The sequence below is a fragment of the Chionomys nivalis genome, chromosome 2, assembly GCF_950005125.1.
Source record: "Chionomys nivalis chromosome 2, mChiNiv1.1, whole genome shotgun sequence".
Classification (NCBI taxonomy): Eukaryota; Metazoa; Chordata; class Mammalia; order Rodentia; family Cricetidae; genus Chionomys; species Chionomys nivalis.
Genome location: NC_080087.1, coordinates 14540949 through 15013306, shown reverse-complemented (window position 1 = coordinate 15013306; position 472358 = coordinate 14540949). Strand labels below are relative to the sequence as shown.

Sequence of the window (472358 nt, the reverse complement as noted above, 5' to 3'; positions counted from 1 at the left end):
ATCTCTAGAGGGGGACATTCAATGCACTGCTCTAAGCTCCCTGTGCACCATTGTCTTTCTTTCTTCCTCTCCTCCCCACTTCCCCTCTGCCTCTCTCTCTCTCTCTCTCTCTCTCTCTCTCTCTCTCTCTCTCTCTCTCTCTCACACACACACACACACACACACACACACAGACACACACACATGTACGTGCACAAAAATCTAAGATGTAGTTCTGTAGTAAAACACTTGCTGGCACACATGAGGCTTTGGGTTCATCCCCAGCATTACAGAATAAACAAGAAATCCGACCCCAGCTTGCAAGCCTGGCAGTTGAGGCTGTGTTAGTTCTTTACCCTCAACACGCTCTCCTGATATCAGGGCTGCCTGACATTCACAAACCTCTCCCACTATGCCCTGCCCTGGCTTCATCTTAGGTCCTGGAGTCTCAGGCCCAAGGACTTTTATATTGAAATCTTTCAGCTCATTTAATGTTGAATCAAACATTAAAATGCACCCACCTGCCGCATGAAGTATTTTTGGGCACGGGAATATTTTTAAAGGTTTTTGTATGCCAGCTTCAGAGTTTATGTGACTATGTGTGAACTTTTGAGAGTGCCTGTACTGCAGGCATTGTGGGTAGGGACAGCATCCAGCCTGCGAGAGTCTTGGAGTGCAGCAATGTCTTCGCGACCAGTAAACTCTAACACAAGGCCCACCTCTGTTTGGTTCTCTGTGCCAAGCAGTTGAAAACTCTGCTTCTCCTGTCTTCCTTTCCTGTTTCTCACATCACCTTTAAATGTGCCCTCTCTCCTCCCAGACTGCACCCGGCTGACCACTCTGTCTCCAGCTCTTACTGTGAGGGAGGTCTCTTGGGGCTGTACAGTGTTCACTTTGATCTCCCTTTCAGGGTGATGCCTCTGTCACCCTCCCAACGCTGTCTCTCCACAAACAAGCACATCCCAGAGTGTCTGTGTGTGCTCCTTGGCTCTCTCCTCGACTTTCACTGGGCACCCGAACACTGCAGAGTTCTGATTCTTCTCCCATGCTCGCAGCCTGTGATCCCAGCCCAGGAAGACCCTGTGACCCTTCTTATGTAGTGAGACAGGCTTCAACCTTATTCACTATAGTACCTAGTGACTTATCAAGAATTATAGTAGTGCACCATTTGAGAGGCCACGCCAGGGAAATGTGTGCTCCAGGGATGGATCTGGTTACCTGGAATCTTCCTGGATGACCAGCATGTGTCCCTGGCCGAACCTGTCACGCTATGATCACTGTCATTATTGCTCTCTATGGCAGATGTAGCATTTTCTGTTTTACAGATCTGTCTGCGCCGTTCCTTTGTAGTCTCCCTTGCTACCTAGAGTCACACGAGGAGATGGGTCATGGGAATTGCAGGCCCTCTGCACAAATGACACACGTTTGGTTGTCTTTGGGACACAGTAACGGTCAGCCATATTTCACTGCTATTGCTGTCAGGGAACAGATGCTGAGGTCACAGGACTATTGGCTTGGTCACCAGATGTGTGATATTCAGTCACATGCTGATGTCGCTTAGTGCCTTGGGATCTTTGTGGCTCAAATAGTTAATATTAGTGCTAAGTCAGCCTTTGATTTTCCAAGATGAAGGACATAGTTCTCAAAGCAAAAAAGATCCTGCCATGGTTGGCTGGAGGACTGAAGGAGCTGGGGTCGGGCAAAAGCAGAAACATGGCAGCCCATTGGTTAGGATGCTGCTGCAAAGCCGGGACTTGAGGTCTGCCTATCTGCTGGACCATTGGCAATGTGGTTGGCCTGGACAGCATTCTGTGATGTCAGAGTCAGAACAGAAGAACAGGGAAGGAGACAGGGAGGAAAGACAAGATGAGCCTTGCCCACCTCACAAGTGGGTAGGGATCGCTGGAGTTCATTCCATCATAGGATGTGAGCTGTGATTATTGGAAGTAGGTCTGGGGGTATCACTCAGTTGGTTGAGCATGTGGGTTAAAGTGTATGAAGTCCGGGGTTCCATCCCCAGCACAGACTCAATGGTGTGATGGTTCACACATGTAATCCCAGTACTTGGAAGGTGACGGCAGGAGAAGCAGAAGTTGAAGGTGTTCCTTGACTACCTTGAAGGTCATCCTTGGCTACCTGGGGAGTTCGGGACCAGCCTGTGTTTCGTGAGACCCTGCCTCAAAAAGTAATTTAAAAAAAAAACCTAAAGATTTAGACCTTGAGACCCTTCTCACTCCCCTCCTCTTCTCTCCTGTTCTCCCCCTCCCAGCACCACTCAGCAAACCAAAGAACAACATTCCCACAGATTCGCTAGCAGTCCTAATGGAAGTGGATCACTGTGGCCACGACAACCACCCAAACAAAGGTCTGGGATGGGACTGGACATTTGAGTTCATTTTCAAAGCTTCCGGGTTATCACTGTCTCTTTGAATTTCCTGTCTAGATCCTGTGAAGACGTGAGGAGGTGTGGCAGAGAGACTTTGGGGGAAATGGAGTTTGTGGTTTCCTGGGGACCTTCCCAGGCCTCCCTAGGTTCCAAGAGGAAGGTGGGAAAATGCAAGCAGGCTGTTTGCTGTCGAAGCTCTCCCTGGGCACACTGCCTCAGTCACTCTACTCTCTGGCTGCCAAATCAGCAGATCTCATCTGTAGGACTGGGCAGACACATTCGCAGTAGGGAGGTCACCAGCCTGTTCTATGTCTGTAACAAATCTGAAATCCCCACCGAGACCCTGTGCGTTTCTCCCTGGACGTTTCTGTACGTCTTCCGAAGTACATCTGCCCTCTGTAGAACAAACATGTCAGAGGCACTCTGAGTGTCAGAGGGATGCGCCTGGCATTGTCCTCATGGTCTTACAGTGGAGTGTCCTACTTCTCCCACCCAGGCAACAGAGGGAAAGATACCATTTGTACGTTGTGCATTGGGCCAAGGATGTGGCGTGGCATTGTCGCCTACATAGGTGCTTTACTTAAAGCTCCTGTGTAATTGTCAGACTGGGTGCCAACTGTACTCTCTTGTCTAGAATACAGGTTTGTCTTCACCCACAAACCTTGGTTCCTTATGGGTCTCTTGCAAGGCTGCTTGCTATAGCAGAGCCTTGTCCACCTTCCCAATGACTCTCAGTTCCCTGTCTCGCTTTGCCCGTTCTGTTCCCTTTGGGTGCTTCAAACCTGTGTCTCTTACCTCGTTTTCCTTCTGGTTGGTTCGAATCTCACATTTGACTGCCAGCTTCTCTGCCTGGTGCGAACACGTGAGCAGAGGCGGAGACTCGAAGCAAACGGGTCAGCAAGAAAGCCTGTCAAACAGGAGGCTCAGAGGCGAGGGAGCCTGTCAGAGGTCACACTCACGGAAGAGCCAGTGAGCCACAGCTCCGCTCTCATGCCATGCAAACATAAGGAGCCAGAGATGAGCTCCATCCAAATCCAGACCGTCTCATCTCTAGCACTGTGTCAGGAGCACAGGACACAAGGCTCGCAGGGGAGACAGAACCTCTCACTGTGCTGATAGCACTAACGGAGCTGGTCAGGACTCACAGACCTGCCACCTGAATGACACTCAGTGGCCGTTGTTCTAATTTTGTCAATAATGACAGGAAAGTTCTAAAAAATATTTTTTCCTGAATTTAAGTTGACCAGCGGTATAAGAAACCAATGTGATATTTTTTAAAGAAGGATTCTATTTTGCTTCTCATTAATAAATTCCATAAATTTAGATAGTTGTTTTAGCTTCCAATAGAGGTCTATGAGTATATTTTATTACCTGGTTATCTGCAAAGCCCTCCGAAATGGATTCTCCAATCACTTTCGTTGTGCTTGTGACTTAGATGGGTGGTGGGGTGCTCACCAAGCTCACAGACACTCAGCCTGGAGGGGAGGTACCAAATAGTCACTTCACCATTTCAACAACCCAGACTCAGTTGGGAGGTGGATTCAGGGCTGACCTGGGCTAACTAAGTAAGATCCAGTCTCGAAAACAAAATAAGAGAAATACACAAACACATCCCCTAAGCACTGTGGCATGCTCACATCTAGTTCCCCTCGAGGCCCCTGTGTCTTCAGGATAAGGAACACTTTCTAAAACTAGCAGACATATTACCCTTCTGGCTGTCAACCCACCTCTAACTTTTTGTTATTTTATACACACAAATGCATTTAGTTAGTCATTGTTATTTTATTTCTTTCTGCCACGGATTATCTCGTCTTCGGAGAGAGGGAATTCACTTCTAGCGAGGGGACAGCGTAGCCAAACTAGACACTTATATATATCCTCAGGTCAACTTTTATTAGCCCGGCTAGTGCAGTGGCCGAGAAACTCCAGCGGGAGTTTCGACGGCTTAGCAAAAGCTGCCTCAAGGGGGCGCTCCGCACAAGCCTTTAACCTACTCAGTTCTCGCCAGTCCTGATTCTGGGTTTGGGAACACAGCACTGTTTTCAGAAAAGGGATCACAGTCCTGTGTGAACGCGGAGGAAGGAAGTCTGTGTAACAGCTGCGCTGGAAACAAAAACGAAAGTACAGAAACCCCGAGGGCTTGTTTGTTTATCTTTGTTTGCTAGCTGTAGAATTTATTTATTTAGTTTTGTTTTCTTGAGACAGGGTTTCTCTGTAATCCTGGTTGTCCTGGGACTTGCTCTGTAGATCAGGCTGGCCTCGAACTCAGATTCACCTGCCTCTGCCCACCAAGCGCTGGGATTAAAGGCGTGCGCCACCACTGCCGGCAGAATTTTTTTTTTTTTTTTTTTTTTTTTTAAGTCTGCTGCATAAAGCAACAGCGGGGCTGGAGAGACAGTTCCGTGGTTAAGAATGCTGGCTGCTCTTCCAGAGGACCTGAGTTCAGTTTCCAGCACCCACGTCAGGCAGCTCACACCTGTCTAATTCCAGTTCTAGGGGGTCTGGCTGCCCACAAACTCCGGTGCTCAAACCCATGTAGACAGACAGACACCACAAAATAAATCGGAGAGAGAGAGAGGGGGGGAGGAGGGAGGAGAGAGAGAGAGAGAGAGAGAGAGATCACTTGTAGAGAGTATGACAGTAACAGAACTGCCTACCCAGAGATCAAAGCTCACAAGACACAGGAATTTAGGATTAAGATGAAGGATGCTCAAGCAAAGCCCCTCGGACCAGTTTCCTGTGGGGCGTCACCGGTGGCAGCAGGACTCTTAAGATAGCAGGAAGAATCTGAGACGGGCCCTCCTCAGGTAGTTGAGACTGAGGCTGACCCAGAACTCCTTATAGTGCACAGGTTGTCCTCAAACTAGCAATCCCCTGCCTCTGCCTCCAAAGTGCTGGGGTTAGAAGAGTGCCCCACTGTTCTTAAGTGCTGGGAAGGGAACACTCTCTGCTTTCCTCAGTTACTCATTTAAGTAGCCTCCAACTCCCAGCCTGTTCCGGAAGACAATTCATTCATAGATGCCTGGCACTATGGATAGCGCCAAGTCCGAATGCACTATGTTTATCCCCAGTCATAATAGTGCCTGTGAAAAGTTTAACTTAGCTGGGCGGTGGTGGCGCACGCCTTTAATCCCCAGCACTCGGGAGGCAGAGGCAGGCAGATCTCTATGAGTTCGAGACCAGCCTGGTCTACAGAGCTAGTTCCAGGACAGGCTCCAAAACCACAGAGAAACCCTGTCTCGGAAAACCAAAAAAAAAAAAAAAAAGTTTAACTTACAGGGAAAATAATATGAGATATTAGCAGGTAATAGGATAAAATATAATGATGGATTGGCTAAGTTCTCAGCAGCCCAAAGTCCCAACACCACTATAACAGATGTGGCGGCACATGCCTGTCATTCTAGCATACAAAGTAGAGCCAGGAGGAGTTCAAGGTCCTCCTCAGATACACGGAGACTTTAGGGCCATCCTGGGCTAAATGACACTCCATCTCACAAAAAATAATAAGTAAATATATCTCAAGAATTGTCTTCGGGCATAGCGGCACTGGTCTATTCTAGCCTTTTTAAAGGCAGGCGTAGGAAGATCCCCTAGTTTGAGTTACACAGGAAGGCCGTGTCTCAAAAAACCAAACAAAAATAATTATGGGTTTGATGGGATTTTCTTTTTGTGTGGATGTTTGCTATCTTGGGGCTACCTGGGGTAGCTGTTCTGCTTTCATGTCTGTGACTGTGCTAAAACAAAACAAACAAACAAACAAAAAACACTTCGGCCAAAGACAACGTAGGGGGAGAGGGGCAGAGGGTTTAATTGGCTTATACTTCCGGGCCACCGTCTGTCACTGAGGGAAATTGGGACAGAAACTTAAGCAAGATCTTGAAAGCAGGCCTAATTGCCCACACAGCATTACCTACGCCTGAAAACTCACTCTCAGCCCAGGAGGAAAGCTCCTTGGTTCCCTACTCTCAGGTCCATGCTTAACTAGATTTCTGATGCATCCTGGGACCACCTATGACCTGGTCAGCTGGGTCCTCCTAGGTTAATTAACAACCGAGACAGCCCTGAGCCCCCAGAGGCATGCACGCCCACAGGCTAATGGGACCTTGGTCATCCCTCGACTGAGACTCCCTCCTCAGGCCACTCTAGATTGTGTCATGGTAGCAGGTGAAGGTAATTAGGGCAGTACCTGGCGTACAGAGGGAAGACTGTGGCTCCAGGGGGCTGCTGCACGTCATTTAATACGTTGATACAATCTTGAGGCACGGGGTGCAAGGTATTTGTTTTTGTTCTTTCAAGAATCCTACTAGTTCTAGGGGGAATGTAGAGACATAGTTTTAAAAAAATAATAAATGTGTGTGAGGGGGAAATAAGAATGAAATAAATAATGTTTAATTCATCTGAAGGAAGGACGACAGGAAGAGCAGAAAGACTTTGAAAATGGATGGAATCAATAGAAAATGAATTGTGATGTCAGGCTTAAATACAAACACATTGATAATTAACAGTAAATATAAATGGGCTAAAACATCTCTACTTAAAGACAGAGATTCTAGTTGGGGGAGATTTAGCTAAATAATGCCTTTAAATATAAATACATAAAGTAAGTAGAGGGACTAGAAAGATGAATCAGAGGTTAAAAGCACTGGCTGCCCTTTCAGAGGTACTGAGTTCAATCCCCAGCAAAGTACATGGTGGCTCACAACCGTCTGTAATGAGATCTGGTGCCCTCTTCTGGCCTGCAGGCATATATGGAGGCAGAATGTTGTTTACATAATAAATAAACAAATAATTTTTAAAAGATATAAATAGATGGGAAATGTATGTCATAGAAAACATTGTGCTAACCAGGCATGGTGGCTCATGCCTGTAATCTCAGGGCCAAGGAGGCTGAAGTAAGAGACCCGCTGTGACTGGAGAATACACTGGGCTGTGTAGTGGACTCTGGGCCAGCCTGGGCTATAAAAATAGCTAAGACAACGAAACAAACAAACAAACAAATAAGAAAGTCTCAGTATGCTTTAGAGAGCTGGAGTGGCTATATAAACATATGATTAAGGAGACTTCAAGATGATCAAAGTCACCGAAAGGGAAAGTGGAGTTTTCCCAAGAACACAGAACAGGAATAAACTGATACACCTCATAAAGGGGCTTAAACAGACGAAGGAACAGTAACAGAATTTAAGGAAATCCCCGGTAAATCCACAATCACAGTTGGAAGTTTTAACATTCCTTCATCAGTAATTGGTGGACATACTAGACCAAAAAAGCACATTTACTCCTGTAGATGGAGAGAAAGCCACAGGGGACGGAGTCACCACCAACCAATGAGCGCTCCGCACACAATAGGTTTTGATTCAATTTTTCTGGCTAATGAAGAGCAGTTGTCTCGGCATCCTTTGTTGCTGGAAGGACATCTTGAGATTGATTATAATTGCTGTGAGAGGGAGCCTGAGGTCTTTGTCAGGGCAAGGGAGCAGCTGAAGGGTTCACTTAAACCCTTGAGGTCAACCTCTGGGCCTAGTGAGCGGAGTAAATTGCTTCCACTTGAGGAAGGTGAGCCCTCTTAAGCTATCTCCAAGGAGGCACAGCAGGCTGTCAGGGGAGCAGGCTCCATGGAGAGTCCTCATGCCTAGTGTTTGACTATGCTTATGAGGCTTTGAGCTCCAAGATGACAGTCTCACCACTATGGGTAAGGGACACTTAAGCCTGTTATCTCCCGGCCACCTTCTTCACCAGATTCTTCAAGGAGCCACTTAATAGGATTATGGAAGGACAAAGGCCAACCTTGTCCTCCGCCTCCAAGGAGACCCCCCTCCCTTCTGTCACATAGTTCTCAGTCTCCTGGGAAGGGAATTTTTCAATTTCCTGCCCTGACAGTGTTTAACGTTTTTCCACGCTTGAGAAGATGATGAATTTAAATCTTGTGAGTACCCACAAGGGCAGCATAGAGGAGTGGTTTGTGTTAAAGCATCTTTTGTTTCTCTATCAGTTAAGATTCCTGTGGCTATGGAGACCTGACCCCTAGGACTATTCTGAAACCATCTCTCTCTCTCTCCCTTCTGTGTCCATCTGTCTGCCTGTCTGCCTGCCTGTCTGTTGTCTGTATTTATGTATGTGTGTTGGGGGGCCAGAGATCAACGTTGGCTGTCTTTTGCATCACTCTTCCCCTTATTTCTTGAGACAGGGTCTCTCACTGAATCTGGAGATCGTTGATTTGGCTAGACTGACTGCCCAATGAACCCCGGGGATCCTCTTGCCTCTGCCTCACCGACATTGTGAGTGCCACATCACCCAGTTTTTAATGTGGGTACTAGGGATCCAATCTCAGGTCTTTATGCCTGCATGGCGAGGACTTTACTGGGGACTGAGTTATCTTCCCAGTCTTGGGAATTCTTCTAAGTAAATGTCTTTAGCCTGAACTGTTCTCTCTTTCGTAGACCTATTGCCATCCAACTCTTCTCAAAGACAGGAAAGGAAGGAGGAGGGAGAAAAAGAATGTGGAGAGTCATTGGAAACTTAATTTATTAAAGCCAAGATTTTAAAATTTTTAAAATTTAAAATTTGCATATGTTTACTGGCAGGGAGAAACATCCAAGATCAAAAATGCTAGATTTTATTAGTTAAAAGGCAGACATTTTATTAGTCAAAATTACATTTTACATTTAATATTTACATTTTATTAGTCAAAAGACAGATGTTTTGAACAAATGGGGAGCGATTTGTTCCAATGTATTTCCATCTTTAAATAAGTAATAGGCATTGAAAAAAAATCTCATGCTTAGCCTGTGCAAGACTCTGGGTTGATTTAAAAAAAAAAAAAAAATCCACCTCAGCATAGGAGAAAGAGTGAGAAAAAAAATTACAACTAATGGGGAGCGGGTAAGTGTGAGCATCCAGGCTCCTCGGCAGAGTTCTTCAGCACCCCCTCAGGGTGCTATTCTTAGGTTCCTCCGGGTAAGTTACTATTCCTACCTGATGCCACACAGAGGTTCATGCATCCCATCTGTCCTCCCCGGTTCTTGTGGCAAGTCCCTCCTGTGGAATGTAGTATTTTCTCATGTTGCCCTCAAAGAACGAGGTCATGAAAGAGCAGAGCCCTCCGTCCAGCCAGGCGAAGGTCCGCCATTTCCCCCTGAGATGTAAGCACGCTGAGATGCTGACCGAGAAGACCATCGAGGGGTCATCTCAGAACCAATCTGGTGAGGGGCCACGGAGATGACTTGTCCAGTAAAGGAGCTTACCTTGGAAGCCTGATGACCCGAGTTTGATCCCCAGGACCCACGCAAAGGGTGAAGGAGAGCGCTGACTGCACAAAACTGTCCTCTGTCCTCTCAGCGTGCTCTATGGGTGGTTTTCCCTACCTCCAATAATATCAAAATTTTGGAGACAATCTGATGAATATCTAAATGAGCTATTCCTGTTGTACGGCCACGATTCCACTTCCTAGTTCGCGTGTGTTGATCAGTTACAGAGCGCTTGCTTAGCATGTGTGTGGTCCTGGGTTTGATCCCAAGCACGAACTAACTAACTAAATAAGCGGATTACATTTTCCAAACGGGAAAGAAAAAAAAAAAAAAACATTTGGAGACTGAGTATTTGTCTCAGAAGTTTCTTCGGCTGTTCGTTTGTTTGTTTTGAAACGTCTTGAGCTCACTACACGACCTAAGCTGTCCTTAGATGCTTACTCTCCCTTAGCCTTCCAAATTCTGTGCTCACGGCATGTGCCACCACATCTGCTGACCTTACCTTCACATAGCGGATGGATGAGGGGAAAATAGGGAGAAAAACTTGTCGTCTATGTTTTCTTCAGATGGTTGATGCCATTAGAAGCGACAGCACAGTGGAAAGTGTTGAGTCCAGTGGGACCCAGTGGCTTACACCTGTACGTTGGGTACCTGCCTCTCAGCCAGCTTCTGTGTTCTCCTCTGTTACTGGGGCCGTCCTCTGTACTTTTCTATTGCTATGATAAAGACAACATGGCCAAGCCTACTTACAGAGATGAAGGATTTATTTGGGCGTATGGTTCCATGAGGATAAGAGTCATCGCCATCACCGTGGGAAGCATGGCAGCAAGGCAGGAAACTGAATGCTGAGGGCTCTCACTTTGAACCATGACTAGGAAGTAGAGAGCACACTGGGAATGGTGGTGGTGGGGGTCTTTGAAACCTCTAAAACACACCCCTCATGATATACTTCCTCTAGCAAGGCCACACCTCCCAAACCTCCGTAACAGTACTACCAGCTGGGGACCAAGTATCCGAATGTGGGGGACTATTAGGGACATTTCATTCATACCACCACAGGGGAGTTAGCCCTTTCCTGTTCAGATAGGAACACTGTGTAAGGTCACAAAGGCCACAGCTTTGAGGATGACTGTGCAGGCACTGACAAGCCGTATCTTCCATTCTAGTGGCAGCCTGGACCACTTCTTCCCATTTTGTGCAGAACCTCTCTTTCCCTTTGGTCCTGTTGGCTATTCTGACTGTAGCATCTTCCTTCATCCATTTTTATCTTCAATTTACCCTTTTTCTTAACCCATGAGCTATCATGGTTTTCATAACTGACCACGTGCCTCCAAAATTACTTCAATCATTTCAAGATACCTTCCCCTTTTGGTTGTGTGTGTGCGCATGCTAAGGATTGAACCCAAAGCCTCCCACATACTAAGCAAACAGTCCCTTATCACTGAGTGCCTCCGCAACCTTCCTCTTTTAAAGAAGACATTCTTTAGTCTCATTTGGCAAGTTTCTGAGTTTTTTGTTTGTTTATTTGTTTTAGACAGTCTCATATAGCCCAGGCTGGTCTTAAATTTGCTAAAGATGACCTTGAACCTCTGATTCCAATGCCTAAACCTCTCAAGTGCTGAGACTATGGGTGTGGACCAGCACACCTGGTTTGTGCGGTGAGTGGGATCCAGCCCACAGCTGTGCGCATGCTAGACAGGCACTGTGCCAGGTAAGCCACATCCCCAGCCCAACGATCTGGTAAGCCGAATGTTCCGTGGCTTGTCACTCAGTTCCGAGAGCCTAATACTTTCATTTTCATTTGGGAGCTCGCTCTTATTAGCGTTAGGACAGTCCTCTCTGGCTGCCTCTCTTGGGGTACTGTGGACCTTGGGGCTTCACTCCAGCCTCAGCTCAACTCACTAGAACAGACCTCTAGCCAGAAACTCAGCCTTTCTAGTTCCAGGGCGCTTGTGCTTTTTACTTCTTTGGCTGCAGATGAAAGTCCATTTAAGAGGGAATTTTAACAACTGATTTGTTGTCGGACATGAAGCTCGAAAGTCGGCTCACCCATCGCTGCTCTTACTCTCTTGTGTCTGGGCTTGGTGGCCTGATTTTTCTTCTGAGAAGGCTCATTGATGTAATCCTTAAACAATTTAAACCCACAGATTAAGAACATATGTTTCTTCCTGTCACATGCTGTGAGAGGTTTCAGCTAATTCTGAAGTCTGTATTTAAGAATGTCTTTAAAGCAAAATTGTAACTACATCTATATTATCTACAAATTGTGTCAAATATGGCTGTTGTGGTCCAGAGAGTATTAAAGGTCACCTCAGCCTATTATTATTATTATTATCATCATCATCATCATCATTTTGACCTTAGGTGGTCTGTTTATTTTTCTTGTAGAATGTTAGCCCCAGTGTAGGTGTGTAAAGGAGGGTGCCATGTGGGTGTATAAGAGAGGGTGCAGTGTGGGTATAGAAGGGGGGTGCAGTGTAGGTGTGTAAGGGAGGGTGCAGTATGGGTGTGTGTGAGTGTGTAAGGGGGTACAGTGTGGGTCTGTAAGGGAGGGTGCAGTGTGAGTATGTAGGGGAGTGTGCTGTGTGAGTGTGTAGGGGAGGATGCAGTGTGGGTGTGTAAGGGAGGGTGCTGTGTGGGTGTGTAAGGGAGGGTGCTGTGTGAGTGTGTAGTGGAGGATGCAGTGTGGGTGTGTAAGGGAGGGTGCTGTGTGGGTGTGTAAGGGAGGATGCAGTGTGAGTGTGTAGGGGAGGTTGGAGTGTGGGTGTGTAAGGGGTGCAGTGTGGGTATGAGGGGGTGCAGTGTGGGTGTGTAAGGGAGGGTACAGTGTGGGTGTGTAAGGGAAAGTGATAAGGTGGGGACTTGTTTTTACTCCCTGATATTAGTCCAAAAGTCAGGAATGAACCTCAGAAGCGGGTTTAGTCAGTATGCCTTTAGCTCGTTCCTTGAATCTGTTTGTATTCTATCTGCTCCCTCCTGGAACACGAGTTTCAAATTTTACTATCTACAGTAGCAGAGGACTTTGTCTCTTACCTCACTCTATCTCTGGAGTGCCTGTTGTTTTGTGTGGAAGCCATGATTGCATCTGCATTTTTTCCAACCCAAGTCCACATGACTGTGGAGACTCTGAAAGGTCGGGCCTCTATCAAGACCGAGAGGCCTAATCTGGGTTCAGAAGATGGAGGAATTTTCAAAGGGGACTTCCTCAGTCAAAGTGTGTGTGTGTGTGTGTGTGTGTGTGTGTGCTTGTGCCTGTGTGTGTACTAGTGTGTATGTTGTTCCTCAGGTGTTGTCCACACATTTTTGTTTTGTTTTGTTTTGTTTTGGTGTGTGTGTATTTGTGTAATTTTGCTTGCTTGTTTTGGTTTTGGCCAGGTCCCTCGCTGGCCTGTGGCTTACCGACCAGTCTAGGCTGGCCGGAGTTCGAACCCCAGTAAAGGGTTTGTAAGTGTGAACTGCCACACCTAGATTTTTTTTTTAAATGTGAATTTTGGGGGTTCAATTAAAATTTTCGTGCTTGTGTGACAAACATTTTATTGCCTCACCCATCTCCCCAGTGCCACAAATAGTTGTGGGTTTTTTTAATTTTGTATCTTATTTTATGTGTATTCATGTTTTGCCTGTATTTATGCCTGTGCACCATATGTGTGTCTAGTGCCTCCTGAAGGCAGAAGAGGGTACTGCATCCCCTGGAAGTTACAGATGGTCCCGTGCTGGGAATCGAACCCAGGTCCTCTGGAAAGGCAGCCAGGGCTCTTAACCACCGAGCCATCGATCCAGCTTAGTTTTTGATGCTGTGCAGTGGTCTTCTTTGTTGATTGACTTACAGGCCCACGTCCTTGTGACTGTTGAAAAAGGGTTAAGTGTCACCCACAGTTTTAGTACGTGAGAAACATAACCTATCCAAAGCTTATAATCTAAGCTCCAGATCAGACCCGGCTCGCCCCTCTTGAATGGGACCATTGCAGGCGTGCCAAACACTACAGCTAGTCAATTGTATACATCTGGTAGAACTTTTCATCCCGGCTAAGGTTTGCGGCAATGTGATTTTAATTACAGACAGATTGGCTAGCTGGAAGAAAACACAGGCGCTAAATGGAGAGCGAAGCTAAGCCATGAGCCCTTTCATAAGTGGTCCTGGTTTGGTTAGGAGGGATTCAAGTGACTGCTGGCTGGCGACGACGTCTGTTTCAGTGGAGCTCTGGAGGTGGGAGGTGACTCATCTCCAACCTGGGGGCTGGTTGTTGATGTGGAAGGGCGGCAATTAGATGCGTGCTGATGCTTGTCTCGTTACCGCGGTCCTTGGGAGCACAGGTGTTTCTCCCAGACAAAATTGCTCTGGATCGGAACACGTTCGCTTTGAAGGCCCCGGGAAATGAAGAGGCAGAGGTGCCTTTCCCATTCTTTTCCCCTAAACAGACATTATTGGGCCGCGCTCTTGCGTCTCTGAAGTTCACTCCACACAGAGATTTCAGAAGTAAAGCAGCGTCCTTTGTATAAGCAAAGGCCCAGAAAGCCAACCGCTTCAGGATCTCAAATGCCCAGCTCCCTGCCCGGAGCACAGGGAGACTTTCCTGTGTGCAGGGGGGGACCCGTCACTCTGGAATGCATGTCCCCAGCCGAACAACACAGCTGTAGTTTTCTTCAGAACTCTCTGGAAGGGTACCTAACTACCTCATGGGTAAGCTGCTGTGAATTTCAGCTTTCTCCATGTGAACTGAAGCTACAACCTCCACCCTCACCCCTACCCCACCCCACGCTCTACTAAGGTGTTTACTGGAGGAGGCTTGCAGTCTTCAAAGCACAAACGCAGACCCAGATGCCTGCTCTGTCCACTTAGTCTCCGGGAGGAGAAGATGGATTTAGCTTGGGAGGGATATAAGATGCCATCTGCTTCTCCAGAGCCCACCCTGCTGCCACCCCAGACCAGTGCCAGGAGAGGGGCAAGCATGTAGTATGTGATTTCGTTGACGAGGAGCCAGTGGTAGGCCTCTGGGAGTGTCCAGGTTTCCTGCCAGTGTTCCTGGAGCCCCCACCTTCACCGGGTAGATGAGCTAAGGAATGCTGACGAGGAAACTTTTCTTATCTACCATGGTGTTTGGCCCAGGAAAGCATAGGCCGTCCCCACCTGCCCTGTGACTCCTTGGCCTATCCAGATGGCTGCCACAGAGGTGATGGATGTCTTCTCCCCTATCCACCCACCTGTCTGGTGAGTTCGTTGTGTGTACACCATAGCCTTCAGCATGGATGCGCTCTCTACAGTTTGGGCTTTGGCATCAGCCGTTCATCTTGGGGCAGTCACTTTAACCTACAGGGACTTCTGGGCCTTGTTTAGTCAAACGGTCACCAGTCAACTTCACTCCCTGTCAGGGTTTCTAGTGCTGTGATTAAACACTGTGACCAAAAGGGGAGGAAAGGGTTTGTTTGGCTTATAGTCCCACATCACTGTTCTTCACTGAAAGAGGTCAGAGCAGGAACTCACACAGGGCAGGAACTGATGCAGAGGCCATGGAGGGGTGCTGCTGACTGACTTGCTCCCCATGGCTCGTTCAGCCTGCTTTCCTATAGAACCCAGAACAATCAGGCCAGGGTGGCACCACCCACCGTGGCTGGGCCCTCTCATGTCAATCACCAATTGGGAAAATGCTCTCCCCGCTTGCCTACAGCTCAGTCTTACCGAGGCATTTTCTCCATTAAAGTGCTTTCCCCTTGGATGACTCTAGCTTGTGTCAAGTTGACATAGAACTAGCCAGCATGGTCACTTTGTAGCTATGGGTCATAATGTCTCCCTTTGGAGGACATGGCAGAACTATCAGTTAGCTAAAATGTAGCCTCTGAAAACATTTCTGGAGGGGAGCTTCCATATCGTAAGTGCTTCTCTAGTCTAGGCTAAATGAGGGGACTGACATTAACTTCCCCTACTTGAAAGGATTTTTAAAAGTATGCTGTTTAGTCATGTGTTCAGATATATAAAAATGACCTCTCCTGGTCATAAAAATACATTTATTTCTCTTTAAAAAGGTAAGAGGAAATGAGGAAAGAAGGGAAGCCATTTGTTCTAAGACACAGATTCTTGTCTTTTTCAGGTGTGCTCCAGTGGCCTCAGCATGCTTGTCCCAGGCTAAGTTAAGCCTCAGGTAGCCACTCCCACCAAACCCAGATTCTATGGAAGCTGTCTTCTGGCACACTGGGGAAGGGGGTAGGCTTGCAGAGATGAGGTAGAGGCAGCACAAAGAGAATGATGGCTTTGGGTACCAGGTCATGTGACAGAAGCTGAAGGCATGACTAATTAGAGCACAGGGGCTACCCCAATTATGGGCATTTAAAGAGATAATTATGGGCTACCAATTGCGTTTGCTATGGTAGGGGTGTACCCCAAGAACTGTAGTGGCCCTGAAAAGGAATAAGAGGGTATGCCTGGGAGAATCAGTGGGCCTTACAGAGGGCCCATATAGGGCAGAGTCAAATGATGAACAAATAATCTCTGAGCAATGACATAGGGAAAGTCTCCTAAGCCTTGGAGATGAGGCAATGATCAATAAATATTAAAAATTGGGTGGGGGTACTAGAAAGTGGTTGAGAACACTTGCTGCTCTTGGAGAAGACCTGGGCTTGGTTCCTAGAACCTACATGGAAGCTCACAACCACCTGTAACTTCAGTTCCAAGGGACTCATCCTCTTCTAGCTTCCTGGGCACTTAGGCACACATGGAGTACACATACATGCAAGCAAAGACATACGTGTAAAATAAAACCAAATGTTCTCCTAGAAAAATCTAGGATTGGAGAGATGGTTCAGTGGCTAAAATGCTTGTGGGTTCAGCTTCAGATCCTGTGCAGTTATGGAAAAAAAGAGATAGGAAAGCCCAGGGTGGTGGCAGGTGCCTGTAATCCCAGCAGTGGGGAGACTTGGAGTCTCATGGGTTGTGCCATACACACCTCTAGGGGGCAGCACTAATGACAACACTAGGTCACCTCCTAAAGCCGCTGAGGCTTTCTTGTGTCCTGTGGCATGTGGGCAGTTGCTTTAGTAACAAACAAAGGCATTGACGGTGAGAGTTTAATAGATTTGCAAGGATTTGTCATCTGGTGGGACTGTTCCATGGCTTAGGAGGTGTTAATCTTTTCATGTTGAAAACTACAGAATTGTTTTATTTCCCTCCTTCCTTCCTTCCCCATCTCTCATTCTCTTTCTAAGATTTTTAAAATTTCTTTAATATAAAATCAATTATGTGTATAGATGTGTGTGTGTGCGCGCGCGCGTGTGTGCGCACGCAGGTGCCCCAAAAGATGGAAGAGGTCACGCAGTAAATGTTTTTAACCACTGAGCCATCTCCCGAGTCTCCTCCCTCCCTCCATCCCTCCGTCCCTCCCTCCCTCCCTCCCTCTGTCATTCACTCTCGCCCTCTCTCCACTGCTTTTGGCTCCTCATATCTTCTCTCCTCATATCGTTTCTCTCCCTATTTGATTTTGCTGTTTTGCCCAGGGTGCCTAGAACTCCTGGGCTCAAGTCATTCCCTCTCTCTCAGCCTTTTTAGGTGACCGGAATTGTAGGCATATCCCACTACCACCAACTCCCACCTTTCAGAGAAGGGTTTCCCCCCTGCAGCTCAGGCTGACCTTGCACTCACTTCCTATCCCAGGTTGGCTTTGAACTGTCAGAGAATTCCCTGTCTCTTCCTCTGGAGTCCCGGGCCTACAGGCTTGAGCCATCATACCCTGCCTTGTGTTTCTCTTTGGAAACCCTTGAGAAATTGCATTTTTATGTCATCTCCTGCCAGTGATGGGAGTGTGGGGGTTTTTGCTGTTGGTGTGTTCTAGGCTTCCTAGCATGCAGCTTGTTCCATGCCATTTCCACAGTGAGCAAGGCAGAAAAACACGCAGACCCTGCCGTTAAAATGGATGGGTCTGTGGACGTGGATGAGAAAACCAGCATCCCTAATTCACAAGCATCACGTGTTGCTTTACAGCTTCGTGGATTTTGCTCACATGCTTCAGGGGAAAGATCTCTAAAATGTGGCAGCCCAGAATTTAGGTTTGGCTTGCTCTCTGTTGCATCCTGAGGTTCCCAAACCTCCTGGTATTTCTCAGCAAGCCAAGATGCAGCTTGGAGGAGGCAGGAGGCCCTAGAGACGATGTCAGAGCCCAGTGTCTTCCTGGATGCCACACTGTCAAGGGCTAACGAAAGGGAAAGAATCCTTGTTGATTTCATGGCAGCAACTTTGCCTTTGCCTTGTGGACATGCTCCAAACCCGTTGTCCCCTGGGAGGTGGTTGCCAAACTTTGAGCTGGAATGGGGCCTGGCACTGGCAGATCGTACACAAAGCCCTGCCTGTCTCTACCCTCTTCATCCAGTGGAAACATGTCAGGCTGCCTCCCCAAAGGCTCTGCATTTATTTGAAGGAATGTTAGAAAGGAAATGTATCGCTTACCATCTTCCTCCCTCTTTGGGAGTGTTTATTGTGATTGGAGATCATTTTGGTCCACATGGCTGTGGCTTTCGCACTCATTCTTTGTGCTCCTATGTTAAACAGCTCTGGGAGAAAATAAACAGAAAGGGCCGGTTTTCACTCAGTGATGGCAGAAGGAGGAAGTTAGACTCTGGAGGGCTGGAGTTGCATACTCAGGTTCTGCCTTGGCCGTGTGCTGGTTTTTCTCACCCTGGAGTCTGGCCAGGAGGAACCTGGAGGCCTTGGCTAGTGGGGGCTGGGCGCTCAGGCACTATGTCCAGCAAGCAGCGTGAGCTGGCGTGTGATTTGGAAGAATTTACCTGGGGGTCTGTCTCGGCCATATCTGCTGGAAGAAGACATTCTGAACTGGAGCAAAACCTAAAAAGAGGGCTGGGGAGAGGGCTCTGTGGGTAAACGCTTGCTGTGCAAGCATGAGGAAGGACCAGAGTTTGGATCGCCAGTACCCATGTTAAAAACTAGGGTACCCCACATTGTGCCCTGTAACCCCAGCCCTGGGGAGGCAGAGTCAGGCAGAGGCTGTCTGGCCAGCGAGCCCAGCCAAATCAGAGAGCTCTTAGTTGTTTGAGCGACCCTGTCTCAAAAATAAAAGGTGAGAGGGATGGAGAAAGACATGTCAGTATCTACCACTTGAGCAAATGCATAATATACATACATCCACCCCTCCCCCCCCACGTACACACATACCACAGGCGCATGTGCACACACACACCACACACATATGTTCACGTACAGACACACGCACACATACACACACAAGCACACAAATGCAGAAACACACAAACAAGAAAGCTAAAAACATTTAGACACCAGGCTTTAAGTTAGGCCCCACGCTATAGGACAGCTGTCTCTTGGAACAGCATGTGTAATCACACACCTGCGATTAAGCCTTGGGAACACCTGCTGAAAGGGGAGGAGCCGCTCCTGCTAGGGTGACAGCTCACAGACAGTGACCACACCCCTCACCACACAGCCTCTCTCTTGCCAGACGAAGGAAAAGAGCTAATTTAATTTTGCTTGTACTACCAGGCCTGGAAATAGCAAGCAATTCATCTCCATATTGTTGGTTCCTTATTTCAAACCAATGATCTCTTCCTGTAAATCCTTGGAGTTCAAGGGGAAAACCCGCAACTCCAGAAAGCCGCACCAAGTGCATGATGTAATGCCTTATTATAGGCGAACACCATTCAAGCCAACCAGGAAACCGTGTACTCTCCTGTCCCAGAAGCAGGCACCTGGCCCCCACCCCCGCCCCACCCCCTTCGTGCTTCAACAGTCCAGTCTCTCTCTTCCTGTGGTACCCAGTTCCCTGTTTTCCTCTTAGGACTCTTAGCACCCCACTGTGCTGTGCTGCCTGGAAAAGCTTATTCTAACCCATTGCAAAAATATCTAATGGGCTGAGTACAGCTAAGCCATCAAGTAAGCACTCAGTATGTGCGCCCGCGTCCTCAGCACCAAGATAAGGAACTAAGAACACACAGTTCATCTTTTCATTCCATGTGATCACTGCAGATGTCTTCATACACTTTGTCTGCTGAACAATCTTTAAGTAAGACTAAGAAGTAGTTAAGCTAAATCCTACCAACCAATCGACTCACTTTAAAAAACTTAATGTAATTTTATTATTTTTCTAGTTACTATGTCACTTGTGTCACCTACAATTATGAGATTCTCAAACAAAGTTTATTTATTTATGTTTTATATGTATGGGTGTTTTCTTTCCTGTGTATATGTCTGTGTACCATGAGCATACTGTACCTGTGGGGACCAGATGAGCAGGCCAGCTTTTCTGGGACTGGAGTCATAGATGGTTGTGAGCTGCCACATGGGTGCTGGGAACTGAACCAGGTCCTCTGCAAGAGCAGCCAGTGCTCCTAACTGCTGAGCCATCTCTCCATCTTCACCTTTGAGACTTAAAGACATACAAACAAAGAGTGTATCACCTACTCCTGAGCAAAACAGTGAGACCTAAACATACTTTAAACAGTAAAGGGACAGATGAATTCCTTTTGAGTCTAGACTAACAGTGAAGGGTTCTGCTTGCTGACATTCAGGAAAGACTTTCCATCCTGTGAGACCTTTGATTTTGTGACATGCATGGTTATAATAAGCACCGGCATAATCTTCCAGGTTATCTTCTTATAAAGAATAGAAAACAGCTTGTAACTTTAGCAGAAACAGCAGAAATATCAACCCTACCCGTGGGCTCATGAGCAAGTTTAGGTTTTGGAGTCACCGAGACCTGTTCTGTGATCTGAGCGATCATTAACCCCGCTTCTTGTGTTTCTTCTCCATTAAGATGAAGATGACGGGACCAATGGACTATCCCAAGTCCACGTGTCCTTTAGCTGTGGAGAACAATTGTGTATGTAACTCTCTGCTGTATTGCCGCTGAACCAAACCAGACTCTTCGGTCTAAAAATAGTGATAGTGTGGTCTAGATGTGGAGGGGTCACACTTATAGTCCCAGCACTTTGGAGGCTAAGGCAGGAGTTGCAAGGTTGAGGCTAGTCTGTGCAATATAATGAGACTATAAGTAAGTTAATAGGTGAATGAATGAATAAAGACTAAAGTTGTATGAAAAATTGCACACTGAAAAAAACAAATGTAGTTTCGTCTTTCATGGGAACCAATGCTTTCAAAATTTCACATAATTTATTAATATATAATAATACATGGTAATCCTTAAAATGGTGGCTTAGACTCCTTTTGGTTCATAAAATAATTTTAGGGGCTGGAGAGATGGCTCAGCGGTTAAGAGCATTGCCTGCTCTTCCAAAGGTCCTGAGTTCAATTCCCGGCAACCACATGGTGGCTCACAACCATCTATAATGAGGTCTGGTGCCCTCTTCTGGCCTGCAGGTATACACACAGATAGAATATTGTATACATAATAAATAAATAAATAAATATTTTTAAAAAAGACAAAATAATTCTAGACAGAGTAACCATTTTCTGTTTTTTATTAAATTGACTTTTCTCTTTAATACTTCTGTTTATTTTGAATTATGTGTGTGTGTGTGTTGGCAGGCAAGTGCACGTGAATTCTGGTGACAGTTGAGGCCAGAGGTATCAGATCTCCCTTGAGTTGGAAGGTTAGGGCAGTTGTTAGCTGTATGATATGGGTGCTGGGAATTGAACTCAGGTCCCCTGGAAGAGCAGTGCAGCTAGAGTGTCAGCTGGTTGTGAGCTGCCTGATATGGCTGCTGGGAACTGAACCCAGGTCTTGTTGAGCCATCTGCTCAGCTCCTTAATTTGCTGCTTAATAGAATTAAAACAAAAATCATACCTCATTTCTTCTGCTTTAGGTATTGGCTAGCGTCCCCTTGTTAGCGATGACCTAGAGTGAGGGAGGACTTGCCTATAACCCTGTGACATGTAGTTGTATCACAAAAATGCTGGGTAAAATGTCAACATCGAATTCTTATTTCTTGTCTCTGGAACTACTTATTTTGTATGGTACTTAGTTCGTGTCATGATTGCCACACATCTGCGTAGTAAAATGTCAGTTCAGTAGTGGATAAGATAATTAATTTTGGCCTCAACTTATGTCATTGCTTAATAGGTAAACGTGCAATTATTTAGTCACCAAACTAGCAGAAGGAGTTGACTGCCCCTTGCCTTACTGTACACCCTTCACCAGAGGGAAGCACACTGTAGTGGCACAAGGCCGTTCTCTAACTGGACCTTGTCTCTCTAGCCATGAGTCTGTAGTCAGAAACCTGAGTGGGTTGCCACAAACCCCCGGCTTGTAAACACGGTAGCCAAAACATGTCTGAAGGAAGTTTTACAAAAAGAACAGAATATTTAGTACTGTTTTTAACGGAAAAGGTTATCACATATCCCGATACCATGCCATCCCTAGGGACACTGTCCTTTTGAATGAAGGTCACTTGAAGGCTGTGCTGCAGTTGGGCTCACTGCCTCCTGGCTTCCTGTTCTCCATGCTTTCCTACTGTTGGGTGATAGTGAGCTGGGAAGAGCCATTTCCTACCCAGCCAGAGCTTGATTGAGCTTCTGGCTGCATCTTCAGTTCTTTTTATCCCTTTTTTAAATTGATTTTTACTAAGCTCTACATTTTTCTCTGCTTCCCTCCCTGCATCTCCCTCCCCTTCAATCCTCTGTCAAGGTCCCCATGCTCCCAATTTACTCAGGAGATCTTGTCTTTTTCTACTTCCCATGTAGATTAGATCTATGTAAGTCTCTCTTAGTGTCCTCATTGTTGTCTAAGTTCTCTGCAATTGTGATTTGTAGGCTGGTGTTTCTTTATTTTATGTTTAAAAACCACTTATGAGTGAGCACATGTGAAAATCGTCTTTCTGTGTCTGGATGACCTCTCTCAAATTGATGTTTTCTAGCTCCATTCATTTTCCTGTAAAATTCAAGATGTTATTTTTTTCTGCTGTGTAGTACTTCGTTGTATAAATGTACCACATTTTCCTTATCCATTCGTCAGTCGAGGGGCATTTAGGTTGTTTCCAGGTTCTGGCTATGACAAACAATGCTGCTATAAACATAGCTGAGCACATGTCCTTGTGGCATGATTGAGCATCCTTTGGATATATACCCAAAAGTAGTATTACTGGGTCTTGAAGAAGGTTGTTTCCTAATTTTCTGAGAAATCACCATACTGACATCCAAAGGGGCTGTACCAGCTTGCATTCCCACCAGCAATACTCTCCAGCTTAAGTTGTAACCAGTGTTTTTGATCTTGGCCATTCTTACAGGTATAAGATGGAATCTCAGAGTTGTTTTGATTTACATTTCTCTGATGACTGAGGATGTTGAACATTTCCTTAAGTGTCTTTCAGCCATTTTAGATTCCTCTGTTGAGAGTTCTCTGTTTAGGTTTGTACTCCATTTTTTTTATTGGATTATTTGTTCTTTTGATGGCCAATTTCTTGAGTTCTTTGTATATTTTGGAGATCATACCTCTGCCTGATGTGGGGTTAGTGAAGATCTTTTCCCAATCTGAAGGCTGTTGTTTTGTCTTGTTGATCGTGTCCTTTGCTTTACAGAAGCTTTTCAGTTTCAGGAGGTCCCATTTATTTATTGTTTCCCTCAGTGTCTGTGCTGCTGGGGTTATATTTAGGAAGTGGTCTCCTGTGCCAATGCATTCAAGTGTACTTCTCACTTTCTCTTCTATGAGGTTCAGTGTGGCTGGCTTTATGTTGAGGTCTTTGATCCATTTGAACTTGAGTTTTGTGCATGGTGGGTCTATTTTCATTCTTCTACATATTGATATCCAGTTATGCCAGCACCACTTGTTAAATATGCTTTCTTTTTTTCCATTTGATATTTTTTGCTTTTTTATTCAAGATCAGGTGTTCAAAGATGTGTGGATTGATATCCGGGTCTTCTATTTGGTTCCTTTGATCCTCCTGTCTGTTCTTATGCGAATACCAGGCTGTTTTCAGTACTGTAGCTCTATAGTAGAGTTTGAAGTCAGGGATTGTGATGCCTCCAGAAGTTCTTTTATTGTACAAGATTGTTTTGGCTATTCTGGGTTTTTTGCTTTTCCAAATGAAGTTGAGTACCATTCTTTTGAGGTCTTTGAAGAATTTTGCTGGGATTTTGATGGGCATTGCGTTGAATCTGTAGATTGCTTTTGGTAAGATATCCATTTTTACTATGTTAATTCTGCCTACCCAAGAGCATGGGAGGTCTTTCCATTTTCTGGTGTCTTCTTCAATTTCTTTCTTCAAAGATTTAAAGTTCTTGTCATACAAGTCTTCTACTTGTTTGGTCAGAGTTACTCCAAGATATTTTATGGTATTTGTGGTCATTGTGGAGGGTGCTGATTCTCTGTTTTCTTTCCCAGCCCTTTTATCATCTGTGTACAGGAGGGCCACTGATTTTTTTGAGTTAATATTATATCTTGCTACATTGCTGAAAGTGTTTATGAGTTGTAAAAGTTCCTTGGTAAACTTTTTGGGATCACTTATGTAAACTATCATATCATCAGCAAACAGTGAGAGTTTGATTTCTTCTTTTCTAATTTGTATCCCCTTGATCTTCCTTTGGTGTCTTATTGCTCTAGCTAGGACCTCAAGAACTATATTGAATAGATATGGAAAGAGTGGACAACCTTGTCTTGTTCCTGATTTCAGTGGAATTGCTAGGAGTTTCTCTTTATTTAGTTTGATGTTGGCTGTTTGCTTGCTGTATATTGCCTTAATTATGTTTAGGTATGTTCCTTGACCTTTATCATGAAGGGATGTTGTATTTTGTCAAATGCTTTTTTGGCATCTAATGAGATGATCATGTGGTTTTTATTTTTCGGGTTGTTTATATGGTAGATTACATTGACAGATTTTCATATGTTGAACCATCCCTGCATCTGTGGGATGAAGCTGACTTGGTCATGGTGGATGATGGTTCTTATGTGTTCTTGGATTCGATTTGCTAGTATTTTATTTAGTATTTTTGCATCAGTGTTCATGAATGAGATTGATCTGTAATTCTTTCTTAGTATTGTCTTTCTGTGGTTTGGTTATCAGGGTAATTATAGCCTCATAAAAAGAGTTTGGCAAAGTTCCCTCTGTTTCTATTGTGTGGAATAATTTGAGGAATATTGGTATTAGTTCTTCTTTGAAAGTCTTATAGAATTCTGAGCTGAAACCCCAGAATCACGCCAAGATCTGCAGAGTTCCTGGCTCAGTCCTAGTTCCTCCTAGTTCATCAGAGGTCCTAGACTCATGCCCAGACCCAAAGGTGTCCTGGCTTAGGTCTATTTCCTTGAAGGTCCCAGATTCACATCCAGACCCGCAGAGGTCTCTGACTCTGGCTCAGGTCCACTCACTCAGCAGTTGCTCCCCTGTACCTGTTTCTGTGGAGTTTGCTGTCTCAGGTCTGCTCTGGCCCAGGTTGCTGGCTCAGTCCTGGTCTGCAAATGGCCCTGGACTAGATCCACTCCTGCTCCGTGGAACTTGCTTTCTCAGACCCACTCCGGCCTACGTAGCTGGTTCAGTCTCACTCCCATGTAGCTCATGTCTCAGGACTGCTCTGGTCTGGGTAGCTGACCCAGTCCTGCTTCCACAAATGACCCTGTTATGGATCTGCTCCTGTTTTCATGGAGTTCACTGTTCGAGAGCATCTTCATTTCTAACAATTAGGCATAGGGTTCTGCCATAAGTACAGAGCTGGTGTCATGGAGTTTTCCCATGGCTTCATGTCTCAGGTTGAAGGAAAAGGGGAACCCCTTTTTTTCTTGTTTTCTTATTTTCCTGTCTGTCCTAATTAAACTTACTATTGCTATGATGAAACATCATAACCAAAAGCAATTTGGGAAGGAAAAGAAAAAGAAAAACTTTTACAATGTTGTTTATCTTTTAACACAACCTGATGTTATAGAGTCATTTTCTCAGTTGAGGATCCTTCCCCTCTGAGGACTGTAGCTTGTGTCCAGTTGATATAGAATTAGCCTGAACACTGTCCTATCCCTGAAATGTGTTGAGAGTTCTTCTTAGCCCCAAGCACCTCATCCTTGGTGAGGAACAGGCTGTAGCCAGCTTATTCTGGATCTCCATACTGGTTCTGCCCCAGCAGACACTGGCTCCTCTGCCCTCACCATTTCACATGAGCCTTGAAAAAAAAAAAAAAAACAGTGGCCACTTTGTTCTGAACTCAGCAGCCCTCATGCCTTTTTGTCACCATAACCTATGAATGGATTTTCTACTGTAGAGCAGTGCACACAGGCTCACAAATGACAGATACACATCCCTGTGAATTTTCCTACTGTCAATTAATTCATTTTGTTTTCTAATCTATTTTGTTTTCCCTTTACTTATTCGTACATTCATGCGTACATACATATATACATATATGTATATATGTACCCTTTTTTCCAGCAAGGGTTTTGCTATTGTGCCTGGAACTTGGGATCCTCCTGTCTTGGCCTCTGAAGTACTGACCTAACAGTATCATGGCATTGCAATCTGGAGAAGGCCTAAATCTCAGCTGCTTACTGGGGAAGCTGAGGCAGGAAGATTTCAAGTTCAAAGCCTGCCTTGGGTTATAGAATTTGTTTAAGGTCACCCTGGGCAATTTATTGAGACCCTGTCTCAAAATGAAAAGTAAAAATAGGGCTGGGGCAATAGTTCAGTGTTAGAATTCCTGCCTTACAGGTGCAGGGCTCTAAGTTCAATCTGCAGTACTGAGGGAAAGGAAAGAAGGAGAAGAGAGAGAGAGAGAGAGAGAGAGAGAGAGAGAGAGAGACCCATTTTAGAAAGTACCGTGTCCTTCTAATGTGTCAGAAGCTGGAGTTTGAACAGTAGAGTTCTATTTAAGGTACCTAATTCCCCTCTCCACCCACACTATATTGTGCGCTCACTGCAGTCAGAAAATGTGCTAATCGCCCCTTTGTGTACATAGCACCCACTTGGCCCCTGCCTTGCCAGTCAATGCTCAGATCCAAGCGCTGAGCCAAAGAGCACAGCCTCCCTGGTATTTTTGTGATCTTATTTGTAAAATGGAGACATGCTGTGTGTACTTCATAGGGGACTGAAGGCTGCTTGTGAGGTCACCTGTTTGAAGCAGAGAGCCTGGGACCTGGCACCAACAGATGTTCATTGCCATTCATTTGATCTGGTGTCCTCCATCCAGATCTCTAAGTGACTGGCTCCATAACGTAGTGCTTTTAAGTGTGATGAGAGGATTGAACTCCATTAGTCCAAGGTCCTAACCAGCTCAAGGACTAAGATTTTCCGAGGTGGCAGGGAGCAAATTGCTCTCTGGGGACAAGTCAGCTTCTGTCTGAAAAGTTGGAACTGTCCTGGGGACCTTTTTATTAAACCCCGAAGGGCTCATTTTTCTATGAAATGCAGAGACTTGTGCTTATTATTAGAAAATCACTTCCATATTTAGAGAGATTATAAAGTAAATTTTAAACCAACATGAAACTCAGGAATTTTCTAGATCAAAAGCCCTTGTAAAGCTACAGTTTCAGGCTAGGCTAATTACCATCTCACAAGAAGAACCCTAGTTACTGAACTTCAGACTTGACTGGAAACTGACTGCTAGGCTATAGGTGACAAACTGCATCTTGTCCCTTCTGCTACACAAAGGAGTATTCTGCGCAAAATTCTGAACTCCCAAGTACAAACTTGGGGTGTCCTTCATTTTACATTTGCCAGAACACAAACAACAAAGGGAAACCATCCCAAGAATGGTTTTCTCAGCTGCAGAGAGGCAATCAACTTCCCACTGTCAACCTTGGCTTTCTGTAACCATTTCTTATTACCATTGTGTAGGAAGGATACACTGTAACCGTTTCTCACCACCACTGTGTAGGAAGGATACACTGTAACCATTTCTCACCCATATAGGAAGGATACACTGTAACCATTTCTCACCCGTATAGGAAGGATACACTGTAACCATTTCTCACCACCACTGTGTAGGAAGGATACATGATGCTTTCATTGACAATGTAGCCACCGAAGAAGAGGGCTGGTTGTTATCAAAGTAAGAGAAGCCTCAACCAGTGAACTTCTGCATGTATCATCACAGACTTTCATTCTGATCTACTCCACCTTGCCCATGAACTGAGAGTGTTTCGTTTGATGCTATGTGAGTGGAGATAGTTTACTATTAGTAATTCAATGATCCTCTTTGTTGTTTTCTTTCAGGACAGAATGATCGAGAAGTTGTAGAGCGTCTAAGCTCCGAGGAGGATGTGAAGTTTTCATCTTGAGTAGCCTGACTATAGCTGGAGGTCAGTATTGACTTCGTTTGTCTCTATGTCTTGAGGAGTCCTTAGTGAGCAGGCTGGCCTGAGGCTGGGGCAAGAGCCACACTTGCATCAGGTGCACTGTATGATTCTTTTTCTCACCTCTGTGATCAAATGTCTCACATATGAACTTAAGGGAAGAAAGGTTTCTCTTGGCTCATGGTTTGAGGGGATGGTCCACAGTGATGGGAAAGGCATGGTGGCAGATGGTGCCATGGATGTGTTAGTGTGCCGTAGGGTTCCTCAGCCTCCCTCTTGTCAGAACAGGAAGCAGAAGCAGATAGACCATAAGTAAGGCCAGACTATCACCCTCAAAGCTGACCTGTAGTGATCTACTTCTCCAGCCTGATCCCACCTCCCCAAACAGTACCACCAGCTGGGGACCGAGTGTTCAAATATGTGAGCCTCAGGGGCACATTTTTACATATAAAGCATAATACCTACTGTCTTAGGGTTTCTATTGCTGTGAAGAGACACCATGACCCTGGCAACTCTTATAAAGGAAAGCATTTCACAGAGGTTAAGTCCATTACTATCATGGTGGGACATGGTGGCATGCAGGCAGGCATGGTGTTGAAGAAGGAGCTGGGAGTAGAGAAGGAGCTACCTCTTGATCCCATAGGCAATAAGAAGTGGTCTGAGACTCTGGGCATGGCTTGAGCATATATGAGACCTCAAAGCCAGCCTCCACAGTGACATGCTTCCTCCAACAAGGCCACACCCACTCCAACAAAGCCACACCTCCTAGTAGTGCCATTCCCTATGAGCTTATGGGGGCCAATTACATTGAAACTACCACACCTCCTAACTCCTAACCCCCTCTGGCTTTGAAGTTGACATGTAAGAGGAGAACACTCAGGGTGGGAAGGCTACCTCTGCAGTTTGTAGCGCCCAGACCCACAGCCTGGAGGATCTCAGTATTGGGCCTCATGATTCTAATGGAAAATTAAACGAGGTGGCAAAAAGGTTGAACTTGAAAGGCCAAACTCTGTGAGCACATTTCTGAAAGGACTTCTTCCTACCTTCCCCTTCCAGGGGCTGAGAGTGTAGCTCAGCTGATAGAGTGTTTACCAAGCATACATGAAGGCCTGGGTTCAGTCTCTAGTACTGCATCAAGAGGCATGTTGATTCCTACCTCTGATCCCAGCACTGGGGAGCTAAAGGCAAGAGTTCAAGGTTCTCCTCTGCTACACAAGAGGTTCAAAGCCAGCCTGCACTGTCTGAGACCTTGTCTATAAAATAAAACAAAAGGACCAATGTTCTGTGCAGTGGAAGGGTGTCACATCCTCACTACAGAGATGATGACTGGCTGTTTACTGTGGTGTGTCAGTTCATCAAATTACCCTCCTAAAGGACCTTCATCACTCTCCTCCTAAAATAAATGCATGTACCATCATGCCACATCCTAATGGTACCCTAAAGGCCCCTCAAATCCTGTGGGATCAAAGCCAGTGTCCTGGTTTTCAAGGCCCTTGTAGCCTCTTCACATGCCACCCCTTCCTTTCCCTTGAACCCATCATCCAGCTGTGCCCTTGCTATCCTTTCTGTCTAGCACAGGCTTCTCCCTCCTTCACCATCTACTTTGCGAGGCTCCCCACTTATGCCTGCCTTTCTGAGGCTCATTGCCGTAGCTGTGTATGGTTCAGTGGCCTGTCATTCACCACAGTGTACATGTGGTTTTGCCTTCTCCCCAAGGGCTGCACCAGGCACTGTCCTCAGCACAGTTTCCTTCCTGCTTTACTCTCCCTGCCCCTCCCCCCAAAATGCTGGAGATTGAGCCTAGGGTCTCACATGCTAAGCAAGGACTCTATCGTAAGTTCTTCCCCGGCTGTCTTCTCTTTCTTTCTTTCTTTCTTTCTTTCTTTCTTTCTTTCTTTCTTTCTTTCTTTCTTTCTCTTTCCTTTTTTTATTTCTTTTCTTCCTTCCCTCCCTCCTTCCCTCCCTCCCTTTCCTTTCTTTTCCTTTCCTTTTCTTTTTTTGAGTCAGGATTTCTCTGTGTAAAACAACCCTAGCTGTCCTGGAACTCACTTTGTAGACCAGGTTGGCCTCGAACTCACTGAGATCCGCCTGCCTTAGCCTCCCATGTGCCACCACTGCCCAGATTTCTTTCTACTTCTTTATATTGAGATAGAGTCCCACTAAATAGATTGCTGTTGAGCTTGCAGTCCTCCTGTTTTTAGCCTGAGTGACTAGGATCAAAGGTCTCTGTCACCAGGTCTGGATCCCTCCTTGTGTCTAAGATTTAATGTTGTAGTGACAAGGGTACAGGCCTCGGGGCTTCACTTTGTAGATTCAAATCCTGGTTTTGTGCTTTAGTGAGTGTGATATTGGGCATCATCTCTTCCCGGGCTACTGTCTTCATTTTGAAATGGGGTGGTAAAGATGCTGACAGTCAGGGTCCGGGACATGTAGAAAGTTGGGTGTGAGCTCTGAGGCCTGGGTCAGGTTCATGGTAGTATACACCTGTGCTATGTGTTACTATGTGCTTTCAGTTATTAGAGTTTGCCACAGGGAAGTGGCTCAAACCCGCACACTTTTCTCCGAGAACCGGTGCCACACAACTTTCAATAATGATTTGTAGCTTCTGGGAGTCTTTTTGGAGTTTATCTACTGTGAAGGAAGGGGGTGCAAGTATAATGTTCTATGACAATCTAGGGATCTGCAGGTGTTCTCTGTTGCACAAAGACACCAGGCAAGGAAGACATCATACCCCTTGTAAGCTCACTGTCCCCCCGAAACCATTGCTGTAGTATAAATTCCTTTAAGGTCCCCAGACCTGTACCTCTGCAATACCCACGCTGTATGGCTATGGTGGCAGCAATCCCACCTTTCTCCAGAGTGAACAGATACATGACTCACCTGTCTCTATGGTTCCATCTCCTCTGAGTCAAGACATATTAGTCTGTGGTCCTCACTCCCTTGACCAGTGTCCATCAACAAGCATGCAGATGCAGCCAGACATGGTCATGACGGTCCCAGAGTGTGTTCATTCCCAGTACTGTCAGTGACCCTTCTGTGTGGTCTACTCTGTGCCTAGGGGACTCAGAGGTTTCTCTGTGTGCAACTCATTCATGCAGATAGTGTGGCCATCCTGCAAAAAGAGATAACTATAGCATTGAGACCAGACCCAGGAATTCCAGAAATACTCAGTGTGCTTAAGCCCAGCCCCTCCCCCCACCCCATCTCACTCTGTGTGCTCCATGGTAGCTGGCATCACCCCAGTTGGCTGCTTTCTTCAAGCTCTGAGATACTTTGGAGGTAAAAGGCCCACCTATCCAGAAGTCTGGGTCATTTTTGAAGTGTCTACCCTGTGGATTGATCTCCCGGAGAAAAGGGAGGGTGTTTCTTTTTTTGAATGAAGCTTTGAGAGCTCTGTGGGATTACAGGCATCTTTACTTCACAAATCTTGCTTTTTCTCAGCGTTGTCTTTGCTACTTTCTGAGGGTAGTCTGTGGGCAGCCACTTCATCCCTTCTTCTACAGGTCTGCAGCCTGCATCTGCCCACCCCATCCTGCTGAAGTCCCATTTTATGGCTTTTTTAAAAAACACATCAGCTGGCTGATTGTGTAGGTGTTTCCCAGCATGCCCCAAACCCTAGGTTCTGCTCCAAGCACCAGAACAAAAGAAAAGAAAAAAAAAAAGAAAGAAAACTGATTTCAGCATTGATTTCCCCTACTCTTGCAAAGTGCTCTGATTTCCTGTGCTATGCTCCACAGATAAATTCACTGTGAAAGTTCTCACATCAGGAGGTTCAGTTTGTGTGGAATTTCACAGCCTGTGCCCACAGTCTAGCATTGAGGAGATTTTGTTGTGTTTGGATTAGAAAGAGAATTGAAAAGTGTTCAGACTTCCTTCCCGGATGGCTCCTTCTATTACTTCCTCATTATATCAGCAGCTGCCAGAGGATCCAGGATAAACCATTTTCCCAGGCCTGCTGAGAGGCCAGGGCTCTGGCAGTGACTGTTTTATTGCCTCATTATCAGAGCCAGCCTCGTGATTTACACTGTGGAAGTCTAGAAAGTAAACACATGGACTTGTATTTGTAAGTGTGTAGTGCAGGGCTGTCCTAGACCTCACTGTGTAGCTCTGGCCGGCCTTGAACTTGCAGCAACCTTCTTAGCATATTTGGGGTCACAGATATGAGCCAATGTGTCCAACTTGAACACTTCTGTTTTAAATTGCTTATATGTCACGTGTACTTCCTGTTACATTAGTAAAGCTCATTTAAACTACATGAGGTAGAAACCCACAAAGGTGAGATTTAAAATAAAAAGGGGTACAGAAATATCATCTTTCCAGATCCTAGTGGAGCAGGCCTGGGAAGGCATGCACCACTGAACCCAGGGACCAAGATGCTGACCATGGTCCTGGGGCCCTGCCCCCAGCCGACTTCTGCTTCTCTTTCCCCATCTAGCACGGTTCCTGTGTTTGTTTTCAGAGAGCAGTGTTTTCTTTTCCTCTCTTCAGGAATTTTTGGTGCTCTGGGTGTCTAGCTGGAGACAGGTCTGTCTCCCACGTGACCTACAGGCCACTGCAATCCCAGCATGACCTCTGCTCCAAGCTTCCCCCTCCCACACCGGCTCCTCCTCTACTCATCGCCTGCTGTACTGCTTTTTTGCCCCCAGTCACTCCCACACCTTGAGGTTGTCCTGGCAGGGCTGTCCCTGTTTTGGCACACAGCCGCCTCCCTTTGAGCAGCATGGCACACTCATAGGGGCTCTTATCTTTACAGTTGGATTATGATCCCCACGAGGATGTGCTCAGGCTTCCCCTCCATTCACAGCCTTCTCTGGGGACAGGGACCTAGACTTTGGACCCATTTCTCCCTGTCGCTTCTGTGCCAGGGCCTCCTCAGTCCCTTTGAAGGCTGGTATAACCACAAGGCCACGCGAGCCTTTTCGGTGGCTGTTTGGGCAGAGACAGGCATGAAGGCCACAGCATCTCAAGTGCTGCCTGACTTACCAGACGACAGCTGGCTGCAGGGACTTAGCGTGTTCACGGCAGGCAGCCGAACACTGCAAAGTTCCACTCAAGTCCAGCTTCCTGATGCTGGCATTTCCTAGCAATGGGTAGTACCTTCTTTTCAAAAATTAATAGAGGAGTTGGTCTTTTGCAGCTTGGTTTACCTTAAGTCAATGTTGATACTTAGCGGCGTTAGTTCAGAACAGGAATGGAGGTACATCACTAAGATAACAAATTCCTGGAGTAAGCGCTAGGCACTTACTAATGATCAATCAATGCACCTACTTACTGGTGGCAGAGTCAGGGTGGTACCGACACCTCAAGATGCTGAACATTCAAGAATGGGTGACTTTGAAACACTGAAAGGGTCACAGACCTGCAGCTTCGCTCTTTGAAAACCCAACAGCAGCGCTGACGTCTGAACTGGAAGAGAGAGGACTGAAATGAAGAGCTCAGCTTCCTTCCAGATCTTAAACTTTCTGGCCCCAGGTCTTCAATGTACTCATTCTAGTCTCCCAGGGGCATCTCCAGGGACCAAACCATCACTGGATGGGCAACGTCTAGGGCTGCCTTAATGAAATTGGTGATGAGCTTTGTAGCTGTGAGTGGGCTCTTGCCTAGCATATGCAAGGCCCTGAGTTTGATCCCTAGCATCACAACACGTGTATACACACACACACACACACATACACACACTAACTGAAACACATCTTTGCAAAATGAACGGGTGAGGACCGTAAGCTTAGTTTATGATCTCTGCTGCAAGAGGACTTGTCTAGGAAGCTGAGTTGTTTAAATTTTAAACTACATTTTTTTCCTGTTTATGTGTTAAGTGTAGCAGGCGTGGTGAATGCCCTAAGTGTGTCTCAGTCCAAAAGTCATGTCACAGACGTCAAGTACAGTGTGACTCAAGGTCTTGAGCCAAGATTGGTTTGCCAGTCTCTGAGTGTTCTGCCGTGGCCAAGGACATAGCTGATCCTGTGCAGATTGCTAGTAGGGGTGATCTTTGGACTAATGTGACATTTTCACTACCCTAATGACACATAGTTACTAATTTTTTATTGAGTATACATGTGAGTGTGTGTAGTGCCTATATGAGTATGTATATACATATCTATGTGTGTGTGTGTATGCATGTTCTTTTTTTTTTTCTTTTGGTTTCTCAAGATAGAGTTTCTCTGGAACTCACTCTGCAGACCAGGCTGGCCTCGAAGTTACAGAGATCTTCCTGTCTCTGCCTCCCGAGTGCTGGGATTAAAGGTGTGCGCCACCACTGCTGACTGAGTGTGTTTTTTCATTTTGAGTGCAAGAGCTGAACAGGAGAGAAGCAGGCAGGAGAAAGATCTGTGTTCCATGTTCTCCACCAAAGTCTTTGATGTTCATTATTTCTTTGAGGTTATTTGATCCCTTTGAGTCTTTTAAGACCCACAGAAGAAGAAGGAAATGGAGAGAGAGGAATGCCATCTGGCAATTGATTCTCCCCTCCTCCCGCACCCGGGTTCCCCCATGCCTCACCATACAACATTTAGCTCAGGGCATAGTGTGCCATTCCAGTCTCCACCTTCTGGGGACCACTGCAGGATGGTATCAGGGGAGGGGTACAAGTGCTGGCTCTCTTGTTTCTCCTGGACTTCTGCTGAGGCCTGAGATGAGAAGACCCAAGTGTGCTGCCAAGTCAGGCATTTCCATGGCGTGAGTCAGACAGAGCGGGCTTGACTGGGTGGATACACAGCTAGAAAGCTAAGGAGCAAATGCCCATCCTGGGAGATGAAGGATCTTTGCCATTGTATGAATTCAGGATCTTTCTCAGGGAAGTCATCCCGAGGTTTTGTTTTGTTATGGGCACCCCATAAACCGGTGGTGGCTCATATTATTCCTCCCTCAGTTTTCTTTAAACCTGCTTTGGAAGCACGTTGGTACAAACCAGTAAGGGATGTGGAAAGTCTGCATTCTTCGTTGGAGTTAATTAAAACACTATAGGACTTTCAGGAGTATGCCGATCAGGAGATTGTGAACTCAGAAACCAGGAAGAACCCAGGAAGAAGGCCGGAGTTCCATCTGCCTTCATTCACAGCCTGCCCATTCTTTGTTTTTTTGTTTGTTTAAGATTTTGTTTTTGTTTTTTTGAGACAGGGTTTTTCTGTATAGTCCTGACTGTCCTAGAGCTCACTCTATAGACCAGGCTAGCCCAAATTCACAGAGGTCCGCCTGCCTCTGCCTTCCAAGTGCTGGGATTAAAGGCATGAGCCACCACTGTCCAGCAAACCTGCCTATTCTTAAATGTCATAATTCCAGTAAAGAGTTGATCAACAGTTTAATTAAAGATTTGGGGATTTTTACCTAAATAGAGACGATCTCCGAGTGTTCATAGTGCTCAGAAATGCTTTGCGTTTCTATAAACATCCTTATCACGCACCTACTATCACTTATCACGCATCTGCTATGTGCGAAGTGAACGTGAGTGCTGGAGACCCAGTCCTGAACGCGGCTTGAGCTGCAGACCCCTCGCCTCACGGAAGTCTTAGCTCCATGTGGTACCCTTGTCCTCTACAGCCATTTGAAGAACCTTAGGAATTAACTTAAACTTGACTTTCACAAAATTTCAAATAGGAGGAATAAATAATGTTTAATACAGCTTCTATCACCAACGTATCGTTTATAATTCTATGTATACTTATTTTTTTTACCTTTTCAATTTATATTAAGCTCATGTGTAAAAACATAAAGTCCTACATCCTGGTGAGAGTTCATTCATTTATCCCACACTTAGCCGCGTGCAGTGTATTAGTCCTAAGCCAGCTCTTCATAAAGGATGGTGGTGTGGACGTTTCAGAAGCAGAAAGACCAGGAAGGTTAATTCTTCTCTTCTTTTGGAAACATCTAATTATGAAATCTCAAGTCTGAATTTCTGAAAGGCAGAAGCCCCCAGCCACATATCCTGGGACCCTTGTGAGTAACCAAATAGGGTGGATCACTCTGTTGTGGCTTCGAGCCTTCCCTACCTCCCTGACCATGTTCCCTACCAGCAAGTGAGACAGACGGGATGACTTTGAATCTGTAGCAAGAGAATAATTGTGCCTGTTTTAAAGACCTGCTATAAGCCAGGTCTATGACATCGTGTTATGTCAGGGCCCTGATACCTCCCATTTCTGCAAATGCCTTTTCGAGAACAACAGACTTTGAGTAGATGTCGGGCAACATATTTCATTTAAAATTTTTTTTCAAACCAGGATTTCCCTTATTTATATTGAAATGTCCCTAATGATAAGGTTCCTGAAAGGGCTCTTGGATTTTTTTTTGAATAAACAATATCCTATTTATTCAATGGAGTACCACTTACCAACACAATTTATACAAAAACAACAGAGATGGACTACAAACATCCGTTAGACAAAGTAAGTGGTACAAACAACAACACAGTATAAGAATTCATTGGTATACAGTTAAATCAATACAGTAAGCTATGCTTTTAAAAAGGATTTATCAATTTGTATTTTATGTGTATGACTCTTTTTATGTATGTATATATGTATGTATGTGTGTATGTGCACCATGTGCATGCCTGATGCCTACAGAAGACATGAAAGGGCATCAGATACTCTGAAACTTGAGCCACTGTGTGGTTATTGGGAATAGAATCTGGGTCCTCTGCAAATGCTCTTAATTGTGGATCCATCTCTTCAGACCCCTAATATATGCTTTTTTAAAAATTTATTTATTAAAGATTTCTGCCTCCTCCCCACCACCGCCTCCCATTTCCCTTCCCCTCCCCCAATCAAGTCCCCCTCCCTCATCAGCCTGAAGAGCAGTCAGGGTTCTCTGCCCTTTGGGAAGTCCAAGGACCTCCCACCTCCTTCCAGGTCTAGTAAGGTGAGCATCCAAACTGCCTAGGCTCCCACAAAGCCAGTACGTGCAGTAGGATCAAAACCCAGTGCCATTGTTCTTGAGTTCTCAGCAGTCCTCATTGTCCGCTATGTTCAGCAAGTTCAGTTTTATCCCATCTTATTCAGACCCAGTCCAGCTGGCCTTGGTGAGTTCCCGAAAGATCATCCCCATTGTCTCAGTATGTGGGTGCACCCCTCGCGGTCCTGAGTTCCTTGCTTGTGTTCTCTCTCCTTCTGCTCCTGATTTGGACCTTGGGATTTCAGTCTGGTGCTCCAATGTGGGTCTCTGTCTCCTTTTATCGCCTGATGAAGGTTAATATCCAGGAGGATGACTATATGTTTTTCTTTGGGTTCACCTTCTTATTTAACTTCTCTAGGATCACGAATTATAGGCTCAATGTCCTTTATTTATGGCTAGAAACCAATTATGAGTGAGTACATCCTATGTTCCTCTTTTTGGGTCTGGCTTACCTCACTCAGGATAGTGTTTTCTATTTCTGCCCATTTGCATGCAAAATTCAAGAAGTCATTGTTTTTTACTGCTGAGTAGTACTCTAATATGTATATATTCCATACTTTCTTCATCCATTCTTCCATTGAAGGGCATCTAGGTTGTTTCCAGTTTCTGGTTATTACAAACAATGCTGCTATGAACATAGTTGAGCATATACTTTTGTTGTATGATAGGGCATTTCTTGGGTATATTCCCAAGAGTGGTATTGCTGGGTCCAGGGGTAGGTTGATCCCAAATTTCCTGAGAAACCACCACACTGCTTTCCAAAGTGGTTGCACAAGTTTGCATTCCCACCAGCAATTGATGAGTGTACCCCTTACTGGGTTCTTGGATTTTTAAATACTGTCCGTTCTCTGTTGAGAAGCCAGTACCTACACACTTGGGTTTGTCTCCCTTACTGCAACTTGTCTCTGAGACGCCCACAGCCCTGCTCTTCCTGTCTTTTTCTTTCCAAAGGCTTCTCTTACTCCACCCTCATGCTTAAGCCTGTATCAGAGTACATTGACTCACCCCCAACTCCGCTTTAGAAAAATGTCCTCCTTGCTCCATCGGTGACTTAACACTTTCCTGAGTAGTTTCCTGGACTCATGAGTTGTAGTGTACCTCTTTCTTGGGAGTCACCCAGCTTGCCCTCCAGAGCCACTTTCACTTTAAAGAAGTTGCTCTGTTAGCACAGGGTCCTCTTTTCTAAGCTCTCTTTCATGTACTGTGCTCTGGTTTTCCTCTGTTCGTCTTCTGTACTGTGGATCAAATCCAAAGTTTTGCATTTTCTACACAAGTCCCCGATGACTAAGACACACCCCTCAGTCCAAATAGATTGCTTTTATCCTTTGAGACATGGTCTTACTATGTAGCCTTGGCTGGCTTCAGCTAACTAGACCTTAGTCTGGCCTTGAACTAGAGGCAATCCTCCTACCTCAGCCTCTCCAGTGCTAGGATTACAAGCATGCCCCACCACAGCCAGGCAGGTCTGAATAGATTTTTATTTCTATTTTCTGGGTGGGTCTTTATGAAGAAGATGCAAGCTTTTGTTTCTTTCCTAGGGAAATGATGAGCGGGTGGCTTTTTTTTTTTTTTCCTAATGTACCATAATGCAGTGCTGAGAGACCAGAATCTCTGTACGTCAGATGGGAGGTTGGCTCTCTGTCCTCTTGTTTCTTGTGCCTCAGAGACCCCAATCTGGTCTTCCACATACATTTCTTCATTACAAGAACCTTCTATGTCACAAATACTAAGCAAAACAAAACACAAGAAGTCCATTTTTGCTCCATTGTTGAAACAAAGTAACATTGAAGAATTTGCAGCGAGCCTTTCGTGAAGCACTAATCTACTCTGCCATTGCTGGGGGTCTCCTGTCCATGGGGGCTGCTGCAAATGCCACATTGCCTTTGGCGGGGGTCTCTGTCTGTAGGGACCGCTGCAAACACCACAGTACTGTTGGGGGTGTCTCCTGCCCACGGGGGCTGCTCCAGACATCACACTGCCATTGGGTGGGGGAGTCTCCTGTCTACGGGGGCTGCTCCAAACATTTTTGCAGAATTAGAAGCAATCCATTGTGTCTGTGAGGAAGACACACCCTGCTTGTCCAGTCTCTCGAGATGTGGAAACCCAGCGTAAGCCATACAAGAGCCCACTCACAGTGCACCAGGCTCTCATTACTCTACTTGAGGCATTTCCTGTTTCTGATCCCAGGCCTTCCAGAACCCTTCCCCAGAGCCGGTTTGCCTGACTGCTTTCTCCTGGTACATTACTACACAGTAAATGGCTGATTTCATATAATTAAGGAAGCTATTCATGGAGACTAAGTAGATGCCAGGGGCTGCATAAAAACAGATGTAGGGGAGACATGTTTGTATTGAGGGTGCAGTTGTGTTTTACTTTTATGAATGTTTCTCACTTACGAAGAAAAATATGGGAACACCAGGAAACAATGCTGTGCAATGCGTTTTTAAAAGAGCCCATGCAGTCTGGTTTAACTTTATATTAGAAAGTTGCCACTTTTAAGACCTTGAGAATTCCCAAAGGTCCATATATATATATATAGTAAGTTGCATATAAAGCCTATTTATAATTTTGGGAAATTTTATAGTTAAACTCTAAAAATGTTAATATTTTTCAAACGTGTACCTGCTATAGGCCAGGGGCATGAACAAAGGACTTGTATGTTTGTAATGATGCTTCCCAATAACCCCATGATATCCAGGCTTATAGTAGATGCCTACAATGCCGGAAACATGTGAGGTGGGGGCAGGAGGATATCAAGTTCAAGAGCTCCCTGAGGTGCAGAATGAGCTCAAGTCCCACCTGGTCAGCTTAGCGAGACCCTATCTGAATGAAAATACTGAAAGGTCTGAGGATGTCGCTCAGTGGCAGAGTGCTTGCATAGGGCACGAGACGCCTTAGATTCAACGCCAGGTACACACATGTGCACACACACATACACATGCACACAAGACAGTCCTCATTGGTACTTGTCCTACTTCGTACATGAGAAAAATGAAACCGTGGGAAGGTCAAGTCCTTGGCCCTAGGTCAGACAGCTGAAAGGAATGGAGTGACATTTCCGCAGCTCAGTTTGACCCCAAGCTCATCTTGGTGGCCTTGTGCTGCTGTATTGCCTTTCTACAAATGCCAAGAACAGCTTCCTTAATGAATTATTCTCTGTGCAGGTAAGGGCAGCCTCCACATCGTAGAGTCCCAAGCATTTGTTTTGGTTAGCACTATGTCTTTCTTGAGTCTCCTCTTCCACAGAGTAGCTGAATGCAAGCCGACCAATGTCCTCTTGTTTTCCAGAATGCTCTTATCATCTCTAGCATCTGAAACAGAGCTTCAGGCCTCTCAGGCTGGCCTCAAGCTCACTATATAGCTGACAATGACCTTTAATGTCTGATCTTCCTGCCTCTTCCTCCTGCGTGCTTAGATTACAAGCTCGGCTCTCCATGCCTTGTTTATACTGTACTGGGCATTGAACCCCAGGATTTCTGCAGTCTAGGCAAGCTCTTTACCAGCTGGGCCCCGCCCACAGCCTACCTCATGTTCATTCTCAGGATTTGATTCCCTCTTTCCACTCCATAGGGACACCAACCGGTTCCCTTTTATCTGATGGCAGCCACAGGGTACAACTCATGGCGGAGCACATGCTTAGCGGGCTGAGACCCTGGTTTTGACTCTTGGCACTGCAAAGTGAAACAAATGAATAAACAGAAGATAAATAAAGACTGTGTAGTCTTGGGTTAGTCAGAAAACAAAAGAAGAAAATACCAGGAGGCAACGGTGTTTTAACACGCAACAGAATTTCCATTTTCCCTTTGATTCGGGCTCTGGTATAAAATGGTAGTCCGCACAGCATCCCTGAGGCCTTTCTCGCCATGCCGAGACACACCTCTTCTGACAGAGCATGGCATGAGGCTATTAACATCAGAGCCATATGTAAGCCATCAAGGCTTGGATGGCTCTGGCCCCCAAGGGTGGGCTTCTTTGTTTTCCTCGTGGCTGGCAGAACACTAAGTATGTAGGTATTGGCTCCCTCACCTCAGCTCCCAGCAGTAGTCTAGAGAAGGAGCAGATCTCCACGAATGCTGCTCTAGACCAGAGCTTTCTCCAAGGCAGGAGCTGTGCCTTGCTGTTCCTGAGGGTCTTGCTCTGGGCCTGGCTCTTGAGTACATACCAAGAAGGTAGCAAATAAAAGCCAACAGGAACGTGAGCTGCTTACGCACACGGAAGGAGCCAGGGTTTCTGGCTTCCAACCTTATACTGTTTTTGTAAAAATATAACATTTTGGAACCTGTGGGCCAAACTTTTAGTAAAGAATGTACAACTGAGGAAGCCTCCAGGAAAGATTTCCTTCTACAAATAAATTAAAAACATGACTATAGCAGTAGTTATTTCCTGGAGTTTTAAATGGCTGGAACTTTCAGGAGACCCCCAACAGACCTTTCTCTAAAGTCTAGAACCCTAAACAGGAACCAAGCTGGGGTGCATATATAGTCCAGACCACCGTACTCAATGATGTACTTGGGGGAATGAATCCTTGAACAATTTAAACTTGACGTGTTCTAGTAAAACAACTACACCAAGCCAGACCTCACGATGCACATCTGTAATCTCAATATTCAGGAGGCCAAGATGGGAAGGATGCAGCAAGTTCCAGGCCAGCCTGGGCTAGGTAGTTACTTCTAGGCCAGCTTCGCCTACAGAGTGAGACCAGAAGAGCTGAGTGCAAGGTAGTTAATGTCAGTGTCATCCTCAGCTATGTAGACAGTTCAGAGCCAATCTGGTCCATGGGAAATTCTGACTCAAAAAAAAAAATGAATGAATGAATGAATGAATGAATAAAAATAAAAGACTAAGCCTTAGTTCATTTTCTTCCCATCATCATCGTCTCAGGAGGCAAAGAAGGAAAACATGTCTTGCTATCCATCTGGCAGACGGTGGTTTTGAGCAATCAATATTACTCGAGAGACTAGGCCTAAGGATGAAGCAGTGAAAAAGAAATGAAGCTGTGATAACTGGAAGGCAAGGAGTGGAACCTGCCTCACTGGCGTTGCAACTCCGCGATGGGACTTGGTGTCAAAGAGCAGCTGCCAACACCCAGAGGTTTCTAGGCAGCAGGTGAGCTGTACAAACACAACACAGACGGAGGCGGTGGAAGGGTCAGGTCTGGAGTGATGGCCCTGAGCCTTGGGCTGGGTGCTGAGGAGGAATTTGCTGGCCTAGTGTTTTCCGTGCCGAATAAAAGAACATTGGGAATCCTAATGTCTTCGGGGTATTAATTCCTTTGTTGGTTGACTGCAGGAGAAATTAATGAAGATGCATGTGTAAGCTTGGAGATTAGCCCAGAGAGCTGGAATGCTACAAACCTCACCTCCTAGGGCCTCCTGTTTGTGATCCCTCTGCAAGCCTTACCAGGAGGCACCTCTCCAGCTCCCAATTGGAGTGTCTTCTGTGTGCATTAGCTGTCTGGATGTCTGGGTAGCTCTTTAATGACCCAGACTCTGAGATGAGAAATAGAAATGTTGAAGAGGGACCCAGCCTTAAGCTTTTGGTTCTCAGAGGCATCTGCCAGCTATGATGCTCCAAGATAGCCGGAGAAATGATGTCTCCACCAACTACATCCAATAAAGCTCTGGCCTGGGAATAGAGATATAAGGAAGAAATTAATTTAAAAGAAAAAAAAAAACCAACAGTTGTAGTGAGACTGCTGTTCAGGGCATTTCAAAAGAAAGCCATGTTGTTCTGTGGGTACACACCAAGAGCTCATTTTCAGGGCTGGGACCAAGGTGAGGGAACTGAGATCCGGGCAGGAAGAGATTACACGGTTGCCATTCTGGCTTTTGTCCTGTGACTCCTAATTGGGCCTTGTGGATGGGAATGGGGACACAAGAATGGGGAAAACAACATTTGGGGTTATTAAAACATGATCCTTAGGGTTAGTCCTGAGGCTGTGGGTTTTTTTTTTTTCTTAATAGAGAAGAAAAAAGGGGCTGTTCTGGTGTCATGTGCTTATAACCTCAGCACTTGGGAGAGAGAGGGAGGAGAATTAGAAGTTCAAAGCTAGCCTTGGCTACATAGTAAGTTTCAGACCTTGCTTCGAACAAACAAGCAGAAAATTGGAGAATACATCATGTACCCCCCCCCATCTCACTTTACTGCCACTTGGAAAAGAGAGAAGGAGTAGGAGACTGGTAGGGATCCTGAATTGTCAGAAGGCATATAGAGGTGGGACCAGAACTTGGAGGAACTCAGGAATATGGGGCTTGCACAGACCACACGGACAGAAGAACACCTCACAACTGCAGAGGCAGAGAGAAGTGTCTACCATCCAAGGAACACCAAGGGCCAGCTGAAACTACAAGCGGCCAAGGGCCATCACACTCTAGCTGCCAGGGCTGTGCAGCACCGTGGTCCTGTTGGTAGCTGTAACTTGCTCTGGAAGTCCTAGCAGACAGTACGGTCTACTAACTGTAAACAGACTGGCCAAGTTCAGTTCAGTATTGGGAAAATGACAGTTGTATTTCTAGGCCCATTCTCATAATTTGTATTAAACTTGGGCTTTGTTCTTGAGTTTTCCTGACAAGGCTAACCCGTGTCACCTTTTGATTCACAGGACCCTTGTGCACAGTCTGGTGACTTGTCTCTCTCCATCTGGGAATTCCCCAGGTTGATGTCTACTCAGGCACCATTTGCCTCAGGCAAATGTGTCTTAGAAGGATCTGGAGCCATTCACATACATAGTTCTGGTTTGGTTAAGCTAGCGGAAACTGGCTTGAGCCAGGATTTAGACCAACCTAGGAAGCAGGTGCATAAAATAATAACATACACTTCGCAGAGGAATGAAATAATTCTCAGGGCAAGGTCACACAGGGAAGGGAGTCACTGAGATTACCTTGGGCAGAGTCAGTCTCAGGATCTGTCTGTCTGTCTGTCCTCTGGATACGGAAGTCCTTCAACAACTAGCACTCATAGCTTCTGAGTGGCTCTGAGATTCCTGTGGTCAGCTTCCTGCCTTTGGTTCTCTAGGGGATTGTCAGTTTTTCAATTAAAACACCGATAGTCCCCAGCCTACAAGTTCCCAGCTAAAGCTTGAAGCTGCTTATTTCATAATTTCTAAAGGAGGCATGGAGGATGGACCCAAGAAGGCCAAAGATGGCTTGTCAATCTAGCCTTGGGCCAGATCATCATAAGCATCTACAGCCAAGTTAATTAACATCCATGTAGTCACAGTGATAATTAACATGGAATCTCAGCTGTCTTTTTTCCTTTGAGACGGAGTTTCACATAGACCAGGCTAACCTTAAACTTTCTGGGTAGCCAAAAATGACCCTGAATTCCTGATCCTCCCGCCTCTGCCTCCTGAGTGCTGAGAGTATAGGATTGTACTCCCAGTGCCTACTTTATGCAGAGCTGGGGATTGAACCCAGGACGTCATGCATCCTCAGCAAGCAGTCTACCTACTGAACTACAGCCTCAGCCCCTACTACTGCTTCTGTGCTGATAATAATATTGGATGGAGATGGGCTTGGTATCTCGTGCCTTTAATCCCAGCACTTGAGAGGCAGAGGCAGGCAGATCTCTGTGAGTTCGAGGCTAGCATGGTCTACAGAGTGAGTTCCAAGACAGCCAGCAAGAAGTCTTAGGTGAAGAAGAGACTTGGGGTTGTGGGGTTGTGGGGTTGTGGAGTTGTGGGGTTACTCTGACCTCCAGTCTTCTATTTCTTCAATTGTACAATTTACTTATTCTTAGCACAGGCTGGTAAGGCCCTCAGGCTAGCAGTGAGCCATTTGTCCTCTATACTGGGTGCCCCCTACACACTCCCAAGATCCTTCTGTAATCACCTGGTGCCATCCCCTCCTTGTAACTGGGAAGGAGAACTTCTCCCATAGGACCTCCCTCCCCTCTGGGTGAACTTGGCCCATCGTCAGTGCCCCATCAGGTGAGCAGGACTGGAGTGCAGCTTCTGAGTGGCACTGGCTGCTTGTCAGGACCCCTAGGAACATGAGTGTGAGTGGTGGCATTTCTTAGTGAGATTTCAGGTCCAGCAAGGGTTTGTCTTCAATCAATAGTGTCCTTTCTGGCTAGGGATGTGGCTCAGTGGTAGAATGCATGCTGTGCTGAGTGACTCCATCCATAGCACCTAAAGAAATAAAAATCACAGAAGGGTTCTTCTTGTTGTGGAAAGCTCTACTTGTGTTGAGTGTGGTGGTATAAGGTCCCAAGCAGCTCAGGAGGCTGAGACTGAAGCCAACCAGTTGGAAGCCAGCCTCCATTACAGAGTGAAACCCAGTTTCTTTAAAACAAAACAAAACAAAACCCAGTAAAGCAAAGAAAGAAAAACTGTATTTTGATGAATTTTGGGCTGGAGATGTAGTTCAGTTGAGTAGAGTACTTGACTAGGAGACGGGAGCGCTGGGCGCTGTCCCTGCTGGTGGTGCAGGGATACTATGCACATACATCCCTCCCTCATATGACAGGCATGTCAGCACACAGGAGGGTAGTAGAGTACACAGAAGCAGGAGAATCGGGCATTCAAGGCCATCTTTGGTGACATAATGAGTTTAAAGCCAACCGGGGCTACCTGAGATCCTGTTTTAGGGAAAGGAAAATAGTGGGTATCTAATCCTATCACTTGGAGTGTAGATGCAGGAGGATCAGAAGTTCATGGCCATCTTCAGCTATACTGGTGACTTAGAGGTCAGCCTGGGCTACATGACACGCCAACTTGAAGAACCAAACCAAATCAAATGTAATCAACAAGACAAAGCTTTCAACTATATTTTCTAGAAGCTTAGGCTGTTTGATGGCTTCTTTGGCGCCACTACTGACTGAGTGTGGGATGAAAAGAGGGGAGAGAAGCAGCCCCTGGTCCTGAGTGTTGGCTTCGTCTCTTCCAGAGCAGCTCATTTGTTCAAAGTGGGTTGTCTGCCTTTGGTAGGTGATTTCCATTGGGGAAATGTTTGCCAAGATGCTTGTTCTAAAACCAGCTGGAAATCTTTTTTTTTTTTTTTTTTTTAATTATTATTTTTGAGACAGGGTTTCTCCATAGCTTTTTTGGTTCCTGTCCTGGAACTAGCTCTTGTAGATCAGGCTGGCCTTGAACTCACAGAGATCCGCCTGCCTCTGCCTCCTGAGAGCTGGGATTAAAGGCGCGCGCCACCACGGCTCCACCTGGAAATCTTAATAAACATACAAGCATAGCAGCAACTTGCATTCTGGGAGCTTAGGTAAAGGTGGGAATGAAATCATTGGGGAGACATAAGGAGTTAGCTGTCAACTACATTTTCTTCCTTTTTCTCTTTAAAACTCTCTACCTGTTTCTTTTTTTTGAATTTTATTCATGTATTTGAGTTCTCTGTCTTCACGCACAGGAGGAGAGGGCCTCAGATCCCATTATAGATGGTTGTGAGTCACCATGTGGGCTCCGGGAATTGAACTCAGAACCCCTGGAAGGGCAGCCAAGTGCTCTTAACTGTTGAGCCATCTCTCCAACCTCCTTAGTTACTGTTCTATTGCTGTGAGACACTCTGACCAAGGCAACTTATAAAAGAAACATTAAATTGGAGGCTTGCTTAGTTTCAGAGGGTGAGTCCATGACCATTCATGCCCGGGAGTAGACAGGCATGGTGCTACAGCAGCAGCTGAGGGCGTTACATCCTGATCAGAGAGAGAGAGAGAGAGAACCACCAGCTGGGAATGGCGTGTGTCACTTCCAGTGATACACATTTCCTCCAACACACCTCCTAATCCTGCCAGAGAGTTCCACCAATTGTGGGCTGAACATTCAAATGCGTGCATGCATGCATGCATGCATTGGGGCCATTCAAACCACCATACTGTTGGTTACACAGCATGATACAATCTTACCTTTCAGCCAGTCCCATAGAAAAGTAAGTATTTCACTTAAAAGTCTCCATTAGAGTATTAGTTTTTGTGGCTTACATAAGATTATAATTGGAAGCTGGGCATGGTGGCACACGCCTTTAATCCTAGCACTCCAGAGGCAGAGGCAGGTGGATCTCTGAGTTCAGGCCAGGCTGTCTACAGAGCAAGCTCTGGATAGCCAGGGCTACACAGAGAAACCCTGTCTTGAAAAAAAAACCAAACCAAACCAAAACAAAGATGCTTCCTCCCAAAGATCCCATTCGTACACTAGATGGCCCCATGCCAACAACACTCAACTTCAATAGCAACTCCACTGATCTTTGTGGGTGAGCAGAAATCTGTTTCCCTCCCTTGCTGTCAGCATCCAGAAATGTGCACAAACTCCAGAACTTCCACCAACAAAAAGAAGCAACATTTCTACAGTGGAAAGCCTGAATGGCTACGTATGGGGGCCGAGTGGGAATGACAGATCTTAAGAGAGCACTGGGAGGGAGTCAGAGGGATTTGAGGTGAGGTCAACCAGAGAAAGCTTCCAGGAAGTGCAAATCCAAGCTCCACTGGACCTACAAATTGGAAGAGAAGGCCTCAGAGCTGAAAAGGAAAAGTTAGCCAGAGTTCACTAGAGGAAAAGAAGTGATTGTGTGTGTCTGTGTATGGATATATATGTAAAAGGTAATATTCCCTGCATCAAAACTCAATACCTGGGCTGCGAGTGTAGATCAGCATATATATATATATATTTTTTAAGAATGGCTTATGGCTGTGGGCCAGCTAGTCCAATAATGGCTGGCTGCCAATAGAAGGTTCAAGAATCCAGCAGTTTAGTCCATGAAGCTGGATGCTTGAGCTGGTTTTCAGTATACGCTGGATTTCAGAAGAAGTAGCTCTAACACCAGGGAAGGAAGCGCAAGCTTCCTTCTTCCATGTCCGTTATAAAGGCTGCCAGTAGGTGTGGCCCAGAATAAAGGTGTGTCTTCACATCTCAAACGATCGGGATTAAAAGTGGGTCTTCCCGCTTCAACTGATTTAATTAAGAAAAAATTTCTCACAGGTGTGCCCACCCACTTGGGTTTTGGGTAATTCCAGACATGATCAAGCTGAAAGCTGAGAACAGACATCACTGATGGGGTGCTCACACGGAGTCAGCTGACATTTCACTTCAAGCTTGTGTGTTCAGCGTGTCTTGGGATGGGGGCTGTGACCAGGTGGTGAGCCAGCTTTGATGTACGGTGCTGTCCCAGGTATTCAGTGGTTTGTTTTTCAGACATGGTCTCCTGTACCCCAGACTGGCTTGGGATCCTATATAGCTGAAGTTAACCTTAAGCTTCTCAATTCCACCTACCTCACCTCCCAAATGTTGAGATGAGGAGTGTGTATTACATCTGGTATATGAGATGCTGGGAATCAGACTGAAGCCTTCATACATGCTAGGCAGACCCCACCAGCTGGGCTACACTCCCAGCCCAGGTATTAAGACTGGGTTTTGAGGCAGACAATGTTAACTTTTACATATTAAAATTGATTTATTTGGCTAATTTAATACATTATTAGAAATGTAATAAACTTAATATGAGTTCCCTTCATTTAGGTAATCATTGGTATAGGTAACCTTTTCTAAGATTTCACTTTGGAGAGTGGAAAATCCTAGTCAGTCTGTCAATGCAGGCTCTCTGTATCTGGACAGCCTAAAAGCCAGACTGATGAATGCATGGGTAATTCATACTTCTCCATTCAGAGCCTCCTTATGAAGTCACTGATACACTCTTATAATCCCAGCACTCTGAAGGCAGAGGCAAGAGGATCGTGACTGCAAGTCCAGACTGGGCTACATACTGAGTTCTAGGTCAGCCTAGGCTACCCAGTGAGGCTCTGTCTCAAGAATTCAAAACCAAACAACAAAAAGCTCTGCCCACCTACAACTTAAGAATGACATGCTTTTTCCTGGGGCTACTGAGGTCTGCTGGTTCTTTCAGATGCCTGGGGATGTTTTCCAGTCAGGGATGGGATAGGGATGGTCCTGGCCCTGGCTAGAAATGATTCTCTGTGGTACTAATAAGGTTTAAAATTGGACTCTGAGCCAGGAATGGCCTAGAGCCTCAGGTGTGTTTAACCTGTAGCCTTCAGGCTACGTGTTCCCCAGAATAGCTATGAACGTAGCCTAATACAAATCATAAATGTATTTGAATCATTGTGAGCTTTTTTAAATAAATGGTTGTATAGTTTCTGAGCATGGAGCTTGTGGAAGAAGACAGTGTTGTGTCACACTGTCCAGGCCTACCTGGGACAAATCACGGGCCTTTCTTCATGTGTGGTGATACCAAAAGGTACTTCTATTTTCAGTAGCCTATGAAAGATGTATAAATGAGATTCTAGTGTCCTGTCAGCTGGGAGAGAAGCCGCTAAAATAAGTACCACAGAACAAAAAGAGAACCCTTCACCGTGCACTAATTCACAAACACCTGGCCATACTGCCCAACTACACACCATACATGCACACACAAGTATTCTGCAGGCAAAGGAAGGCAAAACAGACTTGGGGCTAAATCAGCTTCTTTGGGACACCAACCAAGCCTTCATCTTTTTTTCTTGTAGGAATTGGAAAGAAACGGAGTCAAGAGACCCATCCAGGCACCCAAGTGGCCAGGAGAGGTCCATTTGCACTTAGCCACTGATCATCAGAAGGGAGAGGCTGCCCTCCACAAATCTCAACTCCTGAAGAATCAACTTCATCCATTGGCAGAGATGCTCAGCTGTGCCCGACACATGGCTGGGTTGGAGGACTGCAGCTGTTGCCCACTTTCTAAGTCCTGGGGTGTATCATGAATAATAAAATCCCAGAGACAGACATTGGGGTTCAAGCTGAAGAACAGAAAAGCAAAGCAACCAACCACTAAGAGAGACCTTTAACCTTTACCAAATCTTCACATAGAAAGGGCGGGATCCTGTCTCCAAGAATCCTCAGAATCCACACTTCTGTGAGTTCCTGTCTCTTCCCCTTCATTTTCATTCCTCTCTCCACCCAGCCATATCGCTTCTGTCTCCACCTCACTAGTGCTGGGATTAAAGCGTGTGACTCCTATGTATCGGGATTAAAGGTGTGAGTCACCACCACCTGGATCTGTTTCTGGACTGATCTTGTGTAGCCCAGGGTAGCCTTGAACTCACAGAGATCCATCTGCCTTTGTCTCCTGAGTCCTGGGATTAAAGGTGTAATCCACCACTGCCTGTCCTCTAGTGGCCTAGCTTTACATTCTGCTCTTCAGTTAAGCTTTATTTATTAAAATACAAATAAAATATCACTACACTGGGGTCCTGGAAGAGAGGCTGCATGCTAGCCTGTGAGTGTTGTTAGCATCAAGAGGTGGAAAAGCACTTGAAAATTGATTGATTGATGAGTATGTGTGCATGTGTGTGGAGGCCTGGGAACTTTCTGGAGTTGCTCTCTCCCTCTGCCATATGAGTCTTGGGGATTGAATTCTGGCTGTCAGGTTTGGCAGAAATCACCTCTACCCATGGAACCACCTCATCTGCCCTTAATAGGAGGAGCCATCAGAGGGGATCCTGGTGTCTTCTATAAACAGGCTATCAGATTACATCTGAGTTCCTAGGAGAATTCAGCTCAGGCATTTTCTAAGGGATTACCACTGTGTGTGTGTGTGTGTGTGTGTGTGTGTGTGTGAATTCAACTCAGTCATTTTCTATGGGATTACCACTGTGTATGTGTGTGTGTGAAGGAATTCAACTCAGTCATTTTCTATGGGATTACCACTGTGTGTGTCCCTTATGCATTGGTAATGCTTGTTCTGAGGCCAAGGGTTTACATGGCAAACAGACATTTCAGGTGCAGTGAAAGGAAGGAATGGGATGAAAAGCCTGTCCCTCGACCTTCCAGAAGTGAGAAAAGGGTTGTACGGAAGCTCTTGGCCCTGGAGTTGAGGGAAGGATCATTTGTTTATGCTATTGGCTCAGTGTCCTGTGATCAGAAAGTCCAACAAAGTACTGAGCAGCGACCGGAAGCTTTTTTTTTTTTTAATTTCCCTCCTCCCTCTGTGTTCTACCTCTTCTCTCCCCATTCCTCTCAAAAGAGTCTTGCTAATGTAGCCCAGGCTGGCTACATTTTACTCTCTATCCACCTGTCTCAAGTACTTGGATTATGGGTGTGTACCTCTGTGCTTGACCTCAACTTGAACAGGTTAGGAACACAATTCATTCTGCAAATTTTTAAAAGTACATCCTGTGTATCAGAAATTGTTCTGAGTTATTGGAGATAAGAGAGTGCATTGGCACTGACTCCTTCCCTAGGATCTGTAAGTTAAGCATAACGGGCCAGACGGTGGTGGTGGTGCACGCCTTTAATCCCAGCACTCGGGAGGCAGAGGAAGGCAGATCTCTGGGAGTTTGAGGCCAGCCTGGTCTACAAGAGCTAGTTCCGGGACAGGCACCAAAGCTACAGAGAAACCCTGCCTCGAAAAACCAAGAAAAAAAAAAAGTTAAGCATAACGGGCCTGTAAGAGAAGATGCCAGAATGGCTGGATTAGCGAGCAAAGGTCATGTAATCGAGTGGCTTGGATACCTTGATGACTGTGAATGAGAAAGGTGCTCAGGAAAGCGGGCCAGGCTTTTTAAATCTTCATGCTGTCCTTCCCTCTGCCAACATGGAGGTTGTCACTGAGAGCAGATGGTCTTGCTTTTGTTCTACGAGCAAGCTGGTGAGCTGATGGTAAAGATAACACAGCATCAGTACCACTTCCCAGTTCTCTCTCCTCCTTGGCCCTTTTCTCTGTGCTCACCTCCCTTCATTTTTCTCTATTTCTCTTCATTTCACAGTATCTATCTAGGGCCCAGCAGTCAGGTGTTGGCTAGACATAATTTCTGCATGCCTGTTACTCCCTAAGTATCCAAGTTCAACTCTGTCCTGAGCACTGGTGTGGTCCAGTTTCCCACTAGTCTCCCAAGTAGATGCTTCTTGAATGTACCCTCCAACTGGCAGCTGATTGGCACTTAAACCCTTTTGCGGGAATGGCCTTTGTTGATGAATTAAGATGAAGTTCTTCACATCTGTATGTCCATGTGCAGCTGACTTTTGCATGCTTCTCTGTCTTTATCTCCTGTCATTCTGAACTGAGTCCCCTCCTGCAGACTGTCCTAGCTGTTTCTCCCACACTGGAAAGCCTCAGGGTCCTCTATCTGGAGAGATCCACTTCTCAGCCAGTCACCCAGGACTCAGCTCAAATGTCATTGTTCCAACAGGGCCCCCTCTAGCCCAGGAGTTCTGAGGACACTCATCTGCTGAGTCCTGGCACCTGCTAGCTCTATTTTCTCCTGGTTTTCCTTCTTACTAGGAAGTTCTCATGACTGGACGCCTCCTTGAAATCAGAAACTCAGAACTTCCTCTTTCTTTCTTTCTTTCTTTCTTTCTTTCTTTCTTTCTTTCTTTCTTTCTTTCTTTCTTTCTTTCTTTCTTTCTTTCTTTCTTTCTTTCTTTCTTTCTTTCTTTCTTTTGGATTGATTAATGTATGGCTGCAGGCCAGAAGAGGGCACCAGACCTCATTACAGATGGCTGTAAATCACCATGTAGTTGCTGGAAATTGAACTCAGGACCTTTGGAAGAGCAGGCAATGCTCTTAACCTCTGAGCCATCTCTCCAAGCCCTGGCTCCTCTCTCTTTATTGAGCCCAGATTCATATGTATGAGATTGGGCCCAGACTCTGGTTATGTGGTGTGGTTGTCAGTCTTTACTCTTAGTGCTAACTAGATTTAGAATCTTCTAGAAGACCCAGTTTGCTTTTTTGTTTGTTTGTTTTGTTTTTGGGTTTTTTGTTGTTGTTGTTTTTTGTTTTTCAAGGCAGGGTTTCTCTATAGCTTTGGAGCCTGTCCTGGAACTAGCTCTTGTAGAACAGGTTGACCTCGAACTCACAAAGATCCACCTGTCTCTGCCTCCTGAGTGCTGGGATTAAAGGCGTGCACCACTACCGCCCGTCAAGAAGACCCACGTCTATGTGTGTTTGTGAAGGCATTTCCAGAGAGGCTAAGGGTTTCAAGACCCATCTTACCATGGCACCATCCCACCGACAGGGGGCCAAACAAGCTGGAAGGCAGCCATCATTTCTAGCTCTCTGTTTCCTGGTTTGCTGAGATGTGAACAGTTTCCCAGTTACACTGCTCATCCATGAGCAGGTCCTCTGTGCCCCAGCTTTCTCTTCGACCAATAAGGTGCCTTAGGCTGGCAAGGCAACATATCTTTACATTGTTAAATAAATGCAGCATAAACAAATGTAACACATCTTTGCTTAGTTGAAGTAATTCTCCATAACACTATGTTTATTGTGTGTGTGGTACGTATACATAGTGAACCCACAGAACTTATGATTGTAGACCTCGGGTTAGGGTGGTACTCTCTGCTCTTCTTCATGTGGGGGTCATCCGGCTCTCTCCCCAGCTCCCTTCACATTTAAATAAAAATAAAAATTGTGTGTGTGTGTGTGTGTGTGTGTGTGTGAGTGTTTTGCCTTTACGTATGCCTGGTGTTCTCTGAGGTCAGAGGAGGGAGTTGGATTCCCAGAATCTGGAGTTATAAGTGATTGTGACCTCCTATGTGGATGTTGGGAATGGAAACCTGGCTTCTCTGCAAGAGTGTTCTTAGGCCGGGCGGTGGTGGCGCACGCCTTTAATCCCAGCACTTGGGAGGCGAGGCAGGCGGATCTCTGTGAGTTCGAGACCAGCCTACAGACCAGGTCTACAGAGCTAGGTCCAGGACAGGCTCCAAAACCACAGAGAAACCCTGTCTCGAAAAACCAAAAAAAAAAAAAAAAAAAAAAAACCAAAACAACAACAAAAAAAAGAGTGTTCTTAGTCACCCAGGCGTCGCTCCGCTCGCAAGTGCGTGCGCACACACGCACACTCCCCTTCCCATTTAGTTCCATGTTCATTTGCTGTGAAGATCCTCTGCAGCTAGTCTTGCATTGGCGCCTATATTTTGGGGGACCATAGTAACAAAGCAGCCGTGACTCCCCCCCCCCCAAGATCAAGCCTGTTGACTGTTGATGTTCCCTTACAGGAGTGGATGGAGAGGGTCTTTGGCCCCTCGCTTGAGATTCCAGCCACTCTCTCCAGCACCCTCCCGAGAGTGAACTGTCTTCAGAATTGCCAGATTATGTAGGCTGAGAAAGGTTCACTAAGGGGGGTTCCAAATACACAGCTACGAGTAGTCCATGCAGGGGTAAGACTATTTGGGGGTCCCCCACACTCACCCATGCTCTGTAAGTAAGCCCAGTAAACTCGGTTCCCCAAGTTGGACTTCGATGGAATTCTATTTCGGTTTGTGGTGCTGTAAGGAGTAGAGAGACTTCTCCCTGGGGAAAGGTTTTCTTCCACACATCGACCACATCAGTATCCCTTACCTCTCCTCCCTGAGGGGGAGACTTCGGGTCACCGGGGGATGATGGTGGTCCCAGACTGCCAGGTACCTTCCTCTCACGTGGGCTCTCCAGCTCACGCAGGTTTACTAATTAAAGCCCTGCAAGTCCCAAGCCCTGTAGGACTCTGGGTGGCCCAACTCAACACTGCCCTCCCCCTTTCAGCTGTCACACCCATCATCTCTCCGAAGGGAAGAAGATGGGTGTGCTACCGCGAAGTCCTTTGCTTCTGACTTCTGGGTTGGGCCCGAGGGAACGTCTTGGCTGCACACTCTGGGGGGGAAGGGGCAGGATCGCGCGTGCTTCGCAGTTTGCGGTCTGAGCCACAGCGACTGGCTGGCTCGGCGGACTCCAAGTTGTGAGTTGTTTTTGGTTACTGGGGACATAATGTGTGGATGGAACCAGACCAGCAGGCAAAGGGGTCCCGGCTAGGGGTGGGAGTGGGGGCGTGTTCCTGAGGGGCGGGGCGTGTCATGGGCGTATCCAGGCAGGGCGGGGCGGGCCGAGCAGCGCGTAGAAAGGTGTGGCCGCGGATCTGGCCTCGCTGGAGCTGTGCGGAGCTGGGGCAGCCTTGACCTTCCTAGGCTCAGCGAGCTGAGAACAAAGTGAAGGAGAAAACTTCCTCGAGTGCGCTCGGTGTCCCCGCGGGGCCTCGCTCAGAGGCGCAGAGCGGGGCTCAAGAGGGACTTGGACCGAGGTAAGGGCGACGCAAGCGGGGACCCGGGCGAGGGCGCCGCTGCGCGGCCGGGGCGTCTCGCGTGGGTTCCCTGCCCCGGGGCGTCCCGCAGAACTGCTCTAGCCTTCGCCAATGGGCCAGGCTCGCCCTTTCTCTGCCCCGGCTTTGGCGGCGATCAGGGGCGTGTTGGGGACACTTTACTCCAGGCGGCTGGCAGCTCTCAGCGCCTTTGCGTTCTCTCGCATCCAGCCTGGCTATGGGAGTGATCCCTTTCCAAAGGACTCCGAAGCGACGTCCTGCCCCGCCCCCACGCGCGGCGCGGCTACATAGGATCCAGCTGTGGTGCCATCCAGGTTTGAAGGTGATGGCGCCGTTCATCCCCATCAGTGCCCAACTCTTTGCGCCCAAAGGAGAAGGGCGCAGCGGGGAGCAGGTGAACGTCCCCGGCTTGTCTATCCGGGAGGGGACCGAAGATCGCTCGCCCTGCGACCACCCAGACTAGCGTGGCTCCCCGTCGGCCGCGGTGCCAAGTTTCTGTGAAAGCCGACAACATTGTGTCCCTGATGGATCGTATTTACCACAAACAGTTCAGAAAGAAAAGGGCCCATTCTTCCAGCAGCAAAGTGTGCGAGTAGGATTCCGCGAGGGGTTTTTATCTCCGAGACCGGAAACTTAATATGGACGCGCTTTCATTGCTCTCCTTACTTTAAAAAAAAATGAAAAATAGGGTAACTTTATATTATGGGTGGGGAAGCTGCTTGATCGCGAAGATAATTCCATTCAGGGTTGGTTTTCCTGCTGTTGGTTCTCCGCAGGCCGCTAGCTAGGTGACATTCCCAGGCAGCCTTGGTGTGCTACAAGTATACACTCCCGGTGCGAAAGTCCGAGGTTCCCTTCTGGGGGCAATTCACACCTATCTTCTGTTTCCCAAATTCCGCCGCGGTCCTCATTTGACAGATAACACCTGACGCCTCCAATTCAAGATTGAAAATACACTGTCTCTAAGAGCTTTTTTGAAATGCCTTCCAACTTTCTTACAGGTGCAGATCACGTGTTGGGCGTAAAGAGTACCACCTGCTCTTAGGTTTGTGTGGCTGATACTGCCTGAGTGCACGTGACCGTTTGAGCTACTTTCCCTGATATTCTCTCTCCCTTTTCTCTCTCTTCCCTTTCTCTTTCTTTAATCTTTAAATTGTAGTTTTAGCCAGGCATGGTGGTGCGCTCATTTAATACCAGTAGACCTGAGTTCGAGGCCGTAAAAGGCTACATAGTGAAACCTTGTTTCAAGTCCTTCTCCAAAAACAGTGTTGGGGGGAAGGGGAGCAACTGGAGAGGTTGGCACGGTGGTTAAGAGTACACATGCTGTTCTTGCAGAGGACCCGAGTTCCATTCTTAGGACAGCTCACAACTGCCTGTAACTCAAGCTCTAGATGACCTGATATCCCTCTATCCCTCTGAACTCCTCCTCCCCCTCCTATACACACACACACACACACACACACACACACTTAAAAAAGGAAAATGGTTTTTAAAGAAGCTTATCTTGTCAAAATAAAAACCCACTCAAAAGGTCCAATATTAAGAATTCAAAAAGGACTTTCCCATATCATTGGATTTTTTCCCTGCTCAGTTGAAGGGAAAGTGAAATGTGTTGCTTTAGAGTGGTAAAGGTCTTTTTGTTTTTGTTTTTCGAGACAGGGTTTCTCTGTGGTTTTGGAGCCTGTCCTGGAACTAGCTCTTGTGGACCAGGCTGGTCTTGAACTTACAGAGATCCGTCTGCCTCTGCCTCCCAAGTGCTGGGATTAAAGGCGTGCGCCACCACCGCCCGGCTTAAAGGTCTTTTCTGATGGATAAATGTAAAATAATAAATAATGGTAAGGTATATCTAAAATAGAGTTTGTCACTGTACCCAAGCAAGCTCCCACAGGGCCCAAGTCTTTACCTTTAATGTCCCATAGAAGACACACGAGTGTGGGGCATCCTGTGGTCCCAGCACTCAGGAACCTGAGGCAGGAGGATGCCTTGCTGTAGGCCTGCCTGGGCTCCGTAGTAAAAGCAAACCTGAAAACACTAACAGGAGTGATAGTGTGGCCCACACCTTTAGCTCCCGCTTCCAGCACTGGGGAGTCGGCAGAGGCAGTCAAGTCTGTGTGAGTTCAAGATGAGCTGGAGCTGCAGAGTGGAAGCCTGCCATAAGATAAAAAAGGCAACCACCAGACCCAGACCAGGTCCTTGCCTCTCCCTCCTCTCTTCCCTCTCAGGAGAGCAGGCACACTGTCTGCTCAAACACGTCACACCACAGCGTGTCACTTCCAGGCCATTGTCTAGAAGGAACCCACATTCTGCTTACTCCGTTCCTACTCCCCTTCTCCATCTGCTGGGCACCCACACATCCCCTCATGTGTCAGTCAAATCTCCTGTCCAAGGAAGCTGTGTTTCCTATGTCTCCTGGCAGAGTGAAAGCCTTCCTCCTCCGGTTGTCAGTGTCTGTACCAGGAAACACTTTAAATTTGCGGTTTTTGTCCCATCACCTCGCATAGCCCTGGGTGCTTACTGTACCAGGTCAACCTGACCAACAGGCGAGCAGAGTCGACAATCAATTCATACTCAATTTGCCAAGCCCCCGGTGTGCTCTTCCACACTGGAAGAGGATTCCTTTTGTAATTCACTCAATAGTACATTGTGGGTCACTACTCCCCAAGCCCATCCCTACTTCTGTATTCACCACAAATCAATGGGAACGATGAAGGGCCTGGATAAATGAGAAAAGAAAGGTATATATTTAATAAGCTCCACAAAGAAACGGGACAGATTTTGTGTGTGTGTGTGTGTGTGTTTGTTAAGTATATAGAAATGTGCTTTATTCAGCTTTGATGTCTGGCTGTCTCACTTAGACATATGTCTCTGATGACAAGGAAGGATCCCTGAGAGGACCTACGGGTAGGCGGCAGCCTTGTATCACATGGCTGTTCTCAGCCAACCGCCTTCCCAGGCACCAAAGTTTGCATCTAATCAGGATCTGGAGAGAGAGTCCGTGCAGGACCTGGAAGAATGGCCAGGAGGAGCTTTGCTTCTGTAAACATGGGCCAATGAGTGAGATTAACGTTCATGGAAGAGTTTGTCACCTCAGAGTGACAGAGCACAGAAGAGACGGGAGAAAGAGTGCCCCAATGGGGTCATCGAGCATCCTAGTTTTGATGTATAGACAGTTTGCTGTACGGTTCTGAACAAATGCTCCAGATGTGTAGTTAGAACACCAATCTGCGGGATGATCTGTAGCATTTGTTTAAGCTACAAGAAATACAGGGATCGTCTCAAAAACTTGTGAAATTGTGGTATGAAGTATATACGTGGTAGATGGCACTGTGTCTGTCTGGTTAAATGGAATCCTGTGTCTCGTGGAGTTCCTCATGGTGAAGTAACATTAAAGATAATATGGACCATTCTATCATTTTGTGAGTAAAGAAGCTGAGTGCCAGGGACGCGTCCAAGTCAACAGGCGTCTGAATAGGCATCGCCTTTGTGGGCGCTCAGCTTTCCTGGCTTCTGGGTTGTCGCTGTCTTTCCAAGTCCCTGTAAGAACAGCAGGCATTCTCCACTTTCTGTCGTTGGCTTAGCAGGGACATTTTGAAATCATAAACTGTCTTAAGACGGCATGCGCGAATGGGGTGATGAATTACCAGTTTAAAGCAAGTGCAGGCTGTGAAGCAAGCTAAAGTCCTATGGAGTCGATCGTAGTGGGTGGAATTTGGCCTCTGTACACACACTCCTGAAGTGTGATAAAAGGCAGAGGATACACATGGATGGGATGGATATCTGGATGGATTGGATCTGCCATAGGGAAGACAGGTTTTTCCTCCATCCCGTATCAATTTGTAGAAAGAAGCCAGAAATCATGACAGAAAGGCACATGGGACGTAGCCTGGGCTGAGCCCTCTGGTTCACAACCTTGGTTCTCCCTTTGGTGCCCCTCAGGAATTTCCGTTATTAGAAGGTTCACAGGCGCTCACGTGTGTAAAAGCACTTTGCAAACTTTGGGACGGAAATCACAGAAGCTGCAGCAGTGACTGAGAGACGCCACTGTGCGGGCATTCTGTGTATTTTTATCACATTCATCCCTCTGAATAAAGTGAAGCAGGCCTTTGCGGGTCGGGGAGAAACCTGGTACACACAGTTCTCCTTCAGCGTCAAACAGGGATTGAGTGTACTGTCGATCTCGTCAAACTGCTCGGTCCCAAACATGACTGGCTCAGCAATGAGCCACACTAAGCAATGCCCGAAGCCATTGCTTAAAATTAGGCATAGGAGAGAGAGAGGCCAGGTTTTGTACACCAGGAAATCCCTCTGGGGGTGGTCTCGAGTGTGTTTGGAGAGGCAAGGCTGATGGAAAGGTCCCTGCTAGCACTGTGATCCGAGGAGGTAACAAGAGGATCTGAGGACGGATGAGGAGGAAGTGGCCAGAACTGTAGAGGGGAAATGGGCTTGATGAGTGAGAGAGGCCAGGGAGGATGAAATCCTGCAGAAAAATGACACCTGGACTGTTCATCCACGTCAGCTGGGGACCTGGGAATTGACACCTGGGTCCACACCGTTCTGAAATCGCCTAGTGAGTGTGCCCATTTTAAGTGAGTCAGGGATCGTGATGAAAGCCGCCTGAACTTTGAAAGTTGGATTTTGTAGTATGACAGAATGTTGAGTATAAATTGCCCAGCCACAGATGGTTGAGGCAAATAGCAGCAGACCCTTCCTGTCTTGAGCCCTGTGGGCTGGGGCTCTGGCCAGCACACTCCCTTCCCCTTCCCGGTCTTGTTGGGGACTGGCCCCCTTGGTTTCCATTTATGAGGTTTGTAGATGAGGTGACAGAATCTGAGCTGCAGTGTTAATCGGATTTCCTGATTTCCTGGTGTCGGGTTATCAGGTTTCTTTTCAGTCAGGGCTTGGCTTCCAAATGTGTCATCTGTACGTGGTACCTTCAAGTGTTACTATTACTTATCATGTGGAAGGAGACAGCTTCATGAAGGTTCTTTGTAAGCGGTTTGTGAACCAGCTAACAGATTCGCTCCTCGCTCCTTCCAGTGGCGAGAGCTCAGGATTCTAGTGGCTGTAAAGCAGAATGATGAGGTTTGGGCGCATTATTTAATGTCACTTTAAAAATTCAGGGTTTCACTCTTGTTCAGCATTGTGCACTGTGGGATCTCCTCAAGGTGAAGGAGGACAGCCATAGCTTCCTCACAGACTCAATGACACTGGGTGCTGCAGGGACTTGGGCCTGCGGAGATAGAGGTCAGGGACCCAGAGGCTATGACTCAGTTGCAGAGCGCCTGCCTCACCTGCACAAAGAAAGCCCTGGGTTTTACCACATAAACCAGGTGTGGTGGTGCACACCTGTGGGCTCAGAAGTCAGGAGGTGGAGGCCGCAGGATGAGGCGAAGGTCATCCTGTGTCGCAGAAAAACAAAACAAAAACAAATGCTAGCAAACATGCAAGAAACAAGGCAGAACCAGCCCCTTTCTTCTTGTCTTTTCTTTGCTGTCATCCTGCTTCTTTCCTGGGTTTGTTGTCTTTCTTGCCCTTTGTGGTCCTCCCTAGCAGACCTTCAAGCCCAAGCAGAGCCCTCCCTATGACCGTCTTGGGCTCTTTGCCCTTGTGTGGTTTGTGTCCATTGCTCTAGCGCCCTGTGCTGTTTCATTGCGGGTAACTTCTCATCACATAGGGACCGTTGTTTATTTTACCGGTGTGTTCTTTCCAGGTGGAGCCCCAGGCTTTGAAAATGCCGATAAAACGGTGGCGTCACTTTGTGTTACGCACTGGTTGAAATTCTTATTGAAGATATTCCGACAGGATTCCGTCTCGACAAAAGGTGAGTGAACCTTTGTCAAATCTAAACATTTTTTTGTGTGTGCATGTATGTGTTTGTTTACTTGTGTGATAGAGTACACATATGTACACATGCATGTGGAAGACAGGTTGATGCTGAATGTCTTCCTTAACTGGTCTCTCACTGAACCTGGAGCTTGCCAATTCAGCTAGACTGGCTGGTCACTAGGCTCCCAGGGCCCCCCATCTCTGCCAACACTGCATTGAGATTATAGGCTCACCTGGGTGTGTGGCTGTGCAGAACCCCTTCTTTTTTCTTTAACGTGGTCCAGAAGATTGAACTCACATCTTCATGGTTTATCCACTGAGCCCTGAGTCTTTGAGTCTCTAAATGGGTCTTAGCAGTAATAGAGCATTGTCATTAAAATGCAGAATTTTCAATGTTTCCAATCATGGAGCAGTAGCAGTGTCCTTATCCTGGGCATCTGTAGGTCTAGATTCTAGTCTAGAATTGGCTCTAAGTCATCTTAACCTTTAAAGTCCATTTCTTCCAGGGGGCAAGTGACACAGCCCTTGAGAGATTCCCACTGTTTTCTGCCCCGGGGCATCAGGCTTTTCTCATTAATTTTCTCTTTCAGCTTTGTGCCAATCAGTTGGCTGACTGGCAGAGTAATAGCCACACTTGTGCTCACATTCCGGGCAACTGAAACTTATTAAAATCATGGGCTTTGAAATGAGTGTGTGCAAGCTGGGCATGGTAGTGCACGCCTTGCCAGCACTTGGGAGGCAGAGACAGGTAGGTCTCTGAATTTGAGGCCAGGTTGGTCTCCAGAGCCAATTCCAAGACAGCCAGGGCTACGCAGAGAAATCCTGTTCAGCCAAACCAACTAAAACAAAAGAGGGTGTGCAGTCTGTATAGACGGCTTCTCAGTTAGCAGCCCAACACTCGTGGCTCTTGCAGAGGAGCTCAGTTTTGTTCCCAGCATCCATGCTCCGTGGTTCACAACTAGCTCCAGGGGTTTAGACTCCTTTTCCTGGACTCCAAGGGCACTTCATTCATGTGCACAAACCCACCCACAGACACAGAATTCAAAGTGAAAATATTTTCGAAAGAAAAGAGGGTGTTTGTGGATGCAAATTGGAATGGAGGAAGAACGCATGTAGGTTGAGGGGGTCACATGATGATGGGGATTGCACTGGATTGGGAGGTTGCTTTTGGTGGTCACTTCCATAATATCAACCCTAAGTCTCTCCCCGAGGAGCTATGGGCAATTGATAGTGTCTAGCAGAGAGAGACTCGGGTTTCTTAAGAGAGTGGCCCCTGGTAGGCCTAAGCCCACTTGCTGTGGATGGGCACGCACCCAAGACTGTTTGGGGGCACAGATTGGACTTGATGCTGATTTTAAAGGGCATAGAGCCAGGTGGGCAGGAAAGCAGGGTCATATCTCGGAGGAATCGGGGAAGGGAGGGTGAATACAGTAAAAATGGATCGTGTGAGACCTTCAAAGAACTGCTAAAAAGTTCTAAAAAGAAATGAAGATGTCAATACGAATGAGGGTGGCATTGAGCCTTCTGGAATGGGTACCACTCTGTGAGTTCATTCCCTGATGAATGTTGCTGAGTCAGAAACCAAGATATTTTCCTTCAACTCGCCCATTCTCTGTTTCCGCTCTGGAAAATCTTCGTGGTTTCGCAAGGCTGTATTTATGCACTGGCTTTCCCGTGACAGATGCCCTAGTTTGCTTCTCCACTGCTGGGATCTAACACCTCGGCCACAGCCTCCTTCAGGAGGAAGCAGTGTTTGTTTGGCTTGTGTTTCCCTGTCACACTCTATCACTCAAGGAGGTCAGGGCAGGTGCCCAAGCAGGAACCTGGAGGCAGGAACTGAAGCAGAGGCCATGGAGGAGTGCTGCTTACTGGCTTGCTCCCTGTGGTTTGTTCAGCTTGTTTTTCCTATACAACCCAGGACCACCTGTGCAGCAGTGGAACTGCTCACAGTGGGTTGGGCTTTCTCCTAGAAATTAATCAAGGGACTACCCCGCGGATTTGCGTCCAGGGTAATCTGATGAAGCCATTCTCTCAGCTGAGTTCTCCGCCTTCTTGGGTGACTCTAACTTGTGTCAAGTTAACAGAAAGCTGGCCAGCATGCATATGTCTGTGTGCATGCTTATGTGTATGTGTTTGGCCATGCTGTCTGTACAGAGTGGTGGGTATGTTTAAAGATGTTTTGGGACAGGTGATTTTTATTGGGGCCTTTACTATTATCCACTCTGATGGAAAGCGAAGGGTGACCTGAACTATTTGAAAGCCTCTCTCTCTCTCTCTCTCTCTCTCTCTCTCTCTCTCTCTCTATCTGTGTGTGTGTGTGTGTGTTTGAACTGTTCTTGTCCTTTGTCGTCAGAAGTAATAAGGTGGGGTATCCCACCAAGACTGGATCTCTAGTTTCTGGGGAACTTTGGAAAGAGTAACTGTGCAGTCTTGAACCAAACTTTATATTCTCTCTGGTTTCCATTTCTGAGTGTCTGCACGTGTGTGATCATGTATGCATGCATGTTTGTGTGCACGCTTGTGTGTATATGTTTGGTGACAGGAGCTCCAGCTCGGGTCTCTTCCTCAGTCATGCTCCGCCTTGCTTCTTGGAAACATGATATTTTTATTGCCTTACTTACTGATGTTTTTTCTAGGCTGGATGACCAGGATGTATCACACCTGGATTTTTATTTATTTTTTTAATGCTGGTTCCAGGTGTGGAACTCAGGTCCTCATGGTGTGTAGCAGACGCTTTACTGAAAGAGCTATTTGTCTAGCCTTTGGCTTTTATTCCTTAATTTGTGACTTTGGTGTGCAGGAAGTCACAGTGAGCTAAGCGATCTTTTGGGAAAGTTTATACCGTGAAAATCAGTGTTTCTGTGCATCTGTGGAGTGTCAGAAAGTGAACGGGAACCATCTCTATATAGGGGAGAGGGGGCGAGTCTGCAGCCTGCTAGTCTGTCCACTGCTGTTGAAACAGGTCTACATGGCACACAGCCACCACTCAGCCTGAGTAAGGGAGTGTGTGTGTGTGTTATAAACCAATGATGAGTAATTAGATGGAAAAATTAGATTATTTTCTGTGATCTTTGGACTGTGGATACTATACATTTTAAGTTCTCAGGACTAAAGACATTGAAACATCCAGGATGGAATTGAAGCAGGATGTAATGAAGGCAGGATGTAAAATGAGGATAGGAATAGCTTACAACTCTACCTAAGACTGGCCATCACATCACCTCAGCAATAGGTTTGTGTAGGCAAGGATCAGCAGAGAGTGCTGGTGCGGATGGTTGATTTGTAGTTTAACAGAAACTTTCTTCAAACTTTTAAATGAGAAACATCTGGTTCCTACAGGAGAGAGTCTGTGTGTTAATATAATATATCGATAGTGAGAGACATTTAGAAACAGTGTTGGCTTCTTAGGAACATGTGCTTTGTAGTAACAAGCCTTCTTGCCTCTTCAGCGATGATCAATTTGGTAAAGGACATGGGCATGAGAGAGTTTGCTCTCTTCGACTTCAGCAGCCTATGCTCTTGGATTATCTGTCTTAAATTTTTTTTTTTTAGGGATGTCATTCTGTCTGGCTGTTGTGAGTCTAGTAAGTGTACGGAGACGTTTGGTCTGGAAACATTTTATGTTCTGGAGTCTTGATGTGTGTGGAGGAGAGATGTCATTGTGTTGTGGTATGTTTTGAAAAGCTGCCTGAATTATGGTGCCTGATAAATCTGATTAGTTAGAGAATTCACTAAAGCTTGGATCGTACTGAGTCGACAACCAACACCAGACATTTTCAGTGAATCAGTCAGCGGGTGGGTGCACACATCTGCTACCATGAGCATTAGATAACACCTTGTGAAATTTCCCATCGCCTAAAAGAAGCCCTTTGCACACTCATGGAGTGCATGGAACAGTTTGGAATAATTTCACATTGTAACTTATAGGCTGTGGCTACCTGTGTACGGCCTATGCCACTACAGATATTGTAGCTGTAAGCAGCTATGATATTAAGAGAGAATGTGTCTTATTCACAGATACATATAGAAGAGGATTTGGACACAAGTCATGACGATCCTGCATAGTTTTCGAATGAATCCTGTGTGCTAGCATGCAGGCTGGAGCAGCAGATACTTTAGAAGTCATCTAATTGAAACCATTTCTCAGAAGGGAAACTTGCTGTTTCTGCTTAGTTGAATGGCTCAGTCAGTAAAGTATTTGCCATGCAAGCAAGAGGACCCGGGTTTGAGTCCCCGGCACCTGTGTGAAAACTGAGCATGGTGGCGTGTGTTTCTAATCCCAGGGCTGGGGTGGGTGGAGACTTGGGAGGGATGTCTGTCTGTCCCTGGGGTTCACTGTCCAGCCAGATTCGCCAAATTAGAGAGCTTTAGGTTTGGTATGAGACCCTGTCTCAAAAACTAAGGCGAAGAACAATTAAGGAAGACATTGAACATTAACCTCTGGCCTCCATGTGCATGTAAATACATATGAACATTGCACATATACACGGCACATGCACACACACGTATGCACACACATGATTACATGTACACAATGCACACAACCTCCTTTAGCTGTCTCCTCACTAGAGTCTGATTAAAGACTAGATATTGCAATTCTTCAGATTTTTTTTCCATGCTTAAGAACGAGAAGATCTTGTTATGAGATTTATATAAAAATGCTGGGAAATATTTTAGCATCTTTCAATGGAGAATTTCTGCTGTTTTCCTGAGACGGGTTTTCACTATGTTTCCCAGGCTGGCCTGGAGCTTGCTAGATACTACCTCAGGCTGGCTTTGAACTCAGGTGCATACTGTGTTAGCCTCGCTATGTGAGGATTGTAGGTGGACACCACCACCCCTGCTTTACTAGTGAATCCTGAGAGTTAGTGAAGGTAATCAGCGCTTTCTTAGCTTGTTCCTTGTTTGACCTTTAGACAGTGTTATCTAGAGGGATGGACGAGCCGTGAAGCATGTCTGTTCATGAAAGGAGACTACTGTGCGCTAAGATGGACAGGCCTCTGCCCAACCCACTGTGCTTAGGGAATGGGAGGATTCCCTGAAAGTTATTTGAGCTGAAATGCTTCCTAGAAGCAATGTAGTTCATCTTTTTATATAAGAATACAATTTATACTATTTATTTTAGTATGAATCACTGTGATGTTTTAACTGTTTCAAAAAAAAAAAAAACAAGTGTTACCTTCAAAGCCCATCAGGTTATATTATTATTTTTTTCAATCTGGTGAATTTTACATGAAGTGTCTGAAGAAAATTTTCCCAAGCTCATTTAAAAAATGTTTTCATTAGCATATATTAATTATACACCATGAATTTAATTATGACATTTGAACGCGTAATAATGCACTTTGATCATGTTCACGTACCATGGCCCTCTCCCGTGCCCCTCCCACTGATTTTCCTTCTCCCGACTACCTCCCCTTCTGCTTTTATCTCTCTCTCTCTCTCTCTCTTTTCTTTAATGACCCAGTGTGTTTCACTAGGGTCGCTTAGAAGGAACATCGGTGAGGATAGGCACCACACAGTGGCTACACCACTGAAGAAAATGTCTCTCCTGTCCCCATCAACCATCATTTGCCTGTAAATTCCCAGGAAGGAAAGAGCCTGTTCTCCCATGACAAGATGTTGATGGGCTTAACCTTGTCCAGGTCTTTTGCAAGTAACCACAGCCTGTCAGAGTTCAAGACTGTGCCTACTCTGTCTCTTCCACTGGCTTTCCCATTCTTTCTGTCCCCACTTCTGCACGACTAGAAGAGGTTTTATATGCATGCATGCAAGTATACACACATATGCATGGGCACATGTGCCTGCACACACACACACGTCCCATTTGTAGATGAGTAGTCAGCAGTCATGCATTCTCTCATCTCTTTGACCAGCTATGAGTCACTTCAGGGAAAGTCCAGAGGAGGACAAGGACATCAGGTCTGTCATCAGGATGTCACTGAATCTGGAGCTAGACCAGTGGCCAGCAAATTCTGTATCCCAACCCCACAGCACTGGACTTAAAGGCACATGGGCAGCCATTATGGGGGTCTGGGATCTGAACTGGGGTTCTTGTGCAGTCAGCATTATATCTATGGAGCCATCTCTCAGTCCCTTATTTATTTTGTTATTGCTCTCTCTCTCTCTCTCTTTCTTTCTCTCTCTTTCTGATATTATGGGTGATACATACCATGGGACACCTTTTCACAAGTTTTCTCTCTTTCTTTTTTGGATTTTTGAGATAGGGTTTCGCTGTAGTTTTAAAGTCTGTCCTGGAACTAGCTCTTGTAGACCAGGCTGGCCTCGAACTCAGAAATCCACCTGCCTCTGCCTCCCGAGTGCTAGGATTAAAGGCGTGCTCCACTACCACCTGGCCAAGTTTTCTCTTTTACACTGTGAGTTTGGGGGATTGAATTCAAGTTGTCAGGTTTGCACTGAGCCATCTCTCTGGATCTGTGCTGTCATTTTAAATAATAAAATGATTATTATATGTGATTTGGTTGCATGAATGTAAATGTGCCACCAGTGTGCCTGGTTTCTGCAAAGGTCAGAAGAGAGCACCAGATTTCCTGGAACTGGAGTTGCAGATGCTTGTGAGCTTTCATGTAGGTGTGGAGAACTGAACCTGGGTCCTCTGCAAGCACAGCAAATGTTCCTCACTGCCGAGCTCTTTCCAGTGCTTTAAAGCTGTATTTTGTAAAGTGTGATCCACTGGTGGCAAATTAGTTAAGAGGTCATAAATTGTGTGTGTGTGTGTGTGTGTGTGTGTGTGTGTGTCGGGTGCTTATTGATTTTTCTTGAGACAGAGTCCTACTATATAGCCCAGGCTAGCTTTAAACAAAACCAAAACAAAACAAAACAAAAAACCAGAAGAACCATTCCAATGACTTTCTTTTTTAGAAACACCCACATTAGGAAAATGTACACTATGGAATAACAAAATAATATGGAATGCCAGCATCTACGTGTGTATTAGGGTTTTCCAGAGAAGCAGAACCAATAGCGTGTGTATCCATGTTTATGTGTGAGGGATGTCCCCAATCCCATAGAGCTGGAAACTGAGGTCGTGTGGGAAAGCCTGGACCACTGTACTCCAGCCCCTGTGTAGTTGTGCTGTAAGGACCTGACTGACAGTTGTGGGTCTGAGAAGTCCAGGATCTGCAGGGTGGGCAGCATGAAGCCCAAGGATATCTATGATGGAAGACCCTCATGCCCAGGGAGGCTGTCTTTCTGTTCTGTTCAGTTAAGTCATGATTCTGTTAATATGAATAAAATCACCTTTACAGAATTAACCCTAGCACAGTTCCACCTGTGGGCCACTGATGGCTCATAGTGGAGGATGATCTGTTGTGGCCAAAGATTGCCAACTGGAATGCTACTTCTCAACAAAACCCTTCTCCAAGTTGACACATGATATGTTGGTGTCAAAGTTACATAGTTGATCCGGTGTTGCTCACCAAAGTTAGAGTTGAAAGGTCTGTGTAGACTTCTCCCTACCACATCTCTGGAGACTGTGTAGCGCTGACCAGAGCTTAGCCACAGCAGAAATTCCCAGACTAGGAAGAGCCTGTCTTGCTCACCTTGGGGACTCTTCCAAAACATGGATGTTTATGCTTTAGCAAACCTCTCCCAGGTGTCTGTCTTTCTGTCTCTGTCTCTCTCTGTGATGGTTTCCTTTATTCTTCTCTCTTTTTTTAAAAATTTATTTTCATTTTCTGAATGTAGTTTTTCGCCTGCATGTATGTTTGTGTGAGGATGTCAGGTCCCATTGAACTGGAGTTGCAGACAGTTGTGAGCTGCCATGTGGGTGCTGGAATTGAACCTGGGTCCATTTGGAAGAACAGTCAGTGCTCTTAACCTCAGAGCCATCTCTCCAGCTCCCCCCCTCCTTTATTCTTCTCTTAAGACAGACTCTTACTATGAGCCCAGGCTGGCATAAAAAAATTCTTTATTCCTTTATATTTGACTTTTTTTTTTTAACAAGGGCACTGAGTATTGAACCCAAGTCCTTGCGCTTGCACTACAAAACACTTTACCCACTGAGCCATCACCCCACCCCTCCTCTGGTATCTTATGTAATGACGGGGAGGGCTGAAGGTCTGCCTCTGTGATGATGGGGGCATGAGGTCTTGAGGGCAGAGGCCTTGTATGAGGTCACTGGGCTAAACAATGCCACCCCACATGGTGGCAGACCCTCCTGGAAGTTTGTCTGCTGCACTCTGCACCCTTCTCTGTTGTGTTCATGTGCAATGACTGCAGGGACATCTACGGGAAGAATGTGTGGTTGGTAGGAATCTGAGCCACAGCCTCAGAGATCTCCATGACAACCATAACATTTTTACAGTGTGTTGGGACAGCAAACCCATGAAAATAGTACAGCTGCCCTGTGACTCACAGGTGACCAGCTCTGTGCTGGGTGATGTTTCCCTTGAGATGGTGAGCTGAGGATCTGGGACACGTGTCCATGTGTATAAATCGGCAGTTGGTTTCTTTCCATTTCTCCCTTTTTTTCCGTCCCTGCTCCTCCCCCTTTTCGCCTCTGCCTCCTCCTCCTCCCGGATTCACTCCTTTCTGCTCCTGCCATGTCGTCCAGGCTTGCTCTGATCTCACGGTCCTCCTGAGTGCCCCCATCACAATCACGTACCCAGCAGGTTTGTTTTCTTAAACCTCGGGAAGAGGTACAAAAACGGATTAAATTTAGGAGCTGACTCTTCAGGCCTTGTAGTCGTGGGCGAACCCTCTGACACATCAAATGATTCCTATTTTTAAGGTGAGCCTGTCATTAAGGGGTCCGTGGGAATTCTAGAACTTGCACTGGTTGGGAAACCTTTAGAACAGGGCATCATCTAGTGCGTGAATTAGTTTTCTTCCTTAGACCCAGCTGTAGCGCTACTGTGCTCCTGGAGTGTTTCAACTTTTACAAACACATTGGTTTGCGATCATTTTGAGTTTGCAGCTTGGTCTCCCATTACAGTCAATGAATGCTAGGCTCTTATTTTGAGTAACCTGGACCGTTGCTTTAGCCTAGCCCCGTCCTGCATTGAGAATCCTCTTGTCCCAGTGAACACCACAGGGAGTTTTGCTGACCTACTTTTTCTCCTGAGAGGTGTGTCTGACAGCCATTTGCCCTGGGCAGGGTATGCAGCTTGAACAAGTGGTAAGCATGATTTTAGTTCCATGGGGATAGCCCTCTGTTTTAATACCTCATCTGACCCTCACAATTCCATTTAATTGCAGCTATTTTGATATTGGACCAAGTCACTAAAAACTGGTCAACTGTCCATGGGGAGACAGTAAACTTTTGATGACCATCCAGCCAAAGTGGAATTCTTCTGCAAAGAACTGCTTTTTCAAGAATTCTCCTTGTAAACGCACAGGGAAATTGGCAGCCGTTGGGTGCTTTGGGAGGGACTGTGGTGGGTGCCAAATGGCGCATAGCTACTGTATGCTTGGAAAATGTTAACGAGAAGCTAGGCTTCTCTGTGTGTGTGTCTTGGCCTTTGGAGATAGCTGTCATGTAGGAAGAACCATCTTTTAAAACCAAATGTAGACCTTGGGCATCCTCCAAGGGGAGTGTTGTAAATATATCCAGGCTGATACTCATGGGTTTTCTTTGTAGAAAGAAAAGAGGGGTGTTTAATAAGAACCGTAAAGTCTTTGAGCAGAGCCCGTGATTTCAAAGAGGTGCTCTTTCCTCAAGGCCAGGTTCTTGTAAACATTGTATTTTTGGTCGCTCTCTCTGCACCTCCCCCGTGGTTCGCAGTCCCTCCCTTTAGGGCCCCTTTTGGGAAGGGGTGGTACCAGGAGTAGAAACTGCTGTATTGCACATGCTAGGCAAAGACTATCCTGCTGAGCCACATCATTGTCCCCGTCACCGCTTTTTATTTTGAAGGAGACTCATTAATAGTACAAGCTGCCCTTGAACTCCCTCTGGAGCCCAGGCTGGCCTTGAACTGGTAATCTTTTTGCCTTAGCCTGCCAAGTAGTTAAAAATATAATTCTGTGCTGCTCAGCCTGGCTGGTATTGATTATCTTTTCAATTTTTTTGGAGCGACAGGATCTCATTTATTGGGCACATGGACCTACCTCATCTGTAGCCCAGAGTGTCACTGACCTTGTGATCTTCTTTCCTCAGCCTCTTGCATGCCGGGAGGACAGGTGTGTCCCTGACACCTGGCTCAACAATTGCATTTTTTCAGCCTGTCTTTAGTGTGAGAGTGTTTACAGCCAAGGAGTGTTTACAGAGCAGGAAGGGAAGAAGGTCCTTATCACATTTTGATCCCCCCCCACTCCTCTATTGAGCTTCTAGTGGAAAGCAAGCAGTCTTAGGGAAAATAGTCTATGTTTGGAGCAGGTGGGGTGAGAGTACCATAAACCACTGACCAGACCCAGCTAATTCATGATTCTGTTATATGTATAAAATTAGTTTTACAGAATAAGCCATAGGACAGTTTCTCTGGCACGACTGTAAGTTCCCCTCACATACATACTTCCCCTCCCATCTTTAAAATCGTCCATGTGAAGCTTGGATGCCGTGATGTGTTAGAATCATGAAGTACAGAAGGGATGGCGTGAGCTTGAGTTCACTCTGAAGAGTGGAAATGACAGGACCAGTTCTCTCACCTGGAGGGACTTGGCCTTCTGTGGCTTCTCTTCCAGCTTCTCATACATCTACCTGGCGTGGATGACAAACCCCTGAGCCCGAACACTCACGGGTGCTCAGTGCTCCCATGTGACAGCAGGATTTGGGGTCTACAGTCATCCGAGGTCACGTGTGCTCTTGAAAATGCCTTAGGTCATCTAGAAGCCTTTTGAAAGCCTTGTAGGTGCTTAGGAAGTTTCACTTTTTGAAAAGAGCATTTGGAGTTTGAGGATTTGTGATGCTTTGCCTGTGTGTTAGGTGCGTCACAAGGCACATTCACGCGACTTTTCTAATGAGCGGCCCCCTAGCCTGCGAAGTGTGGACGTTGTATGTGAGCATATTGCAGCCCAGATCTGGGCCTGAGTCCCAGTGTGTCTGACTTAACGTCTTTCCTCCCAGCTTGTTCTCTGGAGGGGGAAGGGCTCGGAGCACATGTGCATCTTACACAGGCCATATGGAATCTGAAGAGCTGTGCAGCCCTGACAGCTGTTTAAATTATCGGCGACACCGCATCCTACCATTAGTCAGGATGATGGATGGTTGACAATTTCCATCAGAAGAGGCCCGGCTCTGGGTGCTGAAGGAGGCCTCACAGGCTTCCCTCCATGTTTGGTCAGTGCAATTGGAACCGGGTGTGCTGGGCTAGAAAGCACCAACGGCGTGGCCAGAGAGTCACACATATGCTCCATTTGTTACCTGCCCATCTTGGAGTATGACACGTCACTGTATTGTAGATTCTCCCAGCAAGAAAACTAGGCAAAAACTAAGAAATGCCATTTTCCATGAGCTAATGCCCACAAAATCTATTTTTACCAGACGCTTGCAAATTAGATTCATATCTCATTTTGTTAAATCTTTGCCTTTCAAAAATATTTTTCATCCCTTCTTTTCTGCATACCGATTGCTGAGCCAGCGTTGTCTTCTCTGAGGTGTGTTGACTTGGCCTTTTATCTCATGTCTTCCTTCAGCTGGGCAGGTTAGAGTTTCAAAGCCACTGCGTGCTAAGTCATCATTTTCATTGTTCCCTTTTCAAATTACCAAAGAGGACATCTTCTAGTTCCTGTGTCATCTCGCCTGCTCTGCCCCCGTGGTCTTACACATGCTAGAAGAGTCCCCTGTCATTGGGCCCAGCCCTGCCCTCAGCCCCTGCAAGTCTTATTTAGTTTACGCTGTGATTTATTTCTCATTATCATGTATAGTATACGATGATGAAAAAACCCACTACATATTGCTCTGCTGGATTTTGATGCTAGCTGTTTACATCTGATCATGAAATTCATCATGAGACAGATAATGGATGCAAAATGATTTTGCACAGTTGGCATGAGTCTGGGATGTTCTTGATTGTGGCGGGCGGTTTCCTATTCTTTTGGTTTTGGTCATTTCCTGAATGTGTACCAACAGACCCTATGGTAGGTTTTTGCTCTTCTATACGATGGTCTCTTCTGTAAACACTTTATGTTTTTATAACTGAAAGAAAGACATTTCCTTAGCCGGGTAGGCCCAGAGTGGCAGAGGTGATTCCCGTAAGCATCTGTTCCGTGTTCTCTGGGAATCCTCCTAAAAACTCACGCATACCAAACAGGTGTGTTCCTATTGCCTTTGGAGTACAAAGGGGTTCGTTCGGTGTCAAGAAGCTGGAGGTATAGATCAGAGCAGAGCTTAGAAGTGTGGGTTAGGGGGCTGGGGAAGATGGCTGCCATGCAAGCATGAGCAGCTGAGTTGGCTCCCCAGTGCACAAATGAAGTCAGACACACGTGTCTGTAACCCTGGCTCTGTGGAGGCAGAGACAGGCAGATTCCTGGAGCTCACTAACCAGCCAGCCTGACTGAATTGATGAGCTCCAGGTTCAGTGAGAGACCCTGCCTCAAAACGGTAAGTAGAGGGGAGAGCTGAGGAGGTGACTGAGAAGCTAAAGGCTTCTCCATCGAGTCTGATGACCCACGTGGTGGAGTGGAAGGACCAGTACCTATAGCTTCTGCTCTGACTAACACATATGCATCTTGGCACATACATGACTCTTTGCTCAAATGGAAACAAGAGTAGGGTGAGGAAGAAAGGGGTGGAGAATGATAGAGGAAGACAGGTGTCTGAGGTTGAACTCTGACCTTCAAATGAGCATGCACATCCTTGTGCATGCATTGGCATGCACACATGTACACACACAATATGAACACCCAATGAAGTGTGATTCTGATACCTGGGTATAGCTTTCCTTGCCAGGGTGGACCACTGGGGTTGTGCTACAGAGCTAACTTTATCCTGGGGTTTGAGGGATGAGCTGGACTGTTACCCCAGGCCCAGTTATCTGTGAGGAGAGTCTGCACCATTTGGATAGAGATGAGTAAGAAGTGTTTGGATTGGAAGTGGAAGTAAATAGTGACATAGGAGATGCAAACTGGGGTATCCTTGGTAATGTTGCTGCTTTTGTGATTGAAGAATTGGAGGAGGGTACTGGGAAGATGGTTCCATGGTTAAGAGTACATGCTATTCTTGCCAAGGAGCAGAACTAAGTCCCCAGTACCTATGTTAGATGGCTCACAACCACCTGTAGCTCCAGGTCCATGGGACCCAATGCCCCATCCTGGAGTCCACAGATACATGCACTCATATGTGCACATAGCTACACACACACACACACACACACACACACACACTGAATATTAGAGGAGAGCAATGCAGGAATAGACCCAATTGATGCTCAACTTGGATAGTTGAAAGGGTGGGAAACAAGATGTAGCTCAGAAAGATCTGTGAGAGAATGGCTTCCCCAGACCATGGAGCAGGTTGAGAGAGGGTGGGAAGAGTTTGCAGATTTCATGTGCATCAGACCATCAAGACTGACACCATGTTTAAACTTTGCTAATGTCACTCCCAGCGAGAAATCTTCCAGCACTGCTTCTAGCCATTTGAGAAAGATGCCTAGCTGAGTCTACTTAAAGTTTCAAATGTACATGGCTTTTGATTTCCTCCCGTGACGCCCGAGACTGTAGATATCAAAGCAGCTGTATGTGATTCTACTGTGGAAGGATATTCGCTGGAGTGTTAATTGTAGTAAGAAAGAATTGGAAACTTGAAATATTGTTTAATGCTTTAACGGTGAGGGGTGTGTAGGATAAGATACCATGTGGCATGTCTATATCTTGGGTTTGGTACCACCTGAACTGGAAGGGTTCTGTGGGGAAAGAATTAAGAGTCGTGTAAAGAAGCATTTCATTTTTGTACATAGAAAAGGATAAACATATTCTCGTGTCTGTGCTCCTTGGGAAGAGGGAGTTTGGAAGGATGGGAGTCCTGGACAAGTGGCAGGTGAAAGGTCATTTCTGAGCTGTCGTTGGGTGTAAAACCTTGGGAAGTCTGTGCATGTGAATGGGTGTCCATAGATACAGTCAAGGCCATGCACCAAGTTCCATGAGGGCGCCTTGGCGTGAGAAGATGCTCCTAACTTCATTTTCAATTATTGGACACCGAGGTCTGAAGTGAGGCTCTTGGTGTTAGGGTTTAGGTATCGTTGAGAAGCTATCAAAGAGCAGTTGAGGATGGGGACCCCACTTCTCAGTTGTGAGTGGTGGTGAAGGAGACATGGTAAGGTTACACATTTGCTGTTGTGAGCAGGGTGGTTGTGAGCATGAGTGTGCAAATATCTCACCAGGAGGCAAATTTTAATTCATGTTTACTAAGAAGTACCACTGCTGGGTCTTGGCAATTTCATTTTAGATTATTTTGGGAGAATTGCTATAATTGTTTTTTTCATACTACATTATTTACAGTTTCCTTGAGAGTACATATGGGCCATACCTTTTTACTTGTGTATTATAGATTAGTCTTTTTTTTCCAAATTTATTTTAGGGTAGAATTAAAAAAATATTGCCTGCATGTTGGTGTAGTTTAAATACATGTATGTTTACAACTGGAGCCAATATTCTTTATTAACATGTGACTGAGTGCACACACTATTCCAACCCAGCTAAGTCCCTTGTTCAGGCCCTTTAAAAATACCCATAATGCCTCACTAAACTGATTTTACAACCCACTAATTGGTTACAGATTACCATGTGCAATGTTCTAGAATAATCTCCAAGACACTCGGTCAAAGTTCAGCCATTGCTTGTTGACGGACACACCTCCCTCTTCCATTTACTGTGGTGACTGATGGCGGAGGCGGCCTTCCTGAGAATCACTCTTGGCCATTCACATGATGCACCCCCATTTTAAATGCAAGCACCCACCTTTCTTCAGACCCAGCAGCCATCCCTTCCGAATCGCATGAGAGCCACAAGCTAAAATCTTCAGAGTTAAAAGATTTACGCAGTTTTCTGAGCCTGGATCTCTTCCGTTTTGAGGGCTCTAATTCCTTTCTAATGAAAAGCTACAAGAGCTTGGCACTCGTCCACTTTACAGCCTCACTTTAAGTAGTAGATAAGGACACTAATTGGCTTGACCTCATATCTGGTCATATAGCTTTTGATGTCAAGGACAGGGCTCAAGTTCAAGTTGTCTTGCTTTCACTGTGGCTTGCACAGTGTGCACTGGCCTTGTATCTATTCTGAGTCAGTGTGCACCCGCCGCTCCTGTCCTGGGTGGGGTGCAGGAGCTGGCAAGATGGCTCAGCTCAAGACCAGTACTTGACCTGATTGTCGCTGTCACCTCCTCAAGCTGCTGCTCTGTTGTCACCTGTGAGTTTAATCACTCCCTACGAGAGTGGCAGCATCCCAAGCAGTGACTCCAGTTTTTCTCTCTCTTTCCTATTGTGTTACCATTTCAAATAGGCTTGCAAACATGAACTCACCTGTCATCACAGAGCACTTCACATCTGACAGTTTTCCAAAAAATGATTTGAGGAGAAAACGGAGACACAAGAGAAAAGAGGGAAGGCACCATTATACTGAGTGCTCACCAGCTGCTGTAAAAGGGTCTTCCTCATCTGGGGTGTTTACCCAGTGTTAGGTGTGTGGGCCGTGTGTCCAGGCACCTGCTTAGCTTATGTATTGGGTACAAGGTCTTGTTATATAGCTCTGGCTGACCTTGAACTGGGAAGCTGACCTCTGCCTCCACCTCCCCAATGCTGACATTATAGAAATACCATGTCTTATTGTCTGTTTCTGGAAGAGCTTGTTTGCGCTTTCTCACATATTTTAATGCCAAGGTGAGATTAACACAGAGGATACGTGTGTGTGTGTGTGTGTGTGTGTGTGTGTGCGTGCGCACATGCGTGCATGCACATAGCTTTGATTGCGGGGTATCCACCCATGGCTGCTTGCAGACACCTACAGTGTTTATTGACAAAGCCACTGAGTTAATGAGAAGTTGGGACTTCCTGAAGACAGTGGCTGGTTACTGCTTCAGCAGGGGCTCTGGTTACCGGATATGACAGATGACTGGGGATGTTTTGGGACAGAGCATTAGAAGGCCTTCCTTGAGTCCTGCTTCACAGAAGCTCTGGTTACCGGATATGACAGATGATGGGGGATGTTTTATGATAGAGCATCAGAAGGCCTTCCTTGAGTCCTGCTTGAGGGTTTGTCACCATGAATTCCTTCGCACAGTAGCCGCCTTGGATTTGCTTTTCTTTGACTTTTGTTTTTGAAGAAGTGTTCCATTGTGGTGGTGTGTTGTTTTTAAATGAGAACATTGGATAATTATATTATATTATTGTTCATTATATTATTCTTATTATTGCCAACTCTGAAATCTGTCACCTTTGTGTTTTTTGTTTTTTGTTTTTGTTTTTGTTTTTGTTTTTCAAGACAGGGTTTCTCTGTGGCTTTGGAGCCTGTCCTGGAACTAGCTCTGTAGACCAGGCTGGTCTCGAACTCACAGAGATCCGCCTGCCTCTGCCTCCCGAGTGCTGGGATTAAAGGCGTGCGCCACCATCGCCCAGCACCTTTGTGTTTTTTGAAGTTGTCTGACTGTGATTGGCTTTACTTCCAGCCACTTTGAGCCAGAGACTTTGGAGGGCACTGTGGGGCTGGTGAAGATGGCAGCCTAGGAAGCACTCAGCATCCTTTAAGCCAAGCTGTAGCTTGAAGTTAAATCTGGAGGGCGAAGCCCTGTCTCTGCACACTGTGCACGGACGGGATGGCTTGTGATCTGACCAGAAGGGCTTCTCAGTAAACGTTACACTTCATCAACAGAGCTTGTCTTTCCACGTTCATCTCTGCCCTTCCGTTTCAGCTTGCACGCTCCCTGAGCTGGATCTGGTGTGGGCTGTGGAGAGTCAGGTGTCTGTGGGCATCACTCCGGGCTTCTGCAGCCCTGAGCTGTTGGTGTGTGGTGCCTTGGCCTGGAACCAGCTGGAAGTGAATGATTTTAAGTGGCCAAGCAAAGACAGAGGCTTATTTGAGGCAGGATAAAGGTAGGTCCCATCCATCATCCTTCTGAGGAGTCTTACATCTGTACTCAGTTAGCAGTGGTGACATTAGCTACCCTCCTCCTTCGTGTGAAGCCCTTTGTAGACTTAAGCATCACTGTGTTTTGTTCTGCATGCTTGGACATCTTCACGGAGCCTTCTCCCTGTAATCTACTCGTTGAGCTGCAGATTGTCTGCAGATTGTTGCCTTATATACCGTATAAACTCTGTGGTCCTCTTCTGTAATGGAGGGATTGGAGAAATATTTCCCAAATCCTATTCCATCATGGGCAGCAGCATCTTTTAGACTTTGTTTAAAGCCTGAGGATGGCAGGGACTGTTACCAGGCATGGTATCAGGATCACATTCAGTATCCTGATGTGCATCCCAGGCACCAGAACAAACACCCAAGTGTGTGTCATGCACACAGTTCTTGAAGGTTCATTTCCTCCCACACTGCAGAGTGGATTGAGGGAGACGGACCCCACAGTGGGTCAGGGTTTTTATCAGGTCTGCACCCAGAGAATTGGTCCTTTGTGTCTTGCTGCTCCCTACAGATTGATGATTCCAGAAAAAAGCGTTTTCTCCTATTGAACTGAAGAGCAGTTGAGTTGTACGTCTTCTATATGAGGCTAGAGTGAGTAAAGACTGACTCCCTTTCTCCCCAGGAGATGTAATTGCTAACACTGGAATCAGTGTAAGGGTCAACTAGAAGAGATATCATGGCCCAAATTTAAAATCTTCCTACAATTCTTGATGGGCATTGTGGCACATGCCTTTAATCCCAGCACTTGGGAGGCAGAGGCAGATGAATCTCTGAACTCAAGGCCAGCCTGGGTTATGTAGAGAAACCCTGTCTCTCTCTGTCTCTGTTTCTCTCTCTCTCCCTCTCTCTCTCTCTCTCTCTCACACACACACACACACACACACTATATATATATATATATATACACACACAGACACCACCACACAATCCTACAATTCTTGGGCAACAAGTTTTGTGGGAGAAATAGAGTATTTTCTTTGCTCCTAGAGGCTCAGAGCTGAGCTTAAGGATTGTATTTTGGTAGTAGATAGATCAGCTATCTTTTCCTACGCTAATGTTTTTACTTCATAGGAAAATAAAAATCCTATTCCTCAATTGCAGTTATATTTAGGTTTTCAGCGGTGGGCACTGGTGAAGTGGATATTATTATAGGCTGAAATCTATATATAGGGACATTCAAATTAAATGTGGTATAAATCCATGTCTTTAAAAAAGAAAGCAATTACTATGTTGGAAAGCCAAGCTATAAAAAGCAAATGAGATCATAGGAGAGAGAAGTCAGGATTTTCTTGCCCTGAGCAATGCGCCCAAGCTTCATTTCCCTTTTGTGACCTGTAGTGACTGAGTGGGGGGGGGGTGCATACATCTCTTAGTTGGATTATATAGATATTTGCAGAGGGTTGAATGTCGGACATTTTCCCTATGGCTGTGCGTGCTATACATTAAATTTAGGAAAGTGTCACTCTCAGCCAACTGGCTTGAACTTTGTCGTATGCTATTTTGGTTCTGAGGTATTCCATGAAATCTAGCTTAGTTTTAAAAGGAGATGGGGGATTTTTTTTTTTTTGAGAGAGAGAGAGAGAGAGGAGTTGGGGAGAAAATGAGAGCAAGCTGCTAAGTGGTCCAAGCTGGCCACCCCAAGCCTCCTGAGTACTAGGATTATAGGTGTAAGTCATCATGCAAGTGGAAATTATTTTTATCTAAGGTGTGCTCATAAACGCAATATTTTCTTTTTTTCCTCTCTGCACGCATTCTCTCTCTCTCTTACACATACACACTGACACACATGCTCGAGCATCGTTCCTCTAACAAATCCTATTTCTAACAGCATCAAAGACAGAAAGGAAAATCACTGGAACCTTCTGGAAAGCGCTAACCCTTTCCCCATTGAGGGATGGTGGATGCTAGTCTCCCTGACAGTCCTGTGATGTGGGATGGGGACCCGCAGTGGCTGGCCTTCTCTGTCCTCTGGCATCCAGCTCAGAGGAGCAATCAACTTTGTAGGTAGCATGCTGTCCCCCAGGAGTACCCTGCAGCTCCTCTAGAGCTCCAAGAGTGACAGCCTGGGCTTCTGCCCAGAAACCTAGAGCAGCCTATAGCCAGGCATTTACTTTGCTTAAATGCACCACGGCCTTGGCTAGATACTGGATAAGGGGACCTTTAAAATTGTTTTGTTTATTAGTGTGTGTGCTTATGTATGGAAGTGGGCATGCACATCCCAGTATGATGCGCATAGGGAGGTCGGGGACATCTCTTGGTTGGTTTTCTTCTGCTTTGCTGCGGTAGACTCTCTCTTGTTCCTGCCACACTGAGTACCCTAGCCGAGCTGACCTTGCAGCTTCTGGGAGACTGTCTTGTCTTCACTTTCCATCTCCCCTAGAAGTGGTGGGTTTGCAAGTGTGCACAGTGTCTCTGGCTTTATGACGTTTGCATGGACTCTGGGATTAAGCTCAGGTTGTCAGGCTTGCAAAACAAATCCTTGACTTGCTGCACTGTCTTGTGGCCCCTGCTCTTTTGAGATAGGGCCTTACTCTGCAGTCCAGGCCTGGGACTGCTGTGTATGCTAGACCCCAAGCTGTCTGACCCCAATCTCTCAATTTCTCAAGTGCTAGGATTTTGGTCCTGAGCCCACACCTGGCTTCCAGAGCTGCTGCTGAGCGGAGGCAGGTGTTTAGGACATGGGTAGGTTCTTTCACCATAAGTCTCCTTAGGGACATAGAGAATTTCAACTTCGGAAAATTGTAGGTGATCCCCCAGCAAGCAGATGCTGTTGATACCATTTCTGGTTGTGGCCTCCAGTTCCCCCTATTAGGAATCTCCCTGAGGGTGGCAGGGGTGGAGGTGTGTCTTCCCTTCCGGTATCTTTTTTGTTTCTTTTTTTCCAGTGTCTTAAAGTTTTCATTGTTCAAGTCTGTCACTTCCTTGGTTAGGTTTACACACACATACCACACTCACGCATGCATGCACACACACACACACATTTGAGGGAATCATGAATGGCACTGTTTCCTTGATTTCTTTCTTGGGATGTTTGTAATTTATATATATGAAGTTAGTTTTGTACCCTACTACATTACTGAATGTGTTTATCAGCTGAAGTTTGCTGGTGGAGTCTGTAGGGCGAAGATTGCCGAATGCTTGGCCCTAAAGGGGACATATATACTGTATTGCCTCCCCCGGGATCAGGAACCACTAAAGAAGAAGGGAAGGAGGCGTGGAAGAGACAGGTGTCTACAAAGCTACATCTGCTGGCTACGGCACTAAGACTATAGACTATGCTGTTGTGGCAGCATGTAGAAATCCTGTGTATGCCCGAGCCAGACGAATCCCAGCATGGAGAGTGGAGCTGGCCCACGCAATCCTACCCCTAGTGGGGGCCATCATCAGTTGTTAGCTGCTGGGAAGCGAAGGGACGGTTTTGTCTATGGGAGTAGGTCCTGGTAAGTAAATCACACTGCACTGAAAGACCATGCACCTAGGAATATTGGGATCAACACAAATTGGTCTGGAAGGATGCAAAGAAACGAAAAGGAAGGGAGTGTGTGGATTGGTGAAAGGTTATGTGAGTATGGGGGGATGAATATGATCGAAACACATTGTGTGCCATTCCCGAAGAACTAATAAAAAAAATCAAAATTAAAGCCAATGTTTTAGGGACCACCAGTGCTGCTCAATAGTAGAGCCTTTGCCTAGCTCTTTAGGGGTCTGTGTCCAATTCTTAACACTGGGAGCAAAAATCAACCTTCCCAGTGAAAATTGAGTTTCTTGCTTTCTCCTTCCCTTTCCGTGAGGCACAGTCTGTCTTAATGCTAAGCAGTTACTGTTCTCGGCAAAACGCTCTGTGGTTGATCATCACATTTCGAAGGGAACTGACAACTGTCCAACACAGGGCTGGAAATATTTCTGTAATGAAGGGGCTGCATGCTAGTGGGGATGCTTTCAAGCAGGGGCTGGCAGACATGGAAGGACTGAGTCACCGTGAGTCACCCCAGCAGCCCCTGTCTGTGGCCCATGGGCCTGCTAGCAGCACTTACAGAGTAGAGGTGGATCCTTGGCTGTCCCATGGGAACAGGAAAGGTGGAAAACTCGAAGGAAGGTGCAGGTCTGGCCTGCCTGTGTGAGTGTGGACTCGGTCTTGCTCAGGGTTTTGCAAGAAGCCATCTTGGCCCTCTTGTCTCCAGCCTTGCATGTGGCGGCTGCGGGGCTTGCTCCTTGGGGAGATACCGTACAGCGCTGGGATGGGAAGAAGACACGCCTCTTCTTTTGTGCGATGCCCATCATTGCCAGCTTGAAATGCCCTATCTCATGCTCCCAGTTCCCGTGTTTGTCAGATCTGGTGTGCCTTTGTTCTTTTTCCTCTCAAAAGAACCTTTCTTGACAATTCTTTGCAAAGTTATTCCTCTGCATAAACTTTAGAATCAGCCTGTCATTTTGCTCAAAACAACAGCGGGAGCAGCAACAATGACAAGGGCAACAATGGTAACAGTCACAGTAGTGAGAGCGACAACAATGAAGAAAACAGCAGCAACAGTAACAACAGCAAACCACCTGAGACGGAACTAAACCTGTACAGTAGAAGGAGAATTTGCCTCTTCTTGAGACATCTTTTGAGGCACATAATTGTGCCAAGATTGTTAAAAATCTGTTTAGTAAGTTTTTTAAGAATAGTTTTTAAAACATGGATATTATCATCATTTCTTATTTAGTGATCTTTCTGGTAATGAAAATGATTTTATTTTTTCAAGACAGAGTTTCTGAGACCAAACTGGCCTCAAACTCAGACATCCGCTTGTCTCAAAGACTTGTGCTGCAACATGAAGGTCCTGCTTGTTGGGGTTTCTACCCCACAACCGGCAAGCCCCAAAGAAAATCACACACAGGCCTTCATCAGATTATAAAACTGATTGGCCCATTAGCTCAGGCTTCTTGTTAACTCTTGTAGCTTATATTAACCCATTGTTCTTATCCACATTAGCCACATGGCTTGGTACCTTTCTCAGCCAGGCAGATTTCATCTTGCTTCTTGGTGGTCTGGGCAGAACTGGGAGGAATGGGCTTCCTCCTTCCTAGCAGTTTCCTGTTCTCATTGCCCTGCCTCTACTTCCTGTCTGGTTGACCCACCTATACTTCTGCCTGGCCAGTCAGCGTTTATTTAAAACGATTGACAGAATACAGACAATTCTCCTGCACCATTGTGCCACCACCGCCTGGAGAAAAAGGATTTTTAATTTTTAGGTTTTTAGTGAAATATTTGTTTTGAGATAGGCTATGCTGGAATTCCTTAAGTAACCCAGGCTAGCCTCATACTTGTGACAGTCCTTCAGCTTCAGCCTTCTAAGTCAGGTATGTGCCAACACACCCATCTGACAAAGGACATGTTCTTCCTAATGCATTTATTGTTGGTAACTGCTGATGTATGGAAACCCACGCAAATTGCCTATTTACCTTGAGATGCTTACTGAACTACCTTAATCTAGTAAATTATTTGACTGTTTTTCCTCAGCATATATATTATCTTAAGTCAAAACAGTACTTGTGTCTTGCTTCTTGTTTTGTCTTTCTTAGTGCTTCGTGAGTGCTTTGATATGCACACCTCTTTTTTGTAACATGCAGATGTACATTTGCCTGAGAATGCCATCATTATCACCAGCGAAACCCAAGGTCCTGAGAGCATTTGTGTGCTGCAGTGACTTTCTAAGATGACAGTGTGAGCGCTGAGTGTGGTGGCATACACACATCTAGTCCCGCGACACAGAAGGCTGAGCCTAGGAGTTTGGGAACAGCGGCCTTATTTCTAGGGGGAAGAAAACATAGTGGTTGTGAAAGGAGAGTGAGGGATGGTATCTGCCTTAGCCTAGAAGGTGTGAGCAATAGAAGAAAGGAGAGGCGGGTAGGAGAGAGACGTTCAACACTAGAACCCCAAAGCCTTGATTCCATTAATAGTAACAACTTCTGCTCTGCTCCCTTTCCAAGCCAGGAAATAGGCAGGTTGTTCAAGTTACAGGGAGCTGTCTTCCGTCAGTGAGATGCAAACTTTGTGGTAGCATCTCTCTTTCCAGGTTTGGGATCCCTTGAGGCATCATGGTGAGTCGGGGCAATGGCTAACCATTGGCTGAGTGAGCTGATGGGAGGAGCTGGCTGGTGAACCTGGCTTTTCTTCTTCCAGGCAAAGGTCTCCTGGTACTGTTCACCCGCTGTTACTGGACCTCAGCTACTTCTCTTCTCTGGGAACACTGGCTGTGGAGGATCCGATTGTGAAGAAGGCGGGCTATTTTCTCTGGCTTCTGCAGTAATCTGAACTTGTAACTCTTTAAAGAAAGCCGCCTCTCTCTCAGAGTGGCGGGGCTCAGGTTTTTTGTTCCTGCTGTTAGTTTTGGAAATGTTTTGGGAAGTACAACTGTGAGCTCAGCAGGAAATGTCTTCATTTACTTCAGATAAAGAGATTAGAGCTCCTCCCCTTTAGAATCTTAACCCCTCTTCTTTAGAACCTTAGCTCCTCCCCCTTTATAACCTTGCCCCTCCCCCTTTAGAATTTTAGCTGTCTTCTTCTTAGAAGTCCTGAAGTCAAAGGTGAGGAATGTCTACTGTAATGGTGTCCACTAGTTGCCTGTCTACACAAGGTTCTTTGTCCTCTCTGATTGTGCTGGCTTCTCTTTGTCACATGTGGAATAAAGTCTTTATGAAATGTCTTATGTAGGTGGTATTCTGACATGCAGTTGGACACTTTCCAATGTTTTTGTACAGTCTTGTAGTCTTTTCTGATTTCCCAAACTCTACAAAGCTCATCTCTCAATAGAAGGAGCTAGAACTGGGCATGGTATGGGGCAACATCTGAACAAAGGCATTCAAGACCATGTCAGGTAGCAGCAATTCCTCAACAATCTAATGAATAATAAATGAACCCGAATGACTGAAATACAGTGCTATTAATTCGCTCAATCATATTTACTTTATTGGCTTTTGGATTGAACCAAAAGCAAAACAAATTTCTCTGCATAAAAGCACATTGTATATTTAAGGTGTCTATGGAAAGTATCTAGACTGTCACGTGTGAACCGACAACACAAATCCCGCAGTAGTGTTTTGGCACAGCACAGCATAGGGTATGCTTTGTAGAACACGCGGTAGGTTTGCAAGACAGGGAGGAGGTGTGTTTCATGTGTTGTGGTGTGTGAGGACACAGTAATTGCAAGGAAAGAGATTATGTTTACACCGAGCAGAGTCTGTTTGCCCCAATGTTTGTCTCTGTCTTTGTGTTTTCTGCTGGGACGTATACACTTAGAAGCCAGTGTGAACAGGTTTGCTTAACTGTGAGCAGGATTAAAGTGAGGAAAGATTACATAGTGGTCTTCTCCTTGCTAGCTACTTGCTTGGTGGTCCATAGAGTTAGCCTCTCTCTGGGTTCACATCTGAAAAGCCAGATGCCTACAGCAACTTGCCTATGTCAGGCGGGGAGTTCGTCATTAAATCCCCGTCCACACAAGCAAAATTCAATAGAGAACTGAGGTGCCTGCCAAGTCATCCCGGGAGACTCCTTTGAGGATATGCAGCCTTCCTTTCTCTGTCTCTGTTTCGATCTGAGGCTCTTGAGCATCGAGAAGACATTCTTTTCTTCTAAGTACTTGTGCTGTTGACTGAGGTGTTTGGGGTCCATGGAAAAGTGATTTCTTCTAATAGTCTCTGTCTTTAAGTGGTAAACAGCTGTGTTAAGTGACTGTTGTTTGAAATTTCAGGACCACAGGTCTTTAAGTTGTCTCTGCTCTCTTTGTGAGCTTAGGATGTTCCTTAAATGCATGTTAACTGGTCAAACTGGTTTTGACTCTTTTTGTTCCCAGACCTTCTGCGTCTCTTCCTAGACCTTGGGAGTTAACTAAGGCAACCAGATCCCTTTCGGAGTGTGTGTAGTTTCATGGAGGTCATCATGGCCCTGCACCCCTCTAAAGCCCTGACTGAAACACTGTTGAGTGGGCACCAATGAGAGTTGTTGGCAGTCAGAGCCCTGGCTAGGCTGTGTGCCTCTCCGTTCCCTAAGGACACAGCATGACTGGTAAGGAACAACTGTTAGGGACCAAATGCAGTCTATTCCTCTGCTGAGTAACATTGGTGATCTACGATTTCCCCTGATTATTATTGTGCAGCTGGTACTGTTACTGTGTAAGTGCTAGAAATGCTGTTTGCTTCTGGATTTAGACTTAAACCACAGAAAGTGTCTTGGTTTTAACAAGTACAATGGGAAGGTGCAGTTTTAGGAAAACCGCAGACATGAGCGCATTTGGCCATGCAGGGCGCTCTCAGAACCCGGCCTGCTTCCTCAAACACTCTTGAAGTATCTTTTTGCCATTAGTTCTGAGCTGGTTCCTTTCTCTTGGCATTCTTCCGTTTTTGATGACCGTTCTTTCCCTAAGTCCTTTTAGATTTTGCTTCCTCTTCCACTTCCTTGATGCACTCCCAAGGCTTCCTCCAACCATGGTGGCACGCCAGTCACTGGCTAAGTCAGTATGCCTATACCTCTTTGGATACCTTGTTAACTTCTCCGGGGTGTCTACATCTGGACGTTACTGACAGTGCAGCGCTTCACAAAAGGAGCAAAGCCTTCTGTACTTCATAGCTGTCTCTTCATGGAGTTCCTGCCCCAGAGCCGAGTTAATCGTTTTTCTGCCTTATTAGCTAGCACCCCTAAGGCAAAGTTGTCTTGTCTGGGCCTCAGATGGAAGGCACTCTGTATTCATCACTATGTATTCCTAGATTCCATTCTTTATGATACTGCAAAATTGGGGTCCCCTTCAGGGGGTTTCTGAGTCTCATTAATAAAATAATTTAAGAATGAATTCAAACAAAGCTCAAGGACAATTTAAAAGTTTTTTTTTTTTTTTTTTAAAAAAAACCTCCAGTCCAGGCAAACTATAAATACCTGTAGCTGCCTGGAGGAGGAGGATAGAGAAGGGGTGAGGGGAGCTGTGCCATTTGAGTTAAAGTGCTGTGGAGGTCGATCGGCCCTGTGGGCCGTGTGGCAGAAAGAAAGGCTTTAGAGAAAGAGAAAGGAATCCCGGAGTGTTAGAGCATGCTCAGAACAGAGATAGGAAGGGAAAGGCATGGTCTTCTGAGTAATTCAGAAAAGCAGACCGAATTTCAAGGCCACATGGCTATACCCCCTGAAAGGCAGGCACTTCAGTAAGGGGTGGGGATTCTGGGAAGGGGAAACACAGTATCTCATTAAAGGGATAGTTAGTCCACCTATCTCAGTAGTATGGTTTAAGGTGAACTTGTCGTTCTGACGGGTAGTTCTTTAGTCAAGCCATTGGCCTTACCCAAATGTCATGTTAGGTCTCCACCAAGGCTAGGGATATTATCCTCTTGACCAGATGATATTTTCATGGCATTTACTATTGCTGTGTGAATTATGTAGGTGGTGGTCTTCTTGTTCTTGTTCTTGTTCTTGTTCTTCTTGTTCTTCTTGTTCTTCTTGTTCTTGTTCTTGTTCTTGTTCTTGTTCTTGTTCTTCTTGTTCTTGTTCTTCTTCTTCTTCTTCTTCTTCTTCTTCTTCTTCTTCTTCTTCTTCTTCTTCTTCGTCTTCGTCTTCGTCTTCGTCTTTTGAATTGAGGATCAAACCTAGGACATTTCCTGAATGCTAGACATGTACACAAAGATACGTGCCCAGTCTAATTATGAAGTTAAAATAAATCACATTTATTTTGTGCGTGTGCGCGCGCGTGTGCATTCATGTTATATGTCTTGCTTTGTGTGTGGAGGTCATAGAACAATTTTTAGGAGTCAGTGCTCTTTTTCCAACATGTGGGGCTGGGGATCCAACTCAGGTTGTTAGGCCTGGCAGAAAACACTGTTACCCACTGAGCCATATCACGGACACACTACTAGGAAGTTTTAAAAATTGCTTTAGAGATCTTTATTACTTGATGATTTTTAACATTTTTAATACTGAAAGGATCTGTACTAAGAAAAGCAAGATCCCAGACCAACACACGCAGGAACCAGAAATGGTTTCAGTGGAACCGGCATGGACCAAAGACGCTGCCACAGTTGAAGAGGAACAAGTAGAAATATGTTTTGAAGGAAAAGAGAATTTTGTTTGCGTACAAATTCCCTGCTTGCTGAATAGATGTTCAAATAGTATGAGCGTAATATTACTTTTTTAAAAGAATTCTTGGCAATTATGTGTATCTTTCTGTTATTTCAATGGTCCAGAAGGCTCACAACAGTGAATGAGTTGTTACCATAGTGCGCATGCACACTGGCCATCACTGCTGGGACTGCGAACTCTATACAATTTGAAATTTAATTTAGCTCCTCTTTGTTCTATAATTGGGAAAATTAAACCCAATTCAGTCTCAGAATGTATCTCTGGAAATGCCTGGAAGTTCCTGTGCTCGTGAGAGCTGTGCTAATCAAAACACAATCATATGAATAAAGAGGATGGCCACTCAGCAGATGGTGACCATGTTTGGGACAGCGTCATTCATAGTCCTTGCATGGATGATGCAAATGTCCCTTATACAGCAGTGATAATAATACTACCACATGCTTATTTTTTTGAAACAGGAACTTTTTCCCCCTGTTTTTTAAGACCAGGCTGGCCTTGAACTCACAGAGATCCCACTGTCTCTGTTCCCTGAGCACTGAGATTAAAGGTGTGCACCACCACTGCCCAGCAAAACAGGAACATTTTTTAAAATAATTTATTTAACTTTATTTTATGTGCACTGGTGTGAAGGTGTCAGATCCCCTGGAACTGGAGTTACAGACAGTTGTTAGCTGTCATGTGGGTGCTGGGAACTGAACCTCGATCCTCTGAGCCATGTTTCCAGCCCATAGGAACATTTTTGTAATTAGAATTTTTAATTTCATCTGGACTTGGAGTGTAGTGTTTTATTGATCATTGTTGGTCTATCTTTGGGTAAGTCCGTCTGGCATAAGAAAGAAAAACGACATACACAGGACGTGCACCATGTAGGCCGTTTAGGTTCAATGTTGAGATGGTTAACTGGCGTTCTAAGACACACGTCACATAAGCAGGTCTCTAGTCGATGTGTGTTAGAAAATGTTGAGTGAACGGAAAGGGGAGGGAGCGGAAGGGGACAGGGCTGGGATGTGTCATGTGTTGTCACGCCTTCTTACCGCCCTTGGTGCTCCCTGAAGCTGAACTGTGACCCCCCAGGCCTCCAGCCCTTGTTTCGTTTTCTTTTTCTTTTAGCAATCAAGTTGATCCTATAGGTCTCGTTACCCCTAAAGTCTGCAACGTCTATGAAGGTTTAGGAGTTTTAAGTTGCTGCCTCACGGTAGCGTTACAAGGGGACTCTGTGCGATTCTTCTGCAACCCTTCCGAAACTGTCACCTCTCTTCACCAGGGTGGTTTCTCCACGTCCCATCCCATTGTACGGGGTCTTTCTGGGCTGTTCTAGCCACTCACAGCGCAGTGTGACTGGGCTCAGATCTGTTCTCCATCCGCTGTTACTTGTGTACACTGGAGGCTAATTTTCTGGGCCCTGATTGTCTCGTTAAAACGGGAGTAGTAAAGTATTTCCCTCAGATTTAAGTGCGAGCTGTCAAAGGTGTGACTGAGCTTTGTGCTATGCCTGATTAAAAAAAAAAAAGCCAGATTAGTCTGTTTCCTCTCCCTCCTCCTCTTCCTTCTCTGTTTCACATTCTCTTGCCTTCCCCTTTTCTCCCCTCCTCCCGCTCACATTAGTTTGTTCTGTTGAGGTGAAGGTTTTCTGTGTTGCTCAGGGGGTGATTGTCCTGCTTCAGCCTCATGCCCACAGGGGCTGCAAGTGCAAAGGTGGGGGCTGCAGGTGCAAAGGTGGGGGCTGCAGGTGCAAAGGCAGGGCCGCAGAGACACAGGTGGGAGCCGCAGGGGCACAGGCAGGGACTGCAGGTGCACAGGCAAAATGCTATAATTTCATGCTGTGTTACAATTTTCTGTTTTGAATGACTGACTTTAAGTTTTCGGAGCCTCTGTTGTCCTGTGGGTGTGGCTGGGCTAGGATCGCTGTCCCTGACTGTCTTCCAGAACAGAACACTCTTTCCCCTCATGTGTGGTCTCACTTCAAGGGGTTGCTACCATCTTTGTTACCCTTTCTTATCCATCACTGCTCTGCATTTCTGGCTGGAGTCGTGTAGTCTGGGTGTCTGTTCTTCATCTTGTTTGTGCGGTACCTACTTGGCCAGAAGAAGTTCTTTGTTTCTCCATTAGTTTAGGAACTAAGAAGGAATTTTCTTTTTCTCAGCTATAGGATAAGCAAGCCTGATCGGAACATTTTCTTTCAGGCAAAATTACTCACTAAGAAGAATGTAAAAATATTTCCTATTGGGGGGGAAGGATGTAAATCCTAGCGTGATTCCCAGTGACTTATCTCAGGCTGCAATAATGCCATGGAAAAGGGGAGGGGGGACTCTCACCGCTCCAGGCCTTCCTGCGGTCTCTGGACCCTGTTATCTGTCCTGATTATCCAGTTGTGGTGAGAAGCATTTCAGACCCATCTCCCACCGGTGGTGCAGGGCCTGGAGTTGTAGCCGCTCATCCCTTAGGCAAGTCTGAGGCAAGAGAGACTGGAATTTGTTCTCCCTGCATCTTGCCTGCTACTAGCTTTCCTGGTGGACAGGTGAAGAAGGCAGAGGAGAGATAGGCCACCTCCTGTGTGATAAGGGGTTTGTGCTCTCTGTACGAGCAGTTATGGTGGTCACAATTCTCTGCCTGGCTTACTTCAGGATCTCAGTTCCATTCCTGCTTCCCTGGATGACAGGAGGTCATCCTGTCCAATGTCCCATCACACACAAGCGCTGCGTCTTCCTTATTTGCCATCAGCAGATACTTTGTATTCTCTGGTTATCATGGATGAAAACAGCGACCATGGAAGGACAGACATCTCTTCTACCCACTGACTTCTTGGATATGGCAGTGGGATTGCCAGGTTGGAGGGTGGGTCTGTTTTTCATATTTTGATGTTAGCCGTAGTGTTAGTGATGGTGATGGTGGTGTTGTTGGTGGTGGTGTTAATGATGGTGATGCTGGTGATATTAGTCGTGATGCTAGTGGTGATGTTAGTCATGTGCTCTAATATACCTGTTGGCCAGTCGCATGTCTTCTTTATAAACTGTTACTTAAGCCTTGCCCTTTTATTTTTCCACATTTATATGTGTATCTCTGCATGTGTGTGTATCTGTGCGTGTGTGTACATGTGCAGAAGTCACTCCCCTTTGTCTTCCATTTGGGTTCTAGAGATCAAACCTGGGTCATTGCATGATGGTGAGCACCTTTACCCATTGAGCCATCTTGATAGCCAGGTTGCTGATTTTTAGATCAGCCCCCCCCACACACACTGAATGTTTGGAATTTCTTATGTATTCTGGATGTGACCACCTTGTCCAAAATATAGTTTGCACATACTTTCTTCTAGGGAACCTATGTTTTGTTGGCTCTCAAACACATGTAATTTGCGGGAAGGATCGTTAAGAAAAAGTATACAAAAGACCATTCTGTAGCAGGATTTGTTACAGGCACGTTGTTGGGGCCCCTCCCAGGCTTTAAAAGGAGCCCTGAGGTGTAAGATCCCTCAGTTAGGTATAGCTTGTTTCTGTTCCAAAAAGAGAGGTAGAACAAAGGACCCTTATACACTGCAGTGTGCGGATCATTTGAGCCTTATTCTCAGAAGCAGAGATTTGGAAATGAATGTGCTGCATTGAGAAGCTTTGACATGTAGCGGGGAAGGCACTAGGAATGGAAAATGGTTTATACAGTTTAAACCCAACTACAGCCCATGTTTAATTTAACCATTCCCCCCCCAATTTTCCATTTGGCAATAATTTGTATAGTAATTTAGTATTACAAAGTGACCTTTAACCAAAACCAATTAACTTCAAGTTTCTTGCCTAGCCGGCTGCGTTTTACAATTTTAGAAGCCTTCTCTGAGAAATAGACTAAAATTTCCACTGTAATTAGGACCTTGAGATAGTCTGGTGTCAAAGAAGATACATAATCCACTCTGCTCTGTCCGGTAATTACATTTTCGTCTTTACCCCCTCTCTAAACAGTCTTCCTATCTGTTTCCCTACTTGGATAAATAGTTCATCAATCAGAGATTAGAATAATCTCAATACCTATGGGGATTCCTCTTGTGGCTCCAGGCTTTAATGTGGTTGTGAGGGAACGGTTATCATCTGGAGCACCACCGAGGGACCAGATGGGCTCACTGGGATCAGCTCGCAGGATGCCAGGCGAAACTCTAATGAGAGAGAGGAGTGAACATGGAGGGAGCCTGGGCTGGCTGGTAGTGGAAGTTTTTTTTTTGTTTTTTTTTTTTTGTTTGTTTGTTTTGTTTTTTCTTTTAGGAGTGGTATTGTTTCTTCTGTCTTCTGATTTCCTTTTTTTTTTTCTTGGTAAGGAAAGTGAAGTTTCAGAAGTACAATTGTGTCTGTTCAGTTTTATGTAAGTCAAGGAAAACAATCAAAGAATGTGACTTATTCTGTTTGTGTATGTATGTGTGTGCATGTGCATACGTGTGGAGGTCAGAGGCTAATCCTAGGTATCCTGAGGTCCAGAGCTCCCATCCTGTCTAGGCTGGCTGGCAGGTGAGCCTCAGGTGTCTTCCTGACTTTACATCCTTGTTGGTGGGATTATCGGCATGCACCATCGTGTCTACCCCAACCCTCTAAAGTATGTTCTGAGCATCACATCCTTAGATTGTAACAAGCATTTTACCAACTGAGATATTGTTGTGTTCCTAACAGGATCCTTCCTGAGGGAACACAGAGCTGGAAAAACCCAGTAGGGTGTAGACAGCTGCCATGCAGGCTTTTCGGTTTAGCTGGGGCTTTGGTTTTTGGCTGTGACTTTCAGCACCCAGATTGCCCGTTGTTCAAAGAGTCAGTAGAGCCCTTGACGATTCTTGCCAAATTTATTGTCACTTCTTGAACAAAAAATTTGAATTGAGGGCGAGAATCAAATTCCCTAGCCCGGTTAAACTGCGCTGTTTTTGAAGAAGTATTTCTATTCTGTTTCAAACTGATAGAAAATAGTCGAGAATAGTTTTTCTTGAATTTTTACGGATTGTGCAAGGTATAATGTTATAAAACTTGTTCGTGTCTGCAGTAGATCAAAGGCTCCTCGAGCTCTTTTATTAGCTGGGGAAATGAAGTTGAGGACTGCAGAGATGGCTCAGTGGGCAAAGTGTTCTTTGTGCAACCCTGACAGCCTGAGTTCCGATCCCAGGAGCCGCCATCAAAAGCCAGAGAAGCAGCGTTTGCACACACTGCCATCCCAGTGCTCCTAACGGGAGACAGAGGCCAAGAGGAGGATGCGCAGAAGCTTGAGGGGAAGACAGCTGCTGCCCACAACTATGAAGGATCCTTGCATCAGAGAGGAAAGCATGGCTCTTTGCTATGACACACGTGTAGAAGTCACTCTCTCTCTCTCTCTCTCTCTCTCTCTCTCTCTCTCTCTCTCACACACACACACACACACACACACACACACACACACAACCTAAACAAGCCAAAAACCAAAATTGAAAGTTTGGCTGACGTTTCCGTGGGTTTGCATTTAGTGTGAGTATGTTGGGCTGGCTCCATACTCTAGAGAAAAGGGTGTGGTGGAAAAGGGAACTCGAGTGCGAATGAGTGGAACAAGGAGTAGCTTTGTGTTTGAGTTTCTGTGATCTGTGGAAGAGGAAGATTTTTTTTTAAGTTAGATAAAAATAATACATCATGATACAGTCTTCATTGCAGCTACTGCCAGACAAATGCCGAACGCTTGTGCACTGTGTCACCCATGGGCATTTGGTAAACACTCCTGAGGTGATTGAAAGAATATGGTCCCCAAAGGCAGTGGCATTGTCAGGAGGTGTCACTGTGGAGGCAGACTTTGAGGTTTCATATATGCTCAAGCCAGACCCAATAAGACAGACCCCTTTTTATTTTCTGTGTGTCAAGGAGTAAGAATTTTCAGCTCTTTCTCCAACATCTTGTCTGCCTGCATGCTGCCTTGCTTCTAACCATGATGATAATTAAACCTCTGAACTGTAAGCCACCCCAATTAAATGTTTTCCTTTATAAGAGTTGCCATGGTTGTGGTGTCTCTACACAGCAATAGGAACCCTAACTAAGACAGTTCCTTACGCTGTAACCTTAGAATACTTTAGTTAAAATACAAACAGTAAGATTTGTCTTAATATGTGCTTCTTTGACACATATTCCTCTTCATCTGAGGAGGTGAATCTCACTCTATGAGTCGAGACCCCTTTGAGGGTCTCATATCAGATAATCTGCATACCATATATTTATATTACAATTTATAATAGTAGCAAAATTGCAGTTATGAAGTATCAATAAAATGATTTTATGCGGCGGGGGGGGGAGTCATCACAACATGAGAAACTGTATTAAGGGTTGCAGTGTTGGGAAAGTTGAGGACCACCAAGGCATTCTCATTGTCAGATGCATTAGGCACATTTAGGTCAGTTTGAAAAAATATTGACTTCTGTGCTACAGACACAGGGACCCCGTTACTTCTGGGGAATCACTGATGTTTTCAGCATACATACCCCCATATTTAATTATAGAAGTGTAATTATAATAATTTACCTTTTCTGATCATTTGTTGTACCCAGGTTTCTGTGTAGTTTTCCTTAGGCCTCCTGACATCACAGGGAACACAGACATAGGGCAGTAAGTGAGGACGTCTAATCTGCAGGACTAGAACTGCATCGGCCATGCAGGTGGGAAGGGGAGGGTTCTGTTGGTTCACCTTTTTCATCTTTCACGGAGCGGAACTTGAAGGACCTATGGAAGTCACCATCAATGGGCCCTCAGCAGTGACCATGTGAGTGGCCTCTTCCCTGGCCTGTCAGTCATATCTGCCAGGGGTGGGCCCTTGCTTTAGGATCTTTCCCAGGTGATGCTGCCCCGTGGACAGGTTGGTGACCAAGACTCTAGTTCACCGTCCCTGTTTTCAGAACGGGAAGCCCAACAAACTAGGACATTGGAAGCAAGAACTTAGCCGTTGATCTTGCATAGCTCCCAATCTCCTGATTACTACCAGTCCCGACAATAGAATCCAGACACAGGGGACTTCATCTGAGTGGTGGCTTACCCACACCGTGCAGGCCACTCGTGTGGGGGTGACAGGCATAGCTCCTTATGAAATGATCCTGTGCTTATTGGCTGAACCAGCTCATGTGACACATCCCTTAAATTATATCCCTGCATTCTGTCCATGAGGATCATCTCCAGTAATGGTTTAGGTCGTGGGCCTCTCTCCTCAACAGGTTGATTAAATAAATAGCATCAGCATACTCAAGGGAGAAGGGGAGATGAGAGGATCTGTTTTTCAGAAGAGATGGATGCAGAGGCTGCAAGGTGTTCCTTTAGCGGAGAATAGAGTGAGCCATGCTTTGATTTTGTTACCACTAAACCATAAGGCCATCTGTACCTTCCAAAGCGTGGATGGCTCATGATCAGAGCCCATTCGCGGGTAAAGCAGGGCATCCATTTTGGTAACTGGACTCTTTGTCCAGCGCTTAGGCTGTAGGACACGCACCTTGATTAGAGGAGAAGCTGCTCCCCCATTGTTGTCTTGGGGTTGTGCTCTGAACCCCCCTCTTCCTCCGGTCCTGAACACACGTTAGTTGAGTCTGAAGATTTGGGGCTTCGCTCTTGCATATTTTTCTGTATCTGCTCTCCCAGGTCACGGCTTTGGGAGTTTTTGTGGCTCTTTTTATTTCTAAGTCCATTGGTTTCTTTAACAGTCATTTCTGATTTTCTCTCTTCTGATTGATTGCCTCTTCTTCAGAGCAGTCTGGTCTCACCATGTTTGCCTAATATTATTTAAAATCTTTCCCAAGGTCCTTAGAGATTTCTTTCAATTATCTTCTGTCCTATGGTTTTGGGGCCTATATTATGTCTCCTCTGGGCCAGTGTGCTCTTTGCTTATCGTGGTCCTTTTATTTTGTATTCTGGATTTCTTCAAGTAACTCACAAGCTCTGGCTTTGTCTTTATCTTATTTATTTATTTACTTAACTCAATTATTTCTGGAATTGCCTTTGATCTTCTCTGCAGTTGCCGAGTTTCCAAAGCAGTCCCTGTCTTAAAAAAGTGGTCTGTCTGGCTCTCCATCCCTGGTGATGTCATAGAAAGTAGTCAGACCCTCCAAGGGGAAGTGAGGATGGGAAGGGGTTTCTGAACAACTTTCAGTTCCTCTCTGACACCCACACAGAGATTCCCTAGGCCATAGCGCCCATTTCCGCTGCTGTGACTCCCGGCTTCTAAGGATTCTTGAGAAGGAAATGGCGAGGCTGGGCACCGAATGTGGGGTTGGGTATCAGGGACTCATGCCCCTGTTTTACCTTTGCCCCTCATAGCATCACCAGAGATACTCCAGGGCTCCTTGCATGCCCTTCAGTGGCTCTGAGCTTGACTGTCATGCCCTGCGGAAAGGACCCTGAGGTCCCCTGAATCCTAGGCTGCAGCTTCCCCTGTTTTGATCCTTGCTGTTGATGTGACTGTTCTTCTCCCTCCCTTCCAAGATTCTCTCACACTTTGTGGTCCACCAAGTGCTGCTTTTCCTGTCTCTCACATTGTTTTATTTGAAAGTTCACTGTTGTTTTAGCGCTAGCTGGGAGGGTGGGAGGCCTTTAGCTTTCCTGTAGCCTGTAGCTGGAAGGTGGCCATCGGCTGTGGGGAGCTTGAACCAGAGAAATCTGTCTGGTGTTTCACCATGTGTTTTGGGCTTCTCTGGTAACTTCCTTTTAACAGGTTGGGCCTCTTTATAGAGGGAGGAACACACAAGAGTAACCAACTGCAGAGTCTTTTCTTCATCTCCGCATCACCTACAGCTTTGTGTCTGTCAAGCTGGAATTGATTTGTTCCATTGGAAGTTGGGTGTGAGGTGAGAGACTCGGCAGGAACCACAGACATCTGTGGGAGTGTCTCTGCGGGGATGTTTGTATGGGGATGTCTCTGTGGAGATGTCTCTGGGGGATGTGTCTGGGAATATCTCTGTGGGGATATCTCTGCAGAGATGTCTCTGCGGGGATGTCTCTGAATATCTCTGTGGGGGGTGTCTCTGGGGTATGTCTCTGCGGAGATGTCTCTGTAGGGATGTTTCTGGAAATATCTCTGCGGGAATGTCTCTGGGGATGTCTCTAGAAATATCTCTGCGGGGATGTCTCTGGGGGATGTTTATATGGGGATGTCTCTGGGAATGTTTCTGTGGAGATGTCTCTGCGGGGATGTCTCTGGGGATGTCTCTGCGGGGATGTCTCTTCTGGGATGTCTCTGGGAATATCTCTGTGGGATGTCTCTGGAGACTATGTTTCAGACAGATTTGGGAAGCTGGCTCTTAGGGATAGGGAAAGGAGAAGCAGAAAGAGTGGGTTTGGTTCCCAGAGTTCTGCCCTGGCCTGGGTTCAGGATGTAAGCCATCTTCAGTTCTTCAGTCTTTCCTATCCTCTGTTCTCTGAGCTTGTCCTTGCCCTAGGTTCACCCCAGAGGGGCGTACTCTCAGACCTTTCTGCACTACACCTGACCTGGTGAAGAGGGCAGACCTAGCAGCAGCCCGTCCTGAGTGCTGTGTGGATCTCCTCACAGGTTTCTGCAAGGGCCCTGGAGGTGCAGAGTGAACAGGAAGCACTCTCCCTCCTAAGGCCAACATGGCGTCTCTCATACAACCCTCTCTCTGTCCGTGCTTTAAGCTTTTGTTACATTAGTGTGTGTGTGAGTGGATGTGTGTAAATATTTGTGTACATGTGGAGAGGTCAGAGGACAACTTACGGACATTGACTGTTCTTTCATCATGTGGTCCTGGGGATCGAACTTAGGTTGTCAAACTCAGCAGCAAGCATCTCTGTCTGCTGAGCCATCTTGCTGGCCCTCTCCATTTGGTTTCAGAGAGAAAGGCAAGAGTGAGAAATAGACAAATGTCACTAAGGCATAGGAGGCTCTATCTGGCACTGACTATGGAGTCACACTGAATGGTCACTGTTGATGTCCATGTAGCTAAGCAAGGGTATTATTAAAATTTACATAGTACTAAAAGTGGTACACCCACAAAAGAAGAGAGCCAACAGGTGAGCAGACGGAGCTATGAGGAAAAGGGTGGTCATGACAGTAAGGGCAGGGAGTTGTGGGGGGAACAGGGAGGGGGAGGCACTGGGAAAACTGGTGTGTCCTGGGATAAAGCAGTCTGCAAAAGCCCCCGTGACAGCATGGTGGTGAGACGCTGGGGAAGCTGGAATGGGAAAGGGGACTTGGAAAAGGCCCTGCTGTGTTTGGGGAGGCAGCATAAGGACTGTGGGAGAGTTTTGCTTGAATTATTGCAGACTCACATTTTATGGGGTGGTAATGATGCAACAAACACACGCAGGGCATGCTTGGACAGAAGTGGAGCGCAAGATCCTTAATGCAGTCTTTGAAAGGCTCCCCGGCTCCTTGTTGCGGTGCGAAACCAGGGCCGCCACAGTTTGGGTTTGGACTGGCTGCCAAGTGCATGTGCAGACGAGGGGTGAGGGCTGGACCCCGAGACCCTTTTCCTATGGAGTGCATGGAGCCATCCCTGTCTTTTCAGGCAGAGAGGACTCAAGGGTAGATCACCTGGTGGAGGCAGAAGATGGGTGTGCATTTCAACACAGGTTTGTTCTGTAGTTAGTTCTTCTCTGGGTCTTAAAAATTGGGTAATTTGGACTGGGGATCTGGCTCAGTTGGTGTGAACTTCTAACCAGGCATGCACATGGCAAGGCCCTAGGTTTATTCCCCAGTACTAACCAATCAACCAACCGATCAGTCAATGGGAATGGAATAGGGTTCTGTGTTTTCCCTGCTTTTGTCCACTGAGTCCTAAGGCTGGCTCGTCAGGAATAGCTCATTAGCACCGTGATGATTGTCAGTTTGGCCGGTGCTGGGAAGTTTGTATGGTTTTGCCCGCAGCTGAGTCCTGGCGTATCTGTTGGGTTAACAGCAACTATCCCTGTGTTGTGGGCACATTTTAAACAACCTGTTCCAAGCCCTGGGCTTTCTAATTGGTCCATTTATCAGACTGATTCTAATTTGAAATAATAGTCTTTAAAAAGAGCATTGATTTAAAAATGGTGTAAATGTTTAGTAGGCAAGAAAAATAGACTAATTAGCCTTCGCCCAAGCAAGGCACTTTCATTTGTAATTTTCTCTCTAAATTACAAAAAAACAAAACAAAAACCCTAAACAACAATGACAACAAAACACCAAGTGTTTGCTCTTATATGGCAAAAATGTAATTTAAACATGGGCTTTGATAAGAGACGTAACACGTTGCAGAGAGTTTTCTAGAAGCCGAGTGCCCGTTGATCATTTAATAGACACTTTCTCAGCATCCGGCTTTCTCCTCTGTTAGTGAAGGAAGTGAGTCGATCACGGCTTTGGAATCAGAGAATCTAAAGTTGTCCTCCAGCCGGTAAGAATACTACACTCTCATATTGTGGCATAAAACAAACTCTCCTAGCAATAATTTGCCTAAAAATGCTTTTTCTCTCCTTATGTGGAAGAATAAATTCAGAACCTTGTGTGGGCTGGGCAACTCTCTTACCTCTGAGCTACATCTTCAGCCCTTTTTTGTTAGTTTAAATAACTTTTTATTTTTTAATTTTTTCTGGTGGGGATTGCACCCAGGGCCTTGTGCATGTTTAAGTATGTGTTCTACCACCGAGTTCCACCCCCAGCCCTTTGAGTATTATTATTATTTTTTAATTTCAAGATAGGGTTTTGCTAAGTAACCCAGGCAGGCTATGAACTTCTGATGCTCCTACCTCAGCCTTCTGATTAGCTGAGACACGGTTCTTCATAAAAATTGATTATGGCCAGGTGGTGGTGGTGCACGACTTTAATCCAGTACTTGGGAGGCAGAGGCAGGTGAATCTCTGTGAGTTCGAGGCCAGCCTGGTCTACAAGAGCTAGTTCCAGGAAAGGTTCCAATGCTATAGAAAAACCCTGTCTTGAAAAAGCAATAAATAAATAGATAAATAAATAGATTGATTGATTGACATTAGAATTAAGATAATATTAGTAAAGTGATCTTTGCTTATTTTATTACTTCAGTTTTTAAAACATCAAAGCAACGATTGTGTAACTGCAGACTCAGTTTTTGAAGGACGGGATTCTAAAAAAAATAGTCTGCTAAATAATAGCTATCAGACTGTGTGCTCTTACTGAACCATATCACCATCTCGGGACACTGGAGCCATGGCCTGGATCTAGCGTGAGATAACCCCTTCTTTAAGCCTACACCTAGTTCAGTCTGTAGTGGACAACTGTGTTTTTGTTGTCTGTTACAATGACAGGTGGATTCTTTCTTAAAAGTATTTATTTATGTGTGTGTATGTCAGTGAGTGTGAGCATGCATGCCACAAATATGTGGAGGTCAGAGGAACACTTGCAGGCATTGTTTCTCTCTCCCATTACATGGGTCCCAGGGAATTTAGGTAGCCAATGCTGAAGCCAGGCACCTTTCCTGCTGAGCTATCTTCAAGGCCCACAGTTGGGCTCTTTAACAGCTTCACTTTTGAGGTAGAGTTGGGAGTTTTATTCAGTAAAGTTAAGCCTGGGAATTACAGGGAAAGAGAGTCAGGAAAAGAAGCAAACACAGACCAGAGCAAGCCTGGCTTCTCAAGAGAGAGTAACAACGGTCATAATACTAATACCCGGAGCTATGGCTTCAGCAACTCCTGAAGTTATAGCATAGGCTCAGTTTCTGAGGAGTTACCTGAACAGTAACCACCGTTGCCTTGCGCAGAGGGTTCCCATTCTAGCCAACCCCACTGCCTGGACCTACATCTCTCTCTCTCTCTTTTTATTTATTTTTTTTTATTTTTCGAGACAGGGTTTCTCCGTAGCTTTTTGCTTCCTGTCCTGGAACTAGCTCTTGCAGACCAGGCTGGCCTTGAACTCCCAGAGATCCGCCTGCCTCTGCCTCCCGAGTGCTGGGATTAAAGGCGTGCGCCACCACCGCCCGGCTGGACCTACATCTCTTGTGTAGCTGCCCATCTCTCTTTATCTGTGTTGTTTTTATTCATTCTTACTAGAGAGTCCTGGTTTTTAACCTTCCTCCTGCGGTGACCCTTTAACACAGTTCCTCATGTTGTGGAGACCCCAACCATAAAATTATTTTCATTTCTACTTCATAACTGTAATTTTCTACTGTTAATGCATTGTAATGTAAATATCTGTGTTGTTCAGTGGTCTTAGGCGACCCCTGTGAAAGGGTCATCTGATAACCCCTCCGAAGGGGTCGCAACCCACAGCTTGAGAACCATGTGAAGGCACACTGTCTACACCACCCAAAGGGCTCAGAGAGTGGTTGTCTGTCAAGTGTAGCCTGCTCCCCTTGATGCACTGGAGCTAGGGATCAGCTTGTCCAGCGCAAGTGCCGAGCCCTGTGCCTTTGCCATTTCATGTCCTTCAGCAATCCAGATGGGTTTTGTTCTCCTTAGAGAAAGAACAAGAACTTAGTAACTTGCACCGTGGCAAAATCACACTACTACTCCGGAGTAGCCTGGAGTAGCCTGGAAGTGAGGCCCAATCCCAGGTGCCAAAGCCGGCAGTCTCTAACCCACCGTGCTTTTCTCTAAGTCTGTCTGTAACTTATTTTTGTCCTTTTTTTTCGGCTGTTTTGCTGATGCTGCTTTCCTCCCGTATATAAATGGCTACCAAAACCTCAATCCCTTAGAAAGAACTGAGCAAAATTGTCTAGATGGAGCTGACAGGTTCACTCTGTGCCATGTGTTTAAGAGGGAGTGGCTCCCAAAGATTAAAAAAATTGTATTTATGTGTGTATACTGATGTCACGGGATGCATTGAAGGTCAGAAGATGACATTTGGGAGTTGGTTCTCTCCTTCTGTTTTGATAACTCCAAGTCTTCTTTCTCCAGGCTAGCTGGCCTCGGAGCACTCCCAGGAGCGTTTCCAGGTAGTTCTGTCTACACTATAGGACTCACTATAGGACTTTTGGGGTTGCATGCCCCATCATTTGGTGTATCCCTGGGTTAGAATTTGATTTGTCAGGTTCCTACCAGTTCTACCTCAGCTGTTTGCCTGGTCTGGACTTGTGAGGAAGGTGGGCTGGGTAGAAAGAGGAAGAAGGGCACGAGAGAAGGATGTGCTTAACTATGTAACATACCCATGCAACATATATGATGCAAAAACCAAGGCAGAATGCATGAAAACCTACAGTTATGTGTGTGCTATGGTGGTTTTAATTATGGCATGGGAATGTCACTGATTTTGTGGCATGATGTTTATCTTAGCGTACTACTTGATATAGCAGATACTCACAGGCTTCTTTGCTTTTCGAGGTGGTGCCCTGCTAAATTCACAGCTCATTATGACCTCGACCTTGGAGCCACAAGGGATATTCCTGCCTCTGCCTCACTTAAAAAGTTATTATTTACAACAAAAACAAGTTCCTGACTTTTTTTAAAGAGTTAGTCATGAATGACATGGGCACAACTTTCACCCAAAAATGATTATATTCTTTCGCAATAACTTAGAAACATGGGACATGTATGTCTCTTTGAAAAGCTAAACTGTGAAATAGTTCCTAATAAGCCAGAGCGGTGGTGCATGGGGCCACGGGTTTCATACAAAAAGGCCAGTGACATCTCTGTGTAACTCACTGTGATGGTCAGCATTGTCAGTTTGACAGAATCTAGCATCACCTGAGATATGGACATCTATGGGGGGGATTGTCTTGATTCTGTTAACTGAGAGGCATCCACTGTGGGCATTACCATTCCTAGCTAGGACCTGGATTGCATGCAGTCATCCCCATGTTTCCTGATTGTCAGTATACTGTGACCAGCCGCTTCACACCACCTTGACTTCCCTGCCATGATGAGCCATACTCTTGAACTCTGAGACAAAACCCCTTTTTCCCTTAAGTTACTTTTATGATAATATTTTTTTTAAAAAATCACATTAATAGAAACTAAGACACCTACTAGCCTTCTTCATATGTCTCTGGAGCTTGGAAATTTGTCCTTATTGGCAGGTGGCTGTTAGATGTTCAGGCTTTCTTTGGACCACATGCCCTCTGTGCCTATGTCCAGTGAGCACCCTCCAGGACCTAATTTGTCAGCCCACGTGATCTGCTGTAAAAGCCATGTTGACATAGCTGTCATTGGCCTGCTACAGAGTTGAGTTTTCATTATCAGTTCAACTGTGTCCCTCAGAAATGCAGTCCTCGGAAATGTTCTTGTATTAGTCGTTTTCTGTCGCCAGTAAAGGCCATTGCCAGAAAGCACCTTTATAGAAGAAAGAACTGTGACTTGCCGTTCCAGGTGGGGAGGCCAAAATGACAAGGTAAGCAGGCAGCCAGAGTTGGAAGCTGGCTGGTCACTTTTTGTCACTCAAGAAACCAAGAGAGTAAACTAGAAGAGGGGTTAACTGTAAGTCCCCAAATCCTTCCCTCAGTGATGTACTTCTTCTGGCAGGTCTCCATAAATCCCCAAAATTCATAATTTCCCCAGTCTGTGTTATCATATGAGGACCAAGTATTCAGATACATGCCTCTCACCTAGATGGCAGCCACATTCTTTCTAGTGAGCAAGGAGTTCATTCCTTGAGGCTTACGGAGGCCTCTTGAGTGAAAGCCAAGCTTTTAATACAATTATCATCTCTTGGTGCTAACTGATGCCCGGAGACAATCTTAGAAACAGACTCAGTAGGGGTGAGGGCAGGAGAAGCCAATATAATCAACAAACACATTGGGTAATTATTTGGTAGTGGCATTTGGGAAGAGAAGAGAAGGCAGGGGTGTGTATCTTAGCACCTGCCATTTAATTGTGGACATTAATTGTTTAATTTTTGCAGCCTGTGCTAATGTTGAAGAAATGATTTCAGTTGTTATTTCTCATAGTCCTGGTGTGGGATGGATGAGAACATTTTGTGGCTTCAGAAAGGCCTGGAACATGGATGTTGGCTGTACAGTTGTAAGCCAGGGTCATTTTCTTCTCTCGGGGAGTCATTATTTGGGTGTGTTTTGTGTTAGAAGAAATTTTTCTGGATCACTGATTGTTCCAGAACATACTTCCTAAGGACATTAAAAAAAAATATGAGTGCAGATTCCTGGGCCAGCTTCCTCTAAGCTGATGATTTATTCCTTTCATGGTAATATTGGAACAGAAATAGGAGCCTAAAGAAGACTCTGTGGTCATCTTCCATGTCAGTAAGTGCAATATTTCTGTACAAACATTTTTCTAAAACCAGTGAATTCTGAGGTCTCATTACCTTCGCTTTCCAAATCTGTCCTTTTCCTACCAGTGTACAAGTCAGCATCAGAAAAAACGGGTGCCTCACACCCTGGTGGAACTGTGCATTCACCAAACAGGCTTTGCCATTTTTGTCTTATCTCTCTGGTCTTAGTGTACAGTACTGGTTAGAATAGCAGATTATAAAATTACTTGTGCCAGCTCCTTTCTCTCATTCCAGGTAAGTGATGTGATCTATCTGTAGGATTGGTATGTGTGTGATGCAAAGGCTAGAGAAAGATGTTGAGTGAGTGCCCTACTAATCATTCTGTCTAGGTACCTTGAGAAGGAGTCTTGACCTGCACTTGGAGCTCACCTGTTCTGTCTCAACAAGCTGGCTGGAAAGCCCTGGCAAGTCTGTGTCTGCCCCGCGTGTGCTGGAGCTACGGGCATATCCATAAGCCATGCCAATTGACAAGGGGGCATGCGATCTGTGATCTGTATGCAGGTTCTCAGGCTTGAGTAGGAAATATTCAAACACACTCAGCCATTTCCCCAGTCCCCTTGTTTGTTTTTTATCGCCTTACTTCATTCCGAGATTCCCTGACATTCTGATTGGCTTTTGTTTTGTTTCTTGAGACAGGGTCTCACTGTGTTGGTCTTGAATGCATATAGATCTGCCTGCCTCTGTCTCCTGAGTGCTGGAATTAAAGGCTTGGGCCACCAAGTCTGTCTGGGGTGTGTGTGTGTGTCCGCGCACGTGCATGTGTCTGTGTTTTGTGGATTAAGCTCATTAGTAATAATCTCCAAGCTATCCATGTGCCTCAGTGTTGAATTAAGGAAAAGATATTTCCTCTTGGTACCCTTTAATGAAGAGCGAACCCAGATTAGAATCCTCTGCATCTCACTTCCCATGTCCTCCATCCCTCCATCTTCTGTCTGTGCATCTGACCCCGTGCCTACCTGTTCTCAAGCTGGCTGCTGCTTTTCAGATTTCCACCCTCTGTTACATCTTCCCCAGTTTTTGCTGCTGTCGGCTTCCTTATTTATCTATTCATTCAGTTTTCCTTCAGTCACTCTGAGGCATATCTAAGTGATACATCCTTAGGGTTTTTGTTTTTCTGTATTTTCTTGAGACAGGGTCTTGCTTTGTAGCCTTGGTGGTCCTCGTAGTTCCTATATGGACTGGAATGGCCTCAGATGTATGAAGCATCTCCTGCTGTCTCCTGAGTTGTGGGATTAAAGGCATGCACCACCACACCTAGTGCCACCCATGTGGTTTATGTTTGCATTTCTTTAGTAATCAGGTTTCCACATGCTTGTTGCATGTACCTTTTAGTTTATGTGTGTGACTGTTTGCCTGGTTGTATGTTAAGTGCAAACACGTGTGTGAAGGCCAGAAAAGGGTGTTGGATACCCTGGAACTGGAGTTGCAGACAGTTGTGAGCTGCTGGGAACTGAACACAGGTCTTCATTAAGAGCAGCCAGTGCTCTTAACTGCTGGGCCCTTTCTCTCTCTAGCCCCCACATGTACCTGCTTTGAGGAAATTTTAGTTCAAAACACTGTCTTGTTGGTTGTGGTTTTCTTAACTCTTTTTTTTTTTTTTTTTTTTTTTTTGGTCTGTGTAGTCCTGACTGTCCTGGGACTCACTACGTAGACCAAGCTGGCTTCAAACTCACAGCGATCCGCCTGCCTCTGCCTCCTGAGTGCTGGGATTAAAGGCATGCATCACCACACCTGGCTACTTTTTAATAACTCCTTATTCATATTATATATATATATATATCTTTTATCAGGTATGTGACTTGCAAAGAAGTTGTTCCTAGTTTGACTTGTAGTGTTTTCATAAAGAAAATATCAGGCTCAGATTTAGTGGAAAGGCAACATAATTTAATAAAAGGGGCCGTGATTCAAAATTTAGGAACGCAGTAGCAAGAGTTCTGCCACGCACCGTAAATGATACTTTGAGCGCTTTTTTTTTTCCATGACTGAAAATCAGTATTTTAGCAATCCATCATCATGGGGTGGCCGACTGATTGTTTAGACCGCAGCCTTACGGCTTGCCCAAGGGTGGAGCGTGTGTGTCCGTATATGCGTGTCGATGCGTTTTTATGTGGATATGGTGAACAGTGATACATACGTGCATCCAGCAATGTGCACACATCTCCCACATTCAGATGTGGGGTGGTGAAGCCAGATGGCAGCTTCAGAGAACATGGTGCAAGAGGATTTCTGTGGACTCCTGCCCTGATTATCTCAGGAAGACCCAGATTGGCTTGGGTCAGAGGAAAGACCAATGTTTACCTTGTACACCGTCAGTTGGTGTCTTTTAGCTTTGCAAAGTGGCCAATCTGTCTGGATAATAGCAAGTGATTTAGTAGCCTACAGTCTTGGTCATAGGGTTTTTCTTGATAATTGGCACATTTACCTCACAATTTTTAAAAGTTCCTTTCATTCTTTATATTTAATGTTACCCAAAAGATTTCCTTTGCCAGGATAGGCTGTTGGTGAATTTTAGACTAGGATCACATGCAGTACCTCCTACTTAAGGGTGAAGTCTGAATTCTAGGCAAGCTTAAGAGTCTAGCTTTCCTCTTGGACATGAAAACTGCTTGGCTTAATTGTGTAGTCTGAGAAACGTTGAAAAACAAACCCTGATGTATTTAGGTTTATGGATCTGGCTTGCCTGTGCCTCAATTATGAATCGTGGATGTAGCTGGAACTGGAATTTGACTTCTCCAGAACTTTTGGTTTGGCCCAGAACCAAGTGGAGTGTGAGTGGGCCTGCGCCCAGCAGCGTGCCTCACGAGGGACGGGCGTCGGGAGGGACAGGAGTGATACTGTAGCCAACTGTTCATCAATGGAGCCAGAGGCTTTTGAGTAATTTGATGTGTAGGGTGGAGATGGGGTTTGAACATTAGAGCCAAGTTACATAATTACACTGCATGGCCATGCAGCTAGTCACTTGTGTTCGCCCAGTTTGGAAAGAAACGAATCATTTGATAGAGTCTCCCCGGGTCTGGTTCCTCCGGCTGCATGGAGTCCCAACTCACCTGGCCTCCCACCCCTGACCTCCCGTTACCCTTCCCCTCGTTCTCATCATCCTTGCTCCCTCCTTCCTTCCCTCCCACCTCCAGAATAGGATATTAATAAGATTTTATTTTTGTATAAATGCATTTTTAGTCCATTCTTTTTTGTTTGCTTAGATCCAAGCTGTGCAAGGCCTGGGACCTTGTTATTTTGAAGGAAAGCTATGAATATGTTCTTGATACAGAAGCATCTCTCGCCCCTGGAAGGCTGAAGTGTGATTTTTGCCTCTGTGCGAAAATAATGAATTAACACACAGGAGAGGGGCTGCTCTTTGGCTTAGAGACTCTGTGGGCATGAGCAGGCAGGCATTAGGACCCTGGGGTAGCCAGCTACTCTGTTGTGTGTTAAGTACCCTAGTACTGCTTAGGGGATGCTACTGACAGTGTTTGAAGACAAGGGGTTTCGGCCATATCTAGAAACTCTGAGGGACTCCAGCCCCACTCTGAAGCCTTTGCCATAAGCACAGGTCTCACCTCTGTCAGGTTCTTGTTTATTTCTGTTTCCTTAATTTGTTGTTTATTATTGGAAACTGGAAAGGCCTGGGGCAAGGACAGATGACAGACCTGAGTTTCTTCCTGCTTGAAGCTCTCTCTCTCTCTTCTCTCTGTCTCTGTCTCTCTCTCTCTCTCTCTCTCATGCTCTGTCTCTCACTCTCTCTGTCTCTCTCACTCTCTGTCTCTCACTCACTCTCTTTATCTCTCTCTGTCTCTCTCTCTCACTCTCTTTGTCTCTTTGACTCCATCTCTCTCTGTCTCTCTGACTCTGTCTCTCTCTGTCTCTCTGACTCTGTCTCTCTCTCACGCTCTGTCTCTCTCTCTCACTCACTCTCTGTCTCTCTCTCTCTGTCTCTCTGACTCTGTCTCTCTCTGTCTCTCTCTTACTCTCTCTTGCTCTCTCTCTCACTCACTCTCTGTCTCTCTCTCTTTCTCGCGCTCTTTCTCTCTCTCTCTGTCTCTCTCACTCACTCTCTGTCTCTCTCTGTCTCTCTGACTCTGTCTCTCTCTCTGTCTCTGTCTCTCTCCGTCTCTCTCTCCCTGTATCTCTCTCTGTTTCTCTCTGTTTCTCTGTCTCTGTCTCTCTCTGTCTCTCTCTCATTCTCTCTCTCTGTCTCTCTCACTCTCTCTGTCTCTCTCTCTCTCTCTCACACACACACACACCCTTTCACCCTCTCTGTGTGTGTCTGTGTGTATCCATATAAATTTTTTGCAAAAGTCTTTTATAGACGGAGCTCCGTGTTCTGTGTTGTGTTTCTGGTGTGTCTCTTTCCTCTTTGGCTTGGGTTCCCCCCCCTTCATTTTGATCCCTTTATAATCAGCTTGAGTTTCAGATTTGGAAAGTGGACTCAGATTTTAACAATAAACTTGGAGACTTCGGTGAAAAAAGTTTTTGCAGATTTTTCTTGGTGCATGTTGAAGTAGAGCGCAGTTGGTTAGCTAAAGTTCCTGTCTAGATCATCCAAACTGCTGGATTTGTCAGAGGAAATATTGCAGGCAGGGTTTGCAGCATGGCCACAGCCCTCGTAGAGCCCCTGAGTCATGGGTGCTACTTTTCTGCAGTTCACATCACATGCTATACACATTACACATTATTACGCATTGTAAAGGGTCAGCCTTGTACTGTCGCTAATGTTCAGGCCCCTACGTAGCTCTAACCCCGCTCTTCAGTTTCCAGCAGTCTCTTGGTGGTGTGCTCCTTAGTTCCTCGTGCCCAATCCTAAGTCTCCTTCCCTTTAAATCTCAAAGAAAATCCACTTGAGCTGTTGTTCCTTTTCCCGGGAAGTGTCCAGGATCCCCAGCAAACCTGGAAAGTTTGCATGAAGTCTCAGTTCTCCTCTTTGGCTCAGCGTCTCTACTCCTCTGAGCTCTCATTCCTCTGCAAGCATCTCTTGCTCCTCTCAGCACCACCCCGCCCCTTGCTGGTGCTTCATGCACTCATATTGGCTCTGAGTTCAAAGGGTGATGCCCCTGACTGTCCGGGCTGAGGGGAACATTGCAGAGAGCTGAAGTCATAAAGGCATTTGGAATTTGCGACAGGACGAGTCCCAGACCTCCATGGGAGGCTGGAGGGCAGGAACTGGAGCTGGTGGCGAATGTCTGTGCCACCCACTAGGAGAAGCTTGGGGTTGAAAGCTAAAGGCAGGGATGACAGTGAAAATAGCACAATAGGATCTGATTAAATTTCTAGAGTTTCCTCCTGATGCTATGGTGGGAGATGCGGATAGGGAAAGGCATGGAAACAGCAGAGGCAGCACTGGAGACCGTCCTCCGTGAGTCCTGTGGTCCTGCGGTCCTGGATGGATAAAGGGAGCGGAGAAGGATGCCCCGCAAGTAGGGCTACAAGGTGGCTCTGTGGGTAAAAGTGTTTGCCGCCAAGCCAGGCAGCTTGAGTTGATGAGCCTCAGGACCCACTTGACCAAAGGAGAGAACCGGCTCCCGTATGTTGTCTGCTGACTTCTGTGTGCATGCCATGACATGTATGCATTCACCTACCCACACCTACACCTAAATAAAGAAATAAATGCAATAAAACATTTCTACATATATGAAAGAGAGAAGCTTAGGAAGTAGAAGTCAGAGGATTTAATGACTGCCTTGATGTACGAGATGAGGGAAAGTAGAAGCAGGCCTGGGATAATTGACGGGTATCTATCTTTTGTGCCAGGCTGGAGGGAAGAATCATCATCTTGGTTCGGTACACAGAGGAAGAGTCAGGTCATCTGGGAGCGTGGAGGGTGGGGAGGGAAGGGCAGTTAGGAAGTCATGATGTTCACATGTTGATTTGGAGGCGACATATCTCGAGATAGATCCTTGGGTCTAGGGCTGAGTAGTGATAGAGAGGAGGCTGTGGTCAATGACAATGAACGCCATGCAATCACCCCAAAAGAGCATATCAAAGCTGTAGAGGTGAGCACCAGCAAGAAGCCCCCAAGGAACATGGGTATATCTTAGGAAGACATGAAGGTATAGATGCTTGGGATGGAAACTGAGGGTCAGGATTTGTGATGCAAGAGTGTGTTGTGAGAGGCTGCTTGTTTATCCCTGCTACCCAGAACTGAAATAATAAGCACACAGAAACTGTATTAATTAAAACACTGCTTGGCCTACTAGCTCTAGCTTCTTATTGGCTAGCTCTTACATATTAATTTAACCCATTTCTATTAATCTGTGTATCGCCACATGACAGTGGCTTTCTGGGTAAAGTTCCCAGTATCTGTCTCTGGTGGGGCTACATGAGTTCTCTCCACTCCACCCTTCTTTCTCCCAGCATTCATTTAAGTCCCCCCCCCCACCTAGCTCTTTCTGCCCTGCTCTGCTATAGGATCAAAGTAGTTCCTCTATTAACCAATGGTATTCACAGCATACAGAGGGGACGGTGGTGAGGGATGGAGCTTCAAGACATTGCATAGAGGGGGCCAGCAAGGTGATTTGACTCACAGGTAAAACTACCTGCCGTGCAAACCTAATTTCTGAATGTGATCCCTGGAGCACACTTAAGGGTTGAGAGAACCAACCCCATAGAGTTGGTCTCTGATTTCACATGTGTGCTATGGTTCACACAACCCCCATGTACATACACAATCATAAAAACCTTTGAGATGTTATTGGAGGCCACTTGTTTGTTTCCCGGCTGTCCAGACTCCCAAAATAATCACATAGAAACTATATTATTTAAATCACTGCTTGGCCTATTAGCTCTAGCTTCTTATTGGCTAACTTTTACATCTTAATTAACCCATTTCTATTAATCTGTGTATCACCACATAGCTGTGACCTACCAGCAAGGTTCCAACTGACGACTCACATCTTTTTCCTCTGGTGGCTCCATGGCTTCTCATTTACTCTGCCTTCTCTCTCCCAGCATTCGGTTTAGTTTTCCCCGCCTAGCTCTGTTCTGCCCTACTATAGGCCCAAAGCAATTTCTTTATTATTCAGTGGTAATCACAGGATACAGAGGGGAATCCTGCATCAAGACATGGAATAGAGTTTGTCTCAGTTTTACATTGATGCCAGATGAAAATGTTAGACTACAACACTGTGTCAGCCACACTGAAGTCCTTGCTTATAGCTGGGGAGATCTTCAGTCCATAAAATGCTCACTGTATAAGTGTGAGAACTTGAGTTTGATGCCCTGGAACCCATGTAAAAAGGTTGGTGGTGATTCGTGCTACTACTCCCTTGTAGTGCTGGGGAGACAGATGACTAGACAGCTGTGCCTATGCCATACATACATACACACATGCACATACACAAATAATTGTGTGACTAGGAACCATATCAGCTCATTTTTGTGCATCACTTATGTGCTGGTATTATGCCTAGAATTTGTGTTGAGTGTTACAGGTTGAGGGTTTCCCAAAGCATTGCCTGTTTGTAGATCTGCCTGTTTCTTCTTGCGAGTTGGCCAAATACTTCTCCAGAAGGCCTTGAGCCACTCCACACCAGTCCAATGTTACACACGTGCTTCCCGCTTCTCTTTGATCTCCCCTCACATGAGCCCCGTGTCACATGGTGGCATTGTGCATGGAACCTAGATTTATACCACAGGAAATGAGCCTCAAGGTCATGTCCACCAGGGCAGCAGAGGAAAAATCAGGATTGCAGAACCTCTGGTCTCTGCCTAATAGCCAGCTCCCCCACTTTCCCCTAATTAAAAGTCTACAGTGATTTCCACTTCAAACAGCCCATTTTGTTCCCTGCAGAAGACACCCTCAGAGGAGCTGGGAACCTTCCCATAGGGCAGAGTGGGAGTGCTTACCTACAAGCCTTCATTAGCCCCTTTCATCCACAGAGATGAAAGGTCTCTCAGGCATCAGTAATCCCCCGCAGAATCCCTTTGAGCAGGGGGTGGGAACTGAGAGCATCTGGGTGAAGACAGGTGAGAGTGCTGTCCCCAAAGTGGCTTCTTAGCACTCAGCACCAGGACCAAGGTGCCCCTGCTGTGGTCATCAATGCTGTCCTGCATGGCAGGCACTGGGGTACTGGTGACCCCTTCTGCCTGGGACTTGTTGCCTAGCCAGCCTTACTCCTTGGTGACTCCAGGCCAATGAAAGAGCCTCTCTCAAAGCCAATCAATCAAGGTGGGTGGATTCTGACGCATGACATCCAAGGCTGATTTCTGTCTCTATACCCACGCACATGTACATGTGTGTGCATATACACACATTCTTGTTTGTGACTAGGAACTACGTCCTCTGAATTTTGCGCATCACTTATACTCTGGTGTTATGTAATATCTGTACTTAATGTTTAGAGGTTGAAGGGTTTTCTAAGGAATTGATTATTTTTAGTTAAGCCTGGCTGTTGTTTCAGATTGGCTCAGTACGTCTCCAGAAGGTCTGGAGCTGGCCCAGTCTGACCTTAAACTTCACCTTGTAGCCCAGGCTGGCCTTGGATTTAAAATCCCTCCTTCTGAGAAGCTGAGATGAGAGACTTGTATCAACAGGCCTGATGGGACTTGACTATTCATCTCATTTCATTAAACTGATGGAAAGCTTTCCCCAAAGTTTTATTATCAATGGGCTTGTTCTTGTTTGTTCAAGTTCTTCTTTAGGGACCAAGAGGCTTTTGGTTATTAAAATGTGACTGGCGTTCTGTCTTCAAAGCTGTTCGAATGTGAGACTTTTCACAGCGGCAGAGATGCCACTGCCTTGGAGAACTCAAAGATGGGGGCAGTCATGGTTTGTAAGGTGTCAGAATATAGGATGTAGGGTTGGGGGGTAGGAGCTTGGAAGTGTGGTGCTGTCTCCCTGAGTCACAGAAAGAGGCGGCTGTGTGTGTGTGTGGGGGGGGCGGCTCATGGGTTGAACTAAATGTTCAAGTTGGACAAAGCCAAAAGACCCTCAGTGTATTTAGTACAGGATATTTTGTATCCATGCTCGTTACCATGGTTACCTGTAACCAGTGACATTCTGATGTAGCTATGAGGGAGCAGCTACCATGCTGAAGCAGCCCCTGTGTGCCATTGCCGTGGAACTCAAACTGTATCAAGAACTCCAAGACAGCCTTCATCTTGCCCTTTTGGTTTCCTTTCTCTCAGGTCATGGAGTCATCCTCCCCTACGCTTTCCATGTCTCGTGCCAGTGGGAAATAACTGGAGTTTTAAATGAGGTGAGAACAGAATTTGACACAAGATTTAGTATAAAATAGTCCACGATTGCAGGCTGGAGAGATGACTCAGTGATTAAGGGTGCTGACTACTCTTCCAGAGGACCTGGGTTTGGTTCCCAGCACCCACATGGTGGTTCACAGCCCTCTGTAACCCCACCTGCAAGGGATCGAATGTCCTGTTCTGGCTTCCACAGGTGCTGGACATACACAGTACACATACATACAGGCCAAACACACATCAAATAAAATGAAATATCACACAACAGTTTAAAGAGTCTAGGATTAGTATCGAATGGGAGAGGGTTTTCCTGAGGAACACAGTTTGGCCAGAGCTGAGCAGACATGTCTGATGGGGCCGTGACTGAAGGGAAGCTTGCAGCCATCTAGTTTGAGTAGAGCCCAGGAAAGCTGTTAATACTGAAGACGCCCCTCAACTTACCGTGAAGTTATAGCCCCTTAGCTCATCAGAAATGGAGACTGTCACAAGTGGAAAGCACAGCTAATAAGCCTTCCTTGCTGAGCACAGAAACTAGCCTAACCCGCCAGCGCCCAGAGCACTGATGCTAATCTATGCTCTGGCAGAAACAGAGCACAAAGCCTGACTTGTAATAAGGCTTTCAAGAGTCCATGGAATTTATTGCGTACGGCAGCAGAAGGGCAGAACCCAGCAGTTGTATGGGTGTGCTTTGCTCCCTACAAAATCAGAGAACCCAATACAGAGCCTTTGCTGTATCTAGGATCACCTGTAAACAGGGTGGGACCCGAATCACAGGGATGGGAGGATGGGCTTCCTGGAGTCCTAGGAGGGGCAGGAGGGGGTGGGGCTTTCATCCAGGGACCTGAGGGTCTAGTTTAAATTATTCTTCTCAACTGCATCCCTGGGATGTATCTCATGGGAGAAAAAAAAAAAACAAAAAAAAAAAAACAAAAAAACATATCACTCTCCTTTCTCCAGCCCCTCACTGTCTGCAGTTCTTTCCTGGTTGTGGTTTTAGTTATTCATGAGAAATCAAGCGATGAAAGACTTACCTATGGGGGAAGTGTGTTGGTGATGTCATGCTGAAGTCACAAGAATTAAAGGAAATTCCTGTGCTACCTTTGTTTGGGGAAATACAAGTTACTTAGGAGGAGTGACTGTCAATCATTTGGTGTGGAGTTTGTAATGTACCAAGAACAGTGAAGATGGATTGGTTGGCCAGAAAAGGAACAAAATCCTGAAAACAAGACACCAATAGGAAGGTCCCTGTTTCATATCTCCTTGACTGTGTGAAAGGTATGAACTTTTTCTTCCCAATTTTTAAATCTATATTTTATGCTAAATGATCAGTATTCTTCTATCTTATTGTACATCAGGCCTGAGGGTCAGCCGGAAGCCGGAAGTTCTGTCAACTCCCAGAACATGCTGGTACCCTGTTCAGTGACTTTCCTCTCCTAAGCAGTAATGGTTCTGTGTGTTTCTCTTCAGCTAACCTAAGATGTCTCCCGACCTAGCCGAATCCTGTCCTCTGCTCTATCTACTCTGAACTCTCTGCAGCGGACGTGCTCCCTGGCCCAGGGCGAGCCTCCTGTGTGCCTCTGGCGGGCATCATTCTCAGCCGCCTTTCTTCCCTCTCAGCCTGCTCTCACCAGTGAGCATGGCATCTGTCTTGTCCTTGGAAATGGATTCCACGTGTTCTCAGAACCCCCGGCAGATCTCCTTACAGAAGCGGAGGCTTCGCTTTACATTTCATTCTTGCTTTGTTTTCTTCTTTTGAACGGGTCCAAGCCATTTCTCCCCTTAGCTGAACACGACCATCTAAGTGGTGATTGCTGCTAAGGGCTCTGTTTCAGATAGACTTAGTGGATATCGTGGAGTTAGTGGAATTTGGTGTTTTTTTTTTTTTTTTTAAACCAGGGACGTCTGGCATCCTCTTCCCAGCAGTATCTGGCTTCCACCCCAGGTATTAACCCCACTTCTGTGTATCTGTGGATCAATTCCTTCAATTGTCTTTTCTCCTCTATGATCTAAACCTATGGTGAGAGATGCTGTCCCCGTGTGAGGTACACTCACAGTATCTGGCTTAACCCTAGCTTTCTGCTTGTCAAATAGGTTCTGGTGTCCGCTCACCTCCTGGTACATTTTGATTTGTTTCCGACAGTAGGACGAGGCAGCCATTGCCGCACACCCCTAGACGCTGCTGCAAGTGCCCCTTTCTACAGAAGTAATTGATGACTTGAGACCCGAGCCGCTTTCTGCCAAGTGTTCCTCTCACCTTCTGCAAAGACGCCATTATCTGCCTTGCGGTCCTCAGTTTGGGCTTGTTAGCATCATTTAAACTTTATCTCAGACTCTGTAGTTTTGCCCCCTGTATTACCAGAACCTTCTCTGTAAGTTGGTACCACTTTATCTTACTCAAATTCTTTGTTAATGAGAGGAAATGGAAATATTTATGAAAGGCGTTTAAGAGAGAATTCAGTGTAAAACTTTCAGATTATTTCTTTTTAGAAACACAATATATTTTGCTGACAAGCAGATAAACACAGGTTTTGGTTTTTCAAAGTATTTAGCTTTGGATAAAAGTTTTAAAAGTAACATGGTGTGCTCAAGGGTGGCATTGTCTAAGTCACAGTGAAATTAAAGTACTGTATATTGTGTTGCAATAAAAGTAGCATTTGATGGCAGAAGAGGGGGTGCAGTGACTGCTTTTCAAAGGCTGGGGTTTAGATCTTGACACTGAGTAACAAGAAAGGCATTCCGTGAATGCCTGTAACATCAACTTAGAGGGATCCAGCACTTGCTTGTGGCTTCTGTGTGAGTATACAGGCGTACACAACCCATGTACATACAAAACACAAGACATATACACAAATACAAAACACACTCTAAGACAGATACACAAATAAAATAAATCATGTTCCGACCCACGGTTCTTGCCTTGGGATGAACCTGTGTCAGGTCAGTAGAGGCAATGGTACCGGCAGATGCAATTTGGGAACGAGCCTTCTCCGCTTGAATTCCGTGTTTCCTCAGGGGAGGGCTGCAGCATTTACTTTCTCAGCTCTGCTCATGACTATGAAATCATTGTTCCCTCGAGGTCTGTAATGAGGGCGCTGGTCAGTTATAACATATTTATTTGTTCTTTGAATCATCGACTGTGTCCGGCCTCCAGGAAGGAAATGCAATCACTTTGAAAAGTTTAGGAGAGTAAAATATTTCCATTGTCTACAAGGGCCAATTGCGGTCAACCCTTTGATGCCTGCAAAGTTAATCTTTCCATCGCCGGCTGGAATCCCAAGCTGCTAGGGACCTAGCAGTGACCAACATCATCAGTGATTCACCCATTCCTAGCAGTGACGGGCACCATCAGCGACTCACCCATTCCTACCCTAATCCCGAGCTGCTAGGGACATTCTCCCATTCCTACACTGCTATTGCCTTCACTCGCTCTCTCCCTTGTGTCTCACAAGGAGATGAGTTACTTTGATTGTTGCTGTGGCAAGACACAAAAAGTAACTCAAGGAAAGAGGTTTATTTTGGCTCTTGATGTAGAGGATGCAGGAAGTGCAGGAAGTCACTATAGTAGGAATCTGAGGCTGCTGAGGGGGATGGGTGCTGGTACTCCGGAGTCTGTCTGTCTGTCTGTCTGTCTTTCTTTCTTTCTTTCTTTCTTTCTTTCTTTCTTTCTTTCTTTCTTTCTTTCTTTCTTTCTTCCTTCCTTCCTTCCTTCCTTCCTTCCTTCCTTTCCTTCCTCCCTCCCTTCCTTCTTTCTTCCTCCTCTTCCTTCTCTTCTTCTTCTTCTTCTTCTTCTTCTTCTTCTTCTTCTTCTTCTTCTTCTTCTTCTTCTTCTTCTTCTTCTTCTTCTTCTTCTTCTCCTTCTCCTCCTCCTCCTCCTCCTCCTCCTCCTCCTCCTCCTTCTCCTTCTCCTTCTCCTTCTTCTTCTCCTTTTTCCTTCTCCTCCTCCCCTCCTCCTCCCCCTCCCCCTCCTCCTCCTCCTTCTTTGTAAATTCAGTTGTGATCTCCATTCCACAGTCAGGTGCCTCCTACATTCAGTGTGGGCTTTGCTTTCTCACTTAAACCTCCCTGGAAATTTTCTCAACAGTGTATCTTCTCGGTGATTCCAGATCCAGCCAGGTTGACAGTGATGATTCAGGGTGACAGCAGCATAAAAGGACCTGAGGTGATGCTAAACCCCGAACCATGGGTTTCTTTTTGGTATCGTGCAACTCTGCAGAAGTTATGCGTAGTTTGGTGAGATAAAACTATTCGGATGGCATCTTTAATTCCAGCACCTCGGAGGCAGAGGCAGGCAGATCTGAGGTCACTCAGTTTGTTGTAGTGGGACCTTATCTCAAAACAAAAGACAGACAAGAATTAAAAGTCATCCCATAGAGAACGCCTCTGACCAGGCTTAACCATCTAAGCTCAGAGATAAAGCAAGACCCCCCCACCCCAGTGCCACTAATTCCTGGGAACCACCTAACAGGCAAGTGTGTCCCAGTCGGCCTTGCTCTGGGGCTTCTTGGTCCCTGAGACGTTGTGATTCTGCAGGGTTTGCTGAGGGTGCATCACACGGCTCTATAGAGATGCCCAGAACTCCGCTGCCAATTCCAGCACATTCTGAGCTATCTCCCGACATGTTTACATACTCTTTCTACCCCATCTCAGTTTAGAGTCAAGAGGTCCTCTCTTTTTCTTTTCTTTTTTATTCCCTACTTTTGGATAAAAAAAAAATCTTGAATTGCTGGTAATTCAACTGGCAATTGCAGGTTCTGTGGAATTTTGTTCTCTTGCTTAAACTGCCTTTTATATAGTTATACTAGTTGGATAGTTGTTCCAATTCCTCTCATGTTCATTTCTTTTATCCTGGTGCTTCAAGTTTGAAGAGCTCTTCAGTCTTATGAGTCTTATCCCTCCCTTCTCCTTTCTTCTCCACTCTCTGATGGCGTTGGATAGGATGTTGCCAGGTATGGCTAGGATGAGAGAGAGGAGGACAAAGCATGGCTGTCTTCTGGCTCTGGGCTGGGCACCATCTCAAGGTGGTTTTCTTCTACATCTTTCCCTCATAGGCCTGGCCTGCTGTGAAATGTGGCACATGTTGTATATGACAGAAGCTGCCCCTAAAACTGTGACGACCAGAGCATTGATGCCACTGTCTGTTTGGAAGTGACTAGAAATTGTCCCTTTGCAGTTCTCTAGTCAAGAAACTTAGAACTCCCATCTGCTGAGCCAATATTGTTGGGTATTGTTCTATGCCTAGAAGCCAAACTTTTGACATCAGTGCAACATCAACTTACGTCATCCTATCTGGGGGTGAGATAGGATTTATGGAAGACCCTTGTCCATGTGCTAGAAAACACAATGCTAGATAGCAAAGCAGGGATCAAGGAAATCAAGTATGCTGCCAGATATGAAGACTCAGGTCTTCGTGACATGCACTCCTAGAAAACCGGGCATGAACTTCCTGATGTTTATGACCTAGTAGTATTGCATTGTGGGTTATATCTGGAGGTTGAGGGCAACTCTGTCTCTAGGAGGAAGGTCAAATGGTTTTGTTGAATGGTTTTTTTAGTTTTGGTTTTTTGAGATAGACTCTTGCCATGTAGCCTAGGCTGACCTTTACCTTGGCATCAACCCTTCCTCTGCCTCTACCTCCCAAGTGCTGAAATTGCAGGGGTGCATGACCACACCCATAATATAGAACTAGTTTAAAATGCTCATAGGACCTTAGTGGAGGAGCATCTGTTCTGTTCTCCCAAGGGTGCTGATGTGAGTGATTTTTGTTTTGAGGGTGTTATAATTCTCATGCTGGAATCTTCTTGAAGACAGAGGTAATTGGCTTCTATCTTGGGCTGTAACTATGGTGATGGTTGGTGTGATTGATGCTTGTTTGTTTACAGACTGTAATACTGTGAACAAGTCAGCATCATTTCAACACGTAGCAAGGTGCCTTGAATAGAATAGTTATTCAGCACATACTTCTTGAATTAAATTTAGCTCAGTCAACAAATGCCTTGTATGTAGCCACTGATGCTGTAAAGGGCTAACTTTTGCATCCTTGGATTTTGTCACTGGATACACAAACCCTTGTGGGAGTCGCATGGGAAACTGACTTACCCTAAATGGAAGCTAAATTGACTGATAGGACCACAGCCCATGAAACACAGTGCACCAAGTGGATGCACCTTTATTCTGCCTCTGGCTCTTGGTTTCTTTTCTTGGTTTGTAGGAATCCGTCAATATGTATAGACAGGAGATTAAGACTGAAGCTTGTTTTTCATTGACGTGAGTCATCTCTTTGTCATGAACGGCAGCTTTTCCGACATCTGACAGTTCACTGGGTGATTCTGTGTTTGGTTTTCCTTTGTAGAGCTCGGGATCTGATTGCTCCTCTCCTCTGTGGAGAAGTCGTACATGAATGATGGTGGGAGAGAAAGGGGAAGATGGTCACGGAAGGCATGCAGCTTGCCATAATATAGTCTTAACGAATACCGGGACATGGTGGCTTTGGTGGCTTCTTCATTGTCTCTCGAGCCTCTAAAGGCCCATGAGACTGACTTGATAAGTCAGCTCTCTGTGAGTGGTGATCCTGGGAGATTCAGGCAGACAGGGCTTAATGGAGACCAGAGCCTCATTGCTCACTTTCAGGTCTGGAGAATTTCCCTTGAGCTGCATTGATTGACTCCCGACACAGCATCCCTTGAGCTGATAAGCTACTGAGCTGATAATGGGCTAACACAGACCTGGGAGCTCCAAAGCATATGCCTCAAGGAGGTGCCAGGCCCAGGGGGTGTAGTTTGAAGATGGTTTGCCCTTGGGAGAGCAAAGCTTGTCTGTGAGTGCTGTGGGGGTCGAGCATTGGCCGCCGCTCATGAGTCCCTGACTTCAGTCTGACCAGGAAGGAAAGAACTTTCTACCTACCTGGGATGGGGTGGGAAGAGCATACTTTAAGGGCAGTTGGTTTGCGACCACGTCTTTGTCCTCCTCGGAAGTTTCTCCCTGACCGCTGTTGATATTTGAGCTGAGCGTTTTGGGTCTCACACCTGATCACCTGGTAGTGAACGCTGGATAAACAGAGACATTTGTTTTGGTTTCCTAATGTGACTTGTGTGATGCTTATTTGTTTAGTATATGTGTGTTGCATGTGCATGTGTGTATGTATGGATACACATATGTGTGCATGTATGGAGGCCAGAGGTTATGATCTATGTCTTCTTCAGTTAGTCTCCACTTTATTTCCCGAGGCCTGGTCTCCCACAGATTAGCTAGTCGTGATAACTAGCTTACCCAGAGTGTCCCCTTTCTCAGCTATTGAGTGCCATTGGGTGAGAGGTGGAGGTGGGAGGAACTAGACACTCAAAGCTGGTCTTAGCTGCATAGTGAGTTCAGGGCCAGCCTGGGGTATGTGAGACACTGTCTTAAATATAAACCAAACACACAAAATTAAAAATGTAGAAGTCTAGACATTCGTTCCAGTCCCTTGAGGAACAGAGAACATCACAGACCGTGGGTCGGGAGGAACATCAGAACCGGAAGATGTGGAAAGAGCCTCAAAGTGCTATCTTCTAAGCATGCTGTGAACACAGAAATTGTGAACTCACAGCAGATGTCCATGCTGGCTCTGGGTCAACAGAAGTTGGGCCAGTCTAATGAGCGCCCCACGGTGGGGGTGACCCGTGGGGCTCTGCCTCACACTGTGGATGGGTCGACAGCTGACAGATGTGGGGAGGAGGAAGCCTGGTATTCTGTTGTGTCACCCCTGGTAAGCCCACTTGGCTTCGATGGTTAGTTCCAAACTCAGGATCACCTAGACATCTCTGATTAGAGTCCGTGGACCATGACACAAAACCAAACTGTAAAGAGATACAGGAGTGTGCCCATAATGAAACTGCAAAAGAACAGTCTTCACCAAAAAAGTCCAATTAGTAGGAAAAAGACAAGGGCAAAAAATAATCTCAGGCTGTTGAGTACTTGAAAGTGGTGAAGTGGATTGCGAGGGCAACAGGCTCTAAGACTTGGGAGAGGAGGTGGGTAAGTGGGGAGGGCTTCGTGGAAGAGGGGCCACTTAAGCTGGGTGTTGAGGGGTAATCAGGAGTTCTTCAGAGAGGCATTTCTAGGGAACACAGAGTATGTATAAAAACCTGTGGGATAAAAATCTGTTGTGTTCAAACGAAGGCACACAGCATCAACACATGCTGAGACACAACATCATTATCACTAGAAAATGCCGAATGTGTCAAATCATGTATTTCACAGTGTTTTGGCTAGTAAAATAGCTGTCTGTCAAGCCATCTATGAAATGGGATAATTCTTGGCTTTTGAGGATCGTCAATGTGTTCTGTTTAGATGCTTTCCAAGGAAGCTCAATTCAATTTTCTGTCCGTACTAGTTCATAATAATACTTTTGATCTACCTGAGTTGATATCAAAATGAATTGCTTTATTTTGTCACTATGAGATTTATTCTATATTTCAGGCAACCTTGGCTAATGGACCAGATGCCTAAAACCTTTCTTTGAGTCACTTACGTCCTTTTCCACAACTTCAGCTATCTCTTGTGATTTTATATTATCATCTGTAGAGTAAAGGAGGTGGGAAGGTTTCAAGTTTGAATAAGTTGGGCATGGTGGCACACGCCTTTAATCCCAGCACGTTGAAGCAGAGGCAAGAGGATCTCTGTGAGTTCCAGGATAGCCTGGTCTACATAGCATGCTCCAGGCATAGCTCTAAAACAACAGACAAAATGTTTGTACACATTTGTTTATTATCTGTATGTGTGGGTGCACAGAGACGTCAGGAGATGGACAACCTATGGGATTCAGTTCTGGTTTTCCACTGTGGTACCTGGGGATGGAACTCAGGTCATGGGACTTGTCAGCAAGTTCCTTTACCTGCTGGTTCACAGGTTTATTTGCTTGTGTTTTGTTTGTTTCTGAGACAGGATCTCATTCTGTAAGCAGGCTGGACTTGAACTCATAGGAGTCCTCCTGCCTCAGTCTTCCAGTGTTAGGAATACAGAGATGAACCGCTGGTACTCAGGCTGGTTTTAGAAGGGCCATACCAGCTCTGCTGTTCTGATCCTCCTAGTTGAAACCATTATCCCCACCATACCCTACTGTCTAACTGTGTCCTATAGAACGTGCCCTGGTGAGAATCTAGTGTCTGCCAATGTGACTTTACAACAGAAGATCCGTCCTGCCTTGTTCCTGCTCTGAACACCTCACTTGTTCTAACCACCCAATCAAGTACTTGTCATTCTTCATCACATTCAATGCTTACAGTAATGAATATCATGCCAATCTTATAGTTGAGAAAGCTGGGGGTTCAAACTGTTTGGAGTATAGACCCTTGCTATAGAGCTAGGTGGTTTATAGCAACTGGGACTGCACGGCAGAATCAGTCTGCTGACTCCATAGGCAGTGTTCTCCTGTCAAGGTCTGAAATTTTACACAGCATCCTCAGCACCTAATGTGGTTCATGTTGGGCCCTTAAGTCTACAAATCTGGACTCTGAAACCTTTGGAGTTATTATCATTAGCACTCAGAAAATTTGATGACCTCTATACAGCTACTCCAAAACCTGAAAACCTCTGCAATCTGAAATGTCATGGTTCCAAGAGTTTTGATAGGGGACAGTCTTATCTGCGTCTCCTGTAAGTGTCAGAGGTTCTGTCAGGACTTAAACTAAGACACATCTCCCAATACTCAGGATGCAAGGAAGGAGCCATTGAACTAAGGAGCATGTGTTGTAATAGGAGCGACAGGGCTGCGTACCCGGCACCCAGCCGCCCGCATGGCTACCTTATGCCCCGAAATAATTACACGGAAACTGTATTCTTTTAAACACTGCCTGGCCCATTAGTTCCGGCCTCTTATTGGCTAGCTCTTACATATTGATCTAACCCATTTCTAATATTCTGTGTAGTACCACGAGCTGGCTTACCAGGGAGAATCTTAACCTGCGTCTGTCTGGAGTGGGAGAATCATGGCGACTCCTCACTCGGCTTCTTTCTCCCAGCATTCTCTTCTGTTTACTCCACCCACCTAAGGTTTGGCCTATCAAATGGGCTAAGGCAGTTTTCTTTATTAATTAACCAATGAAAGCAACAGATTAGAAAGAAATCACTCCCACATCAAGCATGAGCCCATCCTCAGAAATAAAGCAAGCACCTAGCTCTAAACAAAACATAAATGGACAAAAAATGGCAAGCCTATCCTTCTCTCCTCATAATCTCTGCAATGGCTTTCATGGCGGGTGTGGGTTGGGGGTGTTTTCTGGCGTGATGGTTAATTGGCCATGAGGATATCTCTGGGGAGCATGCCAAGCATAGGTTTCATTCCCCGTAATTTGAGAAGACCTCCAGACTGCCTGTTTGCTAAGAACAAATCCCTCATCCTCTGATTCTCTTCCCCTGCACGTGGATTCCACTTTGCTACCCGTGATAACTCTTGGAGACGCGTGGGCCTCACTAGAGTCTTGGCTAGTTCCTCTGCCTGAGGGATCTTCTCTCTACCTTTGCCTCGTTGAACCATTGGCCACTTGCCCCTGGCTGTCTGATGGCCCCTTGGTCTGCACAGCACATCTCTCTAGGATATTTTCATAACTTTGCCCACTGTTTGGTTTGACTGCTTCTCTTTGTTCGAATGAAGCTCAGTGTGACCGCAGACTGTGCCCTACACTGCATGTGTAGCTACTGGAATAGTTGGCAGCTTGGTCACCCTAGGTTCCTCTTCGCTCTGTCTGCCTTCCTATCTGCTTATCCCTCCTCCCCCGCTTCTGCCTGCACATCAGCTTCTCTTCCTGCCTTGCCTATCACCTGTCCATGCTTACTGGCTTCCATTCATCCATACGAAGTTATGGGATTGAGCAGTAAACCTCCCCTTCCAGTCAGGGTGGAAAGACCCTTAGTTTTTTTTTAATAGTTAATCATTTAACCCTGCACACATTTCTCTATAGATTTTCTTTTTTTCCTACCAAAGTCTGCGATGTAGCATGATGCTGAAACGTTGACTTTTAACCACAAAATCCAAATTGTGAACAACTGTTTCTCACTCCCCCCGTCTCTTTGTTGTGTTTTGTCAGGGCCGAGTGATTGACAACGATACCTCTTCAGCCAGCTCCTTGTGGACGAAGGGATGACTATGCTCAGCGTTGTCTACACATGTTTTTCTTCTTAAGGGTAAGTCTGCGGCATTGTGTCTCACATCTGCAAGAGTCTGTCCGTCTGGTGTCTTTGCTGAACGACCACATTCCTGGGTAGCTGTGAGGTGTATGGGAATGGGGGGAGGGGAGGGGATTCCTCAGTGCTGATCTGGACGATCTGGCAGTCATGGGCTCCAGTCTGAGTCAATTATCACTACGGTGCTTGGTTAGGTGGTTCACTCAGCGTGGAAATCTGCCCAGTCCCTCTCTGGGGCTCTAGGTAGAGGAGATGGAGCTCACGAGCTACATCTTGGATGTCAGATACTGATAGACACGTGTTCAAACTCCACGGTAAGTAGAACCTCCCATCGGAGAACATTTAGGAAGTACAGTTTCTGGCTGGAACTGTAGGGTTAAGTGAGCCCCAAGCTCTGGACATAAAGAACCTGCCAAGGTGAGGTAAGATTCCCACTGCATCGTTTTGGCTGTGCCATCCTCGGGTCTTTCCTGGTAGATGTATTGCTGGGGAGGCTGGCACTCCAGGCACCCATGATGCTTTGCAGAAGTACTCACAAAACAAACCCCACCAGCCTTTGCCTACCTTTCCTGGTTGGTTGCATTGTACAAAATTAGCTCTCAGCTCATGGCGTGGTCTACCTCTGACAGTCTAGAAACCACCAATCAAATGATCACACTGCCCCAGTTCTGTCACCGTGATTTAATTTTCCATGGGATGCTGGTCCCTTCATGATAACTGCATTGCTTGTTCATGTATTTGTGTATCAGCTTCTTGTTGTCATTGGAGCCAAAGGTTCTGTCTTGTTCATTGCTCTCTGATTCCCAAGCCTACCTACATCTGTGCGTGGTGCACAACAGGCATGTGTGTGTGTGTGTGAGTGTGAGTGTGTGATTCCCAAGTCTACCTAAATCTGTGTGTGGTGCACAACAGGCATCTGTGTGTGTGTGTGTGTGTGTTTGGAATGACGTGGCGTGACCATGCGTCTCCATGTGGTGTAGAAGCCAGGGGACAACCTCAGGCGCCATCCATCTTCTCAGTGCCCTGGTTTGCTGATGTGGCTAGGCTGACTGGACAATGAGCCCAAGAGACCCATGTGTTTTTACCTCCCCAGCTCTGAGATTACACACTCGTGCCATACCTGAAGTTTTTTTTTTACATTAGCTCTAGGGATCTAAGTGTGTTGTAGAACACCGTCCTCTGAACACAGCATCCACCATCTTCAGAACAGCTGCAACTACTTAACACCCCCGAGCCTGGCCTGTTGACTGTTGGCCTTCCCTCATAGAAGTAAGGGGTGGGGAGAGTCATTCCCTTAACCCTGCATCTCCTGGCCGTTAGTATGTGATTATGTCCTAATTTCATGTGACTCTGGAGATGTTAGAATTTGTCGCCTGTGGAAGATTGATTGAAGTGAGGGGACCCCATCTATGTAAACTCTGATTAAGTCATCGTCCATGCTGGGGCCAACCTTTTGGTGGTATTGCTGCTTTTGGAGGGTCATCTATGTTTCTGTGAGTCATCCCTCCAATATGCTCTGTAAGTAAGCAATAAACTCGTTCCCTGAAGTGCGATTTGCTAGACACTACTTTGGTGGAAAAGGGTCTATGTCAGGTTGGAGTTTCTAGGGAAACGCTGTGTGTGTGTATGTGTAGGCCAGAGGTGGACATCAACCATTGTCCCTAATCACTCTCCACCTTATAGATTGAGGCCAGGTCTCTCCCTTGAATCTAGAGTGTACAAAATGGCCTTGTCTAGCTTGCCAATTTGCTCTAGGGATCCCATCTCTGCCTGCCGTGTGTTAGGATTACAGGTGGCTGCTACACCTGCCTGGATTTTCTGTAGGCTCTGGAATCTGAACTCTGGTCCTCATGCCTGTGGACAAATGCTTTACTTGCTGAGCCCTGTCCCACCCCCCAATTATTGGTATTTAATACACCAGCTGAGCCTTAAAAACCCTGAGTGCGGCTGGCTTGCTTCCTCCTTTTCCTTAGTATCTCATGGCTTGATGAGATGGAAAGTGTGTATAATTTGCAAGTATGTGTGGACCCTGGGACTAGCTTCAATAGACCCCAACTCCACCTAGATATAGCCCTAGCCAGAAGCCAAAAATAGACTAAAGTCTCAGGAATCTGCTCAGAACCTCCTGAGCTCAAGGAAGACCAGCCTGGGGTCTGTTTGCTTTGTTTTATCTGACAGGCAGGCATGCTTCTGGTGTCTGTGTTGAGGTAGACCAGGAGGGAATGCAGTGTGGGGCAAGGACATTTGTGGTTGGTGACTTCAGCAGTGAGGACGCAGATTGGGAAGAGGGGAGTGGGGTGTGAGCAGATACCGGCAGGAGGAGTCACACTAATTAGTAGGGGCTTCAGAATGATTGAAAGATTGCTTAATGCACTGGAAGGTATCTTGTCTGCTGAGAGGCACCCTCTGCTCAATATATCCTAACAAAAGACAGCAGCCTGTCTGTGCAGGCGATGGAGGAGGTGCCCAAATTAAAAGGAAGCGTGGCCTTTGTAGATCACCCTGTTCATTTCTTCTCTAACTTCGATCCTCCGACTGGCTTGCACTCATCAGGAGCTTTGTAGACTGTATACTTTAGCCTAAAAATTCCACTCTGGGTTGACTGAGGGGCTGGGTAGGGCACCTCAGTTACATTTAGAGCCAGGCAGAAGGACCACTTTCTGAGGTGTCAGGGACAACCCTTAAAAATGTTGCAAACAGCATTCATGACTACTGTTTATAGGCCAGGATTTCATGAACATTTTTTTCCTAAAAGATTTTTTTTTTTTTGGTCCCTACCAACAAGTTCATTTCTTCTTAAACCTCATGTGTAGGTCTCTTTCAGTAGCATGACTTTTAAACAAATACACATTGCATGACTTGCATAGGCATGTTGCCATTTACTTATTATAAAGCAACCCATTGAATTTCAAAACAGAGGTTGTAGGGGCTTGAAAGGATGGCCCAGTGCTTAAGAGCACTCTTGCTACTCCTTCAGAGGACCAGAGTTGAGTGCCCAGTGTCTACATTGAGCAGCTCACAACTCCAGCTCCAAGGGGTCTGATGCCCTCTTCTGGCCTCTGAAGGCATCCACATGCATGTGTGTACAAAAAGGCACAATGCATACACATCAAAAAGAAAAAAAAAACTTAAAAGGTCTTAATGCATTCTTTCATTTTGAATTGTCAAGTGAATTTAATTTGGGTGTATTAACTTATAGGAAAAAATTCCTAGAAAGGAAAGCTTATGAAGAATTAGTTTTAAATTTTAATTTTTGTCATATAATACTTGTTTGTTCTTAGAAAAGTAACTAGTTGTTAAATTAATGAGGTTTGGGCCAGTGAGATGGCTCAGTGGGTAAGGGTGCCTGTCACCAAGTCTGAATACCTGAGTTCAATCCCCAGGACTCCCGCTGTGGAAGAAACCAGCTTCCACGAGTTGTCCTCTGACCTCCACGTGGGTGCTGAGATTTGTGAACGCACATACAAGTGCACACATGCATGCACACATAGACACAGACATTTTTTAAAAAATTACTGAGGCTTACTTGTTATATGATGCAAGATAATACCTGAACCTTTTGAATATTCATGATACAAACCTGATTTCCATAATGATTAACGTTTAACTCCTTTAGGCATTTATGCACATCTGATATCTTTTAAACACTCAGAAAAAGGTTCTGTTTTGTAATTTAGATTTACACTGGCTTTAGAGTGACAGATTCAATTTTGAATTTTCTTTGAATTAGAGATTTGACGTCATTTCTAGTTTGCTTTAAAAGTTAAAAATTGTATATCTCCCTCGATATGCAGCAGCAACTTTTGGGACTTATGCAGTAGTCCCTGTCATCACAGAGTCCTGCGAGCAAGAAGCTAGTCTGTGGTCAGCCAGCAGTGTGGCTCTTCATTGCAACGTGGTCCTGATGCTGAAGTTGCAGCTAGAGGCTTGCTTGGGCATCCATTTGAGTCGGAAGCAGCTCGGAAGGATGGCCGAGGGACTTCAGGGAGAATCTCCGGACAGTTTTGTTTGATCAGCAGGGGTCAGAAGTAGGGTGGTTTTATTTACTTATTTGCATATGTTCACCGTACAAAATAATGAATTTCTTGATGATATTTTCATGTTTATATTTGATCTTTTTGATCATTTTTAACTCTCTATTGCCCTCTTTTACCTCTTCCCCTCTTAGCAAACCCTTTTCTCTTCAGAGATAACAAATAGCCTCTTTTCTATTTTCATGCCTTTTTTTGTGTGTCTAGATAGCTCATACAAGAAAGCATATGATGTTCTGTTGTTTGAATTCTGGCTTATTACATTTGATATGGTGATCATTAGTTCTGCCCACATTCCTACAAATGACATAATTTCATTTTTTTTTTTCCCTTTTGAGACATGGTTTTTCTGTGTAACTTTGGTGCCTGTCCCTGGAATTCATTCTGCAAACCAGGCTGGCCTCGAACTCACAGAGATCCTCCTGCCTCTGCTTCCTGAGTGCTGGGATTTAAGGTGTGCACCACCACCGCCTGGCTACAATTTCACTCTTAAAGCTGAATAAAACTCCATTGCACGTATGTGCCATACTTTATCCTTTCATCTGTTGGTGGGCTCCTAACTGCTCCTAAGCTGCTTTTATAATTTGCCTGTGGGACGAGTGAGTGCTTCGGTAAACATGGATGCTTAGGTATATCCCTCAAGTGCGTCTGAGGTCCTTTGGGTATGTCCCTTTTGAGTGGTGCAGCTAGATCATAGGACAGCCCTGTGTTTAGTTTCCCGAGGTTGCCTTTTTCTTAATGAAGGTGCCTTAGTTAGGGTTTCTATTGCCGGAGTTACAGACTGCTGTGAACCACCATGCAGGTGGGGATTCAAATGTAGGTCCTCTGGAAGAGCAACCAGTGCTCTTAGCCACTGGACCATCTCTCCAGCTTCCAATTTACATTCTCAGGCAGACTTTGTGTTAAATGACTCATGTTAGTGTTTTACTTCAGCCTTATAATAACCCCAGCAGGCAAGCGGTGTTATCCCTGTTTTACAGATTGGGAATCAGGCTTAGAGGAATTAAGTCATTTGTATAAAGCCACACAGTAGTGTTGGAAGACAGGCTGGAGAGACTGCACTGTTTTGATTCCAGGGGGACCAGGTAGCTTCCTGGGTCCACAACTGAGTGGCAAGCAAACTGTATATGTCTATTTTGTATTTGTGTGGGGTTTCAGCATCTTCCTTGGAAGGCGAATCTTTGGACATGAAGGCCACTCTACCTACCTCCACTCTAGCCTTTGGTGCGGATTTGAAGCCTTTGGGTTTGGTACAGCCTGGCTAGATTTGGAATTCTTGGTCAGCTGAGGAGAAAAGTCAGCAGCTCAGGTAATATTTCTGAAAATATTCTTGGTGCAATGTTTCTGTAGTTTTCTGTTGCTTCAGCCTATGTGACCTGAAGGATTGCTCTTCCTCAGAAATAGCATAGGAGATGCCCATCTCCGCCGGAGGTATCCAGGACATTTGTCTTTTTAGTGTGACTGTATCAAAGAGATGATGCCCATGTTTGTGCAGGGTTAGTATTCTGGAATCTTTTTTGGATAAAGGCAGTGTGTGTGTGTGTGTGTGTGTGTGTGTGTATGTGTACAGTTTTTTTGAGATGAGGTTTCTCTGTAGCTTTGGAACCTGTCGGAACTCGCTCTGTAGACCAGGCTGGCTTGAACTCACAGAAATCTGTCTGCCTCTGCCTCCCGATTGCTGGGATTAAAGGCATGCACCACCATCAAGAGGCAGTTTATAATTTTAATCCTTGTTTATTATTGTTACGTTTTCCTTTATTTAACCCTACACTGATCAGTCAGCAGCAAGGAATACTTCTGCTGAGTTGCTTCTCAGTATTTACCTGAGTGACCTTCCAAGTGTGGTCAGCATAGAATTGAGTTTCTCAGACTCAGAGCAGAGGGAGTATTGATATCTCCTCATGTTACATTTAAAATTACCTTTGATATTGGAGGGTGAAGTTTAAGTGGTTGAACACTTAGCATGTGTGAGGCTATGACTTTCGTCATCAATATTGTAAAAAAATTAATTTTAGATTTTCTTGGCCCTTTTTAAACTTCTGCTTTTATGATTTTTTTTTCCATTTTATGATGAGGCAAATAGATTTCAGATAGCATTGGCACTACTAAAGTGAATTGCTGACCTGGGTTTTGAGATCTTTCCATTATATTTACCATAATTTTATTTTTATTATTTGTGAAAGTAGGGTACATGTGTTTGCATAAATTATTTTGATTTTTGTGTGTGACTATCAAATACAGGGCCTTGTGCATGCAGACACTAATCACCAAGTCCTCAAAATTTTTTTAAAAAATGATTATTTGAAGATTTCACCCGTGTGTGATCTGTTCTGGTGACACCTGTCACTGACCCTCTGCCAGGCTCCTCATCCTCACGCATACCCCTCTTCCTACCTCGTCTGGGTTCAACTTTCATGTCTGTTTATATTTTGCTCTGTGACCCACTGAGTTGAATCAGGGGCCGCCTCTACAGACATGGGCGTGGAGCTGTCCATGAGAGCATGGGGATCACAGGGACTTCTTCCCCACCCCCCAGAAGCCCTCCATTGTCAATAGCTCCCCTGCACAGGCTGTTTCCCATCAGCCTCTCTCTTATTCATGACTGAACGTTGGGCCCAGCCTTGTATAGATCCGGTGCTGGCACCCGCAGCTTCTGCAAGTTCACGAGTGCTATGACCTCATTTCATGGCTGTCCTCTCCATCACCTGGATTTTTATTCTTTCTACCCTCTCTCCCATGACCAGACTTTATTCTATTCTAGAGGAATTTCTACACCATATTTTATCATTTTCTCCCTTCCATCTCTTCTCCAATCGAGGCAGAAACTCTCATGAGCATGCCTTTGTGAACATGTGTGCTCCCACAGTGTAGAATATTCATATTCTTGATTACAATCAGGACGACAAGTTTCATTTAGTCTCGAGTGGGCATTTAAGCGAAACAGTGTTTTTCATGGACTGATGATGGAGGAAGGTCATTGGTTAAAAAATAAAGAAACTGCTTGGCCCTCATAGGTTAGAACATAGGTGGGTGGAGTAAACAGAACAGAATGCTGGGAGGAAGAGGAAGTGAGCTCAGACTCAATAGCTCTCCTCTCTGGGGCAGATGCGATGGAGCTCCGATCCAGGATGGATGTAGGCTAGAATCTTCCCAGTAAGCGCACCTTGGGGTGCTACACAGATTATTAGAAATGGGCTAGTCCAGGTGCGAGAGTTAGCCGAGAAGAGGCTAGATATAATGGGCCAAGCAGTGTTTAAAAGAATACAGTTTGTGTGTTGTTATTTTGGAGCATAAGCTAGCCAGGCGACCAGGAGCTGGGGCGGCAGGAATGCAGCCCGCAGCTCCCACTACAGACTGACATGTGTGAACACATATGCAGTTCACTCCCACCTTTTATTAAGAAAATTCGCAAAATTTTTCTGAATACAAAAAGATCAAAAGAGAACCACATAGTGAGAACCATCAACTCGCCATTTAAAGTCTGTAATCATTAGCATTTCTAGGATATTTGCTTTTAGCTATACTTTTGCATTATGTGCTTCTGAAGTAAAAACTTCCCGAGTAGCAATTTACATTCTTCTTGGGGATCTTTGCCAAGGAGTTTAATTTTAGATGCTTGTTAACACAAAAGCCCTGTTACACCATCTTGAAATGGAGCAGAAAAAAGATGAAGCCTGGCTTTCTGATTTGAAAATATGCTGGGTTTTGGAATTCAGGGATGGAGACCTAAATCGAGAGTATTTTATCGAAGCTTCCATGTCTAAGGAACTTGAAGGTCTGTCTTACATCATTTGAGACCCTGGTGACTTTGTACACACTCAGAGCTAAAGTTAGTGGGGTGAATTCAACAATAAAATGCAACCAGACATTGCAAGCTCACTTGAAGTGTCTGGTCATAGTTGGCAGTGACTCGTCACCATGGCTCCTTCTGACAAAGGGATCTACTTACAACATGTCCCACAAGATCAGAATCACCTTCCAATCTAGACGCAGGAGTAATACATAGATGCCCATGTGATTCCAGACAGGTGACTGTACTGACAGAGCGTCCACCCTTAGACACTGCTGTGTCTCCGCCTTCCTTCTGGTAGAATGTTTCCGTTTGTTATACCTAGGAATCTTCTCCTTGTCAGGGTTACGTGGAAGACTTTTTATTCCCCTACTCCAGATTATTTGTTTATGTGTATGTGTTATTTATTTTGTCTTTTGTTTTTTTTTGTGTGTGAGAGGTGTGCACATGGTGAGCGGAAGCATTGCATGTATCTGTGTGTCCCTGTCTGGAAGGCAGACATTGACTGAGACAGGGAAACTGAGCCTGGAGTTTATCATTTTGACTAGACTGGCTAGCCACTGGACTCTCAGACTCACCTGTCTCCTCCATCTCCCCCCCCCCATGTAGGCACTGGGTTCCAGGCATACTCTTTTATGTGGGCACTGGGGATCAGGTTCTCCTGCTATGCACACCCTTTGCCATCTCCCAGCCCTGCTCATTTTTTTTTTTAAAGTGACAGCCATGATGTTGCTAGATTTAGAGAACCAGCGGTCAGTGACTGTAGTAGTACTATTAGTCCTTCAGTATTTATCTAGGGCCTTTCAAAAACACATATTTGGGGAATTCTCAAGTTTTCTGTTCTGTGACTGGGCTGCTATGGCAACCTTCTTAGTCAGTCAGAGGCTGTGGTTACTTGGGTGTGTATCTTTGCTCCAGTGCTTGGTGCTGACCAGCTCTGTCACCTTATGCCTTCATTATGGCCTCTGTTACCTACCTAATATTTATATTTAAGAGAGTCTGTGACCCAGCCTAACTTTCAGCTCCTGACCGCTTTCCACCTCAGTCTCCGCCTCCCAGATGCTGGGCTGTGGGCATGAATTACCACAGTGGGCTAAGGCATCAGTTTAAAATACGGAATGGAAGGAGGCTGAATTGGGTGATTTTGTTTTGTTTTTAAACCCACTCTACCAGTATTAAAAGTTTTTGGCTCTGTGTTAGTTTAAAATTTTGGGGGGCAATTGTATTTGCTTTATAAATATTACACTGGTGACTTTATTCAATGTTTTTTATTTGCCAATTGAGGTTAGAAAGCATCCCCTCAAGTATGTGTTAAGCTATGTAAAATATTATTTTCAGTGTGGCTTTTTTACGTGTCGATGCATACATGTCAATATGGTATGTTTTAAAATCCAAGTAAGGAATTAAAAGTCTGTCTGGCTACAGTCAAATCTGATCCTTAATAACTCATCTATTGCATATTTAGCTCCACTCCCTTATTGAAAAGTACCTGGATGTGCACACATGCCACAGTGCATGTGTGGTCAGGGGATGATGGATGGGTGTCAGTTCCCACCTCCCACCATGCTGAGGTCAGTGCTGTGCACTGCAGTCTAGCTGGCCTGCGAGCTTTCTGGAGATTTTCCCCCCACATCTCACTGTAGCAGTGCTGGGGTTACAGATGTACCCCACTGTGTCTGCTTGTTTTACATGGGTTCTAGGGTTTTCTATGTGCCAGCAAACTTAAGTCACTGAGCCTTCTCAACACAGCCCTACTACTTTTTGTTTGTTTGAGACAGGGTTTCACTGTTTAGCTTGGGGTATCCTAGAACTTGCTTTCTAGACTGGGCTGTCCTCGAACACACAGAGATCCTCCTGCCTCTGACTCCTGAGTGCTGGGATTAAAGGCATGCACCACCACTCGGCTCCTAGTCACATTTTAAAAATGAGAATGTTCAGGATGGGTTGTATGTCTGTATACTTAGAATGTATGGACCCTAAAAATGTAGGATTTTTGTTCCTTCTGTGGACTATAGCCCCAGAAACTTAAATACTACCACAGAAGTGTAATTCTGTTCTGTTCAGCACCTAGCCAACAACAACAAAAGTCTAATATAAGGATGACCTGAAAGCATTGTATATTTTTAGGTTTGGCATCTCTCATCAAAGATTATAGTGAGGCTTAAAAACTCTACCTCTGCTGTGTAACTTTCATTTACAGTAATTTAACACATGTTCTTGATAAAATAGCTCCACATTTAGGTTATAAGGACTTTGAGTGTAAAACGCTGTTGCCGAGCTAACTTGAAAACAAACAAACAAACAAACAAAACAAAAGCACGATTCCAACAAGGCACACAGAATGAGGGTCTGTCTGATATTTTGCTAATCACAGCAACGTCTTTAGGGCTGCTCTTGAGGTCCCGTTTGACGACCATAGCATTCCATCTGTGGTTTTGACCACTTTCCCAAACACAAAGATGGTGGGTGTGTATTGTCAGTGCTCCAGGACTTTTAAAACGAGCGTAGAGTGGCTCTGGAGTGAGTAGGGCTTTATTCTGCATGCCTCGCAGCCGGGCTCCTATGGAACTCCGGTGGTCATGGTGGATTGCTGGCCCAACAAGAGCCTAGTCATGGGCAGCCCGGTGTCTCCAAAGCGTGGTGGCAGGCCATCCTGGGTATTCACTCCAGGCAGCGCATGGAAAAACCACTTTCTGGTTAAGTCTGCCTCATACTGTTCCATCAATGGAAAAAATTGAACATGATGAGGGTGTGTAGCAAGCGAGCAGACAGAAATACATCCAGCATTGCACACGATCCGTTTTTAGCTCCTAACGGCTGAGCAGTTGAAGTGTTAGACACCGTTTCCTGGCTCAGCAGGGTGGAGGAAGACAGACCATGGCTCCTAGCTGGGAGAAGGCTCCTGTGAACAACTGGCCACAGCCACCGTTCTGACCAAGGTAGGGTCCTAATGATGTTTATTTCTGTCCTTCTGAGTTGAGCCAGTTCACCTGGGAGGTGAGTTTTTCTGGAAACTTTCCTTGGTAGCACACCCTCGAGTGCCGTCTTTGTCTCCCTTTAGTTTATCCTCAGACAGCACACGTTACTGAACAGAAAGGAATTATTATCCGAAGGGGCAGTGCACACATGCTCCCGGACGGCTCTGGGTGACGTGCAGCAGCTGCTGTAGAATGTTTCATGAACTGAAAATTCTCCAAGTCGATTTGTACGGGCTGGTTTTCCCCATGATGTCTGAAGAAAGTGCCCATTTCTTAGTTTGATTGTGTTAAAACTATTATGTGACTGTTACGTATCTTTCCCAGTTGGTGGGGGCGGGTAGTGGGAAGCTGAAGTGTGCCTCCAATTATAGTTTGACCATTTCCCATTTTTGTGTCAAATGCAGCTTTTAGCCGGGTAACGGTTTATTTTCTAACTTGTAGTTTGCTGTTCGCTGCTCAGTATTGTTTGCCCTTAGACTTGTCCTGAACTTTTGGGGAAAACAGAATCCATTGTAGTCTGGGTGGGAAGCCCTCAGTGTAAGCAGAGTGAGGGATTCAAGTGGTGGCATTCATTAAGGCTTGAACTCTGAGCAGACGCTGTCCCAGCCGAGGGCGTGTGCTGACAGCGGGGACAGAGAAACCCTAGCTCGGGTCCCTCTCGCTTGGCTTACCATTCATTTGGCCCAGCATGTAATTCTCAGAAAATTGGTGGGTGGAGAGACAAAAATAGGAAGATCTTTTGAAGTCATAACTTGGAAGTATATTTATAGGAGATCTGGGGAGTCCGGGTTCATCTATATGGCTGCCGGAGTGTTTCTTAGGATGCTTTAGCCTTTTTCCGTGGCCTTAAGTCAGGGTTAGGGATTTCAACAGTCTTTTGCCTTTCTGTATGAATATGCTATGTGTGAGTGGGGTCGTTCAGTGAGAGTTCCTTTTTAGCTGTAGGAAGGCTGTCTTCCCGTGGGTGTGGTGGGCACCCCCAGTCCATCCTGTCCTTTATAGACATGTCTTTGGGAGGGTAGAGACATGGGGGTGACGTTCAGGTCAGTTACTACCCACAGGATAATTAGTCTCATTGTTGATGCCTCTTAATGTCAGAAATGTTGCTCAGACAGAGAAGGGGGAGCAATGCAGAGTGGGGATTCTTGGTCCCTTTTTCTGCTGAGTTGGACACTTGGCACTGGCTTAGGTTTTCATAGGCTCACAGGCAGATGCCAAAGCTGCAGAGCCCAGTGACTCAGGTCCACAGCTCCAGCCTAGCAAGTGCTGTGAATACATTCAGATAAAACCATCAGCGATGGTTACAAGTCTTCTCAGGCCATGCTTAAGGGGAAAAGGCAACGGAGGCTCAGGGTCCTTGGGAAGAGATTGCCCTCCCAACATGGCCCTGCTTACATTCGATCAGTAGAACAGACGATTCTATCTCCATGGACTAAGTTTGTGTTGAGTAGAGCCCCCGCTTATTAGACAGTTGGTATGGATCTCCACAACCCCTTTGAGACGTAACTACAGAATGAATGAATGAATGAGTGAATCCAGAATTCCTCTTTAAGTACCCGAGGTACTTCCGCAAACTTGTGCAGGCCTTCCAGGATTCCCTGCTCTGTGGAGTTCACCTACGTGGCGATAATAAATTTAGTGTGATTCTGTACCTCAATTGCTAGATTTCTTAGAAAATTATTTCCTTTTCATAGAACATTCTGAGAGCAGAGGTCATTTTGCACCTATTTTTACTTTTTAAAGAAATAGCATTTTCTTTTTGGAAGTTGGATGTGTCTTAGAGACAGGTTGCTTTGTGAGAGCCAGAAAAGGTAAGTATTTCTGAGAGGAAGGACTTATGGAATTGATAGGATCAAAGGAAGCCATTGACATGGAAGAAAATAAAAGTGATGATGCAAAATACAGGGGGCCAATAATTGGATTTTAATAGCAGTGGTTGGGTATTTTTTTTATTACTCAGTTTTGCTTAGCGACCTATAGGAATAGATGCCCGATAGTTATGTCTGGGTATAATTTTATTTTCTGTGGTTCTGGGGTTAGAATCCAGGGTCTCTTGCATACCAGGCAAGTGCTCTGCTATTGAGCTATCTCCCCAGTTCCCCAGTGTTACTTAAAACAGGCTAACAAGTGTTGGGAAGACTTCACCGTGTCCCAAGGATCTATTTTACATTCTTCTTCCATGCCCCCCCCCCCATTTTCTCTCTATAGTCTTTCCAAGTCTTTTTGTTGTTGTTGTTTTGTTTATTGACACATAGTTTCTCTGTGTAGCCCCTGGCTATCCTAGAACTTAGTATGTAGACCAGGCTGGCTCCAAACTCAGCCTCTGCCTTCAGGGGCTGGGATTAAGTTGTGGCCGCAGTGTTGAGTGGAGCCTGGCTTTCCCCGTCCTTTGTAGTCCACAGTTACAGAGACACAGAGCTGAAAATGAATCTTAGATAGTTTTATAAACTGGAAAACAACTGAACTGGAAGATCCAAATGGCAGAGGAAAGGAGTTAGGGGGTCAGGATATCTTCTTCATTCTATCCTCACACCATTTTAAAACTGGGGACTCTCTGGTGTGTCCGTGTCCATGTCTCTGTATCTATAGTAAGTTAATAATGACCCACAGGTACACACATGTGTTTGTACAGGTACACATTTCGCACGCACACATGCACCTCTGTTTCCTTACTCCTCTCCTCCTCCTGCTCTTTCTCCCTCTTTTCCATCTCTTCACAAATCCCTCCAGTTTAGCCAGACTTACACATCTATGCAGAGGAAGGATTTCTGCCTTTTCAATTTTCACACAGGTCACAACTCTGCTTTGAACCATGGCCTTCATCTTTGTACTGTTGCTGCGGAGAGCTTCTGCCTCACACAATCACCCTAACCTGTTTGACAAGGTAGTGGTGGCAGACATTCTTGTACCAGTCCAGTGACATTTCAATCTTTGATTAGAAGGTGGCATTTCTCTTTCTTTGAGTTGTGGTGGCTGTTTGCCCTTGTTCTATGAAGACAACAGATATCAGAGAAGTGGGAGGCAGAGGCAGGCCGATCTCTGAGTTTGAGGACAATCAGGGCTACACAGAGATATCCTGTCTTGAAAAGCCAACAACAACAACAACACACACATACATACACAAGAAAAAAAAGATTCATTTTTGCTCATGGTTTTTAAATCTGAGAAATCCAGGAGCATGATACAAAGAAACAAATAGCAGGCAGATTTGTTTCATAGCAAGATTTTTGTTTTATTTTTTTTAAATATTTTTTTATTATGGATAGTGTTCTGCCTGCATGTATGCCTGAGGGTCAGAAGAGGGCACCAGATCTCATTACAGATGGTTGTGAGCCACCATGTGGTTGCTGGGAATTGAACTCAGTGCTCTTAACCACTGAGCCATCTCTCCAGCCCTCACAGCAAGATTTTCTCACCGTAACAAATTCCCTTTTGCTGTAGTGAGACACCCTTCATACCTGAAAGAATTAGAACAATCTGGGGAGAAGTGCCTGGGACTGAATGATGGACATAATTTCTAGGTCCCACTTTCCCAAATACCGGATATTGACAAATGAAATTTCAACATGAATTTTGGAGGGGACAAACCACAACAGGCAGGAATGTTCCTCGTCATGTTTTAGTTGGAAGACATCCCCTGCTTTCTGGGTCAACATTAGAATATCAGTCGGGTTTCTCCCGTATGAATTTAAGGCTTCAGACCTTCTGAGCACTCACAGACTCGGGAGGTTGGAAGGCTGAAATCCTACTACAGCAAGGCCGTACTCCTTCTGAGACCCAGGGAAGAGCCCTCCTTTGGTTACCTCAGCTTCTGGTGGGGGCCAGTGCCTCCTGGTATCCTTGGTTTGAAGCTCCATGACTCCAACATCTGCCTCTGCTCCTTGGGCTCATTCTGATCATCTATTTGGGCTGTGCCAGTTCTTCCCCTGGCAGTTGGCACTACAGCAGGGACAAAACAGAGTCATGGGCTGGGGTGTCGCAAGGCAAGGCACTTGGAGAAAAACAGTTTACGTATAAAGTGGTGGACCAAGTTATCACCTACCACTCTATCAAACGGCTATGGATAAAGTTGATGTCAGGAATCCTCTGCAGTCACTTTCCTGTCTTGTTCACCAAGAGAAGGTCTCTCAGTCAAACCCAGAGCTCACCAATGTGGCTAGTCTTTCCAATTGCTTTGCTCTGGAGATCCTGCCTGTATTTCCGAGACTGGAATTACAGGCAGGTCACCACTCCCACCTGATGTTTACGTAAACTCTTGGCCCTCTTGTTAGTACGGTGAGTGCTCTAACCACTGGGCAATCTCCCTGGTTTTTATTTACTTAAGTTTTCTAATTCCTTTAGTTAGCATGCAAATTAAAGAGTTTCATTGTAGCATCCATACATTTAACATTTAACATTGTATTTGGTTCGCCACCCTGTGCCCTCTTCTGTGTGCCCCTACACTTGCTGGTCTCATTTTTGCCCCTGTTGAGTCCTCCCTCTTTCAGGTCATGGAATATTTTTCTTCATTTCCCCCCCAGTTCAGCTCTCTCCTCTATTACCTTTATGGGCTATTCCTTGTCTCTTTGACCCCTTAGTGTTGGAGTACCTTGGCTTCTCCTTGCTGCATGAGACAGAGCTCATCCACCTTCCCACCTTCCCTTGCCTGACTACGGCCTTACGTATCCAGCTACCCCACTCAACATGGCCATGTTCCTGTCTAGTGGCCACACTCAAGCCCAGCATGTCCAGCATCAAATCCCTAATCTTTCATGTTAGCCAGCTTTCCTCTACTGTGACAAGAAGGGACAGGTGTTTTGAGGGCTCATGACAGCAGCAGCTTCAGTTTGGGGTTGACTGATGGTTGTTTTGGGACCTGTGATGAGGCAATATATCATGGTAGATAGCATGATGGTGTGGTGTGGCCCACCTTGTGGCAACAGGGAGGAAGAGAGAAAGCAAGATCTCAGTGTCCTGGTAGCTCCTTTAAAGGCATCCGTCCCACTAAGGCCATATCTTTTAACAGTTTATCTCCTTCCGGATGTGCCACGGGCTGGCAACTAAGGCTTTAGTCTATGGGCCTTTAGGGGATTAATTTTCACAGTGTTTCACTCTGTATTGCAGGCTGACCTTTAGTTCTTGATTCTCCTGCCTCAGCCTCACCAGTTCCCGGATTACAGGCGTGTGCCACCATACTCAACCCTGTGTGAATATTTGAGATCAAAACTGTAACACATTTCCCTAGTCTGCTCTATTCTGCCTGCCCTTTCCCTGTGTGACCTAGACTAGTCTTGGGGCTGTCCTAGCATCTCTTTTGGGTACGTCTCTCCACCTTGGGTCCTGCCTTCTCTCACTGTATCTAATGTCTGTCCACTTCTCAGCCCCACTCAGCTGCATCCTGATCTTTCTCACCTGTAGTGAGGAGCTGCAGGCTGTGTTCCTGCCGCCCCAGCTCCTGGTCGCCTGGCTAGCTTATGCCCCAAAATAACAACACACAAACTGTATTCTTTTAAACACTGCTTGGCCCATTAGCTCTAGCCCTTACTGGCTAATTCTCATATCCCGATCAACCCATCTCTAATAATCTGTGTAGCACCAGTCTTACCAGGAAAGATTCAGCATGTCTGACCTGGCGGCTTGCTTCATGGTGTCTGCCCTGGAGAGCAGAAGCATGGCGTCTGCTCCAGAGAGCAGAGCTGTCGAGTCTGAGCTCACTTCCTCTTCCTCCCAGCATTCTGTTCTGTTTAATCCACCCACCTATGTTTTATCCTATGAGGACCAAGCAGTTTCTTTATTACTTAACCAATGAAATCAACAGATTGATATTTGACACTCCCACATCACTCACCTGATTCCTGACCCTGGCTTACTGTGTCTGTCTGCCTCTGCTTGCCTTGGCAGTCCAGGTGCCTGTAAGCACCCATGAAGAGCCCTCTCTGCCATCTGATTGTAGTTCAGTGTCAATGTGAATAATCCCAGGGATTTGGATGCCTCTCCCAGCTGCACTCTCGGCTTCTCAGGCCTCATTGCTCACTCTGTGCTGCTGCTCTTCGCTCTCTTTGCTCCTCTGCTTTAGACCCATTTGCTGTACACACTCCGTCTGTACACACTCTCTTTGTCAGCTGGGATGTTCCATCCTCCCTTCCTCCTCGTCTCTGTCAGCTGGGATGCTCCGTCCTCCCTTCCTCCTCGTCTCTGTCAGCTGGGATCCTCCGTCCTCCCTTCCTCCTCCTCTCTTTCCCTCAGCTGGGATGCTCTGTCCTCCCTTCCTCCTTGTCCCTGGGCACCTTTGGTTTCACCATCATTGTCCTGAGGTTTGCTACTGTTTCCAATCTGAAAGGGAAACCTGGGAGTTAAACCTGCTTTTTAAGAAGATGGAGTAATACCAGGAGCATTTTTAATTACTTCGATGCGGTGCCATGTTTAATGACTTGAATCATTGCTGTGACATAATACCGGATAAAAGCAACTTAAGAGAGAAAGGTTTTTGGGCTCACAGTTCCTGATGTGGTCCATCGCAGTAGGGACGGCAAGGCAGTGAGAGTGTGAGGCGGCTGGTCACTGGCGTTGCAGCCAGGAGGCCAAGAGTGATGAATTCCAGTGCTCAGCTCTCCTCCTTTGTATTCAGGTCATAGGTCCCACCATGTCTCCACCCGCAGTGAACATGGGTCCTCCCACCCTATTCACCTAATCTAGACAACCCCTCACAGGCACGCCCAGAGGCTGGTCTTCTAGGTGATTCTAGAGCCTAACAATTTGGCAGTTAGTATTAAAAATGATGTGAAAGATCCTGGTTTAGGTTGGAGAGATGGCTCAGAGGTTAAGAAGACCGGCTGCTCTTCCAGAGGTCCTGAGTTCAATTCCCAGCAACCACATGGTGGCTCACAGCCATCTGTAATGGGGTCTGGTGCCCTCTTCTGGCCTGCAGGCGTACATGCAGACACAACACTATACATAATAAATAAATATTAAAACAAAAGATACTGGCTTGATTCCTACTTTTTTCCCCCTTAGTGATCTTGAACAAACCATTTAACCCCTGGAGACTTAAATTCCTTTTTCTATAAAGCAAGGGCAGTTGCGTGAGTTAATAGTGAGGGTCTTATTTCCCATGAACCTTTGACACCAAGCAGCATCTGCAACATGCTAAATTCTTCCCACTCCCCCATATATCCATAGACATTGAGTTTCAAAACATTTCAATTCCTGTGCAATTTTAACAAATCAAAGTTAAATACTTTTTTTTTTTTTGTACTTTCTTGAGTCAAATCCTCAAGAATTCCAGGCCACCCTTGGATTTGCTAACAAGCTGAGGGTGACCTTGAACTCTTGACCTTCCTACTTTTGCCTCCCAAGTCTTCGCAATTACAGATGAGTGTTACCATGTCTAGCTAAACCAGCAACCCTAAACTGGACTTACTAGTCCTGTCTGTTCGCCCCCCCTGAAGTTTGAATAAATTGTTGGGTAAACTCTTAGCAGATTTGTGTGTAATCACAGGCATTGAGAGAAGTTGCCGTGAAGTTTTTTGGGGAGTTCGATCCAGTTAGCTAATGACTAAATGACTTTTGGGGTGACTTGCCATGGTTTTCTCTGGCTACATGGATCGAGCTCCCACGACAATGCCTTATTTTTTCTAAGGGTAACTTAGACAGTAGCCTTCAGATAGAAACCTAGTAAAAGTGAGCCCTGACGTGGGCCCCACCTCCAGTTAAAGTAGAATGGTCACACATTTACAAGGGTACGGGACACACCTATTTACATGAAGGGGAAAATGTGTGGTTTGCGCCCGTTCATTTTTCAGGTTTGAATGGAACATTGTATAATGAAGAATGATTTTTGCCAAAAATAACTTGGTAGAATCACTGGAGCGTATTTTGGTTGTAAAATGTGACTGAAGCTCAGGGGTTCCATGTCTGCTTTCAATTTCCTGAGGCACGTGTCTTATTCGTGGGTCTCTGCAGCCAGAAACAAGGAAGCCAATGGTTGCAACCCCATAGTCCAAGTCCCCACGCTGCCTGTATTGTGGGGTGAAGCCTGGGTGCTGCTTGCAGGAACCAAGCTTGCTTTTGTAGAACGACTCAAGCAGAGTTAACAAAGACGATATTTAAAAGTCAGGCTGACAGTTTTGACTGTGGAGGTCATAAGTTACAGAGGAGAGCCCATGAAACCCATGTTAACTTTTCAGAATATTTGGTTGTGGCTCCTGCCGCTGAACAGCACAAGGTCTTGGGGGACTGGAATGTAGGGGAGAATTTGGATGGTACTGATGGAGACCTGGGAGGAAGGGTAAGGTAGGATGAACATTAATATATTAAAAGCAAACAAATGCCAGGGGGTGGGCTGCTGGCAGAGCGCTTGCCTTACAAGCCTGACGACCTGCACTCAATCCCAGGACTCAACCTTCAACCAAAATATCAATAACAAAAGCTTTAAAAAAAACAAACAATAACAGTGTGGTATGTGTGGGTAATCTCAGTGCTGGAGAGGTAGAGACTCTCTGGGACTCCCTGGCCACTCAGCCTGGCCTGCTCTGCTAGTTCCAGGCCAGTGAAAGAGAAACTCTGTCTCAATGAGAATACAAGGTGGATGCTGTCTGAGGTACAGCAATTTGGGGTCCTTTGGTCTCTGGATCCAAATAAGACATATGCATGCTCACCCACATGCACTTATACACAAGCAAAAAGAAATAAAGACATACACACACACACACACACACACACACAGACGCCACTGCTGCCGCTGCTACCACCACCACCACCACCACCAAAACACAACACTTGAGAGTGCCTGGCTGGAAAACACTGTGATAATTCTTAAAGGAAGATGTTTTCTCCTTATCAGGGCTATTTCATTTGATTCTATGATTTTGCCTGAAAGGATTTTTTTGTTGTTTAATCTCTGAACTGTTTTCAGTTCCTGTGATGGTTCAGCTGTAGCCAGCCACTCGATTTAGTTGGCATTCCGCAAACATACCAGCAATATTTGTGGGATGCGGTCTGCGCACTGCTGGAGTTGTGTGTTCTCTATTGCTGCTCCGTGTGGCTCATGCCTGTAATCTACCTCCCATCCCACACAGGCTGACAATCGCTCTGAAAAAGGGATTCCATTGCACTCCGTTGGCTTTCCTTGAAGCACTTTGCAGGAATCCTGGAAAGTCTCCAAGCCATTCCTCCCCACTTGCTGAGTGGAGCAATTTATGTCCTTCCCCAAGAACACATCTTTTCCTGTCAGTGACACCCTGGAGAGGTGCCCTGCGTGTCCCTTCAGGTGTATCTGGGCTTGGAGTGGTGGACACTTGCCTGCCAAAGCTCCCCCAACTGCCTCTTTCTCTTTGCTTCCTCCCCATTGCTGTCTCCTTCCTACTCTGTCATTGACACACAGGGACCCTCAGTTTTCCGTTCCGCCTTCCTTTCTCCCCTTCCTTTATCTGAGGGGTCCCACTCAGCCTCTGAGCTGCAGTTAACCTCCTTACCAGGCCTTCCCTGACTCTTAAGAATTTGCATATCCATTTGCAGTTTCTCTGAAGTTAGAACTCAAAGGAATGAGGACCACAGACTTGCCCTAACTTAATTTAAAAGGGATTGCCCCTTTCTTGTCTGGCTCCTACTTGCAGCCCAGGTGTTTGTCTTGGGTGATTTACTTTCTGAGTTTTTGGAGACTGTTTGCTCTGGTTTGTCAGAGTAAGTCTTCTTAATAGGACCATGTGGTAGTTAATCTGGACTGTCGATTTGATTAAGGATCAGTTGGGAATTTAGTAGCACACACCTGTGGGATTCCATCTGAGGGTTTTTCAGGGACAGATCATGGGGATACTGGCCCAAGTTGAAGAGATTACTGGGAGATTATAGGATCCCCTCTCTGCCTGGCCACTTGGTGTGCATTCTTGTGTGGCTAATGTCTGTCCACGGCCTCTTCCTGCCAATGGTCTACTTCCTGCCTACCATACAGTGAAGAGCCTCTGTTCATACCACCGTGCTATGCTCCCGTGCTACAGGCCTAGACACAGGTATCCAAGTGACACAGACCCTTTGAAATCATGAGTAAGATAATTGACACATAGGGACGGTCACCTTTCCACCTTGTCCTGAACAAGCTGGAATCCTTTCTCTTACTCTATTAATGCTTCAGTCATGTGTGGATTTGGCAAACCACAGGATACCTGAGACTTTGGATTTGCTATTTTCCATTACCCTGCCTTCCTCCTCTCCTCCTCTTGATAATTATTCAGATACTTTATTACAATAAATATATATACCATGAGGAGAAAATACTCTTTAAGGTTTTATGACATAGCTTTCCCCCCTTTCCTTTCTCTCTTCCTCTTCCTTCTCCCCTCCCCCCATTTGAGACAGGGTTTCTCTGTGTAGTCCTGGAACTCACTATGTAGGCTAGGCTCTCTGTGAACTCACAGAGATCCTTCTGCCTTTGCCTCATAAGTACAGGGACTAAAGGTGTGGTTATGATGCTATGACATTTGTTGTTGGTGGTGGTGGTGGGTTTTTTGTTGTTTGTTTGTTTTTCAAAACAAAATTTCTCTTAGCTTTGGAGCCTGTCCTGGAACTAGCTCTTGTAGACCAGACTGGCCTTGAACTCAGAGATTCTCCTTCCTGTGCCTCCTGAGTGCTGGGATTAAAGGCATGCACCACTACTACCCAGGGTTTTTTGGAATACTAGTCAAACAGATTTATCTATGCATCTTACCTATGTTTCACAACCCAGTATATGAACAAGTATCCAGACACATTATATCAGAACCCAGTATATAAACAAGTATCCAGACACATTGTATCAGAACCCAGTATATGAACAAGTATCCAGACACATTATATCAGAACCCAGTATATGAACAAGTATCCAGACACATTGTATCAGAACCCAGTATATGAACAAGTATCCAGACACATTGTATCAGAACCCAGTATATGAACAAGTATCCAGACACATTGTATCAGAACCCAGTATATGAACAAGTACCCAGACACATACTGCATACTGCAGTTTTATCTTTACTGGGCACAATCTGCCATTATTTTTTCAATCTTCTGTTCTCTCTACTTTTTGCTGGGACTGATTCATTATGGGAACTTCATGACCCACCAATGGACTGAGATCCTAGTTTGAACATCAATTCTGTGTGGATGCTGCAGATGTTAAGGTTTCTTACAGAGCAGGTGTGAGTTCTGTGACCACCCCCATATGATGAATAGGCTTAACTAAGGTGATGAACTGTGCCCCAGAGCTGGGTCATTGACCCTGTGGAATTTATGACTTTCCCCCTGTGGGATGTCAGCCATGCTTGTCCACTGAGCTCAGGCTCCTGGGGCATTCAGTGCTGCCCAGGGGCTGACCCTTTCATCTGTTCAGGGCCCCCACCCACTGCCCTGAAAGGGAATTGGTGGGATTCAACTGTGCTGCTCAACTGAGAGGCCTTTAGCGCAGCTTGTTTCCTGCCCACTCTGTTGGGAAAGATTACAAATTCCTGCAGAGACCAGATGTTCTTTTGCCTGCCTGTTTACCTGAATGAGTTCAAGTAGTCTTAGATTTAGAAACCCATCCCTCAAGTCCAGGTACGCGATTCCTGCCTTTTGTGGTTCATTGACAAAAGATGACAGAAAGGGGTTTGGGCAATATTGGCTGAGTTTACATTTGGATCCTTTATAGACCTGAATGCTACTGACGTGTGTGTGTGTGTGTGTGTGTGTGTGTGTGTCTGTCTGTCTGTCCCTTTCATGGAGATTTGTAGTCACACGTGGAATAGTAAAACATTAAGAATAGTCTTCTCAGCCTCAGCACTAGGAGCACACTGGACTAGACACAGTGTGGAGCTGGTGTGCTGTCTGATGTTGACATCTGGCCTTGCTGCTACATGCCACCAGCATGACCTCATTCCCTTATGGCTGTGTCCTTGGAGGCCATAGCCTCCAACAGTATTTTGATCATGCTAAATGCTGTGTAGAGAGCAAGCTCCCTGGCTTGCAATAACTGCTTTAAGGCATTAAGAGTTACTCAGTGAGTAATTGGGATTATTGGCTCACCTTTCAATCACAAGGATCTAATTTTTCAAGTTTTCAAGTGTGTGACTTGGGCCATTGTTTTGGGCATTTGATACTGCTTGTAAATTGCATTGTTTTATATACTATGATTATTTGGGGGGAATTGACCAAAATCACACATACTACTAGTACAACTTAGGCAATTATAAATTTGGTTTTTGGAGGTTTATTTTTTTTTCTTTTCTTTTCTTTTTTTTTTTTAACAAAAGGAGGGGATTCAAGGCAGTGTTTCTTTGTGTAACAGCCCTAGCTGTCCTGGAACTGGCTCTGTAGATCAGGCTGGCCTCAAACTCAGAGAGATCTGCCTGCCTCTGCCTCCTGAGTGCTGAGATTAAAGGTGTGTGCCACCACCGCCCCGGTTTACAATTATAAATTTGTACATAAATATAGACAAGGTTTAATGACTGATGATCAGTTACAGATCTGAAATGGCGGATGATGAAAGGTTTGCTATCATATTTCACAAGCCAGTTTACAGCAGAGGGAAATCATATTTTTTTAAGGTGGTTTCACATAAATTTCCCCACCTGACTCAATCTACACGGTGGGCATAGATATTTTTTATATTTAGTTTGAAAATGGAAAAATGAAATCCAGAAAGGACGAGTACTTCTCCCAACATCTTAGACGCCATACCAGACCTAAGTCAGCCTTCCCCCAACTTTGATGATACAAACCAGACCAAATTCTGAGCCTTGTCTCCTGCATGGCTGAAACCTCTCTGCCTGACCCAAATAAAAAGATGTCATCAGACCTCATGGTGGGTAGTGACAATGAGTCCCTATCTTATCTGACTCTTGCTCTGGCTAAGGGATTTGCCATTGGGCTGTGAGGAGCCTCTAAGTCCAGCCTTCTAATCTCTCAGAAACTGTGGAGCCTGCCTGTGTCTGCTTGTGGTAGAACTCAGGATTTACTGTCTTGCTCAGCCCCCCAGCTCTGATCACCCTGTCATTTGGACCCAGCCCTTCTTATGGTCCCTCTGACTCCCGGTCCCTCAGCACACTACCTACCCGCTGGCTTCTTTTGCTTCTCCATCTGGGCTCAGCTCAGCCCGAAGATGCTGAGTCCTGGTTTGTTTTGGTTATCTTCTCTCCTGCTGTAAGCCCTGCACTCCTCTGAGAACAGAGGCGTTGGCCATCAGGGTATCTCACTCTGAAGGCAAATGACAATGAGGTAAGTCTTGAACTTCCTCACAGAAGATGTTTCTCTCTGGTAGCTCACCGTGATTGTTGTAATTTTGACTGCCTGTTTGTAAAGTTGTGTACATTTGCTGACATTTTCTTATCACCATTTAAAAACCAGAGAGCCCCCTTCTATTCCGGTTTGTGTTGAGCTTAAGAGGCCTCCTGACAGTCATATGAATAGGGGCTGGGGAAATGAAGGATTTCTTTTTAAGGCTCTTGGGATTGTGACTAACTTGAGCAATCTGAGTCTAACTATTATATAATAAATGAAGGTAATTATGTGACCCTTTGTACATGGCCTCCAAACTTTGCTCTGTGCACTGCTCAATGCCCTGTGCATCCCACAGGACCTTTGTTCGCATTCTATTCTAATGAACTTAGGCCTCACTGTGTGTGTCTGAGATGCCTACTGTGTATTATTGTAGCTTATAACACCTTCAGGTGTCCTGTTGCAAGTTGGTATATTCTAACATATATTTTTGCTACTTTCAAGTGCCAAGCCTCATAACTACATCTTTTTTTTTTTAAGTTTACAGGAGATTTTTTTTGGTTATTGTTTTATTATTTTGGTTTCAGTCTCTTTACTATCAAAACGAGTTTTTAAAAACCCAAATACTATAAATTTACCTTTGTAAAGGAGTTGAGGGGCAGAGGTCGCTGAAACTTTGACTTACTTATTTTCAAAAACCATAGCTAAAGCCTGGAGGGTAAATACCTTTGTCAAAGTCACCAGGGACAATAGTTACATAGCGTCTCGCTGGGATACCCTGCCTGTCAGTGAATGTCGCTGATGTTGGATGTACTCTTGTTGGTGCCATTTGTAAGGCTGCTCCTGTCTCCAGTGGGGGGAGCTGACCAGGTGTGGTGAACATCTGGTCAGCATTTGCCTCTGTTAGTGTGCCTACTGCTGTTGGCTTCCCTCAAACCCCCCCCCCCCCCCCCCGGGGCTCTTTCCTGTCTTAGTGAAGGAAACTTAGCCTCATGGTCTGTGAGTCTGCGGGTCTGCCATTCAAGCACAGTCAATGGAGAGAGACCTTGCTTTTGGTCTGTGTCCAAATCAGTCCTCTAAGCTAGGAGTTGCCTTCATTGATCCCACAGGTGTTCCCAGAGGGCTTCCTGTGAGCCTATGGTTCAGGCATCTCTAGTCAGACAGGGTTGTAGTGAAGGATAGGGTCTCTGGTGCATTTCCGAAATTATCACAAGCATAAAGTAGTTAAGGGCCTGGGCATGCACTAAGTTGGGAGAGTGCTTGCCTGCCTAGCTTGCACAGAGCCCCGGGTTTGATCTCAGCACTGCATAAGCTGGTCCTGGTGGTACATGCCTGTAATTTCAGCCTTTGGGAGGTGGAGGCAGAACCAGGGGTTTAAGGTCAGGCTGAGATACATGAGGCCTCATACCACTGAAATTAAAAGCTCCTCTCCTCTCCTCTCCTCTCCTCTCCTCTCCTCTCCTCTCCTCTCCTCTCCTCTCCTCCCTTCCTTCCCCCCCTCCCTGTTTCCCCTAATGCCTTGGGTAGCAGGAGAGGCAGTAGGAGACACAGCCTGTTAGCACAGAGGCTTCTACTCAAGTATAGGCGGGATTCTTGTCTGTGCAGTGGGAAAGTATTTCAGGATGGATTGGTATGAAGTAAAGTTTAAGGAAGAACCTGGTGAGATGGCTTAGTGTAGATAAAGGCACTTGCTGAGCAGGCCTGTCCACGCAAGGTTGATCCCTGGAATCCTTGTGAAGATGGACAGAGAACAGACTTTGTTCTCTGATTGGCACATGTGTACCATGGCACGCATACCCCCTCCCCATATGCACACAATAATAAAAAATATTTTTTAAAAAGAAAAATTTTTAATATAGATTTTAAGTATTTGTGTTAAGGCACATTTGAGAGCTCTTTTGGGGAAAATACACTTAGTTGTGGATATATGTGGATTTCTCAAGAGAATATAATTCAAAGGGATCTTAAGTAATCCTTTTAAGAATTTATTTTTATTATTTTTAATTATGCATATGTGTGCATGTCAATATATGCATGTAAGTATAGGTGCCTGCAGAAGCCAGAGGTATTGGAGCCCCTGGAGCTGGAGTTACAGGTAGTTGTGAGCTGTCTAATAGGGTGCTGGGAACAAAACTCCAGGCCCCTGGAAAGGCAGTACCTACCCTTAGCCACTGAGTCATCTTTCCAGCCTAATAGACATTATTTAATAATGATCTCTAAGGTGCTTTGGGCAGGATTACAAGCTTGTAAGACAAAGAATGTTGCTCAAAAAAAATTCTTACTGACCATAGTACACAAGAAAGTTAGGGCTTGTGTGTTAGTTGTAATCTATGGTCTTACCCCAAGAGATTTCCATGCAGTCACAGTGCTACCAATAAAAGCTTCAAATTCAAAGTTTAAACTTTGTTGTTTCCCTCCGTTCATTGTTAACATTCTTATCTGAAATCTCTCAATTGATATCTCTGGAGATGATGTCATGGTAAATTTTGTTGTATTGAAATTCTTGACCCTTTTTAGGCAGGGTCTCCGGGAGTCTAGGCTGGCCTCAAGCTTGCCTATCTGCAGGTGGGAGGGGCCTTGGACTTGTGACGCTTCTTCCTCCTCCTGACACTGGGGTTACACTTGTGTGCCATCACAGCTGGCTTATGGGGTTCTAGGGTAGTGAACCCAGAGCCCTGTGCATATTAGATAAACAGCAGCTGAACTACATCACCCTGTCCTTCTGACCTCTGGGTGAGGTGCCTTCCAGTCTCAGCTGGCTGCAGGGCACATTCTTCTGCAGCTCTGAGCACTGACCTCTGCCATCCAGGAGTATCTGACAGTTGGCCTTACACTGGCAGATTTGCGTGGCTCTGGCGAACCCTGTGGGGTGCTGCTGGATCAGAAGGGCCATTGGGAGAGGCCCAGGAGCCTTTCTCTTTCATGTTGCCACTAGTGACAAAAGTATTAAATTCAACTCAGAGGCTCACTCCCTTCGTTGACACTGAAGGTCCAAGAAGCCATAGCTGGGAACATCTGTGGCCATTTTTACCTCCCTAAGTTTAAACACACACTGTGCTGCGGAGGATAGACTAACAGCTCAGGGTGTGTACTTCACGGAGATGGAACTCCGTGCTTGTGCTCCTGTGTCAGACTGGGCCTGCCTTCCCATTACTGTCCCTTCTTTGGTGTATATAGGGGAATGGCACACTGTAAGGCAGGGGGCAATCACATAGCAGGCTGTATTTTATTCTCATTAATTAGGTGAGTTTTAATTAGTTCAAATGAGCCATTACACTTCCTGCTTGCACCCTTGACTCCCGCCCCCCCCCCCCGTGTAAAACATGTTTGTGAGGATAGAACCAATCAGGGGACGTGTGGCTTTGGTTTTATTGAGAGGAACCTGGGTCAGGTGCCACTGGCTTCTCCTCTCTTCGACTTTGTAAGTCATGATGGAGCCATCCTGAGGGGATGTACAAGAGCCAATCAGCAGGCGAAGAGAGGCTCAGCCTCAGGATTCCTCAGGGAGACATGAATGGAAACCCCAGTGAGGAGCCTCTCCCCACAGGGTTGGCAGTGTCAGAGCGGTGGGATACAGAGTTGGTGGGGGTGGGAAATGATGCAGCTGTTGTGAAAACAGCTGGGTCCTTAGAGGACGAGGACCACTTCATCTAGCGGGTCCACTTCCGGTCCCTACCGAGGAGGGCTGGAAAGCAGTATTTGTTCACCCATGTTGATAGCATCATTATCCATGTTAGCCAAGTGGTGGGAGCAACTCAGACGTCTACCATAATCAGGGAATAGATGAGAAGAGTGTATATGACCACGCTCCACGCACATGGGGGATGTCATTAAACCCTAACAAGGAAGGGGGTTCTGATGGGCACTCTCATGTGTGAACTTCAAAGACGTCATTCTTTGTAGAATAAGCAAACAGCAGGTTGATTAATATTTTGTGATCCTCTTTTATGGTGTACGTTGTGGAGTCAGAAGGTAGAGCGGTGATAGCCAGTGGCCTGGGGTGTGAAGACCAGTGCATCACTGCTCAGTGGGTTACGGAGTTTCAGTCCTGCAGGGAGAAAAGGACTGTAGCGATGGATGGTGATGATGGCATCCCGACATGAAGATGCTTACTGTTGTTGGGCCAAAACTGAGGAAGATGGTCAATCTTGTTAGGCATGTTTTAATATAGTTATGGAATCGACTCCAGAAAGGGAACTCAAAAGGCCTCTCTCGACTCTTCATCACTTTGCTGTTTCTATCTGTGAGAAAATAAAGGCAGAACACCACCAGATGGCACTTCCCATCCCAGCCCTCCCCACTTAGATGGCTACCTTGTCCTTTGGAGGGTGACCTCTGGCCCCCACCAACACGTGCTTGAGAAAAAAGCTCACGGGTGAGGTCAGCCTCCCGTGTAACTTGGGACTTTAGCCAAGGACTGTGATTTTACTTGGGGCTTTTGTTTGTACTCCTTGGGCAAATAGAGAACAATGTGCTGTTCTTGTCCTGCAAGGAGGCAGAGGGAGTGGGGGGAGGCACGTCCCTACAGCCTTGTCAGCAGAGTCTGTTTTCCTGGGAGTGGTGACAGATGAGCCTGGCTCATTTGAAGGTTCTCACCTGCTTCTGCAGCCACAATGGCTGTCATTGGCTGCAGACACGGAACGGACAGTTCTGGCAGCCTGTAGATCTCTAACTACTTGATCAATTGGGAAGCTCACAGACATCTCGCTTATTATCTTGTCAGTGTGTTGTTTTAGTTCATGAAACTGTTTTCATTTATTTATTTATGGGGTGCGGCATACATGCCGTGGTGTGCATTTACAGGAGTCCCTTCTTTCCACCACATAGCATCCAGGGACCTAACTCAAACCGTCAGGTCTAGCAGCAGATGCCTTTGTGCACGGAGCCATTGACAAGAGATTTTTGAACATTAATACTTTATTTCTGGATAATATATATTAAACTATTGGGTTATTTATTTACTTACTTATGCATTTTAGAGATAGGATCTCATATAATTCAGACTTGTAACCTAGTACCCCAAATTTGCTGCATAGTCAATGATGGCCTTGACTTTCTGGTCCTCTTGCCTCTGCAGAACTGGTATTATAGACACATGCCGATGTCTCTGTTTTAAGCCATGCTGAGGATCCAACCTAGGGCTTTATAGGTTATTAGCAAACACTACCAATTGAGCTACCTCCCCAAGTTTACTTTTTTGCTTTTCCTTATTGGGTGTCCAGTGTAAAATGCTTGATGGAGTTTTCACATGTTTTATTTGTGTGTGTTTGTTTGGGTTTTCAGGATCACTTCAGGGACTCACAGCCCCATGCTTGTTAAGTGCCTGCCTCCTTCCCAGGAGCTGTAAAACCTGCCTGAACATTAACCTTTCTCCCAGCAGAGGCCAGGCTGCAGGTAATGACAGCTCAGATTCCTGGGCCTCTCAGAAGTGCGGGACCCACTGAGTAATGAAGAAGGGTTTATTTGCTCCAGTGGTTGGGGTTTTAAAGTCTTTGATAGCTGCCACAAACCAGATAGCCATCCATTTGATTTCTGCTCTGTAAGGCTAAAAGCTTTGATGTGCAAGAATGAAGAGTTAAAAACCTGCTAACTATGCCTGGAACCTGACAGGAAGTGCTGTTGGCTCATAACAGTTCCATGCTGATGAGCTTTAAAGGGGTTGAGGGAGGCTTGGAGCAAATCTAAATTTGCATTTTGCTTACCTCCTCAACTCCTGTGCTAACTGGAACTTTAAAGGGAATTTAAAGAGACCAGAACCTTTTCCTGTTGCCCACATCCTAAACTCGATAAGTATTTGAACATTTTCTCCCAAAGCATTCTAAAGTTAGTTGACTAGGACTGTGGTCGTTTGGTAACTCAGTATGACGGTCATCTGGCTCCCAGGGTTCGGCACCTGTAGATTCATCTTGCTGTCCATTGGATAAATTTTTTTTAATGACAACACGACTGAACTTGTCCAAACAATTCTCTTGAAATGATTCAGCGGGAAACACGGAGTGACACCAGTTTCCATGGTGTTCCCATTGTCAAGCGCTGTATGTGTAATCTGAGAGAAAAAGTGCATGGGCGGTACATGTTGGGGCATGTTGTCAGTGCAAAGATTGCACTCAAAGACCTGAGTTTTTGGAATCCCCAACATTATATGAGCTGTTGGCCTCAACAATGATTCCTCTGTAATGAAAATGTAATTTCCCTGATACCTCTCTGATTGTATGCCCATGTGTCTAGACTCTCTTTCATTTTTGCTTTAAAGACCATCAGCCAGCACTGGGTCTGAAGGGCTCTACTTTTAGCCGATATTTGATGCCTGTTCAGTTGTGACAAAGCACCACTGATAGTGCACTTAAAATCCCTAGCGCATGGGTGTTAAGGGGATTTAAAGAGACCAGAACATTGTTCTGCTGCCCACACTCTAAACTGTATTTGAATACTTACAGTGCAATAGTCCATGTGACCAGTGTGGCCTTTCGCAATAGGGGAACCAGTTCGTCAAATGACTCTTGTCTCTGCGCCTTTGACTCTGGTCAGGCATGGAAAGAAATGTCCTGTACCCTCCAGTCCCCTTGTTTAATATTATTAACTATTGTTTATTGTTATTAATTATTGTATTTAGAAAACCCTGTCTTACTGTAGTGTAATTTAGATCGTGGCTCATACTGATACAACTGTTCTCACGTTCTTTAGGTTAAAATGGGGAACTCTGAGAGTCAGTATACCTTCCAAGGATCCAAGAATCATAGCAATACTGTCACCGGTGCTAAGCAAAAGCCTTGCTCCCTGAAAATACGCAGCATTCATGCAAAAGATGAGAAGTCGTTGCACGGATGGACTCACGGAAGCAGTGGAGCCGGCTACAAGTCCAGGTCCCTAGCCCGAAGCTGCCTTTCTCATTTTAAGAGTCACCAGCCTTACGCCACCAGACTCAGTGGGCCCACGTGCAAAGTCTCAAAGGGCACTGCCTATGCTAAGCACAGAGCTAACGCCCCAGGAAATGACTTCCAGGGCAACCATGGTGCTTTCATGCCCGAGAATGGCTTCCACTATGTTGGCCATGAGTCAGGGGAGAGCCACGTGACCTCCAGAGACTGCAATGGACACCTCCTCACCTGCTACAGGAGAAATGAGAGCATCACAGGGTCCACCCCGCCAGGTGAGGACCGCAGGAGCCCCAGGGTGCTCATCAAGACACTGGGGAAGTTAGATGGTTGTTTAAGGGTTGAATTCCATAACGGTGGCAACCCCCACAAAGGGTCCTCAGAGGACCCCAGCGGACCTGTGCAGCTGCTGAGATATTCCCCTACGTTGGCATCGGAAACCTGCCTGGTGCCAGAAGCTAGGCGGGATTCGGGTGCAGACTCGCCAGCCAGCCAGCGGCCCTCTCCCGCTGACTCTCACCTGCGCTCCAGCAAAGGCAGCTCGCTGAGTTCGGAGTCATCTTGGTATGACTCCCCGTGGGGCAATGCTGGAGAGATGAGTGAGGTGGAGGGCTCCTTCCTGGCTCCTAGCATCCCGGACCCCAGCCTCCCCACCAGCTTCCCACCCAGCGACACCAAAAAACCTTTCAACCAAAGCTCTTCCCTCTCCTCCCTCCGGGAACTGTACAAAGATGGCAGCCTGGGATGCCGCTCTCCCTCTGGAACCTGCCGTTCTTCCGATGAGTACATCGGCTCCCAAGTCAGCCTGAGCAACCGCGTCTCATTTGCGTCTGACATGGACATGCCCTCCAGGGTGGATCACAGGGATCCCATGCACTACAGTTCCTTTACTCTCCCCTGTCGCAAGTCCAAAGCCTTAACTGAGGACGCCGCAAAGAAAGACACCCTCAAAGCCAGAATGCGACGCATCAGCGACTGGACAGGAAGCCTCTCTAGGAAGAAGAGGAAACTGCAGGTGAGAACATGCTGGGGTCCGGCCGAAAGGTCCTAGAGTTTCCCCATCTGTATAGTGATGGTTATCTGTGATGATGTTAGGTGAGCCAGTGAAGGGAAGAGTTTAGCTGGACCCAGCGTGGCTCCTTTTCAGATGGGGGTTTACTTTCTCCTTCGCTTCAGACATGCACTTTGATTCATAGCAGCCAGCTTCCCTGTCTCCATGTTTTAGCCAAGGCCTGGGGCAGCATACTACTACTGAGTGGGCGGCTGATGGATAGACTGATGCTTCATGGTTCTGGAGTTTGGAAAGTCAGAAGTCACTGTGGTGAGATGCTGGGTAGGGTCCATTCCCGGCTGCTGCAGGGAAGGGAGAGGGGGACCCTAGTCTCTTTCTTTTCTTACAAGGACATCTATATCTCCAGAACTCTAGCCCCTGGCTCTCATCTAAACCTAACCCCCACTTAAAGGCCCCTGTTACTGTCTCCGTTAAGACTTCGCCTTAGGCTCTGAGGTGGGAGAAGACAGCATAGCACTCAGCCATAGCTGAGTCACTGACTGCCCAGCCTTCACAGGGCCACTGGGCCTCCTTCGTTTCTGTGCCATTCACAGACTTCCCTCTGATGTATTGTGTGCCATTTGGACTTATGAGCAAAATAACTAGAATTTTAAAAAGAGAAATGTAATGCTAGAAAGGACCTCCATATCTTAGAGATGAGGAAACAGGGATGAAGGAGTTTGCTGTCTTCCTGGTCAGGTAATGGGGAAGCTTGTTGGCAGCCACATCTGTAACACCTTGGACAAATGCCAAGAAGTTGTTGATACTGTTAATTATTGATGAATAAGATGGAAGGTTTAGTCCCTTTTTGTTTTCAGGAGACCCATTAGGATAGCTTTTTGAACGTTTTGTCTGTGGATTCACCAATGATGCAAACAAGTCTGACTTTTTTTTGTTAAATATTCTAGTCCTATTGTTCAGACATTTCTTTTCCTTTCATAGAAAATATTAGGATAAAGTTCTTAAAAATGTAATCCAGCTACGTGTGATCGTTCGGGGCTGTTATGCCAACTACTTGGGAAGCTGAGGCAGGAAGATCAAGTCTTTCTGGGCTACAGAGTGAGTTCAAAGATAGCCTGGGCCACTTAATGAGACCCTGACTCAAAGTCCTGGGCAACTTAATGAGACCCTATCTCAAAGCCTTGGGCAACTCAATGAGACCCTGTCTCAAAGTTAAAAAAATAAAAAATATGTCTTGGGACATAGTTCTATAGAACAGTACACAATATGGAAGATTCCTGAAGCCCTAGGCTCAACCCCTAGTAGCTCACACAGAAAAAAGGCAATCCATGCACAGGAGGAGTTTGTGAAGATTTGCTTTAACAAGGCCTTGAAGCAATAGCTACTTTCTCTCACCCACAAAAACTTCTGTATGCCAGCAGAGCGATGATTCAGAAAGCTGGGCTTGATGGACAGGCATTTGTTTTGATTTAAAAGATGACATAAAAGGAACAGCTCTTTCAATACAGACCTTTAAGTCTACCCTCATACATGTGAGCCTGAAAACCAGACAGCTGAAAAAGAATGCCGTGCTAGGAGATAGAGAAGCATGCACCAGAGAGCGCTTGGTAAATACCTCCTATCAATTTTAGCTGACAAAGACCCTCATCCTGTCCTGGCTAAGCATTTTGTTCTTTCAGTCTGGACAGGATAGGCTTTGCTGAGTCAACAGTGTCCCTGCCCCCATCTCTGTGACTTGGGATGACGAAGGCTTGTTTCCCTGTTCAGGATACATTGTTCATTGTAGTCCACAGGTAACGTGGGTCTGTGCTACTCTCTGAGACCCTAGGCTGACAGAACAGCTGTCGTGAAGAGCGTATAAGCTACTGCAGCAGAGAAAGTTGTGTCTTCACTTTGAAAGCTTTCTCTCAGAACTGACGTGCTACCTTCTGCTTACATTCCCTGAGCACAGCAAATAAGGGCAGGCCTGACTTCATGGAGGGGTGTGGAAACAGTCCTACTGTATACCTTGGGGAGTGGCCTGTCACAGGGAGAATTTAGGACACCGAGACCTGGTTTCTGGCCCCCTCTAATAGTCAACTCTCACTTCTATTCTGAGGTGACATTGTCTCAGAGGCCAGCAGTCTTTTCCTGGCCGGAGGTGAGGTGTGTAGACAAGGAATCAGTCCTTTTCCTTGCATGTGATACTAGAGATAGGGTTTCCTCTAAGGCATCATCTTTTGCTTTTTCAGCTTTATTAGGATATAGTTAATAAGCAGAAATTGAATATATTTAGCATGTAGAAGCTGATACCTTGGCATTCATATACAATGGGAATGGTCACCATCACCAAGGTAGTTGACACAGTCACCACTAGACACGGTTATCGAGTGGGCTTTATTTTATTGTGAGGCTCTAAATAATCTACCGCCTTGGCATATTTCATATGTACAAAGAACCATCAGCTTCAGTCAGAATGCAGCATAGCCGATCTCTAGAACTTTCTTGGCTGGTGTAGCCAAAGTTTTAAACCCGTGCAGCCTCTTTCTTAGCCCGGCCTCCATGTCCACCGAGTTTGGATTCTCACGTAAATGAGATGGGCCGTGCAGTGTTTGCTTCCCTGTGGAGTGATGCTACTTTCAGAGATCCGCCTGCCTCTGCCTCCCAAGTGCTGGGATTAAAGGCATGCTCCACCACCGCCCGGCTTAGCCCATTATTCTTGTCTATGTTAGCCACATGGCTTGGCACCCTTCTTGGTGAGGCAGTCACATCTTGCTTGCTGTGTCTGGATCATGACTGCAGACTGCAGAATCCTCTTCTCAGAATTCTCCTGTTCTCATTGCCCCGCCTCTACTTCCTGCCTGGCTACCAGCCAATCAGCATTTCATTAAACAAGTACAAGAAACAAATGTTTACTGGGTAAAACCATTGTCCCACAGCAATCAACAACAGTGTTAATTGGTCATATGCAACTTGGGTGCGTCTCTCTGCCAGAGATTCGCTGCTTTCGAAACACCACGCTAAGTCTCTCACAAGGAGAGAGATTCTCCCCATGGCTAGGGGCTGTGAGTCAGAGAGTCTTGGCTGCTGTGACATTAGTGCAGCTAAAAATGCAGCCTTCCTTCATGACCTAGGAGTTTAAGAAAAGTCTCAGCAAAGCGGCGGTTAAGAGAAGAATCTCCAAGTATTTTGAATTTCCCGAGTGACTCATAGCAGCTGTTTGATTCGCTCCTTGAAGCAGAGGTGTTGGTGTATAAATAAGAACGACCACAGGACATGGTGTAAACACACTGGGAGATGCTAGCGTGATTAGTAAGAGCTGTTTGTGTTCTGGGCTCTGTTTTTAGCACCTGGGCCTTGGAAAACCCTCCTCCATTGCCCAGTGGTAGCTTTCCTATAAAAGACACCCAGTGAATGTGATCTGATTGGTTTTTAAATGAAATTACCAAAAGAAAGCATCAAAAAAAAAAAAAAAAGAATGAAATAAAGAAAGAAAGAAAAACAGAAAGGAAGGAAGAAAGGAAGAGAGAAAGAGAAAACATCTCCACAAGGTGGAGTGTTCAAATTAGGGACCCGACTCAATGGCCCCTGATCCAGTTTCTTCTCACTTTGATTTTGACAAAGAGGAAATAGTGTCAGAAGCTCACCAACAGCTGAGTAATTGACTGTTGTTATATGTTTGACGCCTAGCCTTTAATGGCCGAGCCATGTCTCCAGCCCTACTTTACTGTCCTTTCTTTCCTTCTTTCTCTCTCTCTTCCTTTATTCTTTCCTTCCATCCTTCCATCCTTCCATCCTTCCATCCTTCCATCCTTCCCTCCCTCCCTCCCTCCCTCCCTCCCTCCCTCCCTCCCTCCCTCCCTCCCTCCCTCCCTCCCCACTCTTTCTTTTGTATATAGTGTTCTATCTGCTTGTTTGCCTGCAGACCAGAAGAGGGCATCAGAGCTCATTATAGATGTTTATGTGTTTGCTGGGAATTGAACTCAGGATCTCTGTATAAACCAGTCAATGCTCTTAACCTCTGAGCCATCTGTCCAGTCCTATTGAACTGTTCTAACCTTTCCCTTGCTGCTATATTAATCTGATCTTGGAATTTGGGATGCCGGTGCTTTCTGAACTTGGAGTGAACTCACTGCTATCTTATTTATTAACTTATTTACTTTTGAGGTAGGATCTTGCTCTCTATCCCAGGCTGCCCTGGAACTCACTAGATAGTCTTTGTTGGTTTGAATTCGTGGCAATCCTCCTGCTTCAGCTTCCCAGTATGCTGGGTTACAGGTGGAAGCTATCATTGACAGCTTGTTTTCTCCCATTCAGCAACGAATGCTCCATCTGTCAGTTGCTTTCCATGAAAGCATTGGGATGGGTGTCTTATGCTTGTAGCCTGCCTCAGTGACTGGCTGGCTGTGTGTTCTGTGTCCCCAGCTTTAGCAGGAGGCTGTAGTTTTTCAATAATTGTGGAGCTTATTCAGAGTGGCTTGTGTTTGAGTTTGTATTGGAACCAATATTAAAGTCAAGAGTCACATCTGAGGCATCCTCTGGTACCTAAAGTAAAACGGGCACTCAAATAAAAGGATATGGACAAGAGTTCACTTCTTTTTTCTTAAGATAAATTCCCAAATTAAATAAAAATGCAAGTCTTAAAAAAAAAAACCAATAACCTCCAGTTCCTAGACAGTACTCCTAGTGGCTTATGAATCCTTGCAGCTTGGGTTTTACTGTATGAAGGGGAAATAGAGGATGGTAGAGGTTATTATATATAGGAGTCTAAGCCTGGTTAGCTGGTCAGAAGACTTCATTTGCAATAGACAGAAGAAGAATTGTGTGTGGCTCAATTCTAATAGTGCCAGCTCCTAGCCCCTCCCACCCCGTGGTTATTTTCTAAATCAATGGTTTTTCATGATTTAGGAGAAAAATGGATGAAAGAATATGGATCCTTTCCTAGAAGATACTGAATCATAACAAAGAATATCATTCTTGGTGGGCGGTGGTGGCGCACGCCTTTAATCCCAGCACTCAGGAGGCAGAGGCAGGCGGATCTTTGTGAGTTTGAGGCCAGTCTGGTCTACAAGAGCTAGTTCCAGGATAGGCTCCAAAGCTACACAGAGAAATTCTGTCTTGAAAAAACAAACAAAAAGAATATCATTCTAGAACTCTTTACTAGTATGTTTTAAATATGCTGTCTGATTGATTTGGTATTGAACTCAGGCAAGGTTCAGAGAGCCCGTGGCTTCTTGGTCACCTCTTTACACTTGACTCCACTGGTGTACGTGAGATTGGGTGGTGCTGTTTCTAAAATTCTTTCTGGTTTGGAGATGTGATGATTCGAGTTGCGTTTTGTTACAAGGCTCTTTGCATCACCTTTGTTGGATGTAGCCACCTCACACCAATGCTGTATAGAGGGGCAGTTGCTGTGGCTACCATAGCTTGTGATGATGACCAGCTGGTAATCTGTGTTGTGTTTAGGAACCGCGGTCCAAGGAAGGCAGTGAGTACTTCGATAGTCGCTCAGATGGACTGAACGCAGACGTGCAGGCATCCACGCAAGCATCTGCCTTACTGTGGTCAGGGGACTCCGTTCAAACCCTGCCTCAGAGAAGCGAATCCACTCACGTGATCGGCAGCGATCCCCTCCAGCAGAACATTTACGAGAACTTCATGCGAGAGCTGGAAATGAGCAGGGCCAACATGGAGCACGCGGACACGTCCACAGAAACCGTGGAGTCGAGCAGCGAGTCCCTGAGCTCCCTGGAGCAGCTGGATCTGCTCTTTGAGAAGGAGCAGGGAGTGGTCCGGAAAGCCGGGTGGCTCTTCTTCAAACCCCTTGTCACCTTGCAGAAGGAGAGGAAACTGGAGCTGGTGGCTCGGAGGAAATGGAAGCAGTACTGGGTGACGCTGAAAGGTACGTGGGCACTACAGGCTTGTGCTTCTGCTGACCCATCACCAGGAAGTGCTGGCGGGTCAGCATTAACGTGAGGAAGTATGAAGGATACTCTGTGTCTGTGTAACACATGCACACACACATACACGCAGAAGCCGGAGGACAGTGTCAACTGTCATTTCCCAGGGGTTGTCCGCCTTATTTTGAGACATAGGCTCTCAAATTCTGGCTTAGAATTCTCCAGTTTGGCTAAACCACCTGGCCAGTGAGCCCCAACATCCACCCGTCTCCGCCTTCCCAGCACTGGAATTATATAGACTATCACTATGCCTGAGTTTTTGTTTCTAATGTGGATTCTGGGGATCAAACACAGCTTCATACTTGCAAGGCAAGAACGTTATGAACCGAGCCACTTTCCCAGCCCCGACTTGAAAGATTGCGAGCTGTCATTTCCTAGCATGCTCCACTGTAAACACTTAACAAGTGCATTTAGTTCTTGACTTAACCATTTATATGTTATTCAGGCCAATAATCAATCATTTTTAAGTGTATTATTTTCTGTGTATGTTTCTCAGCCACTCTTTGATACTTTGCTTGTGTCTAGAGTAACATAAAACCCTAAAATTACTGCCACATATACCTCATTTGTGCTATCCGGGCTGTGTATGCTCAGAACTCCCAAGTCGTACCCTTCCTAGATGGAATGTTCTCTAGAAGGTTGGGCCTGCATCCTCCCCTTTCATCAACTAAGACTGGCTGATTGCTGCTACCACTGCACAGCTGTTTCCTTGTTCACTTATTCAGGGTTGGACCCGGGGCCTTGGACATGCTGAGCATTTGCTGAGAGACCATGCTACACTCTCAGTGTGACCTCCCTCCTCTGTGCTTCCCTGAGGTCCTTTCTTAGAACAGAAATGAGGATTTGTCTTGTTGAGGGAAGAACGCCTCTCACACACAATGCCAGTTAACAACCTTGGTTGCTTTGCTCGCTGCCAGTGTACGGGTTGGAAGAACTCCATCTTGTGAGGCGGTGAGATGCCTCAGTGAGCACAGCCCTGATTTATGCAGGTGCAGACAGGTGGAGCTTCAGCCTCAGCAAAGACCCCCTATGATTGTCAGAGAGACATGATAGGGCATTGCAGCAGTCACGATTGGGTGTTCCTACCCCTACTTCCGTAGAGAAGAGAGCACAAGCACAAATCACACATGTGCACAGCAGGTGTGAACAGCCTAGCGTGCCTCCCTCATAGCTTTCCTGTGCGCTCTGTTTAGGAATTTCCAATCCCCTCCCCTAACCCTTGGTGGTTAGGCTCCATCTCTTTATTGCCTTATAAGCTCCTCTAGTAAGTTTCCCTAGGGGACAGCGTGTGCCATGTGTGAAGGGCCCAGGACCCAGTGACTTCTCATTACGCCTTAGGATCCTTATGGTTCAAGATTGGCTGAGGAAAGCAAAGAACAGACCTAGTTTTCATGTCCCAGGGAAGCAGGCTGTCATGCATAAGAGGAAAGATCTGGAAACATGGAATAAAGATCAGCTCTGGGAAAAAGTTGGGAGGGATAAGGAAATTTGGCCTTAGCTGACCCAGGACAAGGTATGGAGTTTGCTGAGAAGTTTTTCAAGTGCAGAAAGGTTTAAGGATTATATTTGTAGGGCATGGGGATTGTGTTTCCACTGTGACAGGGTGGAAGTAAAGGTAAGCATGTCTTCAAAGGATACATGTCACCCTCATCTCCGTCATTAGTGATCTTGGGATTCTTGCAAAGGAGGTGACAGTCTCCTTCCTTTTGCCTGGTTGTGTGTGACAGCCTTTTCATAGGGAAATTTAACAGGTCTAGAGTACCAGGTATGAAATCCCTTCTGTGGAGCGGGCATTCAATCCAATCCAAAGCCTTGGCTTCCCGCCATAACCTTCATGTCTCCACTTCTTCCCTCTGGGAATTCATTATGTTAAGATCAACTTTCTTGGCTTCAATTGTATAAATTATAATGTTGGAACTAATGTATTTTGGTTAATCTTATTTGAAAACATACACACATATATGTGTATGTGTGTATATAATTAGAATTTGGAAATTATTCTTGAGGTGGTCATGTGGATAAACTGGACATGGTTTTCTGTGGAGAGGGATTATTACCGAACTGTCTTCCTGTGACCTGCTGTCACTGATGCACGCAGTGCTAGGTACACAAAGACCAGAGTTGGAAGAACATTTAACGGGGACCACCTGCTTTTTCCAATGAGTGGCTTTCCTCGAAGTTCACAGGGTTTCCTTGGCTGGAGGGTTGTCAAGGTCACTCAAACTCACAGTATCCTATGATTGAGAAGGAGGGTGCTGAGGTAAGAAGTCCTAAGTTCATATCCCTGCTCCACTGTCACCTGGTCTGGAGCACCCACATATGTGACTGCATCCCCGGTTTCTCATTGCAAGATTGGAGTTTGTCGCTCTGAAAACCTTGCAGGACAGCTGTGTGGAGAGAGTCCCTGGGGAGACAGGCAGAGGCACACTGTGTTGTTATTGGTCATGATGTCACGTTGAGAGCATCATCTGGTTTCCATTCTGGTCTGCACGTGCCAGGGTTGCCTTGTTCACACACCAGCAGCTTCTTTTGCAGGTGTCTGGGAACATTAGGGATGGTATCACTTACCTCTCACGCCTTTTTTACATTCTCTGGCCTTGCAGCAGGAATGTCATTCTGCTTCTGTCTTTCCCAGGCTGTACTCTGCTGTTTTATGAGACTTATGGGAAAAATTCCACGGATCAGAATAGCGCTCCACGGTGTGCCCTGTTTGCAGAGGACAGCATCGTGCAGTCTGTCCCAGAGCATCCTAAGAAGGAGCATGTGTTCTGCCTGAGCAACTCCTGCGGAGATGTCTACCTCTTCCAGGTACTGCTGCTGTGCAAATGGGGGGATGAGATGATGGCGTGGGAATGAATAAGATGAGAGCAAGCAGGATTCAAAAGGAACTTGGACGTGAATCCAGTAAATGTTCCAATAGCTTTGGGATGAGGGTGTGAGCAGGAGACTGGCATCTCATCCCTACCAGTGCCAAGATCTGGCCATTCCTATAGCAAGCATTTGTCAGGTCCCTGTGAAGTTCTAGGCTCCTGCCTGTCATATCACGTGAGGACAAATAGAAAATGTTGTGATCTGGACTCTGGGTGTAACACATGACCTAGGGAGGGCAATGTCTGAGAGTTCCAGAACTGAGATCTTTTAAGAAAAGCCTGGAGATTACAGTCAGGGAAGAAGCTTCACCCACTCCCAGGAATCCGAGGAAAAGTCAAAGAAGCAGCTTTCCAGGTACAATAGACTAGTGTTGTGAAAGCCACAGCTGCCAGGATATCTACCACTGCGGATTTTAGCAATTTGGTAGAAATGCCTAGCATGGTGGTGAGTCCTGCAGGCTGATTGATTTCTGGTACCTTGTGTCTGTTGAGCACCTGTGTGTGTCTATTGAGCTCCTTTGTCTGTTGAACACGTGTGTGTGTCTACTGAGCTCCTTTGTTGAACATCTGTGTGTTTGTCAATCACCTGTGTGTGTGTGTTGAGCACCTGTGTGTGTGTCAAGCACCTGTGTTCTGTCGAGCACCTGTGTGTGTGTTGAGTACCTGTGTGGTCTGTTGAGCACCTGTGTGTGTCTGTCGAGCACCTGTGTGGTCTGTTGAACACCTGTGTGTGTGCCTGTTGAGCACCTGTGTGGTCTGTTGAACACCTGTGTGTGTCTGTCGAGCACCTGTGTCTGTCAAGCACCTGTGTCATCTGTCGAGCACCTGTGTGTGTGTGTCGAGTACCTGTGTGTGTCTGTTGAGCACCTTTGTGTGTGTGTCGAGTACCTGTGTGTGTCTGTTGAGCACCTTTGTGTGTCTGTCGAGCATCTGTATGTGTGTGTTGAGCACCTGTGTTGTGTGTGTCACGCACCTGTGTCATCTGTCGAGCAACTATGTGTGTGTCTGTCAAGCACCTGTGTGTGTGTCAAGCACCTGTTTGTGTCTGTCAAGCACCTGTGTGTGTCTGTCGAGCACCTGTGTGTGTGTGTTGAGCACCTTTGTCATCTGTTGAGCACCTGTGTGTGTCTGTTGAGCACCTTTGTGTGTGTCTGTTGAGCACCTGTGTGTCGAGCACCTTTGTCATCTGCTGAGCACCTGTATGTCTGTTGAGCACCTGTGTGTGTCTGTTGATCACCTGTGTCTCCTTGACACTTTGGACTTTGAACAAGTAGGTTTATGAGAGTGCACAGAAGCCAAGCAGGGTGTAACTCACGTCTGTACTTGGGAAACTGAGACAGGAGGATCACTGTGACTACAAGATTATCCTAGTCTACTTAGTGCTTTCCAGATTAGCCTGAGCTACAAAGAGAGATTCTATTTTGAAAAACAACCACCACCACCATCAGCAACAGCCACCAAAAATCCTTACAGGATTGCTTTTAGCATGAATGTAATGTGTATGACATGATGTCACCTTGGGTGGACAGACCCTTGTTTTCTGTCGCTAATTGAGAGCTGTTTATTTGTTTCTCATTTTCCTGACTGCCATATGCAGGTTTCTGCCTTTTGTTTTCATGCTGATATATCCTGAGAAAAATCAACTGAGAAAAGGTTTATTTTAGTTCATGATGCTAGGTCATAGTCTATCGCTGTGGGGAAGTCACGGTGTGTGTGTGTAGGGGGGGGGCTGGTGCAGCTAATCATATCATATTCACAGTCAAGGGCAGAGGAAGAAACAAATGCACACACACACACACACACACTGTTCAGCTCACTTCCTCTACTCTTTTTTTTTTTTTTTTTTTTTGGTTTTTCGAGACAGGGTTTCTCTGTGGTTTTGGAGCCTGTCCTGGAACTAGCTCTTGTAGACCAGGCTGGTCTCGAACTCACAGAGATCCGCCTACCTCTGCCTCCCGAGTGCTGGGATTAAAGGCGTGCGCCACCACCGCCGACTTCCTCTACTCTTACACACAGTTCAGGACCCAAGTCTAGGGAGTGGTGCCCTCTACTTTCAGACTGTTCTTTTCATGTCAGTTGAAGCAGTCAATACAATCCCCCATAGACATGGCCACAGGTCAACCTACTCTAGACAGTCCCCTATGGGAAGTCTTTCTGGGACATCCTCTACTGTATCAAGCCAGCACGTAGAACTAACCAGCATAGGCTCTATGTTCCTTCCTGCTTAATTCTTGATGTTCTTTCAGGGTCTGTGAACCTGAGTTGGGAGTTTATGTTTGGGAAACTAAACATGTGTGTGTGTGTGAGTGTGTGTGTGTGTGTGTGTGTGTGTGTGTGTGTATGTGAAGAGATTCCTTGGGTCTTCCATTTTGGAGAAAACTTTTGTGCTCAAATAATCTCCAACAGTTCCTCCATCCCATGTTTAGGCCACGAGCCAGACAGATCTTGAAAACTGGGTCACCGCCATACACTCGGCCTGTGCATCCCTTTTTGCAAAGAAGCACGGGAAAGAGGACACGGTGCGACTGCTCAAGAGCCAGACCAGAAGCCTGCTTCAGAAGATTGACATGGACAGCAAGATGAAGAAGATGGCGGAGCTGCAGCTTTCTGTGGTGGGCGACCCCAAGAACAGGAAGGCCATCGAAAACCAGGTACCACCGACTGTGTGCCGCTCACAGGCACCTACATGCGCTCCCATGTGCGTTGTCTCCTCTCTTCTCAGGTCTTCCCTCTCTTATGTATTGCACATATTACTATATCTTAGCGATGCATCTGGCTTGAAAGCATGAAAAATAATATGCAAGATGAATCTTATTGCTAAGATCACTTTAGTTAGAAAGCAAGCCTAGTAAACATGACAACAAAGAACACTCTAGAATGGGCTCAATTGGGTGACACCTGGCATAGTCTTCAAATGCTCTGAGAGATCACAGGGTTGAAGTTGGGCTGGGAACTTGAGAAAATGGTGAAGACGACTCCCTGGAAGAAGATGGCCTTGAGACATTGAGTTATGCTGGGAGAGGGGATTTCCGGGCTGGGAGGAGGGCAGGGGTCATTTGGTTTGGGACAGATGTAACAGAGAGGTGGCTTGGGGCTCCTGAGCACCCTAGCACAGAAGTGTTACATTGACATGATAAGTACTCGGCACTCCAGTGGGATGGCCGCTGGTGCAAAGGTCAGTGTCTTTCCTGTAACAAAGTCCATCATCAAAGTGGTTTATAAACAATAAGAAGTTATTGTTCATGGTTCTGAAATCTGAAAGTCCTCTATCAAGGCCTGAACAAATTCTACATCAGATGGAGCCGGCTTCCCTGTGTGGAGGTGATATGCTGTCCTGTCTTCTTATATGGTGGAAGGAGCAAAGGAATTAATTCTCTATGTCCCCTTCATAAGGGATCTCATTCCCAAGTGCTTTTCCACATGACCTACTTACCTCCCAGAAAGCTCCACTCCCCAGTTCTGTCTCCTTGGGAATTGAGACCTTTGCTGTGGAAATCTGGGGGAGACACACAAGTCAGGCCATGCGGAGTTTGGCTCAAAGACTTGGGTGGATTTATTTTATCCTTTTGTTGTGAGTTAGAGCTTACATTCCCACATGTGTTGAAGGTGTGATCTCCCTTCAGCAGTGTTCACAGGAAGGGCCTTGAGGAGGTCATTGGCTCACAAGGACTATGATGTCATGAGTGGATGAATTATTAAGAGTAGTAAAAACATCAGGAGCTGGGGCCCAGGTGGAGGAGGTGGTAAGTGAAGGCCTGCCCTGAAAAGGTGTATTTTGTCTCTGGTCCCTTTCCAGCCACCATGAGGTGAGTAGCTTTGTTCTGCCCTGAGCAGTCCCCCATGTTCTGTCTCACCACGGGTCCAGACACAACACAGCCAGGGGACCATACACCAAAATCTCAGAACTTGTGAGCCAATGGGGTCTTTCCTCCTCTAAGTTGATTTTCTCAGGCGTTTCATCATAGCGATGGAGAGCTGACTGCCTTCTTGGCATTGAGGGTTGGAGCTGGATGCAGTGTTTTAAGTTGGGGAGAAAGCAGAGTAAAAGTAGCAATTTCAGGAAATGTTTGGAGGACAGAGTGACTAAGGAAAGACAGTGCGCAGTAAAGTGGCCATGGTCTGGGTGTTCAGGTACAAAGGTCTTGTATAGCAAGTGGCATAGAAATGTTTGATAGTGTCTATTTTCTAAGTAGAAAATGCCAGAATGCAGTTTTCAGTAATTATTCAGAGTTACACTGCTGAATGAAACCTTTCTTGCTCAGGGTTCCTGCTCACAGAGCCCAGGAGGAAAGCAGAGGGTGGAAGAATGTGGGGTTTGTCCGGAAGATGGGGCTCCCCACCCAGAGCCCAGCTTGCATTCATCCTCTTGTCTGTGTCCTGCTTTTATCTGGGAAGAGCTCACCCTGCAGACAGGCCTAACCTAGGGCAACAAAACCCATTGTTCTCAGGCTCCAGCACACAGGGACAGTGTTTCCAGAGGAAAAAGCCCAGAGTCTCCAGTGAAGGAAAGAAGTAAAAGAAAGACTTCACAGGGAGAGGTGGAGTTACATCCCTCATGCTTCTTCATGTGTGCAGTACAATACCAATCTGTAGTCTCCATCCTAGACTGGGACTTTTGTTTTTTGTTATTTTTAACCGAGGTAGGAGGGTTGTTTGTGAGTTTCAGGTGAGCCTGAGCTACAGCGAGACCTGGCTCAAACAAACAAAACCAAGAGAGCAAATTGTGTATCTTAGTGACCTCTACGGTATGTGTGTGCCTGAGAACAATGCCCCGATAATCACTTTTAAAGCAAGTCAAGGTAATTTTAGTATCTTAGTGTATCTGGTCAATAATTAGCTCTACTGTGTTACGGGGTGGTTAAACTATTTTAGGGCTCTTGTTAGGTGAATAGTTTGCTTAACAATTTGCTTTCGTTTTCTCTTGCTTTTCGTAGTCTCATGGAAGGCCTCTTGAGCACACACAGCTTTTGAATACTGCTTTGTGTCTTTTGTTTGTTGATACCTTTGGTCCAGAAGTTATCCTTAATGCTTCAGCTTGCAAGAGCCTCCCAGGTGTCTGTGGTGTGCAGGGTGTGTCCTATGTTTAATGCCCAGATTCCACATGGCAGCTCACAACATCTGTGACGCCAGTTCTAGGAGACCTGATACCCTCTTCTGGCCTCTGTGGGCACTGCACACATGTGGTGCTTAGACAGTAGACATGTGGGCAGTGCATCCAGACACATAAAGTTAAAAAAAAAATGTCAGTGGTCTCTGCCTGTAAGTACATTCACCCCCCACCCCACTTCCACATAGTCCTTTCCATATATTTTGTTGCATTGTTTGTAGTTTGTGAATGAGTTATGGATGGTGTCTCAACACTTCTGATCTCTGGTGGGCAGGGCTACTCTATAACTTTTTACACACCTCTGAGAGTATCGAGTGGTTAGGTAGTCCAAAGAGGAGCTCGTCTTACAAACTGGAATCCGCAGAGCCTGTTAGTGTAGGTATAGTCCTAGCTACTTGGGATGCTAAGGCCAGAAGATCAGAAATTTGAGCCAGCTAAGGCTACATAGCAATGACTGGCCAACCTGGGCAACTTATCTAGACCCTGGCACAGAGAAAGGAAGTCAGGCTGCTGTTGTAGCTTAGGTGTAAGCATTTGTGTAGTGCAGGACACTATCCTTTGAGGCCCATTGCCCACTCTTTGGCAGAGTCCTGTTGGTCATTTTGAGTGTAGCTTCCTGATACCATCATTTCACTCTGGTTTTCTTCACCCCTGCTGCCAGCCCTAATCTCTCCCTGCCTCCCCCACCCCTGCCTCACAATGCTGTGCAAATTCCCCATGAGAAGATCTTTGGTTGAGTTTCAGAAATTCTGCCCTAAAGTCATCTCTCCATGTTGGTTTTTTTTAAGGCTATAATTTAGTCAACTTTCCCCAAAGGGTATTAGCAGGAGTTACAGCCACTAGGCAATTGTCAGGAAGTTGTAGAGAGAGCCATTTGCTCTTCATTTGCTAGTCCCCAAAACCTAAAGAAAGCAAGTGGTGTTATTGGATTAAAGTCCAGAAGGTTTCTATAATTTTCCAGGTTCTTGTGCCTCAGAACAAAGAATAGAACCCAGGCACATATGTGTAGAGCTTGAAACAGTAGAGGTTATTATGAATGAGGAAAACACTCCCAAGAATGATGCTGGGTCAGAGAGTGCCCTGCTGGGAGTGGCGTGCCTATAGGTGCCGTTCACACGACACCCACCTTCTTCCCGCTGTGTGTATGTATTGCTCTTTTCTCAAACATGCTCTGACCCTTACACAGACCCTGGTCTGGGGGTATCTGGTCTTCTGTTAGCTGAATGATTCACATGTGAACTTCAATACACTTTCTTCGAGTCCTTCTCTTCTTGGCTGGTGGGTGCTTTTAAGTCTCCATCCCACTAGGAAAATATTGTCCATTGTATCCACAGGCCAGGACCAATGAGGCCCAGTCCCACGCCTCTTTCATATGTTTTGCAAGTCACCCTGTTTGAAAGTTTCCTCTGTGGCGTAGCACTCCAGTTCACTTAGACGCCACAGCTGAGCTGGGTACTTTCTTTCACAGAACATTTTCTCCCAGAGACTCCAGAAACTTCAGATCTGGCCACCGTGTGTCCTCACTGTGGCAGTTGCTACGGTGTAGATGACATCATCATACAACACAGATAAAGCCTCTGGGACAGGACCTCTTTGAAGTTGGTGGGTGGAGAAAATGGTTGTCAACACCCTTTCCTGATAGAAAGACACTGTGACTCTGTCACCGCGACAATGGCTGTTTTATGCTGCCTTGTAGGTCACACGCATTGCTTAAAATAAACCACACCACGGTTCGCTCCTCCAGCCTCTGGGCTATTTCATACGGCAGATGATGCAACTTTCATTTGAGCGTGTCCAATGCGTGCCAGACCCCACTCTGTGTCCTCACGGGGCACGCCTTTGAAGTCCTCAGGGAGGAAGCATTGCAAATTAACTCCAGTTAGTACTTTATTTTCCTTTCCGTTTATTATTTCAGATAAGTAAATTGGGACAAAGGCCTCACCACCTTTAGGCGGTCTTGGCATCCTCCCAGACGGCTTCCCCTCCCCCTCACAGTCTGCTCATTGTGTCCCCTTTCCAGGAACTAGGGTTCTGCCCATTGAAGTGGGCTGAAAAGGGGGTGCTGTGGCTTTTGGAGGAACCCCATGAGAACAGCTGTATCCATTGCCCCAGCCTTAGTGTGCCCTGCACATCCTGTTCTATGTTTATTTACAGGTTGAAGATGATGAAGGATGTGTTGTGCTCAGATATTTGGATACTGGTGAGGGGCGGTTTAGATGGAGCCTTGAAGATGTGACATGATGTGGCGGCGGGGGGGGGGGCGTTTGTGGAGGAGAATGGGGAACAGTTGTGGAGCGGTTTGAGGACAAGGCTATTGATGGGGGTGCTATGTATGGATATGGGCTTTCTTTAGTGGGCAGTAGGGAGGTGGTGGAGTCTGGGGGACAGCAGAACAGGTGTAGCCTAGTTCAGTGAGCTTTAATTTAGTACACACTGCAGGCTAGGCATGTGTGCAGGCCAGGGGACACTCTGGAAGGTTGACAGAACTGGGTTTGGAGTTTTCAACGCAAGATGATGAAGTCAGAGCTATAGTTTTATAGCACTGGGGAAAGCAGCAAGGGGGAGATTTGGCCTCCTATGTATCTTTGGGAGCCTTCCTGGAAGAGGGGCCATCTGAATTGCTTCTTTTTTTTTTCTGAATTGCTTCTTGAAAGGAGGTGTCAACCAGAAGGGGAAAAGAGATGGGTGCCCTGGGCGGTGTGATGTATTTTTATGTAAGAGTATTCACATGTAACCAGCGCATCTGGTTATGGGGTTTCCTGGTTTCAAAGCCCTTTGGCAATCCCATGGCTCAGAATATGAATTCTCTCCACCCTGGCCTTCATCCAGAAGCCTACTTAGCTGCTTTCTCTTAGACCATTTCCTCATTCCTATCCTATTTCTGGGGACTTGCGAACAGAGGGACTCGGCATGGTACAAACATGCTGCCTCCTTTCTCCTTGCCACCTGGGTCACCTTGTCCATCCCACTTCTCATGAAGGCCGAGGGGCTACCTCCTTCATGAGTGCCCTGACTCTCCTCACACAGGTTCTGTCTGGGATGTCGCATGGCTCTTGGTTCTGTCTGTCTCCCTGCTCAGCATGTTGCTTTCCAGTTGTCTTTTGTGGCTCCTTTTGTCCCTCCTGCAGAACACAGCTCCTCAAGGGCCCAATTGCTCACATCTTTGCTTATTTCCCGGAGGTAGTGAGGGAATGGACATTGGGTGCCATATTAGTTACTTGTTGCTTTTCTTGTTATGAAATACCATGCTGGGCCCATGGAAGGGTGTATCTCACGTTTAGGATGGCTTTTCCTACCTCAGCTAATCACATCTGAGTAGCCCCCCAATGCCATGTTTAGAGCTTATCTCTGGGTAATTCTAGATGCTGTCCAATGAAAATTAGCATGAACTATCACAGGCCCCTTTCTTGAGCCAGGGACTTTCTTCCTCACTGTAGGAAACCCAACTCTTCTCTAATTCATCCTCTTCCCTCTTTACTCCCAGCTATCATGTACTTTCCCCTGCCGTCCTCTTCCCCAGTTCCCTCTCTGGTGTAGTATTCTGATTCCTTCTCAAGCAACGATATATTTGATTTTCTGATCTCTCTACCCAGTAGAGATGGGTAGACTGCATCCATTTTTCGGATGGGAGAACAGGCCCTTAGGTGAGTGGGGTTTCTGATGGTGCACAGCTGGTAGCTGGCAGAGCCAGGGACGAAACCAAACCTGCTCTTGGGTTCTGAGCTGCTGCTCACCGGCTCTTCAGTGAAGTCCACAACATGTTGCTTTCTGGCTAAATGTGGGACAGATGATTTTTGTGCAAGTGAGAGGAAAGCTCAGTTCTCCGGTTCTCATAACTGGGCTTCCCAGTTTGGTTTGAAGGAAAGTTCACTTGCTATGAAATGGGTGAGTTTTGTCTCCAAGGAAACAAAACCAAGCTGGCTGCTGAACTATGGCTCGCTGTTGTAGCCGCCAGTCAGCTTTGGCAGACCCTTGTTGTGGGTTGGGATCTCTAGTGAATGTGGATTTCAGTGCGGGCTCTTTAAAGTTCCTCCCACCAAAACGGAAAGAGTAAATTATCTGTTAAGGCCCAATCCTAGTAATGGATAATTAGGCCAAATGTTGCAATTGAATGACTGAAGGAGAGAAAATACTTTCCGAAAGGGTTGGGTCCTACAGGGTGCTGCCATCTTCCTTTAAATGTACCATGTGCTCATTTGCCTCATCATTATTTTTATTGCTAGCTCCGCCTCCTCCTCCCCCGCTTTACAGCTGTCCAGAGCACCTCTGAGCTCATTCACTGAACATAACTGTCTACCAGGAAAGAGGAAGCTTGCCATTAAATTTTAGTCAATGTTTAGATCTAGGGTTTCCCTGTGGGATTTCATCATTAAAAAGTTCCTTTTTTATGCAGCTGGTGACATGTCTTAATGGCGCTAGCCCAGTGACCTGAGCTGGATGTCTGGAACCCAGATGAAGGTGGAAGGAGAGAGCCAGCTTCCCAAAGTGGTCTCTGATCCCCACACATGTAGCATAGAGCTCATGTATGTGTACACACCATACACACTCACACACAATGCACACACTTACACACTCTATCCCTTTTATATTTTATTTATTTATTTGTTTGTTTTTCGAGACAGGGTTTCTCTGTGGCTTTGGAGCCTGTCCTGGAACTAGCTCTGTAGACCAGGCTGGTCTCGAACTCACAGAGATCCGCCTGCCTCTGCCTCCCGAGTGCTGGGATTAAAGGCGTGCGCCACCATCGCCCGGCTATCCCTTTTATAATAAGGGGTAATGAATAGCTTCATTAAAGTGGCTCCCCCCATCTCTTGTGCCGTCTGTGTCATTGCTGTGTTTTGTTGCATGCGCCACTAAGGAGCACTCAGTTTGTAGAGTAGGCTTTTAGCTTTCATGTCCGGATAACTTAAAAACCATTTTCCTCTGGCCTGGGGAGGACATGACCTTAAACATCCAATCCTGCCTATACCTTCCACATGCTGGGCTCACTGGTGTGTACCATGATGCTCAATTTGTGATCCATCCCAGAGCTTTGTGTCAGCCGTGAGCATGCACCCGGATGACTGAGCAATGCCTCCAGAGCTCTCAGTGCATTGGTTTCATCCAGGAAGTCACATGTTGAACTTAGAAGAGATGGATGAAGAGACCTTAGAGTAGTGGTTCTCAACCTGTGGGTCGTGGTCCCTTTGTATGTATAGGGGATCACCTAAGACCATTGGAAAACACAGATACTTACATTATGATTCATAACAGTAGCACAATTACAGTTATTAAGTGGCAACAAAATTAATTTTATGGTTGGGGACCACTATGACATGAGGAACTGTGTTTAAGAGGGTGCAGCATTGGGAAGGCTGAGAACCACTGACTTACAGGAAATACTCCACAAAGTTTTAATTTCTGGAAGACCAGATGGAGGACAGTATCCAGTGGACAGTATCCAGTGGATAGTATCCAGTGGACAGTATCCAGTGTTGGGAATCTTTCTAATGGCCAGTTATCCAGGATGAATGACTAACACAGAGGATTGAGATGGCATTGGTCCTGAGGCACTTGGTCACCCTTGACAGAATCCAGAGCCGGGGGCCATTGTAGCTGTATGGAGATGGCACCAGGGCCTGTGGAAAGCCAGCTTCAGCCATGCTCCGAGTCTTGTGTTGGGAAATCACCCGTGTCTGTCAATCTGCTTGCAAATGGAGGTCACCGTTTATGCACTGCCAAGACCGGAGTGAGATCCATGAACAAGTGCCATTTGATGGCGTTTCTTTGCCAGCCTGTGACTCCTTGTTTGGAAGAAATACGTGGCAATGTCTGTTGTGTAAATATCTATAGCTGCTGTAAGTTTTCCAGATGTGGAGGTGGTGTGTATGCCCCCAGACACTGAACAGCAGTGAGCACTGTCTGTCCTGTCCCCGAAGTGCATTTGCTTGTCATTGTTTCCGAGAAACTCCGGTGAGACTGGAGCTTCGGGTCACTGCCATCATGCATGCTGTGTGTATCTGTCTACAGCTCATCCAGCAGAGCAGTGGGTTTCAACCTCCCTGATACTGTGCCCCTTTAACACAGTTCCTCATGCGGTGATGACCCCCAGCCATAAAAAAATATTTCCTTGCTGCTTCATAACTGTGATTTTGCTACTGTTATTAATCGTAATGTCATATTGGATGTGCAGAATATCTGATGTGCGACCCCCAGAGGTGTCATGAGCCCTAGTTTGAGAACTGCTACAGCAGAGGTCCTGGGGGTGTAAGTGGGGGGGAAATGAAATAGGAGAGACCCGTGTCTCACTCTGCATCCCATGCCGAGTTGGCATGGTTTAGTGTTGTTCTGTACCCATCATGCACTTTGGCATGCCACTATATTGGCACACCCTCGCTGCCTTTGATTCTTGCTGTGCTGATAAAGTTCATCCATGTGGTGTGTGTGTGGGGTGGGGGTCTGTAGGAAGGAGGGTGTGAGGTATGGGGAACAGGGGAAGCAGACTGAAACCACACCATTCCAGCTGATTGTAATTGTTCCCTGGGGGCTGTGGAAGTTGAAGCTGCTCACTTGTAGTTTGAGCAACACAGACCTGTGACTTAGGTCCAAGTCATCTCTCGTCTTGCTGTTTAAGATCCAGCAATGGGAGCAGAACCTGGAAAAATTCCACATGGACCTGTTCCGCATGCGGTGCTATTTGGCGAGCTTACAAGGTGGGGAGCTACCGAACCCCAAGAGTCTCCTTGCTGCCACCAGCCGCCCATCCAAGCTGGCTCTTGGCAGGTTGGGTGTCCTGTCTGTTTCATCTTTCCATGCTCTGGTAAGTTCCTGGGGAAGGCTGGGTCAGTGGCTTGTGTAGAGACTTGCTTTTCCCAAACTGGTTGCTAGTTTCCAACTTCTGCTAGAAGTTAGCCTGGTAACTGTCAAGGGTCACAGAGGCGAGGTACCAGGCATCAGCATGGGAGACTGTAGTTGATAGTTCCTCAGATTTCTAGGAGTCTACTTAGAAGTTACTCCATATTCTTAATCTATTGGTCTATCCTTCCTCATACTCTTGGGAAGGTAGGACCTCCGAGGAATGGTCCTACTTGGTGAAGAAGAAGAAAAATATGGATTAAATGTTGCCCAACCTGGGGCTGGGATCACAACTCAGTGAGTAAACTCATTTCTTTGCAAGTGTGAAGACTGAGTTTTATCCCTAGAACCTAGACTTGGAGAGCTTCAGACCCACAAGAACCAAACTCCAAAAACAAGAGAAAGAAAGGAAGGAGGGAGGGAGGGAAGGAGGAGGGAGTGGAGGGAGGGAGGGAGGGAAGGAAGGAAGGAAGGAAGGAAGGAAGGAAGGAAGGAAGGAAGGAAGGAAGAGGTAGGGCTTAGGTAATGGCTTAATGGTTAAAGCAAGATGAAAGGACTTCATATTTTCTGATTTGCATCCCTGTAAATGCTCTGTGGCCATGGCTACCGCCTGGAGACAGAATTCCTGGAGCTGAGCAAGTTGACTAGTCAGCTAGTAAACTCGATGAACTCTGAGTTTGACTGATATTCCATGTGTCAAATAGCAGGAAGAGGGCTTGGGGATGATTCCAACCCCAGACCTCCCCACATACACTTACACACACACACACACACACATGAACATACATACACAAGCATATTACACCACATACACATGAAAAGGAGAAATAAATGAGGTGAATGGCACCTCAGGAATGACACAGAGCTGACCATTGGTGTCCACATGCACCTGCAGACGTGTGAACATACATACAAACAACATATCAAGATTGTTTGGCCTGAGGCTGGGAGCCCCATGGGTAGAGTATGAATTTACATCTGGCTTCTGCATTGATCTGGCTCAGTTTGTGGGACTCAGAGTGGTTTCGCTGACCCGGTTGCCCACTGTGGAGCCCTCTGGATGCTGGAATTTGGCTTGTACTGTCTAGGTAAGAGGCATCTATGTGAAGGCTGAATTTCTGTGTATGAGCTATGCATCAGACACAGTCACTGACAGAGCATAGGGCGAGTGACGTCTCCACGCATAGACACTGTGATTGGCTTTAAGATGGTTTGCAACTGTGTTTCCACCAGGTGTGTTCTAGAGATGGCTCCACTCTCAGGAAGAGAACACTCTCCCTTTCCCAGAGAGGAAAAAACAAGAAAGGCATATTTTCTTCCTTGAAAGGGCTGGACACCCTGGCAAGAAAAGGGAAGGAGAAGAGAGCTTCCATAACTCAGGTGAGTTCTTGACGTGGGAGGAACAGGAGGCTGGGTAAGATTCTTGACACCCGCATCTGGAGATCGCTGCAAGTCAGAAGTGTTTATCTTCTGGTGAAGGTGAATTCAGTGTTGATTCAAAAGAATCTAGGTTCTCCAGGGACGTGTACCCATGTGAATTATACAAACGACGTTGTCTAGTTTAGCGTACCCTCAAAGGCAAGCCTGCCTGTGCGGTCTTAGGAACACAGGAGCGAGAATTCTTAGAATAGTCTGGGGATGTGGCCCAGATGGTGGAGTGCTTGCTTTGCGTGCCTGAAGCTCCATATTTGGTCTTCATCTCTGCACACCCAGGAACATTTGTGCACAGGTGTACCACAGCGCTTGGTAAATTGAGGAAGGAGTATCAGGAGTTCAAAGGCATGGTCAGTGAGCTTGAGGTCAGCATGGACTAGAAACCCTTACTCCAAAAGAAGAAAGAGAAGCAGAACATGAGGCTTTAGTATGATTCAGTAGTCGAGAGTTTGCCTAGCATGTGTAGACCCCTGCTAGAAGAAAAGGTATGTATGTATGTATGTATGTGGGGGGGCTAATAATTAGAAAAACAATCTGTACTTTTTGTTGCCTTATATCAATTTATATGAAAATGAATGCAGAAAAGTAATGCTAGTCCAAGGGAAATGCAGCCAGATTCTAAACTGATGATTGTTCTAGATCCTATTGATAGCACCGATTCTCCTGCTAGTCCTAGACAGTATTGGTTGATAGTGCTAGGTTCTATTGCTAGTCCTAGATCTTACTAATGTTGCTGGATTCTATGGTCGTGCTAGAATCCGTGCTCCCTCAAGTCTTTCACCCTGACAACTGCATTTTGTCAGCCCACACTACAGTGGGAAAACCTGGTGCTCTGAAAGGCTAAACCAGTTAGCTCCTCTGTGCACCAGTGCCATAGAGCAGGGGCGGTGCTTGTGCTTGTCTGTAGTGTCCAAATCCCTGAAAGAATGGACCATAGGAGCTGCATGCAGTAGGGAGTGTTTGCTCTTGGTGTTTGTTTTAAAGATTCCATTTTATGTGCATTGGTATTTTATCCACATTCATATCTGCGCGAGTGTGTTAGATCCCTTGGAACTGTAGTTACAACAGTTGTGAGCTGCCATGTGGATGCTGGGAATTGAACCCGGGCCCTCTGAAAGAGCAATCAGTGCTCTTAATCACCAAGTAATCTTTTCAGCCCCTGCTCTTAGTATTGTAGCAAGGAAAGAACAACTTCAATACTTATTGCTAAAATATGACCCTAAGTTCAGCAAACTGTTTTGAGAGCATGTTGAATGTGCCGATCCAAAGTGATTCCAAACACCCATAATGCAACATGTGTTAATTGATATTTTTCTCCTGGTTGACAGGTTGTAGGATTTTTTTTTCAAGTACAGTGGAAAGAAAAAGTTATAAGATGATCTTATCCTGTAACCAACAGGGAAAAGATTTGTAATGATTTTCAGTTAGCTGCCCGTGTTCTGGAAATGATTTTGCTTGTTATTTTAAAGAGACAGTCACAGTTCATAGAAGTTTATTTCCTAATTCATGTCTCTTTAACTGTGAACAACACTTAGGAATAGTGTGACTAAAGACTTTAAAATAATTTTAATGTTTTAAAATCCTGAAACCGTGAAGGGTTGGGTGAGGAGGAGTGGATGGGTTGGTGGAAAGACAGCAAAATGCATGTGAGTTCTTTTATGGGATCCCTGATTTATTAAATACTCATTTACAAGAAGAATCACCTAGTCACAGGGCTGGCGAGATGGCCCCGTAGGTAAAGTGCTCACCGTCGAGCCTGGTGGTGTGTTTGCTTCCCCAGGAACCATGTGGTAGAAGGAGAGCACTGACTGCGCAGGTTGTCCTCCAGTTTCTGTGTGTTCACTGTGGCATGAGCCCACAACATACACAATAAGTAAATGCAAAAGAAATGAAAGACTTACAGTTCTGCTTGTGTTTTGTTTAGTTACAAAAAGTAATTATTTGTTGGGTATAGGTAGTGGTGAGCTATAATCTACTGACTAATATTGGGCCTATGTTTTCTGAATGGAACCTTCACGATTATGTTCTGTATATAATGTTAAGGTCAATTTTGATATTAAGATAGCCTCATGTAATTAAAGCATGATAAATAACTGGGTAGCTTGCTTATTTTTAGAAGTACCATTTAGTTAATTAAATGAGTCTTCCTGTCTGCCTCGGCATATCTGCTAAGTGTTCTCAACAAAAGATTTCTTGATAAACAAAAGCATTTGGTTGAACATTCTTTGTTTTAAAAAAGATATGATGTTAATACATACATAGCTGAATAAAGTTGATGTATTAGTTATTCCTAGTTGAATATTTTATTTGATGTTAGCATTTTACAAAACTTAGAAGATAAAATTTACAAAAGTAAAAAGTGATTTCTAGTCTTTTTGGCTTCAAACAAACCTCTATTAACATATTGTCTTCCAATATTTATTCTAAGAACATAAAAACAGTTATAAGATTGACTTTTGCGGCTTTGCCAACTCTGTTCCACATCTTCTGAAATGCATAATTAGTTACAAAAGCAAAGTCAAGAAAATTCAAGATGACTTGAATGCTGTGAGACATCACAGAAAAGTCAATATGAAATGATGGGAGGAAAGAAAGCAGATTCCTCTGCAGAGGGAAAGCTTAATATTTGAATGTTACTCCAGAATGTGGAATGAAGAGCTCACAAAATGTTATACAACTTTAGTCTTTAAACTGAAGATGTGTGGATGCCAAAGGAAAATTGCAGAACCATTTCATTAGTCTTTTTCCTTCTTTCTGTTTGTCAGATGTTTGATTCGAGCAGCAGCCATGGATTTCCTGGAACTCAGCTACCTCAAAACTCCTCTAACTCCAGTGAGGTAAACTTGGCTGGACAAGGCAGCCATCTTGGCAGCCATATTGTTTTATGTTGACAAAGCAGGGAATGCTGGTTTAGAGTCTTCACATGATCTATTAAAAGACAAGTTTAGAATGAAAATGGTTCCTACTAAGTAAGCTAAGAGGTTCCCTAAATGTTAAGTATCTTTGGAGGCTTTTAAACTTTCATCACCACCTTGAAAGGAGTGCTATCAGTGACCGGGCCAGAGTAGTGTCTTGGTCTGCGGAACCTGACCCTCCTGTAAATATTAATGAATCCCAAGTTACACCTTCCTTCATGAGAGTCAAGGCCTTCACATAGACGGTCCGTGCTTCTCTGGTCATCCTCAGTGGAGTTGAGCAGTGTCCTTCTCTGGTCTCCAGAGCTGCTTCTCTTTCCGAATGGGACCAGAAGTGAGGTCCACTGCTTGGATGTGTTGACAGTTACTCTTCTTTCTTCAAGCTCTTCCTTCTTTCAAAGTTGTATTTCATATTGTTCGTCAATTTCTCCAACTTCCCCCCCCTCGGATTCCTTTATCTGTAATTTTATTTCTAACAAACATCTGAGCTCATCAAAGTTAAAATGTTGATGATGGAGCTGGAACAATGGCTCAGAGGTTAAGAATACTTATTCTTCTTCAAGAGGACCCAAGTTCATTTTCTAGTATTCAGATAATGGCTAACAGCCGCCTGTAACTCCAGTTCCAGGGGGATTTGATATTCTCATCTGGCTTCTGTGGGCACGAGGCATATGTGTTGTACACAGATAAACATGCAGACAAAACATCCATATACATAATATAATAAAATAACTTTAAAAACACCTGCTAACGGGGCTAGAGAGAAGGTTCAGCACTTAAGAGAGTTTGCTGCTCCTGTAGTGGACCTGAGTTTGGTTCCCAGGACCCTCATATCAGCTCACAGCTGCCTGTAAGTTCAGCTCCAGGAACTCTGATGCTTTCTTCTTGCCTCTGGGTAACCACATACACACATCATACACACATACACACTCTTTCACCCAGACATAAATAAAAAGCAAAATTAAAACTAAGAAGCCCAATAACGATCAGCATAGACAAACCTACTGTGTCTTTGAAAAAAAAATATCCAACACATGCATGGGAATAGTTTTGATGAATTAGAAATTTAGTTTGAAAAAACCCCTGAACTATAGTAGAATGCTAGACACTGTGACAGTTGCTTTGGGAGGCAGGGCGGTACTCTCTAGTGATATAAAATATTCAGTATAGACAGCTACATGCTCCGCCTCCTAGTGAAGCTAGGAACAGTCTCCTTAGTGTGTCACCGCTAAAACTGCTCCTAGGTGGCAGCTCTGCTTCAGGCGCCCTGCCTCCCATGGGATGAGTATGAATGGGTTGGAAGATCTTTTACCTGGAGTCCTGTTTCTTCTCACCGGCAACCTGCCAGGACCATGGCTGCCAAGAGCAGGCTATGGGGATGGGACGGCTTGTATGGGGACTTTCCTGCCTTGTGTGATCCTTTTGCTAAAGCTCATAAACCACGAGGAGGCACTGAAACCGCATCCGAACCTTCTTTTCTATAGAGGATGCTATCAAAGCGGCAGTCGTTTGATAATGAATTCTGTCCATTTCCTATGCCCCGTGGTTTCTGTATACTTGCGGAGCTGATTCAAAATTCCTGCGAGATCATGCTGTCATCAAGGAGCTTGACTTAATCATGTGGTTTGTGTGTTACCGAGATTTCAGTTCTTTCTGTGCCCTGCCTTATCAAGTCACATTTGTGTGTGTATGTGCATGCACACATGTAAGTGTGTGCTCATGTGTAGTGTCTTGAAGAAGAGCTTTTTGTAGGTTCATGGTTTGTGTAGTGTGAGTGTTCCTGTGTATTTTAAGCCCATAGCTCATGCCAACATTATGAGACTCGCTTAACATTCGTTGCTTAATTGTTTGTATTAGCTGTAGTCCTTTACTGGTTGAGAACTGTTGGATCCATGATCAAAACCTAGTGTTTTAAGATTGTATCTTTTTAAATATTATGTAACAATAGAAAGTTCTTATTTTACAAGTTTTAGGAGTGAGATCATCAAAGCATTATCAAGACTTCCTGCAGACTTTGAGAGGAAATGTTGCTAAAATGGTCACTGATGGTGAAGACCTGTGCCTATTTAAATTGGGTTTAGTTTTACACATATTCCAGTCGAATCCCCAAGTCCCAGGCTATTAAAGGCCCCTCTCTGAGCATCTCTCCAGCTGAAACCCTGTATAGGGACCCAGGACACTTTCCATTTGTGTGTTGGATGTTTCAGTGGTACATTTTTCTGTCCTGTGTCACAGAAGACAGGTAGCCAGGTTCAAATAGAACTGTAGCTTGAACTAAGGGAGACTTTTTTTTTTTTTAAATACCTCTTTGGCTTAAAATCCTGCCAGTAGCTGTTTGGATAATTACAATTATTATTCAATAGTTGTCTTGCACTAATCACAGAGAATGTTTGCGGCACACAAACCGTCTGCTTTTATACAGTAAGTACATTATGTGCACTGGCATGGCACAGAAAGGCCGTTGTGAGGGAGGAGCCGCAGTCCTTTTAAAATATCCCACCATAATTGGTACATCCTGTAAGGGTCTAGCAGTGAGTCACCCTAATTGGGAGTCTGTTAACGCTGGAGGAAAGCCAGCCTCCTTGGAGCATTTTTGAAAGGACACCTTGGCTCGCCCCAAATGAGAGCTTTTCAGAGGCCTCTTGATGAGTAATGATGAGTCTCAGATAGTGTTTGCCAGGGAGGTGTTTGTTATGGAGATGTCAACAAATCTCCCACTGAGTTAGGGTGGCAGTTGCCCCAGAAAGACACAGCCGCCATGGCAGCCCCTGGCCTTGGCCTCTGCGCCTGGAAAACTGTCCGGGGGGTGTCCTGACTTTATGTGGCAGTGAGTGAATTGGAGTATTGTCACGTTGGGTACTAGCTGCAGACGGGGCGGCGGCGGGGGGGGGGGCACCCTCGATGTTAGTGTCTCGAATGGAAAATGTGAATGAAGCAGCCAACTGTTTACCACAGCACAGTCTGTTCAAATAGAACACTAGTCTGTAACCTTCCACAGCACATGTGCATGTGCGCCCATAGAACATGTCTCTGTCTGTCTCTTTGCATGCACATAGCTGGCCAGGCAGGCCTTTGTCTTCCCTCTCCAACCACTGCTGTCTGGCCACCTGCCCAAGAAGGAAGTAAACACTGCATCATCCTTGATATGGAGTTGTCAAGAAAAGCCAGAGCGGATCATTTCTTTTGTGCCGTCCCTTCATCTCACTTGCTAATATACCTCTCCTTTGATCAGGGACTGGGGTGGTGTGGGCCCACTTATGACAGACAGACACTGTGATTTTGCTACTCATGTCCCTTCAGTGATTAAAGCGGTAATTACAAGCCATTCGATCCAAAAGCATCTGCCACGAGAACGCACAGGGTTGCCATTCTTTCTCCACGACACATACTGAGTAGAAGTGATTTGACATGTGGTTTCAGGGCCATTAGATAATAATAATAATAATAATAATAATTTCTGTAGCGGTTGCCCTACCTACCAGGAGAGCTAGCTCAACTTGCCAATGCTAAGGTAGCATGTTATGGCTGGGCCTCCAGTTCACCAATGCCTCCAGTTCTTAGGTGGCCAGCAGGAGTTGGGCTGTAACGAGACAACATTACACCCCATTTCAGCCTCCTCAGGGTTTTGGAACAAGGAATAATTCTCACGCAGTTCTGGGCAGTGGTTGTCCCTGAACTGTGGGGATCATTCAGGTATGGCTGAGCTAAATGCAGAAGGTTTGGAGAACATCTCATGCCATTCCTTCTGGTGTGCCCTCCTGAAGCCAGTGCTTGTGGTGGTCCCCTTTAAGGCGAGAGAGGCATGGAGGCAGCAGGTTACCAGGCTACCTGAGGCTAGCAAGACAAAAATCTGACCTCCGCCAGTTCTTCTTTCCTCGGTGTTCTCCTGGGACTGAGAACTTTGAGCGGGACTTCGGGAATATCTTCTGGCTGGGGGAGGAAGTAGAGCAGGAGAAAGCCAGGAGGTGAGACTGTCCTTTTGCTGCAGCTAGCCAAGCTGGGATTCTGGAGCCCCTTTGAGAAGGGTGTGCCGGAAGGAATGCCCGGATATCTCGTTTGTGTGTGTGTGTGTCTGTGTGTTTAGTTTTAGGGTTTTCTGTCTCTTTTATGAAAAGTATGTAGGAGGATGTTTTATCTGACTCTTTGAAACCAAAGCACGTGTGTTTTCAGCTTGGATGACACTGGCCCTTCCTGAGGAAATCAACACAAGCGTTCTCTTGGAAAGGGCAAAGCTTAAAATAACTTAGAAGATCTGTATTCACCAAGTAGACATTTTTTTCCTGGTTCTAATTAATTAATTCCACATTCTTTGATTCTGTTGAATAACCAAGTTTCTCCTTTCCCATATTTAATACATGTGTGCATGTTCAAACATGTGGGGGGGGTACAGCAAGAAGCACATCTAATTTGTCATTGTGGGAGTTCTTTTAAGGGGCTCTCTCTCCCCGATGGCCTTCTTCTGTGAACAGTGTGGATGTAGGACTCCTCCATGCACATACAGGCTCAGTGCTGAGTTTAGTGGAACACGAGGGGTTGTTTCTGTTGTCCCTTCTCTCATCCTCCATCTATTCTCTCACATTTCTTCTTTCAAGACTTGTCTTCTTTTAGCAAGATGGTAATTTGTCTTCCTGAAATTCGGGACTATTAAGAACCTGACACTCAAGAAGCGAATCTGAATCAGACGCAGGTGTCAAGCCTTGACCTTCCCCATGGGTCGGGTGTGAGTCTCTAGTGGCGCCCATCTCTCATCGTCCAGGTACTGAGTATATTCTGGGCGTGAGACATCACGTTAAGGGCTAGAAGAGCCTGTGGATGAGGCAACCGTACTATCAATGACCTCACCACTCAAAGTGGGTGAGCTCAAAGCTACGCTTCACGTGAGCTGGGGTCTGCTATGTCAAGAACTTAGTGTCACGGGTTCCCCTAACGAGTGATTCCAACATTAGAGCCAGGGGGCACAGAACAACAGAGGAAAGCAATTGAAATGATCAGAAATGCAGAGGCAGGGGAGTGTCTTACTTTTTATGAGAAGGCCCCTGGAGATAGTTTGTTCAACTAGGGCACAGTTTATGCAGTAGAATTAGGAAGCGAATCTGGAGCGTTCGGTCATGTCCACTGTGGTGAGAAGTTAGCTGACAGGCTTCCATGACCACACTGGGTCATAGCGCGAGGGGGGGGGGGATTGACGCATATCCAGACTTCGGGGGTCAGAGCCCTTCTGTACTGCAGGTACTGCTTGTGGTGTAAGCTTAAAAAACGTTTTAGAACTTCTGCACCCATTTTTCTTACTGGGTAAGTAGGGGGTCATGACGGTGCCCATCTGAGAGTGTGTCTGTGAGTGAATTAGCTGCAGGGTAGGATTTTATCTTATGTGAAGGGATCTCCCTCTGTTGGGCAGCCAGGGGTGAGAGAGCAGGAAGCCATGGTGTGGCACGGAGGTGAACCTCCAGAGTCCCTGCCCCCCTGTCCCTCCTGTCCTCTTCTTGAAGGACAGCATGAAGTACCCTGTAGCGATTTCCGTTGTTTCTTTTCAGTTTCTTACTCCACAGTGACCTCTGGTGGGCCTTCAGTTTTATTTTTCAATGAGCCTTGTTCAAGAGTGGAGCCTGTGCCGATAGGGGCAACCCCTGCTCTTACTGGGCCCCTAGGTAGAACCCCTGCCCCAGAGACAGAACTGTCTGGGAGAATGAGCCAGAGAAAGCCCTCACCCACGTGACAGACCCCCTTATAGCAGAGAGTGTCCCAGTGCCCACCTGGAATCCAGGGCTCAAGGCCTCTGCTTTTGTCTTTTCTTTTCTCCTTGGTGTGTGTGTGTGGGGGGGGGGAGGGCAGGGAGGACGACTTCAGTTCCAGCTGTGATCATCTTTCTAGGAAAATGTGCTGGTGTTGACAGATCTGTGGCAGATGCAGTTATAGCACTTCAGAACTGAGCATCACGTTTCCAAACAGACAGCACATAAAGGTAGATTCTTCCTCCTTTCTGGCCAGGCCTGTCCTTTGGAATGTCCTTATTATATCGAGTTTGGCTTTGCACGGTGTGTGTTTAAAGACATTCGTGGAATTCGCAGTAAAATGGCTCATTGGTACGAATGCTGTAGGTCTGAGTCTTACGAAGCAACGAGAGAGCCCCAATCAGTATGTCACACTTCCTCCATAAGACATCTTCGTGCACGTGGGCTCCCTTGCTCATAAAAGCTCATGTTAATTTATAAATATCGGTAATGAGAACAATGCTTCCTCTTGCAGAGTGGTAAACTGAGGCTTAGCAAATCAAATTTTATTTGTTTGTTTTGAGATACGGTCTCACATTGTTGATAAGTCTTAGGATGAGCTCTGGTCTCAAAGGTCTCCTGTTCTCTGTTGGGATTAAAGACGTATGCCAACACATCCATCTAAATTAAGCATCCCCCCCACCCCTGGGCGACTATTGTCTGGTCAAGTAGCAGCATTGGAGTTTGGTTCACCGTAGTGTTCCTGCAGGGATCTAGCTCGAGGAAATACTTGAGTTGCTGAGTGTATCTTTGCCATGCGTGTCATCAATCTGAGCAGTGTTGGTTCACATGAAGTGACAGGCTGCGATGGAGAGATGTAGGAAAATATTCTGGGAAAGCTCCTGAATCGGGTGGTATGTTTGGGGATGATTCCCTGACAATTGGCCACATCTGACATAGCAGGGAGAAGATGCTCGCTGTACTAGATGTTAGATTTAAAAAGTCTAAACAGGAGAATGAAGGACCACATTTCCAGAGAGTTGAGTTTCGACCTGGGCTGGGGCACAGACAGACATGCCCATCCCCGTGGATGAGAACCTTGGGAAGCTGGAAAGGGATTGAGGATTAGATGCATGGTTCCCCATGGCCCTTCTCCACCAGGACTCTATAGCAGTGAGACTGAGCTGTTCTGAGTTGCCCTCATGTCAGAGTGGAAGGAGCCTCTGTTCCTGGGCTTCGGCTCCATCTGCGTAGAGAGAGGAAGAGCCAAAGGCCACCCCAGAGCGGTGTGAGGGGCCAGTGTGTGCAAAGCTTATGTCAACAACTACTTACTTGAAGGGAGCACTCTTCCCCGTGTAGCTTCTGTTTTTCTCACCCGACCTATGCTTTCTCACCTAATGCAGGTCCATGATCTGCACCTGTATGGCTCCACGGTAGATAGCGCTCTCCGAGACAGCACATGGGAGATCCAGACGTACGTTCACTTCCAGGACCATGACGGAGTCACTGTGGTCATCAAGCCCGAGCACAGAGTGGAGGATGTGCTGACATTGGCGTGCAAGGTGATGGGTTTTGCTGTAGAAATATATCCTTCTCAGTAGAGGATCAGCGATGCACTCCTGGCTTCTGGTTTCCTGGGGTGCTTAAGACCCAACTTTCTACACAGGAGAACATGTTAATATTTTCTAGTGAGTTAACTCTGCCCACAGACCTTTTTCTTTTTTCTTTTTTTTTTTTTTTGGACTTTTCGAGACAGTGTTTCTCCATAGCTTTTGGTTCCTGTCCTGGAACTAGCTCTTGTAGACCAGGCTGGCCTCGAATCACCCACAGACATTTTTAATCTATCCCTAAAGTTGCTGTGACATCCGTTTCTGCTCATGTTGCTTAGCAATGAAGTGTTTTGTGTACTATTAAGTATGTCACTCAGTGCCATTCGCAGTCACTTCATGGTCACCTAGGAGATGACGGTGATTCATTCTTCCAACTGGACTTTATACCCAGTGTGAAGAGAAAGTAGATCAATCCATTCCGTGCTGGCAGGTCTGATGCCTTTAGACCACCAGGTGTCGCAATAGAGCTGAAAGATTTAAGGGACAAATACATGGTGAAGAGGCATGTAGAGTTTGCTGACATTCATGATAGATGTGAAGAGTATTTTATTTCTCTCTTATGCTTGGCATTGGAGCTTCAGCGTCCCGTACACTTGTGTATGCAAGTGTGTCTTTATGAACTCAACTACTCCTCCCCACAGTGTGTAAGCCTTTTCTTCAGAAAAGCCTGGATATTGATCTGTCTGGGTGATAAAAACAGACACAATAACACATTCTCTGAGTGTTATGAGGTGTCGGAGGCAGGAGGTCAGCTAATCCTGTCTGGGGCACAGGCCTGAGGTCAATGCTTTGCTGTTGAAAGTGTGGGGAAGAAAGAAAAGATGGAAGTGAAGGAAGGAAGAGGGGGTGCATGCATGCATGTTTCACACACACACACACACAGAGAGAGAGAGAGAGAGAGAGAGAGAGAGAGAGAGAGAAGATATATTTGAACTTTTTTTTTTTAACATTTTCATTTTGAAAATACTTTGAAGTGTGAAATTCTGAAGCCCGAAGAACCTAAACCCATCTTGCAAATCTCTGTTCTTTCATGAGAAACAATTTAAAGGTAGCGACCAACAGGTGGAAGAGCTGGCCAGGGAGATGGTAGTGTAATGAAATGTGGTTCCTTAACTTCCTAGTGGTGAACCTTACCCTTTGTGATGACGGTATTTAGAGGAAACCTTCACAGTGAACTTTGACCCTTCTTCTTGTTTGCACATTTAAATTTGAGTTTTTCCATAGCTCCAGTTGCTTTTTGAGATTTTGGCAGTGGTCTGTCGTAAACCTCCTGAACGCGGGTGATTTTAGGACAGAGCAATTAGACTCCGAGTAACCAGTCGTTTTCTTGCAGATGAGACAGTTGGAGCCCACTCACTACGGCCTTCAGCTTCGAAAAGTGGTGGATGGAAGCGTCGAGTGGCATGTGCCCGCACTGTGTGAATACATGCAGGAGCAGGCAAGTGGACGGTTGGAGGTTGAGAGGGACTGTCCGACCGCATCTGCGTCCGACCTCACAGCCCAGGCTGGCCTCAAACTCCGTGTAGAGCTGAGGATGATCTCGAGATTTTTAAAAAAAAAAAAAATTTTTTTTCACTTTACATACCAACCCCAGTTCCATATCCCTCCCATTCTCCCATCCCCCCACACCTTCCCCCTATCCCACCCCCATCCCCTCCTCAGAGGGAGTAAAACCTCCCTTGGGGAATCAACAAAGTCTGACATACCCAGTTAAGGCAGGACCAAGCTCCTCCTCTCTGTATCAAGGCTGAGCAAGGTATCCTACCATAGGGAATGGGCTCCAAAAAGCCAGTTCACGTATCTGGGATAAGTTCTGGTCCTACTGCCAGCCCACCCCTCCCCCAATAAATCAAGCTACATAACTGTCACCCACATTCAGAGAGCCTCATTTGGTCCCATGATCTTTAGGTTCTGACCCTCCTGCCTCGACCTCCAGAGTATCTGGAATACAGATGTGTGCTGCCACACCTTAGCGTGTGTGTGATGCTTGGGTTCACACCCAACCGAGGCTTTGCACATGCTAGGTGAGCGCTCTGCCAGCTCAGCGCATTCCCTAGGTCTCTGCGTGCTCCTAATTTTGAAGTCTGTAATTTGGGGGCAAACTTCACATTTGGTGTTTGCTTTGTAAAGAGCTCTCACGTAAGCAGTGCGGTAATCTTCCTGGGGAAACCGTCTCAACACAATGCTGCGAGGTTGTGTGACCTTAAATCTGTTGGCTCTGTTGCTTTCACCTTCCTTAGGTTTATGACGAAATTGAAGTTTTCCCTCTCAATGTGTATGACGTGCAGCTAACCAAGACTGGGAACATGACTGACTTCGGTGAGTGTCCTGAGCTCTCTCCTGACCCCGGGAACCTGCTGCTCATCCTGTCTTTAGCCCCCCCTTTGTTATTATTTATTGATTTTAGCAGGATGGGCTGGTATGTATCAATATTGGCCAGGCAATTACAGGAAATAATATCAGAGTTGGTAAGGAATGTGACTCGCTGTTGGTAGTGCCAACACAAGGGATTAAACTGTGCTAGGAACTAGTCTGATGTTCACCCAAGGGCAAGACAAGGCTTCTTTGATCCATCTATTGATTTTTGTCTTGTCTGTCACACTTGTCTGCAGTGCCTGAAGAGGCCAAAAGAGGGCGTCTGATTCCCTTATGTTTGGAATTACAAGCAGTTGTGAGTGGCCCAACTTTCATGCTAGGAGCAGCAGGTGCACTTAACCACTGAGCCATGTTTTCAGCCCCCAAAATCTTCTTTTCATATTTAGTGTCTTACCCACCTGGAATGCTGTTCTTTCCCCACCCTTTTGCCCAGGATAGAAATCTTACCTGCCCTTCAAGAACACATGCCTGATCTGACTGGAATAAGCCCAATCTGCTTGTTTATCTCCTTCTGACCTGAATTTAACAATTAAGGGTCAGTGTTGGTGTTTAACTGTTTTCCTGGTCTTTATTGAAACCCAACTCTAAGGTCTCTGTAGAGTTTGCTGATGTCTCAGAGAGCGCCTCAGCCTTTTATTGCCTTTACCAGAAGCCAGCAATTAGATGAAGGCTGGTGAACGCCTCCACAGAGAGGCTGGTTTTCTCACGATAAAAACATTGTCACAGCCTAGATACCTGCTTTAAAATAATTCAAGTTGCTAATATGCAAAATTTTAATACGTGAAAATTTCATTCTTATGGATTGTTCTTAATTCTATGATCAGCTGTGTTGCTTTGTTTTGAGACAGGGTCTCACTTTGTAGCCCACACTGGCCTAGGACCCCAGGATATCCTCAAAATTCTTAGCCTCTCAAATGCTGGGAACCACTGTGTCCACTGTAGGCTTGTGTTAGTAGGTTATAAGTTGGTTTCACTTGGAAACCTTCTTTGCCTTTTGTCTACTCCTCTTGGCATTTGCTCTGTTTCCCATGGCTGCCATGTCTGTTGTAATTGGAGAGGTGGGCTACGTTCCTGGCACCCAGCCGCCTGCATGGCTAGCTTTATACCCGAAATAATTACATGGAAAATGTATTTTTTAAAATACTTCTTGGCCCATTAGTTTTAGCCTCTTATTGGCTAATTTTTATATCTTTGATTAACCCGTTTCTAATAATCTGTGTAGCACCACAAGCTAGTGGCTTACCAGGGAGGATCTTAACCTGCGTCTGTGTCCAGCGGGAGAATCATGGCGACTCACTCACTTGGCTTCTTTCTCCCAGCATTTTGATCTGTCTACTCCACCCACCTAAGTGCTGGCCTATCAAATGGGCCAAGGCAGTTTCTTTATTAACCAATGACCTTTCTCCATCATTTCCCCTTTTTCTGCTTAAACAAAAAAAGGAAGGCTTTAACTTTAACGTAGCAAAATTATATAACAAAACAGTTATCAAGTAAGAATTACAGTTACAATATTTATATCTATTTTATCTTTTATCATAACTAAGGAAAACTATAACCATCCATTCTTTAATTTCATCAAAGACTCCAGAAGGATATAATATTACCTAAGCAAATAAGAAATCCAAACTCTAGAAATGACAGAGACAACTCGCTGTCTGGACAGTCACCCAAAGTTCCTCTGTACCATTGGGGTATCCATCTTTAGCCTATAGGCCCATAGTATCCAGCAGACTTTTCCATGAAGCAGGAAATTTCAAAGACAGTTTAGTCACTTTTTGCTGTGTCCTGTAGAATGTCTCGTAGACTCTTTCATAAATCAAGAACCCCGAAAGACCATCTCACCTTTAGGCAAGTTTAGCAGTCCTATTTCTGCGGGTTCTTTGTGTCCAGTTTATGCAACAGTCCAGGCAAGAGCAGTTTCTTGCCCAAATGGCTAACCAACTCCATAAGGAGCCTCTTCGATGCCCATCTTCTTCTTGAAGTAGATTGGTGCTGCCAGGAGCAGACGTGTCTCATTGTCATGAAAAGCCCTAAGTTATTAAAACATTTAAAATGTCATATTCTGTAGTCTTTGAAAGATATGAAGAATGTCTATCTAACTGAAATATATCTTTATATATCTAGAAAATCTAACTAACATGACTAAAAACTTGACTATTATTGATGATTATCCATTAGCAACCTATATTTCCTAATTATGCATTACATTTTTAAATGAACTACATAACATAATACCTTAATCAAGATCAGAAATATACATATAACAAGATTGACCTTAAATTAGTATTAGTAAACCAAGATTCTTATCAATCCAAATTATATCTATATCATCTCCCCCTTTAAATGTAAAAGAACATTTATAAACAATATATGGGAACATGGTGGTTATCACATCTGCTTCCCATGGTTATCATGTCTACTTCCCATGGTTATCATGTCTGCTTCCCATGGTTATCATGTCTGCTTCCCATGGCCATCATGTCTGCTTCCCATGGTTATCATGTCTGCTTCCCAAGGTTATCATGTCTGCTTCCCAAGGTTATCATGTCTGCTTCCCAAGGTTATCATGTCTGCTTCCCAAGGTTATCATGTCTGCTTCCCATGGTTATCATGCCTACTTCCCATGGTTATCATGGCTGCCTCCCATGGCCACCATGTCTGCTTCCCATGGTTATCATGGCTGCTTCCCAAGGTTATCATGGCTGCCTCCCATGACCGCCATGTCTGCTTCCCATGGTTATCATGGCTGCTTCCCAAGGTTATCATGTCTGCTTCTCATGGCCATCATGTCTGCTTCCCATGGTTATCATGTCTGCTTCCCATGGCCATCTTGTCTGCTTCCCATGGCCGCCATGTCTGCTTCCCATCTGAGTGAATGAGTTTAGTCACAGATTCTTTTGCCATGGCTGACAAGGCTTTGCTTGAGGCTTAGAGAAGACATGGGGGAAAGAGGACATTTTTCCCTAACCTCCAGGAGCTCATAGCATTGAGAGACCCAAATGTGGAAGTCTAGTCTCCCCCGTGGCAGTGGAGGCAGTGTCTGAGGGGACATGTGTTCCAAGCAGGACATGTACTGGGTTTTGCATGTCACATCTACATAAAGCACTGGCTCCATTCAGGCAGTTTCTTCACCTTCTCTTTCTGTGTGTATGTGCATGTGTGTGCGTGGGGGGGGGAAGAGATGGGGAGGGGCAGGACACAAATGTGGAGGAGAGTGGACAACCTTGAACCACCTTGAATTATATCCTTGAGTATATGTTTTTGAGACAGGATTTCTTTGTTGTTTTTCCGCTGCATGGGTCAGGCTAACCGGCCTGCAAGTTTCCAGGCATTCTTCAATCTCAATCTCCTGAAGGAATGTTGGGTTACTGGTGCCTGTGCTGTGTACCTGGCATTTTCCATGAATTCCAGGGATTTGAACTCTGATCCTTATGCTTGTGCAGCACGTGCTACGTTGTCTCATTACCCAACCCCAGTCTTTAACCTCCTTGAAACACCTCACTGCATTTCAGTAAGAGTAACTTTTCATCTTAACTTTATAAAAAAGCACTGTGGTGCTGTAGAAGTAACAAAGATTATCTGCACCCTTTATCCATGGTGACAAAGTCCGTTGTGTCCACGAGTCACCCTCACCATCCGTCTCCAGATCTCTCATGTGACAGAGCTGGAGTTTTGTGTCCCTAGGAGGCCAGCTTTCTCCTCTCCTTCCCCTGCTCTTGATAAGCGCACATTTTACCCTTCGTCCTTTCGAATTTGGGAACCCTTTGATGTTTGTCTGTCTGTACCCAGCTTCTTTCACTTGGCATCAATGTCTTCAGGGTTCATCCCATTAGAGGATGTGCCCGAATTTTCTTTTTGAGACTGAATAATGTCCTACCACCTGTATACATCGCATTCTGTTTGTCCTTAGTCAGACAGGCTGTTCCCAGGAGCTGGCTGTTAGGAACGTGCTGCCACAGACAGACGCAACTGTTGATTAAGGTTGCACACTCCTGTGTCTAAACCCTCCAGTCTGGGGTGGTTCCTCTTCCCCCCACACTCTTGCTAAATAATAGCACTTTCAAAATGGTGTTAACCTGACTTCTCAGCAATGCTGCATTGACAGGAATGGATGTTTACAGATACACCCCCACCTAGGCTGGGGAGATAAAAGGAGGCGAACTCACACTCTCTCTTCTCTTTTCTCCCTCCCCAGGGTTTGCAGTCACAGCTCAGGTGGACGAACACCAGCATCTCAGCCGGATATTTATCAGCGATGTTCTCCCCGACAGTCTGGCATACGGAGGAGGTCTGTGTAGTGCTGTGTGTGTGCGCTCTGAGTTTCCAACTGTGAGATGCATCTGCCCTATGGGCTTGTTTTGCTGTTTTGTCAGATGAGGAGGATTCATCCTGGAGTTTTTGAGAAAGAATTTTCTTGAAAATGCATATGTACATATATAAAGTATGTGTATGTGTAAAGAAAAAGTATTCATACAGATGTGTATGTAAAGGCAGTAGCATACAGATGTGTATATGGGAGTGTATATGGGAGTTCTTGGGAAAGAATTTACTTGAAAATTTGTATATGTATATATAAAGTATTGTATGTGTATAAAGAGTATTCATACAGGTGTGTAAAGAGTGTATTCATATGGGTGTGTGTGTAAAGAGTATTCATACAGATGTGTATGTATATAAAGAAGGTATTCATACAGATGTGTATGTGGGAGTTCTTAAGAAAGAATTTACTTGAAAAGTCATATGTATATATAAAGTATTTGTGTATAAAGAGAGTATTCATACAGGTGTGTGTATAAAGAGAATATTCATACAGGTGTGTGTGTGTATAAATAAAATATTCATAAAGATGTCCAGATAGAGGGAAGGAGGGAATGTGTGAGACAGAGAGACCCAGAGAAAACACTTGATAAGCAGTTCCCCAGACTGTGTTAAAAACAGCTGCCTAACACCAGCTCAGAGTTGAGCTTTAGCTTAAACATGTGCGTAAGGCTGCGTTTTCCACCTGGTCAGTGGCTGGCACTTGCAACTTGCTTTCATCTTTAAGATGCATCTCTGTAATCTCCCTTCCCCTCTTTCTTCCTGTTTCTCCCTTCCTGGTTCTCAGGACTGAGAAAGGGCAACGAGATCATGACCTTAAACGGGGAAGCTGTGTCTGACCTTGACATCAAGCAGATGGAGGCCCTGTTTTCTGAGAAGAGTGTCGGACTTACCCTGATCGCCCGGCCCGTGGACAAGAAGACAACCCTGTGCACATCCTGGTCAGACAGTGACCTGTGCTCCAGGGACTGGAGAGGTCAGCCACCCTCTCCCAACCAGTCCCAGCTGCTGGAGGAATTCCTGGATAACTTTAAAAAAACCTCCACAAACGGTAAGGCTGTGTTCTGTCTCCATTTTGACTTGTTGGAGCCTTGATTGCAAGTCCAGATTGTAGAAGATATTACTCAAAGATTGCTTCCTCGTTCACCAGGACAAGAACACAGGTGCACACTGGGAGAGATTTACCAGGATTCCATGCATTTTAGCAATTACCTTCAGAAAAATTCAAAGTAACTACTTCTTTTTTCTTGCACAAAATAGTCTTTAAAACTACAGGCTCTTTCAAAAACCTTTCGCCGTATTCAGCGTTGACATTGCCTGTAACCGATGGCAGGCATGAGCCTGCATAAACCCCAGTCTTGGGAGACTATGATGTTAGTCAGTGGAGTGTAAGGTGAATCCATTTGCATTGTTCTGTTTGGGTCCTGGAACACAGTGCAGGGTGGTTTTTGTTGTTGTTGTTGTTTGTTTATTTCTGTCAGGAGGACTGGTCTCTCAGAAGCAGCAAACTCTGTAGTTCACGGGCCGATTTCAGAACTTTGCAAAGCTCCATGACTGAAACGTCTGCCAGTATAGTTCCTTCCATGTGAAATACCCGTGTGGGGAACCACGTGAAGCAGAGTGTGGTTGTGAACTTGCTGTTTCCACCTCTCAGACTCCTGGTTCTGGTGTGAGAGCACCTCCTGCAGACAGTTAGATCAAGCCCGTTTCTGAGTCACTAGGTCTCTGTTCCACAGGAGGAGGGTCTCTAATGAGTAGTGGTACCATTCTCTCCCCAGCCCCCCTAAGCTGGGGTTCTGAGGACCCAGTGAGATAATGTGTCACATAGTTATTAAATACGGCTGGCATCTCGGGGTGTCCATCAGTTAGGGATCGAGCCCAAGCCTGCCATCATCCTCCCGAACTCTCTGAAAGTGCTGGCACTTGGTTAGCCTTCCTCTTTTGGTCCTTGCCCCTGCCAAGGACACACTGATCCTATTAACACTGGGAGTCGCCTTGCTCTCATGACTCTGGTCCCAGAGCAGAAGCCATAGGGCCACCGTGTTTGAGTGAAGCACCTTTGACTCCTCAGGAATGAATGAATGGCTGTTTGATTTCTGCCGTACATATTTGAATTTCCATAATAGTTACCCATTCCAGGGAGAGCAAATGCCCACAGGCTATATTTGACCCAAGTAGAAATGCTAATAAAGAATTTTTACAGAGAGAATTAATTTTATCATTGGAATTCCCCCAAAGAGGCCGGTGTTATTTTTGACCCAACAAGGACACCATTGAAGGAGTTGGGCGTCTCCAAGCTGTTTGTGCTCAGATCCTATTAGTGCTGTTTTTGTGATTTATGCATGAAATTCCTTTTTCCGGTGTTTGCTGGCCCTTGAGCAATCTCAGCAGCTTTTTGGAAAGTCCTCCCGGGCATAAAGTTTGTGAACGAAGATTTTTGCAAACACTAGACTCCCCCATGGTTTTCTCCATGCAAACAGCTATTACTATGGTCCTCTGAGGGCCAGAGGCACCCTTAGCAGGAGGCAAACAGAGACCCATGTTCCTACTTGGATTTAGATACAGCCAGTGCTTTCTAGACACAGACTATAGCCAGAGGTGTTCGGTCAGCTCCTTGGCCCCCTTTTGAATCACTCGTGCTGAACTGGTATCTGAGTGGTGGAGAGTCTTAAGTTATCAGAAGACACTTGGATGTAAATTTTTTCGAGACAGTGTCACTGTGTAGCTCTGACTATCCTGGACCTCACTACTCAGAGGCTGGCTTTGAACTCACAGAGATCTTAGTGTTTCTGTTTCCCGAGTGCTGGGGAAAAAGGCTTGCACCACTGCACCCGGCTTACGAATTTGTTCTTAAGGGCGACTTGTTCTTGGAAGTATATGTGTCTACCATACTGGAGCCAGCTCTACTACCGTGCCATGTCCACTTCCTTCCTGTCTATGAGTGGGAGGGCAGTCTGGCTTCCATGAACTGTTTAGAGTAACCAACAGCAATGATTTCTGGGAACACTGTATCTGTGTAAAGCTGCTATTACTGAGTCCATCTGACCAACACCCCAGATCCCAGATTTTGAACATAGCAGTGTCCCTACAGAATGGAGAGTGTATTTGTTTCTTAAAAAGTAAAATCCAATTGGGAAATACTAACTAGAGCCAGAGTTGGAACATCGGCCTCAGAATGCCAAGGTCCTTCTGTCTGTGCTGAAGGTAGCTTTTAGCACACCAAGGATGCAAACATATGGTTTGCTTCTTAGACAAGGTCAAGTGTAGAACTGAGGGTATAGAGTTGAGGTCCATGGATTCAAAATCCCTTTTAAGACTGAGTTTTGCTTGCGAGTTTGATTCCCATTTTCTCACTGTCTAATTTCTTCCCTTGTTCAACTTTTGTTACATTTTACAGTCACAAAGATACGGACTAGCCAGTGTTGGATATTCTTAAGATACCCCAAAATGAATAGGAAACATGGAGAATAGAGAGCAGTTCTCTCTGTGAGGGCTGAGTTGGGGGAAATGTACCTCTCAGACTTAACTTGAAGATGCCAGGCCTGGAAGTGGTGGTGGGCATTGGGGGAGATGTGGGTTGTAGTGGGAGCTGTGGGCCTCTTCCCACAGCCCGGCTCATGGCTGCCTGGCTATCTTATGCCCCGAAATAACAACATACAAATTGTATTCATTTAAACACTGCTTGGCCCATTAACTCTAGCCCTTACAGGCTAATTCTTATATCCCGATCAACCCATCTCTAATAATCTGTGTAGCATCAGTCTTACCGGGAAAGATTCAGCATGTCTGACCTGGCGGCTTGCTTCATTGCATCTGCTATGGAAAGGAGTGGCATCGCGTCTGAGCTTGCTTCCTCTTCCTCCCAGCATTCTGTTCTGTTTACTCTGCCTATCTAAATTCTGCCCTATCAGATGGGCCAAGACAGTTTCTTTATTGACCAATGAAATCCCACATCAGTGGGTAAAGGTGTTTCCTATGGAATCTCAAACAAATATGCAGAGGCTGAAGACGGGGCCATGGAAAGACACTGGTAGTTCTGCTGGGACCAGGCTGTGAAACCTTGAATTCTGGAAGCCTAGGAAAGAGCTGAGAACTGCCTGACCTTCCCTAGCCATTTGGGGGATATGGGACATGTTTGCTGGCCCCTTAGCCTCTGGAATGTACCTGCCACAATGTCTACCACTGTAACTTCACTGCCAAGGGTCATCAAGAATTGTTAATTCCTGATCACAACTCTTCTTGTGAACTTCTCTGGGGATGATGTGACAGTTGCCATGCTGAAATCAGAGCAGCTGTGTGATTGCTGCATGAAGCCCTCCCAGGATTGGGTTCACTGACGTTCCCTTCTGGAAGAGAGCTCAGTAGGGGCATGAGTTGGATATACATATAAGTGGCTAACAATTGCTAAGAAAGTTTACCAGCATCTTTAGCAAAACCTGATTGTGTATCATTTCCCTGAACATCAGATGCCTATACACTACACGAGTAAAGTCTCCAAGAGCTACCTGTGGGCTGTTACCATTCTCAAGAGGCCTCTGAGTGTTACGATGCCATGCTTGGTCTCACAGGCAAGCCAGGTCGCTAATGGTGTAGTTCCCGGAAGCCTTTAAAGAGAAAGTGTGGTGCTGTTCTCACACAAAAAAGAATCAGTCCTCCCTCTTCCACAGTTGCTTCCAGTGACACTCGCCCACTTCTGCCCTCATTGCTCCTCTTTGGTCCTCGGCCTGAAGATGAATCCTCTTCTAGTTCATTCCGCTATTTGAAGGAACTGAAGTCTTCAAAGGCAAGCAGGAAGCAGAGAGGGTGAGCCTGCCTCCAGGATATACTTCCTCCAGTGAGGCCGCACCTCCTGAATCTCTCCTAATAGCACCACAAACTAGAGACTCAATGTAAACATGGGAGCCTAGAGGGGTCTTTTCTCATTCAAATGAGAAATTCAAATTCAGTGAGCCCATACATGGGCTTACTTCTTTCAGCTCTCTATAAATTCCTGCAATTCAGGGCTGGCCAGTCTCTCTCCATTGACTCTTGTGTCCAACCTCTGTTCCAGATTGCTTCATTGCTGCTCCTCCCTGTTGCCCCTCCCCCAACAGTTCCGCTATTGACAATATCATCAGTTTTCTCGATTGGTGATATAGGTGCATACTATACAGTTCCAGCAATGTGAAAGGCTAAACAGTGATGACCAAGCTCACTGAAACTGTGGGTACAGTAGTTAAATGCGAGGATATTAGCTGGGCAGCTTATGTGCAAGTCCTGATTCTTGGCTCATCCACTTCCTGACTTTGTGTTCCCAGGAAAGTCAATTAACCTCTCTGGTTAGTTTTAGACACTAAAAGGGTCTAGGACTTTTATGAATTAACAAGCTGGTATTTGGAAAGTAGTAGTAGTGCCTGATATGTAGGAAGAGCTACGAAACTGTGTGTTAAATAAGTAGGTAAGTTTCTCTTGCTGTGCCCTGAGCATTGAGTTTTTCTTCCAGGGTTAGTTCTTGGTTTCTTTCTCTTCCTGATCTGGAGAAGTGTAAACATTGGGGATGCTGGGATGCTTCCTGCTTTAAGGATTACAGGTGTGTTCACACCTGGAGTTTTGAGGTTCTGGGGATGGAACCGAGGCTTCATGCATGTTAGGCGAGCATTCTGAGCCACATCCGTAGCCTTCTGTTTTGCCGTTCTGCACTGTCTTGGTTATGTTAATGTCCATCCCCTAACTTGCTGGCCTGCAAATATGGAGTGTTCTACGGAAGCAGAACAGTCAGAGTCAAAGAATAAATATGATGAGAGAAATAAAGGTCCATGAGATGTGGAGCCACGAGTCAAAGACTGCTTACCGATAGAGGAGGGGCGGATTCTGTGGCTCCCGATGGAGCTTGGCCCACTGCCCTTGCTGGTCTCACCTCCAGGCTGTGAGATAGTCAGTTTGGTTTCATGTGGCAAGCCCTGGGTTTCATGCAGAAATACGAAATTTAACATATAGTCCTACCCTTGAGATTCTGTGGTGGGAGGTGGATGTGGAGATAGTCACTGTCTACAGTTGTACTGCTTCCTTCGATCTCAGGGACTGTGTAAAATTCTGGCAGCCCCATGAACAGTAATGATGTGACAGTACAGAGACACTGGCTGACACACTCTGTCCTCCCGCAGCAGGAGGGCACTGTCCTGTCTTTTATCATCAGTGCATCACCAGGCATGTAAGCAAAGCCACCCAGTGATTACTTGATTGAATATATAAGATACCCATGCCTATTACATATCCCAAGGGTTTATTTAGAGTGCAGAGAATCATACTTGTAGCTAAGAAGGGAACACTAGCTTTGTTTATTGCTTGAGGTCGAATCTGTGATGTAATACTTTGGCTCAGAGGGTTTCTGGTTTAAGCCTTTAAGTTGAGGGAATCAACTCCTGTGCTTAATACTGAATTCAGGAACTTCAGTTTATGCTGTGGGACAATTCTCTTCTACACTGTAAAGATTTGTCACTCATATTAGTTTAATAAAATGCTGATTGGCCAATAGCCAGGCAGGAAGTATTGGCAGGGCAACCAGACTAGGAGAATTCTGGAAATAGAATTCTTTTTTTTTTTTTTAAATATTTATTTATTATGTATACAATATTCTGTCTGTATGTCTGCAGGCCAGAAGAGGGCACCAGACCTCATTACAGATGGTTGTGAGCCACCATGTGGTTGCTGGGAACTGAACTCAGGACCTTTGGAAGAGCAGGCAATGCTCTTAACCTCTGAGCCATCTCTCCAGCCCTGGAAATAGAATTCTTAAGTTAGATACAGAGGAAGGAAGATGAGAATGCCTTACTGGGAAAAGGTACCAAGCTACATGGCTAGACATGGTTAAGAATTATGGGTTAATTTAAGTTGTAAGAGATAGTTAGTAATAAGCCTGAACAATAGGTCAAACAGTTTATCAATAATATAAGACTCTGTGTGTTTCTTTCGGACTGAACGGCTGTGGGACCAGGTGAGACAGAAACTTCCATCTACACCTTTAGGTCCGTAAAATGAGACGTGTGACTTCCTACCACAGTAGAAGTATAATCTACTGAGAAACCAATGTCTTTAGGAAAATAGACCCCCCACCCTTGTGTTAGTTCATGTTTATTATGACAGTGATTTGCTATGTATTCTAGACCTACCTTGAACTTGATCTCCTTGTATTTCTCTGTCCCCTCACCCCCGCTCCATCCTAGAATTAATTATAGGTGTTTGCCACCACGCCCAACCAATTTTCCTTATTTTCTTCTTCTCTTTCATGTGTTTATTGAACAGTAGTGGGTGTCTGTTGAATAACAAGGCCTGCTGACAAAGAGCAGTGGAAATAAACAGTGAGCTGAGCTGATGGAAATCCTCACGCACAAGGAGCTTGGCTGTGTCTCAGCCCAAGGAAACAGAGAACAAGTAAACATACAAAACACCGTAAGGAATGTGAAGGGACAGAGATGGTCAGGGAAAGAGGGACAAGATCAGGGGTGAAGCAGGACAGTGTGTCATCTTGACACAAGCTAGGGTCAACTGAGAACACGCCCTCATAAGACTGACCTTATGCAAGTCTGTAGAGCATTTTCTCAATTGAAGATTACTGTGGGATTACTGTGGGAAGTCCTAGCTTCCTGTGGGTGATGCCACCCTTGGGCTGGTGGTTCTGGGTGCTATAAGAAAGCAGGCTGAGCAAGTCATGGGGAAGCAAGGCAGTAAGCAACACCCTCCATGGCCTTTGCATCAGCTTCTGTTTCCAGCCTGACTTCTCTTAGGGATGGACCATCTGAGGGTTGTAAGCTAAAACCAACCCTTTTTCCATTTGATTATTGGGGTGCAAGGGTTGGGGAGTCAGTAAACTTTGGAAATGCAATTGCAACTTATCATTTGCTCTCACATCACATTTAGGGGAGTTAGTTTGTTCCTATGCAAGTTACCTAGTTGTCAATCCAGAGTCAGTGAGCTCCCACTAGCTTGGGTCAGCTGACTCTGTGAGTTTCTACATAATGGTCTTGACCCCTTTGTTCATATTATTGATCCTCCCTCTTTGATTGTACTACAAGATTGTACTGGGAGCTCAACACAGTGGCTAGTTGTGGATCTCTGCATCTGCTTCCATCTGTTTCTGGATGAGGGCTCTAGCTTCTCTGGGGATGTGGACTGTAGACTGGTTATCCTTTGCTTTATGTCTGATATCTACTTATGAGGGAGTACATACTATGTTTGTCTTTCTAGGTCTGAGTTGCCTCACTCAGAATGATTGTTTTCTAGTTTTGTCATTTGCCTGTAGATTTTAAGATGCCACTTTTTTTTATTAAGCACTGAATAGTACTCCATTGTGTAAATGTACCATATTTTCTTTATCCATTCTTCAGTTGAGGGTCGTCGAGGCTATTTCCAGGTCCTGGCTTAGTTGAGCTATTAGAACAATGCTTAGTTGAGCACATGTCCTTGTGGTCTGAGTGTGCCTCCTTTGGATATATGCCCAAAAGTGGTATTACTAAGTCTTGAGGTAGATAGATTCCTAATTTTCTGAGAAATTGCCATACTGATTTCCCCAGCAGCTGTACAAGTTTGTACTCCCACCAACAATGGAGGAATGTTCCTCTTACTCCACATCCTATCCAGCATAAGCTGTCACCAGTGTTTTTGATCTTAGCCATTCTGATCGGTGTAAGATGGTATCTCAGAGTTGTTCCCTGATGGCTAAGGATGGTGAGCATTTTATTAAGTGGCTTTCAGCCATTAGAGATTCTTCTGTTGAGAATTCCCTGTTTACATCTGTACTCCATTTTTTAAAATTGGATTATTTGCTAGTTTGATGTCTAGTTTCCTGAGTTCATTGCATCTTTGACTTGTTATGAAAAGGTTTGGCATAGTTCAGATCATCTCAATTTGTGATTTGATGGTAGCTTTGAATTCATTCAGTTGGAAATAGGCCTAGGAAATTTCTCTTGTGTGTCTACTGCCAAGAACTCAGGCCCACTGACCCCCAGAACGGGGAGAAGAATGCCAGCAGTATTTCTGGGTCCCTGCTCTTGGCCTCCCATGTGCTGGCTGTGGAAGCTGGGGTTCCCAACAGCAGCTAATTGCTGTCTGGCCTAGCCTACTTACCCCTCCAGCGCACCCCTGGCCAGCTGCTATTTGTGTATCTAATTCTGACTTTCATGTTTCTCTAGAGGAATAAGCATGTTAAACTTCTGTGAATTTTGGGCAGATATTTATATCAGAATTTAGCACAAGTCTTTGAGAGTTCATTGAATTCCATCATGTGTGTATGTAGTGTATGCATGCATCTGTGTACGTGAGTGTGCATGTAAGATAGATGTCTTCCTTGCTTACCTTTCACCTTGTCTTTTGAGGCAGAATCTCTCATTAAATTTGGATCTTGCTGATTCATCCCAGCGATTCAGCTGTCTACCTCCTCCGTGCTGGAATTCCAGCCACACAACCCTCCATGCAGCTCCTATTGCTGTATGTGTCCTGGCAAACCTGACCTCAGGTCTCCATGCTTGTGTGGCAAGCCTTTACTAGCTGAGCCACCTCTTCAGGCCCCAGATTTCACCATTTTTACTGGACAAACATGGTGAGCAGAGGGGGCTTCAGAGGAGGAACGTTGGCTTCTTGACCTGAGTGCCCATCACCAGGTTTGCATGGCCACTGAACCCTTAGCTACACGCTTGCATTTTGATCTTCAGGAGGTCAGAATGTACTCATTAGAGAGGAGAGGACCACCTTTTCTGGCAGGTGTACATGATGAGGTATGGATGAAAAGTGGCTCTTTTGTTTTAGGAATAGAAGTTTGTAGAAACTGTAGTTATGCCTGCTTCTGTTTTAGGATTGCGTTCTATAGGAAGAAGGGAGCTGCCTCCAGGCTGTCGGGAGAGAGCCCAGGCTCTTTGTGTTTTGAGCCCTGAGGGCGCCCTATCTGCCTGACATAGGAGTCAGTTTGCTGCCTTGCAGAATTGCTGTGTGTGCTTGCCATCACTTACCCATGACCGAGAAAGCCCTTGACAGTAGGAACTTGGAGGGACAATGAGGGGTTTGAGGCACTGCAGCCTCTGTTTCCGTCGCTACATGTTTACAGTGAGTAAACAGGCACTGTGACAGGAAGGCTTTGAGGACTCCTTTTAGAATCGAATTTTCATTATGTGTGCTGTATGTGCATGTGTGTGTGTATGCCATGTGCGTTTGCATACTTCAGAAAGCAGAGGTGAATGCAGTTATAAGAACTCTGTCAGCATGACGTTAAGGCATTCTTGATGAGAGTGGCTGTAGGGGCGGTCAGCAAAGGCTTCCAGATTTATCAATCCGATGTCATGAAATAGTGGGGAGGTGACCTCAGGACATCTGCAGTGAACTGCATCCCACATGGAGGACTCCATGCTGGCTCGTGGCTGTGCCTGGCAGAGAACCAGATGGTCTGGCCTTGTGCGTCTGCCAGCGGATTTCCTCAGAGTAAGCCAATGCGACCTGGACTGGCTGCTCTTCATGTCTACCCTGCCATTTCTGCCGTATCACAGATAAACCCAAACCATACTTAGAAAGGAGCGTTAGCTTCCCTATCTCCAGGGTGGGTCAAATTTGAGCATGTGTTTGAGTTAAATTGATGGTAGCAGCATTTATAAAGGGCTCTAGATCTTCAACAAGGACGCCTGGTCCCAGCTTCTGGCCTTGTTATATGTGACTGTGCACACAGCCCTCTATTTCCTGTTCCCTTCTCTCCAGATGAGGCACGGGGAAGCCAGTTAGGACTTTTTCCTCCCCAGCTCTAATGTTCATTTATTAAATGGGATTTAAGGAACAATTTAACTTCTATCACAATGCCCATGTTTAATAAAAGTTTACAAAGTCAAAAAAGCAAAACATTGGTATTTTGGTCTTGCTACAAATCCCTTCACATCTTTAAATAATGCCAGGTCCCGATGACTGGGAGAGGTGTTGGTTAAGACTATGATAATAGCAGGCTGTCTCCATGAAAAGATCACACGGCCCCAGGAGCTCTAATTATCCCCCGCGCAGTCTGGTGGAGGAGAGACATGTTATTATCCTGCTCTCACAGCTGGGTAAATCAAGGCACGGGCACATGATGTCACTGGTAACTTGGACAAGGTCATAGTCAGTCCCAGAGGACACCATGGCGCTGTTTGTCCATCCATGTGGGAATTGTCTGCTTTTTCACAACTTTTCCTTTATGGAAAATGTCATGTAAAGCCTAGTTGTAATCCACCTGGTTGTATGGCAGATGCAGTGGGTGGGACGGGTGGTGGTGGCTCTTGCTGTCTTAGCTAGCAATGACAGTCAGTAACCACCTGCCTGGTGGTGATTGGGATTTCTCTTCTTGGCGGTGAATTGTTGGAGATCCCATTGTTTACAGTGATGGCTCCAAAATATCCTTTCTTGTGCCATTTTGATGGTTCATAGTTGTTATGATTCTGTGCACAAGAGACCTTGGCCAGGGAGAGCTCATGCCATGTAGACAGAACTTACAGAACTTGGGAAGTTTTACTGGGGGAAGGGAAGGGAGAGAGAGAGAGAGAGAGAGAGAGAGAGAGAGAGAGAGAGAGAGAGAGAGAGAGGAGAGAGAGAGGAGCAAGAGAGAGGAGGGAAAAGAAGGAAAGAGGGAGGAAGAGAGGGAGGGAGAGAGGGAAGAAGGGAGGGAGGGAAGGAAGGAAGGAGGGAAAGACAGAGACAGAGATGCAAAGAAAAAGAAGAAGAGAAAAAAGAAAGAAGTAGGCGGAGTTTCATCTGTTAAAGAGACAGCCTGCCTTGCATGTAGCCATGACACAGGGGTGACCACTCTGCTAGGTCCCCAGGGGGCAGAGCCAGGTGTGCCAGGATGCTAACAACAGTGACCCTCACTAACCCTATAACAATGTGGCCACATTTCCTGTGCCTTGTTCTTAGTGTTCCCTTGCAGGAGATGCACCATGAATCCTAGCTTGTCTCCTGTATCATCTGCGTTGATTCGTGACCCCCCTTTGAAAAGCATGATGTCACACACACCGAATGGTTTACTTTTGATTTCTTTCTGGTGTCTTCATGAAACTGTATGACCACAACCCCTTCCATCCCGGGAAGCCATGTCATGTGAATAGAGTCGCTCCATGTGTAGCTCGTCATATCTGTTCTCTTCAGTAGCCTGCCAGGCCAGTTCTTGCCTAGAAACTGTCTGTTTTGCCCTCTCCTCCCTTGTACCGTGTTTTCTAGGTCTACTGATATTATAGCATGAATCAGCTTCTCCTCTCACAGCAGAATAATAATCCATTTATTTTACCCTGGTTTATGCAGCAGAATAAATAGTTGCTCTTGCTGGAATGGCCATGCCTTGTCCCCTCTCCCTGCAGCATCAATCCTCCTCCTACAGATTTTTTTTTGACTAGGTTTCTTTCCCGGGATCTTTACAAATAACTAGTTGAGAGTTTTGGACTTAAAATCCATTTTACCGAGAATCTTTTGGGCTGAGAATACAGCTCAGCTGGCGGGGTGCTTGCCTACCGTGCATAAGACCCTTCTTCAGCAGTGCCTAGCTTCACGTCTGTAACCACGGGCTCTGGCTATGTGAAACCCCAGGTGAGAGATGGGGGGGAGATAAGAGGGAAGGGAGAATGAGTTTCCGAGACTGGGATATAGTGTTGTCCGTCTGTCACATGCCCTGAATGGAATCAGCTGTCACTTGGTTGTATCCCAGACAGTGTGACTGTCTGGTGGGACCAAGGGTACTTTGGGAGTACTCCCTGTATTCCCCACTCCCTTCGTTTCCCTCACCAGAGCTCCCAAGTCACTGTCTTCGCACACCTGGAGAACAAGGTGGCATCCGAGGGAAAGCAGCCTCCTCAGCTCTCTCGTCCTTCTGAGGAGGCCGGGTGTTACCCGAAGCATGGCAGTAGCCAGCTGCCCATTGCTACCCTGCAAACGTTGGCCTTGCTTCTTCTCTGTGACTCAAGGAGATTTGTCACCAGGAGTTGGGTCAGATCCTGGCAGCCTGCTATTAACAAGTTTTACTGCCTGCATTTTGCTTTTGTCCAACACCAGTGCTTGCTGTGTTGTCGATAGTGTTGTCTGTTGAATTGTGACCTTAGGTTAAGTGGACTTGGGAGATTTATGCAGTTTACATTTTTCTGGCAGGATATGTATGCAGTGGTAGAATCGATTTCTCCGCAAGCTTCACGGTGACATTCAAACGACTGTTTGGAATGTCCTCCACACAGAATAATAATAAGTTTTGAAATGGAGGGACTGGCAGATGGCTCACTTGGTGAAAGGCTTACCATGCAAGCATAATGACCTGAGCTTGACCTCCAGGACCTATGTAAAATAAACAAAACAAAAATCCACCACCACGACCATCACCGCTAACAACAATAACCCCCCCAAAAAACTAGCCACTGTGGTGTGTGCTTGCAATTCCTGTGTTGGGGAGGCAGAGGCAGGCCAATTCTTGGGGTTAGCTGGTCAACCAGGCTGGCCTACTTGGGAAATTCTAGGCTAGTGAGAGAATCATTCTTCATAACAAACTTTGTTGTTGTTTACAAATGTTGACCTGTGGAATGATACCTGAAGTTAACCTCTGGCCTTCACACATGTGTGTACCTTCCCCTGCACAAACACCTGCACACACATAGAAATACACACACACACACACATGCACATAGACAGACACACAGACACATTGACAGGCAGAGAGACAGATACACACACACAACACACACACATGCACATAGACACACAGACCCATGGACAGGCAGAGAGACAGATACACACACAACATACACACACACACATGCACATAGACACACAGACACATGGACAGGCAGAGAGACAGATACACACAACACACACACACATGCACATAGACAGACACATAGACACATGGACAGGCAGAGAGACAGATACATACAACATACACACACATGCACATAGACAGACACACAGACCCATGGACAGGCAGAGAGACAGACACACACACAAAACACATGCACATAGACAGACACACAGACCAATGGACAGGCAGAGAGACAGATACACACACACACAGACTCTTAAATCACAGTCAGATAAGTAGATTGAGTTTTTATGTAATAATAACATGTGGGATTAAATGATGGTTTTTTGGTTGGGCAGTCAGGTCAGGACTTCCTTAACACTGAACGGGGTCAGTTCCATTATTTTTCTCAGCCTCTGAAACGTGTGTTTATTATTTCATTTAAGTATCTTATTGCCATTCTGTTACTTGGACAATTGGTGAGTAATATTTGCCTGGACGGCAGAGCACAGTAAATGTCTTTAATGAAAGGTGTCATAGGCACTGCGCTTTAAAGTAAAACTTGAATAAAACTCAGGGAATCTAAATTAGTTAAAAATAGCCACGGTTATATAAAACTCATAGACTTCCAACTAAAATGGAGGAGCTTCCCAGCATTCTTTGCAAATGGACTCCACATTTGGTGTGTTCTCCGTTCTACCTTTTCATACACCAGGTTATCAGGGAACTGTGGGATAGCTGGGCTGGCTTGGAGGACTCTCAATTTTGTATGTATAAAGAGCTGTTGGTTAGCCGGCAGCTTTGACTTACTCAAATATTGATCTTCTCTTCAAATTGCATTTGTAGTTGAGGAAGAAAAAAGCAAAAGATGCACAAAGAGGAACTGAATGAGATAAGATTTCTCTGGTTACAATGCAGATTGAGACCAGAGTTCACACAAACTGTCAATGCCAGTAGATCACTGGCTGATGGACCTCTCACAGGACTCAAATTAATCTCACATGTTGCAGGATGCTTTTGGGATTTTCATTGTATTAGTTTTCTTGTTCTTATGTCAAAATATCTAAAAAAAAGCAGTTTAAGGAAGGGTATGCATTGGCTTGTAGTTGATCGTGACCATGAGGATACGGTGGTTGGAGCATGGTGATCCTGTTGCATCCACAGTTGGGAAGCAGGGAGAGAGGGATGCTGGTGCTTGCTGCCTCTCTCCTTTTTAAACAGTCTAGGGTCTTGACCCATGGGGTGGTACTAACTGCATTTACAGTAAGTCTTCCCACCATGACTAGATTAATCTAGAAACTTCCTAGAAACACGCCCAGAGAGATCTGTCTCCTAGATGGATCTAGATCAAGAGGCAGAGGAGAAAACACAAAGGAACTGAGCCAAGGATTAGCGCTGTTTCTAAGTAAATGTAAACCACCTCTTGGAGGCCGCAGGGGCCTTGGCCTCTCCACAGCACGCAGCATACGGTAACCAAAGGGAAACATGACGTCCGCTTGTTTCGTTGAGAACATTGCCAAGAGGTTCTGCCTTATAGGAGTTACATCACTCTGGCACCCCCCCTCCAATCCCATCACACCTTGGCAGTTGTCTGTGATAAAATACCGGCACAGGTCCCTGTGTCGCTGCAGTGCCAGGCGTGAGTGGCCTACAAAATGGCCTTCAGAGTTCTTGGGTCTGCCATTTACAGATTGGATCACAGCTTGAAAAGCTACAGATTGACTTACTCTTTTTACCTTGTGGCATATGTGGGCAGTCTACTTTGCCTTTTATGAATTGTAGAGGTAGTTAATAATATAGTTTTATTTCAGGATAGGGAAAATGCATGATCAAAAGAGGGTCTTTGGACCTGACAGCATTGCAGTCAGTATACTATAATATACTTGGAAAGGGAGTTGTTCAGTGGTGGAGTCTCCAGGACTAAACGGAAGTTGTCCTGCCTGCCCTTCCGACTGAGGATGACTCATCCCCACATTGAAGCAGAGCCTGTCCAAAGCTGTGACTGCTTCCCTCATCCATATGGGGGATTTGTATCGCTGGCTGTGATTCCGGAGTCTGGGTTATCTCTAGCAGAAACACCGACTTAAGAGTTCTGGAAGCTCAAACCCAAGGTCAAGTCTAAGGACATTAGTAGGTTGGGCCTTTGACCACCCCGTGGCCTTGACCTCTGCATCCCCCTGTGGCAGGAGGCAGAAGAGTGTGTACACCCCTGAGTCATTTTCTGGTGCACTGATGTCATATCCCGAGGACCTCATCAGGTCCTGTCTCCTGGCATCGTCAGTGGCAGTCCTTTCCCAAACATGGCTTCTGGGTTACACATTCACACTGTAGCAACTTCCATCATTAATTCCTCAAGAATGCAAGGAAATTACTGTCCTACAGGTTACATTTGTTGTTGTTTGTTTGAAGCACGGTGCTGGATGCCATCTGGGGTCTTTCCTTGAGTTTCATTTGTAGTTGCTGCTCCTGAGTACCCAGGGACCGTTCTTAGACTTTTGGATTGGGTGGGTCTTAGCTCGCTGCCCTCGCTAGACTCAGCTGTCTTGTCCTAGACAGGTTTCACCCGACAACTTCAAACCAGAACCTACATTCCTTCCTGTCCTTGAGGACACAAGCAGCCTGGCGTTAACCTTTGTCAGCTGCCACTTGGGAGCTTTCCAGGGGCTGGAAAGAATGTAAGCCCTCTTCCTTTGCTACCCGGGACTATAGGACATACCAGCTATATAAAACAAACACAGCTGACTCCTCAAATGAGGCTTCCTTAGGACTAAGCTGCAGGGTGGATGCCATGGGGATGGCACTGCCCACAAGTCCCCTTTGAGTTCCCCTATTCCCCTGTTTCAGAGAATCCTCCTTGTTCCTATCAGGGTTCACACGAGGTACTGCTTCTTACAGGACAGGAAGTAAACAGAGAAACCTACTTTCTTGCACATTAACTGATGCTGTCTTGCATATTAAATGTGCTAGCTCAGATTTGGAAGCGATAAAATTGTAATCTTTAGATTAAAACCACCACGTACGTGAATGGGACCCATCTTCACTCCAGCATTTCCTGGCGTTTCTATTTTTATACTGGTACCCAAGATGCTATTCTAGCGCAGGTTTTGCCCTTTACTGAGAAGGATTTGAGGCTGCCAGTGGCACTAATGGGGCATGTGCTGACACATAGCAAAGGAAGACTTTGAATTACTAGGTGTCGCCTACCTAAAGACTTGTGTTTTCCCTGCTTGTCTGTCAAGAACTGGCGGGCATATGGTATAGTAGAGAGGCAATAACTTTCCATGACAGACTGGCTGGCATGTCGTCCACCTCTAGAAAATACCTCTGATTCAAGGAGGAAAGGCAGTTGAGTATGAAGTCAGCACGGCTGGCTCCTGACACAGTGCCTGGTAACTGCTCGGTGCCTGGCACCCATCTGAATGCTGGGCTCTCTAAATTGCATGTGGAGGAGTAGATGCTCAGGTAGCTCTTTGCATCTCGGTTCCCTCACCTGCCAAATAGAAGCTCTTGCTGGCCATGTTAAATGCTAGGCTTTTCAATTTGCAATCCCTCACCCCAGACTTGATTTCCACTAGGCACACAAGACAGACAAGGGCATAAATTTAACACATGCGGAAGTAGCTCTGTTGATGGGTTTACAATTTGGCTGTTTTTCATTACTGCCGTCATGGGTCCTGGACAGCACTGGGTGCAGTGTGGGCGGGAGCATACACTTAGTGTGACCCTACAGGACCCCCTCCAGCATGAGAAGGCCCAGTCAGGTAAAACCTAGAATTAGGATGTATGTCCTGACTTTAGCTGCTCTTGCTAGGATGTGGGCAGCATGTGGGTGCGGCGGTTGGATAGGCATTCAGTACCCAGCATACTTAAGCAGCTGTGTACACAAGCGCTCAGATTTGGCCAGCCTACACTGTTTTTTTATTGCTGGTTTTCTATTCTTCCAGAATGCACTTCCCCCCCTTTCTCCTCTAGAAACAGCACACAGGGCACACTCCGTGTGGGTTGCACAGGTTACTACCCCAGTTGTTGCTGTGGCAAGACTCCTTAGAAAGGGAACCTAGGGAAATCTGAAGCTACTGCCCATCGAGGTGGGAAGTCAGCAGCCAGTGAGAGCCCGGGGCATCTGCTTAACTGCTTCTGCAGTCAGGAAGCAGAGAGAGACGAGTGCTGGTCCTCCGCTTGCTGTCTCGTTGTTCTGCCCAGCCTATTGAATGGTGCCACCAGCAGTCAGGGTGTGGCATCCTGCTCAATTAACCTAATCTAGAAACCCCCTGAGACATGCCCACAGGTTCGTCTCCTAGGTATCTGTCAAAGTGATGACCGATACTAGCTGCCACATAGGTCACTGGTGAAGTTTTAGACTCTTTAAGGCAGGTTGTCAGCCATCAACCGTGTCAAGCTTGGTTCTCCAAGAGTCTTGCCAATCTCCAGGACAATGCTAGCTCATGATTGACATCCTGGGGATTCCATGTGTTCAGATACACTGTGCCTCGTGACATCTGGATGGTGAGGCAGCTCTCGGGGATGTCTAGAGCACCCTTCTCTGGGTCCCAGGGGATGGTGCAATGAAGTTGGTTTCTATGGGCTAGCCTGCCCAGGCTTGCGTTCACAGAAAGCATCAGAAGTACCTACAAGCTCTCTGCGGTTAAGGAGATGAAGGTGGTGGAGGGGCTCCTTGTAGTGGACAGGGTCCTAACAGGATGTATATCCATGTTCAGTCCCTGGGTACAAGCCACACCTTTCTCTTCCTTACCTGTGGCATGGTCTCAGGAAGTCAATGAGCCTATGAGACCCATGGTGGCTAGGAGAGTCTCCCATAAGTTCCAAAGTTTTGTGAATATATTCAATGGGTGACTCAGAATTAGCTCGGCACCCACTCCCACACCTCCCATGTTATTTTCACTTGCATCCATCTGGCCCCTCAGGCTCCAGGGCTCCTCTGCCCGCCCTGGTGTGGTCTGAACCTGGGACGGGAGACTGAGGCTTGTTTCTGTCCCCAGCGTGCAGCACCTGCCAGGTGTGAGAGGGCTGCTGCCGCAATCTCCAATGTGAATAAAAACATGTACGACCTTTGTGTCATATTTCCTGTGCTTGATGGAGCCTGCTGTTTACAGGGTGAAGGCAGCAGAATGCTAATCTGATTCTGTTACCTAGGCGATGTACTTGCCCGTTGTGGGGCTTCTGTGATGTTACTCTATTTTTCTTCATGTTTCTCTGACTTTTTTGCCTCTATTTCTCCTACATCTTTTGCATTGGTGTTTCCAGAGACATAGCCTTTCTTTTGTCTTTTTGTTTTGTTTTTGAGACAGTCCCTTGAACTTACTATGTTCAAGGATGACCTTGAACTTCTGATCCTCCTGCCTTTAACTCCTTGCTGCTGGGATTACAGGTTTATATGGTTCCTAGGATTGAACTCAGGGCCTTGTGCATGCTTTTTATGTATTCTACCAACCGAGCTGCAGCCCTCTGAAATCCTTGGTCCTTTCAAGAGGATCTTTATACTTTCTGTGGGAGGTGTCATGTATGTGGGCGGTGTCATGTACTAGTTACTAGGTGTATCCCAGTGACATCCAGGTCTACATCTGTGAAGACCTTTTTGGCCTGACCGCTGACCATCTCCTGCTGGAAGATCCAGTTGTATCTTAGTTTTGCCAAAAGTAGGCTTGAAATTTCCATGCCTTGCCCTCTTTAGGGTTTCCCATCAGCTGAACCACGGAAGACACTAAACCTAGCGTCTCTTCGGATGAGTTTGCGTTCTGTATCTTGCCACACTTTATAGAAGTAAGGGCTGTGTGGGGTCCACCTCCTCAAATGCTGTCATTTCTCTGCCCATTTTATTGAAATTTTTAAAGTTTGCTCTTACCCAATTTTGTAAACATCTGTATCCCTCTACCTCATCTACTTCTGATTTATTTTGCTGCCCAGGCCTTTCTCTCCTCCCATTCCTGTATCTCAGGCACTGTTTTCTGTATACACACGCGTCATAGTCCCTGATTGACTTCAGCTTGGCTGTTCTTAGCTGCTTCCCACTCATGGAATTCCCTTGTTGCCTACCCTGCCTTATTGCCTATATATTTAAGACAAATAAGCATCCCTCAGATTTATAGTCTCTGTCAAGCATTTCCTTTTTATGAAACCCTTTAATGTGCAGGGAGATTGAGTTTTTCTCTAGTCCCTCTCAGCCCTGTGTGTTCTTTTTAAGCTCCATCTTTTCCCCAATGTCACTCATCGCTTATACCCTCCCATTAGCAGACCCGAGCCTGTCTTCCATATCTTTGCATTTCTAGCACTTCTTATAGTCTCATGGGGAATAGCCGGTGCACAAAAAGCACACATTGGATGATGGATGGATGGATGGATGGATGGACGGACGGACGGACGGACGGACGGACAGACGGACGGACGGATGGATGAGCAATGCACTGTTGTGTTGTTGTGTCCATGGGAATAGGGAGATTTTTCCTGTATTCATGATAAAGTTGGTCTCCCTTGTCCAAAGGGGAGAACACAACAGAGTAAGGTGACCATAGTGGAGGAACCGAGGTTGAACATTCTTGCCCAGTGTTCCTTTTATCATGTAGTGGACCTGCTAGTGAGGGGTTGCTTCATGTAGTGATAGGGGCCTGGGAGAGGCAGTCCCAGACACATTTGCCTTCATCGCTAATCAGAGCTTCCCCAGGGCCTGTTCCTGCCTTTGTGATGGGCACCATCTCACCTGGCTTGCTTAATTTTATAGTGACAACTGTTTGGAGTGTGACTTGGTGTCCATGCAGGGTAGGAGGGGATGCTGGAAGAGGCAAGAAGAAAGAGAATGTGGAACTGTAGATTTCTGTAGAAGACTGGGATGCATTCTGGAGACCCCTACGATGTCTTCAGTGTGACTTGAGTCCTTGTATCTGCACCAGTCAAGGCTGAGCATCTCCAGGTCTTACGGTGGCTCTCTGTCCCAATCCTGCCCGACAGTCCCATTGTCACTTAGTTTATTTTGGAGCTCGACTTACTCAGATGGTCTAACTACTTGTAGCTGCCTGGGATCTGAAACCATCTGGTTTTTCCTAGCTGGGGGGAGGGGGGAGTCTATCAAATACCAGAATTGGAAGGAAAACCTGTGCCGTTTTTGTGTAGAGGCAGGTCTTTCCATCTCTCTGGAATTGCATTAACTTGAAATTGAGTGGAGAGAATTGTTGAAGCTGGCGTGTATATATAATAAGTGTAGGCTTTAAGACTCACCACCAATACAAGGAGGTTGACAAGGGTTTGCTCTCAGGATGAAGCTGCAGTTGGTGCCAGAAATGGAATCACACTCGCAAGTGAACAAGTTGTGACTTGCCAGTGGTGTCTGTGGTATTACGTCATTTGTTTTCCAAGATATCCCTGGCAATTTTGTTCTCTCCTAGCCAAAGATAGGGAGCTACCAACAAAGGTCATTGCTGTTAGGTTTCTGGTCCAAAGGCATTATTGGAGCTGAGAGCCTAGTGCAGCGGTTTGTGCCACAACAGGAGAGGTGACAAGGCAGGGAAGCCATTATTATGCTCTTCTCTTTCTCCAGAAGCCCCTGAAAATGCTGCTGTCAGTCAGCAAGGGCCCAGATCTGCCCCTACAGGCACCGGCTGTGTGCGTAGGACAGGCACACTGGCATCTTTAAGGACGGTTATTTCCTTCTCATCTCTATTTTTCTTAGGGTCAACTCTTATGGCAACCATTACTGCTCACTGGGAATGACCACACCTTTGTGTCTTTTGTCCTTGTTGTCTTCCCCTGCAGATTTCAGCAATGTCCCTGATATCACAACAGGCCTGAAAAGGAGTCAGACAGATGGCACCCTGGATCAGGTGTCCCACAGGGAGAAGACGGAGCAGACATTTCGGGTAAGATGTCGGCCCAGGTCACATGCCAAGGGCCAGGCAGGCAAGCGCTAATTCCTACCAGTGCCTGAGGTTGGGGATATAGAAGATGGATTTTCCTATTCCTGGGTCCACTAGCTGATGCAAACCCTTTTGTCCTAAATACTGAAATCCCTATATAAGTGTGTGTACGTACTTTTTGATTTGTTGTTGCTGGTTTGGTCTACGTATTTTTTGTTTGTTTGTTTCATTTTGCTTTGGTTTTTGAGCTAGTTTGAACTGGTCTAGAGCTAACTGTGTAGCTCAGGCAGGTGTCAAGCTCACAGTGATTCATTTAGCTCCAGTTCTGAGCACTGGGATTACGGGTAAATATCACCACACCCACACCTGTTTGTTCCTTCTTTTAGAAAAGTTATTTGTGCTGGGTGTGGTGGCACACGTCTTTAATCCAGCACTCGGGAGGCAAAGGCAGGTGGATCTCTGTGAGTTCGAGGCCAGTCTGATCTACAAGACCTAGTTCCAGCTCCAAAGCTACAGAGAAACCCTGTCTCGAAAAACCAAAATGAAAATTTATTTGTGTGTTTGTGTGTGATATGTGCCCATGTATGAGTACACTTGCCCATGCATGTTCATGTGTGTGTGTGAATGTATGTGAGTGTGAGTGTGGTGTATGTCTCTGTATGAGTACACTTGCCCACGCATGATCATGTGTGTGTGCGTGTGTATGATGAATGTTCATGTATGTGTACACTTGCCCTTATGTAGGCAGAGACTGCTCTTTTTTTGTCCCATATGCCTAGACCTGAATAATATCACAAAAATTATATTAATTTCAACACTGTTTAGCCAATGGCTTATGTTTCTTATTAACTAACTCTTACATTTCAAATTAACCCATTTCTATTAATTTATGTATTGCCATGAGGCTGTGGCCTACTGGTAAGGTTGGTAACGTTCCAATACCCTTCTCCTTTGGCAGCTATGTGGCATCTCCTTGATTCTGCCTACTTTATATATCTCTGCTTGGATTTTCCACCTGGTTTTACTCTGCTAGTCCATTGGCCAAAACAGCTTTATTAATCAACCAATAAAAGCAACACATATACAGAAAGACATCCCACATCATTTCCCTTTTTCTGTCTAAAAGGAAGGTTTTAACTTTAATATTTATTTATTTATTATGTATACAGTGTTCTGCCTGCACATATCCCTGCAGGCCAGAAGAGGGCACCAGACCCCATTACAGATGGTTGTGAGCCACCATTTGGTTGCCGGGAATTGAACTCAGGACCTTTGGAAGAGCAGGCAATGCTCTTAACCTCTGATCCATCTCTCCAGCCCTTAACTTTAACATAGTAGAATTAAATATACAAAACAATTATCAAGCAAGAATTATAGTTACAGTATTTCTTTGAGACTGTAAAGTTTGACATCTAATTTATCTTTTATCGTAACTAAGAAAAACTATAACTATTTGTCTTCAATTCCATTAAAGATGCCAGAAGGATATAATATTACCTACATAAACAGGAAGTACATTGTAAGCAATTTCCAAACTCTAGAATCGACAGAGACATCTCACTGCCTGGACAGTCACCCAAAGTTCTTCTATAACATTGGGGCATCAATCTTCAGCCCACAGGCCCATAGTATCTCACAGATCTTTCCATAAAGCAAGAAATTTGAAAGATAGCTCCACCTATATTGGCAGTTTGTCAGTCACTTTCTCTGTGTCCTGCAGAATGTCTGGCAGACTCTTTCATAAAGCAGGAACCCCGAAGGACTGTCTCACCTCTTTTGACAAATTCAGTAGTCTTTTTTTCTGTGGGTCCTGCATGTCCAGTTCATACAGCAAAACATCAAGAAGTCCAGGCAAGAGCAGTTTCTTGCCCAAATGGTTAGCCTTGTCATATTGAAGGCAAATTCCATAAGGAGTTTTTTCAGTGCCCATCAACCTCTCTGAAGTAATCTGTGCTGCCAGAAACAGACATGTCTCACTGTTGAGAAAAGTCTAAGTTCTTAAAACCTTTTAAATGTCATATTCTGTCAGCTTTTGAAGTACTAAAGAGTACATATTTAACTGAAATATATCTCTGTATATCTAGAAGGCCTAATTAACATAATTAAAAGTTTGATTATTACAGATGATTATTAATCTCTATTTCTTAACTATACATTACATTTTAAATGAGCTTCACAAACACAGTACCTTAAACAAGACTAAAATATACACATAACAAAACTGGCTTTAAATTTATATTAATAGACCAAGATCCATACCACTATAAATTATTCATCTTTATATCATATCTTCTTTAACGAAAACAAACATTTATAAACAATCAGTTTGGGAATTTGGGTATAGTTTTCTCCAAACTGCTTCTTACTGTTTTTTGGGCAAAGTATTCTTTTGGGTTCATGGAGACCTCGTAGGGAGCCTTGTTCCATCAAACCACATTAGCCTGGAAGGAATCCATAGGTTCTCATCTTCTATGGAAATATTTCCAAAGTAACATATACTTAGACTCAAAATTTGAAATCAAGATACTTTCACGTTGATTTAACTTAGCAGCTCCCAGATTCGAATGTCTCTCTGCAATCAAAAAATTCAAAAAAAAACACAATAATATATAAAATCCAGACTCTCTCTATATATTCCATCTTTATGTGAGTTATTTTTCTTTAATCTCTTTTATATTACTTTTACTGTCTCTTTAAAGAGTTTTATTTTTTAAAACTATTTCTTTTTATAACTGTTTGTACTCATTTTCTTCTTTCTCCCAAGTCTATATACATTTTTTTTTAAAAAACACACTGTGACTCGTTTAGAGGTCTTTTATGTGTGAATCTGTCTTTATTGCATATCTGTAATCATTTTCTGACCAGGAGTGCATTTTTTTTAAATGCTAGGTGGGTGTGGCTAGGACCAACTCTTCAGCCCTACCTGTTGGCTCTGCTCCACCCAACATGGCAGAGGCACATTTATCACCTCTGTGAGCCATGCTTACCATCCCAATTCCTGGAATGCAGCAGGTCTATGTCACATTAAGCAACTAGTGACACCATTTAAGTGCAGGACCTCCTAAAAGAACAAGAGCTATTTGTGCTGCAAGCAGGAAGCTGTCTTTCAAAGAAGCTGAACAGTTTTTGCTGCTAATGCTGTGTCAGGAAGTCTTCTTTTAAAGGATCTGCATCTTTGCTTGCCTCTAGCAAACAGAGTCCACCCAAGAAGATGCTGCTACCAAGAAGCCATGATTAACTCTGTTCTTTTGTGTCTAGAATTACTTCCCAAGCTCTCTCAGGTTTTATGTGGATGTAGTTTTGCCCCACATTGGGTATCATTATGTAATCAGAGACTGCTCTTTTGTTCCTGGCTGCCCAGACCCGATGACTTAGGCTTCTTATTAGCTAATGGCTTAGGCTTCTTATTAGCTAACTCTTACATCTTAAATTAACCCATTTCTATTAATTTATGTATCACCACGAGACTATGGCCTACTAGTAAGGTTGGTAAGGTTCTGGCATCCTTTTCCTTTGACAGCTACATGGTGTCTCCTTGATTGTTGGGGGCCAGCCTCGACAAAAGTACTTGCCAGGGAAGAGGCATGGAGATTTAGAAATATAGTAAAGAATATGAAGACGTGAATGAAAATAATAAAATGGAGAAACACATAGGATGGTATTGGGAGGGAATTCCAGTGAGTACTGAAATTCGCCTGTGTTTAATTTCCAACTGCTTAAAATACCCCTGACCCTAAAAGGCAGGAGTAAGACAAAAACTTACATTAACATGATAGAAGGAAATGAACATGCCATTTGAAGGTCATGGGCTACAACCACAGTTAAACATTCTGTTGCTAGAACAAAGCAAGTCACACTCACACCCTAGACCAAAACATTCTGCAGGCAAATCACTCCCTGGGTGGAATCCAACATTATCTCCATAAAGGAACTAGACCTTTAGTTGGATCCTTAGACTCTTGAGGTAGGAACATAACTACTTCTCTGTGCCTGGAATACAAAGTTTGGCTATTAGCCACACCTGTTGATAATAACCTTGAGAGAGCAGAACTCTTTGGTCTACATCTAGGTGAGACCTTTGTTTGAGGTGGAAGCACAATAGCCTTGAAGGAACTAGAGGAAAGTTCCAGCTCTCTGACCTTTGGTTAACATGGAAATAGACTCACATTTTTGGGACTCCACACTTGACTCTGCCTACTCTCTTTATATATCTCTATTCAGATTTCCCTCCTGGCTTTACTCTGCTAAGTCATTGGTTAAAACAGCTTTATTAATCAACCAATAAATAAATAAAATAAAAGCAACACATATATAGAAGGACATCCTAAATAGTCCAGTCATGTTCATATATGTGTGCATGAGTATGTGTGTATGCGACATATGCCCATGTATGAGTACAGTTGCCTGTGCATGCTCATATGTGTGTGTGTGCATGTGTGTGTGATGTGTGTCCATATGAGTTTACTTGCCCATGCATGCTCATATATGTGTGTTGTGTGTGTGTGCGTATGTGTGTGATGTGTGTCCATGTATGAGTTTACTTGCCCATGCATGCTCATATGTGTGTGTGTGTGTGTGTGATGTATGTCCATGTATGAGTTTACTTGTCCATGCATGCTCATATGTGTGTGGAGGCCAGAGGTTGATGTTGAGTGTCTTTCTCTATCACTGTCCTTATTTTCTGAGATAGAGTCACACTGAACCTGTTGCATTCTAGATAGGCTAGCTAGTGAGCCCCAGGGACCCTCCTCTTTTCTCTTCCCCAATGTTGGGGTTACAGACGTGCCCTGCCCCCATTGGCTTTTATGTGGTTTCTGGGGATTGCATTTTATCCATTGAGCCATCCTCCAGCCCTATTTATTCCTTTGAAGTGAGGACTTACAGTGCCCGTTTACTTTAAGCCTGGCTTCTTGCATGCCATTAAAGAGCAAGGAAAACAGGGTCATTCCTACCTCAGGAAGTCTGCTTAGAAATCTAAGGCAGAAGTCCTAACCTTGGGTATCAGGAAAGTCATGGTCAGTTACTATCCCTATTCCTAACTTTTTTTTTTAAACCAAAGCTAAATTATTATGTTTTTGTACTGTTGTTTTTCTAATGTTTGGTTGTAGTAAAATTTACACAACAAGGGCCTGGAGAGATGTTCAAGCAATTAAGAGCATTAACTGTTCTTTTAGAGGACCTGGGTTCAGTTCCTATCACCCACATGGCAAAATACTATCTTTAATTTCAGTTCCAGGGGACCCAACACCCTCTTTCAACCATATGTGGGTACCAGGCACTCTCATGTTACATAGACATACATACAAGCAAAATACTCACAAACATAAAATACATATGCATATACATGCATGTGTATATATCTATCTGTATCTATATCTATATATCTCACATAGTTTGCCTTTTTAACCATGCTCATGTGTGCACTTCAGTGGTATGGCACGTGATTAGGGTACCCTCCACTGTCACCACCCTTTGCCTCCAGAACTTTTTCAACTCTGTCCCTGTTAAGGGTCACTTTCCATCTGCTCCCACTACATGGTCTCACCTGAACTTTCTTCTCAGTTGCCAATTCTCTGTCCTGCTATAAAAGCAAAATGATATGAACCTCACTCAGCATGGCAGTGCATGCCTTAATCCTAGCACTTGGGAGGTGAACACAGGAGGACCAGGAGTGCAAAGTTGTTCTCAGCTATATAGCAAGTTCGAGAGTAATATGATAACCTTTCTTTAAAAAAAAAAAAAAAAGAAGTCCACAAAAAATAGACAACGGCAGAACACAGGTCTCACCCTGTGTTTTGTCCTGCCTGGTCTTTTTTCACTTAGCAGGATGCTTTCTTTGTTTACCTGTGTGATAAAATGTATCAGATTTTCATTCCCTTTTTTTTTTAATTTTTGATTTTTAATGATTTATTAGGTTCTGAAATACTAAACATAAAATTGGATTTGGGAGCATAGGTAATGATGGTGGTAAGACAAATAATAGTGAACAAGGACAACAGACAAATCTTCTGTAGTAAATATTCCTCCCGTTTGTGTATTTGAAGAATCTTGGACTTGTTTGTTTGTTTGTTTGTTTGTTTATAACTGATTGGCCCATTAGCTCAGGCTTCTTATTAACTCTTTTTTTTAAAGTCAAGTAATATCCCATTGCAAGTAGACACGTCATTCTATTTACCATCCATCCATTGGTTGACACATTAGTCCCTTGTGAGTGAGACTGCAATGGTTAATTGGCGTCCATGAATCCACTGAAATCCTTATCTTGAGGTTTTGGGGTATGTGGCTGGGAGTAAGTTGATAGATCATGGCTCTTCTATGTTTGGCTTTGTGACAGGAGGTGCAAACATTGCCTGCAGCATGGCGCCTTTTGCCTGCTTAGCAGTCATGGACCAGAGCTCAGTTCACCCATGTACTCAGTGGCATTTTCTGTCTTCCTTTCCATTCTTACATTTTTCAGTTGTTCATGGTCTTACCCCTTCAGTCTAGAATTTGAGATTATAATTCAAATTTATAATCTTTTTTTTTTTACTTGAATATAAAACAGAAATAGAGGATATTTGGCAATGGCAGTCTCTAAAATGCTAGTTCTTGTAGAATCACATGTCATTTGAACTTGACTGACACTGAGGGCCTGGACCCTTGGTAAGTGGCACGTAGCATAGCCTTCAGATTGTCATCCACTGAGGAGGTGGATTAGGTGAGAGCCCACTAGCCTCAGGTTGCTGTATGCTCAGCCCCTCCCCCGTCTTTCCAGCCCAGCCCTGCTCCCATCAGGCTCCTGAGGTCTCTTCCTGCTTCTGTAGTTCTTCTGTGGTTCTGGATTTCCAGTCTTATTCCAGGACACAGTTTTGTTTTTTTTCCTTTGAAGATGCTACAGTTCCATTTTCTCTCTGTTGGACCTTTTTAGGAAGCTCAGTATTATAGCTGTCTTTTCTGTGCATGGAACAGGATCACAGAATATCCTCTTGACAAGTCCTGTTTGCTATGCCTTAATTTTCTTGAAGCCACATTCCTCGAAGGACTCATGGAACTGGCTCTGTGTTGGCAGTGAGGGTGCCTCGGGCCACAGGCACAGTGCAGCGCTTGGAGGAAGATCACTCAACCCTGTTGAGTATACTGATTTTCTTTCAGTGGTAATTTGCTTGAGTTCCTAATAAGAAAATTTAATTTTTACTTTTTTTAATCTTTTATTTTTTTTTAAAAAAAGATTCAATGAAAGAGATGTGAGAAGTTAAAAGAATTAGCATAGTAAGGTCATTTCCAACTATTCCCTGACAGTGTGAGTCATAGCTAAGCAAAAAACAAGTTAGCAATGGTACATCCATTAGAAGTGGAGAAATGAAAGCTCAAGTTTGAGGGGAAATTTGGATGATACAAGTTTTATTTTCCATTATAAAAAACTGGAAAACTGGTGAAGCAGAAACTAGTCGGCATCATGAGTTCCAGGATAGCCAGAGCAAGAAAAGTGAGGTCCTGTCTTAAAAACAACATAAAAAATGGTGAGGGGAAAAAGCACACACACACACACACACACACACACACACTCATATGCATACCAAAAAAAAATGGAGCAGAGACTGTAGCATGTATAATAAAAACCCAGAGACAGATATTGGGGTTCAACCTGAACATCAGAAAACCAAAGCAGCCAAGCCATTAGAGAGCTCTGACCTCTAAGAAGTCTTCAGACTGAAAGAGAGAGTTCCTGTCTCACCCCGCCTTATATTCCTCTCTAGTGCTGGAATTAAAGGTGTGCACCACCACCGTCTGTGGTTAAGTAGTATGGCTGCTGGGATTAAAGGTGTGTGCAACCAATACCTGGCCTGTATGGTTGACTAGTGTGGCTGCTTTCCATTGCCCTTCAAACAAGCTTTATTTATTAAAACACAAAGAATATACCACTATCAGAACATATCAGAAGAGGGTCAGGTTGAGTATTTTGATATATCTGCATTCCATCTGAGAAATATCTTGGGGAAAAGACCCGTGTGTTGATATGATGTCCATTTGTGTTTCATATGCACAATGCAGAAGTAAGATTGTACAGTGTTAACACTACACTTGTGTTGTGGCCACTGCCTTGCCCCAGAGGGCAGAGGTTGGGACACTGCTTCTCCTGCCATGCTGGCATACTGGATTTTGCAACATTTTGGATGAGGAACACCCAGCCTGAGTGAGTAGATGAAGTACTTCCAATTTCTTCCAGGTCAAAAGTAGTCACTTACAGGTTTGAACACGACTCCATCTAGTAAAGGACTGCAGTGCTCTGAAGAATAGCGTGATGCCCAGCAGTCAGTCTGCTCACGTCTTCTTTGTTTCTTGGAAACAGTGGATTAGTGACCACCAAAAGTAATAATTGTGATGGATATAGTAAAAATGGCAGGAAAATGTCAAATTTAGGGATCTTAATAGTTGGGATTACAGACTGTCTTAGGGCTTTGTTGTTAGGAGGAGGCACTATAACCACGGCAACTCTTGTAGAGAAAACATTGAATTCGGCACAGGCTTACAGTTTCAGAGGTTTGGTCTATTATCACCATGGCAAGGAGCATGGTGGCATACAGGCAGATGTGGTGCTGAAGGATAGATGAGAATTCTATGTCTTGACCCGCTGGAGACGGGGTGCAGCTTGAGCATAGGAGACCTTAAAGCCGCCTCCACGTTGACAGACACTACCTCCAATAAGGCTACACCTCCTATGTATCACTCTCTATGGGCCTATGGGAACCATTTTCTTTCAAACCACCACACAGACCAGATTGTTTTTATTGTTCTTGCTGTTATTATTATTATTATTATTATTATTATTATTATTATTATTATTATTATATGTATTTGTATGCCAGAGATGAACACTGGGGCTAGGTTTAAGTGTTCTCTAACATTTTCCATATTTTAAGACAGTCTTTCACTGATCTCTGGATGGACTGACTAGCTAGCAAGCTCTGAGATTTGCCTGTCTGGCCACCACCACCCCTGGGGTGGGTAGAGATACCCAAAGGCCTTGTATGTTTTTTGCATGGGTTCTCAGCTCAGAACCCCAAGCTTCCAGAGCATGCACTTTCCCGACTGAGTCCTCCTCTCCCCAGTCCGTCTATGACCAGGATTCCTTCCTGTTTGCACAGACATGAACTGGGAGTTGCTCATGCAATGTGGTGTATTTCTTGCCTGTGCTGGGGAGCAACTCTTCCAGGGGCGCCTGCACACTGCCCTCTAGCAGACAGCTGCTCAGGCCTGCAGGAGGTGGTTGTTCTCCATAGAGAAGACCTGCCTCTGCTTCCTGGATCTTCTTAGGGGTCATTAACTTCTTTTCAGATTAGATTCTGGTTGAACCTGGGCCATGTGGGGTATTTTACTAACAAGTACTCTCGCCTTAAGAATAAGGAATAATTTCCATTGAAAATGGCACGAAGCTTGGCCTGATGAAACGCAGCTGTAACCAAGGCTTTTGACAGCCCCACAATTTCTGCAAATGGTTCATAATTGATTGCCTTGTCTCTATTTAAGGGTGCCTATTACTGTCACAGCTCTTTGTGTGACCCTGTCAGCCTCTCCTGTAGGGGATTTTTTTCTCTCTAGCATTGTTAGCAGTTGGCATACGCTATTATGATAGGGGGGAGTTTGAAAGGAATAAATAATTTCTCTTCGGGCGAGGGAGTTGAAGGAGTTTCTGCTTTGCTTTGGGGGTTTCTCCAGGTGTGTTAAGCAGTCTCCCACAGACAAGCCACTCAAGTACTGGGGACTAGCACTAGACATGTGTCACTTGGTGCGTCTGCCGTTCCTTCTACATCTGCTGTAACCTCCTGGTACCTCTCTGGAGCAGGCAGGCTCAGAGTTTGGGGTAGGAATCTAGTGGAAGGGGGTGCACCTTCTCCAGGCAGCAGAGAAAGAACTTGGTGGCGCTAGGACATCCTTGTGGATGTGACAGGCAAGAACAGTTTGGGATTGGTTTCTTTTTTTTCTCTCTCTCTCACTTCATTGCCTGGGGATGAGAACAGGAGGGGATGCGTGCCTTCCACATTTTCCAGCAGCAACGGACTCTAAACTGCTTTCTCTGCCATTGAGAAGGAACAGGTGCCTCTGAACCTGTCTATTTCTGTGCAAGCATGTAAGTAAATACAGGCTTGGGATTCCAGGGTGCAGGTCTTGATCCAAGAGTGGGCATATATGCATGTTTTCTTTCAGGACTGAAAGTTGATGGGGACGCTAACAATGTCTAAGGTTGTTGTGCGGACAGCAGGGTTCGGGTCTGTTTGGGAGGGGTCCTGAGAGCAATTTTGAAGCACTCTATAGATACAAAGAGAACTTTTGTATACTGGCTCTATGGTAGTATCAACTTCACCTTTCTCATTCTGAGGTCTGGGAGTCAATCTCTAAAACAGTTTTGTCAGCTTGAAATGGATGTCAGAAAGAGCCGTGCAGAAGCGTCTCCTCTGTGTACTGTATTTTAAAGTGAGGGAGAGAATTGGATTGTTGCAAATCACTTTCTGCTTGAACAGTTTCCTGGGAGCATAGCCCATGCTTGCATTGGGCTACGGCCGTGAAGTAAATACATGCAAAGAGAAGGAGAAAGGGAAAACCTGTTTTCTGCAAGGTGAGCAGAGCTTCTGGTGTAGTTCTTCTGCCTCAGTTAATTTTCTAGATTTGAGAGGAATTTTATGTAATCACCTAGTGTAGCTGTGGTCGTGATTATTTTTTGCAGTTTGTAGGCGTTGTGTTGGTAGAACAGAGAGCATTGGGAATCGAGATGTACAGTGTAGCAACTGTGTGTTGTTGTGCTTTGAGCTTTGATCATTTTTAAAGATATGTTTTGGCCCCGTTGTGTGTTCAAGGCAGAAGAAAAGAATATACACTGACAGTTAGCTCCCTTGTAACCAGGGGAACATAACTTGTATTTAATATTTGACTCCTGCCCACTCATTTTGCTCAACCTTTTAAGTTTCTCACATGAATTGCTTTTTAAGAGCTTACATATTGAAGAAGCTGAAGCTAAAGGAGAAGGTTTGGGGGAGTATGATTTGAGCCCCAGCATTCCTTAAGTGTATACATTTGAGTTTCCAGCATTACCCCAGGACCTTCTGGGTTGTAAATAAGATTTGTTAGAAAGTTAAACTAAGCATCGTTCATTTAGGGACAGTAGGCTGTTTCCAGAGCTGCTCTTTAGTGGATTGATGTATTCGTGGTCTTTTCTTAAAGCTAAGCATAGCTATTTTTAAATAGAAGTCATCTGAACTAACCCTGTTTTAATGGGCAGGGGGATGGTATCTTCAAGGTAAAATGCTTGTTCCTTAAAGAGTGACTTGGGCATGGCATTCTGCCATAGCGACCTTCTCCTTTGACGATTTCACTTCATGAAGTCTGTCCTTTCAGGTGGTGGCATGCCAAAAGGAAATCTTGACTAGGTGAGCAAGCTGAGTTTGAATCCTGTTATATCAGGATTTATCAGTCACCTGGGCTGAGTTATTCATCTTTTAGGGGATTAAGTAGTCTCCCCTGACAGATCTACAAATAAACATTCTACTCAATTCTTGGCATCTTCATCGGGGTGGGGGTGTGAGTAGGGTTAGGGGAAATTCAGTGCCAGACAAGAATTCACATACAAATATGTAAATGTCCTACTGAAATATTACTGAAATTAATATGAGTATGACTTAAACACCATAGGTGCTCACCAGTCTTCTTGGAGTTAGTGTCAGTGGTTAAAGTCTCCTGAGCTGTTCTTTGGGATAAAAAAAAAAGAATCAGACACCAGGGACCTTAGAAATTGGGTTCACTTAGTGTTCTGTTGTCTTTTTTATGATTCGATTATTTCACATGTGTTGGTGTTTAGCCTGCATGTGTGTATGAGGGTGTTGAATCCCCTGGAGCTGGAGTTACAGACAGTTGTGAGAGCTGCCATATGGGTGCAGGGAGTTGAACCTGAGTCCTTTGGTGCTCTTAACCTCTAGCCCATCTCTCCAGCCCTCTGTTGTAGTCATAAAGATAACACATAATCGATGTAGGGAAGTCTTCTCAGGGGGATTGTCATACATTGGCTGTAGAGACTGAGTAGCGAAGCTGTGTGTTTGGTCTGCTTTCTTCCTTAAAAGGCAGGCTTGGGAGTGTCCAGTCACTCAGGGAGGTCAGAGAGGTCCTCTCAGGTGAGAGACGGGGTGCATATAAGCTGGAGAAGGAGGAGGTTGCTGAGAATTTGTATTTGGCTCTCCAATAGCATTCTGTATTTTAGCACTGTACTCCCGTGGAAGAGAGACCTGATGCTAAGTTAGTTGGGCTTAGTGGAGGCAACTTTGTTGAGTTTTCCCTGTAGCCTGAAAGAATATTTGATCTCCTGGTAGTTAGATATCTGCCCTCCATCCCACGTTCCTAACTGCAGGCTCTCAATGCTTGGCTCTTCTGGGTCTGCCCCTGGTCATCAGGGCTAATATGTGACCAATGGGGTATGACACGCAGAGGCCACTCCGGAGTCCTGTCCTGCCAAGGATCATTTAAATTCTGCAGAATTAGAGATATCACCCTTTCCCCCTCCCTATTCAGGGCATCAGAGACAAGTAGAATGACCTTGAGACCCCAGAGGTGCACATGTGACCATAGCAGCTGTTCTGAAACCCTCATCCTGGGGACAGAATCCTGTTCGAAGGGAGGAATTGGGAAGGAGTCATCCTGCCCATGTCCTTCCTCCCTGCTTCTTGCAGCTGGCCTCGTCCCCATCATCATGATTGATTTTCCTGATCAGATTGTATGCCAGAATGGAAGAAATCTGAAATGTGAGCAGGGCTGTTATCGGCGTCTGAACTATGAGCAAGCTGGGCTGGGATGCACAGACCTGAGTTGTCACCTCATGGTAAACTCAGCTGTGTGTGAAGCCTCAGACATGATGACCACTCACTGAATGAGATATGGGGCTGTGAGTTTGCCTGCAGTGGAGCACAAACCACGCTGTTTTCCATGTTATCGGGATGTGTGGCTGGCTAGCAATGGAGTCCCCAGAAAGGCAGAGGTTCTAGAAGATGACCTGACAGACAAAGCAGCCCTGAGGTATCAGGTAGCAACTTGAGAAAGCAGATACCCCATGTCCTTTTTGGCTCTTGATGGTTATCACGGGGGGGCGGGGGTCAATAGCACCTGGCTCAGTGGGGTTGGGAGGCCTCATAGTGATCCTTCATTCCCTTCCTTCCCTGCCCTTCCATCTTCGGTTCTGTGGTCCCTTTGTGACATCTCCTCAGGGGTCCCTCTGTCCTTTGCCCACCTGCATCCCCATGTCTCTGCTCTCTTACTCATCTCTGCACTTTCCCTTTACATTCTGTTTTTTTTTTTGTTTTGTTTTGTTTTTCTGGAAGAAAAAAAAAAGTTGCTACTCAAAGTCGGCTTCAGAATCACAAATCAAAAAGGAAGGACAGAAAAACCTGAAGCCACAAAGAGGCTGCGCTGTAGGTCGGCAGAGTGAATCACCCCAGAGAGCAGGCTGGGGGCAGGACTTGTCAGGTGGAGCATTGGCTCTGAAATTAACTCACTGTCAGGCACCCAAGTGTTGAAGGGATAATTACATGCCCTCTCCTCATGGCTGGGGTGATGACTAACAGGAAAGTGACTTGGAGACGCCCCAGAGATGAAGCCACCCAAGGATTTGACCCTGACTGGGCAGAGATGCTTGCCCAAGAGGGCACCCGTCACCTGGCCATGTCTGTTTACAGAGATGCCCCCCAAACAGGGCACCTATCACGTGGCCACATCAGTTTGCAGCTTCTTGCACTTTCTCTCCCTTGGCTCCAAGCAGAAGCCGTGATTGTGCTCTCATCCTGTGTGAGATGAGACTCTTATGAGGGATCTGCTTATCCTCGCCAGGGGGATGAAGTAGCTGGTCACCATAGGTGGCAGAATGGGGTCTGCAGTCTGCACTCCTTGTCCCCAGCTTTCCATGTTGTCACACCTGCAGAAAGTCAAGATGGGGCTGAGTGGTGATCTTCCTGGGCAATTCCTCTTTATCCTCCATACTTCCAGCCCTCCAGTTCTGCATCTGGGTTTCCTTTCTAAGCCCCCCTGCCCGGTGGTAAACAGTTATGGAAGCCTCCCATAATTTCACTCTGTGGCAGAGAAGAAAGTACAGAATTTGAATTTCTCATGTCAAACCCTTCCCCTCAGTCTGAACCCTCCTTGAAGTTTCTAGAACATTCTTAGGGGGAATGGACCCATGGTGGATTCAGTAGGAGTTTTGGGTAGATTTCGTCCCACGTCCTGGACTGATTGACAATGGCTTTGTCCTTGGCTAAAGTCACCAGACTTCTGCATTGGTCTGAGTATAAGCCCTGAGGTGACACATCTCCCTGCTTATTCCTCTACCCAAATTTCTGATCAAGAGCAATCCTTTGCCTAATATTAGACAAGCTGCTTAGAAGAAGATCAAACTCTAGAAGGATCTGATTGGCATCAGCACTGGTTATCTGTGGTCTGTCACCACGTCTACTGATTGATGTTAAAACCTCTCAGATGTGTGGAGGTTTTTAAGGTCTTGATGAGTGAAGGTCAGGAAGGTTAAGTACTTTATTTAGGTAACTATGTAGAGTGGGTCTTTGAGAATGGGATGAAAGCTTTAGAACCCCCTAGAAACCTCTAGAAAATTGTTCATACACCTATATAAAACTGCACAGAATTCTGGGGTGTGTGGCGGGGATCAGCAATGCGATGCCCTTGTGCAAGGTTTCCCCTTAATGACGTCTGTGATCCCTGAGTTTATAGCCCCAACTTAGCCTGTTTGGACTGTTAGTCTTGGTGCTGACATTGCATTATTGACATTTCAGAATTAATATCAAGTACTGATGATATGAAAAGTGTCATGGTTGTTTGATCATGTGGTCTTGTCTGTGTACGTGTGTATGTACATGTTCATGTATATGTGTAAGATTGTGTGAAAGTGCATGTTCACTTGTGTGTGGAGGCCAGAAGTCAACCTTGGATGTCTTCCTCTGTGTCAATGTGCCTGACTTTTTTGAGACGGGGTCTCTCACTGACTGTGGGACACACCTGTTTGTCTCTACTGGTTGACCAGCAAACGCCGGGGATCCTCCCGGCATTGAATTTTCAGTGCTTCTATTACGTGTGCATCTTACAACACCTGGCTTTAAAACTGGGCATGGAGGAGCTGAGTTCAAGTCCCCCTATGCTATGGCAGCAAGCATCTCGCCCACTGAGCCTTCTCTTCTGCCTTCTAGTGGCATTTGGAACTTGGTTTTTATCTTTTCATCTGCCAGCCCAGGTGAAACTAGCTACTAGTGCTTTTCTTCTAGTCTTTCATGTTCTAAAAGACACGGAGAGGGTTAATTGACAACACTCCCCACCCCATGGCAAACAATTATTAGGTTTCTACCAGAATATATTAATTACTTCAATGGTTGCATGGCATTGGCACATTTCTGAATACCACTGGCTTCACTGTATGATGATGTTGGGATGTCGCAAAAACTTTTATTTTCTGTAATTACTGGGGGAAAAATGAATCTGGGAAGAGTCTGATTTCAGATACTGAGCCTCAGCTAAACTGTTGTAGGCCTGGTTGCTGAGACAAACGGCCGTCTGGTGGGTTAGGAGGGGGTGGTTATCCTCTCAGCACAGGGGTGCTTAAGTAGTGGTGCTCCCCCAGGTTGCCATGAGCCGAGCCTCATGCTGAGCTCCCCGCCTCCCCCTCCACTCCCCCCCTCCAGCAGATCAGTCTGTGACTGTGTCTTGTTCCTTTTCTTCTAAAATAATAGCACAGTTACGGTCTAATTTGGGCTTGCTACTGTTTGGGTGCCTTGAATGTTATCTAATCTTTCATATTTACCAAGAGTGGGGAGGATGTGGCGTAAAAGCCGCTCCACAAAGGCCTGCCCAGACCTTAGCCATTGGACAGGCATGCAGATGCCTTGTTTCAACATTGTGGTTTGCGTGCAGATCGTCAAGTGGGAACTCCATTGTGCAGACTGAATGAAGGTGCGTTCACACCTCAACGCAGCTTTTCTGCCTTTTGTTCCTCAGAGCACATTGTCACCTTTTCATAATGTCTGGGTCCCACAACGCGCCGCTTATACTTTTAAAAAACTTCTGCACGATTGTTCTGAGTCATTTTGTCACTTCCTCTAGCATTCAGCTCTAAGTAGACTCAGCTGTCACCATCAGGAGCTCTCAGGGCTTGAGGCGGGAGAGGTTGAGGAGAAACCCGACCTAGGAGCCCTGCGCAGGGGCACACCGTGTGGCTCTTGCCTTTGGTGGCCTTCTTGGGTGCCTTCTAACTGCTGAGGGCAAAGAGTGGCTATCTGAGTTTTGAAAAATCAGCTTCCCTGCTTTTCTTGATGTAGCACAAAGACCAGAGACCACAGGTATGTTATCAATGTTGGAGGAAAAGAGAGGTCTTAACAGTATCCTCAGGGGCTGGGACTATGTCTCAGTGGGTAAAATGCTAGCACAAGGACCTGAGTTCAGGTCCCCAGTACCCATGTAAAAAGTTGAGCATGGTGATGTGTTCACCTAATAATCCCAGTGCTGGGAAAACAGCCACTGGCAGACCCGTGAAGCTTGTTAGTCAGCCAGGCAGCCATCCTCACCAAACTGGTGAGCTCCAAATTCAGTGGGAGGACCCTATCAGAAAAAAAGGAAAGTGGAGAGTGATTAAGAAAGACATCCCATGTTGACCTCTGATCTCCACACACATGTAATTTTGTGCGTCCACATGCACTCACATGCACACGCATACACAGAAACATGAAGGCACTCTCTGCAAGGGTACCTTCAAATTTCTCTTCCCCTTTTAATCCGTCTGTTTCTTGCCCCCTCTGCCTTCCCCCTCCTATTGTTTGTTCAGCTGCAGTGCACCCCTCCTCCTCTGACTCACTGCCCCTGCCCTGTCAATCTCCGATTCTCTGCTGCTACCTAAGTTCCCTAGCGTCGTCAGAAGCCACCTGGCAGTGAGCAATCACTGACATTTGCCTGAGAGGTTCTGGCCCGGTGGGTGCCCAGACTGGAGATTTCAGGAGGAGCTCCTAAAGAGCCATGGATGTACCACAGGGCTAGAGAGGTGGCCTGCCACCTGCTTACAGCCGGCTCGGAAGGGTGCAAGCCAGCGCCTTCCAGGTCTGTTCTGTCACAGAGTCAAGGACTGAGAGGAATCTGGCCACCACCTTGGCTTGGCAGTCCCCACTGCCCACTTGTTTGAGGTCTGGGGACTCCAACATGGTTCTTTTAGCAGTGATTTACCAAGACAGAAACACTGGTTACTCAGCCATAGCACAAGGTGAGCTTTGAAGATCTGTCTCAGTCTGAGTTGTCAGCAAGTGTTTAGTCTCCATGTTGTCTTTGCCGCTTGGTTTCTTGTGAGCACTTGTCTGTTTGTCCGTGCTTGTCTTTTCTGCCCCCAGACCCTGTCACCATGCTTTTCTCAACCCAAAGAAATGGCTCTTGAAATGACAGATGTATTTGTTGAAAATAGGGTAAGAATTTAAAGTTCGCATCTCCATTTTGCTTCTGTGGTCAGCGTCGGGATACGGCGGATGATTTGGGTGACGTCTCAGCTAGGTACGTGGCAGGTGATTATCAGGAGTGCAGAATAAATGAACTGATGTGACTATTGTATTTCTTAAATACAGCAAAAATTAAGTGTTCCTAAAATGACAAAATGCCATCAGGTTGTATGTGTCTCGCTGGAGACAAACAGCCTGAACATATAATAGCCAAGCTAAATGAGCAGCAGACAATTTGATGCTTTACCTGCTTGAGGGCTTTTCTTCTCATAGCCTGTTTTGAGACCAAATTCCAAGCTTTATGTACTGTTAGTATAAGGCAGGGCCTCTGGAAGTGTGTGTGCGTGTGCGTGTGTGTGTGTGTGGTGGCTTCAGTGAAACTCTGGTCCTGGGTCCTGTCTCTCTGGCTCTGTTCCACTCTTCTTGAGTGGCTGGGCTACATGCTGGATCCACGAAACTTAGAGAAAAAACACACAGTGAAAGTGTGCACAGTCGCTGAAGGTGGTCTAACAGGAGCCCTTGGGAGGGGAAATAGATGGTTTTCTGGCACTGTGGTAGGAGTTCTCATCAGTCTTGGTCACGCCCTCCACATGCTAACTGTATGGGATGGCTTTCCTTAAAGGGGAAGCACAAGTTACAGAGGGCAACATTCAAATGACCTTGACATTAAGAGTTCACTGTTGGTCTGCAGCAGGTCCAGGCAACAAAGGGGCCCCCTTATACCATCAAACCAGAGCCTGTGCTGGCTGGCTTTCTTATGAAGAACATTTAGGCCAAGTTTGGTAACTATGCGTCCTGTGCGTCTATGGATTTTGGCTGTTCCAGGCCCAAGGCTGTCCCTAGAAGTACATTTTAGCGTGCTTATGGACAGTGGATGTATGAGATGGATTGAAGTGGCAAGAGCTGTTTATTCTCCTGCTGCGACTGATTGGAAAGTGCGTTAGACAGAGGGGTCTTAATTTGCTGTGGGAAATAGACAGACAGATGGGCCAGGAGGGCCAGAGCCTTCTTACTGTCTTCAGTGGGCTTTGGAAAAATCACTTTGTCCCCCTGCCCTAAGTACTAATTAAACAGTGGCTTATACCCCATATCCTTACAGCTGAGAGGTGAAACTAAACTGAGCTGATGTGTATAAATGGCATATATTGAAAGGGGCCTTAAGCAAGATGTCTGCTTTTTCTCTATGTGTATGCTATGAAGTTTTTTTGAGGCAGTCTTAGGTATCCCAGACTGTCCTTGAACTTACTGTGTGACTGAGAGTGACTCTCCTGCCTCCACCTCCCGAGTGCATCACAGGTGAGTGCTAGCATTGCAGGTGTGCCCTACCGGGCTGGATGTATGTTAGACTGAGGACCAAACCTAAGTAAGAGTTGGTGCCTGTTGCATTAGCCCTTGCTGACTGAGCTATTCCCAGCCATGCTAGGAGAATAAATGCACCATCTCACTGAAGGCCAGTTTTCTCCACAGCTCTATCAGATTCTCACTGAGGCCCTTTTAGCAGGCAGAGGTTGACACACTGGCCATTAGCTATCAGGCCAGTATGTTTCAGGTTCGGCTGTCAGATGCTACAGGGGATTTCCCGTGAGACCACTCTGCCCAGCAATGATGGTACAGTAAGGGGTGAGCTTGTGCTTAAACAGCAGGGGTAAAGTTAGGGTCTGTGTGACCAACGACAGAACATGTTGCTAGAAATCTGGGTACGACTATTTGGTAATTTAACTTAACCTCCAAACTATTAAGTTACATAAACAACTTTTTGGTTTCCTTCACTTTAGTAAGTGTCTGAAAGAATCTATTTCATCCATATAGAATGAGATTTTCAGTAGTCGTTAGAGAATTTGAAATGTCTGGTCGGAAAGCTTGTAGGTCCTGGACTGGTAACTACTCATTCAAGTGTCTTCATCTGAGAAGTAATAAGGTCGACAGCTTGAAGTCTCTATCAACATTACAATATAGTGAGTAATATTGCCTTTGTGAAAATAGCCAGTTAAAATATATTTGGGGGCACAGAAATATACTTGGGAAGAAACAAAACCTTTTGCTTTTTGCTAGTCTTGTCAGACAGCTTCTTTCTGGACCCCAGCACACAGGAGCTAAGTGTCCCTGCTGCAGAGTGAGCGTTGGAGACTGTGGCGGAGGCTCTCCTAACAGCAAGTCCACGATTTCTGTCGGTAATTGCTGTTCTGTATGTTTCCCTGACTTCTGTCTGTCTATACTCTGAGGAAGTGGCATTATGCCCCACCTATGCTCTCACCTGAGGGAATCACATTTACAGGAAGACAAAATAACCTAAAGATCCGTTGGAATTCAGAATAGCCCAAAGAAATTATCTGAAGATCCCATCAGCAAAGGGACACACTCCGTCTTCATAAAGGACCTCCCCACACAGTGCTTCTGCTCTATTGCCCTCTGCACACCTTGTAGGTAGGGAAGGCAGCACCGTTCACAGCTAGGGCTGTGCACAGCCCTGTGTGGTGTCCACAGGGGTCTGCTGTGCCACTTGCTGCATGTATTCCTAGGATAAAATGACCACGTGGTACCATGTGCTAGTTATGCTAGTTAATACTAGTTAATAAAATGACTTGTCGAATGGTTCCAGTCTAAGCGAAGGACAGGTAAGATTGGATTCATCTATGTTGCCATGGTAGCATATACCCACTCCCACTGACAAAAGGAGTGTGTGTGGATGTGGAACCCCAAGGTTCATGCTCTACGTGAAAGTCAGTTGCATCAGCTAGAAGGAGCCAACTTAGGCTCTCTGTAACAATCGAGAACAGTAGTTTTCAGCCTTCCTAATTCTGTGACCCTTTACTATAATACAGTTCCTCATGTTGGTGGTGACCCCAACCATAAAACCATCTTCATAACTGTCCTTTTGCTACTGTTATTAATTGCAACGTAAATATCTGCTATGCAGGATATCTGATATTTGACCCCTGTGAAGGGTCAGTTGACTACCAGAGGGGTCACGCCCACAGGCTGAGAAACCATTAATCTAGAAGCTGATTTTAGATGTCCCAGTATTTGGAATTAGGTGTGTTTCAGTTGCTGTTTTTTGAACCCCAGAGAGCATTCTCAATACCGAGGAACGGACATGCAGGGCAGGACCTTCCACAAGCATTGATTTTTCTAGGACAGCTGGAACCCACTGAGGTTACAACTCCAACAAAGCAGTTTCTTGAGGGGGAAGCAGAGACAGGGAGACTGGACTCAGCATGGGCAGTCTGCCTGAGGTCGCTGGGCATAGCTGTTAGAGCATGGTTGGTCAGAACCTGTTAAATCCAGTGTAATGCCCTAACAATGACATTCTTAGTCCTCTGTTTCTACATGTTATCTGCCTAGAATATTGGTGGCTAAAAAAGATTTGTCAAAACTCTGGACTGTGAAGGAATTGAAGAGGAGCGTTGTGGTAGTTTGAATAAAAATGGTCTCCCTAGGCTCATAGGGAATGGCATTATTGGAGGTGTGGCCTTATCACAGTAGGTGTGGCCTTACTGGAGGAAGTGTATCACTATAGAGTGGACTTTGAGGATTCAGTATCTCAAGCCAGGCTCATTGGCTCACTGTCTCTTCCTGCTGCCTGCTGCTCCAGGGGTAGAACCCCCAGGTCTTTCTCCAGCACCATGTCTGCCTGCATGCTGCTGCGTTTCCCTCCACAATGAAAATGGATTAAACTTCTGAACCTGTAAATCACCCCAATTAAATGTTTTCTTCTATAAGAGTTGCCATGGCTATGGTCTCTTCACAGCAACAAAACCCTAAGACAGGCATGGTGGCTCATATCTATCATGCCTCAGGGGACTGAGGCAGGAGGATTGCCTTGAGTTGGGGGTGGGGGGATTGGTTACAGTTGGTGTGTGTCAATGGTACATTTTCTCTTCAAATAAATGATGATGATGATTTTTTCATGCTTTTGTATCTAACTATTACTAGGGGAAGTAATGTACACTTTCGGATTATAATGAAAGACCTTTCCCCACAAAGGCTGCTCAGTGAGACACTGGCAGAGCCTTACCTCTGGGCTATATAGAGTGCTGGGCTTCGGGGAAGCCGCAGGCAACATGGAAGCCCATAAGGCGAAGGTGTTGACTGACAACACTAGCCACCAAAGCAGGTTCTTAGAAACACATTTAAGTTCGTTTGTGAGATTATCAGGACGAAAGCAGGGTATTGAGAAAACTGAAGGAGGAAAATGAAAAGGGAACCATGGCCTTGGGTAAAAAGATGCTGTCCCCCCCACACCCCTTGATGGGAAAGAGAGTTAGCGGGTAGACCTGAAACACCAGTCATCTCAAAGATGCGTTGCCCAGCAAATGGCAAACACTGGTTTAGGGCCTTCTTTAATTAAGGGAACCTATAAAGAATGAAAGTTAAATGGTGTAAGATAACCACTGAGGCGCTTGCTTACACATAGATGGAAAGGCGCAGATTCCAAGATATAGGTAAAGAAGAGCAACCATGTCACCATCTAGAAGTAGTGCAGCAGACAGACTCAAAACCCTTAAGAGAATTCAACGCTGTTTGCCTGAGCCCTGGAGCTGAGCCAGGAAAACACTGGGTGTCAGTGTTTTGTTTTATTTTGGATATAGTTGAAAGGATTTTATATAAAAGGTTTTGTAGTTGCTGTGTTTGACTCGTGACCCGTGGGCCCCATGCAGCCAAGGTTAGTTATGAATGTGATCCAACACAGATTTGTAAATGTGCTGAAAATGAGGAGCTTTTTTTGGTGATTTAAAGAGCAAACAAAAACCTGTCAATTGCATGAGCATTGTAGATTACAAGATTGCATATCCCAGTGTCGAAATGGTTGGACACATCTGATTTGTAGTTTTGACAAGTTAAGATGTCACGTGTCATCTCTAGTAAGGGGCTTTAAAGATGTGTAATTATTGTAAGGGGTATGGTGGTGTACATTTATAATTCCAACATTGGGTGGCTGAGACAGGATGATTGACAGTCGGAGGCCAGCCCAGGCTAGCTAATGGTTCCTTATCTCAAAGCAAAAGAAGCTGGAAGTCCAGTTACTGAAAAAAAAATCAAGATAAAGTTTTATCAATTTTTGAGTTTTAATTCAAACAATTAAAATTTTTTCAGGTTCATTTTTTTTATATTTATTTATTTATTATGTATACAATATTCTGTCTGCATGTATGTCTGCAGGCCAGAAGAGGGCACCAGACTTCATTACAGATGGTTGTGAGCCACCATGTGGTTGCCGGGAATTGAACTCAGGACCTTTGGAAGAGCAGGCAATGCTCTTAACCACTGAGCCATCTCTCCAGCCCTTTCAGGTTCATTTTGATTTTGTGCATAGGTACCTGCTGCATGTGTCTGTACACCATGTGCATGTATGTAGTCCCAGACAGGGGCATTGGCTCCCCGGAACTGGAGTTACAGATGGTTGTGAGCTGCCCCATGGGTGCTGGGACTTGAACCCACATCTTTTGGACAAGGAGTCAGCACTCTTAATCTCTGAGCCCTCTCTCCAGAACCCAGATATATCCATGTTTGCCTCTACAGGTGAGGTGAAACTTTCTCTGTAAAAGGCCAGAGAATGTCTGGGACCATCAGGACCACGTAGGCTTTTCTGTTATGAAAGCAGCTACTGGCAACACTGAGCAGAGATAAATGCGCAAAGCTGAATTCTAATAAAACTTTATTTATTGCAACAGCCAGCAGCCTGGATTTGATCCACAGGTCATGATTTGCTGAACTTTCTCCAGAGGTCTTCTTTCAATTACTTGTTTTAGTGTGGGATCATGGGAATCTCTTGGCTCCTGGGAGTCAAGGCAAATTTTGGCTCTTTTGGATGAATAGTTTTAATTACATATATGAGAAGCCATCTTTTTCTTTTTACCTGACCTCTGGAGTAGGGAAACACAGTACCAAGCCAGGAGACCCTGATAGACTGGGCCATGTATGCAGCTTCTGTAGGAGGAACATTCAGACGTAGTGTTTCGTGGGGAGGAGGGCTTGGTTGTGTTGAAAAGCTGCTTTACCCCTTGAAAGGTCCTTGGCAGAGAAACCTCATCTCCTCCATTCCCGAATCCGGCCCAGACCGCTGTTAAATAAGGAAACCAAGCAGAAGGCAGGCAGCGGGGACACAAGCAGCCCTGGCGCGCCCGCTACCAGGAGTTCCTGGGACAGGAACAGGGTGATTGCCTGGGGCTGTGGAATGGGAAGCCATGTGCAAACAGCCGAGGTGCCTCTTCCCTTGAGATTCACTGCCCATTCCCCTTGACCCCTGGGCATGCTGCCTGAGACTGAGGTTGGCACACTGTTGCTACCTCAGCTCCCTCGACCTTCCCAGAATCTGTCCACAAGGTGCCCCGGTTGCCTTGTTTGACTAATGGTGGTTCATTTCCTCCCTCCCTCCCTCTGGGCAAACTTCACCTTGTCCTGTTCTGGTACCTGGTGGAACTGCAGCGTCCTGCCTGGCTCTCTGTGTGTCTCCTCCCTGTTTTCCTCATGACCCTTGCCACACCTGTTTGAGAAGCTGTGGGTCGCTATATCGTAGTCATCACTCTGTGTGCCCAGAGGACGAGCTTCATAAAAAAGTTATTGATGAGATTGAACTGTTTTGGCTTGTCCTTGGGACAACCAGAGAAAATATGTCCTTTCATTCATTTGAAGATAAATGAAGTTGAGACATTAAGAGCCCTGTACAGGACTTCAGAGATGGCTCTGCCCACTGGAAATGCACTTGCTGTGGAAGCCTGAGAACCTGAGTTCAAATCCCCAACACTTAGGTAAAGCAAGATGTGATACTGCATGCCTGTAATCCCAGGGTTCCTACCATAAGATAGGAAGCAGAAAGTCCTAGAAGCTCACAAATACAGCAGGAAGAGAACAAAACACAATTCAAGAGACTGTCTCAAATAAGATGGAAGGTGAGGACCAGTGCTCACGGTTGGCCTCTGACCTGGCATGCATGTTATTTATGCATGTGTGCACACATTTGGAGTGTGTACAACACACATGGATTATAAGAAAAAGACGGTTCTCTGGGCAGTAACTTTTGCTGAGCCCCAGGCTATCCTGGGCTCTTGTACTTTGTGGGCTATCTGTACACATTTTCCTTTCATTGAATCCTCCGAGCCCCCTTTAGTATGTCATCTTTGCAGATATAGAACTGAGTTGGCAGAGGTTAGTTAAGGTCACACGGATGGTAACTGCCATGTCAGGGTTTTAACTCCATAGTCTCTCTCTCCCCGTGTGTGTGTGTGTGTGTATGTGTATCACCTGCCTTGAAAGAGGTATTTGAGGACACATGGCCCAGAGTGGGCTACTTTGGATTCTGGCTGCAAACTGGAGCAAAGGGAAGTGGCCAGGAGGACCAGTGCTCATGAGGCACTCGGGCCTTCAGCCTGCCGTCCTGGACATGTGCCCCATAGGTGGCAGACATCAGATGACTGGTACTACATCAGGCCTGCAACACCCAGGTCCTGGGGGTTTCTCTGCTTATAACTGCTGTTCCATGGGCTTCCTTTCCTTGTCAAACCTCATGTTCTCCATACTTAGTGCCCACAGTCCTGGCAAAGAGAGGCCCTTGTCTCTCTTTCCTGTCCCATCCACCTGTCTTAGGCCCAGGCCCATCCCCACACTGGCCCTCAGTTCCTACAGAGGCCATGTCTCCTCATCACATTAGGCTCAATGACATGACCTTTATTTATCCTGAGCCACGATTTTCGTGTTCATGTCTCCGGCCTCTTCTGCCCAGAAGAGCTTCCTCTGTTGTTTCCAGAGGGTTCCACAGTCTTTGGGTCCACAAGTTGCTCTGGGATGCCTGGCTCTGAGTTGTCTTTCCGGCCACACGTTGGCATGGTGCAGGGAGGGTGAGTCAGTCTCGCTCTTCAGACATCTTGTGGAGACTTTTTTGTGTCTTGAATCATTTTTGTAAAATAACAGGAAATGATTCCATTTAGAAAAAAATTAAAAATTCAACTACTATAAAAATGAGGAAATTCAGATAAGCCAAAAGATTAAAATTAAAATAACTTGAGATGCAGTGTTAACCACTGTATATTATATAGATGCAGACATATACACATGCACACACATATTATTCCATTTTATAAAAATCTACTCATACATATTAATACATAGAAAATATGCATAAAATTACTTTAAAAACCATAGACCTCTTTTCTCTTCCTAATAAACCCCGCCCTCTTTTGGTCACTAAAGGTCAGTGTCTTCTAGTGTCTGCTGTGTCTCTTATTGCATTTGTGCGCTGTAATTTACTTGATTATTAATTTCATAATTTATTGTCTCATTTTGCTTAGAACTCTGGTCAGGGCGTCAGGGGGGACCTAGGAGGTATTTGGGGGTATTCCATCTGTCCTTTTATCTCTTTGTTAAAGACAAAAATCTCATTCTCTGTAGTTTCTTTTTTTTTAATTTTCTTTTTAGGTAGGGTCTCATGTAGCCCTGACTGACACTTTCCAGAAGAAGGACTTTGAACTTTTGATTCTCCTGCCACCCCTCTGGAGTGCTGGGATGACAGGCATGGGCCAGCATTTCTGGCTTATTGGGTACTGGGGACTGAACCCAGGGATTCCTGCATGCTCTGTAAGGCACTCTACCAGCTGAGGCACATGTAACTGGGGCTTGCCTGGGGTCCCATCGCTACCACTATAATACAGATGGTTGACAGATATCACTGATCAGCTCCACCGCATTCTGCTGAGCCACTGCCATGTTTCCTGTAGGCCTGCTAGCTGCCTCCAAGGGCCTCGCAGCGTTGGCACTTAGGCCTCTGACACAGCCGCCGTGGGGAAGTTTGGGAGGTGGTCTTCCTGCCTCAGACCCATGATCTGTTTCTGCCCATCAACATTTCTGGGGGCAGTCCCCCGACACCCGACAGCCTGTGGTTCCAGATCCCTTCTGTCAGTCATGCTGGTAATATTAGCTCTTTCTGTAAGGCGGTGACATATTTATGAAGCGTAGAGTGACTTGAGGAAAAGTCATTTGTACTTTTAATCGTCTTTTTCCCCCGAAAGCGAACTTTTCTGACGTGACTAATTTGCTAGAAGTGACAGCTGACACCACGGTTGCCCTGAGAGTGCTCAGGAACACAGCCTCCTCATGGCTTCTAGACAGTGAACAGAGGAACTCTTTTTCTTTTTAAAGAGAACATGGGGCATACTAACCATACCCTGTTTGCTCACCCTGCCCGAGCTGGGGCACCCTTAAGGTTTTTCATCTCCAACAGGCGTGACATTATTCTAGTATTTTAAAGGCAGAAGCATCATCCACTCACTTCTTCTGCCTGGAATCTTGGAGCATTAGCTCTGTGGGCATCATGCCGACTTGCCTCGGGTTCAGATCAGTGGCCTAGGATAGAGCTGGTAAGTGTGGGAGAGAAAGAGGGGATGAGAAGACAGTCAGAGGAGTGTAAGTGAACACACACTGCGATACTGCTCTCGGAGTTGGGCGGGTAACCTGTGCTGCTACAAATCAGGTTTGACCAGCAGTCCTTAATAAGCCAATTGGAAGAGCCAAATTGATAGTGGAAAGCGGAGGAAGGGATTTATTCAATGTGGCCATTTGGGGAAGACAGACAGAGAGATTGAGGGAGGCCCTCGCATCTGTTTTCCAGGTCCTGAGTGAGATCAGAGTTTAATAGAGGGCAAGGAAGATCAAAAACACTGATGACAACTTATGCTGGAAAGGTTGTGGGGTAAAGGGAACACTTCTGCATTGCTGGTGGGAATGCTAGCTGGTACAGCCCCTTTGGATGTCAGTGTGGCGATTTTTCAGAAAATTAGGAAACAACTTTTCTCAAGACCCAGTAATACCACTTTTAGGTATATATCCAAAGGATGCTCAATTGTGCCACAAAGGACATGTGCTCAACTATGTTCCTAGCAGCTTTGTTTGTCCTAGCCAGAACCTGGAAACAACCTAAGTGCCCTTTGACTGAAGAATGGATAAAGAAAATGTGGTACATTTACACAATGGAGTACTACACAGCAGAAAAAAATAACGACAGCTTGAATTTTGCAGGAAAATGGATGGAGCTAAAAAATATTATTTTGAGTGAGGTAACCCAGACACAGAAAGACAATTTATCACATGTACTCACTCATAGGTGGTTTTTAAACATAAAGCAAAAAAAAAAGCCAGCCTATAAACTACAATCCCAGAGAACTTAGACAATGATGTGGACACTAAGAGAGACTTACATAGATCTAATCTACATGGGAAGTAGAAAAAGGCAATATCTCCTGAGTAAATTGGGAGCATGGGGACCTTGGGGGAGGGTTGAAGGGGGAAGGGGAGAGGCAGGGAAGGGAGCAGAGAAAAATGTAGAGCTCAATAAAAATCAATAAAAAAATAGTTGGCTAGGGATGTCCATATCTAAGCAGTTCCTGCCAAGTGAGGCCCCGCCCACCACTGACCCACGCTTATCCGGGCTTCAGTCTCATCCTGTAAGGTGATCTGGCAAGTTTTTAGAGCTATGAAGTCTCTTTTAGGGAGACAAGGTCTCCCTCTGTCTTGCACCCCTTTCCTTCTCCCATCATGAAATTCCTGGGGAAATCCTTGTTTCTTCGGGGTTCATTATTTCAATAGTTTAATAGTGAGATTGACAGTCCTGCCTGTCCTCTCTGCATGTCTTAATCTCTCCATTTCTGCCAGGCTGTTTACAATATGCCCAGTCACCCCAAACATCCGAATAGCATCAGGGGGCAGTGTATTGGTTGCCTCTGCAGCTGATGCCCACCACCAAGCTTTTCTTGTAGGCTGGGAACTCAAAAGCAGCACACACTGACCTTTCGGTTTCTGCGTTTTTATGACATACTCCTTTGTTATGCAGCACCTTCTAAACTCCTTTCACAGGCAGAAAATGTTTGTGAGCCAAGCCTTTCAGACAAGAGTAGGTTGCCATACCTAGAGCCGTGGATGGGGCGCTGTTGCACACTGGGCCATCATGAGACTCAGTCAGGCTGCTGTGTTGGGCTTCTGAGCAGTGCAGTAGCTCATAATATGAGGTGCTTTAACCCCTACCAGTTCCTTGGTCCCGACGTCCTCAAGGAAACTACAAAATCCAGGCAAGGGATGATCTCCAAATAGGAACATTGCAGTTACCAGAGCTGTTGTGTGGTCTGGAGATTTTGCAAATCAAGTCCCAGGGTGGTATTTTCTGATGGAAAGTGCCTTGTGGTTCAGGTTAGGAGGGCTACAGGGTCGTCAGAGCTTGGTCTGATCAAGACTCTGTCCTACTTTCCTCCCAAGAGCAACTGAGGTTAGGGGCTTGCTCATTGTAGGCAGTGCTGGTGCCTTCGCCCCAAATGTTTTTCTGGGCTCCTTGAAAATAGACACATTGCCTCTTGTATGGGGAGGCAGAAGGTACCTTATCCACACATGGAAACAAAACCCAGCAGAACTTTGCCTAGGCATCTGTCTGAATTCAGAGTTCCACAGTGAGTCAGGCCGTGTCTATAGAAAAGGTAAAATTGTTTTCAAGTAGGGAATCAGACTTGGTGGCTCTAAATACCTGATAATTTTAGATTGATTTGTCAGGAGACAAGATCTCACTACATAGCAGGCTAGACTTGGTGTTGTAATCCTCTTGCCCAAGACTTTGCAGCGTTAGATTTCTAGGTGTACACTACCGTACCAAGCAAGAACTTTTAAAAACATTTTGAGTGTGGGGAGAGAGTGTCCATGCTTGGCTTTTCCAGACAGTTTTAAGGGAAACTTCTCATTTATTCTTTTAAGAATGAAGAGAGTGTTTTTTGTCCTCTTGAAAACCGAGAGGGCTTCCATGAGCCTGATTGCTACACGCTGAAAACCAGAAGAGTCGGCTTCCGCTTCAGCAGGCCGGTTCCTTGTGTTCTGTACACACCTCAGTACTCTCGGGAACCTGAGTCTTCACACATTCCCACCTGCACCCTGTAACCATGTCTTTTGCTTTTTTTTTTTTTTTTTTTTTTTTTTGTTTTTTGGTTTTTCGAGACAGGGTTTCTCTGTGGCTTTGGAGCCTGTCCTGGAACTAGCTCTTGTAGACCAGGCTGGTCTCGAACTCACAGAGATCCGCCTGCCTCTGCCTCCCAAGTGCTGGGATTAAAGGCGTGCGCCACCACCGCCCGGCTGTCTTTTGCTTTTCAAGCAGCCTTCCTGGATGGCCTGACAGACAGTTGTCCTCCAGATGGACCCCAGAGTGCCCACATTTGTCAGGATGCTTGCTGCCTTCAGCACTCTGAGTGGTGGTGACCACATCCTCCTAACACCCGGGCAGGAGAGTCAAACCCTGTGGTAGGCAGAGGTGGCAGGAAGACAGGTCCTCTCTCCTGTGCTGCACTGGATATATTATGAATGGCCAGTGCAGGGAAGAGCTTGCTGCCCTCGACAGGGTATCAGCGGGTCATTCTAAAGCCGAGATGCTGGCATGTTCTGTGGGAGTAGGACCTCACACGTGTGGTGTGGTGCCGGCGCTCAATAAATGCAAGTTCCCTCTTGTCCTGGACCCACATGGAGAAGGGCGTGGTCACCTGACAGATAGGCACTGCTGCTATTTGTTCATCAGGAAGGATGCAGAAAACTTAGGAATGTCACCGCTCCTAAGTGGCTTAACCAGAGGCTGTGGGAAAGTACAGAGAAAGTGACCTGTATCCAGGTCAGTGCATCCTTAAAAACACTTAAAAACCCCTATGACCCCATCTCCTCATGATTCAGGTAATCCTCGAAGCCACCTTTAGGCAATGGCTTAAACTGTTAACTGTGCAAAAGGCATCTTTGCAGCCCTTGAACACTTAATTGCAGTATCTTGACAAGTAAATTTGCCATTGAAACAACCCGGCTAACATTCACTTTTTGGAAGTCAATCCTATGAGAAGTGTTTTTTAAATGAATTCTGATTTTTCCAAAATGGCAAGATACTTTATTTTTGCAATCTTGTTATTTTAACACCGCAGCGTTAGGTGTGAGTTCTGACATCCCAGCAAGGCAAAACTGTAATCTCACCAGATGCCGTATAACTTATGGTGCATTTTGTCAGATCTTATTTTGTGTGGTGTATGCAAGCTTAATATAGATTCCGCAGCTCTGGAGACTATTGGTTCTCAGGACTGCAGAACTGCATTGTCTGAGTCTGTCGTGCAAATCCCAGAATAAAATTTCAAGTAAGGAGTTTTCAAGTCTGTTATTCTCATGGGCTTTTTAGTAGTTAGTAGAAGGCTAGGTCTAGAACCAGGGCCACAGTCTGGGTGATTTTTCTGGATGTAAGCCAGTTCTATGCCTCTTATATGTTGCTATCCTGGGGGAAAAGGTGATAAGTTGGAGTCAGTGCCACACCTGGGAAACCTGGGCAGGTGTAGTTGGCCTGAAGGCCACATCTTGGCATCACTTGGGGAAACTTTTAATATAATATCCACAGCGTTGGGCATGATGGTGCATCCTTGTAATCTAACATTTGGGAGGGCAAGGTAGGAAATACAAAGTTGCTGGGGGCTATATAGGGTGACCCAGTCTTAAAAACAGTCACACTGCTGGGCATAGTGGCATAGACTTGTGATCTCAGCACTTGGGAGGAAGTCTGGCCTATTGAGCAAGTTCCTGGCCAACCAGGCCTACATAGTTAGACCTTGTCTCATAAAATGAAACCAGACAACAAACGGACAAACAAAAACTCCACCTGTGATGGGATCCCAGGGCTTCTGGTTCAGAAAGGAATCGTGCTGGAAAGCTTCCAGAGAAAAATGAGCGTGAGGCTAGGGTCCCCTGGCAAGGGGGAAATGCAGGAGTCTGGATGTCTCAGTTCTAGTCCTTCATGTTCCTCACAGGCTGGAAGGGAAAGGCTGCCGCCTCTGGTTGCCCTCTCCCGTGTGCTTAGGCTGTTAGGATGTGATGGGGCTAGAGCTTCTAAAACAGATCACAAAGTCTGACCATTGTAAACATGATATGAGACATTCAAAAAAGAAAGCTGGATTCTGAAGCCTTCAGATCTGTAATATTGTGTGTGTGTTGGGGGGCAGTGTCTGATACAGCTCAGACAGGCCTCAAACTCACTTTGTAGTGGAATATGACTTTTAGCTTCTGACCCTCCTGCCTGTGCCTCCTGAGTGCTGGGACTATAGACGTGCGCTTCCATGTCCACGCTGGCTTTCCTGGTGCTTGGGATCAAACCCAGGAAATGTGTCCAACCTAGGAGAGCACTCCTTCAGCTGAGCCATGTCCCAGGCCCTCCACATCTGTTTCCTTAGTGAATTTTATACACATCTTCTGATAGGCATTGCCAGAAATATTCGTGTTCGAATTTAAAAATAAAAACAAGTAGAAAATACATATGTTCAAGGAAAATTGTTTTTCTGTTTGAACTGTTTTGTAGTAAACTCTCTTGAAGTCAGTGTGTCCAGTCACAGACACAATCTCTCCTTCATCTCGTGCCTTTATTGTAGGCCAGGATTAATGTAAAAATGAGAGCAGAGGCTCCCCGTCACCTGCTCCTAGAATTAGGTTCTGTACATTACTGTGCCCAGGTTCCTACCGCAATACTAGAGCATTCTGGGTTCTTCCTTGGCTCATGCACCTCTCGGGACCACATTGACAATTCACCTCGTAGCTGGTTTTCCACAATTTCCTGGTCCAGGGTGGCCTTTCCATCCACCATGTCCGCATTTTCCAGTTGTTTTACCCATACTCTTACTGGTTTCCAGACCGCCCAGTCTGCACCTTGATGTCTCTAACCTTGGAAGTCTTCTCTAGTTGGGCAGGAGATACCCTCCACTTCTCTGAAGATGGAACAGGATTATAGTCAGGACTCACTGAACTAGAGAACAAGGCCAGGCAGGGGATGCTTGTTGAGGTTTTGTCTCGATCCTGATTTTCCATCGAACGAAGACACTATGTTGGGAAGCAGAGGAGGTGGAACAGAAAGGGATGGTGGGCCAGAAGAGCTAATTTTTCTGAGGCGTGTAATTCGTGTCTCACCTTCTACTCCATTCTAGTGTGAGCGTTTTCATCTGTAACCGCTACTTGGCTCGGGCTAAATGGTTAGATTTGAGGGCAGAACTTCAGGCAGACTGGGGCTAAGCCATCCTAAAATTGCCATGGTACCTCACCATGTCTGAGTCTCCCAGAACACTGGGAGTTGGAGAGCTTGTCAGACCAACTGTTGAGGACAGGATGGATTTAACGAGTCTGCCTCCTGTATGTTCTGTTCAGAAAGCTCTATGTCTGGGTGTTAAGAGCAACCTCAACTTTAGCAGAGAGTCAGCCTCATTCCTGACTTTAGTGCTAACGCATTCACGGCTCTTGTGACGGCGGGGAGCATTGCATACCAACGGAAACATTAGAGATGCCATCTTTCTTTCAGGACTTGGGTTATAGTGAGAGCAGCCTGAGGTGAATGAAGCCATGTGCCCCAGACCCGCCTCTTTGTGAGGCTCCTTGATAGTATACTGGGTGCAGGTGGGAACACTTAGTGTTCCTGGTGAGGCGGACACCCAGTGCTGGCAAGCCGTGTCCTAAGCCTGACTTTCTTGTTGTTTCCAGAGCGCTGAACAGATCACCGAGCTCTGCAGGGGCTTCCCCAGCACGCGCACCAACACCATGGAAGCACCGGCGGAGAGCCAGGACCCACCTTCCCGGCCCCTGGCTCGCCACCTCTCGGATGCAGACCGCCTCCGCAAAGTCATCCAGGAGCTCGTAGACACGGAGAAATCTTACGTGAAGGTAATGGTATGGGCTGGGCATTCCCACCTTTTTGAATGATGGTGAGGTCACACCTCAGATCACCTCTGTCGGAGACATCTGCCACTCAGGAGGTAGACACATGCTCCTTGAGGTGGATTGCCGCAGGGAAGGGAAGGCAGGTCGAGAGGGAAAAGAACTGAGAAGACTCAAAAAAAAAAAAAAATTCTTGGCTCGTGTCTGTTGCCAAGGTAGCTTTCACTATGGAAACAGATGTTGTAGTTCATTATTTGCAATCTGTGGGAATGAAGTCTACACTGCTTTAGCAAGAAGAGTAGTGATCACTTTGGGTTATGAGGAGCTGGGGAGCAATCTGTGCCCCAGGGGCCCTGAAGCTCGGTCCTCAGAGTTCAGAGTCCTCCTATCCACGGAGATCCCCATGCAGGATGGAAGCACAGGTGTTTCGGCCATCACACGGGATGTCCTTACACCATGAGAAGGATGTAGCTACCACAGACTTGGGTACCCACACTGAATCCACTTCTCTGTCTGCTCAGCTAGCCTCTACTCAGTGCTCTGGGAAACATTTATTAACACAGGAGATTGGAAAGACTAGTATTCTTTGCTTTAAGTGTTTTCTCATGCTTTGGGTCTATCTTAAACTTGCTGCATTTGTGAGTTCTGGAAGGGTACGACATAGGACAGTGGCTGGGAGTCCAGGCCCAGGCTGACTTGTGCTTCATGGCCCTCAGAAGGTCCTCTCCACCTTCCCTGTTGGTCCCTGTGCTTGTCACCAGTTTTCTAGAAATTCCTAGTCTGTGAAACCCAGGAGTTACACATTGGCACACATATGTGACTATTACCCTTTATTCTATGAAGCAATTTCTGGGACGCTAAGACTGTCTTATTTGGTACAGTACTTGCCTAGCATGCACAAAACCGCTGGATTTGATACCAGAACAGGATATGACCGTGCATGCCTATAACCTCAACACTCTGGAAGTAGAAAAAGATCAGGAAGTAAGTGTGTCCTCCGCTACATGGAATTTAAGGCCAGGGTGGCTTACATAAGGCTGAAAAACGACGATGACAGAGCTGAGCGTCCCCTTTAAGTACTGTGTCTCCAGGACCCTCCCCAAAGTCTTATTCACAGCTAGCTCCAGTGCCGCTTGCACTGCGGGTGGATGGACAAAGGCTAGAGGTTTGAGTTTTACGTTCCATTATGTCTTGTCCTGTACCCAGCGGAAGAGAGCTAGAGTGTCTGCCAGGGAGCCCACAGGCTCCTACATAACCCAGCATGTCCGTAGGACCTCTGGGAGCTGTGACTGCTTCTGAGGCTCAAGAGCCCTCGGGGACATGACACGTGGCCTCCCAGACCCTGCTGGGTCCAGGGCGGAGTTGGAAATGGAACTCATTCTCCTTTGTCACACAGTTTCCCACCTTCCTTTTGGAATGCCCTGGACCAGCATGGCCATTTCCAATGCTTCTTATTAGCAACCAGGTAGGCAAGGAAGGACCAACTCTCCCTTCCCTGCAAGAACCCTGCCATTTGTTTTCATAGGGCTCCAGGCATGGAGGCTCTTTGTCACCCCCAGCTCAGCGTGACCCACTCTTGCTGTGCAGTAAGTCCTTGGAGCAAGTGGCATTAGCCTGACAGGGGTGACTGTCCGACAAATAACCAGCCCTAGTGTGAACTTAGCATTCACGGTGTTCCCTACTAGTCCTCCATCTCTTTCCCGTGGCCGACCCTTAACACAGTTTTCTTGCTTGAACCTAACTCCAAACCTCTGCATGTACCTCAAGATTTTCCACATCCGTGTGTCCCCCAAGATTCGATCCAGTAACTCACAGATTACTTCCCTTCCACATTCGTGTGTCCCTGAGATTCGCTCCAGTAACTCACCACTGCCCGCCCCTTCTCACATCCCAGGTTGCTGTGGAACAAGGAGGAGTGGGGAGCCAAGGAGGCTTTTCATTGTGGAGTGGCAGGCGGCTGAGCTGAGTTCTGGGCTTGCTCTTACAACTGGCACTAGGCAGGCACTGCGCGGCACTCTGGGCTTCACAGGGCTCTCCGGTTTCTAAGATTCTCCCTTGCAAAGGCAGGGAACAGTAGTCAACTATCGCTAGATACACGACTCTCAATTCTTCCGAACAAATGAAACTCTAAAGTCAAGTCTTTTCTGTAATTAAATTATGGATTGCTTCTGGCTTCAAGTTCTTAAATAGAAACTTTAGTGGGATTATGTAAGTACTTACACTGCTGTGTTCTCCAGGAGACTAACCCAGTAGTGACTCAAGTGTGGCTTTGATTGTAAACATCCCCACTGCTCAATGGTGGGGCTCTTGTACTTGAACATACGAGTTGGAAATTCTCCTGGGAAGCTGGAGAAATGCCTAAGTCTTGTCCCTCACAGTTCTACCCAGACTGATACCCTGTTCCCTGGCATAGAAGAGAAAGCCAGGACACTGGTATCCAGCCACAACGGCAGCTCTTTCTCTTTGGAGAAATGGCGCCTCCTGTGGCAGGAAAGACAGAGCCTGTTCTGTTGAAAAGAAGTTAGCCTCAGAGCGGGGCTGGCACTTCACAGTGACCATGTGAAATCCAGTAGGTGGCAGTGTGGTAGCATCAACCTTTGTATTAGGTGAGCAATGATAACCACTTTGAAGGTCAAGAATTTCAACAAGACAACTATGTCACTGGTCCTAATGGGAGTCTCTGGAGCTGCTGCCTGGGCTACTGGAATCAACTGGTTATTTCAGAGATTTATGTGCTAAAGAGACTCTTCTCTTGGCTTTCAGGATCTGAGCTGCCTCTTTGAATTATACTTGGAGCCACTCCAGAGTGAGACCTTTCTTACTCAAGATGAGGTAAATTGTGAATACTTTTCTTCTCCTCTAACATGCCAGTCCTGTCTTTGAGCCTTTTAGCAGAGGACCTAGACGGGGTGTGCTCTTCTTTTAACATTACAGAGTGATGCTCTTATACAGAGTTCATGCCCAAGAACCCCAGTTAAAAAACAAAACAGCAGCAGCAATAACAACAAAAACTTGCTTTTCTTTCTTTCTTTTTTTGAGACAGGGTTTCCACTGTGTATCCTGGCTGGTCTGGAACTCACTATGTATACCAGGCTGGCCTTGAATTCACAGAGCTCTGCTGGCCTCTCTGTCCCTAATGCTACGATTAACGTTGCATGACACAATGCCCGATGTGAAGAAGTTATGCTTTGATTAAGTTGGTGATTTGTGCGGGCTGTATCCATAGCTGCCTGTGGCTTCGTGTGGCCCATGGATGCGGGCTGGGCACAACTGTTAGAATAGGGCTACAGAGCCCCAGTGAACACTGAAGGGCCATCAAGTGTGTATGACCTCCATTAAAGCCACTGATGTGGCTCTGTCGTGGAAGGCACAGTGGCACACTAATGAAGGTGGTCTTGTTTTTCTGTTGTTCTTTTTTATTTGGCAAGAGGTACATCCAAAAGCTACTTTCCAGTATATGAATTGTTAATATTAAATCACAAGAGTTAGCTCCTTTCCAATGATTGCCATTTCTCCCAATTTGAATTCAAATCCAGTTGAAAAGTTACTTTGGGACTGTGGGATTGCAGGGAGCCGGAGCTGTGTCACTCTCTAGGTATAGAGTATACCCCGTGAATGTGCTCTGTAAGGATCTGCTATGCCTGCTTCTCGGGCACGCGTCTATGGTGGAGGTGAGGGGGTCTTGCTTGGCCTGGCTACACCTTTTCCTGCCTCACCCCCGCCCTTCCTGCAGATGGAGTCACTGTTCGGAAGCTTGCCGGAGATGCTGGAGTTTCAGAAGGTGTTCCTGGAGACGCTGGAGGATGGAGTCTCCGCTTCCTCGGACTTCAGCGTCCTGGAGACCCCCTCCCAGTTTCGAGTAAGTCTTTTTGGATTTGCATTTAAAGCAAACATAAGTGGGTAGGGTGTAAAGTTCTCCCCTAAATCGATGAATTTAGTGTCATCCCTTGCCCTGCATTCTCAGTGGGTCAGGGAAGACGGCTTTGTGGTTTTCTTCCATACTGCTTTCAGCGGTCAGCAGTCTGGATCACTCACTATCAAAAAAGATACTGCAGCAACTTTTAAGAAAAGATTTACTATGATTATATATAGTGTTCTGCCTACATGTAGGCCTGTATGCATGAAGAGGGCACCAGACTCATTACAGATGTTTGTGAGCCACTATGTGGTTGCTGGGAATTGAACTCAGGACCTCTGGAAGAGCAGCCAGCACTGTTAACCTCTGAGCCATCTCTCCAGCCCCTGTAGCAACTTCTTTTTAAACAAGAGCAGCTTCTCTGCCCTGGATTCCTTTCTTATGTGGTCCTGAGAAACTGGGTTGGAAAATGTGGGTTTCAGATGGCCATCGGAGAAGTTTGTGCCTTGTGAAGGAATAAGGACCATAGCCAATAGGACGTTCGTCCAGGAGTGAGAAGGTGGGGAAAAGTAGAAAGGGGTTTTAGAAGCATGCAGTAGGCACAGTTCATCCCAAGTAATGGAGTAGGCAACTCTGAAAGTTCTCACACCACCTTAGACCACTGTAGTCCCATTCATCACATGCAGTTAATCTGCTACCAGGAAGCGCCTCTGCCAGAACCTTCCCCATCCATCTATAGGTGAGTCAGGGCAGACTGGTCTCCACCTACAGACCGAACAGAGCAGCAATGACAGCAAATTACCCGCTGAAGCCAGAGTACATGGGAGATGTGTTTGATTTGAGCTTTTCTCGTCCCTTCCAGAAGTTGCTCTTTTCCCTTGGAGGCTCCTTCCTCTATTATGCCGACCACTTTAAGCTGTATAGTGGATTCTGTGCCAACCACATCAAAGTGCAGAAGGTTCTAGAGCGAGGTGAGTTGTTTAGAGCCTTTATAAACTGTTAATAAGGGGTAGGTCTGCATCCAGCAAGGAGAGGGCTAAATGTGATTTTGATGGGCTGTCCTCTCGACCTTGAAAATGAGAAAAAGTTAGAGACACTTCAGGTTCTTCACAGTTATGTAGCAGTGGGCAGGTGGGCTTTGCTGTTCCTGTCTGTCAAACCATTACAGCCACAAGCCTCGGGTGACCAGAGAGAATACATGTTCTGTTTAACTCTGGTGTTAACTTTCTTAGGCATGTGGAGCTACTACACTGTAAAGACCCATCATCTAACTCCAAGGAAGGGCATAGCTAAGTTGTTTCCTGGTGGAACTGGGAAAAACTGTCTCCCAGAGGCCAGAGGTCCTCTCTACTCTCATGACTCACGGAAGGCGGTGGGGAGGAGAGGCTTCTCTTACAATCTTGGGTGTAAGATCTCCACCAATGCAGTTCAAACCCATTTGATTTAAATAGGGAAGTTTGCAGTATCCCAGAAATTCCGAGTTTAAAAAATGCATCTCAGAATGCTTCAAATGATGGTGAGCTAGCCAAACAGCCAAAAGCATCTTCTCTGGTCACTGTCAACAAAGGACCATGCGCATTTGCTTTCTCATTCACAAACACCTTTATAAGGGATAGTCTAACGAGGTGTACAGCTATGGTGGTTTCCCTGGTGGAACTGGGAGCAACTTCGCCTCGCAGAGGCCGCCCACTCTCTACTGTCACGGAATGGAAGGTGGGAGGCCATAGATAAAAAAAACACCGAGTCCAACTTGTCCTTTGCTGTAAAACGAGAGGTCACCTGCATGATCTTGTGATCAATGACATCCTAAGTGCTGTGGATTTTACCCTTGAGATAGAACCTAAATAAGGACATTTCTTCAAACTGGTTGGTCCCTACATGGCTGGTCTGTCACCAGCACCCCGTGGAACCCAGTGTGATGGCTGGGGTGCCCACTGTTCATCATCTGCACCTGTGTTTCTGCATGCATCCTTTCTAACAGTGATGGACAGAGGCTGCTCTTGCTGCTAAGGGGTCCCCAGGCCCCACCGGGTGGAAAGAACTGCAACTCTGGGGTTAAGTAGTCTAGTCTGCCTGGGGCTGCGCAGTGATGGCAGGACGGCTTCATGAGGCGAGTGTCGAGAGGAAGGACAGCCAGCGCTAGGGCAGGAGAGGAAATGCCTTTCTGTATGGATCGTTGTCGTGAACTGTTGAAGCTCATCTTTGGGCCGCCCAGAACAATCTGTGATGGGCATGCACAGCTGTACTGTGACTCCATGTCCCTTTCTGGAGTGGGGACTGGAAAGCTTCCTGCACCCGCAGGCCTTGTGAGAGAGATGACAGAGTCCTGCTGATACCTGGGTACTTCAGCTGTGGACGCACTTGGGTTTTTATTACCAAACAGCGTTAGGACCGAGGAAATAATGCAAAACTACGCTGGAAGGTAGCATTATACAATTCAGTTTATTCCACTGCGCTCTCCTAAGGGTCTTTTATCCATTGCTTGCAGCTAAAACCGATAAAGCCTTCAAGGCTTTCCTGGATGCCCGAAATCCCACCAAGCAGCACTCCTCCACGCTGGAGTCTTACCTCATCAAGCCTGTTCAGAGAGTGCTCAAGTACCCCCTGCTCCTCAAGGAGCTTGTGTCGCTGACGGACCACGAGAGTGAGGAACACTATCACCTCACAGGTAAGGCTGGAAGGAGGCTGCCTGTGGGCTGAGACTGCTAGCCTGGTGCCCATAGCTTTGCCCTGTGAACCCACAGCTCTGTGACTGCTCGCCTTAGTTACAGGTCTCGTATATGGGAACAGCTTAATACAGCCATCGTTCAGGGTGTGCTCAGTGAGTCTGGGGATCTTTAGTTAGAGGCAGGATCTCATTGTGTAGCTCTGGCTGGCCCGAAACACACAGAAGTATGCCTCCTGAGGGTTGGGACTGAAGGTGTGCAGCACCACTCCTGGCTTACAGGCAATCTCAATGAGATTGTCCCTACTGAATTGATCAAGAGGAATGATTTAAGCCTTTCAAATAATGGAATTTATTTAGGTCTAGTGAGTTGATGTAAAGACCACAGGTCACTTGGATGGTGACTGTGCCTCTCCTGTAATTTCCATGGTCTTGACTGTGCCACAGCTCATGCTTGCTGGATGGGGTGCCACCTTGTGGAGATCTCTGAGCTCTACAGCTTCTGAGGACAAAGTATAGAAGTACTGAGGTTTTGCCAAAATCCTTTTTCCCTTATATGCCCTTGCCCAGGTTATAAACAAATAACATGTATAAACGCAAACGGCTGAATGCTCAGTTGGGCATTGGTAATTTACAGACATCTCTAAGTCTTTTTCCCTTGAACCTGGGAGCCAAATTCTGACCTATGTGTCTGAGTGAGGCTTGTGCTGGCACGGAGCTCTATTCCTGTCCTCTACTGTTGGAAGTGAACAATGGTGCTGGACTCCTAATCTGTCAGTTCTAGAGGAGACACTGAATTCAAGAGCAGCTCCCCCAAGGCTGGACCGTGTTGCATTGAATTCTGGTTCCTACTCATTTTTCTCCAGCACTCTCTGGTAAAACTGCACCTGCTTTATCTTCTGTAATGTGATATTGGTTGCAGTCACTGTGTTCTCTGGGGCACAGAAAGCACTGTTGGGATATGCGGCTGGGCTAAGGTTAGCTTTATTAATGACACTTTCTAGAGTCTCCCCATTTCTGAGAGAATTTGAGGTAGGTGATGATCTGACTGCCCTTGATTAAATAGGCCGTTGTGAGCTGTGCCGCCATCATGTGATTAGTTGGGACCTGGCCTCCCAATGCTGGCACTTGATGGGATTTGGAATGATGAGCAAGCACACCTTCCTGTTTTTCAGAAGCACTAAAGGCCATGGAAAAAGTGGCCAGCCATATCAACGAGATGCAGAAGATCTACGAGGACTACGGGACAGTGTTTGACCAGCTGGTGGCAGAGCAGAGTGGCACAGAGAAGGAGGTCTGTGGGGGCTTGAGCTCGAGTAGCCTAATGCCTGGGTGGATGAGCTTAGGGTACCCTCTAGAACAGCTACATGATTAGACGTTCTGGGGGAGACATAGCCATTTTTTTGCTATGAATATGTAAAATAATTATATAGTTTATATAGAAATGGAATGGGAAATGGACTAAACTGGTCTAAAAATGTAATTATGTCTTGTTAGCATTGTATGGGTGAAGTCATAGTCCGGGAAATTAGAACAGAGGGAAGGTGGGCTGGGAGAATGAAGGGGCCCTGCACGTGGATAAAATACAGGGCTCGTTCCTTCCGGTGACCTTTCTGCTCCAGCCCCAGATACAGTGTTATCTGCTCACTCAGACAGTCCCAGGGATTGCTGACAGTTCCTGTACTTTCACGTTTGTCTGACTGCTAACTCAGAACACTGAGCATCGAGAGCACACAGTAAGCAACACTGCAGGGAGAGAGCGGCAGTAACTGGAAAGGGACAGAGCATTTTGTATTTACTCAGGTCAGTTTCAATGTTAGTATCTTATTATTGCGGTCTGATGCAGCTTAGTGACCTGAAGTAAACACTACTAACACAGACCCTTAGAATTCATTGGTTCTCAACCCTCCTAATGCTGTGACCCCACAACCATAAAATTATTTTGTTGCTACTTCATCACTGTAATTTTGTTACTTTTATGAATTATAATGTAAATATCTGATATGTGACCCCTGCAAAAGGGTCATTCAAGCCCCAAGGGGGTCGTGACCCACGGATTGAGAACTACTGTCTTAGATGACCGCTAAACAGGACGGTGGTGGTGGACATCCTTGATTCCAGCACTTGGGAGGCAGAAACAAGCAGATCTCTGAGTTCGAGGCTAGCCTGGTCTATAGAGCCAGGGCCTTACAGAGAAACCCTTATCTCGAAAAACCTAAAAACAACAAAAGTCCTAAGTAAGTACTTTAAAGCTAAACACCAACCACCACCTCCTGTTATTTAACAGGCCTACGCACAACTAAAGCCTGCCTGGATTACAGGGTAAGTTCAAGGTCAGCTTAAGCAATTTAGAGACCCGGTCTCAAAACAAAAAATAAAGAGGGCCAGGGATGCAGCTCATCCGTGAGACGGTGAGGCATTGGGCCAGCAGGCAGGAGGCCCTAGGCCAACCCTGTTACTAATAGGGTGCAGCTTGATACTTGGCTCGTATTTACAGAACTTCAGCCACTTCATGCCATGTTGATGGGGCTATACAAACACAAGGGTTCCTATGGATATGTCAGCCATGACCACTAGATGCAATTCTGTGTCTTTGTGAAACAGCTCCTGAGAGTGCCACATCTGTTTGTCTTTAATGTAGGTGACAGAGCTGTCCATGGGGGAACTCCTGATGCACGCCACAGTTTCCTGGTTGAATCCATTCCTCTCCTTAGGAAAGTCCAGGAAGGACATTGAGCTCACAGTATTTGGTTGGTACTCTGGTTTGGAAGCCTTAGCAGTAACAAAAGCTTGACTAACATTGCCGCTCTTAACAATTCCTACTTTTGCGGAGTTGGAAAAACACTGCAGTGGCTGGTACCCAGCACGGCCTGCTAGGGGAAGTCTTCCTCACAAGACTGGAAGTCTTCCTCACAAGACTGGAAACCCGCTGCCTAACACAGTGCCACCTTTCAAACCCTCTTCCTTCTCTCCCAGAATTGGGAGGGCAATCTGTAGTGTGTGCTCCTTGAGACCTGGAGGCCATGGCCTCAGCTGTCAATCAAGCGACAGAGAAGCACATGCAGGACCTGCTTTGCTCGGCAGGCACATCTGTACAGTTCAGCTCTAATAGGAAGAACAGCTGTTGATGCAGTGGGATTGCAGTCCTGGGTTGGAAGCGCTTTGTTCTCACGCGATGCCCAGCTCTGGGTTAACCTGAGAAGGGTTTGCAGAAAATAACAAGACCCTTCTTTCTCTTTTACTTTTAGTTTTCAAGAGAGCTGTCATACTGGTTTATAAAGAAAACTGCAAACTGAAAAAGAAACCGGTAAGAAAAATTTAATTAAAGCTGCCTTTTGGTGGCTCTCTTTGCTGTTATACTGAAAAGCTCACGAAGAATCTCGGCCTCACTGTCCAATAGTACTTAACCCACCTGACTGATTTTCTAAACTTTTATAAACTATTTCCAAGGTTTTAATGATGAAAACTTCGTACCCCCAAATGACCACACCTATGTCTATTCAAAATCACACAACTCTATGTGTATTCTAACTTGTACAGTTAGAGTGGGCATCAGGATCACAGGCTGTGGAGCTTCACAGTTAACTTTACATATGCAGCACTGACTATATTTTATAAACATATCCACCACCAAAAACCAAAATATCCGTGACAGAATTAGAACCAGAAAAACAATTAACTTTATATCCGCTTTTATAACCTGGGTCTATTGACTGCATTCAGTCCTTCCTCATCCCCTTATATTTAGCCTTTTCTGCTCTCTTTTCTTCATGTTATACTGTGCTCAAGTGTACATCCGTTTCTATATATACAAATAATACTGGCTAGAATTTATGAGTGAGAATATGCAGTTTTTTCTTTCTGAGATCAAGTGACCTCATTAATATTTAATTCTAATTCCATCTATTTTGTTGTAAATTAACATCACTTTTCCTGAGAGCTGAGTTGTACACACACACGGTCATTACCCATTCATCTTTTGATGGACAACCAGGTTGCTTCGAGTTCTTTGCTACAGTGAATAAGGCAGAGACGAACAAGGAGTGCAGACATTGCTGTAGTAGGCTATGGGATTTTCTGCACATGCACAGAATGGGTGGAAGAGCTGCCCATCTGCTTTAAAAGCTGACTAAGACAAACACCTAAGTGGAGGCCGAAACAGAAACTTTCATTCACTGAAAATAGTAAAGTGTGGCCCCATATACTACATAGAGGCCTGGAAAGCTTCAGCTTTAAAGTAATTCTTACCTCGGTCCAAAAACCAGACAAAAAGCTAAGATCCAAAGAAAAACTCCAAAGCTCTCAACTGGAGCTTAGCCACAGACACCATAAGCCACCAGTAAGAACTGGAGATTGTGGGAAGGCATGGCTGCCATCTTTGTCTCTTGTGTCCCATAAACTCTCACTCTGGCCCAGCCCCGGTCCTGGGAGGCCCTTGAGACCTGGGTTTACCTGGTTTATGTGCATGTTAGACACCCGCAAGAGTCCTGCATATAGATCAAGATAGCTCTGTTCGCTGCACATGGGACTTTAACCCCTTCCTGGTGCTCTCACCTTGCAGCCCTCGAGCTCCCGGCCTGCCCACATCTCTGCTGACTTGGACCCCTTTAAGTTCCGGTGGTTGATCCCCATTTCTGCGCTTCAAGTTAGACTGGGGAACACAGCAGGTAAACACTTTGGGGATGTGACAAGGAACGCGTTTATGTGTGTTTCATTCATGTGGCATGAAAAAGCAGGGAATGCTTATGGTTTTAGTCTGGTACTGTGGCAGCACGGGACATGTGCACAGATCATGGGACGGCAGACATCTGTTCACTTTGTGGTCAGGGAGCAGGGACAGGAGGGGCATTCTAGCTATACCTTCTCTTAACAGCTTCCATCCCTTCTCCCCCAAGTAGTAGTACCACAGGCTACCCACCAAATCTTAAAGTGCATGGCCCATCGGGACAGTACCACACCGTAGTAGTTGGGGATAATTTTTGCATGTATTTTACTTTCTAGAAGAAGAAATTGAGAACAAGGTTGTTTTGACATTTCTTTACAGTCTTTTGGAATGAAACAAGCGGCATCGGACGGCTGTCTTCTGCCAGATGCCTCTGCATTGCTCCTTCTTTTTTGTAGTCAGCAATGTCAACATTTTCCTTTCTGCCATATTCCTTTATACCCTAAACTTTATTAAACAAGGATCCACACAATTTTATGAACTTAAACATACTAGAAAATTCCTTAATATTAAGAGTACTGCAAATAAAGAAAACTACAAAATGCCCCTCTGACCTTGAACAATAACTCATTCCTTTAGTTATAACTAAGGACCTTCTAGAATAACTAATTCTTCAATTAACTTGTATGTACCAACTTTTGTCAGAGGTGCTTATGTTTCTAAGAACATGCCTTCATGGGAAGGAAGGGGCTTTGTCCCCTCAAGTTCCTAAGCAAATCCTCCTGTTTGTTCCAAGAATGGGGCTAAAATCTCAAGTGGGAGAGGAACTGGGACTTGGTAGCTGAGACAAGAGGCTTGCCACAAATTCAAAACCAGCATGGGCTATGGAGATCCTGCCACACACATCCAAAACAAAACCTAAAACTACCAAAGAGGGATGAAGAAATTCATCTCAATTTTTGTAGCTAGTTGTTAATGTCTTCTGAGTGAGCTGTAGAAACTAAAGAGCCAGAACAGGGGGTGTTTGAGTTGTGAGCATCTCAGGTACTATTAACCATAGCATTTTGGCCAAGTTGTAGACTCTTGTTTCCATTTCCTTTATCCAGGGACTGAAAATAATTCCATATGGGAGCTGATTCATACGAAGTCAGAAATTGAAGGGCGGCCAGAAACCATCTTTCAGCTGTGCTGCAGGTACTTCCCTGGACAAATGGGTTTAAGACTTCACTGTGTCCCCTTTAGAGGGGAGTTTAGGGGCTGGAGAGATGGCTCAGCAGTGGTGAATACTTGCTGCTCGGCCACAGGACCCGGGACCGGTTCCCAGGACCCATGTTGGGTAGCTCACAACCACCAGTAACTCCTGCTCCATATGATCTGATGCCTCTTTTGGTCTCTTCAGCACCCCTCAGCACCACCCCTAACACACAAACACGCGCACACACGTAAATCTTTAAAGTATATGTGTGTGATATTTTTAGTGCCCTTCTGAAATTTAGTTTTAGGGTACAACTTCTGCCTAAAAGGGGCAACTGTGGGTCCATTAGAATATACCGATGAGATATAAAGTAATTCATTCTCACCTTCTTTAATTCAGAAAAGCCAGGCACACATTGGTGGGTAGCTTGCTAGCTTCTGAGGTGCAAGGCAGAGCTGGCCAAGGCTGTGTCCCCAGGAAGGCCCACCCAGAAGCAGAACAAACAGTGCATCCTTCATGTTCTTTTTCTTCTCCTTTCCCCAGCGACAGTGAGAGCAAGACTAGCATCATTAAGGTGATCCGTTCTATTCTGAGAGAGAACTTCAGGCGCCACATAAAGTGTGAGCTGCCGCTGGAGAAGACCTGCAAGGATCGTCTGGTACCTCTTAAGAACCGAGTTCCTGTTTCAGCCAAATTAGGTGAAAATTTTATTAGCTCTGTTCTAATGAAGAAAAAATGTCCCTTGCCCCAGTCCAGTCATTCTTCCATAAAACACACTGACTTCACCTTCCTTCTTTTATCAGCTGGCATGATGCAATGCAGGCTTACCATCTGATCTGTTTCTTCCTCTGAGATGAACGTGGGTCTGGGGGCTTTGCTTTGCCAGGCCTCCTGAAGGTCAATACTTAATTCAGATCACAAGACGGAATAGGCTCATTTTTATGCAATCACTGCAGCAGGTCGCCTAGAATATACTAGAATATACTGTTCATGTGCACTCTCCCACCTAGCAACCCTTGAGTTCTTTGTTCTTTTTTTTTTTTCCTTCCGAGACAAGATTTCTGCATAACAGCCCTAGCTATCCTGGACCTAGCTCTGTAGACCAGGGTATCTTGTTTGTAATCTTACAGGGCACACACTTTTTTCCTTTCCCTTCCCATTCTCTTTCTCTCATACACCCCAATTTGATCTCTACATCTTTGTTTTCTATTCTGTTGTCAAAATCATCTATGGCTATCAAAACGAATGTGGTGCTAATGAATTATAGGGACATTCAAACTAAGAATTCCCTTTGAACAAAGTCAATGAATATCTCCCTCCCACACAATTACAAGTGCACAATGTTAATTCTCTTAAAGTTGGTTATAAATTCCAGCAGAGACAATGCTCAAGAGAGATAAGAGCATTTTTCAGCTTCTAATAGAGCATCTAGGGAAATAAACAGGGAGGCTAAGCATAGAGATATGGTATAATAGTTTCAGATCTAGGTAATGTAGTCAAAGTGTAACCTAATTTTTTTTTTTTTAGTGATTAACTATTTAATTTACTCATTGGCAAAATAAGTAATCCTAGCCTTGTGGTAGTTGGTACTTTATTATTCTATCTATATGGTGAAGCTCTAGGAATCTAAAAAAAAAGAATGTTGAATTGCAACTTAAGAATTTCAGATATGTCTGGGGGTATAGCTCAGTGGGCACAGTGCTTGCCGAGCATTCAGCAGACTCTTGCTCTTGAGCATGCATAGAACCAGGTGTGGTGGCGCACACTGTAATCACAGCACTCAAGAGGAGGCAGGAGGCACAGAAGTTTAACACAATGACTGAGAAGCCAGCCTGGGCTCCAAGAGACCCCTACAGACATCAGTAAACTCACTGTTTGACATAACTACATGGGTTTGCCACCTAACTGCCAACTCTAAATTCATATAATAAAATCTTCACATAGGTATCACAACCCCCAAGGCCCTAACTCTACATTGTAGAATCTATTTGTGTCATATGGAGGAATGTGTTTTTCTCTCTAGCATCATCCAGGTCTCTGAAGGTCCTCAGAACATCCTCCAGTAGCGAGTGGCCCAGCGAGCCCAGCAAGGGCAACTCACTGGACTCGGATGAGTGTAGCCTGAGTAGCGGCACCCAGAGCAGTGGCTGCCCAGTGGCGGAGAACAGGCCGGACTGTAAGAGCACCGTGCTGGAGAAGGACCCTCAGGAGGGCCTGGCAGAGTTTCCAGATGGTCTCATCAAAGAAAGTGACATTCTGAGTGATGAAGAGGAGGACTTTCACCACCCTCTGAAACAGGGCAGCCCTACTAAGGACATTGAGCTTCAGTTCCAGAGACTGAGAATCTCTGAGGAGCCCGACACGAACCCAGCTGGGTCACAGCCTACGGGGCCAGGCGAGCAGCCCAGGCTGGTCAGGGGCCACTTTTGCCCTATTAAACGAAAAGCAAACAGCACCAAGAGGGGCAGAGGGACCTTGCTCAAGACGCAGACTCGCCACCAGTCGCTTGACAGCCACCCCGAAACTGCCAGCATCGATCTAAATTTGGTGCTGGAACGAGAGTTCAGTGTCCAGAGTTTAACCTCGGTTGTTAATGAGGAGTGTTTTTACGAGGCACAGAGCCATGGCAAATCGTAGGACATTGGTGGGTTACAGAGCTCATTTGTAAACCGGTGAGAAACAGAACTGCAGGACACCAGCTGTGTTTGGGTTCATGCAGTATATATTCTTCCACAAAACTTGCTGTAAAGATTTAAGTTATTTTAATTTATTGTGGATCAGAAAACTAGAGATTAGAACCTGTAAATTGTGTATTACATCCCTTTTGAGCAGGAATCAAATGATTTAGTCTTGTAATAGAACTGAATTCTAATTATTTTAAGTTATGTGGGAGAAGGAAGCTTGGGAAAGTTGTGATTAATGGCTTTTAAAAGGGTCCCTCCTTCAATCCTCTGGGCATTTTCTTTGAGCTGTTAGATTTTTGCTTTATTTAAAGCACATTTAAGTTATTTTTATGTGGTTTAGGGGCACAACGTGCAGATATTTGTTTTGCAGGTTGTAATAAATGCTGTTTATACTAAACATGTCGCATCTATGCAGTATTAAAAGACAGCTTGTACTGTATCTACTTGATATTTATTTTCTTAAGTGATGGCATGTAAGTAAGTCATCTGGGTACTCACTGGTGTTGTCTTTACAGATGCAGAGGACCCACACTGTGGGTGTGGAGCCCTCAGAGCAGCCGTTAGGGCTCCCAGCTTTCTGGGTCATCATCTTTCCCTTGGCCTTTTCTTCTCTTTTGCTTGAGCTCGTCTCTGAAATTATAAGCAAAGAGCTGCGGGTCTTCCTCACACATTTTCCTGTACACGTCACACAGGCTCTTAAAGTGCGTGAGCGAGAGGTGGATGGGCCGGAGAGTGGGGTCAATGTCCGCCAGCTGTAGCAGCCTTCCAGTGCTTTCCAGGCGCCGAGCTTCAGGGAAGAGCATTCTGAAAGGAAAGTGGGAGGGGCTGAATTAAATTATGTCCACCAAGGTATCTTTGCATAAACTTTAAAACAACACACTGATAGTGCCTGAGGCTCTTAGAGCCTCTTGGGTACACAAAGACTCCGTGTGTGACTCACTGGAAGCAGGTCTAAGCTAAAACTTGCAAGGTGTGTCCATAGAGGGAAAACTGTCTTCCCAAGCTAAAACAAACGGTTTGATTCTCTATAACCTGGATGTATTTGAAGTCTTTAAAACCCTTTACTCCAAAAGAAAGTGCTAAGTTGTCTGTTATGAAAACAAACAGTTAATCATCTTTAAAACTCAGTGTGCATTTTAAATTTCATTTAATTAAACAGTCAACTGTTTTTCAAGAGTGAACTTAGATGCCTGGACCTTGGCCATGGAGCTCATCCAAAGGGCTTGGTAGAGGCCATGGTCAGTGAAGGATGAATTCTCCCAGGCTGATGGTGACGCACACTCCCCAACCTCTAAGGGGAGATGACTTAGTTTCTAACACCTGGGAGCACTTTGTCGTATGGTGTGACTGAAGGAGAGCAACCACCATCCTTCAAAGGGAATTTTGGTATTTGGTCTATGTCTCTGTAGAGGAAGGCGTATTCAGATGAACAGGGCCCATTTCTTACTTTAGGGCTGGGGAAGTTGCTCTGAAAGAGTAGGGCTAGGCTCACCATAAATTCCAGGATTTTCAAAAGGAAGATGTACTTGTGATTCCCGCCACCTCCAGTGAGAGCTGATATGTACAGATGTATGAGTTTTACTTTAAAATTAGAATAGACATTCATAATCAAAAATCCTTAAAGAGGGTTTTACAGGTTGCACTGGTTTCAGGATGCAGTTGCTTTGACACACCTGAAATCATTTCATGTACTAACCCAAACTTCTTACATCCCTACAGAGAACCAAAATGGATCTGTGTAAGTCTTAGAAAGTGTGTGCTACGAGCCGAGCCCTTTTCAGCAGCTATTCATTGACTATTAAAAAGTGTACCTAACTAAACGTCTTAAAAGCTGCTAGGTGAGAAGGAATAGGTATGGTGGCTGCAGGGCTGGGGCTCAGTCTTACTTTTCTAGAAGGCACATGTGCCTGTGTGGAGTGGTGAGTCTGACAACACAAGAGCTCCCACTGAGTGGAGGCCGAGGACGCTGCAATGACATCATGTCAGCTAGGAAGGTATGTCTGCTTTCTAGTTCTCAAGCGCGTCCTTAAGGAAAGAGACAGCAACCCACTGAGTCCTGCCTGAGAAGCCTTCCTAGCAGCAAGTCAGCAGAAGCTGTGCACGTGTGTGTTTTAGGTTGTATTTAGACCAAACCATACCAAACCTGTATCTGGAAGGTGAATCTGGGGCTTTTCCTCAGTGGTGGTGACATGCTGCTCACCACAGGATCTAAAACCAAGAGCCAGAGTCATATATGCCGTTTAAGAGTCAAAGTCACAAAGGGTTCTTACCCAAGCCCTCGGTGGCAGTACTTCCTCCGGAACTGAAACACGTTCTGAACAACTTTTTCTACCAGCTTGAATGGCTGCTCGATCTTGGGCTGTATCAACGGTGTAAAGTGTACCACTCCTACGTCAACCTTCATTGAGAGCAAACAGCAAAACTGTGATTTCAACTTTTTCTCTGGTCCTGGGGATCCAACCCCGGGCTTCCTGCCTGCCTGGCAAGCCCTCTAACGCCGAGCTATGTCCCTTGCCTTAGTCAATTCATCTGTGAAAATCACAGGATGTGTGCTCTCTAGCAGTTCTCAGGAGCCATTTAGTGGGCCTGTGTCTTCTCTGGACACACAAGCTAAGTTTTGGGGGTCTGCAGAAATCCCAGGGGGCAGAGCTATGCAGAAAAGTGTCCACTAGACCTGTGCCCGATGGTCACTTCATTCGAAAATGTGGAATTGCAATGTCCTGTAAAAGCCTATCCGCAATAACTGCCCAGGCCAGTAGGCAGGCAGCAGTTGGCAGTGGGACGAGCATCTTAGCTTTCAGATGAGTACAGTAAGCTGCAGCAGCAGTTCTGACCATAGGCCGGGATCCCCAAGGACCACTTAGTGCTGAATTTGCCAGAAACAGATGATTAGGAAACCAGCTATTTTGAGAACAGATGCTGATTACTCGGCTGGACTGAGTTCTTGTGCAGAGTCCATGCAGTCCCAGGACTTTCGGTAGCGACTTTACATGCACAGAAGGCAGAGAGGCAGGACTGAGAAGGAAGACAGAATTTTTAAGATGTCACTGTTGGACAGGGTTTAGGCTGCTACCAGCTGTTGAGATCATTTAATTACAGAAGACTAGACTTCAGGCATATGTGGTAAAGAGTTATTATCTCCGGCCCTTTTCCAAAAATGGACTCATGAATGAATCATTGAGAATCACTAACAATGTAACGATTGTAGAAATACAAAGACAGGGCGCAGTGGGGTCAAAATAGTCCTGGTGAGCGTCCACGCTCACACAGATCTGCCTGGAGGCCTCTACAGAAGTGGAAGCCTCTAAGTGAATAAAGCAATGGCCTCCGGCATTGTTAACTTGTTCCAGAGGCAAAGAAAGCACAACAATTTAGGCAGCGTGGGTGGTGCAGCTGCTTTTCAAAATAAAGTCTGCTCTCCAGTCCCTCCCATTCAGGCTATCATTTTCTCTCAGGTTGATGAGTTTTCCAAAATTCTTGTGGCTACACAACTCCTTTAAAATTGGCCGGCAACACATGTGGGATGGGGGTGCACTGGTTTGCTTTTACATGGGAAGAAAAATAAAGAGCTAAGACACGGGCTCGTCCTGGAAGAGCAAAGCAGCTGAAGATGAGCTCGGTCTCATATGAGCAGGCTCCCTGGGCACCACAACGGTGTTTCCCACAGTCTGCCGTGCCTCACCAGCCAGCTGACCACCGCAACGGTGTTTCCCACAGTCTGCAGTGCCTCACCGGCCGGCTGAGCACCACAACGGTGTTTCCCAGTATGCCGTGCCTCACCGGCCAGCTGATCCACAAAACTCCTCTCCAGAACTACTGACCCTGTTGCTAAAGCTTCCACTCCCTCTAGTTTACCAACTGGATGCAGCAGACAGTAGATCTTTGACCACAGGAATGGTGTGGGTGGACACACAAGAATGTTCTAAACGAAAGTTTAAAGGTCCTGGGGAGGACCTTTCTACACCAAGTATAGGATAATTAACCTACAATCCACAGCCCCAGAGAGACTAGATAACGGGGGCCCAAACAGGGATGCATGGATTTCCCTGGAAAGGAAACAGAAGAGATCTCCTGGGTGGGGTGGGGTGGGGGAATGGGAGCTTCAGGGAGTGAGTTGGGAGCAGGACAGGGGAAGAGTAATGAAAGAGACGTCTTGATGGGGGGCATTTCAGGGTTAGGGAGAAACCTGGTGTCAGGGAAACCCACAGGAACTCACAAGGATGACCCCAGCTAAATCTCCTAGCAATAGTGGAGAGGGTACCTGAACTGGCCCTTTACTGTAACTAGATTAGTGACTACCCTATTGTCATCAGGGAGCCCTTATCCAGTAACTGATGGAAACAGATGCAGAGATCCATAGCCAAGCACTGTGCTGAGCTCCAGGAGTCCTGCTGAAGAAGAGGAAGAGGCACTGAATAGGCCAGGGGGCCAAGGTCATGATGAGGAAGCCACAGAGACAACTGATCTGAACTCCTGGGAGATTACTGACTCCTTTAACCAACAGTAAGGGAGCCTGCATGGGGCCAACCTAGGCCCTCTCCATGTGACAGTTGTATAGATTGGTCTATTTGTAAGGCTCCTAGCAGTGAGATCAAGACCTGCTCCTGGTGCTTAGTTGGCTTTTGGGGAACTGTTCCCCTTTCTGAATTAGCTCTCCCAGCCTTGATGTGGGGAGGAGGAGCTTGGTCCCACCTCAGCTCCATGTGCTCTGCTTTGTGCAAGCCCATGGAGTTCTGCCCCTTTCTGAATAGAAGACTGGATGGGGAGGGAATGGGAAAAGAGGGAAGGGAAGCTGTGGTCAGCATGTAAAATAAATGGAAAAAAATGTTAATTAAATAAAAAATCCAAACTTTAGACCTCTTTGGTGAAGATTATGGTGAACAGTTGTGAATGCTAAGTACAATATTAAATGTTCTCAGTAACATTCCTTCCCCACCCTCTCTCCTTAATAACCTCACAACACTTTCCAACTGCATTCTGTAGGTTTCTTTATCAATTCTAGTTAACATACATTTTCTGTGAGACTGTCTTAGACCTGCAAACACAGGTGGTTTGTAGTTAGAGAGCAGTAAAGAGGGAGTGGCAGAGATGGGTGGGACTTTTAGAAGGCAGGCACTGTTGGAGGGAGAAGGATGGCTCACTTTAAGGATACTCCTGGGAGGAACAGGTCCTTAAACTGGAAAGGAGAAGCAGCCAAGATTTACCACAATGATTGTCCAAGGACCCTGACATGCCCATCTTCACCATTCATCTTGAGTCTCCAGGTCTGGGAAGGTCCTAAAGCATCTTCTATACTTCACCCTGCTTTGTCATTCTGTGACCTCCTGGGCCCTACAACATTTGGATGCACAGGCATTCCTGCCTAGCCTCTCTTCCTGCCACTTTCTTCAGTCATCTCTGATGTGTTCACCCGATTCTCCCCAATAAACCGTTAACTAAGAAGTTATTTTGCATCACCCGATTCTCCCCAATACACTGTCAACTAAGAAGTTATCTTGTAGACTCAGTGCATAGTCAATGACCTACTGGCGTCAGATCACCTTTCAGCAGGAAAACAAAACCCAAACAGCATGCGATCAAATATAGCCTCCACCCAATCTGGAACTACGAAAGTGTCAGAACACTGGATGAGTCCAAGTGCTGCTAAGACCAAAGGCTCAGTTAGCAATAGTCTGGCTTTGGGAAGGTCACTCCTGTTCACTTTCTCTGCTCTTTCCTGCAGAAGCAGTCCTCCCTCCCTCCCTCCCTCCCTCCCTCCCTCCCTCCCTCCCTCCCTCCCTCCCTCCCTCCCTCCCTCCCTCCCTCCCTTCGACAGGGTTTCTCTGTAGCTTTGGAGCCTGTCCTGGATCTAGCTCTTGTAGACCAGGCTGGCCTCGAACTTACAGAGATCCACCTATCTCTGCCTTCTGAGTGCTGGGATTAAAGGCACGTGCCACCACCGACTGGTGCAAAAGCATTTCTTGAAGTTACTCTGAGTGATGGAGGCCATTTCCTCTAAAACCACACAGGAAGTGTGGTTGGTAGCTATGGTAACAGGTATAAAGTGCCTTTTAGTTATAATTGAACACTTATTTAATACAACAACCATTATTTTTTTCTCTTGAATTTCAAATCTATTGAGTTAGAATAAAACAAAATCAGAAGAAAAAAGACAGAAATAGAGGGAAGAAAGAAAGAAACTAGACATACTTAAAATACCCTGGCTTCATCGTGGCTCATCAGTACTGTAGGTGGGCAGGGTTGCTGATGTTTCCCTCCCTTAGAAGCTGGCACAGTGCCTTCCAGTACTACAAAACTAGTTCTCAGAGGGAGGGACTTTCAAGTCAGACCCAGCTTGGGTCGTCCAGCTCTTATGTCTGAAGAGCATGGCGCCTTCAGGAATGGGGACTTAACCCTGCATCTCTGAGAAGCAGCCAAGGGCAACAACAATAGCCTGGATTGTTTTTTAGGAGCCTCTAGGATGCCCCTAAGTAACAATGTGAAAGGAGGGAGGGTTATCATGCCCGATTCTAGAACCTTAGCCAACTACTGGGGCCAGTGACATCATGGCTGTCAGAGGGTCTGCTACCATATGTTACTAAACCAGCGTAACTGCTAACTGCATTCTAAATATCCTTACACCCAAAGGAGGTGTCACTCTCACCCTTCACAGAAACTTCCCTCTGCAACAAAGACCACTGTAGAAAACCATAACTGGTCACTATGTAAAGAACAAGTGATCTTGGGCTTCCCAGCTCCAATGGACACATCTGCAACACAACTCTTGCATCTAAGGCTCAGGGAACATTTCAGAAGAGGGGCAGAAATATTTAGAACCAGGAAATCTGCTGCGAGATTGTTGTCTCCTGGGAATGACAGGAAAACCTCACCCATAATCCCTCAATAATATGCCTGCTGGAACAATACCTGAAGAGGCATACCTCCAATAGCCATGTTAACATGGAAGGGAAAACCTTATGCCATCCCACTAATACATGAACTAAAAACCGCCAAGAGCAGGAGAAAACTGGGCAGCCTTGAAATCATATACATATAAGCTACACTTAAATGGACCGATCAGACTGTATTTATATATTTAGGTATACTCATGTGCATGTGAACACACAACTGCACATGTGTGCATACACATTATGCATAACAATAACAAAGAAAAAGATGATTTTGAGGGGGAACAAGAGGGAAGGTGTATTGCAGGAATTAGAGGGAGGAAAGGGCAGGGGAAAATGATATAATTTTAGTTAAATAGAGGGGGAAAAAGGCCTCTGAGTGAATTGTGTAATTGACATGGGCATGGCCATGTCAACGACCTGAATGCCTCAGGCTCACAAAAATGGCAAAGCCTTCACCTGGTTCATGTTCTAAGGATTGGCAAAGCCTTTTTCAGGTACAAGTAAGAATGTTATCAACAACCAACCTTTAGCTAAAACCAGTGTGTACAGAAACCATAGTCAAACACAGCCTCCTCCTCCCATAGGACTTCAACCTGAAACTGCTCCCTACAGAGACCTCCCAGTGAGATTAGCTAACGTAATGAGCCCATGTCCTTATTAATGTTACTATAGACTAGATGCAAAGATGGTATATTTTTTAGTAGACTGAAGGTGACCTTGACTATACTGTACATACTCATACTCAACAGTATTTCCTGACCTCATGCATGTGCCTTTTCTTGAGTCTATTTCCTGTACAGTATACCTGCTGCATGCTTGCTTACTTAGATTTTGTTTTTTCTATAATAGCAGATTCCCAGGCTTACTTATTTAAAAACAACTTCCAAGTCACAGCCAAGGTACTGTGTCACCAAACCCTACCAAAACCAAACTTCCATGGTTTTGCTAGTGGATTTCAAAGTCCTTATTGATGTCGCTTATCTTCAGGGAGCCTCTGGTTTCCTCTCCCAGAGCTGACACCCTGGCATTCTCTGAGGCTATTACTGGTTATTAGGAGCAGGTGATAAGAAGGCAGAGGAAATCCTAAAGTGCTTGATGGGCTGCTGGGCCCAAGGAGGTATGCTTATAGGATACTTAAGCCACTGATTTCAGAAAGAAAGAGAAGTTAATCATCAACGTAACATGTTAAAAGATCTCACAAAAGCTTTCCTTAGATAAATGAAAATAGATGGAACTACTCTGCCCCAAACAGACTTAGCTTGAGTAGTAAGTGGGGGTTTAGAGTTGAAGTGTGAAGTGGCTATACACACATACACACACTCACACTTTTTAAAGGGGTGCTGGAGTGCACATTGCATCAGAAGCTGTACTGGGCTGGGCCTTGTTTCCATTCCTGCGACTTAGTCATTACAACCACAGTTAAGCCACTAACTGGGTTTTCTTCCTTTTACCTCACAGGTTGTCTGGAAATTAGATGTTATAGATGCCTTAAACAGTATATAGTCTTAGCAGTTAGGTTTAGAAGTGTGGATATTATTAAAGATGTCAAACCAAAGAATTCCAAAATTACTTGAGAAATTATAGTCCTGTTTAGAAATGATTAAATTTATTTTTGATCATTCGAAAGCAATTTATAGCTTAACTAATACTTTATATATTGAAAAGCAGTGATGAATTTTTCATCCACAAATACTTACTATGACCCAGGACCATGCCCAGCTCAGGAGCCCTGGTATCGTCAGGTGGGCAGAAGGCCTTCCCTGTGGCAGGACTACATTGCAATGCTGCTGAGCCTCAGAAAGGCAGGAGAGGCTCTGAGCTACTTTAAAGTCAGACTCAAAACAGTGCTGAACAAATGTATGCTGTGTACGGAAACAAGAATGACATTTAAGATTTAAGCCTTATCAAATGGCAGGGAGTGTCGGCTTTTACATACACAGAGTGCATTTGGGGAAGGTAAGGGGACAGTTTCGCAAATTGTTGAATCCGGTCCTGTCCAGTCAGCAGATGGAAGCACAGCTTGGGAGTTCACGGAGAAGGTCTTATACTAAGGGAATATAATATTTATCTTGAACAGTTTCTGTGGACTTCAAAGACTTCTCTTTAATATCCACATCAGAAGCTGATAGCGTTCTGTATTATATTTCTAAATATGCTCCTCCTTAAGCTTCGCTCAGCAGGCCGTCAGGACCAAGGGGAGGTCCATTCATCTACCTCTCATCTGCTAGCTAAAGGTGCATCAGGCAGCCCCAGGAAGGAGTCCACCCCAGGCCCTGAAGGGAGTGTCCAGGCTGCTTCTGAAGCAGCAGTAATAACAGTGCTGTTAACACAGTAAAGTACACCCCGGCAAACATCTACAGAATGGTCCACATACTTCTACATGATCAAGTCTTTATTAAAGGGCAGTGCAGCTTAGAAGAATCCAGACGCTACTCCTCTAAGGGAGAAAAACAGTAACTTGCTAAATGCCATAGTGGGAAAAGAAAAGCAGATCCAAGAGAACACTGGGAAAACTCGAACATCTGAAACATGGCTTTCTCTTAACTTCTCTTAAAGGAACCACTAACATCTAACACGTCTTAGCGTCTTTCTCATTGGCTTTTTTTTTTTTTTTGGGTCTGATTATTTTTTATTTTTATCTTATTTTTATTATCACTTCTATTTTTTTTGTAGATGGCTGTTTGTATTCTAATGAGAGAAAAAAGGGTGTGGATTTAGGTGGGTGGGGAAGTAGGAATCATCTGGGAGGAGTGAAGGGAGGGAAAAACCATAATTGGAATATGCCATATGAAAAAAAACGATTTTCAAAAACAGGCTGTAAAGTTTAAAAATCTAACTAAAAGGTTATTTTTTATTTATTTATTTTTTTTGGTTTTTCGAGACAGGGTTTCTCTGTGGTTTTGGAGCCTGTCCTGGAACTAGCTCTTGTAGACCAGGCTGGTCTCGAACTCACAGAGATTCACCTGCCTCTGCCTCCCAAGTGCTGGGATTAAAGGCGTGCGCCACCACCACCCGGCCTAAAAGGTTATTCTTTTCTGCCTAACGGCTATATGATTTATAACCTGTAAAATCTAAATTATTAAGAAAGAAAGCTAAGCTAAAGGGCCAAGTGAAACACCTGCAGACATGCCCCACGGCCTGAGCTGTACTGCCATGCTTCATGTCATCATTTTGTACAGGGTCTTCCCGTTCGCTGAAGTCCAGCTCACACAGCTGTACTTGAGACTCTTGGGGGAGAGACTGAGGCAGAGCAATACATCTGAGGGTTTATGGACCACACTCTACCCAAAAGCTGCACTTTATTTTATTAACCAAAAATCTTAAGGAAAAATTTCTTCTGAGTGGTTTTTAAAAGTTAACAATTTTGAGAGTCTTAGCTTCACACAAGACAAGAAGCAACGGAATGAAACCTGAAAGTGGCAGTCTCACTAGCGTCTGCAGAGCGCCATCCGGCTGACCCGTTTCAGACGGCATTCCTTAAGGACACAGAACCGCATCTTCCAACACTGACTAAAATTCAAAACTAAATTATAACTATGACTAAAACAGAACATGAAAAGGCGGCCTTTTGTGAGCACCCAGATAATCCTCCTCTGTGCAGAGCAGCACAACAGCATTCAGGGCTCAACAACTCCCTCGCTTCCCCGCCTCTCCTTTCTTGATTCTCCCACAGCTCAGACTGAGAGGAGAACCTGGTATTTATCTTTAGCGCTGTCAGCAGTTCTCAGCCTCATCTCGAAGGAATTCTTTATTTGCTATTTCCCTCTAACTTGTGGGCACTTCACGGGCAATGCTCAGATTGCAGAACCAGCCTCCCCCGTGTAGCTTCTTGGCACCAGACCCTGAAGACGTCGGGAGTCAGCTCACAGGGCAGGTAAGACTGGGGTGGGAGGGCTACTGGCAAAGGAATGGGGAGCTTCTAGACTGTGCAGGCAGCTAAGTTCAGAACTGTGGCTACTGCTGCATTTGAATTGGAAGTTACGTATCTGTCTTAAAGTATTTTTGGTATAAATGAATCTTTTCTGGAAAGCTGGCTTTACATTTTGAAAAAAAAGGGCAAATTTCTTTTTAGCAAACAGTTCATAGACTGGACATTTCTAGGTTCTGTTCTCCATGTGAAGTGTGCTGGAAACGTGTCCTAAAGGTTCCAGTCCCCATCGGTGCCCCACGTTTGGAGGGCCGGCCACAGTGGTTCCTATACTGCTCGTCACCACACTGAGGGAGCCCGCCGTACAAACTACTATGCCTGTGGCTGGAGAGAGCGCCAGTGCAGTAGTGAACCTGGAGCAGGAAGAGCCTTCACTGTAGAGAACGTTTTAAACAGAACTCTCTATGCACAAGAAGGATGTGAAGTCATCTTCTGCAGGAAGCAAGTGTTGTGCTAACTAGATGCAGTGTCTTAGTATTTACTTGCTAGCTTGCTTGTCTGTAATTTATTGCTGCCAGGACTTGTTACTTATGACAACAACTGCTTGCAGGTCTGCATGACACTGACATTTAGGAAACATTGTTTGATGGAATGAAAAGGGCTATGATGGAAAAGCTGGATAGAATAATCATATTAAAATTTCCCATCAAAGCAAAAATGAAAGCAAGCATCAAAATAATCTTAAGGAGTGTTAACAGTGACCTCAACTGCTGGAAAACTCCTGGGCCGGAAAGACTGTGAAACAGTCTCGGTGACTGACACCTGAACTCAGCAGGTCGTGTAAAACTGTACACACGTGCCTGAACTCAGCAGGTCGTGTAAAACTGTACACACGTGCCTGAACTCAGCAGCTCGTGTAAAACTGAATACACAGGTGCTCATCCCTGCTCCCCACCCCACTAAGCTTTTAACTTTCTGTTAGAGCTGGGGAATCTGGCAAACAAAAGGATCAAACAGCTTAGCAGCAGATACGCCCTAAGATCACTGACTCAGAAGAATGTAAAATCTCAGAGACTCCTAAAATCATGGGAGTGACAGAACTAGAACTCAGTCCAGGCAGAGGAAGCTCTGATGACCTAGAGACTCACTTGCAGCCACGGCAGGTCTGTGGTCTCCACACAGCCCCGGATTAGCATCACCTAAGGTATTTAACAAGAGCTGCACCTGGCAGCTCCACAGAAGACTGGCATGGAGGTTTCCACCTGAGCTCCCTGATTGGACAAAGTAATGAAACTTCTCAAGATTACAGCTGAGGCTTCCCTCAGCTCTAGGACTCTAAGAAACTTAAGTCAGTCCACGGAAGGATAAGAAAAAACCCTAAAGTACCACTTTCTGGAAGGATACTCAAACACAGAGAAATAACATGAAACCAAGAACCACCTCCAGCTACTTGAAGAGTGCATGCATGAGAACCCTAAGTCAATGCAGCTTATTAACAGTTGTTTCAGAAAGACAAAAAATAAGCTAATACCGCAGCATTCCTGAGACTTTACACTGTTCACCAAGCAGCACACACTATCAGATGCGGTCACATGGTGAACAGGAATATGAACACGGAAGTAGGAAGCTGTTCTGAAGTAAAACAAGGGGTGGGCTGATATTTTACTTACAGCCAACTATGTGGCTATTTCTGGCACGAACATTCAAGATCTTCTTTTCCTGCATCTGAATCACTCAGGGGAGCCAGTTTCGTGGCTAAACACTTCTTCTGGATTGTTACGTGGGAAGGACTTTGGTTGCAAGTAGAAAGGATCTTACATTCTCATAAGCTAGTACCAGGGACATGATGCTAAATAAATGCTAACCTAGGTAAGGACTGTGCAGGACTCTAAAGTCCTTCAGTTTCTCTTTCTCCTTCAACAAGACCCTTGGGCACACATGGTGTGTGCTGAGTGAAGATTTAATTCAAACCATTTTTCAGTTCTTAACTTTTCTTATATCTATAAATTATTTACATGAGGTAGATTTAAGCTTTTAATTGCTTATGACTTATTTTCATTAAAAACAAAGTTATTTAAAATGATCTACAATGCTAATAAAATTCTGTGTCAGATACCACAGCCACAATTTGAAGTGTCTAAAACTGCCTAACAAGGTATACGCTCATTTCATAGACATTTTCAGAATACTTAGGGTCTTATGTGGATAACTACAGTATGCTCCAAATTCAGCACTTCTTGTGATGCTCACTCAGCAGAATGCTATTCCGCAGGCCCACTTAGGAACCTTTCTCTGAGATGGCAGCATCCTCATCTGCTCTGTGTGTGTGCCTATGTGCGTGTATATGTATGCAGCATGGAGACATGGGTGCTATTCAGGTATGTTCTGGCTCCTGTATGAAGCCTTTGTTTACTTATTCTCCTGTTCCTCCAATTCTATTCTGCTTTTTTCCCTAGCTTTTGTTATTTGGTTCTCCACTCCACAGCATAGCTCCTGATCTGACCACGCACGACAATTAACCACTGGGATCTTCTAGGAGAACAGAAGAGTAACATCATGGCCTCAGCGGGTCTCCAGCTCCTTGCTTTCATCCTGGCCTTATCTGGGGTCTCTGGAGTATTCACTGCCACTATGCTGCCCAACTGGAAGGTCAGTGCAGAGCCAGGCTCCAACATTGTAACTGCTATCGTGCAGGTGCATGGGCTGTGGATGGACTGCACATGGTACAGCACGGGGATGTTCAGCTGTACCCTGAAATACTCCATCCTGTCTCTACCTGTCCACGTACAGATGGCCAGGGCCACCATGGTGCTGGCCTGCGTTCTGTCTGCTTTGGGGATCTGCACTTGTGTAGTGGGGATGAAATGCACCCACTTAGGTGGGGACACATACACCAAGAGCCAGATCTCCTTGGCTGGAGGAGTCTGCCTCATGGTTGCAGGGATCGCTGGCTTAATCCCAACAGTGTGGTACACCAAGGAGATCATAGAAAACTTTCTAGATGTGACCATTCCGAAAAGCCACAAATATGAACCTGGAGGAGCTGTCTACATCGGGTTCATTTCAGCGGTGCTACTACTTATTTCTGGTATTATTTTTTGCACTTCTTATATAAAAAAGAACCCGAAACCACGGATCTACCCCACCAGGCAGAAACAGACCTCTACCTGGCAGCCAGAGAACAGGTTAGCATATAACCTGAAGGATTACGTGTAAGAGCTGTGCTGTGAACGTGCAACGAGGCTCTGGGAGCCTGCTAAAACTTTATTAGAATGAAGAAAATGAGACAAAATACTCTTACACTCAACTTTCTTTACAAAGAGGACAAAATATTAAAAAAAATTATGAGGTACTTTAAAATGACAAGAAACTACCATATACAATTATATCTGTCTTGAATTTCTTTATTTTCCTATTGCATTCATGTTTTATTTAAAAGTATATAATTGAAAGAGGTTTGATTGTATTAATAAGGTGATGGGTGACAGCATTAATTTAGTTTTAAAGATATATTTTAGATTAGTTTTTTGTAATTATGAAGTATAAAAAGTACCTTCCCTTGGTGTTGATCAAAGATATCTCCTATTCTGCCCTCTGGTGGACAATGCCTGAGTAGCCGGCTTCTGTTTTAAAGCCACAGGATGTGGAGGAGACTCCAGAACAGAGGACCAGAACTTACGTACATGTTGCCCAAGCCATCAGCCCCAAGCTCCAGCTTCCATCCTAATTTATCATGTGTTATGATATAATGTATGCAAACTAAAATTAGATATGATTCATGAACTGGTAGATGCTACTGCAGCATAGGAAAGCCAATATAAGCACAAACTAAAATATGGCACTTTCTAAGTACAAGCCGACTAAAAAGACCTCTGCTTGCTTTAAATACCCAAGGGCTGCTCTCTCTTCTGCATCTAGAAAATAGATTAAGTTCATTCATTTTCCCAATTATTTATATTTACCCCATCCCAATGAATCTCACCGTTAGCACTATCCGACTCAGCCACAGTTCTTCCCCTATACAAGGTATTGGAGAAGCCAGACGGCCTCCTGTGTGCTGGGGCTCAGAGACATGCTCCGCTATGCTTGGCTCAGTCATTTTTTTGTTTTTTTTTTTTGTTTTTTGTTTTTCGAGACAGGGTTTCTCTGTGGTTTTGGAGCCTGTCCTGGAACTAGCTCTTGAAGACCAGGCTGGTCTCGAACTCACAGAGATCCGCCTGCCTCTGCCTCCCAAGTGCTGGGATTAAAGGCGTGCGCCACCACTGCCCGGTGGCTCAGTCATTTTTAAGCAGTACTTTTTTCCTCAAATTTTATTCAAGTTAACAAATCACTGTGGTTATCTTAAAATAAATGAGCATCTTCAGTTAATAGAAGTAAAATAACTTTTAAAGTACAAAGAAAGTTTTTAAAATATACATTTAAATTATGATATGCAAATAGGATATTCTATCAAAAAATTGGACTTCCCATTGGTGCAAAGAACATTGTAGGTTTTCCAGTAATTTGTTTGTTAATTCATTGATCATAATACAACTTCTAAGAGAAAAAAAGATTGTACATTAATGACTTAGAAAGAGAAAAGAGTGTTTATGTGAATGAATAATTTTCACTTGTGTATTCAGAAAAGAGACTAAAATATGTTAATTCCATTACTTAGTAGATTTCATGTTCTGAAGCAGTCATGCTATACTAGGACAGCTGCAGCTAAGTTTTAGATCTTACAGACCGTTTCCTGCAGACTTTCTTCAGGGGAGCAAATACAACAAGTCACACTCATGAACTAACACAAACATGTAAAGACTCACCTCTGGTTTGGGAACAAAAGCTTTCCCTGGAATGGTAAAGAGGTGCTCAACCTTGCAGAGGTACTGGGCCATAATGGAAAGACGGCTGCGCTGTTTGCTTCCTGTAGTGGCTACAAGTCTCTACAGAAGGCCAAAAGTAAGCAAACAGTTAATCCTATCTGACTAGGCACATCTGACTCAAGACAAATTATTACGCTTCACACACATACCCCACGCTATCTGACACAAACCATGTAAACAAACATCATTAGCAAGACAGGCTGTAGAAGTGTCAATTGTACCATGTATAAGCACTGAAAAAACTCACATAAACTCTAAGTGACTGTCTGAGGTTTTCAAGCTACAACAGAAAGTCATATGTAAACAATTAATAAACATTGTATGAAAAAATTAGCAAATAAAGAAGGACTATAAAGAGGTTTTAAAAGTGCTTCCTTAAGTATAAAAACTTTGACTATTCAAGCACCTTTGAAATACAGGCTGTTCTTGACAAACAATTTATGCAAAAATTAGGACATTTCCTTTTGACCACCCAAACACTCACTCATTTTTGAACTGAACTCAGCACATAACAAACTGATAAATAAAATGTAATTTGCATGAAAATCTCAATCATACTTTAAAAAACAACTTCAATTTCCATATACAATATATATAAAATTAAAATTCAGATAAAAATTATATAGTATCAAGAATGGCCAAGACACTCCTAAATAATACCAACAATGCTCATGGGAGACTCACCCTACCTGATATCAAAATTAAGGCAGCATTGATACAGAGACAGACCAACAGGACAAAAAGACCCAAGCACATGTGGGCCTCTGATAAACAAGAGATGGGATTCTCTTAACAAGAGAAGGACAGGCCATTCATTAAATGGTATGGGTGCAATTAAGCATTTACAGAGAAAAGACAAACTGCAATTGAATTAATGATAAATGAAAAACAAAATTTCAGTCTTTTGCAGGTAATATCTATGACCCAAAGTGGAGAAGATGCAAAAGCAGAAGTTACAAAAGATAGATCTTTTTCTGTTAAAATTTTCAATCAAAAGACTATCAAGACACATCGTACATTCAGAATTGTGTTTAGAGGGCCAAAGAATTAGTGGTCATGATGTGAACGAGATACCTACACACTAGGCATTACCAAACATAAGATAAACAACCAGGAGATATAAGACAAACTATGGCAGATCAATGAATTATAACCATTAACTAAGTTACACATATAAAAAAGCAGAGATGTGCAAATTAAAACCAAGACAATCCATAATTTCACAAATGGAACACTATAAAAAAGTTTGTCAAGGGTAGAAAGAATTAGATGCTACAAGGATTCTACGCTTGGCAGTGAGAGTGGAAAGGGCACAAACTGGTATTTATATACCAATGTTGGACAATAATTTGTCAATAAAAGCTGAAGCATATCACTTACACAAAAGAAGATATACGTCCTCTGCAGCATTATGCACATTATTCAAAAAGTTGAAAATTATAATTCTACCAACAGGTAAATGGCTATAATTTTGCCAACGGATATGAAATAACTGTTAAAATGGATAACAGGGATTACTGGCATAGGTTACGTCCCCCAATAGAGTATAGATTTTAAAGTGGCAAAAAGCAGTGTGATATAATGCTTACATAAAAACCTTAGGATTTCTGTGTGTGCCTACATACATACCTACAATACAAACAGGAGATGTGTGGGAATGGCAACTACTACTTTTCACACAGTTCAAACCCTAGGAAGAAAGGATATAAACACAAATACACACACACACACACACACACACCATTTGATAGTACGGGAAAGGCAATAAAAAATGTTAAAATTGGGTAAGACTGAGAGTAATAGGTTCAAAGATCACTCATCTTTCTAAAATGTACCATGTTTCTGTGTTCTTGAGCTCTGAAGACATCCCAAAACTCTAGTGATCTGTTTAGGATCAAGGTCACGGACACTAGTAACAATTGGAACACCCGAAGCCAGGCACAGGACAGGATGTCCATGCTAGGCCACCGTCAGTGCTCCCAGAGCAGGTGCTGTTGGATTTCCATGCTCCGAGGTCACTGATGGACATCAACTAATCTAACAGCTCATTTCCATTGCTACATCTAACCTGTTCTGGGCATGAAAAAAAATCATATAATTTGGCTTTTTAGAACTTTATCTTAAGACTAAAATGGACTTTGGGGTGCTGGAGAGATGACTCAGTGGTTAAAGCACTTGCTGCACTTCCAGAGGACCTGGGCTTGATTCCAGCATCCACATGGAAGCTCACATTCATTCATAACTTCAGTATCAGGAGATCCAACGGGGGCATGATCATGGACAGTAGGCATGAATGTGTACATACGTACAAGCAAAACGTTCATAAAATAAAATAAAATATATATATATATATATATATATATATATATATATATATATATATATATAAACTGAAATGAAACAAACAAGGTTTTGGCTGAGAAACTGAGGAATTTCCTCTGACATGTCTGGAGATCACACAGCTTCTATGCTGACATCTCCCATCCATCTCGTCACACCCCCACCCCAACCCCTTCCCATTTTAAGCAACTGCTTATCTTCATTAGCAAAGCAGAAATGATTAGAAAACCGAGTTCAAGATAATGAAGTGCTATAGCATGTAAGACACAGAAAATTGCTCCTCAGTATAAAATAAAGGCAAGAGATGTATATATTCTCAAATAAAACCTCCTGCCTTAGTCCCCAAGTGCTTGGATTACAGCACAATCCACAGTTCCCAGTGATAAAAGCAGATCTTTAAAACTACAATCCAGCAAAAATATAACCATGAAATTTAAAAATTAACCCAAAGAATTGGCCATCATGGATTTCCTTCTTAAGGCACTGCTAATACGCTACTTTACATTTGAAAGATGTGTTTCCAATGATGAATTCAAAAGAATTTAAAAATTACTTTAAAACGCAAAAACCTGAAAAGGGTGTAATTATTCTAATTGGACTTAAAGCACAGTTAAATACATTTCACTCTGAGCATGAAGCACTTAGGACAGTTAGAAATGGGGGTGTTCTAATCTAGACTCTGGGTCTAATCAATCTCCCTAGCAAGTACACCAGGTTGTGGAGATATTTTAATTTAGAACAAAGCAGCACACAGAACTGTTAATCCATTGAGCAAAAAGTCAAGTCACAGTCCAGGAAGCCTGCAAAGACTTTACACTAAGAGCTACCCTGAGAAGTTACTGAGCTAATATCCATTTACATATGTATTGCCATTTTTATTTAGACACAGCACAGGTAAAGCTATGAACACAAAAGTCCATCAATAGAGGATTTTTTAACAATAAAAGGTCTGGACACTGAATGAGTTAAGTTTTCAGTAAAAGGAAACCATTAGCTCTTGAGCTTTAAAAGTCACTGAGGACAAGAAAACAAGGCAAGACAGAATTCCCAAGAGGAGGATTTCTTTTACTTTTTTCTGTTCTGTTATTTATCTAAAATAATTGTAAGGAGAAAAATTATACTTGTTGATGTGGAATTTCCCTCTGTATGCTGTGATTACCATTAATGAATAAAGAAACTGCCTTCGCCTGTTGATAGGGCAGAACTTAGGTAGGTGGGGAAAACTAAATGGACTGCTGAGAGAAAGGAGGAGGAGTTAGAGAGAAGCCATGGAGCCACCGGAGATGGACGCTAGAACTTTACCCAGTACGTTACAGACATGTGGCGATACACAGATTAATAGAAATGGGTTAAATTAATATTTAAGAGTTAGTTAATAAGAAGCTAGAGCTAATGGGCCAAGCAGTGATTTAAATAATACAGTTTCTGTGTGATTATTTGGGTTCTGGGCAGGCGGGACGAACAAGAAGCTCCCTCCAACAACTTGTACTTGTGAATTTACAATGTTGGACCAGGGACAATGAATGTTATGTCATTAAGAGAGTGGTGACATCTTCCCTTCTAGGGATGTAACCACAACCATCCAATGTCTCCTGGAAACAGAAGACTGAGGTTGATGTTGGACCCACTTAAAAACCCGCAGGCCCAGCACAATGGAGAACTTGAACCTCATGAGTCTACTAGGAAACACAGGACCTGTGTTCCAGTTCAAGTGCTGTCCAATCCGTGAAGACAATAAGCACCCCAGTCAGTTTTCATGATAGAGAGAGTTCAGATGAGGTTTGTTAAGCTCTTAACTACTGCTACATAGTCTTGACTCCTTTTCTGAGGTGTAACACCATTTAGATGCCCTTTAATGCATCCAGAGTGAATTCTTATGTTTACATCCTATAGCCCTAGAGAAAAGAATAAGAGGAGGGCACTTATTGGATTCTGCTTTATAACTCACAACAAAGTCAAGGTTAAAAATGCTTTCTGTTGCTAAAATCTAGAATATCACACACAGGATAGTGATCCAAAGCAAACAGGATATGTAAGACGATGGCACTACTCAGGCTTCCCTTGCGACTCTTATCTGTGGAAATGTGACATCAGTCGAACGGACCAGTTACCCACACTTCTAATGCATTCCATAAATTACAAACTTGCTATGAATTCAATATTCATGTAAAAATGTAACTAAAATTAACCTTTGTTGAAGAAAAATAATTGCCTATGGTGAAGTCATAACACTATCATTAAAACCCAGAGCTGCCAGCTGAGTCACTGCAAACATGACTCCACTACTCCACTCCACTCCTCCGCTCTTTCCTCAAAGAAGTGAGAGCTCAACACTTGCCTCTCTATTGTGTTGTTCAAGAACAAAAATACCAAATAATCACAGCAGCAGGAGAAAGCGAATCTACGGTGTCGTATGATCAGAACTCTACCCACTAACTGTGCCCTCTGCCCTAACCTTGCCTTTCACTGCTTCACTCCCATTGGGATTTGATACTCTGCTCACTTAGCAGTAATCCAACCTTAAGCTTTCTCAAACTGGTGTAACTGTTTCTTCATCACATGCAAGCATGGCATGTATTTGGTCAAATTAATCTCTCTCAACCGATCTGACCTGAACTGGGGGCTCTTCCCCCTTCTCTGTCCCACAGAGCCTGCTGCTCCTGGCACACCTCAGCATGTCCTTGATGTCTCCAATCAGAGCACAGCTTTCTGCAGAGTACTTCTGATAAGAGACTTGTAAAGAGCAGATGGCAATAAATGGGGCTGGAATTTATATGCTAACAGTAAAATAGAGCTTTTACTATATACAAAAATCAATCCCAAGTGAACAGAAATACCTTCATAATCAAGACATAAAATGATTTATTCAGATATGAAGCAACCACAAATTAAAAATTAAGAATGTCTAATCTTCAAGAAAGGAGATCAGTGGGAAAGTGGGGAAAGACAAGCAGGTAATGGGGTATGTCTGTGTGTGAGCAGAACCAAAGTACATATGTGTGTGAGAATGTGTCACAACGAAACCCATTATTTTGTATAATTAATACATGTCAGTAAAAAAGTTAAAGAAAAATAAATGTCTAACTCTCAAGACACTGTAAAAAGACAATGACAATATAAGCACAGAGAAAGGCAATTTGAAGTACACTGCATCAGTACAGAGAATACCAGCAAACAGAAAGATTAGCAGTTCAATGTAAAACACCCAAGTGACCCCAAGCTTCAACGGTGCCCCATTTCATTAAAACTCAGCACAATACACCAACTTCCCTAGGTTAATAAAAAATGTAAGACCAGTAGCTGGCAAAAATACGGAGCAAAATGAACTCATGCACACACTGTTATACAGGAGTATAAAGGCCTGATGATCTACAAAAATGGTAAAGCATTACCTACCAAGACTGAAGCTCCTGGGCACGTATCTTGTCCCAAATTGGCCCTTGTGCCTAAAAACTTTCCGGACAGTTCTATTCACAATAGTAAAGCACTGATATAAACCCTGGATCCCCAACAATGAGACCGGACAGATTACGAGAGTCAAAGCGTAGCCGAGACAGAGAGCAATATAAATAAAGGAGAACTATGAGCACATGTGTGAATCCTACTAAGATGTTTACAATAAACACACATATTGCATGAGTCCTTTAAAATGGAGCTTAAGAGTGGACAAACCTAAAGCACACGACACACATGGTACAAATCTATTATCAAGACTACAGAAGGGAACAATCCCAAATTCAGTCCTTATTACCTTGGTAATGGGGAGATGCAGTCAGAGTGAGTTTGCAAGTGCAGATCTGTCCCTACGCTCGCCCTCACTGTCTTATCTTGCAAGCTGCCCTTGTCCACCCTGAAGATTCACTTCATAAATTCAGAACACACAGGCCATAAGAATTCAGACTCAGCAGGCATCAACTGAGGTGTGTGTGTGTGTGTGAGCACACGTGCATGTGTGGTGGGGTGGGTAATCGGGTGCCAAATTTATATCATCTTTTCCCTGTCATCCTAAGGATTGCAGAGGATCAATTTTAAGATGGCACAGCCCACTCTTAACATATGAATGTAAAATCAACATCTTGCAGCTTTCATCTCTCCTGGGTTTTGTCTACGGCAGTGTAGGCCTGTGCTGAACGGGTATAACTCAAGGTCTCCACTGGGAGTATCTAGTGGTCGTGTCTGCTATCTTCATTATATGTCTTAACTTTTGGATGTGTTTTTTCATGTGTAATGGAAAAGTATTAACTTAGAAAACACAGCCAGTAATAAATACAAAGTAGTATTTGGTTTGGAAATTTGATCATACAATGAAATAGCCAGGAAAAGACAAGACTGACCTCTGCTACCTCCTTTTGAAATGTTAATGTCATCTGGGTTCTGCCGTAGATGAAGGGTCCATCTCTAAGAGAGACATTTTCAAGCCACTTGATGATCAGGGGAGTTGAGACACTGAAAGGCAGATTTCCAATGATGTGTACATTTGGAGGATCTGTTTGGTTGGGGGAGAAGACAATTTGGAATGAGTACTTGAACATATTCTGAGTATGATCTTAATAGCTTCATTGACATTTAAGTATGATAATCAAATAAAGGCAAATGAAAAGACACGACTTGGCATTTTTCAGTTCTCTTAAAATGTAATTTTTTTCTACAATTAGCTTTGTATTTATAGATGAAAAGGTTCTAGAAAAGTTCATAAAATGAGGTGTTTTGAAGGAAAAGGCAATTTTCCTTAGATACACTGAGTTTAAAGTGCCTGTGGGGTTCACCAGACCATCAGAGACCCAAGAGGGGGGTACAAGCTGAGCCTAAAATTTGAATGCTTGAAATACTTAGGAGGGAAATAAAACCAAAGGAATAGGTAATCTAGACAAATCCTTAGCATGAGAAGAAGCCGCAAAAGAAACATCTCAGTATCAAACAAACAAGTGGGCTAGAAATCAAAAACAAAACAAAATGCTACAAACAAACTCCAAACCCTCAAGCTACTGACAAAGAACAGTTAGTTTCCAAAGGTCGAGGAGAATGGTGGAGCCCAACAACCACGGAGACACGAAGCTGACATATGACACTAAATGGATGAACCAGAAGGGTGACTGTGGTCCTCCTACTGGGGGCTCTGTGCTGAGAAGCCACTGACTAGAAATACTAGTTCCTTTGGAGGAGCCTGACCCCGGGGAGACACACAGGAGCGGCTAGATCTGCAAAAGCCCTCTTCCACTTATTCTCAGAGTTTCTGCTAGCAGTCCATATGTCCTGTATCATCTGCACTTCCAGGACACTGCAGGGTCCTACTAAGGATCTGTCCTTGAAGGAGAAGTGCCTGGGCTGGTCAGAGTCACTACTATGAAGACAAAGGAAAAAGAGATAAAGGTCTGTGAGTGGCCTGGTTTACATTTGAAAAAGTTACCAATCCTTGGTATAGTGTCATAAAAATACAGAATTTATTTGCATAGAAACTACAACTTGAATACTTGAAACAAGGAAATTAAAATTAGCGAAAACTCAACCAGGTATGGTAGTGCATGCCTATAATGCCAGCACTTGTAGGCTAAAGCAGGAGACTTCTCAAGTTCAAGATCAGCCTGGGCTATACGAGGAGTGACCACCCTTGGCTACAGCATGAGACTCTGTCTTAAAAAAAAAAAAAACCAAAACATATTCTGTAAGAAGGAGGGGAATACGGAAAATGTATAGTAATTTTTATCCAAATAATCAAAATGGAAGGATTTAATAAAAAAAGAAGAAAGTAGGAAAGCAGAGAAAATTACAATGCACATTATTTAATTCTGTTTAGGTAGTTTTCATATAAATATGTAAAAGCAAGCACTTTATTATGATAGGTGATAGCTGAAACAAATATCTGTGATATGACCAAAACAAAACCAAACACAGACACACATACCCCTGCCACTTCCACCAAAACAAACAAACCAACCCAAAGGCACTTACCTTCGTCCCACTGTCTCCTAATGTGGTCTGGAAAAGCCTTTTCTACCTTGTACGTCAGCACATCTCCATGGACAATCCTCAGTTTCTCCGGTGCTGCATCAGAAAGCATCTAGTTTACAAAAGGGTCAATAAAATCAGCTCAGAAACTTCAGGCAGCAAAAGCATTTAATCGCGGGGAAAAGCAAACACTAGGTGAACCAACAGGACACTGTGCCGAGTGTAACCACTGTGTTTCCACTTATCACAACAAGGGGAAGGTGACCAGTGTGACAGCTTAGGATTTAAAACATAGCATACCAGTCTAACTTGATAGTCAGAATGACTTGTGTTTCTGCACGGTCAGAGTTAACATAACATACTAAGAAACCTTAGAGTGAACTACTGAGAATCAAGAGCAAAGTATATGAAAATGAGTTAAGTCAACTGAGTCTGCATAGCAAATGTACACAGAAGAATCTGCATGTAAACCAAACTGTTAATGGACTCTTCGAGTACATTCAAACTAAGTACAGTCCCTTGCTGTGCCAGGCAGCACCTGACACTCTGAGACACTCTCTGACCACAGCATCCTTGCTTTTCTGAATCAGTCACTGTCACTTGAACAGTCCTGCTGGCTTCCACACCAGTTACTGCTCAGCTATTGCTATTTCCAATAGTCTGTTTCCTTTTCTTCTTCAGTCTTTCTTAACACAAAAGACAACAACAAGGACTTAGGACTTAGCTCAGTGATAGAATACTTGTCAGAAATACAATTCTGTGGATTCCACTCCAGGGCCACTAAATGAAACTAAAAACAACAGAACCTTAACACTCTTAGGCCTTTCCTCCTTAACTTCAGTCCTTAGCACCATATACTAAAAGCCGGCTCTTAGCTTAAATGAGCCCAAGGCTGAGCCAAACTGGGTGTGAAGTCCCCCTGCATCCAATACAAAACTTACTTCTTGATATCCTTGGGCAAGTAAAAACCATGCAGCTGAAGACACCCTCTGTTCCCACTGTCTCCGACTCTTTTACAGGTCTTTGGGACCCAACTCCCCATACTGGGTCGCCTTGTCCAACCTTAACACATCGGGAGGTGTGTAGTCTTCCTAAAACTTGATATGCCATGTTTTGTTGATACTCATGGGAAACCTGCCCTTTCCTAAATAGAAACGAAGAAGGAGTGGCTTGGGGGATGGGAGCAGAGGTGAAATTGGAGGAGCGACTAGGAGGAATGGAGGGAGGGAAAACTGTGGCTGGGTTGTAAAATAAATAAATTTATTAAAAACAAACAACCGTGCAGTAAAAGACTTCCTGAACAGAACACTGTTAGAACCGGCACTAATATCAACAATTAATAAATGAGACCTCATGAAACTGAAGAGTTTCTTCATAGCAAAGGACATCATTAGTCAGACAAAGCAGCAAGCTGCAGAATAGGAAAAGATTTTTACCAATCATAGATCCAGTCCTGAGCGTACCATGCTGAAAACGCAGGACTGACTGACAGTGAGAAGCATCACTGCTGAGGTAGACTACATGAGAAAGGGTGATCCCTACCACACTGCACACTGTCTCAGTTACTGCTCGGGGTACCCAGGCTCCAACTCAGTTGCTGAGATTTGAGAAATGGCATAGGGCTTTGTAGGGATGGCCAACAAGTTCATGGAGAATTCTGCCTCTTGGTTCTTCTTCCCTCATGTCCTTAAAGCTCCCCAACCCTCAACACTTTCCTTTTGTCCATTTCAAACAACTGCTAGAAAGGTTGAAAGGGGCTTCATGGAAGCCAGAGGGAGATTCTTTCCCCTCTGCTTTATCCTGTGTCAGAGAGGGAGACCTGAGCCAGGCTATAACACGATGGCTTCCACGTCTGCTCACACTGTGCCACGCCCACAGTTCTTGCCAGCACTTGTAACATGCTACGGCAGCCACACACGTGTAGGTTTCTCTCTCTTGAACAAGTGTGCTGCTTAAGGGAAGATCTGTTTCTTGCCTACTTAATAGAGTCCACAGCGACAGCACTGCACAGCAGGCGTAAACACGCCTTTAATAAACAAAAGAGCGCAGATTACTGCACAGCATCCACAGAGCTGAAGCGACTGCAGATGTGGCTCTCGAAATCTGTGGGGCAGAGGAATCTACAGATTTATATCAGCAATAAGTGAGGCAAGATTATACAACAGTGTGAAGTGCAGAGGTAGAATGCCTATTTTAGTAAGAGGGGGCACTTTAAATTTAGGATAGTTAATTTGACATGATTATCAAAAATAATTGCATACCTCTGACATTAATATACTCAGATTATTTTAAGCCATCATGGGTTGATAAAATTTAACTCATCAGTTTCAGATAATATGTTGTAGAAAACAGTTATTTTAAGACACTAAAAACTAAGAGAGTTGTTATGGGATATTTGATAACATTATAAACACACTGAATTTAATGCTAACATTTACCAATAATAGAGAAGGCTAAGTTTTTTTTTCTGCAATTATGCTTCACATAATTAAAACAAAACAAATTAGCATATCAAAAAACAAAGAGGCAGAACTGAAAGCTTCTGTTACACAACGTCAATATATATAAAAAGTAATTAAGTAATTAGTAGTTACAACTAAAGCAAAACAATGTAAACCTGCCTCTTTGGCATTAATTAACATGCTCTGATAATTGTTTGAAATGTTATTTTTCCATACTCTCACATACACAGCTACACACTAAGAGCCAACAGCAATCTACTTTCCTACTACAAAGCTGCATTTCTAGTCTATTTCTTCTGGACTCCCCTTCAGGTTTAACGCCCAGCCATCACACCCTAAATCCGTCTGTTTCCTCCTTGACAACTGTGCAGCTTCAGTTTTGCTCGTCCAACTCATGGCAGAGGGAATGAACTCAAGTATGGGGGTGTCTGTGGGGGGTGACAAACCACCTGAACTGACGTTATGATTATAGAAAACGCCCCTTTAAACACCTAAAGTGATACTCAGCAACAGCACACAGATTCCCTACCCCATTAGAGAAAATGGAAAAATGTTCTCATCAGGTCATGCTATTGTGGGGTGGGAGAAATCACTCGTACGCTTCTAGAACATCCCAAGTATACACTTCAAAACCTGGAGAGGGGTTCAGAGCACAACCCACTGCTAACAGGAGGGCATCTGCACAGCCACTCACAAGTCTATTATTTTAATGTCAGTTTTCAATATATTCATCCAAAACGCAATGCAAAATGACTCTGAGTAAAAGATGTTCACTAAGGTTTAAAAGAGTAGAAAATCAAATCATAAAAAGGAGAAGCACACATGTAAAACTGACTCACGCTAACACTATCAGAAGAACCGCGAGCTTCTGGCTTGCATAATGGCATATACGATTCTTACCCTGTTAGAAGTAATTATACCAAGTCCCCAAGAGAGAAAATGGTTCTTTCCATGTAGATTTTGTAAAAGGTACATGGAACAATGAAATGGCTGTGCCTTTATAAAGGTCAGATAACACAAGCAGAAGCATTTTCCCTCTAATAGCCAGAGCTGTGTGACAGCATTCTGCAGGGGGTGGAACCGTGCTTGACCCAGGTACCTTTTTGGCAACTTAAATTGATGAGAAAAGAACTCATGCAATTCTTGGAACTTAGGCAAAAATTAAAATTTCCTTGAGAACAAAAAGAACTATATCAAATAGCTATTTGGTACGTTTCCTGCCACCTTCTCACAGTAAGGGGCTCAGAGCAGCCAACACTGTATGAGCTAATCATAATTACCTTCTTCCTAATTTGTCATATAATAGAGCCCAAATACTGCTAAAACAAATACTAGCAGAAGGGCTAGGCAAAACTCTAAAGCAAACACTAGAATGATGTGGGATTCCCCTCTGTATGCTGCGAATGTGTTTTGTTACCATTGGTTCATAAAGAAGCTGCTTTGGGCCTATGGCAGTGCAGGATAGAACAAGGCGGACATTCCAAGCAAAGCTAAAGGTAAAAAGAAGGCAGAGTCAGGGAGACTCATGTAGCTCCCTAAGGAGACAGATGCCAAATTCTTACCAGTAAGTCACAGCCTATTGTCGATACATACATTAGCAGAAATGGGTTAATTCAGGATGTAAAAGCTAGCTAGAAATATGCCTGCATCATTGGCCGAAGAGTGTTGCAATTAATATAGTTTCTGTGTGATTATTTTGGGTCCGAGCAGCTGGAAAAACGAATGAGCAGCTTCCTACTATACTAGCAGAATCATATAATATGGGATATGATAAATAGAAAGTTAGAAAGTTAAAACAATGTATTGTTGTGAAGAATGTCAAAATAGATGAAGTCCACTATTCTAAAGCGACTTAAGTAGATGCTGCAATACCTGCTTTTTAAAGGAGAATATGGCTCTAGAGTTGGTGCTTGCTTCTTAAGCAAGGCAGAAGAAGCGGTAGTAGAAGCGTGTTTGCCCAGCCCCATCACGGACTCAAGGATACGTGTGACTAGGTAAATTTCCTCGGCAGTGTTGAACCTTCGTGTGTCAGCAGGTGTGGAAGAGAAAAGCGAAGCTGGAGAAGTTTCAGCAGGAAACTGGGGTCAAGGGCTAGCACAGCTCACGTCTGCACGCAAGCCTCTTTCATTTTTCAAACCCAGGAGCTTTCTGCCATGCCTATCACAAAAAGCCCGAGACAAGACTAAAACAGTCAATGATTTCCTTTGTGGCTCTAAAATTCCAGTAAGTAAGCACAGAACAAATCAGTTGAGAAGAACCCTTGAGCTTTCTACCCTAAAATGGGTAACGAGACACCAGACATATTCTCCTTCCCTAAACCCTAAGTGAAATATGCATACAAAAAGAATTTTCAGGCTTTTGTGTGTACTTTACATATTAAACACTAAGACTGTGTTTATACTATAAAATCAATTTGAATAAATTTGCTATGATGTGCCATATAAGTTCTGAACACAATGAAATGAGAATAATAGAAAGCTATATGGAAAAATGCAAATTAAATGACAGATTTCTAAATAGCCCACAAGTCAAATACAAATCAAAAGAAACATAGAGGTTAAAAGGAAAATTTGAATTTCTTTTGAAATGTTTAACTTTAGTATCTCAAAAGCGGCTGTGAAACAAAGCACTCAGCAGTCAAGTCTTCATAAACATCAGCTATTATAGTTGTTAATGGGTGACACAAATGGGAACGAGACAAATTACTTTTAATGGAATTAAAGAAAAAACATGACACTTCAAAATTTGTGGTTTTCTGACAAAGCAGAAATTTACGGTATTAATCTTTAAGACAACAGGAAAAGCTTCGGGCCAGTGACTCAGCTTCCACCTTACAGTAGCCATAGAGAAAGCAGAACAAATAAACCCAAGGTAAACAGACAGAGATTTCAGAGCAGATGTCAACAACAGTGAAAACAGAACAGTCGAAGAAATTAAAGCTGTATTTTAGTAATCAATAAAGTCAACTAATCTATAATCAGATCAACCAGAAAAGGTATACATAAATGACCTGTATCATAAAAAGGAGAGGTGGCATTACTAAAGATTGGGCTAACATTAAAAAAAAAAAATACAACTCATCATATTAACAGACTCAAAAAGAAAAACATTTCAATAAAACTAGGAAAAGGATTTTTTTTTTTGCAAATTCAATATTCATTGATTATAAAAAAGAAAACAGCATCCTTTAGCAAAGTAGGAGCAGAAGAGACCTCCCTCTGCTGGAGGTGATGGAAAATCCCCATATCACAACAGTAAAGGCTGAACGTTCTCCTGAGCCAGAGTAAGGCAAGGCTGTGCACTCCGACTCCTGTTCAATGCTGTCCTGGGGTTATTAGTCAGCGACAGACAAAAAGAAGAAACACACCCAAAGGGATTGCCTAGAATGGAGGAGGCAGAGCTGTTTTTATTTAATGACATAGTAATACAGACATAAAATAATAAGAGATCTACAAAGCAGCCACTGATAAATGAGTTTAGTAAAGTTTCAGGATACAAAGTAGCATTCAAGAAATCAATGGCAACAGCCCACTGGAAAGTAAAATAAAAACTAGAATCACGTACAAGAGCATTGGAATGCACGCAATTCTCAAGGGTAAATCTGGTGTGTGCAAAATTTGCACATGAAGAAGTATAAAAACAGTGTCAAGAGAAAACATAAATAAGTTTATATACAATATTCATAGGTCAGAAGATTTTTTTAAAAAAATATTTATTTATTTATTTATTATGTATACAATATTCTGTCTGTGTGTATGCCTGCAAGCCAGAAGAGGGCATCAGACCCCATCACAGATGGTTGTGAGCCACCATGTGGTTGCTGGGAATTGAACTCAGGACCTTTCGAAGAGCAGGCAATGCTCTTAACTGCTGAGCCATCTCTCCAGCCCCGGTCAGAAGATATTTTATCATTACTGAATTCCCACCTAAATTAATTTTTAGTTTCAACCTACTCTCAATCAAAAGACAGCGCACATAACCAGTGGAATGAACTGGACTCCAATATCAGCATCAAGGGACAATTCTACAAGCAGACAGCTACAAATGAGAGAGAGAGAGAGAGAGAGAGAGAGAGAGAGAGAAGCAATAGAATCTGAATCTCTGAGCTTTTACCTTGCCCCAACACACAAAAACCGAGTCAATTAACAAAGATCTAAAGTTAAAAGCTAAAACAATTAAAAAACAAAATCAGGAAAATTTTGTTTGTTTGTTTGTTTGTTTATAGCCCTGCCTATCCTGAAACTCACTCGGTAGACAGACCAGGCTGACCTTGAACTCCAAGATCTGCCTGCCTCTCTCTGCCTGGCACATTTATTTACTTATTTATTTTAAAGTCTTAGTAATTGTTTTTCACAAATATTCTAAAAATATGACACAAAATCGTATTTAAAGGAAAAAGCTGACAAATTTTGTACTTAGTAAAAGTTACATTTCTTTTCAAGTGACACTGTCAAGGAAAAGGGAAAAAAAGCCATAGCTGAGAAAATATCAGCGCAGCATGTGCCGGATCCATATAAACAGTGCTCAAGATTTAATCAGACAAATGGACCGCCACTGAAAAGCAAAAATACCTAAATAATTCCTCAAATAAGCACAGGTGACGAGGAAGCGATACACACGCAATCATCAGTCCTCAGGGAAACGCTAGCAGACCCACAAGAAACCACTACCTCCAAGTCAGAAGGGATCAAACAACGACAACACACCAAAAGCTCACTGCACCAGGGTGTGCAAGCACACACAGCAACTGCCACTCCGCTACATCTGGTCAGAGTGGGAAATGGGATAGCTACCTTAACAGTCTGGTATTTTGCAACATAAAATAGCATAGGCAGGACATCAGACTCGGTCTTCACTGGAGAATAGTGAAAGCATGCATTTACAAAACAGCTGCATGCAAATATTCAAATGGCCTGCTGTGCAGTTGCTAACAAAGTCCATCAAAAGGTGAGTATCTACAAAATTCGTATATTTACACAGTGGACTGTTTATACAGCATCAAACACAGAAAGCTACTGATAAATACCTCAGGATGTGTGAAAATAATTATTCTGAGAAAAAGCACAACTATTCACAGCATTAACTACAAAATATATACAAAATTATTAGTTATATATAACTCTACAAAAGAGGAGAAAAATCTTGCTCCTGATCAGCTATCCAGGGATAAGCAAAGGGAGGAAGAAGAAATCCATTACAAGGAACAAGTCCTTCTCACGACCATGTTTATCACCTTTAGTGTGAGGACAAGACCACAGCATGTCAGTAATTAGAGTATTTCCACAAGTGCGGTTTATTAAGCCTCCATAAAATTGCAATAAAGTAAATATTTATTGGTCAATGCTTCTGAAATATTAGCTATCATTATAGTTACTAACGTATGAAACAAAAGAAATTTAAGAAGAATCTGGACTCCTCACTCAAAAAGAGGCATGTTTCTGACCTTATCTCAGCTTCGAGCTCCCTGAGACATAAAATCTCCTTACTCCCCTTCATAGAGAACCCTTAGTCACAAAAACAGAAGAAAAACAAACGACTGTAATGAGGAAGAACTGTACAATGTGAGTGGTACAACATTACCAGAAAGCAGTCTGCTATCAGCAGTCACCTGGATCAATTCTTAATCACCAGAGATGCCCAAGACATGAAAGCAATAACTTGATGTTAATAAAGATTCACTGAAATAATGCATGGTGGCACACACCTTTGAATCCAGCACAGGCAGGCAGGTCTTTGAGTTCAAGGCCACCCTGGCCTACAAAGTTCTAGGCCAACCTGAACTACACAGAGCAATCCTGTCTTGGAAAACAAAAAGCAAAACAGAAAGATTTACTGAATAATTCCAAGTGTCAGGCATCACTAAACACTAGAAACAATTCTACAAGGAAAATGAGGCAAAATGCTGTTTTCCACCTATGGGCACACACCTCATCACAGAGTCTAAGCTAATCCTGGCAGCCAGAAGTGAACAGGAGTGTCCCTTGCCACAAAAATCACCTACGCTGCTTCCACATACCAAACGGGTTTACGTACCTTTCCAATACATAGAAGGGATGTTACGTGCATCACTTGATACCCCTCTGTCCTACAGCTGTCTCATGATTATGTTGTAACAACTGAATCAAGCTACAAATGGCAGACTTTCATCCAGAGATATTTTATAAATTATTACACTTTCTTTAAAAAATAATTCTATTAGCTCAGAAATCACTAAAATGGAATCCTTAAAATATATCACCCTATTTCTGCTTTTACTTAATTTTATGATTAATTTAGGACATCTAATAGAGCACAGCTTTACATATTGAAACATTCTTTACGGGAAAAAAGAAGCCTAGTTGATAATTTAGTACCTATCATTTCTTTTTAAGGCAAGTTCCTTTCTCACAAAGAAAACACTAAGAATTCATTTTGCTGCTTGTGAAACAGGTAAGAAATCAAATGTACATTTCCTGTGATTTATCCTGAATTATCTTTCATATTAAAAAGTATAAAACCTCTTAATAACCAATGTTACTATTTGCTTTGACTATCCAATGACATTTAGTCAGCTGCTATAATATACACACAGTCACTGATGACTTTATTTCCCACACGAGACACTGCTTTGTGGCACTGTCATATGCGGTAGAGATACAGAGGAGTAAAGACTCAGATCTTTATCCTTGTGCCACTTACATTCTAAAGGGGCAAGACCAACAACAAACAAACAAGAGCAATACAGATACAGTGTGGCCAGTTTTAAAAAATTGAACAAAACAAGGTAAAAAGTTAGGAGGCAGGGACTCCAGGGAGGGTGTTGGAGGAGGAGAAGAGGGTGGTAGCTGCCCCTTTAATAGTTGATCTTCACACATCTTTAATGAACAGAGGATAATGTATAAATTAACATGGAATTAACAGATTTTATTCATCTGATTAATGGGGAAGATGCATCACAGACGGGAAATCTGAAAGTGAAGTTAATGCCCTCTGTGTCCGCTAAGGACTAAAAGAATAAATACAAAGAACACAGCAGCTGTCCGTTTCTTTTTGTCACCAGATGATCCCACAAAAATCAATACTCCTGCTTCCACTGCCAATGGGGACATGGTTCTTAAAGCAAACAAAACCAAACCCCCACACCACTAAGTTTCACATACGGTCCAGAACACTTAGCATGTATCACTCTCAGAATTAAGTCTCAGCAATCTGAAATGAACTCTGAGGGGCAAAACTAGATACAAGTTAGTATCTAGGCAATTATCTCACACATGAAAACCAGACAAAACCAGATGAGAAAAATGAAAAATGAGAAAACTAGTTTTCTAAAGAAGTGGTCACAAAATGCTGTGAAATAATCCTTCTGTACACTGTAAATATGTATTGTTCTCAGTGTTAATAAAAAGCTGATTGGCTGATGGTTAGGCAAGGTTTTAGGGGCAGAGAGAATGCTGGAAGGAGGGTGGAGCCAGAGGAGTCGCCATCCAGACATGGAGAAGAAACAGGAGGTGCAAGATGAAAGAGAGGTAAGGCCATGTGACAGGATGTAGATTAATATAAATGGGTTAATTTAAGTTGTAAGAGTTAGCTAGTAACAAGTCTGAGCTATTGGCATTTATAATTAATAAATTTCCGTGTGGTAATTTGGGAATGACTGCTGAGACACTCCGCCTAAATCCTAGATTTTATTATTGTTGTTTTGGTTTTGTTTTGCTTTTGAGACAAAGTTTCTCTGTGTATCCCTGTCTTGGAACTTGATCTGTAGACCAGATTGGTCTTGAACTCAAGAGTTCACCTGTGGTTAAAGGTGTGCAACACCATTGCCTGACTAAAATGCTACATTTTATTTTATTGGGAGTTTCTCAAGATAAAGTTCTCTGTGTAGCTTTGGAGCCTGTGCTGGCACTCACTCTTTAAACCAGACTGGCCTCAGACTCACAGAGATCTGCCTGCCTCTGCCTCCTGAGTGCTAGGATTAAAGGCATGTGCCAACACGCCTAGCTAAAATCCTAGATTTTAACAAAATTTCTCAAACTATTCTAACATATACAGATAAGTATTTGAGCATACTATTTTTAAAGCATTTTTTTCTTTTTTTTTAAAGTAGAAGAACAGTGGGTAATTTTATTGTTCTGTTAAAGTCACGTAATAAATTGCTACTCAAATGAGTCTAAAGCTCAAGACTCTTTTAAAGTTTGAGAATTACATAGGAATCAAAGGCCTGCCAGTCATCAAGAGTCTCTTTTGAGGAATTTCTTTACAAGATTCCTGATATGATCTGTCCCATTGTTTGCCAATGCTTTAAAAACTCCACATCCCCCTTATTTCAAACCCTTTGTAGGAGGGAGGCCGCTAGTTAGTCCCCAGCTGCTTAGCCCCGAAATAATCACACAGAAACCATATTAATTAAATCACTGCTTAGCCCATTAGCTCTACCTATTATTGGCTAACTCTTTTTTTTTTTTCCGGTTTTTTTCAAGACAGGGTTTACTCTGTAGCTTTGGAGATAACTTTTACATATTAATTTAACCTATCTCCATTAATCTGTGTATCACCACATGGCTGTGGCTTACTGGGTGAAGGTCCCAGAGTCTGTCTCTGGTGGTGGCTCCATGGCTTCTCTCTGACTCTCTTTCTCCCAGCATTCCATTCAGTTTTCCCCACCTAGTTCTGTTCTTCCCTGCCACAGGCTCAAAGCAGTTCTTTATTTATTAACCAATAAAAGCAACACATAGACAGAAGGACCTCCCACACCAACCCTCAAACCTGTCTCCTTTAATTTCCACTTACTTGTCTTATTCTTTTCCTACAATAACCAAGACAGGTCTCTTCTCCACTGCTAACCTGTGATGGGCAAACTGAAGATACTCACTCTGGATTCTCACAATTCAGGTGAAAAATTCCCAGACCTCCATCTATTTCCCCATAAGAGCATCCACGTCTCTGCAAGTCTCACTCAAACCTCATCTATGGTTCTAAGTCGTGCAACTTCTTTCTTTATGCATAAAAATTCTCTTGTAAAAGTGCTTGAACTCAACAACTAATTACTCTTGATGAGGCCCCAGCATGTATCTTGTTCTTCTTTTATGTGTGAAAATACTTTTGGGAACCTAAAGTTCTCCAAAGTAAAAGCAATTGGTCATTATTGACATTTATTTTTATTTATTTCCATAGAACTGGGCCATAATATGCACAGCTTAGAAATAAACAAAACCATAGAAATTATTCGCTTATTTAGCATTTATGTGTAAAGTGCTTTTATTCAAACTATAACCAACAGACCATGTGGTATTCCTGTATATAACACAGTTTTCTAGACTTCTCTAGATGACAGAACTCTAACTTGTGGGCTAGGGCCTGGAGAGCTGCAGCTTGAGAACTGCGTGCAGAGGCCTCGGTCAACTTGGGGACTTTAGATCACGGCCTAAGATTTCACTCAGTCTTTGCTTGCTAAAAAAGACACTTTCAGTCATCTCACCTGTAATCCTGGAATAAAGCGAGTGTCCTTTTCAACCACCAGAAGTTCAGCAATATTGGCGTTGAGAATGGATCTTGTGATTCCCCCAGGCCCGGGGCCCACTTCATAAACGTAAACATCTTCCAGATTGCCAGCTTTCCTTACGATTTTGTCTAAAAAGAAAAGAGTTCACTTTATTATCACGGCAACTTTCCTAAGAATATCCAACAGTTACTATTAATTATTTAGCTCTCACTCTGAACCAACACATACTATTCTACATCACTGTACTGCACCAGTATTCTGACAATACTGCATTTTCTTCCCCTACCTGACCAATCAGTTCCTAAGATGGCTAGATGACCAGGTGTCACTTAACTATAGCCCTGCGACATCAAATAGCTGATTATTTTCACATTCATCCCCCCATCGTCATTGGTAAAAATCCAAAAGGAGGATGCAGACATCCCTGTTTCCCCCCAGAGTTATTTGGAGGTCAGGATGACAATCACAACCAATGCCGACTAGACTCTGAAATTTGAATTCTTGATTGTTTCCAGAAAAAGGTTTGGATTTACAACTTGAAGTTTTAAGGCCTGCAACACACATGTTGAGAAGGAACTACTATTGCTTCAGCTTGTCAAGTTAGCAGAAGCTAAGACATCACAGGACAGGGTAGACTAAGGGTTCACTGCAACTCATCACTCTGTGAAACACAACGGAGTGCCCTGGCCACGGGAAATTTTACTACTGAAAACACGCCACTGCATACGGACACTGCACAGCTCCAGTTGATGGATACTGATGATCAATTTAGGTAAACTTAAGAGCAAAATGTTGCTTACCCATTCCCAAATAGATCCAGAGAGGGAATCAGCACCCCCAACTGGCTGCTTTGGGTGACATACTCATTCTCTTACAATTCTATTATCATTTATCTGAACTACACATCAAACATCATGAAGAAATGCAAACGGCAGAGAGGAGTTCCACCCCAGGTGTGGCTTCCAAAACCAATCCTTGTTTTGTTACAGATTACCAACTGGTCTCTGAGAGGGATCGAGAATAATTTTTTCAGCGGGAGAACTACGAACTTCATATTCTCAGTTTTTTTTTTTTTTTTTTTTTTTTTTTTTGGTTTTTCGAGACAGGGTTTCTCTGTGGTTTTGGAGCCTATCCTGGAGCTAGCTCTTGTAGACCAGGCTGGTCTCGAACTCACAGAGATCCACCTGCCTCTGCCTCCCAAGTGCTGGGATTAAAGGCGTGCGCCACCACCGCCCGGCATATTCTCAGTTTTAAAAATGGAAAGTGGCAACAGGTTGGGCGGTGGTTTCATTTCTAAGCCCCACAGGAACACTTAAATGTACCCAGAGGCCAAAGATTGCAGCGTCAAATCCCTTGCTCCACCAGCGCTCACCAGGACAAGTACCTTTATCTCCTTTCACTTTGGTTCCCACAAAAGAGTGGATAAAGGCACCTGAGAACCTGGGACTTACTCCGGGGGAGGCATGCGAGAGAACACAAAGGCTGGGGGAGTAATCCACCTGACAGAGGCTTGGGCTCCGTATGGAGCAGCCATCAACTGAGTGAGCACGGTAGCACCTGCTTATGATTTCAGCATTTGGCAGGTGATGGCAAGAGGATCAGAAGGTCAATGTCACCTGCTGCAGCTTAGACACAGGAGGCTGTCTTAAAAAACAAAACAAAAAAAACAAACCAAGCTGTGTTTCAGCAGAGAATGGTGCTTTCTATTTACTATTTGCTCATGGCTGGGAGAGGATAGTATTAGCTATTGCCGGAACCAAAGAATCTAACAGAGGGTGATCTTGTAGACCTTTCTTATCAAATAAAGGCTGAGAAAACTTAAGGGGGTTAACTGTTTTGCCCACATTAATTTAATATTGTTACCGCAGAATGAAGACTCCAAGTTCGAGAAACTACTTATTTATGCCTTGTGGTCCATGCATCATGTAATCAAAATTGATATTTTTTTGGGGGGTGTCCCTTTTAAACGTAGGGTAAAATCTTAGTACTCCAACCGTCAATTAGTGCCCTTATTTGCAACCACATTCTCACAATCACATCTTGCAGAAAGCATCACTAACATGTGGAGGTACGGAAATCAACAAATACCTGTGAAAACTCAGCAAAACTTGGGTGTCAGACTGGTGACCTTCACCCTGTGTAAATCTCACCGTATAAAAGTGACTTTCAAGAGGCATTTAGAGGTCAATTTACTAAACTGCAAACTTAAGGCTGTTGCAGTATCATAGTCCAGCATTGGCACAAGGTAGCTGTTTGCACTGTTGGCTTAGTATGCATTTACAGAGCGAACATCCATTCCCTAGAGGGAGACTTAGACTCAAGAAGTGAACATTTATCCTATTCACTATTTCGGATTACGGTTTTGAAATAGGGTCTCTCTGTTTCTAACTGGCGGCAATCCTCCTGCCTCTGTTCCGCAAGTGCTGAAAGACTGCCTGGCGCAACTTACCGCGCCAGGCTAATGACGGACAGATTGGGAACAGGGTAAAGAGAAACACTAAATCCGCTCAATATAAAGAGCGCGGGAAGCAACTCCGACAGGTAGAGCCGTCCACCGCGGAGCGTCGCCTCGGCCCGAGGCTTCACGTCGCGCTCCAGGAGCAGCGAGCTCCGTCCAAGCGGTCGGGGGAGCGCTTGACTGAAAGCCGCCCGTCCAGCCCGGCTCCATCACCCGCCCGCGCCCCTCGGAAACCCCCGGGGGAACTGACGACTCCGCCACCTGTCAGCCTCAAGTCCAGGAGGAAATTCTGGGAGAGCTGCTTCACCGCTCGCAGTCCGAACAACTTAATGATCTCCCGAATGGTGGGCAACGGGGGAAGGCGGAAAGACCCGAGCTTCCCCGCGGAAGCCATGAGGCCGACACGCACAGGCCGGGCCCCGCGCCGCGACTAGAAGGTTGCACCCCCGGGGGAAGGCGGGGCCTGGAGACGATGGCCCGCCTCCGAGGCCACCTTATTGGTTGGAGAAACCTACCGGAAATGACGAATACTAACAAGAAGTCTGTCAGTACCGGGAGACTACAACCGCGTCCGGCAGAGAGCGGTGCAGGCTGGGTGCGGAGAGGGGCGGAGTCTGATGGTGGGCGTGTCTGGTGGGCGTGGCCTTGTAGCCCTGCCTCTGGGAGGCTCCATAGGCCTTTCAAGGGCTAGACTTTCGATTAGTTGCGGGAAAGATGGTGAATTGTTTCCTGTTCGCAGTTTTTTCTCGCGCCTCTTCTCTCAGCCTCAGTGTTTTCTTCTATTAAGTAGCTCAAAATGTGAGCGCCTCATAGAGTGGCCACCCTGTGTATGATGCATGGCATGGCGTGAGGTCAGCTTGCTGTTAGCTGCGGCCAGTTACCATAGCAATGATTTATCAGCTGAAGGAGTTTCACTCGGGTACCTGATCTCATCCAGGTTTGTGGGGAGCGCTAGTCACTACAATTCCAACTCTTCTGACCCACCAAGCTGAGGAGAGACCTCACCTTTTAAAAAATTATTGTGTATTCATTTTACAAAGTTGTGAGCTTGTTTGTGACTTTTCCCACATATACACATAACATACCGTGATCATATTTACTTCCCCTCTCCATTGTCTTGTTCACTCATAATAGTTCTTTTACTTCCAACTCTTTTCCCCCTCATATATGTAGTAGGAAAAAATATCTTGCATTATTCTTGTCTGAGTTTGGCTTATTTTCCTGAGGATGTTAACTTGTATCCAGCCATAGCATGCCTCAGAACTTAGAGAACTATAGGCTCTTTGAGTAGGTAAGCCAGCTGTAAACCGAATTTAGGGATTAGACTTTTGAACAAACAGCTGAATATCCACCAGATAATAGCACCCCAGCTTTAATCAATAGCAGGAGACCAACTAACGCAAGTAAAGCAAAACACCTGGCTATAATCCACTAGATTGTCTCTAGATCACTTTTCTTGTCATAAACAATGCCTGACATTTTCTGGTCAGGGTTCTTTGAAAGAATTCCAAGGGCTGTCTAGTTGTACAATCGTGAATAAAAACCATTTTGGATCTTTAAATATGCCATAATTTTATCTCTTGACTTAAGAACTTTCAACTTGGTGAAGTGTTTCAAAATTATTTGTTAGTGCTGTTTTATATTCCTTAAAATTTTTTTCTCAGTAGTAGCTTTGTGAAACAGGACACATATTGCTAACTTCAGTTTGAGGCAGGTTCGAGAAAGCCTGGTGAGGCCAGGAAAGTTCACAAAGCTAGAAGATCACGGATTCCAGGTGTAGTTTACATGTATGGTGGCTGCCGTTTTTTAAGCAATGTCCACACAGTCAGCTTCAGGACCACTCTGTGTTTAGCCTTTGGAGAGTTTCTAAGGCTCTTTCGTGCTGCAAGCTCTGCAGTATTTGGAAAATAAACCACAAAGGGATGGCATATAAAAAAAATCTCAACTCAAGAAAAGTGTCTGGCTTCCCAATGGAATGCTTTAGAATCATTCTCCCAATTGTTATAATACCCCAAGTGGATAGATTTTATTATGACATAGGCTAAAGGTGAGACAGAATTGCTCAGCAGCTTCTCCACACTTCCAAGTGGAAATGGAAGGCTTTCTCATTAGGTGGGAAAGGCAATGGAGAAAGGCCATTTGGTGCTTACCTCCAAGTACAGAAAGACAAATTAAGACTTCTGTCCTCTCTGACATCTAGGGAAACAGGAAAGAAATGGAAACTTCAGATCTTTTTCATGCATGGGAGAGTTTTACTCCCTTAGCTCTGCTTCCACTCGCAAGATGCGTTAATTACAACGGACTCACATGCTGTTTATGTTTCTGGTAGTTACTTTAAAAAAGGGGAGAAAAGCTATTGGGGAACCGAAACACTGTGGGCCTGATGAAGAAATGGAAAGTCCATGCACCCACTTTTGCTGTTGCTAGATCAGCAGGAACAAGGGGATGACTGACAATATTTCCTTACTTTAGAAAACAAAGACATGGCAGGAGTTACCCAAAGCATCGTGAAAAACCTAAATATTTGATTCAATGATCTAATCCCCATTAAACACTATACCTAGAAGGCATGCATTCAGTTTATTTTTTTAAATTCTGTGTTCCTGTGGTAATGAGATTGTTATCTCTGTCCAACTGTGAAGAAATACTGGTAAGTACAGCCATTTGTCCTACGCAGAGCCACACAGCAATGTATCTAGAGAAGACAACCTGAGGTGTCCCGGTTCCAAGTTTCGTGGCCACACCCTTCAGGCATTGTATCAACTGAAATTATTTTAAGTTGGAGAGGGAAGGAGAGGGGGAGGGGGAAGGGCAGGGAATTGGGAGGAGGTGGAAATTTTTAATAAATAATTAAATAGAAAGAAAACAAAAAAATTCCACTGTGCCTCAAAAAATTATTTTAAATCCATTAACATGTTCATTTTATGCTATTTGAATATATAAAAATATGAATCTAGGTATAGACAAATCTACAGTTTTCATATGACTGCTTAAAACACACTATAAACATATACAAACCTACACAATAACTGTGCATGGCTTTATTACTTTATAATGAAGAATGATGTAAAAATCACTACTCTTTATGTTGTCTGGATTCTTTTATTTCCAGTTCAATTCATTCATACTACAGTATACCATATATAGTAAAATGTTCTTGTAAGTTTTCTGGATTAAAACAAATCTGCTTAAAATCTGTTTCTTTATCACCCGGGAGAACATGGGAGGCACATATTGTGTCGGTTTCTGCTTTCATTAGCTTGGGAAACAACTGAAGTTGAATCATTTGGCACTAAGGCTGTCAGAAGTACACGTACTGTATGTCAATCATAAGAAGGATGTTCAGATGACCTAAGATTTATCATATGAACGTTTTAAAGTAGAGATTTCAACCTAAAAAAAAAATCACATGGTCATAAACAGCATTTTTGATTCCTGAGAATTTGTCCCCAGATCTAACTACGGACTCCACCATGCCGTCTTCAGTAATCTTCATTTGTGCGGTGATGGCCCAGTTACAAATCTATGTCCCAGGCCACTTCATCAGCTCTCATTTAAATCCTTTGTTAAGTTTCCCAAAGACATCCAGTCTTTGCCCCCTTGCTATTAAGTGCTGGAGTTGAATCTAGAATTCAAATCTTTTGATTTTTACTTTTTTTATTAACCTCACATTAAATAATTATTGAGTAAAATAAAAAAAAATCTGTCTTTGGAAAGTCTTCCAAGTTTTTAATAATTCTTGAGTTCTAGTTTTTAGCATCATAAATATCTGATCTTAAGCCTTTGAATTTCAGAAAATTATGCATAACTCTCTGCAAAAGCCTGTGAAATCAGCAGGGGGTGTTTTAGTAGTATATTATCCCTTAAAAGAGAGCGATGCAGTTTCATCAGTTTTGAAGCTTTGAAGTAGCTGCTTCATCTAGATACAGATTTTAATATGCTAAAATATTATAATTAAAACAGAAGTCGCTAGCCCCACCTATCTGTGAAGAGGAAGCACTACAAGTAATCCATACTAAAGGATAATGTAGACTTGTGATTTGCATGAATCCCAGAATAGCAATATAGGAAACTTATTATTTTAGTTATCTATTTTAATGAAAATGCATGTGACTTTATTGATATTGGTAATTTAGTGTCTGTGGGAAAAATGCTAATTTTAGCAGACTGTCATTTTGTAGTTCCCTAGAAGATACTTGAAAACCGCAAAGACCCATATCTTCCTGTCACGTGGGAATTTTCAGAGAAAATTAAATGTGATTTGGAATTACCAAATTGGACTTTATAAAATGTCTATTTTGGTTTGTGAAGTGCCCTTTTCGGATAGTATTTTATAATTCTATAATATGACTCAATGCTCTGGATAAACATTAAGGGCTAGACTTACCACACATTTAATATTTTAAAAAATGGCAGTTTGATGCCCATTGTCCTCAAAGGGAGCTTGTGCCCTACCACGAGGGAAGAAGAAATAGGATAATACTGAGAGGGCTGGGATAGAAAGCAGGGCACCCCCGGGGAGTAGCACAGGCTCTTAGCCCGAGGGCCTAGTGCCACAGGACACTGTTTTCAAAAAGATGGTGTTTATCACTATTCCAGGCAGTATTTGGAAGATTGCTTATTGACCTCAAAGATTCTAAGAAAAAGACGAAAGTGGGCAGCCCTTTTAACTAAGGATGACTAGGAAGACTTGGAGAACATGAGCAGCTTGTTTTTCTCACAACAAAGCAAATCTTACATGGATGAACAATAAACCAGCAACTGATACAGGCATTGTAAGGATCAGTCTTTATTATCCTTGAAACTCAACATTTCATTGACAAAAATCTTAGGAAAAAGTAAAATTATGAATATGAATGCATTGGCAATGAAGATGTACTGTCTCTTAGAAATGTGATGTGGACGCCATTGCTGCATGACTAGGGGTCTGGGTTCACTAGTTCAGCTCCTGCTCCCTATCTGGTAAGGGGTATGTGAGCAGGCTAGGGAATAAGACAACATTTATTCCTTTCTCTCTGTCTCAGGTTCCTTATTCTTGCTCTTTCTACCTCTATATTCAGACCAAAATGTGTGTATTACACCTTAGGTTAACTCAGTACCTGCTGGAAAACCACTGACTTTTTTTTTTCCATCCAACTAATGAGGGGTATGTACAGGTGGAAAAAGGATGGGGATCTTTGCTTGACTTAATTCTTTAAAATTACATTGCATGCGTGCTTGTATATGTGTGTGTGCATGTATGTGTAAGCATATGTGTGCATGTGTAAGTGTGTCTATGCATGTGTATGTGTGTGCATGCATGTTTATATGTATAGGTGCATGTGTGTGTGCATGCCCATGCGTACTTTTGTGTGTTCATGCCATGGCACACATGTGGACATCATGGATAACTTGTAGGGGTCTGTTGGAATGAAGTAAGATTGTCAGGCTGGGTGGCAAGTGCCTTAATCTGTTGAGCTCAACTTTGAGTCAGAGGCACAGAGATTTCTGATGTGCACTTTGGTCCACTGGGGGTCAGGACTTTGAGACTGCTGGTGGACTGTCCATATTACTCTGCTGCTACACTTTCTTTTTCTTAATTATCCCCAAATTATCACTCTCTTCACTGTCCAATTCGAGTCATCCTTCCCGTCCTGAATTTCAGTTGCTTGTGTAAATAACATAGAAAACACGTTCTATTGGCAGAGTTACCCATCAGCTGGCTGGAGGAGGGGTCTCCTTTTGCTTGTGCTAATTGAACTCATGGGCAGTCAAGGAGAAGCTTTCTAAAGCTTGTCTCTGGCAGCTGTTCCCCACCCTCACCCCCATACCCACTTGTGCCTGTAGGAGGTAGACAGAGAACAGCAGCAGAAAGTGGTGCCCTCTAGTGTTGTAGTTCCTTCAGGCCTTGAGTATTGTGCCAGCTGGTGCCCTGAGAGTTATGGTCCTCCTGTGGACTTAGGCTTCCTCATTCCCTTCTTGTCATTGATGTCACAGCTTCCAGGCAGGTTTAGGTACTGGGAATCTCTTGGTCATCAGCAATGCCTGTGAAGTTGAGAGTCCTTAATTCTTTTTTGTTTTGTTTTTCGAGATAGGGTTTGTCTGCGTAGCTTTGGTGCCTATCCTGGAACTAGCTTTTATAAACCAGGCTGGCCTTGAACTCACAGAGATCTGCCTGCCTCTGCCTCCCAAGTGCTGGGATTAAAGGCGTGCGCCACCGCCACCCAGCGAGTCCTTATTTCTTAATAACAGCAAGTATCACAGCTCTTCTTCCCGGGCCTCACATTTGACAGCCCTCTGGAACTTCTCTGACCCCCTCCCCCCCTACAGTTTGTCTTCTCTGGCTCCTTGCAGCCTCTGTCCTTCAACCTCAGCTTTCCAGCCTCTCTTGGTATCTCTCTCCTTCTTCTTCTTTTCTTTCCCACCTGCCCTAGCTCCTCTTGAGAAACTGTCATTTGTTTCTTCTATAGCTGTCATAATGCTGGCTACCTACTTTCACAGCCTGGCCTGCTGACTACTCAACTGCCCTTCTAACTGTTGCTCAGCTGCCTCTGCTTATCACGAGCTCAGCCTGCAGGACTAAGAAGCAAGACAAGGCCAATGGAGAGCTGTTTCCTATTAGTCCTGACCCTACAATCCAAGGAGAGGCAGCAAACTCGTGTCATCCAGATAGCTCTCTTAGTGAGCCCAAACAGCCTGCTTCGACATCCCCCCAGAGGTGTTTGGATGCATCATAGACATTTTCAACTGGTCCAATCACAGCCTTGATTTTTAGCACTAACTTTCAGCATGGTCAATGTGTGCCTGTTTACAGATAAGGAAGCTGAAGCCCTGAGAAACGGAGTGTCCAAGTTCACATAACTATTGACGGAGGAGGTTGAACTTGGGTTCAATTCCACCCTGGGCCGTCTGTTCTCCAAATGGCGGTAACAACTCTACATCTTTCCCCGCTGATTTGCCAACTTCTCTTGCTGTCTGCTCTTGCTGTCTGATTTCTTAGTCCGATATTCTTTCCTCTTGGAATGCTTACTCCTCTCTGTGAAACTTTGTCTCTACATAAACTTTCCCACACAGCAAGCCATCCTCAAATTGGTGAGCCCATCTGTCCCCTCAACTCCTGCATCCCTGCATATTTATTAGCAACTCCTAAAATTCTGCTAAGACATCCTCCGTTCTGGTGCCCGACTCTTCCTACTGCCGGCATCACTGCTTATATTTCTGCAACAGCTTCCATCTTCTTGTTCTGCAACCGGTTTATTCAACGGCGAAACAACGCTAAAGGCATCAACTAAACCGCCCACCTCCATGGGGCCTCCCATTGCATCTAAAGTAAGAAACTAGTCCATTGCTAAGGCCTAAGAACCCCCGTCTCATCTCATTAGATCCACCGTCTCCATAAGCTCTGGCCCTGCTGCTTTTCTGCACATTTTCAAGCACACCAAGCTCTCCTCCTCCTCTCTCTTCTTGCACCAAGCAGTGTTCTCTGCCTGGAATCATCACCTCCCACTTCTCAGCTGGTTGGTTTCTCTCTCTCTCTCTCTCTCTCTCTCTCTCTCTCTCTCTCTCTCTCTCTCCCCCCCCCCCGCTAAAAACCTTGCCTCTTCATATGTAACTCTTCTGAACAAACTCTAACAAGAGAGATATTTAATAGACCTCTAACCTCTGATGAATTTCCCGTAAACGTTGGCTTTTATTTATTTATTTTTAAAAAAGCTTGATTCTAAGTATCACATCCACGCATTTTCTCCAAAGGTTCCACTTTGATAGAACCTCACAGTTCCTTCTGTTCCTTTGTATGTATGTCTCTGTTAACTGATCCACCAAGAAATAACATTACCCAACCATCACAAAGGATTCTGAGCTCGTAGAGCAGAAGGAAGGTCATGGAATGCCTCCACGGCCCACGTTTTAAGTCCGTGGATGCTGGTCTAGGAGGATGCCTAGGGAGTCCCAATAGAGATTCAATGTGGATACCAATGAGGAGTAGACAGAGAGGCTAGGAGCATCTAATTCCGGAAGACGTGACTGTGTTTTGGTTCAATGTTTTAATAATTTGGATCATTTTGACACATCCAGGATAAACATCAGGCGGCACTCTTTCTGCCTAGGGACCATCTCTTCTGTGACTCCATCTCTGCCCTTGCTTGCATCCTTAGCACTACTCCCCTGTAATAGTTGAGACATTATTTTTCTTACTTTTATTTTTCTCGATGTATGTCTGTTTTCTCTACTGAAATGTAAGCTCCTTGAAAACAGGATAGCATGTTTTTCTACAGTTGTGAGCTGACTATTCGCACAATTTAGAACAACCGTTCAGTGAAGTAGAATAATGGAGCTGCTGGTGAGGATAACCTATTACTTATGTTCCTTAGACTAGGCACCTAAAGTTTTTCTGTTGTGCAAAGCAATGTCTCTTCCCTTCACACAATCACATCCTAATCTGAAACACGGGGATGTTGGGTGACACACATAGCAACGTGGAGTTTGGCTTATTCATCGAGCCTAGGCTGTCGACTGATATTTTTTTCTCTTTTTCCCAATTAGCATACAAGGTAATGTGTTTCATCACAGCCTTCTCATACCTACTATATTCATGTGGAACCTGCCCTTTCACCCCGATCTCTCCCAATGCCCCTCCTCCCCCGATTGCCTCCCTTTTCCTTTCCTATCACATGTGTTCTAGTACCCTCATTTTCCTCCTCCTGTAAGATCTCCCCCTCTTATGATCCTCTTTGTACTTTCGTGAGCTAACACACACACACACATACACACACACGCACACATGCACACACACATGCCTGCACACAAATCTAGGATCTACACTTGAGAAAAACCATGCAGTCTTTTTATTTCTGAGTCTGGATTATTTTGCTTCATCTAATAATTTTGGGTGCCATTGATTTTCCTGCAGGTGCCTCATGACTTCTCTATGGCTGCATAAAATTCCTATGCGTACGCATGCACGTACGTGTGTGTGTGTGTGTGTGTGTGTGCTTAGTGCATTTAATTTATTCACCCTTCTGTTGATGGGCACAGAGGATGCTTCCATTTCTTAGCCATTGTGGTAAAGCATGCAGTAATAAACATGGACATGCAGGAGTTCCTGTGGTAAGACTTAGACCCTTTGGGTATAGTCCCAGGAGCTGTGTCTAGTGATCCAAGTTTAAGATAGATTCTTGGATTATTGAAGTAACCCAGAAAATCATAGAAGTCATTAAAGTAGCAGAGGGAATTAGAAAAGGGAAACTAGAAAAGAGCGTTGTTCTCCTGAAAATGATTCTGCCTGATGGTTCTGGCTTTGAAGATAGGGGGGAAGGACTAAGGCCTGGACAGCCATGGCTACTGTGTAGTTTCATGTCCTCTAGGGTCATCAGAGGAGGGGATGTCAACTGAGAAAATGTCTTCATAAGGTCAGGCTGTAGGCAAGCTTGTAAGGCATTTTCTTACTCAGTGATTGATGGAGAGTCCAGGCCATTGTGGGTGGAGTCACCCTTGGTATGGTGGTCCTGGGTTCTATAAGAAAGTAGCCTGAGCAAGCCATAAGGAGCAAGCCAGTAAGCGACACCTCTCCATGGCTTCTGCTACAGCTCCTGCCTCTAGCTCTTGCCCTGATTGAATTTCATTCCTAACTTCCTTCAATGATAAACGGTGTTGTGGAAGTATAAATCAAATAAACTCTTTCCTCCTCAACTTACTTTTGATCTTGTTACTTCATTGCAGCAATAGTGACCCTAAGTAAGACACCATGCCTTCAAGACACGGGAAGCTTCTAGTAGCTGGGAAAACCCCAAGATTTCCCATCTTGAGTCTCCAGGAAGGAAAGCTTCCTGTTGATGTCTTCATTTTTTTTCTCAGGGAGACCTAAACTGCTAAACTATAGAACCATAAGATAATATATTCATGCTGTTTAGAGTCACTAGGTTTGTCATAATTTGATGCAGCAGCCATGGAAAACTAATCTAGTTTCTTCAACTGTGGTGTGAACAGGGTAATAGATACCTTGCAGCATTACAAAACATGCATCATGTCTCATTATACTTCCAAGATAATGCATGTAATGGACCAAATACAGTGGGCCACACATTGAAAGCATTTCATTAGTGTTGTTAGTTTTTTCTCCTTCCATCTTCCTTTCTAAGTACACTTATCTAGAAGATATACAGCTAGCTATATATAATCATCACGAATTGTATAGTGCTGAAATCAATACTCTGCCGGTATTGAAATCAAATCAACATCAGCATCTAGTTCCCTTATTGTTATTGTAACATATGACAAGAGAAGCTCAGAGAATTACAGACTCATTTAGTATTCCGCGGCTCTCATGAAAGATGACTTTCTCTTCTGCAGATTTTTATTAAGCTTGTCTGTTGCATATAGCTCTTTCTTCTTTGCCTTCATTATTTAGAGGCATTGACAATTTTTAACACCAGAGAGTTATCCTAGGATAGAATTACAAATGTTGAACCTTAAAACAAACATGTCATTTGATCTAACCACTACCCAGTTATAAAGCTGTGTTCATTTTAGCTCATTTAGTGCCTTTCTTCTTCTTCTTTTTTTTTTTTTTTGAGAGAAGAGTGTGAGGAAGAGTTACTGGCTCTTATCTGTCAGAACGGCTTAAGCTTACAATCATATTCTATCAAATCAAGCGGCAATACAAAATATGAAACCTCGACCCATCACTATAAAATATTAAATGTATGTGAAATGCATACATATGTTGTGACTGAAGCCTTGTCATTTTTAGATTATCTTTCAAGCAGTCTGTGTAGGAATCGTGGATCTGAGCTAGGGAGGGAGGGAAATGAGAGTTCTGGGTTAGGGCTATGAGCTCTATGATAGCTCGTTTATATTGCATTATGCTTTATTATGACAGTCATATTGTATTAATCATACCATATCATACCACATTCCATCACATTATAATTTACAGTCTATTTGAGTTTAAAAAGCTTCTGGGGGTCCATCCAACAATTAAATTACACTAAATGTAGGATTTTTAGAGGCAAAATGTCCCTCCAAATTCTAATAAATTTACAAATAATTCTTAACAATTGTCCACCTGAGCTTCCATAAACGTTCTTGTCATTCTTCCTTACTCATGCTTTAATCTGAAGCCACTCTTGGATCCCTCATGTGTGTACTTCAGACAAGAAATGCCTTTTGTCATGCGACCTCAGACAGCCACCACCCACCCATACAGCAAATTTCATAAATACACTGTGTTTGCATGACTCCTATTTTCTAAAGGATTCATTTTAATCACTTCTTTAATTTAAAAATTATTTTTTTCTATTTATTATATTTACTTTTTATTGCCCAATAGTAGGTTGTGACCTACAATTTGTTTTATTTTATCATTAATCTGTGAACATAAAAATTTAGGGGACACCTCATTGGCCATGACTCCTGGATATCTCTGTAGCTCATGTGACATGCTTTTTTAAAGTCTGCAAAGTTTCTATAGTGCACATCTACAGCCAGTGTTGAAGGTGGGTTATTATTTTTTTTAAATATATAGACTCAATACAGTTTACTATCAAATATAGTGACTCCTATCACCTCAGAAAAAATAAATACTGTTTGTTCACTCTCTTGTATGCAATGCTTTTGTGGAAGCGGGGGTGGAGGTCGCATCTTTCTGGCATGTTAAACTTCTTTCCCTGTTGTAGGGGAAAGCCCTAACAGATTACCTTCCTTTCCTAAGGAAGCTCTGGACAGAAAAGGCCTGAAGGTTTGTACAACTTAGAAAACTTGATTTAGGAAGAGAATCCAAAATTACAAATAGCAGGCTAAATGTCAATGCCAATAATTTTGAATAAAAAAGGAATCACACAAAATAACAAATATGCAATAGCAAAATCATAAACAGCATAACATCTCCAAAAGCAATAGAATATTTTCATGATAAATTGCTTTCAGGCTTTGATAATTTTTCCAACAACATTTTTGGAGCCAAGCTTTTTTATATAATCCTTGCTTGGCTCCCCTAGTCTAAGTGTTTAATGTTTTTGTTGTAATTTACTTCCTGACATAGAAGCTATATCTATTAATTTTATTATTTACCCTAATACTTTTATTTCTTACCCCATTACTTTTTATCCAAAATTTCTCCCAGTTCTTTAAATTATATATATATATATATATATATATATATATCAGAAATGGCACTTTGTATCCACCCAAATCAGGAGTCAATACTGTTGAATTTGTTTTGCTTTGAGTCTCTAAGATAAGGTCCTAACTGTTGGTAACAATGTACATTCTTAAGTGAGTTTTCCTCTCAGCCAGATTCCTTAAGGGCTCACTTCCAGCAGAATGCAACCTGGAATGAGAGGGCAATCATGACTGACGGTGATTCAAATGTCTTACCTTTGCAAGGTTTATAAAGACACATAGCCCTATCAGTACCTTCCTAGGATCTGCTCCAGACTCTTGAAGTGTTTGTTAAAGGAAAATACCTTGACATTTCAACTTCTTTTTCTTAAAAAAAAAATTATTTTTTAAAAAGAAAACAGTCTATCTTTTTTCATTTTACATACTTATTCTAGTTCCGACTCCCTCCCCTCCTTCCATTCCCTTCACCCACTCTCTCCCCATTTCACCCCCCATCCACTCCTCAGAGAGGGTAAGGCACATTGCTTTGGGGAAGGGCCAAGGTCCTCCCTACTATATCTAGGCTGAGCAAGGTATCCATCCAAAGAGAATGGGTTCCCACAAAGCCAGTACAAGCACTAGGGATAAATCCTGGTGCCATTGCCAGTGGTCCCGCAGTCTGCCCCAGCCGTATAACTGTCACTCACATTCAGAGGGATGAGTTTGGACCTATGCTGCTTCCTTCTCTGGCCAGCTGGAGTTGCTGAGCTCCCGTTAGCTCAGATAAACTGTTTCCATGGTGCTCAATCTTCTGATCTGCATGGCAAGTCAGATTCAACCTCTCAGGACACCATTATTAGGTCACCAAGGTGAAACAGCTTCTCTACCATCCAGTTGTAGGCATCCCTAAAGTCAGACCCGGGAGTGTGTGAAAGCAGTGGCTCATTTGTTAACTATCTTGTGCTTTTGTGCTTCCGTGGGAGCCAGTCTAGGTGCCAGGACACACAGCGACAAAGGCTGTTTCCATGTGGTTAAAGAGGAACTTAGTGCCAGAGCTGTAGGGAAACCAGGGCAGCCACTGCAACGAAGCTGTATAACTCACTTCAGAACGCCCAACCGTCCAACCAGAAACTGGGAAGGCTCCCCATGCCCCCAGGCCTAGAAAGTAGTGCTGGTGTGTGGGTGTGGAGGGGGGCTGGGGAGCGCTGTCTGTCTGGAACCACAGTTGCAAGTGAACTCAGAGGTTCCTGGGAACATGGGAGCAGGCGAAGCTGGACTACTTCTGTACTCTATTTGAACCGAATTTATTTAAGAATTTAGGAGCTCAAAGTCCCTTAGACTGATGAGGATGCTTCAGAGTTATTGATCTTTCTTCTTTCTGAAGATGGCTTTGAAGTGAGCGCAGAAGTAATTGAAAGACAACATGGAGACAAAGGACATTCTCAGATGAAGTCTAAAATATCTAGAATTATGCTCATCTACTGTGCCCCCCCCACACACCTCTTTTATAATGTAATCACGTTGGAGGTTGGGTGGTGCTAAAACATTTCCGGAATCCGTCTAGTAAAAAAAGTAGCAATAAGCTACAAGCTAAGCATGAAAAAGGCTACCTGTAACTCCAGTTAACCAGCCTCATGGACACCAAGAAAGCCATTTTCCTTTTCTGTGCCTCAGTTTCCACCTCCTTAGGAAGGGAATCTTTTTCAAAAAATCTTTATTATTATTATTATTAATTAAAAATTTCCACCTCCTCCCCTCCTCCCATTTTCCTCCCTCTCCTCCCACTCTCCCTCCCCTTCCCTCTCCAGTCCTAAGAAAAGTCAGGGTGCTCTGCCCTATGGGAAGTCCAAGGCTTTCCCCTCTCCATCCAGGTGTAGGAAGGTGAGCATCCAAACTGCCTAGGCTCCCAAAAAGCCAGTACATGCATTAGAATCAAAACCCAGTGCTATTATCATTGGCTTCTCAGTCAGCCCTCATTGTCAGCCACATTCAGAGAGTCCAGTTTGATCACATGCTCGTTCAGTCCCAGTCCAGCTGGCCTTGATGAGCTCCCATTAGATGAGTCACACCATCTCAGTGGGTGGACGCACCCCTCGCGGTCCTGACTTCCTTGCTCATGTTCTCCCTCCTTCTGCTCTTCATCTGGACCTTAGGAGCTCAGTCCAGTGCTCCAATGTAAGTCTTTGTCTCTATCTCTATCCATCGCCGGATGAAGGTTCTATAGTGATATGCAAGATATTCATCAGTGTGGCCATGGGAGAAGGCCAGCTCAGGCACCCTCTCCTCTGCTGCACAAGGACCTAGCTGGGGACATCCCCTTGGACACCTGGGAGCCCTTAGAAGGTCGCGTCAAGCTGGAGGAGCTGTTGTCAAAAACATAGGTATAGAGCGTCATGGATATCCGTCTTACTGTGGCATCCCAGGTTTGACTACAAAGACAACCTACCTGCTGCTTACTCTCCTGCAGAGGGAAGGCATAGGGCTAGACCTTCCTTTAGGACGTCTCTGTTCTTCAGTGTAGTGAAATAAAAATGCGAAGGGAAAAATCTGGAAGGATGCAGGGAGGAAAGCCCTTCTTAGCCACTGGGTGGCGATCTTGTTCCATGCCATGGAAGGTTTTGTACCATCTGCCAATAGTTCCAAACTTTGAATTAACTGAGCATAGTAAAGGAAAAATTTTCAAAAGGGTGCTGAAATAAAAGCAGGTCGGCAGAAAACCACAATTACAGAGAAATGACAGCAAAGAGCAAGGCCAGCTAACAGAAATAAAATCCTCGCCGACGAAACGTAGAGGGGTATATGACAGGTGTGTTTTGGGTATTATGCAAAAGAGTATAGGGGAAAGAGTACACTCTAAATTTATATAGGTTTCTAAAATAATACATTTTAAAGATTATGTCTATCATGTAAAGGTTTCACCTGTAGAATTATCAAATATAGTCTACACTTCTAAAATCGAATCCCTAATAGATTATTTTCTTCTCCTTTTGCTTTTGGCACATATTAATTGAACAAAGTAGGAGTTTCCCCATGGCACACCCACACCTGCATGCAACGTACATTTAGTATGGACTTCCCCTATGTCTAATCCTCCCTCCTCTCCCTCTCTTCCCCTCCCACTTCTCTAGCAGTACCCTTTTACTTCCGTCTCATGACACACACCTAGATTTTCAGAGATGAGTGGAAATGTGCCATACTGTCTTTTTAGGACTAGGCTAAGCATTTAACACTATGGCATTTGGTTCCATTCATTTTCTTGCAGACAGCACAGATTCATTGTTTTATATAGTGTTGTAAATATTTTTAAAAATTAAAATGATATATTTATTTATGAGAGTGCACACACATCACTACATATATATATAGTATATATATGTAGATGATGTGTGATTCCCCTCCATATGCTGTGAATACCATTGGTTAATAAAGAAATTGGTTTGGTCTGATAGGGCAGAGTAGAGCTAGGTGGGGAAAACTAAGCTGAATGCTGGGAGAAAGGAGGTGGAGTCAGCAAGAAGCCATGTAGCCCTGCCTGAGACAGAGGCAAGAACTTTGCCTGTGGCGATACACAGATTAATGGAGATGGGTTAATTTAATATGTAAGAATTAGCCAGAAATATGCTTAAGTGATTGGCCAAAGAGTATTGCAAATAATATGGTTTCTGTATAATTATTTCAGGGCTGAGCAGCCGGGAACAAACAAGCGGCCTCCTACAACATATAGAGGTCATAGAGAGTGGTCCCCTTACTGCACTTTGTGAGTTCAAGGGCAACACTGGACTCAGGTCTGCGGGCTTGGCAGCAAGTGTTGCCACCCACTAAGCCTTCCCTCTGACTCCAAGCTCCATTTTTTTTTATTCTCTTGACTGTTGATGGTACCTCTGCTGATTCTGTAATTTTGCAATTATGAATAGTGTTGTGGTAAACATGAATGTGTAGATATTGCTATTCTAGGTTGACTTTGATTCTTTTGGGTATACACACAGAAGTGCTATGGTTGGAGTCAAGTTGTTGAGGGAAACCTTTACAATGATTTCAAAGTGGCTGAGGTGATTTATAAGGGCTCCTTTTCCCAAGCACCTTGCTAGCATCTGCTGTTGGCTTTGTGGTGACTGCCTTCTGACTGGAGTGAGGTGGGATCCCAATGTAGATTTGATTTGTTGTGCCCTGGTGACTGAAGAGATTGAACAACTTAACATCTTTTTTTTGAGACCTGTGCATTAGGTTCATTTACCCATTTTATTTTTGAGTAGATTACTTTTCTGGTGTTTAGTTTTTGGGTTCTTCATGTCTTCTAGAGCATTCATGAGCATCTGGCAATGGTTTTTTTCTCCACCTACAGGCGGTTTCCCTGCTGCTCACTGTTCCCTTTGCTATACGCAGAGGCTCATCACTTGCTGCAATTCTATCCGTCACTTCTTTGTGCTCTTTCCTGAGCTACTGTGATCCTAAGAGGAAACTTGCTACTTATGTGTGAATCTGGGAATGTTTTCTGTATGTTTTCCCGTGGTAATTTTAAGGCTTCGAGTCTTATGTTCACGTCTTCTATCTACTTTGAGTTGATTTTTCTTCAGGGTCAGAGGCAGTGATTAAGTTTTTGTCTTTTATGTGTGTGGGTTTTCTCACCTCCTTTTGCTAAGAGACTTTTCCTCATGGGTGTGGGCACCTTGGTAACATCCAGATGCCTCTAGCTACTTGACTTTCCCCAGGTCTCAGCTTATTTATTTATTTATTTATTTATTTATTTTCTAAATCACAAGGGACCATTTAAGAGACTGGTCAATCAAATGGATCCGTTAATGATTTTTGAGGTTTTGCATTTTCCATGAAGCTCTTTCCGCTGGGACATCTAACTTACGTTTGGAATATTGAAATGAGAGCTGGGGTTAACGTTCTCCCTGGCACTGGCACAAGGGTGATTTTTGTGGCGACAACTGAGGAGGAGACTCTGAAGGGAGTAGAAGCTGTGCCACGACAGCGTTGTCTTTCTCTATCTTTAGCAAAGACTGTGTGAGAAGAAAACCACCATCTTCCCATCAAAGAGCCAGTGAGCATGAAGGAGAACACCCAGAGGTAGAAAATAATGACAACGTCCCCCTCCCGAACATCACAAATTACTTTTTGTAGAATGAGCCGAGATCCGACCGCCAGAGCATGTGTGGGCTACACCTTGCTTCTTCGTTCCCCATCTGATTCTTTCCTTGCCAGTCTTTAGTTTCATTTCTTAAATACAGGATCTCACTAGCCATAACTGGCTTGGAACTCACTATGTAAACCATGCTAGCCCTGAACTCACAGAGATCTACCGCCTTTGGCCACATCACTCCCTTCTCCTCGTAGGCACATACAAGGCCTTTCTGAGTGTCATGGCTTGGGTATATAGTACTGGTGGCCTTAGCTGTCTCATTTCTCTCCCTTTGACACAGTAACTGTGAGCTTACATAGTTCGGTCCCCATTTTAAAACAAGTGATACAGCTAAGTAACCTTTACCAGTGAATCACATTCATTATTCATTTACTCAGTGACACAAAAGCAGTGTTTGCTCCATTCCAGGGGATTGCAGCAGATCAAAGGCACTGAGACCTGAATGTGGTTGAGGACAGTCAGCGGGGACTGTATGGAAATAATGCTTAGCATTTATGTCACACTTTATACTGTCAACGGAATCTGCAATTATTAATTAATTATCCCACACAATGGCTCTATGAGGAAGGTCAGTGCCATTAGCTCTATTTTACAGATGAAGACTCAAACGGCAGTTAATAGATTCTTCCCCTGTCTTTAAAGCTCTCATATCAAAGCCGACCGAGAGTGGAGGCTGCAGGTAAATACAAGGCGGTTGGAGTACACAGTCTCTCTTCCCTTAATCTATTCTGGAATGTTCTGAACTTGAGAATGTTCTAGATTGATGAACAGCCTCTGTTTGCAGTTCTTGCTGATCCTACCCAGTCCATCATTTTGTGCGTGATCTCATGTCCTCTTCCTTCCTTCCTTCCTTCCTTCCTTCCTTCCTTCCTTCCTTCCTTCCTTCACACATTCATTTATTTATTCATGAGTTAATTGATGTAATTGTATTTAACTGGGCACATACATCACTTAAATGAGGTAAGCCTACTGAAATGGCAAACAACTGATTCTACAGATAATCTTTGTGTTTGAAGAGCTTTACTTTCCTAGAAATATTCACACAGTATCATTTAAAAATTTTTATTTATTTTTTATTTATTTATTAAAGATTTCTGCCTCTCCCCGCCACCACCTCCCATTTCCCTCCCCCTCCCCCAATCAAGTCCCCCTCCCTCATCAACCCGAAGAGCAGTCAGGGTTCCCTGCCCTTTGGGAAGTCCAAGGACCTCCCACATCCTTCCAGGTCTAGTAAGGTGAGCATCCAAACTGCCTAGGCTCCCACAAAGCCAGTACGTGCAGTAGGATCAAAACCCAGTGCCACTGTTCTTGAGTTCTCAGTAGTCCTCATTGTCTGCTATGTTCAGCGAGTTCGGTTTTATCCCATGCTTTTTTAGACCCAGCCCAGCTGGCCTTGGTGAGTTCCTGGAAGATCATTAAATTTATTTATTTATTTTACCTCCTACCGCAGTTTCCCCTCCCTCCTCTCCCTTCCCCATTCTGTTCCCAACCTCAGTCCACTCTTCTTCTGTCCAGAAAAGGGCAGGTCTCCCATGAACATTAACAAAACATGGCATATCAAGCTGCAACAAAACTAAGTACTTCCTCAGGTGTTAAGGCTGAGCAAGGTGACCCAGTATGAGGAGTAGGGTCCCCCAAACCAGCAGAAGAGTCAGAGACACCCCCTGTTCCCACTGTTAGTAGTCCTACAAGAAGATCTAGCTACACAACAGCAACACACATGTAGAGTGCTCAGGCCAGTCCCATTCAGCCGCCCTGGCTGTCAGTTCAGTCTCTGTGAGTCCCTGTGAGTCCAGGTTAGTTGTTTCTGTGAGCCATTTTGTGGTGTCCCTGACCCCCGGCTCCCAGTACTACTACTTCTTCTTCTTCTTCTTCTTCTTCTTCTTCTTCTTCTTCTTCTTCTTCTTCTTCTTCTTCTTCTTCTTCTTCTTCTTCTTCTTCTTTCTTCTTTCTTCTTTCTTCTTCTTCAGTATTCCATGAATTCTGCCCAATATTTGTTCACAGGTCTGCCTCTGTTTCCATCAGCTGCTGGATGATGCTCCTCTGACGACAATTGGGCCAATCTGGTCACAGGAGATGGCCGGATCAGGCTATATATCACTCTTATTTGGAGTCTAAGTTAGAGTCTTCCTTGTCAATTCCTGGGAGATTCATCTGCACCAGGATTTTACCTGACCCTGAAACGGCACCCTCTTCCAGTAGTCTCCTTCAGTACTCTGTGCCTCTGTTTTCCCCCCTGCCCCAACCTGAGTGCCCATGTTCCCATCCCAACCCACCCTCAGTCCACTCATGAAATCACTTCTATTTCTCCTTCCCAGAGAGATCCAAGCATTCACTCCCCTCCGAGAACCCTCCTTGTTACCTAGCCTCTCTGGGATTGTGGATTGTAGCATGGTTACCTTTTATTTTATAGCCACTATTCACTTATAAGTGAGTACATACCACATTTGTCTTTCTCAGTCTGGGTTATCTTGCTCTGGTTGATTTTTTTCTATTTCCATCCATTTGCCTTCAAATTTCCTGGTGTCCTTGTTTTTAACAGATGAGTAATACTTCATTGTGTAAATGTACCACATATTCTTTATCTATTTCTCGGTTGAGGGACATCTAGGTTGTTTCCAGGTTCTGGATATTACAAATAAAGCTACTATGAACATAGTTGAGCAAGTGTCCTTGTGGTAGGATTGAGCATCCTTTGGGAATATGCTCCAAATCAGTATAGTTGGGCCTTGTGGTATTATTCCTAGTTTTTCTGAGAAACTGCCACCCTGATTTCCAAAGTGGCTGTACACATTGCACTCTTACCAGCGGTGAAGGACTAGTCCCCTTTCTCCACATCCTCTCCACCCTGAGCTGTTGCTTGACATACACTCTATCTTAAAAGACATGGAAGGAGGAAGGCATGGATTCTCCCAGGTAGAGTCTAGAAGATAGACACTGAAGACATAAGGTTTCCTCAGTCCTCCTCAGAGCTCCTGGAGTAGAGAAGACAGAAGGCCATCTGGATGTTAGCCACTTCTGTTTTTGCCTTAGGTCCGGTGTCTGGTGGGATAATTTAATATGGTTTTATTCTGCAGAGTTCTAATGGTGTGTGTGTATGCCTTCCTCTTCCTTTTTTTCCCTTTCTTCTTCCTCCTCCTCCTTCCTTCTTGCAGCGTATAGTATGTTGTAGGAAATAACAGCATGGATAACTACCATGTATTGAGTGCCTGCTCTGTCTAGTGCTTTAAATAGCAGATACCACAAAGGCTTTGGAATCCTGGACTGTTATTATCACCTTTTTACAGTTGAACAAAGAGAAACTGGGAAAGTTTAAGGAATTTATTCAGAGCTATGTAATTCTTTCCACCATTTAACAGAAGTTTAGTGACCTGTGTTTTGTGCTAAGCTAAGAGAGGCAGATGCTGAGCAGAGCAGCTGTGGACATTCCATACCCACAGCTTTCGGAGTACTGGGGAAGAAGACAGACATACGCCACTATGTGTTGATATGTATTATACAGCTACCCTTGGGATGAAATCTCTGAAGAAAGCATACAGGATACAATAAAGGAGAAGCTAGTAGAGTGACCTGCTTTGACCATAGGTCAGTCAGTGGGGAGAGATACAGGGGCAAAGGCAAGGTGAAGGAAGGGATGGTAGAGGCCTGGATGAGCAAGTGTATGTTGTCAGGGATGTTAGCTTTATTGCACAGGTGAAGAAATCAGACAGCACATCTGATTTACCCCCAACACTTAAAGGTCTTGCGTCAAAGCAGGCCCAGGGGCTGGAGCTGCAGCTCAAGTGTAGAGTGGCTGAGGGTATCCAGAATAGAACACCTTTTGCAATGTCAACGGAAGTGGGAAAGGGAGCATTACAGTGAATCCCGTTCCTGGTTTGTGCAGGTGACGGGAAGCGGTTGTGTCAAGAGCACATGCTGGTTTGTGAAGGGAGCACTGTAGCTGGGTGAAAGGGTTCTGAAGGAAGTGATGGAGGAGGAACTGCATTTTCCAATTCTTCAAAGGTGCCTCTCTCCTGCCCTTGTGTCCCAGCCACCTCCTATGGCTATAATGGAATAACATAGGATGGGAAATTTTCAAGGTTTGCTCACTAATTCTGGAGGTCAAAGGGGAACATCTGCTGAGAGTTAGTTCTAGCAGGAGAGGACTCCCTGGTCACCCGGGCCATCACACAGTGAGAAGATCACACACAGGAGACAGAGTGAACCTGGCCTTTATAAAAGACTTGTTCTTCCGACAGCCAGTTGACCTCTTAATTCATGAATGGATTCATCCATCCAGATTACAGATGGTTGTGAGCCACCATGAAAGGTCTGGGAATCAAACTTGGGTCTTTAGGAAGAGTAGCCAGTGCCCTTTAGGAAGAGAGAGTGGCCACACAGCCACCTCTCCAGCCCCAGGTCCTTTAAAACCTCACAGTGGAAATTGAATTTCAACACAAATTATAATGGGGGCTTCCAAACATACTTATACCAAGACATGCACATATCTTTGGAAATTCAGACCTGAGCTCAACACTCAGTTTGCCAATCATAATTGTTTCTCACCGCTTGTGAAACCTCCTGGGAGAAATGCATTTGACTTCTGTTGTCTTACTCGTCAGTATCGTCAGTAGCAGCAATGTCATCCACACAAGGATACAGGGACAGTTCTTCTGAGGAGGTATATTGGTTTCCTTCCTTCCTTCCTTCCTTCCTTCCTTCCTTCCTTCCTTCCTTCCTTCCTTCCTTCCTTCCTTTCTTTCTTTTCTTTCTCTTTGTTTTGTTTTTTGAGTCAGGGTTTCTCTGTGTTACTTTGGAACCTGTCCTGGAACTAATTCTTACAGACCAGGCTGGCCTTGAACTTGTGCACCATCACCACCTGGCATTGGTTGCTTTTCTTATTGTGACAGAATACCTGATAAATGTGACCCGAGGAAGGGAGGGTTTAATTTGGTGTTCAGTTTGAGGGTGCAGTCCATTATCATCGCAGGAATGTACGGTGGCAAGGGCTCAGCAGCTGGTCAAATTATCGCTGCAGTCAGGTTGTAGATAGAGATCCTCACCGGCCAGTGCTCAGCTCACTTTCTGTTTTTCTTTACTCAGATTCCAGGTCACAGAGAGGTGCCACCCACATTTAGGGTGGCTCTTCACCTCAGTGAACAGAATCCAGAACCTGTCCTCACAGTCAGCTCTGGAGGGATGTCAGGCTAGTGATCAAAGAGTCTGCTCATGGGTTTCTCAGTATCAGCTGCCGTGGAGCTGAGTCACCCAGACAAACTCTAGCAAAGGTCGTTAGTGTTTGAATCTTACCTGCAAGACTTTCTAGCTTTGCAATTTTCAGCAAATTATTTCACATTTTTTTCGTTTCTTATTCATCACCTGTAAGATGGTATTGCTAGCGTCCTGCTCATCACAGGTTTGGTGGTGGCATCAGAACGGTTGCCAGTTCATGGGACACCATCATGCAGAAACTAGAAAAGGTTCCCATTCTGCAAGTAAGAGAGAAAACTTGAGGTTAGTATATTATATACTTCTCCTTAATTACAATTATAGAAACATAAAATCATTGTGAATAAATAATACAAATTAAATTATTAAGTATAATATGAGATACTGTTTGAATTTTTAATCACAATAATTAAAAAATCAAATCTAGAAATAATAGATATGGAACCAGCCAAAAATTTTAATAGCAGTTAATTATGAAATTTCCATAGCAACAAATAAACAAATGTTCTAATATAATTAGTCGATCATTATGTAGTAATCTCTAATTTATGTCAATTTAATACTTACTTTGTATATTATTAATGTTAAATTAATATTAGCGATTACCTAGGGGTTCATATCATAATGAAAGTGTCTGTATGCTCAAAATGGGATTCTGCTGTCTCAGTAGGGTGTGGGAGATTAATGGCTGAGTGCATGAGCTGTAGTGTGCGGATATTGATAAGGGTTTTATGAAAGGATTTTATACTATAACCAGTACAGCACTGAGGAAAGCAACTTTTGGTTTGAGAACACCAGATGAGAGGAAGAAGGAAAGCGACAGACACAAAGTGAGGCGAGAGGAAATCTTGAAAGCTGGGAGAAAACTGCTGGGAGGGGCAGAAAGGGAAGTCTAAGCTGTGGGGTGCGGAAGCCCAGTTACAGAGGTAGCTAGCTGTCCCATCCCGAAGGTTTTCCAGACACGTGTGTGCACCTGTGCCTTAGGAACAGAGGTATCAGAATAAATACATAATAAGCAACCAAGAGTAATCAGATTTGTTCTGAAAAGTAGTAAATACTCTGACAGATTAAATATTCCAGACTTTTGGGTCATAAGTCACGGCTACAGCTATTGAAGCACACCATTGTGGACTGAAGCAGCCCTACAAATCACACAAATGAATGACCTTGGCCGTGTTTCAATAAAACTTTATTAACAAAACAGGTGGCAGGCTACATGCAGCTTATGGTTCATCCTTTTATTATACATATAATACATATACTTTTTTGTATATAACATGTAGATAATTTATAAATGTGCATATATGTATAGTTTGCTGGTTATTTTGAATGTGGTTAGAGCATCAAAATCTTATAAACATAGTGTTTCCTTGTGAGTCTAACTGGAAGGTGCTACAGATAAATCCTATTAAATTAGGCACTTTACTACCTCCTGCTGGAAAACTACCCTAATAAATGATAAACAGCTCACGTGTTCTTGAAGTTTATAACCTTCTGACAAAAATAAAAAAAAAAATCTTCACGATAATAGAGAGAGCCATGATGTGGCAGGCCGGGTAGACCTGGTCCCTTCTGCCCCCATGCGAAGAGAATAGAGCCCATATACAGATTATCATACACCCATAGGTCACAGAACGCTGGCTTTTATTAAGTTTATACCATAATTGAGGTGTTTTAAGATGAAAGCGCCTGGAGTCACATCCTGGTTTCCATCTCGTAGAGTACTGAATATGAATGGCCAGTGTGGATGAAGTCATTTAGAGAGAGGTGTTCCATTAAACTGCAAAGGAACTTCCTCGGTAAACTCCGTCGCCTTCCTTCCGCAGAGCTGAGCTACGTGCAGCAGGTGCGGCTGTAATTGCGGGATGTGCAGTGTGTTGTTGTCAGCTGAGGTTGATTGATCGTCCTCAGGTTCGATGCTGAGAAAAGTACACATTACAGTTTGTTTCGAAGCTCACTTTAGTCCCGCTAATGGCAACAGGCTGGGAAAGCGGCCCCGAGGCTGATTGCTAAAATGTAAAGCGTCGGTTGCCCAGTGGGCTTCCTTTACCTGGATATTCAGGGGAAGGAAATGAGAATCATTTAATGCTCAGGGGTAAGTATATTTCAAGCAAAGATAAAAATAGACCTCTGCCATGTGATTGAACATGATGTGGAAGGATAAAGATTATGAAAAAAAAAAAAAAGAAAAAAACCTGGGAGATATTCTGAGACTCAGAGGCAGGTATTTAGTCAAAACGCTGGCAGGATGTGAGAGGAAGGTGGAAGCGTGGCTGAGCGTGGTGGCAAACACCCATAAACCCGGGACTGGGAAGATGGAGGTGGGAGGAACAGGAGTTCAAGGTCAGCCTCAGCTATGCCGTGAGTTTGAGGTCAGCCCGTGACACAGGAGACCTTGTCTTGAAAAATGAAAGTGTGAAAATGTGTTTAAAAGGTACCGGTATGAAGTGGGGCATATAAGGCTGCGGCAGAGAGAGCTGAAAGCTACAGTTGAAATTTAGAGACAATGACATCGGAATGAGACCCAGAGAGAAACCTCAGCTGCTGAACACAACTGTGACCTTTTCATCCAGCTTGGTGGGTGGGGCATGGACTTGGAAGCACAGTCCTCAGTTTCTTGCCCCCTCTCTCTTTCCCCCTCCCGCCTTCCCTCCCTCCCTTCCTCCTTGAAATTAGGGCTCTCAGATGCCCCTTGAATGTGAGCAAGGCGGGGTTTCTGAACAGCTTCCAATGCTTCTCTTTCATCTTCTGTGATGGAGCCTTGCCTTGTTGTTCACGTGAGTCTCATCCCTGGGCGGAAGTGATCCTCCTGCTTCTGTCCCTCACGTAGTAGCTGAGCATGCAAACCCGTGCTGCAGTATGTGGTTCACAAAGGGCCTTTGGGGAAACTGAGTCTTTGCATGCTCGCTGTTTTAGACAGATCACGCTCCTTCGATTTACTGTGTACACACTCTTTTTTTTAAACAGCATCATTTCACTCCTCATCATTTGAAACAAGGTTTGAAGCCAAGAAACGCATCAGAGATCATTTAAGCAAGGGTCCCACCGTCCTGCTTAGCTTGCAGGGCTCCTTGTTTACTCATTCTGGGGTGCTTGCCTCTCTTAGATGTTCCAGTCAACAGTTCTCATGCTGCCAGAGTACCCGAGTCCAGCATCATCCCTTCCCTAGACACAGGTATAACCACGCCCAGATGACAATGTCTGACAATTCACGAGATGCCCATTCGTTCCCTCCTCACCCTGCTCAGCTGCAGTCCCTGACGATCTGCTCTCTTTAGCCCCCCACGTACAGCAGAGCTTCATTTCTGATTGTGCTATTGTTGCCCCGAATCTGTTACTGTGAGCTCAAGTGCCCCCCGAATTTGAATCCCCTGAGCTTGCACCTTCCCTTAAGTTCCTGCTTGAGATGTCCAGCCCACATATCTAGCAGTCGGCTGCAAACACCGATGGCCACTGCTCCTCTTTGCTTTCCCGGCTTCGTGTTTGCAGGTGCTTCCTCTGTATTTATTTCTGACCTCTCCACCCAAGCCCTTTGAGAACTTATTTTCTGGAAATGCTGGGGGATGAGACCATGGTCTCCTGCTACCACAATGCTACAAGACCATGGTCGTCTATCACCAAATTCAGAGTAAGGACAGTAAACTTGTCCTCAGGACTGACTTTTTTGTTTGCTTTTAAGGGGAAGAAATGTCTGTATCACCTCACAGTTGCAGCCCATCATAGCGTGGAGGGTGTGTGAAGCAGTTCACTGCACTACAGCCAGGAAGCAGATGGAAGAAATACAGGAGAGAGCCATGGCAATGTGTAGTCCCTAAGGAAATGCACCCGCTGACTTCCTCCACTTTTGTCCCATCTGCTATCTTTACCCACCTCTCACTCATGTCATTATGTCATGTCATGATTCATCAAGGGACTAATCCGCTGAATACGTTGGAGCCCTCCTGCTCTAAATGTCTGTGGAAATGTTTGGGACTGATGTGCTGTTTAAATGGGACATTAGCTATCAGTTTATCAAATACCACAGTTGTTGTGATCTGGTCCACTGACCTAATTCATCTGTGCTGGACTCCTGGTCAACTTTGCCCTTCAAGGCTGGATGCTGACTTTGATCTCCGCACTTGTCCATGACGGGTGGCCTCAAGTCACATGGAAGAGGTGCGTCGTTGATTATAAGCATCAAATCAATCTGCGTCAAAGCCCAAGGAGTTGGCCTAAGATCGGGGTTGACAGGGACTTCTTGCCTGGGTTTGCTTGTCACCTCCCTCACATTTATGCTTCTATTCTGTCATAATTAACAGTGTTGCAACCATTGCTCTGTTTCAGACGATATAGTTACTCTGCATTCCTTATCTTAAAAAATAGAAATAATAATGCCAATCCTCCCATTGCCTTTAGGAAGAGCAAATAAAATTATGTTTATGAAAGCCCTTTAAAAGGATTTAAAGACAGCCTGCCCTGGCTATATGAGGTGATGGCACTACTTTTGTTGTTATTATGTTTTGGCTCTCGGAGACTGATTAGTTCAATTCTATTTTCTTGGATATGTTTTAGACTGTTGAGGTCATGAAACAAGTTATCTTCAGGTTAGAGAGGTGTTATTATAAACACAGTTCCATTAGCAGTAAAAAAAATCTCATTTTTTCAAGTTAACACTTCATTAAAAAATACAATTGATTTTTAAAAAATAGAACCAGGCTACTACCATAATTTCCCCTCGCTGTGCTTGCCGGACTTCTCAATGATGACAGAGGAAAAGATAGAGTAATAGATTTTTAGGCAAAGGATAAGCAATAAAGCTCTGATGAAAGTAATGCAGTAAATAAGGAACAAAGCACTGGGGACCCAACCCCGTGTGGGTTATGTGTGTGTATAGGTCTAATAGGCTTCAGAAATATAAACACAGCAAATATATATGTCCGGTGTCTATGGGTTTTACAGCAGAAAAGGTATTTTTAGTAGGAGGAGAAGTTGAGATTGAGCGACCAATCAGATGATGAGCGACAACCTTAACAATTGAGAATTTGCTGTTGTTTGATCAGGGAGACTCCCTTTTAACAAAATTGACAGAAGATCCCATTTGTAATTAAAATGTCCAATTGTGCTGTTCTGTCTCGGCATACGCCTCTAGTGTAATAACGTGTGTTCTCAAATAGGATTGCTTTTCTGTTGCAGAAATGAAGACATTGCTGAACACCCGACCTTCCCTGAGCCGTAAAGAGAATAGGCTTTTGTTGTTGTTGTTTTTAAGGTTAGACAATATTATTTGGCAAGCTACTTCCTTTAGTGTTTCTCATGAGGACTCCACGGCATGAAGGAGTTAATTTCTATCAGAAAATGAAGAAGCTGAAATGGAAATTTCCATAATGAAAAATTAAAGGTGTGAATTCTGCTTAAAGGAGGAAGGCTGTCAGGGATTTCGTGGGAGGATTTGTGGTTGGCACCGGTGTGGTAATTTTCCCTGGTTATTCAGGGTAATGTGGTGGATTATAACAGTGTTAGAAGGCCTCCAAAGTTAAAAACTGGTAGTCTCTATGTTCTGGGTATTAAAAAAGTAGATTGTTGTGAAATTTTACTTATAATAGAAATACAGACTTCTGACTCTTTTTTAAAAGTATTATATATTTCACAGGTTGTCAAATGGGCTAGTGAGTGAGTGTGGGTTTAATGGTGACCCCCATAGTGGCATTGGGGTCTTCCTGTCACTCACACCACACAGCTGAGAGCTGAGTGCTGGGATTTGCAATGCTTAATCTAGACAAAATTATAAAACCTGTAAAATGGGCCTAAGCAAATGTGTGCATGGCCCCATTATCCTAATGAATTTCACTGAGTTTTAGAAGAATATTCTATGGAAATAGGAGTTAGGGTGAGCTATGTAGTCTGTCCTTGGAAATTCACTAAGAATGTCAGCATATTAAAGGCTCCAGTAGGAAACATTAATGTTTTAAACTCCTCTTTAGAAAATATTTTTACATGAACAGACTTAGAGAAACGGCGCTCTTTAGCTTAGCTCTAAAATGAAGGTTACTACTGACATTTACATATTAATAAATAAAGGAAATATTTGAGAAATTAGGAGTCTTATACGTACATGCATAAGAAGCAAACAGTTGAAATAAAGACACCCGTAACTTGAAGGCTGTAATATTCAAGGGGTCTTATGCCTCTTCCTGTAAAAAACACTTTATTCTCTCTAAAAACTACAGTTTGATGAGAGATTTTTCTAAAATACAGTCAGTATAACAAGTGAGAAAACTAAATAAATGTGGGATGTTTGAAACACTGATTTGCTTAGTGACTCCTGCCTTCACTTAACATAGCCAAGCATTGTAGGCATCTCTAGAGTCCCCTGGAACGTGTCATCTTTTGGACTCCAACTCCCTGGCTCCTCTAGTAGGCATGGCTGCCATCAGTCTCAGGGACGCTGAATGGACACCCTGATGAGTACATGCCCTCACCATCTAGATGACCATTTAAAAGTGGAAATCTGGTAATTTTCTTGAACCCATTTTACGGTTGTATTTGCTTGTGAAGATCACTCTTCTTGTGATACCTACAAACTGTCTGTCATGTGATCTCGGAGCCTAGGCCAATCTGTCCTCTTCTGTTTTGTGTGCCTTTTGAAGTCTCCTTTTGTTATTCAGAGAGCAGTCTTTCCTGTCACAGGGCCTTTATACATGCCTACTTTCTCCTAAGTTAATACTTGCTTAGGCACATCTTCACTCATATGGTGCTCTTGCCTTGCTCTGCCACACCCCACTTCTATCAGACCATGGTTTGTTTGTTCTTTCTGCTTTTCTTCTACCATTCATCACGACTCATGAATTTGTAGTTATTACAATGACTAGTCAGTATTCTCCTCCTTTGTTTACGAATTCTCCAGCTGATGCCCAGTGAAGACCTCTCAGTAAGAATAAACGGAGACCTTTGCTCACTGATCAAACCAGCAAGATCAAACCTTTGGATGGGGGCTCTAAAATGAATCAAAATTGTTATTGGACTGTGACACTGATCTATATGTTTTGGTATAAACTTTGCAGATGGAAGGAAGTCGGTAGAGAGATGGGATGAAACCAATCTGGCAGCAATGAAAAATAGATTTTTTTCTTGGTGAAATAAATAATGGTTTTCTGGTTGGGTAATTCTATGCACAGAAAGTGATTGATTAAAGTTCCCTGGAAGCATAGGCTATGCAGATAGAACAGGTGTCTACGTCTGCGCATGACTTGAATGTAGTCTTCAATCCTTTTCTCGGAGGAGGTACCCTGGATGAGTTGAAGTCCTACTTCCTGTCTGTGGGTGTGCTCGATCCCCAGTCCAAACGAGAGTCAGGCGTTGCCTCTTAGGCAACAAACAAATAAATAAAGGAGTAAATAAGAAATAATAAGTAAAGTAAAAATAGTTTGGCTGCTCCGAATTCTGGAATTGGTGAATAAGTAAATGTTAGGAGTTTTTAGTTTCTCTTTCCATTACAAATAGTAGGATGCTCAGGAAGGCGTCTGTGCAGCACAATAAGTGCATTGTAGGCTCCATAAATCTGTGCTACGTTTGCTGAATGAATGAGCAATGTGTTCCATTTACAGAGAAAGAACCGTTCACTTCTGCTTCATTGGTCCTTATAGTCACCTGTAGTGAGCTAAAACAGCCATATCTTTGGACAATAAGCTCCTCTTCTAGGACCTCTTAGCTCACCAGGGTTCCCTTGTCATATGCTTCTTCGGTGCCATCCAGATTCCACATGAGACTCTGAGAAAGCTGGTAAGAAAGTATTCGTTTGACTGCACGGCACATTTTCCATTTCCCACAGATACTGGAGCGGTGTTTGGATCCGTGTATGCCGACCCGCCTTCCATTTGAGGTGTCAATTTTCATGGTCACCTTCGGGTGGTTTTTCCTGTGCGACATTAAGAACAAGCAGCTCCAGCTGGGGAGATGGCTCAGAAGTAAAGTGCTTGACTTACAAGCAGGAGGAACTGATTTTGACCCCTGAGGACCCGTTAAAACTCCAAGCCTGGGTGTGGTGGGGATGTGCACTTGTAATCCCAGTGCTAGGGAGGTAGAGACAGGAGGACCCCTGGGGCTCTCTGATCTGGCAGCTAGCCCACTCCAGGCCAATGAGAAAGGCTGGATGGAGAGGGACGATGCCCAAGGAAGGATCCTGGATGTTGCTCTCTGGCTTTCACACATACATGCATACACATGTACATACACCAACATATGTATACACATACCTATGCATGTGAACATATACATGCATACATATCAACATACACCTTCATGCATGTAAACACATGCCTGCATTCTTGTGGACACATTTGTAAAGGCACACACACACACACAACACACACACACAGAGATCTAAGAAATGAATTTGAGAGCATGGCCTCTAATACAAAAGAGGACACTCAACAGTAAAGCAGTGTTCCTGCTCCGTGTGCACATCACCCCTCCGTCCCTCCTTTCCTCGCATGGCAGATGCAAACACTCCTGTGTAAAGAGCACTCGCTGGAGACAGAGACTGGAATGCATTCAGATGTAACCAACACTGATTTCCAAGATAGATTTCTAAATTATCGCCAAGATTTCCAGTCTGGCACGTATTTTTTTTAAGTGCCCCTGACCACTGCCAAGGTTCCTCTAAATTCTGAGGAAATTCTGTTATTTTCTGTTTAGACCCACCACCTTAATTTGTGCTTCTGCGACCCTGATTTGTATTTGAGTCTGAGTTTAAGCTCTGCTCAATTGGAGAGAATAATAAGATCCACTCCTAGGAGCACAAGCTAAGAAAATAGTAAGCCACGCTAAGTAAATGAACTACATTTGTGATGGAAACACTAATATTTTGAATTTTTAAGTTAAAAGTAGTGTTAATACCTTGTGAGTTCCGAATGCCCAGATTATTTCAGATCTGAAAGAAACAGACATGATAGAAAATGCAGTCACTTAAAAGAAAGAAGGGTTCCATTAATTCGAGGAGCTCTTCAAATCTCAAATAAAATGTGTTTTCCAGTTAAAAAATTATATATATATACATATACATATATATTTAAAGAACAAGCCTATGTTACTTATCTAATGGGCTTCTTGACAATTTAAAAGGAAGCTCGGTTTGCTGTGCCATCATTTTTGATGCATTTATTCAAATGTGCCATACTTAATATGCAACTTGAAAATCTCTGGGCACACATGAAAACAGATTTATCGGGCTCTGATATGCTCTTCTGAAGCCTGGCCATGCTTCTTAGTCGTGTTTTTCTGGCTCTCAGGGAGCTGATGAAAAATTCCCCAGGTCTTGGGATCACTTTCTATAATTCAGACTCTATTCGGAGAGTCTCGTTTGTAGTTGTGTCCTTTCAAACCTGAGGCTGATGGACATTTCATCTTTTCAGAGTGTTGCCTAGTGTCCCCGTAAGTCTGCCACAGTATTTACCTTAAAACAAGTACTCACTGTAGAAAAAAATATGTTGAATTCAGTGATAGATTGGAATTTATTATGAAAAAATAATCCAAATATGAGAAATATTGGAGCCTTTCAGGGATTTAGGTGACCATCAGAGTTCTAGAAGTTGAATATTTTAAGGGTAGTATAGTTTGTGCTTGTGTGCATGTGTGTGTATGTGTGTGCATGTGTGTGCATGTGTGTGTATGTGTGTGTATGTGTGTGTGTGTATGTGTGTGTGTGATCTTCCATCCTAGTCTACTATTTTCAACGCTTATTTTTTTTTTTTCTCCAAAATTTCAGACCCTGCAAGCATCTCATGTCTCCAGGGACCTTCCGAATAAAGGAATGTAAGTGGTCTCCATCACAATAGTCACCGACTCTCCCTTAGTTGGAGTCAGAAGACCTAAGCATTTAGTCGTCCTTACAGGAGACCTCACTGTTTTGGAGGCGTTAGGATGGGCCAATCATTACACTTCTCCGTGTTGATTGTAACTGAAGGTAATTATGTGGCTTCACTCTACATGCCACATAGAAGGGGAATTTTTTCTTTTTTTAATGCTTTGAGAGGTTAAAAACTTTCCCTATTTCCCTCTCGCCTGCTAATGGGGGCAGGGCTAGGGTGAGACCCTTGAGAATACACCAAGGGTCTCAGGGATTCTGCCAGACGGCACAGCAAAAGGAGAAAAGGGGGAGTCTCTATAGAGCAGGTGCAGGTGTTGGGGGTCAGGGAATGTTCTTATGGCATTGGGACCTCGAAATGCACAAGTGAATGTTGAAACTCTACAGATTTATGCATGTCTTCACTATTATGTGTTTGTTGATTGACTCATTCCACAAGTGTTTTTAGGTCTTGATGGTGTTGGATGGAGCTTGAATGGCTGACTTATGAGCCCTAGAACTTTGATTCCAGGTTAGCTAGCTCTGTTTTTAGGGATCTGTCTGTCTGTCTGTCTGTCTGTCTGTCTGTCTGTATCTATCTATCTATCTATCTATCTATCTATCTATCTATCTATCTATCTATCTCATGATACTTTCTCTCTTCTCCTTACCTGCATTCTTAGGTTCAGATTTCAATAAAAATAATAAGTGCTTTTCTTTCTTTCTTTCTTTCTTTCTTTCTTTCTTTTCTTTCTTTCTTTCTTTCTTTCTTTCTTTCTTTCTTTCTTTCTCTCTTTCTCTCTTTCTCTCTCTCTCTCTCTCTCTCTCTCTCTCTCTTTCTTTCTTCTTTCTTTTCTCTTTCTTTTTTAAATTGAGAATGATGTTTAAAACAAGGCCATTATTGTGTGTATGTGTGTGTTGAAATTTTGAGATCTAAGAAGGTTTCCATTGGCAAAAGCCCATTGTCTCTTTTCTTCCTTGTTTCCTTGTTCTCTTTAGTGACACTCCTTTTTGTGTGCGACTTATCACTCCTTTGCCTGCGTCACTTCTTGGATTTGCATTATTTCCCCAGTAAACTAAACATAAATGCTTGGAGGATTCCCCACCCGCAAGTTCTGAAAATCTCTTCCATGGCTTCATGGTATTTCACGCTCCCTCTCTGGCAGCTTTTTTGGGCATTTTTCCTTTTGCCTCTCATTTGCTCTTCTCAGTGCTCAGTGAAGTCGCTATTTTGCAGATGGCACCACTTCTTTCCAAGTTGCCCAGTGTCTCCTCTCTCTCCTCTTAGTTTTTCTCTCTTCGTCTCAATATCCTTCCCCTCTCTGATCTATTCCCTGCTCTCTCTCCTGTTTTCTTTCATGGTTTCCAATACACCCTGCTTTTTCCTTCTTTAGTGAATTCTTTCTTCCTTTTCTCAGGTTTTATTCCAGCTGATGTAAGTAGAAGAAAGACTTGTGGTGTTTAAAGTGTTGCTGAAAAAGGAATATACCTTCTCTCCCAGCTTCCCTAAGCAACCGTGAGGGCCTGTTGGCTTTCAGTCCCTAATCTGCCAGCCTGGAATGAGCAGCAAGGCTGGAATGCCATGACCCACCCCCGACCCCTGTTGTAGGTGCACCTTTCCATCCGAGAGACTCACAGGTGTCTATCCTCATCTCAAAAACAAAGTGGCAACCGTTTTAGTAACTTTTTTTTTTAACTTTTCAAAGTTCTTAGGCCTTACTTTTCTTCTTGCAAGTTGAATGAGGAAGTATGATGCTCTCCAATGGGTGAACAGTACTCCTACGGTAGGGTGAGCACCAGGGTTTCCTAAGAGCTTCCAGCGCCGCATCCAACCGATGCCTGGATAAGACATGCATGTGGAGGCCACCAGCCTCTCTGCCTCTGGAGTCCGACTGGCAATGTTCTCAACATTTTCTATGGCTGGCCTCTAAGCAGGCAGTGGTCCCTGCTCTAAGGTGTCTCCTTTCTCTTCTTTTTTTTCTTCCTTCTCTGGGAAAACATGAACAGATCTGTGAGTGAGGGTGTTCATCTGCTTGTGCATCATGTGGTTTGGGAGACATCACTTAGACTAGCTTGCTCACTTAATTCAATTCTTGATTCTTTGGCTGTTAAATTAAGATCATTAACTCTAAAAATCCTCCTAGGACATGGTGGGATCCACTGTTTCTATATTGAGTATGGAAATGTTTATTGTTGAAATTTTAAAAAAGAAATGCATTACTCTTAATGCTTTTAAATAGGGGATTCTTTTCTATTTTCCATCCTTATTTTTCTTTTCCTTATTTGATAAATAATTTTCTGTAATCACATTTTTGGAATAGAGTATTGCAAACAAGAGGAATTTCTTCTCTAGGTTTTATCCTGAAACAGCATAGATTTTAAATATGTAAGAATTGGAATAGAATAATACAAACTTAAAGGGTTCTAGAAGGTTCAAGAGCTACTTTGAACTTGGAAGCCGGAAGGTGATATATAACAGCCTAAGGGAAGCAGTGGCCCTAGTTTCAGTTTTAAAGAGGGGAATGTATGAATGAGAAATTGAACAGATAAAAAATGTAAGTTAACAATCCTTGGCAATGATGTAAATCATGTCAATCCTGGTTGTCTCTAGAGAAAGAGGAAGAAGAAAGACTGCCTAAAGTGGTTTTGCTCTGTAGAATGTTCCAGACACAATGCCCACATAGGGGAGAAGCAATACATGTGGTCCTTTATGTTCAGAAGGGGAGGGCCTGGCCTTGAAAACATGTTCCAGATCCAAATGCACCAAATGGTTGGGAACGGGCGCTCAGGAAGTTTCCTTTCTACTCAGTCGTTCCCCTCAGGAGCTTCATCTGTTCTCTCATCCACCGACAGCTTTCTGCGTATCCACAAGGGTCAGGGGACTGGGAAGTGAGTAGTCCCAGGGAGCATCTGCTGGGGTAGGAAGACAGCAGTGTCGCTCAGCAGAGAATGACGTCACATGTGTGAGGTTCCTCCTAGAGTCGACAGAGGGATCATGGGAACTCAAAGACTTCATAGTTTCCCTTCCCTTGACTATTCGTTTTATGTGTACCTGGCATACCTACAGAATGCAGCGATTTTATGTCTGCTTAGATCAAGTCCTGTCTGACTTTAATCTAGAGTAAATTTAGTTAGTATCTCCCTATAACCAGGCTTTAAAACACAGGCAAAGCTCAGGTCTGGCAGGTATTCGGTAAGCTTTAGAAATATGAACAATAACCCGCAGTGTATTCTTCTATCGAGATGAAATTCTCACCATAAATCTACAGAGCATTTTATTCTGTTAGTTCTGTCCACTTCTCTAGTTCATGATCCTCGCTCATTCTATCCACGATCGTATCCAGCTTCAGAGCCTCCCTTCCAATGTTTAAGGGTGTTCTTGGTGAATTTATTTAAACAACTAATAAAAATGTCCAATGGAGCTCAGTCCAGGGCCAGCCACTGGTCTCTGCTCGTGAGATGGCCTGTAAAGAGGCTAGCCTCATCTAAAGGGTCACTCTCAAATGCTTCTAAAGTCAAAGGTGGAAAATAAGGTTATTGCTAATTGTTTAAAACTCATTATTAGGAATATATTAATATTTATCTCAGTTTATGAGATGGTGAGATTGTATTTCATGTGATCATTTAAGCTAAGAACCCTGACATAACTGTTGCATAGCAGCTGAATTTGAATGGTTAAATAGTGTGTGTGCTCAGAGCATGACCAGTAGGAGGAACTAAAGCTGAGAGACTGGGAGAAAGAAGGAAGAGATCATGAGAAGTGACACGACGAGATGCCTAGTGAGACACGGAGATGGGAGAGGGTGAGCGTTTTACTGTGTGAGCTTAGGTAGATTATCTATAAACATAGGAACTACACGGTGAGTCTGCCTCTTGCTCTAAAAGGGCCCAGTACAACAATTCCAGGAGGTAAATAAGCAGTAGATGCTGACAGAGGAGGAACAGCGAAGCCCTAGGGTGCCTATCTTCCTGGTCCTGTTAGAAGACCCTGAAAGTGACTCTCCTAAGTCCCTGTCCCTCAGTGCTCCATCAGGTGCTACTAAGAGCCACTCGAACCAATCTGACTTCTGGTCCGCAAGCATGGCGATAGGATGGCTTTGTACATAAAACCTCTTGGTCCTTGAAGTCTCACCTCATGCTTGCATGCTTCTCACCACTCCTGCTGTCTCATTCATTCCAGCTGTGCAGCCAGCTCATTTCTTGTCTTCCTCCGTGGCCTGTCCTTTATCTTGAACCGAGGCCCTTTTCTCAGGCCTTAGCCTGCGTTTGTTCCTGTGTGTTTGCACTAGTGATCTAACCTTGTCATGTGAGAACCTCCAGGAGCTGGGCTGTAGGTTCTCAGGTGTTCCCATATACAGGTGGTTGCCAATTTATGATAACTGGTGACGTTTCTTATCGCTGAGATAAAATACCAGGAAGGAACAACTTTATGGAGGAGGACTTTTAGGCCACCACAGCCGGGAAGGCAGAGCAGTGTTAATGGCATTTGGAGGGTATGACATGAAGGCTGGACCAGGAAACATAAAGCCAAACCAGAACCCAAGGTTGGTGTGAGCAGCTGCAGGCTCACTAGTGGCCTATGTGTTCTATCTAGGATTCATGTGCCAAAGGATGCATAACCTTCCAAGACAGCGCTATAGCATGGAGTGCTTAGAGCGTGAGGCTCCGTGAGGCATTCCAGATAAGTTTTCAGCTTCATAATGGTACAAAAATGATGTGAATTCAGCAGAAATCGCCCTTTGAATTATACGGTTTGCTCTTTTCCTGGGTTAGCTTATGCAGCGCGATAGTCTCTCACCATGTGGGGATAGCAGTATGCAGTCTGGTGCTCCTCACTTTGCGCGGGTATCTAGCAGCCGATCTCCTAAGAGTACAGAAGGATGTCTGTGTTTGATGGCACATTAGAATAGAGGCTATGCAAACGATGCTCAGCAGAGGAGGATATAGAGTCCTCAACGCTGGCACTTCCCTCGGTAAAGGCATGGGGTTTATATCCTCTGAAAGTGGGTATAAGAGAAAGTGGAGGACCCGTCAGCATTTCCCTCACCGGGGACCTCTTCAAATCTGTTCTTTTCCCTTCAACACATAGGGAAGCTCACATTTTCTTTTTCCATCCCTTCCATCTTTCTTTTCTCACCCATGAAATTCTATTCTTCCCCTTCTGTCCCATGCTTGACACACACAGTTTGTTTCTCTTGAAGGCATGGGGGAACGGGGGCTGGGTGGGCAGCATTTCTGTACTCCAGCTCATGCAGAGAGCATCTCATTCCAACCTGAGATCCATTTCAGTTTACAAAGAACTGAGATTTGAGAAGAGGAAGCATCAGAAGGGTCAGCTTCATCTAAGCCACTGAGTTGGCAGATTGTTGAGTCTCTGCGAAGCCAACGCCTTGTAGAATTTGTAGCCTCAGCTGACTCTTCCTTTATTTGACATTTATACCTCTTTTCCTCTGCAAAATTATTGCCACATTTATGTTGTCAATATCATCAGAGACATTGGCCTGGCATAAATTACATTAATAATACTATCAATAACTGTTTTTGAAAAGATGTTTCATCTTTGAGTGACATTGTTTTGCGATTGTGAAGATATACACATCTTAACACACCCCAGAGGAAACTACTCAATCACAATACATGCATTATATACCAAGTATAAGTTAGTGCATTAACTGTATCTTCTAATAGATAAAATATATAGAACTTACTAGTAATTATTGCTATGTATTATATATTATAACACATTATAGTTTAAAAAGTATAATGTTATTTATGTTCTATATAAAATGGCATTCAATTTTTATTTCATTGAAACTAATTATTCTCTCATATACAACATCTGTCTCTGTTTAACCAACTGATTAAGGTTTGTTGCTGAGAATAAGAGGGGAATGAAAAATGAAAATGCAGTTTTTTTTAATGTGTGTTTAGCTGGTTCAGTTCATTGGTCTGGAATTTACTATGTGGCTAGAAGTAATCATTATATAATAGAAACCTCTAGAACTGTATGCCTGCCTTAGAGTTCTCTGTTTAGGAAAAGGATCACAGAGATTCATGTAGTTAAATTCGTGACCTATAGGAACACAACTTCACAAACTCACGGCCAGTGTGCTTGATATGATGACACTGAGCACACCGCAAGGATGGCTCTAAGAGGTGAAAGGTAGAGGCAGGCTTGGGAGGACGTAAATAACATTCGCTTGCTGAAAACATACTGAGTCCAGCCTATGTGATGGTGGGTACCAGGCTGGTGCATTTGGAGAGGAGATGATACAGCTAGGTGGAGCCTCTTCACAGAAGCAGAATGAAGCCTTGAAAAACACACAGGACGGGAACTCACCAAGGCCAGCTGGCCCGGGGCGGAAAAAGCATGGGATAAAACCAGACTCGCTGAACATAGCGGACAATGAGGACTGCTGAGAAGTCAAGAACAATGGCAACGTTTTTTTTCTTTCTTCCTTTTTTTATTTTGGTTTTTCGAGACAGGGTTTCTCTGTGGCTTTGGAGCCTGTCCTGGAACTAGCTCTTGTAGACCAGGCTGGTCTCGAACTCACAGAGATCCGCCTGCCTCTGCCTCCCAAGTGTTGGGATTAAAGGCGTGCGCTACCAATGGGTTTTTGATCCTACTGCACGTACTGGCTTTGTGGGAGCCTAGGCAGTTTGGATGCTCACCTTACTAGACCTGGATGGAGGTGGGGGGTCCTTGAACTTCCCACAGGGCAGGGAACCCTGATTGCTCTTTGGGCTGACGAGGGAGGGGGACTTGATCGGGGGAGGGGGAGGGAAATGGGAGGCGGGGGCAGGGAGGAGGCAGAAATCTTTAATAAATAAATAAATAAATAAAAGAAAAGAAAAACACACAGCAGCCCATTTTGCTCAACAGTGCCCCACCAGAAACAGTGTTTCTGGGTTTTTGTGTGGACACTCTGTAGGAGCAGGCTTTCTCTCTGGGAAAACTCCAAGGACGCTAGAGTCAAGGAGGAAGAGAAACAACTCAGGTCATTTAATTACAAGAACAAAGGCTTGTGTGCTGACTGAGCTGCAGGGGTTACTTTGCTGACTGATTCTGGTTAGTTCAGGACTAAGCTCTCAGTCTCTCCCCCTTGTACTCCCTGTGTGTCCTCAGTTGCTCATTTGCAGAAACACCCATGACCTCAGCACATTTATTTCCTCGTTTATTTTCTTGTCTCAGGTCCAGTTCATACCAGACACGATTACACCACCCTTTTCCTTGGATGTTTTCCCATCATCACAAACTCCACAGGGCAGGCCAGCCTGTTGCCCATGAACCAGCTTGGCCCTGTCTGCTACCTTCTCTCCATAGTGATGACGACACATTTCCAGTTAGGAAGGGTCAGTCACCGTTGGCTCACCTGGCTCATACAAGCCATCCAATTCCTTATATTCCCCAGTTTTTTTTTTTGTTGTTGTTGTTTTTTTTTTTTTTTTTTTTTTCATTTTTATGGTTAATCCTCCCATTCCTCTCTTACACCTTAGCCTCAGCTATGGAATTGCTACATTCCCCACCGCACACTGCCTGACGCACAGATGCCAGGACATTTTCCAAACACTTCAAAAAATCATGTTGAAAAGGTTTTAGGAAACTTTTGTTGACAATGGAATAAAGACTGAGGAAGACCACACAGCTAGCTAGGGCTAGAACCCAGGGCTTTTGTAACTTTAACTTCCAGTTCTTTTTGACTGAGGATAATGTACCTGATGAGGTCACCCACAGGAATGTATTGTTTCTCCCATTTTATTCCTGTATACCTTAGCCTTTCATGTTGTTTTAATCCGTAAACTATCTCTGTTTCTTCTGGAAGAAAGAGAGGTTATAAAACTTACATAAATAGAAACAAATGTTAGGAGACATGAAACAATGCTATATAGCTACAAAAACTCAGTATAGCAAAAGCATAACCACACCAAATAAACAGAAATCAGTTGTCTGTAGAGATGACTTGTGCCAAAAGGCTGTGAGTCATCTAGAGATGAATTGTGCCACTGGGTACCAAGCTAGGTGGTTTCTGACTTTGCACTCTCCCTCCATTGACTCTACATCCAGTGGATCATTTGTACCTTGCAGGGTTAGAGGTGGCTTTGTACTGAGTCCTGGCTCAGGCCATGCTGTGATTCAAGATTATGCAGGTAGTTTAATATGCAGTGTGGCTCGAGAGTGGAATACCACGTATGCGAGGAATGTTAACCAAATCCCATTTTAACAACATCCCTGCTAGGGCTGAGAGAATCCAACAAGATTTGTTTATAAAGGCATAACTTGGCCCTAAGTATCCTCTCACAGCGTGGGTCCTTAGTTGTCTTTGAGGCTGGTAGCAGAACTGGCCAACAAACACAGAGGACTTTGGGACAGAACCGGTTCACACTCACAAGTTCCCAGAAAAGCAAGGTTTGACTCAGAAGCCTTGGAAGATTACTGTCTTGAGATCACTGTCCCAGGGCAAGCTGTGTATTCCAACTTGGACACCATCTTTGTCTCAGCAATTGGTGAACTCCTTATGTCTTGAAGTTATAACAAATGAGGGATTGGTCCAGTATATGAAGCCCTTATTTGGCAATTTTCATCTTCATTGCTCTTTCTAAATGCTATCTAATTAATCTGCTTGACAGTGTGCCATTAACAGTTGTACACAATTTATGTCCATAAACTTTATACCCTTTTTATTACTTTGATATTTAATTTCTGGGTTTCCCCTCCATGTTCTGCCACGGCCAAGTTAAGCACAATTCTTTGGTGCCACAGGGCAGTACCACCACATCTGGGAGTCTTCACAGTAAAGAATGACAAGCAAGGGCCTAAGATCAGGATTCAGGAGAAAGGAAAGAGACCCACCCTGGCTTCTGTGGATAGCAGACATGAGAATGCACCCAAGGATACATCCAGAGTTCATGCAGCCACTTCCTCTGACAGAGACACCAACACTGAGTGCTTAAAAATACTGCTTTAGCTTAACTCTGGCACACAGTCAACCAATGCTTGTTGGATGGGTGAAGCAGTATGCAGAAGGACAGCCATGCCTGCCCCTTTTACTCTAGTGTGCTCCTTTCTTATTCTGAGTCCTCTCTCATTCTCTGACACGACTGTTCACCAACATGCTCTTCTCAATAAGCCTTAATTGAATACCTACCATGTATAAGCCCATATAATGTGGCAGTAGGTTACATTTTGAGAATAAGACAAAGCTCTCTCTTTTTTTTCCTCTTGGAGACCCAATACCAGGAACTCAGAGAGCTACCTCAAACACTTTCTGCAAACCCCACATTATTTGTCCTGTAGCGTTCCTTAGGGAAAGACATTCTACACGCTTGTTTTGCTTGGTGCATTTGTGATAAAGCCTTTTCATTTACACCTCAAGGTCTGTCCCCAGGGTCGGTGACAAGATATATTCTTACCATCTGGACCACTAGCTCTTGATTTCTGGGTTATGGTCCTAGTTAATAATATGATGAGAATTATACATCCACTCAACACAACAATACATATAATGCATATCTTCATTTTATATAGTTGAAATGTACTTCTATATTTACATACATGGATATATGAACACACGTGTATGAGAAATATGCATACCATCAGAAGGAATTCATAAACCTTTTAAAGTCCATGGACCCTCATTGAAGGGTTACTCAGGTTCTCATCATTCTGTACACTTTTTCTTATTTATATTTCAGTTACATATTGGAGCATGCCAGTTATTAGCACTGATTTTTTTTGTAGGTATATGTCTTCCTTTTCTTTGGTGACTTTGACGGCTTTTTGGTGTTGTCAAGGTAGGGCTTTAGATGGGTTCGTATTCTAGCTGTAGATCTATTGCTTTCTGCACCAGTTTTTATCTTTCAGTGAAATCGGTGTGCTGCCTTCAGTTGGGAGTCTGTAATGACAGCTTGCTGGGTGTTCTAGATATGCTTGAAGCCTGGGAATCCATCATCTTCCAGCGTAATTGGTATTATACACGACTCTTTCTAACGTGTACTCTCCTACGGTTGCCTATAAGGAATTTCATCTGCCAGTTTCCTGCTCCCATATGCCGCCTTGCGAAATGTTCACAGTTTCCTCTGTGTAAATGGCACAATATTTCATTATTAAAAAGAACTTAGTGTCATGTACAAACCTGGGGATGTTATTATAAACAGTCTCTTGTTATGTCTTAGCATCCATGTGTGAGCTGGAATAGTTTAAAAAGTTGTGCCCCTCCTTGCCCTTCTCTTCCCTTTCAGAGCCAGTTCTTCTCTAAAATAAGATAATAAATTGAATTTCATGTTTGGTCCCAAGCAATGTGTTGGACAAGGCTAACTCCCCTGGTTAGATGGCTTTGGTTTGGTTCTTTTTGCGTCTCTGTTTTCCAAAGCGAATATTTGTTGCTTTGGTAACAAATACATCAGTTCATAGTTTTTTAATGGAATCTAATAAAAGTCTTCATGGTCATTTATCTATTTGTTTAAGAATTAAAAATACCTTTTATTTTACACGAATAAACATTTTGTCTGTAATTATATCTGTACATAATATGCATGATTATGATCATGGAGGCCAGAAGAGGGCTGTAGATTCTCTGGAACTGAAGTTACTGAGGGCTATAATCTACCGTGTTTGTGCTGGGAACTGAAGCTGGATTCTCTTTGAGAACATGAACTACTTTTAACTACTGAGCCATCTCCAGTCCCAGTTAGTAGGTATTTAAATAGAAGATGTCTTTTAATTCTGCTTTTACCCTTTGTATTTTTTTAAGAAATATAAGGTAGCAACAAATATATTAATTAAAAGTTTAAAAAAGCATTATGGAGTCTATTCTACCTTTCTGAAGTTTCCCTGCCTTAATACACAGTATCCTCTTTATAAATGCAGAGAGCATCATATTCTTGGTTCCTACTCATGAATTTCTGTCCTGCAAACAGCTTACCGGTTCTCTGTTAAACTGATCTGTTCACAGAAGTTTTAATGGATCCAAAATTATGCTCCTGAGTTTCTTCTAAACTCCAGGGTGGAGCTCATTTATTTCTAGCGATTCCTCTATTTTTGGAAAGGCATATGCGATGGAACACATTCTCAACTCAGCTCGGAACATCTAGTTTATTTCTGGGCATATTTATTGTTATGCTCTTGTACCTGCGACTGATCTGCTTCAGAAGCGAATTCAAAGGGAAGAGTATCGTGAAGTCTCCGCTCTATAAATGCCCCAATTCTGCTCTCTCCTTTTCAGACCTGCAGGAACCTTTTACACCGTGGCTATTGGTCGATTGATTTCGTGGACTCCTCCCTCACCGTCTTTTGTCTCCCATATTTCTGCTGAAGATTTATTACTGAGCTCGGATCTTCAGAAACACATGCCAATTCTTTTTTAGCTTATTAATGTTCTCCATTTCCATCTGTTTTGCAACTTACAGCATTCTCCTCTTATTATTTCCTCACTTAGACACATTTTTCCTAAACTTCACCAATGAACAACGTGGAGTGTTCTTGTATTCGCTGAAGGTATTCCTTGTCTTTTTCTTCATGGCCTGCACTCTCCACAGCCCTGGACTTTGAGCATACATGTTATCACAGCTTTTTCATTTTCTTAGAGCTCTCCCTTCGGTTTTGTTTTTACTGATGTCATGTTCCCTGTTGCTTCCTTTTCCAAAGCAAAGTTCCCTATCATTCACGTCATTCCATCTTTTCCGCATTCAGTCTGAATCACTGTTTACGGGGGTGGGGGGTGGGGGGTGGGGGGGGTCCTTCACAGCCGCATCACACATAGCTCCTTGTTTGCATTCAGGAGGGCCCTAAGTTCTAAACTGTCTTGTCACTGGAAGCAGTTTATCAAAACCACCCCAAGAAACAGCCTAAGGCAATGTTAGTACCCTAGATCAGGTTCTGTTTTATTATCTAGGTTGAGATGGGTATATATTTTCTTTCTTTGAATCTTTATTTCTCTTAGAAATTAGGTTCACTTAAGTATATGCTGGTTTTGTGTACATGGATGTGTATATACCATGTGCATGCCTGGTGCCTGCAGCGGGGAGAAGAGCATGTGAGATCTTCTGGAACTGGAGTTTTTGGTCGTTTGAGCCACCATGAGGGTGGGTGCTGGGAACCAATCCTGGGTCCTCTTTGTCCTCTTGCAAGAGCAGCCAGTGCTCTTAACCAATGAGCCACCCCTCCAGCTCTTGCTTGGCACAGGTCTTTTATGAAAGACCAGATCATAAAATTTAAAGTTTCTACCACAGCTCAGCTCTGTCGAAGTATGGAAGTAGTCAGGTAACATGTGAGCCATGTTTGTCCATGTAAAACATGCTGTGTTATTAGCACAAAAGTTCGTTTCCTATGACTTTAAAGAATCATCTGCTGTGGTTGGAGTATGGAATGTCCCCCATAGACTTAGAAGATTGTAAACTCTCAGTTGCCAGCTGACTGGAGGTAGAGCCTTGATGGAGGAAGTGGACACTGGAAGTGGGGCATTCATTGTCCAGTGTGGACACTCACAAATATTGTGACCCCACTCCACTTCCTGTCTGCTCTCTGCTTCCTGATTGTGAACGTAATATGACCATCTTCCTCACAACAACTCCTCTCTTCCTCATTTGCTCAAACTGGTGGCCAAAACTCTGCTTTCTTTTGATTTTTTTTGTCATTTGCTTGATCATAGCTATGTGAGAAGTAACTAAGACATTATGAAATAATATTCTTTTTAACTATTAAGAAGTGTACATGTTATTCTTCCTTTAGAGATTATACAAAAACAGACAGAGAACCAGATATAGTTTGTCAACCCCTGACCTAGATAATTTAAGAATGACATTTCCAACCACAAGTGAATCTGTCCTATTCCCTTTCCCCACAAGTTTTTACTTACGAAATTCTACAGTACAAAGCCACAGCCCCTCTTGCATGCCTGCAACGTGTCCTTCCTATATAGAATTTTTGTCTGGCAGCAAGAGACTAGCTGGTTCCATTCATGCTAATTCTGTCATAGCCCTCAGCTGTTGCCAAGTGTTCCCATATGGCCATTTGGTCTGGTGAGTCTTCACTGTTTATTGGAAGCAGTTTTGCATAATGGATCAGTTTTTTCTCACCATTATGTGAATCCATTAGTTCTTCGATTAAGGCATGTTCACTTTATTATTCTTACTGTTTTCATATTAGGACCTCAATGTCTTTCCTGATTGCCTTATTTAAATCTTGAATTGTTTGGATATTGTGTTCATCCAGGGTTCCTCCCCTTTCCTTAATGTTACACTTTCTGAAAAGCCAAAGCTATCTGTAACAGCTTGCTGCTGTTTTACCTCAGATGGCAGCCTACTTTTCCTACAGAATTCTGTTTACCCTCAAACATATCCTGGCTCTTGGTGAACCTGCAAATCTCTTCCTTATATCCTCTTGTCTACATAGTCAGATACTGGGAATCCTATTATCTTTAAAAATCCTCCAGAGAATTTATTTTAGAGTTTAGATGGATGTCACTTGCCTTATCACACAAATTTCAAGCCTAATTTAAAGTGAATCTCTATAGTTGTTAATGATTTATCACCCATGGAATCGGTTATGTCTTGGATAAAGGTTACCATAGGTGTTATGACAGACAGTTCAGCACACAGATAGAGTGTGCTCACCATGCTGGGACAGTTTATCTAATCTAGAGACACAGTTTTCCTCTGAACACTATCATAACTCACCTTGCAGAAATTTGGTTGCGGCAAGATGGCTCTGAGAACATCTTAGGGGTTGGATTCCAGACAGAGACTACTTCCTGTTCTCACTGTTTGGGTGTTTTTAACTTGCTGAGATAAAAATGACATTGAAATTAACTACAAAGGGTGTGAATTTTCTGGAGCTGTATTTCAAGGCTCTGTTGCTAACATTTTGAGTCAGTAGTGGACTATATATTTCAAGCAATGCTATTTCAGACACCATGACCCTTTCATGTAAAGTCAAGTCCCCTGCCGTTAGAATGTTATCTCTTCAAAAATTCTTTTGAAATTTGGCTGTCATTATAAGAATACTAAGAGGTGAACCTTTACGAAGTTGATTAGGTCACAAAGGCCCTATCCTCTTGGATGAGATTGGTGACAGCATAAAGAGAGTTTATTGCCCTTTTACTTTCTTGCCTTCTGTCCTGGGATGACACAGCAAGAAAGCTCTTGAGAGGCGTTAGTCCCTTGATCTTGGAATTCCAAACTTCTAGAACAAGGAGAAAATGAATTTTTATTCATTAAAAGCTACTGAGTTTGTAATATTTATGATGACAGAATGGAGATTATGGTGATGAGACTCAAATTTTAATTCTTTGTGTGTGTGCATTCATATATGCATATGAACAGGTGTTTTTGATGTGGGAGTGACTTCTTTATCTCTCTTTTGCTTTCATTGGTTAATTAATAAAGAGAACTGCTTGGCCTGATAGGGCAGAATTTAGATAGGCGGAGTAAACAGAACAGAATGCTTGGAGAAAGAAGCCGAGTCAGGCAGTCGCCATGATTCTCCCACTCCAGACAGATGCAGGTTAAGATCTTTCCTGGTAAGCCACACCTCGTGAGGCTACACAGAATATTAGAAATGGGTTAGATCAATATGTAAGAGCTAGCCAATAAGAGGTTAAAACTAATGGGCCAAGCAGTGTTTGAAAGAATACAGTTTCCGTGTAATTATTTCTGGTAAAGCTAGCCGTGCGGAGCTGGACGGGAACGCAGACCACAGCTCCTCACTACGTGTTTTGTAGAGGCCAGAGGGCAATCTGAGATGTCAGTGCATAGTTGTCATCGACTTTACTTCTAAAGGCAGGTTCCCTTGGCCTGGGACTCACTGATGAGGATGCTCTACCTCACCACGGAGTTTCAGGGGTCCTCCTATCTCTGCCCATTCCAACACTGGGCTTGCCAACACTACCATCATGTCCAGATTTTGTGAGGGTCCCAGGAAACTCAGATGCTTGCTCATGTAGCAAGAAATTAATGAACTGAGCAGTCTTTCTTTAATTAAGAAAAATTAATTCTTTAAGTGATAATGAAAACTATTATATCTGTCAATGCCTCAAGAAACTTAAAAAACTCCTACCTTGATTATACATTTGTAGAATCAGAGGCATTGAAAAGACTAACTTTTCAAAATGAGGCTAAAAAGTTCCTGGTCCAAAAATCAGTGACCAGATATGTATGTAGTAGTATTGGTTTGAGCAATCCATCACGGATTCCTGAACATGACTTTTCATGGCTGTTTTATGACATCCACCATGGATTGTTTCAGGTCTAGAGTTCGAGATGGGCTCGCTTCTGATTCTCAAAGCAATGTCATATAAGAGCTACAGCTGATCCTGATGAAGATCCCTTTCCTTTGGGTCCTCATGAGCAAGCACACACTTTGACTTTCAATGTCATTGGCTCATACACTCACATTCATTTTCTCTGTCTCTGTCTGTGTCTCTGTCTCCATCTCTGTGTCTCTCTGTCTTCTTTTCTAAAATAAAGTGAATTGGTTATATACAAGAATAACATATTGCTTGAGATTTCATTCAGAGTTTGGATTGATATCTCCACTGGTAAAGGAAGATCGTTGAACTGAGATATATAATTTAAAATGCTTGTTTTACTATTGAATAATAAGTGTGGAGTATATAGAATATTTTTCTATGTTTCCTGAGCTAGCAAATTTTAAAACAAGAGTTATTTACTTTTTTAATAAAATTATTTATTACGTTTAATGGGTAAGTGTGACTGCATGAGTTTACATGTTCCACATGTGTGCCTGATATCCATGGAGGCCAGAAGATGCTGTCAGATCTCCAGGAACTGGAGCTCACAGGCAGTTGAGAGCTACCGTATAGGGACAAGAATCAAACTCATATCCTCTGAACAAGTAGTAAGCACTTTCAGCCAATGAGTTGTTTCTTCAGCTCCTAAGTAGAGGCCCACCTCTGTCACGTGTGGTTGATTATTGTGCTCCACTGACCCTTTCTGAAGACTCCACTGTTGACGGGTTTATGAACTTGGTTCTCGCCATTCATTTTAGGGGCCTGGCCTCTAGATTCCTGGCCTCTAGACTCCTGGCCTCTAGATTCCTGGCCTCTAGACTCCTGGCCTCTAGACTCCTGGTCTCTAGACTCCTGGCAGCTATTTTCACTCTTTGGGTCTAGATTTTGGTGCCTCTCTTTTTGGTGTCTGCTTATATTAAGCCAATGCTCCAATGTAGGAAGTTACAAAGGGGGATGTTCACACAATACCCGCTCCATAAAAGACTAGAAATGTTCTGACATTGTGATTTTAATTTCAGTGAGAAATGACCATGCCAGAGGGATCTAACTCAGCATGGAAACTGTTAGTTTGATATAAACAAAACAAACAAACAAACAGCTGAAAGATGTGGTTTTCTGAATGTGAAAGTCCGGCTCTTGTGGGTTTGGTGCTGTTCCTGGGTGAATTATCAGGGAAGTATGACAATTGCAACTGATGAGTAGAAGATGTCAAAGAAGCCACTTAAAATGATTGTCTTTAATCCTCCAATGACTAATACTGCATGGTCCCGTTTGTAGGCAGTGCTGGGAGTTATTCAAATTTATAAATCAAAGCATAGAATGACGGTAGCAGGGGACAGGCAGGAGGAAAGACTGGAAATTGTTGTGTTTTGGGTTCAGGGTTTTAGTTGTGCAGGATGAAGTCTCCAGGAGATGGAGGTGTTGCCGGGTGTGCACTAGTTGCTTCTACTTTTGTGTCATTGAAATGTAACCTTAAAATTATCAGGATAGTTAATATTACATTGCATGTAGTTTGTATACTTATTTGTATAATGGTATAAACCATTAGAAGAATGGTTAAAACAATACATTTTGTTATTAAGCTTCTCACCACATTAACAACATGTGATTTTTAACTAGCTTATGTGTAGGTATTTTTTGTTCTCATAAAACCCCACAGAAACTACACGTTTGCTTTATGTATTTAGTAATGTTTCTGTATCTTGAAGGTACATAGTGAGAGTTGGAATTCTCAGGCAAGAAAGAGTTGACCATGGCTGCTGGGTGGATTTTTTCAACAGTATTTATAGATGGCACATTTCAATTAAAAAAAAAAAAAACTACTTTAACATTTTTCCAAAACAAAACAACAAACAAAAAGACCTCACTAACAGGACCTGCTGATGGCACACAGAGGTGGGTTTTTATTTATTTGTTATTTTTTGTACTCTTTTTGTAGAGTTGAGAAATGAGAATGCCCAGGAGACCTGGTGGCAATTTTACCTTTCTTGTCAGTTTTACTTGGAATGTTCTCCAACTTGAATATTCATTAACAGCAAGACTCACGTAAAGTCCAGTTCGCCTTTTAGTGATATCCAATTTATTGAACTTTAAAAAAAAAACATAGAGCAGAATTCACAAATCAATTTTTGCTTTAGAATGCAGGCCTGTCCAGGATCTTATTCTCACGGTTCACAGGACAGAGCTCGTGCCTTCACTGGAAGGACCCGGGAAAAGTCTCACCAAAGAGGCACAGTTAGACGAGAAACTGGATACATTGTGTCTTCTTCTCTAAGTCAAATGATAAAGCAGCATAAAGTAGATAAAAAAATGTTATCTTTATTTTTATTATGATGCTAGAGTACATGACTTAGAGGTGACAATGTGGATTTCTACTTTGAATTTAAAAATTGGATAAATCGACCAACCAATTGTAGGCACATCACAGGCTCTTGCCACAGATAAAGAGAATTTCTTATACCATAGTAATGGGAACCAGAGGCAAACTCTGTACTGCCAGGCTTCATATTTGCTTCCAAGTCACCCAATTAGGTCAGACAGGCCTCCTTCCCAGGAAGACAATGACCTCTTCCTACACCTCACGGGTCAGCTCCTGAGCAACTGTGCTCTGGGATAAGCATAGTGTTTGCCACTCTGGCTTGGGTGCTGTAGAAGAGTCTGTCTTCAGACAAACAAACAAATCAAATCAAATTCCAAATAGTAACAACAGAAAACCAAACAATAAGAAAAAACAAAACAAAACCCCCTATATCATCAAGAGCATCAGTCACTGAGACATAGTGTTTTCAGCTTAGGCGGGAACCGGAGAGGACGTGCCATGTCTACCTATCTGCTCTGTGGTTGGTAGCAGCCTGCATGGCGGTGCCAACCAGCAAGAGAAGCAGTGATGATGACTTAGCAATAATAAAACAACAACAATGGTAAAAGTAAATATTAGTAATAATTTACTGAGTGCCAGGAATTTTGAGAAACAATTCCTATGCATATCTCATTCTCTAAGATCTTACTCAGACTGGAAATTCTCCTAATCTGTACCTGCTGCTATTCATATTTTGTTGTGGCTGTGTCTCCTTTTGCTTTTGGTAGAAGAATTGTTAATCATGTTATGTATGTAAGCCATAATATTCTGCTCTTACATATTTCAACCCACACCTCTCTGAGAAACAAGGACACTCACTGCATAACCACACTGCTATTGCCGTTCTGGACAACAGCAACAGTTTTCAATATCACCTAAGATTCAACTACATTCAAATCTTCCAATACCCCCCCCAAAACATCTTTTATAGCTCCTTTTCTTAAGCCAGAATCAAATTAAGTATTTCATCACAGAGTTTCTTAAATATCTTTTAATACAGAAAAATATTCTTTTATAAAACTTGTATTTTTTAAAAATACTCATGACATTGACCATTTTTTCAAATGCAGAGATAGGATTAATTAAGAGTTTTAGCATAGGCTTAAGCAATTGGTTAGAATAGTGATGCGTAGGAAAAGGAGGACACATGTTCACGAGCTTGAATGTAGATGTCCCAAACAGTTGCCCTCAAGCGTTGCCACAGAGGCCATATGTACAAATTGGTAGGTCCTAAAGTCACGTTGGAAAGTGTTGCTAGAACTCAAGATGCTGGTGACCCCCGAGGGCTCTAGATAGGATTATGGCTGAGAAGGCAAAACCCCACATCAGTCGCAGATGCTGTACAGAAGTCAATGTGTTTTTGCTGTAAACCAAAATGTGTAGTCTTGCTTGTGAGAATCTGAGAGAATTTCAGGATTACTTCTTAGAACCAGAGTAATACTTAAGATCTTATATGCTGAGGCTTAAGCAAATTTTGTTGCTATTTTATTAGTCTAAGAGAAGCTATGTGCAATATCTATCATCTGTATCTCTCTATCTCTCTCTCTCTCTATCTATCTATCTATCTATCTATCTATCTATCTATTATCTATCTATCATCTGTCTATCTATCTATCTATCTATCTATCTATCTATCTATCTATCTATCATCTAGCTAGCTAGCTAGCTACCTACCTATCTATTATCTATCTATCATCTATCTGTCTATCTATCTATCTATCTATCTATCTATCTATCTATCTATCATATATCTATCTATTATCTATCTATCTATCTATCTATCTATCTATCTATCTATCTATCTATCATCTACCTATCATCTATCTATCTAGATGTCTGTCTGTCTATCTATCATCTATCTATCTATCTATCTATCTATCTATCTATCTATCTATCATCTATCTATCTACTGGTGTTTGGTGTGTGTGCTGTATGTGTGACATGAGTATATATGTGCAAGTACCTACTTGCATACAGAAGATGCTGAGGGTCTTTTCTCTATTGTCCTCACCTTATGTTGTGAGACAATCTCCCTGAACCTGAAGTCTGCCCTTTTGGCTAGTCTGACTGGCCAGTGAGTTCCCAGGATCTGCCTGTCTCCCCACCTCCCGTGATGCTGAAGTCCCAAGTCTGGGTAGCCACACCCAGCTTTTTATGTGGGGGGATTTGAACTCAGGTCCCAATACTTGCTTGCACAGCAACTTTTCTTACCTGACTCCTCAGTACCCTTTGTGTATCTAACCATCTGTCTGTGTCTGCTTTGCCTGCCCACTTTGTGTTGTAAGCTCCTTGGAGGTAGTGCTCCTGTTTTCTGCAACATTTCCCTCCACAGAGTGGCAAGGTCGTAAGTTTTTCTCAGGGATCACTCATGCCAGCATCACAGTAGAGGCCCAGATATTGATTGTTCTTAGGGCCAGGGTCTGGTCAGCATTTCACGGTTCCCACATCAGAAAAGCCAGCAGGGTTCCTTTGTGCTCTGTATTTTGGTCACACGGTACTATTCCACACCTCCAAGCATTTTCTGCTAAAGAAGCTGACTGAGCAAACCCATGAAGATATTTTTCATTTCCTTTGATGGAACATAATGCTTTCGAATATAAACACAATAACACAGTCATTACATATGCACTTACATTATTGTAGCGACCGTGTGCTCAGCAACACTCCCAGCCAGGCAGGGAGCCCAACGGTTCTCGTTTCCATTCTGATCTAAATTATGTTCATAATAAAAGAGTTTTCAATCAAGGTAAATACAATTTCATCCTGGCATAACATCTATATTCCTGCTCTCATTTAAAAAAAATTCCTTTCTTTTATTCTGGGTCACTCACCCTGATACACATGAGATTGTCCTCTGGTGAGGATAACAGCCTCTCTCCTCAATGAACTATAACAATGGCTCTAAACGCATGCCCTGTAACATACCTCTGTGATTTACAAAAGCAGGAATAAATCAAAACTGGGCAGAGATGCCACGTTAAGCCAGAAGCTAAATGTTACATCATGTCGCGCAAGGCTGGGGGAAGAGAGAGGCTGCTTTTCCTGGCAGCACAATATCTTTGTGCTTGTTACCTTCGCCACAGCCCCATTGAAACAATCATTCTGAATCTGTGGGAGACTGTCACCTCCTTCCTTCCTGCCATGGCAGCTGGTATCAGAGGCTGCAGACATTGCTCATTCCTTTCAGGGTTCTTAATACACAGGCAAAAAAAAAAAAAAAAAAAAAAAAAAAAAAAAAAAAAAAAAAAAAGAAAATGAAGCTTAATTTATTAAAAAAAAATAAAGTGTCAGCTTGCCCTCAGGCTCCGTGCAGGCACCAAGGGGGAAAAAAGATGAATGCCTCTGGGTGAGCTGGCACCGGCTGTAATTCTCTCCTCACTCTGCTGTTGCGCTGTGTGGAGAGCATTAATCATGAGGATGGGGAGGCATTTCAAAAACTTAAGCAATTGGAAAACAAAGATGCACCGTTTTAAAACCACAGCGACGGAGCTCTAGCTTGTGAGTCTTTCTTCGTTCCAGCTCTGAATCCGGAGAATGTGCGGCCAGTGTGAAGTCAACTGATGTTGGTGGAGGGAGGCAAGAGGAAAGACCCAGTGTTGCCAACTGGTGCTCCATCCCTGGCATTCAGTGACCTTCCAGAGATCATGGAGAGGGACCCAGTCAGCCTAGGAAGCCTAAGTCATGCACTGGATGACTTCGTTCTATCCCAGCTCATGGCTTCCGTGGAAGACAGACCGTGTTTAAACAACCCTGCCATTTCATCCCATGGATTGAAGGTGTCAGCCTCTCAGACCCGAGAGCCCAGCTGTGTCCCAGGGCTCCTGTGTGCTCTGCTTTTAAGAACTGAGTTCTTTGAGGGGTTTTATCCCTTGACCATTTTCACAGGAGTCAGAGAACCTTTTAGCCTTGTGGAAGTGCCCTGGCGCCTGTGCTGGTCTTCCTGGTCTTACCTTTGCAATCTCCAACCCAGCTCGTTGCTTGCTGGACTGCCTACCTTATGGGAGTGGCCGTCTCCTCTAGAAACCCTAATGCTTATGTGCTGAGCGCAGCTCTTCGGGGGCTCTGCTTGGCCTGCAGTTCTAGCAGCTTTTGCTGGCCAAATGGTTTCTCTATTAGTCAACCAGATTTTTTTTCTCTTGTGAGAAATGCACATTCAGATTCTTTGCCCATTTTAAAGATAAGTTATTTGTATTCTTTCTAGTATGTTGTTTCAATTCCTTCTATATTTTGATGTCAGTGCCTTATTGGATATAGGAGTTTCAAGTATTTTCTTCCAATCTGTGGATTGCCTCTCAGATCTTATTTTGAATGTGTCGTGAACCTATCTGTCTATTTTTGTTGTCTGTGTAACAGAGTCCTGCCTGAAATAATTTATCAGGCCAATGTCTTAGACTCAACCTACAACTCTCCTTAGTATTTTATTCTGGACATCTTTCAGTTTCAGGTCTTACATGTAAATCTTTTGTCAACTTTGAGGGTTATTTTTGTCATGTGGTGAGATAGGATCATGGAGGGTAACCAGCAGCATTGGCAAAAACCTGTAATTTTTTTGTGAGGGGAGGTGTCTATAGGATTGCTTAGGCCAACAACTCAAAAATATGTAACCCATTTCTGTTACTGGGGTTTTATTTGGTAGCATATGATGTCAGGCTGGGATAATATCTAACTAATTTTATGATAACTCCATTTAAATGCCACACACACACACACTTCTATAGTAGACTTCCATATATATTTTATGTAACACACTCTATGTCTGTCTGTCTATCTATCTATCTATCTATCTATCTATCTATCTATCTATCATCTATCTATCATCTATCTATCTATCCATCTATCATGATCTATAGTATTTTTGTAACATCCTTGCCTAGTTTTTGTATCAAGGTAATGCTGGTCTTTTAAAGAGCTTGGGAGTGTCTAGTCATCTTTATTGTTTGGGGAAGAGATGTTTGGTAGAATTTGACAGTAAGGCCATCAGGTCCTGAGTTTTACTTTAGCAAGAGATTATCTTTGTTATTGAAGATTCATTATTGCTCTGCTCAGAGTTCCCACTTCCTACTGATTTGGTAGCATGTTCTAGGAATCTGTTTCTTTAGTTTATCTAATTTGTTCATGCAGGCGTCCACAGCAATTTCTTATGACCCTTGGCATCTCTATAGTGTCAGTTGCAATGGCCATTTCCCCAGTCCTAACTGCTTAAAGATTTGTTTATTTGTTTATTTATTTATTTATTTATTTATTTATTTATTTATTTATTTTGTGTGTGTGAATGCCTGCATGTGTGTACGGGTATCACATGCATGCCTGGCACCCACGGAGGCCAGAAGACAGCATCCCTTTCCCTGGAAACTGATGTTATAGGCAGCTGTGAGCTGGAATGCAGGAGTTGGGAAATGAACCTAGGTCGTCTGTGAGAGTAGCAAGGGTCTTTAACCGCCAAGTCATCTCTCCAACCCTCTGATTTTGTTTGTTTGAGCCTTTTATTTTTTCCTCAGTCTGGCTAAAGGTTTGATGATTTTGTTTATTTTGTTTTCCTCCAGGAACAGCTTTTAGTGTCCTTGATCTCTACTGATGTTTTTCTAGCTCCTTCCTTTCTCCTCTCTCCTCCCCTCTCTCCTCCCCTCCTTACCCTATCTGTTCTAATAGTTTCTGTTTCCTTCCTTCTCACTTTAGGCTCACTTTGTTCTTCATTGGCACGCCACCCTGAGACTTGCTTATTTGGAAACGCTCTTCCCTTTTGATGTAGCTGTTCACTGCAATAGACTGTCCTCTCAGCTGCTTCTGCTGTTGCTCATAACTGGAGTGCGATGTGTGTCCATCTTTCCTTTTTGCTTTTTTGTTGGTCTCAAAACATTTAAATGTCGTTTTTGATTTCCTTTTTGACACTTGCAACATCACAAAACTGCTGTTTATTCTCCACAGTTTCTAAATCTCCTAGGATTGTTCTTTTGCTAACTTATACTTCCACTGCGGTCAGAAAAGATGTTTAGCCTCATCTCAGTTTTCTTAAATTTGTTTGACTTGTTTTGGGAATAATTTTCTTGTTTCTGAAGAATTTAAGACGACTATTGAAAAACTATGAAATATATCATGTTTATACAGAGTTATAGCTAATGTAACACAAATTGTAAAGCAAAACTAGGAAATAAATATTACCTACACTATTGAAACCTCTGTTATTTCATTTGTTCCTATACACTCATCTCACCGGAAATCATTAACGTTATGAAATTAGGGTGGGTGATTTAGTTTATACATCACTCCTGATATTTACTATCTGCTTTTGGTTATGTGTGTGCACATGTTTATAAATGACATTGTTTTACTTGGTACATAATCTAATAGAATGGTTCCTTTATAAATATATTCCTCTGCAATGCTTTTCCCCCCTTTTCAGGATTGTGACATGTATCCATGTTGTTCTAATTCTGGGATAGGAAAAGTATGGCCTGTGGGCTCAGTTCATCTGCTAGTTATATATAGCCTTGAAGCTGAGGATGATTTACATTCTTAAAGAACTGAATAATAAACAAAGTCAAAGGAATAGATGTGACAAAGGCCACATGTGGCCAACACAGCTTAGAATATGTGACCTTCCATAGAAAAGCTGGAGGAAACCTTTCTTGAGTTTGTTTGCCGTTCTTCTCCCTTTGTTCCACATATGTGTAAAAAGCCTGTCAAGTTTCATGAAAACCCTTTTTAGGACTCTGAAATTTATTGGTTGTTTGGAAGAGAATTAATGCATTTGTGATATCTTACTTTTGATCTATATGTTATCCATTTTATTATAACAAAAATATTTTCTTGTAGCTTGTAATAATACATGTTTTTTTAATATTACTTTTTTCTTTAGGTCAACCAAGAATACCTAGCTGGACTAAAATCACAGCCTTTGTTCATTTCTATATCTTTTAGAGGAAAAAATGCATTCCTTTATTGGTATGGGATTCCCCTCTGTATACTATTGGTTAATAAATAAAGAAGCTGCTTTGGGACTATAACAGGGCAGAACAGAACTAGACAGGGAAAACCAAACTGAATTCTGGGAGAAAGAAGGCAGAGTCAGGGAGAAGCCATGGAACCGCTGCCAGAGACAGATGCCCAAGAACCTTGCCAGTAGGCCACGAGCATCGAGATAAAATATAAAACAATAGAAACGGGTTAATTCTAGATGTAATAGAATTCTAGCTAGCAATACACTTAAGTGATTGACCAAGAAGTATTTAATTAATACAGTTTCTGTGTGGTTATTTAGGGTCTGGGCAGCCGGGAACAAACAAGCGATGTCCTACAATGCATTATGACTTCTAGAGGCTCTCTGCATTCTTTGGTGCCCTTTATTTCCATAGCCAACCCCCACTTTTCTTGTTGCTTCTCCTTCTTGGGCTCTGAAAGTTCTATCTCCCCTGTCATTTGTAACTGTCCAATGACATTTGGCTAGTCTAGTTAATCAAGGCTAAACATTCATCCCTGGGGAACAATCTCCAAACAGTCATAATTGTGTCTAGAATCTTAATTCACTTTTGCAGCAAGACATCACATATCACTGGTTCCAGGGATCAAGATGATGACATCTTTTGGAGAGATATTCTTCTTATTGCACAGCTATCTGTGAGTCTTTCCACTGGTATAAATTCTAACAGCTGCATTAGGTTCTTTCCATCCCTTCTTTGCTGAGACTCTTTTCCACTTGTTTCCCAGGAATTTTAACTGCTGGTTGAAATGTTTTAATGATAGATAACTGTCCTGTAATTCTTTTCCTCATATTTGTGTTACCTTGGTGTTGATATCTGTTGATTTTTTTTTTTTAACCTGACTCGAGCTCCCCACGTCTTTGTATGGCAGAACTGTCGGACTGTTCTCCAGACAGTTTGAGAACAGTGTTATGTCAATCTGATTTAGACCTTCTGTTAGAGATGGTGGTTATCAGTAGGTTAAGAATATACAGCCCTGCCCACTTGGAGGCTTTCAGGACAAAATGTCAACTTAATTTTCAAGGGCATTACAATGTCATTTTGATATGCTCCACTGTTTGTCAACCATATGCTGATCTAAAACTCAAGCAGTGATGCTAACTAGAGTTCAATTCTCAAATCTCTGGTTGTGTTGTCTCGAACTGATGTATTATACTGCTCTCCTGGGAACATGCCCAGACCTCATAAACAGACTGAAGATTCCTTTCCTCTATTTTCTTTTTTCTTTACACAAACCCAACCCCAAAAGTCTCACTCTCTAGCCTCTGAACACTTTCTTTTTTAATTTAAAAGTTTTTTTTTTCATTTTACATACCAACCGTAGTGCCCCTTTTCTCCTCTCCTCCCATTCCCACCCTCAACCTTCCCCCCAACCTGCATCTACTCCTCAGAAAGGGTAAGTCAACAAAGTCTGGAATATCAAGTTGAGGCAGGACCAAGCCCCTCCCCCCTGTATCTAGGCTGAGCAAGGTATCCCTCCAAAGGAAATGGGCTCCAAAAAGCCAGTTCATGCACTAGGGATCAATCCTGGTCCCACTGCCAATGGACTCACAGAATGCCCCAGCCACACAACTGTCCCCCACATTCAGAAGGCCTAGTTTGGTCCTGTGCAGGTTCCCCCCCAGCTGTCAGTTCAGAGTCAGTGAACTCCCACTAGCTCAGGTCAGCTGTCTCTGTGGGTTTCCCCATCATGGTCTTGACCCCGTTTTGTACACATTTTCTAAGTGTAGGACAGAAGCTGTTGGCAGGGTGGAGGTGGAGTTTGGGACAGTAACTGAGGAACACCTCCATCCAAAGTTGTATGCACAGACAGGGTGGAGGAACAGTTTCATCCTTTGTGTTGTAAAAGTTTAATTTATTCTGCTATGTGTATTGATTGATATCAAATACAGTTAGAATTGTTCTTAAACTTCTAAGCATATTTTAAAAGGTAAATTTGACTTCTGAGGAAATTTGATTGGTGATTTGAAGAGGATGGCAGAAAATACTTATAAAATATGCAATGACCAACATTTCCATAGTTGGAGGTTGCAGCATTTTAATAACTAGACTGATCCTGTATCATTAATACACTGATGCTTTGGAGAACAATGGGGAGATTTTTAACAGCTTTTTAAAAAAAACTGTTTGAAACTTAATGAAAAAAAAAGGCCAATAAACCAAACCAAATAAACAACAACAAAACTTCTTATAGCAACCTCTCTTCTGTCCGTTTGGGGAGAAAACGGGAAGGAAAAAACTTGGAGGGCTGTGAATTTTCTCATACAAATCATTAGGAAAATAATATAAGAGTTGACAGGAAAGAAAGGGAAGGAAAAGAGATGAAACAGTAATGTGTTAGGGGCTGAAGAGAGGGTTTAACAGTTAAGAACCTGCTCTTCCAGAGGTCCTAAGTTCAATTCCCAGCAACTAGGGGTGGGGTGGCTCACAGGCATCTGTAATGGGACCTGATGCCCTCTTCTGGTGAGCAGGTGTACATGCTACTGGAGCACCATAGACAAAATAAATGAATCTTAAAAGAATTAAAAAATAGCAATGTGTTAATGGCGTTGCTTATGGTTGGATGAGACAGATTAATAGTATTAATGTAGAAGTTTTGATCCTACTCATTGCAAGCCAAGAACACACACCTATGCTTTTCTGAAATAGTTATCAGAAATCAGAAAAAAATAACATGTTAAGATGATGACCTTGAACAAGGCTCGGAGTCACCATTGAGGGATCTAGTGGAGACAAAGAGGACTTAGCAGTTCTTAATGTGTTTAGTTTATGCTTGTTGGCAGATGATGGTGGCCATAACTGAAATAATAGAGACTGGAGGAAGAACAGAATTGTAAGTTGAAAAAGAAAAGGAGTTTACTTCTTCATGTAAGAACACGAGATACTTATTCCCCTCAGTGCTGAAACTGTAGCTGGGATGTCATGAAGAGTTGAGGGGGATGTCTACATTGGAGCTTTATTTTTGGGTTTCATTCCCAGACAGATGGTGTCTGAGATCTTCAAGTCAAGAGAATAGACAGAGAAGGAGGAGAGGACCAAGTCTAGAGACACAGTGACACTTTGAACCTGGGCAGATGTATGAGAGATGGTAGCAGAGAGATGCCTATGTCACAGACGTCCATGAATTACGCCTGAAAGTAAACTGGCCACGATTTCAGAAGCTGATTTTACTTCTGGGATGGAGCTGATTTCAGCAGCTGCATTTTACATCTTGGATGGAGGACACCATGGGGCTTGAGAATAGCCACAGTTGTGGAGATACTAATCCAGTTAGTGTGCGATAAAGAGAAGGCTGTGGGCATTCCCCCTCAGAGAGCTGCACATGGTTGCCCCTAAAGAAGATGAAGAACAAATGTAATCTAATACCCCTTGACAACTTGTGCCAGGGAGAAGCGTGATGGTTTGAATCTGAAATGTCACCTACAGGCTCATGTTGTGAACCCTTGTTTTCCAGCCCGTGGGGCTGTTTTGAGGGTGGTGGGGCATTAGAAGGAAGGGCCTGGCTAGTGAAAGTAGCCCATGGTGGGGAGGGGAGCTTGAAGGTTCTGTTGGCTTCTGGGGTCATTATACCTTCTCTGCCTTCTGCACTGCTCTGTGGGAAGACTTGCTGTCAGAAGCTCCCACTGCCATGGAGGAGCAGGCTCTACCATCATGTTGCCACCACTCTGATGGATGGAGTCTTGGGATCCATGTGCCAAAGTAAGCCTTCACCCCTTGGGTTGGTTCTGTCAGGGATTTGGGGCAGAGTGTTGAGAAAAACTACTAATACAAGAAAGGCAAGGGCCAAGGAGATGGCAAAGGACAATAAAAGATTAGTCATAAACAATTGTGTGGGGGTAGGGCAGGAGTAGAGGTATGTGGGATTCCCCTCTGTATGCTACGAATATGTTTTATTACCATTGGTTATTAAAGAAGCTGTTTTGGCTAATGGATTAGTAAAGTCAAGCGGAAAATCCGAACAGAGATATATAGAGAGTAGGTGGAGTCAAAGAGACGCCACATAGCTGCCGAAAGAGAAAGAGGTGAACAGTCAGCCAGAACATTACCAGGTAGGCCACAACCGCACGTGGTGATTCACAGATTAATAGAAACGGGTTAATTTAAGATGTAAAAGTTTGCTAGAAATATGCATAAGCTATTGGCAAACAGTGTTGTAATTAATATAGTCTCTAAGTTATTATCTGAATCTGGGCATCCGAGAAACCAACGAGCAGTCTCCACCAAGGACCAAGTTATGAAAGAAGCAAAGTGAACAGACCAGGTTGAGAGCCAAAGGGACACTGAGGTCCAAGGTAACAAATCAAGGCTGAAGGTGACGTCTTTATGCAGCTGATTTTAACATTTGCAAACTGCAGAGACAATAGACAGCATTGCACATTGCAAGATTAATTACAAGCCCAAATTTGAACACCCAAAATGTAAAAAACGATGAAAACAGAGACTGTGTTTGTCATCTATTTTCTTTTCGTGGCATAATGTGTCCTGAACAGAGACATTGTTTATTCAACTGAACTTGAATACTAAGATTTATAGTTTTCATTGGGAAAAAAAAACACCCTTGAATAGTGCCCAGATTCTACTGGCAATATTATATAGCACACCATCTATTTATTTGTTGTCTTCTAAAACAGGAACCAGTTTGAGATCCAACAGTAATAATTTGGGCCAGTTAAAGTTAGGGGGAAATTATGTAAATAAAAGATACAAACAGATTATAATCACTAGAACACAGATTATAATCACAGAATGGAAAAGAATCCATTATTAAAATCATTGACGGTTCTAAGAGGAAGAAGCAAAAGGACATACAAATGTATTCAGAGATCTAATATAAGAAAATTGCTTCAGGTGAAGGAAACCCCCCACAACATAGTATAACAAAAAACTATATGAAATGTTTGTCAAAAGTTCTGAGTCTCTAAGATAAAAGAATCACTTAGCCATCCAGGCCAAAAATAAAAATGTAAGTTATAAAGTGGAGAGAAAGAGATAGCTCCATACTTCACCGCAGCCATACAGATGACAGAAAACACCGGTGGTGTCAGCAGAGGCCTGAAGGGGTCTGAACGTGGTCCAAGAACAGCAGAGCCGGCGAAGATCAGTTGAGTGGAAATGGAACCGACCGGTAGTCTCAAGCACAAGCTGAAGCAGAGACACAACTCACCCGAGAACCGTCTTGACACTTTCCTTGGTCACCCCAGAAATTAACGAAAAGCTTAGTCTCAACCAAAACTCATGGATCGCGTCGCTGTGGTGCGCGTAGTGGGCCATTTCAGGTCTCCTCATCATTTCCTTATAGAATATAGCAAAGGCTACACACAGTAGTCCTGCCTTCGCAAACAACGAAAGGACCACAGGATGCTCGATTCCAGTGTCCTCCTACCTTACAAGCGGAGGATATCTAGTATTTCACTTTTATATTTTAAAAGTATTCTTTCAGGAGCCAGGGAGATGGCTCAGCTAATAAAGAGCTTGCTGTGAGTTGGATTCTGGCACCCATGGGAAAAAGCTAGGTACTGGGGTGTGTGATTTTAACTTCTGTCTCAAGACATGGTGGGGACCCCCCCCACATACCTCTACCCCTGCCCTACCCCCACACAATTATTTATGACTGATCATTTATTGTTCTTTGCAGTCGCTATTTTGAGATTCTGAGGAAACATTTTTTTTGGTTTTTTTTTCTTGGCTTATCTTTGCACACTGTGTCTTGGTAAACTGAACTTCCTCCCTCCTGAAGTGAGTATCTCCTTTGGCAGTTGCTCTAGAGAGGGAGGGCATGTCCCATTTGGTTCTGTCGGGAAACTCTGTCTTTTGCCTTCATTTTGGGAAGTGAATTTCTCAGGGCCCAAAGGTACGTTAGTACTTTTAAGACAGAATATTCTTAACATGGGGTATCTCTAGGGAAGCTGTGGCCACACTGATTGTTGTTCACAGGCAGGTAATAATACAATTTTCCTCTTTGGTGGCTTTAGGGGATTCCCCCTTTGGGGTGGTTTGCTCCATACACAGCAAGTTTTCCCGTTGCCCACCTTCCTTGTCTGTTCTTTCTCTCCCCGTCATTCTCTCCCTTCTGTCTCTCCCACTCCTCTCCTCTCGTCCCTTCTCCTTCCTTTATCTTGTCCACTTTTGTTTTCCTTTTCCTTCCCAGTTCCCAGCTTTCCTCCCCACATAAGCTTTTTGCTTTTCTTTTTTTCCTATATACTGTCTCAAATAAACTTTAGAGTATATATCATTTAAAATAAAAATCAAGAAAATTTTAATTTAATTGGCCTTTCATTTGGCATAGAAATTAATTTTGAATAAATTGATGTTTTCAGAATGTTTAATATTCAAATTTAGTTAATACTACTTGTACCCATTTGCACGTCTTTCCATTTATGTTTATTGATGTTTCTAATTACCTTGAATAATTTTTGTGGAATGTTTCTATTTTGAATAAATTATTTCCCTTTTAATTTGGTTATTGCAACATTACAGAAATCAGATTTTTATATTTTTATGTTTGAATAGGCAAGAATCTCATTATATATATACATATATATTTAAAAAGTTGAACAGCATTTCCAGAAATAACAAACAATTGGATTTTTTGTATTCTGCCAGAAAAAGTTTTATTTTATTAGACAAAATTGGATGATCAAATAGTACAATTTATTTTTTAACAGGCAAAGAAAGAAAAGTACTGACTATGTTTAAGAGGAAAAAAATTAACGTACTTGATTTTCTGGCAAAAGGTTAGATTTGACTATAGAAATTTCTAACAGTAATGGCTGAATCAAGCTTAAATGGGAAAACAATTGCATAGCATGCCTGAATGTGTTCAATTAGTGTTTAAATAATTATCTATCTATCTATCTATCTATCTATCTATCTATCTATCTATCTATCTGATACTTTCAGATACTGAGAAATTACCAAACAGAGGAAGTAGAAATTATGTGTGAGATATTATTGAATATACCCAACTGTATAAGTACACCCTACCCAATATGCCTGAATTTAAAAAAAATTGATAATAGAAAGTAAATAATCAATTTGTATTTTAGAAACACATGAAAAAACTTAAGTAGCTAAATGATTTTGTAAAATCAAAGTATGTCAGGCCAATTCACTTCTTTTATGATGCCCCACAGTGATAAGAAACAGTCAAAATCACAATCTGGTCTTAGTTGCAGCAAATGCTTTTGTTCTGTTGCCTATGCTGTATTACCTAGAAGCTAAGGGTCTAGGTGCGGTGTACAGTTCCCAATGCTGGCCGTTAAGCAGTTTCAGCTAGACACTGATATTAACAGGCGTAGGGATGTCAAAGGCGTCCTCTGAAGTCAATAATTTCTATATAAAGCCAGAATAAAAGGCTTAATATGCCACTAATGCATCTATTTGTTGCCGTCTGGGGCTCAGTAATCTTCAAATCAGTAGATATATAAAACATTAACACTGGTGGGGAGAAGCTGTAAGATGTGAGCTTTCCGACCAGCACCACGGCGTGGAAAGACCAAATCGGCGAAAATTAAAAAGCAGTCTCAGCTGTTTTATGGGATGGAAGTTGAGTTGAGCTATAACTGTTTGTTAAAAGAGAGGGAGAAGGAAATCAGGAAGGAAGGAAGGAAAAAGAGAAAAGCAAACACAAAATTTAGTTTTAATGTGTCTGTTGTACAAGGTAGAAAAACGTCAGAGGTTCTACCCAGTTATAACCATGCTTTGATTAACATCATGTCTACACTTCACGGGCCCAATCTGGCCCCCGTTTTACATTTAAACACCCACGATTTCCACATTTTAGTTAAGTGTTTGGCCACTCACCTATATGCCCAACCCCGACTTTTACATTTTTAAATGATCAAACATACAAATTTCATGGCAGAAAATATTATATGACATTCACCTTCAGTGGCCTTAAGTAAATTCTTATGATAAAAGAACTCAGTCCGTTGTGATGTGTTCACATTTGTGGCTACTTTAGCATCTTGGAACCACAGTGTTGAGTAGATTAGACTAAACCCATACTATTCATAAAGCTAAAATGATTGCTGTTTGGCCCTTTGGGGATAAAAAAAAATCTCCCAACTCTTGACCTCTTTGATTGCAGCGGCTTGCACAGCACATTCAGTTTACCTCAGCATCTAGAAGCTTTCCTTGTTGTAGTAGAAATGAACACCCCTAGGGTCCGCTGAGGAATACAAGTGGCACATCTTTTGAAGAGTCTTCGACATGGCTTTGGGTCCACAGAAGAACACGCCAATGCTGCTGCTGCAGGTAAGGTAAGAAAAGAAGAGTGTTACCAAGGCAAGGCCAGCAGGAAGTCACGGCAGGCCTAGCAATTAGGAAGCAGACATGGTGGCAAGGTTATTTATATATCTTCTTGTCTGTGTCCACTTCCTCTTTTCTTAGCATCCTTCCTGCTTCCAGCACATTGCTCCCGCCAAGATTCCCAGAGCCCTGTGATTCCCAGAATCACAGGAGCCAGGGACCCAAGAGGAGAGAGGCTGGAGGGAACTGTGCAAAAAGCACAGGGGTTTATGATACAGTGGGTTTTGGTCAGATGAACTTAATCAGCATCTTCTTGGATCTGTGGATAGAGCGTAAATTCCCTCACAGGAGGATAAGGACTGTCGACTCGGTTTTCTCATCCTCGGTCCTGGTCTAAGTAGAAAGAGACTATACCTTTGCTGAAGGAATGAATAAATGGTCATGTTGATTATTGCCTACATGGTCTTGGATAGGGCTGGAGGTCTGGCATATGTAAAAAAGGTAACAATTACATTGTGTGTTTTAATGAAAGCAAAATAAGACAGTATATTCAAAAAAGTCTTTCAAAAGGGTCATTTATGACTAACGTCTTGTCCAACCTTGCCATTTTTATAGATAATAAAATTTATATTAAAGTCATAACAGCTTGATTTATTTCTCCTACTAGAATTCAATTTGCAAAGAAGGTTTAAATGAAGACAGGGAAGGGACAAAGCACTGTTGAATATGAAGTTTCCCAAACATTGCAATCTCTGACCCTTGCCTTTCAGAAACTAGTGCGGAAGACGCAGCGGTGCATTGCATCACAAGAGTGCTCTTGTCCCTTGTGACCCTGCCCCTGTGTAAAGAGGCACTGGTTCAGGGGTTTATATTGTCTCTTGAATTCGGGACATGCCAACCCCTATTGGAAAGTACAAAGGCCAGAGTTTTCTTCCCTTGTCTTCCAGGTTCTTGTGCCCTGTGGTATCTTCTTTCCTTAGTCTCTAGCATACGCTGAAGTAGTTACTCAAGTTTAGATCGAAAGTACCCATATTACTGTGTATAAAATCATTAGGCAGATTGTTAAGTTGCGGACTCTTTGGCTGGGATCCATGAAGAGTATGTTTGGTAAGAAGCCAGGTAATATTGAGGCAGATGGCTCTATGAGCCATACTGCCTCAGAGAAATTCTTCAGATTCAGGGCCAGCCCATTTCTTCTGCCTCTGTTCCTTCCACCTGGCTTTTGTTGGTGTTTGTGTAGCTCTTCTTCTCCTCGCTTATACAGTAGCATGATTCTCGGCCATATATCAGAGCCCTGCTTGAAGAGCATGCTCCCGGACCATGCCGCCCACGTTAGAAGGTGACGGTTTGATCACCTTTCCAGCTAGCTTCAAAGAAATTCACCATATGCTTTCATTTACAAAGAAAATATATCTAAAATGTCCAAGTGCCACTTTCAAAGGTATCCTTCCCATGACTTAATTTGTGAAAATAAATTTTTTCAAAAAATGTTTTGTGCTGAATAATTTGACTTGAGACGATTTTCAGGTGTTTATGGAACTAGAAAGCAGATCATTTAAGGAGGAGAATGTTTTCATCATTCGACTGCCGCAAGTGTTGGATATTTTAATTATCTCTCCACAGCCCTATTGCTTCGTGTGTGTAATCTGGAGCATGTGAGACCTTTCCTCTCAGGGTCTCCTCTGCACTCCCAGATTCTCTCTGAGGACGAAACGATGCATGGCAGGCCCTGCCTTGGGCCTGTGCTTGGTCCAGGGTGGGCTCTGTAGCTGTTAGTCCTCGGATATCAGTAGCACGCATGTCTGCAGAGCTTTCCCCGTTCCACAGAGATGAACAGGAGATGGGAAGTGGGGTGTGAACAGGAGGCACAAAGAGAATTAAGTGGGTTGGTCTTTAGAGCTGTGGACAGAAACAGCTGAGTGAAAAAGGTCAGGCACGGTCCTTCCCAATGAGGAGTCACAGCTCTGCTCTGGGCACGATGCCCAGAGGTACCCTTGCATTCCTTTTCAAAGGTGCTGTCATGGGTGGTGATATTTCTCCCATTAACACGAATGTACCAGAGGTTGCCACTGGCTTATTCCCAACAGGTTGTGACTGCTCTTTCGTTTGTAGCCACAGTCGCTATTCAAGAAGCCTGTGGTGTTCTTTGATGCCCTGGCTTTAGGACTCCATTTCAAAGTGTTCTGATTGTGGCCTGCCAGGTGTACCACTGGTCTTCCCAGTGACTCCCAGCCCTCGCGACTCTTTGAAGTGGTGGCTATTGCACTGCACAGCAGAGTCCAGATGTTCCTGTACTCGGGGTCTATAGCTGTCATGGTTATGCAATCACCAGAAAGTCTGACAAAGGCCGTTCATTATCTACCCTGTGGCTGTGACCTAGTGGTCAGCCCTTCACCATCTCTCTATTCACATTGCTGTCCCCAAGCAAGGCACAGTCTTCACCTTGATTATACCAACCTTGGCATTTATGACTCCAAGTATGGGATTTCCTGGTCATGAATGCATCCTATAAACCATGGAGCTGAGAAAATCTGCACAGAATGGTTAAGGCACAGATGTGGCAGGGTTTTTTTTCCCCCTTTTATGAGGCAATGGACAAATTCAGCAAAGCCCTAATGGGATTGCTAAAGAAAAAAATTCTTCTATAAAAATTTAATTATCCACAATTGCTTAGCGTTAAAAAAGAAGAATCTGTGCAAAAGAAGCATAAAAACACTAGATGCCGTTTCTCCTCCAGTCTACAGCCTGCAAGCTGCAAAGCTTGCACACGCATGTGGGGCTGGATCAAGGATAACATTAGCAGCATCGACCAGGCTGAGTGACTGTTTTTGATGGGAAAAGCACAGATTTCACAGAGGCTGAGAAAAATGGTTCGCATTCCCATAATTATTCTGAGCTCTGGCAAACGGCAGAGAAGGCTCTTTCCCCTCTGCCCACCCCTTGTACTTGTTAAACAACCACCATGTTCTTCTCTGTGGGATTTATGTGTTTTTTCCCCCTCTCAAAACAGTTGAGCAACGCCATGCATGAGAGGCATCCAAAATATCACCCACCAGGAGATTTCAGCCCAGCAGAGAGATGGGAGTGTGGGTGTGCCTGGGAGCTTTCCCACCACCTCTCCGGATTCGCAGATTTGGCTGGCACGAGCCCCTTTCTCTTTAAATTGTATGTTTGTTTTTATGTGTTGGCTTTTATGCTTAGTAAGTTATAACCCTGTTGGGGCAGACCCTAAACCCTGTTTTAAAAAAAATCAAATTACTTTATACCCTGAGTGTGTTCTGCAAATAAAATCGATAAACAGAAGCTTCCTTCAGATTTATGAGGGCTTAGGACCAAGAGCTACAAACTGCTTAGACAGTGGACACACAAGTTCTGGTTAATCTTTCCCAGTGAATGTTTTTCATTAGAAATGCCTCCAAATGATTTATCACATAATTACACTTTATACAACACCATCTTTCTCATAACTACAGATGATGGTTCTGCCGGCCAGCTCTCTCCCTTTGCAACCCAGGCAATGCCCAGCAGCCATCTGCACTGACTCTCTCAGAGTGTACAGTGGTCAATCTTGACTGTCAACTTGATTTAGAATCACCTAGAAGATACACCTCCGGGGGAGGTCTGAGAGAATTTTCGGAGAAAGTTAACTGAGGAGGAGGGATGACTCCCTGAATAGGCTGGGGTTTCAGTCTGAACGCAAAGGAGGAAGCTAGCAGAGACATTCATCTTCTTCCGCTTCCTGACCGTGGGTGCAATGTGAACAAGCACCTCCTGTTCCTGCCGCCATGACGGACCGCATCCGCAAACTAGCAACCTGATTAAGCCCTTCCTCTCTGAGTTGCTTCTTGTTAGGTATTTGGTCATGGGATAAGAAAAGCGACGGACGCAGCGTTCTCATTACTGAGTTGTTCATCTGGAGCTGTAGAAATCACTAACAAAACACCGTGTGCCTCTTCTCTGTCCCACTTTCCAGCAGCTATCTCTTTTGACACATAGGGTGGTGTGCCTAGGAGAGTCTCGTCTCTGTTTACTCCACCTCATCATCCTTTTGCTTGTTCATGCTTACCAGTAGATATGAGAGATTAAAGCTGTTTCCCTTAGTGGGGAGAGGGTAGGAAGGAGGTGGAAGAGAAGGAGGAAGAGGAGGAGGGGGAGTCATTGATTCATAGTATCGGATTCCAGAGAACAATTTTTCTTCATCCTGTCTTTTTCTTTACACTTGTTCCACTAAGGCATGTAAAGATAGAAATAACCAAAAAATGTTCCCATAACTGTTAGTTTGCTGGAATAAAGTCATCAAAGTAAGTTTGGAGAGTAATAAATCTAGACTATTTACTTACATACTTAGTCCTCCTACAACAAGCAAGTCTAGTACTTTTCACTGAATTTTTACTAGGCTATAACCAGTGAGCTAGATGCCCTCTGGTGGAAAAGGTAACATTTAGGTATGGGGGTGATTTTCTATCATCCATGATGGTAGCTTTACTGTTCTTATAAAGCTATAATTTATTGTGTGCTAGATTTACATTTGAATTTATTTCTTTGAGTATTCTGAGAGTTTTCGCCATATAACGAATGTTTAGGATACCCTGTTAGATAAAGGACCTTGTATGCTATAATCAGAATGCTAATTTCCTAAAAATACCACAGAACAACATTTTTGCACATATGCATGTACAAATGAGAATTGAAGGGTGTGCACACAAGCAAATGTGATTCCAGATGGACACATTTACTCAATTTAGTAAAAAGGTATTTTTTACATTTCTGAAAAGAATGGGGGTCTAAAATATATTCGTGTTATATGGCTTAGAAGTCCTCATCATTGATACCTTTGTCATGTCTGGGGTGGTTCCTCTGTTCTAACACAAATGACAATCTTCTTTGTTCTTCTCCCGTCATTATTAAAGAATCATTCGTATGGAACTTTTGAAAACTTGAAAAAATCTTGGAAGTTTGTATGGTAATTAATTACATAAAGTTCACACCTATAAGGTATGGCGAAGATATTAGCAGATAAGTCAAGAGCAACAAACTATAAATATTTTCTGAAGCATAAGATCAAAGACTGAAGCCCCATGGAAAAACCTCTTAGTCAATTAACTAGCAACAGCTGAGCCACAGACCCACAAGGGTGAGTAGATGAACAATGTGTGTTTGTCAAAAAATAGCGAGATATGACAAAGTTATATTTATTTTCACTCTGCCTGTCTTCTGGAAAATGATTTCCTGATTTCTGAACACTTGTCTAGAGGTTGGCAGCTTATTGAGGTTGCTTATAGAAAATGAAACACAGCTTCCATTTTTGTACAAAACACATTTCTATAGATGAATCAGTCCTAGGTGTCAATGCAGGCATTCATTAGCCCACTGTACTTTAATGGGAGGGTGACTTGCTTTGTGTGCTTGGAATACTTTTCTGCACTTGTATAATTGAAGTAATTTGCAATTATCACATGCCGGAGAGTTTGGGCATAGCAAGAAATGACCTCTTTAAGTACAAACTCATTTGCTATTTGTGATTGTCTTTTAGAACTATACTCATGTTTTTTTTTGTAAATCAACTGATATAATTACCAAAATTAATTACAGATAAAAACAGCAGAATATACTTTGCTGCTTTCTGCTTCTAGTCTTTGATCTATTTTAAAATGGCCTCTCCTGTTCCTCATTTGTATTCATTTTGATGCCATCAATTTGTTTCTCTATTACCGTTATTTTCACAATTTTCTGGCTCCTTTGGAACTCGCTCAATCCGCTTTGATCTGCTTCCCTTCGAGCTTTATTTTTGGTGCTGTTTTTCATGTTCTGTAAATTTTTTTTTTGCCTCCTCTCCCCTCAGTTCTTTTGATTCAACTCTTTCTTAGGACAGGAGCAAACTCTGGCTTTGCGTGAACAGGTAAATGTGATTACAGGGGTTTGTGCTAAGAATGCCTACCTTTGTGCTGATGAATAGCAATGGCTGAGAGCCTACTTCAAAGGCTCTTGAGAACAAAGAATCTTTTCTGAGGCCACTAACAAATCCAGCAATTCTTCCTGACCCGTCTTTGCCAAAAGATACCAACTAATGGCAGGACAAGCCTGTCTTGTGAGGGTAGCCAAGTGGGCTTGGGAACAAACATCTCCATGACATAATCAGGGGAGAACATACTGTTTATCTCTCTAATAACCGTCTTGAAGAAAATTAATGCTACTTTGTCCTTTGTGCAGAGCAGTGATTGAATTGTGTATTCATTTCTATCTGGACAAAGGCCAGCACATTGCAATACTTCTCAATATTAGATTTTCTTGTTTAAAAATTAGATTTTATTGGCATTCTCCTTCTGTGATTTCTTCATTAAAAGCTTCATTAAGCATAAATCTCCTTTTACAAAGAAGAAAAACAAAAAAATTATTTTCAGGAGGTCATTTTAAAAGTCTTCTAGAAGGGTGCTGTTAAGCTTCACACTGGAGATTTGCCATGTCCCAGGGACCTGGTATTCCAGAGATGATACAATGATTGATTTGCATGGATTTATCTAATATTAATTATATTGATGCTTGAAGCTATTTAATAAGCCAATGTGTTCCAGAGTCTCAAACTTTACAAATCTCATATTAAATCTTTTTTTATTTATTTTAAGGTAGGAGATAGGCAGTAATATCTTGGTTCTGAAGTGACTTAACTCCTGGGGTCTTGTCTGCCCTGGAAGACACAACGTCGTCATGCACCAGAGAAAGAGAGTTTGCACAGCTACCATGCTGAGAAGTGCTGCTAGCCAGTAAGGAGAACTGTGTGCTCTGATGGTGGGGTGGGTGGGTTCTGGCATGGGGGAACATGTCCCTGACGACCGTGACAGGGAAAATGAAAGTGGTCACAGTTTTCCCAGTTTAGATAGAACTGTCCTCAACTCCCGAATCACTGCGAACACTGGACAAGGTCACTTCTTGTCTCTACAGAACAGCATTTTCTGAACAGGGCTTGTATAAGGCTGGTGTTGCCTTTGACTTCTTGACATTCTGTGTTTCTGGCTCACAACCTCCAAGTGCAGAGAGATAATTTAATGAACTGACTCGAAAGTCCTTCTCCATCGGGCTGCAAACTTCATATCGTAACAATGAGAAACACAGTGCAGTATCAATGCACTGCAATCATACTAAAGCCTGAGGCTATTATCTCCATGAATTTAAAGGTATATGTCTCAAAAGCCTGCAATGTGAGGATAGGCCATGGAGATATCTCATACTTGCCAGAGTCCAAATGGAAAGAGTCAGTGCTTGTTTATCCCAGTTGCTGAGAAGGTGAAGACAGATGAATCTTTGGGGCCCATTGGTCAGCCAGCCACCCTGATATACTTGAAAAATGGGGCTCTAGGCTAGTAAGAAGAGACCCTTGTTGTAATAGGAGCGGCAGGTCTGCGTCCCCGGCACCCAGCCGCCCGCATGGCTAGCTTATGCCCCCAAATAATTACACTGGAATTGTATTTTTTAATCACTGCCTGGCCCATTAGTTCCAGTCTCTTATTGGCTAGCTCTTACATATTGATCTAACCCATTTTTAATATTTTGTGTAGTACCACGAGCTGGCTTACCAGGGAGAATCTTAACCTGCGTCTGTCTGGAGTGGGAGAATCATGGCGACTCCTCACTCGGCTTCTTTCTCCCAGCATTCTCTTCTGTTTACTCCGCCTATCTAAATTCTACCCTATCAGAGGCCAAGCAGTTTCTTTATTAATTAACCAATGAAAGCAACAGATAAGATACAAGACCCACCTCCATCATTTCCCCTTTTTCTGTTTAAACAAAAAAACCTTAGGGGTGTGTGCCTAAAGCATGGCACTCATGGTTGTCCTCTGGCCTCTACACATCTGTGTGCAGGGCATATCCCCTCATTTCTCTCACACCTGGAGCCAGGGAGTGGAAAATTCATTTTGTGATCCATGAAAACTAAAGGTATGGATCTGTCCAAAATGGCATTTCCCCTCCCAAATGAGAAAATAGAAACAAAACCATCTAGGCTTTACCTATGAGCATATAACAAGATGGTTTCTACACATAAGCTTTTTAAGAGAATTGCAAATGAAATTACCGGATAGGTAGGTGTAAGGTAAGGTGCATTCTCTCAGGGCTGAGAGAGGTTTGAGAGTTTGAGACCCAACACCCATTGTTGGGTTGGGGCTGAGAGGACCTGAGTTCTGAGCCTCCTGAGCCAGCGTTGCTGGGATGCAGGCTCATGTTTGGAGATAAGGTGGTGCCCCGGCACCAGATTTAAAGACGGCTACAAACAAGAGCCAAGACAAGAAGCACAGTAAACAAGTGAGTGCCAGGATGAGATGACACGGAACAGTTTCCAGCACCACTTGTCATGGGTTGGCAGCTCAAACAAGGCACCTGAAGCTGAGCCTGTGGAGGACAAGCTAGGTTACCACATTGTGCAACGGATCCTCCTTCCCTTGACTTTGCAGTTAGAAGTAAAGCTGTATCTGACTTCCTTGTCAGAAATCTGCCCCTCTTAGACCAAAGCAGTTTTTCTACTCATTTCTCCCCTCTGTCACATGCTCAGCAGTTTTGAGCCACTCACAGAACGTTCTTGTATTGGGTATCTATAGCAGCAATTTGTTTGTATTTTAATAAATAAAGCTTGCCTGAATATTGAAGAGAAAAACAACCCTACTGGTCAGTCTTATAGATTAGGCAGTGGTAACACACACCTTTAATGCCAGTACCACACTAGTTGCCATAGAAACCAGTCAGTGCATGCCTTTAATCCCAGCCCTAGAGAAGATTATAAAACAGGAGGAGACAGATCTCAGGCTCAGTATCATTCTGAGATTCCTGGGTGCAGGATCGCCATTTTCAGATTGAGGTTGAGGTAAGAGCCAGTGGCTGGCTGTTTTGCTTTTCGGGGCTTCAGTTTGAACCCCGATTTCTAACCCTGAATTTTTATTAATTGTGTCCCCGAAAGCTTCCCTGGCAGACTGTCAGAGCACAAGCTGTACTCTCAGTTTGCAGAAGTCCATCTAACAGCACATGGGGCAACAGAAGCCAGAGTGACTTCACATGAACCAAAGATACTGTGGTTGGATGCTCATGAGCCTTTAATGCTACCTGATCACTCCTTCCTCACTTCCTCTCCTCACCCAATACCTGTCAAAATAGCAGGTTCAACAAAGTCAGGCAGACACAGAGGTGGCCAATAAAGATAGAATGGCAAGGTTCTGGTACAAAGAGAATATAAGAAAAAATATGAAAAGGAGATGAATTGACCAAAAGACGATTTGCATTTACCATAAAAGAATTCCACAGAGCAGAATAAGGCACTAGGAAACTACAGAGAGCTTAATGAAGCAGGGCTCCTATGAAGGAAGACCAGTGAAAAAATGCACAGGCAATCATGGAGGATGGAGAAGTGGTCAGAAACACGGTTTAATTTACAGATAAAGGGAACAGATAAAAAAACAGAAGCCCTAAGTGGCTTGATTGCTAAGGTAGATAAGAGCAATGTTTATCAAACTTTGTGATGTACACATAAAGATTGTGGTTTCTCACACCCTGGCTGTAAAGTATCTTGGGACTCTTGCTATTCTCCTCTGGTCACCCCTTCTACTGTTGGGACTCCACACACAGTTTACACGCTGATACCCTCAGCTAAAGTTCTTACCTGAAATCCCGCCTCATGCCTCACCTTCTAGACATTTGAATGATTAAGTATCTTAAGCAAGACATCAAAAATGAAACTTCCCATAGCCCTTGTCTGCTACACAGTAATTTTCACAGTCATCTCCATGCTAAAGAGCGAGGGTTCCTTCTCCCTTGGGTCATGGCTCAGTCCATCAACAATTTACGCCTCCAGAAAATGTTCAGAATCAAATTGCTTTTCACGACCGCCTCCAGCACTCTCTACCTCCATCCTAGGCCCGCTACAGTCTGTTTTCTTAAGCAACAAGGGTGATCCCATGTCAGTCTTGGGCTTATACCTCTAAGTGGTTTTCCTCTTGGCATCATATTCAAAGTCTTTTGTTGTCCCCTGTCACCTGACCTAAATGCCACCTTTTGACGTTCTTCCTCTTTTATCCTTCTGTCCCACTCACTGGCCCCTGACTCATGACAGGAACAATATCCCTTGACTCAGGGCCTTGACCCTTTCTTGTTTCTAGTTGCCCATATGGCACATTTCTCTACTCCCCTGTAGTCTTTCCTCAAATAGGAAGACAGTATGAATGCATGGAGTAGGTGACAAAGGTCAGGACAGAGAAAGACCTAGTGGCGAGGACGGATAACTCTCTGTCTCAGTGAATTATACTTTACCAAGCTCTCCAACATTGCATGTGTTGACTTAAGAATACAATACTGAGCATGAATTTGTTCCCCGAGCTTAACATTTGCTCTAAAAACAAAGCTAAAATAAACTACCTATAGAAGCTTTTGTAATCAGGAGTCATAGGTTGTACTCCAGTCTTGGGGCCCCAAGGCAAGGCCCTCCATGCATTAAAGTTTGCTATATAGCTATGATAATAGTAAAAACAATTCAATTGGTGAAGACCATGCAATGGCAGCCATGAAAGGTTGCTTGCTGTTTTGGGTGCTTTAGATGCTCCGCTTGTTTTTCTGTTGCAGAAGCCTTGGGGGCAAGCACTGTCATTCACATTTTTGAGAGGAGACTGACCCAGTGCTGGGTAGGTAGATGACCCAGGCACACCAGCGGGGATGGGAGAGCCAGGACAGACACTTAAAAACCCGGCTCTAGACCTGGGTCCTTTAGCATCATGCCAAATCCCTGCTTTGTCTGAGAAAACCTTTTGCTTTTCTGTTAGACGTGCTAGACACTGTAGAGCTGGATAGAGTTGAATTCTCTAGTTGGGTAATTAGAGAATAACTGTGCTCAAAAGATTTTTTTTTGAAGGCATATGGTGTTTAAGAAATACCATCTTTAAATTGAGGTTAAGCGTGAAGATCTTTCAGCATAATCGATAATTGTCTGAGACTTTTCAGGCAGTTAAACAGAGGTTTGTGGTTCCTGAAATATGAGACGGCCATGGCCACATTTTCTAAGGTAGATATTTTAACTTGGACCAAGATTATCAGCTCTGATTGCAGATTAACTTTTCTTCCCAGGGACAACTTGTCTGGACTTTAGGGGGGATCCTGGCAAGTAAAGGAAAGGGGTTTTGCTCACCTGGGGTGATTGTAAGCAATCTTCTTGAACTCATCATTCCAGTTGGGTCTCCCATAAGAGGTCTTCTGCCTTAAGCCTGTAACCACATCCAGGCTTTCATCCCAGTGTAAAGCTATGTGAAAAGCCTAAATTAAAAAAAATAGTATCAGTTGACATTAAAAAACAACCATAAGAACCATCTATAAACAAATGATGAACTCACTATCACCATTTATATATTTAAAATATTTTAAACAGGGCTTGAAATACTTTATTAGCAGATGCCTCCAATGTTGTGACTTAGGGCAAGTGTCATATTTCATCTGTCTTTGTATTTATTCTTGTTGGGACAAGATGCTGCCCTGTACAAAGACAGCCTGGGAAGGATGAGAGTCATATGGTCAATGTGGTTAAGGGAACAAACGCTGAACAAGTTAGCTTTATTTCTGCAAACGTCTTAAAACTCAGTCTCCTCCCACTGTCCCCATTCATTTAATATTAAATCCAGGGGACTTGAGACGGGCATTTCCAGGCTAAAGTGCCATGAAATGCCCAGGAGGAGATTGGGTCTTATAATCGGATATGCCTACTGTGGTGATATGATTGGTAGTCATTCCAGGTTTTAGGGCTGCCTCCCCCATGCCCTCGATACCAAAGTCTGCAGAGGCTCAAACCTGCAGAGGTTATATTTGTGTATAACCTACACACACCCTCTCATATATTTCAAATAATATTTTTGGTCTATAAAACCATAACAACAACTTGGTAAATATTCGCTGTCCTGTATTGTTTAGGGAATAATGAAAAAAAATAAGAAGGATATATATACATATATTTTTCAGTGCAGATATATTTATTTTCAAATATTTTCAGTCCTCAGTTGGTTGACTATACATAGGTAGAGCTCAAAGATATGGAGAGCCAACTATATATTAGTAGGCCTCGAGTGCTGAGGGGATATACTTTATGATAGGATGCTTATGACAGAAGAGTAAGGGGTCCGGATAGAACTGTGTAAGTGATGGGCTTCAGATCCAGTGAATTCACCCAGTCCTTGTATAGTTAGAGGCCTGTAAATAAAAGCCTGGGCACACTAATCCTTATAGCCATGTACAAAAGTACGATGATCATCGGCTTTAGCCCTTGTGAATCCTAGACGTTATCTTGTTTTTCCCAATTCAGGTATGTGTGCTCTGCACCATTCCTGGGAACCATTGCCACCCCTGGAGCTCCCATACCAATGCTTCTCTCACCTTCTAACTCTTGAGAGCCACGGCAGTTTGGATTACAGCCCTGCTGCGCTCTACTCATGCCGCGGCTTCCCGCTTTGAAGATGACTTGCCTGAAGGGTTCTTTTCCTAGTCTAAGAAGGCATCCTATGCCAGAGGTTCACATTCATGCCAGAGTGACTGCTCTGACAGACCAGTGGACAGGGGCAGACTGGCCTTTGGAATGCCGGACTATAGGGATTTGCAGCCAGCAAGTCTGACCTTAGGGAACAGTGCTCATGTTGCAAAAGGGTTTGGGAATAGAATTTCATGCAGCCTGAAGATGGGGAAATGGAAGAGGGGTCTGGACAGATGTGTCAGAGAGAGGAGTCACCAGGAACAAAAGCCTTGGACACAGCAGGATGCATAAGCATCCATCAGTCAACAGCTCTGGGGCAATAGGAAAAGAATGAGGCTTGCCTAGAAACAGGTCAGGCTAAGGAGGTCCCTAAAGTACTTGTTAAGACATTACAGCTTTCTCTCATGGGGAGAGAAAGGCCTTCCTTCCTTCCTTCTGTGGGAATGCCCAATCTCTGGTGTTCAAACATTTGGAATTATAACTGTTCCATATTTCTCAACCCACTGTTCAATTAATCTCAAACTCTTTGGAGTTGCCCTTCGTAATACTGTTCCCATCTGTCCCTTCTGTTCTTGTCAATTTGCCACTTTGAGGTTGTTGGATTCAGCGTAAGAATCGGCTCTTTCTAAGACAGCCTCTGGATGCCTGAGTCGCTGACAGAATGCACCAACGGTTCCTTTTCCTATGTGGAGAACACCGATTTCCTGCTCGAAATCTGGAAGTGTGAAGGATTTCTGACATACCATGGGAAAATTTAAGAAACTGTCAATTTTACTTTCATTTAGGAAAAAAAAACTATATTTTATATCTTAGTCCCGAAAGGGGCAAAAATAGGGAAGGGCAGGGTTGTGCTGTCCCAAAATCCGCTTAGGAGTTCTGTTTAGAGAACCCGAGTCTCATAAATCCCAAGAGACAGGGTTCGGCTAAGTGGACACTTTGGATCAATTTGCCTTATGAGTGGAAGAGCAAGCAAGGGGCTGGGGGGAAGTTAGAGACAAAAACCATGTCTGTGCTTTACCAAATGGCTCATCAGTCAAGAATCCCACTTGAGTTGCAAAAATGTTTCTTTGGAAGACATAATTAACACTATTTAATCCATTAAGATCTGTCAAGCCTGGTTCCCAAGAAACATACAATTCGAATTATCCTAGAAAGTTGAGTATTTAAGGAGGACTGGGATTAAGACCATAAAAATTCATAACACTTTTTGAATTTAAACCAGAGTCTTGCTCATTTATAGAAGCATAGAGCCAAGTTACAGTGAAGTTGGAAAAGAGAGAGAGAGAGAGAGAGAGAGAGAGAGAGAGAGAGAGAGAATTCACAAAACACATAAAGCAATCATTTGTAAATTTGGTGACTGGTACATAGCCCCTTCACTTAAACATGTTTTCCTTAAAGATATATATCAATGATACCATCTACATATCATCTAGAGAAAGCACTGTTTAAAGTATGTATTTCATAACCTAGAATAATGGCTTTGTTAGCCCCAATGTTTGGGGAGTCTGTTGCTAGAGAGAGCACCTGCTTGTTTGTCCCGGCTGCCTGGCTAGCTTAACCCCGAAATAACCACACAGAAGCTGTATTAATTAAAACATTGCTTCACCCATTATCTCTAGCCTCTTATTGGCTAACTCTCACATCTTGATTTAACCCATTTCTATTAATCTGTATATCACCACGTGGCAGTGGCTTACCGGGAAAGATGCGGCATGTCTGTCTCTGGTGGCTCCATGGTGTCTCTCTCCTCTCTGCCTTTCTTCCTCCCAGCATTCAGTTCTGTCTTCCCTGCCTACCTAAGTTCTGCCCTATCAACTAGGCCAAGGCAGTTTCTCTATTCATTAACGGATGAAAGCAACACACAAACAGAAGGAGTCCAACTGAATTCTGGTGCAGTAGTCGTCATTTAAACAGTGACCATGATAGTTTTATTATTTTTTTTTTAAATCAGTATTGGAATTGTCAGGGTGTTGACACATCATCTTTGCCAAACTCAATCTTTATACTATATTACTATAATGACTTGCAGAACTCTGCCCAAGCAGAAGGTCATCTCGACCTCAGGTACCTGCTTCCTGAGAATCCCTTAAGAGAGAGAATTCTCTATGCAAATCAGGCATCCATAGTAATTTTCTGGCTCACATGCTTTTCAATATGAAAGGCCAGATAGAAGCAACAGGGAATCTTTTCTGTTTTACTCTGAGCAGCATAGAATCAGAACCAATTAGGAATTCAACAGATGATATAGCCAATTAGTGACAGTCACTGATGCCACTCTTAAAATGATAAATTCGAACTTTAAGATTCCTAATATCTGGGTTGTCGTTTATTGCCTGCGGTGTTTATATTTTCTGTTCCACAGTAAGATAGCTAGAGGTCTTTTTATTGCTACATCTTAACTAGTTCTTTCCAGTCTAGTTTGATTCTGTTCTTCTCTCCCTTTTGAGGAACTTTAGACTTTAGAAGAGTTTTGTTTTTCTTTTTGTTTTTTTTTTTGTTTTTTTTTTTTTGCCTGATAAGCCTGCAGTTCATTGTCAAAATGGGTTCTTTTTAAGAAGGGCAGCAGTATTGGAGAGCCTGGATTTTACTGATACCTGGTTTTCGTCCCAGCTAGTAAGGAATATATGGTAACTCAGCAAGTGAGTTTTCCCTTGCTCACTCATCCTTGTTTCCAGTGAAAGTAACAGATCTGCAAACCACTCAAATGCCCCAGCGTCCCGGCAGATCCAATAGAAGTACACCTGTCGGGAGAGAAGGCGGTGTGCTGAGAATCACAGGCTACTTTGTAGCTGTTAAATGACTTGAGCCCAAATGGGCCATTCTGCTAAATCACACATTTTTCTTTACCAGTGAACAAACCATCATACCATGATTTCTTTTGGGGGAAAAAAAAGAAAGAAAGAAAAGGACAAAAGAAAAAGAAAAGAAAACTCCCATTGTGTCTGAAAAGGCCCAGACTGAATTCAAGGAGTTAGGGTTTCTGTGGGCTGTGCCAGCCTCTTTGGATGAGGATCAACTTTCCACACTTCTGGCTGGGCCTCTTCTGAACAAGATTAATAATCATAACTCACGGTGCCTTTCATTGCTCCCCAAAGGGGATAAGCTGCTAGACCAGCCCCCTTCATCTTTACTTATGACCTAAGCTCAAGATTTCAACTCTCCTCTCTGGAGACCCCCCAAAGGCTCGGGCACTAATCCACTTCACCAGCCACAGCCTCTGGAGAATGGCGATTATGGTAATTGCAGAATGAAGTCTCATAAGACAGAAATTTTCTCTCAGTGAGACATATCAATGCCCTCGAAAGCTGGTGGGTAGAGGCTGTGCCTGCCCACGTGTCAACTGATGCAGTAACAATTGTTTCTGGGAAGGTTTTGTTTTTGTTTACTTATTTTTAAAACATTCTCTCCGTGTTGAGCAAATGGCAGGTGACAAGAAGCAGTTTGGGTTTAGCTCTGTGCTTTGAGTTTCAGATAATTGTATCTAGAAGAAACCACAGGATATGAATCTCTTTGTCCTCTGGGTTCCACTCCCACACTTCTACCTCCTGCTGTCCACCCAAAGGGACATCTCTGGGCTTCAGCAGTGTCTGCAGGGCCTCCTCCCCACTCCAGGTACTGTCTGATATGTTAGCACCTGAAACATGCCTTCCAATGGCCAGGGTTTGTTTCCCAACTCTCGTTCCCTCCCTCCTCTCTTAGTCAGCTTGCAAGCTCACCGTCATATAATCAGATTTATAAATGAGATTTAATTAGTATCACAAGGAAAAGAAAATGACAGAATGTATTTCATGGCTGAATATCTCGTTTATTCTCTTCAGATTTGTGCAGATATTTGCGATGTTAGCAGTCAGGAAGAGCAGGGGATGAGAATCTAAGACCTCCCTCTCAGAAGCAGAGGTTGCGTGTATTTTCTGGATAGCTCCTGCTCAAATGAAAATTTATAATATTAATCCAAGGAGAAATGATCCCTTAGACCAGTAGTTTTCAACCTGTGGGTCATAATTCCTTTGTGTGTGTGGGTTGTATATCAGATATTCTGCATATCAAATATTTACATTATGATTCATAACAGTAGCACAATTACAGTTAAGAAGTAGCAATGAATTTTTTTTTTTTTTGAGACAGGGATTCTCTGTGTAGCTTTGGAGCCTGTCCTGGACAGAGATTCATCTGCCTCTGCCTTCTGAGTGCTGAGATTAAAAGTGTGTGCCACCATCACCCATCTGCAATGATATAATTTTAGCCATAATGTGAGGAACTGTGTCAAAGGGTTGAAGCATTAGGAAGGTTGAGAACCACTGTCTTAGACCTTAGGCACAATTACTGCCTCTAAAAGACTGTTCTCGTCTTCCTGGCTGTCATCCCTCCCTGGAGTGTGTAATCCATAAACCCACCAGGTAGCTTCAAAACATAACAAAGCTGAGAGCTAGCTCTTCCTGCTGAATATCCCAAGAGTCCTCATGAGCAGAGGGCGGTGCCCATCTACTCATTCACTGGTTCACAAATGCTTACATAATGATTACTATGGGTAGAAACCAGTTTACACTCTGGAACAATGATAGTGAAGAAGCCAGGCAGACAAAGAAAATGTCCATCTTCATGGAGTTTGTATCTTGGAGAACGAGGGTGGTGTATAAATGCATGAAGTATAGAAAATGTCAGATGGTAATTAGGCAGTGTAGAAACAAGGCAGTCTGAGAAAGATCACAATATTGACTCCAAAGGCAAAGGGAGACCCCACTGAGGAGAGACTTGAACACAGCCGTGGAGGGAAGAAGGTGTCAGATGGTGTTCTCGTTTCACTGTGCTGCTGTGATAAAGCACTTGAATCAAAAGAAACATGGTCCCAGTCCATCACTGATGTAAGTCAAGGCAAGAACGCAAGCCAGACCATGGAGAAGAAACCATGGAGGAATACTACTTGTTGGCTTACTCTCTGACTCTCTCATGGACTCATGCTTACCTGGATTTTCTTTCTTTCTTTCTTTCTTTCTTTCTTTCTTTCTTTCTTTCTTTCTTTCTTTCTTTCTTTCTTTCTTCCTTCCTTCCTTCCTTCCTTCCTTCTTTCTTTCTTTCTTTCTTTCTTTCTTTCTTTTTAGGTGTGTGACTTTTGTTTACGCTGCATTTGTTTAACTCTGTGAAGCTGTGTTACTGTGCCTGTCTAAAACACCTGATGGTCCTAATAAAGAGATAAATGGCCAATAGCGAGGCAGGAGCAAGGATAGGCGGAGCTGGCAGGCAGAGAGAATAAATAGACGGGGAAATCTGGGAGAAAAGAACTAGCAGCAAGAGAACAAGGAGGGGAGGATATCGAGCCAGCCACCCAATAAGTCACAGAGTAAGAAGGAAAGAAAGATATACAGAAACAAAAAAAGATGGGCGTCCAGGAACGAGCAAGCAGCCTCCTACTACACGGAGGCAAAAGCTAGTCAGGTTAAGAAAAAGCATGGGATAAAACCGGACTCGCTGAACATAATGGACAATGAGGACTACTGAGAACTCAAGAACAATGGCAATGGGTTTTTGATCCTACTGCACGTACTGGCTTTGTGGGAGCCTAGGCAGTTTGGATGCTCACCTTACTAGACCTGGATGGAGGTGGGTGGTCCTTGGACTTCCCACAGGGCAGAAACCCCGGATTACTCTTAGGGATGACGAGGGAGGGGGACTTGGTGGGGGAGGGAATTGGGAGGCAGCGGAGGGGAGAAGGCAGAAATTTTTAATAAATAAATAAATATATAAAGAAAGAAAGAAAGAAAAGAAAAGCTGGGAAGAAACAAGCCAAGCTAGGGTTGGGCATTCATAACTAATAATAAGCCTCTATGTGTGATTTATTTGGATGCTGAGTGGTGGACCCCTCAAAAAGTCAAAAGAGTAAAACATCACACAATACAATTCCTCACAGATATGGTCACAGCCTGATCTAGGCAGTTCCTCAATTGAGGCTTCTCCTTTCATATGATTTAGGCTGTGTCAAGTTGACAGTTAAGCCTAACCAAACCAAGACACTCCATCCCTTGTCAACACCAACACATCACTGTTAAACCATAACCTTTTCTTTATTATCCCTTATGTTAATATCATACTATAAAACACAGTCTGCAGTTAAAAGTTCCATAGCATTTAAAAATTCCAATGCTTTAAAAGTTTAACGTCTCTTTAAAAGTCTAAAATCTCTTAATAGTGGACTTTTACAAAAATATAAATAAATTATATATCCTGCTATCGCAAAAGGGAAGACCTGGGCATAAAAATAACCAGACCAGGATATTGAATAAGGGGAATACTTACCCACTGCTGGTGGGAGTGCAAACTTGTACAGTCAGTGTGGAGGTTCCCAAGGAGGACGGGAACCATCTATCTCAAAATCCACTTATACCACTTTTGGGCATGTACCCAAAGAATGTTTCATCCTACTACAAGACACTAGCTCAAACATATTCATTGCTGTTCTATTCATAATATCCAGAAATTGTAAACAACCTAGATGTCCCTCAACAGAAGAATGGCTAAAGAAAATGTGGTGTGTTTATACAGTGGGAGTATTACTTAGCCATTAAAAAAATAAAGTCATGAAATTTTTAGGCAAATGGGTGGAACTAGAAAAAAATCATACTGAGTAAGGTATCTCAGATCCAGGAAGGAAAATATGGTATGTATTAACTTATATGTGCATATTAGCTTTTAAGTCACTGATAACAAAGCTACAATCCACAGAACCTAAGAAGGCAGGTGTAGAGTATGGGACTGGAGGGTACAGATAGATCTCATTAGAAAAGAGAGATAGAATAGGTGATTATGGATGGATGGGTGGGCTGGAGTTGGGTGATCAAGTGGAAAAGGAGATGGGGTAGGAGGTTGTTGGGGAGAATACAAGGAGACAGCTAAAATCAAAAGCCATTTGAGGGATAGTATAGAAACATATTACAGTAGAAACTTCCTAAAATATACACAAAGATCACAGCCAGACATCACACACACACACACACACACACACACACACACACACACACACACACACACACAGAGCTCCTCAATCTCGCAACTCTTAATGCCTTCCAAATCAGAACTGGGTGGGTGACCTTTGTACACTGCCGTGTTCAGCTACCAGTTTGAGACGCAGCCCTGCCCCACTGGACCACAGCTCTGTGGGCTGACCCTGAGGAAACACTTCCCAGAAGACTTCAGAAATGATGCTGACCTCTTATTAATTGTGGCTGATTCTTTAGCCCCCGATGACCAGCATCTACTATTGAAGCCCAGTCTTCTCCTCAGAGGAATTACACCTTTTTGACAACCACAGCTGCTTCTTCAACTCCACATCACCAGCGACCACAATTCTTAGCCAAAATATAACACAAATGGTCCATAGTCCAATTATTAATTACATCCTTGCTACTTTCTGAAACCTCATGAGTAACGCCTCCACAGTCCACATCTCCCTCAGTGTTATCTTCCAAGCTCCCATAAGAGTTCATTAAGCTCCAAGCACTCAATGGCTTTTCTAGCCCAGTGTTCCAAAAATAATAATTAAAAAAAAAAAACAACAACAAAGCAAACAATAAAAAACTGGTTTCCGAGCCCGTTCTGACCTTTCTTACCTGAAAAATGCCCACATCTGAGCATTCTCCCACTATAACCTTTGTCTTTTCAAATAGCAATTGTTCCCCGTCCTTGCTTTCTGGCATAGCAGCGTGTCAGTGTTCTTAGAGTTTGCGAGGTCTTTCATGCTTTTGCTTCCCTGTCTTTGCCTTGCGAGCTTTTCCCCCTCCATAATTGACTTATGGGGACACTGGCCTCTTTGGTGAGAGAGACAATGGAGGGAAAGTGCACTGGCCCCTGTAGACATGCTTCAGACGGACAAAGGGAAGGGGAGACTTTGAACAGCAGAGAGGGTATTTACTTTGCCTCTCTTTCATGTCTCTAATGGCGGGGACACTTACTGTGAAGAGACATCAGAGTCCCACCCCTGCGCTTGGCCCAGGACAAACGATGTGGTCAACAGGAGAACAAGTACCCCAAACAATGAGCTGCAGCTCTCTGATCTGTGCCTTCTCCACCTCAGTCTCCAAAAATAAAACAAACCTGAAATCAGCTCCCCGTGCAAAGTGCGGCTTTGAGAATTCCACAGTGGATACAGGAGGTCTAAAATACCCAAGGTTAAAAGATTGTATCAAGCAGAAAGTCAGTAAAATAACATTCTGGGCTTCCACAGTGATAAAAGTTACCCCACATTCTTGTGGAGACAGTGTAGGCTCAGGAGATTTAGGAATCCATTCTGGGATCATAAGATTCTCTGTGTCTTTCGGGCAGACACAGCTTGGCTATGCCCATCATGGAAGTCTGATCTGAGCTCATTCCTAACAGTGCACTATCTTTATGGAAGATATCTTTATGGAACAGTCTGATCTTTATGGAAGGGCTCAGGTCTCAGCTCATTTCCATGTTCCGAGACCCGAGCCCTTCCATTAAAGATCAGTAGCCCATGTGTAACAGGTCAGAATGATCTAGAGTCAGCAGGAGACAGATCTTTGCAAATTTTTTTGTGTGAACAATTCCAGAAAATATAAAAGGTAGAGCTGCTAATTAATTTTTGTACTTGGTCTCGTGGATTCTCCAAGGAGAGTGTCCTGTTTTCAGGCTAAACCATCTCAGAAGCCTGTGCAATGACTAAGTTACATTATACAACACACAGTTCCTTAAGCACCAGATTGGTTTCCCAAGAATGATTTTAAAAAATCCATGGCAAAGAAGGGAAGTGTCCAGGCAGACACAGATGTAGAAATGAGGAGAGCACAGCCACTAAATACCCGGGTTCTGTGACCTGTCCTGAATCCTGGCTTCACTATGGAGGCACTGTGGAACTTGGGTAGGTTGTTTAGTTCAAGCTTCTCTTACTATATGGATAAACCATCCATACACAGAGCACCACTCATGAGCTTTCTGTGAGAAGAAAGAACACGGCCTTTTGAAGCGTCTGGCCCATGGCGGAAGGACACTGTAGTGTTAGGATGTTCGCTGCTATGGGTAGTTGCTTCATGTCATTTGGACACATGAACAGAATAGGTACCATGTATTTCTACCCTAGAGCAAACAGGAACACTGGCCTTCCTTGGTCTTTTTCTCATTGGCCACTAAAGAATTTTAGAGATAGCCATTGAGAGGAGGTGAAGCCTTAATTTTGAGGACCAATCTTAGAATTGAAATGTCAGTACGAATCAAATGACCTAGTTTCTCAAGTGGATTCCTTCACGATGGAGAGTACACCCTAAACTCCATGTGTGCTAAATTGGTGTGGCAGCATTTGATGGGTGTGTGTGTGTGTGTGTGCAAGTGTGTGTTTGTGTATGTCTGTGTATGCAAGCGCGCATGCGTGCATGCGTGTACGAGTGTGTGTGTGTGTGTGTATGTGGCTCGATCTTGCTACCGTGACACTGCCTCTTCCCAAGGAGCAGGGAAATGGGTAGCAGTGGGCTCTGCTGCCTCCATCCAGGACAGAACAAAGAACAGCTCCATGCCACTTCGGGAAGGAGACCCTGCACAGTGGACAATTGCGAAAAATAAGAACGTTTATCCCTGGAAAGATAGAGACTGCAAATGCCATTTAGAGAAAGTACCATCTCCCCAATAAATAGCTGCTATTATTTTGCAGGTTCTATTTTGCCGTTGTTACTTTCAAAATAATCCTGAATGAATATAACAGTGTAAAAGAGACCAAAAAAAAAAAAAAAAAAAGAATGAATTTCTTCTTCCATATGACTCTCCAGTATGTAAAATGTGCAGCTTCAAAGCAATACAATCATACAATTATTTTTCTGGAACACAGTTAAGACTAGATCAGCTATTGTAAAATGCTTTTCATCCATACGATTCTTTTTCTTTAAGCCATTATTCTGCACGTTAACCATCTCAGAACTTTATTACTATCCTGCCATCTGGCCCATGACTAGATGTCTTTGTGATTGCTCTAATTATAGTTAGTAATCCTTATTGAAACATTCGCCAGCGGTAGAAGGATTCTCTAGATGGTATTCTATGGAATACTCTCAGGTACCAAAATAACCATAAAGCTGGCTGTGCTGGCACTTGGCAGGCAGAGGCAGGTTGATCTCTGTGAGCATGAGGCCAGCCTGGTCTACATAGTGAGACCCTGTCTCAAAGCAAAAATAGAAACAAAAAATAAAATGAAGTAGATTATTAGATAGTGACACAGAGCTTCAAACCATGTTACAACGGAGGCCCAAACCAAAACAAATGCTGATGGCATCAATAAGGGAAGTTTTTCATTATATGTTTTATTTAAATCTTGTCTTATATCAGGAGAATTATTGCCAAAGCTAGTAGAGTCAATAAATCCAGGCACTGTACATGCTAGCACTGTCCCCTTCCCATAGGACAAGGATAATTCCTAATGGGGTACCAGAGTTTTCTGAGGCCACCTAATGAAAGTGGGGAGCCTGCGCGTGCTTGGGAGAGGTAAATGTGGTCTGAGCCACCCTGCTCAACTGATTGCTGATTTCTGTGACTTGCAGAGATGATCAATTCCAGGAGTGGCCAGAGCTCCAGTGTGAGGGAAAGTGCAAGTAAATAATTTCTCAAAGTAAACGGATTAAATTAAATGCATTTTTCATTCATTAGGAAAGGGAGCAGGCCCCTCTTTGTTTTATTAATATCTTTAAGTAGAGTATGGATTTTTTGCCTTTCTTGGCCTCTTCCCCTTGTTCCCACTGGCCTGTACTGTCTTTTTATTTGAATTATCTGTTTATTATATTAGGTTAGGAACCCAAAGGCCATTTTTCCGGGACACACTATAAATACCCATTATCACCGTAATCTATTATTGAATTGATGAAGAGAGACAATTATGAAGGAATTAGATTATCTCAGCTTTTCTATAATCTGCTTTATTGTATTCTGAAGATTACCTATGCAGTTAAGAAAATGAACCGAATCTCCCAGCTGGCACTTCCCTCGGCGTCGTCTACGCGGCTGTGATATTAAGGAGAGCTAAAATGTGTAAGCCAATACATTTATGTCAGCAGTCCTCCCCCTTCCCCATTCACACATACCTGTCTCATTCATCATGCTGACAGTTTGCACAAGCAAACTGTCCCAACTTTCTTCAAGAGTTCTTTCCACAAATTGAGTGTGATGCAGAATTAATCATAGCCGTTAGGCGGGGCGTGGAGGACTTTTATCACCACAGGGTGTTTACACACTCAGCACACGGCTTCCTCCATGTTGCACCAGAGACTTCTCACCCACCTTCCTCTCCTCCCTCACCCACAGGGCCACCCCCACTCTCATCTCCATCTTAGCGATGCTTACACCTACTTCTGTGTGGGAAATACCTCTTCAATGCAACGCGACTCGTATTTCCACTTCCTTCAATCGACCCATCCTTACGCTTGTGGTGAATTTTCCTCCCTGGATAATTGGTTCCTTCCTCTTTGCCCTCCATCTATTTTATATTAAATTACTATTACTTGAATGATGTGCATGTGCACGTGTGCATGTATGTGCTTAGGTGTTTGTGTATAGGAGCGCAGATGCATGGGTGTGTGTGGAGATGAGAGAACGACCTTCGGTCTGTGTTTTCCCCTTCTGCTTTGTTTGACATCGGGGGGTCTCTTTTATGTCGCTACATATGTCAGGCTAGCTGGCCCTTGAAGTTCCAAGGATTGTCCTGTCTCTGCCTCCCATCTCACAGTAGGAACCATGGGTTTACAGACACGAACTTTCAGGCTTGGATTTCTGGAGCTTCTGGAGACTCAGACTCAAGTCCTCACTTTTGTGTGGCAAGCATTTTATCCAGAGAATCATCTCCCCAACCTGCTTTATATCTAAATATAGAGACAGAAACAAAGACACTCTAAAGTGTTTGCTTCAAACAGACAGTGCTCCTTTATCCTCCCAAGAATAAACCTGTACCTTACTGGTTGTGGGGCTGCCTTTACCTAAGAAGATTTTAGAATTACACGGCAAAGGAGAAGGGGGAAGAAGCTACCATGTAGCCAGACATAGCAACCTAACTCTGTGATCTTAGCACACAGAAGCAGGATGACTGATTGCTAAATGTTTGAGACCAGTCTGGGTCATAGGGTTCCAGGCCAACTTGGGCTACAGTGAAAGCCCTTTCTCAAAAATCCAAGGGAAGAAGGAAGAGGAGGAGGTGGAGGAAGAAGATGAGAAAGAAGAGGAAGAAGAACAGGAGCAGCAGGAGGAGAGATTGTGTACAATGGTAACAATGGAGAAAGGTTCACCAATTTCTTTTTGTGTGGAGTCACAACTTGAACATTGAAATGTGTACTTTTAGGTCAAGGGGTATTTTGCATTGAGACGAGAAAAAAAAAATCCTATCCAATTGCAGTTAACAATTTACACCAAAAATTTCAGCTCTGCATTTCTATGCTCCTGTTCCTCTCCTCTAGTTACAAAAGAGAACGATCTGGAAGTTATAGCCTAGACCTAAAATTGTGAAGATGCTGTTAGCTAGACACATACCACTTTGCTCTGCTCCACTTTCAAAATTATAGAGATGCTGACAGTTCAGTGGAGGAAGGTCGTATTTATATCTCACAAGCATGTAGGCGGCACTGATGAATATTAGTTACATAAGACTTGTGAGAGCCATACACATGCACACACACACACACACGCGCATGCACGTACGCACACACACACTCACCTCCCTGCTTCATGAGACAGAAACTTCTTAACCCTGTGACTAGGCATGCCAATTACTAACCATCAGGACTTAGGCACAGTTTTCAGCCTAAACTTGGAATACCCTGGGAACACCACTTCTTCTAACAGGGAGCGTGGAGGTGAACATGAGAATCTTACACTCTGGTGCTGACTCAGTGGCTTGCTAGTGCATACACGTACTACGTATTCACTAATGAGGAGGAGGTAATGGGTTAAGAAGCTCAGTGTGTCCATAAGATACAAGGAAGGGAGTGGGGTAACACAGTAGGACAGCGGAGAGGCTGGGAAGGGAGAGGGGTAACACAGTAGGACGGCAGGGGGGCGGAGAGGTGGGAAGAAGAGAAGTGACTTTACTTCAGATGTGTGCTGGGTTCCTGTGGCAGATCTGAGAGACTCGCATATCAATATGAGGGGCTGACTCACGGTGGGTGCCGATGTATGTTGCTTGAGTGAGAGAGTGAAAGAGACTTCTCTGTTCTCCTTTCTGAGTGAAGTATGATGTGACTTGGGTTGTGGGGACCGTGAAGCAACAAGCCAGCCACACAGGTGAGTTTTCCTTGGTAGACTGCAAGGGTGAAGATGAAGAGGGCCTGGCTCAGAGACCCAAGCCTACAGAATAGTGGCTATCCGGCTCACTCTGCTAAACTGTGGGAAGGAACGACAAGCTTGGGGTCATGGGGATGAGTGCTTGTGGTTTGAGTCTGATGATCTGGGTCTGATCCCTGGGACAGTTGTCCTCTGACCTCCACGGGAATGCCGTGGCATTGTTCCCCTTCATCCTATAATAATAAATGACAATTAAAAAAGAAACTGGGTTGCTTGAGTACCAGAAGGACCTAAATTCAAGTTCTAGTTCTCTTGTTCATTTGTTCTCTCTGCTTTGTGTCCCTCATTGGTAAAGTGAGGATATTAGTCGTTTTAATTAAGGCAATCTAATACGACAATTGTACCATTCTTTTTAGCTTTGGGATTGGCATGTGTTTTCTTTTTTGTAGAACAGAAATAAATAGCAATTATTTACAAGAGATTGTATGATATCAGATATGTAAAATGCCCAGTTCTATACTGGCTGGATAGAAAATTCTTGATAAATCTTTGTTGGTTCTGGCAGTACTAGCAATCTGCTTATATCTTTGTTGATGTGATTCATATTTATATTGTTTTATGAACATGTGTACCGTGGTTCTGTATTTCACATTATTTGCCTTTAAAAAGCACTCCCTGTTTGATATGGATTCTTATTTCTCCATTGGATGGACTAGGAATCACAGTCCAAAGAGGTGTATGGAAGCTCAGAAGGTTGTGCTTCTTCATGATAGCTGAATCAGGCAGAGCATCCTGGAGAACAGGATTTGGATACAGAGATTCTTGGATCAGAAATGGTGGAGATGAGGAGGTGGCTTCATTAGTCAAATGCTCGCCTTTCAGGTCTGAGGATCTGAGGTCAGAGCCCCAGAACCCACATAAAAAGCCAGTCATGATAGTGTGCACCTGCTATCCCAGTAAGACAAACAGGTCCCTAGAAGCTCACAGGACAGATAACCCTTTCAGGAGAAGTCCTGTCCCTAACAAAAGGTAGAGGTGCCTGAGGGCTGATAGTTGGGTCTTAACTCTAATCTTGATACACATGTTGTGTTCACAGGTATCTGTGCTTGGAACTTGAATCTATGGGTGCATTTACATGAGTGTGTGCATGCACATGCATGCACACACACATGCACACACACACAGAGAGAGAGAGAGAGAAAGAGAGAGAGAGAGAGAGAGAGAGAGAGAGAGATCCTGTGCACTTGGTTGCAGGTGCATGCCGTATCATGTCTACTACGTCTTGACTGTGTCATAGTAAGAATCTGGAGTCTGTCTTTGATTGTTTGTGCATCATTTAATCAGGCCACCTTACTCTTTCTAAACATCAGTGTCTGTATCCAGGAAAAGGAACGTAAGTTGTTATACTGTGTCGTGGTCTTGGGTGTGATATGTTACTCACAGGCTCATGTGTTTGAACACTTGAGCCCCAGCTGTAAGATCAGCTAGCTTCAAGAGCAAATGAAAAATGTATATCAAGCACCTGTCACTCAAGCAGCTGATTCTACTCTTCTTTCTTAGTGGCAAAGATAACAGGTTTTGAGCCCCTGGCTCACATTTTGTCATTGTGTCGTAGAACACAGTTCCCGAGCAGAAGAAAGAAGGAACAGCAAATGGTCCACAGAATACAAACTGTGCTGCAGCATAGCTGTAAAGTGCTCCCGCAGGCTCGTGTGCTTCAACACTTGGACCTTAGCTGTTGGAGGAGGTTGAGAGATCCTTGGGAGGTTGACCCTACCTACAAGCATTGGATTGGGGGAGGAGCTTAAGGTTTATTGCTGTGTCCTGCTTCCTGTACAGTCTCTGCTTCGTGGCCTGTTAAGATACGAGAAAACAGCTCTTCATGCCCCAGTGCCACAGGGCCATCCTTACCGTGGAGGGCTAAAGCCTCAAATTATAATCCAAAATGAATCCCCTTTCCCTTGTTTCTTGCCAGGTATTTGGTTAGAGCAATAAGAAAATGTAAATGGCTCTACACTGGGATCCATTTACTGATTATAGTGTCTTCCTTTGGTCCAGGAGGAAACTGTAACCAAAGGCCATGCTGATCAGACATGGGCAGGAAAAGATCAGAGCTAACCTTGCCAAGTGTCCTCCTCCTTCATGTCCTTCAATGCTCCATAATCAACATGGTGTGCTGACTAGTTTCATGTCAACCTGATACAAGCCTAATTTGGAAGAAGACATTGCAATTGAGAAAGTGTTCCCACTAAAGCAATTCCATGGGCAAGATTGTTGTGTATTTTCTTAATTAGTTACAGACATGGGAGAGTCGAGTGGAGATTGTTTTGGGTGTACACAAAAGCAGGCTGAGCAAGCCAGTAAGCAGAACTAGGTGGCTTCTGCTTTGGTTCCCGACTCTGGGTTCCCTTGAGTTCCTGCCCTGACTTCCTCACCTTATGGATTATGATGTGGAAGCGTAAGAGGAAACAAACCTTTCCCCCAGGTTGTTGCCAGCTGCCATGTTTTATCACATCAATAGAAACCCAGGCTAAGACACATGGCCCTCTGTCCACAGTTGTTGTGGTACCTGATGCTGATCCTAATTGGGGTTGGGCTCAGAGAAGGAAAGTCTAGAGCGTGACATCTTAGGATGATGAGCTCTCTGAGCTGAGGAACCAAGTCCTCCCTGACCTTCATCAACTGCCCCACTTTTCCCTCCAGAGGTCTGTTTCTGTAACTCCCCTGTTGACCTAGAGACTGGGTTTCCCACAATACAGTCTCATGAAGAACACTAAGATGGCACTACAGGCAGAGCATGGGTGAGTTTTGCTCCACATATTTGTTGTTCAGGCTCATTCATCTCCCCTAAAAATAATTTACTGTAAAACTGCCTGTATCTTGCAATGGAAGCTTCAACCATTTGGCCTCTGAGCTTTGTTCACTGTGTGACTCCCATCATCAATAAATTTCAGTATCTTTTTTCCTGTTAATCTGTCTTCTGTTGTTTGGCTTATAGACTTAGTGATGAAACCTTCAGGGGGTATAAAGGAAGGCTCCTTTTGCCTTGACTGGGCCAAAGCTTGAGACAATGTCTCATACCGGATAGTACAAGGGAATGGAGAAACCTAGTCTAAGAACATACAAGGAATCACAAAGGGGGATTTGGTGCTGGGTGGCAAGACTATTGCAAGAGGAATAGCAAGTCCTACTAGTATAGGCTCTGGAAGGAAGATGGCACTGGGCGTTTGCAAGCACAGAATGGATCTAAAGAGATGAGGGGAAGGCTGCCTGTTAATATGACTAACGGCCACCCAGTCACATAGGCATTTGCAGCCTGTCCACATTTTATTGAAATGAGCAATTACATGTCCTGTAATGGCAATGAAGCAATAAAATTTATGTCTTGTCATTTTTTAACAAGATTAGACATAACCCTGCTCATAAATGTAATCCTGAATGGAGATTTTTAAGAACATAAGTATAGTTAAGGATCCTTAAGTTTATCCCTCATAGTTAATTAAAATCCTCCCCAGGAATCGACAGAAGATAGATAAAAGGGCGTTGAACTCTTCCCTCCATGGAAGGGTGAACTAATGATTTCTCCATACCTTGTTCAGCTCAGGCAGGCTCTGTGGCTCACAACACTGATACCATATGGACTTGAGAAGAGAGGCGAAGGGTGTAACTCCAATTCCTGTCGCAATGCACACACTTACAGGGTAGTGAAACACATCTGCCAGGGAGCCTCCGAAGGGCCCGTCCACTGCGAGCCTGGAATCAGAGAAGCCACGCGTTAGAATGTCTTACTCTTGAACACAAAGACATCTGAAGCCTGTGGTTTTTATAGGATGGGTTGGCAAACACCGGCAGAAAGGTTGGTTGGGTATATAAAGACTCTCTGTCTGGGGAGGGGAGATGAACTAATTGGTTGGATCATTGCTTACTACGTGAGAGTGAGAGCCTCAATTCATTCAATTCCCGGGACGTACATAAAAAGCTGAGGATAGTAACAAGCTTGAAATCCCAGTGCTGGGAAAGCAGAGACAGACAGGTCTTTGGAGCTCTCTGACCAGCCAGTCAATCCTAACAACAAGTTTCAGGCAAATGAAGGACTCAATCTCTCTTTCTCGGTCTCTCTCTCATAAAAAAAAAAAAAAAAAAAAAAAGAAAGAAAAAGAAAAAGAAAAAAGAAAAATAATGTGGAGAAGCAAAAATCAGAGAAGCAGCCTATAACATCAACTCCTGGTCTTCTCATGAGCATGTGCACCACACATGCATGCTCACATGTGAGTGACACACTTATGCCCCCTCACATGAGTACACACACAAGAGTATACATAGAAGTACACATATATTCACACAATACTCACACGTGAGTACACACAAACACACACACACATGAGCACACACACATGAGTATACACACAGACACACACACACACACACACACACAAGTTCTATCTGTAGAGCTTGGAGTAAACACTAGAACTCAGGGGTCTGCCCCACTGGAGAAACCCTACCTGGACACCCTGGCTAGTGTTGGCAAAGCCTGCCTTTTCCTGCTTGTGGCTCATCTCATCAAAGCAGCTTGCTCTTTTTAGAGCTCTGGGGTCTTCACTAGCTGCCTGTCTGACTTTCTTCCCTCTGCTGCCAGCCGAAAGCAAAGGAGACACTCCACGGTGACTTAGAAGATTGGCATTTCATATATATATATATATATATATATATATATATATATATATATATCCCATTTATATTTGTTTTCATACATAGCTATCATTTTAGTCTAATAGAAGTGATTTATTTGGAATAAATATAATTTTGAAATAATTTCTCAGCTTTATACAACTTATAAAACTCACTGTTTCAGATTATATTTGTTTAAAAAAAAAGTCCTTTAAGATCAGCAGTCTAGGGGCAGGAAAAATGTTTTGCCTTTGCTTAGCAACTTTTCCTTGTAATGATAAAACACATTCTTTGACTAAATAAGCCGTTTTGACATGAACTGGCCACTGAATTCTTCCCCATCTCCTCTTTCCAGTTCTCCAAGTTGGCTTTTTGTTTGTTTCCTAGATGCACAGTAGTGCTGGCTTCTACCATACAGCACCCTTTCACACGGACTACTTAGATACAATTTATTCTCTCCCTTTACTTCTTAGATGACACTCTTCCTCTGGGGCCTGTCCAAACCCCATTTCTCCAGGGAAATTCTCCTGGACCCCTTTGACAAGGTGAAATTCCCTCACCCATCCTTCCTCACTGTTGCTGTAATATTAGCATTTTTTTTTGTGTATGTGAATTATTTTATTGACTTTTATTGAGCTCTATAGTTTTCTCTGCTCCCCTTCCTGCCTCTTCCCTCCCCTTCAACCCTCCCCCAAAGTCCCCATGCTCCCAATTTACTCAGGAGATCTTGTCTTTTTCTACTTCCCATGTAGATTAGATCTATGTATGTCTCTCTTAGGGTACTCATTGTTGTCTAAGTTCTCTGGATTGTGATTTGTAGGCTGGTTTTCTTTGCTTTATGTTTAAAAACCACTTATGAGTGAGTACATATGATAATTGTCTTTCTGTGTCTGGGTTACCTCACTCAAAATGATGTTTTCTAGCTCCATCCATTTTCCTGCAAAATTCAAGATGTCATTATTTTTTTCTGTGGTGTAGTTCTCCATTGTGTACATGTACCACATTTTCCTTATCCATTCTTCAGTTGAGGGTCATTTAGGTTGTCGCAGGTTCTGGCTATGACAAACAACGCTACTATGAACATGGCTGAGCACATGTCCTTGTGGCACGGTTGAGCATCCCTTGGATATAGACCCAAAAGTGGTATTACTGGGTCTTGAGGAATGTTGTTTCCTAATTTTCTGAGAAATCGCCACACTGACATCCAAAGGGGCCGTACCTGCTTGTATTCCCACCAGCAATGCAGAAGTGTTCCCTTTTCCCCACAACCTCTCCAGCATAAGTTGTCGTCAGTGTTTTTGATCTTGGCCATTTTTATAGGTGTAAGATAGAATCTCAGAGTTGTTTTGATTTGCATTTCTCTGACGACTAAGGATATCGAACATTTCCTTAAGTGTCTTTCAACCATTTTAGATTACTCTGTTGAGAGTTCTCTATTTAGGTCTATGCTCCATTTTTTTTCTTTTATTGGATTATATGTTCTTTTGATGACCAATTTCCTGAGCTCTTTGTATATTTTGGAGATCATACCTCTGTCTGATGTGGGGTTAGTGAAGATCTTTTCCATTCTGTAGGCTGTCGTTTTGTCTTGTTGACCATGTCCTTTGCTTTATAAATGCTTTTCAGTTTCAAAAGATCCCATTTATTAATTGTTTCTCTCAGTGTCTGTGCTGCTGGGATTATATTTAGGAAGTGGTCTCCTGTGCCAATGCGTTCAAGTGTACTTCCCACTTTCTTTTTTATAAGGTTCAGTGTGGCTGGCTCTATGTTGAGGTCTTTGATCCATTTGGACTTGAGTTTTGAGCATGGTGATAGTTATGGCAGCACCATTTGTTAAATACTGTGTGTGTGCTCATGATTTAGTTACGTCCACCTTGACCTCTAAGTTTCTAAGTCTCTGGATGTGGGGAGCTGGTTTGTCTTTACTCCTAGCTTATCTGGTGCCTGGCTGGCTATCCAGCCTGCAGCTGCTCAATAACAATTTGTTGAATCAATTGTAAAGGGGTAAAGGGAATATTTAGAGCATTTCAGTAGGCAGAATATATTAAATAACTCCAACTATTCCAAAAGTACACATTTACATATGAACAAAGATATGCTAATTAAAAGGTTTCTAAGTCATTCCTAACCACCACCCCTTAGGAGAACCTGTAACCTGAACAGTGGGGGTGGGGGTTAGCCCATTTGGGCTTTAAATATGTGTTCATGAAAGTTCAAATGGATTTATTTAAATATATTCTATATCCCAGACTTCCTAATAATTCAAATGAACTCTCCTTGAGTTAATCTTAATTACTAAGGCTTAATTACATATTGATATATGGAAATAAAAGAATGAAACTAAAAGGGATTAACCAGAAGGTGCTGGTTATCTTAGTCCACTGTAGATTATTTTTAAATAATTAGATAGATGATAGATAAAAAGGTAGATAGATAGAGACCTTACCCATGAATTAAGATTGTTAGTTATTTTTATAATTAGTAATCAGTGATTTATTTGACACCAATTTAAAAAAAGATATCAAGTAAATTCAGAGGACACCTGTGTCTTAGAATCCACAGAAATATACATTACTTTCTAATTGTTTATAATTGAGAGCCCTTCATTGCCCTGTGTGAGAACTGACCATTCTCTTACATCAACCTGCAAGGCACTATGATGTCTAAGTTTGAGACAGTTCTTTTTCATGTCTTACTGAAATCTATAAGGCTCTCACCTTTGCCTCCTTTAGAGTATATATATATATATATATATATACACACACACTAGCTTTCTCATTTCCTATATATCAAGTCTTGATTCTTTAAGATTTGTCTTTTTAGGGGTTTGTGGGTGGGCTACATTTCTCTATTCCTTACAGTTGGAATAGATATCCTTTGGACACAGGACACATTTCTTCTATCCCTCCCTCCCTCCCTCCCTCCCTCCCTCCCTCCCTCCCTCCCTCCCTCCCTCCCTCCCTCCCTCCCTCCCTCCCCCTTTCTTTCTTTCTTTCTTTCTTTCTTTCTTTCTTTCTTTCTTTCTTTCTTTCTTTCTTTCTTTCTTTCTTTCTTTCTTTCTTGCGCTGTGACTGTGCGTGCTCCTGTAACTATGTGTCTAAATGTGTGCTGATGTGTTGATATGTGTACCTGTGTCTGCTCGCATATGTGTTTGTGTTTTCATGTAGAGGATATCACTTGACGTCAAGTGTCTTCCTTGATCATTCCATTTTATATATCTGTGTAGAATCTTTTATTTGAACCAGAAGCCCACTTATTTGGCTAGTCTGGTTAGCAAGCTGACTCCAGGATCACCTGGAATGATCTTTACCCGGCAAGCGCTGGAATTACAAGCAGGCTGCCATGCTAACGCAGGGTTTCAGTGGATACCGGGGAAGTGAACTCGGGCATCACGGTGAACTCTCCATCTGCAGAGCCATTTCCTGAGCGCTAGATGAATTCTGCTTTCGTGTTTATTCACCTGTCATCCCTTTGCTCTGGATTCAGGGTTTAATGTAAAGCAGGAAGTTACTGTCTCACAGCAGCTGAGTCTTGCTGGCTCCTCGATGCTCACACCATCAGCCTCCTGCCTCATTTTTCTGAGCTCAGAGCCATTAGGAGCTAACATTACTTTTGGTATATCTAGGGTACTTGGCTTTTCTTACTTTGCAGTCAATTCTAATAAGACTTTCTGGGCACTAATACATTATACCAATATATATAGAATATGATAGCTAACCCTACATCAAATATTAAGCATTACTGTGATCTCACACTAAGTGTAATCTAAAAACGTGGTTCTCACAGAATTAGACAGCAGAGTGATGGTTAGCTGGGTAGCGCTGGGAGTGGAGACAGGGAGTAGGAGGTATCAGTGAAAGAAGAGGTAAGCACAGTGTACAGGAAGGACACTGCAGGGACCACAGTGTACAGCAAGGTTATTGTATTCAGTGACAATCTAATAATCTTCACAAATGCAAAGTGAGCACACATTAATATTCTCTTGTGGAAGTGCTAACTAGCAACTATTCACTAGATGAAATAACGCACACATATAAACATAATGTGCATATATAAACAGGGCAGATACACAAATGCAATGCACATGTACTTCAAAGCGAGTACACATTAATGTTCTCATTGTGGAAGTGCTAACTGTGCTAACTAGCAACTGTTTACTAAACACCATGATGTACACATATAGCCACAATGTGCATATATAAACATAATGCAGATACATAAATGCAATGCACGTGTACTTCCAAAATCATGGTCTACCCAGAAGCACATGTGATTTTATCTATCAGTGACCAAAGACTAAGAAGGCTGGGAAGGTTCTATCCACGAAGGACAAAGGGGTGGAGCAGATGTATCCAGAGAGGCCCCAGAGATCACACGAAACCTCCCGGTGTTACTCCATAGACAATAAGCTGCCCGCTGCACTTCTGTGGGTTGATGGAAAGCTTGTTGATTGGTGAAAGGAAGGATGTTTGATAGATTGAGTAGCTGGATCCACACAGAAAAGGAGCAAGGATGAGAAAAAAGTTAAAAGTTTGAAACTTAACAGTGGAGAGGATGGGCGGGCATGAGGGAGGCTTGTGGACGGTGTGTTGTGGGGTGTGTGTCTGTGTGTCACTTCCTTCTACACTTGCCCCTGATTTTCACTTCATTTTAACGTTAGAATTCAGCTTCATTGCTCATCTTATATGACTCATCTTTGACAGGAAAGCCTGCATCCCCTCCATCCACTAGACACAACCAGTGTGGCGTGCTGACGGCTCCACCTTCTCTGGAGAGGGGGAGGAGGGAGACAAGCTCATTTCATTTTGTGGCTTAGCCTTGTAAGGGTGCCTACCTAGTCATCAGTAAATAGCTGTCAAATTAAATGAGCTAAAGGATATATGCTGGGCTGAAGGTATTAGATTATGTTATCTTTAGGAGTCTGACATGGTTCTTGGTCCTGGAGATACAGGAGAAGGGTGACAACATTGCCCCTGCAGGGACTTCCACATAAGTATGTGCCACTGAGTTTTTAAACTAAAGCCAACATGTAGTGGCCGCTGTCCCCCAAGAATGGCACCAGTAGACTTTTTTTTTAATGCTTCATTGAAATATTTAGTTTTGGAATTGTTTTGTCTCATATTTTTCTATTTTCTTGATTTTCTGGGGCCCTATCCATGAACTTCATGTACTGTTTGTTGGGTGATCCTATAGGGATAGGAATCGACCTTCTTGTTCATTTACAGCAGCCAAGGTAAGACTATGCACACAGGGTTTCGGGTCAAACACTAGGGCTTTTCTGAATAGGGTGTGTTAGGGGTAGAATCATGACTGATATGAGAAGAAGCCCCAGCTCCAGTGCCTTGTACTGTGTTATTGAAGACAGGGCTGCAGAGATGAGTAGTTTCTATGTACATCTCCTATACGTTACCATGTGGTTGCATAGAAACAGTACATGTTAAGACCCATTGACCAGAATAGAGCATCCTTCTTCAGGAGACCAAGCTTTGCAAAGACAGCCTGAAAGCCCGGTCTGTGATGGGAGAGCCCTCACAGGGTGGTCTGACTCATGGCAAGTCGTACATAATTAGACAACAGCTACTTTTGGGTCTGGAAAGGAAACCGTTCTTTCTTCCTGGATCGTCGCCTACTTTGTTGAACATTTATTTATTTTTACAGAAATGTACTTGCTTCTCTTAAATTATACATTTTATGGAGGCTTTCTGTTTTTTCTTTTTTCTTTCCTTTTTTTTTTTTTTAAACAAACTCAAGCTTGCAGCCTGGTCTAAAGCCATCTCCAAGTCTGACAATTTATTGCTGCATTTAGATATTTTCCCGTCTGAAGTACTGAGACTCGAATAAAACAGTGACTCCGGGGTCTCACCTCGGCATGCTGCAGAGCTCACTGGGGGCCTGCCCCTCTGTCCCAAAGGCTTTCAATAATGCCTCTGACCAGTCTCCAGACGCGCGGATGTGAACACTGAAGAAGTCCTCCTGGGGAGCAGAGGTCAGAGTGAATGGGTGCCATTCCAGCGGGGAGATGGATGGGCATTGGATGAAGATGTACTGTCCAGGCGCCATCTTGAAATTACGCTTCTTCATGTGAAGTTCCAGGACTGCAGATGGGTGACTCACCACCTACGAGAGAACAGAGAGCTGTGGGGATTCTCACTCAGGTAAAACAAGGGCACAGTCGTCATTTCATCAAAGGCTTGCAAAATCGTTAACTGGTTTATATTTCCTTAGACTATTTATATTTGTCACTGCTTTCATGCCTGGACTTGCAGCTTAAGCGATAATAGAGTTCATTGTGCAGGGCACTGTGCTTGACTCCTGGTAATAGCACGAGGAAGCAACAGAGCAGGCATGTGACTCCACACCCCCACGTGACCAAACTTCCCTGAGCCCAGTAAATCATTTCTAACTAAGTGGGGATGAATGGATAGCCCATAATTTTACTGGAGTGTATTAAAAATAGTTACCACATCATCTTCAATTCAAAAACAAAAACAAAACAAACAACAAAAAAACCCTAGCAGTGATGTGTTACCTTTGGCAGTTACTTGTGTGTTTTCTCAATCTCATGAGAATTAACCTTGCAATTTTCTTCATAATAAAGGAAAAAATACCAATCTTCCACTTCTTTCTAAAACATTTTATTTGTTGAGGTTTTTTCTTTCTTTCTTTCTTTCTTTCTTTCTTCTTTTTTTTTTTTTTTTTAATACTAAACACTGTCTTGGTTCTGAGCTTTTGATATCGGGAATCCCCGTGAAGCTTGTAAAAGGACTTTACACTAATGGCTTGTCCGAGGACAGAAGGAGTTGCCCATCCTAGATAGCCATTCTTTCATGAAAAAAATCTCTGCACACCTCCACGTCCTGTATAGCAAACAGACACAAGAACACAAGCCAGCATGGGAATACTGGGATGGCACGTTTCCATGTGAGGCGCTCCTGACAGCATTTCATCTTTAGTTCCAGGATTCTGCTCTCCCTTCTGACACTGCCTCAGATGGAGCATTCTCCTGTTCATCTTCTTTCAGTGAGACAGCAGAAGGATTGTGGAGTTCTCTTCAAACTGTACTAGTGCTGGGGAGTGGGTAGATGTATTGGCTGGTTTTGTGTCAACTTGACGCAAGCTAGCGTCATCAGAGGAAGGAGCCTCAGTTGAGGAAATGCCCCCATGAGATCAGCTGTAATGCATTTTCTCAATTAGTGACCAAAGCCTGGGCTGATGGCCCTGGTTTCTATAAGAAAGCAGGCTGAGCAAGCTACGGAGAGCAAGCCAGTAAGTAGCACCCCTCTTTGACCTCTGCATCAACTCCTGCCTCCAGGTTCCTTCCAGCCCTGCTTGAGTTCCTGTGCTGGTTTCCCGCAATGAGGCACTCTGCCCTGGAAGTGTAAACCTAATAAACCCTTTCTCCCCAACTTAGTTTTTGGTCACGGTGTTTCATCACAGCAATGGGAACCCCGACTAGGACAGTAGAGTAATGTTTACTTCTGTCAACCCACGGGTAATTTTTTTCTGCCTATCCGCTCCTATCTTCTTCCAGTATGACGTAAAAATTAATGAGCCACGAGGACGAATAGCAAGACAGGGAAGCCCCACCAGAGAGCACACCACTACACAGAGTAAAGCACAGGCTACGTCTGCCCTCTCCATCTTAAACCTCCAGCACCTTTTCATATCCTGGACCCGTGGCTTCATTCCAAGCCTGTGCTCAGTACCCCCAGGTAAGCATGTGCCTGCTTGAAGCTGTGTGGAAGATACTGGCATGTTTGCAAAATTCCACCTTGATATGGTACCTGAAGTCACTATGGTCAGTGTAAAGCATTCTTTGTGGTTCTCGTCTCTTCCTCACTAGAGAGAAGCCATAATAAAGAGAAATATAGCTAACTCCAGTGCTGCGCCATAAGCCTTTATCAGAATTCTATGTGCCAGCATGGAGCCTTGATCCTTGGCGCCAGTAAAACTGGTCACACTGAAAGATGCTCCGATACAAGCAATTATTAGAACAGAAGATGAGCCTCTAAATTACAGGCAGTTCTGCAATAAAAATGGCAAATTAAAAACTTGGGCTAATAAAAAATTTTCATCTACACTCAGGCTTTTATTCAGACATAAAGCTACATGCATACCTTGGTAATGACAACTTCTTGTTGGAATCTCCAGAACCTAATTATTCTTTCCCATGCATACAAGACCACGGGGCCCAAAGCCCATTTCCAGGCCTGGGGAAAGGGAGGGAGGGAGAGAGAGAGCGAGATGAAAATCCAAAAATTTCTGATTTGAACCATATCCATTTATAGTACAATGAGACTAAGATACTTCCCTTAATATTGGCCCAGCTATCAACAACAAGATGTCTCTGTGTACTAAATGTGATAACATTTAATTATTTCTTAAAGTCTACAATCTTATTTAAGAGATTAAATTCTCCTCTATGGGTTTTTATGCTTGCTTGATTAATGGTGCCTTTATGTAATTAGAAATAATTGAATTTTCAAAGAAATAAGAAAGGCAGATTGGTGTTTACGTTATGTATGATAGGGTCATAAATGCTCCCAAACCCACTCAAAGTCAAAGGCTACAAAAAGCATTTTTCAGCTGATGTAAGAAGTTTCAAATAGTAATTTTGGGAGCGAATAGAACCTCACAAATAGGGATCTGTCTGAATACAGACACCCACAGCCTCATGTACACACACACACACGTGTGTGTGAACACACACATATTGTTATCTAGAATGAAAAAAAGTCAAGCTAGATTCTTTAACACCTTGAGTCTCAGAGGATCAGAACAATGGTATCCACAATTGTCTGGAGACCTATGATAAGGAAAATTTCCATATTGAAAAAATTACTATTACTAAATAGTCGCTTATGATGTATACTTTTTTGAGTATAATCTTCATTATAGATGACCCATTTTTTTGGCAGCCTATTGTCTCAGGTGTTGTGTATAGCATAAGGGATCTTTCTGCAGTAGATGGGAAGGAATGGGAACTTATAATTTTGGGGGTTTCAATGCCAAACAATCCTGATATCGTATATTTAAGGTATTGATATATGATAACCTCTTCATTTCATGGAAGAAACCAAGGCTCAGTCTGATCAAGCCATTCACTCCTTCAGCATGATAGATATCTGGTGAAGATACAGGCTTGGGTGGAGCTGGCACACAGTCTGTTCTTGTAGGATCTCAGCTGCCTCACTCAAGTACTAACTATACAGCAGGAACAGAGTTCCATTACTTCCTATCTGACACCAGAATAGATCCCGAGGCTTGCTTTATAAAACAACAAGAGATTCCTGAGCTTATTGAATTTTTAGAATGTCAAGGGTTTTTGTTTTGTTTTTGAAATCTTGCCTTAATCTTATAGAGAAAAAGAAAACATAAACTCCGATTTTCTAGGAATGTGTTTAAGTTGCCTAGGAATGTTTGGCTGGATCTCAGAGAGCCTCATTGGACCTCAAGGTTGGAAAATGTTCTTAAATCTCATTATTCTAAATCTACCATGACCTAAGTTCTCCAATAACCTTGGGAGCAGGGAAGGAACATCCTTCTTTTGAGTCTGTGTGTTCTTTTTACACTCACTACTCATTTCCTTACTGGCTGTTTGACTCCACCACCAAGACCGCAAGCTTTTTGATATGATTTTTATTTCTTTTAAATTACCTTTCTTATTTTTAATTTCTCCCTCCCTCTCTTCCTTCCTTCCTTCCTTTCTTCCTTTCCTTCTTTCTTTCTTTTCCTTCCTTCCTCTTTTTTCCTCCCTCCCTCCCTCCCTCCCTCCCTCCCTCCCTCCCTCCTTCCTTCCTTCCTTATTTGTGAGTCCTGTATTTTTTTTTTTGCATGGTACTTGTCTTCATCTATCAGCCCCCCTCTGCTTCTTTCCTGGGGGCCTCCTGCTTGCTTGACAAACGCTAGAATTTTTTCAGGCAACACAAAGCAATTTGACCCATTTACTCTTTTCTGCCTCAGTGGGATTCAGCAACGTGTTCAGAATAGCAGGGAGGATAAAACCTTTTGTCCACTCGTGCTAGGGTGAGGCAGTGAAGTTGATTAGAGAAGGAAGAATAAAGGAAATGGCAGGAGGATGGAGCTGGACCAAGTAAACAAAACCATGCTTCCTTATGCTTGAGTAGACCAGAAAGTATTTTAAGAAGTGGTTTGGGTATTTAGAGAAATGACAGCAACAATTTCTACAGGAGAGAAAGATTTGCAAAGACATTCACGTATTCTTTGTGTATTTTCACAAATAATCTTCCCTATCCATTCGAAACCCACGTTTTAGACATCACACAGTTTGAACTCATTTTGGTGGTGTCAAATCAGCCATGGCCTCTGATTTTTCCACATTGATGAAATGGAATGGGTTATTTTTCTTTTCATGGTTAGTCGGGAAGGAGAATGTCAGCCATTAATCCTTGGCTCTATCTCTTTTCTACTATATAAATTGCTCCAGGAGGAGATAGGGAGGCTTATTTATACTGTGATACTCCCAGAATTCCTTTGGGAGTTCAGGAGTGAGGGTGAGATACAGCCAGTAAGTGATGTTAGGAAAGTGACCCAACTGTGGGCATCAGCATAGATGGGAGTCTAGAGATGGAGATATCACGCCCCCATCTCTTAGCCTGTATTTTCAGATATACCATGAAGTATGTGTGTGTGTGTGTGTGTGTACGCATATGCGCATGTGTGCGTTCTTGGTGCCTGTCTGCCTGCCTGCCTCCAAGGTCAGCTTTGGGTATTGTTCCTCAGCAGTCTTCCACATTGGTTTTTGAAATAGGATCCCTGGCTGAGAACTGAAGCTCACTGATCAGGCTGAGGTGATTGGCCAGTGAGCCCCACAGAGTTGCCTGTCTCCACCTGCCAGTGTTCAGATTAGAAGCCCACTCTAATGTGCCAGGCTTTATGTAGGTGCCAGGGATTGAACCTAAGTTCCCACGCCTTCATGTAAAGCTCTTAACTGACTGAGTTCTCTCCTCAACTCATATCTTTGGCTTTTGTATATTTTAATTTTGTATTTTTCAAACTGGAAAATGATCGGAGAAAATTCTTAAGTTCCTGCCAAGCTTTTGAATGTTTTGGGTTTATTCACAGAGATAAAAATGATGCTGGGAACATGTAAAGGAAGTCTTGAAAGAAGGTCAGAGATTTGGAAGGAATGTCATAGGATATGGGGAAGAAATGGCACAGCCAGGCACAAGGTCAAGAGTTTTTTTTTGTTTGTTTGTTTGTTTTTGTTTTTGTTTTTTCAAGGCGTGGCTTTGCTTGGATTGCGAGCCCTTTGTAGCAGAGGCAGCATTTAGAAATACTCTCAACCTCACTTTCTCCATCTCTTAAAAGGCCAGAACTGTTTAGTAGGTTAGCTTCTCTAGTACTGAAAACCAATATGGATGCTTAGCTTTCCTGTTTCCTACTCCAAAAATGTTCAGAAAATGACAGTATAGCGAATGCATTACAACAGAAGCGAGAACGTCGATTTGACAGCAGCAACAACAAAACTTGATACCTCCACTTTTATTCTGGCCAGAAAATAGGGGCAGACTGGCTTTGATTTTATTTTATGTGTGTGGCTATGAATACACTATTTTTATAGGCAATAATCTCTCTTTGTGTAAGTGTCCCTTGAGTAAGTCCTGTGCAAGCGTGGTGACATACCACTTGATGGTTGTTTACTGATTGGCTCTTCCCTGGTCCAAACGTTCCCTCTTACCCTTAACCTTGTTCCTAGAAAGTGGAAAAAATCAGAGCAGTATGATTCGGATGCATGGGAAAATGAGCTAATTCCTTGGTGAAGGAGGACCAAGATAGACTTATTGCATGAACAACTCTCAAATCTGCAGGCTTTTGTGCCTGTGAGATAGGGAGAGAAAAGAGGGCAGGGGATTTCTCTGGACAGTTTATACAAGGTGATGGAGAAAAGGTTCTCTGATTCGACATTGTGTCACTGATGGCTATTTCTACAGACAAAAATCTTCATTAAAAATGCCCCAGGAAAGAGAGGCAAAGAGGACTAAATGGAGTCTTGTTAAGCGGTGTTAGGTCTGGGGCAGTGAAGCAGGGGACCCCTCAGTGTCCTTGGAATGCCTTTCTGGTTCAGTGTCTATAAGACATCAGAGGGAATATTGTCCAGCCCAGCCAAGCGGTAATTGCACAGCCCACAGACGCTTTGGATCAGGATCCATTAAAAATAATGGGAAAGGGTGACGCTGTGCGTTTGGGTGCACAGAGGTGTAGCTGGGGAGTTAGCAGGAGATGGGGAAGTTCCCCTTCTTCATCATAACTAATGTCGGCATTCATGGCTGGGAGCAGCCCCTGGTCTGTATTCATGAAGTGTGGGAGAGTATTGATTTTTTAATGGAGATGCTGGGGCTGAAGATTGTAGAGAGGTACTCACGTTCTTCATTAATATGCAGGCCAGATAGTGGCTGCCAAGAGCCGAGTTTAAGACAGAGACAATCTATCCACGGAGAGTTGAGTCTAAGACAATCTATAGCAGCCATTAAAAGGACCACAGTCCAATGGGCACGTATCTCCCATCTCTGGGTTTTAAACATTTCTCCCAGCAGTTTCATCCCAAAAACATGGCACTGGATTTAGTGTATTTGAGAATTTTTTAAAAAGCAATTATTTGTATTTTTCTGATGTCATTGTTTAACTTCCTAAATCCTAAGTAGGTTATATGCTATTATATTCTATTATCCCATTTTAAATGATACATATTTTGGGCACTTGTCACCCCCTAGTTTTCATTTTCCATCTTTGTTTTGAGACAAGGTTTTACGTCTTCCAGGATGGTTAGTTTTTGGGGCAACTCCTATGATGACTCTCCTGCTCCCATGGTCTGAATGCTGCAGTTACAGACTATGCTATCATGCCCGGTTTATGTGATTCTGAGCTTCAAACTCAGTGCTTTGTGCGTGCTAGGCAAGTACTCTACCAACTGCGCTGCAGCCTCGGCCTCCTCCTCCTTTAATGTGATCTTTTCATTTATTTTCTGCCACATGTCAATCACCCAGTTAAACCAACAGTGTGTGCTTTCTAAATGCACTGGAGATCAAACGGGAGGATTATTCCTGTTTGCTGATGTCACCAACTGCAGTGGCTGCCGCATACCCAGAAAACATCACTCTCAAAATCTGTGGACACTATCATTGAATTAATACTCAGATGAATTAAATCTATTCTTGGCTAGCATTGAGTTTAAGTAGAACAAAAGTAATTGGACACCCCTAATTCTTTGGACTGCAAAAAGTTGTAGAAGGGAAGAAGGGTAGGCTCATGAAGAGGCTGGGTCCTCTCAGATCCTCAGGAGGCAGGCAGAGGGAGAGTGGGGGTGCAGAGGATGGAGGGCGAGCCACCAGGCTAACTCCCTCAGAGCCATTACTCCGCTGTTATGAAGTCCTGCAATATCAGACATCCATATTTAAGCCAGAGTAGAACACATTTCAAAGCTGAATAAAGTGCCTTTGGCAGTAAATTGCTTTTAAAATTATCCATAACTCGATTTCTCTATTAGCCCTCTTAATAAAGAGTTGGCTTCATCTAGTGGTGACATGGGCGGTTCTTTTTTCAAGCCTATAAAAGCTCTAGTTATTTTAACTGTGGGGACAGTTATTTTTAAAATAAGCTCCTGGGTTCACTCTTACCGAAGGTTCTTTGCCAGAAAACTGAGGCACAGGGCACAAGGCAGCTGCCTGCCATTCGGCGTAGCGGTCTCTGCAGAAGGTGACATTGTGCAGCCGGAGACTCTCTGGAGTTTGGCCTCGAACAATCCGACTTAGACACACACACACACACACACACACACACACACACACACACACACACGCCACCAAAACAAAACAAAACAAAAAGCATGAAAATGTCAGGCTGATTTTGTGTGGTGTCTTTACACAGATTTATACTCTGCAGTGGCTTCCAGAAAAACACTCCCAGCTCTTGAAACTTGGGCTGTCATTCACTTCCCTCAGCGTCTTTAAAAATAGGCATTTAAAAAGCTTTGGGTAACTTTGAAGATCCTAGAAAAGAAGTACCCTCTCTGTGGTACCCTGTGTCACATTGAAAGTGTCTATATTAGAGAATTCATAATGAAGGAAATTGTTTGAACACATCCTTTTGTAGATTGTTGAATTTAATTAGGTTTCATCTCGCTCTGATTGCTGATTTGGGCTAATTGGCTAACTTCGTACGATTGGTTCCTTTTGCAGATTGATTTAACTTCTACCCTTCTTAGCTTGTATCTGAGCGCTTAGAAGTTTCAAGAGAATAAGTCCAAAGAAGTGCCCAGAATAATGGTATTTGTTTCCCCCAGTGACCTCTAGTGGGCTTAGCATTTGACAAGGTCAAAACGGGTCACTTTGAAATGTGTCTTTGAGGCTGTATTGATAAATTTAAAAGTAGAGAGAGAACCCTGAATGAATGGTGCGCTGGAGAAAGAGTCCTGTAATCCTACTCCATCGCACTTGTTACAGATGCATGGCTAACTGACCTTTGCAAAATGCTTTGGCATCAACTCTCAGGATGACTTTTCTGACTTGTAAAGGGCCACGCATTGAGGTAATAGAATCTGGGAGCTGCCCAATTCCTAGGTGCTTATGAAGAAGATGCATTGGTTTATTTTGAGAAACTAGTTTCTCATAGACCAAGAAACATCAGCATCCCAGAGATACATGTCCTGGTTTGGCTGTGGAGTGGTCGTCTCCTTTGGCATTGTAGGGCATGAGGGGAAAGCAACAATAATGCTCCTGGAACCAGTCGGGTGTCAGTTAGAAACAACACGTTAGCTTCTGACTCCGCTTCTTGTATACTGCTTCTTGAAGCTTGATAACACTCATTTGAGTCAGGTGAATCTCCAGGGCACAAATAATGGTCACCTGAGGTGGGTGAATGGTAAGTGGAAACCAGATTGTGGACATTATGCATTTCGGTACATTCATTCTTAGATGTTAGGCAATTTTCCCCATGGTATCTACAGGAGGTTCTAGGTCATTCCATATGTATGTTAATCAAAAAAATAAAAAGTTTAAAATTTGTCCATCTATACCATTGCGTAATAGGTAGACAGACTAAGGAGCTTTAATGCCTCCAGCAATCCTCCATCTACTCGGCATTTTGTACAGAATTTGCAAAATCACTTTTGAAGTAAACAGTAGCTTCAGACTATGTCAAGAGGAGATTAAATAAGATCCTTATCCCCAAATAAGCCTTTCAGCAAGATTGCAATAACTCCAGCATTCTCCTTATGAAATATTATTTATGTACAAAAACATCTTCAGCAAGTGATTGCCCGTTAGGATCCACTCGTGTTTCAATACAGGGGATGTAGGTTTCAAGGGTTGCAGGAAGATTTTCTATGCACTCGGGAGGCAGAGGCAGGCGGATCTCTGTGAATTCGAGGCCAGCCTGGTCTACAAGAGCTAGTTCCAGGACAGGAACCAAAAAAAAAGCTACAGAGAAACCCTGTCTCCAAAAAAAAAAAAAAAAAAATCAAGAGTTTTCTTCCTAAAGTTAATACAGAAATCAGTAGCCTTTCTATGGACTAACGACAAACACGTTGAAAAGGAGACTATAAAAACATTCCTATTAATGGTAGCATCAAAAATACCTAGGAATAAACTTTCTGAGAGGTAAAAGACCTCTACTGTGAAAATTTTAAATGTCTAAAGAAAGAAAAAGAAGAAGACACTAAAAAATGGAAAGACTGCTCGTGCTCATGGATTGAGAGAACTGATGCCATGAAAATAGCCATTTTTATATTACAGACTCAGCACAACCCTAATCAGAATTCCCATGATATCATTCACAGAAATGGGAAAAATCCTAAAATTAATATGGAACCACCAAAGACCCCAGCTAGTCAAAGCAATCCTGAGCAAAAAGAACAATGTTGGGGGATTACCATGCCATATATCAAGATACATTGAGAGCCATAGTAACAAAAACAGCATGGTACTGGTACAAATACAGACATGTAGATCCATGACACAAAACAACTACATGTAAGTACAGCCATCTTGTACTGGATAAAGTTGACAAAAATGAACATGGGAGGAAAAACAGCATCTTCAATCACAGATGCTAGGAGAACTGGGTGTCTATATGTAGAAGAATGAAATTAGACCCATATGTCTTACACAAATATCAACTTCAAATTGATCAAAGACCTCAGTGTGAAACCTGAAAACACCAAAACTGTTAGAAAAAACCAGGCAGAATCCTACAGGATTTGGATGCAGGACAGGACTTTCTGAACTCTCCTTTCACTCAAGAATTAAGGCCATTAGCTGACAAAGGTGACTTCAAGCAACTAAGACAGCTAAGTACAGCAAAGGAAACAATAAAGCCAGGAGGAAGCTACCCAGTAGGAGCAAATGTCTGTTATCTACACATCTGATAGGGGATTAATGTCCATAGCAAACAAAGAAGTCAAAAACCAGAGTTAAAATAACCCAGTTTAAAAAAATTGAGATATGGATCTGAACAGAGCGATCTCGAAAGAAGAAATAAAAACAGATAAGAAATATCTCAAAGCGTTGAACATCCTTAGCAATTATAGAGATGCAAATTAAAGCTACTCTGCGATTTGATTTCCTCTTCAGCCTGTCAGAATGGATGAGACTGAGAAAACAAATGACGAGAAATCTGGTGAGGCTGCAGGGGAAAGGGAGCCTTCATTCACTGTTGGTGGGGTTGAAAACTGGGGCAGCCATTATGGAAACAAGTGTGGAACATTCTTGAAAAACTCAAAATAGACCAGCCATTCCACCCAGCTATACCACTCCTTGGCATGTACTCAAAGGACTTGGCAAATACTTGCTCAACCATGTTCACTGATGCTCTGGTCACAATTTCACCATATATATATACACACACACAGACACCAAGCATCTGGAGTATAGCATGGACTTACCCTCCTCCATGGATGGCCAGACTGATGAAGAAGATGATGAAAACATGGTGTGTATACCAGAATAGCTCATAAGAGGACTGTCTGATGCACTCGGTTGAAGAGGTCATGATCAAGATCAAAGCCAGAGAGATCACCAGGCCAGTGATCCCCGAGACTGTCATTAGAAGCTCAGTGGTTGTGCTCTAGGAGATGCAAAGGCCACCAAATTAATATTTGGGTTTTTTTTTTTTTTTTTTTTTTTTGGTTTTTCGAGACAGGGTTTCTCTGTGGTTTTGGAGCCTGTCCTGGAACTAGCTCTTGTAGACCAGGCTGGTCTCGAACTCACAGAGATTTGCCTGCCTCTGCCTCCCAAGTGCTGGGATTAAAGGCATGCGCCACCACCGCCCGGCCAATATTTGGGGTTTTTGCACTTGGATCAGGATCAGTACTAGAGGAACCAAGCAAAGAGCAGTTTAGAGTGTTTTGCTCCAGTGCACAGGACCTCAACAACGTGCAAGTGCACTTGAAGAAACCAGCTGGGCAAATTCTTCCTTCTTCCCCTGTCTTGCCATGCGTATTTACTTTGCTCAAGTTTTACAAAAACACCCCGCCATTAAGTACATATTTTCCATTTCCACGAATTAATTTTCTTGTCAAAACTACTATTTTGAATCGGTACTAAAAAAGCATTTGAAGAACAATGCTACAGAATGAGCTCGAATTTCAAGTTTTTAATTTTTAAGATTAAAAATACGGCTCGCCACGCTTAATTGCATCTTAACATTAATAAACACTTTTTTGGGGGGAGAGGCTCCTTAGGGGCGCTCCTAATAAAGCAGTTGCACGCTCTGCTCCCCTGGTGGCTCTGCCTTGCTCTAGCTTTTTAATTGGAACGACCATGACTTGCACTTGCTCCATATTCTCTCAGGGGGCTTTGGAACGGGGCTGGGTAAATCCTCTGTGATCAATAAGGGTACAGCTATTCTTATCTGCCTCCAAAGGGCAGGATTCTGACCCGTGAGTGAGAGGGGCAGTGAAATAGCCGTTGAGGATATTAATCGCAAGGTGTTCAGTTTCTACTGTGCGTTCCCATATTCTTGCTTAGTCATTAGTATTCATGCCCCGTGTTCCCATCACTGAACCAAATACAGCTCAGTAAACTCACACTGTATCTTTTGTCAGTAAAACCTCATTAATTTGGGCTGCTTTGAGATCTGGTAGTAATTTGGACAGGGATTTCTCCATTGTTTACTTTCTTCTCGTCACAGAGTAGGAGAGTGGAATAAACTGGAAGAGGGTGTATGCAAAACATTTTAAATATTTTTTGTAAGTGTACTCAGAACTTCAGAAGTCAATTTACAACATTTAATGTGCTAATTTCAAATCATTCATTTATTATTATTATTATTTAAAACAGATTTCTCCTTGTTTCCCTGTGATACATTTCTGGACTGGTCTGAGTTGCCGTGAATAGTCTAAAATAATCCCGCTGCATCACCTATGAGTTGCTTCAATGTATGTTTTGAGTTATTGATAATCATCTCTCCAAATACCCAAATTAAGGGGCTTCTGAGCTTAATTAGTACTTACCTAGTATGTTGCTTCTAAAATTTTGAAACAACTGTGTTTGAAGTAGCTTAATTAGCTTGTTAAATTGCTTTAAAGGTTATTTATAATAAACACTATTTATTGCATAGTCTCTTCAAGATGTTGAGATTTATTCTTGAGTCTCTCGTGAGCAGTGAATTTTGTAAAGCCTTAGTAGGGAGAAAATGTAGACCCAAACAGGTGGCCAGATATATTCTGAAATCCAACAAAATGGCATTGAAGGCATTTCTGCATGCTTAGGGCATCTGCAGCTCTGATTTGTAGCTAGGAAATTTGTGCTTCTAATTGCTGCCAGTTAAGAAAAGGGAATTCGGTTTATTAATGGCCTGATGTTGGAAGCCTTCATGAGAGAATCAAGTATTTGACTTGGAAGAATCTCCTCCTAACTAGAATCTGAATTTTCCTTCTCAAATAAAAGAACCTGAGCAAAACCACGGCTTATAGAGAGGGCCCAGGTAGTAACAAAGAGAGAGATTCCTATCGATGGGGTGTATGGCCTTAAGACTTTTCTTGGAAAACAGATTATTTTTTTCTAGACAAAACAAACAAACAAACAAACAAAAAACAAAAAAACTGGTCTTTGTTCCAATATGGTAGTCCATAGAAAAATGTTTGGATGAACCATTAAGAGAAGATGTAAGGGTGGGATAAGGGAAAGTCTTTACCCATAGGATGCTGTGACTTTACCATTACCATAGAATTCTGTGGCTGATTTTATTTTTTCTTCCCAGAAGCACTGCTATTCTGTACCTTTAGATATTACCATTAATGGAGTCACTAACCATACAGTTATCATTCTGAAATGACCTTCTTTGGTCAATGTTTGGATTTTGCAAACTAGCTGATCACACATGTGCCAGAATAGGAGGTGCAGAGAACAGACCCAGAAAACAATCTGCAGGTTGAAAATGGAGCATCCAATCCATCACTTCTGGATTTGGAGGGTGGATGCTTTATGAATCTAACATCAGTGAAGGAAATCTAATCAGAAGCCACTTTCAAAATTCATAATATTAGGGCTTTATCAGGTTTCTGCATTCCTAAGATATCACGTATGTACTTTCACTGTAATTTAATTAAGCAGAGTGTGTTTTCTCCTTGCCCATATCATTCCAGTCATGCTAATGGTTGGACAACTAGCTTTTAAAAAAGAAAGGTGAAATTGACATTAGCATTTGGCAAAAACCTCTTTTATCCAGCTCTTTTATGTAAAGCTTTTGAAATCTATTGTTCTCGGTATGGGGATGGGAGGAGAAGGATTCTGCAGAAGCAAGACCATGCAAGAGCTCACCGTATTCAAGGTGCGGACAGGATTGAGGTAGCTCTCATTTGGAGCATTGCCAAGTTTGGAAAGTGCGGCCAGCAGTCCCTCAGCATCCTTGGCCTGACTTCGGTGGTAGCGCTCCATGTTGAACAAGTGTGCCACAATGTGGATCGCTGAGGATGAAGAGACATCAAGCACAGGCTGTATCAAACTCGCCCCTTCTAGCTCTTTCAAAATGCCATGCTGCTACCTTAAGTTTTTCTGTTCTGGTTTTGGCAACCGACAAGAATAAGTGATTTATCTGCGCATCTTTCCCAGTGTCTTGAGTGGAGTGGGACATATGGTGAATGGTTTGTCACATGCATTTTAATTATATTAAAAAATAAAGCCATCTCAATTTACTATGATTTAATTTTAAATATATGATCATTTTGGAAGTGATGTAAGTCCTGATATCTGAACATGGTTATTGTGCTGGCTACTTTTATGTCAGCCACGTAAACCACAGTCATCTGAGAGGTGGAATCTCAAGTGAGAAAATGCCTCCATGAGACTGGGCTGTGAGCCAGTCTGTAGAACATTTTCTTAATTATTGATTGATGTGAGTGGAGCTACCTCTGGGTTGGTGGTCCTGGAATCCGTAGGAAACCAGGCTGAGCAAGTCATGGGGAGCAAGTCAGTAAGCAGCACCCCTCCATGGTCTCTGCATCAGCTCCTGCCTCAAGATTCCTACCCTGTTTGAGTTCCTGCCCTGACTTCTTTCAGTGGTTGAGACGAATAAATCCTTTTCTCCCCAACTTGCTTTTTTGTCCTTGGTGTTTCATCATAGCACAACAGTAGTCCTAGCAAGGCAGCTATGTAGACAAGATAATTCATAAGGAAAGATGATATAGTGATAGGGATGGAAACACAAAGCTTCCTGAAGAAATAAGAAAGAATTATTCCAGGATATGATGCATCATTCACTGCAATATATGTTTATTTGACATATAGGATAATGCCAGGGAGAGAGTGTCTTTACATTTTTTCAGACATATTTTCTGTTCTTCTCACATATTATAACATGTATGTGTGTATAGGTATATACATATATATGTGTATATATATATATATATGCTTAAACACATACACATACACACACACACACAGATGATTCTTACACAATTGAAATGAGCCACATCCAGTATTTGTGGAACCAAACATATTCTCTCTGTACTGTTAAGTGAAGTGTGCTATTTAATTCTGAGAGTTGATGTTTAAGTGCTAGGCAAAGAGGATAAATTCAAGGATGCAGTATGATTTGATCTGAGGATTCTGCATCTATGCTGCTTTCTCCTAGCTCGGGAACTCTGTCAGGAAGTCAGCCTTCACCTTATCTCCATGGAGACCAAAGTGGGTGGCCAGTTGACACACACCATTGTGGTCAGACTCCAGTGTGAATGCAGGATTCATTATTCAGGACATAGTTATTTTCCCACTTCCATAGCATCTTCTGCATCCTCAACGGGAAGTAGCCATGCCAGCTACTGTTGTAGTCTGTACACATTGTGGGTGTGTTACATTATTCTCCATGGTTGACCGCTGTGATTGGAGGTGGGGCAGAATGAAGGGGAAAAAAAAACCCAAGCAGCTTCTGGTCTGTCCCTAACACCTGTATAAAAGCTGGGCACAGCAGTTCAGGTTTATGACCTCAGTACTGGGTGGGGCAGAGATTGGGAGAGAGGTTGAAACCTGGAATTGCTGGATAGCCAGTCTATCCAAGAAATATGGTGAGCTCCCACCTCATGGAGAGATCCTGTCTCAAAAAATATGGTCGAAAACGAGAGAGGAAGACACCTAATGCCAACTTCTGGTCCCCATATATACATGTGCACAGGTATGAATGCATGCACACAAGACACATGTATGCAGGTCTGAATGTACATACATAAGACACATGTGCACGGATCTGAACATACACACACAAGACACATGTGCACAGGTATGAATACACACACAAGACACATACATGTGGGTCTGAGTGCACAAACACAAGACACATATGTGCAGGTCTGAATGTATACAAAGACACATGTGCACAGGTATGAATACACACACAAGACACTTATGTGCAAGTATGATTGCACACACACAAGACATGTATGTTGGTACGAATGCACACTCTAGACTTCTCTGAATATCGCTGCTCTTTTGGTGCCCATGTCATAGCTGCGCTGTTATTAAGAAATTCCATCTTCTATTTAGCAGAATTTTCTTTTCTGTAAACTGAGCTCCTTCTGTCAAATTCAGCTCCTCTTCTGAATGACAAAGCTCTGCTTGTGCTTTAAGACTCAGTTCAAAAGCTGTTTCGTACACACATTCCTCAAGTGCACACACATGCACACACGTGCACACACCCACACCATGTTTTGATTACAGCTTCTCAGAAAGTACTGTTCTGAACATTTGTCTATGCTCATGTGTCTCCAAAGGACTTTGGCTCATCAAGGCTTGTCCCTGTTTGAAACCTCAGCTTAACATCAGTAAATATTTCATGATTATTTGCTAAATGACATTGAGATTACAGAAAGACAGGGATTAAAAAGGAAGGGTCAAGAAAGCAATTGATTGTTTTCTGATTGGAGATTTGTATCTACTGATGTATATTTCTGGCATATTTTTCTTTAAGCTTTAAGCTGAAAGTTAAGTCAGGCAACTTCTGAAGCTCCCCCAAAGAAAGTGATAGTGTCTCTACAGCTTTGATTTTTATTGCCTTCTTACGAGTTCAGTGAAGTTTTCATCCAATAAATAATGTTTTGTCTCCTTAGGAACTGTGATGTTTGTATGTAGTTTGTCCCTGCTAAGGGTCACGTGGAGACACTGGCATGGCAATGCTGAGGAGTGATGAGACCGTTAAGAGGTGGTTCCAAAGAGAGGCCATTGCTACCCTTTCCTGTGTTCTGGCTTCAGGTGTCACAGTGATCTCTCCCTCTCTGTGTGGCCTAGACACAGTGCTTTCTGCCATGATGCAGCACAACCCCGGGGCGGCTTGAAAGAACTCGCACCACGTTGTTCAGTATTTCCACTTCATAAACAAATCTGTTTTGTTTTTTTATAAAATACCCAGCATCAGATATTTCCACAGAGGAATGAAAATGATCAATACTCCCACTCCATCACCGTATGTGGCCACGTCTGTAAAGGGGGTCCCTTGCTCAGCCCAGGAATCCAAGAAGAAAGAGGCTCCTGGGCATCAACCTTCTACACTATGGCATAGGTAAAATGGGAACCGCTTGCTAAATTCAACACAGACATCACCCATAATTTCTAAATTTCTGATAACTGACCTAATTTTAAAAATCAGGCTATACCTCTCATAGCTAGTATAGACAGAATACTTACTGCAGACCAGACACTGTCACCTAACTTGATCTGCAGGCAGTAAGCCTCATTTTACAGACAAATATTCAAAAGGACATTGGCAAAGATTGGATGAAAACCAGCTTATGTGACCTCGAGGTCAGTCTTTGCACACCCGGGCCGTACTGTTTATTTTGACTAACTTTGCTATTTATTCTAAATAGCTCCTGCTGTGAACTTAGATCACACTGGGATTGTCTTCCTGGGGTCCTTTGGTGTGGCAGCACCCTGTCTCTAAAGCTGAGGCTCTGCCCTGGTGTCTGAGGTCATCACCGCAGTCATCCTGTTTGTTTCCATTTACCCCTCCCCCCACTCACTTCTTTCTCGTTGCTTTCTTTCATTCTCCCTCCAGGGAGGCAGGTACTGGAGCATTCCCACTTCCCGGGAGTGGAAACTGATTTTCATATCATATTAAGGGACTTGTTTACCGATGGACCATCTATCGCCAGCTGTCAGGAAGAAATGTTTTTTTTTTTTTTTTTTTTTCTGACACTCCTCTCCCTTGTAATGAGCTGATGATCACAATCTGCTTCTGATTAGTTGATTTCCACAAGAGAATCTAATAGTATTAAACTAAAGTATGTGGGATGGTTGACTTAGGACATGGAGCTACTGATTCTCTTCTGTTGCCATGCCTCTTTGCCATGTTTCTTCGCTTCTGCTTTCTCCACCTTGGTTTGGTTTAACAAAGTAGATTAAATACATACTATTTTAGTTAACTCAGGGACCCTCAGGATAAAAAAACCCCGAGCCCAATTTGATCGTGTAAATGCTTTATTTTCCTCTTAGAGTTGACCTAAGTTGAAAACTAGAAATAGATCTGTGAGCTGTTAAACTCAGGATTTCTGAGACCTGGAGGTCACAGGATAGGTATTGCTCTTTTTCCTTTCAGACATTGAATTTTCTCCCTTTTTCTAAAAAAATACAACTTATTCTTTTTAATATTAACAATCAAAACATTGTGATGTGGCAGTTTTTCTGTAGTGGGTATAAGATGCTGATGCATTAGTTTCTAGCCTCACCATTGTTGAGATACTTTCGATCATATTAGATTGGGTGTTAGTGTCTAGCAGAAATAACACCAAAGTGGATGCTTTTTAGTTACCTGGTTTATTTCTGCCTCTATTTTCTTATCTGTCAAATGGGTAGATTGGGCAAAAACATGCCCATGCCACCCCGACACAACATCTTAAATCCCTCCCATAACGTGATGCCACGTGGTGCTTTCTCTGAAGCTCATTGAAAATGCTTATCATTCAAAGAGAATCTATAGATGTGAAATTCATGTTAATTTGTTTCTAGAACTCCACAGTGAGTGGTTTAAATGGGAGAGCTTCCCTCTTGCACTGAATCCAATGCCCCAACTGAAAATGAGTTCCTTGTGTGCCCTTGCCGACTTTCCACGGTATACTTCACTGTGCCTGGCAAGAGCTCAAGATACCTCTTTCCGTAACCCACCCCGACTTACCGGGTTGCCAGCCGGTCTTCCTACAATTTTATTTTCTCACCCAAATACTTTTCAAGAGACCAGCTATCTTGGCAATGCTGTGCATGCGCATTTAATTGGTCTGTGAACCTCTGAATTCAAATAAAGAAGTTTTATTGAAGAGCAGACAAAAAAAAAATCATAAAGGCTACAATTAGAGCTAGTCGCCCCAAGAAAGTGCCATTTATGTCTTTCTTTTCCTTTTTGGTTTCCCCCCTGGAGATCAAAGGGGGAATAATTGGGGGGATCTTGGAAAGGGGTCAATTCTAGTACCCTTCTGCCTGCCTGTCAGATACGGCAGAGGGGCTGGAGTTAGGCATGCCTTAATTAAGGTAGCATGGAAGCGAGGACCTAGGAGAGGATCTCCCCCGTGCTTCTGAAGTCAGAATCTGGCTGCCTTTCCAATGCGGGACCTGGTAGAGAACCGATGCGTTCCAGCACGCTGTGAGCCATGTGTTTGTAAGTCACATTAAAACCTACGAGGCAGGACTCCGAGTAGAGTCTTGTTGACTCTCTGCTTACCTCCAGTGGAAGTGGTGAACTGGTTGGTAGCAATTTGTTAGAGGTCAGATCTGGAGGAGTTTGTGCCTTTGGGGCGGTCTCTACCTTGGGAGCTCCAAATCATTATTTTCTCAGTACCTTTATTCGGTAGCCTCTCATCTCAACCTGCCCCTGCTCTGTTTATTGATGTTTGCGAACTAATTTTAGCAACTCATCAGGAGTTGCACTCAGGGTAATTTTACACCCCTGAAACCTGGCAGACACAAGCTGCAGAATTTGCAGAAAGAGCTGTGTGGGTCACAATTTACAACTTCCGTTGATGGAAACCCAGGCTCCAAGTACTGCTTTTCAATTGGAGGGGTCCTCAGGGTCTGCCATGGACCAGGGAATCCAGAAGGATCCACGTTAATAAGAACGTAAAGGCTGTGAAACTACGATTTTTATACCAGTGGGCTTCCAGGTCCCTGAACACGATTTATTCGCGGTCGGAGGGGGGTTGTGCTGATCGTAGGCAGGCAAGCAGGAAGGCAGGAAGAAATGGCTCCTGTCACTGCCTTTTCCGTGATGCCCTTGATTAGAGATAGCATTGTTTTACCTCTTCCCTCCCCTCCCGAGCCAACATCCACCAGTCTCTAATTACATCCTTTAGTGATCCCACCAATTAGAGTCTGTGGTTCAACTTCTAGGGGAACGGATGAGAAATTAGAGGTTGGCATGCAAACTTCTCCGCGGATGCATTTCTTCCAAGGTTACACACCTCTATTAAGCCAGTTGGCCGTTTGAGAAGCAGCATAATGGGCGAGGCTAATAAAATAAGCTCAGGGACACTGCAGCTGCTCCCCCGTGAATATGCCAGAAGGACGAATGAGGAAAGCAAGGTGTAGCTATGAAATTGGGGCTTTGCTTTTTTCCCCCTCCAAAAGCACAGTTGCTAGGCACATTTCTTAGCTAATGTGAAATGCAGTAATTGCTTTGTCAAGGATTGGACGAGGGAGAGCATTTCCTTTCCACCACCCTGCCTGCCTTTGTTGGGCTGGAAACCACAGCAGTGGGGCTGGTTGCCATGGAAGACCGGATGAGGGTACTTTGCTGGGAGATACAGCTCTGACCCTGGCAGGGTGAGCCCCAGGAGATGTCCAGGAGCAGAGCCGAGCAGCAGGAGTTCGAGAGGAGGGGGCTGGAAAGAATACTAATGCCCTTCGGAGATTTTTGAGGGGAAGAGGGAGAAAGAACATCCTGCTTTTTCTCCTTGCAGTAGAATGTGAATTTATGATCTTGAATGATTAGCATGGTTTTGAATCCATTCATTCTCCAACCCTGCTCCATCCACCCAGAGCTCGGGCATTTGTGTCCTGTACCCTTTCCTATTAATCTCTCCAGCCTCTCTCCAATGTGAGTAGATGCCACCCGTCCAGCTTTGATCAAATCTGTTGCAGTCTTCTTATGTTAGTGACCAGGCTGCTAAGATTTGAGAGATACCCCAGGCATCCGGGGCTCTCAGAGATAGGACTGTCACTCTTGTTTAGGGAGTGTGGCATGTAGAGGAAGCAGGGATCTAGGACAAGTGGTCAGACAGATGGTCCTTGATATGGTAGTGCCTTACTCAAGGAGGACCATGAAGGAGAGGGGATTTTGGCAGAGGGAACATCTAAGCCAAGGCATCCAGGACTCTGAAGACAACCCAAGGGGAAAAGGCAATGAGGGTGTGGCAAGTTAGCAGAGGAGTCAATCTGCCATGCCCTGGGGTTTAGATTGACCTTATTTGCAATTACAGTAAGTGAATGAATAACCCTGTATTCTTCAGATTCCCCAAGTAGATTTAATCCATACATCTCACTGAGGCAGAGCAATTATATTGCTATTGATGCTCTTTTAATTCCATAGAATGCTGAAGAGACCCACTCTGAGCTCACATAGCCAACCACAGAGGAACAATAAAAGAATCTTGACACGTGATGCTGGGCAAATACTGCTCACCCTAAATTTCACACCATTCTGAAACAATTCGGATCACAGGGACCTAGGTCTTATCAGGGTTCTCAACTCATAGGAGACATTCAATGCATGTTACTATGCATTTATACTATCGATTTATAAGTACATACAAAGAATATAAACTCAGAGCTTTAAAGAAGAAAGCCTTTCCACAGCTCACATTTTCATGTAGCCTTTATGTCCCTTTCTGATGGATTTTGATGCTCCTCCCCTACATCTTTACAATTTGTCAGAGTCTGACTTTAAGCTATGCATAGTAATAAGATCCTTTTTGCCCCTTTACTGTGTTCAATCTCTATTCCTAATACAAAAATAAGGATTTTTTTTTTGAAACAAGGTTTGGTGCCTGTCCTGGAACTAGCTCTTATAGACCAGGCTGGCCTCGAACTCACAGAGATCCACCTGCCTCTGCCTCCCGAGTGCTGGGATTAAAGGTGCGCAGCACCGCCCAGCTAAAAATAAGGAATTTTGAAGATTTTAAAGCAAGCCAGAGATTCCTAGAATTCCTTCTGGCTTCCTGGTCTGTGCCTGGAATCTGCCCACTGCAGGGATAGGGGAAATTAATTCTAAGCTTTGATAGTTTCAGAGTGTGGCAATGACTTCCATTTCCAAGCTGATGTCTGTATACAGGCATTGCTACTCACTTCCAAGGGCTCTAAGCACACAGGTGTATTCTGCAGCATTCCTTCCTGGCCCTGAGAGGTCAGCTAGACCTGCCTTGTCTCTAACCCTCCACCTGCCAACTGTTTTCTCTAGGGCTTGACTTTGTTTACATTAAATTCCTCACAAACCACAAAGCCCTTCTGTAAAGTGGATCTTGAGTTGGTTTGATCTGGCGTTTAAGACAATCGATGGGGAGACTCGTCTCACTGCACACCCAAACTTGTGTTAATTGGCACTCGGGCACCGTCTGTCATGTCTTGTTGCTTAATTAAATTCACATTTGTTTTGAGTGTTCCTTTTACTCTGCTATTTTTTATGCATGAGAGAATAAAAACAAATGAGGAAAACATTTTATAGTTAAATTAGTTTGAGAGGAAGAGTCCTGAATCATAACTCTTTATGGTTCTGGTGGCCTTTACTTCAACGTCTTTGTTTCCCAGCAAAACCACAAGTCAGCCTCCCCTCTCATCCTTTTCTTCCTCCTGGGTGTCTAACTTTGAACACAGACACTAATTTCTACTTAAATGACAGTGTGTCAGGGAGAGTAGCAGCTCCTATGACTACACAATGTATATTTTTTCATGTGTCCTTTATGTTCACTAACTCAATACTCGTCAGAATCCAGTTCACATGACCACTCTTTTCTTTTCTCCTTGTTCTGCCTCCGATTGCAGAGCTAAGGGAAAGGTATCCTTACCACACTAAGACAAACACTATACTGTGTCTAACATTCCCTAAACGGCAGTAGCCATTTTTGATTATATGAGTGAGATTTTGGATATAAGTTGATTTTAGTTTTGGATTCTGTGAATTGTAAAATGCTCAATTAAATAGGTATCTATCGTTGTATTACAAATGAGCCACTTATTCACAAACAAAAGGAAATTTCAATAACTTTCCTTTGATAATTGAGGCATGATAATGGAAAAAACTCATTTGAGTATAGATTAGAAACTGAAAAAAATGTAAAGACAAGGTTTCATGTGGTCAGATAAAAGGTCAAAGTTTCTTTTCTCTAGAGGCTAGACTTGGAGAGATGGAAAAAAACTATGAAGTTAGATAGTAACGAACAAGACCATTAGTAAGCTCTTACCCGCATTAACAGCTATCCCGTAGGCAACAAGTTTGTGGAACTTGAGGTTTTTGTCCATTTGCCTTCCCCATGGTCCTCTGCAGCACTGAAGTATCAGAACAAAAGAACAGATGAGTGAGGGGTGGACGCAGAGCTAACATCCCCCTGAGACCTCAGAGGTCAAGACTTGGACTCCACTGACCTCTGTGTTCCTTCAGGTCAGGACACAGGATTTACAAGACAATGGCAATTGATAGAAAAACCAATTTTTTTTTACCCGTTTTTCTAGAATTTCAGCTCAATCCAAGTGTGGGAATTCTTAGATCTCTGGCTATAACTCAAAGCTCTTAAATATACATTATAGCCATGCCTCAGTCAGCTTAAAGGACACAGAAGCCATAACTGCCACCCCCATGTGTTTTTAGTGACTCAGATACTATTTCTTATTATGTAAAGAAAGCCGCTCTGCATCTATGACTAATATTCATTAAGCTGGGCTGATTCCACAGTGAAGTATTTCTTCTGATAAAGGTGCCTGGCAATCTTATTTTCCTGCATGGTGAAATAAATATGGCTACCACGCCCTGATCAGTCAGAATCACCAGATTCCATCCAGGCCCTGGAATGGTGGTTACGGTAGGAACTCGGATGCTCCCCAAGTGAAGCCTGTCTCAACATCTTATTTATCTCTCTTCAGTCAGAAATATCTGCAACTCAAACTGTCATAATCCTTTCATCTTCGCGTGAGAAACAGTGGAGTGACAGTCCAGTGCCAATAACAAACACCAAAGTCAAATTTCATGTACTGACCTTCGGTTTTAACTAATATAAGCACAAATTACTGGGCGTTTTATAGGAAATAACATGTTTTCCAATCACACTTGTAGAAACTCTTTGTGTGTGTGTGTGTGTGTGTGTGTGTGTGTATGTAGGGTTGTGAGTATGGGGTCTGCATATCGAGTGTAGGGGTGTGTGTGTGTGTGTGTGTGTTTGTGTGTGTGTAGGTATGCACACAGTCCAAAGTCAGAGAATATCAGGTTGCCTACTCTTTCAGACTTTGCTTTATTCCCTTATTGAGCCTGGAGTTAGTCAGGTTGCTGGCCAGTTAGTCTCTGGTGAGCCTCCTGCCTCTGACTTACAGCAGTGCTGGTGTTACACACACATACACACACACACACAAATACACCCTGCTTTTTACATGAACTCTGGGGATTTGAACTCATATCCTAAGGTTTGTACAGAAAGCACTTGTATCTGCTGGGCTGTCTCTCCAGCCTTCAGTTGCAGTATGTTAGGAATAAACAACAACTGAGCTTACTTAAAATATTTTCGTACTTACCACACTCGTTCCTCTCACCAGTGCAATGAAGTTCCGGCTGACAGGTAACAGAATTAGCATGCAGTTAAAATTGAGGCACGCCGCAGATGCTCGGGCCCATGCTAGGGTAGACTGTCCACAAGTTAGAGACACGGAGAGGAGGGAGAGTGAAAACATGGAAGCTCGGAAAAATAGAAGGCTTTTCTGAAACAATAACAGATTGTCATTAAAGCTACTTACACCCAGAATAACTCGCGTGTAAAAGAAAGCCTCCTCTTCAGAATACCAACAGAACGTGTCAATAAACAGATAGAAATTTACTGCCAACCATGAGAGCTAGGATAGAACAAAAGGAGACATGATCAATGTCATTGTCCACCCCTAATTCCTCCACTCAGGATCACTTGGGCTTCTTCATCTTTTCAGATGCTATGGAGAGCTTGTCAGTATTCATCAGAATTGTTCCATTTATTTCTTCCAAATTGGATTTTAGCAGTGATTACAAATAAGAAGAAGTGACTAATTTTGTTAATGTTGTTTTAAATGCATGGGGTCAACTTCAAAGTATTTCCTGATAAGCCTAGACTCTCCTTAGTCAACAGGGATTGGCCATGGTAAGAAGAGGTGGGACATCTTTAAAGAATTCTAGAAAAATGACGAATCTACAGGCTAACTAAAAGCTTCATTTGTTAGGGAGATGTACTTCTATATCATGCAAAACAAACTACTTGACTTGAATACTTAAGAATGAACTGAACAGGAAAACAGCTTAGCATGATTCTACAAGGGTAAATCAAATAGACTCAATGAATGTTTGCTAAGAAGTTTTCAGTCTCACACTTCACTTTGTATTTCCAGACTTTAATTGTTTTCGAAATGTCGCCACCCTGAGAACGAGTGACTCTTAGAGACAACTAAGGGGAGTGGTACTCACCACCACCACAACGGACACGCTCTCGTTCAAAATCCAGCACACCGTCATGATGCTTCTCGTACAACCGACACGTTATTCCCTCCCGTTCATCCGAGCCTGTGTGCTGTGTGCTTAGCAAGGGGTTCCCTTCTCGATCATTTCATCATTTTGTCTTGGGGCACCTGTTGGGAGCAGCTCTCATGGAATTTCTAATTAAGGACTTAGTGCCAAGAGCATATCATCAAGATGATGTGCTTCATAACCTGGTTAAATACAAGTCTCTGTCCTCCAGTGATTGTCCTCTTCAAAGTATTCAAAGGGGAAGAAACTCATTTCGTTAAATTGTCTTCATGCCCGTGTGCCATTCATCTTCTCCATGATTGCAGTCATGATGCTAATACGTCTGTGTGCAAATCTAAGAGATAATCTTATTTATGAAGACTGCTGGGAATAGTCAAGAATTTCCACCCAACGTTCCCCACATTACTGAGTCTTTTCTCCTCTCCAAAAGTCTCAATAGAAGGCAAAGAGAGAGAGAGAGAGAGCTGAGAAAATAGGGACTGAACCAATTTCCAGAATATTGTGCAAAAGATTCTAAAATTCCCAGATAGGAAAACTCTTGTAAACTTAATAAATATGAAGGTAGCTGGGAAATGATGGTGAACTCCTTTAATCCCAGCACTCAGGAGGCAGAGGCAGGTGAGGTGGATTTGTGAGTTTGAGGTCAGCCTGGTCTACAGAGTAAGTTCCAGGACGGCCAGGGCTACACAGAGAAACCCTGTCCCCAAAACAAAAACAAAAAGTTTGTTGATAAAAACATAAAGTACGCTTCTTTTTTTTTTTGTGTGTGTATACTTGTGGTGTGTGTGGGTGTGAGTGAGTGTGTAAGAGTATGCGTACCAGTATGTGTGTTTTACACTGATGAGGCCCCACTCCCACCAGGAGCACACACACGTTGGTGTTTCCAGTAAGGGCTGGTCATTCTCTGATTTTTTGATTTTTGTTTCTTTGAGACAGGGTTTCTCTGTAGCTTTGGAGCCTGTTCTGGAACTTGCTCTGTAGATCAGGCTGGCCTCGAACTCACAGATATCTGCCTGCCTCAGCCTACTGCGTGCTGTGTTTAGAGGCATGTGCCACCACCACCAGGCTCATTCTCTGATTTTAATGTTAGTCTTAGTTATTAAATACAGTGACTGTGATTCTAAGACAAAGCTTCTTCAAGTGACACAATTTTCTGGTTTGTTCTGGCCCAGATATTTTCATTAAATTTTTTTTTTAGATAGGGTGCTGGAGAGATGGCCTAGCAATTAAGAGCTGTTGCTGCTCTTCCAGAGGACCGAGGCTCAATTCCCAGAACCCATATGGTAGCTCACAACAGTCTATAACTCCATTTACAGGGAGTCAGATACCCTCTTCCGGCTTCTGAGGGCACCAGACACACAACTGGTACACGGACATACACTCAGGTAAAACACCCAAACAGATAAATTAAGATTAAATCAAAAAACCTTTTAAATAATTAAATATGGGAGCTTCAAATCTTTTGGAGAATTGCCTGTGTGTATTTTCATAGGGTTGATTTGTTTAGTTGTGCTGAAAGAACTTTTAACAATTAAAAACCCAATAAGAGTAATAGCTGTGGACTTCTGTTGTCTTGCATTTACCTGGGCCCTTAGTTAAGAACTTTTGAGCATTTTTTTAAATTTGTTTTATTGAGCTATACATTTTTCTCTACTCCCCTCTGTACTTCAACCCTCTCCCATGGTCCCCATGCTCCCAATTTACTCAGGAGATCTTGTCTTTTTTTTTTTTTTTTTTGCTTTCCATGTATATTAGATCCATGTAAGTCTCTCTTAGGGTCCTCATTGTTGTCTAGGTTCTCTGGGATTGTGATTCGTAGGCTGTTTTTTTTCTTTATGTTTAAAAAACACTTATGAGTGAGTTACATATGTTAATTGTTTTTCTGGGCCTGGGCTACCTCACTCAGTATGATGTTTTCTAGCTCCATTCATTTGCCTACAAATTTTAAGATGTCACTATTTTTTTTTTTTTTTTGCTATGTAGTACTCCATTGTGTAAATGTACCACATTTTTTTTTTTTGTCCATTCTTCGGTCGAGGGGCATTTAGGTTGTTTCCAGGTTCTGGCTAAGACAGACAATGCTGCTATGAACATAGTTGAGCACATGTCCTTGTGGTATGATTGAACATCCTTTGGGTATATGCCCCAAAGTGGTATTGCTGGGTCTTGAGGAAGGTTGTTTCCTAATTTTCTGAGAAATCGCCATACTGATATCTATTGCTCAATTAACTTACACATTAACTCTAAATGGATATCATACACGACTGTGGAGTGAAGGTCAAATGAAGGAAGTTGGTGAATAAATGATTGAGACTCAACTCTAGGTTTGATTTTAGCATTTTTTACTTTTAACCATCACCATATGAAATGTTAATATATGGATTTGTATATCAAAACACTACTATAGAGATGCAAACAGAATTCCTATAAATTGGACCTGTTTAAGTTGCAGGAATCCACTTATTTTATCTTATCAGTTACAAACAAATAAACTGTTATGTTGCAAGGAGGTTGCTTGTTTCGTTCCTGGCTTCTTAGCTCTGAAATATCACACAGAAACTGTATTAAGTCACAACTTGGCCCATTAACTCTAGCTTCTTATTGGCTAACTCTCACATATTAATTTAACCCATTTCTATTAATCTGTGTATGGCCATGTGACTGTGGCTTACTGGCTAAAGTTCTGGTGTCTGTTTCTGGTGGGACTACATGACTTCTCTCTGACTCCACGTTCTTCCTTCCAGCATTCAGTTTTTGTTTTTCCCACCTAGCTCTGTTCCCCTATAGCTCTGCTATAGGCCCCAAACAGTTCCTTTATTAACCAATAATATTCACAGCATACAGAGAGGAATCCCACATCACTGTTACATGTTATTAGGTATATTGCTTCTTCAATAGGCTAGTGAGTAACTGAAAACTGAGCAAATACTTCTGCTGTGCTATTCATTATCATTTTATTTTATAAACTTTGTGATGCCTTGATATACTGAGGCATGCTGTAATTTTAATGAGTCCCCTATACTCTTTGGAAATTTGATTTTCAGTGACCCGGAGTTGAAAGGCGAGGCAAACACGACAGTAAGGACCACGTCAGTAATCAAGAACTGAATAAATGCTGCAAGCCAGTGTCATGTGCCTGACAGGACAAATCCAGTCCCATTTCATGCTTTCACTCTCTCGACTTTGCTACTATGGACTGATGAGGCAAGATCCTCGCCTCTAAAATTGTGAGGGAATCGATTTCTGCGGCATGAACAGAGATCTTACAGGCTTTCGTGAGGGGAGAGACATCTCAGGATAGGGTAGTAAGCTAATTTCTAACAGGTAGAGCTAACAGCTTTGTTAACAGCTCGCCCGTTAGTACTTCTTCATGCATAAACCCAGCCATCTCTGCCATTAATCTTTCTATTAATCTATGCCAAAACAACTTCTCTGTACTAAGTCAGTCCAGGGCCAGGTATCCAGCCAGAACTATCCATGGCCCAGTGATGGAGGTGGGTCTTGTATCTGTCTGTTGCTTTCATTGGTTAATTAGTAAAGAAACTGCTTGGCCCTTTGATAGGACAGAAAATTAGGTAGGCAGAGAAAACAGAACAGAATACCAGGAAAGATCTTAACCTGCGTCTGTCTGGAGTGGGAGAATCATGGCGACTGACTGACTCGGCTTTCTCTCTCCCAGCATTCTGTTCTGTCTACTCCGCCTACCTAATTTTCTGTCCTATCAAAGACCAAGCAGTTTCTTTATTAATTAACCAATGAAAGCAACAGATTATAAAGAAATCACTCCCACATCAGGTCCTGATGAAGCTCTCTAAACCATCAGCTCTTAGGCTGGCTTGGCTGCTCATGGGGCCTTGCTTGTGTGAAATCTGCCACAAAGGCCCTAGTCTACATTTTATTGCTTCTCCTTTTGCCTTCTGAGCATGCTCTTTGTCACTTGTTTCTCCAAGTGATCCCAAGTGACAAGGTGTACCTCCTTGTATTGGGGGATGGTACACAAAAATCTATCTCTTTCTCTCTCTTTTTTGGATGTGACAATAAAAAATTATCAACTTTACTTCTTAGAAAGAGACATAATTGTAAAAGAGCTTTTCTGTGTAGAGATACATAGAGGCACTGGTGTTTGGGGGCAACATTGGCTTGAGATTCGCATGTAAGTTAGGATCTTCAGTTTCTTCTTCAATGATGAACAATATAAAGATGTAACATCTTGGGCATGAAGAGATGGCTCAGTGGTTAAGGGCATTTGCTGTTCTTGTAAAGGACCCAGGTTCAGGTCCCAGCATCTACACAGCGATTCATAGCCACCTGCAACTCCAGTTTCAGGATATCTGAAATATCTTCTGGTCTCTTTCGGTTCCTGCTTGGACATGGTGCATAAAATGTCACACAGAAAAACACACATACAAACAGCAACACCATCAGCAACAACAATTAAAAACTTAAAAATCTATATAATCTTCATATTCGTTTTAAGTCAATAATCTTCTATGATTAAATGATTTGTTATTTTTGAAATATTTAGGATTTTCATATTTTAGAGACCTTATTCAGTTAGATTCTGAATGCTAATTCAGAAGGAACACATACAGAATTTTATATTATCTTCAGTTCATATTCAGTGAGTACAAGAGTTGGAGCTTTTCACCTTCCCATGCTCTTTATACAATGTTACAATTAAGATACATAATAGCACGGATGGTAGGAACACAGTTACCTTTGAAAATTTTATATATGTGTGTGTGTATGTATGTATGTATATATATATATATGTATGTATGTATGTATGTATATATGTATATATATGTGTGTGTGTGTCATTTGTTATATATGCTTTGGATCTCAAATGTTCCTTAAAGGCCACAAATGAAAAGTTTGTGTGCCTGTGGCACTACTAGGGGCTGAGATAATCTTTAGGAGCTGGGTCTTAGAAGTTCAGTCACTGAAGGGATCCCTTGAAATGGGCATGGTGACCCTAGCCACTTGCATTTGTCCTAAAGGCTGCTATGAGGCAGACTGACCACTTCTGTCGTGTGCTCCCCCCATGATCATCTGTCTTGGCTCAGGCTTGAGGCACAAATGACCACTGACTGAATTAGCTGAAACTGTGACCGCAGACAAATATTCCCTTATATGGAAAGGACACTGTCTTAAAATACAGCTATTATCCCTGAAGGCATAGAAAAATGGTTAGTGTTCATATTATGAAGGCGTTAATTCATGGTTTAACTTAAGGATTATCTTCACAATCATTTTTTTGTTAGAATTTATGATGATTTTTAGTTCACTTATTTCAAACACTGAACTATATTCTATTTATATTTAATACTAAATTATATTCAAATTCATTCAGAACTCAACAATTTTATGGAATTGATGGAAACACATTTTCCATTTTTTTTTCATATTTAAGAACAAGCTGATTACACCAATGACTTAGTATTAAACCTTATATAATATCAGACATCATTCCTTACATCACACTTCAAGTCCAAGTTGGTGTGATATGTGAAGACTTCCACAGAAACAGTTTTTATGATGGGCACTCAGGGGTAAATCCATTGTTCCCCAGCAGGTTTGAAAACATGAGGATGCATAGGCACCCCTGAATGTGCCTTTAGATATTACTTCAGAGAAGACATCTGCACAATTCAGATTTTCAAGACTGACTCATTTTCAAAGAAATTGGAAGAAAATTAAGAGGAAGCAGCTTGCACAGAATCTAGAGATACAGTGTATGCTCAGAACTGGATCTACTTAAAGAACTGTTTCCATTGCCAATAGTTAGTACAGTCTTGTTTCTCAGAAGTGTCTCAAAGCAGAGAAGGCAGACTCCGATTTCGATTAGTTAGTTCTAAGGTCTTCCCTCATGCTGACTGGCCCTTCTAGTCCACCACAAAAGATGACTTGGAGTGTTGGAGTATAGCTCTTTTGAAAAACGCACCAATAACAGCTCTTCCTTGATGTATACGGATGTTGAGCAAGCTGGCCTCGAACTTCTAGTCATCCCGTCTCCAACTCCTATGAGCTGAGATGATGAGTATGTGATATTCATTATGCACACTTTATGCTGTGCTAGGCTTTGAACCAGGGCCTTGTGCATGCTAGGCAAGTGTTCTGTTGCCTGAGCTGTATCTTCAGTCCCAAGAATTCTTTAAAAATTGAAAAAGCAGGTAAAGGAACATTATTTACAAAGGTAGATCAACTGCTTTTATATCTGAACACAAACTCTTTGTTATCCGTGCTCTGCTCTCAGGATTAATCTAATCCATTGTATTTTAGTTCTTTTCAGTCATTTAGCTGGTCAGTTAACACAGCAAAGAAACGCTTTGATCCTCAAGGGCAGGATTGATCACCTAATAGTTTGCTACTGCTTGCTAAAATCCAGGTTCCCTACAGATACAGCCTAAAAATACCATTGCCAGATTATCTTCTAAGAGTTAAACGTCTTCTAGCCGTTTTTCTAAATGCTCATGTCAACATCTAAATATTGAGGTGGAAAGAGATGGGAAGCTAAAACAAACAAAAGCAAACACATCCACTCCCCAGTCCTTACACAATTATTTCAAGGAGAATTTATTGTGATAATTATGTGATTCTTTTGCATAAATCATGTTTTGGATAAATTCTACTTTTAAAGGAAAAGTAGAATAGAAGGAAACATTTAAAAAAGGAAATGTATTAACATAAAACTGTTTTTAAAATGAAAGGTAGGGAGGAGGCAGAAATGTTTTCAACAAAATAAAAAAATAAAATAAAATGAAAGGTAATTGACTCACAATAACCCAACTTTGGCTGAATTGAGCATATTGCATTTTAACTTTAGTAAACAAAAAATTCTCTTGTTATAATTTTTAAGTGGCATATATCACCAGTTTAGTTCATGATTCCAAGTTCAAGGTTTCTTCCCTCACCTGTGTCAGAATTTTTTCCTTCCTCTCACGGTCACAATTTCCAATGGGAAGGTGCACACATAAACAGTGTCGGTGTGTGGTTTGGTTTTCTTGCAATATAGATGCGGAGGTGGCAGGCGCCTGTGCAAGAACTAAAGATTCAAGTTGAAACATCCTGGGTAGTCAAAGATCACACCCGGGGCCTACAGGCAAACTCTCTAGGCCTCCCTGTCTGGGTTTCTGGGCTCAGAGCATCTCTGCTTTAGTGGAATCCCCCTCTCTCAACATCATCTGTCCACACTTGTAACCAGTTCCATCTCCAAAGCTGTTCCTGAAGTTGCTTGGGAGAGCCTTAATGTTAGGTTTCCTGAAGTTCCCAGTGCATAGGACTGCAGAGTGACTAATTTATCATCTCTTGCTCTAACCTAAGTGTCCCTCTTTGAGCTGCTTGGCTTAGAAATCTGGTTAAAGATAGGACTCACCTCTTTAATCTTACCATGCCCAGCACACATCAGACACCACTTAATGCTAAATAATACATACAGAGCCACATTTATTTCTCTGCTTCTTAGCACATGAGAGGGTTCTGTATAAATCCCCACACAGGCACAGTGACAGGGAGTTTCTGGCAGCCAGTGGCTTTCATTAAAGTCTCAAAATGAAAGGGAAGTCTCCCTTTCTAGGCAGCGAATTATTTGACTTCTGAGCTCAGGAAAATGCAAAGTTAGAAGGCTAGTCTAGAAATCCCTCCTTTGCACACCCAAGCTGTTAATCTTTCAAAAGTCAAAGTGGATGCCAGAATTCCATAGATTTCATTTGTCAAGATGAACATTCATATTTGAACATATTTCAAGCCAGATGGTTTACAGTTCATGTATTTGTTGGCGTTTTCTGCCACAACAACTAAATATTGAAGACACATATTTGTGATGAGGAAGGCACTTCCAACCATTCCTTCCTGCTGCTCTTTCCTGCCGCGTGCTCACTCATCCCCCAGCCTCCCTTCACAGTGTGCTGCCATCGGGGAAACTCCTTTGGGTCCAACAATGAATTACATCCTGTTGAGAGAGGTAACACAATGCAGTACCCCCCCACCCCAGACATATTTCTTATAACAGCCATGAATTTTCTGGTGACAAATAAAAAAAGCAAATGAACATCTATTGAAATATTCTGTTTTCACCATTCATTTAGATAAGCCAGAAAGTTTACTTCTAATCCTAGTGCTTTGTAAGTGAGTGTGCCAAACTGTTTGATCAGGGGTTTAGAAAAGAACATGGGAATCGAACAAAGGCTATTTTTTTCTTTTAAAAAAATCATCAAGTATGAAAATACCAGCTGCAAAAAACATTGTGCATTTGTACTGCAGGATGCCGGCCGGTGTCTCTCACCAGGCTGCCTGGGACCCGTCTTCCAGGATGAATGTGTTCATTTTTCCTTTGTCATCACACGTACACTTTGTTATTATTCCACCTGACTCTCCATATTTGTACTACTAGAATTTAAAGGCTCCCCCTGTTGACAAAGCTCCCCTAGAAGGCTGTGTGAAAGTCACCCCCTTTTTTTTTTTTTTTTTTTTTTTGGTTTTTCGAGACAAGTCACCCACTTTTTAAGAATAGGAGAAAAGCATACAGTTATCATCAGAGCTGTTATCCCTCGACACAGGACATGCATACAGGAAAATACACATTACTATGTTTTTTTTTTTTTTTTTAATAGAACACATAGTTTGAATGAAAACTGCCCTGAATCATCATTCAAAAGACCTAAGGGAAGCCCCAGGGATTATAAAGTGCCAGGCAAGTCAAAGCCCTAAGCTAAGTTGTCTTGCTGATTGGCGAAGAAGCAGGACTAGAGCCCGGTATTCCATTCTGCGTTTTCTGTTTTTGTTTTTCTGTTGTATTATTCCCAACACTTGTGTTCATATCTTTGCAATCTAGAGTGTACAGGGATGAGACAATGGGCAAAAAATGTCATCTGTGTCCCAGGCAATGGAGCCCGACTACTAATCATAGGAAAGATGGTATAATTTTTCCAAAATCCTGGAGAAGAGATATTTTGGAAGGTCTTTTGGGTGTCGAGTATTCCAGATCTGCAACCGTAAAAATAGGTCACAGCTGAGTGGTGTGCCCATTGTGCCTGACCCCTAGTCCCAGGTGTGCTGCCTGGCAGTACTGTTTTAAAGACAGATGCACAGGACCCTAGTGACAACCACCTGATGACACCTCATGTCCTTTCTGCTTTGACTGGCATTCCATGGTTTTATGATGGCCAGGCTGATTAATGTAAGCCAATGAAGAACAGCTGTATTCAGAACGACAGGGTTATTAGCTGCATTTCATTCCCCTGGAAAGACAGGATCAGTCATCGGCTAGTCGGTCCCCCTTCCATGACAGCATAGTGCTTCAGAGAGAATGGAAGTTTAGGGTCAAATTCTGAAAGGTTCTATCTAAAATGTGAGTTTTCCCAAGAGAGGAATATGATGTTGTAGGACAACTGACCCAAAGAAACGCTGTCTCCCTGATAGACAATTTAAAACTAAATTTTATTTTTTACAACTCTATATTTTTAACAGTTTGTTTGGCCAAGAGTAAAAAGTATCAACACTGTGTAAGACCAAATTGCAGTATATTTTTAGGATAAATCTTCAATAGGACAATGGACTCCCATAAGTATGCTGACACCTGAGTATGTTAGAGTCACTTCTGATATCTGGTCCTACCTCTGCATCTTTCCCCAGGTGTCTCAGCTGTTCCAGGCAATTTAACCACTGGATCACAGCAGCTACCAAACCTACCACTCCTAGCTGCAGCCCATGCACCGTTCACTGCAGAGACCCTCGCAGACAATGAGACATAGGTAGAGCTTCGTGCACATGATGTAATTCATTCATGCTTACCGTAATCCCCAAAACTTTAGAAGTCATTGGACAGTCTGGAAAGTCCGAGAATTAGCTTCTCTCTGGGATGAGCCTCCTTACTGTTTGTTCAATACAGAGTGGATTGGTCAGTCCTGAAACCATATATGTACTACCAACAAAAATAGTTTCGATAGATTGTATTTATATATATTTGCATTTACACACACACACACATGCACACACATACATAGGTAACAATAATATTCAAAGAAAAAGAGGCTATCAACTTGAGAGCAAGAGGTCATGGGAGGAATTTGGCAAAGAGTAATTGGGGAGGGACAGGATGCAGGAAAGGGAGGAGAGAACCCTATAAAACTTTATTTCAATTAAAAACATTTTAAAAGTAAACTCAGAAAAAAAGTGGGAATGAAAACAACAACAGCAAAGCACAGCCTTCAAATTCTGCTGGGAAGCATACCGGAACCTCAGTCAGGGTTGCTAGGTTGCAGAATCCAGGAGGTCCCCTTCTACATGGAAGACCTCAGTTTTGTATGAGGCTTTCCACTGGAAGACCAACCACACTATAGAGAGCAATCTGTTTCTGTCAAAGTTTATGGATTCAGAGGGCAGTCATCTGAAAATACTACCGTTAGGGTTAGGGAACAACCAGGAGCCTAGGGAAATTCCCAGGAATCCACAAGGATGATTCCAGCTAAGACTCCTAGCAATAGTGGAGAGGTTGCCTGAACTGGCCTTTCCCTATAATCAGATTAGTGACTGCCCTAATTGTCATCCTAGAACCTACATCTGGTAACTGATGGAAGCAGATGCAGTGGTCACAGCCAAGCACTGGGCTGAGCTCCTGGAGCTTAGTTGAAGAGAGGGAGGAGGGATCAATCGTATGAGCAAGGGGAGGGGGGGTCAAGATCATGATTGGGAAAACCATGGACAGCTTACCCGAGCTAGTGGGAGCTCACGGACTCTGCACAGACAGCAGGGGATCCTGCATGGGCCCAAACTAAGCCTTCTGAATGTGGGTAACAGTTATGTGGCTTGATTTGGGGGGGGGGTCTGGCAGTGGTACCTTGACTTATCCCGAATGCATGAACTGGCATTTTGGAGCCCATTTCCTATGATGGGATACCTTGTTCAGCCTTGATATGGGGGAAGGGGCTTGGTCTTTGCCTCAACTTGGTAACCAGACTTTGTAGACTTCCCAAGTGAGGCCTTACCTCCTTTGAAGAGTAGATGTCGGGTGTGTGTGTGTGGGGGGGGGGAAATTAGAGGGTAAAAGAAAGGGAGGGAGGGGGTACTTGTGTGAAATTAAAATTTTTATTTAAAAAAATTACAGTGGTATTTTCAAAAGTATTTATAAAAATGTCAATACGAAAATTGGTACATTTTTAGGATAAATGGAAATAAAATAGAAAATAAAAGCTGCACATACTTATTTATATATATAAAAAAAATACTACTGTCAGGACAGCACATGATGCCGGTGGCCAAACAACGGGGCACTGTGGCTTGGTCAAGCTGGCAGGTGTTACTAATGCTCCCCGAAACCTTAATCCCCTCCATGGATCTGTCTGAACATAAGCTCCTCTGTGAGATTCCAGCCCCTGAACTCATTTCAGCCCACACTGAAAGGTGCTAAAGGAACTCCTGCTCAAGGGACGGCAGGCGCCACAGAGGGCGGCAGTGAGGTGCTTAAACACTCCCTTGAATTAAGTCAAAAAGAAGCACTGTGAAAGGGTCTCCCAGGCCTGGGAGCAGCAGGAACCGGGAACTGTCACAAACACCGGCAAGGTGCTGACAGGAAGTGTGGGAGACGACCCTGGAGAGGTAGCTGGGGCTTGGCTCTTAGTTTTCTTGGGATTGCCTAGCAAATTACCACAAAGGTGACAGCTTCAAACTAAAGGTGTTTCTTCTCTCTTTCTCTCCCTCCCCCTCTCCCTCTCCACCCCCCTGCCCCGTGTGTGTGTGTGTGTGTGTGTGTGTGTGTGTTTAAACCTGTTTTGGAGATTTAAAGTCCAACACGAAGGCATCAGCAGGATTAGTTCTGTCTCTGTCTCTGGGCTATGATGGGGAATCTCTTCCCTGTGTCTCTGGGAGCTTTCATTGGTTGCCGACCGTCTTTGGAGTTTCTTGTGTGTTAGCTAATTTTGTGTTCCTGTGACTAACCACTTACACAGGACAAAAGTTTATTTCAGCATATGGTCATTTGGCCATGCCACTTTGGGCTTGTGGTGGCATTTTACATGGTCGTGGCAGTGAGGATATGGGGAGGAGAGGCCTGTTGGCTTCAGTGCTGCTGAGAGAGACAAAGTGAGAAAGGCTCACAGACAGACACATACAGACACACAGACACATACACGGAGAAGAAATACCAGACTTTTGTTCTCCCTTCCAAGAGCACATACTCATCGAACTAACTTGCTTCTATTACGGCTCCGCCTTCCAAAGCATCTGCCATCTCCACTTGTGCCACAGGCCTGTGACTAAGCTCTTAGGATCTGGGCCTTTGGAGGACTTTTGCAACCCAAACCAGCTCTAGGAATGCGAAACAGTTTTATGCTCAATTTTCAGTTTTGAAAGTCAGAGATCTAGAATTTGATACCTAATCACCTTACTGTTTACTTTGGGGGGAGGGAATTAAATGAAAACATGTACAAGATTGATATCACAATGTGACCCCAAGAAACATATCTCTTAGAACTAGAAATGACCGATGGACCTCCATTTTGGACAAGCACCATAGTAAACCCTGTAAAAACAGGCAACACTGGCTATAGAGCGCTATAGTTAGAGTGTGTGGGGCCCAGGGAGGAGGTTGAGTTGAAATGAATGAGCTCTGAAGTTAGAGACAAAGTAAGAAGCTATTGTAAGGGACCAGGGAAGAATCTATGAAAATTAACTCCAAGAGTGTCAGTCTCTAGGACATTGCTGAACCCATGGGAATGCTTACTTAATGAAAATATGAATTATGGGACATGTAACACACTATAAGATGAGATAATAAAATTTTTTCTTATGGAACTATTTGAAACATCAAAGACTTATTTTTTTCTTTCAAGAACCCGATCTAACAGCTACCATTCTGCATCCATTTTCAAATGAAAAATGTAACCCTATACATAACTAATTAAATTAATATAGCTTATTATGACAAAAATAATTTCTTTTAACTTTGCAGACAGAACCACATTTTATATTAAGCTGTTAATACTCATAACTATATGATTTCAAAATCAGTCAAGCTTGAAAAATTATTGTCTCTGACATTCCCAGCAATCAAAGCAACCTCAATTATAATATTATATTAACTAAGCTAAAAAATAGTATTAAAATTTCTAACCTTTCCGAACTGTAATTAGTCATCTAACTATGTATCCAAATTTATATGATATATTTGCATAGTTAATTAATTATAATTTATTTAAAACTTCCATTTATAAAACTTTGCTCTACTCAGCCTATGAATATCATTGCCAAGGTATGAACTTAATTTTCAAATACCTTCTTTAAATTGAGGCAAGATTTATGTATAAGACAAAAATAGTTTTAAATATATATATATATATATTTATTTTCTTCTTTAAAATTTTATATCTTTAAAAGAGGCTGAGGGTTCAGTTTGCATATCCAGACAGCTTAAACACAAAGGCAAGTAAGAAGCTCTGAAGTCACCTTCAGAACAAACTACCGGAGAGTAAACTGATGGGGTCACAGCTGATTCAGAGTTGTTAAAATGCTGGGCAAACCAGTCTGTACCTGGTCCAAAGATGTTCTCTGACCTTTTGCACCCCACTTACACACCCACCCACCCATACACATTCACTTACACACTTATTGCCCTTCCATATCCATTTATACACCCAACCACCCATTCATACCCATCTACCCACACATACCCCTAATTAGAATAAAACATCAGACTTCTGTACCCCAGACAAATCTTTTCAAACCTATGGGATAAATACTTGAAAGGTTCCATTCCATACCACACAAAACTACCTTATCTGGCCTTCAGTAGCCAGATTGAATTGGATTGAATTGAATGAGCCGAAGTGGTTTAGAAAAGCTGCATGAATTCAGGCTTCTAGGAAACGAGTGGGGTCAGCTGCTCAGATGTGTATGTAACCACCGTTGTTTCTCTCTGAGGGGATCTTCCAGATTGGTTTTGTTCTGGATGGTGTGAACATAACTGCGGAAGTTCACCTTCTGAGACATCTGGCCATGGTGGTGGCCTTAATAGACTCAGGGAGCCTCACTACAACTTAAAATGTATAGCAATGCAAAAATACACTTAGATTCAAATTTTGAGAAAGATATAACCAAATCCAGGAAAGAATTCCTGCTGCCCAAACAGAAAATAGCAGTAGTGTGATGATGGATGCTTAAAAGAAATCCCACACTAGCTCAGAATTGAGAAAAATAGACATTTATTTAGGGGTAGACTCACAAATCAGAATCCTCTGCTGGAATGGAGAACAGAAACCAAATCCTGTAGCTGGAAAAGAGGCCTGACGCATGCTCTACATCAGCATAAATAGTATAGGAGGCCACACCCCAGTGGGCAAGTAACTACTGGCTGTAGGACTTCCTATAGCACCCCCCCTTTTGTTTAAATAAGAGAGTTCCAAGCCTAATACAAAATTATATACAATAAGAACAAATATATTCAATAATTATCCTATCCTAACTAGTTTAAGTCTTGTATAATAAATAACTTGGCCAAGTCATGAGAAAAAAGTAACTGAAACTATCTAGTCTTCAACCCCATTGAAGATCGGAGAAGGGAAATAATATTACTTGAGTAAGCAAGAAGTGCAATCAAGCAACTTCCAAAATATACAACAAATGACAGATATAACTGGCTACCTGGGCAATCACCCAAAGTCTCATTTGCAATGTTGAAGTGACCAACTTTGGCTAAGGCCTAAAGTAACTGACAGATCATTTTTAGAGGCAGGAAAATTTTCAAAACCATCTTACCCTTTCCTGGCAATATTTGACAGTCCTGCGTATCCATTTCCAGATACCATGTACTTGCCCATGGTTGAGGCAGGGGCAGTTCCTTGCCCAAAGGCCAGTTGTGCTAAGAAGAAAACAAGCTCCAACTGGAGTGTCTTCAGTGCTCAGCATTCTCTCGGGAATAGATCAGTGCTGCCAGAAGCAATCCTGTCTCACTTCAATAGAACCCTAAGTTATTTAAATACAACATTCTACAGCTCTTTGAAGTGGTTGAAGATTACCTATCTATGCAGAATATAATTTCTATGTATCTAAAGAACCTGATTAGTCTAACTGTAAGTATGACAAACATAGATGACTGTTGATCTATGACATATACTGAAGTATGACAAACATAGATGATTAATACCTATATAACTTAAAGACTAAGACTTCATATTAGAATATTATACAATAAAAACTGTGCAAAAAGTGAGGACAATGACCTCAAAATGTAAACAATGTATAAGTATCTTGATCAGAGATAGAAATGTACATTGCAATATGATAAATATATCCTAAATTTGTGCCAATATACAAAAATGTTTCAAGTAGAGGTAGAAGTCTGCATGCATACAATATGACAAAATAATTTTGCCTAGGTATACAAATATGGTGGATGAAAATAGGAACATATTCAATATAACTTAAGTTTATATCAATATACAAGAATCTATACCAATGTAAATTGCCTATAAATAATAGCTTACAAGTATTCACTCTATTACTCACTATTATTATTAGTGTGAGTAAGCTCACATTAATCTATTATGCCATCCAATTTTCCCTTTTTATTTCAAAGAGATCCCTGAGCCTACAAAATTCCTTCCATCAACTCCCAACCCTATATCAATTATAATCAACCCCTAAATGATGTCCCTAACCCTGAGGACAAACTTTGTTGGGAGGGGGGACATTGTCTTCTAGAATTTCTTCTAGCTGTCATGGGGGCGATGTTCTTTCTATGGGATCCTGTGAAAGTAAAATGATGGCTACGTTCCAAGATTTCTGTCTGGTATAATTGCAAATAGTCTCTGAGTATTTGGTAGGATTTTTTCTGAAGTTCCTATTTGTAGTTCTGGACAGAACATTGTTAAAAAGTGCACCATTTCAACTAACCAAGTCGGAACCATCTTGAGCAGCTGGTATCCCAAAACAGGTCTTATAGTAGGGCTATCAACATCATGATGCCCCACGCTGGGTGCCAGATGATGATGAACACTTAAAAGAAATCCCACACTAGCTCAGAATTGAGAAAAATAGATGGTTATTTATTTAGGGGTAGACTCACAAATCAGAATCTTCTGCTGGAATAGAGAACAGAAATCGAATCCTGCAGCTGGAAAAGAGGCCAGAGGCATGTTCTACATCGGCATAAATAGTATAAGAGGCCACACCCCAGTGGGTGGATAGCTACTGGCTGTAGCACTTCCTACAGCAGTAGTAGGTGGGGCTTTGGAAATGGAACTCTTTAGGACCTACAGCCAGCATGCAATGCCCATATGTCCAGGCACACTTAAGAGAGAGCAGCAGATTTCCTGCCTACAGCTGTCTGTTTTCTGTGGCTGCTAACATGTCATCACAAACTGAAACATTTGATGAAAATGAATTTGCTTTAACCCACTAAGGTCAAGGGGGTTACATACAAAATCTTGAGGTGGTATATGATATTACCTATTGAGAGATAAGGAGTGTGTGCATGCATACCTGGTGTGCGTGTGTGCATGTGTGCATGCGTGCATGTGTGTGTGTGTGTGTGTTTCTTCCGGTTTCTCTGTTGTTTTATATGAGCTTCAAGGATTGAGAGATTCAGTTCCAGGGCCTTCACCACAGTGACTTTATGTAATTTCATATTCCACAGGCTTAACTTCTACACAGTTAACTCTCCATTCTTTTTCCCTTCTATTGAAAATAAATTTTTTTTCTCACATAATATATTCTGACTAGTTTCTTCTCCCACTTCCTTTCCACGTTCCCTCCCATCCAGATTCACCTCCCTTCTGTCTCATTAGAAAAAAAGGGCTTCTAAATAATAATAATAAAATATAATATAATAAGATACAACAAAAACTAACACATGGGACAAAGCAAACAAACACAAGGAAAAGAATCCAAGAAAAGGCACAAGAAACAAATTTAGATGCAGAGACCCACTCATTTGCAGACTCAAGAATCCCATAAAATTCCAAATATTATGGAAGCCATAATATATAAGCAAAGAGCCTTTAGTCTAAAACAAGGGAAAATATGTAAGTAAAATGAAATAAAAGTAAAAATAAAAAATAAGAAGATAAAATTTTAAAAAAGAAAGTAAGGAAAGAAGGAAGAAAAAGCCCGTTTAGGACACTGTGAGACAAGAATCTTCTAAATATGCCATGGAGTTTGTTTTTTGTTGATCATCAATTGCTGGGCATACAGCTTGCCCTTAAGAGGAGTTTGTTTCCCAAGGAGACTCCCTTGGAGGAGAGTAAACTTTCATTTGCGAGTGGTTATCACTTGGAGATTGCTTCCGGATTGGGGATGGGGGCGTGTGTCCACCCTCTTCCCAGCTCTCAGGCCCATCTGGTGCTGAAGCCTGCAGGCTCCGTGCATGCTGCCTCGGTCTCTCTGAGTCATATGTGTGCAGACACAGTGGATTTAGACGGCTTTATTTCCTTGATGTCCCCTGTTTTCCTCTGACTCTTACACTCTTTCTGCCGCCTCCTCTACAGGGTTCCCTGAACCCTGAGGGGACAGATTTGATGGAGACATTCCATTTAGGGCCAGGTGTTCCAAGGTCTCTCATCTCTGCATAATGTCTGATTGTGGGTTTCTGTTCCCACATGCTACAGGAGGAAGCTTTTCTTAGTGATGGCCGAGCAAGGCATTGATCTACGAGTAGGTATGCTGTGAGGAATCATTTTATTGCAACTTTAAAAAACAATCGTCACGCCTTTAATCCCAGCACTCGGGAGGCAGAGGCAGGCGGATCTCTGTGAGTTCGAGGCCAGCCTGGTCTAGAAGAGCTAGTTCCAGGACAGGAACCAAAAAGCTACGAAGAAACGCTGTCTCGAAAATTAAAAAAATAAATAAATAAATAAAAAAAAATAAAAAAAACAATCGTAGTATTTGGTTTTCCTCTAGGTCCCTGGGCTTTCTCGTTTCAGGTTCTTGGTTACACAAGCAGTGTTGGGTATGGGCTCCATGTTGACTGGGACTTAAGTCAAATTAGATATTGATAGGTCACTCCCAAAAGCTTTGTGCTAGCATTCTACTGTAATTTTATTTCTTTATCTTTGGTAATCTTGCAGGCAAGACAACAATGTAGATCACAATGGTTGTGGCTGGGTTGATGTTCACGTTTGTCATTGTATATAGAAAGGCTACTGACTTTTGTAAGTTAATTTTGTATCCAGAATCTTTGCGGAAAATGTTCATCACCTGTAAGAGTTTCCCTGAAAAGTTTTTAAGGTCACTTATGTATACTATCATATATCATCTGTAAATAAAGATATTTTGATATCTTCTTTTCCAATTTTATCCCTTTGATCTCCTTTAATTGTTTATTGCTCCAGTTGACTTCAAGTACTATACTGAATAGGTAGATGGAGAGTGGACAACCTTTGTGTTCTTCCTGATTTCAGTGGAATTGCTTTGAGTTTCTCTCCATTTAAGCTAAGGTACAGGATTGTTGTAAACTGCCTTTGTATGTCCCTTGTATCTCTAATCTCTCCAGGACATTTATGATGAAGGGTGTTAGATTTTGTCAAAGGCCGCTTCTGCATCTATGAGATGATCTTGCAGTCTGTGTCTTGCAATTTGTTTATATGGTGGGTTATGTTTATTGATTTATGTATGTTGAAATATCCCTGCATCTCTGGGATGACGCCTACTTGATCATGGTGGATGATCTTTTTGCTGTGTTCTTTGGTTCACTTTTCCAAGAATTTTATTGAGCACTTTTGCAACCCTGTTTATAAGGAAATTGGTCTGTAATTCTTTTTCTTTGTCTTTGGTAACTCTTGCTAGAGCTGTGGTTGAGGTAACAGGATGATCAGGAAAGAAGGCTGGTTGATAAAATCTGCATGATCCACTGGGTGTCTCTGTTCTCTTCTACCTCACAATTGGGGCTACATTTCACAGGCCTTGGTGGACAACCTGAAGCCGCATCTAAAACATGACACTGACTAATGGAAGAAGCTCTGAAATCCATGTTCTTTTTCTTTGTTTATATTTATTTTGTGTGGTGTGTTCAGGAGTGTATGACTATTCTCATGTATGTGGGCATATGTGTGAGGAGTTTAATATGTATGTGTGTGTGTCCACATTTGGAGGCTAGTGGTTGGCCTTGAGTATCTGCCAAAATCTCTCTCCAACTTACATACTGAGGCACTTGAACCATGAACTTGCTGATTCGGCTAACCAGCTTGCTCTAGGGCTCCCAGTTACTGTGTTCTGAATGAGTACTGAGGTTACAGGTGGGCTACCAGGATCATTTATGTGAGATACAAACTTTGATCCTTATGCTTATATGGCAAGGTTTTATCCCCTGAGCCATCTCTCAAGTTCCCCCTCCCCACTCACGGGCTCTGTTTCTTAACAGGAATAGAAAAATCTCCACTGGTTGTTGTGGGGTCCCTGTAGGCATCACTGCTGACAGGAAAATGGACTGAGAAGATGTGAGAATGAAAACTCACTCCAACTGGACTTGGTCAGCCAGACTGTATCAAAATTTCTGGCAACTCTGATAACATGGTTCAATTCTCTTACATATTTAAACATAGCCAAACTTTGGGGAGAAGGGGAGTCTCCACGTGATAATTCTCATAACAAAATTTCAAGGATGGTGACATTGAGATTCCCATGCAAAGTAACCAAGCCCCTGTGACCTTTACAATAAGAATGAGTTTTATTGGCTGATAAACACTGGTCAGGGTTAGGACCACAAGGAAGAGTTTGTAATAAGCATAAGGATGGATTCTGTTGATGGAGGATACAAAGCATGTGGGGTTCCTAAGGAAGAGTTCTCTTCACTGAGACACAAATCCCAGGATTAGATGCTAAACAGGATTTGGGGGAAATTCATGTGGAAGCTGGCTCCTCAGAGAATATCAAAGGGTCACTAGGTGGCCTGACCACTTTCTTGCCACCATTAAGGTGACCATGTATATCATTCATTTTCTTCTGTTGAAGAAAATAGGCCTGCATGATTGGCAATTCTGGTTTCTCTAATGCTTACTCTAAGCTAAACCGTGCTTCTAACTGCTTGTAAATCTGGGAAGAATGACTCACTGCTTCTTGAGGAGAGAAATAGAGCCATTTGTGAATTGGGACTGTGAATTTATACTGGAAACTGATGAAACATGGAGCTTCAAATTAATGCAAAAATGACTTAGAAATTGTGAAACTTCCTAGGTGGGGACACTAGGAAATGTCCCGAATTAGGAAAGTCTCCACTTTTGGTTTTCCATGAAGACTGTAGGATGAGCTTAATATATTATTTTGACAACTAGACTTTGGATAAATCAAGATAGTCTGTAGACAACAAAATGTCATGTTTAGAATGCTTAGAAATGGTGGAGCAATAACTACGCAGATAGGAGTTACTTATTCCAAATTATTTTAACCTTTTTACTAGTGTGTGTTTGTTTGTATGGTGTGTGTGTGTGTACTTGCATGTACATGTGCATCATAGCATACTTGCAGAGGTCAGGTGACAACTTGCTGGGGTCAGTTCTCACCACGTGGTTCTGGGGATCAAAGTCAATCACATTAGACCTGGTGGTTAGTCTCTTTCCTGCTGTGCCATTTTGCTGGTCCCACAACTTTTTTTTTTTTTAAAGTAATTTATTTACATTAGATATATTTTTATAGGGCAAATGAAGTAAAACAATTTTAATGGTAATTGTATTTTAAGTGTTGCATGTTGAAGGATAAAGAAAATGAGTATTTGTATTACTGTCATTGAACACAAAGGTTTTCCGTGTTGGGAGAAAGGATAAAAGTGTGAGATTAATGAGGCTTAGCAGAAACTCTGTAATTATGGATTTAATTAGAATTATCAGTAAAAAGCTGGCGTATTTTATCTAAGAGGTTATTTTCTAGTTATGTTCATGGAAAAGTTCTAAAAAATATGACATCCAAGTGTATATGGGTCATGAACCTCCCTTGGCTCGGTCTGTGTTACTAAATGTCATTTATCTACAAACACCATGAGTCCATGGAGGAGGGGTTGAGTCTTGCTTTGGAGCAGGTGATTTATAACTAATCTAAATGGTTATAAATAGGTTTATAATTTAAAATTAAAGTAATGAATACTTTCTGGTCACACCAGAAATTAAGATAGCTGTTATAGACTCCCAGTCCCATGGGAAGGGCCCTTAGGACCAATATGGGAAGGTTATCACTGGTCACTCATAGCAGATATGGGGAAGTCACTGACCCATGAAAATACTAAAAATGAACACGTAGTAAGGACGTTTCAAAACTGTGGTGGCACCAACTCATCCTTTTACAAGTAAATAAATAAGAGAACAAAGCATGCATTCGGACTTTCAGCTCCCTCTGTTCGGCTGTCTTTCTCAGTTCAGTATTATGCTTGCATTTAGATGTGAGAAAACATTTTACCTTTCATTGGTGCTTTGAAGCTCAAGCTTGAACATACTGCTCCAACAAGAGACTGTGACTGTATGATCAATTATACGGTCACCTTTGGAACAGCCGAATATGGGAAAGAAAACTTTAAACTCTATTTACTGAGAAAATGCCCTGTCTAAAAACATTGTTAGCTCTAGATTACCTGTTTAAAAAAAAGAAAAGGTAGAACACATAAAAAATGTTTTCTTTCTTATATTTTCTGATTTATATAGATTATTTAAATTTTTTGATGATTAGGTATTTTTCTTCAGTGAAGCACCAGTTTCTTTTCGTGGTCCCTGATCAGATTTAAACAGATGGAACATTAGTGACTGCTAATTGCTTTCTGGGCAGCTCTTCAGCTTGGTGAGCTTGCAATTTTGTTGTCCTCTATAGCTGCAGGTTTATAGGCTAAGCATCTTCTATATCAGGTGAACAATAGAAAGCTCTACAACTACACAAGACAGACACAAGAGTACTTTAGAAAACTAGACCAACAAAACTCGGCAACTGGGAAAAAAAGCAGCCACATTCCCCAGGGATGAAAGATTAACGGAATCCAGGAGCAGAAAAATCCAAGTTGAAGGGGAAACAGAATGCCCCCCTCTTTATTTTATTTTCAGACTCAATGGTGACTAGAGCAGGAACACATAACTTTCTAGGGGACATCATTTGTCACTTTGGAAGCCCACTCAGTAGTGTGCAGTTTGTTAAAATTACAAGTACACTCTAAAGACTAGCAATTTTGATGGGTACCTACCATAAAGAAACTGCCATATGTGCATCCAAGGAGCTATGCATCAGGGTATTGCGGTTCATAAGAAAGTAATAGATGTTAAACCACTTCACATTCCATGACTAGAATCATGCCTAAAAGGTCTTTCACTTGGAGCTCTGATGACTGTTTTCATTCTTTGTGGCTATGTTCTGATTTCTTACCAAATTCCTTTCTTGACCTTTATCTTGTTATTGATGTGATGGACTAAGTGACATGATGGACCAAATGATGTGGTGGACCAAGGGATGCGGTGGACCAAGGGATGCGGTGGATGTAGTGGATCAAATGATGCATCCTCTCAGAAGCTCAGTGGCTTATAGCAACAGTATTTTGATATTGTGTTAGTCAGTTTTCTGTTATAATGATTGGATATTTAAGAAAATCAACTTGAAGGAGACAACATTTATTTTCAATCATGATTTCAGAGGTTTGGGACACAATCATATTTGGTTCCATTATTTCTGGACCAATGGAAAGAAAAGCGCATCATGGAAGGTGGGAGAGAGATAAAGATAGAGATTTGGAGAGATATGAGATTGGGAGAGATAGAAGTATAAAATAAATAAGTATATTTCTATCTCTATCATCGGATCACATCCCTAATGACCTCCTTCCTTTGAACTAGCCCTACTTGCTGAAGTGTCCATCACCTCCCAACAGCCCATTAAGCCAGTAATTTGTAAGTGGATTTATGAGATTGTAATATCAGATCCCTCGTGATAGAGTTATTTCGTGAAATCCACACTCAATACTGCCGTTTCAGGGACCAATCTTTGGAAACATGAACCTTTTAGGTAGATTAGTGATCTAAACTGTGACAGACATGTTCTTATGATTGCTTGACTAGCAGAAAACAAAAGATCCAAGGGATAGAGCTTTTTGTTTTGACAATAACTTCCCTACTAATCCCACGCTCCATAGATCTGTGGGTAGTTGAAGGATGTGAAGGGAGCCTTTGTCTTGGAGACATGTGAGGAGTGTCCTTGCCTCTCCATCTCAACTTCAGTGTGGCTGAACTGGCTTGGCAACAATAGGCAATAGTCTTGCAATACCCAATTCTTTGCCAAGTTTTTAGTTTTTCTATTTAAAATAGAAGAATGATCAGGGAAATGATTTTTAAAAGTGCTGTAACCATTAAAGTATTTATAAAGCTTATATCTCTTTTTAGATAGAGTCCCATTGTTGGCTTTGGGTGCAAATGCTATGAGACTGTTTTCTTCTTTTATGATTGCATGTTAATTAAGTATTCTGATTACATTACATTGTGATTGCATCTTCCCTCGCTTGCTTCAGTCTTTCCAAAGCGACATTTTAGATGATCATGAAGTAGTCTTTCATAAATGATCACTTAATGAAAGAAAAGAAGCGTAGCCAATTATAATTAAGTGTTCAAGAGCTAACTGTTATTTTTTTCCTTTACAAAAATAAATTCTGGGAAATTTGTGCAGCCTTGTATTCTGAGAGTCAAAAAAAAAAAAACCTTCAGCAACTGAAAAACGACATTGTTAAATAAATGAGGTGCAAAATTTGATTTACCTTAATATTGTTACAGTCTGGTGGGGAAAATCTACAATATTCTTCATCTTGTCATTTACAAATTAAAAAAGTATCCATTTGTTTATTTTCATCCTCTCCCGCTGTGACCACCAGTGCACCCTCCGATGCTGTGATGGATCTCAGCTCTTCAACACTATGGTATGTGCAAGCATTTGTTGTATATGTGCACACCATGGTGACATATGTGTGTCTACTCCTTAAAGACAATCAGTGTGTGTGTGCTGTGTGTGTGTGTACACGTGTGCATGTATGCTTGGGAGTGTGTTGTGTATACAATCGCCTACATAACTGAATTTGAGTGAAAATGAGTCACAGTTCACTGCATTGGGTGATGTTCTATGACTCACTTATCTTGAACAATTAGTAAACTTTTATTTATCAGCAAATTTGAAACTTTTTATTGTGTATCCAGTTTAGGAGAAAAATGTAAACTTCTGGTAATTGCCCTACTAAATCATTATTTGGGTTTATGTCATTGTATTTATTCAGTTTGGGGTCATTTAGGAAGGTAGGACAGAAGTGTCACTCAGGTTCAGGGTTAGCTTAAGCAAAATTAATTATCTGTCAAATGCTTTATCTGGATGATGCTGAATCTTGGAGTTAAAGCTTTTCAATGTTCAGTTAACCAAATCAATGATGTATAAGCAATTTTGGAAGTTCACAGCATGGTACCCGTGATTGGTCTCTATTGTACCCATGGAAGTAGAGTCTAGTTTCTTATTTACTTTTTGTGACAGAGTCTTGGGGTCTCAGTATGTAACCCTGCCTTTCTTTGAACACATGATCTCACACTATTTTGGCCTCTCTAGTGTTGGGCTTGCATGTCCATGCACACTTATTATTAACTCCTAAATTTTATTTATGTTTTTTCCCTTTTGTTTTAGAACCGTGGGGATTATTCAGCATTTCCAGTCATGGTACTTCTATGGGGTATGTGATCATCTGCAAGTAGATGGCAGTAGAGTTAGGTACACAGTCAATGGAGCCAATAACATAATGTCTTGCGAAGGTGGGCACTACCCTTACCTCCTGGCTCATACTGGCTTAACCTGAATTTTACTTTAATTAAAGCATTCACCTTATAAAGGTTCCCAGTAACCTATAAGAGGTTGTCTAATACTTACCTTATTAGGCTGATTGTATTTATTAAGGTCATTTACATCAATTCCAGGGCAAAGTGAAGCTCATGTACCAAAAGCATATGTCATGATTTATAAAAATTCCTGTGTTGTTACTCTTCCTCCTTGTCTTTCCCAGGAGTATTGACAGTTAGTCAAGGAGACAACTTTAACTTTGAAAATATTCTTCTTTCATATATTACATCCTCCCTCCTCACCTCCCAATCTCTTCCCTTCATCTCCCTTCCCCCACAGATCCACTTCTCCAATTCCCTTCAGAACAGGACAGGCCTCCCAGGGATATCAACCCAACATGACATATCAAATTACAATTAAATTAGGCGCATCGCTTCATTTTAAACTGGACAAGACAACCTAGTAGGAGGAAAAGGGTCCCAAAAGTAGGCAAAAGAGTCAGAGACAGCCCCTGCTCTCACTGTTATGAGTCCCACAAGAACATCAAGCAACACAACTGTGACATATATGCAGAGAACCTAGGTCACACCCATGCAGGTTCCTTGATTGTCGGTTCAGGCTCTGTGAGCCCCTATGAGCCCAGGTTAGTTGATTCTGTGGGTTTTCTTGTGGTCTGCTCAACCCTTCTGGTTCCTACAATCCTTCCTTTCCCAAAGCACAGATGCAGAGATCCACAGTAAAACCGCTTTAACTTCTAACTTGAAGACAGCACCCAAGGAAACTATATAAAAAACTCCATTATCTTGTTTTATCAACTGATTTTTTACCTATTTATGTGCTTTCCCACAATTTGCTATTCTTGGAATCTCAAACCACTGACCTCTGTCCTACCATTCCCCTGCAATTGTATTCCCTTAAAAAAAAACTTGTGTGAGTGAGTTCAGGAGCCTAAGGGCACACACAGGCACACATGTGAAGGTCAGAGGATATAGAGAAGAGCCACGGGCCTGCTTTTCCTCCCGCCCAGCTCCCCGCACAGCTAGCTTAACCCCTGAAATAACAACACACAAATTGTATTCTTTTAAACACTGCCTGGCCCATTAGCCTTAGCCTCTTACTGGCTAACTCTCACATTTTGACTAACCCATTTCTAATAATCTGTGTGGCTTATGGGGAAGGATTCTAGCCTACGTCCATTTTGGGCTGGAGCTTCATTGCGTCTGACCCACATTCTGTTCTGTCTACTCCACCCACCTAAGGACTGGCCTATCAAATGGGCCAAGGCAGTTTCTTTATTAACCAATGAAATCAACACAAACAGATTGACAGATGACAATGCTACATCAAGAGGACAACCTTGGGCATCAATATCGTCAACCTTGTTTTGGGGCATGGTCTCTGCTGTTTTCCTGCCGCATGTTTTATGTTAACTGGCTCATGAGCTTCTGGAGCCTCTCCTGTCTCCACCACCTGGCTTCTCATGGAAGCCTTAGGATTACAGACATGAGCTACTGTGCTAGGATTTTAGTGGGGTCTGGGGATTTGAACTCAGGTCCTTCCACTTTCATGGCAAGCAGTTCACCTACTTGCATCATCTTGCTCACCTATGCATTGTTCTTTGTCAAAAGTGCCCCATAAACCAGAGTTTAAAGCCGTGCTTTTGAGTTGCTTGTTCTCCGAGCTTCCCTCAGGTACATATGAAATTTACAGGTTATTAAAAGTTGTTTGTTTTTCTCTTGTTAATCTCTTTGTCAGAGGACAACAGTTGAGAACTGAGAGGGAAAGATTGCTGTTTTTGTTTTCTTCCTCTGGGTGTTGCTTGGGAGGGAACCCATGTTTCTTTAACGAGATAGCCAGAAGGTCTCTTTAATCTCCTGTCCACAGTAGCGGACAGGTCCTTAAGCATGGCTGCCAGCCTGAATCATGTGCAAAATTAAAAACAACAACACCAAAAGTCAACTGAATCTTAAAATCATTTAGATCAGAGTTTTTTCCTTTCTGATCTAATTGTCATTTTCTCTGGCCATTATTACTTCTTCAAACATGTTAAAATAACTCTAAAAGTGGTCATAGTTGAAAATCTCTCACAAAGAGTAGTGCATGAAAGAAATCTCATCTTTTGAGTGTACGAGAACTTCCACCTGCTGAAAATATCTCAAGAGCAGCCTGTAGCCTGTGTTTTCGTCTGCCATGGTCTTTAAAGCTACAGCCATTGGGTTTCTACCTACACCGTGGCTCACCCCACTGTTGGCACTGAGGCACACAACTCCTGCCCCATGTTGACCACTCATTTGCTTCTTGGCTCATGACTAAAAGTTATAGCTTCCTTTGGAGTCCAAACATTTCATTTCTGTTGAATGTTCTCCCCGCGTTCCTTCATGTATTCTTTTGTTAATTCTGTAAATGCTGGTGCCATGAGCACATGGGATCCTTTTTCTTCTCAGGCTTTATGCTCTCTGCTGGCATTCCCAGTCACATCTATGGGTTCCTGAGTATGCTGGGGACCCCAGTACTTTCTCTGAGATCCAAGATGTCATCATGAGCTCTAGATTTTGAGACATTCATTTTGATATTGCCCTCATTATAAGTGTAAATTAATTCCTGACACACAGAGGAATTTGCAAATAGAATGAATCTACTAATGGCAAACAAAAGCATTCAGACGAGGTTGTTTGGCTTCTGTTCTGCAGGCAGATACCATTGTGAAAATTTGACTCAGCAGACCTAAATGGTCAGCGTATATTTTGTAAATGGGCATTGATCTTAGCTCAGCATATGGATAATAGAAGAGACAGATCATAAAGGGATAGATAAGACCAAGGCAAAGCAAGCACTCAGTTTGAAGGGGACTAGATACGGTTTCCAAATTTGCTTAAGGTATATAGCTTATTTTGAACTGAAGGAAATGGAGAATGTAGACAGAGAAAAGTTCTGAAAGTATATATATATATATATATATATATATATATATATATATAGTATGGCATTGTCTCTTTTCTCTATCAGTTAACCTATGAAGTGTCAGTTTAATTCCTAGACACTTAACTTAAGAAGATAGAACAGAAATATTCCTCTCTCCTGCAAGTCCATCTTATTTCCCAGGCACCGAGGCCGCCATTTCGCATGCATTGCATCATTTGGGCCCACAGTAGCCTATTAGAACTGTCTTATTATAACACTTACTTTGTTGTTCAGGAAAACTGAAGTCAAGACAGAGAGGAGAGGGCAATAGATGAATTTGCCATGAGGTTATAGCAAGTAGGTCCTCAGGTATAAATCCCAGGAAGAAATTGTAAGGCCTTAAATTGAGGTTTGAATAGTAGAGGGCCGTGTGTGTGTGTGTGTGTGTGTGTGTGTAGTGTATGGTGTGTTGGCAGGGGGAGTGAAAACCAATTCAAATGCCAAAATAATGGAATTTAATATCATAAAGTAAGTGGAGGTGGAAGAGGAAGGAGCTGGCATGGGAGGCTATGAACTACAAGTTGCCATTCTGCTTCTATCCATTAGCCCTCTCAGATTTATTGACCATTCTATTAAATTATCCGATCCCAGACAGAACTTGTCATTTTGTGGACTGTTTCATGGCTATTTTAAGAAGTCTCTGCTTCCACTTTGATATTGCTGCATTCATCTATTCAAACCATGAAAATCAGGTCAGCATTCTAAGGTCTAGATCATTCTCTCTTCCATGAAATTTCTCTTGTAGGTTTAGAAGATATGAAGCTCTTATTTTCAAGAACATCCTCTCTATCTCTAAAAACACAGGTAGGTAACCAGAAACACTGGAACACAGGTTGATGTGCATGGACTTTAGGGCTATGAAGGTCATTGGCTAGAGTCATTCACTGATGACCTGGGCCTCCAGAACAGAAAGAAATATCCTACGATTGCCTATAAACTCTTGAGCCATGATCTTTTGTTATAGCAGCATGATTGGATGGAGACAGTTTGTTAATGAACTGTTTTGAGCTAAGCTTTTTTTTTTTCCAGCTGTAATATGGGGAACTCAGTGGTGAACATTAAATAACAGCACAAGTACAATGCTTATACCTTGTCCGACCTCTTGGAAGCACCGATCAGATGGTGGGTAGCATTACCGTCATTCCAGAGTGTCTCTCTTCCTCTCCTGTTCTCATCGCCTTTTTCAGATGTGCATGCTTTGGCTTTGCAGAGGCCACACCATTATCTCAAGGGCATGGAACACGTCCAGCACATCTGGCAAATTATTAAATCCTCAGTAAACGCTAAGCTTCTTTTGCGTTTCTTTCAGTGGGTAGCATATTCTCAGATCTGCATCAGGCACTTCATAAATATTACTTTGGTGTTTTGAAATTATTAAAAAAATGATGTGTATGGTCTCCTGCTTGATTAACTTCATTGAATGGAACTCCAAATATACCGTAACTACAGGGAGTTTCTCTAAATTTCATGGCAGCAGGACACCGTGTCAGCATCTTTTCTTGGCGCCATTATGTTAGGAGAGAACACAGGCATCTAGATGTTGGCATTTCCTTCACATGTGCTCCTCTGCTGGTACCACAAGGGTAAAGTGACAGAGCTTGTCAGAAGGTTTTGAGGGCTGGAGAGGTAGCTCTGTGCTTAAGAATGAGCCCTGCTTTTGGAGAAGATATGTATTCTGTTTCCAGAACCCATGTTAGACAGCTCATAACTCTAGTGCCAGGGGAATCTAGTTCCCTCTTCTGGATCTCTTCAGACACTGCACTCACATACACATGCCCATATGCCAGTGGTTCTCGACCCTTGGGTTGAGACCCCTTGGGGGATCGAACAACCCTCTCACAGGAGTCACCTAAGACCATCAGAAAACACAGATATTTATAATACATTTTAGAATAGTAGCAAAATTACAGTGATGAAGTAGCAACAAAAATATTTTTATGGTTGGGGTCACCACAATGTGAGGAACTGCACCAGGATGGTAGAGAACCACATACACAAATAGACACAAATACACATAATTAGGGATTAAGAAAAATAAATGCTTATAAATGAAATAAGGGTGACAAGGAAGAATTCATCTTCTTTTCCTTCTTTGTTTCTTCCTTCCCACTCTGGAACTGTCCTCCTAACCCAACCCTTAATCCGCAAATGCATATCGCATGCCCACAATGTGCAAAGTACTATGTCTGATTGGAAATCTAAAAAGGGAGTTGAAGGAATCTTATGGCATAAGTCACCATCATGGTCTCAAGCCGCTCTTTATAGAGGAGACTCAGGCCAGGAAATAGGCATTGGCTGAGCTGTTTAATAGGAGAAAACGCACTGTCTTATATATATAGGGCCACCACGAAGACCACTAGCCAGAGTTATGACTGTTTCCTGCCACTCACCATGTATCAAGAAGCAATTCTTCGAGTGTACTGTTAATGTGAACAGTGCATGGTGGTGACCTTCAGTCTTGAAGACGTAGGGCATCTAGAAGATGTTTGGCTGGGGCATCTTTTCTTCTTCTGACATTACACATCTGATTTCGCTGAAATATGTTATACAATTACTTCAAATGAGTGCCTATAAAAGTCCATAAAGCCAAGTGACCTTTGAAGAGATAGCAAAGGTAAAAGGTTACGGCCATCACTCTCTACAGATCACCTCATTATCAACACTTCAGGCTCTGACGTCAAGTGTTGGAAACTCTAAGCAATGGCATTAAAATTAAGCCACTTTTGGCATATCTTCCTGTTCCTAGATAGAACTCTACAGCATTTCTAGGTGCACACATTCTGATCAATTTTGGATTTGCCAGTCTTATTTTTATAATAGGAGATTTCTTCTATATGAATAGGAGTGAGTCTACTCACAAAGCAGATGATGGTGTCATTTGTCATCCCGATAAAACCAGGGCACAGTGCATGATGATCGAGGTGGCAGGGCAAGAACTACAAATTGTCTAAGAGCATTTTTTTGTTTACTAGATGCAGTACTTCATTGTCTACCATATTTACTTCTTATTTAATGTTTTAATGTGTGCCATTATAAGTAAACATCCCCGCGCATTCATAAATACAGGCTGTATTGTTATTACCGGAGAACACCCATTACTGTGTTTGACTTATTAAAAGTGAACAGCTATAGATGTACTTGTGCTGCCGCTCGTCTGATGGACTGCGAGCCTGGTGTCGTTACAGTAGCTGCTTATGGGAACTGGGTAATTATAACGCTGCTTTAAATTACAAGAGGAGTTCTCATTGGGACCATAGACTGTTAATAAGGGTTGCGTTCATTAAGGATTTATCAGGTTTCCCTCTCTGCTGTGAGTTGGCATTTAGATAACGGTAGATTCATTTACATAAGACATAGAAATCAGTTGGTTCAGGGTGTTCGAACAATACCCTTCGAGTCTCAGAGTTGTTATACGCATAGTTGAAGACAGAGCAGTTCTCACGCACCGTCAGCAAAGCGTTCACATTTTTACCTTCAGCGAAAACAACAGATAAGCACCCAAAAGCAGAACTTTCAGAAAGATGATTTTGAGAAAGGAGAAGCTGTAGAAGTAAGTTTCATGAGTGATACAAAAGAAAAGAAAAAATAAGCCAGGCAATGGTGGTGCACACCATTAATCCTAGCACTTGGGGAACAGAGGCAGGTGGGTCTCTGTGAGTTTGAGGCCAGCCTGGTCTACAAGAGCTAGTTCCAGGACAGGCTCCAAAGCTACAGAGAAACCATGTCTCTCAAAAAACAACAACAACAACAACAACAACAAAAGAAAGAAAGAAAGGAAGAAAGAAAGAAAGGAAGAAAGAAATAGATAAACAAGGAAAAGAAAGTGGCTAATGTTTTTATCCAATGCAGTCTGAATCTCAGTTGGTTTCATTGAAAAAATATTCAAGATGTATTATCTTATGATGATCATGGAATCATTAAAGTTATCACTGAAGAATATAAAATCATTCCATGTACAAATGTCTACTCCCCATGGCTTTGCTTTTTGAGGTCTCAATTACCTGCAGTCAATGGTAGTTCAAAAATATTAAATAGAAATTTTAAAAGATATATAGCTTATAAGTATCAAATTATATATGCTGTTCTGTATATCATAATTAAAACACTGTCCTACTTTGTACTACCCGGTGCATATAAGCCCTTTGGCCAGATATTCATACTGTATATGCTATCCATCTGCCCAACACTTACCATTTTGAGTATCTAGCAATCACTTTACCTGTGTACAAATAACCCATGCCTTTTGCACATGGTCCCAATATACAAAAACTAATGCAAAGTGGGTACCAGATCATAAGATATTAAATCTATTACCACACAGCAAAGCTATAGAGTACAGAGGAAAATGAATATATTGCATATATGGGATTTGGTACTGTCTGCATTTACAAACTCAACAGAGCTTCTTGGAATATAGCTACAGAAGTAAGTTGCTGCTGTGTGCACTACTTCCTTGGTTTCCTTGGTCGTGGGAGGAAAGAGCATCATAACAAAAGCAAACATTTTGCTTTCTCTCCTCGTCATTTCCTCTCTTACCTATTCAGGTTGTTCCTTGTAAAATACACGTGATGTACTATATTACTTCTCAGGTCTCCTCTATCTCCCATGTTCCATAAGCAGGGAAATTGCTAGAATGTCAACACAGAGATTAAAACATGTAAAACTCCAAACCTCTTGTGTGTTGGATCATTTGTCTATTGTGTCATGGTGTCTGGCATGGACTAGTTTTTATTCATACACCAGCAGCATGATTTTTTGTTTATTTTGTTTTGTTTGCAGCGGGGTTAGAAAAAAACTGTCTCAGTAGAAATATTCAAAACTATAGTATATTTAAAACAATTAAATCATAGGTCTGTGTTGTGCTCTTGTGTTTGCATTTAAAATAAAATAGCTATTTAATCTGCGTAACAATTGGAAGCTAATGATGGTTAAATCACCTAATACTGCTTGATACCTGTGCATATTAATCTGAAATTTAACTCCATTTATAGGAAGCTTAGTGTCTCTAGGCACTTGCATGAAATCTCTTCTAGAAAACGATTTAAAACATTCTGACATCAAATTCTTCTTGACTTTGGAGACTGAGTTTCAAAGTGCAAGAAAATTTCATATTGGGTCATAAATCTTCTCCATAGGAACTTCTGTTTCTTAGATTCTAGAGCTTGGTTTATGCGTCCAAAAAACAATTATCCTAATAAAAATGTCTAAGCAGAAGATAAGCGGAAGGAGCTAGTACATTATAAGCCAAAACAGGATTTTCTTTCCAGAGAGGAATAGATGCTTCTTTGGCATTCACCATTGTAAAACACAAGATTAATGCAGTCCTCAATGAGAAGGCTAAGTGCATAAAATAAAAGCACACGACTATTATCCATCTCAATGGATATGCCTCCAACCTGCAAATTCCAACAATCCATAAAAAATACATGATGTTATTAGGTGGTGGAAGCTCGCAATATATTGTCCATAACTTATTTATATAAACTGCCCTGAGAAGCAGTGTTTAACTTGCTGGCTCGGCAGACAGGAGATGGGGCTTGAGTGGTTGTTTACCAAGTCTGAGGGTAAACCACGGACAAGTGCAAGTGCTTCCCCCAAAGACAAGAAACTAGGGACACTTTAACCTCTCTGTCATTAACTGACAGACACACTCTCAGTTCCCCCCTCCCCCAGTTCTCAGTTTCCCCCCAAACAAGGCTGTTGTTATCTTACCAAACAAGGGCTGTTGATATCTTTTGGTCTAACCTCTGAATTTGATTGTTTACTCCATTGGTGGACTTTGAGGTTTCCCAAACTCTCCCATCCTCAGTGCTCTCTGCCTTGTGGGGATGTCTTAAGGTGTAAATTCCCAGCTACTGCACTAGTGCCATGACTGTGTGCTTGTGGCCTTGCTCTTGGCCCTGATGGTAATGGATGCCAACCCTCTGGAAAAGCAAGTCACAAATTAAATGCTTTCTTTTATAAGTTGCCTTGGTAACTAAGACAATTAGTAAATGTCACCCAAATTGGAAACTGTTAGTGATAGCCAACAAGTGATTTGGGAGAGCTACTGCTGTTTTGTTAACTGACATGTCCTGGAGACACAGGAGTGTGATGTCCTGAAGACACAGGTGCGTGATGTCCTGGAGACACAGGTGCATGGTGTCCTGGAGTCACAGGTGCATGATGTCCTGGAGTCACAGGTGCATGATGTCCTGGAGTCACAGGTGCATGTTGTACTGGAGTCACAGGTGCATGGTGTCCTGGAGGCAGGTGCATGATGTCCTAAAGGCAGGTGCATGTTGTACTGGAGTTACAGGTACATGCTGTACTGGAGGAGGCACAGGTACATGATGTACTGGACTCACAGGTACATGATGTACTGGACTCACAGGTACATGATGTACTGGACTCACAGGTACATGATGTACTGGATTCACAGGTACATGATGTACTGGACTCACAGGTATGTGATGTACTTCCTTTGAGGATGAGTTCTGCTTGGGATGCAGTCTTGAAAGCATGAGTTGCAGGTTATCTGGACATGTCTATTAGAATTGATAAGAAATAAGGAAGCCAAGTTCAGCCACTGGCCCTTGAATCTTGCTGTTCAGGATCTGTGGGTTGCTAGTAGAGATAGCCCATGAGTTCCGAAGGTCCGATTCATTGGTCAGTTGTGACAATTTCCATGTATACCATAGGATTCTGCATGAGAAAATTTAAAGTTTTGTTTATATATAAACTACTTTTGCTTATACAGGAAAATAAGTGTGCTGTTTTAAAAAATATGAGTATTGCAATTTAACAATTACTGCAATTTTTATTCAAGTAGTCAAAACAAAGAATAAGCCGCAAAGAAAGCTTATAAAAATCACCGTATGTTGTGCAGACTTGGTTCTCAATGTTCATCTCTTCAGCTGCATTTCACAGTAGAGATTTCAAGTTTCCCATTAGGGTATCATAGGCCATCACTGAACTTTGAACAGCGAAGTGCTCTTCAGTGTGCTTGATAGGAGTAACGCACTTTTTTTTTTCAAATCTTCAATTTATAGGGAAGTTAGATCATCTTTTACCCTGATATACCATGCAATTGATTTCTCAAAGGTCACCAATGAACTCCTTCAAGTGAATTGAAAATCTACTTTAGCCTGAAAGGGCACTGGGGTTCAATGGTCTAAATCAGGGATTAACAATTATAGTTCTCAACTCTGTTTTTACTCCTAGTAGATGTTGAAATGAGGGACGCCCAGTGTTAGCAAGGCTTCCTGCTGTTTCTGAGAGTCAGGTGTATTTTTTCCTTGCATTTGGTACAAAATGTTTCTGTTCCTTTTTAAATCATCTAAATATGCCTTGGGGATTTAAAAATTATCACTTTATAACTGTAGGCTCTGATCTTGTAAGCTATGGAGGACATGTTTCTTGCCAAATCTAGTTACATAAGGAGAGTCAATAATTTTTAATTTTAAACGTTAGTATTGCGTTATTTTTACAATTTCACATACGGATGCCTTGCATGCGGAACAGTGTCACCTACCACCTTCCTATTGTCCCTGTCCCCCATCCCCTCCCCTCCCCTCCCCTCCCCTCCTCTCCCCTCCCCTCCCAGATATTGCACATTCACATTCATCTCTGTTAGCTTTGGTTTGTGATCTACCAAGATTAACCAAGGCCATCTGGACGATGATGGGTTTGGAGCTATCTGTGGGAGCCCGGTGGGCTCAGAAGTGAGAACACAGCTAAAGGCAATGATTTCCCCTCTATCCCAGAATTTATCAGTAGAAGACAAGCAACCTTAGCCGACAGTACCATACCCATCAGAATGATCTATTCATGAATACAGAGGGCCAGATGCTGATCAGGGAGAGTCTGACTTTATAGGTTAGGGCTAAGTCCCTGCACATTGTGTTTTATTAAAAAAAGAAAGCAAACAAAAACAACAGGTGCATATGCACACATATGTGTACTTATTTTTATACGTGTCTGAAAGCATGATTTTTACATCATGGAAATTTCAAAGCATCAAAACATGTGAACTGATTTCCCTGATGGTTGCCCTGACTCCTTAACTTGAAGAACATTTTATTTAAGACCTATCTTCATCCTCTTCTCTAGGCCTTACTTTTTTGTTTTTTAATCTTCTAAGTGTGAATAATAACTCTGGGTTGTTGTGAGGATTAAGTGTGCTAATATATGCAAAGAGCTCAGTAATGTGTCTGGAAGGTAACTGGCTTTATAAAGGAGGCTGAATGATTATCATTGTTAGTATTTTGAACAAAATCCAATGGCCCTCCTGAGGGATAATAAAGAATGCGTTCAGACTGTCTGGTAATTGCGGGTCCTGATAACTGGGTGAGGATCAGATAATTTTTGAGACCTTTAGCATTTTACAACTGAAGTGGACAGGAGCTGAGTGAGGTTGAGTGTGGAAAAGTCTCCTAGAAAGCTGAGAAGCCCTGACTATATAAGGTCACAGGGGAATGTGACTTTGAATAGGTCATATACATATTCTGAGAACAAGATTCTCCACATCTACAGGGAAGGTCCTGGGAAATGTCACCTCCAATAGCCTCATCTCTGATCTGGTAGCATGGTCACTAGTGAAAGTGCACACAATACTGTTTCCTCAGAGGGCAAGTGCTGTGTGGGAAGGGTCTCAATGCCTCCCTCAGAGTTAAGTTGCACTCCTCGGCTGACACAAAGGGAAGTCTGGATAGCAGGCCCATCGCAGGTCTATAGCTGATCATCTGGCTTCTGTACTGAAAGCCTCTTTAGGAATCTGACCGAGATGCCTCTTTGCCTTTGAACCTCAGAAACAATTTTAGACAGGTTTTTAAACTTACTGCTTCGCGTGTCAGCATGTATCTATTTTTGTGGCAATATGATAATACTCTTACTAAATCTGATAACAGTTTTCAAACGTTTTATTTAGCATGTTTTTAAAACTAAAAGGATGGCGAGGTGGTGGTGGCTCACACCTTTAATCCCAGCACTCAGGAGGTAGAGGCAGGTGGATGTCTGTGAGTTTGAGGTCAGCCTAGTCTACAAGAGCTGGTTCCAGGACAGGCACCAAAGCTACTCAAAAAACAAAACAAACAAACAAAAAACCCAACCCCCCAAACCACCAAAACCAAACCAAAACAACAACAACAAAAACAAATCAAACCTAAAAGGACGAGCCAGGCATGCACACCTGCACTGCCAGCACCCAGAAATCAGAGCTCAGATTTGGGGTTCAAAGTTAACCTAAGTTACATTGTGAAATCCTGATTGAAAACAAAACAAAACCCTCTGCCCATCCATCATTCCTTCTTCCCTGGAACCCAAACAGCAACAATTACAGCATCGTTGTAAAAACAAAATGAGTGGAAGGTACATGGCAAAATTCCCCGTGCTCGGTGTGTACTAAGGGAATATTTGTGGACAGACATAGTTAAACACAGTGTGAGGTAAAGGGATTGAGTGTGTGTTACCGGGGAGATCCTTTTCCTGTTGATGGGTGAGGTGGACTTCTGCAGAGTGGTGTGGTTAGATGCACTTAGCTTACGCTTTTGATAACATTAGCATGCTCTGTTGGAAAAGACTTAGAGATGCTGGAAGACAGAAGGATGGACCCTTTGAATCTGTTTGTCCTACTTTCCAATTGGAGGCTTGTACTTCCAGAGGTTCTGAGGGATATTTTTTGTCCTGGATCTCAGAGACCTCTATCACAGAGTATGGATTTTTAAAATGCCAAGTTCCATCTAATTACACAAGGAAACTAAGCCACGTTTCTTAATCAGAAATATTATGTTGTGGGGGGCTAGGGAATTATAATAAGTTGTAGTGAGTGAGTTTTGATCTGAGACTCATGGAGAGATGCAACAGGCTGAGCAATCTGTGAACCTCTGGAGGGGAACAAGACAGTAAACTTGACATTGCCCAGGATCTGACATCCTGTGGTATTTGACATCCGGTGAATCATTATTTACATTTTATCCAAAAACATTTACCTGAGAAAAGGTCATGACGTTAAATTTGGAGACATTTACAGCAATTGCCAAATGTTTACTATCTACATGAATGTCATGCTTCTCAGTCAAAAGCAGGTTGGTGCGCTAAATGTCAATTACTTCAACTTGTTTGATGGTAGCACAGATTGCCAAGCAACATAAACGGAAGTTTAATAAATATTATATACACTGCTAACCATTAATCTCGGCTAGTGGAGGCTCAAGTTTTACATAGAGAGGATTTATGGCAAGCAACAGCTCAGGACATTAAAACTCAATTATTGCCATCCTGGATCACGGCTCTGTCATTAGCCCCTGGAAACTCACTTTCCTCTTCTGCCGTGACCATCACTGTTGTGAGGGCACTGGGGAGGGGTGGAATTGTTTCAGGAAATAGCACATTGGTGGTTCTTTGCAGTTTTTTTTTTTCAGGCTCTTTTATAGAATTAGCGAGCAAAGTTGCCCAGTGTTATCCTTGTTGGAAATTGAATTGCTCCATTTTTCTCTCCAGCTGTAAAGCATTATGATATTTTTGCAGCAATCCCCGAATTGTTAAGAGGACAGGATAGAAATATAAGAGGGACGGAATGCCACCAACGGAGGTGGCCGTGACCAATGTAAAGCAATGTCGGACATGGCTTTTCACCTTGAAAGCACAATGGCAGCAAATTATGAGTTCTTTTCTTTTCCTCCCCATAGCAACATGTCTGTGTAATGGCAGACTCAGTCACATCACCACAGAAATCCTTGGATCAAGCACCTAGAACCCAAATCCCAAAACGCTTATATATATAAAATATGTACAGAGGTATATGTAGTTTATACGCATGCATATATATGTATACATATATGTATATATTATGCATGTGAATATATACTATATGTGTGTGCAGGAACACATACATAAATATGAAATTTCCCACTTCTCTCTCTATATATTATACACATGTATATAGATATACATATATTTGCCTTTCTCTTGGTACTTAAATTCCTGCATAACCTCCCATTACTGATTGTGTTTGATGTTTCTTGATAAACATTTATTGAGCATTGCACGATTCAGGGTCTAGAGCTAGTTTCTTGTGTAGGAGATCAGTATTATGGGGAAGGTTATAGGACAGTGCAAACTGAGCCATGGAACTACTTCAAGAAATGTGATAAAAACAAAACCCAGTTCCATGAGGGTTTTGGGGTCTTTGTGAGCAGTAGCAGACAGCCTTGAGAGGAGCCTGCTCAGACTCTGGAGAACAGGCAGAGCTAACTCATTTGGGAGCAAGTGGTGAAGGGCAGTCCCCGCAGCGAGTAGGACATCAGTGACTGTGTGAGTGCAATGGTTGTCTTTATGTTAGAGATCTACTAGGAGACTATAGGAGGCCAATGGAAAGAGGTGGGCTTAAGGCGGCTCAGATGGCTCATAAATAATTTTGGCTCATGTATAATTTGACTTACCAGGTGAGAGTCTAACTTTTATTCTGGACGAGAATGTAGCTGTTGGAATTTCTTTGTGTGGTCAGAGCTAGTATGCCAAGGATCCATCTGGCAGGAGGGCAAATATGCCATTCGGTAGGGTTTACTTGTGAAATGTCCCCTACAACCTCATGTGTTTGAACACTTGGTACTCAGAGAGTGACTTGTGTTTGAGAAGTTGCAGAAACTTCAGTTGATGTGTGATGGCTGCAGGAAATAGGATGTGGACTGGCTGTGGCCCCAGCTGTTCTGTTTCCTGGTTGGTACCCCGTAACCAGTAACTGGCACATGTTCCTGTCACCTCAGGCTGAGACCACTGTCACACTTTCCCTGTCATGGTAGGTTCTAGTGCTGGAAGCACTCACTAGCCAAAATAGATCCCTCCCTCCCTCCCTTGAATTGTCATGGTGACAAAAGTAACCTAATACATTATCATTGGGAGAATAGGAAAATGTAGGGATATTTGGAGTGATTGGAATCAGCGCAAGATGGGCAGGGGAAACACACATTAATTTAGTTTAGTTTTTTTTGTTTTTTTTGTTTTTTTTTTTTGTTTCATTGCTTGGAGTGAATTCAACTCATGGCTTTGCACCTGCCAGGCAAATGTTCCGGAACTACCTCCCTAATCTACCGGCTCTGTCTTAAAGGTTGTGCTGACAGAGGTAAACACAGGAAGCAATGCTATTTCCTTTCTGGGAGAACTTTAGTTTTCTACCAGTTAAGAAGGAGGAAGGGTCCTTCTCCATCCACACGATAAAAGGTTTTCTAAAAACAAGTATGAAGAATTAGCCAAAAGTTTCCTGTCCTTGAGCATGCGAGAACTTAAGGACGGGGCAGGCTTTTACTTCCCAGAAACCAATGCGGTTTCGTGGAGCTGATTGCAGAGCCAGCCAAACACGCTGAGTCATCTTCTGAGAACAAACAGCAGAAGTAATTCTTGAAATGTAGGTTTAATTTAGAATCTTAGACTTATTGCTGCTATTCTCAATGTTAGACACAGTGCGTGCTCTATCTATAGACTTACCATTTCAACTGGTAATAATTATGTGTATTTATGGAGTACAATGTGACATTTCAACACGGGTGGACAGGTATAACAACTAGGTCAGGTTAATTGATATATCCATCACCTCAAGAATTTTTTGGTTCTTTATATTGGGAACATTCAAAATCCTCTCCACTAGCCATTTTGAAATGTATAATTAATTGTTGTCAACAATAATTACCCTACTGTACTATAAAATACTGAAAGTTGTTCATCTTATCCCACTAGACTCCTGGATCTTTTAACGCCCCCATTTCTCTGTCTCCCCTCCCCAATACCTTATCCAGAAACTTAAGCTAGTTTCTCACTCTGTTAATAAATGCTTTTCCTTCCTGAGATCAGTTGGGTCCTAGAGATCCTCAGTGACTTTATAAGTCATTCTCAGTATTTGATTGGAAGTATATGCAATAGGCAGACTTTCCATTTGACCTTCGAAGTGTAGGAAAAGAGTTGCAAGTCACATATTTTTTTCTCTACAGAAGCACAAACAAACAGACCAAAACCCCTCAAATAATAAGAAAATAGTTTTGCTTATCAAATGAAAAGGGCTAACTTACAAGGTGTGTTGAATTTCTTGAAGGAGGGTCTATGGGTCTCCTGGGTAGACACAATTTGGATGCTACTTGTGCGGCTGGATTAAAGTGACTTTTTAAAAATGCCTCCTAACTTTGAGATCTTTACCCAGAAGAATGCTGGCGACGATAAAGAGATCACATTAAGGACTTGAGCCTGAAGAAAGAGGCAGAAATAATTTAATACGCTGTATATGTCTTAGCTAAGTGATGAATTGGAGAGGTACAATAACTCTTGACTGCTTTCCGAAGGGTAAGAAGAAGGGTAGGGATGTATAGATTTTGCCAAGAGGAAATATAATGAGAAGTAATGCCATGGAATTTAGTCAAGAAAACGGTGGGATCTGAATTAGAAACATTTTTTCAGTTCGGGGCTTCAGAACCTAATGTGTTTTGGCATTCTCTCCCAAGGGCAGCTGGAGGAGGCCTTTGAAGAGCTTTGCACAGCCCTGGTTGGAATGATTTAAGCAACATGCCCTATAGGATATTAAAGGCCTTTCTAGAGGACAGCAGAAGAAGGATTAGACAATGTTTTTTTCAACACAAAATATTTTGATGGGAGGATTTTTTCCTAAGCTTTATCCCCTGCAGACCACTGTGTCTACAAACAGGCTGCAGGCAGATCCAACTTAACCTGTGCCTGTCACACATAGGAAGTATATTAAGGAAAGTCTACTGGGTAGGTCTGGAATGGCTCTCAAAGCCTGCTTCCTGTGGGAATGACTCCAGCCATGCCTTGGTATCATCTCTAGTCTGCCTTCCTTTTGGAAACAGCTTTTGGGAAAGTGTGGGTACCTCTATATTATTTCCATCACCCCTTCCTATAAGTAGGTATTTTGAACTTTTGTCTGGTGTTCATCAAACCAGCATAAGCAAGAATAGGGAGGGTGTCTTAGTTACAGTTTCTATTGCTATGAAGAGACACTGTGACCTCAGTAACTCTTATAAAGCAAAACATTTAATGGAGTGACTCATTTACAGTTTCAGAGGTTTAATCCATTATCATCATGGTGGCACATGACGGTGTGCAGGCAGACATGCATCTCCATGTCTGATATCAAAACACTCTTCAGATCTCCAAGTCAATTCAGCTTTGATGATTGCAACACACTTCTTTCTCTTGGGCTGGTTCCATTCCTTTCCTTTGCAGTTGTCCCATGCCTTTGGCATCTCCAAGGAGGTCAAAGCTTCAACTTCACAGTGTCACAAAACGGCCCCTCTAGATCTCCACTCAGGGACACCCCTGTCACATGTCTAGCTCCAGCAGCTTTCTTTAGGCACAGAGGCAAATTAGAGAACCCCTTTATTCTGTCTGTCCTTAATTCTAAAGCCAGAACCTATGGCCAAAGCTGTCAAATATTGTTGCTTGCTGGGGTTGGGAACCTGCACCCCTTGTTCAATTACATCATCATAGCTTTCTGTTTTTGATGGTTACCTTCACTGCCTAAGTTTGGCTGTACTTGAATTTACCCTGTAGACCAGGCTAGCCTCAAATTCAGAGATCTGCCAGTCTCTGCCTTGAGTGCGAGGGGTGGGTGGTTAAAGGTTGGTGCCACCACATCCAACTCTAAACTTTTCTTTAATTCCCTTTCACAAGTTGGAAATTTAACCAGGTGAGATCTTGCCCTGAGGTCACCACTCCCTTTTATCCATTTCTCAATCTGTTCATCTCTTTGAACAC

At 43.8% G+C, this 472358-nt stretch overlaps 4 protein-coding genes across 11 annotated transcripts; 2 read left to right on the top strand and 2 right to left on the bottom strand.

The window, feature by feature from the left end:
- The first annotated feature begins 27714 nt into the window (after positions 1-27714).
- Tiam2 (TIAM Rac1 associated GEF 2) lies at positions 27715-265350 on the top strand. Of its 8 annotated transcripts, XM_057758956.1 has the most exons (30): positions 27715-27791; positions 49137-49519; positions 60385-60495; positions 123996-124092; positions 153381-153491; positions 154782-155987; positions 161430-161865; positions 164559-164731; positions 167220-167444; positions 176514-176699; positions 177968-178114; positions 180934-181005; positions 188198-188356; positions 189738-189842; positions 190645-190723; positions 194976-195068; positions 195885-196148; positions 216615-216718; positions 249700-249879; positions 252637-252705; positions 253607-253732; positions 254592-254700; positions 256218-256397; positions 257570-257688; positions 259036-259144; positions 259643-259701; positions 260956-261061; positions 262164-262251; positions 262796-262950; positions 264276-264894. In XM_057758956.1, exons 6-30 carry the CDS (start codon positions 154788-154790, stop codon positions 264887-264889), a joined length of 5157 nt encoding a protein of 1718 aa, XP_057614939.1. In that variant the 5' UTR covers positions 27715-27791; positions 49137-49519; positions 60385-60495; positions 123996-124092; positions 153381-153491; positions 154782-154787; the 3' UTR covers positions 264890-264894. The 8 variants fall into 8 exon arrangements, with proteins under 8 accessions (XP_057614939.1, XP_057614919.1, XP_057614926.1 ...); XM_057758936.1 differs by lacking the exon at positions 153381-153491; XM_057758943.1 differs by lacking the exons at positions 27715-27791; positions 153381-153491 and adding an exon at positions 47666-47785.
- A 3-nt stretch (positions 265351-265353) lies between these two features.
- Tfb1m (transcription factor B1, mitochondrial) lies at positions 265354-303674 on the bottom strand. The gene is made up of 7 exons (XM_057759017.1): positions 303508-303674; positions 300765-300916; positions 288849-288957; positions 287234-287385; positions 280500-280619; positions 267207-267334; positions 265354-265740 (listed from the first exon to the last, which is right to left on the bottom strand). The coding sequence occupies exons 1-7, from the start codon at positions 303638-303640 to the stop codon at positions 265497-265499; spliced, it is 1038 nt and encodes a 345-aa protein (XP_057615000.1). The 5' UTR covers positions 303641-303674; the 3' UTR covers positions 265354-265496.
- On the top strand, positions 278251-278910 carry Cldn20 (claudin 20). The gene has a single exon (XM_057759031.1). It carries the CDS (start codon positions 278251-278253, stop codon positions 278908-278910), a length of 660 nt encoding a protein of 219 aa, XP_057615014.1.
- A 64528-nt stretch (positions 303675-368202) lies between the features above and the next one.
- Nox3 (NADPH oxidase 3) lies at positions 368203-429914 on the bottom strand. Its single transcript, XM_057762617.1, has 13 exons — positions 429852-429914; positions 429158-429253; positions 428939-429049; positions 427621-427705; positions 418511-418656; positions 415633-415814; positions 412370-412499; positions 406850-406942; positions 404596-404849; positions 397655-397817; positions 383405-383551; positions 379485-379609; positions 368203-368329 (listed from the first exon to the last, which is right to left on the bottom strand). Exons 1-13 carry the CDS (start codon positions 429897-429899, stop codon positions 368203-368205), a joined length of 1707 nt encoding a protein of 568 aa, XP_057618600.1. The 5' UTR covers positions 429900-429914.
- Positions 429915-472358: the final 42444 nt, after the last annotated feature.

Bases quoted from the DNA above. Each gene is read 5' to 3' on its own strand.
- Tiam2 (XM_057758936.1), top strand. The intron at 254,701-256,217 runs GTGAGTTGTTTA...CATTGCTTGCAG, and splicing joins GCAGAAGGTTCTAGAGCGAG to CTAAAACCGATAAAGCCTTC. The intron at 259,145-259,642 runs GTTGGTACTCTG...TTTTACTTTTAG, and splicing joins CATTGAGCTCACAGTATTTG to TTTTCAAGAGAGCTGTCATA.
- Cldn20 (XM_057759031.1), top strand. From the start codon at position 278,251: ATGGCCTCAGCGGGTCTCCAGCTCCTTGCTTTCATCCTGGCCTTATCT.
- Tfb1m (XM_057759017.1), bottom strand. From the start codon at position 303,640: ATGGCTTCCGCGGGGAAGCTCGGGTCTTTCCGCCTTCCCCCGTTGCCC. The intron at 287,386-288,848 runs GTAAGTGCCTTT...CCAACCAAACAG, and splicing joins TAGGAGACAGTGGGACGAAG to ATCCTCCAAATGTACACATC. The intron at 280,620-287,233 runs GTCAGTCTTGTC...GGCCTTCTGTAG, and splicing joins TTCAAAAGGAGGTAGCAGAG to AGACTTGTAGCCACTACAGG.
- Nox3 (XM_057762617.1), bottom strand. From the start codon at position 429,899: ATGACGGTGTGCTGGATTTTGAACGAGAGCGTGTCCGTTGTGGTGGTG. The intron at 429,050-429,157 runs GTAAGTAGCTTT...ACTTGTGGACAG, and splicing joins ACACGCGAGTTATTCTGGGT to TCTACCCTAGCATGGGCCCG. The intron at 368,330-379,484 runs GTGAGCAAAACC...CCTTACCTGCAG, and splicing joins ATTGCTTACAATCACCCCAG to CAGCAGCATTGGCGTGTTCT.